Below are 425,496 nucleotides of genomic sequence, written 5' to 3'. Positions count from 1 at the left end.
TTCAAGCTTTAGTTACTCTTACTGCTAACTCTGCACTGGCATACATTGGTCTGTGGTATATTTGCCATTTGTTTACTAGAATGCTTGATAGATCGACACACAAGTTATCAAAGTACTGCTTCTTTTTCTCCACCCCCTGCCCATTCAGATGCAACAGAACATATAGATGCATTACTTTTATCAGACTGCTTACAGGGCTATTACAAATGATTGAAGCGATTTCATAAATTCACTGTAGCTCCATTCATTGACATATGGTCACGTCACTACAGATACGTAGAAAAACTCATAAAGTTTTGTTCGGCTGAAGCCGCACTTCAGGTTTCTTGAAGCGATTTCATAAATTCACTGTAGCTCCATTCATTGACATATGGTCACGACACTACAGATACGTAGAAAAACTTGTAAAGTTTTGTTCGGCTGAAGTCGCACTTCAGGTTTCTGCCGCCAGAGCGCTCGAGAGCGCAGTGAGACAAAATGGCGACAGGAGCCGAGAAAGCGTATGTCGTGCTTGAAATGCACTCACATCAGTCAGTCATAACAGTGCAACGACACTTCAGGACGAAGTTCAACAAAGATCCACCAACTGCTAACTCCATTCGGCAATGGTATGTGCAGTTTAAAGCTTCTGGCTGCCTCTGTAAGGGGAAAGCAACGGGTCGGCCTGCAGTGAGCGAAGAAACGGTTGAACGCGTGCGGGCAAGTTTCACGCGTAGCCCGCGGAAGTCGACGAATAAAGCAAGCAGAGAGCTGTTTTCATCTTTCAACAGGATGGTGCTCCACTGCACTTCCATCATGATGTTCGGCATTTCTTAAACAGGAGATTGGAAAACTGATGGATCGGTCGTGGTGGAGATCATGATCAGCAATTCGTGTCATGGCCTCCACGCTCTCCCGACTTAACCCCGTGCGATTTCTTTCTGTGGGGTTATGTGAAAGATTCAGTGTTTAAACCTCCTCTACCAAGAAACGTGCCAGAACTGCGAGCTCGCATCAACGATGCTTTCGAACTCATTGATGGGGACATGCTGCGCTGAGTGTGGGAGGAACTTGATTATCGGCTTGATGTCTGCCGAATCATTAAAGGGGCACATATCGAACATTTGTGAATGCCTAAAAAAACCTTTTGAGTTTTTGTATGTGTGTGCAAAGCATTGTGAAAATATCTCAAATAATAAAAGTTATTGTAAAGCTGTGAAATCGCTTCAATCATTTGTAATAACCCTGTATATGCTTTGCCTCCAACAATGTAGTGTTGTGCTGGAGAGCAATTATTTGTAGATACTGATTTCTTTTCTGGAAATTCACAATAAATTATTGCAAAGTTTTTGAGAAAATGTTGACCCCACATAAACAGGGGGTTGCCAAATACTTATCTAGAAGAATTTATAACCAACAACACAAACTGCAGTTAACACAACTGAGAAAATAATATTGATAATTTTAGTCATAATACAATCCATTGTCACACGGTTTTATTCGATACAAATCTGCCTTGATGTAAAGTGATTTCAACCATTTCTCTTTGGTCGATGGTGATAGAAACTGTCAGGCCTAGAGCGAAGAAGTCAGATACAGCTAAGTTTGTAAACTGTTTGTATGCTGCCATGGTTAAAGTATAAGGCACATGGCTAAATAGCACTACTCAAAAGTAGCGCCAAGATAGCTGGAGCTTCATTGTAATGTGTTATATTTTCAGTTTTTAACAGTATTGTTCAGTACTATGTGTCAATTGAAATATATATTTTTCAACTGTTCCAAAGACTTGAAATAGTGAAAATTATTCTAAGAACTATGTAATAAAACAGTGAAGAAATGTTAACTAATTCATGCCCCTTTGGGTGTCAGATAAATCATTCCATTTCTGCATTATGACACATGCTGTCCATGAACAATTGTTGTACGGTGACAATGAACATAGTTGGTGGACACATGAAAGTGATTGGACTGTGTCATTTAGGATTAAATGAGACCAGGAGCATTGATTCATTGACAGGCAAGCATTAAAAAGAAATAAAATGTCTTCTTTCGGAATAAATTCTTTGCCCAGTTAGAACACACACTCACATACACGACCATGCAGGCTCAAGCTGTGCAGCTGACATTGGTACTTTCACAGGTGGCGTTGCCTCTGATGTGGTCCTGTGACAGGACTGGAGAAGGAAGTACTGGCTGAGTGGATTGGGTAGGTCTTGCACCCAGGAGTCCCACAGGGATATGACACCTGTGGCAAGCAGTTGGGGTAGGAGCTGCATAGGAATAGACAGGGATGTCGTATAGGCTGGGTTGGGTGGGCTGTGGAATACCAATTTTAGAGGCATGAGAGGAATCTTGGGTAGGATGTTCCTCATTTCTAGGCATTATGATAGATAATCAAAGCTCTCAAGTTTTCCAGTCCAGGGCAATATTAGGTGATGAGGGGGACGCCCCCATGTAGCTGATTCTTGAGGTGATGGGAGGATTATGGGTGTGTCAGAATATGGCACGGGAAATATGTTTGCGGACTAGGTTTAATGGGAGTGGCTGTCTGTGAAGGCTCTTGTAAGACCTTCAGCACACTGCAGACATGCCGTCCCTGAGCTGTCAGGCTATATGAAAGGGACTTTTTGATGTGGGAGGGGTAACAGCTGGTGAAATGCAGGTGCTATCAGTTGTTAGTGGGTTTAATATGAACAGAAGTGTGGATGCAGACATAGGAGAGGTGGAAGTCCACATCCAGGAAGGTGGCACATTGTGTTGGGGAGCACCACGTGAAGCAGATGGGAGAAGTGGTGTTCAGCCTGCAGAGGAGTGAGAATAAGATGTTTTCACCCAGAGTCCAGACCATGAAGATTTCATCACTGAACCTGAACCAGACAAGGTGTTTGGGGTTTTGGGAAATAGGATGGTTTCATCTAGTTTCTCCATAAAAAGGGTGGCATAGCAGAGTGCCATGCAGGCGCTCATGGCTGTGGCGAAGATCTGTTTACATATCTCCCCTCGAAGAAGTAGTGCATATTAGGATGTAGTTGGTAAGTTGTATGAGAAATGTGGTAGTTGTCTTGGAGTCTCAAGGATATGGTGTTAAATACTGGCAAGGCCATGGGCACAAGAGGAGATGGCATCAACAGTGACATAAAGGGATCCAGAAGGTAAAGGAGGGGGGGGGGGGATGGTGTAGTGTCTGTGAAGAGAGTGGTTAGTATCTTCCTAGACTTCGGCAGTCGGTTGGATGTGTTGGTCAGCACGAGTGTGAATTCTTTCAGTAGGACCACAATAACCAGCTACAATAGGGTGTCCAGGATTTTAGGTTTGTGGATTTTGGGGAGCATGTAGGAGGTGGGCATGCAGTGTGTCAGGGTGAGGAGGGAATCTTGAACTTTGAAGATGGAATGACTGTGTGAAAGATTGAAGGTGGAGGACTCAGGCAGTTGGTGGAACCCTTCCAACAGGTAGTCACCACAGTTCATCATGACAGAGGTGGGGCTTTTGTGTGCAGGGATCTGTTTTGAGGTTGTGAATGGCTGTCCTATCTTCTGGTGAGAAGTTAGTGTTCTTAGGAAGGGGTGTGTGTGTGTGTGTGTGTGTGTGTGTGTGTGTGTGTGTGTGTGTGTGTACATACACTGGTGTATAAACATAATGTATCTAACATGACCTATACTGTTGTGCTGAATGGCCAAAGGACCAGTAAGTAAAATAGATTCTATCTTTATATATGTTCCATATGAAGAAGCAAACTTCTCTTATTGTTTGGCCTTTATTTTGACAGCAGGTTACATGAACTGCGTATGGCATTTTAAGTGCAACCACTTGCTGAGTACTTGCAATGTAACTAATTAAATTAACCAATTAGTGGAGAATCTCTCTTCTCCCAGTGATATAAGACATCCTATCCTGGACCTTGCTGATGAGTAGAAAATAGTTGGGCCGTCAACTGAGGGATTACCATGGTTATTTCACCTTGTGCTGAGAAAATCATGAACATTAAACAAACATTAGCTCACTTCAGAATCAAAAACACTAGCTGGACGTCGCTTCTGTTGACTTAAGGACAGCTTACACTTCTTCATTCTCTACCATAGCTTTCATTTCGTTTTATGTATAAGATCAAGTGAGTCAAGAGGGCACAGAGGACTTTCATTCAGAGGAATTTTCATAAATAAATTCTTGATTCCTATGACAGAGCCACTACCTAATCTGTGCTCAGTGCTGTGAAACATTGAATTACATATGAAATTCTTACAAATGAGCAATAAAAAAGAAAACACTCCTTCTGAATGGAAGAAAGGAAGCAGCAACACTGCGATAAAATATGACAACATTGGGCAAAGCCCAGACTGAATTCTAGACACATGTATAGTATTCGGTAAACTACACATCCCCCTTTAGCCGTTTTTAGCATCTCGTCGACATCTCCCATGGTCATATTGAACCAATTGTATAAGTGGTGGTTAATGATAAAATCAGAATTAAACCTCAGCAAAGTTGACCAATTATGGATTTGGCACGTAGGCCCTATGTACCAACTGGTTGTAATTATAAAGTGCAGCTATTCAAAGAGGTCCAGTATAGGCTGTAACTTGGTATGTATTTATGTATGTTAATGCGTTAAACGCAGAACTGATTTATGCTGGAAAAAAATTAGTTCCATTCTTGGCCACCAGGTACAAATCTGGTGCCGTACAGCATCTTGTCGACATCTCCCATGGTCATATTGAACCAACTGTATAAGTGGTGGTTAATGATAAAATCAAAATTAAACCTTGTCACTTGTTTGACCTTTTTAACCCATGTCCTGTGCCTAATCCATGACATATGGGAACCTTTCTATACTTCTTTCATGAATTCACAACCACAGATTTGCTCCTGATGGCCAAAATTGGAATGAACATTTTTTCCCCCATCTTGAGTTAGTTCCTCATTAACACATTAGAATGTCTACCAAGTTTCACCACTGTACAGTAATTACAGCCTGCACTGGACAACTGTGAGTAGCTGCACTCTAACCACCCAGTATGCTTCAGAGACTGATGATGTGTCACAGGAAAGGTGAGAATAACATTGGCACAGAACTACTTGCATGTTGTTTACAGCACACTTCATGGACAATACCACTAGCAACAAACAACAGATAAAAAGATGGGCTCAGATCACTATACACAATGCTGTGTTTATCACTGAATACATCATCTACCCTTACAATGAGCCACCGTTGTCTTCTTTGGTTAGTATTCATTCTACTGATATTCCAGCATTTGCTATGGACTCGGACTTTGTTGGAATGCTGTTATACTGAATTGTGATGTGACCTATGATAATCATGCTGTGTAGGTTTCATGATATATGTAACTGTACACTGATCAGCCAGAACATAATGACCACAGACCTACAGACGATATGAACCCATCTAGGCAATAGCAGTGTCACCTGACGAGGAATGACTGCTGCTCAGTCACATGCACGGTGGATGCAGTATCAGTAAGCATGCTGTACGTGTGTAGAATGGAGAAGGAGCGTAATATGTTTGACCGAGAGCAGATTGTGTTGGCCCAACGCAACAACTGAAATGGGCATGTGACCATTGGCACTGGACTTCGGCACAGTTGCATAGTTTGATGAATGTTGATACCCTTTCATGGTCCCAATGGGAGGGTGCAAATCCACCCTCTTTCAGGGGAACAGCTCCTTGACACCTGTACTACGGGACCGAGACAAGCTGGCGGCAGCTCCATTAGGCTCTGGAGAACATACATGTGGGCATCTATGGGACCAGTGGAGCTCCTGCAAGGCACGACGACAACCAAGGAGTATCATACACTGGTTGAAGGGCCACGTACACCCCTACATGACGATCACGTTTCTTGATGACAGTGGCATTTTTCATCAAGATAATGCATCATGTCACAAGGCCAAGAATGTGATGGAGTGGTTTGAGGAGCACAGTTGATGTACTGGCTCCCCACCTGCCAGATCTGAATCCGATCGAACACATCTGGGATGTGATTGAACATGGCATCAGAGCTCATCACCTCCCTATCCAGAATTGAGGGGAATTAGGTGACTTGCGTGTGCAGATGGGGCACCATCTCCCTACGACAACTTAACAAGGCCTCATTGTTTCCATGTCACAACATGTCGCCGCTGTTATCAGTCCCAGTGTTGGACATACCGCCTATTAGATTGGTAGTCATAATGTTCTGGCTCATCAGTTTATGCACTCATTCTGACTTTCCAACAAAGAGCTTAAGTAAAGCTGTGTAGTGCAAACACAGAAATGGCGACATTATTTAAGTGACATTTGCAACAGTTGTGCATCTATTTTAGTATTGAACATGAAGTCCAGAATGGATTTGGAATTTTAAAAGTTACGGTGGTAACAGCTACAATAGTAAAATAAATATATGAGCAGCAGGAAATAAAACCTCAAGCATTTAATAGTGCAACATGAACATTTCGTTGTGAAGAAAGAGAGAGAGAGAAAAAAAATTTAAGAATAACGGAAATTCCTGGATGGAACAACACACACACACACACACACACACACACACACACACACACACACACACACACACGGAGATATATATGAACCTCTGAAGGAAGAAGGGGTAAGCTGCAGGAATCGAAACATTATATACCACTTGTTCACGAACTAGATGGCAGTTAAGAGTCTAGGGACACAAATGAAAAACAGTGGGTGAGAAAGGAGTGAGACAGAGTTGTAGCCTATCCCCAACATTCTTCAATCTAATGCTGAAGATTAGAGGGGTAGTTCATGTAACCAATGAGAAGGTCCTGAATAAAATGGGAGGGAGAGGGGGGGGGGGGGGGGCGTGACAAGAAATTTATGGCATAACTTAACTAAAAGAATGGATCGGTTAATAGTACACATTCTGAGATGTCAATGTGTAATCAGTTTGATACTGGAGAGGAGGGGGGGGGGGGGGGGGGGTTGAGAGTGAGTGTGTGTGTGAGAGAGAGAGAGAGAGAGAGAGAGAGAGAGAGAGAGAGTGTGTGTGTGTGTGTGTGTGTGTGTGTGTGTGTGTGTGTGTGTGTGTGTGTGTTGGAGGGGGTGGGGTTAAAAATCATAGGGGGAGGCAAAGAGATGAATATAGTAAGCAGATTCAGATGGATTTAGATCTCAGAAGTTATTCAGAGAGGAGGCTTATGCAGGATTGAATAATGTTCAGAGAGGTGCACTGAACCAGTCTTTGGTCTCAAGATGTCAACAAACAACAGAATCGTCTTTTCTTGTCTCTGCTCCTATGTAAGACCTCAACCTTTCTAAGCTTTTTTCTGAAACTTGATCTTAAATTTTATAGCCAAGTTTTTATTACACTTTGCTCCACAGTTGCAATATTGTCTAGAAATGTTTCAACCATCACTTCATACACCCTGTTCCTTATATTCTTCTTCATGTAATGTTCCTTTGTAATTTTCTGCAGAAAGAAGAGTTTTGCAGTATAATTTAGTAAGTTTTTCGATGGGATCAAGGTCACGTCTACACTAATGCAAAGAGGGAGACTGCGAGTGTTCCATAATTCTTTGGAAATATCTGTGATCCCTCCCTAACATCCTCTCGATTGTGGCCAGCTGACACTGACAGTTCAGTGCAAGACATAGAAGTGATCAGACTGTAATCAAGATGCAGCTGTTTCGGTTTTATTGATAGTGCTTTTATGTTGCTGTACATTATTATTACTATTATTATTGTATTATTATTATTATTATTATTATGCCAGAATTACACATCAAACAGCCAAGTCCTCTTAACATCCAAGGATTAGAATATGTGTGGAAGAGAAAGAAATTTCCCTGAAACTGAAGAAGGGAACCTACACCCAGCTGAAGAAATTTTAGTTTTCAGTTATGTTGTTTATTGTTATGGTCTTCAGTCTGAAGACTGGTATGATGTAGCTGGTGACCACTGCTGTGTAAGAGCACAAGAGCATGTGAACACCCTAACTTTCGACACCTTGCAGATTTATTGCTTATTTTTCTTTGAATACTGTTAAACGTAACAATGATGCTGTAACCTGAAAGATACGGCATTTCAATCTACCGCGTTACTGCTCCACTATAGCCCGCACCACGTAGGATGGCGCTTACGGGCATAGAGGTGGAACAGAAAGAAGAAAGTGTGCGCGCGCGCGGAGGGGGGGGATGAGAACTACGCATGCGCGGCAGCAGAGAGCGGGCAAATGAAGTCCATGTTGCGGAACTGTATTGCTGCAGACAACAGTCTCCTTGGCGCTATGGTACATTGTATTACACATTTAAATATATGAGGGGAATAATAAATATTAAAACCAATTTCGATCAGTTATGATGAGAAAAATATTAATTCACGTATTGACGACGTTGCGTTCACTGCTCCACAAATTTACTGTGTGATGTCGGGAGGCGAGAACAGCTGACACACGACACAGCTTTGTGAAGATGTGAAGTACAATTTTTCTCAAGATAACTGTCTAACGACAAGGTCATCGAAACTAGTTGCAATAATTATCATTGACTGCGATTTGAACTATATTATAAGTAAAAATTTATTACACAACAAAATTAACTTGAAGCACAAACCGAAATCTTTATATTTGCATGACAACTGCTTCTACTCAGTAGAATTTTCAAAAATGTGTGAGGATGTGTTCGACTATAGTTCAGAGTAATCAAGTGCAATCACTGCACGTAAAAAAGAATTGGTGGTAGAAAAGAGTAATATAAAACTATCGTAAAATGGTCAGTAATTTGTCATATTTTCCGCTATTAACGGCCATTATGACTGTAAACTAACGCGTTCGTCATTACAGTGAGAGACTGCATTTATGATCCATTGAACAAGCAAACAATTAACCATAATCTGTGAATAACTCCAGGGAATGCTGACCGATAAGATCAAAAATCACCGATATCTCGACAAATAACAGTTGGGGGAGAGCGGGGCAATGCCGTACAACGGGTTAATACCGTGCACCGGTTTATCCAGTTTCCCAGAGAGCACAAAGAGCGCTGCATGGTGCTGCCACATAACTGAAGTAACTATAATCAGACACAAAGGCGTCTATATCGTTCAACGGCGCAGACGTGTTCATCAATCGGTTTCAACTGATTTCGACTGTTTTCTTATAAAATCTGAAGATAATAAGTCTAGAGGTGAGCGAAATATGTAATAGCAACAATATTTAAAGTAGCTCTATTTAATTACGCATTTCTTGATCTTTTAAACATCAAATGTTAGACGTTAAATTTCGTGATTGTTGGGTTAGAATTTAGCACGGTATTGCCCCCGTGGTGAACGGTATTGTCCCATATGGTAATTTCTTTTGGAATTTTCGTGAACTATATATTTGGAAGTGTGTGTGTGTGTATGTGTGTCATCTTACAAGTTTTCCTTGTGTAGTGCATGTGACACAGCTGAAAACTATATTTGCGACTACTGCCATTAAAACAGGGGATAAATGTGTTCAGAGGCAAGTTGACACCAAAATCCAATAATTTTGTTTTACCAGTAAAATGATTTTCTGTCTTTAGAACCTCGTTCAATGCAACACTTTTGTAAAACAGCTGTAGGAACGTAAATCGATGAAATATAGCAAATATGAAGCCATAAACGTGTGGGGCATTGATTTCTTGCCCAAGAAAAGGTGTTCAGCATTTCAATTGAGTTCGAAAAATACGAAATATTTGAAAAATGGCTTACGTGCACGGTATTTCCCTGCTCTCCCCTACTGTCATTTTAGAGCTTTATCCACATCGTGCCTTGAAAATGGCAGAGGTTTACATGTGGAAACATTGGATTTCTGACGAAATTATCCAGCCGTATTCTCGTGTGTTATTAGAGCATACAACATGGTGGGAGAAGCTTAACTTCTCCTTGGGCAATATGTTTAACATTATAGTCTGCATAATTCAAAGGATACCAAGTCCTAATCAAAAAGGCTAGGAAGTTCTCATTATTATGTATGCAGCTGATTTGTTGACAAACATATTTTTTAACCATGACTCTTTAAAGCCAAGAAATATTATTACTTTTTTCCAAAGTCTACACCATAATACCATTGTCACTTCTATTTGAATCTGTTTGCGAACAATCTGATTGTAAATTTATGATGACAGGTTCATCACTTCCCCATGAAATTCTTCTTTCTGAAGCTTTTCATCATGCTGCACGCACTGTGCCCACGCCACAAATGGGATGTTGTCTATTGCCTCACGCACAAACAATTCAGTGTATGTTATGTTGAACATTTTGTGTTTTTCTCCCATGTAGCCTTACCCCTTTGCCCAAATTAATTCCTTAGGGCTACACTCACATTGACACGTGGGTAAATGCAAAACTGTGTGATCCCATTCACGTGGAAGGAAGTCAAGTTTGTATGTTCTGACATGTGACATATAAATTAAGAAGATGCAGAAGATCGGCACAAGTCTGGTTAGTACTGTGCTCAATATTTTTATTTTTAGGCTAGGATAAAATATACGCTTTTCTCACAAGCTGCGACATCATCGTGAAAAAACACAGTGACCCGTATATGTAATAAGTTTCCTTTAATTTACGTCTATGGTCATAATCTTTTCTGTTTAACAGATTACCGGTTTCGGTCTATAATGACCATCATCAGATCTGTAGCAAAAATGGGAGAAATATAAATACACTCGCAAACTGTATACAAATTAAGAACAATACATAGAGCATATTGAAAAGTAGTACTGACAAAATTTACATTTGTGCACTTTAAATGTGAAGAGGCATACCTGTCTCATAAGAACAAAGTCCTAATGCACTGCAGCCATAGTGGCATAGTGAACTGTTAAATGCAGAATCAGCACCAGAATCGTCAAATACATATAAATCACAACACATGCACGAGTCATGTTGTCAGTAAAACTACTGTTTAAAACAAGCTGCCATACAGTAGCCACAAGATGTTTGTGTAGTAAGTTGGCCAGATGTCGCTAATGTCATCATACACTAGTTTCAATAATTAATTGAAACAGCGAAAATAAAAGGGGGAAACAATAGTTAAAGTCTGTAATAAGCTTATAAAGTATAAAAAGTGTTACAGTATTAAAAAGCAATAGAAAGAAGAACACGACAAAAGTAATATTGTTAAAAAGACGAAGAGTTAAAAAAACAGTGGTTGACATGTGCTCTAGTGCCAATATTCTAGGCAATAACATGAATATTAAACACCATTGATATTGCACTGGGTAATATAAACAACATAAAACAAATCGTTAAAGGAGCCACAAATGAAAGGAAATAGTTCTGCGCATAATCAGCGCCCTCTGTTAGCGCTAACTCTAGAATTCCACACAGGCGGGAAGTAGTTGGAGGAATGCAACCGGCAGAGGACCCCTCGTGCCCTGCGGTACTTCGCTGCAAGCAAAGAATGATAAAATTCCATAACAGTGACTTTAGTAGGTTCTTGTTCCTTCTTTATTCATTTCATAGACTACATTAATCAGATAATGTAGATCATCCACTGTTATGGAATTTTATCATTCTTTGCTTGCAATGAAGTACCACAACAGTGCAGCATGTAGGAGCGAAATTCTCGCTCTCTAGCTGTAACTCTCTGGTTTGTTGTTGTTGTGGTCTTCAGTCCTGAGACTGGTTTGATGCAGCTCTCCATGCTACTCTATCCTGTGCAAGCTTTTTCATCTCCCAGTACCTACTGCAACCTACATCCTTCCGAATCTGCTTAGTGTATTCATCTCTTGGTCTCCCTCTACGATTTTTACCCTCCACTCTGCCCTCCAGTACTAAATTGGTGATCCCTTGATGCCTCAGAACATGTCCTACCAACCAATCCCTTCTTCTGGTCAAGTTGTGCCACAAACTTCTCTTCTCCCCAATCCTATTCAATACTTCCTCATTAGTTATGTGATCTACCCATCTAATCTTCAGCATTCTTCTGTAGCACCACATTTCGAAAGCTTCTATTCTCTTCTTGTCCAAACTATTTATCGTCCATGTTTCACTTCCATACATGGCTACACTCCATACAAATACTTTCAGAAATGACTTCCTGACACTTAAATCAATGCTGGATGTTAACAACTTTCTCTTCTTCAGAAACGCTTTCCTTGCCATTGCCAGCCTACATTTTATATCCTCTCTACTTCGACCATCATCAGTTATTTTGCTCCCCAAATAGCAAAACTCCTTTACTACTTTAAGTGCCTCATTTCCTAATCTAATTCCCTCAGCATCACCCGACTTAATTAGACTACATTCCATTATCCTTGTTTTGCTTTTGTTGATGTTCATCTTATATCCTCCTTTCAAGACACTGTCCATTCCATTCAACTGCTCTTCCAAGTCCTTTGCTGTCTCTGACAGAATTACAATGTCATCGGCGAACCTCAAAGTTTTTATTTCTTCTCCATGAATTTTAATACCTACTCCGAATTTTTCTTTTGTTTCCTTTACTGCTTGCTCAATATACAGATTGAACAACATCGGGGAGAGGCTACAACCCTGTCTTACTCCCTTCCCAACCACTGCTTCCCGTTCATGTCCCTCGACTCTTATAACTGCCATCTGGTTTCTGTACAAATTGTAAATAGCCTTTCGCTCCCTGTATTTTACCCCTGCCACCTTTAGAATTTGAAAGAGAGTATTCCAGTCAACATTGTCAAAAGCTTTCTCTAAGTCTACAAATGCTAGAAACGTAGGTTTGCCTTTCCTTTTGTAATTTTCACATCTGTCAACAACTGCTTTCTTTGGGATTGGAATTATTATATTCTTCTTGAAGTCTGAGGGTATTTCGCCTGTTTCATACATCTTGCGCACCAGATGGTAGAGTTTTGTCAGGACTGACTCTCCCACGGCCGTCAGTAGTTCCAATGGAATATTGTCTACTCCGGGGGTCTTGTTTCGACTCAGGTCTTTCAGTGCTCTGTCAAACTCTTCACGTACCATATCTCCCATTTCATCTTCATCTTCATCCTCTTCCATTTCCACAATATTGTCCTCAAGTACATCGCCCTTGTATAGACCCTCTATATACTCCTTCCACCTTTCTGCTTTCCCTTCTTTGCTTAGAACTGGGTTTCCATCTGAGCTCTTGATATTCATACAAGTCGTTCTCTTATCTCCAAAGGTCTCTTTAATTTTCCTGTAGGCGGTATCTATCTTACCCCTAGTGAGATAGGCCTCTACATCCTTACATTTGTCCTCTATCCATCCCTGCTTAGCCATTTTGCACTTCCTATCGATCTCATTTTTGAGACGTTTGTATTCCTTTTTGCCTGCTTCACTTACTGCATTTTTATATTTTCTCCTTTCATCAATTAAATTCAATATTTCTTCTGTTACCCAAGGATTTCTACTAGCCCTCGTATTTTTACCTACTTGATCCTCTGCTGCCTTCACTACTTCATCCCTCAAAGCTACCCATTCTTCTTCTACTGTATTTATTTCCCCCATTCCTGTCAATTGCTCCCTTATGCTCTCCCTGAACCTCTGTACAACCTCTGGTTCTTTTAGTTTATCCAGGTCCCATCTCCTTAAATTCCCACCTTTTTGCAGTTTCTTCAGTTTTAATCTACAGGTCATAACCAATAGATTGTGGTCAGACATCTGCCCCTGGAAATGTCTTACAATTTAAAACCTGGTTCCTAAATCTCTGTCTTACCATTATATAATCTATCTGATACCTTTTAGTATCCCCAGGGTTCTTCCATGTATACAACCTTCTTTCATGATTCTTAAACCAAGTGTTAGTTATGATTATGTTGTGCTCTGTGCAAAATTCTACCAGGCGGCTTCCTCTTTCATTTCTTAGCCCCAATCCATATTCACCTACTATGTTTCCTTCTCTCCCTTTTCCTACACTCGAATTCCAGTCACCCATGACTATTAAATTTTCGTCTCCCTTCACAATCTGAATAATTTTTTTTATTTCATCATACATTTCTCCAATTTCTTCGTCATCTGCAGAGCTAGTTGGCATATAAACTTGTACTACTGTAGTAGGTGTGGGCTTCGTATCTATCTTGGCCACAATAATGCGTTCACTATGCTGTTTGTAGTAGCTTACCCGCATTCCTATTTTCCTATTCATTATTAAACCTACTCCTGCATTACCCCTATTTGATTTTGTGTTTATAACCCTGTAGTCACCTGACCAGAAGTCTTGTTCCTCCTGCCACCGAACTTCACTAATTCCCACTATATCTAACTTCAACCTATCCATTTCCCTTTTTAAATTTTCTAACCTACCTGCCCGATTAAGGGATCTGACATTCCACGCTCTAATTCGTAGAATGCCAGTTTTCTTTCTCCTGATAACGACATCCTCTTGAGTAGTCCTCGCCCGGAGATCCGAATGGGGGACTATTTTACCTCCGGAATATTTTACCCAAGAGGACGCCATCATCATGTAATCATACAGTAAAGCTGCATGCCCTCGGGAAAAATTACGGCTGTAGTTTCCTCTTGCTTTCAGCCGTTCGCAGTACCAGCACTCTCTGGTAGCCGCTCGGAAAGTGAATGAATATGATTGGCTCCCAGTGGCTAGTGGAGGGGGATGCGCAGAACAGCGGAAAATTGGGACGCCTTCCAATATGACGCGGACTTTAGAGTCCTTGAAAATGGACATCAGGGTCACAAGCACATCTTCAGTTGTGCACGTCTTAAGAAGTTTTTGGAGATGCACAGCTCGCTTGACGTAATTGTCTTATGGGGAAAATACATATGGATTTGACAAACAATGTACACGGTTCACGATGTGCACAGCTAGCCCTTGCCTCTCAACTAGACACTTACGTCTGTGCCACCAGGTGTTAGCACACTGTGGCAGACTTTTATCCCTGTTGCTTGGCATAAATCCTGCTAGACGACAGCACACTCCTCAGATATGCTAATTCACTCACTTTATACAGTAGTAAAATTAGATTGGGCGTCAGCATATGTTTAAATTGTACTGACAGTAAACTTATTTTGTTGATTTCTGAATGAGTTATAGTATATTAAGTTACGAATTTTAACGTACAGTACTCCATTTGAGGTGCTGACAAGGGAAACTTCCCATCACACACCCCCTCGGATTTAGTGGTAAGATGGTCCAGTGGATAGCCTGTCAAAAACTGAACACAGATAAAGCATGAAAACAGGAAGAAGGTGTACTGTGAAAAAACAGATGAATATAAACAGCAAACGGTCCAAGCTTAAGAAGTAGAACATCGATCGTGCCTGAACAGAAATGGCATCGTGATTAAATGGTCACAGTGTTGAATTGCAAAGTGGGTGTGCAGTATTCACAACTCTCGTGTGACAATTTTTTTTAAATTTAAGTTTTTCACAAGATTATCAACCGTCCGTCCTCATTGAACCATTTGTTCTCTTTCTGTAGTCTTCGCAACTGTCATACTGTACACTGGCTGTAGACTGCGAACCATGTGGTAAGAATACACTGCTTTACAAATAAATGTGATGAATAGTGACAGCAGGCGAGTACCACATAGACATCTCACAGAAAGAATACAACAAGTAAACGGGAATGAACAATGGTACAGCAAAGGAATTCAAGAGCCAAAACCTCCAGAATGGAACACAGCTTCAAAAAACTTAAAAGCACGTACGTTTTGATAGAGCACATGGAAAACTGAGTGATTGCGAAACTGTTGCGCTCATTTGTTGCAGCTTATGTGACAAATTATTGTGTTTCCATCATTTCCATGGGAGTGGTCATACCCTCACTCATAAGGTACGTTTACACTGGGATACATGTATCGTGACATGTATGAGCGACATGTCAATTTGACATGTAACGATACATCACCTCATACGAAAATTCACGGAACTTGTATGTGGACCCTCGAGCTCATACATGTCACGTATACATTTTGTATATCGCTTCTTGGCCATATACGCGACATGTATGAGCGACATTTGAAGAACTCGCGCATGCAAAGTACCATCATTTCCCGTCGTCTTGTCACCTGCCGATTAGCACATGCGTAGTACCAGGCTCTTTGGCGGCTGTTTGAGTTTTGGAGGTGCCGACTGTCGTTTGTTGTGTAGGTATTTGTGTATTGTGTCGTGTGTTGTGCCCACGTGTAATACTTTAAAATTTGCCATGACTTCTTAATCAAAACAAAATACACTGCATTTTGTAGAGGCAGTGTGCAGGCATCCCTGTATATGGGATGTGAAACTAGGAGACTATAAGAACATTCAGAAAAGGTACATCGAGTGGGAGGAAATTGCTAAGGCATTTAACGTGTCAAAGAAGGAATGTGAGGACAAGTGGCATAATTTAAAAAGCCAATATAGTCGCGAGTTAGCGAAAAGGAAGAGCAGCAAAGGAACTGGAAGTGCTACAAGCAATGTGTATCACTCTACATGGTATGCTTTTGAAAGTATGCAGTTCATAAGAGACAATTACAAACCACTCTCTCATAGGAGCACACATGAAGTAAATTTGTTATATTATTTTATTAATCATATATTTGGCAACATTTTTTCGCGCTAATGCTTTACATAATGTGCATATTTACAATTATTTACAATTTCACTGAAAAACACGATTCGCCATACTGCTGTGGTTTGAAGTCCTGAATACTGCAGAAGAATAGAGCATATTCCTTTATGTAATCATTTAACAATAATGTGGAACTTATTTTCCATACTGCCATGGGATGGAGCCCTGAATACTGCAGAAGTATTCAGCATATTCTCTTCTGTTGTCATTTAGCAATGAAGTTCTTTGGCCAGTTCTGGGCAGTGGCTCCAGCACAGTAGGGGAGTCCCTCCAGGACCCAGGTATTACGTTGCCATCATCTCCCTCTCTGTCGTATGTTCCTGCTGGACAATACCTTTGAGATTTTCTGTTTTGAAGAAAATTATGTAAACAAACACAGGCTAGTGCCACCACTGTAGCCTTTTCCGGACTGACAAGCATTTGCTTCCTCAGCGCTCTGTAAACAGCACTTATAATCCCAAACACATTTTTTATTACTCTTCTTGCTCTGCATGCTCTATAGTTAAAAATACGTTGCCAACTATTTTTTTCATGCATACCTGGAAATGGTTTCACAATATTTTCCTCTAGGCCAAAGGCTTCATCAGCGACGAAAACATATGGAACAGGCTTGCTCCTACCAAGAAGAGGAGTTGCTGGTGGTATATTTAGAGTTTTGGTTTCTAACATTTTGTAAAATGTGGTGTCTTTAAGAACATCACCATCTGAAATCCTCCCCAGTGTGCCAACATCAGCGTAAATTATTCTATAATTAGCATCAGAAATTGATAGCAAAACAATGCTGAAGCGCTCTTTATAATTAAAATAAACTGTTCCATAGTTGGGTGGTGCCACAATGTCAATGTGCCTCCCATCTATAGCTCCCAAACACCTGAGGAAATTCCATTTTTCTTCATATTCTTTGCCAATTTTCAGCCATTCCTCTTCAGTAGCAGGAAGGTGGAAAGAAAATTGTTACTTTTTTAATTTAATTTACGCATGGACACTCAAAAAATTCTCAATACATTAAGATACTTTGATTATAATGTATGTATAACATATAGCTCACTTTGCCTTAGAAATGTGTTATGTATTTTAAAGGTCATGGAAGCCCCAGCCACAGTAGGAGATGGCGAAGGAGAAGGAAGCATTAGTTTCCCTTTCGATGTAACAGAAATGGAGGAGGTGACATTTGCCACGCCCCCACAAGACATTGTGGAAGTGGAAACCACTCCAGTCATCTCTGTGCCTCCACATGAAAGTGGATCTGCAACCGTGTCACCCTGTACCTCTCCAAGTCCGAATGGAAGTGGTAGATCAAGTGCACTGAAGAGAGCCCTGGATGAAGGCCGAGAAGGTCTTTTACAGACCTTAAGAAAAGTTGTCAACAATTTAGCAGGCAGAAAAAGGGACCAGTTTACCCACTTAGGTGACTTTGTCGCCAATTAGCTCAGATTTCTTTATGAAAATGGCCATACCAGAATTATGGCAAGACTTGAGAATGGAATATACAGATGTTTGCAGGAGGCAAACGATGAACTAATGGATGAAAATGCAACATAATTTATAGATTCCATAAAAATATGTATAAATGTTGAAATATGCATGTCATGTGCTGTCAAGTACTACTTAATAAAACTAAATACAAATTAATGTTGTTGGATATCTTTATTGTGCAGAAAGTGTCCTCAGAAATTGTGATATTGTATTACTGAGTGAAGGATGTCAGTCGTTCCAAAGAACTAAAAGCTAACCCATTTCAGGAAAATTTGAGAAATTTATGGTGCAAAATGTATCAGCCATTAAAATTTTTGTTCCTATTCCGGCAGCCTCACATGGTTATGTTGGCATCATCAACGACGCAGCAGAAAATTTGTGCTGCTGTTCCTGGTTGACAGTTACTTGTATGAATCCTCGTCCGCTTGTTAAAAGTAATTGCCCTCGTGAAATGAAGATTTCATGACAAAACATTTGCATTGTCGCGCGATTGCTAATGCCAACGTCTCACACACGATTGTCGGCATTAGCATCCATTGTCAACATTATCACGCGAGGCTGCCGGAATAACAGCAAAAAAATTGATATACATACCAGATGCACGAAAAAATTATACAGGGTGATTCAAAAAGAATACCACAACTTTAGGAATTTAAAACTCTGCAATGACAAAAGGCAGAGCTAAGCACTATTTGTCGGCGAATTAAGGGAGCTATAAAGTTTCATTTAGTTGTACATTTGTTCGCTTGAGTCCCTGTTGACTAGGCGTCAGCGTCAGTTGATGCTAAGATGGCGACCGCTCAACAGAAAGCTTTTTGTGTTATTGAGTACGGCAGAAGTGAATCGACGACAGTTGTTCAGCGTGCATTTCGAACGAAGTATGGTGTTAAACCTCCTGATAGGTGGTGTATTAAACGTTGGTATAAACAGTTTACAGAGAATGGGTGTTTCTGCAAAGGGAAAAGTTCTGGACGGCCGAGAACGAGTGATGAAAATGTAGCACGCATCCAGCAAGCATTTGTTCGCAGCCCAGGAAAATCGACTCGCAGAGCTAGCAGAGAGCTGCAAATTCCACAATCAACTGTATGGAGAGTCCTACGAAAAATGTTAGTTATGAAACCTTATCGTCTGAAATTGGTTCAAGCACTGTCTGCAGCTGATAAGATTAAAAGAATCGATTTCTGTGATTTTATCTTTGCTCAAACGGAAACAGATGAATCTTTCGTTTCAAAGATTGTGTTTAGTGATGAAGCAACTTTCCACACTAATGGGAAAGTCAACCGTCACAATGTCTGTATATGGGGCACTGAGAATCCGCGGGAAACAACTCAGTATGAACGTGACTCGCCTAAGGTGAACGTTTTCTGTGCCATTTCAGTTTTTGGTCCCTTTTTCTTCGAAGGTGCTACTGTAACTGGACTACAGTATCTGGAGATGTTAGAGAATTGGCTGTTCCCTCAGCTCGAACAAGTAGCACAACAATTCATATTTCAGCAGGATGGAGCGCCACCACATTGGCACTTATCTGTCCGTAACTACCTGAACGTCAACTACCCGAGGCGATGATCGGCCGCCAGGCAGCCCGTGAAAGAGCACTTCATCACTGGCCTCCAAGAAGCCCTGATTTTACCCCCTGCGATTTTTTCTTATAGGGGTATGTTAAGGATATGGTGTTTCGGCCACCTCTCCCAGCCACCATTGATGATTTGAAACGAGAAATAACAGCAGCTATCCAAACTGTTACGCCTGATATGCTACAGAGAGTGTGGAACGAGTTGGAGTATCGGGTTGATATTGCTCGAGTGTCTGGAGGGCGCCATATTGAACATCTCTGAACTTGTTTTTGAGTGAAAAAAACCTTTTTAAATACTCTTTGTAATGATGTATAACAGAAGGTTATATTATGTTTCTTTCATTAAATACACATTTTTAAAGTTGTGGTATTCTTTTTGAATCACCCTGTATAATGGATTACATACTCGGATATATATATATATAACTTTAACTTCACTTCTTGGGATAAAACTTGCACAATGGCCTCGCAAACACTAAGAATAATGTTGCATATGGCACTTTTTGATATTCTATGCAGATACGAGGGCTATCCACAAAGTACATTACGTTTTCGTTTGTGTCCGTTAGGGGCGGGGCTAGCGTGGCCATCTTGGTGTCATGGCATTCCGCCGCTCAGTCGGCATGCTGCTGTGTTAGTGAGAGGTTCGTGCTGTACTCCGTTGAGTTTCTGTGACAGTTTGAAATGTCAGCGTTAATTGAAAATGCCGCGAAGTGTGAAGTGTGTGCTGTAATAAGGTTTCTGACTGCAAAAAACTGTACACCGATATAAATCTATCGGCAGCTTTGTGAAGTGTGTGGGGACAACATAATCACTGAAGGTGGAGTGCGTCAATGGGTCATAAAATTTAAAAATAGCCGAACTAACGTTCACGACGAAGAGCGAAGTGGAAGACCCATCATAGTGACTGCCGAACTTGTCGAAAAAGTCGATGCCGCGGTCCGTGAAAACCTTAATTTCACAATAACGGAACTCTCTATGAGTTTTCCACAGACTTCACGAAGTTTGTTGCATGAAATCATTACCGAAAAGCTTGGTTACCACAAGTTTTGTGCAAGATGGATACCAAAAATCTTGACAGAGATTCACAAAAATCAGCGAATGGCTGCAGTGTTAATGTTTTTGGACGCTTACGAGAAAGATGGCGACTCATTACTCGATCGCATCGTTACTGGTGACGAAACATGGGTTAAGCACATGAACTGCGATACAAAATTGCAGTCAATGCAATGGGGGCACACAAATTCTCCCAAACAACCCAAGAAATGCATGCACACAATGTCGGCAAGGAAGGTGATTACGACTGTCTTTTGGGACAGAAAAGGTGTGATTTTTGTGGATTTCCTGGGAAGAGGCACTACAATAAACTCTAAAAGGTATTGCCAAGCTCTGCACAACCTCAGAAGAGCAATACAAAACAAGCGCAGGGGAAAGTTGGGCTCAAAGATATTGCTGATTCACGACGACGCCCGGGCCCACACGGCAAATGCCACTCGTGAAGTTCTCGAATCTTTTAAGTGGGAGTTGTCTCTGACCTGGCACCGAGCGACTTCCACTTATTCCGAGCAATGAAGAAGTGGTTGGCTATGCAGCGTTTTGATGACGACGCACAGCTTCAAGAAGAGGTAACCACGTGATTGAAGGCGCAGGCGGCCGAATTTTACGGCGAAGGAATTTCCAAGCTCGTCGATCGCTACGATAAGTGCCTTAATTTAAATGGCAACTATGTAGAAAAGTAGTATTTAAGTGTGGCTTTCATCTGTTTATAATAAAAAAAATTCCAATACTTTATTTATTTTTATTTCCAAAACGTAATGTACTTTGTGGATAGCCCTCGTACATTAACGTCGAAAAGAAATCCCCAGTGGCCAAAAAACGGAGTGTTACTGCCAACCGATCCTCTGGTGGAATCGCTTCCCGAAAGTATGTATTGGTTTTGGACACAAGAGGAGCCACAAGAGATAACAAACCGCGGAAATCCTCCATACTCAGCCTGACATAATTCTAAAATATGCGCCATCCTCTAGCGTTAATTCCTGAACGAGCATTGCGTAAGCTCCGTGAGTAGCGCGCTCGCGAAGAAACTCTCTCTGCCACCATCTACGCTTCCTCCGCCTTTTCTTCCTATCATCTTCCAAAAGAGCAAGTGTACCAGCACACAAAAATGTGAAATCTTCCAAATCGTCGTCAGAAGCCATTGCACAGTGATACAAATCAACCAGTGTAAACGCACGCTCATACTTGTATGAGGTTGATACTTGTCAACTCATACAAGTCGCGATACATGTCGCAAAGTCGCATATACATGTATCTCATACATGTGCCGATACAAATCGCAGTGTAAACGCACCTATACGAACACCTAAATCAGGCAAGGAGGCATGTCTCACTCACTCATCTGGCTGTGTACAAGTTGGGTGCGTCGATAAGAGATTCCTGTTGTGTGACATGTTTTGCTACTACCGCAGTGTCTGATACGCCAGACGTGTTTTCCTGTGGAGGATTTGGTTGACTTGTCGCCTTGTCATCAAACGTTTGCAGTTCCTTCGATAGCTACTTCCTTGCAGCTGCTAATAGAGTAATTGTGCAGAATCAGCTTTCATTATAGATCTCTTCATTACATCTCGCTGTTTCAAACTGACATTACACCACGACATAAACAAAAATTTGAATATAACGAACAGGCACCTCTATGACCGGACGGTGGTGGCAAGGCGGTGGCGACATGGGCGCGGCGACAGTGACGACAATACGCAAAGTGAAAATCTCATTCTGGGAACACAACAGTAAATTACCAGGAAAAGTTAGTCGCAAAGGAACTATGGCCTGCGAGAAAAGCTCCTTTGGTTGAGAGAGTGACGAAATCAAATAAGCGTAGCTACAAGCGAAGATTTAACTGAGAATTGTGCAGTAAATTAGTGGACTAATACATCTGTTGGGGATCTTGTAAATTTGTCCAGAGAAATGGGAAAGCACAGAAACTCGCACTTACACAAAAATGAGAAATGGAGAATTGCGAAAGCTTACACATTATTTCATTTTTGACCTAAACTGTATTAATTATGTACAAAACAACAAAATTACACAAAAATAATTCTTTCTTCTTCTTCTTCTTATTATTATTATTATTATTGCTATTACTATTGTTGTTATTATTGGTAGAGGCTGTAGTTGTATAAACTTGATGATAATCATAACTCTTATACAACACAAGCTATTAATTTCATACTCTCATATTTTTCTGAATCTAAAAATTTGCGGACACCCAGAATGTATACTCGCGAGTCGCCACTAGTAGTTGCTCTTCATGCTACTCTATCCTGTGCAAGCCTCTTAATCTCCAAATAACTACTGCAACCTACATCTTTCTAATTTGCTTAATGTATTCATCACTTGGTCTCCCTCTACGATTTTTAACCCTCACACTTTCCTCCAGTGCCAAACTGGTGACACCTTACTGTCTCAAAATGTGTCCTATTAATCGATCCCTTCTTTTAGTCAAGTTATCCCATAAATTTTTTGTCTGCCCAATTCTGATCACGACCTTCTCACGATCTACCCCCCTAATCTTCAGCAGTCTTCTGTAGCTCCACATTTTAAAAGCTCCGTTTTCTTCTTGTATGTACTGTTTATTATGTGCGTTTCACTTCCATACAAGGCTACACTGCAGACGAATACCTTCAGAAAAGATTTCCTAACACATAGGGTACGACAAAATTTTATACAGGTTGTAGACAACATAAATCTGTAGGTTTTGCAGAGTTCAGTGGCAGTCGTAAGTCATTAGCTTTCCGTGATGGCAATTCCAGTAGCCTGTTGGAAAGCTTGTCCTAATACATTGATGGTAAAAATTCATAACACCAATAAGAAGTTATGCGACATGAAAGACAGTTGGCAGGAGTGTTTCTACATCTGAAAGATGATATCTATTCAGAGATAGCGCCAGTCGCATGGGAGTGTCGCTAGTAATGCTACTAGATGATGCAAATCAGGTTTGCTTTAAATCCACTCTTTAACAGTCGACATTAGTTACCTATGAGACTGGACGTGATGTGTTGATGTTAGTCAAGAATCCCTTTAAGGGGACGAACACGCCATTAACAACACCCCAATGAGTTTGAACGAGGTCATGTAATAGTGGTACATGAAGCCACAATCCCATTTTTAAGTAGATTAAAAAATTGCTGAAGTTTTACGTGAAGTCAGGAAAATACACTTGTTTGGAAAACTGAAATTACGAAGTAGCTGATAAATTAATTCAGTTTCTCAAAGTATTTCAAGAGGATACCAGTGCTATGGAAGCTGACAGTGGTCCGACGCTGTAGTTGCTTGTGCCGTGGGTGTACCAGCTGCACTGTGCTGAGAAACTGGCGGACAATGAGGTAAGCACTATCCTATTCCTAAAACGAGGCATTGATAGACAAATAAAATTCAACTTTTAAACGCCTAGGACTTTATAAGAGACGGTATTTAAAGAAGATTGTGTGCCTCAATATTGTCAGTCAGTTGCAGGGAATAGCACTTCTTAAAGCCCCACACTCGGAAACTCTTAAACGAGAAAATGGAAATAAAGCCAGTGCATTTGGTTGCATTATTTCTAGTACCTCAAGTGCGTCATCTAAAGCAGCCCTCCGTAACTGAGAGGGAGGAAGTTCATGCCGCAGCACATTCCAGATGTGCTGCACTTCTAGGCAAATGGGATTGTTATGTGGGTTACGTAAGTAAAGATTTTTCATCACTGACATCCTCAATGGTTGATCGTATAGGAGGGAGACACATGTGAACAGTGCACCAAATTTATTAGCAGCTACGTGATATAACACATGTATCCTCCATTCAGAAAGTCATACAGAGAACGAAGCCTTAGCATCGACACCTTCAAAACAAGCGAAGTGTGTCTTTGCATCGTGGGCAGGGGAGGAGGAAACTGTCGATGAAGTTTCCAGGTAATTGTTGATGGAAAACCAGATGAGGAACAGTCACTTCTGGAGTGATGGAAAGAGTAACAACTTATCTCAGACTGGCGCAAGTGGCATGCTGAATTCTACGCACAGCTGCCTTTAGTGCCGCCAGTGAGTGGGTGTTTAGTAGAGCTGGGCTTGTCATTACCGATAAACGTAACGCAATATCTACGGAAAATGTGAATTACCTACTAATGGTGCCCTGTAGTATTGTTGTGATTTTGAGATACATTTGCGTAACATAGGTATCTTCAATTTCCAACTTATTCAGCGCTTGTTTCAGGAATAAATTCATGCAGAAGGTCGTTGTAGCGTTAAGAGCTGAAGAATATTTGTTTATTAACTTGAACAAAGAAAATTTTCATAAAATTCATGTCTTACTTGTCTGTAGTTTATAGTCCATTATTATTTTGCTTTTTATTTTAACAAATGAAGACCACACAGAAAGACGAGGTTAAGTTCATTTTATAGATTTTTCACGAGAGTAGCTTTAAAGTTTGAAACGTTACTGTTTCACAGGTTACTGTCATATTATTTTGTTATTTACGCAGTAGAGTCAACGACCTTTTCGTTATGATACCTTAAAAGTGGAAAAAAATATTATTAAATGTTAGATCCTGTATCTCTTTCTATCTGAATGTCTATTTTTTAATTTCTTTGTATTATGCACTAATTAGATTGTAAAAGTCAGAATGTATTGTAATATTGGAATTATACTTCACTATAAAACTTCCCTGCAACTCCCTTAACAAAGATCTATTCTTCTTTGAGTCTAGTCATTATTGTACAGGATGTTCATTACTAATCAGGTTTATGAACAATACTGTTTGTCAATATTCTGTTTTATTTTCATTGAACTCATGTAAATTATAATGATTAATAAGCCCATGTCTCAACTTTTGTATCTTTAAATCACCTGGTATACAACTTCCAACAATTATTCAATAAATGGTTACAGCACATACATAAAAAATATAGTTAATAGGACGTAATTTCAGTTATCAGCAAAAATCACAGTTTTTATAACTCACAGTCTTCATTTCTCATTTTTTACTTATTGCAAACGAATAACACAAAACATGTTTGTAAAATCACTGCCAGAAAGGAATATTTGTATAGTACTGTTGGGTCCCTGTGTCACAGAACACCTTTAGTTGTTGCAGATCACGATACTTTTCCTTGGTGACAGGTAGTAGTCCTGAAACATTGGACCCGCGACCTCTTTTTAGCATGGTATCTCAATAGGTTTTTTATAATAAAGCAGGACCTGCTATTTCACACACTGATATGATCTAGTTTCATTTAATTACTGTGACTAAAGTCTGTACCACCTACCTTCGTAACAGGGTGAAGGTAGCAAAAACTCTCCTTCTTCCATTCTTTCAGCGCGAGCAGTAACAACTACTGATGTGATCCAGGATCTGTTGTAAGTGTCACAATGTATGATAAGCATTGGATGGTGACGTTTTATCTTCATCTCCTTAATAATTCGCGATGGTAATGGACATTTTGTTCGGTATCCTAGTCGCATTGAGCCATCAACTTCAACAACCTGAAAAGGAGTGGGTTTTGTACAGGTACCTTTAATTATGTCTTTCCAGTCCTTTGGGAGCTCAGATGTTGTTTTACGTCTGATGAGGCCCATGTCTTTGTCACTTTTCAGATATGAATGTCCTCTTACTGGGAACGTCACACAAAGAAAGATTCAAATCGCTTTGCATGATGGACGAGATAATAGATTAACATGAAAAGAGTGTAGTTTTTCTTTTGACCACCACATGAGTCACAGAAGATTTCCAAATTTTTAACCTCAGTATCCAGAAACGAAGTAAGTTAATGATGCGGGAAAGAAACTACTTCATGTGAACATATGAACCTTTCTTCCCTATAGTTTCAGGATAAAGAGAAAGCACTGCATTACTGTCCGAGAGTCGATGTTTGTTAAATAGATATAGAGAAAGCTGTAGCTTATAACAGAAAATGTTGGTGCTGATGTTTGGACATGGAAGATTTCGATGGAAATCCATACATATCGAGTCTGTGTTTGTAATCTTTCTGCTTCTCTGTCTAGATTGTCTTTAACGCTTATAGAATGCATCTGCTTTATGGCGGTGAAGTTCATATTCAATCTTCTCTTTCTTAATAATACTTTGAACGTCTGGTCTTTCCTTTCCATCTGTTGCATGTATGAGTAGTGCCTCTAGAGCTTTGAAAGTTACAGAAAACTGATGGCAAGTACTGCATGTATGACTTCGAGGGAACCCGAATGAGATATTGAATTTTGTGATTAATATTTTACGATAAGTTTCATATGATATGGAACAGGTAAAATGTGTCTCTTGAAACATCTTGAACATCGCCTTGATTGTGAGTTCTTCAGGCAAATACAATTTCCGTGTTTTATTTATGCTGTAATGACTGGACTGTCCTTTAAATGGCTTGATGCTATGGCAGTTATTTTGCTCTGTCTCTGTTGAAAGTTTATGAACTTGGATTCCGTGTTTGCTTTGTTTATCAACGGACGCCATGCCTTCATTTCTTAAGTAATTCCTGATAGTTTCTAATCTTTTCTTTGAAATACTATGCAGTGATATAAAGACCTTTTGACAGACAGACAATTCTGTCATAATATTGTCTCTCGTTATTCGGACATTATTAAGAAATATATAATCACACAAAGTAGCTACTGTCTCATCTCTGCAAGGCCTTCGGCGTTGTACGTTGTGAATCAGTCCTTTCAGGTGACAACTTTGCTCATTCTAGTCCTTCAGCAATTTCAATTAGATATTAATGTAGACTTCTCTACATCAGTTAGAAAATCAGTAAAATTCTACTTGCAGTTACAATGCTCTTCTATTTCATGTGACATTTTTCTTAGTTTTTTAGATACTTCAGATTGTCTACCATAGCCCTGTCTTTTTATAGACTTACCACTGTAGCTTGACTCTGGATATTCCATTACCAGTTGAAACACGGACCTCAGTTGGATTTTAGACGAAATTCAATTCTATCTACCACAATACAAAGCGATGAAGCGATTGTCAAGGCTGTTCTCTGTTGCCACAAATTACAGCACGAAATTCAGTTCCACCACAGCACAAAGCAAAGAAGTTAATGTCAAATCTGCTCTGTGCTAGCTTCGACAACACAAAAGAAAGATCAACAATGACGCATTTAATAATGTCAACAATGAGACTTCCATAAAAGCAGACAAAAAATTCAATACAGCTCAGGAATACGCACATGCTGGACTACACCCTTTCTGTCCGTGTATTGGACGGACTTGACCCGTTTTCTCAGTGTATACCATATTTTAATCTGGCTACAACTCCGTTACTATACCCATCACGTTCATTTAAGCTCACCCAATTGAAAGTATATCTGATGAATTTCATAATGATACCAGTAACTCATTTTCGTGAGATTTGGACTTAACCCCTTCTTTTCGTGTAGCCTTCAAATATATTTGCACCTAACAGTTAATTTAGTGGCTATATTGAACAACTGTGATGTCATGTGGATATTTTTGCACATACCTAAGAGCTGTTGTTTCTAAACTTGTTTGACCTGTGACCTCCTTTCACAAAAATATGATATGTGTGAATATCCATCCCTTAAAGACAAGGGTATGTACCGTAACATACAAGTGTCTGAATTCAAAGCAAATGGTTTAATAGCCCTTTGCTTTTATAATGCTTTACATTTCAGTCTTATCACATCAAAAGGACTGATCAAGGTGCGGGCTGTAGTGGAGCAGTAGCGCGGTAGATTTAAATGCCATATCTTCACAGGAACATTACATGATGAAGAATATAAAAAACATGGTGTCAGAAGTGATGGTTGAAACATTTCTAGACAATATTCCAACTGTGGAGCAAAGTGTAATAAAAGCTTGGCTATAAAATTTATGATCAAGTTTCAGAAAAAAGTTCAGATAGGTGGAGGTCTTAGATAGGAGCAGAGACAAGAAAAGACGAATCTGTTGTTGTTGTTGACATCTTGAGTCCAAAGACTGGTTTAGTGCACCTCTGAACATTATTCAATCCAGCATAAGCCTCCTCATCTCTGAATAACTTCTGAGATCTAAATCCTTCTGAATCTGCTTACTATATTCATCTCTTTGCGTCCCCCTACGATTTTTAAACCCTCCAATACACACACACACACACACACACACACACACACTTCCCTCCAGTATCAAACTGGTGACACATTGACATCTCAGAATATGTGCTATAACCGATCCATTCTTTTAGTTAAGTTATGCCACAAATTTCTTGCCCCCCCCCCCCCCAATTTTATTCAGGACCTTGTCATTGGTTACACGAACTACCCCTCCAATCTTCATCATTTAGATTGAAGAATGTTGGGGATAGGATACAACCCTGTCTCACTCCCTTGTCACCCACTGTTTTTCATTTGTGTCCCTAGACTCTCAACTGCCATCTAGTTTGTGCACAAGTGGTATATAATGTTTCGATTCCTACACCTTACCCCTGCTACCTTTAGAGTTTCAAAGTCTGTATTTCAGACAACATTGTCAAGGGCTTTCTACAAATAAAAAAAAACTTTAAACATCGGTTTGCCTGTCCTTAACCTATCTTCTAACATAAGTTGTCAATATTGCCTCATTGTATAAACAAATAAAAACTTGCTTGTATAATGTTCACTATTGTATTACGCACTACTGTGTTACATCCATTATTTAACATCACGAATTTTTCTGTACATAGGATCAAGAATGATCTCTTCATAGGAGATCAGACCTTCATGATTCTCTAAGGAGTGCCAACAATTCAGAATACAAATACGCTCGTTTGCAGAAAACCATTCCCACCTACCCAGCGCAGTCCATTTTCCTGTTGCACCGAGCCCTGTTGTCCCTCGAGCTTGGCCACGTACGCAAACATGCTGCGAGCTTCAACGGTGCTTCACAGCTTGCACACTCTGTATCCAGAACAGTTGAGCTCGACTACCCGTGGGGGCAACAGAATCGGGTCTCTGTTGGTCCATTATGGCCAGGGGACATCGGCTGATACGTACTTCTCATATCAATAAACTTTACCAACGGCCGTCCACTTTAGGTTATTTTATTTCATTTCGAACGCAACCAATTTCGGCAATTCTTTTTGCCATCTTCAGGCCCAATACGCTTTTTTTCGAATCAACGAGCTTATCGCATAGCGCCATAAAACTGGATACCATGAATCCAAATTGTTGCGCTACTGATTGTCACCCTTCCATATGAATCAGTTGAACAACGATTGGGATTCACGGTGTACAGTTTTATGGCGCTATACGAAACGTCGTTGATTCGAGAAAAGGGTATGGTGCTTGAAGATGGCAAAAAGAATTGCCGAAACTGGTTGCATTCGAACTAAAATGAATCGGTAATTGTAAAAACAGCACATGGCCACTTTTTGGCAAAAATTAGATATATGCAGAGAAGCCTTCAGGATACTTAGTTGCAGCATCTATGCAAAAATCACACAAGTCCTACACATACTAATGCTTTTACAGGCATATAGTTTTTCGTGATCTTTGCAGTAACAACATGAGTCCAGGACTTATATTATTATTGCAAGAAATGGCAGATGGCAGCACCAGACGAACATACTCGGATCTTGTTTCATGTCGTGAATAGAATGCATGCCAGATGGCAGCACATCTGACACCTGTTATCTTGTTACCTGTGTGCATTGTTGTAGCAGCTGCGTATACATTGTAGTTTAGTTTTGTTTATAGAACACGTTTCTTTGGATTATCCTATGCACAGTGAAAAAGAATAGAGGTGCGCAACCGGAACTATATAAATGAAATGTCATAAAAGCTGCCAGAACGAAGGGAATTGGTTACGTGAATCACAGTGGAAGAGAAATTAATGCTGTAAAAATAGGACCTGACTGCGGGTAAGTTCAAAGGCTATGTGAATTAATCTCTTGTCTGTGTATTTTTTACTTCTTAGAGGTTCCCATCTGTTCTAAGTTTTATGGTACGTAAATATCATATGGATAATTTACTCTATCAATAAAAAATAATTTATTTTATGTAAATAATTTCTTTGCAACTCTTTTACATTTCCTGGTATTGGTATTCGTGTATTAATATGTTTCAGTCGTAAGAAACTGTGTTTCAAGAGGATCTCTGAACATGAACAGATAGATATATTCACTAAATTTCACGATTTTGAGAGTAAGAACACACAAGATGGTTACATTGCATGGCTGATCGAAAAAGAAGACGTGGTACGCAGAAGACCCCGGAAAAGTGATGGCCAGTCTAAGCCAAGAGCACTAAATTATCGATATCACGTGGTAACTGGAGATGCTGGGCGGATCGAAGAGTGCAAAAAGGCATTTTGTAGCCTTTTTGGCATTACAAATGAACGTGTGCGACGAATTTGTAACTGTGTGAAAAATAATGTTCGCCCATGTGACAGTAGAGGATGTACTGCTTCAACCAATGTAGCACGACAGGAAGTCCTATCGATAATAGAGGATCATATTAAAAGATTCCCTACGAAAATCTCACATTATTGAAGCAAAGAAATGTATTACTTAAATCCTGAATTATCTGTAAAAAGTATTTATGAACTGTTCATGAAGTTATATCCTCATACCAGAGTGTCATATGAAATTTATTTAAGGGTTTTCAATGAGCGTCTTAACTTACGCTTTGGGCGGCCGCAAATCGATACTTGCTGCTCTTGTGAGTCACTTTCAGTCAAGATTACGGGTCCATCATTGAACGATACTGCAAAGCGATGACGATGACGATGCACACGTCGACGAGGCATAGTGCTTCAATGCTGTTGCAGATAGAGCTCACAGCGGAATGATTCCGCTGGCGTGCACTGCCGGCTTATATAGAAAACGCGTGACTTTGGTTATGTAAGGCATTGATAATGGACTTAGACTCTGCAGACACCAGCAGGCGGAGGTTATCCCGTACGCGCGCTCTAGTCATACTAGGAGCGTGTAGCGGAACTCATGGTACATAAAAATTCTATTTAAAAATGGATGCTGTTAAGGAGAAGTGTGCAGAAAAAGAGCATGTGGTAGCATTGTGTTTCGATTATATGCAAAATCTGCAGTTGCCTAAGCTCCCAGTACAGGAAGCTTTTTATTTACAGCAAATTAACGTTGATGCATTCTGTATTACAGACCTAAAGAGCAACAAATCCAAGGTATATCTGTACCACGAAGGTACTGCCCACAAAGGACCTAACGAAGTATGCTCGTTTTTGGTTGATTATATCAACACACAGATACCTGATAGTATTACTGAATTACACCTGTTCTCGGATGGGTGCCCTGCGCAAAATAAGAACAACACAGTGGTTAGGGTAACGAACTGCCTTGTAAGTTCTGGCAGACTCAAACATGTATTCCAGCATTTTCCTGTACGTGGCCATTCATTTTTACTATGTGATCATACATTTGCTTCCATAAAGCGGGTGATAAGAAGAAAAGACAGAATATGTTCTTTGTATGAGTATTTTCAATGTATGGTGACATTATCCAAAAAACAAAATATTAATGTAAAGCTTGTTACCACGGAAGAGATTTTGGGTTACAAAAAATGGTGGCCTAAATTTTATAAGCAATCCTGTTTGTCTTAGGACAGTTATTGGACGAATGTGGACAAAAGCAGTAAAGTGAAATTCACAGTGACCTCATTTATGAGCTTCCACCACAGGGAAATGTTTCCAGGTAAAGTTAACTGTTACTATCATATTGCTGGTCTCGTAAAACACCGCTTTTCATTGCGACATTCATTACAGACAGAACAAAAGTTGCCTGCAGAAATTGCATATAATAATAAAGTTGCAATCAATGTCAAAAAATTGAAAGATGTGGGACAATTAATGCAATATATTCCTGATGAGCACAAAGCCTTTTATCTGGAATTAACTGAGTGGCCTTCTGTGGACACTCCTGAAGATGATTCATAATAAATTTTTGTTGTAAAATAACCTGTATAGTGTAGTGTTAATCCTTCATTGTCCTGTTAGGTGAAATAAGAAATTTAATTCCTAATGTCACGATTTACATCGTCATATCTTTAGTCTTTCCATACAGTGTGTGCATACATTAACAATATTTTTCAATTTCTCTGTAAAACAATATTAGACAATGTACAAGTAATATTGTATATTAAATTTTTACAATAAGGTAATTTTTGATAACATAAACAAATGTTGATGTTAAAATGTCAGACCAAAATGTTCGTCCTGCAATAACAACATAAGTCCGTACCATTAAAAAAATTGTTCATGCAAAGTTATTACATGTAAAGCTTACCTAACATACACAGTCAATATTAAAATTAATGGATTTATCCTACTGTCCATTATTTAGCCTGTATACAGTTTTTTGCTTCTCCTGAAAAATTTACTGTTTTGGACTAATGTTGTTTTCACAATTACTGATTCAAATAAAATAACCGAAAGTATGCGGCCGTTAGTAAAGTTTATTGGCCGCGCGGGATTAGCCGATCGGTCTGGGGCGCTGCAGTCATGGACTGTGCGGCTGGTCCCGGCGGAGGTTCGAGTCCTCCCTCGGGCATGGGTGAGTGTGTTTGTCCTTAGGATAATTTAGGTTAAGTGGTGTGCACGCTTAGGGACTGATGACCTTAGCAGTTAAGTTTCATAAGATATAATGAACATTTGAAAGTTTACTGAATTGAGAAAAACGGAATCGAGTAGTCAGCCGCATTTCGTGTGCCTACCTCTCACTGTCATGTTCACATTGTCAAACATGATTGTTTTGGTGGCCCACTTGTTATGGTGTGAAGAGGTATAATGTTGCATGGGTATACTGACCTCCTAATACTGTACACTCACCAGTCAGCATTACTGTGATGCTGTATTCTTCTCCCATGTTCATCTTTTCAGAGGCGTATTTGGCTCTGACTTCGTTTTTATGAACGTCAGTGGACGACCGCATGGAACAACATAGGTGGAGAAGCTATTGGAATCAAAGGATATTTTGCAAATGAACTGGCCAGCCCCTTCCCCCACTTAAATCCCAATGAGCGTGTCTGGGTTGCATTGGGGAGACGTACTGCAACATGTCCCGATGAACCACTGACCATCCAGCAGTTGTCAGTCACAATGGTGGACGAACAGAACGCTATCCCAACAGATGTCCTTACCATCCTTGTGGACAGCATGGGAGCTTGCACTGTCATCCAGCATTACTAATTTCCAGGGAAATATAATGAACCGTGGTGACTTCAGTGTCATTACAGTGTTTGAATAAAGGTGTCATGTATGTTCATCTCATTGCGTATGTCTTTCAGTTACTTTCTGTACTATAATGTAGCAGTTCTTTCTATCCATGGTCCATGTATCATGAAGTTACGTTACTTCATAGTTATATCATAAACAAGTTATCTTCGTTCTTACGTTTTGCACACCAGTGTAATTTACCATGAGCAGAAATTTACGAGAAATATTCTCCAAGTTTTCCTTCTAATTTTCCGCCTCTACTGCTCTTGAGGCAGGGTGTGCATTAAAGCAACTGATGACCATGTTTGATCCAACTTTTTCATTCCAAATTTTGCATTCATAAGCGGTATTAACCTCACTTGCGTATTTTTGTCACTACGAGGGGATCAACAAATTAGAAGAGCATTGGACAAAGTGTATAAGTCTGAAAGAAGACTATGCCGAAAATAAAAAAGGTTTACCCCAAACACGTAAGTATATATATATATATATATATATATATATATATATATATATATATATATATATCAATTCTCAATACTGAAGGTTAATCCTCGGACCTCTTGTGATCAAGATTTAAACAGTACACATGTACATAAAACTAGAAAAATGTAATAAACCAAGCAACAAGCCCAGAAAACTACAGCTGATGGCCATAAGCTACCAGGTAAACCAGCTGTGGGTAAGACTATTAAATTACCAGAATTATTTTACCTTTTAAATATTAACAGACATAGATAAAGTACTACAACAAGATAATCATTGAAGCAACAAGTAACAGGTGTTACTGACAACACTAATACTCAGTCGCCAGGCCTGCTGTGACACAGCATATACATACCTTAAAAATTTAAAAGCTTAAACAGCAACATATATATATATATATATATATATATATATATATATATATATATATATATATATATATAACTAGAACCAGGAACGCACCTACAGCTTTTGCATGTGGGGTGTCCAACACGATCATTTAGGAAGGGAAACCTGTCTTTGCCCACCACATAAAAAGGTTGTACTGTTAATGCCAATGGAGTCAATCAAGCAGAAATTTAAAAAAAATCACAAATACGTTAGCATCCATATTACATGTAGGTAAAACTGCAGAGAAACACTAATTGATCCAAGCATCTTTAAATAAAACATATGTATTGTAGCTGTTGAGGTATTTATTTTTGAAAAAGCAACTAATTGTAAGCTAACATTGGAGGTAATTATATATTTTTGAATATCATTATAGATCATTCATATTAAACAATAATATTATTATATTAGTCTTTGCATTTAAATTGTGACACTTTGGCATTTTGCTGTAACTCCAGGTCGTGAGTTAATTTAAAAATAAACGTTAATTACTTTAATTTAAAGTATTATATTTAGCCTTTTACGTCTTGCTGCTAACTTACTAATAATTTCTTCACGATCTTGTTGCACCACCAGGGGTGCAAAATTTTTTGATCCGCCACTGACTGTCACATTTACTTTTCAGCCAATGAACAGTCACCATTTTTGCTGAAAAAAAAAAGCTACTTCAACATGGACAAAGTTGCAACCATTACTTAATATTAAACTTCATAAAATTATATCACACTGTAAGTCTCAGTGATCGTAGTTTCAAGATTAGGTACCACAAAAAGAGAGCTCCAAAATAATCACACACTTTCTACATTTATATTGGCCATGGAAAACTTATTTTAGAAAAATTATAAGAAACTTTCAGTAAGTGATTGAATAATTCTGTAAGTTGAGATTTATACGGCCAATGCACGTGGCTGTAACCACATGAAATTTCATTAAAAACAGACTAACACGTTTCAAGAGTTTTGAAGTGAGTAGTTCCTAGAGAAAACGCCCATAATCCAGGCAATTGTTACTCTAAATATAAATAGAAAATAGTTATTAAACATTATAAACAAATTGTCTCATATAGTAGCCAAATGCAGCATTAAACTAGAAAAAATTGGTATAAAGTATTTTGCGATAGGCCCATTTGTTCACTTGTAATTAAATGTTAAACTAGAAGGTTCTTCTTTATTTTTTACGAAACTGCGGCTCAAAATCATATAACCCTTTTTATAATGGTAAATAGGAGAGACACCCTTCTTTGCTTCACCCTCAGTTTTCCTGGATGGTCCCGCTTCTTCATGCTGGGATTCCGCATCACGTGGTGACATGCCACTCTCTTTCGAAACAAGTGCATCAGAATTCTGTGCCTCTTTTTTAGAAAATAATACCATAAGGGATTTCTGTCTTGTCCGTTTCATAGTTAGTTGTTTTTTTCAAACACGACTCTTTTAACAACTAAACACACGCACGCACAGTTTAAGCTGGCTTAATGCTCGGTTTACACTAGCAAGTTATTGCAGCAATTTACTTGCGCGGAGGAACTTGCCGCGCGATTTGCGAGTGTAAACATATCGCCAAGTCGATTTGCGACCGTAGCAATTTGTTGCGGAAGTGACTTGCTGCACGTTTTCCGCTTCCAGTGTGAACACCACACAAGAAGTATCTGCAAGTAACTTGCAGCTTTCAGGATTTATTTCTATTTCCTGCAAGTAGGAAGCGAAAGTTGTAGTAACTATGTCGTCTGCATAACACTCATATTTAACATTTTACTTAATGAGGTGACTTAATTTTATGCAACCATCTTACGTGTTATATGCAAACAAATTTCAGAAATTGAGTAGAAATGGGAATGGATGACGCAGGATACAGAACATTTTATTGAAGTCCTGGAGAGCTACCCGAAATACGGAACGTGCATAACCGAGACTTTAAGGATAGAGTGAAGAAGATGAGCGCATTAAATGAAATCTCGTTGATATTCGACACATCTATAAAAGAAGTACATAGAAAGTAGTATAACTTGAAGACACAACCCCTTTGCCACCTGCATCCACTCGCTTGTTGTTTTAGGAGTCTAGATAAAAACGATGTGTAATTATTACATGTTCTATTTACTTAGCTTGTCACTCTCCATTTTATGAGCATTAGAAAAAAAAATTTATAAGCAAATCATTCTGTAAAATTCAGTTTATTTCAATAAAAATTTAATTTCATTGTCGTGTTTTCACACACCTTCAAATAATTTTCCCTTTTCAAGACGTTAAAAATGGGTCTACATACTTCATGTACGATCAGAGAAATTGTGCTGACGGGAATATGAAACAAGTACATTAGGGACTTGTATGAGTCTCCTACAAAGAAAAGATTTCAAAATTCAAACTTTTTTGGTTGTATGTTTCACATAAATAAATGAAATGCCTATTTTATTCGCAGCTCACCAGTAGCTATAAATGATAGAGTGACTAGCAAACGTTCTTTTGCTGAAATAGCAGTACCGAAGTTCGCGTCTCGTTTTGATATGACGGGCGCTATTAACATCAACAAATACTCCAGATCATTTGAGGACATTCTGCAAAAGTTTTCAAAAGTATACATGCTCTCAAGACTAAGTTCTTGCAAAAGGTTATTACAGGCATTTATCTACTCTCTAACCCAAATACTTCTCTTTTTCACGTTTTGCATTACAATTACAAGAGCTGGAGCATATCTCACCCGCCTACTTGTCATTTTACACTTCGGTTGACACTCGTAGTGGTACTGAAAGCATATGTAAACAGTATCAGCAAGTTGTTGACGCAAGTTTCTTGCCAAAGAACGTGCGGAAGAATCTTGTTTAATTCTTGCGCAGCTGTGTAAACACAATAACTTGCAGCAATAACTTCTGCAAGCGACTTGCTAGTGTAAACCCAGCTTAACACACGACGCCCGAAACTTGGTCACTCCAACTGTGACTGCCCAAGAGGAAGCAACAGAACACACTGGATTGGTTCCGTTCAGTGTTGCCAGCCAAAAATAAGTTAATTCCGCTACCAGCACATCCAAATTTCACTACAGTTTCAAATGTAATTTATGATATAGTCTACATAATTCCTGACGATATACAGGCTAAATAAATAATTTAAGATCTAAACAAATATATTCCATATCTTTCCAGCTGGGGCATTTAACGATCAGCGACAGCTAGGACGACAGCGTTCAGTGATGGACCTGAATATCGTGCTTCATTCAAATAACTGCTGTTAATATAGTAATTGAAGTTTGATGCGACAGGTAATTTTCCTCTTTATATGGAACCTAAACTGGCTAAGGTGTAAGGAGTTAATTTACAAGGTTTTTTTAGCATTGTGTATGCAAAACGTTTCAATGTTTATTAAAAATCACAGTGAAATGTATGAATTTGTTGATGCAGCAATATTTTGATCACCTTCAGTTCTCAGATAATAATTGATACGTTTTTCAAACTTAGGAAATGTTCCACTGTAGTTGTGTACGAAATATAATAATGATCAATAACGGTTCTTGTTTTGGATGTCTAGTCATACTTTCAGCAAGTCACTTAACGTTTCTGCGAGTAGCTTAATAAGTCTATTAGTTTTAATGGCTGTCATCATGGAGAGAGACTGTTCGGTATCTGCATTCCCGTGCATATATTACATGTTTTGTACTTGGCAGTGAAAATTTACGAAGGTTTTACATTTCGCCAAAGAAAGTTGAATTCCGCTACATTTTTAACGATTTCAGAATTTCGCCGCTACGCCACGAAGACCAAAAAACTCCAATACGTGTAACGGAATTCCGCTACCGTTGGGAAGATTGCACTCACTTCCGTTGCACACATAGCGAGGGTGGGGGTAGACAACCCACCGCAGGGCATAGCTATTTTTTGCAGCCTCATTCCTCCATGGCTTGTCACGACGTCAACCAAGCGCAGTGCGTGACTATTTTGTGGCACGGGGTTTCAAAAGCGGGTATTCTTCTAATATTGGCATTTTCCGTGTAGAGTGTGGAAGGGGGGGTGGGGGGGGGGTCCGGACCCCTGGACCCCCCCTTATATACGTCCGTGACTAGAACTATGTTACCTTGCGAATTGTCAGTCTCCAGACCTTCTGCGGTCCAACATACACATACATAAAAGGGGCTTAAACAGTCACAAGCCCAGAGTACAACTGCTAGTGGCCGTAAAACATTTGGTAATAACAGTATTTTCAACTGTACGCTGATTGAGCACCCAGCGGCGAACGGCGCTCTGTCGAAAGGCTCTTCTTGTAGCTTCCCGTAAAAGAAATTGTTGTGTTTCAACGGCCCACGTTAATAAGAACAGGAATATCAACGGCGCTCTGTGGAAAAGTAGAAATCTTGCCAACCGTATTTAATAAACACAGAGTAACAATGTATTTGGTTATAACAGTAATTTCAACTGTATGCTCTTTGAACACTCAGTGTCGCTCTGTTGAAAGGCTCCTCTTGTTGCTTGCCGTTAAACAAATTGCGGTTCAAGGGTGCACGTTAACAACAACAGTAATATCAACGGCGCTCTGTCAGAAGGTAGCAATCTTGCCAATAGTATTTAATAATCACAGAGCGACGACGTATTTGGTTATAACAGTAAGTTCAACTATATGCTCATTGAACACTCAACGTCGCTCTGTTGAAAGGCTCCTCTTGTTGCTTGCCGTTAAACAAATTGTCATTCCACGCTGCACAACAACAACAGAAAAATTCGGGGAACACTACATGAAAGCCACGACACGAATCCGCAAGATGCAAACTTGCAGATCAAGTTGACAATATGCCATTTAATGGTGAACACACCCACGAGACCCCATGCAGATTCAAACTGTCAAACAATGAACGTCGCACTACTGGGAGGCAATGTCGCCCGTGCAACCTTGTAGGCAGCAAATAAATAGCAAACAACCGGCACATACTAGCAGCCAAGAGTGCCACTACCAGATGACGTCCCAACCCCCTTGCTCTCGCCCCTCCCTCCTCACCTCTCAGAAAATATTGGTAGGAAAAATACTCACTGTATACTGGAGTAGTAGAATCTCACGATACGAAATTCAAATCAAAGTCAATAATATATTGACATATATACTTTGTTTGATCAGTTTTCGGGAGATGGGGTACCTCCAGTTAGATAGACATCATAATTGCACCGCCCACCCTTGCTCTCCATGACATAATAACTAAAATCACATAGGGAATGGAATTAAGTGTGATATACGTAGTAGTAACCACCATCTGGGGACTCCTGCGTGTGTATCTATCGTCAGGGCGCCGCCACGAAGGTCAAAACTGCTCAGTGTCCTTGTTTTAATTACAGATCACGTTACTAAATACCACCGACCATGGACCGGATATCGACCTCCTTTGCTCTGGCGACCCTCAAACAAAGCGTCAAGTGGCGGCATTCTGTTGATCGGCAAATTCCAGACTCGCTTCCTGGCTTTGTTGGTCTCAAGAAGCCACTCCCTGCCTGTCTGTGTGAACCAACGCCTCCAAACAACAAGATGGAGGTTTTCATGTGTCCTCAGAATACTGTATTGCTATTGGGTAATACCGGAGACAAAGAAAAAGCTGACACAATTTCGATGTCAAAAATAGAATGAAATAATCAGTTCGCACTACCCAGTCAAATTAATTGTTTGGCAATTTACAGGAGCCAAATAGATCGCTTAAAACACCCACTTCCACCTTGCAACGATCCTTCTTCATAATAAAAACATAATTTCAACGTTGCGCAAACGCTATTGACTCAAATAATGAAATTTCCGTCACAAATAGATCGTAACTCTAAATACACACACCAAAAAAAGTTTTGCATCACCTCGGTTCCGAGAGTTCCGGAACCTGTACAGAAAATTGGATTAGATATCAACATAAACATCATTTCCGCCCTTTTTTTTGCTCATAAAAACCACACATTGCATGTTGTACCACCATACAGCGAGACATTCAGAGGTGGTGGTCCAGATTGCTGTACACACCGGTACCTCTAATACCCAGTAGCACATCCTCTTGCACTGATGCATGCCTGTATTCATTGTGGAATACTATCCACAAGTTCATCAAGGCATTGTTGGTCCAGATTGTCCCACTCCTCAACGGCTATTCACTGTAGATCCCTCAGAGTGGTTGGTGGGTCACGTCGTCCAGAAACAGCCTTTTTCAGTCTGTCCCAAGCATGTTCGATAGGGTTCATGTCTGAAGAACATGCTGGCCACTCTAGTCAAGCGATTTCGTTATCCTGAAGGAAGTCATTCACAAGATGAACACGATGGGGCGTGAATTTTCGTTCATGAAGACGAATGCTTTGCCAATATGCTGCCAATATGGTTGCACTATCGTTTGGAGGATGGCATTCGTGGTGTATCATACAGCCGTTACGGCGCCTTTCATGATCACCAGCGGTGCACATCGACCCCACGTAACGCCATCTCCAAACAGCAGGGAACCTCCGCCTCGCTGCACTCGCTGAACAGTGTGTCTAAGGCATTCAGCCTGACCGAGTTGGCTCCAAACACGACTCCGACGATTGCCTGGTTGAAGGTATATGCGACACTCATCGGTGAAGAGAACGTGATGCCAATTCTGAGCGCCATTCGGCATGTTGTTGGGCCCGTCTGTACCGCGCTGCATGGTGTCGTAGTTGCAAAGATGGACCTCGCCATGGACGTCGGGAGTGAAGTTGCGCATCATGCAGACTGTTGCGCATAGTTTGAGTCGTAACACGACGTCCTGTGGCTGCACGAAAAGCATCATTCAACATGGTGGCGTTGCTGTCACTGTTCCTCTGAGCCATAACCCGTAGGTAGCGGTCATCCACTGCAGTAGTAGCCCTTGAGCGGCCTGAACGAGGCATGTCATCGACGGTTCCTATCTCTCTGTATCTCCTCCATGTGCGAACAACATCGGTTTGGTTCACTCCGAGACGCCTGGACAATTCCCTTGTTGAGAGCCCTTCCTGGTACAAAATAACAATGCGGACACGATCGAACCACGGTATTGATCGTCTAGGCATGGCTGAACTACCGAGAACACGAGCCGTGTACCTCCTTCCTGGTGGAATGACTGGAACTGATCGGCAGTCGGACCCCCTTCTTCTAATAGGCGCTACTCATGCGTGGTTGGGTGCATCTTTGGGCGGGTTTAGTGACATCTCTGAATAGTCAAAGGGACTGTGTCTGTGATACAATATCCACAGTCAACGTCTATCTCCAGGAGTTCTGGGGACCAGGATGAGATAAAATTTTTTTTTCAAGTGTGTATATATCGGGGGTCTTGTACACGCCCTCTTCCACTACAACGTTTCCATTAAACATATCTGGTGAAAAAAAAGATCCTGATGATCACACAAACTGGCGATCACCAGCGCCAGGACTGGGTCATGGGAGCCATGCACGACCCATGCACAGACACAGACATACAGAAAACAGAGCAAATGCACTGCAACTGTAGAATATGTGGTTGGAGATGACTGGATGCATTCGAGTACAGTGCTATACTATGCCGCCCACCAGAAAAATAGTCTATTTGCGCTAGGTATTGGCAACTGGCACTACATTTACAAGCAATTTTAGATTCTTGAACAAGAAAGGATGTCATGATCGCATGGGTAGGAGTGACATAAAATCGATAAAATTACAGAAAATGACTGAAAATACGTATAATTTGAGGGAAAATACGACGAAATGGAGAGAAATTGAGGGAGTACTTGCATGTCTTCTGCTTGGTGCAGAACAATTCTTGTACATGGGAACGAGTATGCGACAGCAAGAGGAATACGAATAAACATTGACACGAAAGCACTGGGAACCAGGGAATCAGTCCGTTTTTTCGTCGAAGCAACAATCTACTGTGTGTCTATTGATGTAATAGTGATGCACGCGAGTTGACTGCAGTCTTTGACGTTTTCCTGGAAAGAAGAGAAACGTCTCCCTTTAAACCTACACTACTGGCCATTAAAATTGCTACACCACGAAGATGACGTGCTACAGACGCGAAATTTAACCGACAAGAAGAAGATGCTGTGATATGCAAATGATTAGCTTTTCAGAGCATTCACACAAGGTTGGCGCCGGTGGCGACACCCACAACGTGCTGACATGAGGAAAGTTTCCAACCGATTTCTCATACACAAACAGCAGTTGACCGGCTTTGCCTGGTGAAACGTTGTTGTGATGCCTCGTGTAAGGAGGAGAAATGCGTACCATCACGTTTCCGACTTTGATAAAGGTCGGATTGTAGCCTATCACGATTGCGGTTTATCGTATCGCGACATTGCAGCTCGCGTTGGTCGAGATCCAATGACCGTTAGTAGAATATGGAATCGGTGGGTTCAGGAGTGTAATACGGAACGCCGTGCTGGATCCCAACGGCCTCGTATCACTAGCAGTCGAGATGACAGGCATCTTATCTGCATGGCTGTGACGGATCGTGCAGCCACGTCTCGATCCCTGAGTCAACAAATGGGGACGTTTGCAAGACAACAACCATCTGCACGAACAGTTCGACAACGTTTGCATCAGCATGGACTATCAGCTCGGAGACAATGGCTGGGGTTACACTTGACACTGCATCACAGACAGGAGCGCCTGCAATGGTGTACTCAACGACGAACCTGGGTGCACGAATGGCAAAACGTCATTTTTTCGGATGAATGCATGTTCTGTTTACAGCATCATGATAGTCGCATCCTTGGTTGGCGACATCGCGGTGAACGCACATTGGAAGCGTGTATTCGTCATTGCCACACTGGCGTATCACCCGGCGTGAAGGTAAGGGGTGCCATTGGTTACACGTCTCGGTCATCTCTTATTCGCATTGACGGCACTTTGAACAGTGGACGTTACATTTCAGATATGTTACGACCCGTGGCTCTACCCTTCATTCGATCCCTGCGAAACCCAACATTTCATCAGGATAATGCACGACCGCATGTTGCAGGTCCTGCATACAGAAAATGTTCGATTGCTGCCCTGGCCAGCACATTCTCCAGATCTCTCACCAATTGAAAACGTCTGGTCAATGGTGGCCGAGCAACTGGCTCGTCACAATACGCCAGTCACTACTCTTGATGAACTGTGGTATCGTGTTGAAGCTGCATGGGCAGCTGTACCTGTACACGCCATCCAAGCTCTGTTTGACTCAACGCCCAGGTGTATCAAGGCCGTTATTACGGCTAGAGGTGGTTGTTCTGGGTACTGATTTCTCAGGATCTATGCACACAAATTGCGTGAAAATGTAATCACATGTCAGTTCTAGTATAATATATTTGTCCAATGAATACCCGTTCGTCATCTGCATTCCTTCATGGTGTAGCAATTTCAATGGCCAGTAGTGTACTTGCATCTGCGCTAGAGGATGACTGAGAGTGGATGGAGTGATCGGTTGAGATGGACTTGTAACGAGATATGATTTTATGGTAGACTGGTGATGCATTCTAGAGAGACAGGGAAATGTTGCTGCAGGACCATTTTTTTTCCGTTGTTCTGTCAGGATGCGTCAGTTGTGTGACATAAAATGTGTTTGACTCGTATACAACTACGTGTTCAGTTTGAGACTTAGAGCACTGTCTACTTGCGATCGTTAACAGCAAACATCTCAGTTCAAAATGGCTCTTAGCACTATGGGGCTTAACATCTGAGGTCAGCAGTCCCCTAGACTTAGAACTACTTAAACCTAACTAACCTAAGGACATAGCACACATCCATGTCCGAGACAGGATTCGAACCTACGACCATAGCAACAGCGCGGTTCTGGACTGAAGCGCCTAGAACCGCTCGGCCACAGCGGCCGGCAAACATCTCAGTCATCAGGGGACTTCCATCTCATGTGTGATGAAACATGTCCACCCTGTTCCGACACTTTCCTCTAGACGAAAGAAGTTTTATGCGACGTACCCCCTTCCCCTGCCGCTTCTTGGGCATAAAATCGAGTCTTCAGTTTCATAACTACAGTGATTTTAAGTTAGCGACAGCTGTTTGTTAGGAAGTTAGTGGCCGGAATGACGTCTAATTTCACATGTCAAACACCTCTGCTATGCATTTGTCTCTTTTAGTGTAAGAAGCATTCTCCGTTCCTAACGATCATTATATATAGGACTGATGCGAGCATGGTATAATTTCTGAACCGGAATCGGATGTGAACATTGGGCGCTACACTCCTGTGGAAAGCTATATTGTGCATGTATCACAAAGAATTGATGTTTTAAGGAAGTAGTTTTTTCATTTTCCAGTTTGTCACTATAGTTTATCGTGGAGAAACCTGCAAGGACAATGTGTGTCATGCACAGGAAATATATTTCTTACATTGGTATAGTAACAGCGTTGTATTCCACGCGACTGATAGGTCGGGAACCACAACGATCTAACACTATAGCGTGTCTTAAGTGCAGAATCGATGTATTTCACATCATCTATCTACATTCGCAATGGAACTTGGAGGGGCTGTTTAGCGATGATACAGAAACTGGGAAGAATGTTGCTGTGTCACTGGTCGGTGTTGTAAAAATCTGGTAAAAGTGCTAAAACTGATTGCACTCTCAACGGTGATGCTTATTACAGTACATCAGTGGTGACTTTTCCATCCCATCCGTCCTCTGGTACACTGTTGATCACCACATAATGAATGATTGACATCACTTGGAGTCCTGGTGGAGGGGCCGCACCTTCTGGGGATAGCTAGCACCGAAACAGTGATCGCTTACATGTCTGCAATATGAGGAATTAATCGAAACGGAACAGCGAGCCATCAGCTATCCCGTCACTGTGAAAGATGAGTTTAAATGTAGAAGTCGTCAGTCACTCCGGACAGCAGTTTGGAAACGTTCCACAATACCGCAAAACTCTTCCAGTTTTCTTATGTTGTAACTGTCTTTTACTTCAATCATTCAGTGTGTGTGTTGTGGGAGCAGCACCAACATGACTTACTCTGAGTGATGTCCAGTTTTCCGTGAGAGCCAATGGATCGAAATGTGTTAATGTCAGTTTAGAACCTGACACAGACCCCGAAGTCATGGCAGAAAAAACAAAATGTATGGCGGTGTACAACGCATGTTACAGCAGAAAAAACAATGTGTCAAACAACAAAACAGGGACCCTCTCTGGCGACTGATAGTCTGTGGAATATGGTCCTTCTACAGTAGAGGCAATGAAACTTTACGTTGGTCTGTGCGAGCCACTTGGATCACTGGCCACCTGCTCCAGTGGACCGATACCTGTATATTTAATAGTATCACCACATATGCAGATGGTGTTTGTTTTCGATATATCAGAAGAGAGAGATGCGGTAAAAATGTTATCGAGTTCTCTGTCAGATGGAGTTAACAGAGCTTTTATAGTTCTTAGTTTTTCTCTGTTGGCCGGCTGGAGTGGCCGAGCGGTTCTAGGTGCTTCTGTCTGGAACCGCGCGACCGCTTCTGTCGCAGGTTCGAATCCTGCCTCGGGCATGGATGTGTGTGATGTCCGTAGGTTAGTTAGGTTTAAGTAGTTCTAAGTTCTAGGGGACTGATGACCTCAGATGTTAAGTCCCATAGTGCTCAGAGCTATTATTTTCTCTGTTGGATGGTACAAAATAATGACGTTTGGGTGACAGATGTGAATGCACTCTGAGTCATGCAGATCTCCTTCAGACTGTAGTACCTGTATGTAGTTTGGAAATGCAGCCCAATGCAGTAGCAAAATCCTCGCCCTTCTTTTAGTTCCTGTATCATGTGGAGTCTTCCTAACTTTCCCAGTAAGAAACACCGCCGTAACTATTCGTATTTTCTTTTATATTACCTCGTGTTGCAGGAGAAAGCTTCGTTTTTGGGCTGACCTTACACATCGTACACAGTTGGCAGAGTTACAGCAGCATGTTCCCATTTCCAATGAGTGGCCCAAGGACGGTCCTGTCGCATTAACTCAGCTTACTCTGCTTCCACACAGGTTACAGAATGTAATAGATACAGCGCTCTCCGACTTCTGCTCATCTTCGACTTAAATTGGAACGATCACATGGGCAAAGCTATAGGGGTGGAGGGGCGAGACTGGGGAGTAGCAACGAGATGCATAGTGACTATCTAAATCTTTACTGTAACAGAGGTTGGAGCATGGATGTAGCAGATAGGTACGGAAAAGATTACTCGTTTCGAAATATGAGAGTACCACGAATATGATTCACTAGTGACTGCCTACAGGAAAATTAAAGAGACCTTTGGAGAGAAGAGAACGACTTGTATGAATATCAAGAGCTCAGATGGAAACCCAGTTCTAAGCAAAGAAGGGAAGGCAGAAAGGTGGAAGGAGTATATAGAAGGTTTATACAAGGGCGATGTACTTGAGGACAATATTATGGAAATGGAAGAGGATGTAGATGAAGATGAAATGGGAGATAAGATACTGCGTGAAGAGTTTGACAGAGCACTGAAAGACCTGAGTCGAAACAAGGCCCCGGGAGTAGACAACATTCCATTAGAACTACTGATGGCCTTGGGAGAGCCAGTCATGACAAAACTCTACCATCTGGTGAGCAAGAGGTATGAGACAGGCGAAATACCCACAGACTTCAAGAAGAATATAATAATTCCAATCCCAAAGAAAGCAGGTGTCGAGAGATGTGAAAATTACCGAACTATCAGTTTAATAAGTCACAGCTGCAAAATACTAACGCGAATTCTTTACAGACGAATGGAAAAACTGGTAGAAGCCGACCTTGGGGAAGATCAGTTTGGATTCCGTAGAAATGTTGGAACACGTGAGGCAATACTAACCTTACGACTTATCTTAGAAGAAAGATTAAGAAAAGGCAAACCTACGTTTCTAGCATTTGTAGACTTAGAGAAAGCTTTTGACAACGTTAACTGGAATACTCTCTTTCAAATTCTGAAGGTGGCAGGGGTAAAATACAGGGAGCGAAAGGCTATTTACAATTTGTACAGAAATCAGATGGCAGTTATAAGAGTCGAGGGGCATGAAAGGGAAGCAGTGGTTGGGAAAGGAGTGAGACAGGGTTGTAGCCTCTCCCCGATGTTATTCAATCTGTATATTGAGCAAGCAGTAAAGGAAACAAAAGAAAAATCCGGAGTAGGTATTAAAATTCATGGAGAAGAAGTAAAAACTTTGAGGTTCGCCGATGACATTGTAATTCTGTCAGAGACAGCAAAGGACTTGGAAGAGCAGTTGAACGGAATGGACAATGTCTTGAAAGGATATATAAGATGAACATCAACAAAAGCAAAACGAGGATAATGGAATGTAGTCAAATTAAATCGGGTGATGCTGAGGGGATTAGATTAGGAAATGAGACACTTAAAGTAGTAAAGGAGTTTTGCTATTTAGGGAGTAAAATAACTGATGATGGTCGAAGTAGAGAGGATATAAAATGTAGACTGGCAATGGCAAGGAAATCGTTTCTGAAGAAGAGAAATTTGTTAACATCGAGTATAGATTTAAGTGTCAGGAAGTCGTTTCTGAAAGTATTTGTATGGAGTGCAGCCATGTATGGAAGTGAAATATGGACGATAACCAGTTTGGACAAGAAGAGAATAGAAGCTTTCGAAATGTGGTGCTACAGAAGAATGCTGAAGATATGGTGCGTAGATCACGTAACTAATGAGGAGATATTGAATAGGATTGGGAAGAAGAGAAGTTTGTGGTACAACTTGACTAGAAGAAGGGATCGGTTGGTAGGACATGTTTTGAGGCATCAAGGGATCACAAATTTAGCATTGGAGGGCAGCGTGGAGGGTAAAAATCGTAGAGGGAGACCGAGAGATGAATACACTAAGCAGATTCAGAAGGATGTAGGTTGCAGTAGGTACTGGGAGATGAAGAAGCTTGCACAGGATAGAGTAGCATGGAGAGTTGCATCAAACCAGTCTCAGAACTGAAGACCACACAACAACAACAGTGGCTGTAATCACTAAAAGATATCTCTATAGAATCCAAAGCTGGTACGTGGTTGAACGGAAAGACTTGATTCCAAATCGCATACAGCATTTGTACCAGAAAGCGTATAGGTATCAGCGACTCTTGTGAGTACCTGTCGAACCAATGCCGCTTTTTAGGCAGGGCGGCAGTAACATAGTCGTTGTGATCGTGTTTTTAATAGTGCGGTCCTTATGCGTAATGTATGTTGACGGCAGTAGAATCCTTCGTGATCAGCTTCGTTGGCGGAGCTTTGACAGCATATTCCCATTTCCACCGAGTGGCCAAAAGATGGTCCTGTTGCATTAATTCAGCTCATGCTGTTTCTACACAGTTTGCAGAAGTTGGTGGATATAGCTCTCTCTGACTTCCGTTCAGTTTCGACTTAAATTGGGACGATCACTTGGACGAAATTGCAGGGAGGTCGGGGCAGAGACTGAGGAACAGTTACAACATACAGAGGTGACTCGTTTCGAGATGTGAGGTTAGCACGAATATTATTCACCAGTGGCTGTAATCATTAAAAGATGTCTCCGTAGGATCCAACTCAAGTATGTGGCTGAATGAAGAGACTTGATTCCAAATCGCTGGCAGCATTTCTAGTAGAAGTTTTACACTATCAGCGACTCTCGTCTGTGCTCGTGGAACCAAGGCCGCTTTTTATGCAGGGTTACGATAATGTAGTCGTTGTGATCGTGTTTTAATAGTGCGGCCCTTAGGCATAGTACCGAGCGAGGTGGCGCAGTGTTAGCACAATGGACTCGCATTCGGGAGGACGACGGTTCAATCCCTAAATCGCTCCAGGCAACTGCCAGGATGGTTCATTTGAAAGGGTACGGCCGACTTCCTCCCCCATCCTTCCCTAATCCGATGACACCGATGACCTCGCTGTTTGGTCTCTTCCCCCAACCAACCCAACCCAACACTTATGCGTAATGTATGTAGTCAGTGGTAGAATCTATCTGTGGTCAGCTTCAAATGTCGGTTTCCAATAGTGTTACTCGAAAAGAACATCGACTTCCGTCCAGGGATTCCCATTTGGACTGCCTGGTGAGTGTAATCGGACTACTGAAAAAGAAAAATTACTCACCATGCAAAATGACTTTCATGGTCAATTTCATTAATTAGCCTGTCAATTTGATATCAGTGACATGCCACCTGTCGGGTGTAGGGTGTAGGCGATGGGCAGGGCACCGAGGATACGATTCTTACTTGGTGGTTTTTTTTTTTGCGGCTATATCTTTTAACGATAATTCGATCGTCCATTTATACAGGGAGAGACAAACATAGTAATAAAATCACATGAGTTGCCGGATTTATAAAGTGATACATAGTATAAAACTTATATGTTTACAACTTCTCTGTGCTGTAACCTTAAGAGACTTCGTATGTGGCGAGACATTTGGTTACCTTAAGAGAGAGTTCGAAAATGTGGAGGCGTCTTGTGACAGTGGTAGATCTTATCCTTCTATCATGGCCCAAAAGTGAGCTTAATATTCTAGTCCTGTGATGCAGGACGTGGCAGATAAGAAAAGATATTTTTCTACCCAATGAAAAAATACTTAGAGGGAATGTTGCCTATGCAATAATCCTGTTCAGGATTTTCACAAGTAACGATACTTCAGCGATGTGAAAACGTGTGTATTGTCCGATTTCTTCTACCTTCGAAAATAACTCGTTTAAATGGGAGGAATCTACATTTCTCGTGAGAAATTCGAGGCATTTGGTCAACAACATCGTTGCCTCGGTTTGGGTAAAGTGGTATTTTAAAACTGGATTGTCTACATTGGGGTGAAATTGTTTAGAACTACTGTATACGTCCAAGCTACAGTTGTTTGTTTCTCAGTGCACCGCGGCTGCCTGCAAGGTCTGTCACGGGGAGTCGGCAACCGGAAGCAATGGAGTAGCTCAGCCTTTGATGTGTAAAAAAAAAAAAAAATGCGCCTATCTGTCTGATCTTGCCGACAATCTTGCTGGTGAAGTGACCAGTGTGCTGGGTGAGTGCGACAGATGCGGACGTATGTGGTGTTGTGTGAGAGAAGATTAAAAATGGTGGACGTTTGCACTTGGCGTATTGATAACATCCAAATTCCTGGAGCTCCAATCATCCCCGGATGCCCTCCATGGCCGGGGGTGGTACACTTTGGTTTGCAAGCGCGTCCACGACTCTGGCAGTGGCCATGGGTGTAGTTTATCCAGTCCCTGAACGTTGGTGATGGCGGCATCTGAAGGGTCTGACGTGCTTTTTTTGGACGTCTGGGAGGTGAGTGCACAGGATGTGCGAGGGTTTCCACCTGCCTTCGACATCTAGCCGGGACAGGTTATTCCTACAGACTGGATCGTGGTTTAAGTGTGTCGTGTTTAGCGCTTCTCAATACATCACAGTGGACACTGTCGTGCAGTGGTATTTACTGTTTCTATTCAATCATGCCGTAGAACCTTCTTCCTTCCTTCCGAATGTAGCTGAGAGAATCAATTTAGGAAGTCTTTAGTTCTTCTAAAAATCCAATCGCGACGTCAAATTCCGGATTGATTAATTTATTGTTTCCGACAGTTGTATTGCGTGCACACATGCGTTCGGGTGTGGGTGTCTCTATCTCAGCCAGCGCGGATGGAGCTCCCTGCAGTCGGCTGTGCATGCTTTGTTATCTCGCGTTTTTGGGATCATCAGGATTTTTTTTCACCAGATATGTTTAGTGAAAACGTGGTGAAAGAGGGCGCGTACAAGACCCCAGGTATATTTGGCCTTAGATCTATTTGTGACGGAAATTTCATTACTTGATTTGCACAATGTTTGCTTGTAATACTCATACGTTGAAAATATGTTTTTATTATGAAGAAGGAACATTTTGAGGTGAAAGTGAGTGTTTTAAGCGATCTATTTGACTCCTGTAAATTGCTAAATAATTAATTTGACTGGGTAGTGCAAATTGATTATTTCACTCTATTTCTGATATCGATATTGCGTCAGTTTTCTCTTTGTCTTCAGCATCACCCAATAGCAATAGAGTATCCTGAGGACGGATGAAAATCACCATCATCGTGTTTGGATACGTTGGTTCACACAGACAAGCAGGGAGTGGATTCTTGAGACCGACAGAGACAGGAAGCGAGTCTGGAATTTGCCGATCAACAGAATGCCGCCACTTGATACTCTGTTAGGGGGCCTCGAGATCAAAGGCGGCCGATTTCCGGTTCGTGGTCAGTGGTATTTTGTAACGTGACCTGTAATTAAGACACTGGGCAGTTTTGTCCTTCGTGGCGGCGCCCTGACTATAGACACACACGCAGGAGTCCCCAAATGGTGGGTAATATATCAAACTTCACTCCATTCCCTTGTGATTACAGTTATTATGTCATGGGGTGCAAAGGGTGCGGTGCAATCATGATGTCTATCTAACTATAGGTACCCCATCTCCCACAAATTGATAAAAAAAAGTATATCTATCAATATATTATTGACTTTTATTTGAATTTCGTGTCGTGAGCATCTACTTCTCCTGAACATAGTGAATAATTTTCCTACCAATTTTTTCTGCGATGGGTGGTGAGAGAGGGGTCGAGAGGTAGGGGGTTGGGACATCCTCTGGTGGTGGCACTGTGCACTAGCTCAGTCGATACCTGCGTGTCATGGTGATCACACACAGGAAAATTTTCCAATAAGACGACACCTTCAACACGCAGCAGTGTAGTTACGTAATTAGAACATGTAGTTGCTGGATGTGAGCTTTTCCCACCAAATAAAGGTAAGATCCAGCCCCTGCAAATTATCCTATGATATGCAGGGTGATTCACGAAGATATGCAAATATTTTAATATGTTATTCTACAAGTAAAACTAAAGAAAAGACTTCATTTAAATGTAGGTCCGCAAATGTTTAGTTACAGCTAATAAAAGAGTTTGCCTGAAATGTTCTGGAAAACTACTGCAGATACACGTCTGGGACATGTTTTATTAGATTCACCAGATCAATAACAAATAAATAATTGGAAATCGTGCTTTACTTTAACCGCATACAGTTTTGCGATGGCTTCACATTAGTCAAGTTCCCAAATTTCAGTCAAAATCTGTTATTAGATGTAACTCTGTAGCAACATTTGCGGTCCTATGTTTATATGAACCTTTTTCTTTAGTTTGACTTGTAGAATAACATAATAAAATATTTGCATATATTCGTGTGAAAAGCAAAAACCTGCATATATTCGTGAATCACCATGTATAATTGTATTTCTTGTCGTGAGATCCTTTCTCTCCACCACAGACGGCAGCTTAGAGCCCATACCGGAATCCATTCTTAGTCAGGCACTTGCCTTAGAAGTAGTTCTTGCATGCGTTGGTATTCCGCAGGGATTTGCAGGGTAAATGCTGCTTTGTTTGCGGTTCGATCCGAGTGCTATCGATGGCGCTTGCAGGCCTGACAGGGCAGGAGGTGAAACAGAGGGAGAGAACTTGTTTCGACAGGAGTTTCTGAGGTGGTTTTGTGTCGGGGATTAGTGTGACATCTGGTATGTCAGTTGCGGCCTATGTCAGTTGCGGGGCCCGCGCAGTCACCGGCAAATGACGCGGTCGCTGAAGCACACGGCTGGGGCCGCCGGTTCACCCCAACTCTGGCTCGCCTGCTCGGGTGACACAACGAGATGGCGGATAGTGCGTGCTTTCCAATCGAAAGATTTTTAACTGTTTAATTACGTGTGATGGGTGTTTCATGATGGTATTCCTTGCGCAGTCGGAATGAAAAAGAAGCGATCGATTTAATTACTTCTCTACATTATCTGCCTCTTCCCACAGAGCAGAGAATGACGAGCGAGAGAGATACTACCCCTGGCAAACTGAATTTTTATAAATTAACAATACAGTTCCCGCTATGTAACTGAATATCCTGTTGTGAAATCCTTCCTCTTCAGCACAGACCCGCCAATTCCCAGGTAAGGGATGAGGTGGGGAGAAGTGGGTTGGGGTGTTTACCAGAGGGGGAGGGGTTAATTAATTGATGAATTTAATTAAGCAGCCAATCAAATTGATAAGAATGAGAGAGGGCTATTCGAATAACTCGGGCCTGAATGTTTACCTCTATCTGTTGGAGGGGGGTAGGGGGAGGGTTGGAAGTTTCCTGAGGAGCTCAGGGGTAGGAGGGGGAAGGGTAGGTGTGTGGGAACAATAGTTTAAGGATCTGTCAATCAAAAGGAAGGATTATCCCCAGGGGGTCATAACTTGTCAATCAGAAGAGAGCAATAGCTTTGCCCCTGAATGTATGCTTGCCCCTGATGTAGGCAACCCACACTTTTCATTTGGAAAGCGTCACCCATGGTTCGGTAGATGGCACTTGAAAACACTAAAGTTTGTGACAGTCGAGTTCGTACAGCTAGAATCGCCTTTGCAATTAATGTTGACAACTTACACATTTTAGTGTCACTACTGTGTGGATTATAGTTTCCGAACACATATTTGAATTCAAAAATAACGGCTTACTGTGATTTTGTTGCGACAATCAGATATGGCGTTCGGCCAATCTGACGTTTGAATCACAAAACTTGCTCACTAACTCTTGTGCACTGAAACTATGTGTTCCTTTGTGGGAGCATTAATGAAGTATGTAACTGGGTAGTGCATCTCACACATGAAGAACATCACGATCATTCTACACTACACTAGAGGTAGATGTCCTTTTGCTGAGTTCATTCCCGATGAGTGCAAACTTTGTCATAAAGCGGCGCATGAGTAGTTTAGCTTTGCAGTTCAGACAACATGCTCTGAACAAGCTTGACTGTGCCAGAACCGTCCTCAGTGTGTGGTCGTCGCTGTCTCCTATACTCGTCACAGACTCACTACTGCAGATACCTTGTCTCTAGAAGCCGTGTTCACATTAGCACAGTTAATTAGTACAGTATGTTATGTCTTCCCCCACAGATACCAAGTGTTTACAGCAAAACATAGTGAGGTAACATGTTTACGAAATAACTATATATCTTTGTGCAGGGACCATCGCCATTCACTATAACAAAGTGGGTTTACAGTAATCAGTTTTTCCTTAACTACGATTTTGTCCTGACCTCATGTACTCTCGCATTGTGTGAGGACCTCGTTTAGTACTGGTTAGGACTACATTGTCTACTCATACGGCAAAAATCGAGACTGTTAGATGAAAGTAACATGTGCGGCTCTGAAAAGCAAAGAGACACAAAAAAGAAAATTGAAGATGACAAAACATGTACTTAAACTCGCGAGAAGTTAGGAAAACTGTACACATTCAAAACTGGCTTGCTTTACTAAAGCAGCACTAAAACTAAAACATTCTCTTAAAGCTGTCTTATCATAACATAACATCTATATTTTTATGTACATACATACTCCGCAAACCACCGTACGATGCATGGTGGAGGGAACCTTTAACCACAGCTACTCCTTTCCTCTCCTGTTCCTCTCGCAAATAGAGCGAGGGGGAAACGATTGTCTAAAAGCCCCCGCACAAGCCTGTTTCTCGCATCTTATCTTCATGGTCCTTACGCGAAATGTCCATTGGCGACAATAGAATCGTTCTGCAGTCTGCTTCAAATACTGATTGTCTAAACTTGCGCAATGGCACCTTGCGGAAAGAGCATCATATTGCGTTAAGGAATTCACATTTGTGTTCATGAAGCAGCTCGGTATTACTTATGTGCTGATCAGACTGACAAATTTAGCAGGCCACAGCTGAGTTGCTTCGATGTCTTCCTTTAATCCGACCTGGTGGGGATCCCAAACGCTCGATTAGTACTCAAGAATAAGTTGCACTAGCGTTCTATACACCGTCTCCTTTACTGATGAGCCACACTTTTCCATAATTCTCCTAATAAAACCAAGTCGAGAATTTGCCTTCCGAGCTACTAACCTAACATTCTCAATCCGTTTCATATCGCTTTGTAACCTTAAGCCTAGATATTTCATGAAAGCGACTATGTCAAGCTGAACCCTACAAACGCTGTATTCGAAATTTACAGGACTGTTTTTCCTCCTCATCCGCATTAACTTACATTTTTCTATATTTGGGCCTGCTGTGAATCATCGTACCAGCTGTAAATTTTGTCTAAATCATCTTGTATATTCCTACTCTCACTCAACGACGACACCTTCCCATATACCACAGAACCATCAGCAAAAATCCGTAAATTGCTGCTCACCCTGTCTGCCAGGTCATTTATGTATGTAGAGAATAAAAGAGGTCCTTTGACACTTCCCTGGTACACAACTGGCGATACCCTTGTCTCTGATGAACACTTGCTGTCGACGGCCATGCACTGGATTGTATTATGAAGTCTTCAAGCCACTCACCTATTTGGGAACATTAACCATATGCTCAGACCTTCATCAACAGTCTGCAATGGGGGCACCATATGAAATCCTTTGTAGATATCTAGGAATATGAAATCTACCTGTCGCCCTTCATCCGTGATTTGTAAGATAACATGTGAGGAAAGGGCAAAGTGAGTTTCATATGAGCGATATTTTCTAAATCTGTAGTGATTTGTAGACAGGAGCTTTTCTGTCTCAAGGAAATTTTTTACATTCGAACTCAGAATGTGCTCAAGAAATCTGCAGCAAACCGATGTTAACGATATTGGTCTTTAGTTACGTGGGTCAGTGCTTTTAGCTTTCTTATATACAGGAACCACCTATCTGTTTTTCGCTGGGCGACAGCACGATAAGTGCAGGCTAAGCAAACGGCCTTTGCGGCCAGAGTACTCTCTGTAAAGCCGCATTGGGATTCCATCTGGATCGGGCAACTTATTTGTTTTCAAGTCTTTCAGTTGCTTCTCTATGCCACGGATGCCAATTTCTAAGTCCTCCAAGCGAGAGTCTGTACGACATTCAAACGATGGTATATTTGTACGATCCTTTTGCGTGAACGATATGTAAAACTTGAAATTTAAACTTTCAGCTTTCCTTTTGCTGTCTTCTACTGCCACACAAGACTGGTCAACGAGCGACTGGATAGAAGCCCTCGACCCGCTTAGTGATTCTGCGTATGACCAGAATTTTCTAGGATTCTCGGCAAGATCTTTCGCTATGGTGTAATGGTGGAAGTTGTAAGCTTCGGGCATTTCTCTTCTTGTGGACACATGAATTTCTACTAACTTTTGCCCGTCAACATTTGTGCGCTCTTTTTTGAACTGAGAGCATTGTTTCCTCAGCATTTTCCGTATTTGTTTATTAAATCACGAAGAGTTCTTTTCAGCCTTAATCCACTTACTTGCCACACACGTCTCCAGAGCGCGATTTGCCGTCAATTTATATTTTGCCCTGAATCCCTCTACGTCAGTCATAATGGAGCTAAGTGTTGTCCATTCATTGTGTAAATGGGATGCTAACATCTGCTTATCTACTTTTTTCTAGCATAAACATTCTCCTGGCTTTCTTGATTTGTTTATTAACTTTAATAACCATCGTCGCTATGATGGCATCATGATCACTAATCACTGTTTCTACGCTGACACCGTCGATGAGGTCCTGCTTGTTTGTACCTATAAAATCTAAAATGTTTCCATTGCGTGAGTTGTCTAATTAGTTGATTAAGGCAGTTTTCGGAAAACGTGTTCAGAAATACTTCACAAGACTGTCTGTTTGAACCACTTACAGTGAATTCCATCTATACGCGATGGGTTAAAGTCAGATTTTTTCTTTCACATCCTGGGCAGTGTATCTTAGGCAACATGAAGGTACTGAGAGAAGATATGCTGCAACAGTATCTTGACGGCCTACTCGTAGTGCACTCGAATTCTAACGTACTGGCTGATTTTCATGTCAGTTCTGATCTCACTGGCGAAACACCGTGATTCGCAAGTTTTTGATTTGATTTTTTATACTATCTGCAAAGGCCCAAAACGAAATTCAGTAACGGAATCTCAAGAGAAGCTGTACACCATAAAACACCTCAAAGCCTCGATGCAGTACATTGTACGAGACCAGAATTGTCTGTTTTGGAAATTCTGAGTGATCTCATAAGAATTGCTCAGCAAAGGCTTGAAGGTACCATTAATGACAGTAACCAGTGAGGTGCTCATCATTTAGAGAATTATCGCTCCAGACAAAAATTATAGGAGCAATGAACACACTGTGGTAAATTGGGAGGTGAAAAAGTATGGAATAGCAGAATTACACAATTGTTCATATCTCTATTTTTGTATCTGAGTCAGAAATTTTCGTTATGAATACACATTTTGTTTACTGTTTGTTATACTTGAACCATTCCACAACTGTGACCAAAGCAAACAGGTTACATTGTCAGATAAATATGATAAGTGTATAATTCAATGCATTTACTGATACATTGTGCATTATACACTTCAATGATTCTCCCACCATATGCTGCATGGGGAGCTGACACATAAGTAACTTTGCAATCCTTGTGTCGAGATTTAAGGGGGGATGTAACAGAAAATGTAAACATTTATTAAAAAAACCATTACAGCCTTATTTATTAATGTACAAATCTAAAACATTGCATGTGTAAAGCAAAAGACCTGTGTTTTAATGGGAAAATACAATAAAATATGCAGGATTAATATTTTGCCAGAAATTTTAATTTTTTATTTTTTTTATTGTCTTTTGTGAAAAGCCATAAGTCAAATTCTAATCAGGCAATGAATCTGAAAATTTTATTGTAGTTTCCTGAGAAAGTTATAAGACCACTGAACTACATTTATTAATTTATGATACAAATTGTATCATTAATAGAGTTTTTAATTTTGCACATCCAAAATTAACTTTTTTTAAACATACGATCGTCTTAAAATCGGAACGTAATTTTTTACACCCTAGAGAGAGCAACACATTGCGAACAGTTCCTGAAAATTTCATAGCATTAGCGCATATACGTTTTGAGGAAAGGCTTCTAATAATGTAAAAAATGTAAAACAGAGAAAATGATGTTCAAAAATTTTCTTCTCATACTTCTACATGAAATATGCTTAACTCAATTTTAAAATCCTACACACTGATACCCCTTATCCTCAAGGTTTCTCTCCTCTCCTCTTCGAATCTACCTGGCCTGTATTTGCAAACACTGATCTGTTAGCTTTGTTGAGCCTGCTCTTGTCGATGGTGTAAAATGCTTTTATTGTAAACACACCAGGATCTATACCAACTCTCTTCAGCACTTCAGCTCTGCCATTATTTCCGTTATTGTAACATAAAACTGCATCATAGACACCTATTTTGAGCATGTCAAGTCCACAGAACGTCCTTTTTGAGCATCTAATCCAAATTAAATTATTGAGGCTTTCATTTGCATTTTGTGTCATTCCATGAAGACACTTCCTCAATAAATCAGAGTTTGCAAGAAACCTGAATGTTGGCTTAATCGCATTCGTAATAGGTTCTGGTAATGAGTGTTTATGTGAGTAAATCTCATTTCTATTGTTGAACTTACACCAATCGTCTTTCGGACACAGATTGTGCACTGGTGTTTGGTCAGTGGATAGATTGTGGAAAAAAATTGCCCATACAGCACACCTCATTGACTCTAAATTATGTATGTTTTTCCTGATAGCTGGCCCATTAAATAACTAAAGAGAATCAATTTCTTTCAGAGTGCGAATGCCATTTCCTCCTGGTGTTTTTCCATCCTCAAGTACTTAACCTTTCTTTTCTTTCAGCAAGTGGCAAAGCCTACCGCCAAGCCTCTTTTGAATGTGGCCAACACATTTCAACTTTTCTATATTTGTATTGTATGGATTTTTATCTGTCACAGCTTTGAATGAAGAGGAGTCCCTATCATCAAGGTATTTAGTATATCTAACACCATACTGGTCCTCAGATCTGGAGAACATGCTCTCAGCTGCAGCAGCCTCCATGCCCCCACTTGAGCCACTATAATTTTTAGAGTATGTTACTGGATGCTTTTCTTGCCACTGTTTCTCACTGTCTTCATTGTTGGACATTTTCCTTGTTGCACACTGGTGGCAGTATTTAGACGTATTTCTACATCTAAAACTTTACCACAGTCTGTACCAGATACAGACACTACAACATACAGAGATGTGTGATCCCATACAGGTCAGTAACATTTGTAGAACATTCACTATCATGAATATCTACACCAGGATATATTTCTTTTTGGTTTATTTCCACCAATTCCTCCTCTGCTATCTTCATAGAAACTTTGACAGTACCGCATACAGTTTCAGAAATTTCTTTATTTATTTTTTCAAACCTTGCACAAGGTGGAGGCATGTTTACAAAAGCACACAATAAATTACCTCCTTCACTGCCCTGTTCAAGGCACCTCAGAGCATATGCTAACCTAAAACTGCTTTCATAGATACCAGTGTCAGTTTTTTGGAGAAGGAAAATGAAAATCCATAGTCACACGAATTACAAATAATTTAAAATCAGAAGCTAATCCCGCTCTTCTTTCTTCAACAACAATCTTGCATTCTGTATTTTTACAGCTCACACATGAACATCAAAACTTTGTAGTCTGGCAGAGAAGCTCTAAATCAATAAGTCTGAATCCAGTGGAATCCATATCAATATCATTCACACACCTGTTCAATTCCCCTGTCCCAAGTTTCGAAGCTGAAGCTGAGTGCTTATGTTCTTCATTTCGAGCTGCTTCCTCTTTTTTGTTGGTAAACAGATTTCCATGAAGCCTCTGTTTCCTAAACACAGTTTTTCCATCACCCATTATGCATAAATCTTGACTTCCATGTAAATGTATGTGAATTCAATCTTCCACAAGCTTATATGTGTTAGTATTGTCAAAATGTAAATAAGCTGCAAGATAGTTTTCAGGCAAAGACATAGATGTCAGCCAGAGATATAGATGTCAGCCAAAGATAATGAAAGGAAATAATCTTCACACTGACAAAAAGTCTGCTGAAGGGAGCAGAAACCCAAATGTTGGAAAAGGTGGGAGTGGCAACCAGTGCAGAGTTAATCAGTTTAACCATTTAAAGGTATTTCTAAAGCTGTTATCATGATTAAATTCACACACAACATACACTCCTGGAAATTGAAATAAGAACACCGTGAATTCATTGTCCCAGGAAGGGGAAACTTTATTGACACATTCCTGGGATCAGATACATCACATGATCACACTGACAGAACCACAGGCACATAGACACAGGCAACAGAGCATGCACAATGTCGGCACTAGTACAGTGTATATCCACCTTTCGCAGCAATGCAGGCTGCTATTCTCCCATGGAGACGATCGTAGAGATGCTGGATGTAGTCCTGTGGAACGGCTTGCCATGCCATTTCCACCTGGCGCCTCAGTTGGACCAGCGTTCGTGCTGGACGTGCAGACCGCGTGAGACGACGCTTCATCCAGTCCCAAACATGCTCAATGGGGGACAGATCCGGAGATCTTGCTGTCCAGGGTAGTTGACTTACACCTTCTAGAGCATGTTGGGTGGCACGGGATACATGCGGACGTGCATTGTCCTGTTGGAACAGCAAGTTCCCTTGCCGGTCTAGGAATGGTAGAACGATGGGTTCGATGACGGTTTGGATGTACCGTGCACTATTCAGTGTCCCCTCGACGATCACCAGTGGTGTACGGCCAGTGTAGGAGATCACTCCCCACACCATGATGCCGGGTGTTGGCCCTGTGTGCCTCGGTCGTATGCAGTCCTGATTGTGGCGCTCACCTGCACGGCGCCAAGCACGCATACGACCATCATTGGCACCAAGGCAGAAGCGACTCTCATCGCTGAAGACGACACGTCTCCATTCGTCCCTCCATTCACGCCTGTCGCGACACCACTGGAGGCGGGCTGCACGATGTTGGGGCGTGAGCGGAAGACGGCCTAACGGTGTGCGGGACCGTAGCCCAGCTTCATGGAGACGGTTGCGAATGGTCCTCGCCGATACCCCAGGAGCAACAGTGTCCCTAATTTGCTGGGAAGAGGCGGTGCAGTCCCCTACGGCACTGCGTAGGATCCTACGGTCTTGGCGTGCATCCGTGCGTCACTGCAGTCCGGTCCCAGGTCGACGAGCACGTGCACCTTCCGCCGACCACTGGCGACAACATCGATGTACTGTGGAGACCTCACGCCCCACGTGTTGAGCAATTCGGTGGTACGTCCACCTGGCCTCCCGCATGCCCACTATACGCCCTCGCTCAAAGTCCGTCAACTGCACATACGGTTCACATCCACGCTGTTGCGGCATGCTACCAGTGTTAAAGACTGCGATGGAGCTCTGTATGCCATGGCAAACTGGCTGACACTGACGGCGGCGGTCCACAAATGCTGCGCAGCAAGCGCCATTCGACGGCCAACACCGTGGTTCCTGGTGTGTCCGCTGTGCCGTGCGTGTGATCATTGCTTGTACAGCCCTCTCGCAGTGTCCGGAGCAAGTATGGTGGGTCTGACACACCGGTGTCAATGTGTTATTTTTTCCATTTCCAGGAGTGTAGATTAAACTGTGTAAATTAAGGAAATATTATTTTTGAAAAATCGAATTTTTGTACTGAAATCCATTTATATCCCTCTTTAAGACAATTGCAGTAGTGCCTATTAAGGTGTCACATCCTCCCACACTCGGCATCTCCAAAACAAGCAGGTTTGATAAAATCTACCAGCTTTTGTTCTCCATAACTCCATTCATGGAATTCATAGTCAGATGACCTGTCTGGATTTCCATCAAAGATGGACTGCTGCTTTCACTTGGTATATCAGTCTTTTTCCAATGAAACTCATACAGCAACTATGAAAAGTATTATAGTGGATACCCAACCTAGAACTCTGTCATGAAAATAATAATATCACTAGACTAGCATTAGTGATGTGCCGAAAATGGGAAATTGTGATTCTGCTTCCGTTAGAGATGTAATTTTAGTATATAGAAGAAATGCAATAAATGTAAGGAGTAGACTTCAACGTACTTAGAAGCGCTGATTACCACCAAGAAACTAGCAGATGTGGCATTTGCTGGCTGTACTAGATGATAACGTTTCCTCTGTCAACTTCCACATCATATGGTGTGGCCAGCTTGAGCACATGCCATACACAGGCTTCAAAGGTTGGTCATGTTTATTGCCATCTGACAAACTGGTTCTGTTTTAGCAGTGGTGGAGGCCAGTGGTGTTGTTGTCAAAGACTATACTATTTCTAATGTTTCCAAAGTGGCATGCTTCAAAAATGGAATTTAGAGTCATGTAGTAATTTATCTTATATTTATCCTGCTGTTGTATGTATTTAGCAAAGATTTGCCATCACAGATCATTTTGTGCCATTTCGTAATATGATTATAGACAACTGGTAGAATGACATAGCAGTTAAGATGGTAAATTTCTGAGGTATAGACACTCAGTTCGAATCTTGTCTCCTCCATGATCTTTAATTCGTGGTAAGAGCTATTAGTTTAGGAGTACAACGAAAATGGAGCATTGAGAGGATTTTTTAATGATGTAACTGAGGATGTAGTGGACTTAGATGCTTGACTCTCTGTGTACACTACAGGAATTCGCCCACTCTTTCATTTTATGTATTGTGGGTGCAGCTTGGCATGAAAAGAAAGTGACATTTCCTTCATGCTTTTGTTGGTGTTGGCGTCCTGCCTGCATGTAAATAAAGACAACATAAGTTAATATAATGCCTTCTATTTGATATAAAAAAAAACTAAATGGATTCTCTTTGATACCTTCCTCAGCACTGGCGTCATAAGCCATGTGAAAAAAATTGTTTGCAAGTAGGTCTTCGTCTTCTTGGGCAATGGTCATATAATATTGGAAAATCAAAAGTCTACTGAAAGACTAAAAAAAGTGAAATTATATAAATAATTTATATGCATGTTCGACTCCTCTTATTTAATTTAAATACCTTACCTTTTGTTGTATGAACGTCTGTGATTTAGTTATTTTACACAATTATTTTATTAAAGAAAAGCTTAAGACAAACGAATTTTCGTTTTGTTCCTAGTAATGTAAATGATCAAGAAAAGTAATTGAAGGGAATTCAGAACGAACATTTGTCTTAAATAAATCATTTTTTCTTCGGTCAGTATGAGAGAGTGAAATGGAAGGTAAATCAACAATACTGCTGCAATGTACCCTTCACTAAGCACTGGCAGAATAATTGTATAGGTGTAGGATGTTTGCACATAATGCTGTTGTCTATAAGAAGAGAGTAGCAAACTGAAGGAAGACCTGTGGGGGGATTCATGATTGGCAGTGGACGAACTGCTAGTTGATTGGAACAAAAATATATCTAACTACTGCACATAAATAGGCTTCAAAATCTCCTACAGAATAGTTACACCATCGCTGGAATAATTAACTATTGTAAAATACGCATGAGTATGCACCTTGACTGAAACACAGAGCAAAAATGCTAAGCCCATCCCATGATGTTGGGTACCCCGAAAAATGTTGGTGGTGGTGAGGGCGGCGGGCCAATAAGAACATGCTACACAAGAGGGGGAGCGGAGGCCGCCATTTTTGGATCACAAATTATGGTAATTGAGATTAGTTTCCATAAACATAACTTGGAAGGATGGTGGCCAGTTTTGAGTCACAAATAATCGCAATTAAAATGACATTTGTAGGAATGGTCAAAAAGCATTTGGTCATTAACTAATATTTGTGTAAACAAAACGAAAAGCACAAGTGAGTGATTTGTTAACATTTGAATCATAAATTACATGGTTTGTTTACTTAAGGGGAGCCACACCAAGTGGTCAGTTTGTTAGTATAGGGAGAATAATGCTCCTTTTCTTTCAAAACCCGCCCAGTTTCATTACTCACCATATCTCCGCTACAGTATTGTTTCCTGACTATTCACTCCACTCAACGTCTAACACTCTCTGCAAATACTTGAGTGTCATGCACTTCATTTAGCTTTCCGCATCTGTTGCCATATCGCCAAATTCTCATTCCTCCTCACCTGCTGCAAATCTTATACCATCTGCAAAGTAGATCCCCTTAATCCTATTGTTTCTTCTTTGATCACGAGTTTTAGTATACTGCCATGCCTTTACCAACACATGACATCCTCCCAACACCTACACATACTCCATATGCTATTCCAACATAGTCTGAACCGACTGCCTCTCCCGGAAAATGGATTCCAGCGCAATATTTATCCCTCCTACCAACTAGTTAGACAGTTGGTTTCATTTTCCTTGAATCATTTTGCATGATATATATATATATATATATATATATATATATATATATATATATATATATATATATATATATATATATATAATAGAGGGAGACATTCCACGTGGGAAAAAATATTATAAAAACAAAGATTCTGTGACTTACCAAACGAGAAAGCACTGGTAGATAGACACAATAAAAAACACACAAACACACACACAATTTCAAGCTTTCACAAGCCAAGGTTGCTTCATCAGGAAAGAGAGAAGGAGAAGGAAAGACAAAATGATGTGGGTTTTAAGGAGAGGGTAAGGAGTCATTCCAATCCTGGGAGCAGAAAGACTTACCTTAGGGAGAAAAAAGGACAGGTATACACTCGCGCACATACACACATATCGATCTGCACATATTCAGACACAGGCATATATATATATATATATATATATATATATATATATATATATATATATATATATATATATATATGTGTGTGTGTGTGTGTGTGTGTGTGTGAGTGTGTGTGTGTGTGTGTGTTAATTAGCAATTCGCGCCTCCCACCTTTTCTACATTTCTACAATAGAAATTCTTCTATTGAATTGAAGGAGTTGTCAAGGAGAAACATTTTCAGTTTGTTTTCAAATCTTACCTTGCTCTCTGTCAGACATTTTGTAACACTGACTAATGGATCAAAAATTTTTGTTGTAGCATTGTGCACTTCTTTTGTGCTAAAGACAACCTCAATATCGAGTAATTAATCTTATTTTTCCATCTGGTATTGTAATTATGTACATTGTTGTCCCCCTCTGAATTGCATTGGATCATTTACACTAAACTTCATGAGGGACTAAATATACTACGAAGAGGTAGACAGCATGCCTAACTCCTTAGACACAGGTCTACAAGATGAGCTCCGCATATTGTTCTTACAGTGCATTTTTTAATAATAAAGACTTTCTTTCTTAAATATGAGTTAACCCAGAACATTGTTCCTTATGACATTATTGAATGAAAATATGTAAACTATGCCAACCTACTGATTTGTCTGTAACTTACAACTCTTCACTCCACGTTAGGCTTTCATCTCCCTCCCCTCACCTCCTTTATCTCTACCTATCCTTCTCCTCTTGTTACCGTGGCGCTGCACACTCATGAGACACCTCCTTTTCTGTCTTCCCACTATCCACCCCAAAACCCACCGACATTCCCATAGATACCTGCACCCGTCAGTGATATGCCACACATTTTCCCTCCTCGAATACTTTTTCCCAGTGCAGATCTTTACCTTTCTAGTGGGAGTTCAGTACTGTTATTTTGAAGAACATTATCAATTCCACATTGTGTTTTAAAAATATATTTTTGTTATTATCTTTATCTTTTAATCCTTCGATTTTAATTCAGACAGCAATGAAAATCAACAGTTTTATTTATGTAAACACTTAACAAAATTCATCTTTTTATAATTTTTTTTAAGCTCGCAATTTAATAATATTATTCGTTCCGTTTGTTTCATATGTCTTTATGTTTGTAACATCGTCAGCCCAACCCCCGCACGTATAAACCTAGGAAGATTTTCACCCTTTTATGATATTCATTTCGTTCTGTTTTTATTTTGAAGAGCGGAATGTTTTATCGATGGCAGCCTAAACCCCACACATATAGATCTAAGTGGATGAAATAACAATAAAGAAAAAGAAAGAGAAGATAAATTACTTCCTCCAACTAATTATTGCTCGTTGAAGAACTAATAAGAGACGAAAAAGTAGTATTTGTATACGAAGTTGTATCTGCTGGCAAATTCACTTTAGCGGACATGTTTATCAATTTTAGCTCTGTATTCATTTGTTTGGCAACGTAGGCTTCTGTCATCGATAACTTGAGAATGTTGGTCATACTGTTTCCATGTTATGCGTCTGTGGTTGAAAGAGCGCGGGTGTAAAGAAATATTTGAAGTGAATCGTATGTGACAGCCACAGAAATATTTTTTAAGGTACTAGTGCTGTATAGGCTTGATACTTGTTGATTGCTTCGTTGTGCTTTTAATATTTTATTAACACGAAAGCATCAGTTGTAAAATAACTTTGTGTCTTTTATTTTTGTTATCCTGTGATTTGGTGGTAATGTCCTTCGCTGTTAATATTTGTGTACACCTTGATTGATGAAAATTCTTGTTGTACTTCTGTTATTGTTACCAGCAGCGCCTACTTTAACGAAATTTCTCAAAGTTTAGGTTAAGAACGCTATGTTTTTCAGCAGCAAGAAGAATTTATGATCAGTCCACTTGGGATTCCCAAAACTTTGATATTTGCATAATCTATTTTTCATCTCTCTTTTGTGTGATTGAACTTTCACATTCAACTGTGGTGTTGTGATACAGGCTCCACAGTAAAGCGAATGTTTTAACCACTTATGGTATGTCCACCACATCTATTAAAGATTCCGGGCGTAGTACATATATCTCAACAGCATAGGCCTACTACACAATTATGATTGTCTTCATATCTTATCAAGCAAATATGAAAGTATCCTATTTACGGATCACTCCATGTTAAAGTCACCCAGGCCATCTCGACCACCATCTCAGATTCGAGTGAAATTTGGGTAATTTCTTTCCTCTGTGGAGATAAGGAAGAGTAACAAATTTTAGCGTTATAAATTTCATTGTTCCCATTTTGTGGCACTTCAAAGATAGGAGATTTTGCCGTTTTTAACATTGTGATAGTTAAAAACAACACTTTGTAACATTTTTGAAAATAAATTACCAATTTTCTGTTTATCATTCAATCAGTGTGAAATATGGTGGTTAAATAGGCTGTACTCTATATCGTAATGGTTGTAGAGAATACTGTCTAGTAGTTGTAAGTAAAACCATTAAGAAAGGAAAAAGTAATTTATGCCATACTTGGTGGTTTTTATTAATTTCTGCGGTAAGGAAAATAAACTGGATAAGCGTTTTGGTATTTTTTGTTTTTGTAACAAATAGTAGTTTTTTTTTTTTTTGAGAACTTAAAAATAAACTGAAATTTTGAGTTTACTGAATAACACACTTTTAAAAGCTAATAGAAAATTTAAGTGCGGAAACTTATTAAAGAAACAATCAGAGATTGACTTTTTCTAAATAAGTTTGTCGTACATTAGAGCTAATTTGTGACATTACTATGTTTTTCTGACTAGAGCACATAATATTTGCACCAATCAAGTTGTCACTTGGCACTGTGGGTGAATGGAGCGGTGGTAAAATGGTAAATGCCTTTGTCACTCCTGCCAGCCGCCACGCCAAGTGTCAGCTAGGTTTGTGCTAACAGCAGATGTCTCTGAAAAATCTTTATATCTCTAGATGTTCAGTAACAGCAAACAAATAGGGAATAGGGAAATACCCTCTTGTCAGGGACAATGGATAGATCACAGAGGTCCAAAAAGGTGTGTAAATTGTGCTGTAACATCATATCCTGTTCAGTTCAATAATTATCGTAAATCACTACAAATTGGAATATTTATGAGCTATATATCTTCATGGGATATGGACTTGACATGCTTGCTGATAATATAAGTAACAATTTAAACCAGGCATAGAGAAGAAACCAGTTCTGTTGCTGACTATTCCTGTGCCACTGAAATAGTAATCTCAGAAAATTGGAAGTGCTTTGAGAGTTTCTGAATAATCAGCAAAGCAAACAGTCTTTTTAATGACAATGGTTCTTGGCAGAATCAACTGTGAAAAGAGGGAAAATACTGAAACCTGAAGTAGTTGATATAGTAACAAATTTTTACCAAAGTAACGTACAATCTATAAAAGACATTGGAAGCATATGGATAAGGCGGTGCGAAATAAAACTGTTGATATTAGGCAAGTTACTCTAAGGTATTAAAGTTATTAATGTGAATATCAAGAAACGAAAGTTTGTTTTTGTGTGTTGGATTCACTTTGTCTCAGATCACATATTTTAGCAGATAGCTAATGGTACCCCTCACAGTATGATTTGGGGGTGGGGGGTGGGGGGAAAGGCAAGGCTATTGGTATCTCATAAGAATGATAGTTTGTGAAAACCCTACCTCTGCAGGTATTCTACAGTGATGTTGGCTAGTAGATATGTTTCAAAAGAAACACAATTATGTTCTCTGGTAAAAATATTTAAAAACTGCTGTGAAGATGAAATTTATTGAGGAAAATCAACAGTTTCAACTGACGGAACACGAATGATCAATTGTACTGCAAACATTGCTAAGTTTTTTAGGATCTTCTATGTAAATTAGAAAGACTTGTCCCACAGTCTTACGCCACTAAGCCTTAATCAAAGTATTATGATGCACTTAAGTCATCTTGCACAGTATAAATGAACTAGTGATAATGACTTTTCTGCAATACAAGGTGGAGCACAGTGGTACTTTTGTTATTTATTTAGGGAAATGAAAATTGTAGTTACCAGCACCCTTACAACGATACTGTTGGACATCTAACTTGAGTGCTGTATGTTCCATTATAATACATTCAGGTCTAAAAATAATACTGAATTTAAAAGGGTTAGTTATCTCCAATGACATCAAACGTGTCTGTGTGGTCCACAAAATGCAAAAAAAAGGGACTGAATTCATCAAATAAACCCTTTCAGATATCACTGTTTTATTCATGGCTGTGCAGGCCAATAAAAAAAAGAATTTACTTTAAATAAAATAAATAAATGTTGTACAGCACAGCAGTCTGGTGCAAGTCCTTCAACTGGACTCCACTTCGACGACTTGCGTGTTCGAAAGGGCACCTTGTTTTACCCGAATGGTCACCCATCCAGATACTAGGTTGACCCAGTGTTGCTCAGCTCTGGTAATTGGGTGGGAACCAGTGTTAACAATGTGGAAAGGCCTTTGGCTAAAAAGTTTATAAAAGTTGATTTTACTTTCATAAACCTTTGTCTTTATCAAAACAGATGTTAATATCTGTACTGAATAGTCGTTCTTTGCAACTTGTCATGGAAAATCTGAGTGTGATGACATTGGAGGGGCAGATGAAAGATTAGCACTAAAGGAAATTTTACAAAGACTCTTAGGAAGTCAAAAATTAACTGCATCAGATTTGAGTTTTGTAATGCCAGCTTCACCATACTCAAGTTTGATTTTATTTCTGAAGAGTTTGATATGCAGACTCATTCTGTCTTGCTTTAGACTTCCTGTAACTGGGTGTTTCTGTACTGTTAAGCCATTGCATTGTTTAGGGAACTTGGAAGCAAGAAGATTCAATAGTGATACATAGTTCTCATTCAACTTAAATTTAAGGTCTAAATTGTTATCCATTGTGAGTAAGTATATCTGGTAAATATTCCGTTGGTGGAACTTCAGGATGTTATTGAGGTAAATACAATAGAACATGATGTTTTGCATATTTTATAACACTTGTCATCATTCCTTTAAGAGGTTGAAAGCTAGTGTTAACTGCTCTCTATTGTGCGTTTCTGCGTCACACACACCAATCCTTTGTAGGTAAGTTGTTGCTTTTCCATTATTTTATGTATTTTTTTCATCCACGAATTTCCATTATTGTTATATTTATAGTCTAGTTTGAGGAAGTATTATTTTAGGTTCTCAAGGAAAAATTAAAAACTATTTCTTAAAAAGAGAGAGAGAGAGAGAGAGATTAAACACCTCATTCATTTTGTTTAACAAAATGATTGAGTTTTATACTGCAAAACATTTTTTTGGGGATTATCCCATTCGTGATATTCCATTTAAGGTTGAACTAGGTTTATTGCGTTAGAAAATACAAAAATGTAGGTATAATTTTTTCATGTCTTGATGATTTTACTAAAAGTAAGAGATTTTTTTCTACAATCCTTGTACTATAGAGCCTATAACAACCAGATTTCATATTGATAAGATGATAAATAAAAAATGGGTATTGCCAATTTATCTTCTGAATCTTAGGAAATATTATTTTGGTGCCATCATAGTGTAAAAATTGGCAACGCTTTTGAACTCTGAACTGTCATAAAATAAAAACAGTGTTAAAATGCTAAAATTTTGAATAGTTACTTATCTCCCAAGGATGAACAAAAAGCAAAGTTTCATTGAAATCTCGAATGATGGGTGAGAAAATGTTTTTTATTCAGGCTAAATTATCATGGAATGATCATTGTACCACTTTATGGAGAATAGAGCCACTGTAGGCTACACAGACCAGGATCTAAAATGAGGAGCTATATTGCAGTGCCAGAACCAGGTACAATTTAGATAAATATCCATTATACAGAAAGGCATTGAAAGGTGTTTAAAGTATAACTAGAGGCCTTCTTTTCCTATGTTATCTTTTTAAACATGTGCAGTGTAGAGTAGGAAAGTCCACTCATATGAAGAATATAACAGTAAATATATTCATTCTTTGATCAGTATTGTCTAATGATTTAGACAAGTTACTGAAATGTGTAGCAGAAGCAAGGAAGTTATTCTGCGTACAAATATGCTAGCAAATTATGTGGACAGTATATCGTGGCAGTTGGGTGTGACCATTAACAAATGAGAACTTGAACTGTCCGAGGGGAGTGGACAGGTGCGGGCGAATAAGCCCCACCTTCCTCTCGAAGGACTGCCATCCTACATCTGCACTTTGTGCTTCCACGAAAGGAGAAATGATGTAATGGTCATAGGGATTGCTGATTTCTTTTGTAATGAGACTCTCATTTGAATCCCTTTATGCAGTAGGAGTAGTCCTTTCAGAATAAGAAAAGAAAACAAGCGATCTACAACACACACAAATTGGAGTACATGAAGCATTTGGTAGTGGCTACAGGGCAGTAGTTGCTGCGGTTGCCAGTGGTAGTTCGGCCCGTCCTCTACTGGTATCTTACATAACCACAGTTCAAAATCACTCCCCACCAAAAACTGTGATGATATAAATCTACATAATACCTGGAAAGCAACGCGTTTGTCATTGATTCAGGAAACACAATAACAACAAAACCATTTCAATCTGCTTGCTTATTACTGGTGCACCCTAAGATCTTTGGGTAGAGCTAATAATATTCATTCAGTGTTTCCCACCGCATGAAAATTTAAGATTCAATTCAGCAAGAACACTTCATAAGGGAAAATATATCCTTCAGCTATATCAGATCAAATGCATTTCTGTGTAGGTGTCATCAGTACATATGCTGGATGACATTTGGCTTATAGCATTACGATTGAAAATATATTTTCACTTGTTAACATCTTCCTGTCAGTGTAGTCATATCATCATATAATTTTGTGATGTGACCTCTTTGAGCCTGTGTGCAACATAGGATCCCAGTAGGTTTTCCATTTCTGCTGATCTTGAGCTTCACATTGCCAACTGAATCCAGATGTCTCTTTTAAACTTCTGTCTCAACTGCCCGGTGGACTTCCCCTTGCTCTTTTTTGGTAAATTGTGTTTCATTCTAGTATTTGTTTTGACCATCTCACATCCTTTCTTTGAGTGACAGAACCAGCCCACTGCCATTTCCAGGTATTTACTTTCCCCATTATGTCATGACCTACATTGTACATCTGATATCTACGGTTTTCTGTCTGTCTTTTTTTGTGTCGCCCAACATTGATCTTTCCATCCCTTCTTGACCTATTATGAGTCTTAGAACAGTGAACTCTTTAATATCCATGGCTCACAGCCGTAAGTTATTACTGTTAGTATACATTGGTGAAACACCAATCTGTTCAGAATAGCCGATATCTTAGATTTGGAAATTGAGTATTTTCAATTAGCTTGCCTGCCCAATTCAATTAAAGTATTTCTGGTTTTAAGTCACATTTCATATTTACAAGTTGTGTCGGCTATGGTGGGAATCAGCACTGACACAAACAGGGAAGAAGAGAAGTTGCAATGGCTAGTAGCAGGAATCCAAAATGATCTGTACATACCATATGTTGATTAGTATAACATTTTATTCTACAAATTAGAGAACCGTTGTTGTGCCTCCTACATACAAGTACTTTTCACTAATACTACTTGCAGAATGCAGGCTATGTAATGTCCTTCCATTACTCAGTACTGATGCTCTTGAAGTCTGCGACTGAACTGGGGTCGACCAGCAATGGAAGGTTGGTTAAATCAACATTGACAAGGGGCACTGAACTCTGTCTTACTCGAGGTGTGGTGTTGCCTGCTATTTCCATTGGCACACGGGTCAGCACCTTCTTGATGACATTTCACAGTGCTTTGCTGGTCGGCGTGCAGTCGATGCCTCCACCCCAAAAATGCCATACCATTGTTGTGTAGGGAACCATCTTACGACAATGGAGGAGGGGGGTGGGTGGGTGGCAGGAAGCAGGGATGGTGTGAGGAGTCGGGAGGCACAACTGGGACCAACACTGAGCCCCTGGCCGTGCCCTGACCTCTGTCCTGTGGTCCAAGAGGAATGTCAGTCGGAAAACCCTACAAAAGCACCTGTCCTCTTCCTGAGCTGGTCCGACAAAAAACTGAGAGGACGGCGGCAGAGGCAATGATGGCGCCGGGTCCACAGCAGGCTCTGGGATGATCACTGGGAAGTAGAACTACTGTGGCACCAGTGAAGACAGCGGGTCCAACTCCCATCAGTTCTGCCAGTGGTGTCAAAGTGGCCACTGGGGGTGATACGCCGGTCGCAAGATCCCCGTAGGTTGTGAATCTGGGGACAGAAAATCTGCAGAAGAATCTCGCAATGGACAACCACGAGTCTGGTTCTGTTGGCAGGACAGCAACCCAGCAGAGCCTTGAATTAAATACATGCAATCACCCAAATTTTGAAGAATCGTTCCTTTCTCCTAGTACCTGGTGTGACCAAAAACTCTGAAAATAATACAATCATTAGGAGCAAGAAAGTCTTGCAGAGCATGGGAGGTGCCGTGTGATGCAGTGGGTGCAGAAAATGGATCAGTGTGTGGTGGCACAGGCCATTTAGAAGCTCAGTGGGTGATTGACCATTGCGGGGTTTGGGAGTGGTTCATTGCGAGGAAGGCAGCAGCGCTAGCTCCCATGAGTGTGAGGGACTTAGTTTGTTCATCTGTTGCTTGAACGTATGCACAAATTGTTCAGCTTCTCCATTCGACTAAGGATAAAATGGAGTTCTGGTAAAGTGAGTGATATTATCTGTACAAAGCTACTGTGAAGTGTGGTCTGTTGTCTGTAACCAACATTTCAGGCAAACCTTCCAAGAAAAAAATAGATGACAAAAGCTGAATGGTACTATGTGATGTAGTTGGGTTCATGGATACTGAAAATGGATATTTGTTAAAAGAGTCCAAAACAATAAGTCAACGAGTGTGTCAAAGGGACTAGCAAAGTCAATATGCATTTGTCGCCAAGGCGATGTGGCCAAGCTGAAAATGTTTGCGGTGGGGCAAATAGTTTCAGTACAAGTGCGATACTGACGACATCTGTTCGGTGTGGGTGTCCATGCCTGGCCAAGTACAGTGCCAACTGTTTTGTGCGTACACTTCCCCAATGTTCTTGGTGTTGTTGTCGGAACACATCTTTCTGCAACACTTTAGAGATAAGCACATGCAATTCTCTAGAGTTTTCAATAAAATGACACCCTGCTGGATGGAGAGGTGCTGATGGGCAAAATATTGGCGCACAATAGAATTCTGAATGTTTTTCACTGAACGAGGCCAAGCAGTGCGAATGTAGTGCAACAAAAGGTTCAAGTCATGGTATGCCTCTGTGGCCTCTACAATTTTGCTATAGTGCAATGGAAAAGTCTCTAAAAGTTCAGTCTCCTGCACATCAATCTGTTAACAAGGGGTGGCAGTAGCATTGAATTCAGAGACAGGACCAATAGGAAGGCGAGAAAGGGGGTCAGCATTTGCGTACTTTGACATGGGCCAGAACAGTATTTCGTACTTGATACTGTGACAGTAACCAAGCCCAATATTCAGCTTCTGAGCTGTGCATGGCGGAACAGGTTTGGGTGAATGAAGCGAAGACTGAAATGTCTTATGGTCAGTCATTAGGTAGAACTTCAAACCAAACAGGTAATGGTGTAACTTTGTCATGCCACAGATAATAACAAGTGCTTCCTTCTCGATTTGGGAGTAGTCTTGGTCAGTAACTTCGAAGTGAAAGCAATTGGCCTGTCCTTTGAACTAAATCTGTGTGAAAGCATGGCTCTGATTGTATACAAAGAAGCATCCAGTGCTAAAACCAAAGGCACCTGACACTCAACAAGGCATTTTTTTTAGTTTCTGGAATGCATCCTGACACTCTTTGGTCCAAACAAAAGGCACATTCTTCTGGCGCAAATGATGCCACGGAGCCGCAATCTGGGCTGTGGTGTGTATAAACTGGACGTAATGTCAACTTCCGAAAACTGGCTGCAATTCTGTCACATCCCGCAGGACAGGGAGGTACTGGATGGCCAACAAATGTGATTGAAGGCGATGAACACCTTGGCTATTAAGAAAATAGTCTTAAGTACTGAATTTCAGTCTGAAAAAAGGCACATTTGTCCAGGTGACACTAAAGACCTGCAGGTGAAAGTACTTGAAAGTGTTCCTCCAGTGTACATCTTGACACCACAGTATTATCTGAGTAATTGTAATCGAATGAAACCCTAGCATTAAACTGTTCTAAGTAGCATTGGAATATGAAAGGCATGAAAGTGCTGCCAAAGGGTAAACGTAAGAATTTGAACAACCCCAAATGTGTGTTGACCACAGAAACTTTGAGACTCAGCATCTCGTGGAATTTACAAATACACAGCACTTAAATCAACTTTTGAAAAATAGCACCCTGCACCGAGCCTGTCCATTAATTCCTCAGGGCGAAGTAATGAGTAAGTATCAATTATTGTTTGTGGATTCACAGTGGACTTAAGGTCAGTGCAAAGACGAAGTCTTCCAGAAGACTTTGGTAAGATGAGTAAGTGAGAAGCCCATTGAATATCCTGGATACGAGCAATAACACCATTTTCTTGCCATTCTTTAAGTTCACTTGCAACTTCGTGTCTAAGTTATAAGGGATGGGAAGTGCCTGAAACAATTTGGATGGTGCATTGTCCTTCTTTGTAATGCGTCCCACAAAGTTATTTGCTCTGCCATGTCCTTCAGAAAATAAATTGATAAACTTTACAATCAATTGAGTAACACTGTCTTTTGGAAAGTACATTGTCCCAAACATGAAGACCAAACAAATCAAAAGAATATTACCCAAAAATATTGTCACAATCTCGAGAATACAAAATTGTAAATGTTACTGTTCTGGTTGAGAGTGGAATGTGGCACTCAAACTACATGTACCAAACACTGGAAAGTCCTGACCGTTATTGCATTAAGTTGCTTGCAAGATGTTGTCAACTGCGGTGAGTCCAGCTGTTCATAAGTAGCATAGTTAAACAATGTAACAGAAGCACCAATGTCTATCTGAAATCGCACACAGTGTCCAGCAAGTTGACAGTTTGTTTGACTGTTGTTGCACAGCACTTGGACGGGGTGAAGTTCATATCCTGAATTGAGTCAATACTAGTATCGGTAGTTGGTTTTTTTAAAAAAGCTACATCCACTGAGAGAGAAGATGCTCTGCACTTACAGGAGTGAAATTCTTTTTCTATTGCAAGGACAAAGACTGTATATGTCCTGGCTTTCCACAAGCAAAGCGTGTCATGTCCTGCGAAGGGCAGTGTTGTCTTTTATGCATGCAAAAGCAGCAGGGACATGATAACACAGCACACACATGGGTGTTTACTTGGGCTGTGGTGTGGTGGCCCGTTTGCGTGTGATGGTCTGTCTTTTGGAAAGTACATTGTCCCAAACATGAAGACCAAACAAATCAAAAGAATATTACCCAAAAATATTGTCACAATCTCGAGAATACAAAATTGTAAATGTTACTGTTCTGTTCGTCACTTTGCGTTACACTGCATATGTGAGCTACCCCAAAGTTTTCCACAGCACTATCACACGAGTCCTGAGGTGCAGTAATTTGTAACATTTGTTTCAAAGTAGGTTCATAATGTTTAGAATTTGTTCATGAATCCTACTGTGTGGCACATTGTATGTAATTGCATCACGAATCATTGTCGTCATAGTATTGTTCACGGCTACATTGAAAACAAACCTGTCACGATATGTATATTCTGGCGTTTTCCACAACTGAAAGAACTTGTAATGAGGAGCAGTATCCTGTACATGATCCTTGTAATAGTTAGTTTGGGCAGAAATTAAATCTTCAAAAACTAGCAGCTCCGGCCTACTAGTCAGGAATAACTTCTGAGCATGGTGGTAAACTCTCTTGCTGGCCGTTGATGAGACATAAGAAAGTTTCACGGTACCTTGCAGTTGATGTGTAGCACAATGAACATTGAACTGAGTGTAGCACTCACTCCATTCCTCTTGTTGTTCATCAAAAGCTCAATATGGTGGAATGCATGGATGCTGTGTGTTGGAAGTGGCTGGTAGTTGTGGCGGAGATGATAAAGCAGTGGCTTGTGCATTAATGAGCTGCTGGACTGCCATATCAACTGCGACGTTTGTTGGTTCTGAAACTGAATAAACTGCATTAGATCAAAGCCAGCAGCAACCAAACGCATAGGTGCAGACCATATAGGAGGCAGGTTAGAGGCTTGCCATCCTGCTGCAGCATGTTGTCAGGTTGTAGTTCTTCATCCCATGGAATTGCAAACTGTTCCAACATTTCCAGATAAACAACTGAAGGTAATTGGACTTCTGCAGAGAAAGACAGTCCCACAACATGGTCAAAAGGCAGATCAGTTAGTGAACTGTTTATAGATGTTGACTCTGAAATTATTTGTGTATCTGAACACTTCTTAAATAAGGAGATAATTCAGAGGCTTCCTTTACCAGGATACAGGTTGGCTGGCAGCTTTTTTAGGAGCTCTTTGCAGTGTGGGGGAGTAGCCATGTATGTATCCTACTTGAGTTTCAAAGTACTGCACTGAAAAGGTGTTTGAATGTTGTGCAGGTGTGGTTAATTTTAGTGGAGTTAAACTTCTAACTGTTGTTATTTATAGATCCCCAGACTCCGATTTCACAAAATTTTTGCTAAAGCTAGAGGAGGTTCTTGGTTCACTTTATAGGAAATACAAAAAGTTAATTATATGTGGTGACTTCAATATTAATTGTATAAGTGATTGTGCAAGGAAAAGGATGCTGGTAGACCTTCTTAATTCATATAATCTTATGCAAACCGTGTTCTTTCCAACGAGAGTGCAAGGGAACAGTAGAACAACCATAGACAACATTTTTGTTCATTCCTCATTACTAGAAGGGCATTCTGTTAGCAAAAAAGTGAATGGCCTTTCAGATCATGATGCACAAGTTTTAACTCTAAAAGATTTTTGTGCTGCAACACATGTTAAATATAGTTATCAACTTTTTAGGAAAGCTGATCCAGTTGCTGTAGAGACCTTCGTAAACCTTATCAAGGAACAAGTGGCAAGATGTTTATAGTGCTGATACAGTAGACAACAAATATAATGCTTTCCTCAAGACTTTTCTCGTGCTCTTTGAAAGTTGCTTTCTGTTAGAACGTTCAAAACAGGGTACTAGCACAAACAGGCAGCTTGGGTGGCTGACTAGAGGGATAAGAATATCCTGTAGAACAAAGTGGCAATTATATCAAAACTTTAGAAACGGTCAAAATCTAAATGCAGCAGCCCATTACAAACAGTATTGTAAGGTGCTTAAAAAAGTTATTAGGAAGGCAAAAAGTATGTGGTATGCAGATAGAATAGCTAAGTCTCAGGATAAAATTAAAACCATATGGTCAGTCGTAAAGGAAGTGGCTGGTCTGCAGAGACAGGTCGAGGATATAGAATCAGTGCGTAGTGGGAATGTCCGTGTTACTGATAAGTCGCATATATGTTCAGTATTATAATCACTTTCTGAATATAGCAGGTGAACTAAATAGAAACCTAGTCCCAACAAGGAATCATATAGTGCTCGTAGAAAAAAGTGTTCTGAGACTGTTACCTGAAATTGCTCCTCCATGATACTGACAAGAGGCAGATTGAGTTAATAATTAAATCACTAAAGAACAAAAACTCTCATGGCTATGACGGGGTATCTAGCAGAATACTGAAGTATTGTTCTATGTATGTTAGCCCAGTACTTAGCCATATCTGTAACTTTTCCTTTAGGAGTGGTCGGTTTCCTGACCGATTAAAGTACTCGGTAGTGAAGCCACTTTATAAAAAGGGAGGCAGGGATAATGTTGACAATTATAGACCTATTTCTATGCCATCGGTGTTTGCTAAAGTTATCGAGAAGGTTGTATATACAAGGTTACTGGAGCATTTAAATTCACATAATTTGCTGTCAAATGTACAGTTTGGTTTTAGAAATGGTTTAACAACTGAAAATGCTATATTCTCTTTTCTCTGTGAGGGTTTGGACGGATTGAATAAAAGGTTGCGAACGCTAGGTGTTTTCTTTGATTTAACGAAGGCTTTTGACTGTGTTGACCACAAGATATTACTGCAGAAGTTGGACCATTATGGAGTAAGGGGAGTAGCTTACAACTGGTTCGCCTCTTACTTTAAGAACAGAAAGCAGAAGGTAATTCTTCGCAATATTGAGAGTGGTAGTGATGTTCAGTCCCAATGGGGCACTGTTAAATGGGGCGTTCCCCAATGGTCGGTGCTGGGGCCACTGCTGTTTCTTATATAAATAAATGATATGCCTTCTAGTATTACAGGTGATTCAAAAATATTTCTGTTTGCTGATGACACCAGCTTGGTAGTGAAGGATCTTGTGTGTAATATTGAAACATTATCAAATAATGTAGTTAATGAAATAAGTTCGTGGCTTGTGGAAAATAATTTGATGCTAAATCACAGTAAGACTCAGTTTTTACAGTCTCTAACTCACAATTCAACAAGAACTGATATTTTGATCAGACAGAATGGGTATATAATAAGCGAGACGGAACACTTCCAAGTTTCTAGGCGTTCGGATAGATAGTAAGCTGTTGTGGAAAGCCCATGTTCAGGGTCTTGTTCAGAAACTAAATGCTGCTTTATTTACCATTAGAACAGTATCTGAAATAAGTGACAGTTCAATACGAAAAGTAGTCTACTTGGCATATTTTCATGTGCTTATGTCATATGGTACTATTTTTTTTGGGGTAATTCTTGTGATTCAAAAAGGGTATTTTTGGCTCAAAAACGGGCTGTTTGAGCTATATGTGGTGTAAATTCGAGAACCTCTTGTCAATCCCTATTCAATAGTCTGGGAATTCTGACATTGCCCTCACAGTATATATTTTCTTTAATGTCGTTTGTTGTTAGCAATATTAGCTTATTCCCAAGAGTTAGCAGCTTTCACTCAGTTAATACTAGGCAGAAATCAAATCTGCATGTGGAATGCACTTCCTTGTGCACTATTCTGCTGCATCCATTTTCAGTAAGCTACCACAAGAACTCAAAAATCTTAGCAGTAGCCCAAACGCTTTTAAGTCCAAACTGAAGAGTTTCCTCATGGCTCACTCCTTCTATTCTGTCGAGGAGCTCCTGGAAGAGCTGAAAAATTAAAAAAATTCCAGTGTTACATTGTTGATTTTCTTTATTTAAACTTATGAATTGTCGCCTGAATACGTTTCTTGAATTTCATTTTATCTGTTTCTACTATCGTGTTACAATTTCATGGATTGACTTGTTCCATGACCATGGAGACTTCTCCTTAATTTGGTCCCACGGAAAAATAAATAAATAAATAATAAATCACGTACCACATTTCATGTTCATTTTTGTGCTGTTGTGTACAATTCTCATTCTAAACTTGGAGGAGGGGAGGTTGACAGACCCCAGATCATCACATATTGTGTCAGTTTACCATCCGGGACACATGAAAGCGTGCTTCGTCCATAAACTTCACCTTATTTAAATAGTCTGGGTCATTTTCGATGGGGCATGAATCTCAACTGCAAAGCTTTGGGCTTTGGCATGTCATCAGGTTAAAATGCAAGGAGCAGCTGTACTTTGCAGACATAAAGCTTCAGCTTCTTGTGTAGCACCCTGTGCCCTGTGGTTGGTGATAGCTGCAAGTACTGAGATGAGATGCTTGTTGAATCGATTTGGTTGTGGTCCTGATAAATGCCTGCTGCACCTTTTCCACATCTGCATTACTCGTGCTCAGATACTCAGAACTCGTCCTCTTTGTAGCTGCAAGTATTGAGATGCTTGTTGGATTGATTTGGTTGGGCTCCAGATATCTACATCTACATCCATACTCCGCAAGCCACCTGACGGTATGTGGCGGAGGGTACCTTGAGTACCTCTATCAGTTCTCCCTTCTATTCCAGTCTCGTATTGTTTGTGGAAAGAAGGATTGTCGGTATGCTTCTGTGTGGGCTCTAATCTCTCTGATTTTATCCTCATGGTCTCTTCGCGAGATATACGTAGGAGGGAGCAATATACTGCTTGACTTTTCGGTGAAGGTATGTTCTCGAAACTTTAACAAAAGCCCGTACCAAGCTACTGAGCGTCTCTCCTGCAGAGTCTTCCACTGGAGTTTATCTATCATCTCCGTAACGCTTTCGCGATTACTAAATGATCCTGTAACGAAGCGCGCTGCTCACCGTTGGATCTTCTCTCTCTCTTCTATCAACCCTATCAGGTACGGATCCCACACTGCTGAGCAGTATTCAGGCAGTGGGCGAACAAGCGTACTGTAACCTACTTCCTTTGTTTTCGGATTGCATTTCCTTAGGATTCTTCCAATGAATCTCAGTCTGGCATCTGCTTTACCAATGATCAACTTTATATGATCATTCCATTTTAAGTCACTCCTAATGCGTACTCCCAGATAATTTGTGGCATTAACTGCTTCCAGTTGCTGACCTGCTATTTTGTAGCTAAATGATAAGGGATCTATCTTTCTATGTATTTGCAGCACATTACACTACATTGAGATTCAATTGCCATTCCCTGCACCATGTGTCAATTCGCTGCAGATCCTCCTGCATTTCAGTGCAATTTTCCGTTGTTACAACCTCTCGATACACCACAGCATCATCTGCAAAAAGCCTCAGTGAACTTTCGACGTCATCCACAAGGTCATTTATGTATATTGTGAATAGCAACGGTCCTATGACACTCTCCTGCGGCACACCTGAAATCACTCTTACTTTGGAAGACTTCTCTCCATTGAGAATGACATGCTGCATTCTGTTATCTAGGAACTCTTCAATCCAATCACACAATTGGTCTGATATTCCATATGCTCTTACTTTGTTCATGAAACGACTGTGGGGAACTGTATCGAACGCCTTACGAAAGTCAAGAAACACGGCATCTACCTGGGAACCCATGTCTATGGCCCTCTGAGTCTCGTGGACGAATAGCGCGAGCTGGGTTTCACACGACCGTCTTTTTCGAAACCCATACTGATTCCTACAGAGTAGATTTCTAGTCTCCAGAAAAGTCATTATACTCGAACATAATACGTGTTCCGAAATTCTACAACTGATCGACATTAAAGATATAGGTCTATAGTTCTGCACATCTGTTCGATGTCCCTTCTTGAAAACGGGGATGACCTGTACCCTTTTCCAATCCTTTGGAACGCTACGCTCTTCTAGAGACCTACGGTACACCGCTGCAAGAAAGGGGGGAAAGTTCCTTTGCGTACTCTGTGTAAAATCGAACTGGTATCCCATCAGGTCCAGCGGCCTTTCCTCTTCTGAGCGATTTTAATTGTTTTTCTATCCCTCTGTCATCTATTTCGATATCTACCATTTTGTCATCTGTGCGACAGTGTAGAGAAGGAACTACAGTGCAGTCTTCCTCTGTGAAACAGCTTTGGAAAAAGACTTTTAGTATTTCGGCCTTTAGTCTGTCATCCTCTGTTTCAGTACCATTTTGGTCACAGAGTGTCCGGACATTTTGTTTTGATCGACCTACCGCTTTGACATAAGACCAAAATTTCTTAGGATTTTCTGCCAAGTCAGTACATAGAACTTTACTTTCTAATTCATTGAACGCCTCTCGCATAGCCCTCCTCACACTACATTTCGCTTCGCGTAATTTTTGTTTGTCTGCAAGGCTTTGGCTATGTTTATGGTTGCTGTGAAGTTCCCTTTGCTTCCGCAGCAGTTTTCTAACTCGGTTGTTGTACCACGGTGGCTCTTTTCCATCTCTTACGATCTTGCTTGGCACACACTCATCTAACGCATATTGTACAATGGTTTTGAACTTTGTCCACTGATCCTCAACACTACCTGTACTTAAAACAAAACTTTTGTGTTGAGCCGTCAGGTACTCTGTAATCTGCTTTTTGTCACTTTTGCTAAACAGAAAAATCTTCCTACCTTTTTTAATATTTCTATTTACGGCTGAAATCATCGATGCAGTAACCGCTTTATGAACGCTGATTCCCTGTTCTGCGTTAACTGTTTCAAATAGTTCGGGTCTGTTTGTCACCAGAAGATCTAATATGTTATCGCCACAAGTCGGTTCTCTGTTTAACTGCTCAAAGTAGTTTTCAGATAAAGCACTTAAAAAAATTTCACTGGATTCTTTGTCCCTGCCACCCGTTACGAACGTTTGAGTCTCCCAGTCTATATCCGGCAACCTTGAATCTCTGTGTACCACTGTCTGATGGTCGGTTGTAATGGTGGTGTGCTTCTGTGTATGTGGCAATTCTGCTGGACCTGGGTTTCGGATTTGGTACCATTCCACACACTGTGCCATCTGGGGGAGGTACACTATATGATCAAAAGCATCCGGACACCTGGCTGAAAATGACTTAAAAGTTCGTGATGCCCCCCAGCAGCGGTAATGCTTGAGTTCAGTATGGTGTTGGCCCATCCTTAAGCTTGATGACAGGTTCCACTCTCACAGGCATTGATTCAATCAGGTGGTGGTAGGTTCTTGAGGAATGGCAGTCCATTCTTTACGGAGTGCTGCACTGAGGAGAGGTATCGATGTCAGTCGGTGAGACCTGGCATGAAGTCGACATTCCAAAACGTTTCAAAGGTGTTCTATAGCATTCAGGTCAGGACTGTGTGCAGGCCAGTCCATTACAGGGATGTTATTGTTGTGTAACCACTCTGCCACAGGCCGTGCATTATGAACACGTGCTCGATCATGTTGAAAGATGCAATCTCCATCCCCGAATTGCTTTTCTATAGTGGGAAGCAAGAAGGTGCTTAAAACATCAGTGTAGGCCTGTGCTGTGATAGTGCCACGCAAAACAAGGGGTGCAAGCCCCCTCCATGAAAAACACGACCACACCATAACACCACTGCCTCCGAATTTTACTGTTGGCACTACACACAGTGGCAGATGATGTTCAATGGGTATTCGCCATACCCACACCCTGCCATTGGATCGCCACAGTGTGTACTGTGATTCGTCACTCCACGCAACGTTTTTCCACTGTTCAGTCATCTAATGTTTATACTCCTTACACCAAGCAAGGCGTCATTTGGCATTTACCAGCTTACGAGCAGCCACTCGACCATGAAATCCAAGTTTTCTCACCTTCCGCCTAACTGTCCTAGTACTTGTAATGGATCCTGATGCAGTTTGGAATTCATGTGTGATAGTCTGGATAGATGTCTGCCTATTACACATTGTGGCCCTCTTAAACTGTCGGCAGTCAGTCAACAGACAAGGTCGGGCTGTATGCTTATGTGCTGTACGTGTCCCTTCACATTTCCACTTCACTATCACATTAGAAACAGTGGACCTAGGAATGTTTAGGAGTGTGGAAATCTCGCATACAGACGTGTGACACAAGTGACACGCTATCACCTGACCACGTTTGAAGTCCACGAGTTCCACGGAGCGTCCCATTCTGGTCTCTCACAATGTCTAATGACTACTGAGGTCGCTGATACGGTGCACTGGCGGTAGGTGGCAGCACAATGTACCTAATATGAAAAACATATGTTTTTGTTTTGGATGTGTCCCGATTCTTTTGATCACGTGTGTGTGTGTGTGTAGGTTTGTACATTATGTCCTGAACAACACTTTTGTGGCTATCCCCATTTCCGAAATATATGTGATCAGTATTGTAGAGATTATTTTGGAGCCCTGATATAATTGAAGAACAAGAATCACTTTGCAAATGAGTAAAATAAACTGATTTCAGTTAGTTTTACATGATGTAGTAGAAAGAATGTACAGTTAACTTTGCCTTATTGTTCCTTGTGATTGGACACCAAAATAATTTCATACAGACATGCATCAGTATATATCTCAGCATGTATCCCGTGAACAAAAAAATGTTTTGTGCCTCAAGTTAAGTTACTTTCTCTAAAAGCCAGTCCAACAGCTTTTCTTCTTCCAGAGGAAAACTTTCTTAGCCTCAGCAGAGTTAACTCAAAGCAGTATTTTGCAGCGAGAATGTATATGAGAATAGGCTAATACTGCCCAAGTAAGAGGTCTTGCTTTATAAGTCTTTTTTTTACCATTCTTAGGCTTTGTAATAGTCTTACTAATTTGTTAGACTGTTTCCAGTATAATTTACTGTGAAACTAAATGCGTAATAATGTTACCAATCATCATTATCAAGAGAGAGTTTATATCCATGAACTGCCTTTTTCATCTTTGTCATTCATTCTTTCCATAATGCTTTTATCTGTATGTGATGACGGAAGGACTAGCATCACTATAAATAAGTAATTTGTGGTTTGCTGATATGCAAACAATTACCGCATGTTGGGGGGGGGGGGGGGGGGGGCAGTTGTTAGGCAAGCCCAGGCTGATGAATTGTACTGTCACTGCTGCAACAGTTCTCCTGCTGCTGGAAGCATATTACTACACAATATTCCACATTATCAGGGGGCTGCACCATTTAATTTTGGCTCCTCTATCAGGACGCTGCAGTACTGTGGTGAAGGGATTTCAGTTTTTACCAGGACTGCAGACACATATATGCAGACAGACACAAAAGTAATTACACAACTATATGTTTGAGGTGATAATTAAAACTTTGAATTCCATTTCTATCTGTAGTACACTGAAAATATTTCCACTACAGTTCAAATATAGACAGCTTGTACTGTGTGTCTTGCTTGGAAACAAATTTGTTCCATTCACATATGGTACATGCTGTTGACAACAGTAATACCCACTCTACACTTCACCCTCACTTCACCCTCAAGCTTCTGTTCAGTACTGCTCACTTCTGCCGAACATGGTTACCAGACGTGACACCAATGACTTCCTCTGGGACATGTCAAGTGCCTAGTTTATGAGATTCCAGTCTATACTCATGTGGACTAAGTTGCTAGTATTGTTGCCACTGTGGATGTAGTATGCCAAAATTTTGGTACTTTTGAATATTCTTAAGTCGGTGGTGCGGTACTGTACACCTTACCACGATCGTGGTGATTGACCTTGTTTACAATATCTGCAAGTGAACAGTTCAACATTTACGTACTGTACTGTAAACTGACAGAATAACTTGAACACACTGTGGAATAAAATTAAAAAAAAAAAGTTAGGTTTCATCTGATGATAGTTGCATTAGCCTGTGTTTTGTGTTGAATGTTTTGGTAACTGCACATTAAGGCTTTTAATTTTTTGAAGGTATTTTCACAGAAACAATGATAATTGGGGTAACTAAATAAATCGTGATTACATTGTTATTCTGTGAAAATTCACTGATGACTTATACCAAATTACTCGGAAGATATCCCTGAATTCCCTGTGGGATATTGTTAGTGGAGCAGGTTCACTTTGTTGAAACTTAGACTGCAACAGAATAACTGAGGAAAGAAAGACTGGAAATTAGTGCAGATGTATGATATGCACTATAAATTTAAAGTGTTTATTTTTTTAAATGCAGGAGTATTATTTTATGGAAGAGGTTTATGGATTACTAAATTCTGAAATATTGACTCTGCTGCTAACATCTGTCCACCGTGGGCCCTGATATCGTGAAAATGGTGGACATGAAACACTTGCAGAAATGTAGTAGGTGTAAAATTCACACTGCAACAAACAATTTTGATTTTTCTCAGGCATCACATGCGTTGGCTATGCCAGGTCACCACCTTAGAACTTATGCTAGTCCTTAGGCAAACTTAAAGATCAGCCAGTCAGGACCACATAAAATCAAGAAAATAAGTTGGAAGGAAAGTAAATATTGTCAGAATTCTCTTCTCTCTCCTATTTGTCTGTATGATGCCATGTGCTGCAACACCTTTTGTCACAGATCGAAACTGACATCCATTGCTTGTGTAGATTCAACCGATTCCTAAATTCTGCATCCCACCCTGAGCGCTTTTCAAACTTCACACGGATACATTTAGGTTGCTAAAATTCTGTTGTAATTGCTCACTATTCAACTATTCAACCGTGTATCAAATGCTGTAGTTGCCCGTTTGAAATAATTTTCTTTTGCTACCTTGTTACTCTACTAGATACTCTCTTCTTGTATGAAATTCTCAAGAATGAAGAGGAGACCCATCTGCTTACTCATAGAGAAAATGCAATTTCAGACAAAGGGAGGAGAGAGAGAGAGAGAGAGAGAGAGGGAGAGAGAGAGAGTAAATGAAAACTAAATATCAGTTACATATATGAACATTGTAAGTAATGATCTAGAACTGTTCTAATTTATTGTTATAGAAAATGCCCATGTAGCATGTGGAACAGAAGTGTCCCAAGACCATGAACATATCGTAGTGGTCTCTCTCTCTCGGACACTGTTGAAAGTGAGATCAATGTGAGGGAACCACATATATATCCTCCAATCTACTAACCATTTTAGGTTGCCCAACTAAGTAGAAGGATAAGGGGAAAGACTTGTGGAAACTTGGTGGATTCAGAACATAGGTGAAGAAACTGAGAAACTTTTGGCAGATGGAATTCTTATGTTAAAACAATTAAAATCATTGACACTCCTATACTGACAAGGAGAGGTCTCCAGTGGTGGGATCGAATTTCTGAAAACATCTATATGGTTATGTTGGTTAAGACTGACATCATACCCTGCAGCCATTCACCCTGGTGGGCCCAAATTTGCGAATAATCGATGAAAAAATATACAGAATTTTGTGAGACTTTCAGTGGCATTAAGAGTAGTAGTTTGTTGAGTGGTTGCTTGGTTCAGTGACCATGCTGAGTGATGTGTTGGCAAATGTGCCAACACCTTGTAGATAGAGGAGGCCAAAATGCACGCTATCTAACGCAGACAGGCATGAGTTCTGGAACAGGATAAGTAGTGAAAGCTAATAAGAAAAGTATGCAGCTCCTCGAATACTTAACTTTTATTTATCCTTGTTGTATACATCGTTCTTCTTGTTGAGACATTTCATACGATCTATCAAACTATGTAAGGCTAATGGCGCCTTGCTAGGTCGTAGCCATGAACTTAGCTGAAGGCTATTCTAACTGTCTCTTGGCAAATGAGAGAAAGGCTTCGTCAGTCTAGTCGCTAGCAAAGTCGTCGTACAACTGGGGTGAGTGCTAGTCCGTATCTCGAGACCTGCCTTGTGGTGGCGCTCGGTCTGCGATCACACAGTGGCGACACGCGGGTCCGACATGTACTAAATGGACCGCGGCCGATTTAAGCTACCACCTAGCAAGTGTGGTGTCTGGCGGTGACACCACACTGAGAGCTATGAGTTTGTATCTCCTCAGGTGCTTTAATTTTATTTTTTATGTTTAGGCCTAATTATTTATTGGATTAACTTTGATTATTATTTTTATTTAGTTAATTGGTTTAAATACAGGGTGCGTAAAAAAATATATATACACACACTTTGGAGCGTCATAGAAAATTTATTTCCCATTCTATAATGTTAAATTTCCGGAAAAGGAAAGCTTAAAGTCCAATTGGAAAAATAAATGTACTTTGCAAATGTGATTAATGTTCAAACTGTTGGCCTTCAGCATCAATACATTTCTGGGTACGAGTCATCACTGATTCCGTACATCATACCAAAGTGTCCAATGAGATTTCTGTGCACATCGCCTGAATCTCATTCCAAAGTGTGTTCAGGTCACGTGGTATATGTTTGTACACCTCATCTTTTACTGTGCCCCATAAGAAGAAATACAGTGGCGTAAGGTATGGAGAGTGTGCAGGAAACTCGATTGGTCACCTGCGTCCTATCCACTAGCCTGGCACATTGTGATCCAGATATGCTCGTACATCCCTATGATAGTGCAGCGGGGTGCCATCTTGTTGGAAATAAAACTCATCATTACCGTATAATGCACGAATGGCAGGGAATATGGAGTCAGCAAGCATTGTTAGGTACTATGTCTCCAGTAACAGTACCTTCAAAGCGGAAAGGCCCAATGAGTCTCCTTGCAGACAAACCACACCACACATTTACACCTGGCAAATTCACAGCCTTTTCAACTGTAATGTGAGGATTATCTTCAGGCCAGTACCCACAATTGTGCCCCTCAGGGGGCTCAGCATTTAGTTGCTGGGTATGGGCTTCGCAACCCCGGGGTCCCTGAGCTGGGGACTGGGAAGCACCACCAGTCCTCAATACCGTAAGCTCTGAGCGTGCTTCAATGACCACCGTAAGGCGTGACGGTGGAACATTGTACGGTACAGAGCCGGGGGATCTTGGCTTAACTGCCCGGGTCACGATGATGGTATAAACCTGTATAAAAAAAAACTCAATCTCAAGGTGTGCCCCCCCCTGTGGGTTCGGGGGTTAGAATAGGCCCGCGGTAGTCCTGCCTGTCGTAAGAGGCGACTAAAAGGAGTCTCAAATGTTTCGGCCTTATTTGATGGTCCCCTCTCTGGTTTGACCTCCATCTTTCTAAATTGTTCCGAAGAGCGAGCCAATTGGGGAAGGGCGCCTTACATGGTGCACTGTATCTGTCGTGCATTGAGACCTTTAGCCGGCTTTCTCGTCGTTGCAATGGTGTCCAGCTCGTTTTCTATCTCTTGGGCGAGGATACGTCCATGGGTGCGATTTCCACGCTGCACTGTGCAGTGTTGCTTTTCGCTGCGACGACGACCTCATACATTTTTGCACCTAAGATCCAGCACGGTAGCAAATCCGTTGTGGTGGGGCCGCCATGTACCCTGTTGGTTGTAGTCCCCTGACAACACAGGGATCGCTCTACTGATGCCTGCGCCGTTTACTCCCCATGTAAGCCAAGGAGTAGATGCCCATCTTCCTGGGGAATCGGGACTCCCGGCAATGGCCATCCTGCCAGGTGGCCCTTGCTGTGGCTGGGTGGCGCCCCTGGGGAGGGCCCTTGGTCGGAGTAGGTAGCATCATGGTGGATGACACGCAATGAAGATTGGCACATCATCTCTTGCTGGTGGCCAGCCACCAGCAGTCTCTAAGCGTTCGATGGCTCATTTTAAAGGTAATGTTGATGACCCCAAATCGTTCCCATCCCTGGCCACACCATGGGAGGAACGAAAGGCAATGAATGACAGTGACACGTATTCGCCCCGGTATCTCGTCTGTACCAGAGCTGATGGGGAATACTTTGTATCCGTGAAGCCTCAGTTCTTTGTAGAGCATTTAGAGGACAAGTTTGGGGAGGTGGAGGGCTTGTCCAAAATGCGCTCTGGGTCAGTTTTGATAAAAACGGCATCCTCCGCCCAGTCACGCAGGTTTCTTGCTTGTGACAAGTTGGGGGATGTTAACGTTACCATCACACCACATAAGAGTTTAAATATGGTCCAGGGTGTTATTTTCCACAGGGACCTACTTTTGCAGTCTGATGACAAGCTGCACGCCAACTTAGAGCGTAGAGGTGTTCATTTTGTCCGGCGCGTTCATCGGGGTCCGAGGGACAATCAGGTTGCTACCGGTGCCTTCATCTTGGCCTTCGAGGGTGATACATTACCGGAGAAGGTCAAGGTGATGGTCTACCGTTGTGACGTCAAGCCCTATATCCCTCCTCCAATGCGGTGCTTTAAGTGCTGGAAGTTCGGCCATATGTCTTCCCGCTGCACTTCCAGCCTCACATGTCAAGACTGCGGACGCCCATCTCATCCCAATACTCCATGTGCTCCTCCTCCATCTGTGTCAACTGTGGAGAGCCTCATTCACCTTGCTCGCCAGACTGCAGGATCTTACAGAAAGAACGCAAAATCATGGAATATAAGACCCTGGACCGACTGACGTACACTGAGGCTAAGCGGAAATTTGAACGGCTACATCCCGTGCGCTTGATGGCATCTTATGCCTCAACTGTTACTCCTGCTCCAGCTCCTTTAGCTGCACCACAAACAGTCAGCTCTCAGAGTCAGAGGACCTCACCTGCCCCCTTGACGATGGGGGGCCCCTTCTCTCGCTGTTGCTCCCACACCTTCTACCTCGGGAGCAGCACCCACTAAACCACCGGGGACACCAGTCCCCACTTCTAAGCCGAAGAAGCATAAGTCTTCTTCGGCTTCTCTCGCTCGGAAGGGATCCCTTGGGTCACTCCCTTCCCAGGTTCCTACCAGCGGCACAGGAGACACCAACCAGTGGCTGAAGAAGCCACAGGTCGCTGGTCGTCGAGCTTTGCGATCATCTTCGGTCCCGGATACTGACTCCAATAAGCCCTCTCAACGACGACAACCAAAGGAACAGCGAGAGAAAACGACATTGAAGACCCGTAAGACCAAGGCACCTGCGGTGGCACCTACTCCACCGCTACCTACAAGCTCTGTGTCTGAGGATGCGGCGGAGATTCTTGCATCCGCTGAGGACCTCGATCTCGCCGGTCCCTCAGACGCAATGGATAGCACTTGCACGGGTGCTCCATCGGAGGCAGCAGGTGACCCAGAGGCGTAATCTGCCTTCCCAGTCCCGTCACGCCTTTCTCAGCCATGGACAATTCCATCCTCCAGTGGAACTGCAGTGGTTTCTTCCACCATCTAGCTGAGCTCAGACAACTTATCAGCCTTCGCCCTTTCTTCTGCATTGCTTTTCAGGAAACTTGGTTTCCAGCAATGCGAACCCCCGCCCTCCGTGGCTATCGGGGTTATTGTAAGAACTGGGCAGCTTATGAAAGGGTGTCTGGTAGTGTCTGCATATATGTCCTTAACTCTCTTCACAGCGAGTCTATCCCTCTACAAACAGCTTTAGAGGCTGTTGCTGTTCGGGTGTGGACGCCACAGGCTGTTACCGTCTGCAGTCTTTACCTTCCACCGGATTGTGATGTCGCGCAGCATGTCCTGGCTGCGCTGATAGCCCAATTGCCGCCACCTTTCTTATTACTGGGCGACTTCAACGCCCATAACCCTCTTTGGGGTGGGTCAGTGGCGACAGTTCGAGGCGCCACCATTGAGCATTTATTGGCACAGCTCGATCTTTCGCTGTTAAATGATGGTTCCTTCACACACTTCAGTGTGGCGCATGGCACGTACTCCGCCATTGACCTTTCGATCTGCAGCCCTAGCCTTTTACCATCTGTCCAATGGAGACTGTATGACGACCTGTGTGGTAGTGACCACTCTCCGATCTTTCTGTCACTGCCACAGCATCAGTCTTCTGGGCGCCCTTGCAGGTGGGCAATGAATAAGGCTGACTGGGACTTGTTTTCCTCCATTGCCGCTATTGAGCCTCTCTCTAATGATGGCATTGATGCGGTGGTTCAATCGATCACCACGGGCATCGTTACTGCCGCCGAATCTTCCATTCCCAGTTCTTCTGGGTCCCCTCGGCGGCGGACTGTGCCTTGGTGGTCGCCTGAGATCTCTGAAGCGATTAATGATCGCCGGCGGGCGCTCCAACGTCACAAGCGACATCCCTGCATTGAACACCTCATTACCTTCAAACGTCTGCGTGCGCGGGCCCGCCGCCTTATCGGCCAAAGCAAGCAGGAGTGCTGGGAGCGGTATGTGTCCACCATTGGCCTCCATGTCTCTCCATCGCAGGTCTGGGCCAAGATCCGACGCCTCTATGGCTATCGGACCCCTGTCAGCGTCCCTGCGCTCTCACTGAATGGAGCAGTCTGTACAGACTCCGACGAAATTGCCAACCGCTTGGCAGAGCATTTTGCTCTGAGTTCCGCTTCTTCCAATTACCCCCTGGCCTTCCGCTCCATTAAAGAGCGGATGGAATGTCGGAGCCTTTCTTTTCGCACACACCATTCTGAATCCTACAATGTTCCTTTCAGTGAGTGGGAATTTCACAGTGCCCTTGCCGCTTGCCCTGATACCGCTCCTGGGCCAGATCGCATCCACTGTCAGATGCTGAAACACCTCTCAGTGGACTGCAAGCGACGCCTCCTCGACCTTTACAACCGTCTCTGGGTCGAGGGTGAGTTTCCGTTGCAATGGCGGGAAAGCATTGTTATCCCCGTTTTGAAACCGGGCAAGAGCCCTTTGGAGGTGGACAGCTACCGCCCCATTAGCCTAACCAACGTTCTTTGCAAGCTTCTCGAACGGATGGTGAGCCGGCGCTTGAATTGGGTACTGGAGTCTCGGGGCCTTCTGGCTCCGTCTCAGGGTGGGTTCCGTAAAGGCCGCTCCGCCACCGACAATCTGGTGAGTCTGGAGTCGGCAATCCGTACTGCCTTTGCCCGCTGTCAGCACCTGGTCGTTGTCTTTTTTGACATGCGGAAGGCGTACGATACGACTTGGCGTCATCACATACTTTCTACGCTTCATGGATGGGGTCTTCGGGGCCCTCTGCCGATCTTTATCCGAAATTTTCTGTCGTATCATACCTTCCGCGTGCAAGTTGCGGCCTCCCATAGTTCCTCCAGAGTCCTGGAGAACGGGGTACCACAGGGATCTGTCCTCAGTGTCTGCCTGTTTTTAATCGCAATAAACGGGCTCGCTGTGGCGGTGGGAAATTCTGTCTCCGCTTCCCTGTATGCTGACGATTTCTGCCTTTACTACCGCTCTCCTGGCATTGCAGCTGTTGAACGTCAGCTACAGGGCGCTATCCGCAAGGCGCAGTCTTGGGCTGTAGCGCATGGTTTTCAGTTTTCGGCTGCCAAGACCCGCGTTATGCATTTCTGCCGGCGCCGAACAGTCCATCCTGAGCCGCGGCTTTATCTTGCCGACGAACTCCTTGCTGTGGTGGAGACCCACAGGTTTTTGGTTGTAGTTTTTGATGCCCGGCTGACTTGGCTGCCTCATATTCGGCAGCTTAAACAGGCATGGTGGCGGCATCTAAATGCTCTGAGATGCTTGAGCTACACCCGCTGGGGCGCCGACTGATCTACCCTGTTACGGCTCTACCAGGCGTTAATCCAGTTTCATCTGGACTATGGGAGCCTGGCTTATGGCTCAGCATCCCCATCTGCGCTGCGGGTACTGGACCCAATCCTACACAGCAGAATACGCCTTGCCACTGGTGCTTTCCGGACCAGCCCAGTGGACAGCATACTTGCGGAGGCAGGTGTCCCTCCATTGCGGTTCAGGCACCAAAATTTACTGGCCGCTTATGCTGCCCATGTTTTTAGCTTGTCCGGGCATCCAAACTATCGTCTCCTGTTCCCGCGATCGGTCGTCCATCTGCCAGAACATCGGCCCCGGTCAGGTTGTACGATCGGTGTCCGTGTCAAAGAGCTTCTCTCCCGGCTTAGGGTTTTCACTGTTCCACCTCCTTTTCGGGCTACTTTGCGTACACCCCCATGGTGTGTTCCTCGCCCTTGCCTTCGGCTCGACTTGGCACAGGGCCCAAAGGACTCAGTCCCTCCAGAGGCCTTCCGCCGCCACTTTTATTCCATCCTGGCTACGTATCAGGGCTCTGACGTTGTTTACACTGACGGTTCGATGGTTGCTGGTCATGTCGGTTATGCGCTAACTCTAGGGGACCATTCCGAACAACGTTCCTTGCCGGCTGGCTGCAGCGTTTACACTGCTGAGCTGGTCGCCATCTTTCGAGCCCTAGAGTATATCCGCTCCTGCTCTGGTGAGTCCTTCGTGATCCGTAGCGATTCCATGTGTGGTTTACAAGCTCTCGACCAGTATTTCCCTCGTTCTCGTCTGGTGATGGCTATCCAGGAGTCCCTGCATACTCTTGCCCGTTGCGGCCGCTCTGTGGTCTTTGTGTGGACCCTCGGTCATGTCGGTATCCCGGGCAATGAACATGTTGACCGCCTGGTGAAAGAGGCCACCAGGCAACCATCTCTGGATGTTGGCCTCCCAGAGACTGATTTGCGAGCGGATCACGCCCAATAAACTCCGTGCCATTAAGGAGACGACTACTGTGTGGCGATCATCCATGCGAGCCAACCGCAGGGACTCAGTCGTCCTTTGTCGGCTCCGCATTGGCCACTCCCGACTGACACACAGTTACTTAATGCGTCGGGAGGACCCTCCTCTGTGTCGCTGCGGGGCGGCTTTGACGGTGGCCCACATTTTGTTGGCCTGCCCCCTTTTAGCTGTGGTCAGGTGGACATTTGCGCTGCCTGATACGCTCCCTGCCCTTTTAACTGATGACCCTGCTATGGCTGGCTTAGTTTTACGTTTTATTCGGGCAGGGGGTTTTTATCATTTAATATGAGTGTTTATGTTTTATTTTATTGTTTTGTGTTGATTCTGGCCTTTGGCCTACACTTTTAAACTGAGTTTTTAATGTGTTCTCGGTGGTTGGCTTTTCCTTTTTTATTCTACGGTCGGCCAACCACTGCCACACTCCGTGTGATTTTGATTTGTTATGTCTGTTCTTTGTCTGAGTTTTTCTTGTCCTGTGTTGTCTGTTGTCTTTATTATCCGTTTTTTTACTCTGTGTAGTAGTTTTTAACTTTCCCCAGCTGCTCGTGGGACCACCATGAAACGAAATACGAATAGTGCACAAGCACAAGTCTCTAAGAAATGAAAGTTCAATGCTTTAAAGTATGACCCCAATCGTTTCCTTCCCTGCGCACACCGGGGGAGGAATGGCGATTTAAATTACCTCGCGAGATGTATTCTCCTTGATTTCTGGTTTGCAGTCGAACAGATAGGGACTTATTTCTGACCACAAAGCCTCAGTTTTTGTGGAAAATTTAGAGGACAAGTTTGGAGAAGTTGAGGGCATGTCTAAAATGAGGTCTGGAGCAGTCCTCATACAGACAGCATCCCCAGCACAGTCATGGGCATGGCTTGCTTGTGACAAGCTCGGCGATGTTGCAGTCTCCATTACGCCTCATAAGAGCCTCAATATGGTTCAGGGACTTATTTTTCATCATGACTTGTTGTTGCAGTCTGACGACGAGTTCCATGCAAATCTGGAATGCCGCGGTGTCCACTTTGTACGACGTGTCTTCAGGGGAGCTAAAGATAGTAGGGTCGCCACCGGCACCCTCATCTTGGCTTTCGAGGGTGACACCCTGCCCGAGAAGGTCAAGGTGATGGATATATCAATGTGATGTTAAGCCTTACGTCCCTCCTCCCGTGCGCTGCTTTAAGTGCTGGAGGTTTGGGCATATGTCATCGAGATGTGACGCTAACCCTACCTGTCGGGATTGTGTACGTGCCTTCCACCCCAACGTCCGATGTTCGTCGCCCCCTGTTTGTATCAACTGCGGACAGAAACATTCACCTTGCTCGTTAGACTGTGCGGTTTATCAAAAAGAATGGAAGATTATGGAGTATAAGACCTTGGACAGGCTCACTTACACAGAGGCTAAACGCAAGTACGACCACCTTCACCCTGTGCGCATTTCATCGACGTTTGCTGCAGCAACTTCGATGTCGCCATCCCTGGTGATGAGCCCCCAAGCTCAGCCCCTTTTTGTGTGCCCTCTGGCCCGGTCATCTATTCCTGGCCCCCTGGTAGTTGGGGGAACACCCTCTTCCGTTGCTTCCCTGTTTTCAACATCGGGAGTAACAACCCCTCCTCCATTGGGGACTTCAGTCCCTACCTCTGAGCCGGAGAAGTGCCCGCCTCCTCCGGCTCCCCTCGTGCAGAAGGGATCACTTGGTGCCCTCCATTCCATGGTTACTGCCCATCCAGATGTCAGCTGGTGGCTGAAAAAGCCACCACCTGAGGGCCGTAGGGCTTCCAGGTCTTCCTCGGTCCATGAGACTGGGTCGGAAAAGCCCACCCAGCCTGATAAACTGAATGACAAACGGGACTCTACAAAAAAGAAGAAAAAGCATAAGGAGAAGGACATAGACAGAAAAGGAGTTCACCACTGCACCTGAAGATGATGTGGAGCACCTAACGTCCACTCAGGAACTAGATGTTGCTAGACCTGCAGCTCCTATGGAAGTTGATCAGGTTACTTCGCAATCTGTGGTGGCAAGCGCTTCTAAGGCGTGACCTATCCACCCAGGTTCTTTCATGTCTTCACAGTCGGATACCATTATCCTTCAATGGAATTGCCGTGATTTTTTCCACCACCTTGCTGAGTTGAAACAGCTTTTGTGCTGCTGCCCTGCCACTTGTCTGGCCCTACAGGAAACCTGGTTTCCTGTTCGGCGGACCCCCTCCCTCTGTGGCTACCGGGGTTACTATAAGAACTGCGTAAAATAAGACAGGGTGTCTGGCGGTATCTGTGTTTATGTCCTTGCCACTGTTCCTAGTGCCCCAGTGCCACTTCACACGGCTCGGGGCTGTGGCTGTTAGAATCCGGGCAGGAATGGAGCTTACCATCTGTTCCCTCTACCTTCCCCCGAATGAGGTTGTCCCTCTTGCTGACCTAGCTGCCTTGTTCGCCCAGCTCCCCCCGCCATTCCTCCTTTTCGGGGACTTTAATGCCCACCACCCTTTATGGGGTGGGGCCCAGATCTCGGGCTAGGGTAGGAACGTTGAGGCTTTCTTGGCACAGCAGGACATTTGCCTCCTTAACACTGGTGCTCCCACACATTCTCAGCCATTGACCTCTCTCTTAGTAGCCCAGGTCTTCTTCCATACCTCAGTTGGAGGGTCCACGACGACCCCTGTTGTAGCGACCACTTTCCTATCCTGGTTTCTCTTCTTCACTCCCAACCCCCTGACCAGCTGCCATGATAGTCTCTTCGTGGAGCTGATTGGGCAGCCTACACCTCAGCTACTATGGCCATTGCTCCACTTCCTGGTGACATTCATTTGGCAGTGGACGAGGTCACTATGGCCATTATTTCTGCTGCCGAGGCAACTGTCCCCTGTTCTTCAAGTACCCTAAGGCGCAAGTCAGTCCCTTGGTGGACACCAGAGATTGCAGAAGCTATCTGGGACTGCCGGCAAGCCCTGCAACGACACCGGCATCATCCTTCCCTAGAGAATCTGGTTGCCTTTAAACGGCTGCGGGCCTGGGCTTGGCGGTTAATCCGGCGGAGCAAACAGGACTGCTGGGAACGATATGTTGTCACCATAGGTTCTCGCACCTCCCCATCTCAGGTGTGGTTGCGGGTTTGGCGCATTTTTGGCTTTCGCCCTCATGCGTATGTCCCTTGCCTTTCTCTTCGGGGTACACTTTGTACTGACGCAGTCGCCATCGCCGAACATCCGGCAGAGTACTTCGCTCATAGTTCCGCGACAGCAGACTACAGCACAGAATTCTGCGCCATTACAGAGCAAGCTGAGTGTACGCAGTAGTTGTTTCGCATGCACCGTTGGGAATGATGCAACGCCTCATTTAAAGAATGGGAGTTCCAAAGTGCCCTTACAGCTTGCTCCGATACCTCTCCAGGTCCGGACCGAATTCACAACCAGTTTCTTCGCCATCTCTCGGCGCACTGTCAGTGTGAATTACTCGCCAACTTGTTGGCAGGATAGCGTTACCATCCTGGTGCTGAAACCTGGTGCAGATCCACTGGTGGTTGATAGCTATCGCCCCATCAGCCTTACCAACATTAGTGCAAACTCCTGGAATGGATGGTGAGTCGGCGACTCATGTGGATCCTCGAAGCTCAGGGCCTCCTGGCCCAGCAACAGGGGGGCTTCTGTCAGGGCCGCTCAGCGATCGACAATTTAGTCTCACTAGAGTCGGCTATTTGTACAGCTTTTACTTGTCGAGAGAACATGTAGTTGCTGTTTTCTTTGATCTTCAGAAGGCGTATGATACCACCTGGCGCCATCATATCCTTGCTACGCTGCACGAATGGGGCTTACGGGGCCCACTTCCAATTTTTCTACGGAATTTTCTCTCCAATTGCTCCTTTCGGGTTATAGTTGGCACTTATTTTAGCTCTGCTCATATTCAGGAGAAAGGTGTCCCGCAGGGCTCAGTTCTCAGTGTTCCCCTCTTTTTGGTGGCGATTAATGGTCTTGTGGCTGTGGTGGGCTCATCGGTCTGTTCCTCTCTATATGCCGATGACTTTTGTCTTTATTACATTTCCCCAAGCATCAGTGTCACTGAACGGCGGCTGCAGGGAGCTATCTGTAAGTCACATTTTTGGGCATCCAACCATGCTTTTCAGTTCTCAGCCTCTAAGACCCGAGTGATGCATTTCTGTTGTCGTCAAATGGTCCACCTCCATCCAGAGCTCTACCTTGCCAATGAACTCCTTCGTATTGAGGAGACACATCATTTTCTTGGCATGCTGTTTGATGCTCAGCTCACTTGGACACCTCATCTTCGCGAGCTTAAACAACGGTGCTGGCGGCACCTCAACATCCTTCGCTGCCTCAGCCACACTGTTTGGGGGGCTGCACGAACAACCCTCCTACAGCTCTATAAGGCCTTAGTCCAGTCCCGTCTCGACTATGGGAGCGTGGTGTACGACTCAGCAGCACCTTCAAAATTGCAGATCCTCGACCTGTTTTTCCATTGTGGCGTCAGACTGGTGACAGGTGCTTTCCGCACTAGTCTGGTGACTAGCCTTCTTGTAGAAGCTGGAATCCCTCCCCTACGATTCCGCCGACAACAGTTGCTTGCGTCATAAATCACCTGCGTCCATGCCTCGCCCGACCACCCAAACCGCTGGCTCCTTTTTTCATTTTCTGCACTCCCCTCCCCACGACGGCGGGCTAGGTCGGATCTCCCGATCGCGGTCCGCATTCGTTCCCTTCTCTCGTCACTCGAGTCGTTTCCCCTTCCTTTATCCTTCCGGCCCTCTTCTTCTACCCCTCCTTGGTCCCTCCCTCGCTTGCGGCTTTGCTTGGATTTGTCCTGCGACTTCAAGTCCTCCGTTCCACCTGCCAGTCTTCGTCAACGCTTCCTGGCTCTTTTTGCCTTGTTTCGCGATGCAGATGTAGTCTACACTGATGGTTCTGCGGTCGGTGGATGCACTGGGTTTGCTTTCATCCATGGCGACTACGTTGAGTAGCATTCCCTGCCTTGTGGGAGCAGTGTTTTCACTGCAGAGCTGGTTGCGCCTTATCGTGCACTCTCTCACCTTTCCTCCTGCCCTGGGGAGTCATTTGTCATATGCAGTGACTCCCTGAGTGAATTGCAAGCACTCGACCAGTGTTTTTCTTGGGACCCTTTGTTGCGTGGTATTCAAGATGCTGTTTTTGCTCTCGCCGAGTGTGGTCGTTTAGCAACATTTGTGTGGACCCCGGGCCACATCGGCATTCCAGGAAACGAACGTGTCGATCAGTTGGCCAAGCAGGCCACCACTTCGCCACCCCTGGAGCTTGGTCTCGTGGAAAGAGACCTCCAGTCAGCCCTACATCGCAAGGTCAGCAGTGTCTGGAGCTCTGAATGATCTGCCTTGAACACGCCAAATAAGCTCCGCATGGTAAAGTCGTCCAAGGCCATATGGAACTCATCTTTGAGGAGCACGCTTAGGGACTCAGTTATTCTCTGCCGTCTCTGAATTGGACATACGCGTTGACCCACAGCTATCTCCTTTGCTGTGAGAACCCGCCCAGGTGTCGCTGTGATGCAGGCTGACAGTGGTCCATCTTCTGCTGGACTGCCCCCTTTTAGCCCCCTTGCGGCAGTCCTTTAATTTCCCAGCTGCACTTCCTTTAATTCTAGGTGATGATGCCTCTATAGCTGACTCAGCTTTACATTTTATCTGTGCAGCTTGGTTTTATCACTCACTCTAGTGTGGGTGCTCTCGCATGATTTCTCAGACTACACCCACTCCAGCGACTTTTAATTGTGACGTGGATACCAAAATAGTGTCTTTTATGGTAACAAGTTGTGTTGGTCCCTCTACCAACGCTTTCCAGCTGGAGGTTCTTCGTTTGTAATTGAGTGGTTGACCTTTTACCTGATCCATCAACCAATGTAGTTTGTTTTACTCTAGTCAACTATTTGCTTTGCTCCTTTTCAGTGTCCTCTATTTTGTGTTATTGTGGTGTTCATTTTAGCTCTGTACCCCTTGGTGTTCTCTCCCTCTGGGTGCAGAGGTTACGCTTTTACTGTATAGGCCTTTTACAAGTATGTCTGTTTGGAACAGGGGACTGATGACCTCGATGTTTAGGTCCCATCAAACCAACCAACACAATTGTGCCTATTGACAGTTCCATTGAGTTTGAATTGGGCTTCATCTGACCAAATTATACTACCCATAAATCCTGGTTCACGTCTCACTATCTCCTGAACCCATTCACAAAATTCTACCCTTTGATCTGGATCATCGTCACTTAGCTGTTGCACCAGCCTTGGAATGTACACGCAAAACTTGCCTTTCTTCAGAATGCGTAGCACATTATTAGCACTTACATTACTCTCATGTGCCGCTTGCCTTGAAGATTTTTGAGGCGAATGTTGGAACAGTTCAAAGACCGCAGTTATGGAATCATCACTTGTAGCTGTACAAGGTCGCCCTGATCGACCTTTATGCACATCACACACTGTTCCATGAATTTCGAATTTGTCTCGTAGACATGTAATTGTTAACCTTGAAGGTGGTTCTGTACCATACTCACTTCTCCACTGTCTTCTAACCGCAGCTACATTCTCAAATTTCCAGTACCACTTAATTATCTGCTTCCGCACTTCAAAGCTCAAACGCACATCTGCCATGTTGCAGTTACTTCCTTGCCACTGCTGCCACCTGTTGAAGAAACATAACATAATATTACTTTCTCACAGATATTTAACCTTGTAGAACGGGAAATAAATTGTCTACGACAGTTCAAAGTGTGTATACATTTTTTTGACGCACCCTGTATATTTTTTGTTTCTATTCCTTCATCACATTATATGGATTTTTTCATTTGTGCCCATTTTTTCTTTGTATCACTCTTTCTCCACTCGAAAGTTTTATGAATGTGAATTTAGTTATAGCTATCTATTATAATATTTAAATATTTGTAAATGCCCATCTATTGGTTAAAAAACAAAAGACAGAAATAATCTGTTTGTATTGATGTGTAATGATGTCAGAAATGTATTTTTCATTATAAGATGTGCATTTGTTTTTAGATGGTAATTGTCATACAGACATTGAAAACACAGCCTAAATTTTTATTGCACCATGGGCAAAATAACACAGATGAAGATTTAAGTGAAAGAAGGGATTACAAGTAAAATGAAATTCTTACGAAATGAGGAATACAAATAATGAATGCAACAACATGGACGAAAAAATAGGATCATAAAATGAAAGAAATTAAATTGGATTTAATTAACATCACATGAACAAAGGTCTCAAGCAGAAAAAGAATGATAGGAAGAAAAACGAGAGCAAATGAAGCTGATGTGATGGTTAAAATGATGTGACAAAGGAAAAGAAATAAAAAATTACCTTTAAACCGGTCAATTGAATAAAATTAATGATCAAAGTAAATTTGAAGATAAAAAGAATTTAAAGAACCTGACAAGATTTCAAAACATGAACAGCCTTCTTCACGTCAATGCCTTACCATATCCAGGACATCACATATCAGTCAATATGATACTATATTTTTAATGCTATTGAGCATCAGGCAAAAATAAATGGTTGCAGATGTAATAGCAGGGATCTTAACATCACTATACAGTGGAACTTCGATTTTACATTCTCTGATTTTATATTTTTCACAATTCTACACCTTAAATTTGTAGCCCCTGGGAAGAACCCATAAGATCAATGCTAAAAATTCTGCTATTTTACATTTCTTCCTAGTAAGATTCACCTTGATTGTAAGTTCTTGCTTGATGTCTCGTTTGACTTTGTCCCATTTTCTACCTATTTTCTATTATTTAGTGTAACTTAACAAGTTAGAAGTGGCTCAAGATAGTTGGTTCGCACCATAGGTGGTTGCAGAATTAAGGGAATTTTTTAGGCAATTGTGAAGAGGGGTGATGTGAGAGAGGAAATGCAGATGTAATCCATGATCATTGCTGCCAACACAACTTGCAGCATTTAGCTTTACCACGCAGTTATGATACAACTGCTGCTAGGCTGTAGGGGTAATGGAGAAACAAGACAATCGATGCGGAGTGTACCGGACTGGACCAATTTGTGGTGAAGGGGCCACCACCTTTTCTTCTGCCACTTATTACTCAGCCTCATCTTTTTGCATGTATTTCCTGTGTACTGTATTCAGCAACAGTATCACTCGCCAACCTTTTAAATTCGAGACACTGAGTCTCAAAGAATATGCTCGGTCCTAACTGAGGAAATGTCGCCCATTTCCGGCAAGTGAACGCTTATTGGCTGATGACTTGCGGAGAGGGGGATTGGCCCTTCAGTGATGGAAGTGCACGTAGGGATGAAAGCATTTTGTGAAGTGCTAAAAATATACTTTTCATGCAGATAATGTGCTATGACAGAGGTGTCGCACAGAAATAGAACCTGGGGGTTTGTGATAGCACATTTTAAAGACTTGTTCAAATCTGACATGATACAATTGCCGCAACTACATACACTACTCATGTGTATACCTTGCACCACACACACAATACACTGTAGATCGTAAAGACTGGCAGCAATGATGAGAGGATGAAGCGAAACTTTAGCACCTGAGCTTTTTCGCAAATTTACATTTTGTACAGTGTACAGAAATTCAGTGACCTGACTTCTAACAAGTTTGCAACATAAATTGGGGAAGTAAACTCATTTTTTTGTGTGTCTATTTCTCTCATCAAGCCTAAAATAACACTTCAATGGTGGTGAGCATATGAAGTGCAGTTCATAAGAAAAGAATTAAACAATAACAGCAGTGGTGACGAAGTATGTCATTAAGCAGATGTCTGCATTCATGCTTATGGGTTAACCACTTAGCAGCTGTGTTTTTGGTTTAATTCAACTACTTTTGCTTTTTTCTGGGTGAGCACAAAGGATGATTTGTCAAAAATGTGTGTTTTGAGTGTATAATTTGTAGTCATACCATGTTGGAGAATGGCTCAATTATCTTGGACCCAGATACCAAGTTTAATTTCTTTATGAGTTTTTACTTGCTGTTTACATCTCTGATTTTTTAAAAGCTAATTAAATTCATTACCACAAATTATTGTATAAACATTGTTTTGTACATTTAATTTCCTTCACTTTGACAGATTTTATACAAAGTATTGGAGATGATTGTAATTTTTAATCATATATGCTAATTACATATGCTTTTGCTCATATTTTGGGCGGATTTAACATTTTCCTCAATTTTGCGTTTTTAATTCAGAACCGCACGAAAATGTAAAATAGAAGTTTCACTGTAGATGGTTTCAAAAAGTTGATCACACCACTGGGGATCTCTCCCTGTGATGGATTACATTCCCATCACAAAGTGACCTTAGGTGAAAGGGGCAGAGGCTGCATTTTTCAGTGATGCATACAACTTGTATACTGTTCTCCTGATTACACATCTCAAAGTAGTTTGCTATAGAAATTCATGTAATTCAAGGATAATACACTAGACTCTCGCTAATCCTTCCATTCCTGTCACATAAGGGTGCTGGATTATTGAATGTCTGAAATTTATTTTGAAAACATAGGAGATATAGCGTACTGTACTATATTAAACCAAAGGATACAATTTTAAAACATAGAGGATATACTTTATTAAATCTGAAACTACATTAATTTTCAAAGAAAACTTAGTCCTTGAGTATATAAATAATCATACAGTCGTATCACTCACTATGAAACATGTCTCTAATTTTTAACCCTCGCAACGTGATGACGGCATTGCTTTATCACATAACCGCTTTACAAGCATTACATCAGTATTGCATGTATCTGGTTGTCGCATAATGTACTCAAGGAAGACCTCGGCAGCTTCAGCACCAGCAGTGTGAGAAATCTTCATGCTCTCTCCTTTTGTGTCCTCCTCTTCATCACTGTCATCATTACTTTCTTGCACGCTTTTGATTATTTCTTCATCTGTTAAAGTTTGGTCCTTATCACAGTTTTCCTCATTCAGCCAGTTAGTATCATCATCATCATCATCATCATCATCATCATCATCATCAATTTCTTCTCCTCCTGGAAGGTTGTGGAACATGTCATTGTACAAAGTAATTGATAATTCCGAATTGACTGGCTCAGCTCTGTCACTCACTACTGGATCCAACTCGGCATCAATGGATGGCATCAATTTTCTCCACCTCTTCATTATGGTAGCGCTCTCCACTTTATCCCATGCTTCAGCTGCTTGGAAAACATCATCACATATGTTAATTGCTTTCTACACCTTCAGTGTAGTCTCAATAGTCGTTTTCACTTTCATTCAGCAAGGAGACGAGAAGTGAACGTGGATAATGACTTTTAATTGATTCCAAAATTCCCTTGTTCATGGGCTGAATTAGGGCTGTTGCATTCGGAGGGAGAAAGAGTGCTTGTATACCATCGGACTTTAGACTAGACATCTGAAGGATGACTGAGAGCATTGTCAACTATAAGGATAGTTTTCAGTGGAATCTTTTTCTTCTTTAGCTCTTTTATCACTACTGGTACAAATGTTTCATCGAACCACCGAGAGAATATTTGTCTGTCCAGTCATGCTTTCTTCTGAGCACAATACTACACTGGCAGAGTATTTATGTCAGTGTGTTGAAAACAACGTGGATGCTGGGATTTTCCAATCACCATAAACGGTAGTTTATGGCTCCTATTTGCACTACAACATTCCATTAATGTTACGCATTGTTTCTGTTGCTTGTAACCACAAGCTTCCTTCTTGTCCTTGGCAGCTAATGTTTTTGAAGGAAGCATCTTGTAAAAGAATCCTGTTTCATCAGCGTTATACAAGGCATCAGCAGTTAAATCTTCTTCATCTATTATCTTTCGTATCTTGCTTACAAGCTCATCAGCATCCTTGTCATTAGCTGAGCGACTTTTCCTAGTGACTATCAGCTGCCAAATGCCATGTCGTTTTTTCCAGTTTGATAGCCAACCTTTGCTCGCTGCAAACAAGTTACTGCTGCCAAGTTGTTTGTTAAATGCAACTGCTTTTTCCTTTATAATGGTGCCACTGACTGGAATTCCTTTACTGCGTTGTTGCATGAACCATCTATAAACAGCTATGTCCAGTTCTTCATTCTCACTTTTTTGCCATAACCTTCCATTTTCCCATCTCACTATCCATTTGTGTTGAGTACTGTCGAATAACATTTTCTTTCTTTTTGATGTTGTAAAGAGTTGCTTGTCCAACACAGAACTCAGCAGGAATGGTTTTCTGCAAAGAACAGCAATTTAACTCGTCTAAAATTTTGAGTTTCTGCTTGAGGCCTAGTGTAAAGTGTTTCCTTTTGGAAGACATGATTCCGAACGGTAAAGAAAGCTACAATTTCAAATACAGTACATAAAGCATGGTTTAACTACGCATTGTTGCACACGTGTTTTTGGATGTGCGCCGAATTACTGAGAGGCCGGACTACTGAGGGCTGAATTAGCGAGAGTTTAGTGTAGTGTGCTGTGCTGTTCAGCCTCCCTCCCCCTGCCCCCTGGCCACCTCATGAATCATGGACCTTGCCGTTGGTGAGAAGGCTTGTGAGCATCAGAGATACAGGTAGCTGTACCATAGGTGCAACCGCAATGGAGGGTTATCTGGAGAGTGGCTAGACAAACATGTGGTTCCTGAAGAGAGGCAGCAGTGTTTTTCAGTAGTTGTAGGGGCAACAACAGTCTTGATGATTGACTCCCAGGGGATCACGGTCCTTTCGTGAGTATGTGCATGGCGAGCACTGGGCCCTGAGCTATTGCAGCATTCCTTCTTTCCTGGGCTGCATTTCCTTTCCCTTCCCCTCTTTTCCTGTCCTTGCTCCTTCCCCTTCCCCTCTTTTCGTGTCCTTGCTCCTTCCCCTTCGCCCTCTCCTCTCTTGGTGTTCTTGTTTACGTTGGCCCCGTGATCCTCCTGGTTATGTTGGTTTTGCGGTTTGGTTTTGTTGCCTAAATACCTTATCCTTTTGGCATCCTCTGGTCCCCCTCTGGGGTTTGACCTCCATTACTAAATTTCTATTCCATAGTGTGCGCCATTTGGGGAAGAGCACCTTACCTAGTACCTCCGGCATGTGCCCTCCTAGCTCCTTCCATCTTTTCCTTCATGTTGTTGTCTGATGCTAGGGTACATGGCCAGCCCGTGTGGTGGGGTCGCTACGTACCTTTTTGGTTGAGCCCCCTGAAAACACAGGGAGCTGTGACCTCATGTAAGCCTAAGAGTGGTTGCTTGTCATCCTGGAGCATTGGAACTCCCGGCAATGTCCGCCGTGCCAGACAGCCCTTGCTGTGGCTGGATGGTGCCCATGGGGGCATCGGAGTGGGTGTATCATGGCGGTCACTATGCAAATGAAACGCGTATGGGTCAGAACTCTGGCAGTTCTTCTACGGCGGTCTCTTTGGAACTGATTCTTTTAGTGCTGCTTCTTCTGCTCCTTCCTCCTTTCCTTCCATGGCTACCCCCTGGGAGGAGGGTCAGGCTCATCAGGTAGGGGCGAAACCTTTTTCCTCACTATCTCGTTTGCACCAGGACTGATGGGGCACCTTCACCAAAACCAAACCTCTGTTTTTTGTGGAACACATTGAAGACAAGTTCGGTGAAGTGGACTCTTCTGAGCAAGATTCAGTCGCGTTCGTCAAAACTGCTTCAGCTGCCCAGTCTGCGGCCCTCTGTGCCTGTGACCATCTTGGCACAATTCTTATGTCCATTACGCCCCCCCCCCCCCCCCAACCTGTCTTTGAATATGGTTCAAGGTTTAATTTTTCTCACACGGACCTCATCCTTCAAACTGATGAGGAACTTAGGGACAATCTAGGGCAGCGGGGTGTTCACTTTGTTCAGCATGTTCAGAAGGTTCCGAAGGTCAATCTCATTGATACTGGTGCCCTTATCCTGGCCTTTGAAGGGGATACCCTCCCTGAAAAGGTAAAGATTGTGGTTTATTGATGTGGCGTGAAGCTGTACATCCCACCACCTATGAGATGGTTTAAGTGTTTGTGTTTTGGATACGTCTTCCCGCTGTTTGCAGGCCCTCTCTGTGGTGACTGTGGCCGTCCACTCCATGAAGGGAGTTCCTGTGTTCCCCCCCCTGATGATCAGGGTTCCGTACTTTCTGTTGAAATCGGGTCGGCCCCCTGCGGGCCTCCGGTGGCATTTGTACGTTGGTCCATATGGACATTGCTAGCATGTGGATTCCTCTTCAAACTACATTGGTAGTGGTTGCTGTTAGGGTCCACCTGGACTCTGGGGTCGCAGTTTGCAATCTCTATCTCCCCCTGACAGGACTTTTACACCTGCTGCCTTAACTGCCCTTCTTCAGCAACTTCCTCCTCCCTTCCTCCTTCTCAGGGATTTTAATGCTCATCATCCCTTGTGGGGCATGCATTTCCATCTAGTCAGGGTTTTCTCATAGGCAAGTTTCTTGCAGACAAAGACTTGTGCCTTCTTAATGATGGCTCCCCTACCAATTTCAGTGCCATTCATGGTACCTTTTCTGCCATTGATCTTTCTCTTTCATCTCCCTCCCTCCTCCCTTCATTACACTGGTCGCCACTCGACGACCTTTGCGATAATGACCACTTCCCGTTGATTATCTCACTCCCTTCCCGCTCCCTGAAGGACAGGTTACCTTGTTGGTCTTTCCAACACTCCAATTGGCCTCTGTATACTGCACAGGTTGTTTTTTCTCCCTCTTTGTTGGGTTGTATTGATGACGTCCTGCATGACATGTCTGATGTGATTGTTTGCGCTGCTAGCTTCGCTATCCCACGCTCTTCTGGACCATTTCACCGCCGGCAAGTCCTGTGGTGGACTACGGCCATTGCCATTGCCATCACCATCCATGATTGCCGTCGAGATTTGCAGCACCTTAAGAAGCACCCATCCGCTGTCAATCTTATTACCTTTAAACGCCTTCACGCCAAAGCCTGTTACTTAATCAAACGGACCAAACAGGTGTATTGGGAACGCTTTGTTTCTTCCCTCGGTTCTATTGTCCCTATGTCACGGGTATGGGCTACACTTCATTCTCTCAGAGGTTGCCATCGGCAGTCTACCCTCCTGAGGTGCCCTCCTGGATGGCCTTTGCACGGACCTGTAGATTCTTGCGGAACATCTTGCAACCCATTTTGCAACAGCATCAGCATCAACCTCCTATCTGGCTGCTTTCCTTCACCAGAAACAGCGGGCCAAAGCTTCCCCTTGTCAGTCAGAATCTTACAGCGAACCTTTTACTGAATGAATGGGAACTTCGTTCTGCACTTTCTTCTTCTCATAATACAGCCCCTGGCCCAGACTCCATTCATAGCCAACTGCTTCAACATCTCAGTGCTCCACGACGACATCACCTTCTAATCTTCTCTGGGTGCTTAATCGTATTTAGCTCCAGGGTGACTTCCCTTCTCAGTGGAGGGATAGCATTGTGGTTCCCTTCCTTAAGTCTGGTAAGAACCCCGTGTTTGTCGAGAGCTATTAGCCAATTAGTCTGACAAACGTTGTTTGCAAGTTACTTGAATGGATGGTAGCCTGTCGGCTCAATTGGGCCCTCGAATCTCGGGATCTATTGTCCCCTTAACAGTGTGGCTTCCGAGAGCGACGGTCTCTGATCAATCATTTACTTTGCTTGGAATCCACAATTCGGCAGGCTTTTTCCCAGCACTGCCACTTGGTTGCAGTATTTTTGGACCTTCTTAAGGCCTATGACATGGCTTGGCGCCATCATATCTTACACTTTATCAGTGGGGTCTTCGGTGCGCACTCCTGATTTCTATCCGCCAGTTCCTGTTCCATCGGTTGTTCAGAGTTCGGGTTGGTACTGTTTTTAGTTCTCCATGGATCCAGGAGAATGGCATCCCACAGGGTTCTGTATTGAGTGTACTTCTTTCCCTCATTGCTATAGATGGACTTGTGACCTCCATCGGTCCTTCGGTCGCTCCTGCTCTGTATGTGGATAATGTCTGCATTTGGGTTAATTTCTCCTCGATGGCCTCTGCAGAGCGTCAGCTCCAGGGTGCTATACGGCGTGCCTCTACATGGACCATCTCACATGGGTTTCAGTTCTCTCCTTTAAAATCACAGGTGGTCCACTTCTGTCACCGTACTACGGTCCATCCCGATCCGGAGCTCTACCTCGATGCACAACGATTACCTGTGGTCCCACAGTTTCGTTCCCTGGGTCGTCTTTTCGACGACAAGCTCACTTGGCTGCCTCATATCAGACTTCTGAAGATAGGATGTTTCCGTAAACTCAGTATCCTTCACTTCCTTGCCCACACCTCTTGGGGTGTGGACTGTTCCACCATTCTCCACCTTTATCAGGCTTTAGTGCTCTCTCACTTGGACTATGGTTGTCAAGTTTATGGTTCGGCTGCTCCTTCAACACTGCGCCTTCTGGATCTAGTCCACCATCGTGGGGTATCCGTTTGGCCACCAGTGCCCTCCCTACAAGCCCTGTTGATAGTCTCCTGGCTGAAACTGGGATCTCCCCCCCCCCCCCCCCCCTTTATGTTCGGTGGTCACAGCTTCTGATTTCTTATGCAGTCGCTGTCCGTTCCTCTCCCACTTATCCTTCCTATTCTATCCTGTTCGCAGACAGAGGACGTCGCCCACCTGATTCCCGCCCTTGGGCAGGTTTACCGGTTGGGCTCCACCTTGCGTCTCTTCGTCTTGATTCTCAGCTTCCTTCTTTGTCCTGTCTCCCACGTTAGTTCCTCGGCCCCGGATTCGGATGGATCTACACCGAGGTCCGAAAGATTCCATTCCCCCAATGGTGTTCTATTGTTTTTTCTGCCGAATTTTATGGGACTTTCAGGATGCTGTTGATTTTTACACTGATGGCTCTAAATCTGCTGATCGAGTGGTGGGATATGACTTCACGTCCTCTGTTGGCATGGAAAATCATCTTCTGCCAACTGCATGTGGGATGTTTACTGCGGAATTGATGGCAATTTCCCAGGCCCCTACCTTTATTAAACAGTCCCAACTCAACCGCGTTTTGTTATAATGAGTGGCCTTCAGGCTATTGAGCGGTGTTCTTTCCCATCATCCCTTGGTCTTAGCCATCCGTGATCGTCTCGCTGATCTTCACTATGCTGCTTGTTCCCTCGATTTCCTTTGGGTCCCTGGCCATGTCGGTATCCCAGGTAATGAGCTTGCTGACCGTTTGGTTGGGGGAGCAGTCACTTACCCTCCTTCTCTGTAACTCCTCCTGTGGCGGATTTGTGGCTTCATATCAAATCCCACGTCGCACAATCATGGACCAACTCTTGGAAGGCTACCTCCCTGTCTAATAAACTTCGTGTGTTTAGGGCGACACCTGTCCTGTGGCATTATTCCTTCCGCTTCTCCTGAAAGGACTTGACCACCTTGTGTCATCTCCGCATTGGCCACACCAGGCTGACCCATGATTTTCTTTTGCATAATGAGCCACCCCCACTTTGTGGTTGCGGAGCCTTCCAGTCAGTAGCTCACATTTGGCTCTGTGTACTAAGTACAGACTTTCCCACACTTTTCCTTTGATATTGGCAGACAATTCCCAGATGGTGTAACTGGTTCTCAGTTTCCTCCGTGAAAGTGGTTTTTATTTTCAGTTCTAAAGTTTTTAATCTCCCTCTGGAGCGGGGCAGGGCCGTGAGGGTTGGGGTGTCTCCCACTGTAAGCTGTGTTTGGAGATTCCTGACTCCCCTCTCTGGCAAGATCCTCTTTTCTCTCCCTTTTACTCTCTTTTTATCTCTTTGTAGATTTGGTTAGTCTCCATTTACAATACACACTTTTACATTCTAGCTGTTGGAATGCATTTGAATAGCAGGTGGTCTTGCCTGTACTGCATCAGATGTGGTATATTTGCTGCCTCTAGCATAGCCTTGGGGTTGACCACTTGCTGACTTCCCTCCTTTTGTTTTCACCATTGACAACACAACTGCACTTTTACATTTTTTAGCCTTTTACCTTTTATTGTTACGACTCGTCTGAGATGTAAAGCCATCCGAATAGACCACGTTTGAAACCAGAGACCGATGAACTTGCTGTTTGGTTCCTTCAATCCCAATTAACCAACCAACCAATCATTGATGATTGACTTATCTGGCTGTGTAACATCAATCAAAACAGCCGTGCTGTGCTGGTATTGCGAACAGCTGAAAGCAAGGAGAAGCTACAGTCATAATTTTTCCTCAGGGTATGCAGCTCTACTGTATGGTTCAATGATAATGACATCCTCTTGGGTAAAATGTTGCGGAGGTAAAATATTCCTCATTCGGATCTCCCAGCGGGGACTACTCAGGAGGGCATCATTATCAAGAGAAAGAAAACTGGCGTTCTATGGGTCGGAGTGTGGAATGTCAGATCCCTTAATCGGGCAGGTAGGTTAGATAATTTAAAAAGGGAAATGGATAGGTTAAAGTTAGATATAGTGGGGAATTAGTGAAGTTTGGTGGCAGAAGGAACAAGACTTCTGGTCAGGTGAATACAGGGTTATAAATACAAAATCAAATAGGGGTAATGCAGGAGTTGGTTTAATAATGAATAAAAAATAGGAACACGGATAAACTACGAACAGCATAGTGAACGCATTATTTTAGCCAAGACAGACACGAAGCTCATGCCTACCACAGTAGTACAAGTTGATATGCCAACTAGCTCTGCATATGAAGAAGAGATTGAAGGAATGTATGATGTGATAAAAGAAATTATTCAGATAGTTAAGGGAGATGAAAATTTAATTATCGTGGGGGATTGGAACTCGACAGTAGGAAAAGGAAGAGAAGGAAAAGTAGTAGGTGAATATGGACTGGGGGTAAGGAATGAAAGAGGAAGCCGTCTGGTAGAATTTTGCACAGAGCATAATGTAATCATAGCTAACACTTGGTTTAAAAATCATGAAAGAAGGTTGTATGTGTCAAAGATACCTGGAGACACTGAAAAGTTTTACATTGATTATATTATGGCAAGACAGAGATTTAGGAACCAGGTTTTAAATAGTTGACATTTCCAGGGGAAAAAGGCAGGAATGTAAGGAGGTGGGACTTGGATAAATTGAAAGGAGGAGAGGTTGTAGATAGTTTCAGAGGGGGAGTTATGGAACGATTGACAAGAACAAGTGACAGGTATACAGTAGAAGGAGAATGTGTAGCTTTGAGAGATGAAATAGTGAAGGCAGCAGAGAATAAACTAGGTAAAAAGACGAGGGCTAGTAGCAATCCTTGGGTAACAGAAGAGGGATCAAATTTAATTGATGAAAGGAGAAAATATAAAAATGCAGTAAATGAAGCAGGCAAAAGGGGATACAAATGTCTAAAAAATGAGATTGACAGGAAGTGCAAAATGGTTTAAGCAGGAATGGCTAGAAGACAAATGTAAGTGTGTAGAAACATATATACTAGGGATGGGACAGATGCTGCTTACAGGAAAATTAGAGAAATCTTTGGAGAAAAGAGGACTATCTGTATGGATATGATGAGCTCAGAAGGAAAACCATTCCTAATCAAAGAAGGAAAAGCAGAAAGATGGAAGTAGTATATAGAGGGTCTATACATAGGAGACGTACTTCAGAGCAATATTATGGAAATGCAATAGGACATAGACGAAGATGAGTAGGGGGCTATAATACTATTTGAAGACTTTGACAAAGCACTGAAAGGCTTACATCAAAACAAGGCTCCGGCAGTAGACAACATCCGGTTAGATCTGCTGATAGCCTTGGGAGAGCCAGCCATGACAAAGCTCAGGAGAGACACACTCAGACTTCAAGAAGAATATAACAATTTCAATCCCAAAGAAAGCAGGTGCTGACAGGTGTGAAAATTACTGAACTATCACTTTAATAAGTCATGGCTGCAAAATACTGACATGAATTCTTTACAAATGAATGGAAAAACTGGTAGTAGCTGACCTCGGGAAAGATCAGTTTGGATTCTGTAGAAATGTTGGAACACGCGAGGCAATATTGACCTTACGACTTATCTTAGAAGAAAGATTAAGGAAAGGCAAACCTACGTTTCTAGCATTTGTAGACTTAGAGAAAGCTTTTGACAATGTTGACTGGAATACTCTCTTTCACATTCAGAAGGGGGCAGGGGTAAAACACAGGGAGCGAAAGACTATTTACAATTTGTACAGAAACTGGGTGGCAGATACACAAGTCGATGGGGGTGAAAGGGAAGCAGTGGCTGAGAAGGGAGTGTGACAGGGATGTGGCCTATCCCTGATGTTATTCAGTCTGTATATTTAGCAAGCAGTAAAGGAAACAAAAGAAAATTTCGAGTAGCAATTAAAATCCATGGAGAAGAAATAAAACATTTGAAGTTTGCCGATGACATTGTAATTCTGTCAGAGACAGCAAAGGACTTGGAAGAGCAGTTGAACGGAGTGGACAGTGTCTTGAAAGGAGAATAAAAGATAGACATCAACAAAAGCAAAATGGGTATGTTGGAATGTATTCGAAATAAATCAAGTGATGCCAAGGGAATTAGTTTGGGAAATTAGTTTAGGAAATGAGGCACTTAAAGTAGTAGGGCCTAGAAGAGTTTTGCTATTTGGGAAGCAAAATAACTGATGATGGTTGAAGTAAGGAGGATACAAAATGTAGACTGGCAATGACAAGAAAAGTGTTTCTGAAGAAGAGAAATTCGTTGATATGGAGTATAGATTTAAGTGTCAGGATGGCTGTTTCTGAAAGTATTTGTGTGGAGTGTAGCCTTGTATGGAAGTGAAACGTGGACAATAACAGTTAAGACAAGAAGACAATAGAAGCATTTGAAATGTGGTGCTACAGAAGAATGCTTAGGATTGGATGAGTAGATCATGTAACCAATGAGAAGGTACTGAATAGAATTGGGGAGAAGAGAAATTTGTGGTACAACCTGACTAGAAGAAGGAATCGTTCGGTAGGACACATTCTGGGACATCAAGGGGTCACCAATTTAATACGGGAGGGAAGTGTATGGGGGTAAAAACTGTAGAGGGAGACCAGTGAGAGATAAATACAGTAAGCAGATTCAGAAGGATGTAGATTGCAATGTTATTCAGAGATGAAGGGGCTTGCACAGGATAAAATAGCATGGGGAGCTGCATCAAAGCAGTCTTTGGACTGAAGACCACAACAACAGTAGTGTGCTCTTTGCTTCAGTCAGTGCAAGAGGCATTAGACTGAGGCCCTCACTCACCTTATAACACAAATCTCCCTCCCCTATGACCATTTGTCCCACTGAAAAACTTTAATATACATGTGTAATGGGGCTTATCCTCTACCTAACCAAAGGACTGAACTGTAGACAGTCTCATGATATTTTGAGAGCTGTGTCCTTTCAACACCAACCACCACATGCTTTGATCCAGCTGCTGGGTCATCGTCAGCACCCTGCTCTGATCTTCAATCCCACAGCCACTTCTCACACAGGGTCCATCTATCAGTTGTTCTAGCAGCCATGTTTGAACAGCCATCATAAGGATTCCTGGCAAACACAATTATCCACATGTACTGGCTGTGCTGAGGTACAGATGTGTCCAAACAGCACCTGAAGATACTGTGCAATGCACTTTGTAGCTACCACTGTCATTACCAGTAGGGATCTAGCATTCCACCACCACGTGACCATGGAGACAGGCGGTTCAGATCCAGTAATTGAGAGTCCTGTAACTGTCTGTTCTCCATGTGGGTGCTTGATTCTGGGTTTGGCAATGACTGACCTAATGACAGTGTGCCTAGTCATGAATTGAGTGAATATACAAGGTCATGGGATAGTGATATGCTCTTATGCAGACGGTGGTAGTATGGCGTACTCAAGGTACAGAAGGGCGACGCATTGGCAGAGCTGTCATACGTACTCGGGTGACTGATGTGAAAGGGTTTCCATTGTGATTTTGACTGAATGACAGGAATTAAGATACTGAATTTGGAATGGTAGTTGGAGCTAGACACATGGAATATTCTGTTTCGGAAATAGTCAGGGAATTAAATATCCTGAGATCCGCAGTGTCATGAATGTGCTGAGAATACCAGATTTCAGGCTTTACTTCACACCGTGAACAATGCAGTGGCCGACAGCCTTCAAATAATGACAGAGAGCAGCAGCATTTGCTAATGGGCAGCAACACTGAGTGAAAAACCACAAAAATCAATATTAGACCTGTGAGTAATATACCTTTTAGAACAGTGCGGCGAAATTTGACATTAATGGGCTATGGAAGCAGATGACCAATGCAAGTAGCTTTTCTAACAACACAACATCACCTGCAATGCCTCTCCTGGGCTCGTGACCACGTCTGTTGGAGGCTAGATGACTGGAAATCTATGGCTTGGTCAGATGAGTCCTGATTTCAGTTGGTAAAAGCTGATGGTAGGGCTAGACTGTGGTGCAGACCCCCATGAAGCCATGGATTCAGGTTGTCAACAAGGCACTGTGCAAGCTGGTAGTGGCTCCATAATGGTTGGGCCTGTATTTGAGTGGAATGGACTGGGTCCGCTGATCCAAATGACCTGATCACTGACTGCAAAGGGTTATGTTTGGCTACTTGGATACCATTTGCAACCATTCATGGTCCCAAGCAATGATGTGCGCGCGCGCGCGCGCGCGCGCGCACACACACACACACACACACACACACACACACACACACACACACACACACACACACACACACAGAGAGAGAGAGAGAGAGAGAGAGAGAGAGAGAGAGAGAGAGAGAGGCAATTTTTGAACCATCACTTGGTCTAAATACAAGAGAGAGTTTTTATCCGCTGTCACTTCTGGTTCAGGTGTTGTTAATCCCTTGTTGATAACTTCACAGTTTTGAAAGCAGTTCCTGCAGTCTTTTCTACGAATAAAGCATTGTATACAGATTTTTTTCCCTCCCCACAGAAAAGGTTTGACATTTCTTTGAGGTGTGGTATGTAACCAAGTAGTGAGCACCTCAAGGAATTTGGTTGGCTATAGATATAATGAACTTGGGGTTTCTAAGCTAGAGCCTGTTAAGCATATATGGCCCTCTGTAAGAAAAAGCTCTGTGCATGGTTGAGTGAACCTTGTACACCTTCTGCAACTCAGTTGTCTTAGGCTTGCTCAGGATTCTGATGCATAACCATAGTCGCTTATTTCACTATATTCCTTATGGACTTCTATGGAATCCAAAATTTCTATTAATACCAATCCCAATGATTTAGGTGGGCTATCGGATAGTCACACCCAGTCCTTCTTCTGAATAAATACTAAACTGAGACAAGATAATAGTAATGTAAAGCACGTTAGTTGTCCAGAATGAGTTTTTTATCAAAAGGGCAGAAGGTACATTAGAAAAGCCACTTTCTACATACAGTAGTGTATGGGTTACACTTGAATCGGGACTTTGATGCAGAGTGCTAAATGTCTTGCTGAGCACCCAGTTGTTGCAGTTCCACAATACCCCTAATGTTAGCAACAAGGTCATAACTTGTAGAGACATATTGATTTTAACTTTGGTAAATTGGATGATGACTAGAGAGCTTATGGTATAACTAACCTACACAATTTATGAGCAAGGTTGATGTTGAACTGCAGAAGACTCCAAAAATTGTTAACTTTCAACATGCCTGCCCTTCCAGAGTCTTTTTTTTAAAGCAGGCTTCATCCTTGTAAATGTTTGGCACCTCTTACACAACCCTTTCATATGTTTTAAATTTCAACATTTCTAATAAATTGCACTGGACTGTATGTACCAGCAGCATCGGAAATTATGGCAGAGTAATCCATGAACCTGGCACTATACATATACGTATTAACTGCTGTAAGAGCCTCACTGACAGGAGTAGAGATTGTCCCATTTACTCGGATGAGAAGGAATCCAGGAAATTAAAGTGGACAAATGAGTACCATATTTTGCAGAAAAAAGGACAGCAGCCTGCTAACTTTCTACTGAGAAAAAAAAGTGCAAAAAGTTGGCATGTTGCACAGACTAAGATCAATAAAGGAGGTGAAAAAAAACACACACACACACACCTGTAAATGCACTTATAGTTGTATACTACCGAAAATACAGGTTAGTTCATCCAAATTGCAAGTGAAGCCCACATTTATTGACTATTGGAAACTATGTGGAGAGAAGAAAGGCAAATCTGTTAGTGTCTTTAATAGTTAATCCTTAGTCCTCTTTCACAAATGCTATGCAGGAAACAAAAAGCAAAAAGCAAAAACATGAGGAACTGACACCAAACTATTGGACCATTCAATGTTAGTTTTATCTCGTGTACTTATGACATTTTTATGGATGCTACTTAATGTGAGATCAGTGTGGGGGAACTACAGAGCTCATTATCTAATCCACCATCCATTTTAGGTTCCTCAACAAGGCAGAAGAATAGGGGGACGGACAGTGAAAAACTTCACTACCATAGTAGCTTCCATATTGCAGTGGGAAAATGGTGGATTCAGGGCATAGGTGAAGGAATTGCAGCTGCTCATGCAGCAGTATTGTGGTGCCATTTCTGAATAGGACAATCATCCACTCATGACACATGTCTCTATGAATTGTCTCCATGATTTTGAGGTACTCCCGTGGGCAGCAAGATTCTAGCATCTGTCCCCAATAGAACATGTGTAGGCTAGCTTTGTCGGCAACTCTGTCCTAGTGCAAATATCTGGGATATTGAGGGCCAGTTATGACAGTTGTGGGTCTAGCTTGCCTCAGGAGAGTATACGACTTCATGACACCCTTCTGAACCGAGTCAAGTGTGTGCATCCAGGCCAAAGGAAGTGCACTGTCATACTAATAAGTGGACTGGCTCATACTGCCAAGTTCTTTTTAAGCTGGGCTTGATTTTGTTATCACTGGAGTAACATCCCATACCCTTTCAACCTATAAAGTTTCATTTCATTTCCTCCTCCCTCTCTGCGTGCTTCACATGTTTTTGTCATGCAGTGTATTTTCCCCTCCTCCAGCCCTGTAGTAGTGAAGTGAGGTTGTAGGAGCAGGCGGTCTGCAGAGAAGCATACAGCTGAGTGTGGAGTGTGTAAATCATTAAAAGTAGCTACCATTAGTGATTGTTGAGGTCAGTTTCAGACCCACATCCAGCTTCTGTGCTGAGGCTGTGGAGCAACCACTGATCATGTGGTGCCAAAGATGTCATTATGTCATATTGAGTGAGTGTTGGTAGTAAAGTGGGCAGTTTGAACACCCGGAAACAGTGAGTTCACGGGAATGGAGCAGTGACTATACTCAGATTAAAATTAATTTGAGATTGACCTTTCAGCGAGTCAATCGTAGTTCTTTCTGAAACACCACTTGCCCACTTGCTGAAACACCACTTGCCCACTTGCTCCTAGTGTTTCCTCGTTTTGTAGGTATGTGCAGGTCCTTGCGAAGCATGGCCGGCAGCTCACTGGCTACACTGCCCGTGCCCCTGCCACTCCAATCTGTCAGTCGCAAAGTAACTGTTATCGGAGTATAGCATGTCATACAAGTTGTACACGGGTTTCGTCATAGTCCATCATACACATATGGATAGACTCTTGCATAGCTACTCCAGTATCTTGCGTAACTTCCTGTCATCGTGTCTAGAACCAGAGGATGCCTTGTTAGGAGAGTGTGTTCCACATTACTTCCATTTGTTGTTGCATTTGGACAAAGAATATTGCCAGTAATGCAAAGTGGAGCAGGTGCTGCCTCATGATGTCCCATATACATACTCACTGGGCGAGAAGTTGGATGAATTTATTTGCCAGGCAAGGTCACAGGTATTCTGGGAGGCATGTTTAGTAATGGAGAAAGTTCTTTCTCAGACATTTTAGTGCTGGAAGATCTGATATCCTGGGAGTCTTAGTAGTTGTGACAAAATGAGCTGTATGGTTATCTGATGAAATAAGCCATCTGGGCAAAATGCGTAGCTTTAATTATGGTAAGACCTCTCCCCTACTTACCAGAAATTACTAGTATGGGTAGTGATTGTGGTGCACTGCCATAATTCATTAAGAGTTGCCGATTTCTAAGACCTCTGCTGTCCTCATTGTTGCATCTCTAGGTAATTTTTACTAATGTATACTTGCTGCCTGTAGAATTCAGAGTCTTAATACAATCTTGGTTTACAGGGGAGATGAATTTTCACAACTCTGCTTATCTGCATGATTTTCATTCTGATGCTCCCGCAGATGCTGTTAGACAACAGAGAAGATATTACTGGTGCAAGGTTGGAGGAGGGGTCAGTCATTTTAGAGACTGTCAGTTACCAACTTGTATCCGGATCAGCAGTGAAATGCAGATCACTGGACAAAGCTAACATTTATTATGTAAAGCATTGTAATGCCGTGTTTCCTTCTGTATAGTGCTTTCAGAAAATAAACTCACATGGATCACTCCTTCCTACAAAGGGTGCTAAGAAAGCCTTTCATTGTGTGGCTTCAGATGGCAGAGGCACAACATAGTTTTTTGTGTGTATTTAGATATGCCCAAAAGTTCAAGCAGCTGTGTAACTTTTTGCAATAATTGTTGATTAGTTAATACCAAGAGATGTAATAGTGAAAGAAAGAAATGAGCAGCAGTATTGCAATATATAGTTTTAAGTACTGACAGTAAACTAGTGTGTCAAATAAAAATTTTCCCCATCCGTAAAAGAAACTATCCATATTGTCCCATCAGACTTGTACAGTTCATAGAATTTGGGAAGAATCACCTCAGCCTGAGGGTACTCCCTACTCAGTCTCAGTATCCTAACTGGTCATGGAAGAAAATATTGCAGTGCTACAGAAACTAGTGAAGAAAGATGAGTGTGTGTAACACCAGGTAGATGAATCTGTACTTATATTTGCATCTGCAATTCACAACATTCTGCAAGGGAATTTAAATTGAAGGCTGTTTTCTTGTAGGTACTACATTCTTTGAAAGGCGAACCAGTAGCACATCCTGTGTCAAATACGTATTTTAAAAATACACATTTTGCTGTGTGGATGTGATAAAATTTACCTTTACTTTGTTAAAGTTTCATCAAAACTGTAGAAGAAGAAGCAGTGGATGTTTGGTAATGCAAGAGAGGGTGTTGCAGTCTGAAGATGCCAATTTGATTCTGCTAGGCCTAAAGCTGGTTGCTGTATACTGTTTAAGTTTTAATTTCATAAAAGCTCATACGTAGTTGCATACAGTCAAGAATTAGTAAAAATACCAGGAATAGAAAGGAATGCCATACACTGCATGGTAATTTTCTGTGTACCCAGATGTGCAACAAAATTGAAATGACTTCAGAACAATGCTAAGCTAATTAAGATCGGCTCATTGTGATTTGCATTAAAAAAAAAAAAAATCTCATTGTCTTCAACTGAGAACAGAAAAGCAACAGAATTTTAGATATTGCCACTCAAACAACATTATCAATATAGAGAATGAAGCTGATATACATATGGTGTTGAGGAATAAGCACAGAGTTTTAAGTAAATAACCATAACTTGAAAGAGGTCTTCAGAGATAATCTGTTCTTACACTTGTTTCCCAGTGAATTTGTTGTTGTTGCTGCAGTTGTCAGTCCAGAGACTGGTTTGATGCAGCTGTTCATGCTACCCTATCCTGTGCAAGCTCCTTCATCTCTGAGTAACTACTGTACCTTACATCCTTCTGAATTGGTGTAGTGTATTCATCTCTTGGTCTCCCTCTATGATTTTACCCTCCACACTTACCTCCAGTATTAAATTGGTGATCCTTTGGTGCCTCAGAACGTGTCCTACCACCCGATCCCTTCTTCTAGTCAAGTAGTGCCACAAATTCCTCTTCTCCACAATTCTATTCATTACTTCCTCATTAGCTATGTGATCTACCCATCTAATCTTCAGCATTCTTCTGTAGCACCACATTTCAAAAGCTTCTATTGCCTTCTTGTCTAAACTATTTATCGTCCATGTTTCACTTTCACACATGGCTGCACTCCGTACAAATATGTTCAGAAAAAACTTCCTGACAGTTAAATCTGTACTAGATGTTAACAAATTTCTCCTCTTCAGAAACGCTTTCCTTGCCATAGCTAGTCTGCATTTCATATCCTTTCTACTTTGACCATCATCAGTTATTTTACTTCCCAAATAGCAAAACTCATTTACTGCTTTAAGTGTCTTATTTCCTAATCTAATACCCTCAGCCTAACCTGATTTAATTAGACTACATTCAATTATCTTCATTTTGCTTCTGTTGATGTTCATCTTATAGCCTCTTCTCAAGACACTGTCCATTCCGTTCAACTGCTCTTCCAAGTTCTTTGCTGTCTTTGACAGAATTACAATGTCATTGGCAAACCTCAAATGTTTTATTTCTTCTCCATGGATTTTAATTGCTACTCCGAATTTTTCTTTTGTTTCCTCTACTGCTTGCTCAATATGCAGATTGAGTAACACTGGGTATAGGCTACAACCTTGTCTCACTCCCTTCCCAACGATTGCTTCCCTTTCATGCCCCTAGTCTCTTATAACTGCCATCTGGTTTCTGTACAAATTGTAAATAGCCTTTTGCTCCCTGTATTTAGAATTTGAAAGAGAGTATTCCAGTCAACATTGTCAAAAGCTTTCTCTAAGGCTACAAATGCTAGAAATGTAGGTTTGCCTTTCCTTAATCTTTCTTCTAAGATGAGTCTTAAGATCAGTATTGCCTCACATGTTCCAACATTTCTACAGAATCCAAACTGATCTTCCCTGAGGTTGGCTTCTACTTATTTTTCCATTCATCTGTAAAGAATTCGTGTCATTATTTTGCAGCCGTGATTTAGTTAACTGATAGTTTGATCACTTTCACACGTGTCAACACATGCTTTCTTTGGGATGGGAATTCTTATAGTCTTCTTGAAGCCTGAGGGTATTTCACTTGTCTCATACATCTTGGCCACCAGATGGTAGTTTTGTCAGGATTGGCTCTCCCAAGGCCGTCAGTAGTTCTAATGGGATGTTATCTACTCCTGGGGCCTTGTTTTGACTTAGGTCTTTCAATGCTCTGTAAAATTCTTCATGCAGTATCATATCTCCCATTTCATCTATGTCCTCTTCCATTTCTGTAATATTGCCCTCAAGTACATTGCCCTTGTATAGGCCTCCATATACTCCTTCCACCTTTCTGCTCTCCCTTCTTTGTTTAGGACTAATTTTTCATCCGAGTTCTTGATTTCATACAGGTGATTCTCTTTTTTCTACAAGTCTCTTTAATTTTCCTATAGGCAGTATCTATCTTACCCCTACTGATGCTACATCTTTGCATTTGTCCTCTAGCCACCCCTGCTTAGCAGTTTTGCACTTCTGTCAATCACATTTTTGACGTTTGTATTCCTTTTCACCTGCTTCATTTACTGCATATTTATATTTCCTCCTTTCATCAATTAAATTCAGTATCTCTTCTGTTACCCAAGGATTTCTACTAGCCCTCATCTTTTTACGTAGTTGATTCTCTGCTGCCTTCACTATTTCTTCTTCTACTGTATTTCTTTCCTCTGTTCTTGTCAGTTGTTCCCTAATACTCTCTCTGAAACTCTTTACAACCTTTGGTTCTTTCACTTCATCCAGGTCCCTTCTCCTTAAATTTCTACCTTTTTGCAGTTTCTTCAGTTTTAACTCTGCAGTTCATAACCAATAAATTGTGGCCAGTCCACATCTGCCCCTGGAAATGTCTTACAAATTAAAACCTGGTTCCTAAATCTCTGTCTTAGCATTATATACTCGGTCTGAAACCATCCAGTGTCTCCAGGCCTGTTCCATGTATACAACCTTCTTTCATGATTTTTAAACCAAGTATTAGCTATGATTACATTATGCTCCGTACAAAATTCTACCAGACGGCTTCCTCTTTCATTCCTTACCCGCAGTCCATATTCACCTACTACTTTTCCTTCTCTTCCTTTTCCTACTGTCGAGTTCCAATCCCCCACGATAATTAAATTTTCATCTCCTTTAACTATGTGAATAATTTCTTTTATCACACCATACATTTCTTCAATCTCTTCTTCATCGGCACAGCTAGTTGGCACATCAACTTGTACTACTGTGGTAGGCGTGAGCTTCGTGTCTGTCTTGGCTAAAATAATGCGTTCACTATGCTGTTCGTAGTTTATCCGTGTTCCTATTTTTTTATTCATTATTAAACCAACTCCTGCATTACCCCTATTTGATTTTGTATTTATAACCCTGTATTCACCTGACCAGAAGTCTTGTTCCTTCTGCCACCAAACTTCACTAATTCCCCACTATATCTAACTTTAACCTATCCATTTCCCTTTTTAAATGTTCTAACCTACCTGCCCGATTAATGGATATGACTTTTGACACTTTGATCCGGAGAACACTAGTTTTCTTTCTTCTGATAACCATGTACTCCTGAGTAGTCTCCGCCTGGAGATCTGAATGGGGGACTATTGTACATGCAGAATATTTTACCCAAGAGGACGTCATCAACATTTAACCATACAGTAAAGCTGCATGTCCTCGAGAAAAATTACAGTTGTAGTTTCCCCTTGCTTTCATCCGTTTGCAGTACCAGCACAGAAGGCCGTTTTGGTTAATGTTGCAAGGCCAGATCAGTCAATCATCCAGATTGTTGCTCCTGCAACTACTCAAAAGGCTGCTGCCTCTCTTCAGGAACCACATGTTTATCCAGCCTCTCAACAGATACCCTTCCATTGTGGCTGCACCTGTATCACTGAGACATGAAATTTTGTCAATAATGAAAAGTTTACATGAATATAACACAAGGCAGGGCAATTATTTTCAAGCACAATATTACTTGATCTAATGTTTGCAAGGAGTTTGTTTACACTGAGGCGACATGGCAGGGGATAGCAATATGCACATATACAGACAGCGGGGGTATCACGTACACAGGGTATCAAAGGACAGTGCATTTTGGAGTTGTCATTTGTACTCGGATAATTCATGTGAAAAGGTTTGTGACGGGATTATCGTCAAATGAGGGAAATTAACAAACTTTGATTGCTAAATGGTCGTTGGAGCTAGACGCATGGGACATTCCATTTCAGAAACTGTTAGGGAATTCAGTATTCTGAGATCCACAGTGTCAAGAGTGTGCTAAGAATACCATATTTCAGGTATTACCTCTCACCACAAACGACACAGTGGTAGATGTCCTTCAGTTAACGACCAAGAGCAGCAGTGTTTGTATAGAGTTGTCAGTGCTAACAGACAAGCAGCACTACATGAAATAACTGCAGAAATCAATGTGGGATGTATGACGAATGTATTCATTAGGATAGCGTGGTGAAATGTGGCATTAATAGGCTATGGCAGCTGCTGACCGACACTAGTAGCTTTGCTAACAGCACAACATTGCCTGCAGTGCCCCTTCTGGACTCCTAGCCACATCATTTTGCCCCTAGATCACTGGAAATCAATAGCTTGGTGAGATCAGTTCCAGTTTAAATGGGTAAGAGCTCATGGTAGGGTTAAAATGGTACAGACCCTATGAAGGCATGGACCCAAGTTGTCAACAAAGCACTGTGCAAACTGTTGGTGGCTGTATAATGGTATGGGCTGTGTTTACACAGAATGGACTGATCCACTGGTTTAACTGAACCGATCATTGACTGGAAATTGTTAATTTTTGGCTACTTGGAAATCATTTGCAGCCACTCATGGACTTAATGTTCCCAAATGACGATTGAAATTTTCTGGGTGACAATGTGTCATGTCACTGGGCCACAGTTGTTTGTGATTGGTTTGAAGAACTTTCCGGACAATTAGAGAGAATAATTTGGCCACCCAGATCACTCGATACGATTCACATGAATATTTGCGGGACATAATTGAGAAGTCAGTTCGTGCCCAAAATCCTGCAGAAGCAACACTTTCGAATTTATGGATGGATATAGAGTATGGCTCAATATTTTTGCTGGGGATGACAACTTGTTGAGTCCACGCCATGTTGAGTTTCTGCAGTTCGCTGGGCAAAGGAGGTCCAACATATTAGGAGGTAGCTCTTGACTTTAGTCACTCCGTGTATTTTGGTACAGTGGCCTATAACTGTTTGCCTAACAAATAGTTACAACTATTGGGAGACAATTGTTGAAGAATTTTAATACCAGAACAACAGATTTTCCCAGTCTAGCTAATTTTATGGGTTCAACAATTGAAAAGTTTCTTTTTGTAGAGTAAGTAACAATTTTCATAGTAAACAGCTCTTTACTCATACTGCTTCAAGGTAAGTAATTGTTTGCTATCTACCAGTGTAAACACAAAATGCAGTGTGTTTATAAATGAATATCGGGGTTTTAATGCTTTATAATATTTACTAAATTAAACCTACAATTATAAATATGTCAAATGAAAGAGCAACTCAAACAGTTGTGTTTGGCACCAGTGCACATGCGCAGCATGCAATGTTTCCCCGCAATCCGTTAGAGAGCGGTAGTAGCGAAGATGGCGACTAGTGAACAGAAAGCGTTTTGTGTTTTGCAGTTTGCAAAGACCGAATCTCTAGTTACTGTGCAATGTGCGTTCCGGCTAAAGTTAGGTTTTGATCCTCCAAGTGATAACATTTGTGAATGGTATCATCAGTTTGAAGATACCGGCTGCCTTTGTAAAGGGAAGAGCACAGGACGACCAAGAGTTAGTGAAGAGACTGTTGAGCAAGTGAGAGAGTCGTTCACTCATGGTCCAAAGAAATCAGTCCGGAAGGCTAGTCGTGACTTAAAAGTTCCCGTGTCGACTATTTGGAAAGTTTTAAGAAAACGCGTACAACTACGTCCTTACCGTTTACAGTTATTACAGGCTCTAAAGCCGGCAGACTTTGCAAACAAAATGTTGTTTCATGACAATGATGATTTTCTGGGTCATGTTGTCTTCAGTGATGAATCGACCTTTCACCTTAGTGAACTTGTTAACACTCACAACGTGCGCATCTGTGGCTCAGAAAATCCTCATGAGGTGGTACAAATGCAGTGGGATTCCCCTAAAGTGACTGTTTTTTGTGCCCTATCCCGGCGGAAGGTTTATGGGCCTTTCTTTTTTGGTGAACCTACTGTAACTGACACTTGTTACCTTGATACACTAGAGCAATGGCTGTTCCCTCAGTTGGAAGATGATGAGCCAGAGAACTTCATTTTCCAGCAAGATGGTGCGCCACCTCACTGGCATAGCGAAGTACGCGATTTGTTGAACTTCACTGTAACCAAGCGCTGGATAGGCCGCAAGGGGCCCAATGACTAGGGCTTGCTTTGCATGGCCTCCACGTTCACCCGACATAATGTCATGCGATTTTTTCCTTTGGGACTTCATCAAGGATCGTGTGTACATGCCTCCGCTACCAGCAGACCTCCCTGAATTAAGAAACCGGATTGAAGCAGCTGTTGCTACAATAACTGAAGGGACACTTATCAACATTTGGGAAGAACTCTGCAGTAGACTTGGTGTGTGCTATGTGATAAATGGTCTCACATTGAACATTTATAAGGTTCTTGGTAAAACTGTTTGAGTTGCTCTTTCATTTAACATATCATTTATAACTGTAAGTTTACTATAATAAATATTATAAAGTGCTAAAACCCGGATACCCATTTATAAACACTCTGTATACAGAGTGTAAACGGTATAAGGCGCCAAAATTATACAGATGGCACATCTCACAATACTTGACAAAAAAGTCTAGTAACATGTTTGCGTATTTCCCACGGTTGTCCCAGAAAAAAAAAACAGTTCGTCTCAGGATAATGGTTTTGGAAAAGTAGATACTTGGACGTGCACATACATAAGCAATCAGTTCCTTTTATTGCCCGCCACGCGTATTGACATCGTGAGCATAAAACAAACACACAGGCAACTGCGGCCTGAGGGGCTGCGTCATTGTAATACACCGAGCGACGACAGTAGGCGAGTAACCTGTGCAGATGTTATTACAACTCTGTTAACTATTAGGATGGAAAGGAGATTTACTATAGTTGTACTATGCGATATGCATTTAATTTATGGCAAGGCAAAAGGTGCTGCGAGGGCAGCTGTACGAATTTATCGAGAACGCTTCCCACGATGACGTCTTCCTGCACAAAAGACATTTGCTGCTATGCACCAAAGGTTTGTGTCATTGTAATTCTCTACTTGTACGCGATTATTATGCATTTTCATCTTAATAAAGTACAGTAGTTATCTGCACCTTTGTAAATTTTCGTCCGTATGCGAAACGTATCTTCTGTTCTGATATGCTTTCCGTTTTTGTTACATCATGACAGAATACAACTGACGAGTACGTATTTAATTTCCTTAGATTGAGAGATACTGGCTCTTTACTGCCCCGCGCAGAAGGCAGAGGCCCACAACGAGCCGATCGTACATTGGAAGCTGAGGAAAGAATTCTGGACTGCATCCAGGAGGATCCTTCTCAGAGTACTAGAAGCATCGTCCACCATGTGGGTATATCGCACACTGTCGTTCATCGCACTTTTCAAGAGGAGCATCTGCATCCTTACCACATTCAACGTGTACAAGCATTGGAAGAACAAGATTTCCCTCCACGACGTGAATTATCAGAGTGGTTTGTGTTACACAGTGCGCAGCATGATTTTGTCAACAAAATACTCGTCACAGATGAAGTGTGTTTTACTCGCGACGGAATAACTAATTTCCATAACATCCACACGTGGGGTGTACACAATCCTCGCCATGTAGTGGCAACACATTTTCAGCGATGATTTTCTGTAAATGTGTGGGCGGGTATGCTCGATAATTACATTACTGGGCCCTATGTTTTACCTGCATGTTTGACTGGTAACTATTACCGAATGTTTCTAGAGGAAACATTGTTGCCAATGTTGTTAGAAGACATTCCGTTAGGCATACGTCATAACATGTGGTTCCTCCACGATGGTGCTCCACCCCACATTGGTCACAGAGTATGCATATTTTTGGATAGTCAATTTCCAGGACGATGGATCGGGTGTTCGGGTCCACGTCGATGGCCAGCACGCAGCCCTGATTTAAATCCACTGGATTTTTATTTTTGGGGCCATATGAAGGAAGTTGTTTATGCTGAGCCAGTAAATAATGTGGACGAATTGACGCAGAAGATTTTAGATGCTGCCAATACCATAAAGACCAATGTGATTGTGTGTGAACGAGTGCGATGAAACTGGATTCGCCATAATCGAGCATGTGTAGAAGCGAATGGTGGTCATTTCGAACATTTATTGTAGTATTGGTGTAAGAGGAAACGAAGTAATGGGATTTCTTTTCGTTACAATGTTGTTGTACAGAAGGAAGATAATGTGAATTTAGTATTCATTATGGCATTGCTGTAAAAAGGTGAAACTGTTGATTGTAATTAATGCACAACTATCTACTTGGTGATTGATTGAATTTGTACTAATGGAAATACATTGTGTTAGATATTAGCTTGTCATTACTACTACGACCTTTGTTATCGACTTGTCGAGAAACAGACTGGTTGTATTCAATTCACGTAAAGTGAATTACATGTTCTTGACAACCCAAAAACTTTACATTCCTTTTTTCGGTACCACCTGATTATCACACCACATCGTTGTACACGTCTAATAATTTCAATCCTCTGGTCGGCTCGTTGCCTTTCTCTGGCCGCCCCGTCATTGTGGACAATAAGTCGGTACGCCATGTACTGTCGGTTGACTGCGTAAACAGAAATGCGTATACTATCTATTCTATGAACGTTAGGTTTTAATAATACAAAAATAAAGTACTTCATACAAGAAAATGTCATTAGACTTTTTTGTCAAGCACACAGAGATGTACCATCTGCATAATTTTGGCGCCTTATACTGTTTACACCCTGTATAATAGTGGACAAACATAAGATGTTTTTCTTACAGCATCATGTTAATTTGAAGCAAATAAATTTAATACAGCAATGGCAATTAATTGAAGTTTGTTAATTTATACCATCAGATTGTCCATGTCTCTGAAAGTTCTCTTTGCTGATGGGTCTGAACAATGAATGAATATCAGTTAGAAAAGGTGTCAGTTTTTCTAATACTGAACTTGAAAAATATTGTGCTTGACTATAAAAAAAAAGGTAGTCAACTAAGTAATAACCTTCACTTATTAATTCTTAGAGTGCATGAAAAAAGTTTACATAAAAGAAATTATTTCTACAAAAGAGCTGTAATATGGAGACAATGTGGTCAGTATTCTTATCTGCTTTAAATTTTTAACATGCAGTTTGAGACTTGAAAGGCACATAAGTTTGCCAGCTTTCGGTCAAAAAGGAGTTGTCAGGATAGTAAAGTTTTCTGTCCTTTCAATGCAACTTTTAACAACTCAGCTGCTCTACTATTTGATCCTTTGTTACCTTTACTCCTTAAATCGTTTACTTTGCACCAGGACTTTCCATTACTTTATTATCATGAGTTTTTTATCTACTGTATCATACAGATTTTTTTTTTAGTATTCTGTGATGTCCCTGAAATTACGCTGTAATATATAGTGCCAGGAAGGTTTTATAATATTAGGACTTTTAGGTTCAAATTCTTCTAAATGGAAGATAATTGTCAAAGAATTTAACCCTGAACATGGTTTTCCCAGTTTAACTTGCTTTGTTAATGAAAAATTACGAATTTGAAGAATATTTACTTTATTAATAGTTATGTACAATAATTAATTCTTCTCCATTCTTTTATCAAGTGGGAGCTGACAAAAAATCATTCCTGAACGTGTTTTAATCTGTTTAAACAGTGGACTATGTTAGTGGCTTCCATAGCATCTACCAGAATGCTTGAAACATCAGCAGGCAACACTCCAGCATAAGATTTATCACCAAGTGTGATATCTCACTCAAAAGTTGTTCATTTGTGAAATGACACTGCCATAATTGAGAAAGAACATGGAATGAAATGTGAATGATTTGCAAGCATGGTATTAAATGAGCAGATGGTGTAAAAAAAGTCACTTAAATGACATACATACATACATACATACATACATCAAACATTGTAAAAATGAAATTCCATTGTTTTAGGCTTTCAGATAATCCATGACATCCATGTTCCATGACATCCATGTTTTACATTCTTTGGATTGAAGACAGGTGGGAGGTACACTTTGAAGTTTCACATTCAAAATTGTATGAAGATATCAAAGTGCTCATGTTTTCGCCATTAGGTACTTTCAACTGTGACAGTGCAAAACAAAATAGTTTGTTGTATTCTGTGGTATTATATTCTGAGAATTCCCGCAGAGTGTGCAGAATAGATTAACCTGAAAAAGTTACACTGGCCATGGGAGTGTGTGTTAGAGTGTCTGTCTGGTTGTGTGTGTGAATGCGTGTACTGTTGTTAGAAAAAGAGCCAGGGCTCAATAGCTAGTGTGAGTGCTGTTTACTGTTGCATGTTTCCGTGCTCCATGCATCAATGTGCTATATGTGAATGGTTGCCTTTCCCCGTTTTATGTATTGCTCCACCTGAAGGATTTGTGTTCTCAGTTTTCAAAGCTCGTTTAGGTCATGGTTTGGCATTTTGGAATTCAAACAGTACATACACTGCTTCATGAAATATGATTGAACAGATTGACTACTGAATTCATCGTGATGGATGTGTCACTGCCAGACTAGCAGGCGCACAGCGTCAGGCTTTGCTGTGGCGTCTTTGCAGTCAGTGAGAAATTGTCTTAATTACTTCGGCTATCCATCCATGCCTCCGGGACTGACCGAAACTTCCATATGTCATGTTGCCCATATCCCCTATGCTCCCACTTTGCTTTGTCTACACAAGGAGAGACAAAATTTTACTACTGTCATTTTAGACTGTCGAGGTATATATGCCAATGATTGACACAATGTCTGTGTTTTAAAGCATTCAGGTTTCGTTTCATTTTCATTTATTTTTCGTACTTGCTAAAGAAAGGGCTTTGAGCATGGATCTCCATTTGAAACACTGAAACTTGAGGCATTGGTAGTCCGTTAAATTTTGTGTAAATTAGATTAGTGTTAGAAAATTTGCCTTTTTAGGTATGTAATCTCGTGTTTTTTTAGAATTTTAATATAGTTTTTTGTTTGTACAAGAGTTCATGTCTGTATTTGGCAATGATTTCACGGTAATATGGTATTTATAAGTGTATACTATCAAAATACAGTGTGACTTAACATCCTGGTGCATGTTCATATACTTAACAAATCTTATTGGTCATATTTTCTCCTTTTGTGTGTATAGTTTTGAACTATAAATGCCGTGATTGATTTCATTAACAAGTAACTTTGACCCAGATGATCCCACGGAAATGTCATGTTAGTAAAATCTGTAAATATTATTATACAATATTATATTAACTGTTATCTCAATAAAGCAATCAGGAATTAGCAGCATTTCAGGCATAAAAATTCTTCAGTGTATTGATAAATTTAACTTCTTTTTTCGAAGCAATTCATATAGTTTGCTGTTCTATGAAGTGATGTCCAGCAAACATGTGTGAAATAAATAACGGTAACATGTGATCTTCTTATTTTATGTGTAAATGTAACTATTAAGGTCCACTAGTAATTTACCCCTTTTCTATACTGAAACATATGTATCCCGGCAGTTTTTCTTCATATGATAAACCATATAAACACGCACAATTGAGTATATGTTAGTGTTGTTGTTGCTTGTACATTTATATTATAGAGTAACTTATTTAAAAGTAAATGACCTTTTTAAGTGCAAATAAAAGTGAGTGCATAATATGTAATGTCTTGAATGTCCTCCTACTTGAGATAATGACCTAACATTGTGTACACATTTGTGGGCATTCATAGTTTGAGACATGTTACTTTTTTGTATGAAGACATGCATTTACACACATCCAACTCTGGCTATAAGTCGAAATATATTCCTGTAATCCAAGCTACTGGGAGGTGATTGTACAGAAAAGAACTGTGAGAACTTCCATAGTTTGTCATCTTGGAGCTCCAAGGCACCCACAGATTCCTGAGCATCAGGTGGATGTTCAGGCCTATCATAGAGGGATCTTTGGGATTCTTCGCATCTTTGTGAGTAGCCTCATGTTTGACATAATGATAGTGTGCAACGGTGCCCAAAGTTATTGATGTATTGCATTAATATGACAATATATATGATGTGTATTTGTTCCTGGAAAGTACGGACACTTCAGTTTTTAATGCAGTCAAGGAGTGTGTTTTCAGTTAATGGGTAAGACTGTGTCGTATATGTTAACTAGGAAAAAGAGAGTGAGGCGAATGGAATATGTGCTGACTGAAAACAACTTAAACGAGGAATCCTTAATAGAAATAGGCAGGTATCTAACTGCTCTATCTTTGTGTTCATGGTTTCAGGCCTGTTTGAGTACAGGTAGTTCAACAAGTTATTTTCCTCCTCTAGTTTTTTGTCCTTGGCAGTACAGTAAGGACTGCAACTTATTCCAATGCCCTGTATGGTCCATCATTTTAAATATCATGTGGTACAAAACATTCTGTATGTTCCTACCAGTTTCAGGAGATAGTGAAGTTTCCTTTCGTGTAGTCTGCCCATCTCTGTCTTTTAACTGGAAGAGTTGTCTAAAAAATGTAGAAATATTTTGGGTGAAATTATTCTGATTAGGCTATATTTAATTTAAAAGCTGTAATGATGGAGATAGAACATTGTTTCAGAATGTGCTCTGTGAGGATGAGAGAAAAGGCCATTTGAAAAACTATGTATTTCTGTAAATAGAATTATTTAAACTTGTTGTCTTGTGTCATGAAATCTGGAAATGCTTCATAACAATATAGTTCATGCAGAAATTGGATTACTCTTGAAATTCATACAGTTTGATGAATATACCTTGATATAAGGACAGTTGTGCTATTTTTTCATGAGGACATGTAGCACGTATGGAAATCTAAAAATAAGGAAATCATGTTGTAGTAGGCTGTAGGGAAAAGCAGGATGAGCAGTTAAAATTTTAGTTTAAATTAATCACATTTTGAACATCTTCAAGAGTAAAACATCATCACTAATGCCGTGACCATATGTGTGCCTTAAAATTTCACAATTTCTTTTATTTTTGTCCAAGTTACTAAAATTCAAACTTTGTAAACCCCTTTGTGGCTCACCCTGTATGTTACTGCTTTAAAACAAGATATTTCCTAGAATAAATCAGCAAGCTTCAGAGTCATATATTTGCTTGCTCATCCTTATGAACATAAATTGTAGTACTTCTCTTCTTTGTATAACAGAATATAATTATGGGAGATGAATCTGCTGACGCTAGTAAGTGGTGTGGGTGATGTGAATTAAATCTTCTAGTACCATTGTTATTTGGGACTGTTGTTACTGCAGAGGCTATAGTCTTTCTGATAGTGATGTTAAAAGGACAGTACGCTTTTGGTATTCATCTGTTCACTTCACTAAGGACATAGCAATACTTGCTGTTGTGCTTTGTGTTATTGAAGGTAGTGATATGATGATGCCTGTATCTCATCATACTATGAACTGTTAATTGTTTCTGTGGCCTGGACCAAAGAATTATTGGTCTTTCTCATTCAGAGGTTTGAAGACAATAAAATGAAAGATAAAGTATTCTATAAATTTTTTTTCTGGTGGCGTAAATGAGTTCTGGGATAGAAGTAAATAGTAAAACAAACACATCTACAAATTGCGCATGTCATAAAATTAGTTTGATCTATGCAACATTTAACTGTTTGCCTTCCTTGCCGGCTCCTTATGTGCAGTACTGAGTGTCATGTATTAAATTTATAGAAGCAACTTTTTATTATATGGGCCTTGACTTACGTGGAAATCTCATTTCCTACCAGAACAATGTTATTTTTTGACTCAATCTTCACTGGTTACAAGAGCCTGTTGAATGCTAATAAACTCAGTGTGTAGAAATAGTGTAAATGATTTTAAAAAACCACTGATTTGTTTCAAACTATACAGTTAAAACTCATGCCTTTTGTGCTCTATGAAGGGGTAATGTTATTTGGTAAACTTTCTGCTGTTTGCTGATTTTTGCAATAGAAGAGTTGTGAAATACATAATTCGAGGCATTATCATCTTACCTTAAAATTACCAAGCAGAAATAGATAATTAAAAAAAATATATTCTTTTGCAGGTGCACAAAAACTGTGATTATGTCAGCTTCTCCGAAGAAGACAAAGCCTGCAAGAAAGACACCTGCAAAGAGAAAAGCAGCTAATGGCTATAAACTACCAGAACCAATTCCCCTGGGAACAGTTCTCACAGATATGAATAAGAGGAGCTGGAAAATAGGGCCTTCTATAGGGATTGGTGGCTTTGGAGAAATTTATTCTGGTAAACCTATTTTCATGATTGTGCTGTGTTATGGTGTAATATAAAAGAAAGAGCAAATGACTTTTTTTTTTTTTTTTTTTTTTTTTTTTTTTTTTTTTAAATTCCTCAATTTGAACACTGCCTACTTACTTCATGTTAAGCACCATGTAGAAGAAAATTATTTGCTCCCATTGGTTAACAAAATAACTTTTTTCCTTTTTTTTTTTTGTTCTTCCTAGTAATCTCTATTGGCTGCAATACATTTTTGAGAAAGTTTATAAAACTGTTGTAAATGCTCAGTGAAGGCATCTTGTGGAACTAGAGCTTTGAAATATTATGAGGGCAGCAATGTACTACAGTGTACTGGATCCCCTGATGATGGCAAGAAAAGATGCATCTCATTCACGTAGCTCAGTGAAGTCTCCAGCAGTTTCCATCTATGTTGTCTTCTTTGCTTCTCTCATTTTGTGTATCAGGAAGGTTTTTGGAGTTTAACAAAGTTTGATGTTTACGTATCAGTTACTTGCATTTGAAATGAGTTTTCAGAACAAAGCAGATACATTTACTTCTGTTGGTTCGTGCCAAATTGGGCAATGGTTATTTCGATCTCTCTTAGTTCAGATGTATATGCATGCATTAACCATGATTGCCATTTGTTTGTGTTAAATTCGCCAAAAATTTTTGTTGAAATTCATATTTTCATTGCTTCACGTAAAGAAGACTAGACTGTCTGATAGAAGTTCGAAAGGAGAACCTCTGCTCTTTCCTTACAAGCAATTAGATAGGAACTTGACAAATTGTTAAGAAGATAGTGAGAAAGAGATGGAAACTGGTAGTTGACGTAGGCCTTAGTAGGAGAATACATTTGCACAAATTTAGTTGAAACATTAAAAACCTAAATAGCTAGCTGCAGAATTTACTGGACAGAAGCCTCCAATAGTAGCAGAAATCATAAAAATATGCAAGACTTTCTCTATTGTTAGGCAACATATTGTAGTTAAAATGTTATGAATTATGTGGTGGTGGCAGCAGCAGGCATGGGATAAGTGTAAACCTTCAGTTGTTCCATACATTAAGCATCAATACCAAACTGTTAGGTGCAAGCACGGGGGGCCTCAACCAGCTGACAGATTTATGGTACAAAAATTTTCTTCGGGCAGTTGTCAACAAGCAAAAATGTTTCAAAGAATTCACAACACAAAGCTGTATTTGATTCTTTTATTTTACTACCATTTTCGGTTACAAACTATTATCTTGTACCTGTGTCATTGTAATTGGAGCATGAGTTATAAACATAACAACAATCACAAAAATAAAATGCAAATGGCAAGAGCATTACACTGTGGGACTCATAAAACTGAAACAAAAACACCTCACATATTATAAAAATGGGAACATAGCAATGCAGCTAAGGGCAAATTCATTGACAAAAATATGTCAATCGGGTTCAGGTTGAAAAATAACATTACAGGGTATTAGAAGCTGACTAGGGGAGCTGCATACCTATAGGTGATATATAAACAGATCAACAACATGTCAGTGGTACGAAGCTACACAGAATACGAATAGCAATTAGTACAATGCAGAGATTGGTACCAGCAGGATATTTCAGCCAGAGTAACAGTACAAAACAGTTCCACCAGACTGATGAAAAAGTCAAAATAGTAAAAATGGGAAGTTACAGAGTAGATTTTTTCTTTCTTAAGCTATGTTTATAAATTGTACAACAAATTCATTTTATAAACCATCAATGTTTTTAGGAAAAGTGATTAATTTGAATTCAAGAAGAGAAATAGTGGTTACTGTTATCAACTTAGCAGAGTCCATCATCACAAATCATTTGATCGTAAATACAAGTGATGTGGAACAAAAATAAAAATATTGGTAAAGTGCATACACCTTAGTGGTCACACCAGTTGAGTACAGAAGTAAAATACAAGGTACAGCACAAGTGAAGATAACAGAGGATAAAGATATCAACCATAAAACAACAGAGGAGACAAAAAAAATTAAATATACATTCCCATTACATTCATTTAGGGTGTGTATGGAAATACAAGGCTTAAAGTAACAGGAAGTTAAAGGAAGACATGTTCACCAGAATATGTGTAGATATTTGTAAGATTGGTCAAGTGACAGGGTCCTCTGGAATTTTTGTAATATATAATAAGGTACAAATGCAAAGTTCATATAACAATAAGTGTTCCAATATCAATATTACTAAGAGCCTTATCCAAAGGAGAACATTTAAATCAATGAACTGGCTAACATTCTCTACCATTTAATTAAGTAAATGCCAAAAATCCTTTAAGGAGAGTGATAAATCTTAAAAGTGAAGAACAATATTAGGGAGAGTTATCAACTTCAAAGAGTCTGTTAGAGCAGATCATTTGGTCATAACATATGAAGAATATGGAACAAAAATAAAGGTATTTAAAACATAAGAATATGCTGGAAAAGTGTATGTATCGTAGAGGACATATTGGCTAAGTATCAGTATATGACGGTAGATATGATGAGGCTATAGACGTTTACGGAATAAAATGAATGGAGAACATTATCATAAGATACAATATATGTCAATCGGGCTAAAATAACCCATTGTCAGATAACTTACGTAACTGTCAGTACCCATCAAAGACACAGCCATAGGGAATTCATGCACATATGTCATGACAGCTGAAAGCAAGCTGGAAAGTTACCTTGGCATATCTCATGTTTCTGTTTATGCTTGCCAAAATCCTTAAAATATTGAAATTTGTCTGTTTTCTTTTTTTAAATATTGTTAGGTCCTGGAAATTTATTGTCTTCTACATCAACAGTAAATTTTATATGTGGGTGTACTCTGTAGATACAATTATTTATTACAAAAGGTATGTTGACAACACCATTATTCTTTTTCATGGAGACTATTTTGACATACATCACTTATATCAGTTATTTAACTGTGGAATTGTGTGAGGACTTAACCCTTTGAGTCCCAAAACTATGAAAAATATATAACCTTTATCATCATTGGCAAAAAGTAATCAATCAATTGTTTTGAGGAGGTAGTTTCACTTCCTGACAACAGGGCCATAAAGCTTACAGCCACCTGTCATTTTGTGGGTGGTATTTGAAAGCAAATTCACTATTTTCCTAGACACAATTCCACTAGCAACAGCAATGGTAATTTGATGCCAGAGGCACTGGTAATTCAAAAAAGAAATTAATAAAATGGTGGTTTCAGGCAGAAACCCTTGGTACTTAGAGGGTTAAGAAGTTGAACTGGATAGCAGTGGAAGGGGTAGGAACTGGGCTTTTGATATAGTTCTCTGTTAAGAGATTACTGCTCACTTGCTCCGTTAATGGAAAATTCTCCATGGTACGTTCTATATTGGAAGTAATTTAACAGCATGTTGTCTCTGACTTATGCAACATTATAATGTGAGCTAACAAACTTGTTGTTTCACAAAAAAAATATGTAATCTCCCTAATCTTCATCTGAAGATAAAACCCCAGGCCTCTAAATGCACTCTTATAGTTTTTGCTTGCACTTGTGTACCTGTCAACAAAATAAGTTCCTAAATTTGGCATGTAGTAGGATTCAGAATTTAGTGACTCTAATACTGTAATGCAGTGTGGATGAAATATTCAGTTGAAATCTCTGGGTTGTTTTCAGTCTAATACTGTAATACAGTGGGGATGAAATATTTAATTGAACCCTTTGGTGTGTTATCAATCTAATTTGTTATTTTTAAGTTGTAAAATTTCTGTGTAATACATTTAACGTTTGTCACTTGATAGTTAGTAAATATCAATCACTAGTCAAAAGCTTAAGCTTTGTTTACTCACAATAAAATATTCAAACATAATTGTTTTTCGGCTGGTAACTAATGAATTTTGAAAGCGGTACTTGCACGTTTTCTTTATGAAAACTGTCGAAAAATTGTAGAATGTGTGTGTTCTTGTGAAGCCTCTGACAATGATGAACATAATAGGAACAAGTATGCACCATTCTGTTGTGGTATAGGTGTAATTTTCTGTTTTTGATGAACAAGAAATGTAGATGATATATTACAGGTTCTCAAGTGTGATAAATATAGTGGTCTTTTCTTTTGCAGCACGGGATGAATCCTCAAAGAGTTCGGAGTACCCTTTTGTAGTTAAGATAGTAAGTAATAATGAATTGCTTTTTATTTACTAGTGTGTGTGTGTGTGTGTGTGTGTGTGTGTGTGTGTGTGAGAGAGAGAGAGAGAGAGAGAGAGAGAGAGAGAGAGAGAGAGAGAAGGCTCTAAAAATATGTGGGAACATTTGAGTAGAAATGTTACAATGTAAGTCTACCGTGCCAAGTAATTGAAGGAATAAATCTGTGACATAAAACAATTTTTAACTAACTAAGACTAATGGATTGTAACTTACTTTTTAAGAAGTGACTGATTTATTAATGAAATATGTGTTTCATTTCCTGATAAATCAGAGTTGTGAGTTGAAATGAAACTCAAATTCCAGCTCTTGCCTTTTTAGAGTAATGCATGTACCTTCTGAGCTACTCGAGCATGACTCACAACATTATTAAGTGTTTTAACGTGCCAAAATCTCTTGGCTGCTTTTCAAGGCTCTCACAGGGTCTCCAGTTTCTTATTTTTATTTATTTATTTTATGTGATGAAGAATGGTCTAACTATAGTAGGAGTAATAAGAGATTCTAACAGTCTGAAGCTTTGTATCAGTCTGTGAATCAAGTATAGACAGTTCAGTCAGTCAGAGCATTGCCAGTGAAAGGAAGGAGTCCATTTTTAATGCCTGATTCTCCCCAAATTTGAATTCAAGAGGAAATTTCACAACAGAGGGCATTGTGCAGTAAAGTGAAGCTTGAATACTGGAACTGTGTATTGCACACTTAAACTTGTCTTATGTACCATGTATTTTCAAGCTTAATAAGAAGAAACGACTCAAGTTTTTAATTGTTCATTTCTGTGGCTGTAACTGTTTGGTAACCATAAGTTTGTGTTATCTTTGTTGTTGTTATTTAATTTTGGAGCTCCTATTATTTATAAAGTTTATACCTTAGTTGGCGCATCATTCGTGCCTTTTATTTCATAAGTATTGATAAATTTTTCTCTTATTTTGATTTACATCCAGCATAGTTTTGAGTTGAAAATGAAGCAAATTTATATGGTATGTACTGTATCTGATTTGCAAGGTGTCTCTTGACCTTTAGTACAAAATGGCTATTTTTGTTTATTTTGGGACATATTCCTTTGTAGAAGCTTCATGTGTTCAATTGGCTCCTTGCTATATTGCAAGTATTTATTGTCGAGCTCCAGAAGCTGGCCGGAGTGGCCGTGCAGTTCTAGGCGCTACAGTCTGGAACTGAGCGACCGCTACGGTCGCAGGTTCGAATCCTGCCTCGGGCATGGATGTGTGTGATGTCCTTAGGTTAGTTAGGTTTAAGTAGTTCTAAGTTCTAGGGGACTGATGACCTCAGATGTTGAGTCCCATAGTGCTCAGAGCCATTTGAACCAATTTTTTTGTTAGTTCCAGAGGTTTCCAGACTATAATGAAAGTGAAGGTTAAGGTTAAATAAAACAAATCATCGGCTTTTTACGTACACTGTGTATTCTATGTGAGACAATGTTTTTGGACTAGTTCTATGATGATATTGGTTGAGAAAAGGTTATCTGATCTTGAAAATAATTGTCAAAAATTTGTAGTGGCATTTTTAATTTAAAAAAACCTTGTTTGCAAATGATAAATATAAAAGAAATTATGGGATGTTGCAAGAGGAATGGTTAGTATTCAGTGATATGACAGAAATGGTCATTCAAAGCAAAAAAGTTTGATAGGGGCTCTAAAATGCATACCGAAAGAACTATGAGCAATGTTCATCTTCATGAAACATATCTCTGTATTGAACGAATGCTCATATATATTGAGGTATGCGTTTTAGAGCCCATATTTACTAGATTTTTTGCTTAGAATAATCGTTACTGTCGCATCACTGAATACTGACTATTCCGTCCGGTCCCCGTGAGAGCCCAGGGGTTCTAATAGGCCCGAGGTATCCGTGCCTGTTTTAAAAGGTGACTAAAAGGAGTCTCATACGTATCGGCCCTATAAGTTCAGGTCCCATTCTATGGTTGGACCTGCCACTTTCAAAATTCTACAGAATTGCGGGCCATATGGGGAAGGACGCCTTACGTGGTGCACGAGTTATCCATAGTGCCCTTAGATTCCATCTCCTGAACCTCTTGTCATGTCTTTGCATCTCCACCTCTGATTTAACTATTTCAGCGAGGACACATTCCGGGGTATATCATCTTCTTCCATTGTCTCCTGTCCTCTTTCACCCCCATGACAGTACTGAATTTCTCCGCGCCCAATATCCAGCATGGTAGCCAGTCTGTTGTGGTGGGGCCGTCATGTACCCATTTGGTGGTAGCCTCCTGACAACACAGGGATCGCACAGTTGGTGCCTGAGCTGTAAACTCCCCATGTGTGCCAAGGAGTAGATGCCTGTCTTCCTGGGGCATCAGGACTCCCGGCAACAGCCATCATGCCAGTTGGCCTTTACTGTGGCTAGGTGGCACTCGTGGGGAGAGCTCCTGATCAGAGTGGGTGGCATCAGGGCGGATGACCTGCAATGGAGTGGACTAAGTCATCTCTTGCTGGTGACCATACGGCACCAGCAGTCTCTAAGAAGGGCAAGATCGAATACAATGCCAACAGGTATGACCCTAAATCGTTTCCCTCCTTCACTACACCATGGGAGGAACATAAGGCTACAGAACGAAGAGAGCCATATTAGCCTCGGTTTTTAGTCTGTAGCAGAACTAATGGGGACGCCTTTCTACCTACGAAGCCTCAATTTTTCATTGAACACCTTGAGAATAAGTTTGGAGAAGTGACAGTCCTGTCCAAAATGCGAAATGGCGCAGTGTTGATTCAGACAGTGTCCCCAGCCCAATTCTGAAGTGTTACTCACCTGTGACAAGCTGGGTGATATTCCTGTTTCTGTCACTCCCCATAAAAGCCTCAACATGGTCCAGAGGATCATTTTCCATCACAATCTCCTCTTGCAGTCTGACGATGAGCTCCGCGCCAGTTTAGAACGGCGGTGTGTTCATTTCATCCAGCAAATTTACAGGGGACCCAAAGACAACAGGGTTGCTACCAATGCCTTCATCGTGGACTTTGAGGGTGATTCATTGCCCGAAAAGGTCAAGGTGATGGTTTACCGCTGTGACGTTTAACTATATGTCCCTCCCTCTATGCGGTGCTTTAAGTGCTGGAAGTTTGGCCATATGTCTTCCCGCTGTACTTCCAGCGTCACATGTCGAGGTGGCGGACGCCCATCGCATCCCAGTACTCATTGTGTCCCGCCTCCCATCTGTGTCAACTGCAGAGAGCGCCATTTGCCTTGCTCACCTGACTGGAGGATTCTACAGAAAGAAAGGAAAATTATGGAGTACAAGACCCTGGACCGACTGACCTACACTGAGCCTAAGAGGAAATTTGAGCGCCTACACCCTGTACGTATGACATCGTCTTACGCCGCCGCTACAACAGTTGTAGCCCCATCAGCTCTGCCAACCCCAGTCACCTCTCAGAGCCGGACTACTACACATGACCCTTGAGGGTGGGGGATGTTGCTCCTGAAGTAGGTTGTGCAAGAGCAACACGGAGGGATCCTGTTGCTCCTGCACCACCTACTTCAGGATCAACCTCCCCCCGCCACCAACCATCAGGGAAGTCTTCTTCGGCTCCACTCGCTAGGAAGGGGTCCCTTGGGTCACTCCTTTGCCAGGTTTCTGCTAATGGGAAAGATGACACCCGCCAGTGCCTGAAGAGCCCAAAAGCGGCTGGTCGCTGGGCTTCACACTCAACCTCAGTCCTGGAGACTGAGTCTGTGAAGTCCTCCCAGCCAGGGAAACCCAAGGAGCAGCGAGAGAAATCCAAAACGAAAACCCCTAAGACCAAGGGAATTGTGGTGGCGCCCAAACCAACACTGAGGACCTAGATCTTGGTGGACCCTCGAGACACAAGGGATATAGACTGCTCAGGCAATAAGTCGGTGGCAGCAGGTGACCCTGAGGAGTAAACTGCATCATTGAATGTTCCATTCCTTCCCAGTCTCACGATGTCATCCTCCAGTGGAATTGCTGCAATTTTTTCCACCACCTGGCTGAGATACGGAAACAGTTAACCCTCACACCTGCTTTCTGCATTGCCCTCCAGGAAACCTGGTCCCCGGCAATGCGGACCCCTGCCCTCCGTGGCTATAAGGGATATTACAGGAACTGTAGTGACTATAATCGACTGTCAGGTGGAGTTTGTGTTTAGGACATAAACTCAGTCTGTAGTGAACATGTGCCCCTTCAAACCCCTCTTGAAGCTGTGGCTGTCAGAATAAGGACGACACAGGAAATAACTGTCTGCAATGTGTATCTTCCTTCAGATGGCGCAGTACCCATGAATGTATTAGCTACACTGATTGATCAACTCCCTAAACCTTTCCTACTCGTGGGAGATTTTAATGCCCATAACCCCTTGTGAGGTGGCGTCGTGCTTACTGGCCAAGGCAGAGATGTTTAGACTTTATTGTCTCAGTTCAACCTCGACCTCTTAAATATTGGGGCCGCCACACATTTCAGTGTGGCTCATGGCAGCTATTTGGCCATTGATATATAAATCTGCAGCCCAGGACTTCTCCCATCTATCCACTGGAGACCACATGACGATCTGTGTGGTAGTGACCACTTCCCCGTCTTCCTGTCCTTTCTGCGGCAGAAAACATGCTCCCTCACTCTTTAGGGTGACCCCGGCGAAAGGCAGTCCCTTGGCGGATGCCGGAAGTTGCTGAAGCAATTAGGGATCATTGGCGAGCTCTACAGTAGTGCAAGCGGCACCCTTCCCTGGGGCACCTAATAGCCTTTAAATAGCTCTGTGCTCGCGTTTGCCAACTTATCAAACAATGGAAGCAGGAGTGTTGGGAGAGATACGTCTCCACCATTGGGTGCCATACGTCACCTTTACAAGTCTGGGCAAGGATCAAACATGTTTTTGGGTACCAGACCCCAACAGGTGTTCCCAGTGTTAAAATAAATTGTGTGTTACTTATCGATGCAATTGTGACTGCCGAGAACTTTGCTGAGCGCTATGCTCAAGCCTCTGCGTCGGAGAACCCCCCCCCCCCCCCCCCCAAAGCCCTTTGCACTCTCAAACGGCGGCTCGAAGGGAAAGTCCTCTCATTCACCACACGCCACTGTGAATCCTATCGCAACATTTACAGAGTGGGAGCTCCTCAGTGCACTTACACATTGCCCTGACACTGCTGCTGGGCCAGATTGGATCCACAGTCAGATGATTAAACAACTCTAATCTGACTACAAGTAAGCTCCTTGTCACCTTCAACCGTATCTGGTGTGATGGTATCCTTCCATCGCAGTGGTGGGAGAGCACCATCATTCTAGTGCTCAAATGGGGTAAAAACCCGCTTGATGTGGATAGCTATCGGCCCATCAGCCTCACCAACATTCTTTGTAAGCTGCTGGAACGTCGGCGATTGGGTTGGGTCTTGGAGTCACGTGGACTACCGGCTCCATGTCACGGTGGCTTCTACCAGGGTCACTCTACCACTGATAGTCTTGTGTCCCTCGAGTCTGCCATCAGAACAGCCTTTTCCAGACGCCAACACCTGGTTGCCGTCTCTTTTTATTTACGAAAAGTGTGACACGACCTGGCGACATCATATCCTTGCCACATTAGACGAGTAGGGTCTCCGAGGCCTGTATTTTGTATCCAAAATTTCCTGTCACTTCATACTTTACATGTCCAAGTTGGTGCCCCCCATAGTCGCCCCCCATAGTCGCCCCCCATAGTCGCCCCCCATAGTCGCCCCCCATAGTCGCCCCCCATAGTCGCCCCCCATAGTCGCCCCCCATAGTCGCCCCCCATAGTCGCCCCCCATAGTTGCCCCCCACAGTCGCCCCCCACAGTCGCCCCCCACAGTCGCCCCCCACAGTCGCCCCCCACAGTCGCCCCCCACAGTCGCCCCCCGTAGTCGCCCCCCGTAGTCGCCCCCCGTAGTCGCCCCCCGTAGTCGCCCCCCGTAGTCGCCCCCCGTAGTCGCCCCCCGTAGTCGCCCCCCGTAGTCGCCCCCCGTAGTCGCCCCCCGTAGTCGCCCCCCGTAGTCGCCCCCCGTAGTCGCCCCCCGTAGTCGCCCCCCGTAGCCCCCCCCGTAGCCCCCCCCCGTAGCCCCCGCCCCCGTAGCCCCCCCCCCCCCGTAGCCCCCCCCCCCGTAGTCCCCCCCCCCGTAGTCCCCCCCCCCCCCGTAGTCCCCCCCCCCCGTAGTCCCACCCCCCGTAGTCCCCCCCCCCCCCCGTAGTCCCCCCCTCCTGTAGTTCCCCCCCTTAGTTCCCCCCCCCCCCTTCCGCATAGTCCCCCCCCCCTCCCGGCTCCGTGGAAACCGCTTAGGGAGATAGGTTCTCTGCAACTGACCTGTGTTCAGTACTACGCCGCAAGGTTTTGTGGCTTTGGGAGACAGAATGGCGTAACCTCAGTACACACAACAAACTGCATGCCATTAAGGAGACTATGAATGTGCGGAAGACCTCCACACATGCCTCTCGCAGGGACTCTTTGGTTCTCTGTTGGCTCCGCATTGGCCACACTTGGGTGACACATGACTAGCTCCTGCGCTGTGATGACCCACCTCAGTGTTGTTGCCGCACCCAGCTTACAGTGGCCCATATCTTGTTGAGCTGTCCATCTTTGTCTGCCTGCGACGGACTCTTCAGTTACCGGACTCATTGCCATTAATTTTAGCTGACTATGCTTCATCGCTAATTTAGTTTTACGTTTTATACATGACAATGGGTTTTATCATTCTATAAAAGTTTTTGTGCATGTCCTTTGTCCCTCTGTGTTCTCCACTCTAATGCCTTTGAGGCTAGATGTTTTAATGTGTCGCAGAGTGGTTGGCTTTTCCTTTTTATTCTCATGGTCGGCCAGCCACAGTCATCTGCTCTCTTGTTTTTATCCCTTCTACCTGTTTCTTGCTTCTAGGTGGTTTTATTTTCCTGTTTTGTCCATAGTAGTGTTGGTTTTCCTTCTGTCGTTCTTCTGGTTCATCTGTCCTGTTGTTACTGAGCTGTATGTCTCCTTTCTTTTCTTCTTTCCTTGTTTAATTATTTTACTGGAACAAGGGACCGATGACCTCGTAGTTTGGTCCCCCCCCCCTAAACAAACAAACCAACGCACCATTCCGTCTGGGACGCCCTGTATTTGGCAATTGACAATCATTGAAACTCAGATCGTTTTACAGCAAATATGAATACAGTAAGCAGTATTTGATTTAATTTGTATTTTGTTGGTCCAGCATTATCATACAACATAAATTACACATTTTTATGGGACAGGTCAAAATGGTATGAAGTTATATCTAATATCATTAAAAATAAGTGGAAACAAGCATGTAAATATTCTTATAATACAAGTATATCAATAACTGATGACGGACAGATCAAAATAAAGTAACAGTAATAAGTAGTATCAGAGAAATTGTAGGCTAATTAAAAATTACCTACCTGTTCTCACAACTCAGTTTTTAAGTAACACTTATTTTACATATTCAGAACTTCTTTTACAGAATAGAAACAGTGCTTTTTAGAAATGCCTTTGGTTATATTTTAAATATTGGATGCATAGTAGTTATTATTTTGTCTGGTATTTAATTATATAGTAGAACACCAATGTTAATTATGCTCTTCTGATAGCTGCAGTTATGGAGTATGTTTGGTGTATATTTGATTTCTCTCTGGTACAGTAGTTATGTACATTTTTGTTTTGTGGTAGTGTGCCTCTTTTGAAAATGTAGTTGCCTGTGAATACAATAGTTTCATAAATGAGTAAACATGGAACATTGAAAACAACAAACTCAGTAAAGTGAATTCCACAAGAATCGATGTGCCTTAAGGTGACAAATTATTCTTAGTGCTCTCTTTTGCATTCCAAAAATGTTTGTGCAAGTTGACGGTCTCCAAATAATGACCTCATATCAGAACTGTGAATGGAACTGTGCATGGTATGCCTGCAGTACTGTTGTTTTGTTTGTTGTGTAGACTTTAATATTGTTAGACCATAGCACATGGATGAGAATACCTTGGATAAGTTATTTATATGCCTTTTACATTGTAAGTTTTTTGAACCCACAGACCCAAAAACTTTATGCTTTCATTTTCTAGGGGCTCAGTTTTTAATCTCACTTGAATAGACATTTGGCTAAATGCTGTAAGTAAGTGGACATTGACACACACAGTTTTTTTCCAATGCGTTTGTTTGTGGTGTACCATTCAGAGTCTTTTCATAGAACTTTTTGCTTTTGACTGCAGAGTTCCTGGGCTGGATCCGGTGAGTACTATGCTCATGTCATCAGCAAATAAGGTACCTTTTTGGGACTCAAATATGTAACAAAGTTGTCCAAATGAAACAAGAACAGTAGCAGTCCTGGGCTTGGTAATTCGCTGGAAGGGATTAATGATACGTTCTTCTTCTTGGTACTGAGCGTAAATTTTGTTTCTTTATAACTCTCCGCCTGGATTTTCTTTTGTTAGATGAGTTTTTTATCAAATTGTCATTCCACATAGCCTGCCTGGCTACTTTACCATAGATTCTTTTGTAGGTTTCAAAATAATCTGCAAATTCTTGGGTGACACCTTATTTTTTTTTTTTTTTTTTTACTTCAGTACTGCTGAAATATGTTTCACTGGAAATTTTTGTGTCTTTTGATATGCACTCCTTATAGTTATTAGGTTTTAATGTTTATTTACACCAGATATAATGCATTAAAACAGTAAGGAGACATGTTCTGAAAACCTATGTACATGCTATCAACATTGTTCTGAATGGAAATGCTTTCCCAGTTTTCATTAACCAATAATTAATTAAAAATTTTATGATCTTCAGAAAACATCCATTTTTGACTACTTTCTTGCAACAGCTACTGCATGTTGGCATCTCTATACACAGATGCTGTACCTCACAATCACCATAATCCATGCTCAGTACTCTGCTTGTGAATCTATAGCTTGTGTCTGAGATTAGTATTTGGTCAGTAATGGATTTTGTACATGCTGTTAACCTCGTTGGGCAATGTATTGTGTGGATCATATTGAATATATTGGCTGTATTTGTCAAAGCATTTCTAATACTTCTGTCTTGTGCAAAATCAGTGGGAACCTCTAGTTTGGTCATGAAGACTGACAGATTTCCACTTGGTGCTCTATACACTGAGGTAACAAAAGTAATTGGATAACGGTATGTTCATATACAGCTGGTGGTAGTATCGCATGGACAAGGTATAAAAGGGCAGTGCATCGACAGTGCTATCATTCGTACTGAGATCATTCATGTGAAAAGATTTCCGAAGGGATTACGACCACATGGCAGAAATTAACATACTTTGAATGCTGAATGGTAATTGGAGCTATACACATGGGACATTTCGTTTCAGAAATTGTAAGGGATTCAGTATTCCAAGGTCCACAGTGTCAAGAATGTGCTGAGAATACAAATTTCAGGCAATACTTCTCACCATGGACAACTCGGTGACTGACTTGCCTTCTGTTAACGCTTGAGATTAGCAGCATTTGTATAGAGTTGTCAGTGCTAGCAGACCAGCAGCACTGTGTGAAATAACCACAGAAATCAGTGCGTATCTATGGCGGATGTATCCATTAGGACAGTGTGGTGAAATTTTGCATTAATGGGCTATAGGAGAAGATAACCAATGCAAGTGCCTTTGCTAACAGTACAGCATTGCCTGCAGTGCCTCTCCTGGGCCCCTTACCTGGTTGGACCCTAGACAACTGAAAACCTTGGCCTGTTCAGATGAGTCCCAATTTCAATTGGTTAGAGCTGACAGCAGGGTGGTGCTGACCCCTTGAAGCCATGGATCCAAGTTGTCAACAAGGCACTGTGCAAGCTGGTGGTGTCTCCATAATGGTGTGGGCTGTGTTTACACGGAATGGACTGGTCCAACTCAACCTATCTTTAATGGAAAATGGGTTATGTTTGACTACTTGGTGACTGTTTACCACCCATTCATGGACTTCAGTTTTATGGATGACAATGCTTTGTGTCACTGAGCCACAGTTGTTCACAATTGGTTTCAATTTGAGTGAATGATTCGCCCCCTTCCCCATATTGCTGGACATGAATCCCATGAACATTAATGGGATCTAATGGAGAGGTCAGTTAATACACTAAATCCTGCACAGGCAACATTTTCCCAATCATGGATAGCTATAAAGACAAAAAGGCTAATTATTTCTGCAAGGGGCTACCAGTGACTTGTTGAGTCCATGCCACATCGAGCTGCTGCACTACAACGGGCAAAATGAGGTCCGACAGTATATTAGGATGTATCCCGTGACTTCTATCACCTCAGTGTATATTAATTTCTGGCAATTTAGCAATAGAAAGTTAGAAAGATTTTTAATTGGGTCAGTGTAATGTTTAGTGACACTGCACAACTTTGTTTGTTCTTTCACAAAAATAGCAAAACCACCACACTTGGAAAACTCTCAGCTAAAGTGACCCGCACACGCGCGCACACACACACGCACGCGCGCGCGCAGTGATCACTGTGTCTGGCCACTATGATTGGACTGTGGACAGCAATCAGGTGTGGGTGATGGATGTAAGACAGGGGTAGGGGAAGGTGTAGTGCTGCTTGTGGCAGCATGCAGGGACGCAGTGAGGACAGTGTAGGACTGATAGGTGCAGCCTATTTGGGGGGGGGGGGGGGCGGGGGGGGGGGGGCAGGGAGGGGAGTAGAATAGGAGAGAAGTAGAAATCGAGAAAATGAAAATGAATAGTGGGTGTGTTGGTGGAATAGAAAGGTTTGTAGTGCTGGAGTGGGAGCAGGGAAGGGGATGGGAATCTGGAGGACAGGGAATAGCGAAGTTTTTTGCCAGCGAGTTTATGACAATGCAGGATATACTGCAGGAAAAGTGACTACGTGCACAGTTCAAAAATAGCTTATGGTGGTAGGAATTATCCAGATAACACAGGCTGAAGCAGTCATTGAGTGAAGCAAATTGTGTTGGGCAGCCTGTTCATAACAGGATAGCCCAGCTGTGTCTTTGCCATTGTTTGTGGGTGGCCATTCGTGTGCACAGATGGCTTGTTACTTGTCATGCTCACATAGAAGGCAGCACAGTGGTTGCAGCTCAGTTCCTGGGTGTCATGGCTGCTTTCACAGGTAGCTCTGACTTTGATGAGGAAGGAGATGCCTATGGCTAGAGTGGAATAGATGATATTGGAGGGATGTGTGGGACAGGTCATGCATCTAGGGGTACTGCAGGAATATGAACTATGAAGCAGTGGGTTGGAACATACAGCTTAAATCTGGTGGACAGCAGAATACCACTGTGGGAGGGGCAGGAAGGGTAGTTGGTGGGACATTCCTCATTTCAGGGTGCGGTGAGAGGTAGTTGGCACCCTGATGGAGAATGTGATTCAGTTTCTCCAGTCCTGGATGATTCTGAGTAATGAGGGGATTGCTCCTTTGTGGCCAGACTGTGGGACCTTTGGAGTTGATGGGTGACTGGAGATACAAGGCACAGGAGATCTGTTTCTGTTCAGGATTGGATAGATAATTTTGGTCTGTGAAGGCCTCAGAGAGATCCTATTTTCCGCGGCTTGTAGGTTAATGTTTACCTTGTTCAGGATTTCATTTTCCTTTTTCTGAATAGCCATATCTACTACATCTGTGTATAATTTGCAGGCGGTTACTAGCTTCTCTGCAATTGTGTGACCCTAATCCAGCGTACCAGCTTCAGCTTAACTAATGATATCACTCAGATTTTCGTTAATCTTCTACCTCTCCTTCTTGGCACGTGCTCATAAACAATGTCATAAAAATTTCTGACCATAACAATAGTTAACAAGGTTGCTACCCTTAAAGTAAACTCTTCTTCAGCTAGGGGTACACTTTCATATTCTTTATTTAGTTTGTTAACAACAGTGGTTACATTTTTTACTGTCGAAACAAACTGATTTTGTGTGGCTTCATTGTTTGTGTTTGCGTCTGTAATTTTCTTTATCTGTTATTCTACGAGATCGTGATGGTCATTAAACGAATCTACCTTCTGTTTTAACTCCAAAATGTTACCATTAACTTCAGAAAGTACTTCATGCTTTACTTGCGTTTTCATATTATTCAATTTTTCGTCTGAGTCATCGAATTTCTGAGAGACCATGCCTTGCAAATCCTTGAATACTTATTGTTGTTATTGTTTCATTACATTTAGATCTTGTGTGACAGTGTTCATATCTTGTGTCAAATTACTGAATTTGCTATTGATACTATGTAATTTCATGTTCATATTAGATAGTAGCTGTCATAGCAGTTCTTCAGTTGTACTACTGTGGTTGCTGTCCGCTGTGCTTCCCAAGTTAATGTTTGTGTTGTGACCAAGTGGTGTTCGTAATGTGTTGTCAAAATTCATATTTTGATTGCTCTCCAATATTTCATTCATGAGCAGTATGTCGCTCTGAGATATGCATTACATGCTTTCGTCAATGGTAAACATTGTGTCATCAAGTTATTTTGCTGTGGAGCGTCGCTATCATTTGTCACTCCTGCGACCCTCATCTCTGATCTGCTTAAACCATCTTCAGGAAGCATGCATGGTGCCTGAACTTCCAATTGTTCGGTCTTGCAATTCTATGACATCTTGCCTGATTGCATTTTAACTGTCGGTATCAACAATGGGCATATATTTTTCGGACATATTACATGAATTCTTTATAAATATAAATTCCACAAAAATGTTAAAAATTTCCTAAATTAATTATTACACTTGATAAACGCAAATTACGTGATGTCAAAGCCTGCTTTTTTGTCTATTATGATGCTCAAGCTATTGTCACAATTCTTTGTTTTATTGACAATACGTATCACACTGAAAATTTCTTTTAATTTTTTTTTTTTTCAACAAAATTCAAGGAAGGAAATATTGAGGAAAAGGTTTCTATCTACATCAAAGGAGGTGCTATCGAGCGTTCAGTTGTCATTCCTTTCAAAATTTTTCTCCTCCACTTTTACCTTTTTGTAATGCTTGCTCCCTGTCATGATTCATGCGAACAGAAAATACAGACAATTTATAACAATGTCATAAAAATTTCTGACCATAACAATAGTTAACAAACGCAGTTCACAACCGGTGCCCAGAAGTCCTGGCACACAGGTCACCAATTGTAATATATTAAAAAAATAAATGGATTAATAATTAATTGATTGAATATTAGTAATTGAATATTAAATTAATTTGTTTAAAAAGTCTGCTTGTGCATTCGGCTTCCTTACAATTTTGGTGAAGATGAAGGCAGCTAAAGGACTCTGTGGGCACTGGCACTTGTCGTAATTACATAAAAATTCACTTCGCACACTTCCATAAATAAAAATGCTTTGTATTGGTCTTCTATATTGTATTATTCATGACAATTTAAATACACTTAGACTGCAGTACTTTGCTCTACAAATGCACACCCTTCTCTTACGAGAAAAAAACCTCAACTGTGTTCTACTACTAAAAACAAAAAACAGTATATCAAAAGATGAATGCAAAAAAATTAATTCATTGGTTTGCACTTTCCTAATTAATGTCTCTGCTAACTTTTTACTTTCAATCGGTATTTTATCCTTGCTTGTTCTTAAAATACTAACTTAGTGGCATCCTGGGGAGTCTTACATTATGTTCCTGTACAGAAGGCAGCTTGTTGGGTTGAGGAAGACCGGGTGAAGTGAATGGGGGAAAAGGCTCTGGAGGAATGTGCATAGGGTCTTCTCACCCTCAGTCCATATCACAAAGATGTCATCTATGAATCTGAACCAGGGGAGGGGTTTGGGATTCTCTGTGGAATAGGAAGGATTCCTCTAAATGGCCTGTGAATAGGCTGGCATAGGATGGTGTCACAGAGGTAGCCATTGCTGTACCATGGATTTGTTTGTAGTTGATTCCTTCAAAGGAGCAGTAATTATGGGTGTGGATATAGTTGGTCATTGTGACCAGGAAAGAGGTTGTAAGTTTGGGGTCAGTTGGGCATTGGTAAAGATAGTGTTCAATAGCAGCAAGGCCATGGGCTTTGAGGACGTTAGAGTAGAGAAAGGTTGTATCAACAGAGACATGTGGGGCACCCAGCAGTAAAGGAACAAGAACTGTGGAGGGTTGATGGAGGAAATGAGTAGTATCCTTCATATAAGAGGGTAGGTTGTGGTTAACAGGTTGAAGGTGTTGGTCAAAATGAGCAGAGATTCTCCCAGTGTGGAAACTGTAATTGGCCACAATGGGACATCCTGGGTGGTCTGGTTTTACAGACTTCGGGATGCATGTAGAAGCTAGGAGATCAGGGAATGGTAGGGGTGAGGGAAAGGTGGGGGGACAGGAGAGAGAGAGAGAGAGAGAGAGAGAGAGAGAGAGAGAGAGAGAGACTGACTCAGGGCTCAGGGAGAAGATTCTGGTATGGGCCTAAGGATGTGAAGAGGGACTGGAGGTTCTATTGGGTTTCAGGAATAGGGTCACTGTTGCAGAGTTTGTAAGTAGACGAATCTGACAGTCCCTCCACCAGATAGTCCCTGAGAACCATAGTGATGGAGCCTTTGCCAGCAGGTAGGATTATAAGCTGTGATCAGTTTGTACGTGGTGGTTTACAGTTCGTTATGCACATTTAAGGTTTGTTTCCATGTTAAAAGATTTGGGGAATTGCGGGGAAGCAAAGTTGGAGGTTAACAAATTCAAGAATGCTAACAGTGAGTGATTTGGGGGCAAGGGGTGGATTGCAGTTTGTTGGAGGAATGAACTGAGTGAGGCAGGGTTCAATATTGGTTTTGATTGAGTCTCATTTGTAGGGTTTGTAGTGAAAATGTTTCCACTGTAGGGGACGCGAGAAGGAGAAAAGATCTTTAGTAAGTCCAGAATGATTGAATTTGAGATTGGGGCAAAAAGGCAAGGCCTCTGGAAAGGACTGATACTTCTGTTGGGCTAAGGCTTCTGGAGGAAAGGTACAGGAACATGGTGGGAAGGAGTTTCTGAGGCTGTGGTAAATGTAGTAGGTCTGTGAGGCAGGGTTTGTCGGCTAAGAAGAAACGTGTGGGGGTTTGGAGGCTCTTACGTAGGTGGTGAACAGTGATTGTCCAAGGCAGGAGTAAGAGATCAACAGGTTGGAGAATTTTTTGAGACAGCATTGTGCATGCAGCTCTAGTTACTGGGGATTGAGAGCTTCCATGTGTGAAGCTGTGCATTTACACACTTTGGTTGAAACAATTTCTAGTTCTTTATCTTAGAGCATTTCTAATACAGCACTTACCCCAAAAAGTCTATGGTGTCTTTGTACTGTGTGGCTTCTGCTTGCTGGTGGCTATGATAGATGAGTTAACTTTGGAGCTTGTAAAAGTTTTGCTTTATTAACCTCTGTCCTTTTTGATGTACATTTCATAATTAGTGTCTGAAAAACTATTTCATTGTTTGTGTGTGCCCTTCTTGGTTTAAATTTGCACCTGACTGATTGCTTTATTATTTGTAACTTGCCGAAAACACCTCATAATCTACATTTGTTTGCCACTCATCCTGTTTTCCACATTGTTCCTGAAAAGACAAGTTTATATTTTATTGTTTTGTAGGAATTAAATTGGCTAGTAACTTCTTTCTTGACACATTTAAATGAATTCCATGAAATGTGCAGAAACTTTGCTCCAAGTTGCTTATGTTTGCACCATCAACATTCTTGATGTGAATACATATTTCATTGGTATAACTATATGCAATACTAATTTTGCAGTCCACACTTGGCCAGGATGGTAAATCATGATGATGCAGGATAGTTAAGAGGATATTTGTATGGATTAAATTATTTAAACATTTCCTCATATGTATGGTAGCTTTTCATGTCTCATTTCTGTAGATATTGTTTGATCCTCCCAGCAACATGACAAAATCATCCTTATTCAAACTAGCTTTGTCAGTCAGTTTGGTTAGATTCATTATTTCACATATTGGAGCCCCTGGTTTTTCGAAACCAGGTGCCTTGTTATTGTACTTCCTCGTAAACGCTCCAGAAATTCCATGTCTGTGACTATCACCCAACAGAAATAATCTTATGCATTTCACATTTTTAGCACTCAGAGGGCATAAAGTTCTTCTTCTCCTCCTCTCACTACTGTTGTTTTTGTGTTCCAAGAGTTCCAAATTTCTTTCAGTTTCGAAGTTGACTGAAAATTCATTTCTTAATGCTGTTATAGGTGTGTGCACTTATTTTCAGAATTTTGAACACCTTTTTGGTAAAATATGTTCCATATTTGATCTAGTTTCAGTGAGCAATGATTTGTTTACTTTTTGAGAATCATTTTCCAACTTTTCAACTTTGTCTGATGTGTTTCCTGAATCCACAGCAGAAAGCACATCAAAAGAGTTTTTATGCACTTAAGTTTAACATCTTTTCTGATTGTTTACTTTCTGAATACCTGGTCTGTGGATCGTGGAGTTAGATACTTTCTGTCCACTTCTCTTCTGTTCTTCGAAATCTCTTAAAGTGCCACAAGTAATTTTAGTGTTCTGAATTATGTGGTTTAAAACAACGAGAAATGAAGTGAAACACATTGAATTAAATGGCTTGAGATTTAAACTCAGTGAATAATAAAGTTACCTGTTTCCATATTCCCTTAGAAGTTTGTGACAAGTTTAAAAATTAAAAGAGCCAGCAAAAGATATGCTTGTTGCAGTACTTCCCACACCCAAGTATCTTTAGTGCTTGTACATATGTTCTGTGGATGCTATTTAGAATTGTACAACATGCAGATTTTGATTAATTAGAAAAACTATACGGACATCTCATTATGGGATTTTATGATTCCATAGTCGATAATGTAAAATACATTTTTAATATAGGTTTAATTTCTATCGCGCCACCATTTATATGTATGTGCGCTTGTATCTTTCCACAGTATTTGAATATATACAAATCTCCAAGTGATGTGGCTCGGTGCCTTCTCTGTGATAATGTTGGTGCATATTCTGTAGGACCAGAGTGTTGGTGATACAATGAGTAACTCTCCACAAATGTCCAAAAGTAGACACTGCAATATATCAGACATAGTGAAATAATTTTAGTTAATTTTATTCTTTGTTCAGGTACAGTAACTAGGGAATTAATTAATTTGTTATAAGGAATCCTGTTACTTAAGGATATTAATCATATTGATCTATAATTTGCTGCAAATTCATGGTTTCAGTATTCAAATTGTGATAGGAAAAACTTTAAACTGTTTTATGTATTGTATTTAAATATCCCTATATTCTTTTGTTCTCATATTATCCCATAGAAATGGGATAGTTGTAGACAGTGTTACTTTTAATGGCAACATATTGTTGGTTTGTTGTTAATGACATAACTAGACGTGTTATTGACATGCAGGTTGGCACGGGGCAGAGATAACAATGTAAGATGTATGAACATCAAAGAGCAACTAGTCAAAACTACATCACTGATCATGACAGTCTGTTTTATGTTTTGTAATCTTGAGTGGACTGTGTACATGACCCTAGGTGTTTTCTTAACTGAAAGTATGTATGATGTGTTAGAGTAAATATTTATAAAACAATATATAACATTTTTATTTCTAAGCAGTACCTTCAACGATTCATCAATACTGCTCATGTTACGATTGTAGTTTGTACACAACTTTATTGCTGCTAGTAATTTTATGAAATTGAGCAGAGATCCTAATAATAGATTTAATGCTGATGCAGAGGAAAGTCAATGGCATGTCTTGAATTCCTGAACACCCACAGTTTGCACGAATCCTAAGATCCATTATGTTGGGTATTTCATAAGACCTTCACTGAATTATATTGATAGCCCTGCACACAGAATCAATAAAAAAACTTAATACTATAATAAGGAAATATTACACATTTGAGACAGACTATACAGTTATAAATGTCATTGGTATAGGAACCCAACAGCACTGATCTGGAGTCAAATTAAGGGATTTGTCTCAAGAAATAACAAGATACTTAAGCTGTCAATGTACTGGAACTAATGCACAAAACTTTGTCACACATCACTGCTGTGAATGCTGGTGGTATCAGAATGTCATGTCATAAAAGACAAGAAAATATGGCACATAGATCCCTTTGTGGATTCTGTTGTTGATTGACTCATTATCAGCGTAACAGATTAAAGTTTCAGTACTGAAATATATTTCACGGATTCAGATGTGGAAGGAGTTCAGAGATTACCAGACAACTGACTGTAAGTAGTACCTTCAGTGGCTTCAGTATTTAACTATGAACCCCAGAAATACACTTTTGCAATACACATCTCGTGCAGAAAAATTACCCTGTGTTTAAGTTAGGAATTGTCATCACTCTTGTTTTAAATTACAATACTGTGTTAGCTAAGAATGAGAGCATGTTACGCATTCCTTCTGGTCCCCTAAGAAGCATGCAGTATTGCTTGAGTTTTGCCAAATGTTGTTTCATTAAATTTTACATTGTTGTATCTGCCATATTCCAACAAATGAGTGACTATATTGCCATCAAAATTTACGCATTCCTACAACAGCATTATTTTTAACCTATTTCTGTTACATAATATAATGTCAAATCTTGTGGATATATAATTGTTAACAAACTGCAAAAATTGGTTGTATATACTCTCAATCTGATGTTATGTTTTCCCAGTATATTGTGTTCTGCTGTGTAAATGCTTGAAAATGGCAGATATGTTAAAAATGCAATACCGAAATAAAGACAGTAACAGCTAAACACAAATGTGACATCATATACAAAATTTATGGCAGCTGTAGACCCATATTACAAGATATTTTACATAAAAAGAATTTGTATGGTGGACTTTCGACATATGCTTCCTGTCGGCTTCCATATGAGGTCATCTTGTTCTTATTAATACACCTGACTTGAAATCTCATATCAAATGAATCTTGGCATCAGTTAACCAATAGTTGTAGCTTGTAATGCCAAAATTTTATATTAATCTGACAAGCTATAAATGACGAAACACAATTTGAAAGAATGACTTACTAAACTGAAAAACAGTTCATAATGTAGATTATTACAGGTGTAGATAATCAGTTTCCTTGTTTTCATTAAAAAAATTACAGTGACCTTGTAGACTAGTAATATTATATAGTCTACATGTTGTCCTGTGAAGCACAGTAGAAATGTTACATATTGGAGTATTTATGGTTAATCGTAAGATAAAGCTGAGTATAAACCAGAGAGGCATAATTACTGATTCCCACTGATTCTACATCTACATCTACATCCATACTCCGCAAGCCACTGGACAGTGTGTGGTGGAGGGTACCCTGAGTACCTCTATCGGTTCTCCCTTCTATTCCAGTCTCATATTGTTCGTGGAAAGAAGGATTGTCGGTATGCTTCTGTGTGGGCTCTAATCTCTCTGATTTTATCCTCATGGTCTCTTCGCGAGATACACATAGAAGGGAGCAATATACTGCTTGACTCTTCGGTGAAGGTATGTTCTCGAAACTTTAACAAAAGCCCGTACCGAGCTACTGAGCGTCTCTCCTGCAGAGTCTTCCACTGGAGTTTATCTATCATCTCCGTAACGCTTTCGTGATTACTAAATGATCCTGTAACGAAGCGCGCTGCTCTCCGTTGGATCTTCTCTCTCTCTTCTATCAACCCTATCTGGTACGGATCCCACACTGCTGAGCAGTATTCAAGCAGTGGGCGAACAAGCGTACTGTAACCTACTTCCTTTGTTTTCGGATTGCATTTCCTTATGATTCTTCCAATGAATCTCAGTCTGGCATCTTCTTTACCGACGATCAACTTTATATGATCATTCCATTTTAAATCACTCCTAATGCGTACTCCCAGATAATTTATGGAATTGACTGCTTCCAGTTGCTGACCTGCTATTTTGTAGCTAAATGATAAGGGATCTATCTTTCTATGTATTCGCAGCACATTACACTTGTCTACATTGAGACTCAATTGCCATTCCCTGCACCATGCGTCAATTTGCTGCAGATCCTCTTGCATTTCAGTACAATTTTCCATTGTTACAACCTCTCGATACACCATAGCATCATCTGCAAAAAGCCTTAGTGAACTTCCAATGTCATCCACCAGGTCATTTATGTATATTGTAAATAGTAACGGTCCTATGACACTCCCCTGCAGCACACCTGAAATCACTCTTACTTCGGAAGAGTTCTCTCCATTGAGAATGACATGCTGCGTTCTTTTATCTAGGAACTCCTCAATCCAATCACACAATTGGTCTGATAGTCCATATGCTCTTACTTTGTTCATGAAACGACTGTGGGGAACTGTATCGAACGCCTTACGAAAGTCAAGAAACACGGCAGCTACCTGGGAACCCATGTCTATGGCCCTCTGAGTCTCGTGGACGAATAGCGCTAGCTGGGTTTCACACGACCGTCTTTTTCGAAACCCATGCTGATTCCTACAGAGTAGATTTCTAGTCTCCAGAAAAGTCATTATACTCGAACATAATACGTGTTCCAAAATTCTACAACTGATCGACATTAGAGATATAGGTCTATAGTTCTGCACATCTGTTCCACGTCCTTTCTTGAAAATGGGAATGATCTGTGCCCTTTTCCAATCCTTTGGAACACTACGCTCTTTAGAGACCTACGGTACACCGCTGCAAGAAGGGGGGCAAGTTCCTTCGCGTACTCTGTGTAAAATCGAACTGGTATCCCATCAGGTCCAGCGTCCTTTCCTCTTTTGAGCGATTTTAATTGTTTTTCTATCCCTCTGTCATCTATTTCGATATCTACCATTTTGTCATCTGTGCGACAGTGTAGAGAAGGAACTACAGTGCAGTCTTCCTCTGTGAAACAGCTTTGGAAAAAAGACATTTAGTATTTCGGCCTTCAGTCTGTCATCCTCTGTTTCAGTGCCATTTTGGTCACAGAGTGTCGGGACATTTTGATTTGAGCCACCTACCACTTTGACATAAGACCAAAATTTCTTAGGATTTTCTGCCAAGTCAGTACATAGAACTTTACTTTCTAATTCATTGAACGCCTCTTGCATAGCCCTCCTCACACTACATTTCGCTTCGCGTAATTTTTGTTTGTCTGCAAGGCTTTGGCTATGTTTATGGTTGCTGTGAAGTTCCCTTTGCTTCCGCAGCAGTTTTCTAACTTGGTTGTTGTACCACGGTGGCTCTTTTCCATCTCTTACGATCTTGCTTGGCACATACTCATCTAACGCATATTGTATGATGGTTTTGAACTCTGTCCACCGATCCTCAACACTATCTGTACTTGAGACAAAACTTTCGTGTTGAGCCGTCAGGTACTCTGTAATCTGCTTTTTGTCACTTTTGCTAAACAGAAAAATCTTCCTACCTTTTTTAATATTTCTATTTGCGGCTGAAATCATCGATGCAGTAACAGCTTTATGATCGCTGATTCCCTGTTCTGTGTTAACTGTTTCAAATAGTTCGGGTCTGTTTGTCACCAGAAGGTCTAATATGTTATCGCCATGAGTCTGTTCTCTGTTTAACTGCTCAAGGTAGTTTTCAGGTAAAGCACTTAAAAAAATTTGACTGGATTCTTTGTCCCTGCCACTCGTTACGAACATTTGAGTCTCCCAGTCTATATCCGGCAAATTAAAATCTACTCGAAATATTTTCCAAATTATCCTTCAGGTGCTCAGCCACAACAGTAGCTGAGCTAGGGGGCCTATAGAGACATCCAATTACCATGTCTGAGCCTGCTTTAACCATGACCTTCACGCAAATCATTTCACATTTTGGATCTCCGTCAATTTCCTTCGATACTATTGCACTTCTTATCGCTATAAACACGCCTCCCCCTTCACTGTCCAGCCTGTCTCTGCGGTATACATTCCTATCTGAGTTTAGGATTTCATTACTGTTTACGTCTGGTTTCGGCCAACTTTCTGTCCCTAGTACTATATGGGCGTTGTGACCGTTCATTAATGAGAGCACTTGTGGGACCTATCTATAGACGCTCCTGCAGTTTACTATTAGCACATTAATATTGTTATTCCCTGTTGCATTTTGCCTACTCCTACCTTGCCGGGTCTCAGGAGGCGTCTTGTTGGGCCTAGGGAGGGACTTCTCTAACGTAAAAAAACCCCCATGTGCACTGCACATGTACTCCACTACCCTTGTAGCCGCTTCCGGCGTGTAGTGCATGCCTGACCTATTCAGGGGGACCCTACATTTCTCCACCCGATAGCGGAGGTCGAGAAATTTGCACCCCAGATCTCCACAGAATCGTCTGAGCCTCTGGTTTAAGCCTTCCACTCGGCTCCAAACCAGAGGACCGCAATCGGTTCTGGGAACGATACTACAAATAGTTAGCTCTGATTCCACCCCGTGAGCGAGGCTTTCTGCCTTCACCAATTCCGCCAACCGCCTGTACGAACTGAGGATGACCTCTGAACCCAGACGGCAGGAGTCATTGGTGTCGACATGAGCAACAATTTGCAGTTGGGTGCACCCAGTGCTCTCTATCGCCGCCGGTAGGGCCTCCTCCACATCTCGGATGAGACCCTCCCGGCAAGCAGACAGGGTGAACACTGGCCTTCTTCCCCGACCTTTCCGCTATTTCCCTAAGGGGCTCCATCACCCGCCTAACGTTGGAGCTCCCAATAACTAATAAACCCCTCCCCCCGTGTGCCTGCTCGGACCTTGCTGAAGGAGCAGCCACATGTCCGCACACAGGCAGAGCGGGCGATGCCACACGGCCAGCCTCCACATTTACCCTCCGCCTCGTGCGCCGCGAACGCCGCTGAGCCCGCCAGTCCCCTTGGGGAGAGGGTGGCCCAACCGTGCCCAGTACCCGCGAAGATGTCTCGACAGCAGGGATTGTGGGTGAAGCATGTAACACCTGGGGTGTACCTTGCGACGCACCAGACTCCCCACTGCCGCTACACTCCGAGGCAGCAGCCTGAAGATGGCTGACCGCGGCCATGAACACGTTCAGCTGTTGGCGAACAGTGGCCAGCTCCTCCTGCGTCTGTACACAGCAGTCACACATCCTATCCATCCTAAGGAATCAATTTACTGAAGAGAGTTAATCAACTTTTAACTAGACTGCTAATTCACTAAAGGCGGCTGATAGTTGACTAAACTGTGGTTACTAGACACTTCTTTTAGAAAACAATGAAAATAGCACTACCTGTCTCTGGACTGTATTGAAAACAAACACTAGCACTACTGGCACTATGGTTGACTAAAGGGACTCTCTCTGACTGTATTCAAAACAAACACGAAATCTATGGAACACTATTAATAGCACTCGACAATTAAAGCTTCCTAAAAGAAAAAACACATGGAAGAAGTGACAAGTAAGAAAAATACAGTTAATACTTAAATTAAGGTAGCTATCTGCACAGCAGACGTGAAGCAGACGGCGGTTAGGACGACACTGACACTACTGGCACTATGGCTGACTAAAGGGACTCTCTCTGACGGTATTCAAAACAAACACGAAATCTGTGGAACACTATTAATAGCACTCGACAATTAAAGCTTCTTAAAAGCAAAAACACACGGAAGAAGAAGTGACAAATAAGAAAAATACAGTTAATACTTAAATTAAGGTAGCTCGCTGCACAGCAGACGTGAAGCAGACGGCGGTTCCATCCTGAGATTTTCTGCAGCTTTCAGATACTATGTTATAGACTGAACGATGTCATAAATTAAGAAAACACCAACATGCTGAAGGGAGTTAAAGAGAAACACCTATAGGAATTCTTGATGATGTTTCTGATATGCAATTAATGTGACCCAAGAAGTTTCTCAACGAATCACAGTTTAGGTTAATATATGGAAGTTAAGCCAGTAAAGGCAAAATAGTACCATATGGAACTGGTCAGAAATGACAGCCCTGCCCCTTTGAGCGGACAGGCCACTGAAGGTAGCAGGGCAACCATAAACTGGGATGTTCAGAGCAGTGTTTACCATTTAGCTAGTGACCAACACGGGCAGTTGCAAGAACAATGTGCTGATTTGTGAATGTGAGTTGGACATCAGAATGCAGCACAAGTTGTTATCAGCCAAACTTGAAATATCAGTGATAAAGGCTGTAGTGAGGCAATGGGAAGTAGCCAGTTTGGCTCCAAGATATCGAATAGCCAATGGCATTTGACATAAATACTAGGCAATTACTATCAGGCTGCCATTCTCAGGTACTTAAGGGCATTACATGGAAATGTTGTCTTACCTTCTTTCCCGATGTGAATGCAAAACAGGTGTTTAAGTTATATGCGAGTACAGGCTTTCTCAGTGAATTTCATATATGAAGTCATCATGGGTTGTCAGCCGAGTAGCATCGTCGTCTCGTAGCAACGTTTTGATGGAATGAGTCTCCATCATCCTTGTCTGAAGATGATGGAGACGCATTCCATCAAAACGTTGCTACGAGACGATGATGCTACTCGGCTGACAACCTGTGAAGACTTCATTTATAGGTGTTAAAGTGCTGTCCAGTTGGGCGCCTCTACGAAATCTGATTTATCGTCTCAATCAACGTATGCATCCTACGATACTAAATGTACCATAAATAATAAGTGTTGTAGATAGATGCCGTAGGTGATGTGCAGCAAATAAACTAATGACTGTTAAAATGCACATTATAAACCAATTGTAGTCTCTGGACGTAAGATCAGTGAATGTACATAATCAGGAATAATGAGAAAGTTAAGACTTGTTTTTGTAGGATTTCCTAAGACATGCGAGTTTCCTAGATACCTAATTAGGGTGAACATCTGAGGGAGACCAGCTAACAATTGGTGCTTCAAGTTTGGTAAATCTGAGTTTCCCTATTTCATCATCATTCGGAAGCGCAGTAGTTCAAATCCACCTCAAGCCATCAAACTTTCGGTTTTCCGTGAGTTCCTAAATCACACCAGACAAATGCCAGGTGGTTCCTTTGAAAGGGTACAGATGAATTCCTTCCTCATCCTTCACAAAACAATCCAAGCTTGATCTCTGTCTGTAATGACCTCGTTGTTGCCAAGAGATTAAACCTTAATATTCCTTCCTTCCTTCCTTCCTTATTTAAGGATTGAACAGCCTTTCAGCACCGCAAGTTTGGGACTTATCTCAATGGCTCCAGTTATGTGTGATACTGGAGCTACCAGAGAATGGGAATCTTGCATAAACTGCTAAGGGGTTTAATAACCTACATAAAAGCGGTCTCAGCCTTAAGGAGACCAACATGTGGAGGAGGTTAAATGGATATTGAGGCATATTTGAAAGTGACAGATGGGTTCTGAGATGCCTAAGCACTGTATATTTGTTCACAAATTTAGAGATGTGAAGATGATGCCAAAAAGCTGAAGCTTTCATAGCCTGTAAACCTTGGAACATCTCCCAGAACTTTTTACTTGACCTAATCAGTTGCATATTTGGCTGCACCTGAATGTTTATGCCAGTTTCACTGAATGTGTTTATAGCACATCTGTGTCTATATGGCTACTCTGCAGTTCACCTTTAAGTGTTCGACAGGTGGCTCATAGAAACTATTTCAGAATATATCATGAGCATAAGACACTTAACAGCAAATCTTTCTATGCAAGCTTTGATTTATCTTATTTTATTTCAGTGGTCATTTCTCCATATTTAGGTGGGAGTTGTCAAAATATTATGGCAATTGAAGAAGAAAGTTAGTGTTTAAAATTTCATCAAAAGATCCTGACACAGTGAAGAACACCTTTGTTTTAATTATTGCCACCTCAGTTTGCTTATCATATCCGTGGCACTCTGTCCCTTATTTCACGATAAAACAAAACAATCTGCCCTTTGAACTTTTCCAATGTCCATGTTCACTCTTATCTTGGAATGTTCCCATACTGTGCAGCAATACTCCAGAAAAGAAAGAACAGTCATAGTGTAGACAGCCTCCTTAGCAGCTTCGTTACACCTTCTAAGTATTCTGCCAATAAAATGCAGTCTTTGCCCAGATATCACTTTGGTTTCACTACAAACTGTGGCCCTTATGACAAGAAATCAAATATCTAATTGCACAACTCAGATGGTACTCCATAGGCACATGTCCGAGGAACACTGTGAAAAGCCTTCTGGAAATTTACAAATATGGAATCAATTTGATCCTACTACATAAAAATGTCAATGACACAGTTCTAGAATACAGCAGATTACTTCTATTTACTTTTGTGGTTACTGATGTATCCAGTGCAACTTTCCAGTCTTTAGTTGTTGATGTTTCGTCTAGTGATCATTATAAATGATTGTTAAAAATTGATTGGTTTCATGAGTATATTCCGAAAAGAAACTGTACAGTCTGGACATGAAGACATGGCCTTTTAAGCAACTTAATTTGCTTTGCTACACTGGGGATATATATTTATATATTATATATGATGACAGCTGTTCTCAGTTTGAATTCTGGAATATTTACTGTGTCTTCTTTGGTGAAAGAATTCCAGAAAACTTTATAGCACTGTTGTTGTAACATTGCCACTGGAGTTGGGATTTTCTGCGAAATTTCAAGTTTGAGTTCCTTTGTGGAAACTACAAAAAAACATTTTGTATTGAAGTTGGCATTAAATTTCAAACATTTGAAAACAGTTGCCTTGGGGATTTTGCTTCCCATAAAATGTGTCATGGTTTGTTTAAATGCTTCTGCTGCAGTGTACTGACCAGTTTTGTGTACCATGGGGGATCTATTCAGTCTTGTGTTAATTTGTTTGGTATGAAAGTCTCAACACTGTCAACATTATCTATTTGAATGTAAGTTGCATTTGGTCACTGATTGCATAGTCAGTATGGAAAGAATGGAGACTCTGTCTTAGGAAGGTGTCACACGAATTTTTATGTAATTTTTGGAGAAATCATTTAGTACAGTTTCAGATGACATTTTACGCATATTTCCAGTTTTTGGCATGTATTTTCATTAACAAATCAAGAGTAGACTGATTTTGCCACCAACTCTAATTGCATGATTTGGTTACCTATTTGAAATGAGCCTAAAATTTTCCATGAACATTTCAGTAACTATATCATGTGAGTCAGGGATTTGGTGGTAGGAACCAGTTATTAATTTGTTCCAGCTGTTGTGTACAGCCTCTTCCTATGCTATTTCACAGTAGCTACCTGCTTTAAGTAGACTGAAAAATAAACTACTACTAACAGCAACAAATACGCAACCATCAATTGAATTTAGTCTATCCATTTTGAACATGGGTAGATCCTAGACAAAAAATGTGGGGTGAACATATTGCTGGCATTAACCAGCTTTCAATACCTTTAATGATTTCTGCTTCAGTGTTTTCTGTGAGCCCATGCAACAGTGGTTCTTCTCAACACAGCTATGATAATTTACAACTTTACTACCAACATGTCATATAGTTGAGGTGGTGTAAGAAGGTCCCTGACAGTTGGCAGCACTGGTGTCAGCTTTCAGCTGCATAGCACCATTGCATGCATGCAAAAACAACAGTTGTCTAAGTAGCTGCAACAACACTGAAGTGCTGCCATAGAGATGTTGTCAAAACTGTGTTACATGATCAGTTTAGATATTGTGTGTGTGTGTGTGTGTGTGTGTGTGTGTGTGTGTGGCTGCCACACCCAGTCCAATGCAACTGTTGGGGATCCTCATACACCAACTCACTATACTATTGTTTTGCATTTGAGTTGTTCCTTTAGAGACTATAACCCTGTTCGTTGTTCGTACTTTCCTGAGGCCCTCTAATGTATAAACTCATGAGTTCACCCCACACAGTTCACTCTACCACTGTAGCAGTCTCCATGTGTAGCAGACCCCTGATCTCCTAATCGGATCGCGATACCTCTCCACCCTATGATTCAAGAGTAGAAATGTGCAGCCTACACAGTTGCAAAACCATTTGGCTCTGTACTAAAGGCCTGCAGTCGGCCCTATCATCTGTGCTGCAGATGATTTCAGCCTTCATCTTGCAAGCAAAATTGCCTGTCTTGACCACTTCAGTTAGTCACTGGAAACCAGAGTTAATCACTTTTGGTCAGAAGTACTTACATTAACCACTACTTGCTTTTGGCTGCACCCTATGTGATCATGGCATTCAGTAGGAACCGTTCCACATCTGGGATGACTCTCTCCACTATTCTAATAGAGCAGAAGTTTGTCTCGTAACATACAATTTCAAGCCATTGACTAAATGTAAAGGAGACTCATCAAAACACAAATACTGGTTTACAATTTTCCTTATAATATCAGTAATATGATAATGTACTGAATAATTAATTAAGTGCTTAATTTTTCTTCAAAAGTAACAAACTTTTAAAAATTAGCAGTCCTGAGTACTTGTGCTCTCCTTCTCAGATTTTCAGGTTGTCATTCATGAATTATTCTACTGAATAGTAACATTACTGCACTAGTTTCTTATGTAAGTTTTTTTTCCCCCCCAGTGTTTCTAAATTCTCTTCCCTTCACTTTATAATAAATTTTCATACCCATATAATGTGGAGTTTGAGCATGAAGTTTCAAACAGTGGGTGGGCAGCATAAAATTATTTTGATTTCTGGTGTTGTAATCACGTTGAAAAAGATTTGCTACAAATGAATCAGGGTTACTGTGTACAAAGATAATCAGCTCGTAGATGTACAGTGAGGGACCACTTAATATACTTTGATTTTTTAGGAGAGGGCGACATGATTTTCTTTGCCCTACATAGTGCATATTTCTAATGATGGTTTCCTGAAGTTTTAATATTAGACACATATGGCTTGAGTTACCCCAAAATACAATTCCATACCTTGTTACTGACTCCAAGTAGCTGTGATATACTATTTTTCTTATGCCCACACTTGTAGCATTTTACAATATCCTAGGTATTTAATTTATTTGCAAGGTGCTGTATATGTGAGCCTGATGATGCATTTTTATCCAGTTGCATTCCTAGGAATTTCACACATGCACTTCCTTCAAATCCTAGTTTCTGCATCTGAACTGAATATCATTTAATTTTAGTTGTTTTGTTTTAAACAGCATTAACTGAGTGTTTCCCATGCTTGATTTTAACCAGTTTAAAACAAACCAGGTATCTAATTTTTCTAAAGTATTTGATACAGTTTGGGGAATTTGGTCAGTACTGTTACTTTCGGTAATTACACATGCTACCTGCAAATAAAACTGAGTGACACTCAATATTAAGTGGTAGATCATTTATGTAAAACAGAAACGGAATGGGACCTAAGACAGAACCTTGGGGAACTCCATGTGAAATGGTATTCCATTTTGAAGTGTAAGTTCCTCTCTCTGATGAATAAACCACTCTTTGTCTTCAGTTGGTTAGATAGAACTTAAAGTATTCTATTCAAACAGTGTACACTTTATTTCTTCCTGTCCTGCTGTCACATCCCTTTGTGGACTCCATCACATGTCTACCAATAATCCAACATTCAATGAATGTCCAGACCTTGCAGGCCGAAGTTTCATCTGAACCAGGACACCAAAGCAACATTTGGAACTGTGAGTGAAGGATCTCCAACTCAGCTCGCATCTGAAAAAGTAACCACACTAAAGATGATGTAAAACTACGCTACGCAAACACAGGAAATTAAACTACAGAAGCACAGGGACTAAGCTAAAAAAGTAACTTGCTCCTGCTTCACACAACATAATGAACAAACATAGTAAAAGTATCTCATTTCCATATGGTGTCCCAAATGTTTATAGTCCAAGTTATGAAGATGGTAGTGGATTCTAAAATGAGAACTTTGAAATTAGGTGTTGTTGTTGTTGTTGTTGTTGTCATCAGTCCTGAGACTGGTTTGATGCAGCTCTCCATGCTACTCTATCCTGTGCAAGCTTTTTCATCTCCCAGTACCTACTGCAACCTATATCCTTCTGAATCTGCTTAGTGTATTCATCTCTTGGTCTCCCTCTACGATGTTTACCCTCCACACTGCCCTCCAATACTAAATTTTTGATCCCTTGATGCCTCAGAATATGTCCTACCAACCGATCCCTCCTTCTAGTCAAGTTCCGCCACAAACTCCTCTACTCCCCTATTCTATTCAATACATCTTCATTGGTTATGTGATCTACCTATCTAATCTTCAGAATTCATCTGTAGCACCACATTTCGAAAACTTCTATTCTCTTCTTGTCCAAACTATTTTTCATCCATGTTTCTCTTCCATACATGGCTACTTTCCATACAAATACTTTCAGAAACGACTTCCTGACACTTAAATCTATACTCGATGTTAGCAAATTTCTCCTCTTCAGAAAAGCTTTCCTTGCCATTGCCAGCCTAAATTTTATATCCTCTCTACTTCAAGCATCATCTGTTATTTTGCTCCCAAAATAGCAAAACTCGTCTACTACTTTAAGTGTCTCATTTCCTAACCTGAGTCTCTCAGCATCACCCGACTTAATTGGACTACATTCCATTATCATCATTTTGCTTTTGTTGTTGTTCATCTTAATCCTCCTTTCAAGACACTGTCCATTCCGTTCAACTGCTCTTCCAAGTCCTTTGCTGTCTCTGACAGAATTACGATGTCATTGGCGAAACTCAAAGTTTTTATTTCTTCTCCATGGATTTTAATTACTACTCCAAATTTTTCTTTCGTTTCCTTCACTGCTTGCTCAATATGCAGATTAAATAACATCAGGGATAGGCCACATCCCTGTCACTCCCCTTCCCAACCACTGCTTTCCTTTCATGCCCCTAGACTCTTATAACAGCCATCTGGTTTCTGCACAAATTGTAAATAGCCTTTCGCTCCCTGTATTTTACCCTTGCCACTTTCAGAATTTGGAAGAGAGTATTCTAGTCAACATTGTCAAAAGCTTTCTTTAAGTCTACAAATGCTAGAAATGCAGGTTTGCCTTTCCTTAATCTATCTTCTAAAATAAGTCGTATGAACAGTATTGCCTCACGTGTTCCAACATTTCTATGGAATCCAAACTGATCTTCCCCGAGGTCAGCTTCTACCAGTTTTTCCACTCGGTTGTAAAGAATTCACATTAGTATTTTGCATCCGTGACTTATTAAACTGATAGTTCAGTAATTGTCACATCTGTCAACACCTGCTTTCTTTGGGATTGAAATTGTGCTTTGTCAAACTCTTCATGCAGTATCATATCTCCCATTTCACCTTCACCTACCTCCTCTCCCATTTGCATAATATTGTCCTCAAGTATATTGCCCTTGTATAGACCATCTATATACTCTTTCCATCTTTCTGCATTCCCTTCTTTGCTTAGAACTGGGTTTCCATCTGAGCTCTTGATATTCATACAAGTGGTTCTCTTTTCTCCAAAGGCCTCTTCAGTTTTCTTGTAGGCAGTATCTATCTTAACCCTAGTGATATATGCCTCTACATCCTTACATTTGTCCCCTAGCCATCCCTGCTTAGCCATTATGCACTTTCTGTCGATCTCATTTTTGAGACGTTTGTATTCCTTTTTGCCTGCTTCATTTACTGCATTTTTATATTTTATCCTTTCATCAATTAAATTCAATATATCTTCTGTTACCCAAGGATTTCTACTAACCCTCGTCCTTTTACGTAGTTGATTCTCTGCTGTCTTCACTATTTCTTCTTCTACTGTATTTCTTTCCTCTGTTCTTGTCAATCGTTCCCTAAAACTCTCTCTGAAACTCTCTGCAACCTCTGGTTCTTTCACTTTATCCAGGTCCCTTCTCCTTAAATTTCTACCTTTTTGCAGTTTTGTCAGTTTTAACTCTGCAGTTCATAACCAATAAATTGTGGCCAGTCCACATCTGCACCTGGAAATGTCTTACAAATTAAAACCTGGTTCCCAAATCTCTGTCTTAGCATTATACAGGGTGTTACAAAAAGGTACGGCCAAACTTTCAGGAAACATTCCTCACACACAAATAACGAAAAGATGTTATGTGGACATGTGTATGGAAACGCTTAATTTCCATGTTAGAGCTCATTTTAGTTTCGTCAGTATGTACTGTACTCCCTCGATTCACTGCCATGATTTCATATGGGATACTCTACCAGTGCTGCTAGAACATGTGCCTTTACAAGTACGACACAACATGTGGTTCATGCACGATGGAGCTCCTGCGCATTTCAGTCGAAGTGTTCAGACGCTTCTCAACAACAGATTCGGTGACCGATGGATTGGTAGAGGCGGACCAATTCCATGGCCTCCACACTCTCCTAACCTCAACCCTCTTGACTTTCATTTATGGGGGCATTTGAAAGCTCTTGTCTACGCAACCCCGGTACCAAATGTAGAGACTCTTCGTGCTCGTATTGTGGACGGCTGTGATACAATACGCCATTCTCCAGGGCTGCATCAGCTCATCAGGGATTCCATACGACGGAGGGTGGATGCATGTATCCTCGCTAACGGAGGACATTTTGAACATTTCCTGTAACAAAGTGTTTGAAGTCACGCTGGTACGTTCTGTTGCTGTGTGTTTCCATTCAATGATTAATGTGATTTGAAGAGAAGTAATAAAATGAGCTCTAACGTGGAAAGTAAGCGTTCCGGACACATGTCCACATAACATATTTTCTTTCTTTGTGTGTGAGGAATGTTTCCTGAAAGTTTGGTCGTACCTTTTTGTAACACCCTGTATAATCTGTCTGAAACCTTCCAGTGTCTCCAGGCCTCTTCCATGTATACAACCTTCTTTCATGATTTTTAAACCAAGTATTAGCTATGATTACATTGTGCTCTATGCAGAATTCTACCAGACGGCTTCCTCTTTCATTTCTTACCCTCTGGTGGTTTCTGGGGATTAAGAGTGACAATGTGGTACTGGGTTGAAGACTCACAGTCCCCCTTGGCTATTGAATTTACTTGGAGTTCCTTTGCCGATCTCCTTTTCAGAATAGCCAGCTACAATGTCCTGCACAACTTCTTCTCTGAAGATAAGATGCTACTTTGGAGGAACTTTTTTTAATTTTAAAATAACTCCATATACTCAAGAATACTTTGAACTCAATCTCACTGTATTTTCATCACACATAAGTTTTCATACAACTAAAACATTTTTCGTAAGCTCGACACCTTCTGGTCCGTCACAAACTATCACATTCGTTTTTCCATAAATACAGTCAACAAATCTCTCCAAGTTTAAGAAGACAAGTGTCTGGACCTTACGAAAGTAAGAGAATGAATGAATAAGTAATTGTCTCTTCTGTTCTTTCAACAACATTCAAATGTTCACACAATAATGTTTGACGTTGCACGGATAACGGCCCGCGTCAATCATCCGTCCGATATATGTCCATCCTGCACACACATAATTGTGGTGCAGTAGACACAAGTCTACTTTACCACACTCATCTCTAAAATAACGCATGTTTGAGACTGTGGAAACACGAGGGTCTCTAGAATTTACCCCGAAATTCTTGAGGCAGTACAACCCCCAGTCCATATTCACGTACTACTTTTCCTTCTCTTGCTTTTCCTACTGTAGAATTCCAGTCCCCCACGATTATTAAATTTTCATCTCTCTTAACTATCTGAATAATTTCTTTTATCGCATCATACATTTCTTCAATCTGTTCTTCATCTGCGGAGCTAGTTGGCATATAAACTTGTACTACTGTGGTAGGCGTGGGCTTCGTGTCTGTCTTGGCCACAATAATGTGTTCACTATGCTGGGTGTATTTATAACACTGTATTCACCTAACCAGAAGTCTTGTTCCTCCTGCCACCGAACTTCACTAATTCCCACTATATGTAACTTTAACCTATTCATTTCCCTTTTTAAATTTTCTAACCTACCTGCCCGATTAAGGGATCTGACAGTCCACGCTCCGATCCATAGAACGCCAGTTTTTTTTCTCCTGATAACAATGTTCTCCTGATAACAATGTTCTCCTGATAACAATGTTCTCCTGATAACAATGTTCTCCTGAAAACAATGTTCTCCTGAAAACAATGTTCTCCTGAAAACAATGTTCTCCTGAAAACAATGTTCTCCTGAAAACAATGTTCTCCTGAAAACAATGTTCTCCTGAAAACAATGTTCTCCTGAAAACAATGTTCTCCTGATAACATTGTTCTCCTGATAACATTGTTCTCCTGATAACATTGTTCTCCTGATAACATTGTTCTCCTGATAACATTGTTCTCCTGATAACATTGTTCTCCTGATAACATTGTTCTCCTGATAACATTGTTCTCCTGATAACATTGTTCTCCTGATAACATTGTTCTCCTGATAACAATGTTCTCCTCAGTAGTCCCCGCCCGGAGACCCAAATGGGAAACTATTTTACCTCTGGAATATTTTACCCAAGAGGACGCCATCATCATTTAACCATACAGTAAAGCTGCATGCCCTTGGGAAAAATTACGGCTGTAGTTTCCCCTTGCTTTCAGCCATTCACAGTACCAGCACAGCAAGGCCATTTTGGTTAGTGTTACAAGGGCAGATCAGTCTATCACACAGACTATTGCACCTCAGCTACTGAAAAGGCTGCTGCCCGTCTTCAGGAACAACACGTTTGTCTGGCCTCTCAACAGATACCCCTCCGTTGTGGTTGCACCTACAGTACGACTATGTGTATCACTGACACACGCAAGCCTCCGCACCAACAACAGCAAGGTCCATGGTTCATGAAATGAGGTACGAATGGTCAAAACAAATATTTAGAGTTTTTGGACATAAATAAGTAACATATTGCAACAACAAGAAACAGGAACCATTCAGAGCGATGACTGGCAGTTGCAATGCATATTTTACGACATAATCCATTGACAGAACTGAACTCCGGACTGAAAATCATTTGGCCCATTGCTTGCAACCGTTGTTTGACTGAGGTGCAAGAATTGCTCCACCTGTACTCTTCATGCTGTATTCTTCAGTGTGTGCATTTCATGAGCAAGTTGATGGGTGCATATTGATGAATGTCCTCCCACACAATCCAGCACCGCTCCTCAACTTCTGCTGTGTGAAAATTCTTTGTTGAGGATCTTATATCACTTATGATTCTGTATTGTCTTTCAATAATAAAGCTAGAATGTTGTTGTCACAGACTATTGCTTGTTGTGAAATGGAAGCAATTTACAAACATATGCCTCACACGCAGTGCTTCTTTGAGATGTGGTATATTCATTTACAACCATTGCTTACATGTCTCAAAACACTTAGCCTGGGTTTCACTACTATCTGTATGATTCCAACACTGTGAATTTGGGCCTCCATGTATCCAAGGTAGAAGTTGCAGGCTTTGCTAAAGAAACTGAAATCTACCAAATGGATTTGAAATGACACTCTTCTTATTAACTGTGCAGCTTTTTCAAATTTATTGAAGATAACAAACTTGTATCCTATGAGGACATGATGAAAAGTAAAGTCTCCAGATTTTAAAGTGAAAACTCTTACAGCTTCTTAAATAAAACATATGTTGTTAAGTCTATATTTTTATTCATGTCTACATATTTATTTCTCAGTGTAGACACCCTGGTGCTGAACACATTTCTCCCATGAGAGATCTGTGTGTTGATATACTGTTGCTGTAGAATGTTTGATTTTGTTGACAGAGCCACAGCCTCACCTCTTCTTGCACCGCTTCATCACTAACAAAGTGAGGTCCTTAAACATGTTCCTTAATTTTTGGAAATGGATGGAAAGTGGATGAAGCCAAGTATGGAGTACGGAGGAAGCTACAATTTGGAGCCATCTAGTGGCTGAGGGTCTGAACTGGAGTCAGTGAAGCAGAAAAGTCGACTGAGTAATGTGCATGATGTGCATTATGTCATGCAGTCTTCAGAACTGAGTAAAAAAAATTGGAGGCATTACTTTTCAGCTTGCTCTCATAATTAAGATTATTCAGGTTGTGACACTTCATTCCAGTAAAGATCTTCTTCATAGTGGCAACCACAACTAACAAAATTTTGAAAATTCCTACAGTTAGTGTATTATTGCAGAATTACCTACTCATTATCATCATAGTTCGCCTGCTCAGGTTACCATCCAGTTTTGAGTTTGGTGTTCCAAAATTTCCGGAAATTTTTTAAGATGAAAAGTTACGTAATGTTCTACAGTGAGTATGATTTTCAGGTGATTGTTACTGTCATCCAAATAGAAAACTGAGCCCAGATAACCAAACTGTTCATTCAGTTACCAATTGCCAATCTAGAAATGAAAGTAGACTGTGTATTCCCAGCTATATATTTTAACCCACTCACCAGAGAGGACTGAGAACTCCTAGTACAGATAAAGTGAAGAACAAGAAACTGGAATCATTGCCATTAGATCAAAAACGTGTGAATAGATCCTAGCAAACCAAAACCTGTTTACTGTGTTCTACGACATGAGAGCAGCCTGCTTCTTTTTGACTGATAAAATTATTGTTAAAATTGCAGTCGAAATATCAGAGGGTTGGGTAAATGGGCAATCTAGTAGAATTTTGGGTCGATAACATTTTTAAGATGTGGTTACACATCATTCCATTTATCACCCTTTGGTCGGCTGTAGAATTGTTAGATCTGACTGACTTTCCAAGCAGTTGATGAGAATTTCAAAATACAGCAACATTGGCAAACAAAATTAATAAAATAGGAAAGTTAAGTAATCAAAGACTGCAAGTATTTATAATTGAAATTGAGTAATGTTTACTTTATTCAGTAAAAGTGAATTCATTAGTGAATGGTGGCCTCGCAATAAAAGGAATAAATTAAAAACTGTGTGAACAAGAACATTTCATGGACAACATTCATTTGAGTGCAGTGAAGCTAGCAGAACAGCAGAGCCGAACAAAGCGAACTCCCATACCAGGCAAAAATCACACAAATGCTTTCATTTTCAAAGTTGAAAAGTGCCTTAATTTTATAAAAATTGGACATTAAAGCTTTTAATTGTGTAATCATTGCAAAACAATAACAAAACAGTGCATAGTTTCTCATTAGCACTACTAGTTCTATTAAACAGGTTGCTTCACATTCAGCATGGCTGATTTGCTGCACAAAACCTCTCCCTCCAGTGCTGCCTGTCCCAAACTCACTGCTGACAGACTGTGACCAGGACTGTAGAACAGAAGATCCAGTGCCATGGGCTCATCTCCCTTATATAGTGTTGCTGATATAAACATGCATATTTTATTTGTCACCTTTTGTGAGTTCTTAACACCGCAGATGCTATGCAGTTAATTTGTTAATACAAACAAAGCACTCAAGAAATGTATTACGCACTAAAAAAATGCATATACCAAGCTCACAAAGACACAAGCAAAGACAAGCAAATGAAGAAAAATCGAAGCAAGTTAAATCAGAGTACCATACAGCTAATCGACCACAGGTTGATAATGTTAAAAATTAGAGAGATTTCAGACAGGAATAAAGAACACTCAAATCTAGACAAAATAATGGAAAGGGAAATACGGAAAGATATCCGTGAACACCGATCAGCAACGACGAGACAAATACTAGAAACAAACATATTAGAAAAGTGAGGATAAGCACCCAGGGTGGGAAACAATGGATACTAGGAACGAAGAATCAGGCGGAAGAATATCTAAACACAAGAGAGGATATAATCAAATCAGCAACTGAATTCTACAAAGCAATATACATAAGTTCTCTACCAAACAAAGCCACAGACTGCGACCCTGTCAATCCAGACCCAAACACCACTGAAATCATACCTGATATAATACACAGTGAGGTTAGAACAACCATCACTGAATTGAAAAATGGAAAGTCAACTGGAGATGACAACATATACAATGAGCTCTTAAAAGAAGCCCAATATCTCCTAACACCAATAATTGCAGAAATGTTCAACAAAATCATACAAACCAAAGACATTCCTGACCAGTGGAAAACGAGTACGATTGTACTGTTGCACAAAAAAGATACGAAAGATGACATGAACAATTATAGACCCATAAGCCTGATGTCTAACCCATATAAACTGTTCATGAAAATCTAATAAGGCGATTAACAAACACACTAGACGAGAACCAACACTTAGAACAAGCAGGATTCCGCAAAGGATTTAGCACAGTGGATCATATTCAAACGATTAATCAGAAAGTAGAAAAATCGGGAGATTGCCACCTCAAAATATACCTTGCTTTTGTTGATTACAGCAAAGCATTTGATACCATCAAACACCCAAACATACTTCAAGCATTAAGAAATCAAGGAGTAGGAGCAAAATACATGCAATTACTAAGAAACATTCAAAGCAACAGCTTCGTTTGAGTTAAAACCGAAAAAAACAGGCCAACCTTTTCGCATGAAAAGAGTAGTTAGACAAGAGGATCCCATCTCCCCAAAACTATTTACCTGCCTACTGGAGGATATATTCAAGAAACTAAAATGGAATAAGAAAGATGGAATATGTCTCAAGGGCAAGAGACTAATAAATTTGAGGTTCACTGACGACATATTCCTATTCCCCAAAACTGCAAGGGAACTGCAATCAATGCACCAGGAGCTTTACACACAAAGCAAGATGGCAGGAGTCACAATGAACAGATCTAAAATGCAAGTAATGACAAGTGGATTAGAAGTCCCAATATATCTTGAAGGAATGGAACTAATGTATGCATCACAATACATATACCTAGGCCAAATAATTTCCTTTAACAGCAAAATGGAAAAAGAAATAAAACAAAGAGTTTCCCTAGCTTGGAAAGCCTTTTGGGCCTTAAAGTTTATATGGCTAGACAGAACCCTGAATAGGAGCCTCAAAATGGAGGCACTTGAAAGCTGCATTTTTCCAGTGTTATTGTATGGATGTCAGACTTGGGTTCTCAAAGCCAAAGAGAGAAACACTCCACAGGTATGCCAAAGGAAAATGCAGAGGAAGATCCTTAGCATCTCTGTGAAAGACAGAATATCCAACACCTTGATACACAAGATGTCACTAACAATAGACAAAGCACAACAGGCTATGAAGACCAAATGGAAATTGGTTGGCCACGTGACGAGGCTGCGAGACGACACATGGACTGGAGGAGCTAGCACATGGGACCTCTACATCGGCAAGAGACTCCCAGGAAGACCAAGATGCAAATGGGTGGACTTACTCAGAAAACAAGCAGGAAGACAGTGGACCAGCGTAGCCAGAAACAGAAAGGAGTGAAAAGTACTAGAACTACAACTAAGTGATAGAGTGTAATTCAATATGTAGTATGCATTAAGTGCAGTACCCTCTTACGCGGACTAGCTCACCATGTGAGTCTTTAAAAGCAGCTACCACTACTTGTAAGAGGTCTTTGCCCTCTATAGGACAACATGGACTATTTTCATTCATTCATTCATTTCTTTGGTTTAAATGACATGTTTTAATATCGCTGTAACTTGTATAGTTTTTGATTTATGAAGTAGTTTTTAAGTGATGATGGACTAGTCTCAATGGCACACTCAGTTTGGTAGCTTTGCAATAAATGTGGCTTTACTTGATCGTGTGATATTAAATATCCAATACTTTTAAGTTGACGTTCTCACACCTTCCGTTGCACCCCTTCCGTTGCACCCCTTCCGTTCGTTCCCTGCATCTATATGTGACGTATTTGGCTAACAGAGAAATCCATCGCATGTTCCGTACCTCTCGCACCTTGCTCTTTACCTGGAAGCCAGTAGCTGCGATTTTAAAAATTAGCACTCCTGCGTATGTCCTCAGCATCCTTCACCTTATAAACAGGTATTTTTCAAGCCCTGTTGCTTTCTGTTTACCACCTCATAAACAGGTATTTTTCAAGCCCTGTTGCTTTCTGTTTACCACCTCATAAGCATCCTGATAGTCAAATCCCGGACCTCTGAGGATAATGACACTCTTTCTTTCTTAGTTTCTTGTGTATTCAGAAAATATATTTAAGCCCCCACAGTGTTGCTGTCCATCCATCCCTCATCTATATAGTCTCCAGCCCTTCAGAAAAAGGCTCAGTAAGAATTTTAAACAACTTGGTATGGTGACTACTTATTTATCTGGATTAATCTAGCATAAAAATGGATGCTGTGATGTGTGTTAACTGAAAAACTTTTGGCCATTTAAGAGGACAGACTTCTTTGATAATGCAATGACTGTCTGTATGCACCAAGGAACAGCTGAAAGCTGGTGCAAAAAATTGACTCAGTTCACATGCAGCAAAACCACGTGCAGGGCTAAAGGCCAGGAAAGCTAAGAAGCGATAAGTACATGAATTTCTTAACTGTTGTGATTAATCTCTATCGTGAATAATTTGTATGAGATAACTAGCAGAAGAGAAGTATAACCCCTAATGGGTGTATTAATAAACCACCTTCATTTCAGCACCAGAGAGTGTGCCCTATAAAGTGGCTGACTGTCATTAGAATTTTAAGCCGATCAAAGTCCCTGTGTAGTTTGTGTCAGGCAATTAGTTGTTTCGTTTTTCCTCAAGTAAGGAACATAAAACCTTCCATTCACAGTGTGGGAACTCTAATCTGTCTCTGTTCAGTGCTTAGCCTAGACTAGATATCATTGAGTATGGCGTGTGTCTACATATGAACTCTAAATTAAAAGAAATTCCTTTCCAGCGTTCAGTTGAATTAGGATTGATGATCAGTCCTCCATTTCATAGAGGGAAGCAATTTTTAGCACTTCTGAAAGCAAGTAAGGGTGGTATGCTCAAATAATACCATTACTCTCATTTATAGTGTGAGAAAGAACCTAGAATGACTATTAGAAAAGGCTTTTTACATTGCTAGCAATGCAAGTCTAGGAGGTGCTGTTCACTGCTTGATAACCTGACTTAACCATGGTGGAAGTAGCAATACAAGAAGTGTTCTTGCATAAGAATATCGTTGTCAATGTATTTTTAGGAATTCTGATGCTGGAGGGTCAACGTTATACAGCCATTTCATGACAGTGCTTAACTTTTCTGAAACAATCCTCTTCAATAAAATAGTATTTTTGTAACTTATTTGGTAAAATTCTATTACATGAAATCTTACAAAAGTGTAAAGCACATAAATTAGAGTATAGAGTATCCCTCTCCCCAACATTGCGAGGCAGTGGCACTGTGCTGACTGTAGAGGGTCTTAAAATAAGCTTGTTATTTATGGAAAATTTCGCAGCTCTCATTTCTTTATCCAAATCTTAATACACCAATCTGCCACTTTCAGATGATGGTTTCAACTTTGGCTCCTGCAAATTTCCTTGTTACATGTGTTATCACCTTAAGTGTTGTGAAAGCAGCTATGGTAGCAAAGAGAGTTCCATTCAAAAGATGATTTAATTTTGAGAGCATGGTGGACTATTTTTGTAGAAGACCTGTGTAGGGAAATGAAAGATATGGAACCTGTTCCATGTAAATATGATCAGTCTGTCGACTAGTGAAAACTATATCATGGAAACATATCCCTAGGGGCAGTAGAACTACATTTTGGATGATTGTAATTAAACTTGCACAACTTGAGGGGGGGCACAAAAAGCAAGTGATTATAGGACAATGAAACTTTGTTGAATCATTTGTAAGTGCATGGGGAACAGAATAGACCATTGAGAGATACACATTTTAATTTCCACATGAGAGGTTAGCTTTTGTTAATTACATACCATTTTTAGATTCCAGGTTAAAAAAATTGCTCATTGTGGAGACCACTTGCATCCATAACAGCATGGAACTGCCCTAGTGATTGTAGGACAGTTGTTCGTAGCTTTTTTGAATGGTGGCCTATGGAATGTTCAGATGTCATGACACAGCTCATGCACTTCTTGAAGATCATTTGTCATGTCCAGCTTTCTCAGCCAGGGAAAAGTAACTTCAATAATTTATGATGCATTCGACTATTAGCTTCTCCCAAGAACGATTCCCAAATTGCCAGTTAATTCATCCTACCCTCAGTGTTGGGCGACAATGCCTCCACAGCAGCTTTAGTTTTACATTTTATCTGTGAGAGTGGGTTTTATACTTCAATGTGGGGGGTGAGCCAATGGAGAATCAAGAAGGATGGTCTTCCTCAAGGCACCGTGCTGTCGTCGCTGCTGTAAAATTTCTGCTCCGGTGCCAACCTGTCAGAACAGACATAAGAGCTTTCATTTATGCTAATGACACAGCAGTTGCAGCCCAAGGAAGAACTCTTGAGGAGGTAGAAATGAAACTGACTACAGTCATTGAAGATCTGGGAGAATACTATCACAATAAGCACCTAAAGTCTAACCCATTCAAAACGTACGCGCGCATGCGTGTGTGTGTGTGTGTGTGTGTGTGAGAGAGAGAGAGAGAGAGAGAGAGAGAGAGAGAGAGAGAGAGCGGGGGGGGGGGGGGGGGGGGGGGGGACTTGAGAAATAGACAAACTAGGGAGAAACTGTTAATAGCTTGGTGGGGAAAGCAAGTACAATGCTGGGACACTCCTACATACCTCCAAATAAAGCTTGACCACACACTTACTTTCAAAGGTCATTGCGAGAACGTGAAGCTCAGTGTGCAGCTGAAATAATAATAATAATAATAATAATAATATGTGCAAGCTCACAGACAGCACGCTGGTGGCTCCATCAAACATTCTACATACATCTGCTATAGCTGTGAGACTGGTATCAAATGAAAACCAGAAGTATATTTTTAAATTTGTATTTAACAAAAGTGCGACACAAGTCTTTCATTTCTTGACACAGTCTCCCTTTCTTTCAACACACGTCCTCCAGCACATAGGATGTGCATGGATTCCACTTGCGGGGGGTTACTTTATTCACATGCAGTGCCATTTGCACGCCCTATGTTGCACCTCTTCATTGGAATAAAATTTCTTTCCTCTCATAGCCCCTTTGAGTTGTCCAGACATGTGATAATCATTCAGTGTGAGGGCTGGTGAATACAGCAGGTGTGTCAGAGTCTTTCCCACCCCCCATATGTTGAATCCATATCGTGAAACTTATGTGATGGTTTTGTGTGTGTTTTGTCAATCATGCTTTAGCCAATAAGAGGCTTCATCACACACACACATTGCCTATCTGTACACTACTGACCATGGACACAGCTATTGTCTTAGAAGAGAACATTTCTAAGTGTTGATAAATGATCTTGATAAATCTGTGTGTGTGTGTGTGTGTGTGTGTGTGTGTGTGTGTGTGTGTGTGTGTGGTGTGTTTGAAAGATAATTTGACATATTAGATTTGGAAGGAATATCTTTAAAACATAGCTATATAAAAAATTCTTCTCATATAAAAGTTGATTTGTAATTAACGTTCCTGAAAACTGTATAATCAGATTTTGTAATAATTTGAAATTTTGTGAAATACCCCCTTACCCTGACGTAAGTTTGAAAATGAAAACTTTTGTTAAAACACAAATTAAAGAAGCTAGAAAGCTACATACATCCACTTGTAATAAAGCTGGTTTCAAAAATACAATTTTTGGAAAGTAAGCTGTACACAAAGTCCTATCAGAGCATTTTCAAATACCTAATTAAAATATCAAGCAATGGAAAATCCAGGTGGAATGTAACAATTTTGATGTCGAAACAACTTTGAGAGATTTTTAGATCTAGTTCTGTTGAGTTGTGATGGTGTCAATCTCCAGTTGAGAAACAGTTTAATCACAAGCTGCAGTGACTAGCACATAATCAATTCTTATCGCCAAGGTTTACAAATGTACTGAAATATGCCTCATACAAATTAGAGTATTTATAGGGTCACCCGTCACAATTTGAAATACTGCTGAATTTTGTTTTATATTGTGTTCCTCTGTCGTGTATATTACGAGATGAAATTTTGTTTATTTTATGTGCAGGACATAAGAAAATGTCACGTTTTAAGCACTTATTTACAGATTATCATTACTATAATCATTTTGTATCTGATAATGAGTTAGTTATTATTTTCAGTTAACAAAATACACATATTTGAAATGGTAAACTGAAAAAGTAAATTAATTAATTAAAATTAATGTAACATGTCAATTTAAAACATAAAACAAATCAATCGTGAGACTAATAATGAATGTTTGGATATTTTAATCAGTAATATTGTGTTAGGGAAAGTTTCTGCTGGCCATATAGTGGAGATGCTGAGTTGCAGATAGGCACAACGAAAAGACTATCACAAATGTAGCTTTTGGTCAGTAAGGCCATCATCAAAATTAGATGACACACACACACACACACACACACACACACACACACACATTCATGCAAATGCAACTCTCTCTCTCTCTCTCTCTCTCTCTCTCTCTCTCTCTCTCTCACACACACACACACACACACACACACACACACACACACACCTGCAGTTTCAGGCAACGGAGGCCACACTGCGATCAGCAGCACCAGTGCATGATGGGAGTAGTGACTGGGTGGGGGTAAGGAGGCAGCTATGATGGGGAGAGGGAGGGGGAGGGATAGTATGGTAGGGCTAGTGGACAGTGACGTTCTGTTGGGGAGCACGCAGGGCTGAGTGGAAAGAGGGCAGGGCAGCTATGTGCAGTCAGGAGGTTAGATGGGGAGGGGGAGGGGGGAGGGGAGGGGAGGGGATAGTGGAAGAGGAGAGAAGTAAAAAGACTGGATGCGATGGAGGAATGAGGGCTGTGTTTTACTGGAATGGGAACAGAGAAAGGGCCGTATGAGAGAGGACAATGACTAACAAAGGTTGAGGTCAGGAGGGTTATGGAAACAGGATTTATTGGCGTGATAGCTCCCACGTGTGCATTTCAGAAAAGCTGGTGTTGGTAGGGAAGGATCCAGACGGCACAGACAGTGAAGCAATCATTGAAATGAAGGACATCGTGTTGGGCAGTGTGCTCTGCAACTGGGTGGTCCACTTGTTTCCTGGCCAGTTTGTCGGGGCCATTCACGCGGACATACCGCTTTTAGTTGTCGTGCCCACACAGAATGCAGCACAGTGGTTGCACATTAGCTTTTAGAACACATGAATGGTTTCAGAGGTAGCCCTGCCTCTGATGAGATAGGTGATGTTTGTGGCTGGAGTAGGTGGTGGCGGGAGGTTGTATAGGATGGATCTTAAATCTAGGTATATTACAGAGGTAGGAGCCATGAGGTAAAAGGGCTGGGAAGAGGGGTTGCGTAGGGATGGCTGAGTATATTGTGTAGGTTTGGTGGATGGTGGAATACCACTGTGGGAGGGGTGGGAAGGATAGTGGGCAAGACATTTCTCATTTCAGGGCATGATGAGAGGTAGTCAAAACCCTGGCGGAGAATGTAATTCAGTTGCTCCAGGGGGGGGGGGGGGGGGGGTTGCGGCTGTGGCAGCAGCTGGTGGCCATGCCACACGACCTGCGGACACCTCCTGGGCATCTTTCATGAGGCATCCTCTATTTTACAAAAAAGAAATGATTCTTGTATTTTCTCTTGGCTTATCTTTTAGGTGGAATAGGCTACATCATCTCCAGTAGAAAATTTGTTGCTTTGGATTGTTATGAGGGATCATTGCGAAGATTTGTCAATACAGTCCCGTTTTCAGTACAAAAAAACAACAAATGAAGTAATCCGGCAGACCTCAAGGCATGGTATTAATTTCTTAGTGTTATCAGTTCTGTCATGATTCCCATATTCCACAAGCACAGTAACTGATCCTTAATTTTTCTGCCTTGGAAAAAAAACTGTTTTTGTAAAACATAACTATGAATCTGTTGATATAATTTTCACTGTCACAAGAAGAGATTACATTAAGATTACACTTTTCTTGCTATTACTATTAAAGACTTCTGTAAAACTGTATCTTTGTAATTTCTTTTGCAGGAACCACATGAAAATGGTCCCTTGTTTGTTGAAATGCATTTCTACATGAAAGTGGCTAAGCCCAAAGACAGTAAGTTGAATTATTCAGCACAGGTAAACAGTGTTTCATTTTGTTGTGGGATCTCTCAACAATTTGTGCCTGTTAACTGCTATTGGTATTTTCCTTTTTAACACAGTTTATCAGCTGTTTTTTAAATACTTGATTAATTTTGTGATCAATCAATCTGTTTGTGTATGTAAATAGTTGCACTATTATGATCAATGGATCAGTTTTTCTTGTTTATTTTAGTTTTTCTTGTTTATTTTTATTTGAAATTTCATACAGTTGAATCATTCCCAAGAAAATAGCTGCTGCATAAATTTTTAACTTACCTTATTAACACGAATGAAAGTAGTTTGCTATGCTCATTCCTGAGGTGTGGATTGTAATGGTATGTTTAATTGAAGGAGACTTCAAAAAACAAGTTACAAATTATTATGGCATGCCAAATAACTTTGATTGAATGCTACAGTATGCTTCTAAGTGACTCTGATACACAACACTATTTTTCAAGTCACCAAGTCTCTGTAAACAATGATTAGAATGTTCTACCAATCATTCAGTTCCTCAACAATAGAAATCTGCTGCTTGGTTACGGATACATTCAGGAAGTACTGTATGAAGGTCCTCATCATTGGAAGATCTGTGATTGCTGGGAATTAGTTCCTCGATTTCCTGGACATTGTCAGTGGTCAGTGTTGATGGCCTTTCTCACCTGATCGCCATCATTTACATCTGTGCAGTCTTGGTCATTTCACTGCAGCTGGACACGACATAGCATTTGATCCATATACTGCTAGAATTTCATAGGGAATCTGTTTGCAACTTGGATGTTTCACCCACAATAACCACACTGTCCTGTTTACTTCAGTTTCAGAGTACATGTCCAGTTGTCACACCATTTTACTCACATATTGTGATGCACCTGTTAACTATACTTACAAAACTATGTCTGCAGGAAACCCAAAACATATGCCCCTCCTCTGACAATGTATCACTCAGATTATGTTATGGTATTAACGTGAAACAATGTGTGTAATTTACTTTTTAAAGGCATCGTGTACTTAAAAGCAGTTAACTAATATTAAAATCAAAATAATTATCTATCTAAACCCCATATTTTATCTATTTATTTTGTTTGAACTTGTGCAAGTGTGCCATAGGTGCTTTCCATATCCTTGGGCGCATCCTGCTACTCTAAACCTCTCTGCATCAGGAGGTAACCCCCTCATAAAATATATTCCACATCATAAGTGATGTTATCAGTATTCTGGAAGGTGCTGTTACATCTAACAAGATTGTGATTATGTAGGAGACTTTAATGCTAGTGTTTGGAATGATGAAAGAGGATATGAAGCATTCATAGTAAGCCATGGAGAAGATCACAGAAATGAGGAAGGTGAGTTATTACTAGATACATGTCTGAGAAATAAATGAATGATTCGTAATGGATGGTATAAGAAAAGAGATTTTGGCCTGAAAAATCAACTACATATGATAGATTTACACTTGGAAATCATATAAACTTAATTTGTGTACAATATTAACCATAAACTATCATTATACTGCTTAATACTATGCATACTTATACTATTTAAAATTAATAAACTAAATCAGAAAGAAAGCATTTTGGGGGGGAAAAAAGCTGCTGCCTTTTCCAGTGTAGCGTAGATCTGATGTTTATCCACAGTTAGTAGCTTCTGGGTTGCTACAAGTTCTGGAAATCAGGGAATATCAGGAAATTTCAAACATGTGAGGGAAGTGTGAAAAGAACACTGGAAAAATTTCATTTTTGTCTCAGTAGATGAAATGGTTTGTTTACTGAGATAGGCAGTCGGTGCTGCCACCATTTCTTGCCTGTAATGTAGCAAGTGCCAGTGAGGGGCAGGGAGGTGTGAAGAGTGGTTTGTGTGGATCTGATTCTCATAGACCATAGACACAGACGTCGGACATGTGTGCATGAGTGACTGTTTAAATGCGTGTGTGCTCTCGTTTTCTGACAGGCTGTGGCTGAAAATTTAGTTGTGAGAGTGTGATTGTCTTTTCTGTGTGCCTGTCTGTCGCTCGGCGATCATCTTTATGGAGAGCTGCTACCTATCCTCATTGTTATTGATTCTCAGAGTATTCGCACAAGTTATCTGTTGCATGGATTGATCACACCTGTCTCATTTCATCAACATGATGTCTATGAGTTGTGAATAGCTGGCCACACAAGTGGATTTCAATGACAGGCCAAAACCACAGCCCATTTCTGTGGGTGTGTCTAGCAGATCAGGCCCGCCAATCTAAAGCCCATCATTTCCCACTAATTTACAGGGCCTGCACATCGGATTTAGTCTCACTGATCTGCTTGCAGCCATGTCTGTCTGTGTGTGACATAGTGCGGCGGATTTTTGTGGTTTATCCATGAACCCAGGACTGTGGTGCTCCTTGGCAGGCCACAGGCCATGGGCAATAAATTTCAGGAATTAAGACCTTCTGACAGCTAGCACATTGCACAGTGTGAGGTTTAATAGACATTTTATTTATTCGACTACATTTCGGCATTTAAAGTAGTTTATATGTTAAAAAGTATGGGCGAAAAGAAGAAGAAAATTTCAGCAGTCGCTGGTGATTTGTACGCTATGTACTTACATATTTCTCGAGAGAAAAATCACACAATACGTACAAAATATTAGACATAACACAGTAGGTAATAACTAACAATAGCAAACGTAGTAGAACCAACAATTTATTGGTGGTCACCTATAGAGTTGGTTTACACAACTTATTCCTGCCTTACACACTTCTTTCAAGAGGCCTGCTTTTTTCTGAGGTTATTTCTGAAATCAGTAAAGGTATTTTAAATCTGTCTTAAGACTCCAAGGAAATGTGTGTTTTTATCAATAAATGTATTTTCTTTTATTGAAATAAAATAACATCAGTGTTCTTAATGAAACACACATACCATTTGTCTTGCTTTTTCTACCTAAAAACAGGTTGTTACAAAAGATATTGGTCTTAGTAATTTTTGCTCACATCAGGAAACGCCACGTGCCCTTTTTTTTTTTTTTTTTTTTTTTTTTTTTTTTTTTTTTTTTTTTTTTTTATATATATTTCCTTGTTTGGCTCTATTGTTTCGTGGACTGTAGCTGCAAAGATGGATTTAAATTACATTTAGTTATAATAAAGCAGGTATGGACAATATTGTCCACAGCTGCTTTATAATAACTAACACTGTGGTGCGCAGTTGGAATACAGTCTAGAATTTTTTCAACCATCTCTTTGTACACCTTATGTTTTACAACCTCTTTTGTGTAACCTTCAGGTGTCAATTCTCAGAAATAAGGTATTTCATGGTACAATTGTATGTTTTTCAATATCATCATTGGTCCAGCCCCTTCATTATGTTTGTAGCAACTAAAACTTGCTGTTTCTTGAAAACCACCCACTCAGAAATGGCAAATTTCAAATAACAGCTAAATTTCTCTTCTTTCCTTGTTAAAATTTAGTTCCTTTGGCAAAATAAAGTGTAGTTTGCACAGTGTCGCTTCGCTAACGTCCTAATGCACTTGCAGTTGATAGAATCCTGGTCATAAGCTTATGAAAAATCACATTTTTGGTATAATTTCTTAACTTATCTTGGTGCAAAGCCACACTAAGTCTCATTTCAGCAGCTATCGAAGACTTTAAAAAATTGCATCATTCCATTACATAAGTCTACAGTTACTCATATAATGCGGTAGATAAAACAATTCCACATGCTTATGTAGAAAAATACTCAGATATTTCCATGCTATCATTTGCCGAAACCTCGTTTCAATAACTCTGACTGTTTGAGTCATGAGGGATGCTGTGAATGTTTCATTCTCGCATTCTGCAGGTACAGTCTCAATGTCTGGCCTCCACAAACACACAGGCAGGAGTTGAAGGTATCAAAGAATCCGACAGAAACATCCATGACTCGTCAGGAAAATGGGTTTTTTTGTGCGACATCTCACTTTCAAAGGTGCACCAGCCTTTGATTGTTGCAGGAGTGTTGGCAACAAACAACTTTGCATCCTCAGTCATGTGGCAACTCCTGCAGTGCTCTAGTAGTACATCATGGTGAAACCAAGAAAGGTGGAATTCAGTGATGAATGGCTGAGTGACTGGAGGTTTGAGGTCATCAAGGCCCACAAGACATCAGAATTCCAGACATATTGCACAGTATGAATCAAGTCTTTTGCTCTCAGCAACCTTGGGGGAGATGGCCAAAATCATCCATGTGGAAGGAGCTAAGCACTCCGAGGCAGTCACATCAATCAAAAGACAGCGGACATTCACATTTTTGTCAGTGCTTGGTAAATGAAGTGCTACAACTGTTAAGTGATGCATAGACTCTTAAAGGCTGCACATCATCTCACTGACCTTAATGGGATTTTATCTTCAATGGCTGCATTATTTTTTTACCCTGACTTTTTAGTTGTGCATAATAGAGTGACACTTAAGTGAGTGACAGACTTTGCCATTTTCGACATACTCTTGCATAGCTTGATGTAACCTATCATTTTCTAATGTCAAGTTTTGCCATTCATTGTGGAAGCTTTCCACTGGTTTTTCAGTGAAGAGGGAAGATCGGCAAGGTACGCCTCATCACCCTACTTTCCAGATGTTTCTGTTCTTTGTGCTCCTCTTTTGATGAGGTGGCTGATTTCATTAATTCCTTTTTCAATGAGCATGCGTTCTGAAAGCAAACATACCCATCTATTGAAAACCACTGTTCTTACCGTGCTAGCACATACCTTCCAACTCTCCTGATTTAAGCGGCAGACTCCTGATTTTCTGCTTTTTCTCCTGCCCCTAGATTATTCCATTATTTTTCCAGATTTTTAGCTAATGATCATCAAATATGTGACACTTGTTTTGAAAACCCATTTCAGTTTTTGGGCAATTGTGGAAGGTCCTTTGCTTATTAGTCTTTTTAATTGCTGTCCTCCTCAGAGTTCGTAGAAATCAGGAAGCCATGCGTGACATGCTATAGGCTGTACTTTTTCCTCTTTCCTGTACATTTTTTAGAATGTATACTCATATTGCTCAGTTTTGTACTCTGTTTGGATTTGTGTTTGATGATTGTGACTGTACCAGTGCTACCAAGTTAGTGGTTTTCCCACTAAATCTGGTGGTTTTGAGTACCTGTGTAATGGCTAGTTGGAATTATGGCAGATCTTAAAACATATTAGGGTGGTTTTACGGTAAAATTACTTTTAAAAATCACTTGATCCATTCAACTTGCAGAAAATAGCACTATGTAATTTATTAATGTCTACTAGCTCTTGAATTAATCACCTAAACATTTATAATACACAGTATTCTGTTCTCGTTCCTGTATTGTTACATCTTCTAGTATGAATACATCTGCAGCGGCATGCATTGAATATACCTACAGTGCTGGTGTTAATGTGTGTTTTTTACATCACTGGATATATTTTAGTGCTAAACATGGCTAAAGTAAAGGCACAGTATGCCCAGAAATGTCGTGCTGAATGGCTGTGTGATAGTAAGTTTTCAAACTGTTTAGAAAGAATTTTTGTCAGTGACACAATAGCATCTTGCAAATTTTGTCTTAGTACTTTGTTAGCATCTTATGTCGACATATAAGCCATAGTGGCACAAAAAAATCGTAAGACAGCTGCAGCACCTAAAACAAAAGTACCTTTCAAAACCACGAAAGAATCTTTCGAAGTGAATCAAGCTGTGGATTCCGTTGCATTTTTAGTCATTGTGCGATCACATCATGTGGTCATTTGGGTGAGTTGTACGTGAGTAAATTCAGACGATGATGTTGCCAGAAAATTTTAAATACATAGCACAAAGTTTAGAGCAGCTATAAAAAACAGTTAATAACATGTTTAAAAATACAGAATGGGAAATATCAGGGAATTTCATTTGGGGTAACTTGTGGCAACTCTGAGTTTACTATTTACTCGATATCACTGGTATTTTTTAAAGATTTTTTGTACCTACAGCTGTTACTACTGAGTCATATTTAGAGTACTTTGCTACTTGTTTTGCAGTTTTACAACAAACACTCCTTTATGTGTAACACACCGTTAGTGTTTCCCTGACACTCGCCCACGAAAAGTAAGATGTCCCTGTTCTCCTCTAATAGACTAAAAGTCCCAATATGCAATTATGATAATATTAAATTGACCTTTTACTCTTTGTGAACCAACATGTACGTATGTCAGATGAAATGCACTCTGGAGCAAGGGTTCCCAACCCATTGGTCGCAATCGACCGGTCTATTGCCACCGCGGTATGAGTCAGATCTTTCAGATGAATGCACAAATTTCTGAAGGAATATTGCAGCATTATTCTTAGCAGTGCAGGCACTGCAATATTGTATGTATCCGCCAACACCAGGTAGCGACTTTCAATTACAATGCTCTTCCCTGTTTAGAAATTAGGTACTCTGTGTATGAGTACAGGTTGTGACACAGAAAATATAACATGTGGCGGTTCGGGCCTGGCCATGAGTCACGCATGGATAGCTAAAGTGGTTAAGGTGACAGCTTGCATAAAGTGAAAAATCTGGGTGAGGGTCCTGGTCCAACACAAGTTTTCATTATTGTTTTTCCCGGATGGTTGTTCGTATTCGCAACTGCCAATACATTTCATGTATTTCATAATGGCTGTAGTCACAACCAGAGATGCACACTGCACCACATTTACCCGCCCAAACCCGTCTGTGGCCGACCGATCCGTCCTGTTGCCCGTACTGTGGGTGCCGCCAAGCCCAGGTGTCAACAGGGCTCAGCACAGCAAGGAAACAGACAGCAATGGGAAGGCAAGAATGAGCTGGTCATACACGAGCAGAATTGCTTTTTGAATCATCTGCACTCCTTTGAGAATCATGAAGGTTTGATACGCTAGAAACAGGGTGTTCTTGATCCTCCACAAAGAAAAAAACACGTAATGTAAAATGATGGATGTAACACAAAAAGGTATGCACTGTAACGTGGAAGTAATTGAATTCAGTGCAAATGGCTTAATAGCCCTAACAGTTTTATAATGTTTCACATTTTACCTGTAATGAATCAAAAGGGCAGGTAAAATCTTTAGACAGTTGGTAGGTCTAGCATTCAATATTAAAGTAGTTTACACTTCTCTGTTAATCTAAAAGTTTTCATTATGAAATTAACTGGCTCAATGCTTCCTCAAAATTTGTTTAGGAGGATCCACCTGCTTTATGTGTGACATAACTTTGAAACGAACCACAGAAGGTCGTTTTAAAATTACTTTCACGGTGAAGTTAGATTCTGGATTTATTTTTTATTCATGTGTAAGAAGGAAAAGCCTTTTACACAGATATGTAGATGAGGCAGGTAATGATCTTGGTACCACTTTATTTGATAGCATTGGAAACTCTTGTCTTTAAGCTTAACCAGAAACTTGTCAGTGACAAAGATGTATTTTCTGTAACATAGTCACTGGAAGTTTCTAGTACCTGCTCATTTCATTTACACTTCATGTGGATTCCAAAATTATTGTCTTTTCCAAGCAATTGTCAATCCAGTTGTTATTACTATACTAGATAGAGCAGGGAAAGTCTTCAAAATCTTTCCAAATACCTTCAAATATTGCTTATTTTGTTCTTGACATTTTCATCCAAAGTAAGATGAATTTCTACTAGGAAATCATGAAGGGTGTCAAACCACTCAATTTGATTGGAATTTAGACAGATTTCGCGAACTGCAAGGCTTTTAATGAACAATTCGACACAGTCTTGCTCGTTACACAGATTTGTTTGGTCCAGTATCAGTAGAGTAGTAGGCCTACAACTTTTGATTTAAAGAAAATTACCTTGTATGTATTTTGTGTAATGGTTTATTTTGGTTATAGTGTTATATTGTGATTAAACCTTTACAAATTTTTAAGTCTGTAGATTTCTAAATAGACTAAATGGTATGTAGTAGATATCAAACCTAAAAAGGTTGAGCACTCCTGCTGTAGAGAAACATTTTGTATACAGTTTTGGTATCTGAAGAGCTGTTGCCTACCTTTACCTATGATTCAACAGATCTACTCAACAAACTCCTTATAAACCTTTCATACATTATAGTAAAAAAAAAAAAAAAAATACTTTTATTTCACTTGTAACCTGTGACCTTTCTTGATTTACAAAAGTAATCTTCAAATTACATACCTGTATGCTATGACCCTTATAAACATACACATCAAAGAGTCTTTTCATTATCCATAGTAATACCTTGACTGCTGTTCACCTAGCCATTTACGGTATATCCAAAATGCAAGTTTTCTTTACTAATTTCAAAGACCCAGGTTTATGTACTGCTTTAGGATATATTTTCCAGGTAGTCATTTCCATCACTTTCCCTCATCTTCTATAGCAGGGGGAGGGTTCAATATGTTGCCTGCAGCATCTTCCCCCTCTACTGCCATGTTCCTTAAGCCTCATAAAAACCACACTCATGGGTTGCTTGTGAATCATGACACTAAAAGAATCTGTACAACGCAAGCCATAAAACTGAACTCATTGTTGAGAACTACAGTGTGCTATGAATTCATGCTATATGGCTTCACAATACTATAATAGCTTCGTGTGCTCTTTCTTTTCCAAGCTTCCAAAATGCCCAGACTCTTAATATTTGAGCTTTCTAGCTTTACATTGTTGGGTGGCTCCATAAACTGCATGAACAGTACATATATTTTTGTGTTTGAATAACCCTTGTGTCACATTATTTTGAATTGCTCAGGTCATGCATGTATGATAAAACTGACTTTCAGTTATTGGAATAAGGAACTATATATTACTAAACATTACGCCAGAATATAACCATGATTTTTTTTATTTTTTTACCAGGAGCCAAACAATGCAATGTACACATTTATTCCACAAAGGAATATGGAAAACCCTTTTGGGACTGTGACATGTTTTAATAAATTATTTACTGGCCCAAATAGTTTTTATTTAGTAGTACAACACAGATTGCAAATTTATTCTCCTGAAACGGAACAGGGCGCTGTCTTGCATTGCAATGAGCATTCCAACATTGCATGACTCTTACTAACTTTCAGAAAGATTACATCCTTATCTTCGCAGGGTAAAGCTCTGCAAAATTCTGTTTATTGTTGTAGGATCCTTTGAAAAGAGATTTGAAGGTTTCCTACTTAGCATCACTTACGGACATTGCTCGCAGAAGTACTTTATCAGGGTGTATACGACCTGGGAGATCCGGGAAAAACCCGGGAATTTTTTATCTGGCAGAAAACCGGGAAAAACCCGGGAATTTTTCATTCTTTTAGTTTTCTGTTAAATTTTTGTAATTTTGACTGGTAAGAGCCAAGACTCTAACATAGGATATTACCTAAGAAAGGATACTACTGCAGAATAATACTTCAACAATAAAACATAAACTAGAGAAAAAAATCGAAAATAAATTGAAAAGGAAATGCGCCATATACGACGACACACAGTGCTCATGCAAGCGTCTGCCAACAGCAAAATGTGTCAAAGGCCTTAGGAAGACTATGCAATGCTTCATAACAACAAATTGCCTCCACTGAGCGTGAAGTCAGATTCGTTTTAGCATGTACGAGCGGGCTCATGCGCATGCGCAGTTGAGTCGCGTTTGAGTAGTAGATTCTCCTGCTTCTGGACTTAGGAATGTGGCTGTTGGCTGTGCAAGCAGTCACAGCAAGCAGCTAGTTCCAACAAGAAAACAAGGCGCCAAATTCATATTCCGGAGGAAAAAAAACTTGTTTCACAAATCGATTATTCATATGATTTTGAAGCGCATTCCTGTTGGTTTTTTAACATTACTGAACACATTTTAAGTACATTTCTGAATGAAACTGAAGTTGATTTTTGAATGCGTGCGTAGTGTACGTGATGTCTCTGTCAGGAGAATCCTCGTCGCATCTAGAAATAAACTTTCTGCAGACAAAAGGGGACGGGGCTATACGATCTGGGCGGAGTAAAGCCGAACGAATGAACGCTAATGTGGTTGGGTTGGCGAATGATTAGTGTTGTTCTAATTGCTAGCAAAATCCATGGATTCAGACTACCAGACTGGAAATAAACGATCAACATGAATAACAGGTGAGAAATATTATGTATTATCTTCTCGGTGTATCCAAGAAAAATTGTTTTGACCAGATCTCGACACTAGCAAAAATCAGTTGTACAGTCCCCGGCTAGCAGCCGCTTAAGTTCTATTCTGGAAGTAACACGGAAAACGTGTTGTACGGACATGTAACAAGGCCTAACCAGAGATTAATCACGGGATTACTAAACCTGTGATTCTGGCAGGGTTAGTGAAGTTAATTTTGCGAACAAGTTTTGACAATGGCAGGAATAGCTACAGAATTGGTGATGTCAAGATTGTTTGTTACAACGAGGAAGGAGAAGAAACGGGGACATCACACAAATTATGGAAGAATAAAACGTTTCCAAATTTATTTGAAAATTTCGTAATACTACTTATCCCATGCTTGAGAAACTGGTGCGTATGAATGAAATGTGAAACTATTTCCCAACGTAAAGCTTTTTGCTTGTAGTAAGTCTAATAGGCATTTGATATTGGTACTTCGTGAATTATATTCCGTCGTGTTATAAAAATGACCATTTGTGCCAAAACAGTCTCGTTTATTTGGTGGGTTGCAAAATTGCTGCAATATTAGAAAGGCCTATTTTGTTTTATCTAGCAGACAGTGACAAAATAGACATAATCAGATCGAGTAACCACACCAATCTTGGGTATTATTTGTATTAACAGGTTTTTCAGTATTAGATAACGACATTTCGATTTTTCATGTAGCAAAAGAGTTTGACAATCTTTGATGAGGTAATAGATTCTTTCGCAGAAAGGAAAACATGCCGTGTGAAGCTGTAGCAAGATTAGAAAGAGAAAAAATGCTAGGAGCTAAGGATTGAAGAAATGTGTAATTTCTTGCTTGTCTCTTGACTTTATTGGTTTTATGTATCCTGTATTTAATTTTATGTCACACAAAACAGCAAGTTATTAGCTAATAGGCAATAAAGAGTGCAAATTTTCTGAAGAGTTCTTGTTCTCCCGAGTACAAATAATCCCATTCGCTGTTAATTGCGAGAAATTTTTTTTTTTTTTTTTTTTTGAAAAAGAGGGGCAGGCTATCATACCGGCAGACTGGGAGCAGGAGAGGCACCACAGGACATTTCAATTTCCACTGTCCTGAATATAGTTTGATGGCATCCAGTACAAAATATACACGTTTCAATTCTACAGAACAAAGTACAGTGACTTGGGGTAGAGGAATGCTGTATGAAGAGGCGTGGCACTGCATTTTGGCACACTTAAGACCAAATAACATGTCTTATATTTCCTCGAATACATATGTTTTATGTTTCAGACTTTTCAGAAAGATGTGCGCTACAAGATGAACACATTTTTGAAAATTCGATTTTTTTTTATTTTTTATTTTTTTATTTTTTAGTGTTTGCTCGGTTAGCAAATATCGTACATCCGGGGCTGATACGCAGAGGTGCAGAGCAGTCTGAGTTATACTGGGTAGTCTCCACATGACCAGTTTTTACATTTAGTGATTTTGCTGTTTCCCCTTCGTTTACTCTTACGTCAAATGTGGCTGGAAGCTATCAAGTGAATTAAAATACATTGACATAATTACGGAAGGCTAAAATATGGTTTCAGATTTTATTTTATTTACGCCTTTCTGACACTCGAGCATTAATCACCTTGCAGAACAATGAAGTTATTTTTGTCTGTTTGCTTAAGAAATTTGACTTTTATTAACCTTTTCCGAAGAGTCAGTCGATGTATTTGAAACAAAATGTTTAATTCCACAGTACTGGCTAGTTTCAACTGTTCGCTGCATTTCAAGTGCATGTTTTCATCTTTCAGCACGTATGGCATTATGCCATAATAAAGAACCAAGCATGATATAATACGGTACTGGTGCTTCAAGAAAATTTGCATCCCGAAAACCACACTGAAAAGCTTAATATCAGTTCGAGGTCTACTTCATTGGGAATCTAGACATTTGAATGTGCGCTTTAAGTATGCACTTTAAATGTGCACATTTTAGTATGGTTCACGAAATTCCGATGCTCTTTGAGTATCCTCTGATGTTTTGTTTCTTTTATGACATAATGTATGAGCTTTCAATGTTTTACATGTCGTACAGACAGGCTTCCGACGTCATCGTAGCTGTGCAAGCGCGGTGTTGCCTGTTATCTGCGCTCTCTAGCAACTACTGAAACGAACCTATTTCAAAACAAGCCGCGGGAATATATTGCGAATGGTGGTTTGAAAAGCGTTACTTTCAAAGTAAATATTGTTTTTACATAAGTTGAACTATGTGAGAGAATGTACCATGAATTTCTTAAATCACAGAGCGTTTGACTCTCGTGCCAAAGAAGATCAACATCATATGCGAAAGCTTAGCTTCTCTTGCAGCATATTAATCTTACAGACCAATATTATATGTGAAAGCTTTGCTTTTCTTGTAGCAACACTATGTATATTAATTTAAACTATTAACTTTCCCTGTTTGTGTGTTCGTGCTAGTTAACGTGGATGTTGCTGTTGGCTGACTACATACATCACGTGTCCTATGCTCTGAATATCCACTGTCATCGGCTGGCATACAAAAGCGCATCGCAATCTTGATTTCAATGATTCGGAAAGTAACATGCGGTGATTGGTGGAATTCCAGTGTATACTTTCGTAATACGAAAATATGCAGCGTACATGTTGCTGCACATTAAAGATATTTCCAAAACGTGTCTTTTTCCCTGAATTTCGTTTTCTAAAGTGCTGGAAAATTCTACGCCCGTGTATAAGACCATAACCATTCAAAGGATTGATAAGTTCTGAGGGAAAATATACTGTCACTTAACACAGGAAAAGTGTTTTTACCCTGAAGAAAGTGTATTTTTAACCAGGAAATCTGGGAATTTATTTTCCTTGTCCACATATACACCCTGTTTATGAATGACTGTAAGTTGCAGAGGAACTCTGCAGTGCAATCTGAAGTCCATTTATTGAAAGCTACAATCTGTAAACTCTGCCTTGTAAGGTATAACTCTATCCGCACAGTATTTGAGCCATTCCACTTTGAAAATGAGAAGGATTCTACCATTATCACATGTGGAATATCAGTTTTCTCTCTGACAGAATGAATGCTGTCGATCTCGCACGTGCGCGCGCGTGCGCGTGTGTGTGTGTGTGTGTGTGTGTGTGTGTGTGTGTGTGTGTGTGTGTGTGTGTGTGAGTGTAGGGGGGATGGGGATGTGCTTTATGGAGATTTTTGGATTTAATTTGTTTCAGATTAGGTAATACGGAAAAAGGACACACAATTGCAGTTTTGATGTTTATTTAGGGTAGCTAACTTAGCTGACTGGATAGATAAAATCATTGTTTGTGTTCAAGATGATCTTCAGCCACTTTTAACAGACAGAAAGCTATTTCATTACCACCTCACCACCAATTGCCTGGTTCCAAATTGTGTGGTTGGTGGGTGGAATATTGTGAATAGTTACATTAAATGTTCATGACTTAAGGAAGTTATATGACTGTCCATTGGTAAAACTTGATGTCACATGGCACTTGTGGAAGTTCATAGTGATTGCTGTTGCCTCTTCCATGTAAACTTTATTTTGGGAATACCTCTGTCTGCCTTCTTCCTACTGACAATTCATTTTCTGCTGCTGTGTCTCTTCATTTTTTCTTAAAGAGGAATCCTTGAAATACTTCTGAAATCTGTTACAGTCATCATATATTTCCCTATTTGGGCAATGGAAAGAAAAATTGCACTCTTCATTGTCAGTCCTCCTATAAAACTATCCCTTTATTATATTCTGAGAGGTAGCTTTATTTTCCATACAGACTGTTACATGTGCTGTATAAATAATTGAAATATTAAGGCCAGACTCGAGGTACTTCAATACACCTTTCTCTGGAATGGTGGCTCTCGTACTATGGTATTTTGCTATGCGGACCCTCAAGAAGTCAAACACTGATCACATATTTGATTCGGTTGTTCGGATTTCCTCTTTGAACATATATCACTGTTCAATGTCGTTAAACTTCCTTGATTTATTCAGAAACATAAGTTTACACATTGCAGTCACATAAGATGAGTCCCAAGTTTGTGTAACTTAGTCATTGTTCTTGTTTCGCTGCTTTCCTGGTTGGCCCCGGCGATGTGCTCTGTAACCTGCTTGTAGTTCCTTTACATATGGGATGGTGGGAGGTTGACTTTCCATACTAACTGGCCCAACTGCCATGCTTATATGATTGTTTTTAATTAATTGAGAATGAAGCTATAATGCTTTAAAACTGGTCATGCAGATAATAAATAAATTCTCGTTACAACTGAAGCAGATGCTTGCTTTATGAATGTATTACTCAGTTGCAAGATGACCACATCAAGTCCTTTGTACTTTAATTTATATTAGATGCCCCCCCCCCCCTCTCTCTCTCTCTCTCTCTCTCTCTCTCTCTCTCTCTCTTTCCTCCCCCCCCCCCTCCATCCCCCTCCCCCAGAAAGTCTGTACTTGTTATTGTTAGCCTGCATTTATTGGCGCAATGTGCAGATTGAATGACATGGAAGTAGGCTGCAACACAAACTCCTATTGTCTTGTTTGTAATTAAACCTACTTACTCAGTTAACTGTTCTTATATTTCATACTCTGGCCCATAGAATGCCAGATATTTTTTTTCTTAATTATTTATTGATTTTTCTTTCACTAACAACATCCTTCTGAATGTAAGGGGAACTTGTAACATGATGGGCCTTTCCCTTGCAGGCAAGGCTATGTTGGTTAATGTTACAAGGTCAGGTTAATTAATTATCTGGACTCTTGGCCCAGCAACTACCAAAAAGACTGCTGTGCCTCTTCAGGGGCCAAATATTAGTCTGGGCTAATAACCTTTCGACTACGTTACCCCTGAAGTACATCTATCTGCCCTGTTGAGGCAGACAAGTTGTAGGGAGCATATTGATTTTATGTGACTGTTTTATATTTTGTCAAGAGGGCAATTCTCTACTGCATTGTCTAACCTCTGGTTTATGTGATAGATTGATGTTTAACAAACACAGTGAAAATTTTAAATCATTTATGATTTCTGACTTCTTCCTACTGTTTGGGAGAAGTTTGTGGAATGTAGTTGCTTCATCCCATTATTTTATAGATGATCAGCTAGCCACGTTTATTTTACCCCACATCAACCATTAAACTTAATTTCCTAAATACAGCAGAAAATTTATCACGTGACTATATTGACAGCTTCTACTTTGTTTGGTTGTGTGTGACAGTGTCAGTTTATATGAATGAGAATGTAATTAACAGTGACTTCGAAGCCTAAATGTAAAGGTTTAAATACACAATTCTCTCGTAATATTTTAGTAAAACACTTACAATCACACTATTGAGTCCTTATGTATCAAATCATCCTTGTCATTTTCATCATCAGTGTTGATGCTAATCATCACAGTTTGTGTCATCAATTGGCTTATGTGACACAACCTGTTTATTAACAGCATGGAAAATTCTGGATCTCCCCCCCCCCCCCCCCCCCCCCCCCGTTTTTCCTCTTTTCTTTATACCTTGTGCATATTTAATGAAGCAAATGTTTTATTTTTCTTTCAGTAGCTGAATGGACAAAGCAAAAGAAGTTAAAATGTCTTGGTCTGCCAATGTATATAGGTTCTGGGTCTCACATGTATAATAACCAGAAATATCGATTTCTTGTGATGGAACGGTATGGAAAAGACTTATGGTCACTGTTCCTTGAGAATAATCGCACATTTCCAATTGCTACGGTGTTGGCAATAGGTTTACAAATTGTAAGTACTGGAAGCATTTTATCACAATATTAACAAGGTTATCATTTTTTAAATATTTTCCATGTTACTCAGTTAATGTCTTCAAAAGAATTTCCGTTGAAGGCAAAATTGTGCATAAATATTTTTTTGCGGAACTATATTTGATTTTTCTTGCACAGACCATTTTCTTGGGAACAGGCAGAGAACTGCGCACACTTTTTTTTCCCCCTCCCTTTTACTGAGAAAGTTGAAAATCATAAACACTGAAAACAAACTTTAGTTTGTGTGTTTTTATGCTACTGGGTGAAACATTATTGGAAGATGTCTGTTATAGCAAGAGAACTTTTGTGTACAATTTAATTGTTGTAGATGTCAGTCACGCAAGCAGTTTCATTAGCTATATTTGCACTTGTCACATATTTATATTAACTTCAACTGTGTTCTTTTAAGTTCGTCTTCCAGGAGCCTCCCGTGATTGGAAAAAATGTAAAATTTTTCACACAAATTAGGACTCACATTTTACGTAGACACGATCTGATCAGAAGTATCTGGACAACCCTTTATAATGCGTAATTGACGACTAGATGCCACAAGACGTTGACCTCCTAGTATAAAAGGTGGAGAAACAGTAACAGCAGAGCAGTTCAGCCAGGAGACTTCAGTGACATTGAACACGGACTAGCCATTGGATGCAAATTTAGTAACAGGTCCATCAGGGGCATTTCAGTGCATCTAAAGCAGCCAGTGTTGACTAATAGTGACAAGATTGTGAAGTGGAAACACAGAGGAAAGTTCACACAACAAACGAAGACCAAGCAGCTCTCATGTACTGATGGACAGGGACCATTGAGCAATTATGGGTTGGTTGTAAAAAAATCTAATGAAATTCAGGGGAGGAATGCTCATGAGTTCCTAAGTGCTAACAGCAGTCCCGTTAACACAGTGACTGTGTGTAGTGAGTCAAAAACAAGGGTGGAAAATTGTCAAGCAGCTCCTCATAAGCCACACATTTCTGTGTTCAGTGCTAAGTGACGTTCAAGATGGTGTAAAGAGTGATGCCACTCGACACTTGCTACCTGGAAAAAGTGATTTGGACTGATTAATTTCGCTATATCCTGTGGCAATCAGGTGGAGGGGTTTGGGTTTGGTGAATGTCTGGTGAGCATTACCTACTATCATATGTAGTTCCAATTGTGAACTATGGAGGAGGTTGCATTGCAGTATGGGTTGTTATCTAATTTTTTTATTTTTGGTTAGCGTGTGTTCCCCTTATTGCCTCTAAATACTGGAGGCTATTAATACATTTTACAGCATTGTGTATTGGGTGCAGTTTGGAGAGGATAATTGTATCAGCATGACGGTGCACCATGTCATAAAACACAGCAGGCTCTCTGAGGCAATGGCTTGTGGACAATAACATTCCTGAAATCGACTGGCCTGTTCAAAGTCTCATCCTGAACCCAGTGGAAAAAGTTTGGGATGAGTGAGAATGTTGAGTTTGCTCCAGGCTCCATCGTCCAACATCACTGATTTTGGCTCTTGAAGAGTGCATGACATTCTTCCGAAGACATTCAGGCATCTTATTGAAAGTTATCCTCAGAATTCAAGCTGTTGTAAAGGTGACAGTGAGCATATCCTGTATTAATGTTGACTAATAGGTATGCAGATACTTTGAATAAGATAAATACATGCAGACATATTAAGTTTTTAACCATTAATTCATATTATATCCAGTTCTGCTACTTCGTTCTTTATATTTTTGTTGCCTGTAGACTGTGTATGGATCTAGTCTCCTGAACACAGTATTAGCTTCTACAATTTGACTCCATTCTTCATTACGTTTTCTTCTCTTTTGCTTTGTGCCAGTCGTCCCTCTCTTCATATTGTGAGTTTAGTATCCCTATTTCCCTTTAAGTACAGGTACAGAAAGCTGGCTAAAGCCTGAAATAAGTTCTGCAGAAATTTTTACGAAGTCTCAGACGGTGTTCAGGAAAGATAGATTAGGCAGAATTGGTGGTGGAGTGTTTGTGTCTGTCAGTAGTGGTTTATCTTGTAGTGAAGTCAAAGTAGATACTCCGTGCAAATTGGTATGGGTGGAGGTTATACTTAACAACCGAACTAAGTTAGTAATTGGCTCCTTCTACTGACCCCCAGACTCCGATGATATAGTTGCTGAACAGTTCAGAGAAAATTTGAGTCTCGTAACAAATAAATACCCCACTCATACGGTTATAGCATATGTTGGCAAAAATACTTGTTCAAAACCAGTGGTAGGCAGAAAACATCTTCCGAGATTGTCCTAAATGCTTTCTCCGAAAATTATTTCGAGCAGTTAGTCCACGAACCAACGCGAATTGTATATGGTTGCGAAAACACACTAGACCTCTTAGCTACAAACAATCCAGAGCTAATAGAGAGCATCATGACTGATACAGGGATTAGTGATCACAAGGTCGTTGTAGCTAGGCTCAATACCGTTTCTTCCAAATCCACCAGAAACAAACTCAAAATAATTTTATTTAAAAAAGCGGATAAAGTGTCACTAGAAGCCTTCCTAAGAGACAGTCTCCATTCCTTCCGAATTGACTATGCAAATGTAAACGAGATGTGCCTCAAATTCAAAGATATAGTAGCAACAGCAATTGAGAGATTCATACCTCATAAATTGGTAAGAGATGGAACTGATCCCCCATGGTACACAAAACAGGTCTGAACGCTGTTGCAGAGGCAACAGAAAAAGCATGCGAAGTTCAGAAGAACGCGAAATCCCGAAGATTGGCTAAAATTTACAGACGCGCGAAATTTGGCACAGACTTCAATGCGAGTGCCTTTAAGAGGTTCCACAACGAAACATTGTCTCGAAATTTGGTAGAAAATCCGAAGAAATTCTGGTCGTATGTAAAGTATACAAGCGGCAAGACGCAGTCAATACCTTCGCTGCGCAGTGCCGATGGTACTGTTACCGATGACTGTGCTGCTAAAGCGGAGTTATTGAACGCAGTTTTCCAAAATTCCTTCACCAGGGAAGATGAATGGAATATTACAGAATTTGAAACACGAACAGCTGCTAGCATGAGTTTCTTAGAAGTAGATATCTTAGGGGTTGTGAAGCACCTCAAATTGCTTGATACGGGCAAGTCTTCAGGTCCAGATTGTATACCGATTAGGTTCCTTTCAGATTATGCTGATACAATAGCTCCCTACTTAGCAATCATATACAACCGCTCGCTCACCGATAGATCTGTATCTACAGATTGGAAAATTGCGCAGGTTGCACCAGTGTTTAAGAAGGGTAGTAGGAGTAATCCATCTAACTACAGACCTATATCATTGACGTTGGTTTTCAGTAGGGTTTTGGAGCATATTCTGTATTCAAACATTATGAATCACCTCGAAGGGAACGATCTATTGATACGTAATCAGCATGGTTTCAAAAAACATCGTTCTTGTGCAACGCAGCTAGCTCTTTATTCGCACGAAGTAATGGCCACTATCGACAAGGGATCTCAAGTTGATTCCGTATTTCTAGATTTCCGGAAAGCTTTTGACACCGTTCCTCACAAGCGACTTCTAATCAAGCTGCGGGCCTATGAGGTATCATCTCAGTTGTGTGACTCGATTCGTGATTTCCTGTCAGGAAGGTCGCAGTTTGTAGTAATAGATGGCAAATCATCGAGTAAAACTGAAATGACATCAGGTGTTCCCCAGGGAAGCGTCCTGGGACCTCTGCTGTTCCTGATCTATATAAATAACCTGGGTGACAATCTGAGCAGTTCTCTTAGGTTGTTCGCAGATGATGCTGTAGTTTACCGTCTAGTAAGGTCATCCGAAGACCAGTATCAGTTGCAAAGCGATTTAGAAAAGATTGCTGTATGGTGTGGCAGGTGGCAGTTGACGCTAAATAACGAAAAGTGTGAGGTGATCCACATGAGTTCCAAAAGAAATCCGTTGGAATTCGATTACTCGATAAATAGTACAATTCTCAAGGCTGTCAATTCAACTAAGTACCTGGGAGTTAAAATTACGAACAACTTCAGTTGGAAAGACTACATAGATAATATTGTGGGGAAGACGAGCCAAAGGTTGCGTTTCATTGGCAGGACACTTAGAAGATGCAACAAGTCCACTAAAGAGACGGCTTACACTACACTCGTTCGTCCTCTGTTAGAATATTGCTGCGCGGTGTGGGATCCTTACCAGGTGGGATTGATGGAGGACATCGAAAGGGTGCAAAAAAAGGCAGCTCGTTTTGTATTATCACGTAATAGGGGAGAGAGTGTGGCAGATATGATACGCGAGTTGGGATGGAAGTCATTAAAGCAAAGACTTTTTCGTCGCGGCGAGATCTATTTACGAAATTTCAGTCACCAACTTTCCCTTCCGAATGCGAAAATATTTTGTTGAGCCCAACCTACGTAGGTAGGAATGATCATCAAAATAAAATAAGAGAAATCAGAGCTCAAACAGAAAGGTTTAGGTGTTTGTTTTTCCTGCGCGCTGTTCGGGAGTGAAATGGTAGAGAGATAGTATGATTGTGGTTCGATGAACCCTCTGCCAAGCACTTAAATGTGAATTACAGAGTAATCATGAAGATGTAGATGTAGATAACACTGTGCCTGTGATTAGCCCTCATTGTTCTCAAACATGGCAGTAGTTTTTGTGCTAGGCACATTTTTTATTTACTTTCTTCATGTTTGACATATTTCTCATGTACTACTGTCGTTTCAGATAGTGTTGTGATTTGCAATGACATATGTAAGCTTTAATGAATACATTTTACAGGAAATCACAAAAAAGATATTAACATTATTTCAGTGGTTTTAGGATTTCATGCCTCGATGTGTAAAAACAGAACCCTTGTCCATCCATCCGACTGTTAAGAACTGTTTTTCCTGATGAACAGGTAGACATATAGAGTTCAAATTTGTCATATACTAGGATCATGGCCCGTTGGTAGTGTGAAAATTTTAAGCTTTTAAGTCAGTGCAGTCAAAAGATACGACCATTTGTGCCACATATTTTAATACTCGAAAACTCATTTGTTGAAGCCTATAGGACACTTCTTGTTGGCCTAGTATCATGAAATTTAGCAAGAAGCAATATTTCACAGTGCAAATAAAGGAAACAAATCCAAAAATGTTAATTTGTAATTAATCACAAGAAATAAGTTCTTCTGTCTTTTGTTATCTGATTTCACACATGAAATTAAAACATTCTCGAAGGTCTTGAAATCCCTGGGATCAATATCTTGCCATAATCAATGTCAGTAACAGGCAAAAATTGTCAATATCTTCAATTCTCAGAATGGATAAACTGTCTATATAGGCCATACATAACTAAATTTGTACGGAACCTTCATTGTAAGAGACCTACCTGGCCATTTTTTTTTTTTTAAATATCATAACAAAATCCCTTTAACTCTTTTTGTTGTTGCATGCTGTTGGGAGGCTTGTAGGGTGGGTAAAGAACAGTTCAGTGGGTGCCCAAACTGGGGGTAGGTTAGAGACATGCAAGTCAACAAAGTCACACCCAATAAAAGACTTGCACCAGGCTATTGAGCAACATTAAATCATCATCATCATCATCATCAGGAGTGGGTTATGTGGTTCAGATCTGCAAATTAATAAGTCATTAATTGAATACAAAAGACTTTATTGATCCAAAATGACGTGTTTTGGCATATGCCATTGTCTGATAATTTGGTTTTAAAGAAAATTACATATAACTATACACGAAAAAAGCAATGGGTACAAAACCATTGTGCACAATTCATGTACACTTATGAGCATGAGACCCATACACTGGTACTGAAGGTAACCAGTTGTCCTTATAGTTAAATGATATTAATGTAACCAACATGAAGAGACTGAACAACAATCATGAGCTGCGTACAAAGTAAGTAAATTTTAACACCAGTTGGCATTATGTGAATGATTATGGGATATTATGTGCCAAAGCTTGGCAAAGGCTTCATTGTGAATAACAATAATTCACTACAATATTTCAGATTTGTAATGGAAAGGGACAGCAATATTCAGAGCAAAAGATGTAAAAAAAAAAAAAATAAAATAAAATAAAAAAAATGTAGATTGCTTACAAGATATCATATTGTATCTGGTAATGAAGCAGTAGAATATATTTTTTGCATGCAATAACATTGCTCTGTGGTGTTACAGTTTTTACACGAAGTGCATACCAAAAGTAAAATAGAGAGGTACTTTTTTCAGAGATCTTTTGCTCTGAATGTTGTTGTCTCTTTCTGTTATAAATTATTATCTGATCCTGGCATATCCCACAATGTGTTGTTTTGGATCAATAAAATCATTTTGTATTAAGTTACTGACAGCACCTTGTGACCTCCTCAGCTTTCTACAGAACTGTATACACTGAAGAGTCAAAGAAATTGGTACATCTGCCTAATATCATGTAGAGCCCCTGCGAGCACACAGAAGTGCCACAACACGGCGTGGCATGGACTCGACTAATGTCTGAAGTAGTGCTGGAGGGAAGTGACACCATGAATCCATCCATAAATCTGTAAGAGTATGAGGAGGCAGAGATCTCTTCTGTACAGCACATTGCAAGGCATCCCAGATATGCCCAATAATGTTCATGTCTGGGGAGTTTGGTGGCCAGCAGAAGTGTTTAAACTTAGAAGTGTGTTCCTGGAGCCACTCTGTAGCAATTCTGAATGTATGGGGTGTCGTATTGTCCTTGTGGAACAGTCCAAATCTGTCGGAATGCACAGTGGACATGAACGGATGCAGGTGATCAGACAGAATGCTTACGTATGTGTCACCTGTCAGTCGTATCTAGACGTGTCAGGTGTCCTATATTACTCCAACTGCATATGCCCCACACTATTAGAGAGCTTCCATCAGCTTGAACAGTCCCCTTCTGACGTGCAGGGTCCATTTATTCATGAGGTTGTGTCCATACTCATACACGTCTATCAGCTCGATACAATTTGAAACAAGACTTGTCCAACTGGGCAACATGTTTCCTGTCATCAACAGTCCAATGTCATGTTTATGGAACCGGGTGAGGTGTAAAGCTTTGTGTCGTACAGTCATCAAGGGTACACGAGTGGACTTTTGCTCCGAAAGCCCATATTGATGATGTTTCATTGAATGGTTCACATGCTGACACTTGCTGATGGCACAGCTTTGAAATCTGTCCCAATTCATGGAAGGGTTACTCTTCCATCACGTTGAACTATTCTCTTCAGTCGTCATTGCTCCCATTCTTGCAGGATCTTTTTCCGGCCTCAGCGATGTCAGAGATTTGATGTTTTGCTGTATTCGTAATATTCACGATACACTCATGAATGGTCTTATGAGAAAATCCCACTTCATCGCTACCTCGGAGATGCTGTGTCCCATCACTCATGCGCTGACTACACCACCAGGTTCAGACTCACTTAAATCATGATAACCTGCCATTATAGCAGCAGTAACCGATCTAGCAACTGTGCCAGTCACCTGTTGTCGTATATAGGTGTTGCCAACCCCAGCATTGTATTCTGCCTGTTAACATCTCTCTGTATTTGAATGTGTGTGCCTATACCAGTTTCTTTGGTGCTTTGGTGTATACGGTTTACCATGATCACTTTGCTCCTGCGTGACTTTGTCACTATGTGTAAAAAAAAAATGCATGTTGTCATACTGTTTCGCGGTGTCTTAGACAAATTTATTTTGGAGTTACTGTTTCATCTGTTAAAACTAATATTTGTTGTAAGCTAATCACTATAAATGAATAATTCATTTAAATTTTCTAATTTATTATAATTATGATGATTGATGATATATTTTAATAATCCTCACACACATTCCTGCAGTTGGCATCAGCGTGCACTGTGTTATCTTACCCTTCGGAACTAACTAGCTTAAAAAATATTCAGTTCTTACAAGGGGCATTTGAAAAGTACGTGCAAAGTCCGAGAGATGGCATCACCGGCACGTATTGAGGTCATGTTTAGTTAGTAGCATCTTTGGAAAGAATGCACACCAAGTTTCAGCCATATCGGTGTATTTCTTTGTGTTTGCCATTCATGTGAATCAAGGAAGTCAAGGTATTGTCAAAAAATGGACAACAAAGAATTTTGTGTGGTGATTAATAAAACATTGCTTTATGAAAGGCAAAATGCCTCAGGAGACAAAAGAGAAGTTTGGTAAACATTGCGGTGACTCTGCACCTTTGATTAGAACCGTTTATAAGTAGTTTCAAAATTTTCAGAGTGGCTGTATGGGCACAAGTGATGCTGAACATTCTGGATGCCCTGTGGAGGTTATGACTCCAGAAATCATTGATAAAATCCATGATGTGCTGAAGAATGACAGAAGAGTTAAGGCGCGTGAGCTTGCTAGTGCTGTGGGCATCTCGAATGAATGGGTACATAATATTTTGCATCAACATATGGACATGAGAAAGCTATCCGCAAGATGGGTTCCACAATTGCTCACTCTTGACCAAAAGCGGAATCGTGTGAAGTGTTGCAAGGATGGTTTGCAGCTGTTTAGGAAGAATCTACAAGACTTTAAGCGTCGTTTCGTCACTGTGGATGAAACATGGATACATTACTATACTCCTGAGACCAAAGAACAGTCAAAACAATGGGTTACCAAGGGAGAATCTGCACAAAAAAAGGCGAAGACCATTCCTTCAGCCGGAAAGGTTATGGCGACTGTCTTTTGGGATTCGCAAGGGATAATCCTCATCGACTATTTGGAAAAGGGTAAAACTATTACAGGTGCATATTATTCATCGTTATTGGACTGTTTGAAAACAGAGCTGCAAGAACAACGCTGGTGATTGGACCGCAAAAAAGTCCTTTTCCATCATGACAATGCATCAGCACACATCTCGGCAGTTTTGGTCGCAAAATTAATGGAAATAGGAATCCAGCTCGTTTTACATCCCCCCTATTCTCCAGACTTGGCTCCCATGGACTACTATTTGTTCCATAATTTGAAGAAATGACTGGCAAGACAAAGATTTTATTTAAAAGAGGAGGTGATGGTAGCAGCTAATAGCTATTTTGCGGACTTGGACAGTTAATATTATTTGGAAGGTATCAACAAATTAGAACAGCGTTGATTGAAGTGCGTAAGTCTAAAAGGTTTACCCCAAACACATAAGTATTTTTTATTTTTGCACAGACTTTTCAAACGCCCATCGTATCTAATTCAAGCTGAGTACTATTAGATCACATCCAGTTAGATTAAGTATATCAAAAATTCAAACATTGATCTCAAAGTTGGTGCAACTTGACAGTGGATACTCTATCAAAACATTTTTGAAAACCTTCATTTAAATATTTTCTTGGCAATAATATTTTGAAATTCATGTTGAGTCTCTTCTTCCACCATGGCTCAGAAATACTTTTAATAGAATTTTTGTATTTATGAAAATAGCATATATTGATCTACATAAGTTATATATTTTATTTCAAATAAAATAACAATTTCGTGGAAGTAATTCACTAACCTCCTTCTTTACGATAAGACATCGTAATTCTGAAATTCCTATTACAGAAACACGTATCAGTTCATTACAATACATACACTGAGGTGACAACAGTCATGGGTTAGTGATACTTAAATATACATACGGCATTAGTATTGCATGCGCGGGGTACAAAAGGACAGTGCATTGGCAGATGTACCATAGGTACTCAGGTGATTTATGTGAAAGGTTTCCAACTTGATTATGGCTGCACAATGGAATTAGCAGACTTTTAATGCAGAACGATAGTTGGTTAGATGCATGGGACATTCTGTGTCAGAAATCATTGGGGAATTCAACATTCCAAGATCCACAGCGTCGAGTGTGCTGAGAATACCAAATTTCAGGTATTACCTCTCACCACAGTGATCGATGGCCTTCACTTGTCAATTGAAAACACTAGCGTTTACATAGAGTTGTCAGTGCCAACAGATAAGTAACACTGTGTGAAATAGCAGCAGAAATCAATGTGGAACATACAACGAATGTATCCATTAGGACAGTGCAGCAAAATTTGGGATTAATGTGCTATGGCAGCAGACGACTGATGCAAGTGCCTTTGCTAACAGCAGGACATCACCTGCAGCATCTCTGTTGCACTTTTGACAATAGCAGTTGGACCCTTGATAACTGGAAAACTGTGGCTCGATCAGATGAGTTCCGATTTCCTTTGGTAAGAGCTGGTGTTAGAATTCGAGCGTGGTGCAGACCCCCACCAAGTCATGTACCCAAGTTGTCAATAAGACTCTGTTCAAGTTGGTGTTGTGTCTGTAACGGTGTGGGCTGTGTTTACATGGAATGGATTGGGTCCTCTGGTCCAAGTGAAACCACCATTCACTGGAAATTGTTATGTTTGGCTACTTGGGAGATCATTTGCAGCTATTTATCGAGTTCATGTTACCAAACAACAATGTCATGTCATTGGGCCACAATTTGAGCAAATGATTTGGCCACCCAAATTGCTCAGTGTGAATCCCATCGAACATTTATGGGACATAATCTAGAGGCCAGTTTGTCCACAATATCCTGCATCGGCAACACTCTCGCAATTATGGATGGCTATAAGGTGGCATGGCTCAGTATTTGTGCAGGGGATGTCTAACAACTTGTTGAGTCCATCCCACATCCCACGTGATGTTGGTACACTATGTGTACAGAAGGAGGCCTGACACAATATTAGGAGGTATCGCATAACTTTTGTCACCTCAGTGTAATAGTTTGTGAAATATTTTTTTTCCTTTCCTTCCTTTTTTTTAAATTAAAGAATACATTTTTGTAATTGTGAGGTACATCACGGATCTGTCATTGCTATGATGTAATTTTCGAGCTAGGTATACCATTTTTCCGTATGAGATCCCTTTTAAAAAAATAACTGCATATGAGCTCTAGTTATCAAACCCTCACATAATTAACAGCGCCATAAACAAACTCTCTCTCTCTCTCTCTCTCTCTCTCTCTCTCTCTCTCTCTCTCTCTCTCTGTGTGTGTGTGTGTGTGTGTGTGTGTGTGTGTGTGTGTGTGTGTGTGTGTGTGTGTGTGTCCACTTAACATTTCGCTCAAATGTGCATGCCTTACAAAGTATTATCAATACTTCATCTGGCATGACAATAATTTAATGCTTCATAGGTAAACTTTATAGCATAGCAAACACCAAAATCATTTCTGTAGTTACTGAGTTACCCTGAGAGCTTTTTTTAGTAACTGCCCTACCAGAGACTGAGTGGATGGCACAGTGGCTATCTGATTACCTGGACTCACATTAAGCAAATGGCAATTCAAATCCCTTTCCAGCCATCCAGGCTTAGTCTCTCTTGTGTTTCCATAAATTAAATAAGGCAAATGCTGGGATGTGATATTAAACTTTAATCTATCTTCCTTTTTTGGTTGCTGAGTGCTATGATTACCTCAAATGAATTTCTAAATAACATGTCAATGTTTTATAGACAGAATTTCATTTCTAGACACTTTGATGATAATATTTTATCAGTACTTATGCCTTTCATACACAAAGTTTAAAAAAATTGAATAATTTCTGAAATGAAATATTTGGTCGGTGCATCAGTTCATAGTGTTTTTCCATAAGTTTAATAAACACAACAGATACACATAACGGAGACATTATTCCACGACTGTAGAAATCACATGGTTTTGAGGTGAAGAACTTGTCAAGCAATGTTCAGAGTGCAATTTGATAGTGGAAAGGAACTTCCTTCAAATTTGTTGGATAGAGAACAGAATAAGGTGGGTGTGGAATGACTTTCCAAACCAATTCCTGTATAGTGCTTTCAGTCAGTCTAGCAGACTGCGGGTGGGCACTATAATGGATTAGCGTCACTTCACGTAGCCTTCCTGGTTGTTGTTGTTCGTGTATTGCATCCGCAAGACATCTTGATTGTTAACAATAAATGTCAGCAGTGATAGTTACACCTAGGGGAATCAATTAATACTACACAACACTCTTGCTGTTTGACCAGATATATATCATTATGTTTTGTGGATGTGAGCGGGTCTTTGTATAGGGAATTGGTGCTTTGTTTGGGCTCAACCATTCCTTTATTTTCCTTATTTTAGCATAATGACATAGTTTCTCATCACTTATAATGATACAGGATAGAAGTGTTCAGAGTCGTTCACAAGCCAGATGGTGACAAGAAAGCAGAGATTCACATATGCTCATTTTTTTTGGATTTTTGGCTTAGAGTATGTGCTACCCATTAATTCTATTTTTGAACCTTCCCCATTGCATACAAATGTCGCACAATAGTGAAATGATCACAGTTCATCCCATTTGCTTGTTCTTGAGTGCACTGAGATGGATCATTGTGAGTTGATGTGTTTAAACAATCTGCATTAAACCCAGAAGGTCTTTCTGAATGTGGAGAATCACTGATGTTAAAACAATCCTCCTTAAAACAAAGGAACCATTTTCTTGGCATGCTCTGTCCAGTGGCATTATCCCCACAAGCAGCGCAAATGTTTCTGGCTGCCTCTGCTGCTGTTACCCCTCTATTGAACTCAAACAGAAGAATATATTGGAAATGTTCTGATTTCTTCACTTGGCACTCCATTTTATAGTGCCCACAGCTCCATTCCCTATCTCCAAGTGACAAATCGACAGTATGTAAACTCATACAGCAACAGTGAACTACAAATAAAAAATCAGTCGATAAATAAACCCATAGCAACCAGAATACCAACATGCAATACAAAAATGTTATGAACGTATGCACCAACCTGATAACAAGAAAATAAAGTAAACAAAAATGGATGTGGAAAAGCATATTGTCTGAGGTCTGAACATTTGTTCATTTGAGGTGCTTAGTGTGATGATATCTGCCCTTCAGCTTAAGGAATTGCGTAATCTTTGAATTTAATCAAGATGTCTTTATATGTGCTAGCATGCATGAAGGACACTATCTAGTATAAAGTTTGCATGTCATTGACTGGAGTGCTGTAGACCAGTTCTTCCAAGTGGTCTGTAATCAAAGCATAGAAGATTGAGATCTCCAAAATGAGGCCAAGTGTGTATCTCCCTGACCAATCAATTAGTCCTGATAATAAATACCATTTAATTTCTGTGATAGCTCATATGTCCCTATTAAGCTATCACAAGGAACACTTTCCCATTCATTGTCTGAGAAATAGTGCTGATGTCCTCTCTTAGCAGCTGCACAGAGATTTTCATCAGCTCACACATGATGATCAAAATTCCACTGTCTACTGTGAATCCTCCATTTTCAGTAAATAAAATCTTAAATGGAAGTAGCGAACTGTGCACCAGGGTGGCCATTCTTCTGGAAAACCTGGCGTTCTTGAGAAATTACATTTTATCAGGAAAATCCCAGGGAATTTCAGGAAATTCATAAAATTTCAGGTAATTTTGTGTTTTTAACATAGAATTGGAATTGAGTTTTATAAATCATAAGCTTTTAAATACTTACTATTTCAAAGTGTATTAATTATGTGAGTATTATTCTGTGTAAATTATCAGTGTTTAAAAACTGTGGTTTGCCCAGTGGAGAGGAAACAGGAGTCATTATTGTGGTATGCTGCCTCTCCCCTTACCCTTTCACCCCCCCCCCCCCTTCCTCCTCACTATTCATTTCCATTAATTATTAATTTATCAGTAGCTTCTTGACACCGTCTTCCTGCTCGCACCTTGAATTCTCAGGGATTTTTTCCCCCTCAAGTTTGAATAGCCACTTTATGGGCCACACTTTTGCAAGAGATATTGAACAGAACTGTTATCTGTCATGGTGGTCTTGCAGCCTTAGTGCCTGAATCCACTGATGATGGTATGGATCCAGCCATTGTTCATGAAGTGCTGTCCTGAAAAGGGAATGGCTCCTGGTTTCCACTGTTGTTAATCAGCTCACAGTTGTTTTAGATGTGCAGGCTCAGTAGTCCTTGTACTGTTTCTGTGCTTTTTGAGGCACTAGGAAACCTGTAGATCTGTGACACTGGAAAAGTTAGTTGAACAGCTTACCAGGTTGGTACTCTGCACCGTGAATGTTTTTTTGCATGGGGACACAGCCCTGCAGTCTACTTACATTTGCCAGACCATAACGGAAAATCATATCTGTCGTACCACTTGCTAAGAAGTGATGGAAGAGAGAATTGGAAAATCTAGTGAGCCATTCATATGCTGAGGCCAATGACAGGAAACACAAAAGTAAAGTCACTTGTGTTAGAAGGCAAGATACAACAGTGCATCGTTATTGGTGGACACACTAACACTACTGAAACTACAGTAGACCACAACTCGAATCACACAACTGACTGCAGACTGCCTAATGCTCAGAATAATGTTTACTCGGAGCACTGTTATATAGATAGTTATCAGAACACACTGTTGACTCTGTTTATGCACCAGTGCAATGATTGTGCTCATATCAAGACCCGAACTTCTTTCAGCCCTACTAAATATTCAAATCCCACAAAGTGTGTTCCTGGATCCATGTTTATTGGACTTTCTCTTCCACTGTTAATGATTTCTACCACCTCTTATGATATTTGAACATTTTTTAACATTCTCTATAGAAATTAACTTATCACAGAAGTAACATAATTGTTCTGGTAGATTCACCTGCATGATTGTTTGATACTTTCGTATTTCAGAACTAAAATTTTACAGATCCAATATCATTTAATAATATTATTTTATAAGAAATGTGGACACTGTTCCATTATAGGTAAGAGTTTTCTGCTTACTAAATAATGCAGTAAGTATCGAAGCTGAAGGGGCAAAATGGTCTTTTTCAGATGTCACATAAGAATTCAATGGGAATCATGTAGCCAACCAATTGCACAACAAAAATTGATTCAAACCTTTCGGCAGATACAAACCTGTCATCCTCCAAAGTAGTAATAACACCTGTCACATATTGCGTGAAAAGAGAAGTGAAGCCATAAGACTTAGTTAACAATGCAATGATCCATATAAATGTTATAGCTTAGTTAACAGTAAAAATGGTCTGTGTAAACTCTAAAGCAGACATACATCAGACGCACTATCAAACTCACTGTTCATATATGATGCACATCTGTCTTAAATTTTACACGGATCATTTTTCTGTCGACTTATGGCTATGCTACACCATTTTATATGGATCACTTTATTGTTGACAAAGCCTTATGACTTCATTTCTCTTTTCACACATTATGTGACAAGTTTTATTACCTCATCTGAGGAAGACAGGTCTATATTTGTTGAAATGTAGGTAAAGATTTGAATAAACTTTTGATGTGCAATTGGATGCCAGTGTGATTCCCATTTTATCCATAATTCTGCTGTTGCTGACTGCTGTCATGTTCAAGATTTTAAAATCACAAACATGGTTCTAAAATAAGTGTTTGTGTGGGGAGACAATAATAAATGGAAAAGAAAGTAAAGTGCAGTTAACAACAAATTTTATATAACCCTCACCCCAAAGTATCACAATTCAAACATATCTGGCAAGTCTTTAAGGATTCCTAAACTAGCTGATGACAAAAGAACAGGTTTTTATGTTTCCTCCAGGAGAGTAGGTTTTATTCTAGTTTTAACACTTTGATTATAATGGACTGGGTATGTGATGGCTGTGAATTATCCTTCCACATTGGTCAGTCAAAAGTTTGAATCCTTTCTGTTCTTTGTGGCAATGGTTTATCTTCCACTCATGTTTTACAGCTTTGTCTCATGCTGTTCATTTGAGTAGTTTATTCCAGACATGTTTTAAAAGAGGGATGATAAGGATTGGAGCTGCTGGAGGATTGGAGGTCACGTCACTGGGCTGTAGACCGTATTAAGTGGACACAAAACAACGTGCTGAGGCGACTATGATGATGAAAGCTTTACCCACAAGTAGACAGAATTTTACAGTGGTAACACAACTCATTAATAAACATCCACTGGTTACAGTGGAACACATGAAATACATGGCGTTCAAGATTTGTCAATTTTGGTATAGACTGCAGCAGTGAACTGTCGCATATACAGTGACTGTCAAAGGTGAAGTTTACCATTGGGTTATCTATGCACAGCCTAGTATGACTGTGGGCAGATGACTTTCAATACAGATTCTCTGTGATTTGGAGTTAACATCACTCTTTGGTTGTGCTAGACACAGTGCTGTTCTCATTTTTTAAAGTTGTTACAAGTTTAAATCCAAGTTCAGGGCAGTACCTGTTCGCAGCCTACAGCAATCGAGTCAAACTACAAGGGCTTCAACATTGGCAACTGCTACAGCTTCTGATTCAGGCTGGTCTTTGGTCACTGTGCTGAAGATATTTCTATATATCCACCTCTTCATGTTTGACTTTTAAATCCAATTTTAACTTTCCCCAACATAAAACTCTCTCTTCTGTGCTGAAGGAATTTATTTATTTATTTTTTAAAGCTAGGCAAAGTGTCCCTTTTGCTTCTATATCTGTCAAATGGCAATTTTGTAAATGCCTCTATGGCAATGCCTCTTCATAGCTCTATAGATGGCTATTGGTTTTTGACTAAAAGCCATTTTCATTTCGCAGCTGAAAACTCTTAAAAGTACTGCCAGGTTTCGTGGATCAAGTTGACTCAACTGTGGGAGTGTCCTAGGACGACAGAATAAATCTATTAAAATTTCACGCATGATGCAGCATTTTTTCATGCACTCAGTGTTTGTGATATGGTATATCCCGATTTATGTGTTATACAATGATATAATTTTGTAAGTACATTTGGTGGCGTAGGTGGATACTGTCTGCAAACTGTGTTGCAAATAGAGTTAGTAACAAAGAAGTAATACTTTCATTGGTGCATTTAGTGACATATGTGGATACTACCCTTGAAATTTACTGTGTATAGTTAATTTTAATTAATGCCCCCCCCCCTCCTCTCTCTCTCTCTCTCTCTCTCTCTCTCTCTCTCTCTCTCTCTCTCTCTCTCTCCCCCTCCTCCCCCCCCCCCCCCTATTATAAAAATTGTGCGAGTGCGTGTGCATGTCAGTCCTCCTAACCACTGGACGGATTTCAACCTAACTTCAAACTTGTTACTTGTATCCCTTACTGCGAGGGCAAGAACAACGTACCTGTCATACTTCAGGAGAGAGGATGTCATAAACAATGAGATGCTTGAAAAACTGCTGCATCATACATGATTTTTAACTTCATTACTTCTGTACTACTAACTATACACAGTAAATTTTACGGGCAGTATCCACATATGCTACTAAATGCACCGATGAAAGTATTACTACTTTGTTACTAACTCTATTTGCAACACAGTTTGCAGACAGTATCCACTTATGCCACCAAATGTACTTACAAAATTATATCATTATATGATACATAAATCGGAAGATACGATGTCACAAACGCTGAGTGCATGAAAAACTGCTGCATCCTGCATGACTTTTAAATTTATTACTTCTTTGCTACTAACTCTATTGGTAACACATTTCGTATATAGTATCCACATATCGTGCTGAAATAACTACACAAATGTATCATTGTATGACATACAGTTCAAGAGAGACATCATAAACATTGAGCATATGAAAAAATGCTGCATCGTGCGTGAATTTTAATAGATTTGTTCTGTCATCCTAGGACACTCCCACAATTGAGCCAACTTAAGAAAATCCATGAAACCTGGCAGTACTTTTAACAACTTTCAGCTGCAAAATGAAAATGGCTGTTAGTTGAAAAACAGTAGCCATCTATAGAGCTGTGAAGAGACATTGCCAAAGATGCGTTGTAGGCATGGGAAGCAGCTGCACTTATACATTTGTACATTGTGTGTGTTACTTTGTATGACTTTTTCATAATTTCAGAGACATTTTCGCAAATATATAAAGAGGATTTTTTTTTTTAATTTTTTTTTTATTTTTTTTTTTTATTTTTTTTTTTTTTTTTTTTTGTGTTGCTATTACACTACTAACAGCAAACTTCAAGAGTATCAGTGCTGTGGGGTTTATAATCTCCTGGCTCCCATAGGAGTGGAGCTTTGGGAAAAAAGCTTTTCCAGCCCCTAGTGTATAGGCTTCCCTGCACAACAGGCATTGAAGTTGAAGTATTATTGGAGTGCCTCATCGACGTGCTTTTCAGGTCAGCCTACATTTCAGACACACAAAAAGTTTTTCAAGCCATTGATGTGTAGGCTGCCCTGCTCAATAGGCGTGTTGTGGGAGTAGTATCAGCCTCCTTTATCAGTCTGTTCTGCAGGGTCTACACATGATGGTGTACATGTCTTGGGCGGAGGTTGAGATGGACAGAGAGAGGATGAGGTGGAAATGGCCAGAGAGAGGAAGAGGAGGAGAAATTCAGGAGCCAGGGGGAAGTTTTAAAAGAGTAGTGAGCAGGTGGAAATGAAAGAGGAGAAATGAAGTGTGGACAAAGGGAGGGGAGGAGGATATGGTCAGAGAGAGGGGTAGGAGGAGATGGACAAAGAGGAGGAGGAGGAGGAGATGGAGAAACAGAGAATGGTGAGGAGGATGAGATAGAGAGACAGGAGGAGGAAGAGGAGGACACAGAAGGCACAGGAGGGGGTAGACAGAAAGCCATGAATAGAGAGATGGAGGTGGAGGAAATGGGTGCAAGGTATGTCCTGAAAGGGTATGCGAGCGAACCTGTGCGGAAAAGGTTAGCCTCCATCTCTATGTTCACCTCCCCCTCCCCCCCTCTCTCTCTCTCTCTCTCTCTCTCCCCCCCCTCCCTCCCTCCCTCCCTCTCTCTCTCTCTCTCTCTCTCTCTCTCTCTCTCTCTCTCTCTCTCTCTCTCTCTCTCCCTCCCTCCCTCCCTCCCTCCCTCCCTCCCTCCCTCCCTCCCTCCCTCCCTCCCCATTTCCTCCTCTCCTATCTCTGTCCATCTTCTCCTCACCCCTCTTCCTTTTCCAACTGCCCACTACACCATTACACCTCCCACCTGTCTCCTGCACATTCACTCCTCCCTTTCTCTGTCCATCTCTTCCTCCTTTTCCTGTCTCTGTCCAGCTCCTCCATCACCTCTCCATCACCTCTCTTTCCACCTCCACATTCTCTCTGTCTCTCCCCTCTTTGCCCCCCTCTCGTGCCCCCTCACTCCCTGTCCATCCTCTCGTGCCCCCTCACTCCCTGTCCATCCTCTCGTGCTCCCTCCCTCTGTACATCTCATCCATCCCCCCAGCCATACCCGTTCACATGTATATCTCCCGGAAAGAAGGTCGATAAAGCAGACCGCTGCTACTCCCACAAAAAGCCTGCCACACAGAGCAGTCTTCACACCAGAGGCTTGAGAACAGTTTTTTGCCCCTGACATACAGGCTGCCATACAAAGCAACTCAATACTGCAACAGTAAGCATGTCATGCAGGCAGCCTACAAATCTGAGGCTGGAAACCATTTCTTACCCCCGATGTGTAGTGTACCCAGCAAATCAGATTGCTAAGGCAGTCCGATACTATTCCCAAACAACACTTTTGCCATGCAGGGCAGTTTGTATGGTAGAGGCTTGGAAAAAGAAACAAAAAAAATTTAAAAATAATAAACCACGCATTTTGGCTCTGCCCCCTCTTAAAGAAGCTAAGTGATTATAAAATCAACAGTGCTGATACTTGTGAAGTTTGCTGTTTGTGCATGAAATTTTGTTGAAATCGATCCAGGAGTTTGGGAGGAGATCCTGGACCTACATATATACATACAGTGTTATTAATATATATTAAACATATGGACTTGATAATGTAATTAAGTTACTGTTTTTACAAAAGTAGTGGGCTCTCAAAATCCATTGTAGAAACCCAAAGTTTAGTGTTTCAGAGTTTCTGTAAATCAGGCCAGACAAGTGCCAGGATAGTTGCTGTAATGAGGCTGTGATTGATTTGTCTTCTCACCGTTGCCCACAAGGGCTTTTGTTTCCCTCTAATGATGTCAACTTCATTGTGATATTAAACAATGGGAAGTTCAGGATGGAATAACAACAGTATGAAAAGGATAGGTTGATACTCACCATTTGGAAGAGCCATTGACTTGCAGACAGGCATAGTGATAAAGACTGCTAAACATTTAAGCTTTCAGCCAAAAAATCTTTATTCCAAAATAGAGAGAATACGAGAGAGCGTACACACACACACGCACACACACACACACACACACACACACACACACACACACACACACACACACACACACACACACACACACACACACTCTTTCTATCCTGCAACACGGGTGCTATTCTTTTCCTCTTCTGTACTTCTCTCCCTTTCACTGTTGCCACCCACACCATCACCCCATCACCCCATGCACAGACTCCAGACTCTGCAGCTAGCAACCCATCCTGTCCTCAACATGCTCCTGCACATTCCTATAAGCAGCATAGCGTCCTCCCCCACGCCTTCCCTGCTAACCCCCCCCCCCATCCCATGCCTGTTCCTTGTACCCACCACCCACGCCAACAGATTGCTGCTCATGTCAGACACAGTCAGGTCGCAGTGTGTGCGTGTGTGTGTGTGTGTGTGTGTGTGTGTGTGTGTGTGTGTGCGTGCGTGCGCGTGTGCGTGTGTTGGGAGAAGGACTTACTTGTCCGTAAGTTTAAATGTTTAGTTGTCTTTTTCATTACATTTGTCTGCAGCTCAGTGCCTCCTATATGTGGTGAGTAGCAACATATCCTTTTCATATTATTGACATTGTTGTATTAAATTTTGTTCTTTCTCCCTGATGTTATTTTTACTGTGAAAGTGTAGAATAGACCAAAGGATTAAGATTATTTTGCATGAGAAAAATGCACCTTATGCTGCAGACATTGTTCATGAGTAAGGGTTGCTCCCCTTACACACTCCTATCACTCCATGTATGGTTCATTGAACTTGTAGATTAACTAAAAGACACCCTACCAGAGACAGCCAACTCACTTGATCATGATCAAGTTTCTGTGGTTAGTTTTAAAACAAAAGTTTTCATAGATTTTGTTCCTTCTGTTTGACAAAACAGACTGTGCATTGAACGAAAGTCAATTCATGCATAATATACACCTGTACTGCTGCTGCACAACAGACCACTAGATGTCAAATATTGTAATTATATCCATCTGTATGATGTCATTACATTAAAGTGCAATGAAACAGGATTTGCTGCGTGTAAAACAAAGTGCTATGCTCAGAGTAAAATACAGTTTTGTATTTTCTATCTTTGCTATAGACCAACTGTGAAGGTTATTATTATGATAAAGCCTATTGCAGTTAAATTGTTCATGTGGATAATCTGGTTTTGATTAAAGTCACCTATTAAGGTCTAGCCATAGATTGTTATTTGAGTGCAGTTGAAATAAACCTTTAGTGTAAAATATTGCTTATTCAGTAAGCAAATGTAAATAAATTGTTTGAAATTCATCTTATGCTGCATGTGTGTATGAATGTATTTTTATTCAACAGGTGGATGTCCTTGAATACATTCATGAAAAATCTTACATCCATGGGGATATCAAGGGTAGTAATATACTGTTAAGTCTGAAGAAAGGCTTGGAAGACCAAGTTTACCTTGTGGATTTTGGTTTAGCAACACGATATTCATCTACAGAATACAAGCTTAATCCCAAGAGAGCTCACAATGGAACCATTGAGTATGAGAGCAGAGATGCCCATGTGGGAGGTATGAAGAAATTACAAAATATATGTTACTAGCTTTATGTTAAATTGTGACAAACTTCTTTTTTAAAATGTATGTGTGTAGTGTGGTTATTATATAGTTTGCGTATTGTATTATGTCACTATATTAATCCTCATATTATTGTATGCTCTTAATTCCAACTGTTCTTCCAATGATCACAGCATTCCTTGAAGACTTGTTTGAATGGCTTTTAGCTTTCAAGTGCTTTGCTTAGTGTTTCTTCATTGCTTGATAGTGTGTGTTTGTGTGTGTGTGTGTGTGTGTGTGTGTGTGTGTGTGTGTGTGTGTGTGTGTGTGTTTTAGGAATACGCCTATTAGCTGTCAAAATCATGAGAAATTGTTATGTTTTGTACAGCTACAAAAGTAGAGTATATGTGGGCTCACAGACAAGCTACTGTTATACAAATATGTATATATACAGAGTGACTCATAAATGAGAAAAATATTCCAAGAACTGTGTGCTGCTTTGCACAAATCAAGAACCATAGTAAGTTTTTCCTCTCCTGGACTTGTTAGCAAAATAAAAAGAAGTTAACTATTTCTCCCCAGATTTATAACATTTTCATCAGTCAGCACTTTGAAGATACAAGAAAATACTCATTGTATTGTAGACAAATTTATTTAATTGGATAGATAAAAAATCTACTCACCAAGAAGTGGCAGAACACACACACAAAAGATTGTTGTAATTGGCAAACTTTCAGAGCTAGTAGCTCCTCCTTCAGGCAGAAGCGTTGAAGCAGAAGGAAGGAGGATGAAGGAAAAGGAGTAGAGAGGTCTAGGAAAAGGGGTAGATTTAGGAAAAGTCACCTTCTCGTGGTCTCGCGGCAGCGTTCTCGCTTCCCGAGCATGAGGTCCCAGGTTCAATTCCTGATGGGGTCAGGGATTTTTCCTACCTCGAGATGACTAGGTGTTGTCGTGTCGTCTTCATCATCATCATTCATCCCCATTACGGTTAGAGGAAGGCAATGGCAAACCACCTCCACTAGGACCTTGCCTAGTACGGCGGTGCGGGTCTCCCGCATTGTTCCCCTACACTCCGTCATGGAGTATGGGACATCACCATCATCATCATTATCATCATCATCACCCAGAACTGCAGGTCAGGGCAGACTTACTGTACGGGCTGAGAAGGAAAGACTGATTGTTGGGGACTGCATCGGACGACATTTGAAAACCTGAAAGCTTAAAGGTGGAAGACAGGGTAAATATGCAAGACAGAGATTACTACTAAAACATTGTACACGAGTTGTGTTGTAGGGCGCAATCAATCATATATCAACTTGTGAATTGCATGATGTTGATGGTGACAGGTGTGCAGACTCATGTCATAAAGTTTGAGCTGTGGATTGAAAGAGTGGCTCATGACTCAAGGAAGAATGCAGTTTACATCACAGACAAGCTGCACTGTGTTGCCACTCTTTATTCCTGGCTTATGCAGGTGCACTGGAACTTTTGAAAGTTTATTTCACACTTCTCGATTTCATGAAATTAATATGCTTTGCCATTTATTGACATGCAGGAAACATGAGAATTACAGTTTCACGTTTGTACCTGAATGTTTGAGAAGGGTGATGGACAGAATGGGTAGGGATTAGGAGATTGACAGAGAGAGGCAGAATGAAGAGACTGGCAGAGAGTGGGGGAGGAAGAGATTGGCGGAAGGAGAGGAGGAGTAGGACAGAGAGAGGGACTTAAGAGGATATGGACAGAGAGGGGGACCAAGAGCTGGCTGAAACCTGCAGTAGAAAGCTCTTGAGATATTTAGTGAGTCATGGAATGTATATCGGAAAGACAGATTAGGGGCCATAGGAGGGGGAGTGTTCATTGCGGTTGCCAAAAATATTGTCTCTATTGAGGTTGAAATTGTTTGTGACAGTGAAGTTATCTGGTTGTGTAACAGGTGTAGGTGAAACCACGTTAAATGTTGGGTGTTTTTACAGGTCACTCGATTCTACTGTGACAGTTTTTGAGTCATTAAAGAAAGTCTACAGTCCGTAGTGCATAAATACCCAGTTCATGCAATACTAGTTGGAAGAAACTTTTACCTGGAGTATAGATTGGGACATCTAAGGATTCACTGCAGGGAGTACAGTCAGTCAGTCTTGCAAAGTGCTTTTGGAAACAGTTTTCCAAAAAAGAAACTAGTTTGGTAGCCCACACACACTTAAAATATCTTTCACTTTGGAGCTACAAACAGGCCAAACCTCATCGACAGCGTAGTGCAGAGACAGGGATTAGTGATCGTGATATCATAGTGACTATGATTGTGAAAATTAATCGGTCAGTCTAGAAGGCTAGGAGAGTGTTTCTGCTAGAATGATCAAATATACAGTTGTTGGCATCTCACTAAGGTAATGAATTTGTTTCCAATTTGGCACTGAAATGAATACTGATGCAGAGTGAGTGATCCTATCTGCTAAGATATAGTTGACATTAAAAGCAGAGTATCACTTATGTTATCTTTTCCTATTGCCTGGTCGTACACTGCGAGCATCGATTATCTTTAGTCTTCACCTGTTTTCCTGCTTCTTATTGCCTGTTACTGCTTTTTTAATTAACCTAAAGTTAACATATTAGATGCATGAGCCGATTGAAGATGACAATATCACTCAGTTAATTAGACTGAAGAATGGAGATGAAGATGGCTTCAGTGAAGAACATGCATTAATGTTTGTCCAGGTAGCTTTGGAAAGCACTGGAAACTTAATTCACGTTAAAAGCAGCAGCTCATAAGCTAACAGATCTATTAGCAGAAAGCATAATGGAGTCCAGCAGCATATAAGGCCCATTCTCACATTCATTTTTAATAGTCATGTACAATTTAGTGTCAGTAATACATTTCTGTGCTGGAAAAGCTCAAAGTAATAGTACACTGATAGATATCATATTTGTGAAAAACCACATGCCTATCCTGTTGTGGTAAATGGAATTCTGGGTCATGATGCACAGTCAGTCACATTAGATAACTTAGCTACGTGTGTAGACAGTAGCATACCAAATACCTTTCTAATGTGGGAGGGAGACAAGCAAACTAATTCACCTAATGTGAATGAAACATTCATCTTATAGCAAAACCATTAAGCACATGTATCAATACATAGTGTGAAGAGCTGTGTTTCTCAGTCAGTGCTGTTTTGTTCTGGAAAGAGAAACGGTTCATCAGTATTGAAAGTCACCAATTTGGGCCTTGTTTACTAGATTCTTGAAAACATATTTGTTCTTTCAGTTTTGAAAAAAACTAGAGCTGCAAAGGAATAGTTATTATTATTAATAATAATAATATTTATTATTATTATTATTACAACAGAAAATCAGCAAAAGCTGTTTTTTTAATCATTGGTCTGAAACTGATCTTATCTTAGAAGATAGATTAAGGAAAGGCAAACCTACGTTTCTAGCATTTGTAGACTTAGAGAAAGCTTTTGACAATGTTGACTGGAATACTCTCTTTCAAATTCTAAAGGTGGCAGGGGTAAAATACAGGGAGCGAAAGGCTATTTACAATTTGTACAGAAACCAGGTGGCAGTTATAAGAGTCGAGGGACATGAAAGGGAAGCAGTGGTTGGGAAGGGAGTAAGACAGGGTTGTAGCCTCTCCCCGATGTTGTTCAATCTGTATATTGAGCAAGCAGTAAAGGAAACAAAAGAAAAATTCGGAGTAGGTATTAAAATTCATGGAGAAGAAATAAAAACTTTGAGGTTCGCTGATGACATTGTAATTCTGTCAGAAACAGCAAAGGACTTGGAAGAGCAGTTGAATGGAATGGACAGTGTCTTGAAAGGAGGATATAAGATGAACATCAACAAAAGCAAAACAAGGATAATGGAATGTAGTCTAATTAAGTCGGGTGATGCTGAGGGAATTAGATTAGGAAATGAGGCACTTAAAGTAGTAAAGGAGTTTTGCTATTTGGGGAGCAAAATAACTGATGATGGTCGAAGTAGAGAGGATATAAAATGTAGGCTGGCAATGGCAAGGAAAGCGTTTCTGAAGAAGAGAAATTTGTTAACATCCAGTATTGATTTAAGTGTCAGGAAGTCATTTCTGAAAGTATTCGTATGGAGTGTAGCCATGTATGGAAGTGAAACATGGATGATAAATAGTTTGGACAAGAAGAGAATATAAGCTTTCGAAATGTGGTGCTACAGAAGAATGCTGAAGATTAGATGGGTAGATCACATAACTAATGAGGAAGTATTGAATAGTCTGAAACTTTCCTTGTGTATTGGACTGCATGATTTATCAGAAGATAACTCTGCAGAGCCCAGAAAAGTTGGCAGATGGAAGTGTTATCAGTGCCAGTGGTTATCAAGTACCCACTAGGATCTTGTGGCCCAGTAGAGAAGTAGTTATTTAATATGTCTTATTTTACTCATCTCAGTTAGATGGGGATTTGGATTCTGTGGAATTGGTCCACGATAAAGATGCAAAACACAATTATGTTTCATTCACTTCAAAATTTTATTGCATCTTGGGGAGGGGGGAGGGGGGGCAAAAATAGGAAGAATAATCGCACTAACACTGAAACAAAATCAAACGACTGAAGACACACTGGGCCATGTGGTCACAGTTTCACAGTTGTGATCACGTTTATAATCCTTCATCTGTTAATACATTTCTTATTTTGTTGGAAGTGTAATTACAATTACTTTTATCATAATCAAACAGTTTTATAAGGACTCCTTTTGACAATTTAATATTTTCGCCTGACATTTATATTTTCATACTCCTTTAAAACTTTGACCTCAAGCAATGTTCCACTTACCTACTGTTTTGTTTGCACTCAGTTGTGAAGAATATTGAAGTTTAATATCTTATTGAACTGGAATGGTATACTGAGAACTAGTGGCAGGTAGGAGAGATTCACATTATGTAAACTGGGCACTAAATGAGTTTTAAAGGTGGTTAATCTCAATATATTTGCACTGTATCATAGTTGGTGGCCAGTTTCAGTTTCACAATTCACAGTACATACAGGTAAATGGAAGTGCATCTCCTCCCTTGTAATTCCATAAGGGAGGAGTATAACCTGACTACTAAGCAACATTTCGTTAACAGTATAAGGAAAAGATACATTACTACTCACAGTAAAGGTGCCACAATGAAAATGTACGCAACATTAACTACTTCTGACCAAAGCGCCAGAAAAGCAAAAATACCCCCCCCCCCCCCCCCACACACACACACACACACCTACCTTCATTCACATAAGTTAGTACACCTTACACAAACATGACTGCCATCTCCAGCAGCTTGGACTGAAGTGCTGCCGGCGATTGCAGTTGGGTGTGTGACTTGTGCTTGCTTGTGTCAATGAATGTGTGCGTGTTTCTTTACCTGGTGAAGGCTTTGGCCAAAAGTTAATGTGTAAGTGTCTTTTTGTTGTGCCTGCTGCAACTCAAGTTGCCACCTTTACCATGAGTAGCACTCTTATCTTTGTCTTATATTGTTGGTATTCCAACCTGGAGTTAACATTTGCTGTGGCAGGATAAATGATGACAGAATTACTATTGTATTAATGCACATACAATGATTTACAGTATTGTACCAGACTGTGTGTCACTGTCCAGTAAACATAGTTTGCTGATCATTAATACTTTTAAGGTAAATATTTACTAATTCACCAGAGGTTTCAAGAAACAAAGATATTACACAGTTTCATATCTTTACAGGCACTCTTGTTCCATGTAGTGTATTAAGATGCAGAATTTCACCTTAACCAGCACAGAAATTCAATCATTAAACTAGCGATATTTAGACATTAATGCGAACTAATGTATAGATATTATTCATATACCAGTCTAAAGTGATCAGAGGCAGAGATGTTAGTGGTATACTGCTTGGATGCGGACCGTTAAGTGATTCAACAAATTATTGTTATCTGTATTGCGAACATTCGTATTCAAACTATCATGGTGGTGATACGCAGATGCTTGCAAGTTACCTACTGCGGATGTTGGGTAGGGGTGGCTATATAAGGACAGGGATAAGAAAATCGTGTGAATTCTGAAAGTGCATAATGCTTTGAAATTCTGTTAGGTTAGATACTGCTATTTGTGACGGTTTATAAAATTTGTTTACGGTTAGCAGTTCACAAAAATACATAGAATATTGTTATTACACAGTGTCTGAAATACCCAGTTTTTGAGTATGACATCCATCTTGAAAGAAATACTTTATGATAATAAATTATTCAAAATCTTAATTACAGACAGAATTAATTAATGACAGGTACTGTCTGATTTAGAAAAAATACAGCAACAAAATTATGTTGTCAGACTTCATATTCTTGCAGTTATTAAAACATTTGCAATTTGGAGGATCTGACCTTTTGATGTCACTTACTTCATAAGTTAATTACTTTTAGCTAATTGCAAATATGTTCTTGGAAAGTCAGGAATGTCTGCTTTTAAATGATTGGCAACAATATTCCTCTGCTGCTATTACCTTCCCTGTTATAAGATGTTGCTGTAACTTAAATTATCTTTACTGTTTAACTACCAACACTTTCAGCAAAACTAATTGTGTTGTTGTAATCAGGAACATAATTATAAATGACTTAGATATAAGATTGCATGAGATTTTGTATAAACAACAATTTTGTAGATTCCTGTATGTATGTATGTGGTGTTGAATGTGCACCTGTGTTAATGTAGACCGTAAAATTTTGTACTTATCGAGAGCAGGAGCACCCAAACTTTTCCTCTGATGGGACCATTTTTTTAGAATCCTTGTACTTTGTTCGAACATCTTGGTTATTTTGAAGGTTACATGAAATTTTTTTAAAAATAAGTAAAACTTGTCTTATTTAGTTATTACTTCAATTTTAAATCATTACCAATAACACAGAAATCATAATAAAATTGTTAAAAAATACTTAGTATTGTCAAAATGTTGAAAAAAGTCATGTTATTAATAGTTTTTCGCAGAACTCACTTCCCAGAGAACACAGTTTGGAAGACCCCGACCTAGAGATTCATTGCCTTGACATCAGCTGAACTTTAAAATAATTTTTTGCATTAATAATTATAAAATTAATTTTTTCTGTAATAGTAATGTTGTAATTTATGGTAAATTCAAAATTTACTTGACATGAACTATGGCTTACTTCATACTCTCATATTTTTATTGGACGTAATTAGTTGCAGTGAGTCAAAATAAAATAAAATACACAAATTAACTAGTTTTTTGTTAATTGTTCATTCTGAATTATAGATTATTGCCAAAACTGTGAAATGACATTACAGGACTAAAGGATAAGGATGTTGTGTCCTTCATTAAAGATATACATGTAGTAGTATATTAAAGCTGCCTGAGGCAGTGTTCAAGATCATGTACCCTGTACGTAATTTAGGACAGGAGTGGGTAGAAGTATTTATGCCCCCCCCCCCCCCCCCCCTTGCTGCACCTCCATCCAGTTGACACACCATTGTGCACAGACCAGAAAAACTCAAAGAAATCAGTTACGGTGATTAATGACAAAAATGGAAATTTTGGAAAAAGCTAAAATATATTGATTAGGATGAAGATCACAATGAGCCCAATGCCAATTTTAAATTCTGCATATTTCATAATGAGTTTGCAACTATTTTTGAAATTTTTTCACACATCTGTGTAAAAGTGGGATACTAGAGAAAATAGTTTAGATTTCAAATGGACTGCTCATCTAATGCAGATTCTTATAGTTTCACTGAGCACATAATAAAAATTTTAAATCATAAAGTATAACCAGTTGGGATTTTTTTGTAGCTTACCAAAGGCATTTGATTGTGTCAATTGTTCTATTCTGTTAGAGAAATTATGTTCTGTGGGGAACATGGTTCAGCACATAGCTGCTTTAGTGCCTGTGCAAGAAAGAGGACGCAGAAAGTTACACCTAGTGTGTTCGAGTAATAGAAATAATAACATGACATCATATCCGTGTAGATAAATCGCAATAACATTCCACAAGATTCAGTAAATTTATCCAATACTGTTCTTGCTCTGTATTAATGATCTACCATTTTATTTGAATCAGGATGCTGAATTACAATTTTTTGCTGATAATACAAACATTATTGTCAACTAAAAGAAGCACCACATAGGGGCTTTAAATGTTGGTTCTGTTAAAGTTATCTATAGTTTTGGACAGGTAGGCTAGCTTTAAACTTCATAAAAAATATCTCGTACAGTTTTGTAATGTCAAAACTACCCAACTTACTATTGTTGCTGTTGTTGTCTTCAGTCCAGAGACTGGTTTGATGCAGCTCCCCATGCTACTCTAGCCTGTGAAAGCTTTTTCATTTCCCAGTACCTAGTGCAACCTACATCCTTCTGAATCTGCTTAGTGTATTAATCTCTTGGTCTCCCTCTACGATTTTTACCCTCCACGTTGCCCTCCAATACTAAATTGGTGATCCCTTGATGCCTCGGAACATGTCCTACCAACCGATACTTTCTTCTATTCAAGTGGTGCCACAAATTCCTCTTCTCCCCAATTCTATTCAGTAACTCCTCATTAGTTATGTGATCTACCCATCTAATCTTCAGCATTCTTCTGTAGCACCACATGTCGAAAACTTCTATTCTCTTCTTGTCCAAACTATTTATCGTTCATGTTTCACTTCCATACATGGCTACACTCCATACAAATACTTTCAGAAACGACTTCCTGACACTTAAATCTATACTTGATGTTAACAAATTTCTCTTCTTCAGAAACGCTTTCCTTGTCATTCCGTCTACATTTTATATCCTCTCTACCTCAAGCATCATCAGTTATTTTGCTCCCCAAATACCAAAACTCATTTACTACTTTAAGTGTCTAATTTCCTAATCTAATTCCCTCAGCGTCACCTGATTTAATTCGACTACATTCCATTATCCTCGTTTTGCTTTTGTTGATGTTCATCTTATATCCTCCTTTCAAGACGCTGTCCATTCCGTTCTGCTGCTCTTCAAAGTCCTTTGCTGTCTCTGACAGAATTAAAATGTCATTGATGAACCTCAAAGTTTTTCTTTCTTCTCCATTGATTTTAATTACCACTCCAAATTTTTCTTTTGTTTCCTTCACTGCTTGCTCAATATAGAGATTGAACAACATCGGAGATATGCTACAACCCTGTATCACTCCCTTCCCAACCACTGCTTTCCTTTCATGCCTCTTGTAAAGGTACTTGAATTACGTAACGATTATGGCACCTCAACGCAACCTCTCGATACCAGCAATATTCTACTGTGTTTCTGTAAAGTAGTTAACATATTTTTGAGACAACATTCAGATTTGATTTCATTAATGTAGAGGTACTTTGATACATCGATATGTTTATGTTGCAATGATATTATTCTTATGTGTATTCTTTCTTTTGTCACCATGATCCATGACATACTTGTAACTCTTGATTTTTGGACGCGTAAGCAATTAATAGTTAGTTGTTAGAGTGTCGGGCCTTGAGAAAGTCAAGTCTTGGACGTCATGTTGGAAAGACGCATATTGTAGTCAGCTTATAAAATGTGAACTTTAACGGTGAGGAAGATGTTTTCAAGTATGTTTTGTATTGTGAAGTGATGTTTTGTGTGTTATGTGATACTGCAACAAAAGCAAAAAAAAGAAGTGTAACTTAAATTTGGAGTGCTGATTACTTTTTTACATCAGCATTGTGCTAACTTTCAAAGGTCTAATCTTCAAGAATGGTTTGTGAAACACATCTATAAAACTTTTGAATATAGCAGAATAAAACCGAGGCCTCTTTGCATCCGAGCTTGGAATCATAACCACCTAGATTTTCGACGATTGAGCCATGATTTTACAACGCGACCAGCTTGGGAAACACGAAAAGATGAGTGCCTAGTTTATTCATTATTACATGAAATGACTTTATTAACTGTTATCTAATAACATCTGCCACATAATAACTTTGTTGTTGCCCGAAAATGCAGTATTTAGCAGTGTGAGCAACACTACAATCATTATTAAATTTTAATCTTTCTTGTGGTAGGGTTGTTAGACTCTCGACTCGTATATCTGCCATCTGGTTTCTGTACGAATTGCAAATGGCCTTTCACTCTCTGTATTTTACCCCTGCCACCTTCAGAATTTGAAAGAGAGTATTCCAGTCAACATTGTCAAAAGCTTTCTCTAAGTCTAGAAACGCTAAAAGTGTAGGTTTGCCTTTCCTTAATCTATCTTACAAGATAATTCGTAGGCTCAGTATTGTCTCATGTTTCCAATATTTGTACGGAATCCAAACTGATCTTCCCCGAGGTCAACTTCTACCAGTTTTTCCATTCATCTGTAAAGAATTCGCTTTAGTATTTTGCAGCCGTGACTTATTAAACTGTTAGTTTGGTAACTATCAAATCTGTCAACACCTGCTTTCTTTGGGATTGGAAGACTGAGGGTGTTTTGCCTGTCTCATACATCTTGCTCACCAGATGGTAGAGTTTGGTCAGGGCTGGCTCTCCCAAGGCTGTTAGTAGTTCTGATGGAATGTTGTCTACTGCTGGGGCCTTGTTTCGACTTAGGTCTTTCAGTGCTCTGTCGAACTCTTCTTCCTATTACTGTAGTGTAACAACAGAGGGTTGAAAGTTCTAAGTTCTTGGCTGCACATTTTAATGGAAACATGAACTGGACATATCATGTAAGCAGTAAACCTGCAAAAGCATTGAGGTTGAACTACTATCGCCATAAGAAAAGTGCCAGCCTTGGGGATGTAGCTATCAATGAGGTAACTCGTTTAGCATATTTTCATTCAATGGTGTCCTTCAAGATGATAATTGGGAGTAACACTTCACTTAGGAAAAAAGTATTTATTGCTCAAAAGAAAGTAAACTATAGTGTGTGTGTATTACGTAGGGAAGAAATTTCTGGCAGGATGTAAATAATTAAGGAGTAAAGGAGACTGTTCATTGAATAGCAGAAGTGTTGAGTTGTTCACACACACTAAGGAGAATAAAAACTTCACTAGCTTTTGGAAGAAATCCTTTGTCGATCTCTTAAAAAAACCACCTGTGCAGCTACATCATGCCGGGTGTACACACAATACCTGGACTGCAGATAATCAGGTAGACTAAGGTCAGGGTTTGATGTTTTGTCACGTAGAGAGGATAGTGGAAGAAAAGGGCAGGAAGCAGGAGGGGGATTGGGGAAGGGTGGCTGACAGCCTGGAGGAAGGCAGCAGGAATATAGGATAAGAATGCATGAGAGAGACGCAGCAGCGGCACATGATAGGAATGTGAGGCTGGGGCACTTTGAGTTGGTGAATCACAGAAAATTATCCTTGCGACATATCCTTTGTTCCCATAACCCTCCTGGCCTCAAGATCTGCTAACCCACTATCTCCACATCCTCTATTCAACAGTTTCTCCTTCCTCTGTTCTGTCACTCCTCCAGTCCATGCCTCCATGTCATTTTTTTATGTGCCACACCTCGCCAGCTCCGTTACCTATTCTGTGCACCATATTCCCCTCCTTCCTGCATTCGTATCCTGCATGCCTGCTGCCTAAATTCAGAAAAAAAGTTCTGTTTTGATTCAGTTTGTTTGTTAAGGATTGTTCAAGGGGATTTTAGGTAGAAAATATAAGTCTCGTAATTGTTTGAGGAGAACAATAGGTAAGCCTTTGTCAAAGATGTGTAATATTTGTCATCATTGATGTCTCCAACAGTGTGTTTGTAATGTGGAGTGGGTGCTGCAAAGTGGAACTTCTGAAGTTTTTGAGTTGTGAATGAGTGTGAAACAAAGTGCAGGTAAATACTGTGCATGTGTGTATATAACTTGCAAAATGTACAGTATGAAAATGAATTTGCCTTGGATACGATGATGAAGTGCATTGAATTTGACCTAAAACTTTGCAACTTTTCATTTAGTAAACTCCTCATTACAGGTAATTAAATTTCTGCTATTTGCACCCACACCATAACATGTAGCTGCACATGGTCCTGGTAATATTTCTTTAACATCTCCATCTGGTGATGAGCCTGCTGTGGCTTGAAAACTTGCTAATGGTACAGGAAATAAATTATATAAAAATTTAAAAAAGCAACTGGTTGCATATAGCATCCAAATAAATTCCCAGTGTACATTTACATCTACATGCCTACTCCGCATATCACACTTAATTAGCTGGCAGAGTATTCATTGAACCACCTTAATACTAATTCTCTATTATTCCACTCTCGAACAGTGTGGAAAGAAAGAACACCTATATATTTCCGTGCGAGCTCTAATTTTCCATATTTTGTTATGATCATTGTTTCTCCCTATATAGGCTGGCATCAACATAATATTTTTGCATTCAGAAAAGGAAGTTAATGATTGAAATCTCATGATAATATCCTGCTGCAACAAAAAACACCCTTTGTTTTAATGATTTCTACACCAGATCTTGCATCATGTCCGTCGCACTCTCTCCCCTATTTCTTGATAATGCAAAACATGCTGCCCTTCTGTGAACTTGCGCGATGTACCCTGTTAATTCTGTCCAGTATGAATGCCATGTTTGAAGCAGTAATCCAAAAGGGGATGGACAAGCGTAGTGGAGGCACTCTCTTTAGTAGATCTGTTGCATCTTCCAAGTGTTCTACCAATGAAATGCAGTCTTTGGTTCACCTTCTTCGTAACATTTTCTGTATGTTCTTTCCACTTTAAGCTGTTTGTAATTGTAATTCCTAGGTATTTAGTTGAATTTATGGCCTTAAATTTAATAGGGTTATCATGCAACCAAAGTTTATTGGATTCCTTTTATTACTCATTTGGATGACCTCACAATTTTCATTATTTATCATCAATTGCTGATTTTCACACCATACAGATGTCTTATCCAAATTGTTGTGCAATTTGTTTTCCTCTTCTGAGGGCTTTACTAAATGATAAGACAGTATCATCTGCAAAAAAAAAAAAAAACTAAAATGTCTGCTGAGATTGTCTCCTAAGTTGTTTATAAAGATAAAGAACAGCAGTGGTCCTATAACACTATTTTGGTGAACACCAGAAATCATTTATGTTTTACCCAATGACTTTCCATCACTTGCTACGAAATGTGATCTCTTTGACAGGAAATCACGAATCTAGTCACATAATTGATATTCCATAAGGACGCGATTTGATTACAGAACGCTTCTGAGATACAGTGTCAAAAGCCCTGTGTAAATCTAGAAATATGGAATCAATTTGAAATCCCTTGTCGACAGCACTTAACACTTTGTGTGAGTAAAGAGCTAGTTGTGTTTCACAAGAATTGTTTTCTAAATCCGTATCGACTATGTGTCAGTAGTCTGTTTTCTTAAAGATATTCATAATGCTCAAACACAACACATGTTGCAAAATCCTGCTGCATATCGACGTTAATTATATTGGCGTGTAATTTAGTGGATTATTTCTATTGGCTTTTTGGATATTGGTCTGACCTGCGCAACTTTCCAGTCTCTGGCTATGAATCTTTCATTGAGCAAGCAGTTATATGTGATATAAGTATGGAGCTGTTGCATCAGAATACTCTGAAAAGAGCCTAACCGGTATACAGTCTGGACCAGAAGACTTGCGTTTTATTGACTGCTCTGAGGATATCTACATCTAAGTTTCCCATGTTGGCAACTGTTCTTAATTCGAATTCTGGAAAATTTACTACTTCTTTGGGGAAGGAATTTCAGAAGAATTGTGTTTAGTAATTCTGCTTTTGCGGCACTGTCGTCAATAATACTTCCATTACTATCTCGCAGAAAAGTCATTGATAGTGTTTTGCCGCTAGTATATATTACGTACAACCAGACTCTCTGGATTTTCTGCCAGGTATCGAGACCTTTCAAGCTTTTGCAAAGGACTGCTGATCTTGGAGATTTTGCATTTGTTTCAGTTTGGCATTCTTTTTTTGAAATTTCTGCAACAGTGTTCTGGCCTGTTTTGTATACCGTGAGGGATCAGCTCCATTATTTGTTAATTTATTCAGTATGAACGTCTAAGTTGCTGTCGATAATATTTCTTTGAATTCAAACCACATCTGGTCTATTCTTAACATTGTTAACTTGGAAGGAGTGGTAATTGTCTCTCAGGAAAGTGTCAAGAGAATTTGTATCTGTTTTCATTTGTTTGTTGGGATTTGCCAGTTACGGAGCTCCAGATTATTTGTTGCTAAGAAGCGAAATGTATTTCCACAACCATTAAGTATTCGATCAGGCTCATGAACTAATTCCTCGAAATAATTTTCCAAGACTGCATTTAGCACAATTTCAGATGATTTTATGTGTACCTCCAGATTTGAACAACTATTTTCACCAGCATATCAAGGGTAAGTTGAAGTCCCCATGAACTATAATTGTACGAGTCGGGTATTTGTTGTTGTCGTTGTTGTTGTCTTCAGTCCTGAGACTGGTTTGATGCAGGTCTCCATGCTACTCTATCCTGTGCAAGCTTCATCATCTCCCATTACTTACTGCAACCTACATCCTTCTGAATCTGCTTAGTGTATTCATCTCTTGGTCTCCCTCTACAATTTTTACCCTCCACCCTGCCCTCCAATGCTAAATTTGTGATCCCTTGATGCCTCAGAACATGTCCTACCAATCGGTCCCTTCTTCTTGTCAAGTTGTGCCACAGACTCCTCTTCTCCCCAATTCTATTCAATACCTCCTCATTAGTTCTGTGATCTACCCATCTAATCTTCAGCATTCTTCTGTAGCACCACATTTCGAAAACTTCTATTCTCTTCTTGTCCAAACTATTTATCATCCATATTTCACTTCCACACATGGCTACACTCCATACAAATACTTTCAGAAACGACTTCCTGACACTTAAATCTATACTTGATGTTAACAAATTTCTCTTCTTCAGAAACGCTTTCCTTGCCATTGCCAGTCTACATTTTATATTATCTCTACTTCGACCATCATCAATTATTTTGCTCACCAAAAAGCAAAACTCCTTTACTACTTTAAGTGTCTCATTTCCTAATCTAATTCCCTCAGCATCAACCAACTTAATTCGACTACATTCCATTATCGTCATTTTGCTTTTGTTGATGTTCATCTTATATGCTCCTTTCAAGACACTGTCCGTTCCGTTCAACTGCTCTTCCAAGTCCTTGCTGTCTCTGACAGAATTAAAATGTCATTGATGAACCTCAAAGTTTTTATTTCCTCTCCATGGATTTTATTACCTATTCCGAATTTTTCTTTCGTTTCCTTCACTGTTTGCTCAATATACAGATTGAATAACATCGGGGAGAAGCTACAACCCTGTCTCACTCCCTTTCATGCCCCTAGACTCTTACAACTGCCATCTGGTTTCTGTACAAATTGTAGATAGCCCTTCGCTCCCTGTATTTTACCCCTGCCACCTTTAGAATTTGAAAGAGAGTATTCCAGTCAATATTGTCAAAAGATTTCTCTAAGTCTACAAATGCTAGAAACATAGGTTTGCCTTTTCTTAATCTTTCTTCTAAGATAAGTCGTAAGATCAGTATTGCCTCATGTTTTCCAACATTTCTACGGAATTCAAACTGATCTTTCGCGAGGTTGGCTTCTACCAGTTTTTCCATTCATCTGTAAAGAATTTGCGTTAGTATTTTGCAGCCATGGCTTATTAAACTGATGGTTAGGTAATTTTCACATCTGTCAACACCTGCTTTCTTTGGGATTGGAATTATTATATTCTTCTTGAAGTCTGAGGGTATTTCGCCTGTCTCATACATCTTGCTCACCAGATGGTAGAGTTTTGTCAGGACTGGCTCTCCCAAGGCTATCAGTAGTTCTAATGGAATGCTGTTTACTTCTGGGGCCTTGTTCCGCCTTAGGTCTTTCAGTGCTCTGTCAAACTCTTCACGCAGTATCATATCTCCCATTTCATCTTCATCTACATCCTCTTCCAGTTCCATAATATTGTCCTCAAGTACATCTCCCTTGTATAGACCCTCTATATACTCTTTCCACCTTTCTGCTTTCCCTTCTTTGCTTAGCACTGGGTTTCCATCTGAGCTCTTGATATTCATACAAGTGGCTCTCTTTTCTCCAAAGGTATCTTTAATTTTCCTGTAGGCAGTATCTATCTTACCCCTAGTGAGATAAGCATCTACATCCTTACATCGAGTCGGGTACATGTTTGAAATTAGACTAAAGTTTTCTTTGAACCTTTCAGCAATTGTACATCTGAGGTGGGAGGTCGGTAGAAGAATCCAGTTATTATTTTATTGTGGTTGCCTGTAATGATCTCCAGCCATACCAACTCACAGAAACTACCTACTTTAATTCCAGTACAAGATAAACTACTTCCAACAGCAACAAACACATCACTGTTAACTGTATTTAGCACATCCTTTCTGAACACAATTAGGTCAGTCACAGAAATTTCGGATGAACTTGTCTCCAGCTTTAGCCAGCTTTCAGTGCTGATAACGATTTGAACATCATTGCTTTCTGGTAGTGCTGGGAGCTCTAGTACTTCCCCCACACAGCAACGTCAATTGATAACTGTTATACTGATGTAACAGGTCTTGGATTTACGTTCATCCTGTATTCGACCAGCACTGTTTAAGACTGAAGCCCTTTTTGTTTTTCCACAAGACTCTCTAACCTAAAATTTCTACATGGTTGCAGAACTGTCAGAGCCTCCACTTGGCTCTGTACCAGAGGTCTGCAATTAGTCTTGTCAACTGTACTTCAAATGGTAAGCTCTGCTTTCATCTCCGCTAGCAATACTGGCAAAACTTTTGCGAGCAAGACTGGCAAAACTTCAGATAGTCACTTAAAACTAGAGAGAATCTCCTCTGATGCAGAGCTGCATACATCATTGGTACCAACATGAGCCACCACCTGCAGATGGCTGCACTGTGTGCTCTTCATAGCATTCCATGTGTGGAATGCCTCCACCCAGTATACATACGGAGTGCACACTGGCTTTCTTTCCCTTCTTGGCAGCCATGCCCCTAAGGACCCATAACACACCTAACATTGGAGCTCCCAGCTCCCAATAATCCTACCCTTTGTTACTGCCTGGATCTTGCAGACTAAGAGATTTCCTCTGAAACAGGACTAGCGATTACATCTGGCTGAGGTACAATGTCACATTTGCAGTTGGCATCCACAATGAATATAGTGAAAATGATAGTTATTGAGATAAGTGATGGGGAAATAGAAACTCCATTAAAATCATTCAGCAGAGGAAAGGCTGCTAGACCTGATGTGATACCTGTAGGATTCTCTGTAGATCATGCTAAAAAATTTACTGCCTGGCGGCAACAGGTCATTAAAGGTCACTGAAGCGAAAAGGCATTCCAAATGATTAGCGAAAGAGCAAAGTCATTCCCATTTCCAAGAAGTGCTCTGAAACAGATAGGTCTTTATCACTTACAACAATCTGCTGTTTAATTCTGGTACATGTTTTTCACTGCAGCATTATGAACCCCATAGAGTTGGAAAATCTTCCCAGGTATTAACATGAATTTGCAAATGCCAATGCCATGAAACACATCTCTCTCTCATTGTCCTCCAGATCCAGAAGACAGTAGATAGTGCCACCCAGGTTAATTCCTGTACCTAGACTTTCCACATCAATAGGTGAGAAGACCAATTATCTTGTGATTACGTGATTATTGACCAGTCAGTAGTAACAGTCACAGCAATTAAATATTTAGGATTGTGCACTATGTGTGACCAAAACTGGTACAGTCACATAAAACTAGAAACTAGTTGTAGGGGAAACAGATGCTAAGAATGAGGTTCATTGAAAGAATCATAAGGAAATATAATTCACACATAATTGAAAAACCTTTTACTATTATTATTATTATTTCTCTTTCCTGTCTCAGACATTATGTCTGGTTAAAAATGGAAAGTGACACGGATCTTGATCAAGCATGACTTCCTTTTATCTGTACGGTATATGTTAGATTGCATTTAGGAACTTTCGGGTAATTGAACATGTATCAATAATTACAGATTTCTGTAGTGGTATATATACGTTTGGATGTAGATGTATTGCGTTGATGTGCTGGTAGATACTGTGTGGTATGACTCCTGTAGTTGATAGTATAATCGGTATGATGTCAACTTTGTCCTGATGCCACATGTCTTTAACTTCCTCAGCCAGTAGGATGTATTTTTGAATTTTTTCTCCTTTTTTCTTCTGTATATTTGTTGTATTGGGTATGGATATTTCGATTAATTGTGTTAATTTCTTCTTTTTATTGGTGAGTATGATGTCAGGTTTGTTATGTGGTGGTGTTTTATCTGTTATAATGGTTCTGTTCCAGTATAATTTGTATTCATCATTCTCCAGTACATTTTGTGGTGCATACTTGTATGTGGGAACGTGTTGTTTTATAAGTTTATGTTGTAAGGCAAGCTGTTGATGTATTATTTTTGCTACATTGTCATGTCTTCTGGGGTATTCTGTATTTGCTAGTATTGTACATCCGCTTGTGATGTGATTTACTGTTTCTATTTGTTGTTTGCAAAGTCTGCATTTATCTGTTGTGGTATTGGGATCTTTAATAATATGCTTGCTGTAATATCTGGTGTTTATTGTTTGATCCTGTATTGCAATCATGAATCCTTCCATCTCACTGTATATATTGCCTTTTCTGAGCCATGTGTTGGATGCGTCTTGATCGATGTGTGGCTGTGTTAGATGATATGGGTGTTTGCCATGTAGTGTTTTCTTTTCCCAATTTACTTTCTTCGTATCTGTTGATGTTATGTGATCTAAAGGGTTGTAGAAGTTGTTATGAAATTGCAGTGGTGTAGCCGATGTATTTATATGAGTGATTGCTTTGCGTATTTTGCTAGTTTCTGCTCGTTGTAGAAAGAATTTTCTTAAATTGTCTACCTGTCCATAATGTAGGTTTTTTATGTCGATAAATCCCCTTCCTCCTTCCTTTCTGCTTAATGTGAATCTTTCTGTTGCTGAATGTACACTCCTGGAAATGGAAAAAAGAACACATTGACACCGGTGTGTCAGACCCACCATACTTGCTCCGGACACTGCGAGAGGGCTGTACAAGCAATGATCACACGCACGGCACAGCGGACACACCAGGAACCGCGGTGTTGGCCGTCGAATGGCGCTAGCTGCGCAGCATTTGTGCACCGCCGCCGTCAGTGTTAGCCAGTTTGCCGTGGCATACGGAGCTCCATCGCAGTCTTTAACACTGGTAGCATGCCGCGACAGCGTGGACGTGAACCGTATGTGCAGTTGACGGACTTTGAGCGAGGGCGTATAGTGGGCATGCGGGAGGCCGGGTGGACGTACCGCCGAATTGCACAACACGTGGGGCGTGAGGTCTCCACAGTACATCAATGTTGTCGCCAGTGGTCGGCGGAAGGTGCACGTGCCCGTCGACCTGGGACCGGACCGCAGCGACGCACGGATGCACGCCAAGACCGTAGGATCCTACGCAGTGCCGCAGGGGACCGCACCGCCACTTCCCAGCAAATTAGGGACACTGTTGCTCCTGGGGTATCGGCGAGGACCATTCGCAACCGTCTCCATGAAGCTGGGCTACGGTCCCGCACACCGTTAGGCCGTCTTCCGCTCACGCCCCAACATCGTGCAGCCCGCCTCCAGTGGTGTCACGACTGGCGTGAATGGAGGGACGAATGGAGACGTGTCGTCTTCAGCGGTGAGAGTCGCTTCTGCCTTGGTGCCAATGATGGTCGTATGCGTGTTTGGCGGCGTGCAGGTGAGCGCCACAATCAGGACTGCATACGACCGAGGCACACAGGGCCAACACCCGGCATCATGATGTGGGGAGCGATCTCCTACACTGGCCGTACACCACTGGTGATCGTCGAGGGGACACTGAATAGTGCATGGTACATCCAAACCGTCATCGAACCCATCGTTCTACCATTCCTAGACCGGCAAGGGAACTTGCTGTTCCAACAGGACAATGCACGTCCGCATGTATCCCGTGCCACCCAACGTGCTCTAGAAGGTGTAAGTCAACTACCCTGGCCAGCAAGATCTCCGGATCTGTCCCCCATTGAGCATGTTTGGGGCTGGATGAAGCGTCGTCTCACGCGGTCTGCACGTCCAGCACGAACGCTGGTCCAACTGAGGCGCCAGGTGGAAATGGCATGGCAAGCCGTTCCACAGGACTACATCCAGCATCTCTACGATCGTCTCCATGGGAGAATAGCAGCCTGCATTGCTGCGAAAGGTGGATATACACTGTACTAGTGCCGACATTGTGCATGCTCTGTTGCCTGTGTCTATGTGCCTGTGGTTCTGTCAGTGTGATCATGTGATGTATCTGACCCCAGGAATGTGTCAATAAAGTTTCCCCTTCCTGGGACAATGAATTCACGGTGTTCTTATTTCAATTTCCAGGAGTGTATGTGATGTATTCTATATTTGTGGCATTGTGATCGTGTAAGTGTATTGAGTGCTTCTAGGTCTGTGTTACTCCATTTCACTACTCCAAATTAGTAGGTTAATATTGGTATGGCATAAGTATTTATAGCTTTTGTCTTGTTTCTTGCTGTCAATTCTGTTTTCAGTATTTTTGTTGGTCTTTGTCTATATTTTTCTTTTAGTTCTTCTTTAATAATTGTATTATCTATTCCTATTTTTTGTCTGTATCCTAGATATTTATAGGCATCTGTTTTTTCCATCGCTTCTATGCAGCCGCTGTGGTTATCCAATATGTAATCTTCCTGTTTAGTGTGTTTTCCCTTGACTATGCTATTTTTCTTACATTTGTCTGTTCCAAAAGCCATATTTATATCATTGCTGAATACTTCTGTTATCTTTAGCAATTGGTTGAGTTGTTGATTTGTTGCAGCCAGTAGTTTCAGATCAGCCATGTATAGCAAATGTGAGATTTTGTGTTGGTATGTTCCAGTAATATTGTATCCATAATTTATATATAAAAACAAAGATGAGGTGACTTACCGAACAAAAGCGCTGGCAGGTCGATAGACACACAAACAAACACAAACACACACACAAAATTCAAGCTTTCGCAACAAACTGTTGCCTCATCAGGAAAGAGGGAAGGAGAGGGGAAGACGAAAGGAAGTGGGTTTTAAGGGAGAGGGTAAGGAGTCATTCCAATCCCGGGAGCGGAAAGACTTACCTTAGGGGGAAAAAAGGACAGGTATACACTCGCACACACGCACATATCCATCCACACATACAGACACAAGCAGACATATTTAAAGACAAAGAGTTTGGGCAGAGATGTCAGTCGAGGCAGAAGTGTAGAGGCAAAGAAGTTGTTGAAAGACAGGTGAGGTATGAGTGGCGGCAACTTGAAATCAGCGGAGATTGAGGCCTGGCGGATGACGAGAAGAGAGGATATACTGAAGGGCAAGTTCCCATCTCCGGAGTTCGGATAGGTTGGTGTTGGTGGGAAATATCCAGATAACCCGGACGGTGTAACACTGTGCCAAGATGTGCTGGCTGTGCACCAAGGCATGTTTAGCCACAGGGTGATCCTAATTACCAACAAACACTGTCTGCCTGTGTCCATTCATGCGAATGGACAGTTTGTTGCTGGTCATTCCCACATAGAATGCATCACAGTGTAGGCAGGTCAGTTGGTAAATCACGTGGGTGCTTTCACACGTGGCTCTGCCTCTGATCGTGTACACCTTCCGGGTTACAGGACTGGAGTAGGTGGTGGTGGGAGGGTGCATGGGACAGGTTTTGCATCGGGGGCGGTTACAAGGATAGGAGCCAGAGGGTAGGGAAGGTGGTTTGGGGATTTCATAGGGATGAACTAACAGGTTACGAAGGTTAGGTGGACGGCGGAAAGACACTCTTGGCGGAGTGGGGAGGATTTCATGAAGGATGGATCTCATTTCAGGGCAGGATTTGAGGAAGTCGTATCCCTGCTGGAGAGCCACATTCAGAGTCTGGTCCAGTCCCGGAAAGTATCCTGTCACAAGTGGGGCACTTTTGTGGTTCTTCTGTGGGGGATTCTGGGTTTGAGGGAACGAGGAAGTGGCTCTGGTTATTTGCTTCTGTACCAGGTCGGGAGGGTAGTTGCGGGATGCGAAAGCTGTTTTCAGGTTGTTGGTGTAATGATTCAGGGATTCCGGACTGGATCAGATTCGTTTGCCACGAAGACCTAGGCTGTAGGGAAGGGACCGTTTGATGTGGAATGGGTGGCAGCTGTCATAATGGAGGTACTGTTGCTTGTTGGTGGGTTTGATGTGGACGGACGTGTGAAGTTGGCCATTGGACAGGTGGAGGTCAACGTCAAGGAAAGTGGCATGGGATTTGGAGTAGGGCCAGGTGAAACTGATGGAACCAAAGGAGTTGAGGTTGGAGAGGAAATTCTGGAGTTCTTCTTCACTGTGAGTCCAGATCATGAAGATGTCATCAATAAATCTGTACCAAACTTTGGGTTGGCAGACTTGGGTAACCAAGAAGGCTTCCTCTAAGCGACCCATGAATAGGTTGGCGTACGAGGGGGCCATCCTGGTGCCCATGGCTGTTCCCTTTAATTGTTGGTATGTCCGGCCCTCAAAAGTGAAGAAGTTGTGGGTCAGGATGAAGCTGGCTAAGGTGATGAGGAAAGAGGTTTTAGGTAGGGTGGCAGGTGATCGGCGTGAAAGGAAATGCTCCATCGCAGCGAGGCCCTGGACGTGCGGAATATTTGTGTATAAGGACGTGGCATCAATGGTTACAAGGATGGTTTCCGGGGGTAACAGATTGGGTAAGGATCCCAGGCGTTCAAGGAAGTGGTTGGTGTCCTTGATGAAGGATGGGAGACTGCATGTAATGGGTTGAAGGTGTTGATCTACGTAGGCAGAGATACGTTCTGTGGGGGCTTGGTAACCAGCTACAATGGGGCGGCCGGGATGATTGGGTTTGTGGATTTTAGGAAGAAGGTAGAAGGTAGGGGTGCGGGGTGTCGGTGGGGTCAGGAGGTTGATGGAGTCAGGTGAAAGGTTTTGCAGGGGGCCTAAGGTTCTGAGAATTCCTTGAAGCTCCGCCTGGACATCGGGAATGGGGTTACCTTGGCAAACTTTGTATGTGGTGTTGTCTGAAAGCTGACGCAGTCCCTCAGCCACATACTCCCGACGATCAAGTACCACGGTCGTGGAACCCTTGTCCGCTGGAAGAATGACGATGGATCGGTCAGCCTTCAGATCATGGATAGCCTGGGCTTCAGCAGTGGTGATGTTGGGTGTAGGATTAAGGTTTTTTAAGAAGGATTGAGATGCAAGGCTGGAAGTCAGAAATTCCTGGAAGGTTTGGAGAGGGTGATTTTGAGGAAGAGGAGGTGGGTCCCGCTGTGACGGTGGACGGAACTGTTCCAGGCAGGGTTCAATTTGGATGGTGTCTTGACCTTTTCGGTAATCAATGTATGCGTAGTGTAGCAACCTTTGTTTAGTTTTAGCTTGATATGTCACCTCTGCATTTATTATCAGTTGCTCTTTACATTCTCGTGCTCCTTTGCAACAGCCTTTTTGTTCTTCATTTATAATTTTGTTCTGTGTTGTATGTGTCATTAATTTCTGTGTAATGACTGAAGTTAACATTTTGTATATTGTTGGTAGGCATGTTATTATTGTTATTATTATTTTAAACTTGTTCAGTTAATTCTTGAGTATTGCTCATCAGTCTAGATCCCTTACCAGGTAGGATTAATAAAAATATAGAAAAGTCCAAAAAAAGCAATATGTTATGGCTAGTGAAGGGATTTTAAGGTGCAAATTATGATCAGAAAAGGGGGAAAGAAGGTTCTGAAAATACACACAAAAAGTTGCTGACGAAATTATGTTGCTTGTGTTTAATCCAACTTGAAATATAACAGTGCGTAACAGTTAAATAACAAATGCTCATCTTCGTTTTTGATTATCTTCGATGCTGCTGTAACTGTAAAAGAATTTGCAACTATCTGCTCCACCAAAATTTGCTGCAACTTGCTGAATTTTGACAATGTACCTAATTATTTGGTAGCGCCAAGAGAACTTTCAAGAAATTCAGATTGATACGATGTTTCTCTTTGAGAATTACATGTTTATTGTTTAATATGGTTATACAATGGTAATAAAATTGCCTCACAACAACTGTTAGAAAACTGGGACTCTGGTGGCTGACTCATCACTCCATATATATTGTTTTAACAATTACTGGTTATTTCATCCATTATTAGAAACAGAAAATTTATTGATTACAATTAAAAACTTGGTGGAGTATACAGACTGAGATAATGGATGTATGTATTAATTTGTTCCTCTCTATTGCAAAATAAAAGTTTTATGCAGCATTTAGCATTGGAATCCATAAAATACCGGTATGTTCTGTAATAATGCTTTTTATAAAGTTGCTTATATTATGAAGATTATTAGTAGGAAAATGTTCCTAACATTTGCGTATGTTCATTCCCTAAATACTAACCCCAAGCTAGTTTCACTTCTCCTGAAAGGTACTCTGGAATCACAAAATGAGAACTGCTTATGTTCATTGTTCAAGTTTCAGTTAGTAACAGTCAAGTTAACCCAGAGATATTTGTATGCTTGCTAAGGTTGGAACAAAATTAATGGCAGAATGTGAATCATTATAATAAATTGAATTATAAAATGACTACATAATTGAAATAAGATTGTTACAAAATTCCACCCCCTCATAGTATCACAGAAGAGAATCAGATATGATACTCTGCCAAAAATTTCATATTCAATGAAATTGCTAGAAACATAGTATAGAATTCCTCGGAAGATACCATTCAGTCCAACATGAAGTTGACTTCAGCGAACATAAAATTACCAGTTAGTGTAGTGTATCGAATATGCAATAACTATGAATAAATGCACAAAGTATAGCTTAGCGCAGAGATTCAAATTTAAATCTTGTCTATTTCCACATAATTTTTAAAAAAATCTAAAAGAATCAATTACACATCATTATAAAAAAATTGTACTTTCTTCAGTGTTTTATGCTTGTCTCCCTGCTTGAGAAGATCCTAGTCCATTTGTGGTAACACCTTCTTTCAGTTTCTTTATTCTCCTCTGGACCATCTGCCTTGCAGGCAGACATTTACTGTGTTCAGTGATTTCTGCAAATACGTACAACTGATTTTTAGTCATTATTCACCACTCCAACACTGTCACTATTCACCACTCCAACGCATATGGCGTAGTGTACAAGGAAATAATTTTACATGGTTGTTGCTCAGATACCCAGGTACAGTGCTTCTATTAAATAGTCTCACAAACAGTATCTTTCCAGCAAGATAAGTTTTGCTTATTTGTACCAGTGTGAGTGCATGATTTTCCTAAATGGCATTTGTGGGTCATATGTACTTTCTCAAATATCACCTCCAGTATAGAAAACAACTTAAAACAAGTGTAGATAGCTTCATAATTATTTTATGTTTTCATTTACTCTTTTCCAGTAGAAGGAAACACTCCACAGTACATGCCTTTGTGCTAGTGTTGCTCTCATGTCAGCGAAGTGATGTGTATGTTCATAGAGTAATAGAACCAGTAAGTAATAAATTCCTCCTTTCAGTGCTGTAAAATTGTTATTTAAGGTAAGAAATACTATGCAAGCACATGATTTTGTGCAAGTATTACTCACTTTCAAATTCCTTCAATCGTACTGTGTAAATAGCATTAATTGTCTCTCATAGTACTAATCTTCTTTTGACATAAAATGCTGAAAGTGTATACATCATGACTCAATAGTAGACTTGCATTTCAACACGTCTGTTACCTCCCATAAATCATTGACATAAATTTCGCAATTTCACTACTCACAAAATGCAATAAAAGTGAAATTTGTATGTTCAAATGCATCTCTAGACAAACAAATGATCTAGAGTGCAAGTTTACAAGTATGCCACTGAGGCTATGAAACTATACAATAGCAAAATGTGAAAAACAAGTGTAGTAAAATACTGTAATACATAACAAAACTTGATCATCTTGTTCCTTGGCCATTGATTTTACAGTACCTGAATTGTGAACAACTCATAAATACAAGGTAGTAAGAATGTGTGTGTATGAAAAGAGTATTGACTAAATGGCTTCACAAACTGATGTGGTTCACATCACTCAGACAAACTCTTCTGTATATTATTCAATATGTCTTTGCATAGATTCTGTGTGTCTGCCATAGAAATGGATAATTCATGTTTTGTCAATAAGATATTTTGAAGAACATAATAGAGCGAGTTCGTTCAGTTCAGTTAAAACCACTTTTTAATAGGTTGTGTAGCACAAACAATGTAGAATTTTCATGTGAACATGTTTGAGACATTTTATTAATGAACTCTGACATCTTCGTAATATTCTGTCAGATACTCAGCAGCTTGATGGCAAGAACAGTGGTACAAAGTAATATTGATCATATTCATTGTGTATCACTAACTCCGTTTTTCCTTTACCAGTAGCACAAAAATCCTGTGAAATAGACAATATGTATCTATAAAGAGGCTAAAAGTGAATCGTGTGCATTACCAGTAGCTCAAAACAATATCCATCTCCTCCTTACTTATTATGACTGTACTAAAAAATCAGCCATAGAACGTACATAAAAAATTTGACAAATTTGCAGCAATATTCTCGTTATAATGTAATGACTTGTAACAAAGTAATTCTCACATAGTAATTTTTTAAACAAAATAGCTCCTGTATCTCTTAACCTAAAGAAATATATCATTCATTGTCAATAGTAATTCATGTGTGTGGGTTTTTTCTTAATATTACTAGCACAACTTACTAATTTCAAGTATAAAATTTTGTGTGCATAGTGAAGTGCTGGCTTCAAAGCAACTCAGCACAGTTTAGTTTTAAATACTATTTAAATATAGTTTACTTAGTGTGTACAATCCACTGCTTTAACAAACTCTTCCAGCGACAAGCAAAATGTATCTCACATATGTGATAGTACCTATGATGTAACTTTCAATATACAGTAGTGTAGTTGACAAACTCACAGAATACAATCAATACAGAAAGAAAATAATGTTTCAGTACACAGAGTGAGACTCTTTACAAGATTAACATTTCATGTTTTGTTACCGAGTAACTTTCCTATGTGACTTAAACCATTTTTTTTTTCTTTCAAACATGCAAAAAGTCCATAATTCCACAGTATTAGTCAAATGAAAATTGACATTCACAAGTCAGACATCAGTAGCAAGAATAGAGTAAAAGATCAATCGGAGAGTAACTGTACCAACAGAAAGCTAAATTTCAAAAGCAAATGGTTCAGGGCTGGGCCCCTAGAGGTTGCCACACTCTTAATGTTGTGCAAAGAAAACAATTTCTCTGAGGGAATATTGACATCGTTGTAGAATAAAATCATATATCACACTTTATGTATTCAGGAAATAGCATGTAAAAGATTTTTGGCATTTCCACTCCACATCATAACAGTTCTTTTTCTTTCCTTGTCTGGAAGCTCTTAGTTGTACTACATTTCTTAAACCTCTCCCCCTCCTCCCTCACCTGCTCTCCCCCCCCCCCCCCCTCTCTCCTGCTCCCTCCCCTCCCACTCCCCCCCCCCCCTCTCCCTTTTTTATTATTATTATTACATTAATCTGTAAACGTTTGGAAGAGAACTTGATATAATTTCCAATATATCAATGTATATGTCAAAAAATTCTTGATCCCTTTATTGCGGAGTTTATTCAAATGAAACCTGGTCAGTGCATCTACCTTTGCCATACACGTAAAGTGGCACCATGTAACTGCGGGTATGGAGGCACCATCTATTGGTAGACAGACCGACATGTGCTCACCGTTTGATGTTGCATAGCATCAGTGTGGTTTCATGCCAAAGAGAAGGTGGTCACACAAGTTATTGTCCACTACTGAACATGAAGGCAAGTAAGCAGGAACAACAAGGAGTGATTCAATTTTAGGCAGCGTAGGGAGTTGGAGGCCATGAAACATATCGACAGATAAAGGCTGGGTACGGTGAGTACAGTCTGAGTCATTCAAGTGTTGTGGAATGGAGCAAACGATTCCTTGAGGGGCACAAGTCACTGGAAGACGATGCTTGTCCTGGACAGGCTCACCGTGTCATAACACCGGAAATGATTGCAGAAATGAATACTTTAGTCTTAGACATTATCACCTCCTCAATCTCACAAATCACAGTATCACTGTCAGCCTTAGCACTAGAATTAACACTTTGTTTCCCCCTTTGGCACATCATCACTAGACTTGCTAGTTTCAATGTTGGCACAGACAGATACACTCACATTTCCCATACCTCCGTTACTTATCAAATTATTTGTGCCATAAAGATCAAAGACATCATCAACACTTTCACTGCCCCCCCCCCCCCCCCCCAACATATTTTTACTATTTTCTTGACTCTGTAGATTATGAAAAGCTTTTGCATCCAGTCTACATCCATATCTTTCCTGTTTCTAAATCTCTCCTATTGTATTAATCAAACTTCATTTCTCTCCAGAATTTTTTGTCCAAATGTAATATGCCCTCCTGGTGAGTCCCCTTGCTACTGAATCATTGGGATTCCACATCGCCTCCTGTAGTCCTATAGTGTTGTACCAGATTGTAGTGATTCTTCCCCCCCCCACCCACACACACACACACACACACACACACACACACACACACACACTGGCAGGCACCTGTCGAGGCAACCTTCAGTTTTTGTGATCACTGCCTCTGTTATCTTGTCTCAAGTTATAATATTCCTGTTCCTAATACTGTCTCTATTACTCCATTGATCATCCCTTCAGTTTCCTCCCCCATGATAATTATTTCTGAAATAATTTCCATCACTCCTCACATAGTGATCCCAATTATTACTCTGATTCTATCAGTTTGGTTGATATCTGTTATTCCTATTAGAGTTACTTCCTTGATTTCCATTTCAATCTAAAGCTCCGTCACATTTTAGGAATTCTTCTACAGATTCATAAGGTCCTTGCACAAGTCCACACTGCAGTTTACTCGGAAGTCGCCTTTTCGAGGTGTCAATCGGAGCGAACTCATCAGATGGTTTGTTTAAATGGATTAGTCTCCTAAGCTGTTTTTCGAAAAATGCTTTCATGCCTTCCTACTCATCTCTATAAATCAGCCCATTCAGAAATTCATCCTTCATTCTTGCTTGCTCTGTTTCAGATCAAAATTTATTTAAATAAGTCTTAAATGCATCATAAGACATTTCAGTATTAATATTTTGGTTTGCCCACTGTAGCATATCCCCATCTGAAAACTTCTTTACAAATTTGATTTTTAGATTGTCAATCATATCGCTTACAAAGTTTTCCCTTCATTGGTGTAAAACCTCCAATTGTTTAATTGAAATGTTACCCCACAAGTCAGCACAATTATTGCTAAAGCTTTTAGCTACAAAATTTTCCTGCAACTCAGTATATTTCTTGTTCATACTTTCCACTTCATTATATCTATATTGGTATTTATAAGTTTTTCTACATTAGTGACTTTTGAAGTCTGTTATTACAATGATCTTCTAATTTTTTAAATTCTAAGTCAGACTTCTTGTCATTTATTACATTTTTCAGTGCATCACAACTACATTCAGAAGAATGTAATATGTAATTATTATTTATTATTATTGTTGGCGAATTTTCCCTAAAAGGAAATCGTTAAGCTTATGACTTTGAAGGCTTGTTCTTCTTGTCCTTCCAGTACTCCTTCATTCTCTTGGAGAGGGCCTCTTTTCTCTCCTCAGACCATTCTTGTTTGGTCCGCTGTTTTAGCGCTTCTGACTTTACTTCCCAATTGTCTATGTGTTTTCGGAAGGTGCTTCTGTCTGTGGTGTTTGTGGTGCCAATTGCTTGTAGGTCTTTTCGGACTCCTTCCATCCAGGGTGTCGAGACTTTAAGTGTCTTGATGTGTTCTAGAATTTTCTTGGTGAGTCTTGTTTCAGGGAGTCTATCTAAATGTCCGTAGAATTTAAGGCGCCTTTTTCTCATATCGTTCTCGATGTTCGAATATGCTTCTACTGTTGAGTTCTTCTGTAGTCTGTAGCCATCTGGTGTTTGTCTTCCTCCTAAAATTTTCCTCATGATTTTGCGTTCTTCTTTTTTGATTTCTTCAATTTTGATTTTCCTGTTGAGTGCTAGTGTTTCGCTGGCATACAGTACGGCGGGTTTGATCACTGTGTTATAGTGTCTGATCTTGGTGTTCCTGGAAATGCATTGTTTGTTGTAGACGTTTCGTACCATGCCTAGTGATTTCCGTGTCTTCTGTTGTCTGTCTTCGTAAGCCAGTTTCTCTGTTCCGGTCGGTTCGATGATTTCGCCTAGGTATCTGAAGTGTGTGACCCCTTTAATTTTGCCGTACTTGGTTGTGATGTCGTCGCCTTCTATTGTTAGGACTTGCGTTTTTTCAAAAGAGATTTGTAGGCCGACTTTCTCGGCGCATTCTTTCAGGATTTCAATCTGTGTTTTTGCTGATGTTGGGTCACAGGTCAGTATCGCTAGGTCGTCTGCGAATGCTAGGTAAGGGATTTCCAGTCTTTTCCTTCCTAATGTGACTGGTCTCCAGGTGTTTTGTCTCCTGACTTCAGCTTCCCATTCACTCATTACTTTGTCCAGGACGATGTTGAACAATAGCGGGGCTAGTCCATCTCCTTGTCTGAGGCCAGTGTGGATTTCAAAGGGGTCCGAGATTTCGCCCATGAATTTGACTTTGGATTTTGTATTGGTTAGTGTCTGTTCGATTAGTCTTCGGGTCTTTTGGTCTAGGCCTTTTTCTCTGAGGATTTGGATGAGGGACTTTCTGTCGATCGAGTCGTAAGCCTTTTTGAAGTCGACGAAAGTGCAGATGATTTTTTTGGGGCTTGTCATGTGGGATTTTATGATTGATTTCAGGTTGAAGATTTGTTCGGGGCAGGCTCTGTTGGGTCTGAAACCCGCTTGGTATTCCGAGATGGCGGGTTCCAGTTGTCCTTGCGTTCTGGTGAGAAGGCAGGTTGATAGAATTTTGTAGATGACCGGTAGCAGGGAAATTCCTCTATAATTGTTTGTGTCTGTCCTGTCACCTTTCTTGTGTAGCGGGTGAATGAGTGCGGTCTTCCAGTCGTCAGGTATGATTTCGGTTGTCCAGGTGTTCTGTATGATTTGTGTGATTTCGTTTAGCGAGTTTGGTCCTAGGTTCTTCAGCAGTTCTGCCGTTATTCCGTCTTCACCGGCTGCCTTGTTGTTTTTCAGTTTCTTTATGCAGTGGATGATTTCTTCTTTTGTTGGTGATGCTGAGTCTTCCGGTGCGTTGGCCGGTTCTCGGGGTTCGAAGGTTGAGTTAGGTTCCGGACAATTTAGTAATTTTGAAAAGTACTTCGCGAGCTCTTCACAGTTTTCTTTGTTGGTAAGTGCCAGTTTTCCGTCTTCTTTTCTGAAGCAGAGGTTCTGTGGTGAGTATCCTTTGACTTGTTTGGCGAACGTCCTGTAGAAATCCCGTGTGTTGAAATTTCTGAAGTCTTCTTCGATGGAGTTCAGCTGATCGTTTATGTATTTGCGTTTCTCTTGTCTTATTGTTTTCGATGTTTGTCTTCGAATTTCATAGAAGTTGTTCTGTGTTTCTTGTGTTTTGTTGCTGTTGTAGTTTGTGAAAGCTGTTCTTCGATTTTGTAGGGCGATTTCGCAGGTAGTGTTCCACCAAGGGTGCCTGGGTTTTCTAGTCAGCGGGATCAGTTCTTTGGCTGTGTTCACAATTTTTTGTTTAAAGCTGGTCCAATCTTTCGCCTCTTGTTTTTCCCAGTGTTCTGTGATGTTCGATTCTCTGATCTTTCTTGTATCAAATTTCGGTGAGGACAATTTCTTTTTGTGTTATCTTCTTGGTGTGAGTTTGATTTTGATTCTTGTTAGGTAGTGGTCCGAATCTATGTTGGCACCTTTTCTCACTTGGACGTCGTGGATTTCTTTCTGGTATTCATAGGAGATTGCCACGTGATCTATCTGGAATTCGCCTAGTGAGTGGACTGGTGATCGCCACGTCTTTTGTTTCTTGGGCTTTTTCATCAGGGAGGTTGACATGATTTTGAGGTTGTTTTGCTGGCAGAGTTCGATCAGTCTGGTGCCGTTTTTGTTGGTGAATTTGTGTGCAGGGAAATTTCCTACTGTTTTTCTGTAGCGTTTTTCTCTGCCGATTTGTGCGTTGAAATCGCCTAGTAGAATTTTCGCGTTGTCTTGGGGTATTTTTGCCAGGGTGGTTTCGAGTTTGTCCCAGAATTTGTCTGTTTCTTCTGGTTTGTCCTTGTTGTCTGCGTTCGTGGGGGCATGTACGTTGATGAGGGTGTAGTTCTTGTTGGCGTGTTTGATTCGCATGGTCATGAGCCTGTTGTTGATCGCGTTGACTTCTTTTACTGAGTCTAGGATGTTTTTGTTTACTGCGAAGGCCATGCCGAGGAGTGCTCCTCCTTTGCCAATCTTCCTGTTGGTTCCACTCTTGAAGAATCTGTAGTTTCCGTAGTCTATTGTGTCTGAATCCGTGTATCTTGTTTCTTGTAGCGCTAGGATCGAGATCTTTTGACTGGTGAGTTCCGTTGTTAGATTGTGTAATTTTCCCGTTTGTATTAGTGTCTGTATGTTGAAGGTGCCAAAGTATGTGTGTGTTTTCTTGGGTAGTTTGCCAGAGCGCTCCGACTCGCCCTTTAGTACATCTCCAGGTCCCCCAGAATCCGAGTGCCTGGTTGCCGTCTTGCGACGGGTGGATCGTCCACCTGGGGTAATGTTGTTTTTAGGTGTACTTGCCATTATGCTTGTAATTCGTCTGGCTTGCGCCAGTTTGGTAGAACCAGGGATTTTCAGTTCCTGGAGCTCGTATCAGCCGCACCATTGGTGACAGACGCTGGCCAGAGTACCGGTGGTTACCACACAGACGTGTCTGGGCTTTTGTGTTAGTTTTCTTCGTTTCGCCGGTTTTTACTCCGGGTACTTATCCTCGAGGATGTGATAGTTTTGGTCCGCCCCGAGTATTTGATTTCCTCGGTGCCACCCATATCTGGGAGGCTTTCCCCTATCCGCCACCTGGGGAGGCGCCCGATGGAGGATCTATCAACCTCACACGGGATGTAATTATTATTATTATTATTATTATTATTATTATTATTATTATTATTACTCTGGAAAGCTCTGAAATTGTGTTTGGTATGAGCAATTTCCGCATTGATTTCTGTTTCGAGAGTACCAACTTTGGCTTCCACAGACCCAACTCCTGTTTCTGATCTGTTTCTGCCTCATTTTGATGCTTTGTGATATCCTCTTTGTTCTTCATGATTCTTGTATTACTATTTTCCAACTGTGTTTAAAGATTCTCCAAAGTAGTGTTTGTTTCAGTAATTTATCCACCTAGACTAATAGCTGTTTTGGTTAATATCTTTGACAGTAATTCTACAATTCCATTGTTTGAGCCTACAGCTTCAGTTGCTTCAAAACCGAGAAATGGTGAACAAGCATTTGCATTATCATTTCCTACTGCTTTGTTATTGTCACTGTGGTCCTGTGCTACCTCACTGTTTACTTCAGTTACATTTTCATTATCGGTAATGCTGCTGTTTAAACCTCTAACATTGTCTGCTGTCCTTTCTTGATTTTGTTCTGCTATACTGTCTGGGTTACTATTACTCGCCATATTGATAAACAAAGTTGTAAACATTTTGAATGAAAAGTTCAGACTTCACACTAAAATTCTTATCTTCACATGACATACTCCACTCTAAACAAAAAAGGATAAAAGTACTTATCTCAGCTGTCCATGACAATGTAGTTTTGTGCTACAAACATTTATTTTTATTTATTTATGTATTTTTTCTGTGTCTGCCTTTGGTGACAACTTTATGCTTTATTCACCTTTTTGCAACAATATATGTTTATTTCAGACTGCCACGCCAGTGCTTTCTTTGAAATTGCTCATTGTGTCAGCGTCCATTATTGCATAAATCAACCTGAAACTCAAAAGTCTGTTGGCGAAATTTCATTAGCAGTGCAGCTATAATCCCACAATTCTCCACCTCAACTTAAACATAACAGTTAATTAGCAAATACTCATCGTCTTTTCTCGACAATTTATGATGCTGCAACAGCTGTAAAAGAATTTGGTAGGGCCAAAAGAAATTTCAAGAAATTCAGGTTGCTACGATGTTTCTCTTTCAGAATTACATGTTCAGTGTTTAATACAGTGACAAAACTCTAAGAAAACTGCCTCACAAAAACTGTCAGAAAACTGAACCCTAATGGCTGATTCAACATTCCTTATGTACTGTTTTAACGATTACTGGTTATGATGTCCATTATTAGAAATAGAAAATTTGTGGATTACAATTAAAAACTTGCTGTAGTATACAAACTGGTATCATGGAAATATATGTATTAATTTGTTCCTCTCACATTGCTGCATATTTTTATGCAGCTTTTACCATTGAAATTCATAAAAAATGTTCTATAACAATGCTTTTCATAAAGTTGCTTATATGATGAAGATTATTAGTGGAAAAATGCTCCTAACATTTGCACATGTTCATTCCATAAATACTAACACAAAATTAGTTTCACTTTTTCTGAAAAGTGTTCTGGAATTACGAAATGAGAATTTTTTATGTTTTATGTTCAAGTGTCGATTAGTAACAGTTGAACCAGCACATAGATATTTGTATGCTCAATAAGGTTAGAATGAAATTAATGACAGAATACGAATCTGTATAATAAACTGTTACAGACTTTATATAAGTCTATAAACGTAGCAGCCTGACACGTGAGATCAACACTTTGTCATAGTTATGCTAATGATCATATATTGGTACATTTCAAGATACATTAACTTTCTTTGCCCTGGTTACAGGGTTCTGTTACACTGGATTACACAGATCATTTCAGTGTTTTTAACACAAAGTTGCTGTCACTTTTAAGTTTGGTAGCTCCTTATATATGGTGAAACTCTACTCGACGTCTGTAGAAATCAATGGAGCATATTTTGTCAGCATCTGTAAAGAGAATTCACTCAGAGTTCCAGAGGTTTCCAAGTCTGGATTGTTGTTCAAAATTCTTTTTAGAAAATCCATTAAGGATTCCCCAACACTTCAACTGCTCCTCCTCCATACCTTCTTTTTCCAAACTCTAAATCGCATCAGGAAAATACTTGTAGCCAAACACTTCAAAAAACTTCGAACTCCAGTCTTTGTTGTTGACTAATTGTTGGACCTGATTGATGGCTATTGCATCCATTGAATCTAGGCCACAAGTGAAATGTTTGATTCCATCAGAATTTTTGCATACGAAAACTGCATCTTATCCAACCACCCTACCTTGTAATGACATGAAACTGTGGAAGGTGGAGCCCTGTCATTTCTTGATACAAAACTAGATGACTGGGAGACTATACTAGAATCTTATTCAGGGCACCACTGAACTCCTTTACCCAGCGGTAATTCTTCGTGATAGACCGTATGCAATAGATGTCATGTGGTCGAGGTTGACGTACATACCGTTGTTAGAAATTCAAAAGCGTGTAGTGTACTTCATCAGTCACAACAAGCCTGACTGTTTCATATTGTGTGGTGTCTAACCACTGGTTCTTACATGAGTCATTGAATGATTCCATTGTGCATGCATTTGCCTTCTTAAGTTTGTTTTTGCATTCATCATCAGTTTCATCTAAAATGAATCTCACTTCATGTTTGCTGACCCCTTCTTTTATTTTCTCTGATGTGTTCTCTAAATTTGGTGTAAGTAACTTTTTCTCAGAGTGCTTTCATCCAATATGGACATTTGCGTGTACTTCTCAAGAACTGATTTGAGTGCAGGATTGTTTAGTTTGTGGACTGGAATTCCTGACTGTCTTAATGCCATGGCAAGATCTGCACTAAACTCATTCAGTGACCGCTGCTTTTCAGATTCTGAAGCAAAGGGTGTATCACAGTGGCTTGCTTAGGTTTCGACTTGCGAAGTCCAGTGTTCTTTAAATGTTCTGGATGTGCTGGTTTATTCGGTTTCTTTGATGCTTGTCACCAGTTGCAATATTTACCTCACAAACGGCACATCGCAGAATGATGCCATCAGTTTTGTTAAACAGGATGTTGAATTCTTCTGAATGTGCACACATCATCTCCTTATCAACCTTTGGCATGACTTCATTGTGAGTAATCCGTTCTGGTAAAACACTAACACTGCCAATGACACAGTACACAGTCGATAAAAAGGTAATGTTAAATTCATTCCAGCATTAACTGAATCTACGTTTTAACTGCTGCAACATCATTGTTTAAATTTTATTTTATTTCACAACTGCAGGTCGATCATTGTTACTGACACTGACTGTTTTTGCTGAGATTGGCCATTCTTGCTGGGGGTGTGTGTAATTAGTGATGCTTTCCATCAATTATATTTTAATATTTATTGACCATTGTTGACTTCTGATCAAACAAAATCCTGTTCAAGAAAAGAAAAAAATATTATTCAGTCTATTCAAAATTCAGATACAAATCAGGAGAAAGATGCTTAAGTATGGAATAAAAGGGGAAAGGTACAAATATGTGCAACAAACCGTGCTTATTTTGCTTAATTTCATGTCCACAAATGCGTGTATTGACCTGTCTGTGTGAAAACAGCTGAATGTTTGGAAAGGTGCTGCACATTAAAATCCTTTCTTCAGTTACGACATAGGCTTGTTTTAGTTGCAAAGTGTCTCATCAAATTTCAGTGACAAATACTACAGAGGCCACATCATGCATTACTCAGAAATTTATTGCTAATATTTATTGTGTGTGTTTCAAGAAGGTCAAGTAACATTACCTACTTCCGTAAACATGTTGCAAAATAATTATGGTAGGAAAATCAAAGAAATTTGCACTAATATAGGCACACCATATTGACAGTTATTCTTCCCATGCATCATTTGCCAGTAGAATGACAAAGAAGAAAATGGTTGTGGTATAAGAAGTACCCTATCCAAACACAGTAAGTTGGCTTTACATGTAGAGGTAGAACAAAATTGTGTTATTGAAAGTAATATGCACATACACATAATGTATCCATATGGTGAAAATGTCACCATTGTATAAGTGCCAGATCAGTAGTTTATAGTAAACAACTCCAGGGAAACAGTCTTTAAGCTACCCAGGAAAAGATTGAACGTTACAGGGTACTGTCTTCTTTCCTGTGATTGTACCTCTGACCCTTTCTAAGTCTGCTACGAAAACTTGAAATCTTTATTGCTGAAGGTCAATTCAGTTAAAGGTCAGATGATAAATGAGGACAAACTGCAGGGAATGATCTGTGAGAAGACAAGGAGCAAAATAGGTCATTCAGACATACTGCTAGAAAAGCATTCCAAATAATGTAGCTTTCAGTGCTTGAAAGCACACTAGACTTCACCTGTGGGAATGTTCTCTTTGTACTAGTGTTTTGGTGGTGTGGGAGCAGCGAATCATCGGCACCCATTCAGCCTTACTGCGTTGGTGGGAATTATTGGCAACTGCCTCTTGGGACCTCACCCTTCCACAATGCGTCACAGCCAATGCATATCTGCACTTCCTGAAGGTGACCCTACCCCCCTTGCTGGAAGATGTATTTGGTGGTATGAAGGATAATGTGGCTGCTCCATGATGGTGCTCCTCCTCACTTCACCATTTCTGTGTGGAGGCATCCCGACAACAACCACCCCGCCCCACAATGAGACTGAAAGTGTGCTGATGGTTCACTAGCACCATACCACTAAAAGACAAGTACAGACAGAACATTTCCACTTGCCTTGTGTGTTCTCATGAGTGCTTTCAGTCAGCCTACACTGTTGAAGATTAAATGACCTCCTTTGCTCCTTATCCTGTCAGGGATTCTTCCTGCAGTTTGCCCCGCTTGGAAAAATCACCATGTATACGTATGACATGTTTTTTGGATCCTAGTAGTTCTTTATGTATCAGCAGCCTTTAGCTCATTATTATGAAGTCTATTCGGAAAGTAAGTTCTATTTTCATTTAGCACGTGACGTAGAGGGGAGGACGGAACAGTCTCTATAATGACTCTTGCAGGAGGCCAGTGTATGTAGAGCTGCAATAGCGAGAAAGCCACATTGCAACTTATTTGCCTACAGGAGCTGTTAAAATTGAGCATTGCAGTTGAAAATCCAACAGGCTGTAAAATCTGTTCTAAAATACGGGTTTTAGGGGCAAAAATCTAAAAACGAAAAGAAGTGACATTTACTGAGAAATTTATTTTATATTGACCAGGTACGGTGTTGTTTGTTTAGCAGTGGGAAGATGAATGTTCGTGGTGAAAAAGTGCCCATACATCTGCAGTCTGCAAGGAACTAAAACAGAACATTAATTAAAACTGGTATTTCGTAATATCGTAACTGCTGACAACTTTTGGCAGATTTCTTGGAGTATTTTGCACGAGACTGTGACTAAAAAATAAGGAAACCACATATTCTGCACTTGTCAAATTCAAAAATGCCTTTATGTGAACCATAAAACTTAACAGTTTACTGCTTCTTTGGACTTTTTCATTCCAGTGCGGAAGTAGAAGGCCTGCTTAATAGCACTGTGACCAGTGATGGAGCACAGTTTCCCATGGTAATGTGGAGACAAAATAGCAGCAGTCATACATACAGGATAAAATAGCAGCAGTCATACATACAGGATCATACCACCTCGAGCCCACTGAGACATTAAGAAAACTATGAAGAGCCATTCAAAACAAGCAACACAGTTTCAATGTTACCAATGTCATATTTTTGCATAACAATATTTGATCAGGCTCTACTTGTAAAACTTGAGAAGAATTGTTGCATCTGATGAAATGAGATATTTTTGGTAATCCTCCCTATAGCACTGATATGGCTCAAAAGTTATTACCACATCTTCATGCACACAAAAAAGCAGCTTGGCTCCCAACACTTTCTCTGACGAAGAATATCTAGATGTTTTTGCAGATTGGGTGTTATCAGGCAGAAGAATTTTATGCAAATATTGTTTATCAGCTCATTAAGAGGCATGATAGATGCTAAAATTGGAATTGGAATTATGTACAGAAACAATAAAGAGATACAGGTTTCAAATTTTCAGTATCTATAGTAATATATAAAGATAAATTGTTGTTTAATGTTGTTACCAAAAAACTCAAAGTTCTTGATCGATTTACTTCAATTTTTACATGCTCCTCTGATAAACATTCGAATGAGCACAGGCTACATATTTTAATCTGGAATAGTTTGTCACCAATTTTTTATACCATATTCAAATAAACATTTGAATGTATGTGGGTTACTAATATTTTCCAATAAACATAAATAATATAAGGAAAAGTAGTAAGCAAAAGTCTCAGAGTTCTTGACCAACTTACGTCAAAATTTTACACAGTACTTGAATAAACGTTCAGACAGATGTGTTCTATATTTTTTCCAAGAAAACAATGTACAGGTTTTTTGTTAAAATCAACAGTGAGGAAGAAAATGCTGTACTATGCTGTGTGGTGAAAGTTTGTTTCTTTCTCACAGCAGTCAGTGTGAACTAAAAGAGCACAGCATTGAAGTCATTAGAGAAATTTTTTCTACCACATTCGCTCCTGCTCCTTATATACAGGGTGATTCAAAAAGAATACCACAACTTTAGGTATTTAAAATTCTGCAACGACAAAAGGCAGAGCTAAGCACTATCTGTCGGCGAATTAAGGGAGCTATAAAGTTTCATTTAGTTGTACATTTGTTCGCTTGAGGCGCTGTTGACTAGGCGTCAGCGTCAGTTGATGCTAAGATGGCGACCGCTCAACATAAAGCTTTTTGTGTTATTGAGTACGGCAGAAGTGAGTCGACGACAGTTGTTCAGCGTGCATTTCGAACGAAGTATGGTGTTAAACCTCCTGATAGGTCCGTAACTACCTGAACGTCAACTACCCGAGGCGATGGATTGGCCGCCAGGCAGCCCGTGACAGAGCACTTCATCACTGGCCTCCAAGAAGCCCAGATCTTACCCCCTGCGATTTTTTCTTATGGGGGTATGTTAAGGATATGGTGTTTCGTCCACCTCTCCCAGCCACCATTGATGATTTGAAACGAGAAATAACAGCAGCTATCCAAACTGTTACGCGTGATATGCTACAGAGAGTGTGGAACGAGTTGGAGTATCGGGTTGATATTGCTCGTGTGTCTGGAGGGGGCCATATTGAACATCTCTGAACTTGTTTTTGAGTGAAAAAAACCTTTTTAAATACTCTTTGTAATGATGTATAACAGAAGGTTATATTATGTTTCTTTCATTAAATACACATTTTTAAAGTTGTGGTATTCTTTTTGAATCACCCTGTATAACTTTAAACAAAAATTGTATACACAACTATGTGTATTTTTACTTTTTTGCTTGCAATTGGTTTTAACCATTGAGAACTCGCACCTTTAGAAGTTAGGCAATCAATTGTGCGTTGGGCATATTGCCCAGACTCGACAAGTAGTGTGAAATGTACCTAATATGTGTAAATTAATGTTTTTTTGCTATTTCTGTAATAAAACCCTAGGACTGTTAAAATCGCCAGTCTTGTTAGGTACTTATAAAGAAAATTGAAGAAAAAAGCAAATATTATTTTATTATTTAACTTTTGTGACTTACTCTTTATCATATATCTGAGCTTTGCACATATCACTTAATATTACAGCATGTTCATTAAACAAAAATTTTTCACAATTAATACACACTTCCAATTTCTCCGTTGTGGACAGTCTTGATACATACCACTGGGTTTTTCAGTTTCATTAGTAAATTGTTTTTATAGGTTGCTGTAGAGATTCTACTCCTCTGCACAATTTGTAGGCATGTTAGCTCTGGACGTGTTGGCTCCAGGGTCAGCTTTTGCAGGCATTGTTTCATAGTAATAATTGCGTATGTACTTTTTTGTATGTTATCTGACTGTTCATGATGGTAATACCTAAAATAAAAAAATTAAAAAAATAAAAATTTAGTGGCCATTGACAAGCTAATCAATCCACGGAATATTCTTCTTTTAGACAGTCCACCACACTGACATCGCATTTTGTCTGATTATAATATGTGTCGATTTCAGATTTTTCGTGTTCACCAGTAGTTGGATGAATCTGGTCATTATCTTAGAGTGTACTAATCATAAGCATAACTTTTTTTTCTTTTTTCTTTGGTATATAGGAAACCAGAACCTTGTTCACATAAAAACCCAAAGATGCCACTGGTCTTATATTAGTTCTAGGAACAACGGAAGAAATTTTATTGATTTTTTTTTTGTATCAGTCAGATGCAAAGCGCCATATTGTATGATCGTAGTTGGAGTCATGAACAATGGTGGTCAAGTTGAAGCTGCTGCTGCGCTCCTACGTCACCTCACAGCCAATGAGCTTTCAGTATGTCCTGTAGTGAATTTTGATTCCATTTGTTGTGAGTGGTCATCGCTGATAGTGGTAGTAAGTGATAAATTCTGCATAAGTAAGTGAGAGATATTATTTGCTGGATATACGCGTTCTTCAAGCAGAAATCACACACATGCGCGTACAACAAATGTCACTTGGAACCGTCAGCAATGCAATCCCTGTCCATGACTCGAGATGTGCGAACCACCATTGTTCATGGATCGGACTGTAGTTACGGTTAATATTAAAGTGTGTGGTTTGAGAATGGGCGTTTCAGCTCGGAACCAGTAGCAAAAATTTTATATCATTGGAACTGAGAAGGATGAAATAAAATAGTATCAAATGTCCTCAGTACTGAACAACTGTGGACCTACCATCCCATGGCAGCATGCCCAAATAATCAAGGTCACACTTGTTATTAATGTACCAGCATTTCACATTTCCAATGTCTTATCTTGCACTTACATTAATCTGTTATACTTCAATGCTAATCACTTAAATATGTTACATAGACAAATGTATTCCTGAAATTTCATTTTGCTACATTAATTATTTTTTCGTGTTGTGATTTTCTTCCCCAATCAGTGTATAAAACCAAGTTACTGAGCAAACAAGTGCCCTGCAAGCATTTTTGACAAAATGCTGTGTCTTTTAAATTTTTTTTTTGAGCAAAATGCTAATAGTATGAGAGCTCAAGGGTTAACAGAAAACAGAAAAGCTTTATTTATGACTTGTCTACAGAAAAGTTTTATTTATGGCTTGTCTGCTTTAGATTAGAATACTATTATGGAATCTGAATTGTCCGAAACTTTGTGTAATCCTCCCTGTTTTAAGATTAAAACTATGTGAAGTAATTTCATCCTCACAGAGTCAACAGCAGGAGACACCTTTTGGTACCCCGTATACCAATGATCCCAACCATTTATTTTATGCAACTTCAGTTGCGAATCAAGGTTTCATTGGCGGTAACAATAAGCGATGCTTAAGGTCAACGAGAGTGGGGAAATAAACAGTGAGAAGGAAGGGAGACTGACATATAGAGGGGAATGATGAAACAGACAGAGGAGGGTGGAGGAGGAGGAGAGAGCTAGGAGAGGAGGATGAGGTTGTCAGGGAGGGTGGGAGGAGAAGGACATGGACAGAGAAAGGTGGGAGAAGGAGGTATGGTGTATATCTAACTCCCATACATATTACCATTTGTGAGGCATTGCTGGGTTCACAAATGGTACTTTATTTCCAGCTTTTGTATACCAGTTCTGACTGTCTTCCACTATCCTTTACTAATTGCACTTAGCTTTTTAACTTTTCTATTCTGCATTGCCCCTTCCCTTCTCCCAAGTGTTAATCACAGGTTTGAAAGAGAGATATTGATTACATTTATTTTGTTTTCCTGTCATCCGTGCATCAGTTATATTTATTTTGGTGCCTGCTAGACAGGTTCTTTTCAGCAACAAAAATGTAGGCACTCACAGTTCACTGCTGTTGTATTTAAGTCTGTATCAAATGGATTGTAGTTGTCAAATGTTTGCTCTTCGTGAGATAATACGTTATTAGCTGCTCTTAATGTTTATGGAGAGTATAGATTGGTCTAATCATTATGTGTTTTGTTATTTGTTTTAGTTCCAACTAGAAGAGGTGATCTGGAAGTCCTGGGTTTCAACATGATTCAGTGGGCAGCCTCAGAGCTTCCTTGGGAGAAAAAAATTTCTGAACCTCCAGAAGTTATTCAAAAAGAGAAGATAAAATATATGAATGATTTGTCAACTTTAATGAAGGCATGTTTTAAGAAAGGAAGTCCACCACGTAAGTTGAGTTTATAGCTTTAGCTTCAAATTGTCATTATGACACTGCACATATATGTTGTAGATAATATTGTGTTATTGATACAATGGAAACTCTCTCTCTCTCTCTCTCTCTCTCTCTCTCTCTCTCTGTCTGTGTGTGTGTGTGTGTGTGTGTGTGTGTGTGTGTGTGTGTGTGTCAGTTTTAGTCACATTTCATTGAATTAATTTCATCAGCTGTCCATTTGACTTAATGAAAGGTTAATTTTTTTAGATGTCACAAGTTAATTTCATATTAGACTTCGAGTGGGAGTAGAACCATCAAGGACTAGCTCAGTTTATACATGCATTTAGCACCTATTTTTCATTCCAAATTCCAGTGAACATGTCGAACATGTCTTTAATAATTGAAGGAAAAAAAAATCAATTCTGCAAGACTGAGACTCTTAACACATTCTTTACAAGAGATTACTGACATGCTGCGATACTTAGAGAGATTATCCTCCAATTTTTGCTGCCTTTTATGCAGAGCCATCAAGACTGGAATAAACTCTATAATACTCTTTCTTCCACCTTGCATTATATCCAGAGCTTCATCAGTAGGACCTGAACATTTTCTAAATTCTTTTATATACTCAAACTCATTTCTTATGAAATTTTTAAATTACAACATTCTGTGTAACTGCATCAACTTATCAGTGATCAAAGAAATTTCTATCATTGTGTCATACAAACTATTCCGTCGTGAAAGAACAGATACTCATAACTTTTCCAAAAACAGCTTCAGTTATTTCAGATGACTGAATGTCCAGCAGCATTCCACAAAGCATTACATTTTTGTATGGTCTTGTGATGCACTTTGGATAGTGTGATTTATTCTCCATTGTCATCCAGGTTTGAAGATAATGAGTAAAATCACTTGTAGTGCACAAATATAGCATGTGTAGCACATCAAAAGTTTGGTGCTAATTGGTTAGCTTGTTCTGTGATACATGTGTTCTCACCGAAAAGAAAATTATCTGACACCTCTGGAAATTGTCATCATCATCCTCTTCATATTTCGCTGTTATATATTCAGCTTTGTCTTCCTCTGGCTCCATTTTAACTACTAATAGATATACGAAGTGTTTAAACAGTTTCACTAAATATCAAGTATTGAGGCTACATGATCGTAGATGTGAACTCCAGAAAATCTCGGACCTAGTAGTCTTTTGAATTATTGATTGAGGTTATCATCAATCCAGTGGGTCGCAACCCCAAAAAATCTTCTTGTGTGGCTTGACTATATGTCAGCAATTGTTTATTTATATTCTTTATCTTGAATTTATAATTTTATTTCTGAAATGAGTTCCTGATGAAAATGATTAATTTTTGTGGTGACAAAACAGCATTCATGGATGGAAAGAAAGCCAAAGCGCATTCGGTATATCTACAGGGGGCATCATGCAACAAGGAGAGCTCCCCAGTGGTGTGATCGACTTTTTGAAACTATCTATACAGTGATGTAGGTCAAGATCCCATGTATCGCACACAGCAGCCATTCACCTGGCTGGATGAATTTAAGTAATTGACAAGAAGAAAAAACAATTGGAATTTTGTGGGATATCCAATAGCGTTAGAAAAAATTGCATTACATAGTCTGGTTGCGTGATATAATGGATAAGAGAGCAGCTTCACGTACACGAGGTTGTAGGATCAAATCTTGTCATTATTTTTATTCAGTTAATTAATTTACATTTAAACTTTTATTTCTATTCCTTTGTCATATCATTTTAATCACCAGATAATCTTTTTCATTTGTTTCATTTTTTTCTTTATATCATTCTCTTTCCAACTGGAGTTTTTGTGAATATGAATTTAATTATATTCATGTATTATAATGTTCAATCATTTGAAAATTCCGATCTGTCAGTTAAAAAACAAAAGACAAAATAATCTATTTATGTTTGTGCGATGGTGTGAAAAATATATATTTATTAACAGATGTGTTTTTTCTGTGGTAATCATCATACAAACATTTAAAACATAAACTAAATACCTATTGCAGTATGGACAAAGTAATGGAGATGAAAATTTAAATGAAAAGAGAATGCGGGATACTGGGCAAACATAAAGTCCCTGTCCAGGCTGAAGAGTTGAATATCGTGGTCCTTAACTGGCCCATTTCAAAGAAGAAGAAGAAGAAGAAAGATGGGTTTATAAGTAAAATGAAATTCAAGCAAAATGAGAAATAGATATAATGAACACAATAATGTGGGCAGAAAAACAGGATAATAAAAAAAAAGAAATTAAATCAAAATAAATACATAAAATCAACTGAAAACATGTAAACAAAGATTTCAAGTGCAGAAAGAACAACTGGAAGAAAAATGAGAGCAATTGAAGATGTTGATATTATGAGTAAGATTATGTGACAAAGGAATGGAATTAAAAATTACATTTAAATCAATCAATTCAATAAAACTGATGATCAGAGTCATTTAATTAAAGATTTTAAAATTTAAAAAAAGAAAACTAACTGCACCTGATGAGATTCGAACCCTCAACCTTCTGCATGCGAAGATTTATTTCATCCACTACTCTATGAAACTAGACTTATATAACACAACTTTTTTAATGCTATTGAGTGTCACACAAATTTCTGAATTCTTTTTTTCATCAATTACTTGCAAATGAGGACCAGCCATGGTGAATGGCTGCAGTGTGTGATACATGAGACCCTAACCTACATCACTATATGGATAGTTTCCAAAAGTCAATCACACCACTGGGAATGTCTCCTTGAGAGGATTCTGCTTGGTAGGTCAGAGGTGCACTACACAAAGGAAGCAGCTGCTCGAGTAGCAGAGTGCAAATGGTGGTGTATGGGCTAGGCGGTAGTTTGAGGTGCTCTGATAAACACTAGCCGGTCAATAAGCAGATACTGAAATCGGACCATGTGCAGAGTAAGGACACTTAAACTGTCAAAATTTTATCAGTAGAGTGTCGAAGTATTCGTAACGAAGTTTCAGATTTTACTGCCCTCCAGGAAAGTTTTTGCACTCAAATTATATTCTTGGGACAGGGAGCTGGCTGAAACCCAAAGTAGAAAGCTCTGAAATATTTAGTGAGTCATGGAATGTACATCAGATAGACAGATAAGATACCATAGGACAAGGAGTGTTCATTTCATTTGACAAAAAAAAAATTCTGGTTTATATGACTGGGTCGTCTATGGAGTCATTGCAGGGAGTACAGACGAAAATTCTTGTGAAGTACTTTTGAACACATTTTCTGAAAACTGTCTTGAGCAGCTAGTTTGGCAGCCTACACACAATGGAAATATCTTAGACCTCGTAGCTACAAATAGGCTGAACCATAAATCAGTCAAAAAGGCTACGAGAGTGTTTCTGCTAGGAAGAGCAATCAAGCAGTTGTTAGCATCTCTCTTAGACAATGAATTGACATAATTTGGTATTATAGAGGACTTATAGTCAAATTTTAAACTGATTGTAAATTGTCAAGTTGCGTCTTGGCTTCTGTCTTTGGATCTTCAGCCGACATTTATTCAAAGATTTTTTGACGTTTCGCCTCCACGAGTGGCTGGCATTATTGAAGCTTCACGTTCCATAGCTGGTGGCGGACGGGAGTATATTGTGCTCTGGAGAAGTATGTGCCTAGTAAGCAGATTAAAGACTGAAAAGACCAACCATGGTTTAACAACAAAATTCAGAAAATGCTGAGGAAGCAAAGGATGTTCAAAAGGGAATGCGCTAATGATGACAGGCAAAGGTTAGTCGAGATTCGTACACCTGTGAAAAGATCTAAGTGCAAAGCAAACAACAACTACTACCACCATCATGCCTTAGCAAAAGATTTGGCCAAGAACCCGAGGAATATCTGGTCCTGTGTAAAATCGCTAAACAGGTCTAAAGCTTCCATCCACTCACTCATTGACCAGTCTGGTGTGACAGTAAAAGATAGTAAAACAAAAGCCGAAATTTAAGTTTTGTGTTTAAGAATCGGTCATGCATGAGAATCTTGCAAACATACCGCAGTTTGACTATCACACACAGTCTCATGTGGATGACATCATAAAAACATCCCTGGCATTGAAAAACAGCTGAAAGAATTGGAAACAAGTAAGTCGCTATATCCAGGTGGAATCGCAATTCTTACAAAGAGTATTCTACAGCATTGGCCCTCTTACTTAGCTTGCATTCATTGGGAATTTTTCACCCAGCATAGAATCCCAAGTGACTGAAAAAAAGTGCAGGCAACACCTATACGTAAGAAGGGTAAAAAATGGACCCACAAAACCACAATCCAATATCCTTAAAATTGATTTGCTGCAGAATTCTGGAACATATTTGTAGTCTGAATATAATAAATTTCCTAGAGACCGAAAAGCTTATGTCCACAAATCGGCACAGTTGTATAAAGCATCGCTTCTGGAAAACTTAGCTTGCCCTTATCTCACGTGATACGCTACACTATGGATGAAGGTCAACAGGCACATTCCATGTTTCTCGATATCTGAAAAGCATTTGACCTGCAACTTCTCTACAGACTGTGTTGTTCAGAAGCATGATGCAGTCAGTGTTCATGTATTTAATAACAGCTGTAGCAGCATGCATGCATATCCGAAGGAACATTGCGTGATACCTCTGAACAACACTGGCATTGCAACGTCGTATTTATCTACCAACACCAGAAGTGACTTTCAATTAAAATGTCTCCCTCGTATGGGAATATACATATTAAATGTACGATTTCAGGTTGTAGACATACTGTTGATGACTTATGGAAGTTTGGGTCTGGCCATGAAACATGATCAGATAGGCTAATGGTAAGCAATAAGCAGGACATCATGGTTCGAATCTTGGTCAGGCAAAAAATCTCATTATTGTCATTCCATTACACAGCTGATGGTTGTCCATATTCACAACTGTGAATACATTTAATGTAATTCAAAAGTTTGACACAAACATTGCAAAAACAGAACAACAAATAAAAATGACGGCTAGTGACCTCATAGCTGACTGAGAGTTGAACAAGTTAAATATTTTATGACAAGAAAGAATCATTACTTCCATCATGAATGAACTTACAGATTATATGTTCTAGATAATCTTCATCAAAGCCATTTAGCATTATTTTGCTTGATGTCTTTTCATATAGCCTCTTAAGAACTGGAATTATCACAGTTGAGTGGGCGATGATTAAAAACTGCTCTGATGGTGACAGTATGATTCGGAACATATATACTAGCAAATTGAGGTTTTTCTCTAAAAGTTTTTGGATATGTTTGATGAGTGAGTAAGGTAGCTGATAGCACCACCTAATTACAAGTTTATGTCCACTCTCAATATTGAGATTTGATTGAACAGTCTTGCTGGCAGATTAAATTTTTATCTCACTGGACATGTATTTCTTGTGCACTGCAACAAATACACCACCTCCGTTTCCCATTAACCTATCCTTTCGATATACACTTAAATTTATTCCAAAAATCTTACTGATGTCTGTTTTGGATTTTAGCCAGCTTTCTGTACCCATCAACTTCTTGTGATCAATTTCTCGTAGTTGGGGCTTACAATCATGTGAAATTTTGTAAATGGTCTCATAGTCACCTTTGACTGTAAAATTTATTTATTTTCTGTAGTGCATGTTTGGCTGTGTGGCTGTAGTCAAGTGGTATTCTGAAAAACATTCAAAGTGAAAATACAGTGTCCACAAAGAATGGCACTAACATCATGCCATGCATGTCTGGATCACGGGGTTCCAGATTCAATTCCGGCTAGGTTGGGGATTTTCTCCGCCTGGAGACTGGATGTCTGTGTTGTCCTCATCATCATTCGGAAAGTGCCAAGCCTGGAAATGGAAAGATTGGGAACTTTTCCAGGTGCTGATGACCACAATGTTGAGTGCCTCTTAACGATTCCAACTTAAAGTGAGAGTGTGAATCTGGGTTATTTTGGTTTATTCCCCCAAACCACGTTCCACTGCTTTACGAGGTGACTTACATGGAATTTGCAGCCACTCTTCTTTACTGGATAGCCAGCTGCTGGAAATCCTCTTGACCTCTTCTCCATCGAATAACGCTAGGTATAGGAATTTTTAGACTCCTTGTACTTATGAAATAAGTAGACATACAGACTTTGCTTTTCGTCAATTGACGGTGTATTTGACTTTCGTACTCAATAAAACTTTCACTTTCAACATAAATATTTAACTTCCGGTAAGTCCCTCATACAGTTGAATGTCAGAAACAAATTAAATTACGGTTAAAAGAAAGTTGGCTTTGGTACCACAACTTTTCTTAACATAAATCAGAAAATAAGTCTTGCCTATATCAAGGTTATGTCAAGAGTTTTCAAGAGTTCTTTTTCAACTGTCTTTGTTTTAATAACAATAGTCAATGACCCCATAAGCACAGAGCTGCATATAAACTCCATGGTTCTTCCTTACACACTCACTAAAATATCTATGGATTGCCCGACAGATACTTGTTGGTGCTGTTCGTCCGCCACGTCTACTTTCTTCCCGCAACTAATTTTAAACCTGCGAGCGCGCGCGCGCGCGCGCACACACACACACACACACACACACACACACACACACACACACACACACACACGTCGTGTGCAGTAGGTAGGGTTCTACTCATATCCAGAATATCGTGTGTTCGAGGCGGTAGAAGGCTGAGTGGTTCTAGAATGTACACAGAAATTCTCGAATCACTACATATCGCCCCCCCCCCCCCCCCCCCCATTCAGATATTTTATACATAATCGTTATACAAATAATATCACTCATAACATTTCATATCTTAACAGTATACATTTCTTACATATGTTTATATACATATCTTTCCTTCCAATAACAATTCTCTGTCCTCTCTTGAACAATCTTTTGCTTATTGCTTCTCTACTCTTTTCTTATTTTATTTTGTTATTAATACATGAGCATTTACTCTTGGTTTTGGTCATCTTTACCAATACTTAGGATTCTTTTTCTTTTCTTTATTTCCTCTTTTGTTTTATATATAAATCGTAAACTTCAGGTGTTTATGGCTCATGAGTAATCTATTTCCTATCTTTTGGTACTACCTTTTTCCTAGTATGTACTATTTTCTTTATTTGTAGCTTGGAGGGACTCTGGACAAAATGGAAGTGTTCTTTTGACACTCATTTATTTCCATGAAACATAATAATGCTAGTCATTCATAGAATTCACACTTCCGAGAATAATCCCTATAAAATGTGTGACTTTCGTCATGTTACTGTCCCCTTCTCCTAGGATCAGCACCTATTCCTTGCTTGTGGGCTGACCTTATGGGAGCACTTCCTCTTTCCATTCTGGTAGTTACGCCCCTTACAAAACATCTGTATTTCGTAGGCCACAGATTGTCCTATCTCCATGTCGGTACGCCTGCCCTTTATTCTTAATGATTGCAAGGTACGCCCCCCTTATCCTTTCTGAGGAGGCCTCATGGTTCATTACCCTAGTATACATTTCTATGTATACCATAATTAAGTAGCTTCTGGTAAAGATAGATTTATATCTTAAACTTCGCATTCACTCTTTAGTATATCATTTACTCCCTAAATCCTCCTCTACTTATCATCTTCCATATTTTCAATAGATACTATGTCTACATATACTATTTACGTCCCACTATCCTTCAATTCGTTAGAGTAGCTATTACACTGATGTTTCTTAATGATCAACATGACTCATTCCTCTCCTACTTTAGTTTTCTTTCTTTGCTCACACCTCTTTTTTATTTATCCATTACTCATTACTACTTTATTGTTGTTTGTTACATAGCATTTTTGTTCCATAAATTTATATGCTTTTGTCTCTCTTTGCGCATGAGTTCATTGTGCCTATTCTAACCTCTATTTAGAACTTCCACTGTTTTTTGTTTGTGTGCACCTCTTCTTATGTACATTCAATGTAGAACCGTCATAGCTTCCTATATATGGGCGCGTATTTGCGTATATACACACATTTTCCTCTACAACACCTGGCGGTTCTCACATCGTGACAGGCTTTGTCTTATACAGTTCTTTTGAGTTTCATATTTTACAAGTTTACTTTTTGTTCCCGTTATCCCAATTATGTATACTCCAGGCACTGGCAATAACAGTAAGTGTTGTTTATTCTGTATCGAGTTAAAAAATGCAGTTGAGATGAGTGATACCTCACTCCCCGAATCTATAAATACGTTAACCTCGGAAGTTTCCACTGCCCCTGCTGTTATAGGTTGTGGGTTATTAGTAGCTAAGCTTGGTTCTTCAAGCAGCAACCATTCCTTTGTGGGTATTTTGTGTGTAAAGTTTACATACTTAAATGGAATAAGGCCTTCTAATGTATCTCCATGACCTGGGCCTCAGCTCTGGATCCAGATTGAACGTTTTCCTCATTACTACTAATTGTTGGTTGTTTACCAAAACGAGATACTACATTCCCATTCTGTGTTTTATGGTTACTCTGTACAAATTCTTGAGAAGCTACCAGGAGGAGGATGTTTCTTTTGATAATTGTCATTACAACTTTTCTTACTGTACTGGTGTAATTTTGCTGAGTTTGCCTCATGCTTTTTAAAATTATTTCTGCTATTTCTTTTATAGTTCAAACTTTCACTTTAGTGTGTTGTTTTGTTGTGGTCCTTATTTATTGCATCAAGCGCATCAACAAAAGACAACAAGTCTTCTATCGTTTTCCAACCACTGCACAAGATGTCTTTCCTCTCATAGATTGTCAGTTGTCTAATTAAAATATGTACTAATCCTTCTTCTTCTATTGGGTTATCTAAATACTTTGCTCATGTTAAATGCAATCGAAATATTTCCTTATAGTACCCCAAGTATTATTGTAATATTTTGGGTCCCATAGATCTGATATTAACTTTTCTTGAGCACTGGCTGACCAGTACTTCTCTTTAAATTTCTGTTGAAAGACTCCCCAAGAGGAAAAATTCTCAATATTTATTATTCCCCATTCTGAGACTTCCCCCTAGTAGATACCCCAAAGCAAATTCGATCTTCTTGGAATCTTCCCAATTTTTTGGTAAAGCTTTGGTTACTCTAAATCTTTTTAAGAAATGGGTCGGATGTACATCTCCATCGGGCGTAAATTTACGGAATTGTCTACATAACCCTGAATTAACTCCCTATTGCAAATCAGTCACTGCTTTACTAGTTAATACAACATTTGGTGGAGTTACCCTTTCTTCTACTTTGTCTTGGATAAGCTTAAACTCTGTCCACAGGTTGTCCATACCCTTCCTGGTATCACTAAGTTCGGAAAGAGGAATAGGCGATACGTTTCCAGATTTTCTTCTCTCGGTAACCTTTCGACCTATAATTTCTCCAAATTGTTCCTCCAAACTAATTACATTTATAATATCAGAGTTAGCTACTTTCTCTTTGAAATTTCTTTCTACATTATCTACCCGTGTATAGACACTTGTAATTTGTGTTTGAATGACTCGCATTAATTCATTCTGCTTATCTACACTCTCTTTCAAATCATTCATCCCCTGCCTTACATCATTATACTTAAGATTGTACACATTTTCAAAAGATCCTAACTTTTCGGTAAGTTCGGATTCTACATTATTACATTTTCTGTCAATGTTAAGTTCTAACCTTTTCGATAAATCTTGAAAAGCGTTACTCTGTTTCTGACTAAGGTCAATAAACATATGATATATATGAGTGGTCAAAGAATTTGTCAACTCCTTCTTTAAATCTACTTTTAAATTATCTACTTTATTACTTATTGTGTCAAACTCGGTCTTCAAAGCACCCACACCTTCGCATAGATTACTAAATTCTTTGCTTTGAGAGTCGACTTTGGCATTTAACAAACCTAAATTTGTCGTTTCACTCTGAGCATTTAGAGCTTCATTCTGGGTATTTAATTGAGAATTTACTAAGTCTAGCTCTTTTTCCTAATTTTCATGGCCATAGCTGGGTCTTGAGTTTCCCCAACCTGTTATATGTTTTCCATACTTTTATATGCCTTAACTCTTGTAAGCATTTAAAACTAACTTTAAATATGATAATTACACAATAGAAGTTCACTCAACAGTGTCTTCTACAACTTCGTACTAAAGTAATCAAGTTTTGTTTCGACCTCACCCTGTGTAGAATTTGTGTTGCGTAGGTGAGTGGATGTGGAGGCAGGTCAGCACCAGTGAACAGCAGCTAGTGCCGGCAGTGTCGGATGTATGTTGGTTTCCGCGTCTGTGTCCTCGCGACGTGTGTGAGAGCTGTATACTCCCCACACTGGATCTTCTTGGTTGAAATGTTCTATGCGTACTTCTTCTTAGACAAATTTGTCGAAACCCTCTTTGCTGTTTTTATCGTTGTGAATTTTTCATTTCTTCACCATTTTTTCCATTTAAATTTTACTCTGTTGGATACTTGAACATATTCCAATTTCTTGGAGTAATTCCCTTGTCTTATTATGTTTGGTTGCTATGGCAACATGTATCAGCTTCTTTTCTCGTTTTTGAGTTAAAATTCCTGTTTTCTCGGTCCTTTTACACAAGTCGCCACGTTCTAACGTTTCCAACTTTTAAAGTTTGAGTGGGAATCTGGGTTATTTCGGTTTATTCTCCTTCCACTTCTTTACGAGGTGACTTACATGGAATTTGCAGCCACTTTTCTTTACTGGATAGCCGGCTGCTGGAAACCCTGTTGACTAATTCTCCGTCAAATAACGCTAGGTACAGGAATTTTTAGACTCTTTCTACTTATGAAATAAGTAGACATACAAGTTTGCTTTTCATCAATTAATGATGTATTTGACTTTCATACACAATAAAACTCTCTCTTTCAACATAAATATAGAACTTCCAGTAAGTCCCTCGTACAGTCAAATGTCAGAAACAAATTAAACAACAGTTCAAAGAAAGTTGGCTTTGATACCATAACTTTTCTTAACATAAATCAGAAAATAAGTCTTGCCTATATCAAGGTTATGTCAAGAGTTTTCAAGAGTTCTTTTTCAACTGTCTTTGTTTTAATAACAATAGTCAATGACCCCTTAAGCACAGAGCTGCATATAAACTCCATGGTTCTTCCTTACACACTCACTAAAATGTCTATGGATTGCCAGACAGGTACTTGTCACTTCTGTTCGTCCGCCACGTCTACTTTCTTCCTGCGACTGATTTTAAACCTGCACACACTAACATTTCACGCACAGTAGGTAGGATTCTACCATCCCACACTCGTATCCAGAATATCGTGTGTTCGAGATGGTAGAAGGCTGAGTGGTTCTACGATTTACACGGAAATTCTCGATTCACTACACACCCCACAAACCAACGTCGTCGTCATCATGCCATGTATGTGACAATTTTATTAAGAAAAAAATGCCAAAATAACTCTTCAATTACACTGTTCTTCAGTACATGTCAACAACTAAAAAAATTCTTTATTCCTCCACTTTTTGTGTGTCCAGAATTTTTTTTTCCCCGACCCTGTTGACCGAATCTACGGAAAAAATTAATATTTGGGTCAACATTCGTAAAACTCCAATTCCTCTCTCTCAAACCCCGCCCTATGGGGAGAGTTTTAGTTTTAGCAAATCAAAATTTATGAAGTAAATAAGTATTTTTTATTTATCCTTAACCATTTTCCACGCAAAAATGAGAACATGGATTTTCCTGAATTACAGCGCCAACTACCAAGGAACACAACAAAATTTTAAGACAAAATGTACGTAGTTTCTTATGTAGAATCTGATTTTGCAATAAAAAAGGGGGGGAGGGGGTTCCCATTTGAAATTTTAAATTTGCCCTTCCACCCCATCCCCAGGGGGCTGGGGTGGCTGGCTAATTTTAGCACCAGCAGATGTCCCCCCTCAAAAATAATCAATCCCCCCGTGTCGCTCCACTCTCCTTCCATGTATCAATTTGGGCTTTCAGTATGTATGAAGATTTGCTGTCACACAGAGCTTGCACACTTTGATCCTGTATTTTGCCAGTTTACTTGCGATATACTGTTTGAATGGACAGTAATCTGTAAATGCTATTAACTGCTTTTTGGCAGTAACATTTTCTTGTTGATTATAGAGTTTAGGAGGAACATCTACCCACTTCTCCCAAAGACTTATCAGCTGAAACAAGTTTATCAGTAAATCATCTTCTCCCCACCCCCCACCCCCACCCCTCCATCAGATTTCTTATCAAATCACATGACACATATCATCTTACAGAATGTTTCATTTCACACTTACTCAGAATATATTCTGCCCAGTATCCTCAATGTACAAACTTCTTTTTAGATTCCCCAAGTGATTGGTACACACCCACAAGAAATGAGAATCCTAAATAAGCATAAAAAACAGAATTGCCAATGTTTGTCCATTGCTGACTATAAACTTGCTGCTTCTCAATATTTGACATTTCTGTTATTTTATTTTCAAATACTGAACAAAATATTACTTCAAATGAACTTTTGTAACTTATTCTGCTGGTTGCTTACCTAATAACTCTTCTGGTACTCTTGACATTCGAAGTTGATTTGTGGCCTTTTTGTGCTGATGAGGTAACTGTCATTCATTATATCTGTTATTGGAAAGAAAAGTCTGTGAATTATTTTGTACAGGCTGTGAAATGTCTTTGCTCTCACTGATGTTGTCTTCAGACTCTGAAAGTATTCCTTCATTTGCTGAGGAATTTACTAATGCTTTCAGTATCAGTCATTCGCATGAATGGATACAGGCAGACAGTGTTTGTTGGTAATGAGGATCACCCTGTGGCTAAACATGCCTTGGTGCACGGCCAGCACATCTTGGCACAGTGTTACACCGTCCGGGTTATCTGGATACTTCCCACCAACACCAACCTATCCGAACTCTGGAGATGGGAACTTGCTCTTCAATATATCCTCTCTTCCCGTTATCCACCAGGCCTCAATCTCCGCTAATTTCAAGTTGCCGCCACTCATACCTCACCTGTCATTCAACAACATCTTTGCCTCTGCACTTCGGCCTCGACTGACATCTCTGCCGAAACTCTTTGCCTTTTAATATGTCTGCTTGTGTCTGTATATGTGTGGATGGATATGTGTGTGTGTGCGCGAGTGTATACCTGCCCTTTTTTCCCCCTAAGGTAAGTCTTTCCGCTCCCAGGATTGGAATGTCTCCTTACCCTCTCCTTTAAAACCCACATCCTTTCGTCTTTCCCTCTCCTTCCCTCTTTCCTGACGAAGCAACCGTTGGTTGCGAAAGCTAGAATTTTGTGTGTATATTTGTGTTTGTTTGTGTGTCTATCGACGTGCCAGTGCTTTCGTTTGGTAAGTCACATCATCTTTGTTTTTATTGTCCTGCAGGTTTCGATAACACTACTATCTTAGATTTCCTCCACACCTTTACGACCTTGGATGTGTTTAGTCAGTGATTAAGGAATTGTAAAATCCATTGTTTGGCACTAAGGCCAAGGTGTTTTATCTGTTGCACACATATCTCTTTGACCCCAGCTGCTTTCCCATTTTCAGTTAAACTCAGTTCATGATTAAGTTCTTTTACAGTAAATGGTGTCTTAAACATGTTTGATTCTTGGCTCTGGCTTCTCATGTTGGATTTTCCAATTAGTTGGTGCTGCTAGGGTATTTGATTGGGCGTTAGTGTAGGAAATCATTTGATTATTGTAGGGCCTGTTCCTAAGTTCCAGGCCACTTTGCTGCTGTGGGTCATATCCATTCTTTCCAAGGTTTCGAAGTATTTCCTTTGCCCCATTTCCATGAGTGTTTCCCTGAGTAGGACTACCTCTTTACCGAAAAAGTCCTATTTGTAAATAAAATGTGGAATTTGTTATGGGACTTCGTGGAACATTCCTGATTCAGTCCCTATAGTTTCACGAAGTCCTGATAGGTGATGTTGTTATACATAGCTTTCAAAATGGTGTCTGTATTGGAGGTGTGTTCCAAGTAGAGAGCTGTCATTGATTTCCTTTTGTTGGAAAACCAGAGCATCACAGGTATTCATAAGCTCTCACAAAATATCTATGGAGACCTGTCAGTGAGCAAAAGCACAGTGAGCTGTTGAACATGGCATCTGTCATCATTGGTATAAGTTGTGCAAAACTGTCCGATCTCCTGCATGCCAGCTGTCCACCCACAGCTGTTAGGACACTCTCGTTCGAGGTAATCAACGGATTACAAACAAACACTTTATTGATCAACTGGGTGTCTCTGTTGGTAGTGCTGACACACTTGTCCAACATTTGGGATATTCAAAAGTATGTCCCACCAAGGTACACCCCATCTAACAGAAGACCATAAAGAGCAACGAAGGACCAACTGTGTGGAATTGCTTGCGTATTATGGGGCTGATTGTGACAATTTTTTGTTGAACATCATCGAAGGCACTGAAACATCGGTTCATCACTTCAAACCAGAAACAAAATCGCAATCAATGGTGTGGTGCCGCACCACCTCTCCTCTGAAGTAGTAGTTCAAAGCTGGTAAAGTCATGGTGATGGCCTTCTGGGACTCTGAGGTGTTAGTCTATTTGATGTCCTCCCTCAAGATGCAGCAGTACTTTCTAAACTGTATTGTGCTACCCTCAGGAAACTGAAGACACAACTTCAGCATTCGTCACCACAAAAATGCAGATGAAATTCTCCATGTCCATGAGAATGTGAAGCTTCACACAAGTCTGCATACCTGAGAGGAGGTCACAAAACTTTATTGAACTGTACTTTTTCATCCATCCTGCAGCCCATATCTTGCACCTTCTTACTTCCATCTGTTTGTCCCAGTGAAGGATTACACTCTGTGGGGAGCAATATGTGGATCACGTGGAGCTTATTGATGTTGCAAGATGTTGGCTTCATTGTTGGCTGTTAGAGTGATACCATTCGGGCTGTTTTTATTTTATTTATTTATGTGTTTTACAAGTGATTTGGCAGTTAATTGCTAGGATTTTAATAAAATCAGTGTTAACAGGAATTTCTTTGGATCTTAAATTAATACTTTAAGGTTCCCTATAGTTGTTATGTGGACTGGATAGTGTGGCAACTAGCTTAAAAAGTTTGTTGTTGTGCCCCACAAACACATTCAGCTACCTGGATAGCAGCTTGTAATGTGTAACGCACTTCTGAGCCTTTTAGTGAAACTCTGCAGTTCTCAACTCTTTGACACAAATTGAGGCCTCAATCAGTTGTGGGGGCTATGATGCAGATTGTAAATTATGTTGAAATTCCATAAGTATTGCTGATCTTCTCAGTCACCAGAATGATCAAAGTATTATCTCAAAGTCCAGACAAATGAAGCTAGATTTCTCATTTTGGACTAAAAACTGTTAAAATAATTCTTTACTTTATCTGCTGCATTTTTTGTAGAAATTTTCATTTAATTTCTGTTATTTTCTCAATTTTTTACTGATAAGTGCACAATCAAGAAATTAGTCGCATGAAAAGTCAAAGTTAATAGTAGACAGAATGACCTAAAATGAGGGGCAACTGTTCAAACACTGTAATGACACACATCTGCTTGGAAGATGTAAAGAAGTGAAAACAGTTGTTTAGTATTTCCATGAAAATGATGCAGCAAAGTGCTTGTCTCATTTTCCATTTGGAACAAAGGATGTGTGACTAATGTAAGTGCTAAATGAGGATAACTGCCTTATAATATGAAGAAAGTGGTGAATTCTGCAGGTTTATTGCTGTATATTATCCTACAATTTTACTGACAGTAATTAACATCCCAGTCTTCAAGGAATCACATCAGCTGTGGTTGAGACACAAGTGTGATGGATGGGAACACAGAAATATGTGTGCCTTCTGATTAAAAATTGCTTCTCTATGTGACAAGAATTTTTTTAGATGTTGTCCTCAGACAATTTATTCCTGAGTTGTATGCAACTGAGTGCAAAAATCTCTCTTGCTCTTGCTGTTCTTACCATTAAAGGTGATGCACAGGGGTAGGACTGTTCAGGATTATGGATGTGTTAACTAGTCAGATGAATTGTACTCTGCTCGTATGCAAATGATTTATAACATCAAGTGCATCATAGATATCAGAAAACTGTCTCAGAGAGTTGTGTGCAGGAAGTGGTACCAGCTGGAAGAGGCACTTTGACATTCTAGAGATTTTTAAATTACATCAATCAGTCCTTCAATTGAGGCCAGAAGTACCCGGAAACAGATCAGCTATGATGAGTTGCTGGAAAACAGAGTTTGGCATTGTTCTGTTATCTGGACGAGCACTGTAACATTCCTATCCTTGACTTTGTGTTGCAATTCACACATCTTGGAAACTGATATCTCCACGCGAAGAACAGTGAAGATCAATTAAATATCTGGGTGGAAGAGAATTGAACTCATTGGAAATCTGTGAAACAATTTAAACAATGTTCCAACATTGGAAATGCCGGCCACACAATCTCTGGTTGAGCTTCACGCTCTGTGAACATCATAAGCAAACCATTTACTGTCAGAAAGAATCTTTTACTTTTCAGCAGAGTCTGCAGTGTTTTGAAACATCCTGGTAGATTAAAACTGTGTGCTGATCTGTGATTCGAACCCAGATGTGCTTACTGATTTTGGTAAGGCACGACTCACAATCTGCCCTCCCAGCTTTACTGCACTCAGTATCTCTCTTACACGTCACACTTCACAGGAGCAGTCACATATGCCTTGCTGGATTAACACTCTCACAAGAATGGATATTTTAGATATTGCCGGATAGCTCAGTAAGGAAAAGGATTGCTTGTGAAATGTGAGGTTACGGGTATCCAGCACACAGTCTGATCTGTCAGGAAGTTTTAAAGCTGTGCATACTCCACAGTACCATGAAAAGTAAATTATAAAACCACTGTGCTATGCTCTGTCTAAGCCATTTCTGCACAATGTTATGACTTTCAATAGTGCTAGTTCAGCAAAGTGTATAGGAGAGCATCCATGAAATTTGGAATGTTGGAGTGGGGTACTGGAGGAAGTAAAGCTGTCAGGATGGCTTTTGAATTGTGCCTGAATAGTGTATTGCTATGTTTCTGGTCCAAAGAATTGTGTCTATACTGATTAATTATTACTTAATCAGTTTGACCATGCTTGGCTTTTATGTAACCAGAAAATAAGCCACATCAAATTCTAGAAGTATAATAGTATTTCTTTGTCAAACAAGCAGGTTCTTTGTATCAGAATGAGACTTAATTTGGAAAAATATGTTCACTTATTCTCTAGAAATAGCAGTTCAGGTGGAAATAAGCCAAAGAGACTGTATATTGCTGAAATCCATAGCAAAGTTTGTCTCAGGCTGTGATTGTGATCTCAAACTATTTGTTTGGCTGAAAAAATTTGTCTACCTCTTGAATATCTAACCAGTGTGTAGACTGTTGATAAATAAGTACATTAGAAAACTTAACTTTCAAATCCCTTGCCTTCTAAGTACACAGACATATGTCAACATGTATGTGGTTTATAGCAGACTTACTACTACATCATTACAGTTACTGATTTTTTTATATATATATATATAATGGAAGGAAACATTCCACGTGGGAAAAATTATATATAAAAACAAAGATGAGGTGACTTACCGAACAAAAGCGCTGGCAGGTCGATAGACACACAAACAAACACAAACATACACACAAAATTCAAGCTTTCGCAACAAACTGTTGCCTCATCAGGAAAGAGGGAAGGAGAGGGGAAGACGAAAGGAAGTGGGTTTCAAGGGAGAGGGTAAGGAGTCATTCCAATCTGCTTGTGTCTGTATATGTGTGGATGGATATGTGTGTGTGTGTGTGCGCGAGTGTATACCCGTCCTTTTTTCCCCCTAAGGTAAGTCTTTCCGCTCCCGGGATTGGAATGACTCCTTACCCTCTCCCTTAAAACCCACATCCTTTCGTCTTTCCCTCTCCTTCCTTCTTTCCTGATGAGGCAACAGTTTGTTGCGAAAGCTTGAATTTTGTGTGTATGTTTGTTTGTGTGTCTATCGACGTGCCAGCGCTTTCGTTTGGTAAGTCACATCATCTTTGTTTTTAGATATATTTTTCCCACGTGGAATGTTTCCCTCTATTAGTTGTAGCAGCATCTCTGTCCGCAGCAGCAGTCTTCCATCAGTGTATTACACTGCCATTGGTCCCATTGTGAGACAAAGAAAACAAATATACGTGCAAGAAACAGTTGTGTGTTAACTATTTAAATTTAAATCAGTTGCCTTTATCTGCATGAAATTTAATTATTGCATCTTACCACTGTATTCACTAAGGCGGTAAGAACAGCAGTACAACAGCTTCCAATATTCTGTTACACCACATTTCCCTCTCATCATCCTAGCAATACAGGTGACAAAAAGTATCATTTTATACATATATCTTTAATTGTTTGTGTGATTGTGTTTTTGAATTACAGGTTGCCATGAATAATGTATTATATTTACACTAAAGTTTCTTTGGAAATGATGGTCTTTTGAGCAAATTTTAACCAACCATCTTTTTTAATATTAACACAGAAATGTTTGTACTCATAGCTTCGAATGTAAATATCTTATCTTAATTAAAACCATCACAAATTTTCACAATTGCAAGTGAACATTAATTCTAATACAGAGCAAAGAGCTCGTAACACTGTGCTTTTATGCCGACTCACCTAAAGTATAACATTATTGCCTCATTATGTTAGGCATTCGAAGCTGAATGCCCAGTAAAAATTATTATAGTCTCATATACCTCGTTTACCCACGCTGGGTTGAACAAATCTCTGACATTTAATTGTAATTGTTAACTTTTCACTTTCAAGGTAAAATCATTCATGCTTATATGTTTAGTTTTTGAATAGGATTGGGGAGAAGAGAAGTTTGTGGCACAACTTGACTAGAAGAAGGGATCAGTTGGTAGGACATGTTCTGAGGCATCAAGGGATCACCAATTTGGTATTGGAGGGCAGCGTGGAGGGTAAAAATCATAGAGGGAGACCAAGAGATGAATACACTAAGCAGATTCAGAAGGATGTAGATTGCAGTAGGTACTGGGAGATGAAGAAGCTTGCACAGGATATAGCATGGAGAGCTGCATCAAACCAGTCTCAGGACTGAAGACCACAACAACAGCAACAACAACAACAACAACAACAACAACAGGTCTAGTTTATACCCACACCACGAGCATCACAAACATTAAATTCTCACTGTTTTAACACTTCATTTGCCACCCTGAGGAAATTGTCAGTCTCAAGTACTGCTAGCTCGAGCAACTATGTACATATTAGGTGGACTCTTCAGAGAAAATTTATGCAGTCAGAATCACATAATATGCATCTTGGATTATATTATTAACTCATTGTGATAATATACATTTATTTTTTCATGTATTTTTGTAAATTAAAGATCACTTCTGGTAAACTGTTGGTTGTACACCAGGCTACCTAACCATGCCAAGCATCATCAGTTTGTTACTCTTTAACAATCCTTCACACGTAACTTCATGTTTAATTGTTATGATGAAAGTAGCTTTTATAAATTCACCAACTGAATAAATAATCAAAGTACAATGCCTGTTCCCACTAGTGCTCACATTAGAAGGGAGATACCCTGTATACTGTCTTCAAGAAACACTGTAAGTCATGCAAGACATAACAAACTTTTCGTTTTGTGAATGGTTGCGGATATCAAAACAAGGTTTTCCGCAATTGATGCCGAGGAGCACCTAATGGTTTGCATGGATAATGCTCTGAACTATGATATTGAGATATTGAAACAATGTTGGTACCATATACTTCTCATAACTGCATTCAGTAGCTTTTGGGAAGACCAGTACAGTGAAATAACACTTGTTAATATTGACATTGAAACCTTTTGCAAAAGAATTCAAGAAATGTAGTAAAACTGGAGAGCAACATCAATACTTTGTGCAGTAAACTTTATTACAACAGCAATTAATATTTGATCAGAAAGTATAACTAGACCAAATACAACAGAGTCGGTTAGTGTGGCGTAAACACAGCCAAGCAGAGCTCTCACACCAGGCGCCATTGTTATAAGCAGAAAGACAGGCCTATGCTACTAAGATAGAACCTCATTTCCTATATGACATAGATTCAGGGTCGGCTATGATTTTTCTGAACCATGACATGTAATTGGATGGAGAAAAAAATCTACTCGCCAAGCGGCGGCAGAAGACACACACCTAAAAGAAGGTTTTAATTTGGCAAGCTTTCAGAGCCAGTGGCTCCTTGTTCAGACAGGAGGATTGAAGGGGAAGGAAGAGGGGTGAAGGAAAAGGAAAGGAGAGGTCTAGGAAAAGGGGTAGATTCGGAAAAGCCACACAGACCCGCGGGTCAGGGGAGACTTCTGGAGGGGGTGAGAAGGTAAGACTTATCGTTGCGGACTGCACCGGATGAGATTTGAAAACCTGAGAGTGCAAAGATGAAAGACAGGGTAATATGCAAGACAGAAATTATTGCTAAAACATTGTGTACGAGTTAATAAGAGTGAAAAGCTATGTAACAGAGGTAGGAGGAGGCTAGCCAAAAAAAAAGAGAGAGAAGAAGAAGAAATTAAAGATGCAGAAAACTAAAACAGAATGAAGAAAGGAGTAGTTACTGTGAAGAAAAGCCGAGACAGAAGACATCAATGTAAATTAAGGCCAGGTGCGTGGCAAGAAAAAGGACATGTTTTAGCACTAGTTTCCACCTGCAGAGTTCTGACAAACTAGAGTCTGGGGGAAGAATCCAGATGGCGCATGTGGTGATTGTCATGTTGTAGAGCACGCCATGCAACAGGATAGTGTGCATTGCCAGTATACACCCTATGCCTATGCTTATGCCCATTCTGTTGATATAAAAGGCCAAATATTGTTTACATAAAAGGTGGTATATGATGTGTAGTTTCACATGCAGCTCTCCCTTTAATAGTGTGTGTTTTGCCAGGTACAGGGCTGGTATAGGTAGTGGTAGGAGGGTGCATAGGGCAAGTCCTGCGGTGGGGACAGTCACAGGGGTAGGAGCCATGGGGTAGGGAGATCAGTGCAGAAAGGGGATAGAGTCTGACAAGAATATTGTGAAGATTCGGAGGGGAACGGAAAGCTATTCTGGGTGTAGTGGGCAAAATCTCAGCCAGAATGGATCTCATTTCAGGGCATGATTTTAGAAAATCATGGCCTTGTTAGAGTAGCTGATTAATATATTCCAGACCAGGATAATTCTTAGTGACCAGTGGTGTGCCCCACAGTTGTTTTTTGGAGGGATCAGCAGTATCAGGATTGGATGTGATGGTCCAGGAAATATGCTTTTGAACTAGGCTGGTGGGGTAATTACATCCAGTGAAGGCTGATGTGAAATAGTGATGTATTGCTATAAGGAGTCTGCATCTGAACAAATATTTTTCTCTCAAATGACAAGGCTGGTATGCAAGGGTACATTTGACGTATGGAAAGGATGGTAACTGTACAGTGTATGTGCTGTTGTTTCTTATTAAGTTTAATGTGGATAAAAGTGTGTAAACTGGCCTTCAGGACAACGAGATCAACATCAGGAAAGTGGCTTGGGATTCAGAATAGGTGCATGTGAAATTTAATTGGGAGAAGGTATTCAGAGATTCCAGGAACTTTAACAAGTCAGCCTTGCCATGAGCCCATATGGTACAGATGTCATTAATGTATTTAAACCAAACCAGGGGCTGAAGATTTATTGATCCCAGGAAAGCGGCCGTTAAATGGTTGGCTTGTAGGAAAGAGTCATCCTGGTTCCCAAGGCTAGACCCCTGATCGGTTTGTGTGTCTGCGCCTCAAAGGTGAAGTAGTTGTTGGTATATATAAAGTAGATTGAGGTGAGTGAAGGGTGTCATAGGTCTGGAATCAGATAGGTGCTAACTGAGGAAATGTTCAGTGGCAGACATGAATGTGGGGGATGTTGGTATAAAGGGAGACGAGAAAGGTGTGTGATGGGAGTGGGATGGGCACAGATTTTGGACGATCTAGGAAACTGTTAGTATCTTTGATACAGGAGGGAAGTCTTTGTACTATGGGTTGCAGGTGCTGATCAGCTAAGGCAGATATATGTTCGATGGGTGCTTTGAAACCAGCAACTCTAGGATGGCCAGGATAATTGGGTTTGTGGATCTTAAGAAGAAGGTAAAAGATGGGGGTGTGTGGTTTGGGTGGGGTGAGAAAAATCTATGGATTGAAGTGTTAGTCCTTGTGAAGGGCCTGCAATTATAAGGAGGGACTGCAGGTGATGCATAGTGATGGGATCTTGATGACAGACGCTGTATGTTGAGGTGCCAGACAGTTGGCATAGACCTACACTAACATACTCCTTTTGGTCAAGAATCACAGTGGTAGATCCTTTGTCTGCTGGGAGGATAACAATGGAGTTGTCAGCTTTTAGGGAATGTAGAACCTAAAGTTCTGCAGAGAAGAGCTTAGGGTCATGTTGTAGAGACCTAAGGAACGGTTTTGAAGCAATGCTGGATGTGAGGAATTCTTGGGATGATGACTTTGAGGTACTGGTGGTGGATCAAGTTGGGATTGTGGTAGGAACTGTGCAAGGCAGGGTTCAATGTGAGGTTTGCTATTGGAAAGGTTTTGAGTTTGGGTTGCAAAGTGATATTTCCAGTTGCCATTATGTGTGAAGGAAAGTAGGTGCTTCATCAAAGAAGAATGATCAAATGCAGGTTTAGAGCTGAAAGTGTGATCCTTTGATAACAGATAATTCAGGAAGGGAGAGTGCTTTAGATGAGAGGTTGAGGATACTGTACTGTTGTGACTGGTTCTTGTGATTATGTGTTATTCTTGGTCTGGGAGGCAGTGGTGAAGGCTGTGGGATGTTAAGGAGATTGGCCAATCGGTTTGTAGGAAAGGAGTGGTGGTTGATGGTGTGGCTGTTTAGGGAGCTGCAGAGGGACAGGAAGGGAAACACCACTGTTCAGGTAGTGTAGGAGAAGGTGTGATAGCTTTTTGAGGTGAAGTCTGACATGTTGTTGCAGTTTGAAGCTGGTAAATGATACCATCCAAGGAAACATGAGGAGCAGATAACTGCAGAATTTTGTAGAAGGGGAGAAGTCAGGTGGCGTGGAAATTGGTCACAGATTAGCCAGGTAAGAGCAAGAGATTGCTGTGTTTGAAACTGTAAAAGAGGCTGGTGTAGAGTAGGATTACATCCAGAAACAGGGACTTTCAGTGTTAGGCCTTTTAGAATAACTCTAAGAGACAAGCAGGTTTCAAGAAACAGAATGTGGGACCTTAGTTTTGATAGAGCAAAAGCATTTTTTCGAAAAGAACTGATGTTGATATGTGATGGGATTTATCATGCAAGAGAGGTCAGTTTGCAGTGTTAGAAATTATGGTAATGGTAAAAAACCCTTCCTCAGGTCTCTACAACATGACCCTAACCTATTCTCTGCAGAATTTTAGGTTCTACATTCCCTAAAAGCTGACAACTCCATTGTTATCCTCCCCGCAGACAAAGGATCTACCACTGTGATTCTTGACCAAAAGGAGTATGTTAGTGAAGGTCTATGCCAGCTGTCTGGCACCTCAACATACAGCGTCTGTCATAAAGATGCCATCACTATGCATCACCTGCAGTCCCTCCAGCAGAAAGTCGTATACTCCTAGCTCATTTATTTGTTACATAGTTTAATTCTTAATTTCTTTGCGTGTTTTTGGTACTTGCATTGTTTAATTCATAAATTTTGGGCGTATTATAGTATTTGAGAGTTGTAGCATCGCGTTTTAGTACCTGAATAGTGTAAAATCGCGTAGTCTCCTTGCGCCACCGAGCAGTGTGTCAACAGTGCGCAAGTAGCAGCATTACTGTATTTACTAGGCAATCTTGTATTTTAATAACCGTTTAAATTTTTTGTCGATTTGTTTGTGCTCTCTGTAGATTAGTTCAGACGTTCTTTGCACAACAGTTTTTAGCATGGATAGGGACTGCAACTGCTGTGTTCGGATGCAGGCTGAGTTGGCATCCCTTCGCTCCCAGCTTCAGACAGTGTTGGCTTCGGTCACACAGCTTGAGGCTGTTGCCAGTGGGCATCACTGTGAGGGTGCGGATGAGGGTTTGTCAGGGACGACCAGCTCGTCCCACGCATCCCCCGATCGGACTACGACTGTGGCTGCCCGCGATACTGCCCACATGGAGGCTGGTAGAGTGGGAGGTCATCTCGAAGTGTGGCAGGGGGCGAAAGACATTCCAGAGGGCTGAACGGAAGGCCTGTCCAGTTTGTCTGACGAACCGGTTTCAGGCTCTGTCTCAGGCTGATGCTGATCTTCGGCCGGACATGGCTGCTTGTTCTGTTCCAGAGGTTGCCCCTCAGTCTGCAAGATTCGGGCGGTCGCAGATAGTGGGCCCACTGGTAGTTGGGAGCTACAACGTCAGGCGCATAATGGGGCCTCTTAGGGATATGGCAGCAAGAGAGGGGAAGAAAACCAATGTGCACTCCGTGTGCATACCGGGGGGAGTCATTCCAGATGTGGAAAGGGTCCTTCCGGATGCCATGAAGGGTACAGGGTGCACCCATCTGCAGGTGGTCGCTCATGTTGGCACCAATGATGTGTGTCGCTATGGATCGGAGGAAATCCTCTCTGGCTTCCGGCAGCTATCTGATTTGGTGAAGACTGCCCGTCTCGCTAGCAGGATGAAAGCAGAGCTCACCATCTGCAGCATCGTCGACAGGACTGACTGCGGACCTTTGGTACAGAGCCGAGTGGAGGGTCTGAATCAGAGGCTGAGACGGTTCTGCGACCGTGTGGGCTACAGATTCCTCGACTTGCGCCATAGGGTGGTGGGGTTTCGGGTTCCGCTGGATAGGCCAGGAGTCCACTACACGCAGCAAGCGGCTACACGGGTAGCAGGGGTTGTGTGGCGTGGACTGGGCGGTTTTTTAGGTTAGATGGCCTCAGGCAAGTACAGAAAGGGCAACAGCCTCAAAGGGTGCGGGGCAAAGTCAGGACATGCGGGGACCAAGCAGCAATCTATATTGTAATTGTAAACTGTTAAAGCTGCATTGGTAAAGTACCGGAACTTCAAGCGCTGATAGAAAGCACCAAAGCTGAAATCATTATAGGTACAGAAAGCTGGCTGAAGCCAGAGATAAATTCTGCCGAAATTTTTACAAAGGCACAGATGGTGTTTAGAAAGGATAGATTGCATGCAACCGATGGTGGTGTGTTTGTCGCTGTTAGTAGTAGTTTATCCTGTAGTGAAGTAGAAGTGGATAGTTCCTGTGAATTATTATGGGTGGAGGTTACACTCAACAACTGAGCTAGGTTAATAATTGGCTCCTTTTAGTGACCTCCCGACTCAGTAGCATTAGTGGCAGAACAACTGAGAGAAAATTTAGAATACATTTCACATAAATTTTCTCAGCGTGTTATAGTCATAAGTGGAGATTTCAATTTACCAGATATAGACTGGGACACTCAGATGTTTAGGACGGGTGGTAGGGACAGAGCATCGAGTGACCTTATACTGAGTGCACTATCCAAAAATTACCTCGAGCCATTAAACAGAGAACCGACTCGTGGAGATAACATCTTGGACCTACTGATAACAAACAGACCCGAACTTTTCGACTCTGTATATGCAGAACCCCCCCCCCCCCCATGAACCATGGACCTTGCCGTTGGTGGGGAGGCTTGCGTGCCTCAGCGATACAGATAGCCGTACCGTAGGTGCAACCACAACGGAGGGGTATCTGTTGAGAGGCCAGACAAACGTGTGGTTCCTGAAGAGGGGCAGCAGCCTTTTCAGTAGTTGCAAGGGCAACAGTCTGGATGATTGACTGATCTGGCCTTGTAACAATAACCAAAACGGCCTTGCTGTGCTGGTACTGCGAACGGCTGAAAGCAAGGGGAAACTACAGCCGTAATTTTTCCCGAGGGCATGCAGCTTTACTGTATGATTACATGATGATGGCGTCCTCTTGGGTAAAATATTCCGGAGGTAAAATAGTCCCCCATTCGGATCTCCGGGCGGGGACTACTCAAGAGGATGTCGTTATCAGGAGAAAGAAAACTGGCGTTCTACGGATCGGAGCGTGGAATGTCAGATCCCTTAATCAGGCAGGTAGGTTAGAAAATTTAAAAAGGGAAATGGATAGGTTGAAGTTAGATATAGTGGGAATTAGTGAAGTTCGGTGGCAGGAGGAACAAGACTTCTGGTCAGGTGACTACAGGGTTATAAACACAAAATCAAATAGGGGTAATGCAGGAGTAGGTTTAATAATGAATAGGAAAATAGGAATGCGGGTAAGCTACTACAAACAGCATAGTGAACGCATTATTGTGGCCAAGATAGATGACGAAGAAATTGAAGAAATGTATGATGAAATAAAAGAAATTATTCAGATTGTGAAGGGAGACGAAAATTTAATAGTCATGGGTGACTGGAATTCGAGTGTAGGAAAAGGGAGAGAAGGAAACATAGTAGGTGAATATGGATTGGGGGACAGAAATGAAAGAGGAAGCCGCCTGGTAGAATTTTGCACAGAGCACAACATAATCATAACTAACACTTGGTTTAAGAATCATGAAAGAAGGTTGTATACATGGAAGAACCCTGGAGATACTAAAAGGTATCAGATAGATTATATAATGGTAAGACAGAGATTTAGGAACCAGGTTTTAAATTGTAAGACATTTCCAGGGGCAGATGTGGACTCTGACCACAATCTGTTGGTTATGACCTGTAGATTAAAACTGAAGAAACTGCAAAAAGGTGGGAATTTAAGGAGATGGGACCTGGATAAACTAAAAGAACCAGAGGTTGTACAGAGATTCAGGGAGAGCATAAGGGAGCAATTGACAGGAATGGGGGAAATAAATACAGTAGAAGAAGAATGGGTAGCTTTGAGGGATGAAGTAGTGAAGGCAGCAGAGGATCAAGTAGGTAAAAATACGAGGGCTAGTAGAAATCCTTGGGTAACAGAAGAAATATTGCATTTAATTGATGAAAGGAGAAAATATAAAAATGCAGTAATTGAAACAGGCAAAAAGGAATACAAACATCTCAAAAATGAGATCGACAGGAAGTGCAAAATGGCTAAGCAGGGATGCCTAGAGGACAAATGTAAGGATGTAGAGGCCTATCTCACTAGGGGTAAGATAGATACCGCCTACAGGAAAATTAAAGAGACCTTTGGAGATAAGAGAACGACTTGTATGAATATCAAGAGCTCAGATGGAAACCCAGTTCTAAGCAAAGAAGGGAAAGCAGAAAGGTGGAAGGAGTATATAGATGGTCTATACAAGGGCGATGTACTTGAGGACAATATTATGGAAATGGAAGAGGATGTAGATGAAGATGAAATGGGAGATATGATACTGCGTGAAGAGTTTGACAGAGCACTGAAAGACCTGAGTCGAAACAAGGCCCCCGGAGTAGACAATATTCCATTGGAACTACTGACGGCCGTGGGAGAGCCAGTCCTGACAAAACTCTACCATCTGGTGAGCAAGATGTATGAAACAGGCGAAATACCCTCAGACTTCAAGAAGAATATAATAATTCCAATCCCAAAGAAAGCAGGTGTTGACAGATGTGAAAATTACAGAACTATCAGCTTAATAAGTCACAGCTGCAAAATACTAACATGAATTCTTTACAGACGAATGGAAAAACTAGTAGAAGCCAACCTTGGGGAAGATCAGTTTGGATTCCGTAGAAACACTGGAACACGTGAGGCAATACTGACCTTACGACTTATCTTAGAAGAAAGATTAAGGAAAGGCAAACCTACGTTTCTAGCATTTGTAGACTTAGAGAAAGCTTTTGACAATGTTGACTGGAATACTCTCTTTCAAATTCTAAAGGTGGCAGGGGTAAAATACAGGGAGCGAAAGGCTACTTACAATTTGTACAGAAACAAGATGGCAGTTATAAGAGTCGAGGGACATGAAAAGGAAGCAGTGGTTGGGAAGGGAGTAAGACAGGGTTGTAGCCTCTCCCTAATGTTGTTCAATCTGTATATTGAGCAAGCAGTAAAGGAAACAAAAGAAAAATTCGGAGTAGGTATTAAAATTCATGGAGAAGAAATAAAAACTTTGAGGTTCGCCGATGACATTGTAATTCTGTCAGAGACAGCAAAGGACTTGGAAGAGCAATTGAACGGAATGGACAGTGTCTTGAAAGGAGGATATAAGATGAACATCAACAAAAGCAAAACAAGGATAATGGAATGTAGTCTAATTAAGTCGGGTGATGCTGAGGGAATTAGATTAGGAAATGAGGCACTTAAAGTAGTAAAGGAGTTTTGCTATTTGGGGAGCAAAATAACTGATGATGGTCGAAGTAGAGAGGATATAAAATGTAGGCTGGCAATGGCAAGGAAAGCGTTTCTGAAGAAGAGAAATTTGTTAACATCCAGTATTGATTTAAGTGTCAGGAAGTCATTTCTGAAAGTATTCGTATGGAGTGTAGCCATGTATGGAAGTGAAACATGGACGATAAATAGTTTGGACAAGAAGAGAATAGAAGCTTTCGAAATGTGGTGCTACAGAAGAATGCTGAAGATTAGATGGGTAGATCACATAACTAATGAGGAAGTATTGAATAGGATTGGGGAGAAGAAAAGTTTGTGGCACAACTTGACCAGAAGAAGGGATCGCTTGGTAGGACATGTTCTGAGGCATCAAGGGATCACCAATTTAGTATTGGAGGGCAGCGTGGAGGGTAAAAATCGTAGAGGGAGACCAAGAGATGAATACACTAAGCAGATTCAGAAGGATGTAGGTTGCAGTAGGTACTGGGAGATGAAAAAGCTTGCACAGGATAGAGTAGCATGGAGAGCTGCATCAAACCAGTCTCAGGACTGAAGACCACCACAACAACAACAACATGTGCAGAACAGGGAATCAGTGATCATAAGGCTGTTGCAGCATCCCTGAATATGGAAGTTAATAGGAATATAAAAAAAGGGAGGAAGGTTTATCTGTTTAGCAAGAGTAATAGAAGGCAGATTTCAGACTACCTAACAGATCAAAACGAAAATTTCTGTTCCAACACTGACAATGTTGAGTGTTTATGGAAAAAGTTCAGGGCAATCGTAAAATGCATTTTAGACAGGTACGTGCCGAGTAAAACTGTGAGGGACAGGAAAAACCCACCGTCGTTCAACAACAAAGTTAGGAAACTACTGCGAAAGCAAGGAGAGCTTCACTCAAAGTTTAAATGCAGCCAAAACCTCTCAGACAAACAGAAGCTAAACAATGTCAAAGTTAGCGTAAGGAGGACTATGCGTGAAGCATTCAGTGAATTCGAAAGTAAAATTCGATGTACCGACTTGACAGAAAATCCTAGGAAGTTCTGGTCTTACGTTAAATCAGTAAGTGGCTCGAAACAGCATATCCAGACACTCCGGGATGATGATGGCATTGAAACAGAGGATGACACGCGTAAAGCTGAAATACTAAACACCTTTTTCCAAAGCTGTTTCACAGAGGAAGACCGCACTGCAGTTCCTTCTCTAAATCCTCGCACAAACGAAAAAATGGCTGACATCGAAATAAGTGTGCAAGGAATAGAAAAGCAACTGGAATCACTCAACAGAGGAAAGTCCACTGGACCTGACGGGATACCAATTCGATTCTACACAGAGTACGCGAAAGAACTTGCCCCCTTCTAACAGCCGTGTACCGCAAGTCTCTAGAGGAACGGAAGGTTCCAAATGATTGGAAAAGAGCACAGGTAGTCCCAGTCTTCAAGAAGGGTAGTCGAGCAGATGCGCAAAACTATAGACCTATATCTCTGACGTCGATCTGTTGTAGAATTTTAGAACATGTTTTTTGCTCGAGTATCATGTTGTTTTTGGAAACCCAGAACCTACTCTGTAGGAATCAACATGGATTCCGGAAACAGCGATCGTGTGAGACCCAACTCGCTTTATTTGTTCATGAGACCCAGAAAATATTAGATACAGGTTCCCAGGTAGATGCTATTTTCCTTGACTTCCGGAAGGCGTTCGATACAGTTCCGCACTGTCGCCTGATAAACAAAGTAAGAGCCTACAGAATATCAGACCAGCTGTGTGGCTGGATTGAAGCATGTTGTTATCAATGGAGAGACGTCTGCAGACATTAAAGTAACCTCTGGCGTGCCACAGGGGAGTGTTATGGGACCATTGCTTTTCACAATATATATAAATGACCTAGTAGGTAGTGTCGGAAGTTCCATGCGGCTTTTCGCGGATGATGCTGTAGTATACAGAGAAGTTGCAGCATTAGAAAATTGTAGCGAAATGCAGGAAGATCTGCAGCGGATAGACACTTGGTGCAGGGAGTGGCAACTGACCCTTAACATAGACAAATGTAATGTATTGCGAATACATAGAAAGAAGGATACTTTATTGTATGATTATATGATAGCGGAACAAACAGTGGTAGCAGTTACTTCTGTAAAATATCTGGGAGTATGCGTGAGGAATGATTTGAAGTGGAATGATCATATAAAATTAATTGTTGGTAAGGCGGGTACCAGGTTGAGATTCATTGGGAGAGTGCTTAGAAAATGTAGTCAATCAACAAAGGAGGTGGCTTACAAAACACTCGTTTCCGTACCAGATCGGGTTGACAGAGGAGGTAGAGAAGATCCAAAGAAGAGTGGCGCGTTTCATCACAGGGTTATTTGGTAATCGTGATAGCGTTATGGAGATGTTTAGCAAAGTCAAGTGGCAGACTCTGCAAGAGAGGCGCTCTGCATCGCGGTGTAGCTTGCTCGCCAGGTTTCAAGAGGGTGCGTTTCTGGATGAGGTATCGAATATATTGCTTCCCCCTACTTATACCTCCCGAGGAGATCATGAATGTAAAATTAGAGAGATTCAAGTGCGCACGGAGGCTTTCAGACAGTCGTTCTTCCCGCAAACCATACACGACTGGAACAGAAAAGGGAGGTAATGACAGTGGCACGTAAAGTGCCCTCCGCAACACACCGTTGGGTGGCTTTCGGAGTATAGATGTAGATGTAGGGTGGATAAAAGATAGAAAAGTGGAAGAAAACTAAGGAAACAATCCGAAAAATTCATACGCAAATCATGAGAAAAGACAATGGTTAATAAAAACTAATGAGTGGGTGAGAATTTCTCGCCAGAAGAGTGTGCTATATGGTATGAAAAAAAATAATTATAAAAGGGAAAAAAAAATCAATTGGGAAACTTGTGAAAAGAAACAAAATTGTAAAAACTGAGTAAACAGAAAGAGAAAGTCATTGGAGAAAATGTAAACTACTTAGCTTGGCAATTAAAGTAATGTAGGAGACTCAGTAAAAATCAGTCAGAATAGTTTGATGAAGAACAAATGCACAAAAATGTAAAAGAATTACCTATAGACAAGGTAAGTAGAGGGTGGGAAGAAAATAGCTATCCAATTTGCAAATAAATCATCAAAAGACGATCGAGAGAATTGCTGTATGCAAATAAAAATGGACCAGTCTACATTCACAGAAATCGTTACTAGAGGAGATAGAGGGGCAAAGCATTGATTAATCTTGGTTATACAGGTAAATAAATGGATTAGCACCTAAGGTAGAAAACAGTTTGAACAAGGAAGATTGACAAGAGGTTAGAAGGAATCATGGCCACACGGGCTAATACAACAACAAAAACAATCAATTTTTGATAATATAATGTAATTGGATAGATAAAAAATCTACTCACCAAGCAGTGGAAAACACACTCAAACACACACACACACACACACACACACACACACACACACACACACACAGAGAGAGAGAGAGAGAGAGAGAGAGAGAGAGAGAGAGAGAGAGAGAGAGAGAGAGAGATTGTAATTAGGTGAGCTTTCAGAGCCACTGCTCCTTCTTCAGGCAGAATGGTTGAAGGGAAAGGAAGAGGGGTGAAGGAAAAAGGCTGGAGAGGTCTAGGAAAGAGGGTAGATTTTGGAAAAGTCACCCAGAACTGCGGGTCAGGGGAGGCTTATCGGAGGGGACTGCACTGGAAGAGATTTGAACACCTGAGCGTTTAAAGGTGGAAGCCGGTAATAAGAAAAACAGAGATTACTGGTAAAACATCGTGTATGAGTTAATAAAAGTGAAAAGCTAAATGCATTCTACATAACAGAGGTGGGAGGAGAACAATGAAAAAAATGAAAGATGCAGAAAACTAAAACGGAATGAAGAAAGGAGTAGATACTGTGAAGAAATGCCAAGACAGAAGAAATTAATGTAAACTAAGGCCAGGTGGGTGGTGAAAAGCAAGGATATGTTGTAGCACTAGTTCCCACCTGCAGAGTTCTGAGAAACTGGTGTCTAGTGGATGAATCCAGATTGCGCATGTGGTGAAACATGTACCAAGGTCATGGCTGTCATGTTGCAGAGCATGCTCTGCAACAGGATATTGTGTGTTGTTGGTATACACCCTCTGCCTAAGGTCATTCATCCTAACTGATAATTTGGTGGCAGTCATGCTGTTATAAGAGGTCGAACAGTGTTTTGTGTAACAGCTGGTATACAGTGTGTCATTTCACATACGGCTCTCCCTTATATGTTTTGCCAATTATGGGGTTGGTATAGGTGGTAGTAGGAGGGTGGATAGGGCAAGTCTTGCAGTAGGGACAATCACAGGGGTAGGAGCTACAGGGTGGGGAGATGGGTGCAGCAGGAGCATAAGGTCTGACAAGAATACAGTGGAGATTTGGAAGGCAGTGAAAAGCTATTCTAGGTGTGGTGGGCAAAATCTCAGCGAGAATGGATCTCATTTCAGGGCATGATTTTAGAAAGTCATAGCCTTGTCGGAGTAGCTGATTAATATATTCCAGACCAGGATAATACTCAGTGACCAGTGGTGTACTCCAAAATTGTTTTTTTGGAGGGATCAGCAGTACCAAAATTGGATGTGATGGCCCGGGAAATCTGCTTTTGATCTAGGCAAGTGGGGTAATTATGTCCAGTGAAGGCTGAGGTGTGAATGGTGGTATATTGCTGTAAAGTGTCTGCATCCAAACAAATACATTTGCTTCAAATGCCAAGGCTGTATGGGAGGAAACATTTGACATGGAAAGGATGGCAACTCTCGAAATGTAAGTACTGTTGTTTGTTAGTAGGTCTAATGTTGACAGAAGTGTGTAACCGGCCTTTAGTGAGGACGAGATCAATATCAAGTAATGTGGTACAGTTTACTATCAAAGGGAGAGCCACATGTGAAACAACACATCATATACCAGCTATTATGTAAGCACGATTCGGCCTTTTACATCGGCATGACTACCACCAAATTATGGGTTACGATGAATGGGCATAGGCACAGGGTGTATACTGGCAACACACAATATTGTGTTGCAAAGCCTGCTCTACAACATGACAATCGTGACCTCAGTGCCTGTCTCACCACATGTGCCATCTGGATTCTTCCCCCAGACACTAGTTTGTCAGATCTCTGCAGGTGGGAACTAGCGCTACAACATGTCTTTGTTTCTTGCCTCTCAGCTTTCCTTAATTTACATTAATTTCTTTCATCTCAGAATTTCTTCACAGTAACTACTCCTTTCTTCACCCCATTTTCAGTCTTTCCTTCTCATCCCAACCGTCAAATCTCCCCTGACCCATGGTTCCAGATCACTTTTCCGAAATCTGCCCCTTTTTGTAGACCTCTCCAGTCCTTTCCCTTCATCTGTCTTCCATCCCCTTCAACCCTTCTGCCTGAAGAAGGAGCCACTGGCTCCAAAAGCTTGTTTAATTATAAACTTATTCCATGTGTGTGTTTTCTGCTGACACTTGGTGAGTAGATTTTTTATCTATCCAATTGCATTATATTGTCAAAAATTGATTGTTTTTGTTGTTGTAAACTCTGGCATGTGCTAGCTCAGGAAAGCTATTTTAAATATGTGTAAATTTCGAAGTTTTTGTGGAAACTACTACAGTGTCTTTAGGCACTTTTCTGTTTAAACTCTCTCATTGCTGGCTATTTGTGAGAGCTGAAACAGGAAATTCAGTCATTCATACAACATCATGATAAACAGCTCTATCATGGGATATAATAATAATAATAATAATAATAATAATAATAATCACAATCACTATAATCATACCTGACCTATCTTTGCCTAGTGACACCTGAATGCTTCTTGAAGATAAAACACCTGTTGTTAGATGTATGTAACTACAGATACTACTCGAAATTCTACATAATAAGATGTAATACATTTTAAATATAGTAAACATTTTATTCAGAATGACTGACATTGTGTCACCCACAGAATAAATTATTTTCTTTACGAAATGTAGTTGTACACTTTACTTAAGCTTGTGATCAAATTGTTTACCATTGACCACAAGGCATATTTCCAGTCACCATTTGTGAGATAGATGAACAGATGAAAGTACTCAAGATTATGCTGTGCTGACTTGACAGCACAAATTGTCTGGCATGGTTGGGGCTACATGATAGACTGCACTTTCAGTGCTCCCCATAGAAAAAAATAGAGAGGAATCAAATTAGGGGTCCTGGCCAGCCATTGTACTGCAGCATTCCGTCCTCTTTGACCATCGGAAACTTTACATTCAGTATTTGCATGGCCCATGACAAGTGAGATGGCCAGCTGTCGTGTTGAATCCACAAACACTGTCACTTGTCGTTTGGTGTCTCTTCTCGGAGAACAGTAGAATGTTCATAAGGGAGGGTGCATTCATATTGCTATTTAACAAACCTGGGAAGAAGTATGATCCAATTGTTGGTATTATACTTGATGAAGCTAGCCTGGATTTTCAGCTGTACAGTAGTGCATGTTACACAAATTTACATCACCACAGTTTGTAAATGTTGCTTCATCAGTAAAGAGCACACATTGGAAAAACATGTCTCTTGCTGGCACTGGAGAACAAACTGACAAAATTCTATGCGATTTTTGAAGTCATGTCCTCTGAGTGCCTCATGTAGTGACAGATGATAAGGGTGGAATTTAGGTTGCTACAAGATGCAAATGACTCACATCTGGCTGATCCTTCATTTGTTGCCAATATGTCTCGTGCCACCACACAGAGTGATAAGCATCATAGCCAGAGCAGCTTTTCATGTGTTCAGTCAGTTAGTTTTCCTCCTCGTCCTGTGTTTGGCGTCGAAGCTGCCTGTTCGCAATAGTAGACCTAATAATTCGTCCATGTGCCCGGCACAATGGATAGCAACGGTCAGGATAGACATCCCTATACTGCTGTATCACATCAACCGCATTTCTTTGACATTTGCCATGTAAAAATAACATGTCTAACTTCTTATTGGTGTATGTGTCTGCATGCAAGGAAACTTTAGACAGAAATGATCAGCCAATAGATAACACAGTCCCTGCTAGTTCTGCAATGCAGACAAGTTTACAGTCAAAATGCTTGATATGACATCATAGCCTGGTGTAGCGTATTTCCAATGTATTAGCCAATTCTGACCGACATGGCTTTCACTTGTACAATATTTCTCACATTCTTTTGCGGAAGATTTCAATGTCAGTATTAACAAGTGCTGTATCACTGCAGTTGTCTTTCCAAGAGTTTGAATGCAGTTGTGAAAAGTATATGATCCCATTAGAAGAAACAAACTTTTTTTCAGTATCTTGATTGATACCGGAGTTTAGAGCGTTATCCGTACAAAATATCACGTGCCCATCAGCATATTATTAATTCAGGAAAATCTCATTTTGATATATGGCACCATTCATGAAATAAATGGGATGCTATGTGGCTCACCCAAACATTTATTGCAACAATATTGCAAATAGACATAAGACAGTCTCTCTCTAGCTCCAAGCCTAATTGTGACATATGCAGTTCTAAATAACCTTATTATAGTAGCTCATGAGCATAACGATACTCTGATGCCATCATTTGATAGTATTACCTAATTATGTATGTGGCCGGAGAACAGCAGGTACATATAAAAACTTTCCTCTCTGAAGTTGTGTGGTCTCTAAGATTTTTGTGATGCTACATGGTATACTCAATTTTGTGAAGCTTTTGTTACACCAGGAGGTTTGGAGTACCCTGCCCTAGCAGCTCTTGGTACAAAATTACCTGAATAATGCTGGCAAAGAACTTGCTTTAGCATCCACTGTAGTGACAACTAACACTACCTCCACATGATCATTTCTGCCAAGATGCCCTTGGTCCGCCATCAACCGAATATGCATTGATGTAAGTCTCAACTTGAAACTGACTCTTGGTCCGAAGGCTGCCAATATTTCAGTGTTTCACCTCCCACACCATCATTAATCATTTTCCTTTCAATGAGAGATACTACCCAAATTGTGGGTGCCTCATTTCATAAACCTTCCTCGAGAAAGTAAAATCCTTTTAATTACCTTGTTTACTGCTTATAAAACTTATTCCTAAAAAGTATTTTCTCTCTTCCACAAAGAAGTGGCTATAACTTGATGATAACATAACACTGTGCAAAACAAAGCCTCTCACCAGTTACCTTCGTTTCAAATGAAAAATCGTGCACAGTATTATTGACAATTATTATTACACTCTCTCCACATCCAGCTCTTCATGGACAGTTATGAATTGTCAACTCCAAGTGCACCTAAGAGCAAGTACACCTTACCAGTATATTATTCTTCTTTTACTCTACGAACTAGGTCATCATCTCATTACAACTCCTTGCTCACATAACTTGTCACTCTAATAATTAATTAGCTTTGTTGACCTGTTAGTCAACAATGAATTACCTCTATTAGTAAAAGGTGTACAAAAATATAAAAAATACTATCCTTCTAGCCAGTATAGGTCTTACAAAATGATTAAAAAACCGTAGTTCTTGTATCACTTTGATGATGTTTGCAGTTCATTTGAAAAAATAGTTTCACTTGGTCCTTGGTGTACCAACCTTTTATAACTCCAGAGATTTTCTTTCAGCAGTAAGGCTTTGGGGTATGGGATCTTATGGACTTTTAGTGTACCGTCATATAGATAAAAAATTTCTTTGATTTTTTATTATGATTTGCACTTTTGGGGTAAGTTTTGGCCATTACTAAATCTCTTACCTGAAATATGGGTTTCCCTAGCATACTGGTTGTGTTTTAGACAGTCTCTGTTCAGCATTTTGGACCAAACAGTCATGCGCGAAGTCACTTTGTGGGATCACCTTCATTAGGTGGCCATGCTATTAATGACAGTAATGGCTGACCCATTACCTTTTCGCCTACTGCCTCTAAGGAAGTCAACCCTGTGCTAGACTGAGGCACCTCATTCAAAATTTTCTTTAATCGGTGCATTAAGATGGCACACCTGGAATGTTTTGCGGAACAGTATTTTCTACAGAGACAGCGTAATTTTTTCGTCACGCACTCCACAGGATTCAGAAGTTAAATATATTCAGATATTGGTATGTGTTTAATGTCGTATTGATGTAATATCATTTTCAGCTGGTTATTTAAAAATGCATGCCTTTATCAAATAGTAATCCTTTAGGCACTTGCGAAAGCACAAGGTAGTTGCAAGTTAAATGTCAAACTACTCCCTGCACAGTGGTCCTCTTTAATGTATACAATTTCAGATGTTTAGGCCATAATCTATATACATAATTAATTCTTTGACTACTGAATAAAGTCTTAGAATTTTTTAAGGGCTTTCTAGGTAGGAAATTTTCCAATAAAGCATATCTTTATACATGATCTATTGTTTAGGTGGATTTTTCATGTCTAACACTTTCCTTACTGTCTGAATTAGTTTTCTTAACTGTGAATCATTGATCTGTTTGGATTTTATGGCAGCAGCAAGCTCTCTTACTTTTAGACAATGAACTCCAGTATTTAAAAAGTAAATATGATATTCTGCACCCACTCGTTCGGCAGTTTTCGTATAACTCATGCCTATTAGAAGCCGAGACAAGGCATCAGGATTAATACTGTATGAACCTTTTTTGTAATACATTTCAAATCCAAATTCTTGAAGGTAGTGTATCCCTTGCACCCATCTTGATGCAACAAGCAACAGCTCATCAGAAACATTAATGCTTGATGGTCCATATAAATTGTTGTTTTCCTCCACCGAAATCTTTTAAATCCCTGCACCACTCCATGGTCTTCCGTTTCCATTGTGTAGTAGTTTCTCTCACGTTTATTTTAAATGTGGCTTGCAAAAACAGTTAAATGGTTTAAACCTTCCTTATTACTTAATTCCCCCTGGAAAATTTCACAACCTTTCCTATAATCCAAAACATATCTTGCCAGAAAATTTCACAACCTTTCCCATAATCCATAACATATCTTGCATCTTGAACACTTGCTCAAGACTAGGGTGGAAAAAAATTGGAGCATTTATTAGGTCTCTCTTTATGCTGTTAAAATGTTTCCTCCTCCTTCTTTCCCCAATTAAGTTGTTTGACTAAGTGTAGCAATATAGGACCACTCGAGTTGGTTCTCGATAAAAATTCCTAAAAAAATCCTACCTTTCCCAAAAATGACTTCATTCCCTGTTTCTTGACACTGAGAAATCACCTACACATGAAATGCGTCAGGTTAAGTCCCTCTACTGTCTGTAATATTACATAGAAATTTCACTTCACACCTTCCAAAAAAGGATTTGGACAACTTAATTGTGGTTACTTTCATTTTAATGATTACTGCCTTTAATACTACTAAATGTTCATTCTAGGTCTGATTTATTATTAAAATATTGTTAACATAAAGAATCAATTTTTGTAATAGCTGTCCCACTAGAGCTAAGTCTAACGCTTTAATGAAAACAGCAAGTGAAATACAGGGGTTGACTGAAAAGTAATGCCTCCACCTTCGTAACTCTTCAACTCTTGGCAGCACTGGTATGCGGCAGGTACTGGCTTGTTCCACAGTCTCTTCTCTATAGCTCCTGTTGGCAGGAAGCCTTACCATTGAACAGTTGTGTTGTTACAGTGTAAAGTATAAAGCCCTGCACAGACGGTTGGTCAATGCGATTTAAGCAAAGTGCAGTCATTGAATTCCTGACAGCAGAGGGTGTCACCCAAAGAGAGATTCATCAGAGAATGAAAGCAGTTTATAGTGATTGTGTTGATGTGAGTACTGTGCATTGTTGGGCAAGTAAGTTTAAAGATGTTGGGGGAACGTGACCTGCGTAACAGACAAAGGGTTGGGTGTCCTGTGACAGCAACCACCAAGTTTCACAAGCAAAATGTTCTCAGGTTGATTTAGCAAGCACAATCAGCATTTCAAAAGAACATGTGGATCACATTATTGCTTTTCTTGGCTATCGGAAGATCTGTGCACGATGGATACTCACCACTGTCTTGCACCCTCCATACATTCCAGATTTAGCACGGTCTGACTTCCACCTGTTGCTAATAATGAAAGATGATTTGCGGGGACATCATTATGTTTCTGATGAAGATGTTGAGATAATTGAGAGACTGTGGTTGCAGAAACAGTGTGTCGACTTCTTCTGTGACGGCTTCAGAAAACTTGTTCGTCGTTGGCAGAAATGTATCCAGTTGGCTGGCGATTATGTGGAAAAGTGAATATTGGTAATTAAAGATCACATTCTAAGAATTATTTCTGTGTTTAATTTATTAAAATATTCCCATCCAAACCCAGTTAACAAAGGTGGAGGCATCACTTTTCATTCAACCCTTGTATTTAAACCAGAGGGTAGCTAGCACCGTGGATTGGTAGGATCTACTTTCAGAAAGGAAAAATACTTTCTTGACTCTGGATGCAAAGTCTCTGGCCAATAGCTCACTGTAAAATCCATGGTACTAATAGATTTTGCCCTTTTAAGTTTAATTAAAATTTCTTCCGTAAGGACAAGGCAATCTCTTTCCATTTTGATAATTTAATTTAGTGTTCTAGCAGCAAGATCCAGTCATACACCCTCTCCTGGTTTCCTTACAGCTAATAGTGGATTATTAAAAGCACTTTTTAATCTTTCAATAATTCCTGGATCTACCATTTTTGTACTTTATCTCTCAGCTGCTTCTTTTAAAGCTATTGGTAAAGGACCCATTCTGGGTTCTTGATTTTAATTTACATTTTATCCCCTGATAACTTCGGGTTCATCAGAGAATATGGTGCCAAATTTGAACAGTTCTTTTAATTCATTCCTTCCATCCTTATTTAGTGAACTATTCTTGTTATGTTTGATTATTTCCTGCTGTTTGCTATTGACAGAATAATTTGTCACTTCTATGATATCTAGTCTGTGTTTCCAAAAGTAAGTACACTGAAACAGCCACCTGAACTTTGGTATCCAGTATAACCTGTTCTTCTTATGAACTAACAAAGAAAATAATCAAGTCTTGATCATAGCTTTGTAGGCTCACAGAGAGGTTGTTGAAATCTAGCAAGGCATTGTATTTTCATAGCCAGTCAATGATAATAGTGAAATGTTTAAATTCGGCTCCACCAGAAAAGAAGTGGCAACTACTTTCTTATTTATATCAAAGGTTAGTGACATCTTCCATAACTTAATCTGCCCCTGTGGTACCTACAACTTTGACTCCCACAGTTGGTAAGTTCTTTGGCAACAATACTAACATCACTTCCAGAATATAGAATGATGTTCACCCATGTATCTTAAATATTTCCATTAGCAGCTTTTTTTGTTAGCTGCTCCTTTCATTGTATCCTATAAAGTTTATAACTTTAGGCTGACTGTTATTCACTGTATTCTGTCACAGAGCATGGTGCTAATCTTGGGATGTCATTAGTCTTCTGAATTTTCAATAATCACTTCCCTGTGGATTTTCAAATACGAATCGATTCCTCTGTTTTTTTACACATTTTCGAACCGTTCCTGTTACCTTCTTTTGCCCAGGCACCAGGATTTTGTCTTGTAACCTGGCTATATTGGCTACTCTTGTCGTTATTCCTCCTCTGCTCTCTGTTACTGCCCTTACCATACTCTTCTCAGTTGTTTCTAAATCTGCTATTTTCTTTAGTTTTATACAAGATGTCTAATTATTCCAGGTAGCTAAGTACAGCACTAGCCCTTGACCATTCTGTTCCAGTCTCTCTCTCTCTCTCTCTCTCTCTCTCTCTCTCTCTAAAACATACACGAGCATTCTGCTAATAAGTACTGTGGTATTATGATTTTTGCAAATAGGTTCACTACAAACCTTATTTGATTCAGGTGCCACTCAAAATATTTTCTAAATCCTCCCCATCTTTTTAGTATAAGGGCCAGGATCTGGTAAGTATGAAGGACACTTCATCTGCCTCTAAATGCCCTTCCATAAACTGGTTCTTCCTTTATCTTCCCATGTGAGGGTTATCAGGTATATGATAATGTAATTCCCCTTCTGTTTGGGAAATGACTTGCCATATAATTACTGATTGCTAAGCTAAACTCTTCCCCCATTCACTTCATGAATGTCGCTTATTTTCACTAGTGTCGGACACTTGTTTTGTTGTGTGTTCCAGTGGTTCTCCAATACCATGTGGAAAATGTAGTGCAGTTTCAATTTTGACTACTTCTATCCATAACAGGCAGACACTTCTGTATAAAAACTCGGAGACCCATTTGCATACCTCTTGCAAATAGCCCTCTGCAGCTCTAAACATCCAAACAGTGCATCTTTTTCTAATCAGTGGTCTTCCTCACAATATGAGCACTCTTTGCTTGCACTGGTCTGAGAGACACACAGCACATTACGGTATTTTTGTACCTTCTTGAATTTTAAATTTTCTGACTCCTCCTCCCCCACCCCCCCCCCCCCACCCCTCTGACAGTAAGACTAAATATGGTTATAAATTCCATATTTTGTTTTTCCAGTTGCCCTCTGACACCTGACGATACTTCATTGATGTACACCAGAAACTCTTTAAGAACTAAATTAATTTTGTAAAAAATCTCTTTTCTTAATATAACATTGTTTTTGTTGATTTCATCTTCCATTTGTATTTTTAAATTCCCTATCTGTTCACTTGTTGTTGTTGTTGTGGTCTTCAGTCCTGAGACTGGTTTGATGCAGCTCTCCATGCTACTCTATCCTGTGCAAGCTTTTTCATCTCCCAGTACCTACTGCAACCTACATCCTTCTGAATCTGCTTAGTGTATTCATCTCTTGGTCTCCCTCTACGATTTTTACCCTCCACGCTGCCCTCCAATACTAAATTGGTGATCCCTTGATTCTCCCCAATCCTATTCAATACTTCCTCATTAGTTATGTGATCTACCCATCTAATCTTCAGCATTCTTCTGTAGCACCACATTTCGAAAGCTTCTATTCTCTTCTTGTCCAAACTATTTATCGTCCATGTTTCACTTCCATACATGGCTACACTCCATACGAATACTTTCAGAAATGACTTCCTGACACTTAAATCAATACTGGATGTTAACAAATTTCTCTTCTTCAGAAACGCTTTCCTTGCAATTGCCAGCCTACATTTTATATCCTCTCTACTTCGACCATCATAAGTTATTTTGCTCCCCAAATAGCAAAACTCCTTTACTACTTTAAGTGCCTCATTTCCTAATCTAATTCCCTCAGCATCACCCGACTTAATTAGACTACATTCCATTATCCTTGTTTTGCTTTTGTTGATGTTCATCTTATATCCTCCTTTCAAGACACTGTCCATTCCATTCAACTGCTCTTCCAAGTCCTTTGCTGTCTCTGACAGAATTACAATGTCATCGGCGAACCTCAAAGTTTTTATTTCTTCTCCATGAATTTTAATACCTACTCCGAATTTTTCTTTTGTTTCCTTTACTGCTTGCTCAATATACAGATTGAACAACATCGGGGAGAGGCTACAACCCTGTCTTACTCCCTTCCCAACCACTGCTTCCCTTTCATGTCCCTCGACTCTTATAACTGCCATCTGGTTTCTGTACAAATTGTAAATAGCCTTTCGCTCCCTGTATTTTACCCCTGCCACCTTTAGAATTTGAAAGAGAGTATTCCAGTCAACATTGTCAAAAGCTTTCTCTAAGTCTACAAATGCTAGAAACGTAGGTTTGCCTTTCCTTAATCTTTCTTCTAAGATAAGTCGTAAGGTCAGTATTGCCTCACGTGTTCCAGTGTTTCTACGGAATCCAAACTGATCTTCCCCGAGGTTGGCTTCTACTAGTTTTTCCATTCGTCTGTAAAGAATTCGTGTTAATATTTTGCAGCTGTGATTTATTAAGCTGATAGTTCGGTAATTTTCACATCTGACAACACCTGCTTTCTTTGGGATTGGAATTATTATATTCTTCTTGAAGTCTGAGGGTATTTCGCCTGTTTCATACATCTTGCTCACCAGATGGTAGAGTTTTGTCAGGACTGGCTCTCCCACGGCCATCAGTAGTTCCAATGGAATATTGTCTACTCCGGGGACCTTGTTTCGACTCAGGTCTTTCAGTGCTCTGTCAAACTCTTCACGCAGTATCGTATCTCCCATTTCATCTTCATCTACATCCTCTTCCATTTCCATAATATTGTCCTCAAGTACATCGCCCTTGTATAGACCCTCTATATACTCCTTCCACCTTTCTGCTTTCCCTTCTTTGCTTAGAACTGGGTTTCCATCTGAGCTCTTGATATTCATACAAGTCGTTCTCTTATCTCCAAAGGTCTCTTTAATTTTCCTGTAGGCGGTATCTATCTTACCCCTAGTGAGATAGGCCTCTACATCCTTACATATGTCCTCTAGCCATCCCTGCTTAGCCATTTTGCACTTCCTGTCGATCTCATTTTTGAGACGTTTGTATTCCTTTTTGCCTGTTTCACTTACTGCATTTTTATATTTTCTCCTTTCATCAATTAAATGCAATATTTCTTCTGTTACCCAAGGATTTCTACTAGCCCTCGTCTTTTTACCTACTTGATTCTCTGCTGCCTTCACTACTTCATCCCTCAAAGCTACCCATTCTTCTTCTACTGTATTTATTTCCCCCATTCCTGTCAATTGCTCCCTTATGCTCTCCCTGAATCTCTGTACAACCTCTGGTTCTTTTAGTTTATCCAGGTCCCATCTCCTTAAATTCCCACCTTTTTGCAGTTTCTTCAGTTTTAATCTACAGGTCATAACCAATAGATTGTGGTCAGAGTCCACATCTGCCCCTGAAAATGTCTTACAATTTAAAACCTGGTTCCTAAATCTCTGTCTTACCATTATACTGTATAATCTATCTGATATCTTTTAGTATCTCCAGGGTTCTTCCATGTATACAACCTTCTTTCATGATTCTTAAACCAAGTGTTAGTTATGATTATGTTGTGCTCTGTGCAAAATTCTACCAGGCGGCTTCCTCTTTCATTTCTGTACCCCAATCCATATTCACCTACTATGTTTCCTTCTCTCCCTTTTCCTACACTCGAATTCCAGTCACCCATGACTATTAAATTTTCGTCTCCCTTCACAATCTGAATAATTTCTTTTATTTCATCATACATTTCTTCAATTTCTTCGTCATCTGCAGAGCTAGTTGGCATATAAACTTGTACTACTGTAGTAGGTGTGGGCTTCGTATCTATCTTGGCCACAATAATGCGTTCACTATGCTGTTTGTAGTAGCTTACCCGCATTCCTATTTTCCTATTCATTATTAAACCTACTCCTGCATTACCCCTATTTGATTTTGTGTTTATAACCCTGTAGTCACCTGACCAGAAGTCTTGTTCCTCCTGCCACCGAACTTCACTAATTCCCACTGTATCTAACTTCAACCTATCCATTTCCCTTTTTAAATTTTCTAACCTACCTGCCTGATTAAGGGATCTGACATTCCACGCTCCGATCCGTAGAACGCCAGTTTTCTTTCTCCTGAAAACGACATCCTCTTGAGTAGTCCCCGCCCGGAGATCCGAATGGGGGACTATTTTACCTCCGGAATATTTTACCCAAGAGGACGCCATCATCATGTAATCATACAGTAAAGCTGCATGCCCTCGGGAAAAATTACGGCTGTAGTTTCCCCTTGCTTTCAGCCGTTCGCAGTACCAGCACAGCAAGGCTGTTTTGGTTATTGTTACAAGGCCAGATCAGTCAATCATCCAGACTGTTGCCCTTGCAACTACTGAAAAGGCTGCTGCCCCTCTTCAGGAACCACACGTTTGTCTGGCCTCTCAACAGATACCCCTCCGTTGTGGTTGCACCTACGGTACGGCTATCTGTATCGCTGAGGCACGCAAGCCTCCCCACCAACGGCAAGGTCCATGGTTCATGGGGGGGGATCTGTTCACTTAACATTAATATATATATCTGTTCACTTAACATTAATATATCCTTTTTCGCAAGTAATTAATTACTAAAATGCTACCTGGGACCCGATACTATTTGCAGCGAAAGAGCAACAAAAATTTGATCTGAAATATTCCGCATAATCATTGATCAAATTTTAAAAATTTAAAATGCTGTTAAATCTGCTCATTAAGATGCGTAGTCTTATGTTAAAAGTGTGACACAGTAAGACAGGTGCTATAGGTAGAAACAGTGTGTTTGTCTGGAGACAGTGTGACTTAGGATGTGCAAATACATGAACTTCACTCATCCAGTATTTGAGAGCAAGATCACTGAGCGACTTCCAACCAATTTTATGCATAATTTCAAACCTTTATCAAACTTTTTTTCAATGCCATTCCCAGCAAGATGATGGAAGGAAAAGCGATTATCACTTGCTACATTTTCACTGTTTCCTGCAGTTTAACTTCAGCATCAGGCATGATGTTTTCATTTATTACTTCTGTACTACTAATGCTACTTGCAACCCTGTTTTCAGACTGTATCTACATACACCACTGACCTTTGTACACCATGTAGTTAAAGAGATATAACGTCATAAACATTTAGATGCGTGAAAAGCTACTTTTGCTTGAAATGGAATGCAAATTGCCCAGTTTATATTCATCCAGTGTTTCATAATTGGAGCACTTAGTGACATCCAACAAATTTTAAGCATAATTTCAAATGTTTCCTAAGCTTTTTCTTGCTTACCTGCTTAAAGGCAAATATTTTACACATTAAAGTGGTAATCATACATTTGAAGAATTGGGGGTTTAATGGAGCTTTTTTAATTGTGAATGTGTGTTATCAGTTCTGTGCCCAGAATTGCCTACCCTTGCACTCAGATCATCAATCTGTTGATTCCATTCCATTTTTGTATCTGCAGCCTGTTTAGCTGTGAATTAAATTTTTATTTATTTATTTTTTAACCTTCTCAAAATTTTCATCCAGTTTGATAGATAATTATAGTTTAGAATGTTTGTAATATAATGTAAAATCAGCATGATAGCTTGTTGGGCACATACAACACTTCACATTATAGTTTTACACAATGCCATACAACTGTTTCACTGCCAATATGAACTCACGTTATAAATTAATTCTTGCCTGTTGGCTGGAAAACAGTGTAGATCATCATCGCCAGACAGCGGATGCACCCAGCTACCACCACGACCACGTTACAATGTCTCGTTGGCTTCAGCGTCATCATCTGTAGCAAGCATTGTCTGCTCGCTAGCCCTTGGAACAGCAGCATCAGATTCATCTTGCTCAGTCATCAGTGGCCACAGGATGCTCTTCCAGACCCACTCTCAGCTCGGTTCAGCTCTCTTCAGTGCACTCTCCAATCTCTTTCAGTCTCCTGACATCCTGTGTGCATGTGTCACCAGCTGCTGGTCTGAAGAACTGTGTTCAGATTTCATGTAACCAGAGCACTAGTAACACCAAACACTTAAAGTATTTCTTTCTTGAAATAGCAGAACCTTAATATTGGAATGAGACTTGATTGGCTGGCCGGTGTGGCCGAGCAGTTCTAGGCGCTTCAGTCTGGAGCCACATGACCCCTACGGTCGCAGGTTCGAATCCTGCCTCGGGCATGGATGTGTATGATGTCCTTAGGTTAGTTAGGTATAAGTAGTTCTAAGTTGTAGAGGACTGATGACCTCAGATGTTAAGTCCCATAGTGCTCAGAGCCATTTTTTGAGACTTGATTTGGGAAGGGAAGGGGAGGGGGGAGGGGTTGGAGAGAGAATCTGTTAACTTGTTCTCTAGAGATGGCAGTTCAGTAGATAAAAAGTCTGAGTCTGTAATTGATGAAGAACATACAAAAATTTAATTATCTCAGACTTTGATCGTAATCTCAAAATGTTTGTATGGCTGAAGAATTTCTTCTACTGCTTGCATATATAAACACCGTATAGACTGTTGTATCTTCCTTCTGTGTAAATAAAAATGCAAATGTTCATTTGTACAAAATCATGTCTCTGAAAATTTGTCACCAATTGCTTTGAAATTTTGACACTTGGTTGCTTTCGAATTGCACATGTTTTCAGGTGCATTCTGGGATGCCCAATATAATATAAAAATGTAGATGTGGTGCAATGATTGTAGGAGAAATATATAAAAATATGTATGTGTTCAAACAGTGGAAAATCCAGGATGGAATAAGGCGCACTCTCTCTCTCTCTCTCTCTCTCTCTCTCTGTGTGTGTGTGTGTGTGTGTGTGTGTGTGTGTGTGTGTGTGTGTGTGTGTGTGAGAGAGAGAGAGAGAGAGAGAGAGAGAGAGAGAGAAGGGAAACCATTGTTACCAAAAATCTCAAAATGTTCCTGACAGATTTACTTAAAATTTATGAACATTCAATGATAATTGTCATTACTCCATCCTGCATTTTCCTTGTTTGTTTTTCTTGTGAACTTTCAGACAAACACAGGCTATATATTTTCAATATATGCAATATATAAATATATATGCAATACAAAGAGAGGAAACAATGTTACTAAAAATCTGGAGAAGTACTTGACCGATTTGCTTCAAATTTTCACACTTTACCGTAATAAACATTTGGACGCATGTAGGCTATAGTGTTATTGAACATTGTTAGTGAACAGGAAAGTTGTATTTGTGGCTTATGGGGTTAGGATTAGAATACTACTATAGGAATAGATTGAGAGAGGCGGTGGAACAAAATTAACAGAGAAAGAGAAAGGGAGGAGGAAGTGATGCACAAAGAGAGGAGATAGTAGAAAATGGATGGGGGGGGGGGGGTTGATGGACAGAGGGGGAAGAGGAATTTAGGACATGTCCAGTTCCCAAACATATTTAGCAGTTTTCAATTTAACCAGACTGACCCACAGCAATGCTTGTCCAGACAGAGCTACTTGTAAATAAAATTACTATTGCCTTCTAATTACATAGAAATACGTCATTAATAGCAGAATATCACAGATTAACTACTAGATCATTACAATTTGGTTACAGTTACTGTTAGATTTTTATTTGTTTGTTATTACAATAGTATCAGTTGACACCTGATATAACCACAGTTTCGCAGCAGTTGCCAGCAAGATTTTCTCACTGTCAACTGGCCATCACTTCAAGTTGTAACAATGGGCAGTTCAGCATCTCTGGCCACAACAGCAAAGAACAGCGAAGACTCTACCATCAGCATATTGCATCACCCTAGCTCTTAACACGAAATAAAGAAAACAAATATTCATTCAACAAACAGTTGCAATAATACACGAATTAGGCATATAAATTTAAATCACTTGCCTGTACATGCATTAAATTTCATGCCATTGTCTTCTCTCCTGCATTTGCTAAGGTGGTAAGAATAGTAGCTTCCGGTATTCTGCTACATGACTACAGCTCAGTCAAGAGCGTTGCCAGGATATTCAAAGTTTGTTACTTTGTTCCTTTGAATGATCTTCATATGTTATTAACATGGTATTATAACATTGCTCTCACAAAATACACCCTTGTTGTCATTATTTTTATTTGAATGCAGCAGGAAATTTTTTCACATTCAAAAATTTCCTAAGCAGAATATTTTCATCTGTATGTTCAAGAATCAAAGGAATAAAATTATTGTTGTTATTAAAGAATTGTAAGTTATGGACATATGGGGCGCTTTAACTTAGTCATGTGTAACTGTACATGTGTAGATTATACCTTAAGTGCAATTCCCTTGATCCTGGACAACTCAGTAGAGGAAGTTACATTCCTGCTGGCCATATTTTGTAGTTTCCATAATAATTCAGATTCATTTTGTAATTAATACTAAAACTCAGTGATTTTTAACGTTTTATTATTCTTTCATTATTGTTTGTTATTCACTTCAGTTTCATTTATTATTAACAATGAAAAATTTATGTAATTTTAAATTTAATTGAATCAAGTTTCTAAAAAATTGATAATTAGTATTTGACACAATTACAGGCCAACTTATTACTTCAGGAGTCAACAAATTTAGTAATGTCAATAGACACATGTAAAAGTACACAACATTACACTAGCTTTTGGAACTCTTAATTCCTTCCTTGGGTAGGAGAGAGGGATAGGTTGGGGAAGGCTTAAAAGGGGAGGTGAGGTCACTCAGACCCCAGGACAGGTGGATCCCTATCAGTGCTTAAATATTTGCATCCTGAAGGTAAATATGGGCCAGCAATTCTGTCTCATAATTTTAGAATGTTTTTGTCTGAAATTTCCTTTTCATACAATTAATAATTTATTTATAATTTATTTCAGAGCCTTTGGTGGAATATTTTGCATACATTGTGAAACTTGCTCCAGACGAGTGTCCAAACTACGATTTATGCCGCAAAATTTTTAAAGATGGACTGAAAAAGTGTTTAGGCTCACTGCAGAATGTTAAATTGGAATTCAGTATTACTTCTGAACAGAAGCCAAAGAAGCCTGTTCGTAACACAAAAAGAAGTGCTAAAGTTGTTCTTTCATCACCGTCATCAGATGAAGACTCTCCGAAGAGAATAGCAATATCTAAAAGAAAAAACAATCGTGAAGCCAGAAATGTTCATGACATGTCAGATGAAGAAATGGACTTTAACTCTAGTGACAGTGAAGCTAATAACTATGTTGTATCAAAGCCCAAATCAAGGTCTGGAAAGAGAAATCATTAATTATAAATGCTGAAAAATTATAAGTAAAGCTCTTTTGTATTGCAAATAGGAGACAAAAACCATAATTAAAGTGGATGTTTTATTGTGTTCTCCTTTATTCTAAATGGTTTTAATGAGTTTTAATCTTAAATGGTCATTTTTTTTTTTCAAAATTAATATTATAAACAACTGTTTCATTCCTTCCACAAAGTTAACCTGATTGTACATAGTACTTCAGAACCATAGAGTGAGCTGCTTATTTGCAGTGACACTTAAGCCACACTCATTCACAGATCTATTTCTGTGAGAAGATTTCTTCGCGGTAAGAATGATTTTATTTACATCGCATACTTGTATTTTTGAAGTATTATGTCTTAAAATATAGATTCACGTTTGAGTTTAGCAGGTATTATCTTTTGTATTCCTAATAAAACTGTACTTTTTGTTAATTCAATCATAGGTTTATAAAATTTGTGGCATATTTGTACTTTAGACGGTGCCTAATAAAAATATTGTCTTTTTGTCCAAGTATTTAATTTGATTTTTAACCTTTGAAATCATGTGAAACCTGCTTTCATTTTAAATAATGGAAAGTCCATGTTGTAATATCAACAGTATTATGAGAAGGATAAGTTTTTACTCACCATAAAGATGATACGTTGAGTTGCAGACATACACAACAAAAAGATAGTGTTTTTTTGTTGTGCCTGTATGCAACTCAGCGTATCACCTTTATGGTGAGACATACACAACAAAAAGATAGCGTTTTTTTGTTGTGCCTGTATGCAACTCAGCGTATCACCTTTATGGTGAGTAGCTTTTTTTATTTCCTTATGTGATAGTCCTGTATTCGTACTTGTGTATTATAACAGTAGCACTCATTTACATAATTATAGTCATTCACTAATGTCCATTTCTCTTAATGCAACTCTTTAATAGCAGCAAATTGCTATCAAAAAGGAATATAGCTGGATTTTGGTTGAGTAGTAATGTGATATAATTTGATTGAAATCTAACAGAGACATATTTGTTCACAAAAGTTCATGTGGGGTGAACACACATAATTGACGCAGTCACTGAATGAAGTTCTTAAATCACTGTCCTTGATGTCTAACAGTCATGTCAACACAAAAAATATGTGCACAATAAGTATATATTGGAGACAACATAGTTCATAGTTTGACCGTACTGTCACAGTGAGAATATTGAAGTTTGGCACAGTCCATGACACTAATTACACATTCACTGTTCAAGCAATCATATACAATAGTCTCCGAATTATTTAATAAACTCTCAGATGCGAAATCAAGACAAATTATGGTACATTATCTGCAATATATTTGCCTGTATTTGCAGATATAGATCTTGCAAATTTCACAACTCTTCACATAGTGGTCCACAACTTCCATTTGTGAGTTGACAATAATTTAAAAAATGAAGGCTTTTAGATACAGAAATGATTTCTATTGAATTACACTGGCTAATTGAACTCAGTATGGGATCCTATTTTGGTAACAATCTTTTCAATAAGGATGTTACTCTGAAACTAAGTGAAGCAAGAGTTACACATTTTCGTCATTCGCTGTATATATTTTGTAGTTATTGAAATATCTTTTTCATGTACTTTATCAAGAAGTTGGTAGTCAGATATATGTTTACAAATTAACAATGATAATGAAATCTGAAAGTGCTTGTGTTTCGTAATTATTGTGATTTTTAGGGTAACTAGTCAGTCATAACTCCTGATATCCAAAGGCACACAACAGACAATAAATGAAGTTGGTTAAGGAGTCAGTATTTGGAATTTTAGGGGACTCCATAAAAATAACATTATCTACGATATCATGAAAAATTTGAAACATACAATAGTTTTGGAGGGGATATAACAGATGGAAAGGATCCGTCTGCTTTGTTAAAGTGCGACTTAAGTATCCTGAAAACTGAGGTCCTGTCACAGTTTTTAGCTGCCCCACAGACAAAATAAGAAGTGTACATAGTCATCAGTCTCTCTCTCATATATATATATATATATATATATATATATATATATATATATATCTGTGTGTGTGTGTGTGTGTGTGTGTGTGTGTGTGTGTGTGTGTGACTTACCAAATGAAAGTGCTGGCAGGTCGACAGACACACAAACAAACACTAACATACACACAAAATTCAAGCTTTCGCAACTAACTGTTGCCTCATCAGGAAAGAGGGAAGGAGAGGGAAAGACGAAAGGATGTGGGTTTTAAGGGAGAGGGTAAGGAGTCATTCCAATCCCGGGAGTGGAAAGACTTACCTTAGGACGGGTATACACTCGCGCACACACACACATATACAGACACAAGCAGACATATTTAAAGACAAAGTCTTTGTCTTTAAAAACAAAGATGATGTGACTTACCAAACGAAAGCACTGGCACGTCGATAGACACACAAACAAACACAAACATACACGTGTGTGTGTGTGTGTGTGTGTGTGTTTGTTTGTGTGTCTATCGACGTGCCAGCGCTTTCGTTTGGTAAGTCACATCATCTTTGTTTTTAGATATATTGTTCCCATGTGGAATGTTTCCCTCTATTAATTTATATATATATATATATATATAATAGAGGGAAACAAACCACGTGGGAAAAATTTATCAAAAAACAAAGATGATGTGACTTACCAAACGAAAGCGCTGGCAGGTCGAAAGACACACAAACATACACACAAAATTCAAGCTTTCGCAACAAACTGTTGCCTCATCAGGAAAGAGGGAAAGACGAAAGGATGTGGGTTTTAAGGGAGAGGGTAAGGAGTCATTCCAATCCCGGGAGCGGAAAGACTTACCTTAGGGATCCATCCTCCATGAAAACCTCCCCACTCCTCCAAGAGTGTCTTTCCGCCGTCCACCTAACCTTCGTAACCTGTTAGTTCATCCCTATGAAATCCCCAAACCACCTTCCCTACCCTCTGGCTCCTATCCTTGTAACCGCCTCCGGTGTAAAACCTGTCCCATGCACCCTCCCACCACCACCTACTCCAGTCCTGTAACCGGAAGGTGTACACGACCAAAGGCAGAGCCACGTGTGAAAGCACCCACGTGATTTACCAACTGACCTGCCTACACTGTGATGCATTCTATGTGGGAATGACCAGCAACAAACTGTCCATTCGCATGAATGGACACAGGCAGACAGTGTTTGTTGGTAATGAGGATCACCCTGTGGCTAAACATGCCTTGGTGCACGGCCAGCACATCTTGGCACAGTGTTACACCGTCCGGGTTATCTGGATATTTCCCACCAACACCAACCTATCCGAACTCTGGAGATGGGAACTTGCTCTTCAATATATCCTCTCTTCCCGTTACCCACCAGGTCTCAATCTCCGCTAATTTCAAGTTGCCGCCACTCATACCTCACCTGTCATTCAACAACATCTTTGCCTCTGCACTTCCGCCTCGACTGACATCTCTGCCCAAACTCTTTGTCTTTAAATATGTCTGCTTGTGTCTGTATATGTGTGGATGGATGTGTGTGTGTGTGCGCGAGTGTATACCCGTCCTTTTTTACCCCTAAGGTAAGTCTTTCCGCTCCCGGGATTGGAATGACTCCTTACCCTCTCCCTTAAAACCCACATCCTTTCGTCTTTCCTGATGAGGCAACAGTTTGTTGCGAAAGCTTGAATTTTGTGTGTATGTTTGTGTTTGTTTGTGTGTCTTTCGACCTGCCAGCGCTTTCGTTTGGTAAGTCACATCATCTTTGTTTTTTGAGATGTTGTTGTTGTTGTTGTTGTGGTCTTCAGTCCTGAGACTGGTTTGCTGCAGCTCTCCATGCTACTCTATCCTGTGCAAGCTTTTTCATCTCCCAGTACCTACTGCAACCTACATCCTTCTGAATCTGCTTAGTGTATTCATCTCTTGGTCTCCCTCTACGATTTTTACCCTCCACGCTGCCCTCCAATACTAAATTGGTGATCCCTTGATGCCTCAGAACATGTCCTACCAACCGATCCCTTCTTCTGGTCAAGTTGTGCCACAGACTTCTCTTCTCCCCAATCCTATTCAATACTTCCTCATTAGTTATGTGATCTACCCATCTAATCTTCAGCATTCTTCTGTAGTACCACATTTCGAAAGCTTCTATTCTCTTCTTGTCCAAACTATTTACCGTCCATGTTTCACTTCCATACATGGCTACACTCCATACAAATACTTTCAGAAATGACTTCCTGACACTTAAATCTATACTCGATGTTAACAAATTTCTCTTCTTCAGAAACGCTTTCCTTGCCATTGCCAGCCTACATTTTATATCCTCTCTACATCGACCATCGTCAGTTATTTTGCTCCCCAAATAGGAAAACTCCTTTACTACTTTTTGAGTAAACTCCTTTTTGAGATATATATATAATCATTTTCTGGTAATTTTTCTGTATAAATAGACAATATATGAAATCTGCATACTACACTTAATTTTGTGAGCAAAATTACAAAATATGTTGAAGTACTGGCATATAGATCAGCAAGTATGTTGTGGCCCCATAGAAGTTGACTGAAATAATGAGCTTGACTGTAAAATAAGTTTATAATTTGACTACAGTAAATTATTTGTAGAAAAGAAAAAAGGAAATTAGTTATAGGGAAATTGGACTATACTTGCTACTAAATTTAAATCCCACACCATATTTTTTTGTCCTTATGTGACGGCTAATCTTCGAAACAACTGTAGTGATTTTAATACACTTGTCACTAGACTGAGTCACAGGGAAGGTTTGTATATATAATTTATTACTGTTATGTCAGACAAGTGATAGTCATATACACTTAGCAATACTCAAGTGAAGCCAAGGTGGGTCGCCAGTAAAAAGTAATTTTGGAAAAGTGCTGTCTTACTGTTATGTGTGGCTATAAATTACAGCAATTAGGGATGATATGAATACAATTATATAGATAAATTGTAAACATTGAACCTTTTGTGAGGTAGTTTCTTGGAAGTTCACAACACCTATCCACTCCAGTACTTTTTACACATTTACCTTTCTTTTTCTAAGAGTCTACTTTAAGAGTGAATAATAGTTTTGTTTGTTACAGAATAATCGTTTTACCTTCTTCAAAAAGCTCTAAATGATACACTTGTGTGGGAGGGTAGTTTAAATTTCCAGTTATTAGTCTTAGATAGGGACTGCAGTTATTACGAGAAAGAGGACAGAAGATTAATACAGTAAGGATGTGAAAATTGGAAATCATATATGCACGACTGCTTTATAACGACAATTTACTGTTCTTCCAGGAGAGGGAGATGAACTGCAAAAGGCTGTTTCTTAGTTTTATCAACAAAGCTATTTGAGTATAGTAAACCCAGGCTTATAGAGACAAGGGCTAGTAACATCGCATATCCTCTTATCATAAGCTTTGAGTTTGCTTCAGCGATCACTCTTCAGGTACAACTATGCAGTGTTACCTACCCCAGAGAATGGGTTTCTTGATTTAATGACCCGATTAACAGAAATTTGTATTATAAAAGTCTCTGTTTTGACAAGTGCTATGCAGCAATATGCAAAGTAATGTATTGTGAACAATCTCTGAAGCCTCACAGTTATACTGCATTTGCAGGTGTGCATGACACTGGATAAGTTGCCATGTATTTTTCTAATTGCTTGTGGGGATGCAATGGCTCTTCAGTACCAAACTCCTTCCAACAAGACGTGTACACTGTCTGGGAGCAGTAATAAAAGTTATCACCATTTATTTTCTAAAAGGTTCACTGCTTAAATAAGGAGTGTTGAAACTTCCTGGCAGATTAAAACTGTGTGCCGGACTGAGACTCGAACTCAGGAACTCAGGGCCTTTGCCTTTTGTGGGCAAGTGCTCTACCAACTGAGCTACCTAAGCACGATTCATGACCTGTCCTCACAGCTTCAATTCTACCAGTACCTCGTCTCCTATCTTCCAAACTTCACAGAAGCTCTTCTGCAAACCCAGCAACTCATTCTGGAAGGATTGTTGAATCAATAATGTGAACTGTAAATGAGATATTATTAATATTACGTCTCTCCCCATCATCTGCACAGCTGTAAAATTTCTTTGGTTTTACCCAGTTATGAGCTGAGTTTCCCTGAGTGCTCCAGTCTGATATAGGTCTAATGTTTTGCTGAGTTTTATGGTCATAAATGTCCAGCAACTTAAAGAAATAAGAACCAGTCTTTGCTGTACAGCAATAGAAATGTCACTTTAGTACTTCATTTATCTCTTCAGTGTTTTATAAATTGCTCTGGAAATAGTGTGCATCATTTTTCTGATATTTTGTGGATTATGTTGATAAATCTAGATTGTATATTAACATTATCATGCTTTGTAAGATTGCGAGGAAATTCTACAGATATGAATATATTTATTTTGTAATTGCAGAAACATAAAATGAATAGTGGTAATATTTTTTTCCCCCTCACTGTTTGCAGGTTCATTTAGTGCTTCAGTGTAGGAAACAGGAGACTATTCCAAAATTACTTATTTAATTTACTTGCTAAAAGTTTGTAGTTAATAAGCCACTGATGACACATTTTGTGATGATAAAACTTCAGTTATTCTCTTTGAATATCATAATGACTGTTTTTCATCATTTTCATTTCTGAAGAATTTCCAATAATTTCAAACTCAGAGGAGCAAATTAATGAATATACTTGAAATAAAACCAGTGAGTTCTGCAGTAATGTGTCCCATAAAACGTCTTGAATTCTCAGTTTATTGTAGATAGGTACATACACAGATTATTTCCTTTACAGGAAATATTCTCCACTTACAATATTAATGGTCTACATCTGTTAACTAACAGATACCACACAAACTGAACATTTATATTACATCAGTTACAGAGTTAAGTTTCCATGATTTTGATCATTTTTTAACATAAGTAAATAAGGCACAACAAAGTCCATGACAAGTGGATCCCAATTGTCACAATCTCATAACACCCACAGAAAACAGACATTAAAAAAAAAAAAAGGTGTGTATGGATAGAAAGAGCTAATGTAAATTAAATTATAAATGTTTGCCTGACATTCCTCAAGTGGGGAAAATCATCAGTGTTGCCACGAGTATTTGTAATACTACAAGTGTACTGTATGATTAAGTGAGGATGGCGTCCTCTTGGGTAAAATATTCCGGAGGTAAAATAGTCCCCCATTCGGATCTCCGGGCGGGAACTACTCAAGAGGATGTCATTATTAGGAGAAAGAAAGCTGGCGTTCTACGGATCGGAGCGTGGAATGTCAGATCCCTTAATCGGGCAGGTAGGTTAGAAAATGTGAAAAGGGAAATGGATAGGTTAAAGTTAGATATAGTGGGAATTAGTGAAGTTCGACGGTAGCAGGAACAAGAATTCTGGTCAGGTGAATACAGGGTTATAAATACAAAATCAAATAGGGGTAATGCAGGAGGCGGTTTAATAATGAATAAAAAAATAGGAGTGCGGGTAAGCTACTACAAACAGCATAGTGAACGCATTATTGTGGCCAAGATAGACACGAAGCCCACGCCTACTACAGTAGTACAAGTTTATATGCCAACTAGCTCTGCAGGCGACGAAGTAAATTGAAGAAATGTATGATGAAATAAAAGAAATTATTCAGATAGTGAAGGGAGACGAAAATTTAATAGTCATGGGTGACTGGAATTCAGTAGTAGGAAAAGGGAGAGAAGGAAACGTAGTAGGTGAATATGGATTGGGGCTAAGAAATGACAGAGGAAGCCGCCTGATAGAATTTTGCACAGAGCACAACTTAATCATAGCTAACACTTGGTTCAAGAATTATAAAAGAAGGTTTGTACATGGAAGAAGCCTGGAGATACTAAAAGGTTTCAGATAGATTACATAATGGTAAGACAGAGATTTAGGAACCAGGTTTTAAATTGTAAGATGTTTCCAGGGACAGATATGGACTCTGATCACAATCTATTGGTTATGAACTGTAGATTAAAACAGTGAAACTGCAAAAAGGTGCGAATTTAAGGAGATGGGAACTGGATAAACTGAAAGAACCAGAGGTTGTAAGAGTTTCAGGGAGAGCATGAGGGAACAATTGACAGGACTGGGGGAAATAAATACAGTAGAAGAAGAATGGGTAGCTTTGAGGGATGAAGTAGTGAAGGCAGCAGAGGATCAAGTAGGTAAAAAGACGAGGGCTAGTAAAAATCCTTGGGTAACAGATGAAATATTGAATTTAATTGATGAAAGGAGAAAATATAAAAATGCAGTAAATGAAGCAGGCAAAAAGGGATATAAACGTCTCAAAAATGAGATCAACAGGAAGTGCAAAATGGCTAAGCAGGGATGGCTAGAGGACAAATGTAAGGATGTAGAGGGTTATCTCACTAGGGGTAAGATAGATACTGCCTACAGGAAAATTAAAGAGACCTTTGGTGAACAGAGAACCACTTGTATGAATATCAACAGCTCAGATGGAAACCCAGTTCTAAGCAAAGTAGGGAAAGCAGAAAGGTGGAGGGAGTATATAGAGGGCCTATACAAGGGCAATGTACTTGAGGACAATATTATGGAAATGGAAGAGGATGTAGATGAAGATGAAATGGGAGATACGATACTGCATGAAGAGTTTGACAGAGCACTGAAAGACCTGAGCCGAAAAAAGGCCCCGGGAGTAGACAACATTCCATCAGAACTACTGACGGCCTTGGGAGAGCCAGTCCTGACAAAACTCTACCATGCGATGAGCAAGATGTATGAGACAGGTGAAATACCCTCAGACTTCAAGAAGAATATAATAATTCCAATCCCAAAGAAAGCATGTGTTGACAGATGTGAAAATTACTGAACAATCAGTTTAATAAGTCACGGATGCAAAATACTGATGCTTATTCTCTACAGACGAATGGAAAAACTGGTAGAAGCTGACCTCGGGGAAGATCAGTTTAGATTCCGTAGAAATGTTGGAACACGTGAGGCAATACTGACCCTACGACATATCTTACAAGCTAGATTAAGGAAAGGCAAACCTATGTTTCTAGCATTTGTAGACTTAGAGACAGCTTTTGACAATGTTGACTGGAATACTCTCTTTCAAATTCTGAAGGTGGCAGGGGTAAAGTACAGGGAGCGAAAGGCTATTTACAATTTGTACAGAAACCAGATGGCAGTTGTAAGAGTCGAGGGGCACGAAAAGGAAGCAGTGGTTGGGAAGGGAGTGAGGCAGGGTTGTAGCCTATCCCCAATGTTATTCAATCTGTATATTGAGCAAGCAGTGAAGGAAACAAAAGAAAAATTCAGAGTAGGTATTAAAATCCATGGAGAAGAAATAAAAACTTTGAGGTTTGCCGATGACATTGTAATTCTGTCAGAGACAGCAAAGGACTTGGAAGAGCACTTGAACGGAATGGACAGTGTCATGAAAGGAGGGTATAAGATGAACATCAACAAAAGCAAAACGAGGATAATGGAATGTAGTCGAATTAAGTTGGGTGATGCTGAGGGAATTAGATTAGGAAATGAGACACTTAAAGTAGTAAAGGAGTTTTGCTATTTGGGGAGCAAAATAACTGATGATGGTCGAAGTAGAGAGGATATCAAATGTAGACTGGCAATGGTAAGGAAAGCGTTTCTGAAGAAGAGAAATTTGTTAACATCGAGTATTGATTTAAGTGTCAGGAAGTCGTTTCTGAAAGTATTTGTATGGAGCGTAGCCATGTATGGAAGTGAAACATGGACGATAACTAGCTTGGACAAGAAGAGAATAGGAGCTTTTGAAATGTGGTGCTACAGTACAATGCTGAAGATTAGATGGGTAGATCACATAACTAATGAGGAAGTATTGAATAGGATTGGGGAGAAGAGAAGTTTGTGGCACAACTTGACTAGAAGAAGGGATCGGTTGGAAGGACATGTTCTGAGGCATCAAGGGATCACCAATTTAGTATTAGAGGGCAGCGTGGACGGTAAAAATCGTAGAGGGAGACCAAGAGATGAATACACTAAACAGATTCAGAAGGATGTAGGTTGCAGTAGGCACTGGGAGATGAAGAAGCTTGCAGAGGATAGAGTAGCATGGAGAGCTGCATCAAACCAGTCTCAGGACTGAAGACCACAACAACAACAACAACAAGTGTTGGCCTCAGTCTGGACATGATCAATTCATCTTGTGAAAAAAATGTAAGCTACCAAGCTTAAAAGCTGATCTTTGTAATTTTATTTATTAGTATAAGCACAGTAGTGGTACAGGAAAGATATAGCTCTCCCTTGGCGTTTTCTGTGGATATAGGCACACACTCATCACAGAAAGTGTACTGTTGGTGTTTTAGGCAGGGCATCAATTTAGTAGTCGATATCAAAATTCTGAATCACATGCTCCTATGTATCAGATTCTTCAGTTAAAGTTTTCATGCTCTGTTTGACCAAATAATGCTTTTAATTGAAATAATAAAGTTCGATGTGCTATCTGCGATACTCATACCTTTACAATATCATAGCAGTTGACTAATATTCTTATGTTTAGTGGAGAGAATGTAGTTTGTTGACAAAACATTTGAAATATTCAAATATCCAGAACCAATAAACTGTGAAGCAGTTTAAATAACAATAGTACTCATTCAATGCAGGAATAGAGAGATTGCTACATACCAGAAAGAAGACACATTAAGTTGCAGACAGAAACAATTAAAGGACACTTACACATTAGTTTTAGGCCATAGCCTTCATCAGAAAAAGATAAATACACACCAGTCATCCATACAAGCAAGCACACTGACAAACACATTACTGCTAACTCCAGCTCGGGCCAGAATCCTACATATTTGATACTCCTACCTGGCATTTCCACTGTTAGAATAACATTCATTCTAGTGTTGTAATGACCGAAATGTCTGTAAGAGACCAAAGAACCCATCTTAACTGCTCCAGAATATTAACAGATAATTTGACAAAATACATAATTTTGAAATATGCTCTTTTATTAAAAGTAATTACCTTTGCAAAGTATGTAACTCATCGGGACGACTAGGAGATGGAGGGCTGGGAATGCATTTTGTTTCTTGTAAATCTTACTGAGTTAAGTTTTTAACAAAATATGAAATATTTAAATTGTGTTGTAATTCACAAATACAAAACACAATTGATTTGTAATCTTGTTAACATCAGGATTCTGTTTGGATATTTACTATGTTAATTTGATAAACAACACTCAGAAAGTCGTGTTCTGATTAAAACAGACTCTAAAATGTACATCTATCAAGTGTGTTTCAAAACAACCTCCTCGGTCACATCACCTGTACTGTTAAAAGCAGAAACTAAAGGATGGTGTTTTCATGACTAATGGGCAATACAAAACCACACGATTTGTTCATTAAAATCAGATCCCTTTCTGCCATAGATACTGTGCTCTGTTAATCGCCTGTGTAAGGAGTCCAAAATGTAATTGTTTATTTGAAACTGGAGATAAATCCACCATTTTGAATAGTTTTGACTCAGTATGACACAAACCATTTTAACGCGCAAGTGACCAGACCAGTTCGCAAAGTAGTCCTGTGTATTAAAATATTGTGTAATAGCAGCATGGATTGTTTAATCAATTGTTACTCTGTGTAGATGTTAATCTCCAGGGTAATGAATGGCTCTCTGTAACTGAATTAAACATCCAGAGTCGTATTTCAAATAGCATAGAGCCAATTATTACTGTAACTATGTTGTTTTTGATTCAATCATTAGGCTGAAGACTGATTTGATGCAGCCATCCACACTACTCTATCCTGTGCAAGGCTCTTCGTGTCCAAATAACTACTGCAGTCTACATCGTTCTGAATGTGATTTACTGTTTTCATCTCTTGGCCTCCCTCTAAAATTTTAACCCCCCCCACACACACACCCCACTCTCTCTCTCTCTCTCTCTCTCTCTCTCTCTCTCTCTCTCTCTCTCTCTCCCCTCCCTCCGCCCCTCCCCCCTTCCAGTACTAAACTGGAGATCCCTTGATGTCTGAGAATGTGTCCAATCAACCGATTCCTTCTTTTAGTCAAGTTAAGCCACAAATTTATTCACTCCCCAGTTCTATTCAGTACCACCACATTTGTTACATGATCTACCCATCTAATCTTCAGCATTCTTCAGTGGCACCACATTTCAAAAGTTTCTATTCTCTTCTTGTTGAAACTATTTACTGTCCATGTTTCACTTCCATACAATGCTACACTCCAGACAAAAGCACTTTCAGAAAAGACTTCCTAAGACTTAAATTTATACTCAATGCCGACAATTTTCCTTTATTCATTAACACTTTTCATGCAATTGCCAGTCTACGTTTTACATCTTCTCTATGTTGGCCACCATCACTTATTTTGCTACCCAAATAGCAAAAATATGTTTAGTGTCTCATTTCCTAACCTAATTCCCTCAGCATTGCCTGATTTAATTTGTCTACCTTCCATTATCCTTGTTTTGCTTTTGTTAATTTTCTTCTAGTATCTTCCTTTGGAGACTCTATCCATTCTGTTCAAATGCTCTTTCAAGTCCTTTTCTGACTCACACAGTTACAATGTCATCAGCAAACCTCAAAGTTTTTTATTTTGTCTCTCATTAATTCCTTTTCCAATTTTCTTTGATTTACTTTGCTGCTTGGTCATTGTGCACATTGATATCGGGAATAGGCTAGAACTATGTTTCACTCCCTTCTCAACAACTGCTTTTCTTTCATGCCCCTCAACTCGTATAGCTGGTGTCTGGTTTCCGTAAATATTGCACATAACCTTTTACTCCCTGTATTTTGCCCTGCCACTTTCAGCATTCCAAAGAATGTATTCTAGTCAGCATTGTCCAAAGCTTTTCCAAATGTACAGAAGCTATAAATGTAGGTTTGCCCTTGTTTAACCTATCTTCTAAGATACGTTGTAGGGTCAGTACTGCCTCGTGTGTTTCCCAATTTCTCCATAATCCAAACCAATCTTTCCTGTGGTCAGCTTCCACAAGTTTCTCCATTCTTCTATAATTTTAACTCGTGTTAGTATTTTGCAACCATGATTTATTAAACTGATAGGTCGGTGATATTCACACCTGACACAATTTCTTTGAAATCAGAATTATTACATTCTTCTTGAAGTCATGCAGTATTTCCCCTGTCTCATACATATTGCACAGCAGCTGGAACAGTTTTGTCATGGTTGGATTTTCCAAAGATATCATTAGTTCTGAGCTAATATTGTCCATTCCAGGGACCTTGTTCATACTTGAAAAGAGCTCTGTCAAATTATTCTCACAGTATCATATCTCCTATCTCATCATCTCCTTCCTCTTACCCTTCTATAATATTGCCTTCAAGTGCATTTCCCTTGTATAGCCCTTCTACATATTCCTTCCATCTTTCAGCTTTCCCTTCTTTGCTTAGTACTGTGTTTTCCCCCTGAGCTCTTAATATTCACACAGCTCCTTGTCTTTTCTCCAAAGATCTCCTTCATTTCCTATATGTGGTATCTATCTTTCCTCTAGTTATATTAGAAGTGTGTTAAAAAATAAACTGAATTTTTTAAATAGTCACCAACCAAAAGAAGGAGTGCACTGCTGCGTACATAATGGCACATTTATGCAAGAAATTTCTGTTTGCTGCATTTCGCTCTGTCTGTTAGTAAGTAAGCTGCAGGCACTGTGTGTGTGTAAAATTTTGATTCAGACTTGGTAAAACCCTGGAAAATTTAACAGCATAATTTCAGCATTGTCATGACACAAGTTCTATTACATTTGTTTATTAATATTTTTTATGGAATTTGTTTTCCTAACCATATGTAAATCTTGACTGCACTTTCGAAACTCTGGCCATGAATACTGAATGCTATCTCAAGTGGCAATAGCGGATTTGCCGTAAATTTCATCATTTCCAGCCCCTAATTTCATCATTTCCAGCCCCTGAGTTGAGAAACCAGTAGGTAGCTGCATCTCACATGAACCGGATGCAAATTATGTTTCATTATGCTGCATGGCCTTCTTCTGATCGTCTTTTGCTGATTTATTCGCAAATTTGACAGCTATTTTCTTCCTACCATCCACTTATCTTGTTTGCATGTAATTCTTTCACATTTTTATGCATTTGTTTTTCGGCAAATCGCTCTGATCGACTTTTGCTGCCATCTCTTATATCACTTTAATTGCCAAGCTAAGTACTATCATTTTCTCCTATGACTTTTGCTTCTTGTTTACACAGTTTTTAAAAATTAGTCTGTCTCACGGCTTTCACAATCAATTTTTTCCCTTTTCTTTTACAATCTTTTTTTTCATATCGCATAGATCACCTCTTATTAACAATTTTTGTTCTTTTAACTCCCATGATTGCTAACACTCCAAACTGTCCTCTCTTGCCATGATGAATCCCATCTCATATTACATTGATTCTTTTCGAAAACATGCTTTGCACTATCAAAACTAAGGTCCCACATTCTGTTACTTGGAATCTGCTTGTCTCTTGGAGTTACTCCAAAAGTCTGAAAGTCCCTGTTTCTGGATGCAATCCTGCCCTACACCAAGCTCTTTTACAGTTTCAAATACAGCAATTTCTTGCTCTTATCTGGCTAATCTGTGACCTATACGCCTCATCAGCCAATTTCCACTCTACCAGACTTCTCTCCTTATACAAATTTCTGCAGTTATCTGCCCCTCGTGTTTCCTTGAATGGTATCATCCACCAAGCCAACTTCAAAATGCAACAACATACCAGACTTCACCTCATAAAGCTACCCACCTTCTCCTGAACTACCTGAACAGTGGTGTTTCCCTTCCTGTCCCTTTGCAGCTCCCTAAACAGCCACACCATCAACCACCACTTCTCTCCTACGAAACTGAGCTTGTCCAACCTCCTTAACATCCCATAGCCTTCGCCATTGCCTCCCAGACCAAGAGTAACTCATAATCACAAGAACCAGTCACAATAGTACAGTGTCCTTAACTTCTCATCTATAGCACTCTCCCCTCCTGAATTATCTGTATTATCTAAAGGTCTCACTTTCAGCCCTAAACCTGCATTTGATCATTCTGCTTTGGTGAAGGACCTACTTTCCTTCACACGTAATATCCACTGTATACATCACTTTGCAACCCAAACCCGAAACCTTTCCAATAGCAAACCTGCCATTGAACCCTGCCTTGAACAGTTCAGAGCACGATCCCAACTTCATCCACCATAACTACCTCAAAAGCATCCCTTCCAAGCCTTCTAAGAATTCCTCATATCCATAATCGCTTCACAATCCTTCCTCAGGTCCCTACAACATGACCCTAACCTGTCCTCAGCAGAACTTCAGGTTCTACATTCCCTAAAAGCTGATGACTCCCCATTATCCTCCCAGAAGACAGGATCAACCACTTTAGTACTTGACCAAAAAAAGTATGTTAGTGAAGGTCTATGCCAGCTGTCTAACACCTCTACATACAGCATCTGCCATCAAGATCCCATCCATGTGATTCAAAATGATCTGCAGTCCCTCCTTAAAACCTCAGACCCCTCACAAAGACCAAGACCTCAATCCATAGAAATTCTCACCTGACCCAAACCACACACCTCCACCTTTCACCTTCTTCCTAAGATCCACAAACCCATTCATCTTGGACGTCTTATAGTTGCTGACTTCAAAGCACCCACCAAAGATATAACTGCCTCAGTTGATGAACACCTGCAACACATAGTACAAAGACTCCCTTCCTACATCAAAGGTACCAACCATTTCCTAGATCATTTGAAATCTGTGCCCGTCCAACTCCCACCAGACACTTTCCTTGTCACCACTGACACCACCTCCATCTATACAAATAGCACCCACATGCATCGTCTGTCTACTGCTGAACATTTCCTCAGTCAGCGCCCACATGATTCAAAACCTATGACATTCTTCCTACTGATCTTAATCAACTTTATACTAATCAGCAGGATGGCTCCTTCCTATGCCAATCTTTTCATGGGTCGCTTGGATGGGGCTTTCCTGGGATAAATAAATCTTCAGCCCCTGGTTTGGTTTAGACACATTGATAACATATTTACCATACGGATTCATGGTGAGGCTAAGTTGTTAAAATTCCTAGAACCTCTGAATACCTTCTCCCAATTAATTTTCACATGCACCTATTCTGAATCCCATGCCAATTTCCTGATGTTGATCTCGTCCTTCCAAAGGCCAGCTACACACTTCTGTCCACATTACACCTACCAACAAAACAACAGCACTTACATTTTGACAGTTCCCATCCTTCCCATGCCAAACTTCCCTCTGTGACGTATAATTTTATATATATAAATTTTTGGTGCCTACAGTGTCACATCTTTCAGTGTCACACAAATAGTTGACAGCTCCATCAGTGGCATCCAGCAATGTTGAACAGGTGCAGACACCAACAAGTGACATCATTTCAGTAGAAGCAGTTCCATCAGTGGCACCCAGCAATGTTGAACAGGTGCAGACACCAACAAGTGACATCATTTCAGTAGAAGCAGTTCCATCAGTGGCACCCAGCAATGTTGAACAGGTGCAGACACCAACAAGTGACATCATCTCAGTAGAAGCAGTTCCATCAGTGGCACCCAGCAATGTTGAACAGGTGCAGGTAACAGTCCATAATATTCACTATCACTAATCAGACAGTTCATCAGAGTTTATCAGCAGAAATTAAACATTTCCAAGTGGCACCCACCAATGTTAATACGTGTAAGCACGAACAACAGTTTGAATGCACACACAATTGCTTTTACAAAATTATTATCAGTGCTCTTACACTAAACATACAAATTATAAGAAACACACAAATGATATCAGATAATTGTCATATTAACTATTACAAATACACAAATATCAGTAAACCTATAATATTTATGGGTGTCAGTGCAAGCCACAACAAACAAGTAAAATAATATTTAGGAGATAGGTCGGTACCAATTATTTGGGATTAGGAAAGGAAAACACACTCACTCATCTTTCTAATTGAATAGTGTTAACTGTGTAAATGCAATTCTGTCAAAAATTTGATGTTCAACATGCGTATCAAGTAGTAGTGGCAGCAGTGTATAACAGTCAATAATAGTTCTAAAAACAAAGATGATGCGACTTACCAAACGAAAGCACTGGCAGGTTGATAGACACACAAACACACACACAAAATTCAAGCTTTCGCAACAAACTGTTGCCTCATCAGGAAAGAGGGAAAGACGAAAGGATGTGGGTTTTAAGGGAGAGGGTAAGGAGTCATCCCAATCCCGGGAGCGGAAAGATAATAGTCAATAGTCAATAATAGTTAGTCAACGTCATAGTCATCATGCCAAGACCAATGTTTGCCAAGCCAGATCAAATGTATGGTTGCTGAGCAACTGTCAGTGTGCCAAGATATGCAAATACTTCCTCTCTACAAAAAAAAAAGTATATACTGCTTATTGATTTAACAAAGTGTGTGTGTAGACAATCTTCCTTCCACTTGAGTGTTGTAGTCTGCCATCTTCATCATCCTTGTTCCATATAAACCAACAAAAAAAATATGCTCCTCACCTACTTTACTTCTTATCCACCAAAACTCCAACAATCATCAGCATCACATAATCTTAATACTTCAATAATACCTCTTACGTCGATACATATAAACCTTATCATCAATATCATTTACCTTACCTCTTGTCCACCAAAACTCCAATAATCATCAACTTCACACAATCTCAGTACCTCACTAATACCTTTTCAATACGTCGATACATACAAACCCTATTGCCAATATCATTTCACTTCCATAACAACTCTTTCCTCTAGTCAGTTTCCTCGAACAAGTACAGATAAAATCCTAGTGCAAACTTCAATTCATCATCCCATACAATCCGAAGACACAATATCCATACACAACCTCTGTGTAATCCATCTGACCCAAATCTTCTACTCGTTATGAATTATAAAATACATTTTGGTTACCTTGTCCATCATTAAATAAAAGAAAGGCATACATGACCTCTAACAACCTTTAGTTTGAATAACTTTCAGTAAGTAAGTATGAGTATGGAGTGTGAATGATCATAATATTTCACAGTGTGTACACCACTTCAAGAATCATGGCAAAACAGAAGCAAACATGTGGAGTATTTCTTGTGTCAAGTGTCACTTGCTACTTCAATTGCTCACGAAGAATGCAGTGTAATAACTGTCAATGATCTGAACCTAGTGTTGGTATGTCATGTCGTTAGCTTCCTTCCTATTAGCATAAATTTATACAGCTTCCATAAAACCTCCAGCTCATGTGACTTCAATGAAGTTTCTTGTACCAATGTCGTTCATAGAATTTTAACAGTTCATTTTCTTATCTTAAAATATAAGGCACTGAGCGTAAGCAAAACATGCAATAGCGAGTAAATATACCAGTAGAGAACAGAATGTTAACAAGTGGATGTAGCACAATCCCTATAAAGAGGCTCTGCCAAGCGATCAATCTATAATTAATACCATAGTGTAACCTAAACTCCATGTTCGTACACCGTATATCAGCATTTCTATATACCAAATTAAAGAGTAGTTATGACAACAAAACAGAAATATGTAAATATGCAATCCATACGCAAAGCAGCAAATATATATCTTACATAATAAACAGGTCATTAGCATCATATCAGCATAAACAAATAAATATTCATATGTAATCTTAATAAGTAAACGTGAGGGCGCAAGCAGATAAATCACAAAGTATAACTTACATACATAACCATATCAGCACAACTAATCGGGTGACAATTATAATTTAAATAAATAAGCACAGCAGGCCCATAATAAAAAAAAAATGTGACATCAGTGAAAAAGCATAGCAGCCAAGCGATGCATAATATACATAAGTAACAACCCTGTTCATTAACAAATCATTGTCAAAATCAGTTAACACAAAGTATAAATCACGTAATCGTGAGCAGCAAATTACACCTAAAGTACGTACCTAAGTGGAAATATGTTACCTGAAAAATAAACTCAATCAATAGTTACCCTTTTAGTTTATTACTTTCTTCTTCGAAATTGCATTCTTCCTGAAATTTTCTCGATAGTAAGTCCTCTTAACGTCGGACACACACAGAATTTACCTGAAGTTCTTAAATATTTTATACAACTGTATCCTGAAAAAAACCTGAACGTTAATAACATAATTTATCAAGTCACTAAAGCTTTATACTGAATTTAATCAGAGAAATTAGACTGTGTATTTGTTTATGGCTGTCAGTGCATTCGCACTGAGCTTTCGATCAGCTGTACTGCTGTAGGTACGTGTGACGTAGGAAGTAATTGTTTGCGGTCAACGACTGCCTTGTGCGGCGCGCAGACTTGACTGTTGCTTTGAGTATGTGCCGCCGCCAGAACACGGCGCTGTATCCTTGTATTCTCTGCTTGTTTACGTATAAATGTTAGTTTCTCAAAAGTATGTCAGTCCACAAAAATTTTAACGTTCGATATATGATGTATTCCCTTAGAACGCCGAGATTTAAGAGTTTCTACTTCGACAGTGTTATCACGAATAATTTTGCGAACTCTATATGGACCGTTATAAAGCAGAAAAAATTAGCGACACAAGCCTTTTCCTTTGTGAGACAAACGGTGAGACTTAATTAACACCTTTTGACCAACTGATAAGGTTTTTAAACGACCAGGACGTTTAGCTGATTTCTCTCTTCTAGCAGCAGCAGATGCAATATTTTGTAGAGTCAGGTTGACAACTTCAGAATGCAGCAGTTTCCGTGAAGGCGTAAAAGGAACGATTTCATAAATGCGATTTGTCGGTGCTTTATTTTTTAATATCAATATAGGCGGTAAAGAAGTTGAATCATTAGGGAGTTCATTCAGAATGTTTTGAAAAATATGAAGATACTGATCCCACATTCTGTGATTTTGATGACAATAAAGTCGACACAATTTATTGATTTCCTTCATCCATCTCTCTGAAGCGTTAGATTGAGGGTGAAAAAGTGAAATGAAAATTGGTTTAATCTTACGACGCTGTAGAGTACGAAGCCATATTTTAGAGCGAAACTATGATCCATTGTCTGATATAACCTTGTCACCATGACCCACTTCTTTAAGATAATGTTTAATGAAAGCATTAGATACTGAACGAGCTGTTGCTTTGCGTAGAGGTGTAAAACACACATATTTTGATGTCGATTCCACTGCTGCCAAAATGTACGCAAAACCATTAGTAGAACGAACCACTGGACCGAACAAATCGACTGCAGTCATCTCCTTTAATTTCGCTGGAATGATAGGAAACAACAGTGCTCTGTGAGAAATAGTTGGCGGCTTAGCCTTTTGGCATAATTTGCAATTGGCAAGAACAGATCTAATACGTTTTTCCATATTACTGAAGTAGCAATTTTCTCATAATTTATGAAAGCATTTTCTGGGACCAAAGTGTGCATAACTGAAATGTGTATACCAAATCAATTTATTAACCCACTCATCAGGAATACACACTAACCAAACAGAGGTGCCGACCGATTTTCTTTTAAAAAGAATATCATTGCGAACTAAATAATACTGTCTAATCGCTACGCTTTCCTTTCTCCTCCACTTCTCCTTAATGTCCTTCCAGATTGGATCCTTGTTTTGCTCCTTAGCGATGTCCTGGAGCGAAGACGAAATAAAATTTTCAAACGCAACACCTTGAATATACATCAAACAATAATTATTTTCATTGCAGTCCTCCTCAGCACTTTGTTTCAAACCCATAGGTGCACGTGATAAGCATCAGCAATAATATTTGAAGAACCCTGTATGTAAACAATACTAAAATCAAATTCCTGTAGATACAGCGCCCATCGTGACAATCTTCCATGTGTTAATTTTGTTGACATAAGAAATTCCAGAGCTCGATGATCGGTGTAAACCTTAGTAGGTCTGCCATACAAAAATATGCGAAATTTTGTGAAAGCCCAAACAACAGCCAAGGCTTCAAGTTCCGTAATCGAATAATTCTTTTCTGATTTTTGGAGAGAACACGACTTCCAAATGCAATAGTTTTCTGTACTACAAAGTCGTTTTCTTCCCTCTCTTGAAATAAGTGTGCACCTAGGCCTTTGTATGATGAGTCCGGCGCCAAACAAAAATCTTTAGATAAATCCGGATGTGAAAGAAGTTGAGCAGCAACTTAAGCATAACGAAGTTGTTCAAATTCTGATTGAGCTTCCTCATCCCAACACCAATTAGAATTCTTTCCAGATAGTTCACATAAACGAGGTGTGACCAAATTGTCCAATCTAACAAAGCATCTAAGAAAATTACAGATACGAAGGAAACTATGAACATCATGTTTTGTAGTAGTAACAGCATAATTACGAATAGCGTCTAGTTTCTCTGGATCAGGAAGAATACCTTCTGTAGAAATAATATGACCAAGAAATTTCACCTGAGAACGACCAAATTCAGATTTTTCCAAGTTCACTGTAATGCCAACTCTTGCAAAAATACGTAATAATGAATCCAAAATTTTGTTATGCTCACTCCAAGAACGTTTAGCAATAAGAATATCGTCAACATATGAAGTAATATTGTCACGAAGATAAACAGGTAAAATTTCGTTTAAACCACGAATGAATGCTGCTGAAGATACAGTAAGTTCAAACGGTAAATTCCGAAATCACTTTTGGGTAAAATAGTCATATCCGGTTATTCTTTACCGACTCTCTAGATAGATTGATAGTTGAAGAGTTGTTTTGATAGATACAAAGAATAGTAAAAGAGTAGGTAGCAGTGCAGAAAACTAAAAGGGAAATAGCACCACTACAGCTCGGGTCCCTGCGCACGCTACGGCACATATTCACTTAGTGTAGCAAATCCCCTGAGGACTTAAATAGCCGCACATAAATTCCAGTTTGTGACTTAGTGGCCAATTTGGTGGAACTGCGTACATAAATTGATCTAACCACGAACATGGATGTATGTCATTCTTAGAATTGCGAAAAATCTTAAATTTCCGAACAGTTAAAAAGTGTTTATAGTCAAAGTTTTCGCCTAGTGGCGACAAAGACCTACCACGTCTGTCCCAGTCAGAATGTCGATTATTATCAAGTTCCCGCGCATGGCGCTCTCTTGTTGCATCTCGGAAATGAAATAAATTATTTTCTTCAAAACCGATGCTATCTGAGATTCTAAATTTCTTCTACTGTCTTTTCCTACGATTTCGCTTTCAATTTGTTTGATTTGCTTTCGTAACGCCTCAAATTCCCTTTTAACGCGTTCATTAAATTTTCCCTGATTTTCAGCATATTTATTTATATTCAGGTACTCTTCTGTTTCTACAAATGGCAATGGAGCTGTGTCATCTGAATCTCTGGCCCCATTTAAACTAAGACTTGTCAATTTATCTGAAATCTCATCAACTCTTTCCGATAAGTCACCTATTTGTTCTTTCTGTTTATTTACGTCTTCTGTAAGTGTCGCGACTCGGGTTTCAGTATTGACACATTTAGTAGTTAACTGTTCATATTGTTGTGTTAGGTTATTTATTCTTTCATTTGGTACGGATTCCTCGATTCTTTCAAATATTTCTTTCTTATTGTGTGCACGTTGTAAATTTAACTCTGAAAATTTTTGTACTATCACGCGATCTCTTTCTTCCTTTTCTCTATCCTGTTCCTTTTGTCTGATTTCTATTGAAATTAATCTATTATTGTGAGCATTCAAAATCGGTTGTACTTCTTCTCTAATTTTTTTCTTTAATTCATCTTTAATGTTTTTAAAACATGCCCCTATTCGTGAGTCTAACCGTGTTTCCATTGTTTCCATCTCGGTTTTAATTGTTCCTATTTGTGAATCTAACCATCTTTCCATTGTTCCCATATCAGTTTTAATTGTTCCTATTTGTGATCCCACTGTTTTTAATTCAGATCTTAACTGTGTTTCCATTGTTCCCATACCTGTTTCTAACCGTGTTGCCAAATTTAATATAGCACCCATCAACTGCTCCATATTAACTGGTTTCAAATTCTTTTCGCGCCTAACATTTCCCGTAAAACTAAATTCCTTCGGCGTAGCCGTGAAGCTATCTGAGTTCGATACTATTTCAGAATCTTCTATCATCAATCTCGTATTCTGTGAATTTTTTGATTGAGAAAAATTTTGAAATGGTTGCAGACTATTTTCCTGGCTTATTAAATTGTTTTCTACTTGTAATTCTTCATGCTTTCCCGGCGATCTGTTGACATCTTGGATATTCGGGAATCCAGCCGGATGTTCGCGTCGTTCTCGCACGATATTTCAACAGCGTGGCTCGCTGTCTTCTTCAGGTGCTACCTGAGACTGGTCCTTGGGTCAATCGAGTCCAGTATTTATGCCTGGGAAGAGCTGGGCGTTCCCTAATCGGTCCGCGCTGGGTCGAGTGTTCCATCTGTGGTCCGCGCCCGCCAGACTCGGCTTCAATGGACCCCTCCAGTCGCGGATGTTCTGACTGCCGTCGGCGCCCGTTCTGGCCGTCCTCAACGGATGTGGTTGTCATCTGAGATGTGTCAGACCCGATCTGAGATGTTGCATACTCCATCTCCTGACTGTCACTATGATTTCCACTTCTGTTTCGTGCTGGGCGCTCCCTAATCGGTCCGCGCCGCGTCGTGTGTTCCGTCCGAGGTCCGCGCCCGCCAGACGCGGCTACATTGTCCCTCTCTGGTCGCCGGTGTTCCCTCCGCCGTCCGCGCCCGGCCTGGCCGTCTTCTGAAGTCGAGTTCATGATCTGGGGTGTGTGAGATCTGGTCTCTAATGTCCGACACCTTGTCTCACGGCTGTTCTCTCGGTCTCCACTTCTATTTCTTGTAGAATCTTTGAGTGCCCTGCGTTGAGTTTTCACAAGCTCAAGCGCTGGATTCCAGGCAGTGCTGATTTGGTATCCCGAGTCACGGTTGATTAGATTGTCTGTGACCTTAATCACAATGGCTTCTTTAATGACACTGTCCCAAAATCTTGAGGTCTGTGTCACAATCTTGGTGTCATTGTAATCCATTGAATGACCAAGTTCCAGACAACGCTCTGCTATGGCTGATTTAGTTGCCTGCCTGAGTCTGGTATGTCTCTGGTGTTCTTTACACCTGATGTCCACAGTTCTGGTGGTCTGGCCAATGTATTACATCCCACACTGGTATGTTGTAAATACCTGGCTTGCATAGCCCTAGGTCATCTTTTACATTGCCCAGCATAGCCCCAATTTTAGTGGGTGCGCAAAATATGCTCTTGATGTCATATTTCTGGAGAATCCTGCTGATCTTGGCAGAGATCCGAAGTAAGAGTGATTTCAGGTGTGCCGCAGGGGAGTGTCATAGGACCGTTGCTATTCACAATATACATAAATGACCTTGTGGATGACATCGGAAGTTCACTGAGGCTTTTTGCGGATGATGCTGTGGTGTATCGAGAGGTTGTAACAATGGAAAATTGTACTGAAATGCAGGAGGATCTGCAGCGAATTGACGCATGGTGCAGGGAATGGCAATTGAATCTCAATGTAGACAAGTGTAATGTGCTGCGAATACACAGAAAGATAGATCCTTTATCATTTAGCTACAAAATAGCAGGTCAGCAACTGGAAGCAGTTAATACCATAAATTATCTGGGAGTTCGCATTAGGAGTGATTTAAAATGGAATGATCATATAATGTTGATCGTCGGTAAAGCAGATGCCAGACTGAGATTCATTGGAAGAATCCTAAGGAAATGCAATCCGAAAACAAAGGAAGTAGGTTACAGTACGCTTGTTCGCCCACTGCTTGAATACTGCTCAGCAGTGTGGGATCCGTACCAGGTAGGGTTGATAGAAGATATAAAGAAGATCCAATGGAGAGCAGCACGCTTCGTTACAGGATCATTTAGTAATCGCGAAAGTGTTACGGAGATGATAGATAAACTCCAGTGGAAGACTCTGCAGGAGAGACGCTCAGTAGCTCGGTACGGGCTTTTGTCAAAGTTTCGAGAACATATCTTCACCGAAGAGTCAAGCAGTATATTGCTCCCTCCTATGTATATCTCGCGAAGAGACCATGAGGATAAAATCAGAGAGATTAGAGCCCACACAGAGGCATACCGACAATCCTTCTTTCCACGAACAATACGAGATTGGAATAGAAGGGAGAACCGATAGAGGTACTCAAGGTACCCTCCGCCACACACCGTCAGGTGGCTTGCGGAGTATGGATGTAGATGTAGATGTAGATCGGTCCAGCGTATGGCAGGTATGCCATCTTCTTTGCCTCTTCTGGTTCTTCTTCTGGATCCTTTGGCCGGTTGGCAGGTTGAAGTACCTTCTGGATATCTCCAGAGGAGTACCCATTCCTGCTGAACACTGATTTTAAGTGTTCTATTTCTGTGGCCAAACTGTCAGGATCTGACAGAGTTTGTGCTCTGTGGACCAGTGTTTTGAGCACTCCATTCCTCTGTGCCGGATGGTGGCAACTGCTGGCTTGTAGGTATAAGTCAGTGTGCATAGGTTTGCGGTACACACTGTGTCCAAATGTGCCATCTGCCTTTCTCTTCACCAGAATATACAAGAACGGAAGTAGTCCATCCTTCTCCATTTCCATTGTGAACTGAATGTTCGGCAAGAGTTCAGATGTAGCAGGAACTCATCTAACTTCTCTCTACCATGGGGCCAGATGACAAAAGTATCATCCACATACTTAAAAAAGCACTTGGGTTGATATGTGGCTGAAGAGAGTGCCTCCTCTTCAAACCTTTCCATAAATAGGTTGGCCACCACTGGTGATAGAGGGCTGCCCATCGCCACCCCTTCTATTTGTTCGTAAAATTGACCCCCATATAGGAAGTACATCGAGGTGAGTACATGCCTGAATAGGTCAAGGAGAACCCCATCGAACTTCTCCCCAATAAGCTCAAGTGCCTCCTTCAGTGGTACCTGTGTGAAGAGAGACACCACATCGAAACTAACCATGAGGTCTGTGTCTGTGATGTGTTGCTGGCCCAGTCGTTGCAGGAAATCCTCTGAGTTCCGGATGTGATGTGCACATTTACCCACATGTGGTGTCAACATCATCTTCAGGTATTTCGCAGTAGGGTAAGTTGCTGCGCCAATATTGCTGACAATAGGTCATAGTGGAACCCCATCCTTATGAACCTTGGGGAGTCCATAAAGTCTAGGTGGTGCTGGCACTTTGGGACGCAGCTTCTTGATGACTTGTTCAGGCAGGCCCGTCTCCTTCAACAGAGCCCTGGTCTTTTTGTCCACTTTCTCTGTAGGGTCCCTTGCTATTGACCTGTATGCAGGATCCTCCAGAAGTTGTTGCACCTTTCTGTCATATTCTGTTTTCTTTAGGATGACTGTAGAGTTCCCCTTGTCTGCAGGCAACACCACAATGCTGTCATCCTCCCAGAGACGCCTCAGTGCCACCCTTTCATCACCTGAAATGTTGGATGTGGGTGGCTTGGTGAGCGCCCTGCACGTCTCTCTTCGGATCTCTTCGGCCACAGTCAAAGGTAGCGTGTTGGCCACTTGCTCAACTGCACTGATGAAGGCTGTGACAGGCACATTTCTAGTGGTCACTGCGAAATTGAAGCCCTTGCTAAGTACTTTTAAGGTGGTCTCATCGAGCTGCTTGTCACTTAGATTGACCACCGTGCGTGTGTCCCCAGTCTGTTGCACCTTGTTGTTGAGGCGCTCAAACTTGGCTAGTTGGCGTGCCATTGACTTCTTGCTGGTGCATTCTGCTAGAGACCTCAGACGGAACACACGACGCGGCGCGGACCGATTAGGGAGCGCCCAGCACGAAACAGAAGTGGAAATCATAGTAACAGTCAGGAGATAGAGTACCCAACATCTCAGATCGGGTCTGACACATCTCAGATGACAACCACATCCGTTGAGGACGGCCAGAACGGGCGCCGACGGCAGTCAGAACATCCGCGACTGGAGGGGTCTATTGAAGCCGAGTCTGGCGGGCGCGGACCACAGATGGAAACACTCGACCCAGCGCGGACCGATTAGGAAACGCCCAGCTCCTCCCAGGCATAAATACTGGACTCGATCGACCCAAGGACCAGTCTCAGGTAGCACCTGAAGAAGACAGCGAGCCACGCTGTTGAAATATCGTGCGAGAACGACGCGAACATCCTGTTTTCTACTTCATTATTCATCCTATTTTTCTCCTGTGTTGGCGAGTTCGCCATGTTAACAATTTCGTCATTCTCACTATCCATCATTTTTGCCTTTTTCATCGATCGCGTAATCATTTACAAATCATACAAAACTCGTCACTATACGAAAATTATACACAATATACACTTTATCACCAACAATACCATTCACACGAAATGCTTCCCGACAAACACGCCTAACGAGCACTTAAAACCTTCACAATTGCACAAAATTGTCAAACTCGCATATGACTCATCAAAAATTAAATTCCACAAAAATACCATCAGAAGAATGACAAGACAACTACAAATGTTCAATTACCAAATCTACACATGCAATATAGACTACAATTACTAAACTACAAATTACTACAACAATACTACTGTCTGCTATTTTTACTATCAAAAGAATTCCAAGGGACGATCCTGGCATGGTCGCCATGTGCATGGGGGCTTAATTATTTATAATGCAAGTATTTTTAGTAGCTGTATGTCCAGTTACGAAGTCTCGTAACCGGTAGGCCCCGAGTAGTATTAGTACGCAATCTGACTGCATAGAATCACAATAAAGAATGAAAGGAAATTTCCGTTAACACAATTGATTACCTAAGTTCCCAGCAACTATAAAAGCTACGAAACAACGAAGCACAAGTGTAACTGTTCTGTGTGTGGAAGTGTATTTCAAAGTACACATCTGGCACGGTTCTTCCTCAATACGACAAGATATTTTAAACATCATTTACAATGAAGTAATTAAAAAACCAGAAATACTATAATTACATATAGAAACCAGGTTTACAGTCTAATACATGAACACAAGCTAGATGCTTTGTTGACTGAACCTGTTATTTAGGAAATTTGAAAAAAAAATTTGTTACCTTCATATACATTGACGAAAAATACACTGTGATCATTACAACATCCCCAATAGAACAGCATCTGCTGTCTCGCCCAACAGAACAAATGCACATGACATGCCCTCAACTAGTACTGCTATCGACATCCTCTCAACAAGCACTGCCCACGCAACCACTGAACTACTATTGCCCCAGTGGAGGCAGCGGAAAAATACTCTTTGGCGCAATCTCTGGTGCTGCGACTCAATGTAGCCACCTTTCACCATCAACACAGACATTGTCTGTTGATGACTGGAAACATGTTGCCTGACTGGACAAGTCTCGTTTCAAATTGTATCAAGCAGATGGACTTGTATGAGTATGGATATAGCCTTATGAATCCAAGGACCCTGCATGTCAGCAGAGTACTCTTGAAGCTGATGGAGGCTCTATAATGGTGTGGGGCATGTGCAGTTGGAGTGATATGGGACCCCTGATACATCTAGACGGGCCGTGCTATAATCCGTTCACTATAAGAATAAACCTGATGTAAACATTGCATTATGTATTCTTGTGTGTTTGCTGGAACCTCATTGGATTTTCATTTCACGTGGGATTGCAGCTAAGCTGTCTCGAGTACAGTAGAGTCCCACTAATCCAAACCCCAGTAATCCGAACTGAAAATTTTTTGTCTGAGTATGAAAAACTGTGCAATGAACTGCTGTACATACACATTATTTTAATTTACACAGTACAGTAAACATGTATTAGAAAAATTGGCAAGAAAACATTAGGTTTAAACAATGCATAATAATGAAAGAGGAGCTGTGAAACCTAAAAAATACAGCAGACATTTTATCCCTACTTTTTAGATGACAAAAACTCAGTCATTGTTTTTTGTCGTAATGAAGACAGTCTGTTATATGAAGTATTGTTGCGACATCGTCTCATAAACATCAAATCATCAGGTGTAGTAGTCGGCTGTTGCTTCAAAAAACGTAGTGCGAGGTCAAGGGCTTCTCTTGCTTCACTGTATGGCACCAGCTCCCCTCTGTCACCTTCAGGCTCATTGTCAGTTCCATCACAACAGTCCACTTCTTCCTGGTCTTGAGACACAGCAACAACCAAATCAGAGTCAGTAAGGTTCTCCACATGTGCCCCATCCGCTGCCATCCACTCATCTATGTCTCCTTCACTAGCTTTTTCACAGCTAGGGATTGTCTGTATCATTTGCAGTAGATTTTCCTCTTCATTTTCAACTATGTTGTCCTGAAATTCAAGAGATGTCCACAGTTTTCTCCATGATTTTCTCAGAGTATTTTCTGAAATAATCTGCCATGCCTGAACAGTCCAATAAACAACATCCTTCACATTGGTCTTTTTTATTTTGTCCACTAGAGGAATGCTATCACCTTGGATCAGCATTCTTAAAAATTGTTTTCTGTAAATCAGTTTTAATGTTTGCAGTATGTCCTGGTCCATCGGCTGTAGAAGTGGTGTAAGATGCAGCAGCAAAAATTTCGCCACAATTTCTCCATCACATAATTCCTCAGTGCTGGGGAGAGATGACGCATTATAAATCAAAGGACTGCACGGGGAGACAAATGATTTCCCTTAGAAAACAGTCGAACAGAGGGAACAAACTGGCTGTGTACCCATTCTTTGAACAGCTTACCATCCATCCATCCTTTTTTCTGGTTGTGATAATATATGGGCAGGGACTTCATTTTGCAGTTTTTAAAAGTTCTGGGCCTAGCAGATTTGCCGATCAGCATTAAAGGCAGCTTGTGACTACCAGCAGCGTTGCTACACGCTAATGAAGTCACACGATCCTTGCACATTTTAGAACCAGGACCATGGTCTTCTGGTTTTCATGCCAGGCTTTTTGTTGGCAATGCTCTAAAATTAAGACCAGTCTTGTCAGCATTATAAATTTCTTGTGGAGAATACTTCCCCTCTCTTACCATATTTTTTTCTGTAGACTGGCAGTGGCAAGGAAAGCGTTTCTGAAGAAGAGAAATTTGTTAACATCGCGTATAGATTTAAGTGTCAGGAAGTCGTTTCTGAAAGTATTTGGTTGGAGTGTAGCCATGTATGGAAATGAAACGTGGATGATAAATAGTTTAGACAAGAAGAGAATAGACGCTTTCGAAATGTGGTGCTACAGAAGAATGCTGAAGGTTAGATGGGTAGATCACATAACTAATGAGGAGGTATTGAATAGAATTGGGGAGAAGAGAAATTTCTGGCACAACTTGACTAGAAGAAGGGATCGGTTGGTAGGACATATTCTGAGGCATCAAAGGATCACCAAATTAGTATTGGAGGGCAGTGCGGAGGCTAAAAATCGTAGAGGGAGGCCAAGAGATGAATACGCTAAACAGATTCAGAAGGATGTAGGTTGCAGTAGGTACTGGGAGATGAAGAACCTTGCACAGGATAGAATAGTTTGGAGAGCTGCATCAATCCAGTCTCTGGACTGAAGACGACAACAACCATTTTTTCAAACTCACTCAAGGATTCCTTTGCTGCATCACGGTCAGAAGAAAGCTTCTCTCCAGTAATTGTTAGCTGATGGATTCTATGATGTTTTTTTACTCTGTCCAGCCAACCTGTACTCGCACTAAAAGACTCATCACCATTCATTAACTTGTTCAAGTAAACAGCCTTTTCCTGAACCAGTGCTCCACTCAGAGAAGTTTCCCTTTCTCTTTCCTGCCAGCCGGGGTGGCCGATCGGTTCTAGGCGCCACAGTCTGGAATCGGGCGACCGCTACAGTCGCGCATGGATGTGTGTGATGTCCTTAGGTTAGTTAGGTTTAAGTAATTCTAAGTTCTATGGGACTGATGACCTTAGAAGTTAAGTCCCATAATGCTCAGAGCCATTCATTCTCTTTCCTGCGTAAACCAAAGGAAAGGAGCTTCATTCACTTTATGGTTCTGGGACTACTTCAAAGACTGCCGAATTTGGGTGTTTTTCACGAAGACGTTGCACAGGACTGTTCAAGCTTCGCAGCATTCTCTCTTCTTCTTTTATGACGAGCTGTTCTATATCCCGCCAGCATTCGCCAGTGACATGTGAGAAAGCTGCATGCGTTAGTTCCAGTATGTCTCTCAGCTTAACAGTCTTGTTACTTCTCAGGCCAAATCCCGAAGCTCGGTTCCAGATCAGTTCTGTTGGGTTGATATTGTAATGGTGCAGTACCAAATGTAAAAATGCAGTGAAAATGAATGTTTTTCATGTTTCTACGATAAGTATCTAACCCTGTGGTATAAAGCGATGGGCATGGTCCAAATAAAGAGGATTTGGTTTTTCATTTTTGCTTTAAAAATTAAACTGTTATGTTTTCTAAATTTCAACAACTTTTATGGACATTCTTTCATAAAACATCGATAATTAAGAATTTTTATTGGAAATGGAAACAGGAATTTCGCATCCAATATGTAATTAGAAACAAGAAGTCGAGTATTATGTATAAAGATGATGATGATGATGAGTTTTGTAATTTCAAATGGAACGAGAAAAAAATGATTATGTGGAGGTTTGAACCACAGCACGAACAACAGCATTTATTTCATATTCCATTACGCTACTGACTGCACGACACTTTTAATGCGAGTCAGATTATCAACTACAATATATACACCACTGGTAAAACTTCAAAGCCATTATCTTCGTAAATTGATGAAAAACGTTAACAACAGCCTATTTCTCGGCACTTTTTAATTGTGTTCTTAGTGCATGTTTCACTACGGAAGAGAATGCAGCCTCAGCCATTTTCATACTGCGCATTACCGGCGCGACAATCAGCGCACAACGCTGCAGAGGCTGTGACTGTACACAATTTTTGAAATGAAAACTATGAAACTAAAGCGCGATTAAGAAATACGTTGATGGATGATAGTACATTTGACTATCTTAAGGGGGGTCCACACTGAAAGCGCCGTGCCGCGCTGTGCAAAACGGAACGGCTCTCCGCGCTCAGTGTGGACTGCGAACCGCGCTGCGCCGCGTGGTGCCACGCAGTTTTCCAGCTGTTGTCGGTACATCAAAGGATGTGGCACGTTTTCGCGTGCTCAGTTTAGACGGGGCTTCGGCTGGCGGGCGCAGTAGTTTACTGCGTGCGTGAATTCGCGTTGGAGGCACGTGGTGTCCTCGATATGGAGTAGAACCAGAAACAAACTGAAAACCTCATAGATCTGTATAGACAAAGGCGGGAATTGTGGGACCCAAAAGAGAATAATTACCATATAAAACAAAAAAAAAATGCTCCTTGGCAGTGGAATCGACTAAGCAAAAAACAGGATGACCTCTTTGTTGTCTTCGTACAGAAAGGAGAAAATGAAAATGAAGAAGCCGAGGTCCATGGAAAAGGTAACTATTCATAAACAATGTTTGTAAAAGCACAGTTTTCCATTTACATTTATTATAACATCGCTCTATTGTTTCAGGGCTGGCAGACACTTACAGTAGTAACTGGTTTGCTTTACCATTATTTGAATTCCTGAAGGAACGAGACACTCCCACTGGTACCATAAACACAGAAAATGTAAGTACATGTAATATAAAAATTATCTATAATATAGTCAGATTCTACTGGCACTTTAACACAATATTTTATAAGCCAAAATGTGATCTTGACAACAGTGTAGTGATAACAAGCACTATATGCATTCATGCTGCCTCATCTTCCAAGGTATACATCCAGTTTCAACAAAATAGTCGGCCATCTCTTCGTGAACAGCTCCGACATTTGACGAATTTTTTCTTGACACTGCCTTTAAATTGCATAATGACATTGGTTGTGCTTCCCATCTCCATGTTCCTTCAAAGTACCATCTGGTAACTCACTGACCACTGTGCCATCTGGAGCGTACACTCTGGAAGATTTCTTGCTCTGTCTCAAATAATTATGCAAGTAAATAGTTGTCGGAACAATAACACTGGCCTCTTCTGGGCCCAGAAGTATTAGTTTCCTCAAGACCCTAAAAACGGATGTTAGGATTCCAAAACAATTTTCGACAACTCGACAGGCTCTTGAAAGTTGATAGTTAAAAGTTCTCTCTTTTGTACCTTTCTCATAGACGCCTGCATAAGGTTTCATCACATTCTCGTGCAAAGCAAATATTTCGTCAGCCAATATAATATATGGTGTCATCCGTTCACGTCTAGGAAGTGGTTCAGGTTGAGGTATGTTAAGGGAGTTGTATTGCAATTTCTTCCACAATTTGCTGTTTTTGAATATTCCACCATCAGATATACCACCCTGTGAACCCACATCAGCATACAAGAAATTGTAGTTTGCATCCACTAGAGCAAACAACACAATGCTAAAAAAGTTCTTGTAGTTATAGTACTCGCTGCCGGTGTTTATTGGTGCCTGTAACATTACGTGTTTACTGTCCATAGCAGCCAAGCAATGAGGGAAGCCCCATGTTATATCAAATTCCTCTGAACATCGTTTCCATTCTTCTGTAGTACTCGGCAACTGAAAAGAAAGGGTTTCAAAGAAGTTACAACACACCTTATCTAAAAATTGAAGAACTACAACATGACATTCGTACACAATAGTGTCAAGTGTGGTTGAAATGAACGTGTACAATGGGGCAGTGCTAGAATGAAAGCTTGCGATAACAGAAGAATTTCTCTTGCGAAGGGCCCACAGTGGTATAATATTTTCTGAAGGAAATCATGATGCCATTGACTGTTGACAAATATTTATTATGATGTCACAACTGCAGTTTCGGCCTTTAAGCCATTGTCACACATTTTTCATTGAATTTTAATTCCATATACGAAATTCATACAGCAATATTTTATGCTCAGAACAAGTGTATGCCTGTTACAATGATATACATTAACATATTTCGAAATCCAACTTGAGAATGGCTTAAGGCCGAAACTGCAGCCATGAAATTATAATAAAATCTGTTAACAGTCAATGGCATCATGATTGCCATCAGAAAACATCGGATAGCAATCCATCTACTATTGTTCACAAATGAAACCATACTTGTCACACTAGTCCTAGTGCGAATTCCGAATTCTCTGAGAAATATAGTTGTTTATTTCACTTGGCTTTCTTCCTCGAGTTATGCTACTTGTAGAATCGATTTAGCCATATAAGGCAATTAAAGAAAAATAAATGACTTGGTACTGTACCATAATGAAACAGGATTTTGGCTCTAGCATTTACTGTCAAAATTAATACAATATAGCCTATTGTTTCATTTCAGAGTTCTGGCGATGAAGAATGCCTACACGATTCTACGGTAAATGTCGTAGAAGAAGCATTGCATGTAAGTGACAGTGCGGCGGCGCGGTTCTTTCCGTCCCTTTACGACGGACCTGCACCTATCTGTGAACATTGTCTCAGCAGATCATCAGTAGGAAAGCCGAGTGAAACCTACTGTACTTCGATGTGAACCAGGCTGCAATTAAAGTCACTAATCTACGTTTCGGGAGAAACACGAAATGAAAGGTTGGAAATTTTGTCCTCAATTAATATATTCTGAAACTTAGGTGAACAAGAATCACTGACAAGCCCGTGCTAGTCTTAACACAGTCACTCATAATCCCTTTCACTCACGTTAGCAAGTTTATGGTGTTGCATTTCCCGAAAACGTAATAGCTACAAAAATACTGATAGTTTTTGATTGAGAATGCTCGCCAAATATTAAGTCTGTCGGTACCAAATGCAGTCACAATTTTTAGCCACTGACCTGCTCAATACGCCACGCGGAATTTATTCTTTTCTCGTCCCAAAATTCACTTAAAAATTCCGAAATGTCTACACACACAACTTTTTCGTTTCTGCTGTAATCTTTTTTTTATTTATCCCTTGTTTTAACTAATACCAATTCTCCAATTTGGAAACTTGTTGGTGGAGCCTTAGCATCATGATGTCTTTTATGTTCCAATGCTATTTTCTTAATGTTTTCTCTAGCAATTTTTTTCTTTTACACTCAGTGCCACATCTGCAATAACTGGAAACTCCACCAAGTCAAACAGCAAATTGTCTGGTCTTATCCCCCACATCAATTCACATGGAGCATACCCTGTAGCCTCATGCTTTATATTATTGATGACATTCTCAAAATATTCTATATACTGTGCCCATGCCGTATGTTTTCTATGACAATAAGTACGACATAACCTTTTCAACTCCTTCATAAACTTTCGCACATGTTTCCTTGCGGAAAATACGCTGAAATCTCTATGTGTTCAATGTGCCTGCTTTCTAAACATCCCTTAAATTTGTTGGAGACAAATTGCGGACCATTGTCTGACAAGAGAGCTTTTGGAACTCCTACCACCACAAAATACTCTTTCTGCAAAAGATTTACTATCACTTTCGCATTAGCTTTCTTAATTGTGTATAGTTTCACAAATTTTGTGAACCTACCCACCAACACAAAAACGTGATCACAACCCCTCGAGACACAGGCAAAGGACCAAACAAATCACCAGGCTACCAGGTCTAATTTATTCTGTGGGTCAACACTATGCATGTCTCCCTGAACTATTTTGTTATTAGCTCTCACTTTTTGACATCTGTCACACATTTCAACCCTTGCTTTTACTCGTCTCCACATATTATTAAAAATTACAGTTTCACTGAGTTTAGTTACACATTTTCTGGTCTGATAATGCCCAAACTTCTTATGAATATAGTCAATTAATAAATTCACATGTTGATCAGGAAAACAAACCTTCCAGTGACTATCAGTATTTTTTCTCCGTCGGAATAAAACCTCTTGATGCATCTTATAATATTCGGCAATTTTAGGATCAGCTGGATTACCTAAATAACTTTTTACTATTTTCAAATTGTCATCTTGGTTCTGTTCCCTTCTTAATTCGTTACACACTTTTTTCAATTGTCCCTCCTCCTCAATCTTCATCACAGTTACAAATATATGAACCCCTTCTTTGTCTGTCAACATACTTCCATTGTCCTCATTATCTTCTATCCCCCTGGATAATGCATCAGCCACCACATTCTCAGATCCTTTTATTTACTTAATTTCCAGATCATATTGTTGCAAGTATAGAGACCACCTAGTTAGCCAGGGGTGTTTTAATTTGCACATCTTCAGATATGTTAACGCCCTATGGTTACTGTATACAAATGCTTTAGGTCCCAACAGGTATTGTTAAAATTTTTCTAATCCGAAGATAATCGCTAATGCCTCTTGTTCTGAAATATAATAATTTTTCTCAGACTGTTGCAATGATCCGCTCGCAAATGCTATGGTTTTATGAACCTCGTTATCTCCTTCCTCACACACTTAAAACAGCTCTACTGCAATCCTGTATCCACACGCATCTGCCATTAAGCAAAAAGGTTTGGAAAAATCAGGATGATGAAGTATTTGGCTTTCACATAAGGCTTTCTTTAGTTCCTCAAAAGCAGTTTGACATCCATTGGTTCATTTGTATGGTACATCTTTTCTCAACGAATTTCTTAAACAGGTTGCGTTAAATAGTTGCCCTGGTACAAAACGCCTGTAAAATCCAAATAATCCAAACATCGCTTTTAAACTCTTTCTATTATTCGGAGCTTTGTATTCCACAATAGCCTTCAATTTTTCTGAATCTGGCATTATTCCTTTCCCACTAATGATGTGACCTAAAAATTTTAATTCTTTCTTAGCAAAATCAGTTTTTTTCCAATTTCAATTTCAATACCCCTTTTTCAATAGCATCCAAAACTTTATTTAACAAAACACAATGTTCTTCCCATGTGGCAGTTGAAATTAATATATCATTTACATAGACTGTTATTTTCTTAAGCAGTTCATCCCCCAACACTTGTGACATGGCTCTAATAAAAGCACACACACTTATATTTAAACCAAAGGGTACCACCTTATATTGATAACATCTGCCTTCAAACAAAAAAAGCAGTATATTTTCTGGATTCCCTGGCCAGTGGCAGATTCCAGTAACCAGTGGTCATGTCCATGGATGTCAAATAATTAGATCCCTCAAATTTTTGCAGTAACTCATCAATGTTTTCTGGCCAGTCACTTTCTGGTAACACAACTTTATTCAAAGCTCTGGCATCCAGCACTAGTCTTACAGATCCATCCTTCTTCGTAACCACAATGACTGGATAATTATATACACTCACAGCCTTTTCAACAATCCCGCATTTAATCATATTTGTAAAAGGTCCCTAACAGCTTACCTGTGTCTTTCAGCGATAGGTACAGGTTTTTTGAAAATAAGGAGTGTCATCTTTTACATTTAAGTAGCATTCATACCCCTTGACTAAGCCAGATTTACCAGAAAAAACATTTTTAGATCTAGTAACACTACTCTTAACTGGTCCCTTTGATCCTCCTCTAAATTTGGCACCTCTTTCACTTTTTGCTCTATTTTTTCTTGTACCACCCACATTTCCTCAGGGTCCACCCCCATATCATCTCCATACTCATTGTAGTCTCCCAAATCCTCTGTCCTTCTACAATACCTAACTGGTATACTGGCTACTTCTTCATCGATCACATAGTCTTTTCGAAAAAATGGCACAACCACATCTTTCCCATTTATTTCAAAAAATTTCTTTAAAATTTAATCTCCCTTTGTAATGGTTAAAGAAATCTACAACAATCAACAGTTTTATACACAGATCAGGAATTATAAGGAAGTTATGGAATACTTCCACGCCATTTATTTTCACTGGCAACAGAACTTCATGTCTAACAGGTTTTTTCACTTTTCCAGTAGCTACAATAATCTGTACCCCCATTACTGGCATAATTGCAAGATCATTCCCTTTTTGCAATGATTCTAACCAACCTTTACTCACAGCACATAAATCACTACATGTATTTGCTAAACACTGTACCTCTTCATCACACACCTGCAGACTAATTATTGGTTGACTCAATACCTTCCTTTCCTTGTTAATATCAGCACCCTCCTCCAACAAGTCATACACAACGTCCCTTCTATCGAAACCTTGCCTGTTTCCAGAAATTACATAGATTTTTGCAGAATCACCTTCACTACATTTCTCCCCCATACTTTGTATTCTGTCCACTAGTGACAACTCAAAACTCCCTTCTGGTGCTTCGCTATTCTCCATCATAACCTCTCTCTCTTCCCTTTCTCCACTATTAACTGGGCGACCCCTATTTTGGTCACCATCCTCCTGCTTCTCCCTAATAGCCTCACAAATGTCGTCATTTATAGACGCTAATATTTCCTCCACACTGGGATCACTAATTTCCTGTAATTCTGCAGCCTCTGTACTTTCTCCTTCCTCAAAACATGACTCGACTTCAACATGGTTGCTAACCACTTTCTTGCAATCGGATTCTGTCACATCTTCCACTAATACACCATCCCTCTCGTCTGCAATACAGTGCATATCTTGTTTATGTCTATCCAAAAAATCCTCTAAACCTCCATTAAACGTACAGATTTTTACGTAGCTCGTTTCGTCTGTTGCTACTACTTTCTCCTGTACCTCCCTTACAGTCCCTGTCTGGTTACTATTAACACATACGAAAGGTTTTGCTAGCGGGCTCAAACTACTACTGCCCGTCTGGTAAATGCTAGCCCTTTCACAGATGGCATTTAGTTTGATGGATTCTGTAGTTCGGTATCCTTTCTTACGTTTACCCCTCTCTGCTGCTGCCTTTGCTCAACATCATTCTCTCCAACTGAAGAATACGATCGATAATCGTGCATCTGTTCCCCATTACTTCTCCTATCATTTGCAGGATAGCGCCACCTCCCGGCACCTCTGCCCCTGCCATTTCCACGGAACACGCCAATTCTGTTAATGTTTTTCATTATGTCGCGGTCCTGCATCATTTGGTGGTCTGTCGTTACGATTTGCATATTCCTCCTCATGCAATAACTTATCAACCCTCTCCAAATGACTAATGAACTTATGCACATCATCCCTCGGCGCTGAAATAAGTTTGTTCCGCCAGTGCATAGGCAGTTTACCTTCCAAACCCATAACAATTTGCTCTGGCTCGATTTTGTTGTTCAAGTATGACAAATTTGTCATTCACTTTAACGCGAACTTTTTTAAACTTTCTCTTCTGGGATTAAACTCCATCTGTTTTTGCTTACCCCAATATTCTTTCAAAAATGCCTCTTTAAATTTATCCAAAGTATCGTACTGTTCAGTAGCAATAACCCCCCAAGTTCTGGCCTCTCCTAAGAATTTTGACGTTATAAAACCTAGGTAACACACCTTCAAAATCATTCCAAAATTCTTTTGGATGCACATTTCCTGTTGGATCAAAACGTAAAAACTGTCTGTTAGTGACATATGAAATTTCAGATGATTCTACCACAAAATTACAACCACTACTGTTAATTCCATGTTTGAGGTTAGTTTCAACTTGGCATAGTCTACTGTCATGCTTATCCAACCTACTTTCCACCTCTTCTACTCGGTTAGTTAGCTGAAGAACATTTTTTTCAGACTCATCCATTCGTTCTGACACACTTTTTACTTCATTCATACATTTGTCAGATTCAGAACTGATTTTGCTGGCTAACACTTTGTGATCGGTTTCACATACAGATTCTTCAGCCGCTATTTTAACCTGTACTTTTTGCATACCTTCTTTAATTTCATCTACTCTTTGTTTCCAATAGCAACTCTTTTTCAAAGCCTCTGTTAATTCACCTTTTACAGTGCTAACAGATCTTTTGCAATCATTCTCAACTCTAGAAATTTTGTCATCTACTTTATTTTCTAATGACTTCAATTCATTTTCCAACATTTCTTTCAAAACAGCAGTCTGCTTTTCAATTTTTTCATTAAACCCACTGTCAAGTTTTTCGAGTTTACTATTAATTTTTTCAACCAAATTTTGACACGTTTGCCATATTTGATTCAGTAACATTACTAACACTATCATCACACAACTGCTCGTTACTGAGCTCATGCTTAATGTCACTTTTGGGATTAGTATTATCCCCACTAGTTACATTAAGAGACATACTTAAAGCAGACTCAATTCCACTGTCCGTAAATAACATAGAAATATCATCAAAAACATCCCCTTTTATTTTAACATTTACTCCTTCTCTCCGTTCAGGTGTGCTAGTGTGTGAAGCACTGACACTGAACGAAAGTTCTTCCTCCTTCACCGTATTCACAAAATCTTTATCATTTGCCTTGTTTCTCAGTCTTTCAGCATACCCACACAACAGATGTAACAAAGTTGACTTATCTTTTGTCGAATGCTGCAGCCTCGGCATGTTGAAACTGCGAGTCCGACCCCCCGCGGCTGCCGTAACAGTTTCCGGCCCCCCGCTCGTCGTGTAGGGGGGCCGCGCTGCCCCGTTGTACTGCTCGCCGCCACCGCTAACATGCCATCTGCTGCGCCTCCGTCGCTACTGCAGCCGTTGCGTATCATCTTCTTTCTTGCAACTCCAGCAACTCGAAACGGGTTCCGTTCAAACTTCTGCTAGTACCGATTCATTAAATTCTTTCACTAACGTTCACTGTTCAGTCCATCAAAATCTTTCTCTCGAACGCGGATACAAAATACTACAGCTTTAGTGTTTCCTGGCACCGATGCACCACGTGCGGCGGCGCGGTTCTTTCCGCACTTTACGACGGACCTGCACCTACCTGTGAACATTGTCTCAGCAGATCATGAGTAGGAAAGCTGAGTGAAACCTGCTGTACTTCGACGTGAACCAGGCTGCAATTAAAGTCACTAATCTACGTTTCGGGAGAAACACGAAATGAAAGGTTGGAAATTTTGTCCTCAATTAATATATTCTGAAACTTAGGTGAACAAGAATCACTGACAAGCCCGTGCTAGTCTTAACACAGTCACTCATAATCCCTTTCACTCACGTTAGCAAGTTTATGGTGTTGCATTTCCCGAAAACGTAATAGCTACAAAAATACTGACTGTTTTTGATTGCGAATGCTCGCCAAATATTAAGTCTGTCCGTACCAAATGCAGTCACAGTTTTTAGCCACCGACCTCCTCAATACGCCACGCGGAATGTATGTCTTTTCTCGTCACAAAATTCACTTAAAAATTCCGAAATTTCTACACACACATCGGAATAATTATGCCGTACTTTCCAACACTTTTGATGTATGAAACACTGCTAGATCCGGCAACTTATCATTTCCATCGGAACTACTACTGCGCACGTCCGATCTCTTTCATGGCTAGGCTTCGACTCTTCTCTAGAACACTCTTTAAGTTTTCTCTACCTGCAGAAAAAGGCGCGCAAAGAATATTGCATTACCATTGGTCAGTTTACTCAACAGCCAATAGCAAAACAACACTCTCCCGCATCAGTCCGCGCTTTTCATCCATAACCAATCGCAAAATAGTAAACCTAATGACTGCACTTTTTACCGACGTAATTATCTAATATGCTGAAGTTTTGTTTATGCATAACGTTATTTACTATTGTTATTTATACCTGAATTAACTTTCCCTTCACCATAAACTTACTTTACAAATCTAGTCTACAAAAATCCCCTTTGTTCATATCCATACTTCGAAATGTTCCCACACTAAATCCCACTACATAACTCGTTAAACAATTATCTTCATATTAACCTTAAATCACACTCACGCATCTTTCGTACTGCTAAAACACATGTATAACATTTTAAATACGCAAAAAGAAATAATAACACTTTATGAAAATACTAGAACAGTTTATGAAAAACATTCTATTACTTTAGTGCACTCTACTGGGCACAATCGAAACTAAATCAGTCCCCTATTCAATACTGTCCTCTATCGGCTGATACATAAACTAGGTGCGCATCCAGTCTCGCGTCACCATCTGTGACTACCCAGCTCTGCGACACATCTCCCACTAAACCGCCTCCAAGGCAGGATCGTTATATGGCGCTACGCCTCAACAGTTCTCATGAGAGTCTTGGTGAGTCAGCGCCTTCAAACAAAGAAGAAGAAATGACGTGCAAGGGAAAGGGTTTTCCGTCTCCAAAAAAACCAGCCAGTAAACGTAAGAAGAAAGAAGATCCGATCCTGATGAAGGCTTATGGCATTTTGGAAACTGTGGGAAATGTATGTCCTAACGAGTGTTCTACTTTCAGGGAGCATATTACAATGAAGCTCCGCTAATTTGACAACCAAAGGAGATCAGTTCTAATGCACAGGTGATCTTCGATGCGGAGACTGATTTGTATTCACAGCGCCTCACATCAGATACTTCTCCTTCTGTCGTCCATTCTCCCCAATGCAGTCCTGTTTGCGAACCGCTCCTCTCCCCAATGCAGTCCTATTCCGCAACTTCTCCCTCGAGTCACTCCCAGGCACCTGTGCTCGTCTCACATCAAACAGTTGTTCCTAATCAACCATGCAGTAGCAGTGAACCACATGATTCCATCCCGCTCCGTCTTACACGATTCAGCTCTGCTCCAAGAACCTCCAACATATATTGTTTTGCAGCCCTCTGCAAATACATTTGATTCCTAAGTGCATTCTGTTAACAATAACATGTTTCTACGGTTTGAATAACATTTTTATTTGTATATGGATATTTATGTACATAAGCTTGTAAAGAATAACAAAACCGCAGTCAATAAACAATTGTTTGTAAAGAACTTTCTTTGATCCAATGCTATCAACGTTCAACCCCTTTACCTTGTACACATTTGACTTCAGACGGCTAACAATTTTATGCAAATAACTTAATTACAAATTCTATAAAAAAGGATGATTCCATTTAAAGACAATGAAGAATAATAACTTCTTATCTTTACAAAGGGTTTCAGTGCATTATTGAGAGCGGTGCAAACTTCTATGACAATCGTTGATATACTTTGTTTAGATATTTTGAACAGATACATCAAACTTGTAAAGGAATCTCTGGTTGGCAGAAAGCGCGAAGTAATTGCCACCAAAATCTCCGGATTAAAACCCAATCGAGAACCTGTAGAACCACCTCGATCGAGCTGTTAGATATAGCATGTCTACAATTTGTGTCCTTCTTCATTATGTCGGGTTCGATCACATTCAACAGATGTTCAAATTCTTCGGAAGACATTCGATAAAAGTTTTCGAACTGTCCAATACTGCCTGCAAGCAGTTCACTAAAAAGATTATTTCCACTGCACAGTGCCCTACTCTTTAGCACTGGAGTTACCCAATGACGTCGATTTTTTCTCTTCTCCTTTAACTGATGGTACAGCACAATGAATGCGGTACTCACAATCTTGGCTCGCTCCATCTTCAGACCATGCGCGCGCTCCAACTGGAACACAATGCGCGCCTCGGAGGGCGCGGGGGGGGGGGGGGGGGGGGGGGGGGGGCGCGGACGGCTCACTCCTCTCTGTTAAGGCTAGGCGCAAATTGAGACGAGTATAGCACGTGTGACGTGACACGATTTTGCCGCGCGGCGCGCGCGTTCGACACGTGTCGCGTTGTCCTGCGCATATTGAGACGCGTATGTGACGAGTGTGCTCTAGTCGGTGTGACACGCGCGTGCCAGACTCCGAATACCGGTCTACTGCTTGTCAGACTGACGATGTGTGTGTCGCGAGTAAGAGAGATGTTATTGTTAGACTTGAGTTCCGAATCAGATTCGGATACTAACGCTGAAGAAGAAGTGTTGCTTTATTCATTAATAAATAAAAAATTCAAATCCACAAATAAATATATTTTGTATGAAAGAAAAACATGTGGACAATTTCAAACTACGACCAAGATGAGTGACAGTGATTTCACGAATTACTTCAGAATGACCAGAAAGCAGTTTTCTGAAGTACATGGGATAGTAAAGCACGCTATTGATTCAAATGGGTGTAATGCACAGGAGCCGATTGCTACTGAACAAAAACTGGCAGTATTTTTGAGGTAAGTGATGAACGCTGACATTAATTTTTTATCTAAGGAATTATAAAATGTTGCACCCTTGTGTCTAGGCATTTTATTTTCAGCTCCCTTACACAGAATCGATGGGTGCTATATAACTTTGACTCCTACGTGTGTTTGTGTGTGTGTGTGTGTGTGTGTGTGTGTGTGTGTGTGAGCGGGGAGGAGGGACGGCATCGTAGCGCCGAAACTAACGGATTGATTTTAATGGTGTTTAATCGGGAGCTATCTTAGCTATGCTTACGCTCAGCCGTCTTTTAACCGGCCACACAAACTAAAAATATTTGCTATCAGTAGGCTCTCTAGTTATACTATGCCTAAAGCATATGATCTACATCAAGGTACATAGTACCAGAACTCAAACAGTCTAAATAAAAGTCGTCGAGAGCATACGTTTATCTCTCACGGTTGAAATGCAATGGCCATTTTTGTATTAGGAAGGTGCCTCGCACAATATTATATAACACAAAAATGTCGAGTCTGACTGTTGTAAAAGGTAAACATATGCTTTCGTATACTATTTAGAGGTCTTTTTGAGGTCTACAAATCAGTACTGAATCAAGTTCTGTTGCTCTTATGGTTTAGTCGGCGTACTGCAAAAGAGTGCATTGATTGGAGAATTTTTTCGGACTTGCACTTTCCTCGCAACTGCTTACTCACTGTGATATCTAAATTAACAAACTATGTACTAGAACTTAGCCATAGAATATATCTACGGATCAGAATAAGAAAAATGTAAACCTAATAAGTGGTTCTTAAATATTGAAGCATTAAAAATCCTTTTGTTTTTCTTTGCAATTCTGCCAAAGCAGATTCGCCGAGGGCACCAGGAAATAACTTAATTTTGTCAACGAATTGCAGCACCCTGTACACTTTTCACGCAACTTAGTGCAATACAAGCTGGGTCTTAAGCGAATTTCACCTTGACAAAAAAACCGTTCTGCTAGCTGGAGTGGGTTTTTAAAATTTTTTTTACCAAATTTCTCTTGTTAGTGTTTTATTGCAATAATACATGTTCATAAACAAAGAATGTTAATTTATAATTAACGAAAATCTGGATCGGTGCAGCGAAAACTACTCAGAAAAGAAAACGAAAAATACACAAAATGCTGATACAAAAAAGAATTAAAGTCTTAAGCAAACATAATTGTGATGGTCCCTTTAGATTTCTTGAAAACGGTGAACAAAATCGGTGATATTAGACAAATCGGATTCAGTTGTGTCGACCTTCAAATCTTCCATCTGCTGCTGTTCTGAATAGTGAGACGCTGTCTGTTGGTCTGAATCAGTCGATATATATGGCGATGAAGAGTGAGAAAAAGGTGCTGTACTGTATGGCGCTGAATTATTTGAAGAAGATGACATCGAAGGTGTCTGGGTCCTTACGTTCATTATTTCTTCTTCTGCAAGTGACACAGCCTGGAAAAGTTGACCTCTGATTCTGTGTTGGTAACTTTCAGACATGTTTTTAGTCAGCTGATACATAGAGATAAAAAAATTGTAAAGAGGGTCATCTTTGATACAGTGTGACTCCAATGCTCTTCTTTCTTCTGCTCTTTGTCTTGCTCTGTCCTCACGCTGTTGCATTGATTGTTTTAGCAGAGCAGAATTACAACGTCTTCCTGTTTTCTTTTCCTTGATTAATTTCTTTGAATAACTGGAGTCGAAGTAGCGGTGTGATGTGCTATGCACTCCGTTCCTATGCTCCTACTAGATACTTTGTTGCTGTCGTAGTTATTAATATCTTGACTTTGCTCATTCGCCTCGTTGTCGAGTGAGTTGTTATCTTCTAATTCCTCGGTTTCCAGTGTATCACTTCTTGCTGATGTTTTAGTTGTAGCTTGCGAGCTGTGATCACTGTCATCACCTAGACTACTATCACGTGGACCAGCTGTCATAAAAGGTTCAAGAAATGACATCTGGTTTTGATATCTCCACGGCTTGATATTCTCAGCAGCAGCTCCGCTTTTCATATATTTCACCTGTCGTCGTCGTGCATCTCGATAGCTGCCTCTCAGCTTCAGCCACGAATTTTTTGTCTCTTCCCCTGCAATAATTAACAACGTATAACTAATAAGGCATTAATGTTGTCCCATATAGATAGACAAACTAAAGATAAGCAATATTAACTTACAGTGTTTGGATAAAGACATATTTTCAATCTACTTTTATCGTTCCACATTAACAATATACTTTCGTTTTGTTTCAGATATTTAGCCTCCGGTGACAGCTACAAAAGTATTGCGTATAACTATCTCTTGGGAGATCGAACTGTATCTAATATTGTAAAAGAAGTAGCTACCGCTGTATGGAAAGAAATGCGACCAAAGTATTTAGCAGAACCTACAACACAGACATGGAAATCAGTCGCTTCACGGTTTGAACATAGATGGCAATTCACACACTGCGTTGGTGCAGTCGATGGAAAACATGTTCTTATTAAAAAACCTGGCAAAAGCGGATCATTGTACTTTAATTATAAACATACATGCTCCATTGTTTTGATGGCGACGTTGACGCAGATTACAAATTTATCACCGTTGATGTTGGCGCAATGGGACGATTCAGCGATGAACATGTATTTGCTAGCAGTGTGTTGGCCAAGAAAATGAGAAAAAACACGTTATTACTTCCCATTCCTGAACTAATACCTACAATTTCTGATCCAATGCCGTATGTGTTTGTGGGAGATGAAGCTTTCCCATTGTCGGAAAACATTATGAGACCATATCGTAAGAGACAGATTACCGACAATTACGAACATCAGGTCTTCAATGCCAGACTTTCTCGAGCACGACAAACTGTGGAATGTGCTTTCGGTATACTATCATCACGTTTCCGTGTGTTCAGGAAACCATTTGAAACCAAAGTCGACACAGTGAAAGATGTTGTGAAAGCAGCCTGCGTTCTGCACAACTATTTACGATCTTCAGTAGTAGCTGCAGATGATTTAAATGACATCGAACCGTTGCCAACAACTCAGTTACTTCGTGTGCAAGGGAACAGGAAGAGGACTTCATCAACTGTCTTCAAAGTGAGGAAAAATTTCACTCAATATTTCAACACTTGCGGAGCAGTTCCATGGCAACATCAGTCAGTTCTGCTTGGTAATTATTGACAATATAGCAACTTCCAATTATTGTACCATTATTGTGCTCCACAGGTTATGTGCTCAAGCGAAGTACACAGTGATATGTATTAACTAAAAAATTGTGAAATAAATATTGCAGTACTTACCGTCTTTCAAATTCAGATTCTTTGCTATATCACTCCAAATCCGGTTCTTGAGTTTGACCTTCATGTAGTCTGCGTGTTTTGTGTCATACAACTCTCTGTGTTCCCTCACTGCCTCTATTAATTTTTCTTCTGCCATGGTGAGAAGTAAACTATTCATCCACTACACAACGTCCACTGCACAACGCCCGCTGCACAGCAGAATAGCCTGTGTACTGCCAGTAGCCGTCAATAATAAACGCGACAAGAATGCAGAGGCTAGCCAGGTGTGCCTTGTGGAAGAGTTCACGTCGTTCGAAAAACATTGTCATGATTGTTGTCTGTCGTTGTCTGAAATACTTTTCAATAAATTAAATATATCAAATCGCCGCACATTTTCAAAGATACTCATCCTTTTGGAATAATACCGACCACTAATTCATTTGTGTATCCTGTTACATAATTAGCTTATTAATGCTGATACTGTGTATGCTACCACTGAGATGTTTTTCTCGTCATGACGAGCCAAGTAAAACATTGTCATTCGTGAAGGTTTCTCGACTGTTTCTAGCTTGCAGTGGAGATGTGATGTTCACATGCAAGTAGTACAGTGTGTCGTTATTACATTATTACACCCATATCGAAGTAATGACTGTGGGCCTTCTATACTTCAGATCTTGGACGCTTTTTACCAGGAGCACAAAGGGGTCACACCTGTGGAGATTATCCCTTTCCGAATTTTTGTAACAGACCGTACGGATATGTCAGCATACTACGAAGCGAGAGGATAACGTTGATTTACTTTCCTGCCTTGCTTCTATATCACATGATTTTATAATATTCCTTGCTTCCTTATTCACTAACCTATGTCCGTTCTTGTGATCTGAAAACATCCCGGAGGCGTATGATACAATTCTAGCGGCCAATGGCTCACCAGTTACTGAACTATGCATTTTTCTTGAGAGAAGAAAATCAAAACAGAACAAAACTATACAGATATACATAACAGGAAAATATAATGCACTAACGACGAAAGCTGGAGCGTTTAAATGGCGAAAAACGAAACACTACCCAATGGCATTAAAATTCAGAACAGAGTATAAGGCAATATTTATCGTATGGGCAGTGTTTTCACTGCTCATATGCGCCTTGCCGAAATGAGCATATGGTCGGGCTACTTTCTCGCTCCCCGCCTCAAATTCCCCACGGTGCTAGCGACGCACGTGCGACGTGCGGCGCGAGAAACTGTGCCTCAGCCACAACGCCGCGCGACCTCGCGCAGGCGCGTGTCACGTCCCAGTCGCGTCGCGTCGCAATTTGCGCGGTCTCATTTGTAACTGTGATGTTACAAAAACGCGCGCTACGCTGCGTCGCGCCACACGCGCTATACTCGTCTCAATTTGCGCCTAGCCTTAGTGTACATGTGCTACGGCTTCTGACCAATCATCGCGTTTGTGTTTGTTTACATCAGGTTTATTATTATGCAGAACGGATTATAGTAAAGTTCATCCTTCCCCCCCCCCCCCCTCCCCAAATCGAACACCAACTGGCGTAGCAGGTGGCATACAGTAAATATAATTGAAGTTACAGATAGCAACAGTGCCATTCCCTTCTAGTCAGCAGAAAACTCAAATCGGGAGTGCTAATCATCCCAACTGTGGCTGAAGGAAAAGGTGGGTGCGAGGTCCAATCTTAATTTATAATGTGCTAGCTACATTATATAATAAAACGAATACAATGCTAAAAACCTAAAAAGCAAAACAACTGGAAACTACGATTAATTATAAAAAAGTAAACTAACTTCATTTACTGAATACAAACTACTTACAAACAACGGATATTTACGTCAAAATGAGTATTTACATGCATGGACACTAATATAGTATAGCAATGTATACATAGATGTATAAAAAATAAACAAAACACAAAGACACATGCAGTAAGTATGTACAGACCTAAATCTACATAAACACATCTAGGTGGGTGTACAATATAAAGCTACAGGGAGGAAATAAAGATCGGCCAGTGTGTCATATTTCAGGAAAAATGTGTGGGAATGAGAAAAGGGACAAAGAAAGTACTACTTCAAAACATAAAATCAAACATCTGAAAGGTGAGTCTAAATGTAGAATTAGCAAAAGAAAATAATAAGTGAGGGCCATATTTCACACACCATGATATGTGACGTAACATGATGTTTTACAAATACTATACAAGGTTGTGATTGCGGTATGATGCAGAATATTAGTTTCAAGTAATTTAGGATAGTATGGGAAATGATGCGAGAGCCCATCCCAGATGCTAATAAGACTTTATTTGTTGAGTACAGCGGTCGGTACCAAAAAAGGGGGCCACACTGTCATATTGTACGAGTGTGCATACGATTGAGAAGATATATTTGTAACAAGTTGCACAGAAATATGACACCCGCTCATAGTAAATGTCATGGGGATAAACAGGTGAAGCTATATCGCTCTGTAACAGTAACAAATGTGAACTACATAGAGTATCCTCACATCGCAAAACAGTTATAAGCTCAGAATTAAGATCTTCAGTTGTTACTTACTTTTGGGTGTAACTGGAGAAAAAACAAAAGATAGTAAAATGTGGGAATGAACACACTTCTAAATGTGAACATCTCTAGTACATTAATGCTTCACAGCACAGATGCACTATACTTAAATCCGAGGTATGATCTGTGACATTTGGTTACCCACATGAGTTATGCAGACTGCACATGAACATACATTTCCAGGATTATGTAAGACCGTTTTAAATTGTCATATGTTATGCCAGCAGTGCGTGGTGATTACAGTGTGAAATGGCTAATATTCATCTATTTCTTCACTGACTTGTAAGTAGGAATGGTTTTCATTGTAAAAATTGCAAAAAAATTCCATTTTTAGACTGACTGTTTAAGAATAACATCGCTAAGTTTCATAATCGTGACTGTGTGATCCACAAAGTCTCTAGGATAGATATTTTTTGTGCATTAATTTTTCGTTCTCACAATCTAAACGAACTGCATATGAGTCTATAAGACTGTGAGAAAGATTATTGTCGCTTGTTCCTTTGCTTACAATGCGGTTTTTTAAATAGTACATGCTAAAACTTTTTCAGTTTCTAGTTTTGCATATATATCAGCCCGTTTTGCTCGAAATGAGTTCTAACAGTGGATGCAGATTAAAAAAAACTAAGGAAACGTCGAATTTCATATATATAACGTCCAGGAATTTTAAACAACAGTGCTACAGATGGTGCTCCTTGGTGTGAAGAACGATTTTCGACGAAGTCGCTGAGTTCATTGGTGAAGAAAATTAGTGAAGGAACTGACGATGCTGTTTGCAGTGCCAAAGACGAGTTTTCCGGTAGATGTCGAGTAACTGACTTGTTATTGTTGTTGTGGTCTTCAGTCCTGAGACTGGTTTGATGCAGCTCTCCATGCTACTCTATCCTGTGCAACTATCTTCATCTTCCAGTACCTACTGCAACCTACATCCTTCTGAATCTGTTTAGTGTATTTATCTCTTGGTCTCCCTCTACGATTTTTACCCACCATGCTGCCCTCCAATACTAAATTGGTGATCCCTTGACGCCTCAGAATAGGTCCAACCAACCGATCCCTTCTTCTAGTCAAGCTGTGCCACAAATTTCTCTTCTCCCCAATTCTATTCAATACCTCGTCAATAGTTATGTGATCTACCCATCTAATCTTAAGCATTCTCCTGTAGCACCACATTTCGAAAGCGTCTATTCTCTTCTTGTCTAAACTATTTATCGTCCACGTTTCACTTCCATCCATGGCTACACTCCATACAGATATTTTCAGAAATGACTTCCTGATACTTTAATCTATACTCGATGTTAGCAAACTTCTCTTCAGAAACGCTTTCCTTGCCATTGCCAGTCTACATTTTATATCCTCTCTAATTCGACCATCATCAGTTACTTTGCTCCCCGGATAACAAAACTCATTTACTACTTTAAGAATCTCATTTCCTAATCTAATTCCCTCAGGATAAACCGATTTAATTCGACCACATTCCATTATCCTTGTTATGCTTTTGTTGATGTTCATCTTACATCCTCCTTTCAAGACACTGTCCATTCCGTTCAGCTGCTCTTCCAGGTCCTTCGCTGTCTCTGACAGAATTACAATGTCATCGGCGAACCTCCAAGTTTTTATTTCTTATCCATGGATTTTAATTCCTACTCCCAATTTTTCTTTTGTTTCCTTTATTGCTTGCTCAATATACAGATTGAATAACATTGGGGATAGGCTACAACCCTGTCTCACTCCCTTCCCAACCACCCTTTCCCTTTCATGCCTATCGACTCTTCTGCCATCTGGTTTCTGTACAAATTGTAAATAGCCTTTCGCTCCCTGTATTTTACTCCTGCCACCTATAGAATTTGAAAGAGAATATTCCAGTCAACATTGTCAAAAGCTTTCTGTAAGTCTACAAATGCTAGAAACGTAGGTTTGCCTTTCCTTAATCTATTTTCTAAGATAAGTCGTAGGGTCAGTATTGCCTCACGTGTTCCAACATTTGTATGTAATCCAAATTGATCTTCCCCGAAGTCGGCTTCTACCAGTTTTTCCATTCGTCTGTAAAGAATTCGTGTTAGTATTTTGCAGCTGTGGCTTATTAAACTGATAGTTCGGTAATTTTCACATCTGTCAACACCTGCTTTCTTTGGGATTGGAATTATTATATTCTTCTTGAGTCTGAGGGTATTTCGCCTGTCTCATACATCTTGCTCACCAGATGGTAGAGTTTTGTCAAGGCTGGCGCTCCCAAGGCTGTCAGTAGTTGTAATGGAATGTTGTCTACTCCCAGGGCCTTGTTTCGACTCAGGTCTTTCAGTGCTCTGTCAAACTCTTCAAGCAGTATCATATCTCCCATTTCATCTTCATCTACATCCTCTTCCATTTCTATAATATTGTCCTCAAGAACACCGCCCTTGTATAGACCCTCTATATATTCCTTCCACCTTTCTGCTTTCCCTTCTTTGCTTAGAACTGGGTTTCCATCTGAGCTGTTGATATTCATACAAGTGGTTCTCTTCTCTCCAAAGGTCTCTGTAATTTTCCTGTAGGCAGTATCTATCTTACCCCTCGTAAGATAAGCGTCTACATCATTACATTTGTCCTATAGCTATCCCAGCTAAGCCATTTTGCACTTCCTGTCGATTTCATTTTTGAGACGTTTGTATTCCTTTTTGCCTGCTTCATTTACTACATTTTTATATTTTCTCCTTTCATCAATAAAATTCGGTATCTCTTTTGTTTCCATTAGCCTTCGTCTTTTTACCTACTTGATCCTCTGCTGCCTTAACTATTTCATCTCTCAAAGCTACCCATTCTTCTTCTACTGCACTTCTTTCCCCCATTCTTGTCAGTCGTTCCCTAATGCTCTCCCTGAAACACTCTACAACCTCTGGTTCTTTCAGTTTATCCAGGTCCCACCTCCTTAAATTCCCACGTTTTTGCAGTTTCTTCAGTTTTAATCTACAGTTCATAACCAATAGATTGTGGCCAGAGTCCACATCTGCCCCTGGAAATGTCTTACAATTTAAAACCTGGTTCCTTAATCTCTGTCTTACCATTATATAATCTATCTGAAACCTTTCAGTATCTCCAGGCTTCTTCCATCTATAAACCTTCTTTTATGATTCTTGAACCAAGTGTTAGCTATGATTAAGTTATGCTCTGTGCAAATTGTACCAGGCGGCTTCCTCTTTCATTCCTTACCGTCATTCCATATTCACCTACTACTTTTCCTTCTCTTCCTTTTCCTACTATCGAATTCCTGTCACCCATGACTATTAAATTTTCGTCTCCCTTCACCTGCCCGATTAAGGGATCTGACATTCCACACTACGACCCGTAGAAAGCCAGTTTTCTTTCTCCTGAGAAGAACGTCCTTCTGAGTAGTCCCCACCCGGAGATCCAAATTGGGGACTATTTTACCTCCGGAATATTTTACGCAAGAGGACGCCATCATCATTTAACGATACAGTAAAGCTGCATGCCCTCGGGAAAAATTACGGTTGTAGTTTCGCCTTGCTTTCAGTCGTTAGTGTTACAAGGCCAGATCAGCCAATCATCTAGACTGTTACCCCTGCAACTACTGAAAAGGCTGCTTGCTGCCCCTCTTCAGGAACCACACGTTTTGTCTGGCCTCTCAACAGATACCCCTCTGTTGTGGTTGCACCTACAGTATGGCTATCTGTATCGCTGAGGCACTCAAGCCTCCCCACCAACGGCAAGGTGCATGGTTCATGGGGGCGAGGGGAGGGGGATGTAGAAAATAACAATTTTAATATAAACAATAATATTAAAATGATGCCGCGTGGTCGAGGGCGCCTTGTTACGGTCTGTGCGGCTCCCCTCATCGAAGGTTCGAGTCCTCCCTCGGGCTTGGGTGTGTGTGTTGTCCACAGTTAGTTTAAATTAGATTACGTAGTATGTAGGCTTAGGGACCGATGACCTCAGCAGTTTGGTCCCATAAGACCTTACCACAAATTTACAAAACTGATTGACATAATTTCAGTGTCTGTAGTGACGTGAGGTTATAGCGTTGACTGTAAATTAATAAAGTTAATACTGGCAGTACTTCTACCATTGCTGCTGCTGCTACCACTACCACTAATAATAATAGTAATAATGCGCACTCATTCACCTACTTCACAAAAAAATGAGACAAATTTGATGTGAATAACTAGAGAGGAGTCTCCCTCCTTTCCGTTCCTTACAAAGTCCTCTCCGCTTGCCTCTTACAACACACACAAGAACAACTCGAATCCCTGATAGGTGATTATCAAACAGGCTTCAGACCACGCATATCAGGCATCGAACAAATTTTCAACCTGAAGTCTACACTGAAAATTCGAGATACACGAAGTCTCCCAACCATCTGCACATTTGTCGACTTCACGAAAGCTTACGACTCCATCGACCGACAGTTTCTGTTTAATATACTCAAAGAATACAATCTGGATCCAAAAATCATAACGTCTCGTCCAACAATCCCTAACAGACCCAACTTCCAAAGTCAAATTCAACAGAGAAATCTACAACATTGTCAGAGGCTTTCTCTAAGTCTACAAATGCTAGAAACCATGGAGGTAAGTAGTAGTGGATCCAATGGAATGTTGTCTACTCCCGGGGCCTTGTTTCGACTTAGGTCTTTCAGTGCTCTGTCAAGCTCTTCACGCAGTATCATATCTCCCATTTCATCTACATCCTCTTCCATTTCCATGATATAGTCCTCAAGTAGATCACCCTTGTATAGACCCTGTACATACTCCTCGCACTTTTCTGCTTTCCCTTCTTTTCTTAGTGCTGGGATTTCCATCTGAGCTCTTGATATTCATGCAAGTGGTTCTCTTTTCTCCAAAGGAATATTTAGTTTTCTTGTAGGCAGTATCTATCTTACCCCTAGTGATATACGCCTTTACATCCTTACATTTGTCCTCTAGCCATCCCTGCTTAGTAATTTTGCACTTCTTGTCGATCTCGAGGTGTTCACACCATTTTAGGAGCACGTTACTTTCGAGGAGTTGTTGCAACTCGAAAGTAAAGTGCTCCTGAAATAGCGTGAACACTTTACTAATGCAGAGTGCTTAGAAAACTGATGATGTTTTAATAAAGGAGGAGTCATACTTTGGTTTGAAAGCTTCTCTAAGAATACATCGCATTGGTAAATTGGATTATCACTTGTTTCTGTACCAGCCTTTAACATAAAAGCACATTGTAAATAGCTTTCATCATACCTGCACTTAGGTGTTGGTTCAGGTTTTTTTAACTGCATCCTCGCAGGTAGGAATTTGCTGGGTAAAAAATCGCTTCATGGTTAGCTTAAAACATAATCATATATAAAATGCACAATCACCTTAAACCTTGTAACATTTATAGTAGTCATGAATCAGCAAGTTACAGTATGCAGTTCCAGATGCAAGTTTTTTCGTACTGCGATGTCATGTAAGGTAACAAACAACAAAATGACAATACCAACAATAAACCATTCACTGCCTAATGGCTACTGCAGCGCCACACATTAGAACACTGCATTAATTTGCACCATTTGCAAAGCAAAACGAAAACCTTCAAATAACTACTAACAAGACCTACCAAAATATCATCAACGTCAAAAGAATCTGGATCACTTCCGGCTAAGGCATCAACGACTGCTCATGGGAAGTGTTGGGAAGCGTAGTACACGACTTCTTGGGTCTCGCGTACAGTCAAGCTAACTTCCTGCGGTAAATCCACTTGCTTTAACGTTATACAATGCTACTTTGATCAATGAGTTTCCCCACTATCATTTTACTTTTGAAATGAAGTAATGCGAGAGGATATTTTACTTACATCAATAAGTTTTCTGTTTACAATGTTTGTATACCACCTAAAATGTCCTTGCATGCCACCAACGGTATGCGTACCATCGTGTGGGAGCCTCTGTCCTGAGAGTAATACCCATTATTACAGATTTAATTATTAGTACTGCTGCTTCGTTATATGAATAACTAAATTCTGACTTTCAAAACAATGTCTATAATTTATATCTGAAACGTCTCATACAGCATAATAAAGATCACACACAGCGGCACCAACGCAGATTAGATTACATTAGATTAGTTTTTCGTTCCATAGATCCGTGCTGAGTAGATCCTCGTGGATGTGGAACATGTCAATTTTTTTAAGCTGAAATAACAATACTAATAGTATGAATATATACAATACATCATTTGTTTCTATTAAATAATTCATCAATGGAGTAGGAGTTGGCCACTAGTAAGTCTTTCAGGCTCCTTTTAAACTGATCTTTATTTGTAACTAAATTTTTTATGTTTGCTAGCAAATTATTGAAGATGAGTGTTCCCGAGTAGCGGACCCCTTTTTGAACTAAATTAAGTGCTTTTAAGTCCTTGGGCAGATCTTTTTTTTTTTCCTGGAATTGTATGTCTGAACTGGGCTGTTTGTTGGAAAAAGAGATATATTATATTTATGACAAATTTCATTAAGGAGTAAATATCCTGAGAGGCAGTAGTTAGTATACCCAGTTCTTTGAAGAGGTTTCTACAGACGTCCGTGAATTTACTTCACAAATAATACGTAGTACACGCTTTTGGACTCTGAAAACTTTTGTTTGACTTGAAGAGTTACCCCAAACTGGCAAATTATTGAAGATGAGTGTTCCTGAGTAGCGGACCCCTTTTTGAACTAAATTAAGTGCTTTTAAGTCCTTGTGCAGATCTTTTTTTCCTGGAATTGTGTGTATGAACTGGGCTGTTTGTTGGAAAAAGAGATATATTATATTTATGACAAATTTCATTAAGGAGTAAATATACTGAGAGGCAGTAGTTAGTATACCCAGTTCTTTGAAGCGATTTCTACAGGACGTCCGTGAATTTACTCCACAAATAATACGTATTACACGCTTTTGGACTCTGAAAACTTTTGTTTGACTTGAAGAGTCACTCCAAACTGTTATACCATATGACATTATGGAATGAAAGTAGGCAAGCTTTTTCGTTTTTATGTCGCCTATGACTGCTAACACTAGAATTGCAAATACAGATTTGTTAAGGCGTTTCTGCGGTTCTGTGGTGTGCTCCTCCCAACTGAATTTATTATCAAGTTGTAATCCCAGGAATTTAAGACTGTCAACCTCTTCTATCTTCTCTTCTTCATACTTTATGCATATGCTGGGTGGAAACCTCTTACAGGTTCTGAATTGCATATAGTGAGTCTTTTCGAAGTTTAATGTCAGTGAGTTGGCTTTAAACCATTTATTAATATCTGTGAAAATATCATTAGCAGATCTTTCTAGAACTACACTCGACATACTATTTATTGCAATACTTGTGTCATCTGCAAACAAAACGAACTCTGCTTCTGGCAGTGTAACTGATGAGAGATCATTAATGTACACACGAAAAAGCAATGGCCCTAAGATGGATCCTTGTGGGACACCACATGTAATTTCTTCCGATTCTGATGGTGACTGATGACTTAATTCACTAGTCCCTTGCACTGACAGCCTCTGTTTGCTGTTAGCGAGATATGACTTGAACCATTTTGCAGCACTGCCCATGACACCATAGAATTCTAATTTATTTAAAAGGATGTTGCGGTTCACACACTCGAATGTCTTTGACAAATCACAGAAAATACCTGCTGCTTATAACTTGTTATTTAATGAATTAAGTACATTTTCACTGTAGGTTGAAATAGCCTTCTCGATATCAGAACCCTTCGGAAATCCAAACTGTGTTCTTGATAATATGTTATTTGTGGTCAGATGGTTGAGAATCTGCCTCTACATTACTTTTCTAAAATTTTTGAGAATGCCAGCGAAAGTGAAATCGGTCTGTAGTTTGATGGTATCTCTTAATCCCCTTTCTTGAATAGAGGCTTAACATCTGCATATTTCAGCCAGTCAGGAAATGTCCCAGTTATAATTGACTGTTTACACAAGTAACTCAGAATTGTACTAAACTCACAAGAACATGCCTTAATTAACTTTGTTGATATTTCATCATAACCACTAGAATGCTTTGTTTTTAAGGATTTTATCATGGAAGTTATTTCTTTTGGTGAAGTGACTGACATATTCATGTACCTGAAGCTATTTGTAAAGGCTAGTTTCAGGTATTGAAGGGCAGTATTTACTGATCCTGACAATCCCATTCTATCAGTAACAGATATAAAGTACTTGATAAATAGATTTGCCACTCTATGCCCATCGGTTACCAATGAGTCATCTACCCTTAGTGCTATTTGCTCCTGTTCCTTTCTGGTTCTACCAGTCTCCTCTTTCACTATATCCCATATTGTTTTTATTTTGTTCCCTGACATTTCTATCTTCTTCTCGTAGTGCATATGTTTAGATGTCTGAATTACTTTTTTAAATATTTTACAGTATTCCTTGTATTTAGCTAAATCATTGGCATTGGAGCTATTCTTGGTCGACAGAAACATTTTCCTTTTTGTCTTACAGGAAATCTTTATTCCTTGTGTAATCAATGGTTTTATTATACAGGGTGCTACAAAAAGGTACGGCCAAACTTTCAGGAAACATTCCTCACACACAAAGAAAGAAAATATGTTATGTGGACATGTGTCCGGAAACGCTTACTTTCCATGTTAGAGCTCATTTTATTACTTCTCTTGAAATCACATTATCATGGAATGGAAACACACAGCAACAGAACGTACCATCGTGACTTCAAACACTTTGTTACAGGAAATGTTCAAAATGTCCTCCGCTAGCAAGGATACATGCATCAACCCTCCGTCGTATGGAATCCCTCATGCGCTGATGCTGCCCTGGAGAATGGCGTATTGTATCACAGCCATCCACAATACGAGCACGAAGAGTCTCTACATTTGGTACCGGGGTTGAGTAGACAAGAACTTTCAAATGCCCCCATAAATGAAAGTCAAGAGGGTTGAGGTCAGGGGAGCGTGGAGGCCATGGAATTGGTCCGCCTCTACCAATCCATCGGTCACCGAATCTGTTGTTGAGAAGCGTACGAACACTTCGACTGAAATGTGCAGGAGCTCCATCGTGCATGAACCACATGTTGTGTCATACTTGTAAAGGCACACGTTCTACCAGCACAGGTAAAGTATCCCGTATGAAATCATTATAATGTGTTCCATTGAGCGTAGGTGGAAGAACATGGGGCCCAATCAAGACATCACCAACAATGCCTGCCCAAACGTTCACAGAAAATCTGTGTTGATGACGTGATTGTATAATTGTGTGCGGATTCTCGTCAGCCCACACATGTTGATTGTGAAAATTTACAATTTGATCACGTTGGAATGAAGCCTCATCCGTAAAGAGAACATTTGCACTGAAATGAGGATTGACACATTGTTGGATGAACCATTCGCAATCAGCTGCTGATAGTGCCTGCACACGCTGTACATGGTACGAAAACAACTGGTTCTCCCGTAGCACTCTCCATACAGTGACGTGGTCAACTGCACGAAGAATTGCCTCGTCCGTTGCAGGTGTCCTCGTCGTTCTAGGTCTTCCCCAGTCGCGACTCATAGGCTGGAATGTTCCGTGCTCCCTAAGACGCCGATCAATTGCTTCGATCGCCTTCCTGTCGGGACACCTTCGTTCTGGAAACCTGTCTCGATACAAATGTACCGCGCCACGGCTATTGCCCCGTGCTAATCCATACATCAAATGGGCATCTGCCAACCCCGCTTTTGTAAACATTGCACTGACTGCAAAACCACGTTCGTGATGAACACTAACCTGTTGATGCTACGTACTGATGTGCTTGATGCTAGTACTGTAGAGCAATGAGTTGCATGTCAACACAAGCACCGAAGTCAGCATTACCTTCCTTCAATTGGGCCAACTGGCGGTGAATCGAGGAAGTACAGTACATACTGACGAAACTAAAATGAGCTCTAACATGGAAATTAAGTGTTTCCGGACACATATCCACATAGCATCTTTTATTTATTTGTGTGTGAGGAATGTTTCCTGAAAGTTTGGCCGTACCTTTTTGTAACACCCTGTAGGCTTCTGTTTAATTTGATTAACTTTTAGAGACAAACAGTTTTCAAACAGGGTACTGACATTGTTCATGAATGTGTTATATTTTTCATTCATGTCATGAGCACTATCTTCCTAGTTCACAATTTTGAGCCGTTTTCTAAAACACTTAATTTTTGGTTGATTGACTACTCTCCTGTACACAGATTTAGCAGTCTTGATAATCTGCTTAGAATTTACATCTAAAATAAGGAGCTGCATGTCATGATCTGAGAGTCCACTTATAACAGGTTTTATGATATGATTTTGTCCCTTTGATTTGTCTATAAAAATGTTATCAATGGCTGTCCTTGAGGATTTAGTGATCCTAGTTGGAAAGTTTAGAGTGTGAGTTAGATTGAAAGACAACATTACTAACTGCAATAAATGTTAAAGAAAGATTGCATTAGACAATATGTATTAAAAACACCAGCAATCAAAATTTCTTTGTTTCTTCCTGTTAAATAACCCAAAAGAGCTTCTATATGATTTATGAATAGATTTATAATTTCCTGCAGGTGCTCGGTAAATAGTTACTATTATATACAATCTGTTATGGAACTCTACTTCTGTTGCACATGCTTCTAGATGCTGCTCTAAACAATGTTCTTGAATTTATGGCAGTTTTTAATAAATGTGGCAACTCCTCCTCCATATATATCTAATGTTCAGAAGTAGTAAGCGAGCTTAAATCATGAAATGTCTAACATATCTATACCAGTGGTCACTTGATGTTCAGAGAGGCAGATTATGTCAAATTGGTTAGATGAATTCATTTCATCAATACAAATGAGTAGTTTATCGACTTTATTTCTGAGTCCCGGAATGTTCTGGTGTAATAAAGATAACTGATACTGCATACTAATGGGATTATAACTGCTTTGGCAGTTTCTGATTACTTTCTGTTAAACATTGTTTAAATGGAAGCTGTATGCTAAAATCTGACTCCTCCTCATCTGTTTTCTCAAACTGAGTGTGTCTGCAAATCTCTCTTAAAACTCGTTTTCTTTCCCCCTTCCCTATCCTAAAAAAGGCATCCCTCTGACACCTGTGACCACTGTTATTTTACCACTTATGACAGTGTCCCCCCTTAAAAAATGGTTCAAATGGCTCTGAGCACTATGGGACTTAACATCTGTGGTCATCAGTCCCCTAGAACTTAGAACTACTTAAACCTAACTAACCTAAGGACATCACACACATCCATGCCCGAGGCAGGATTCGAAACCGCGACCGTAGCAGTCGCGCGGTTCCGGACTGAGCGCCTAGAACCGTGAGACCACCGCGGCCGGCTTGTCCCCCCTTAAGTTTTCTGCAATGAACCCAGACAGTTTTCCCTTCCCTTTCCTATTGAGGAAAAGGCCATGCCTAGTGTAGTCCCACCTATAGATAGCATCCACAGGAATCAAACCAATATGGGACCCTATATCTGTCCTAAGCAGCCACTCCAACTCCAAGTTCACCTTCCCTATGGAAGAGTTCAAATCAGGCCGATCATGGCGTCTCAATGCAGACACAAATCCCACACTCGTATGCTTTGTTGCTGATGCTATCTTCATCAGGTCACACTCTATGGAATATTCAGTCTCTCTCAATGCTATTTCCCGGACCACCCACTATAACCACGGCATCCTCCTTTGTGAAATCCTTGCATAAAGAACCTACCTCCTCTGTTACCTGACCCAGATCTGCACTAGGCTTGAAAAAGTTTGAGACCTGGTACTCTGGACCAAGATTTTCCTGCAGTAGTTGGCCAACACCTCTACCATGGGAACTACCTAATAATAGAACTTTCTTTCTTTACAAATTTCCCTACCTTTTTCAAGTCCTTGAAAGCTTGTTGTGCCTTTCTACAGCTTCAGCTATGTGAGGCTCATCCGATTGTGACTGAGGCAACAGGTCAAATCTATTTTCAAGATTTATGACAAAGCTAGCTGATGCTCTCCTTTGCCTATTCTCCCTATTACCTGTTGCCACTTCCCACCCCTGTTCACCCTTCTCCCTCTTTAACCTGTCCAGATCCTCCCTTGCCTTGTCTAGGTCAGCTTGAAGAGCTGCAATTTTCCCTTCCCATTCCTGTTTTCCTATCTCTACTGCAGATCCTACAATACCACTGGTGAGCCTCATTTATGTCCCCATTTCCCACGCCACTATATTCGCCCCAATGAAAGAAACTACAGCACCCATCACACCATACCCCGGAACTAACGATCCTATGGCATGTCACACATTTCTCACTCACGGTAAAAACAGAAATCGTATAAACTGATTTAAGTACTGACTAAAACGTAAACAAAGGACCCTAGAAATTATTCAGGCAGGTATGAATAAATTGAAAGAGTACGGAATTATGAAAACTGGTGATTACATACAAGTTTAAGTCACTGTTTACTTACGATACGCGCGCGCGAAATTAAGCCTAAAATCCGTGCTATAGGCGCGAGAAGGAAAATAAACTTCTTACCCCGTTTAATCTTCTTTAACACTTAACTAGCACTTCCACTAGTGTAACAACACTTACATTATACAGTATTTATACCAACTGGAAACGTTTACCTACATGTTTAATTCACTGCTTACTTACGATAAGCGCGCGTGAAATTAGGCCTAGGATTCGTGCTACAGGCGCGAGAAGAAAAATATATATAATGCAGGTTTATAACATCATATTGTTTGTGAGTGCACTTTTGTTTATTGTACAAATAATAATAATAATAGTGTCATTGTTCATATTATATTTATTAACGTGTAGTAATGTTTTATTAGAATGGAGAATAGGCTGTCTATCTACTGCTATAAGTTATTAGTTTCAATGCTGGCTGGCTTCAGTTTTTGTTCCTCTTGTAAATCAGGAAGTCATCTCACTTTAACAGTTGATGAAGGTGTATTAGGAAAATTAGTTAGTAGCCCACAACATTTTAAGTACGTCTCGGAATTAAAATATTTCCAACACATCAGTATCTCCCTTATCCACAGCGCAATCCACATGAAAGCAGAACTTTACACATTTACAAATGACTTAACTTCGAGGTTAACTTACCCTGCAGTACAGAAAAGGCGTGACCTACAGTTACAATGTTATCGTTTTGAATGTCGTGTTCACTTCGTTTTGTGAACCAAAGGATCGCTCAAGTTCATGTACGGATCTTTTTGTCTTCGTCACAAGTCTTTACTGAAGTTGGCTGTGGTATTACTCTGTAGCAGAAATCAAAGAATCGAAGTAATTTTTTGTGTCACATGACATCAATACATAAAACATACAACTTCTGTTTAATGCCAATTCACACTGGCCATCACGTCAATGTGTATTGATACTATCCGTAAAGCCCGGTCCACACGCAACGATCTGTCTGCGCAGACATCGGCGCAGATGTCCGTACATGCAAAAGATCGCTGCGAATGTGCTGTAGAGGTGGCAAAAAATAACGTAACTGATAGAAATAACCGGTTACTGAGAAGTAACGGTTACTGCGATAACCGTTCATCTGACTATGGCAGTTATTTCAATAACTGTTTAGTGTCAACAGTGCCTCGCGCCATCTGTTGACCGAAGATCGTACTGCGCATTTGGAAGGCGTTCTATAGACCATGGGAATAACTGTGAGACTGCGCGCCATCTGTTGATAAGAACTGTGTACTATTTCGTGGGCCTTCGTTACTTTTAGCATAAACAATTAAATAAAGTTAATGTCCGAGCCGTGGCTGATAGGAGCTGCAGTACAGGCATTAACAAGTACGGTCGTTCCCTTAAGCCAACGCCTTACGTGTTAATTCAGCTTGGACGGGTAGTACAAGGAAAGTTACTAAGGAATTCGAGCGACTATGGAAATAACTGTCAGAGACCTGTATTCTCCTCTGGCAGTTATCGTTATTGGCTCGTAGTTCTAGTTCTCTGGTAGTTATCGGGCTACCACCACAGATAACCTGGAAGCTGGTAACGGAATAACTGTGTGTCTAGACGTTCCTGACTCGGTGACTCCAGTTAAAGGTCTAGTTCCAGGTGATATTTCCAGAGAGGATAGTAACTGGAGCGGACAAATATTTTCGTACTGCTACGGAAATAGCCGCTGGCCATCGCGAATGACAAATAACATGTCGGAAAGTATAACATAATACAGTGGAATATAATAATTATTATCCTCATCATTTGTCAGGAGATTGTCAAAATATGTGAATATATCACAGTAACTGCTAATATTGACAGAATTGGTACACTGACAGAATAAAACACAGTTACGTACTTTTAATAAATTTATCGTACACAGAATACCCGACTTGACTGTTGCAACCAAGTGCTGTCAAAACTGAAATATAGCAGAATTTTTACCTAAGCTGGTCCATCAGTCTGTGTTAGGATATTCATCTACAGAGTAGAAGGAGGGGTCAATGGAAGCGTCTGATTCCACCCGTCTGCTTCGACGTAAAGGTGTTGTGGTGTGTGAATGTCATTACGGCACGGTGTTTACGAGTTGGTTTTTGTGTGTGTTTGTGTGGGGGGGGGGACTGTCGATTTAGGTTGCAGTGCCGGAATTTGCTGGTGGTAATTTTTTTTTTTCTAGGTGTGATGTTTTGTGTATTTATGAAGTACTGAATGTGATTTAATTTATGTAGGGATGATTGATTTGTGGACTTTTGGGATTGTGGTTTTATTTTTCGCAGTTGTAGGTGTTGGTTTTTTGGCATCAGTAGCTGTGGTGGACCTATATAGGTCACCGGAAATGACCGATTCCCATTTTCATAGTTGTGTGTGTTGATGTTTTAGTATCATCATCTGAGGTTGACCTATGTAGGTCAAGGGAAATGTCTGATTCAAATTTTCGTACTTGTAGTTGTGGGTATTGGTGTTTTGGTATGGTCACCTATAGTTGACCTATATTGTTCAAGTGAAGTGTCCGATTCCTGCAGATTTTTGTTGGTGTAGCAGAATGCTGTATTTTTTTCTTTTTGTTCATCATTTTGTGTTTTGGGATCATGGTGTGTTTTTTTTACTAGCTTGTCCTCACCCTAAAAACCCCAACTTCCCGCAGTTGTCCCATTGGTTTGATTGTATTTTTGGTGGGAAATGTTATTGTATTATTTATATGTATCTTCGTGTTTGTTGCCATGTGTATGTAGTGACGTCATAGACACATTTAAAATAGCCATTTCTGGCATATTGATGACGGGTGGAATCAGACACTTCTGTATCAAATAGTCTTTCAAACACACTGTAAACCGTGCCTTATCTGAAACCAAGTTTTTATGGTTGCTGACTTGCTGGCAGTTTATTGAAAATGCATGTTCCTAAATATTGGACCACTTTTGGACCAAGGTAAGTAATTTTAGGTCTTTATGTAGATTGCTGTTCCCATTTCTAGTACTGATATTATGTATTAAGCTATTGGTTGGAAATACTTGTAACAAATTTCATTAAGGAATAAATATACTACGAAGCAGTGGTTAGAATACAAAGTTCGTTGAACAGGTTCCTACATGATGTTCTTGAATAGATACCACAAACGATTTTTATTACACGCTTTTACATGCGAAAAACTTTTGCTACGTTTGATAAGTTACCACAAAATATGCTCCCTTATGAAATAATAGAATGAAAAAATGTGGTATGCCCTTCCCAACTGAATTTATTATCGAGTTGTAGTCCCAGAAATGTAACACTGTCAACCTTTTCGATCTGCATGTCTTCATATGTTATAAACATGCTGTCGCTGGAGAAATCGAGCAGTTTGCAAATCTGACATAAAACTTGGATTAGCGTACTCACTCTTTCCCCAATAGGACTAGCTTTTACAGCACAAGAGTAAACGAATCTGTCACATTACGTATATTTTTGTTGTATTACAAGGCTGTACACTTTATTCTATTATGTGAGCAGCACAAGAAATTAAGCTTCGAATTTAACCTACAGTACTCAGTTTACATATTACTTCATACTTAAAAACGCACGTTGTTAACATTAAACAGTGCTTTGGCGAAGTTCCGCGTACTTTCTGTCGCAGCTGCGAAGATAATATTTGTAATAGCGACCGATAACCTACAAACATATAATATGAAACACTAATAATAGTTCTAACATGAACTAAAATGTACCCGGAGTTAATAAGCTAAGGTTATGACACGATTCATACGACATTATTGCTATTTCACACTACTCGCAGTTATACTGATAACTAAAGTGATGGATTCCAAATATGTCGTTATTTAACTGTCCGAGTATTCGGTATTCGCTAGCGAAAAATAGCTTGGCAGTTATTAATAACGGTTAACGATAACGGTTATCAAAGAATAACTGGAACTGTGATAACGGTTACTCCAGAATAACCGTTTGGCCCACCTCTAATGTGCTGTGTTCACACGACACAAACCCCAATCTACTACTCGCCCGCCATCTGTCGGTGTAGAAAAGAAATATCAGTGGCAAGCGACTACGCTCCCCGTAAACGTCAAAAATGTAATTCAGTTCTTTTGAAATATAGAAATGGAGGAAGTTCTGTTGTGGTCTGTGTTCGCAACTTTTGTTGCAAGAAACATTCAGACCAACCACAGGAAACAGAGGAAGCGGTCAAAATGGTGTAGACAGTGGCTGCTAAAGCAAATGCAGTTTTCTCACGTAAATTTACTGCGAGAGTTGCAAGGCGAACCTAAAACATGGACAAGTATGTTCATGTTTCTTTTTATAACAGCAGTTAATTTTCTATTATGTTTGCATACAAATATATTCTTTTGAATATACTTTTGATAAACGTATGTGAAATATATTGTTTTACATTACCTCGTGTTCCATTTCCTCGCACATTGACACTCCAATTTCATCTTCAATTTTACTCCTGCTTGGTCTTGATCACTAAGAAAGCCAAGCAGATCAAAATACCATAACGTTGGATGGTATACTTGATCTACTCCTACACCAGATCTTCTAGATTTCTGAACTTTGGATAACTCTTTTCGCTAAACAGTTCGCAACGAAATTTTTTTTTAAATTTTTATTACTTTTTCTCTGTTTGCCGAGGTGTTAACTGCCCGCAATTTTGCAATTAGAACATTGTATGCTGCTGTCTTTTTGTCTCTGTCACTATATTCTTTAATTTTAATCTTACACAAACATGGGTGGTTTCTATATATTTGAATGAATTCACTTACAAACTCTCGAGAAAACTGACGAGTATCAGCCATTTTAATGCCCGTGCGCACAAATACACACACTACACTGAGCAAACAGCTGTTTCGCGCCAGATTTGCGGCGATCTCCTGTCCACACGCTCCAACTTGTCTGCGCAGATGTGGTTTGAACCCACAGATTTGAGAGGTTTCGCTCAAACCTCCAACTCCAACTTCCAGGTTTGCACACACCTCAGGTTGGTGCAAATCTTCTGTCCACACGCAACGATCTGTCTGTGCAGATGTGATGTGCGCAGACAGATCGTTGCGTGTGGACGGGCCTTAACGTCACGTCAAAAATCAATTCCAATCACATGATTGTCCTCAATTTCTTTCTTTCTTTTTCGCCCGCGGAAATTGCGATCTTTGCAAGACGATTTTCAACTGTTTTTATGTGAGCACTGCACTTATACAACGTGGCAGTTTAAATGTAAGTGGATGCTGCAGTCCACATTTCTACGAAAATGACACTTACTGGACACAAATAGTTTGCAGCTTGTAGGGGCATCTGGTATATAAGAGAAGGAAGACAGAAAAGCGAAACAACGCACAGAGTGTGGGTCCCAAAAATATCATTATGTGAAACTTCGAAGACTACACAACGAACTTGAAGAGCCGGAATCTGTATATTTTATAAAGTCAGTTTTTTCATTTGTTCCGTCAAATTGGACAAGGAACACAGTGTCACGAGCTGCCGTTACATTTTGTGAAAAACTGGTTTGTTTAAGGCTACGTTTCGTGGCTCATCTTGTGCTAAGTTTTGTCCAATAGTCTTATCTCCCTCAATACCTCTCACATCAAGATATATAGATTTTCTTTCCATCTTGTGACTTTTAATAGTCCAAGTGCGTTATTTGTACTGGTGTTAGCTAGTGAAACCACACGAATATTGCCCCACAGATGCTTGCAAAACTGTTTCACACAATCCAGAGAGCTGTTTAACAACAAATAAGCCTGCCACAAACATACATTTTAACAAACAACTTGCGGTGTCTGAAGGTTTCAGCCCATTTCTGTATGAAACACTACTAATGTCTGACAACATACGAATAAATTCCACCTACTAATTGATCTGATTCTAACCGCAATATTTTTTTCAGTTCAAGCTGCAGCCATATTGCATTCCTTTTCATTGTAAAATATCAAATACAGTACTAGTACGTATAAAAATCCACTTTATTAATGTAGTAGAGGGCAGGTAATTTAGTACGCTTGTCGTACAATCCAGACTGTTGCCTTGCTGCTTCAATTAATCTTTTGTTATGTATTATAAATTTTAACAAAAGAAATAATGAAATGAAGCAATTTATAACAAAAAAAAACTGACATCAGCAATAACAAAACAAAATATGAAGATATGCGCATGGCTCATGCATCGGGAGGAAATGAGGTTGGGGATCGCGAGATTAACAACAGATGGTTGAAATCAGCTGTCAAAACTTTCTTCTAAATCTGCACTCTGCAAAACATCGTCAGGTTCATGGCAGACGGTATGTCCCATTGTTCCATTTATTAGGGTTTCTTCCCGTTCCATTCACATCTGAGAGTGCAGGAACAATGATTGATTGAATGCTTCTGTCCATGCAGTAATTATTCTAATCTTATCCTCATAATCCCTTTGTGAGCGATACATAGTGGATTGTAATATATTCCTACTGCAATAATCTAAATCCGGTTCTTGAAACTCTGTTGATGGACTTTTCGAATAGTTCACTTCTGTCTTCGAGTGTCTGCCAGTTCAGTTCCTTCAGTATTTCTCTGTCACGGATCAAACAAACCTGTAATCATTCGTGCTACCCATCTCTGTACAAGTTCAATGTTAGTCCTGTGTGGTTCGGGTCCTATACAATACAGCAATATTCTAGAAGTGGTCATACAGGTGATATATAAGCTCTCTCCTTTGTAGACTAATTGCACTTCCCCAGGATTCTACCAATAAACCCTGCTTTACCCACAGCAAAACCTATGTTATCATTCCATTTTATATCCCCACAAAGTGTTACACCCACATATTTGTGCGAGTTGGCTGAGGCCAACAGTAACTCATTGATACTGTGATCAGGGTACAGGTCGCCTTTTTTTTTTTTTTAATGCACAATTTTACATTTCTGCAGTCTTTGCACTCATTTGAAATCTTATCAAGATCTTACTGTATATTTATGCAGCCTCTTTTGGACAGTACTGCATTATAGATAACTGCATCATCTGCAGAAAGCTCAATTTTACTATTGTCTGCAAGGTCATTAACAGCAAGGATCCCAACACACTTCCCTGGGACACACCTGAAGCTAATTCTACATCTGCTGACAACTCTCCATCCTAGAAACATACTGCTTCCTCCCTACCAAAAAAATCCTCAATCCAGCCATAAATTTCACTTGATACCCTGGATGATAGTACTTTTGACAGTAAGTGGTGTGGTACTGAATCAATTACTTTTTGGGAATCAAGAAATACTGCATCTGCCCGACTGTATTGATCCCAACAAAACCTTGATGGTGCTGTGATGGGACAGGACGGCCAATGTGGGTACCACTTTTGAAATGCATTGTAGAATTTGATGGCCAGTGTGAATTGACCTTTAAATGTCGATTTTTATTTTTTTTATGGAAACCTATTGTTTGGAGTTTCCTTTTTAAGTTGTTATGTTTCTTTGATACTGGATGACTAATTATTTTTAATTTTTTAAAAATAATTTACTGCAAAAGTAGTTTTTAATTTGACATTAAGCATGTAAATGAGAACAATATATGTGAAGGCTCACAGAGAGGCAACAGCTACTTCATAATATATGGTTGCTTTATGTTCTTGTACGTATACCGAGGTGAAAAAAGTCATGGGGTAGTTATATGCACATATACAAATAGCAGTAGTATCGCATACACAAGATAGAAAAGGGTAGTGCATTGGCAGGGCTGTTATTTGTACTCAGGTGGTTCATGTCAAAAGGTTTCAGACATGATTATGGCTGTGCGACAGAGGTAGTTGGACATACAGGGTCATTCCATTCCAGAAATTTTAAGGAAATTCGATATTCCTAGATCCACAGCGTCAAAAATACCTAATTTCAAGCATCATCTCTCACCTCTGACAATGCAGTGGCAGACAGCCTTCACTTAATGACAGAGAGCAATTGTGTTTGCATAGAATTGTCAGTGCTAACAGACCAAGCAACACTGCTTGAAATAACTGCAGAAATAAATATGAGACACATGAAGAACATATCTGTTAGGATGGTGTGGTGAAATTTGGCATTAATGGGCTATAGCAGTAGACGACTGACCCAAGTGCCTTTGTTATTAGCACTACATCCCAAGTGCCTTTGTTAATAGCATTACATCACCTTCAGCGTCTCTCGTGGACTCATGACCATATGTGTTGGACCCTGGTCAGATGAATCCCCAATTTCAATTGGTAAGAGCTGATGGTAAGATTTAAGGGTGGTGCTGATCCCACATAGCCATGGATCCCAGTTGTCAACAAGGCACTCTGCAAGCTGGTGGTAGCTCCATAATGGTGTGGGCTGATCATTGACTGGAAATGTTTATGCTTGGTTACTTGCCGAGACCATTTGCAGCCATTCGTGGACTTCATATTCACAAACTATGGAACTTCTATGGATGACAATGTGACATGTCACCAGGCCTCAATTGTTTGCGATAAGTTTGAAGAACATTCTGGATAAATTGAGCAAATGATCTGGCCACCCCCATAGCCTGACATGAATTCCACAGAACATTTATGGGACATAATCAAGGGGTCAGTTCCCGCACAAAATCCCACACTAGCAACACTTTCACAATTATGGACAGTTATAGAGGGGCAGCATGGCTCAATATTTCTGCAGGGGACTTCCAACGATTGTTGAGTCCATGCCATGTCGAGTTGCTGCACTACACTGGACAAAAGGTGGGGCAACAAAGTATTAGGATGTATGCAATTATTTTTGACACCTCTGTGTATTTTGACAGTTATACAGATTTCCTGACTATAGCAAGCTGGTTGATGGATGTAGTAATCAGCATAGATGAAGAGAGCATTGCACTGTATATAGTAGTATGGGCAGCTGGAGCAAACCGTCTTTGGACTACTGTACAGCAATAATTAAACTTCAATTCACAATGAAGTCTTCTGCAAAATAAAAGGGTAATAAGACGAGGACAACTAAAAACTACGAGGGCCGTTCAGAAAGTAACCTCCGGTTGATTTAAAAAAATACACCAAGTTAAATAAAAATATTTTAATATATACATCTTACAACTACATCTTTGCACTATTTTTCTACATAGTCTCCATAGCGATTGAGGCACTTATCGTATCTCTTCACAAGCTTTGAAATTCCTTCTGCATAAAAATCACCCGCTTGTGCCTGGAGCCAGCCTGTGACCGCATCTTTGAGCTCTTCGTCGTCATCAAACCGCTGTGACCCGAGCCATTTCTTCAAATGCATGAAGAGGTGATAATCACTTGGCGCCAGGTCTGGGCTGTAAGGTGGATGGTTGATAACGTCCCACTTGAAGGACTCAAGAAGGGCCGTTGTTCTGCGAGCAGAGTGAGGACGGGCGTTATCGTGCAAAAAAACGATACCGGAAGTCAGCATACCACGGCGTTTGTTCTGTATAGCCCGTCGTAACTTTTTTATTGTTTCACAGTACACGTCTTGATTAATGGTCGTACCACGTTCCATGAATTCAACCAACAACACCCCTTTGGCATCCCAAAACACCATTGCCATCAGTTTTCTGGCAGAAAAATCTTGCGAGGCTTTTCTTGGTTTGGTAGGCGAATTTGAATGTGCCCACATCTTTGATTGTTCTTTTGTCTCAGGGTTCACGTACTTAATCCAGGTTTCGTCACCGGTCACGATTCTGTTTAACAATGGTTCTCCTTCGTCCTCATAACGTGACAGAAAGTCTAATGCAGAGGCCATTCTTTGAGTTTTGTGGTGGTCGGTAAGAATTTTGGGCACCTATCGTGCACAGAACTTACGGTAACCCAATCTTGCTGTCACTATCTCGTACAAGAGAGTCTTAGAAATCTGTGGAAAACCAGTAGACAACTCCGACATTGAGAAACGTCGATTTTCACGAACTTTTACATCAATTGTCTGAACGAGTTCGTCAGTCACCAATGATGGTCTACCACTCCTCTCTTCATCATGAACGTTTTCTCGTCCACTTTTAAATAAACGTACCCATTCACGGACAACTCCTTCACTCATAACTCTTGGTCCGTACACGGCACAAAGCTCACGATGAATAGCTGCTGCAGAATATCCTTTGGCTGTAAAAAACCTTATGACAGCACGCACTTGACATTTGGCGGGGTTTTCTATTGCAGCACACATTTCAAACTGCCACAAAAACTAAACTAGCGCAGGTACGACGTTCACTCGACCACGGCTTGATGCCGACTGACCTGTTGAGTGCGTGAACGCACAGATGGCATCGCTACACCCCCCACAACCCGCACTGTGACCAATCGGAGGTTACTTTCTGAACCGCCCTCGTAAATAATTACTCCCTCCCCAAATTATTAATAAGTGTCTATTGTAACATTATCAATCCCCCATAAACTTAGTAGTATGATTTCACAGCTGACAGTTTGTCAAAGGAATGATAAAACTATTTCGGTACATACAAATGAGTCCATTCAATATAAAAACCAAGAATCATACAATTACTAAAAAAATTTATTGCTTTAACTTTTCTTCAGACATATCTTTAATGTAATCTACAAAGTTTCACACACATGTAACCTGATAATGAACAAGAGTAGCAAATGACAAAATTACACATTTAAAATTAATTACTAACAAATAAAGCTTAATTAACATTAATGAAGTTATTTCCATAAGGCATGGAGGTACAATTTCCAAACACAGTAAAATATCAACAATAACAACTGAAGGCAGTGTTACAAATGTTACAGCTTTGATTAAAAGGCAATATGGACAGTTGATTTCAACATGTTAAATGACACTCCACGACAAAAAATGGAACTGGGACTATTTCTGTCGCCCACAAGATATTATTTCAGGACATAATACAGGAACCTGCAAATAAACTTTTGCTTTAATTATATTAACACAGAAATTCTGTAGGTTATCATGCATACTTTTCACAGCATTCTGCAATCCATTTGTTTCTTCTACAGATATGTTATACAGTACATTTTACATCAATAGCATCTGGTATTGAACATCTGCTTAACTTAAAGCAGCCATTTTACAAATTGGGAGCTGAATGCAAAGTAGGTCATTCCTTGTTACAGCAGTGTCATGTGTTTATTAGGTCATATACAATAGTTAATGCAAAATCCCCCACCCTCTCTAACCTTAGAGCCACACAGGAAGCTCACAAGCAGTGAACAACATATTTCCTTAAAGTATAAAAGAGAGAAACAATATTCTTATACTCATTATTAACATTACAGTGCCTACAGTAAAATATAGTCTCTGAAATGTACTAGTGGAATACTGTTGTAATAGTTTCAAATATTTCAAAGATAAAGAGTGGGATGAAGCATAAACTAGACACATTACGGGCAATGTATCGCCATACCTAGAGCAATCTGCATCGGCTACGTCCCGTTAATGTAAAAAGGCTAAATCAGCAATGAAACTGATACATATACGGTAAGAGGAGCCACACTTTGAATGAGGCATTTTCTTGGCCTTAGCATTTGCAACAATGTTGCTATTAACAAACAACCAATCTGCCTGGAGTTAACTCTGAATAATTACCTGTCAAATTAGCAACTTATGACAACGTACAGATATTGATAACATAAAAAGGAAAACCAGTATAGCACTTATGGACGCTATCAATAAACAGGGTAAACAACATTTGTCTTTTAGGTAGAATCATTCAATAGAGGACTCCCAACTGGAGTTCAACTTAAGACATAAAGAAATCTATTGGATGAGAATAAATTATCTACAAGCACGTTGGTAAACTATTGTGCAGACAACAGGTATCCCTAAATCAGAGTGACCTGCTGAAGTCTCTCTTCTCAGAAGTGTTATTTGCGTGTGGCACAAACTCAAAGTAATTAGCAGTTCATGCTCTCTCAAACAATGGCCTCAGTTGTGCAACTCAAACGTGTGGAGATAAAAAAAGGAGCACATAACAAAAATTCCAGCATTCAAGAAATAAAATCTCAATAACTCAAACACACATTTTATACCAACAATAAGACACACAAACAGAATATAAAATTTCACTCTCCATGGTTAGGCACTTACCTTCCTCACTTCTTGCACTTCTGTGTATGAACTACATTTTAATACCTGTTCTCTTAGAAAACTAGTGACTAATAGTCCATCATATTACAACCAAACTGTTTGTACAATTTTAATAATCACGGAGCAACAGGCATAACTTTGGTTTTTAAGTGGGAACATTATTCATCTAAGTGACGTGAGATCAACTTTACGAAACAAAAGCTTAAATCATATTACAAATTCCTGTACATATTAAACTTCTATTAAAAATAAGAAGTGCTGTGGTATCCACACATTCATGGAATATTTCAAACTCCATTGAGAAGTTGAACTAGCTATGACAAGTACTCCTAACAATATACAGTGCAAAGGCCAAACACATATTGTCACAAATACGACTTGCTATGGCCATGTCAGCTAACTATGGGCTTGTATTGAATACATTAAGGACTGAAAAGATTTACTACAAAGAAACTGTCACATTAACGCACACATATGGGCTGAGGTGTTACATTTTGACATGCAGACATATCCCATGAACACCTGACTCTAGATTCAAACCTAACTACAAGGGTTGATCCAGAAGTAAAGTTCCAAACGAGCTCCAGCCACGCAGGAAGGGGCTGGGCGAAACCCATCAACACCGTTGTGCGTGGCTGTTTCCCCACTCTTGATTCTGCCTGGCCACACTTCGCTGCACCACTCAGTATTGGCTCAGCAGCCGCCCGCAATGGAGATGCCCACTGTTGATCCCGCCAAGTGCGAGATTCGTTCCGTAATTCAGTTTCTGCTCACGAAAGGGACTCCATCCATGGATATTCATTGTCAGCTGACACAAAAGTATTGCGACAAGTGTATGTTCGTTCAACATGTCTAAAAATGGTGCAGGGAGTTTAGTGCTGGTCGGAAAGAGGTCCATGATGAAGGAAGTGGGATTCTGCCTGGCCACACTTCGCTGCACCACTCAGTATTGGCTCAGCAGCCGCCCGCAATGGAGATGTCCACTGTTGATCCCGCCAAGTGCGAGATTCGTTCCGTAATTCAGTTTCTGCTCACGAAAGGGACTCCATCCATGGATATTCATTGTCAGCTGACACAAAAGTATTGCGACAAGTGTATGTTCGTTCAACATGTCTAAAAATGGTGCAGGGAGTTTAGTGCTGGTCGGAAAGAGGTCCATGATGAAGGAAGTGGAAGACCTTCAGTTTCGGTGGTGGGTATCAAGATGGTCCAATGTTAAGTGCTTCAAAACAGGAGACTCACCGTCCGCGAACTTGTTGCTTGGATTCCTGGGAGATCTTACGGTACAGTTGAAAGAGCTTTGAGGGAAAAATTGGGTTATCCCAAGTGCTGTGCCTGATGTGAACTGTGTATACTGACAGTAGAACACAAGGAGAAATGCCTTCATTGTGCTTCGCAGTTTAAATGTCGAGAAGATAAGGAAGGATTGTTGGGCTCCACTGTTACGCGAGACGAAAAATCCAAACAATGGTGTCACTCAGGGTCACCAGTCGCAAAGAAGTTCAAAAACTCTGTCTCTTGGCAAAGTCATGGCTGCTATGGTTTGGGATAATGTTATTAATTTAATGGAAACTGGGACAACTATCAACCCAGACAGTTATTGCGAAATACAACAAAAACTCGGGTGAGCTATTGAAAACTGCCGGAGACGATGATGACTGACAGGTGTAATGCTGCTTCATGATCACGCCTGACCTCATGTCTCCCATCAAACTAACGAACTTTTGACAAACTTTGGTTGGACTGTCATGCCCCACCTACCTTATGGTCCGGACTTCGCACCTAGTGATTATCACTTATTCCTCTAGTTAAAGGAACATTTGGGTGGCCAATGCTTGTGAAAAGACGAGGAAGTCAAAGATGAAGTGAAACGCTTTTCAATGGGTTGGCGATGGAGTTCGACGATATGAGGATACAGAAACTGCAGCACCGGGAGAGGGGTGGGGGGGTGGTGAGAGGCATACAAGAAGATGATGACTATGTAGAAAAAGAGAACTAAGTTTCTTTTTTCCAACGATGTAAATTTCTAGGACAATAAACAATGTTGTCTATAATTGTAAAAACGAAGGGAACCTTACTTCTGGATCAACCCTCATCTATACACTGCCTGACCAAAAAATGAAGCACCCAGAAGACATGGTTGCATGTCACTACAATTTCGTACATGACAGACAGGTAGAACAGCTACTTAGTGCATTTGTGTTGTTCATGTCTAGTCTTGTTACCAGGCCTCATAGTGTCTATAAAAGGCACGAACAGCGTTAGATATTGTCACTGTGAAGGACACAGTGATGCCGCATACTCGTGCGAGACAATGTTAACAGCACAACATAGTTTGGTAGGGCGGGTCTCCATTTGACTGGCAGGTTGAATTGTGCAATATAAAGATTTGTGGGGCATTTGGATGCAGCAATGGCCCAATGTTGGACTGCATGGGAACATGAGGGCAGGCCATTCTTCATCAAGGTTCCAGTTGACACCATCTGACCACTACAAAGGAGGATCACTGTATTGTGCACCATATACAATTTAACCCCCTCGCATCTGCAACTGCCATCTAAGAACAAGTAATGGATTTTGCAACATTCAATGTCAAACTGCAACACTGATAGCAGACTATCAGCAGTCAGACTAAGGAACTATTTGGAGTTTTTCTTGCCCGAGAAGCAAGGACTGCTGATGAATGGCTCTCAGTGTGTTCACAATAAATCGCGATTCTGCACTACCCTAGATGATGAACATTGACGCGTATGTTGACGACTTATAGAGAGGTCCAATTCTTCCAATGATTTGGATAAGCACTGTGGTGTTACTCCTTTTGTCATGCTGCAAGGAGCCAATAGGTGTGACTGATGGACTTATGATAGCACAACTGTATGTCACAGACACCCTGTATCCTCATGTGTTACCTCTTATGTAACAGTACCACTTTTCAACATAACAATGGCTGTCCACACATGGCATTTGCTTAAGAATGTCTGCATGATGTTTAAGTACTCCTGTGGCCAGCAAAGTTGCAAGATTTGTCCCTGATATGTCTCTTGAACGTTAATTCTGTGCCAGAGCCACTATCCAGGATGTCAAGGTCCAGTTACTACAGTCTTGAATAGCTTGCCTCAGAAGAGGATTTGACAGCTTTGCTAAGCTCTTCCAAACAATCAGTGCATGCATTCAGGACATTGGGGTAGGGGGAGGGGGAGGGAAGGTGCCGCGTCATACTAATGACTGTGCTCGAACTGTCAGGTACAAGGGTTATTCGGTAAGTTACTGAATTGAAATAGAAAGAAATCACTTACCTCAGTGAAAATTTTTTTATTTTTCAAGGCAGTCTCCCACTACACTAATACCCTTGGTTCGGTGACGTTTCAATGCTTTTATCCCATCTCGAAAATTAGATTTCTTGAGGCCTGAAAAATGCCCATCAACACCGGCTGTCAGTTCTACATCTGATGAGAATCACCATCCAACAAGAAAAATTTTGATTTTGGGGAAGACATGGAAGTCTGATGGAGCCATGGAGCCAAATCAGGGGGTGTGGCAACAAATCTAATCTTAGTTCGTGTAAGTTTGACATGACAATGACACTTTTGTATGGACACGAACTGTCCTATGAAAGACGACTTTCTTCCTTGCCAAACTGTCTTTTTTCATGCATCTTTTCTGTAGCTGGTCCAGGAGCATAGCATAGTATTGTCCTGTAATTGTTTCACCAGTTGGGAGATAATCTAGAAGCAGAATTCCTTTTGCATTCCAGAAAACAGATGCCATGACCTTCTGGCTGAGCATATTGACATTGTTTTCTTCGGTGGTGGGGAATCAACAATTGCTTTGATTGTTGGTTTGTCTGTGGTATATAGTAATGGACTCAAGTTTCATCTGTGGCCACAACCCATTGCAAAAAATATTCTTGGTTGCTCTGAAAAACAGTCAAATATTGTTCAGCCACTTCCATTCTGATATGTTTCTGAGTCTGCATTTAAGAGTGATGACACCCAACAAGCAGATAATTTTCTCAAATCCAATGCCACTGTTAAACGTGATATGTCCATTCAGATGACATCCCTGCAGCCTCAGCAATTTCTTTCACATTCAATCGGCAAATCTTCCATTACAATTTTATGCACTTTTGCAATAATTTCCGATGTTGTGGGACATCTTGGCCAACAGCAAGTGGTTCGCCATCTCAGCTGTCCCAACCAAATTTAAACTCTATTTTTCCACTTAGGAACTCCTGAACACAAGGGACCAAGTACCTCAGAGTTTTCTTAAAAATGAGCATGTATTTCCTTTGCTTTCATACCTTTCTTTAAGAAGTACTTAATCACTGCTCGAATCTTTTTTCTTTCCTTTTTTTTTTTTTTTTTGCTTGCACTATAGAATCTACCCACAGCACATTTTGATTATTCTGACAGAAACTTAAAATCCCAACTATACATTACATGGGAACATACCTTCAAAAAAATAAAACCCCACATATTTCTGTAACAACACTGATTGTTACGTGTTTGGCTGCTAGACAGCATCAGGTACTACATTTGTAGACTGGCTGTCGTCGTCTGGTTGAGACTGCCACTAGAAGTTGCCTTTACTTTGTGCAACTTTGGATTCTCGAGAACAAAATGTGTGCTATCAGACTCTCCTTGCTTCCAAAAAAAGGAATAGTACATGATTCTGTGCTTGAAATTGAATTTCGTGGCTCAGAAAGTGAAGAATGTGATGTTAATTAAGAGATTGAAAGTGGTGACAATTCGTCAGTTGAGTGACAAGTGCTGCTCATAGTGACATGAGATTCACTGAGCCCCAACCAGCTCTTCCACGATTTATGTTCACAGGAAACTGTTGTGGAAGATATGTTTGGACTTCATAGCAACAGAGAAACTAAAAAATGACTTCAAGTTGCAGAATATCCAAGTCCAGTGCAAGGGTGTACTCAGGATTTTATTATTGGTGATTTTCAAAACTTTGTAACTAATTCTTTTGCACTTTAAAAGCTGTCTTTATATGTCTATACGCAATGTCATTCATTATACGATGTTTTCCATAAATACAAAAAATATTTTCTTGAACATAATTTGGAAGGAAAAAAAAAAAAAAAAAAATCGTAAAGGAGATATAATGCTCAGGAACATCACTACATGAGTACTGACATCAGCTGGTGATTCTGTGAACTTTTCAATTTGCTTTTTTAATCTGTAAAACTGAAATAACATCACACACACTGTCAACATGTAAAGTTCAATTACGTTTCTGTCATCCATTAAAAGTGATTAACACATACTGCCACCTGCATAAAAGGCCTGATGACTCAAAACATGATGTAGTGATCTCCACCAAAATTGATAACTGTAAATATTAAGGACCTAAAAGACTTATTACACAAAAACTTTTCTGATATGGCACACACTTGGGCAGAGGCTGATGAACAAAAACTTAATCCTTCATTCTCCTGCAATAGACCACAGAACACAAATGAAAAACCAGACACACTCATGGAGTGACTACATGCAGCCAAACAATTGCAATAGTAAATGTCTAAAGATTTTAGTATTACCTTTAGTGATAAAGCTCGTTACATCATATGAGCATAGCAATTAGAAAGAGAAAAATTTCTTCCTTGCAGCAGTCCGTGACAGGCCCAACCACCACTGAGGACAGAAAATCCAAAACCAGTTCTCGTAGGCTATACTGCAACTGAATCTCAAATGTCACAATAAATAAACAACATTACATCATTACCTCTCCTCAGCCATACCTATCATTCTTGTAGCACTCGCAAGAAATTTATCATGTCTCAAGTCAAATATTCCTATGGAACTATGTTCACATACATCCCTCATACTGTCAAATAAATCCATGGTCATACTGGGCAAATGTCGCATTTAGCAATTCCTCTTAATAACCAACTTTGGCTTCCTGATGACACATTTACTTGTTCAGTATCATCATCTTCAAGAAGGCTCATACTTTCTCCCTTTACTAATAGTGCACTGCAACCAGAAAATTAATAGCCTGTCACGTAATGCTCATGGTGACAATACACAAATGGTTCCATCTGTGATGTCCATTAAACACACAAAGCCACATACTCAAAAAGTCAGCATTGTAATCGTTTCCTCATGGCTGGCTCTAAATCCCACAACCATGCTCTCCTTTCAAGTTGTCCAACTTTGATTAGGAATTCCTAAGAGCCACGGTGCACAACTCGCCACACGCCACCTGCTGGAGAGGAACCAAATAGCTTATCCCACATTTAAATGCCCCCATGTCAACCAAGGGTAACTATCTAGACTAATACCTTACAACAAAGTATCTAATATTATTACTGTTACAAACTTACCAAACGGGCAGCTCTTCAAGTCTCTCACAACGGGCAGAGTTCTGCATGCCAGCCAAATCACGGTTGCCACAAGTTTCCCCACGTGAAATTCCCTGATATTTCCATGATTTCCAAGACAAGTTTTAGCATTATTCCCTGTCAGGGACGCGCCCGTACTGGCGATCAAGGAGTCATTGAAGAAGGGGGCATATGATAGGTGATCATGCATGGCAGACAAACGGCACGCGCACCTACTGAGGCGAAAGTCATGGCGGCAGGACAATAGTAGTTCGGCAGCTTCTGCATACAGACTCTCAACTGAAAGTTCGACAGCTTCTGCATACAGACTCTCAACTGGGCTAATTTAAAAGATGACAGTGGCCAAATGGAGGCCACGACGGTGAACAGTATTAAGACAGTGTAGGAGGGATGGATGGGCAGATGCATAAACAAAGCATGCACAGTTTATTTTTGAATGGACAAGGGACCGGTACAAAAGGAGGAGGATGGTTTGATCAGCACCCAGAAAGTAACATTGAGGACATGTAGGACATTGAGGGACCACGGACAGTTGGCTGTCAGGTAAGACATGTGGGAGAACCAAGAGTTTTTCCTATCGAACAGGAGCCCAAGGAATTTCGTAGTTTTGATGAGCAACAGGCCCAAGATGTAGAGATGATGGGAGAAACCAATTGCACTGATTTTGTCAGTGGAAAAACGAAAGCCATTGTCGATGTTCCATAAGTAAAGACTAGCAAGACACTGCTGAAGATGCTGCTCAATGAGACAAGTCTGTGAAGAGCTGCAATAGATAGCAAAGTCATCAACGAAAAGGGAGCCGGAGATGATGCCCGGTGGGAGACAGGCCATTATAGGGTTAATGGCGATAGCAAAGATGATGATGCTCAGTACGGAACCCCGAGGCACACCATTTTGCTGGATAAAGGTGCCCAACAAGGCAGAACCCATACTTACTTTGAAAACTCGGTCTTTTCAAAAATTCCTGAAGAAAATGGGGCAGGCAGCCACAGAAGCCCCACATGTAGAGAGTATGGAGGATGATATCAGTCCTTCAGCAGGTGTCTTAAGCTTTCTCCAAATGGAAAAACGCCCACAGCCTGGGATTTCCACAGAAAACCATTCATGACACGGGTGGACAAAGTGACGAGATGGTCAACTGCAAAATTGTGCGCTTTAAATCCACATTGTGCAGTGGTTAGTAAATTACAAGCCACCATACCAGCCACGCATGAGTCATACATTCCATCATCTTGCAAACACAGCTGCGTGAATTATATATAAAACACCAAGATGGTGTAACTTACCAAACGAATGCGTTGGTAAGTTGATAGGAGACAATAAAAAACACATAAACACACACACACACACACAAATATCGAGCTTTCGCAACCTAAGGTTGCTTCTTCAGGAAAGAGGGAAGGAGAGGGAAAGACGAAAGGATGTGGGTTTTAAGGGAGAGGGTAAGGAGTCAACTCAATCCCGGGCGTGGAAGGACTTACCTTAGGGGGAAAAAAGGACAGGTATACACTCACACACACATATCCATCCGCACATGACACAGGCAGACATATGTAAATGTAAAGAGGTTGGGCAGAGATGTCAGTCGAGGTGGATGTACAAAGGCAAAGATGTTGTTGAATGACAGGTGAGGAACGAGGGGCGGCAACTTGAAATTAGCGGAGGTTGAGGCCTGGTGGGTAACGGGAGGAGAGAATATATTGAAGGGCAAGTTCCCATCCTCGGAGTCCTGATAGGTTGGTGTCAGTGGGAAGTATCCAGATAACCCGGACGGTGTAACACTGTGCCAAGATGTGCTGGCCGTGCACCAAGGCATGTTTAGCCACAGGGTGATCCTCATTACCAACAAACACTGTCTGCCTGTGTCCGTTCATGCGAATGGACAGTTTGTTGCTGGTCATTCCTACATAGAACGCTACACAGTGTAGGCATGTCAGTTGGTAAATCACAGGTGCTTTCGCACGTGGCTCTGCCTTTGATCGTGTACAACTTCTGGGTTACAGGACTGGAGTAGTTAGTAGTGGGATGGTGCATGGGACAGGTCTTAAACCGGGGGCAGTTACAAGAGTAGGAGCCAAAGGGTAGGGAAGGTGGTTTGGGGATTTCATAGGGATGTACTAAGAGGTTACGAAGGTTAGGTGGACGGCAGAAAGACATTCTTGGTGGAGTGGGGAGGATTTCATGAAGGATGCATCTCACTGCATGCAGGATTTGAGGGGATCGTATCCCTGCTGGAGAGCCACATTCAGAGTCTGATCCAGTCCTGGAAAGTATCCTGTGAAAAATGGGGCACTTTTGGGGTTCTTCTGTGGGAGGTTCCGCGTTTGAGGGGATGAGGAAGTGGCTCTGGTTATTTGCTTCTGTACCAGGTCGGGAGGGCAGTTGCCAGATGCGAAAGCTGTTTTCAGGTTATTGGTGTAATGGTTCAGGGATTTAGGACTGGAGCAGATTCGTTTGCCACGAAGACCAAAGCTGTAGGGAAGAGATCGTTTCATACGGAATGGGTGGCAGCTGTCAAAATGGAGGTACTGTTGCTTGTTGGTGGGTTTGTTGTGGACGGAAGTGTGAACTTGGCCATTTGACAGATGGAGGTCAAGGTCAACGTCAAGGAAAGTGCCATGGGATTTGGAGTAGGACCAGGTGAATCTGATGGAACCAAAGGAGTTGAGGTTGAAGAGGAAATTCTAGAGTTGTTCTTCACTGTGAGTCCAGATCATGATCTTATAACTCCATCCAATCACATGACTTGGCTGTAACCAGAAGATATGTGGATGCACACATTAATGACTGAGTAGGCTTACTACAAAGCAGCTGCCATCCTATCGCACATCCTTCAGCTGCCATGTCATGTTCTGACATGCACAAAACATAATCCTGCTTGCTCCTGCAACACACCGCACACAAACACCCACACCCACCCAGCTGCATAGCAAGGAGTCACTATAACCAATAAAATCACTTTAATGATATAAATCTAGCAAGTTTGTAGCATTACCTATAGCAGTTGCACAATTACATCAATTTGGCATAACAGAATTATACAGGCTTACATGTTCGCTGGGAGAAAATCCTTCCACGAAATGCAGTTAATCCTGGCAATCAAAGGCCAATTCTCTTACAGCATCTGCAATTAGAAAGTCATGAAACGCTCTCACCTGCCACAGCAATCTGTGACAGGTCCAAACACCCCTAAGGACAGAAAAACCACAACCAGTCCTCACTGGCGATTCCAAAACTAAAAATCACAATGAATAAACAAACTTATATCATTACCTCTATCCGGTTATATGCTATGTTCTAGTAGCGCTCTCAAGTAATCTCGAACCTGTCGCAAGTCAAATGCCGCAATGGAACTTTGTTCCCATTCTTCCCTCATACCGCGAAATACATCCATCGTCGTACTCCGCAGATGTCAGTTTCACAGTCGCTCCTTGTACACACCTTTAGCTTACTGATGACCCATTTGCATGTTCACTAAGATTGTCTTCAAGAAGGCTACTACTTGCATCCTTTACATCTAATAACACACTACAGCATATTCCTGCAACCAGAGAATTAATAGCCTGTCACCCCATGAACTAATGCTCACGGTGACAACACACATCTGCGATGTTCATTAAACACACAAAGCCACATACTCACAAAGTAGCCAATCTAACTGTTACCTCACGATTGGCTCTAAATCCCCCTACGATACTCCTCTTTCAAGTTGTCCAAAGTTGGTTACCCATTCCTAACGGGCCACAGTACACAACTCGTCACACAACACCTGCTGGAGAGGAACCAAACAGCTTATCCCACATTTAAATGCCCCCACGTCAACCAAGGGTAACTATCTAGACTATTACCTTACATCAAAGCAAGCAACTAGACTCACAGAATTAAGTGTATTATTGCTGTTGCAAACTTACAGACTGGGTACCTCTTCAAGTCTCTCACTATGGGCGGAGATCAATGTGCCAAATACCTGTTGAAGAGAAAACAAGCACCCACCCATTGCAGACAAATCAACAGTGCTCAATTTCACCAATCAATAAAGAAACACCCCATAATGCAAAATTAGCTTCTCCAATCATTTGACACTCTTAGCGAGTGTCACAATGAACCATGTATTATCCACTGCCATTACAAAACATAATTACGTACTGTGCCTGTTGTGACATCCACACAGAGATTCAAAACTGTTCAATATACAATCAATAAGCTACATAAGCTATTCGGCTAACCTGCAATCAGAAAATGCCACATATGCCATACACTATAACAAGGGCAGACTTCTTCTATCTCCACCCAATCGCATGACTTGGCTTTAACCAGAAGATATGTGGATGCATGCATTAATGACTGAGTAGGCTTACTACAAAGCAGCTGCCATCCTTTCGCACATCCTTTGGCTGCCGTGTCACGTTCCAACATGCACAAAATATAATCCTGCTTGCTCCTGCAACACACTTCACACAAACATCCACACCCACCCAGCTGCATAGCAAGGAGTCACTATATCCAACCAAATCATTTTAATGATATAATTCTAGCACGTTTGCAGCATACCTATAGCAGTTGCACAATTACATCAATTTGGCATAACAAATTTATACAGGCTTACATGTTCGCTGGGAGAAAATCCTTCCACGAAATGCAGTTAATCCTGGCAATCAAAGGCCAATTCTCTTACAGCATCTGCAATTAGAAAGTCATGAAACGCTCTCACCTGCCACAGCAATCTGTGACAGGTCCAAACACCCCTAACGACAGAAAAACCACAACCAGTCCTCACTGGCGATTCCAAAACTAAAAATCACAATGAATAAACAAACTTATATCATTACCTCTATCCGGTTATATGCTATGTTCTAGTAGTGCTCTCAAGTAATCTCGAACCTGTCGCAAGTCAAATGCCGCAATGGAACTTTGTTCCCATTCTTCCCTCATACCGCCAAATGCATCCATCGTTGTACTCCGCAGATGTCAATTTCACAGTCGCTCCTTGTACACACCTTTAGCTTACTGATGACCCATTTGCATGTTCACTAAGATTGTCTTCAAGAAGGCTACTACTTGCATCCTTTACATCTAATAACACACTACAGCATATTCCTGCAACCAGAGAATTAATAGCCTGTCACCCCATGAACTAATGCTCACGGTGACAACACACATCTGTGATGTTCATTAAACACACAAAGCCACATACTCACAAAGTAGCCAATCTAACTGTTACCTCACGATTGGCTCTAAATTCCCCTACGATACTCCTCTTTCAAGTTGTCCAAAGTTGGTTACCCATTCCTAACGGGCCACAGTACACAACTCGTCACACAACACCTGCTGGAGAGGAACCAAACAGCTTATCCCACATTTAAATGCCCCCACGTCAACCAAGGGTAACTATCTAGACTATTACCTTACATCAAAGCAAGCAACCAGACTCACAGAATTATGTGTATTATTACTGTTGCAAACTTACAGACTGGGTACCTCTTCAAGTCTCTCACTATGGGCGGAGATCAATGTGCCAAATACCTGTTGAAGAGAAAACAAGCACCCATCCCATTGCAGACAAATCAACAGTGCTAAATTTCACCAATCAATAAAGAAACTCCCCATAATGCAAAATTAGCTTCACCAATCATTTGACACTCTTAGCGAGTGTCACAATGAACCATGTATTATCCACTGCCTTTACAAAACATAATTACGTACTGTGCCTGTTGTGACATCCACACAGAGATTCAAAACTGTTCAATATACAATCAATAAGCTACATAAGCTATTCGGCTAACCTGCAATCAGAAAATGCCACATATGCCATACACTATAAAAAGGGCAGACTTCTTCTATCTCCACCCAATCACATGACTTGGCTGTAACCAGAAGATATGTGGATGCACGCATTAAAGACTGAGTAGGCTTACTACAAAGCAGCTGCCATCCTTTCGGACATCCTTTAGCTGCCGTGTCACGTTCCGACATGCACAAAACATAATCCTGTTTGCTCCTGCAACACACCTCACACAAACATCCACACCCACCCAGCTGCATAGCAAGGAGTCACTATATCCAACCAAATCATTTTAATGATATAAATCTAGCACGTTTGCAGCATACCTATAGCAGTTGCACAATTACATCAATTTGGCATAACAAATTTATACAGGCTTACATGTTCGCTGGGAGAAAATCCTTCCACGAAATGCAGTTAATCCTGGCAATCAAAGGCCAATTCTCTTACAGCATCTGCAATTAGAAAGTCATGAAACGCTCTCACCTGCCACAGCAATCTGTGACAGGTCCAAACACCCCTAAGGACAGAAAAACCACAACCAGTCCTCACTGGCGATTCCAAAACTAAAAATCACAATGAATAAACAAACTTATATCATTACCTCTATCCGGTTATATGCTCTGTTCTAGTAGCGCTCTCTAGTAATCTCGAACCTGTCGCAAGACAAATGCCGCAATGGAACTTTGTTCCCATTCTTCCCTCATACCGCCAAATGCATCCATCGTCGTACTCCGCAGATGTCAGTTTCACAGTCGCTCCTTGTACACACCTTTAGCTTACTGATGAGCCATTTGCATGTTCACTAAGATTGTCTTCAAGAAGGCTACTACTTGCATCCTTTACATCTAATAACACACTACAGCATATTCCTGCAACCAGAGAATTAATAGCCTGTCACCCCATGAACTAATGCTCACGGTGACAACACACATCTGTGATGTTCATTAAACACACAAAGCCACATACTCACAAAGTAGCCAATCTAACTGTTACCTCACGATTGGCTCTAAATCCCCCTACGATACTCCTCTTTCAAGTTGTCCAAAGTTGGTTACCCATTCCTAACGGGCCACAGTACACAACTCGTCACACAACACCTGCTGGAGAGGAACCAAACAGCTTATCCCACATTTAAATGCCCCCACGTCAACCAAGGGTAACTATCTAGAATATTACCTTACATCAAAGCAAGCAACCAGACTCACAGAATTATGTGTATTATTACTGTTGCAAACTTACAGACTGGCAACCTCTTCAAGTCTCTCACTATGGGCGGAGATCAATGTGCCAAATACCTGTTGAAGAGAAAACAAGCACCCACCCCATTGCAGACAAATCAACAGTGCTCAATTTCACCAATCAATAAAGAAACTCCCCATAATGCAAAATTAGCTTCACCAATCATTTGACACTCTTAGCGAGTGTCACAATGAACCATGTATTATCCACTGCCTTTACAAAACATAATTACGTACTGTGCCTGTTGTGACATCCACACAGAGATTCATAACTGTTCAATATACAATCAATAAGTTACATAAGCTATTCGGCTAACCTGCAATCAGAAAATGCCACATATGCCATACACTATAACAAGGGCAGACTTCTTCTATCTCCACCCAATCACATGACTTGGCTGTAACCAGAAGATATGTGGATGCACGCATTAATGACTGAGTAGGCTTACTACAAAGCAGCTGCCATCCTTTCGCACATCCTTCGGCTGCCGTGTCACGTTCCGACATGCACAAAACATAATCCTGTTTGCTCCTGCAACACACCTCACACAAACATCCACACCCACCCAGCTGCATAGCAAGGAGTCAATATATCCAACCAAATCATTTTAATGATATAAATCTAGCACGTTTGCAGCATACCTATAGCAGTTGCACAATTACATCAATTTGGCATAACAAATTTATACAGGCTTACATGTTCGCTGGGAGACATCCTTCCACGAACTGCAGTTAATCCTGGCAATCAAAGGCCAATTCTCTTACAGCATCTGCAATTAGAAAGTCATGAAACGCTCTCACCTGCCACAGCAATGTGACAGGTCCAAACACCCCTAAGGACAGAAAAACCACAACCAGTCCTCACTGGCGATTCCAAAACTAAAAATCACAATGAATAAACAAACTTATATCATTACCTCTATCCGGTTATATGCTCTGTTCTAGTAGCGCTCTCAAGTAATCTCGAACCTGTCGCAAGTCAAATGCCGCAATGGAACTTTGTTCCCATTCTTCCCTCATACCGCCAAATGCATCTATCGTCGTACTCCGCAGATGTCAGTTTCACAGTCGCTCCTTGTACACACCTTTAGCTTACTGATGACCCATTTGCATGTTCACTAAGATTGTCTTCAAGAAGGCTACTACTTGCCTCCTTTACATCTAATAACACACTACAGCATATTCCTGCAAACAGAGCATTAATAGCCTGTCACCCCATGAACTAATGCTCACGGTGACAACACACATCTGTGATGTTCATTAAACACACAAAGCCACATACTCACAAAGTAGCCAATCTAACTGTTACCTCACAATTGGCTCTAAATTCCCCTACGATACTCCTCTTTCAAGTTGTCCAAAGTAGGTTACCCATTCCTAACGGGCCACAGTACACAACTCGTCACACAACACCTGCTGGAGAGGAACCAAACAGCTTATCCCACATTTAAATGCCCCCACGTCAACCAAGGGTAACTATCTAGAATATTACCTTACATCAAAGCAAGCAACCAGACTCACAGAATTATGTGTATTATTACTGTTGCAAACTTACAGACTGGCAACCTCTTCAAGTCTCTCACTATGGGCGGAGATCAATGTGCCAAATACCTGTTGAAGAGAAAACAAGCACCCACCCCATTGCAGACAAATCAACAGTGCTCAATTTCACCAATCAATAAAGAAACTCCCCATAATGCAAAATTAGCTTCACCAATCATTTGACACTCTTAGCGAGTGTCACAATGAACCATGTATTATCCACTGCCTTTACAAAACATAATTACGTACTGTGCCTGTTGTGACTCACATGCAGAGATTCATAACTGTTCAATATACAATCAATAAGCTACATAAGCTATTCGGCTAACCTGCAATCAGAAAATGCCACATATGCCATACACTATAACAAGGGCAGACTTCTTCCATCTCCACCCAATCACATGACTTGGCTGTAACCAGAAGATATGTGGATGCACGCATTAATGACTGAGTAGGCTTACTACAAAGCAGCTGCCATCCTTTCGCACATCCTTCGGCTGCCGTGTCACGTTCCGACATGCACAAAACATAATCCTGTTTGCTCCTGCAACACACCTCACACAAACATCCACACCCACCCAGCTGCATAGCAAGCAGTCACTATATCCAACCAAATCATTTTAATGATATAAATCTAGCACGTTTGCAGCATACCTATAGCAGTTGCACAATTACATCAATTTGGCATAACAAATTTATACAGGCTTACATGTTCGCTGGGAGACATCCTTCCACGAACTGCAGTTAATCCTGGCAATCAAAGGCCAATTCTCTTACAGCATCTGCAATTAGAAAGTCATGAAACGCTCTCACCTGCCACAGCAATCTGTGACAGGTCCAAACACCCCTAAGGACAGAAAAACCACAACCAGTCCTCACTGGCGATTCCAAAATTAAAAATCACAATGAATAAACAAACTTATATCATTACCTCTATCCGGTTATATGCTCTGTTCTAGTAGCGCTCTCAAGTAATCTCGAACCTGTCGCAAGTCAAATGCCGCAATGGAACTTTGTTCCCATTCTTCCCTCATACCGCCAAATGCATCTATCGTCGTACTCCGCAGATGTCAGTTTCACAGTCGCTCCTTGTACACACCTTTAGCTTACTGATGACCCATTTGCATGTTCACTAAGATTGTCTTCAAGAACGCTACTACTTGCCTCCTTTACATCTAATAACACACTACAGCATATTCCTGCAACCAGAGAATTAATAGCCTGTCACCCCATGAACTAATGCTCACGGTGACAACACACATCTGTGATGTTCATTAAACACACCAAGCCACATACTCACAAAGTAGCCAATCTAACTGTTACCTCACGATTGGCTCTAAATCCCCCTACGATACTCCTCTTTCAAGTTGTCCAAAGTTGGTTACCCATTCCTAACGGGCCACAGTACACAACTCGTCACACAACACCTGCTGGAGAGGAACCAAACAGCTTATCCCACATTTAAATGCCCCCACGTCAACCAAAGGTAACTATCTAGACTATTGCCTTACATCAAAGCAAGCAACCAGACTCACAGAATTAAGTGTATTATTACTGTTGCAAACTTACAGACTGGGTACCTCTTCAAGTCTCTCACTATGGGCGGAGATCAATGTGCCAAATACCTGTTGAAGAGAAAACAAGCACCCACCCCATTGCAGACAAATCAACAGTGCTCAATTTCACCAATCAATAAAGAAACTCCCCATAATGCAAAATTAGCTTCACCAATCATTTGACACTCTTAGCGAGTGTCACAATGAACCATGTATTATCCACTGCCTTTACAAAACATAATTACGTACTGTGCCTGTTGTGACATTCACGCAGAGATTCAAAACTGTTCAATATACAATCAATAAGCTACATAAGCTATTCGGCTAACCTGCAATCAGAAAATGCCACATATGCCATACACTATAACAAGGGCAGACTTCTTCTATCTCCACCCAATCACATGACTTGGCTGTAACCAGAAGATATGTGGATGCACGCATTAATGACTGAGTAGGCTTACTACAAAGCAGCTGCCATCCTTTCGCACATCCTTCGGCTGCCGTGTCACGTTCCGACATGCACAAAACATAATCCTGCTAGCTCCTGCAACACACCTCACACAAACATCCACACCCACCCAGCTGCATAGCAAGGAGTCACTATATCCAACCAAATCATTTTAATGATATAAATCTAGCACGTTTGTAGAATTACCTATAGCAGTTGCACAATTACATCAATTTGGCATAACAAATTTATACAGGCTTACATGTTCGCTGGGAGAAAATCCTTCCACGAAATGCAGTTAATCCTGGCAATCAAAGGCCAATTCTCTTACAGCATCTGCAATTAGAAAGTCATGAAACGCTCTCACCTGCCACAGCAATCTGTGACAGGTCCAAACACCCCTAAGGACAGAAAAACCACAACCAGTCCTCACTCGCGATTCCAAAACTAAAAATCACAATGAATAAACAAACTTATATCATTACCTCTATCCGGTTATATGCTATGTTCTAGTAGTGCTCTCAAGTAATATCGAACCTGTCGCAAGTCAAATGCCGCAATGGAACTTTGTTCCCATTCTTCCCTCATACCGCCAAATGCATCCATCGTCGTACTCCGCAGATGTCAGTTTCACAGTCGCTCCTTGTACACACCTTTAGCTTACTGATGAGCCATTTGCATGTTCACTAAGATTGTCTTCAAGAAGGCTACTACTTGCATCCTTTACATCTAATAACACACTACAGCATATTCCTGCAACCAGAGAATTAATAGCCTGTCACCCCATGAACTAATGCTCACGGTGACAACACACATCTGTGATGTTCATTAAACACAAAGCCACATACTCACAAAGTAGCCAATCTAACTGTTACCTCACGATTGGCTCTAAATCCCCCTACGATACTCCTCTTTCAAGTTGTCCAAAGTTGGTTACCAATTCCTAACGGGCCACAGTACACAACTCGTCACACAACACCTGCTGGAGAGGAACCAAACAGCTTATCCCACATTTAAATGCCCCCACGTCAACCAAAGGTAACTATCTAGACTATTACCTTACATAAAAGCAAGCAACCAGACTCACAGAATTAAGTGTATTATTACTGTTGCAAACTTACAGACTGGGTACCTCTTCAAGTCTCTCACTATGGGCGGAGATCAATGTGCCAAATACCTGTTGAAGAGAAAACAAGCACCCACCCCATTGCAGACAAATCAACAGTGCTCAATTTCACCAATCAATAAAGAAACTCCCCATAATGCAAAATTAGCTTCACCAATCATTTGACACTCTTAGCGAGTGTCACAATGAACCATGTATTATCCACTGCCTTTACAAACCATAATTACGTACTGTGCCTGTTGTGACTCCCACGCAGAGATTCAAAACTGTTCAATATACAATCAATAAGCTACATAAGCTATTCGGCTAACCTGCAATCAGAAAATGCCACATATGCCATACACTATAACAAGGGCAGACTTCTTCTATCTCCGCCCAATCACATGACTTGGCTGTAACCAGAAGATATGTGGATGCACGCATTAATGACTGAGTAGGCTTACTACAAAGCAGATGCCATCCTTTCGCACATCCTTCGGCTGCCTTGTCACGTTCCGACATGCACAAAACATAATCCTGTTTGCTCCTGCAACACACCTCACACAAACACCCACACCCACCCAGCTGCATAGCAAAGAGTCACTATATCCAACCAAATCATTTTAATGATATAAATCTAGCACGTTTGTAGAATTACCTATAGCAGTTGCACAATTACATCAATTTGGCATAACAAATTTATACAGGCTTACATGTTCGCTGGGAGAAAATCCTTCCACGAAATGCAGTTAATCCTGGCAATCAAAGACCAATTCTCTTACAGCATCTGCAATTAGAAAGTCATGAAACGCTCTCACCTGCCACAGCAACCTGTGACAGGTCAAAACACCCCTAAGGACAGAAAAACCACAACCAGTCCTCACTCGCGATTCCAAAACTAAAAATCACAATGAATAAACAAACTTATATCATTACCTCTATCCGGTTATATGCTCCGTTCTAGTAGCGCTCTCAAGTAATCTCGAACCTGTCGCAAGTCAAATGCCGCAATGGAACTTTGTTCCCATTCTTCCCTCATACCGCCAAATACATCCATCGTCGTACTCCGCAGATGTCAGTTTCACAGTCGCTCCTTGTACACACCTTTAGCTTACTGATGACCCATTTGCATGTTCACTAAGATTGTCTTCAAGAAGGCTACTACTTGCATCCTTTACATCTAATAACACACTACAGCATATTCCTGCACCAGAGAATTAATAGCCTGTCACCCCATGAACTAATGCTCACGGTGACAACACACATCTGTGATGTTCATTAAACACACAAAGCCACATACTCACAAAGTAGCCAATCTAACTGTTACCTCACGATTGGCTCTAAATCCCCCTACGATACTCCTCTTTCAAGTTGTCCAAAGTTGGTTACCCATTCCTAACGGGCCACAGTACACAACTCGTCACACAACACCTGCCGGAGAGGAACCAAACAGCTTATCCCACATTTAAATGCCCCCACGTCAACCAAAGGTAACTTATCTAGACTATTACCTTACATCAAAGCAAGCAACCAGACTCACAGAATTATGTGTATTATTACTGTTGCAAACTTACAGACTGGGTACCTCTTCAAGTCTCTCACTATGGGCGGAGATCAATGTGCCAAATACCTGTTGAAGAGAAAACAAGCACCCACCCCATTGCAGACAAATCAACAGTGCTCAATTTCACCAATCAATAAAGAAACTCCCCATAATGCAAAATAAGCTTCTCCAATCATTTGACACTTTAGCGAGTGTCACAATGAACCATGTATTATCCACTGCCTTTACAAAACATAATTACGTACTGTGCCTGTTGTGACATCCACACAGAGATTCAAAACTGTTCAATATACAATCAATAAGCTACATAAGCTATTCGGCTAACCTGCAATCAGAAAATGCCACATATGCCATACACTATAACAAGGGCAGACTTCTTCTATCTCCACCCAATCACATGACTTGGCTGTAACCAGAAGATATGTGGATGCACGCATTAATGACTGAGTAGGCTTACTACAAAGCAGCTGCCATCCTTTCGCACATCCTTCGGCTGCCGTGTCACGTTCCGACATGCACAAAACATAATCCTGTTTGCTCCTGCAACACACCTCACACAAACATCCACACCCACCCAGCTGCATAGCAAGGAGTCACTATATCCAACCAAATCATTTTAATGATATAAATCTAGCACGTTTGTAGAATTACCTATAGCAGTTGCACAATTACATCAATTTGGCATAACAAATTTATACAGGCTTACATGTTCGCTGGGAGAAAATCCTTCCACGAAATGCAGTTAATCCTGGCAATCAAAGGCCAATTCCCTTACAGCATCTGCAATTAGAAAGTCATGAAACGCTCCCACCTGCCACAGCAATCTGTGACAGGTCCAAACACCCCTAAGGACAGAAAAACCACAACCAGTCCTCACTGGCGATTCCAAAACTAAAAATCACAATGAATAAACAAACTTATATCATTACCTCTATCCGGTTATATGCTCTGTTCTAGTAGCGCTCTCAAGTAATCTCGAACCTGTCGCAAGTCAAATGCCGCAATGGAACTTTGTTCCCATTCTTCCCTCATACCGCCAAATGCATCCATCGTCGTATTCCGCAGATGTCAGTTTCACAGTCGCTCCTTGTACACACCTTTAGCTTACTGATGACCCATTTGCATGTTCACTAAGATTGTCTTCAAGAAGGCTACTACTTGCATCCTTTACATCTAATAACACACTACAGCATATTCCTGCAACCAGAGAATTAATAGCCTGTCACCCCATGAACTAATGCTCACGGTGACAACACACATCTGTGATGTTCATTAAACACACAAAGCCACATACTCACAAAGTAGCCAATCTAACTGTTACCTCACGATTGGCTCTAAATCCCCCTACGATACTCCTCTTTCAAGTTGTCCAAAGTTGGTTACCCATTCCTAACGGGCCACAGTACACAACTCGGCACACAACACCTGCTGGAGAGGAACCAAACAGCTTATCCCACATTTAAATGCCCCCACGTCAACCAAGGGTAACTATCTAGACTATTACCTTACATCAAAGCAAGCAACCAGACTCACAGAATTAAGTGTATTATTACTGTTGCAAACTTACAGACTGGGTACCTCTTCAAGTCTCTCACTATGGGCGGAGATCAATGTGCCAAATACCTGTTGAAGAGAAAACAAGCACCCACCCCATTGCAGACAAATCAACAGTGCTCAATTTCACCAATCAATAAAGAAACTCCCCATTATGCAAAATTAGCTTCACCAATCATTTGACACTCTTAGCGAGTGTCACAATGAACCATGTATTATCCACTGCCTTTACAAAACATAATTACGTACTGTGCCTGTTGTGACTCCCACGCAGAGATTCAAAACTGTTCAATATACAATCAATAAGCTACATAAGCTATTCGGCTAACCTGCAATCAGAAAATGCCACATATGCCATACACTATAACAAGGGCAGACTTCTTCTATCTCCACCCAATCACATGACTTGGCTGTAACCAGAAGATATGTGGATGCACGCATTAATGACTGAGTAGGCTTACTACAAAGCAGCTGCCATCCTTTCGCACATCCTTCGGCTGCCGTGTCACGTTCCGACATGCACAAAACATAATCCTGCTTGCTCCTACAACACACCTCACACAAAAACCCACACCCACCCAGCTGCATAGCAAAGAGTCACTATATCCAACCAAATCATTTTAATGATATAAATCTAGCACGTTTGTAGAATTACCTATAGCAGTTGCACAATTACATCAATTTGGCATAACAAATTTATACAGGCTTACATGTTCGCTGGGAGAAAATCCTTCCACGAAATGCAGTTAATCCTGGCAATCAAAGGCCAATTCTCTTACAGCATCTGCAATTAGAAAGTCATGAAACGCTCTCACCTGCCACAGCAATCTGTGACAGGTCCAAACACCCCTAAGGACAGAAAAACCACAACCAGTCCTCACTGGCGATTCCAAAACTAAAAATCACAATGAATAAACAAACTTATATCATTACCTCTATCCGGTTATATGCTATGTTCTAGTAGCGCTCTCAAGTAATCTCGAACCTGTCGCAAGTCAAATGCCGCAATGGAACTTTGTTCCCATTCTTCCCTCATACCGCGAAATACATCCATCGTCGTACTCCGCAGATGTCAGTTTCACAGTCGCTCCTTGTACACACCTTTAGCTTACTGATGACCCATTTGCATGTTCACTAAGATTGTCTTCAAGAAGGCTACTACTTGCATCCTTTACATCTAATAACACACTACAGCATATTCCTGCAACCAGAGAATTAATAGCCTGTCACCCCATGAACTAATGCTCACGGTGACAACACACATCTGCGATGTTCATTAAACACACAAAGCCACATACTCACAAAGTAGCCAATCTAACTGTTACCTCACGATTGGCTCTAAATCCCCCTACGATACTCCTCTTTCAAGTTGTCCAAAGTTGGTTACCCATTCCTAACGGGCCACAGTACACAACTCGTCACACAACACCTGCTGGAGAGGAACCAAACAGCTTATCCCACATTTAAATGCCCCCACGTCAACCAAGGGCAACTATCTAGACTATTACCTTACATCAAAGCAAGCAACTAGACTCACAGAATTAAGTGTATTATTGCTGTTGCAAACTTACAGACTGGGTACCTCTTCAAGTCTCTCACTATGGGCGGAGATCAATGTGCCAAATACCTGTTGAAGAGAAAACAAGCACCCACCCATTGCAGACAAATCAACAGTGCTCAATTTCACCAATCAATAAAGAAACACCCCATAATGCAAAATTAGCTTCTCCAATCATTTGACACTCTTAGCGAGTGTCACAATGAACCATGTATTATCCACTGCCATTACAAAACATAATTACGTACTGTGCCTGTTGTGACATCCACACAGAGATTCAAAACTGTTCAATATACAATCAATAAGCTACATAAGCTATTCGGCTAACCTGCAATCAGAAAATGCCACATATGCCATACACTATAACAAGGGCAGACTTCTTCTATCTCCACCCAATCGCATGACTTGGCTTTAACCAGAAGATATGTGGATGCATGCATTAATGACTGAGTAGGCTTACTACAAAGCAGCTGCCATCCTTTCGCACATCCTTTGGCTGCCGTGTCACGTTCCAACATGCACAAAATATAATCCTGCTTGCTCCTGCAACACACTTCACACAAACATCCACACCCACCCAGCTGCATAGCAAGGAGTCACTATATCCAACCAAATCATTTTAATGATATAATTCTAGCACGTTTGCAGCATACCTATAGCAGTTGCACAATTACATCAATTTGGCATAACAAATTTATACAGGCTTACATGTTCGCTGGGAGAAAATCCTTCCACGAAATGCAGTTAATCCTGGCAATCAAAGGCCAATTCTCTTACAGCATCTGCAATTAGAAAGTCATGAAACGCTCTCACCTGCCACAGCAATCTGTGACAGGTCCAAACACCCCTAACGACAGAAAAACCACAACCAGTCCTCACTGGCGATTCCAAAACTAAAAATCACAATGAATAAACAAACTTATATCATTACCTCTATCCGGTTATATGCTATGTTCTAGTAGTGCTCTCAAGTAATCTCGAACCTGTCGCAAGTCAAATGCCGCAATGGAACTTTGTTCCCATTCTTCCCTCATACCGCCAAATGCATCCATCGTTGTACTCCGCAGATGTCAATTTCACAGTCGCTCCTTGTACACACCTTTAGCTTACTGATGACCCATTTGCATGTTCACTAAGATTGTCTTCAAGAAGGCTACTACTTGCATCCTTTACATCTAATAACACACTACAGCATATTCCTGCAACCAGAGAATTAATAGCCTGTCACCCCATGAACTAATGCTCACGGTGACAACACACATCTGTGATGTTCATTAAACACACAAAGCCACATACTCACAAAGTAGCCAATCTAACTGTTACCTCACGATTGGCTCTAAATTCCCCTACGATACTCCTCTTTCAAGTTGTCCAAAGTTGGTTACCCATTCCTAACGGGCCACAGTACACAACTCGTCACACAACACCTGCTGGAGAGGAACCAAACAGCTTATCCCACATTTAAATGCCCCCACGTCAACCAAGGGTAACTATCTAGACTATTACCTTACATCAAAGCAAGCAACCAGACTCACAGAATTATGTGTATTATTACTGTTGCAAACTTACAGACTGGGTACCTCTTCAAGTCTCTCACTATGGGCGGAGATCAATGTGCCAAATACCTGTTGAAGAGAAAACAAGCACCCATCCCATTGCAGACAAATCAACAGTGCTAAATTTCACCAATCAATAAAGAAACTCCCCATAATGCAAAATTAGCTTCACCAATCATTTGACACTCTTAGCGAGTGTCACAATGAACCATGTATTATCCACTGCCTTTACAAAACATAATTACGTACTGTGCCTGTTGTGACATCCACACAGAGATTCAAAACTGTTCAATATACAATCAATAAGCTACATAAGCTATTCGGCTAACCTGCAATCAGAAAATGCCACATATGCCATACACTATAAAAAGGGCAGACTTCTTCTATCTCCACCCAATCACATGACTTGGCTGTAACCAGAAGATATGTGGATGCACGCATTAAAGACTGAGTAGGCTTACTACAAAGCAGCTGCCATCCTTTCGGACATCCTTTAGCTGCCGTGTCACGTTCCGACATGCACAAAACATAATCCTGTTTGCTCCTGCAACACACCTCACACAAACATCCACACCCACCCAGCTGCATAGCAAGGAGTCACTATATCCAACCAAATCATTTTAATGATATAAATCTAGCACGTTTGCAGCATACCTATAGCAGTTGCACAATTACATCAATTTGGCATAACAAATTTATACAGGCTTACATGTTCGCTGGGAGAAAATCCTTCCACGAAATGCAGTTAATCCTGGCAATCAAAGGCCAATTCTCTTACAGCATCTGCAATTAGAAAGTCATGAAACGCTCTCACCTGCCACAGCAATCTGTGACAGGTCCAAACACCCCTAAGGACAGAAAAACCACAACCAGTCCTCTCTGGCGATTCCAAAACTAAAAATCACAATGAATAAACAAACTTATATCATTACCTCTATCCGGTTATATGCTCTGTTCTAGTAGCGCTCTCTAGTAATCTCGAACCTGTCGCAAGACAAATGCCGCAATGGAACTTTGTTCCCATTCTTCCCTCATACCGCCAAATGCATCCATCGTCGTACTCCGCAGATGTCAGTTTCACAGTCGCTCCTTGTACACACCTTTAGCTTACTGATGAGCCATTTGCATGTTCACTAAGATTGTCTTCAAGAAGGCTACTACTTGCATCCTTTACATCTAATAACACACTACAGCATATTCCTGCAACCAGAGAATTAATAGCCTGTCACCCCATGAACTAATGCTCACGGTGACAACACACATCTGTGATGTTCATTAAACACACAAAGCCACATACTCACAAAGTAGCCAATCTAACTGTTACCTCACGATTGGCTCTAAATCCCCCTACGATACTCCTCTTTCAAGTTGTCCAAAGTTGGTTACCCATTCCTAACGGGCCACAGTACACAACTCGTCACACAACACCTGCTGGAGAGGAACCAAACAGCTTATCCCACATTTAAATGCCCCCACGTCAACCAAGGGTAACTATCTAGAATATTACCTTACATCAAAGCAAGCAACCAGACTCACAGAATTATGTGTATTATTACTGTTGCAAACTTACAGACTGGCAACCTCTTCAAGTCTCTCACTATGGGCGGAGATCAATGTGCCAAATACCTGTTGAAGAGAAAACAAGCACCCACCCCATTGCAGACAAATCAACAGTGCTCAATTTCACCAATCAATAAAGAAACTCCCCATAATGCAAAATTAGCTTCACCAATCATTTGACACTCTTAGCGAGTGTCACAATGAACCATGTATTATCCACTGCCTTTACAAAACATAATTACGTACTGTGCCTGTTGTGACATCCACACAGAGATTCATAACTGTTCAATATACAATCAATAAGCTACATAAGCTATTCGGCTAACCTGCAATCAGAAAATGCCACATATGCCATACACTATAACAAGGGCAGACTTCTTCTATCTCCACCCAATCACATGACTTGGCTGTAACCAGAAGATATGTGGATGCACGCATTAATGACTGAGTAGGCTTACTACAAAGCAGCTGCCATCCTTTCGCACATCCTTCGGCTGCCGTGTCACGTTCCGACATGCACAAAACATAATCCTGTTTGCTCCTGCAACACACCTCACACAAACATCCACACCCACCCAGCTGCATAGCAAGGAGTCAATATATCCAACCAAATCATTTTAATGATATAAATCTAGCACGTTTGCAGCATACCTATAGCAGTTGCACAATTACATCAATTTGGCATAACAAATTTATACAGGCTTACATGTTCGCTGGGAGACATCCTTCCACGAACTGCAGTTAATCCTGGCAATCAAAGGCCAATTCTCTTACAGCATCTGCAATTAGAAAGTCATGAAACGCTCTCACCTGCCACAGCAATGTGACAGGTCCAAACACCCCTAAGGACAGAAAAACCACAACCAGTCCTCACTGGCGATTCCAAAACTAAAAATCACAATGAATAAACAAACTTATATCATTACCTCTATCCGGTTATATGCTCTGTTCTAGTAGCGCTCTCAAGTAATCTCGAACCTGTCGCAAGTCAAATGCCGCAATGGAACTTTGTTCCCATTCTTCCCTCATACCGCCAAATGCATCTATCGTCGTACTCCGCAGATGTCAGTTTCACAGTCGCTCCTTGTACACACCTTTAGCTTACTGATGACCCATTTGCATGTTCACTAAGATTGTCTTCAAGAAGGCTACTACTTGCCTCCTTTACATCTAATAACACACTACAGCATATTCCTGCAAACAGAGCATTAATAGCCTGTCACCCCATGAACTAATGCTCACGGTGACAACACACATCTGTGATGTTCATTAAACACACAAAGCCACATACTCACAAAGTAGCCAATCTAACTGTTACCTCACAATTGGCTCTAGATTCCCCTACGATACTCCTCTTTCAAGTTGTCCAAAGTAGGTTACCCATTCCTAACGGGCCACAGTACACAACTCGTCACACAACACCTGCTGGAGAGGAACCAAACAGCTTATCCCACATTTAAATGCCCCCACGTCAACCAAGGGTAACTATCTAGAATATTACCTTACATCAAAGCAAGCAACCAGACTCACAGAATTATGTGTATTATTACTGTTGCAAACTTACAGACTGGCAACCTCTTCAAGTCTCTCACTATGGGCGGAGATCAATGTGCCAAATACCTGTTGAAGAGAAAACAAGCACCCACCCCATTGCAGACAAATCAACAGTGCTCAATTTCACCAATCAATAAAGAAACTCCCCATAATGCAAAATTAGCTTCACCAATCATTTGACACTCTTAGCGAGTGTCACAATGAACCATGTATTATCCACTGCCTTTACAAAACATAATTACGTACTGTGCCTGTTGTGACTCACATGCAGAGATTCATAACTGTTCAATATACAATCAATAAGCTACATAAGCTATTCGGCTAACCTGCAATCAGAAAATGCCACATATGCCATACACTATAACAAGGGCAGACTTCTTCCATCTCCACCCAATCACATGACTTGGCTGTAACCAGAAGATATGTGGATGCACGCATTAATGACTGAGTAGGCTTACTACAAAGCAGCTGCCATCCTTTCGCACATCCTTCGGCTGCCGTGTCACGTTCCGACATGCACAAAACATAATCCTGTTTGCTCCTGCAACACACCTCACACAAACATCCACACCCACCCAGCTGCATAGCAAGCAGTCACTATATCCAACCAAATCATTTTAATGATATAAATCTAGCACGTTTGCAGCATACCTATAGCAGTTGCACAATTACATCAATTTGGCATAACAAATTTATACAGGCTTACATGTTCGCTGGGAGACATCCTTCCACGAACTGCAGTTAATCCTGGCAATCAAAGGCCAATTCTCTTACAGCATCTGCAATTAGAAAGTCATGAAACGCTCTCACCTGCCACAGCAATCTGTGACAGGTCCAAACACCCCTAAGGACAGAAAAACCACAACCAGTCCTCACTGGCGATTCCAAAATTAAAAATCACAATGAATAAACAAACTTATATCATTACCTCTATCCGGTTATATGCTCTGTTCTAGTAGCGCTCTCAAGTAATCTCGAACCTGTCGCAAGTCAAATGCCGCAATGGAACTTTGTTCCCATTCTTCCCTCATACCGCCAAATGCATCTATCGTCGTACTCCGCAGATGTCAGTTTCACAGTCGCTCCTTGTACACACCTTTAGCTTACTGATGACCCATTTGCATGTTCACTAAGATTGTCTTCAAGAACGCTACTACTTGCCTCCTTTACATCTAATAACACACTACAGCATATTCCTGCAACCAGAGAATTAATAGCCTGTCACCCCATGAACTAATGCTCACGGTGACAACACACATCTGTGATGTTCATTAAACACACCAAGCCACATACTCACAAAGTAGCCAATCTAACTGTTACCTCACGATTGGCTCTAAATCCCCCTACGATACTCCTCTTTCAAGTTGTCCAAAGTTGGTTACCCATTCCTAACGGGCCACAGTACACAACTCGTCACACAACACCTGCTGGAGAGGAACCAAACAGCTTATCCCACATTTAAATGCCCCCACGTCAACCAAAGGTAACTATCTAGACTATTGCCTTACATCAAAGCAAGCAACCAGACTCACAGAATTAAGTGTATTATTACTGTTGCAAACTTACAGACTGGGTACCTCTTCAAGTCTCTCACTATGGGCGGAGATCAATGTGCCAAATACCTGTTGAAGAGAAAACAAGCACCCACCCCATTGCAGACAAATCAACAGTGCTCAATTTCACCAATCAATAAAGAAACTCCCCATAATGCAAAATTAGCTTCACCAATCATTTGACACTCTTAGCGAGTGTCACAATGAACCATGTATTATCCACTGCCTTTACAAAACATAATTACGTACTGTGCCTGTTGTGACATTCACGCAGAGATTCAAAACTGTTCAATATACAATCAATAAGCTACATAAGCTATTCGGCTAACCTGCAATCAGAAAATGCCACATATGCCATACACTATAACAAGGGCAGACTTCTTCTATCTCCACCCAATCACATGACTTGGCTGTAACCAGAAGATATGTGGATGCACGCATTAATGACTGAGTAGGCTTACTACAAAGCAGCTGCCATCCTTTCGCACATCCTTCGGCTGCCGTGTCACGTTCCGACATGCACAAAACATAATCCTGCTAGCTCCTGCAACACACCTCACACAAACATCCACACCCACCCAGCTGCATAGCAAGGAGTCACTATATCCAACCAAATCATTTTAATGATATAAATCTAGCACGTTTGTAGAATTACCTATAGCAGTTGCACAATTACATCAATTTGGCATAACAAATTTATACAGGCTTACATGTTCGCTGGGAGAAAATCCTTCCACGAAATGCAGTTAATCCTGGCAATCAAAGGCCAATTCTCTTACAGCATCTGCAATTAGAAAGTCATGAAACGCTCTCACCTGCCACAGCAATCTGTGACAGGTCCAAACACCCCTAAGGACAGAAAAACCACAACCAGTCCTCACTCGCGATTCCAAAACTAAAAATCACAATGAATAAACAAACTTATATCATTACCTCTATCCGGTTATATGCTATGTTCTAGTAGTGCTCTCAAGTAATATCGAACCTGTCGCAAGTCAAATGCCGCAATGGAACTTTGTTCCCATTCTTCCCTCATACCGCCAAATGCATCCATCGTCGTACTCCGCAGATGTCAGTTTCACAGTCGCTCCTTGTACACACCTTTAGCTTACTGATGAGCCATTTGCATGTTCACTAAGATTGTCTTCAAGAAGGCTACTACTTGCATCCTTTACATCTAATAACACACTACAGCATATTCCTGCAACCAGAGAATTAATAGCCTGTCACCCCATGAACTAATGCTCACGGTGACAACACACATCTGTGATGTTCATTAAACACAAAGCCACATACTCACAAAGTAGCCAATCTAACTGTTACCTCACGATTGGCTCTAAATCCCCCTACGATACTCCTCTTTCAAGTTGTCCAAAGTTGGTTACCAATTCCTAACGGGCCACAGTACACAACTCGTCACACAACACCTGCTGGAGAGGAACCAAACAGCTTATCCCACATTTAAATGCCCCCACGTCAACCAAAGGTAACTATCTAGACTATTACCTTACATAAAAGCAAGCAACCAGACTCACAGAATTAAGTGTATTATTACTGTTGCAAACTTACAGACTGGGTACCTCTTCAAGTCTCTCACTATGGGCGGAGATCAATGTGCCAAATACCTGTTGAAGAGAAAACAAGCACCCACCCCATTGCAGACAAATCAACAGTGCTCAATTTCACCAATCAATAAAGAAACTCCCCATAATGCAAAATTAGCTTCACCAATCATTTGACACTCTTAGCGAGTGTCACAATGAACCATGTATTATCCACTGCCTTTACAAACCATAATTACGTACTGTGCCTGTTGTGACTCCCACGCAGAGATTCAAAACTGTTCAATATACAATCAATAAGCTACATAAGCTATTCGGCTAACCTGCAATCAGAAAATGCCACATATGCCATACACTATAACAAGGGCAGACTTCTTCTATCTCCGCCCAATCACATGACTTGGCTGTAACCAGAAGATATGTGGATGCACGCATTAATGACTGAGTAGGCTTACTACAAAGCAGATGCCATCCTTTCGCACATCCTTCGGCTGCCTTGTCACGTTCCGACATGCACAAAACATAATCCTGTTTGCTCCTGCAACACACCTCACACAAACACCCACACCCACCCAGCTGCATAGCAAAGAGTCACTATATCCAACCAAATCATTTTAATGATATAAATCTAGCACGTTTGTAGAATTACCTATAGCAGTTGCACAATTACATCAATTTGGCATAACAAATTTATACAGGCTTACATGTTCGCTGGGAGAAAATCCTTCCACGAAATGCAGTTAATCCTGGCAATCAAAGGCCAATTCTCTTACAGCATCTGCAATTAGAAAGTCATGAAACGCTCTCACCTGCCACAGCAACCTGTGACAGGTCAAAACACCCCTAAGGACAGAAAAACCACAACCAGTCCTCACTCGCGATTCCAAAACTAAAAATCACAATGAATAAACAAACTTATATCATTACCTCTATCCGGTTATATGCTCCGTTCTAGTAGCGCTCTCAAGTAATCTCGAACCTGTCGCAAGTCAAATGCCGCAATGGAACTTTGTTCCCATTCTTCCCTCATACCGCCAAATACATCCATCGTCGTACTCCGCAGATGTCAGTTTCACAGTCGCTCCTTGTACACACCTTTAGCTTACTGATGACCCATTTGCATGTTCACTAAGATTGTCTTCAAGAAGGCTACTACTTGCATCCTTTACATCTAATAACACACTACAGCATATTCCTGCACCAGAGAATTAATAGCCTGTCACCCCATGAACTAATGCTCACGGTGACAACACACATCTGTGATGTTCATTAAACACACAAAGCCACATACTCACAAAGTAGCCAATCTAACTGTTACCTCACGATTGGCTCTAAATCCCCCTACGATACTCCTCTTTCAAGTTGTCCAAAGTTGGTTACCCATTCCTAACGGGCCACAGTACACAACTCGTCACACAACACCTGCCGGAGAGGAACCAAACAGCTTATCCCACATTTAAATGCCCCCACGTCAACCAAAGGTAACTTATCTAGACTATTACCTTACATCAAAGCAAGCAACCAGACTCACAGAATTATGTGTATTATTACTGTTGCAAACTTACAGACTGGGTACCTCTTCAAGTCTCTCACTATGGGCGGAGATCAATGTGCCAAATACCTGTTGAAGAGAAAACAAGCACCCACCCCATTGCAGACAAATCAACAGTGCTCAATTTCACCAATCAATAAAGAAACTCCCCATAATGCAAAATAAGCTTCTCCAATCATTTGACACTTTAGCGAGTGTCACAATGAACCATGTATTATCCACTGCCTTTACAAAACATAATTACGTACTGTGCCTGTTGTGACATCCACACAGAGATTCAAAACTGTTCAATATACAATCAATAAGCTACATAAGCTATTCGGCTAACCTGCAATCAGAAAATGCCACATATGCCATACACTATAACAAGGGCAGACTTCTTCTATCTCCACCCAATCACATGACTTGGCTGTAACCAGAAGATATGTGGATGCACGCATTAATGACTGAGTAGGCTTACTACAAAGCAGCTGCCATCCTTTCGCACATCCTTCGGCTGCCGTGTCACGTTCCGACATGCACAAAACATAATCCTGTTTGCTCCTGCAACACACCTCACACAAACATCCACACCCACCCAGCTGCATAGCAAGGAGTCACTATATCCAACCAAATCATTTTAATGATATAAATCTAGCACGTTTGTAGAATTACCTATAGCAGTTGCACAATTACATCAATTTGGCATAACAAATTTATACAGGCTTACATGTTCGCTGGGAGAAAATCCTTCCACGAAATGCAGTTAATCCTGGCAATCAAAGGCCAATTCCCTTACAGCATCTGCAATTAGAAAGTCATGAAACGCTCCCACCTGCCACAGCAATCTGTGACAGGTCCAAACACCCCTAAGGACAGAAAAACCACAACCAGTCCTCACTGGCGATTCCAAAACTAAAAATCACAATGAATAAACAAACTTATATCATTACCTCTATCCGGTTATATGCTCTGTTCTAGTAGCGCTCTCAAGTAATCTCGAACCTGTCGCAAGTCAAATGCCGCAATGGAACTTTGTTCCCATTCTTCCCTCATACCGCCAAATGCATCCATCGTCGTATTCCGCAGATGTCAGTTTCACAGTCGCTCCTTGTACACACCTTTAGCTTACTGATGACCCATTTGCATGTTCACTAAGATTGTCTTCAAGAAGGCTACTACTTGCATCCTTTACATCTAATAACACACTACAGCATATTCCTGCAACCAGAGAATTAATAGCCTGTCACCCCATGAACTAATGCTCACGGTGACAACACACATCTGTGATGTTCATTAAACACACAAAGCCACATACTCACAAAGTAGCCAATCTAACTGTTACCTCACGATTGGCTCTAAATCCCCCTACGATACTCCTCTTTCAAGTTGTCCAAAGTTGGTTACCCATTCCTAACGGGCCACAGTACACAACTCGGCACACAACACCTGCTGGAGAGGAACCAAACAGCTTATCCCACATTTAAATGCCCCCACGTCAACCAAGGGTAACTATCTAGACTATTACCTTACATCAAAGCAAGCAACCAGACTCACAGAATTAAGTGTATTATTACTGTTGCAAACTTACAGACTGGGTACCTCTTCAAGTCTCTCACTATGGGCGGAGATCAATGTGCCAAATACCTGTTGAAGAGAAAACAAGCACCCACCCCATTGCAGACAAATCAACAGTGCTCAATTTCACCAATCAATAAAGAAACTCCCCATTATGCAAAATTAGCTTCACCAATCATTTGACACTCTTAGCGAGTGTCACAATGAACCATGTATTATCCACTGCCTTTACAAAACATAATTACGTACTGTGCCTGTTGTGACTCCCACGCAGAGATTCAAAACTGTTCAATATACAATCAATAAGCTACATAAGCTATTCGGCTAACCTGCAATCAGAAAATGCCACATATGCCATACACTATAACAAGGGCAGACTTCTTCTATCTCCACCCAATCACATGACTTGGCTGTAACCAGAAGATATGTGGATGCACGCATTAATGACTGAGTAGGCTTACTACAAAGCAGCTGCCATCCTTTCGCACATCCTTCGGCTGCCGTGTCACGTTCCGACATGCACAAAACATAATCCTGCTTGCTCCTACAACACACCTCACACAAAAACCCACACCCACCCAGCTGCATAGCAAAGAGTCACTATATCCAACCAAATCATTTTAATGATATAAATCTAGCACGTTTGTAGAATTACCTATAGCAGTTGCACAATTACATCAATTTGGCATAACAAATTTATACAGGCTTACATGTTCGCTGGGAGAAAATCCTTCCACGAAATGCAGTTAATCCTGGCAATCAAAGGCCAATTCTCTTACAGCATCTGCAATTAGAAAGTCATGAAACGCTCTCACCTGCCACAGCAACCTGTGACAGGTCAAAACACCCCTAAGGACAGAAAAACCACAACCAGTCCTCACTCGCGATTCCAAAACTAAAAATCACAATGAATAAACAAACTTATATCATTACCTCTATCCGGTTATATGCTCCGTTCTAGTAGCGCTCTCAAGTAATCTCGAACCTGTCGCAAGTCAAATGCCGCAATGGAACTTTGTTCCCATTCTTCCCTCATACCGCCAAATACATCCATCGTCGTACTCCGCAGATGTCAGTTTCACAGTCGCTCCTTGTACACACCTTTAGCTTACTGATGACCCATTTGCATGTTCACTAAGATTGTCTTCAAGAAGGCTACTACTTGCATCCTTTGCATCTAATAACACACTACAGCATATTCCTGCACCAGAGAATTAATAGCCTGTCACCCCATGAACTAATGCTCACGGTGACAACACACATCTGTGATGTTCATTAAACACACAAAGCCACATACTCACAAAGTAGCCAATCTAACTGTTACCTCACGATTGGCTCTAAATCCCCCTACGATACTCCTCTTTCAAGTTGTCCAAAGTTGGTTACCCATTCCTAACGGGCCACAGTACACAACTCGTCACACAACACCTGCCGGAGAGGAACCAAACAGCTTATCCCACATTTAAATGGCCCCACGTCAACCAAAGGTAACTATCTAGACTATTACCTTACATCAAAGCAAGCAACCAGACTCACAGAATTAAGTGTATTATTACTGTTGCAAACTTACAGACTGGGTACCTCTTCAAGTCTCTCACTATGGGCGGAGATCAATGTGCCAAATACCTGTTGAAGAGAAAACAAGCACCCACCCCATTGCAGACAAATCAACAGTGCTCAATTTCACCAATCAATAAAGAAACTCCCCATAATGCAAAATAAGCTTCTCCAATTATTTGACACTTTAGCGAGTGTCACAATGAACCATGTATTATCCACTGCCTTTACAAAACATAATTACGTACTGTGCCTGTTGTGACTCCCACGCAGAGATTCAAAACTGTTCAATATACAATCAATAAGCTACATAAGCTATTCAGCTGACCTGCAATCAGAAAATGCCACATATGCCATACACTATAACAAGGGCAGGCTTCTTCTATCTCCACCCAATCACATGACTTGGCTGTAACCAGAAGATATGTGGATGCACGCATTAATGACTGAGTAGGCTTACTACAAAGCAGCTGCCATCCTTTCGCACATCCTTCGGCTGCCGTGTCACGTTCCGACATGCACAAAACATAATCCTGCTTGCTCCTGCAACACACCTCACACAAACACCCACACCCACCCAGCTGCATAGCAAAGAGTCACTATATCCAACCAAATCATTTTAATGATATAAATCTAGCACGTTTTTAGAATTACCTATAGCAGTTGCACAATTACATCAATTTGGCATAACAAATTTATACAGGCTTACATGTTCGCTGGGAGAAAATCCTTCCACGAAATGCAGTTAATCCTGGCAATCAAAGGCCAATTCTCTTACAGCATCTGCAATTAGAAAGTCATGAAACGCTCTCACCTGCCACAGCAATCTGTGACAGGTCCAAACACCCCTAAGGACAGAAAAACCACAACCAGTCCTCACTGGCGATTCCAAAACTAAAAATCACAATGAATAAACAAACTTATATCATTACCTCTATCCGGTTATATGCTCTGTTCTAGTAGCGCTCTCAAGTAATCTCGAACCTGTCGCAAGTCAAATGCCGCAATGGAACTTTGTTCCCATTCTTCCCTCATACCGCCAAATGCATCCATCGTCGTATTCCGCAGATGTCAGTTTCACAGTCGCTCCTTGTACACACCTTTAGCTTACTGATGACCCATTTGCATGTTCACTAAGATTGTCTTCAAGAAGGCTACTACTTGCATCCTTTACATCTAATAACACACTACAGCATATTCCTGCAACCAGAAAATTAATAGCCTGTCACCCCATGAACTAATGCTCACGGTGACAACACACATCTGTGATGTTCATTAAACACACAAAGCCACATACTCACAAAGTAGCCAATCTAACTGTTACCTCATGATTGGCTCTAAATCCCCCTACGATACTCCTCTTTCAAGTTGTCCAAAGTTGGTTACCCATTCCTAACGGGCCACAGTACACAACTCGTCACACAACACCTGCTGGAGAGGAACCAAACAGCTTATCCCACATTTAAATGCCCCCACGTCAACCAAAGGTAACTATCTAGACTATTACCTTACATCAAAGCAAGCAACCAGACTCACAGAATTAAGTGTATTATTACTGTTGCAAACTTACAGACTGGGTACCTCTTCAAGTCTCTCACTATGGGCGGAGATCAATGTGCCAAATACCTGTTGAAGACAAAACAAGCACCCACCCCATTGCAGACAAATCAACAGTGCTCAATTTCACCAATCAATAGAGAAACTCCCCATAATGCAAAATTAGCTTCACCAATCATTTGACACTCTTAGCGAGTGTCACAACGAACCATGTATTATCCACTGCCTTTACAAAACATAATTACGTA

General features: G+C 40.3%; 2 protein-coding genes and 1 long non-coding RNA gene across 5 annotated transcripts; 1 reads left to right on the top strand and 2 right to left on the bottom strand.

Annotated features, from left to right (window-relative positions):
* The first annotated feature begins 66,425 nt into the window (after window positions 1-66,425).
* On the top strand, window positions 66,426-315,103 carry LOC126472464 (serine/threonine-protein kinase VRK1). Its single transcript, XM_050099936.1, has 8 exons — window positions 66,426-66,556; window positions 134,542-134,741; window positions 138,824-138,873; window positions 184,393-184,462; window positions 200,067-200,263; window positions 221,609-221,825; window positions 264,704-264,886; window positions 314,202-315,103. Exons 2-8 carry the CDS (start codon window positions 134,561-134,563, stop codon window positions 314,591-314,593), a joined length of 1,290 nt encoding a protein of 429 aa, XP_049955893.1. The 5' UTR covers window positions 66,426-66,556; window positions 134,542-134,560; the 3' UTR covers window positions 314,594-315,103.
* Window positions 315,104-359,289: 44,186 nt separating this feature from the next.
* On the bottom strand, window positions 359,290-361,658 carry LOC126472512 (uncharacterized). Its single transcript, XM_050099940.1, has 2 exons — window positions 361,590-361,658; window positions 359,290-360,399 (listed from the first exon to the last, which is right to left on the bottom strand). Exons 1-2 carry the CDS (start codon window positions 361,651-361,653, stop codon window positions 359,993-359,995), a joined length of 471 nt encoding a protein of 156 aa, XP_049955897.1. The 5' UTR covers window positions 361,654-361,658; the 3' UTR covers window positions 359,290-359,992.
* A 25,305-nt stretch (window positions 361,659-386,963) lies between these two features.
* LOC126472528 (uncharacterized) lies at window positions 386,964-412,186 on the bottom strand. 3 transcript variants are annotated; one of them, XR_007586414.1, is made up of 6 exons: window positions 412,172-412,186; window positions 394,622-398,163; window positions 394,272-394,522; window positions 394,087-394,180; window positions 391,832-391,942; window positions 386,964-387,344 (listed from the first exon to the last, which is right to left on the bottom strand). It is a non-coding gene; the product is annotated as an uncharacterized LOC126472528 (long non-coding RNA). The 3 variants fall into 3 exon arrangements; XR_007586412.1 differs by lacking the exon at window positions 412,172-412,186 and adding an exon at window positions 405,997-406,665 and having other exon boundaries at window positions 394,622-399,771; XR_007586413.1 differs by lacking the exon at window positions 412,172-412,186 and adding an exon at window positions 399,720-400,416.
* Between the last annotated feature and the right edge of the window lie 13,310 nt (window positions 412,187-425,496).

The sequence above is a fragment of the Schistocerca serialis genome, chromosome 1, assembly GCF_023864345.2.
Source record: "Schistocerca serialis cubense isolate TAMUIC-IGC-003099 chromosome 1, iqSchSeri2.2, whole genome shotgun sequence".
Classification (NCBI taxonomy): Eukaryota; Metazoa; Arthropoda; class Insecta; order Orthoptera; family Acrididae; genus Schistocerca; species Schistocerca serialis.
Note: the sequence above shows the minus strand (reverse complement) of the source record. Positions and strands in the feature narration are given on the sequence as shown.

Bases quoted from the DNA above. Each gene is read 5' to 3' on its own strand.
- LOC126472464 (XM_050099936.1), top strand. From the start codon at position 134,561: ATGTCAGCTTCTCCGAAGAAGACAAAGCCTGCAAGAAAGACACCTGCA. The intron at 134,742-138,823 runs GTAAACCTATTT...TTTCTTTTGCAG, and splicing joins CTTTGGAGAAATTTATTCTG to CACGGGATGAATCCTCAAAG. The intron at 138,874-184,392 runs GTAAGTAATAAT...TTTCTTTTGCAG, and splicing joins ACCCTTTTGTAGTTAAGATA to GAACCACATGAAAATGGTCC.
- LOC126472512 (XM_050099940.1), bottom strand. From the start codon at position 361,653: ATGAAGGTCAAACTCAAGAACCGGATTTGGAGTGATATAGCAAAGAAT. The intron at 360,400-361,589 runs GTAAGTACTGCA...TAATTATTGCAG, and splicing joins GAATCTGAATTTGAAAGACG to GGGAAGAGACAAAAAATTCG.